Source organism: Crinia signifera, chromosome 1 (genome assembly GCF_055691185.1).
Source record: "Crinia signifera chromosome 1, ASM5569118v1, whole genome shotgun sequence".
Taxonomy (NCBI): Eukaryota; Metazoa; Chordata; class Amphibia; order Anura; family Myobatrachidae; genus Crinia; species Crinia signifera.
This window is the reverse complement of record NC_139217.1, coordinates 449,492,794-450,069,509: the sequence shown is the minus strand read 5'-3', so window position 1 is coordinate 450,069,509 and position 576,716 is coordinate 449,492,794. Positions and strand designations below refer to the sequence as shown.

The 576,716-nt window shown below is 46.4% G+C and overlaps 3 protein-coding genes and 1 pseudogene across 6 annotated transcripts in view; 2 read left to right on the top strand and 2 right to left on the bottom strand.

Annotated features, from left to right (window-relative positions):
• Positions 1 to 80,730: 80,730 nt before the first annotated feature.
• LOC146045273 (U2 spliceosomal RNA) lies at positions 80,731 to 80,950 on the bottom strand (annotated as a pseudogene).
• An 83,501-nt stretch (positions 80,951 to 164,451) lies between these two features.
• Positions 164,452 to 298,160, top strand: EGFLAM (EGF like, fibronectin type III and laminin G domains). Of its 2 annotated transcripts, XM_083154552.1 has the most exons (24): positions 164,452 to 165,135; positions 214,415 to 214,524; positions 219,224 to 219,307; positions 227,063 to 227,089; positions 228,588 to 228,705; positions 232,962 to 233,097; positions 238,111 to 238,277; positions 248,636 to 248,751; positions 256,130 to 256,490; positions 259,904 to 260,004; positions 260,083 to 260,183; positions 264,948 to 265,092; positions 265,654 to 265,843; positions 265,942 to 266,067; positions 273,053 to 273,296; positions 274,322 to 274,433; positions 276,384 to 276,500; positions 279,163 to 279,343; positions 280,881 to 280,904; positions 282,662 to 282,740; positions 287,990 to 288,133; positions 291,262 to 291,345; positions 292,807 to 292,910; positions 294,164 to 298,160. In XM_083154552.1, the coding sequence occupies exons 1-24, from the start codon at positions 165,027 to 165,029 to the stop codon at positions 294,316 to 294,318; spliced, it is 3,135 nt and encodes a 1,044-aa protein (XP_083010678.1). In that variant the 5' UTR covers positions 164,452 to 165,026; the 3' UTR covers positions 294,319 to 298,160. The 2 variants fall into 2 exon arrangements, with proteins under 2 accessions (XP_083010678.1, XP_083010686.1); XM_083154560.1 differs by lacking the exon at positions 280,881 to 280,904.
• A 6,073-nt stretch (positions 298,161 to 304,233) lies between these two features.
• Positions 304,234 to 387,977, bottom strand: LOC146020913 (leukemia inhibitory factor receptor-like). 2 transcript variants are annotated; one of them, XM_083154526.1, is made up of 20 exons: positions 387,635 to 387,977; positions 339,248 to 339,402; positions 334,527 to 334,638; positions 333,599 to 333,747; positions 329,697 to 329,860; positions 328,887 to 329,061; positions 326,848 to 327,117; positions 324,931 to 325,063; positions 324,004 to 324,170; positions 323,145 to 323,290; positions 322,513 to 322,678; positions 322,225 to 322,298; positions 320,998 to 321,226; positions 319,782 to 319,958; positions 318,191 to 318,292; positions 316,948 to 317,115; positions 315,829 to 315,993; positions 315,605 to 315,698; positions 315,046 to 315,124; positions 304,234 to 313,386 (listed from the first exon to the last, which is right to left on the bottom strand). In XM_083154526.1, the coding sequence occupies exons 2-20, from the start codon at positions 339,324 to 339,326 to the stop codon at positions 312,745 to 312,747; spliced, it is 3,291 nt and encodes a 1,096-aa protein (XP_083010652.1). In that variant the 5' UTR covers positions 339,327 to 339,402; positions 387,635 to 387,977; the 3' UTR covers positions 304,234 to 312,744. The 2 variants fall into 2 exon arrangements, with proteins under 2 accessions (XP_083010652.1, XP_083010662.1); XM_083154536.1 differs by lacking the exons at positions 333,599 to 333,747; positions 334,527 to 334,638 and having other exon boundaries at positions 387,635 to 387,976.
• Positions 387,978 to 541,265: 153,288 nt separating this feature from the next.
• OSMR (oncostatin M receptor) overlaps positions 541,266 to 576,716 on the top strand; it is a 104,140-nt gene continuing 68,689 nt past the window's right edge. The window contains exons 1-6 of one of the 2 annotated variants that reach the window (XM_083154495.1): positions 541,266 to 541,433; positions 564,192 to 564,292; positions 565,310 to 565,467; positions 566,480 to 566,636; positions 567,600 to 567,869; positions 575,113 to 575,242. In XM_083154495.1, coding sequence (XP_083010621.1) covers positions 564,214 to 564,292; positions 565,310 to 565,467; positions 566,480 to 566,636; positions 567,600 to 567,869; positions 575,113 to 575,242 — 794 coding nt within the window. In that variant the 5' untranslated portion in view covers positions 541,266 to 541,433; positions 564,192 to 564,213. Of the gene's footprint in view, positions 541,434 to 564,191; positions 564,293 to 565,309; positions 565,468 to 566,479; positions 566,637 to 567,599; positions 567,870 to 575,112; positions 575,243 to 576,716 lie in introns of those variants that run through there. The other variant, XM_083154511.1, reaches the window with a different exon arrangement.

Below are 576,716 nucleotides of genomic sequence, written 5' to 3'. Positions count from 1 at the left end.
TAACTATGTAAGTTATATTTTCATGCCAACAATGTGGACATTAATAAACAAAGAGTAACATTTCAATGCAGAGGTGGATTTACACCTCATGGGGCCCTATGCAAGATACCAGTTTGGGGCCCTCCTCCCTCCTACAATCCATAGTACAGATGGGGCAGGTCCCATCTTGGCAGGGGATGGTGATGGCGACGCCAGCCGCCATCCCCCGCCAGCGCCATATCGATTGCGAGAAGGGGACGCGCACACACGAGAGGCAAGCGCGTCCCCTTCCAACGGCGCTTCCAGCTGCTCCAGCTGCTCCCCCGGGTCCCCGCCATCTTATCGGCGGTATCCCGGGTCCCCGCCGCCTGCCGCACCCCCCCTAACCCTGTCCGTCTCCCTGAGGCGGAGACGGACAGGGTTCCCGTCGCCCCGCCGACGGAGATTGAGACGCGCGCGCGCATGAGACGCACGCGCGTCTCAGTCTGATGGCTGGCGAGGCTGCTGGCGGATCGCCAGCGGGGACGTTCTGGCGATTCGCCAGCCAGGAAGAGGCCTGCCCCATCTGTACTATATTTTTGCTGCTGATGCACGCTCTAGGCAGGTGCCTAGGTTGCTTTGTGGAAAATCCTTCTCTGTTTCAATGGTAAAGGTATTGTAACATTGCTTTGAGAGATCCACAAAACATCTGGTAAAAATGCCAGCAGTGTTCTTATTTACTATAAATATGTACAAATACAGCCAAGCGGCAGCCAATTCATTGAAGTTTAGTTAAATATTGCACCCCCCCCCCAAAAAAAAAGTAACAATCGCTGTGAGCGGCGCTGGTATTTTTAGCGGATATTTTGTTGATCTCTCAGAGGGTTAATACACAGATCTAACGCACAATGGTGATTTTACAACAATATAATTATCTGCCACTTGCTGAATTACACCAGACAGACATTCTTTGAGCCTCCTTCTAGAAGACCACACTTTGATTTACTGCTGAATGACCTCCCCTGGATTAAGCGAGCGGGGGTGGAGGGATCATGAGCAAATATTATAGTTATAGGAACCTACTCCTTACTCCTTATGTACACGCTATTGATTTATTTTATGGGATGTGAAAGAAGACAAATGGAAGGAGTTATCCTACAGAGAAGACCTCCGTAGTAGATCCCATTGATCAGAGATGTGTTTTACATTTCTACCATAAATACTTTGCTACTGAGTAGGGGAAAGGAAATGTACATTAAAAATGACATTATGTAATTCAACGATATTATTATTTGGTTGCGAAAAAAGGAGGGGGGTGGGGGGGGTGCCGCTGCCTGTGCTGCCTGCAGTAGGAGGAGAACCTTAGCCAGTCTGATCCTGGCACCTGCTTAATGAGTCTGGCAGGTGCCGGGACCAGTGTATGCGCACAGGGCCGGTGTAAGGCTTCTCAGCACCCTATGCAAAACTTTAACCTACTGCCCCCACCCCACCAAGGAGGCGCTCTCAAAAATCGTTTGGTCCTCCCAGCCATTCCTGGGAAGATGGACAAGTCCCCTGCTTTCCCTGGAGGCCTCACTTTGACTCCCACAACAGAGTACAAGGAAGAGGGGGCAGTAAAGTAGGGAAGTATGCCTCAAGGAAAAGTATGGTGGTGAGGTCTTAGAAGTTGCACATTCCTTATAGACAGCCATGATTTTTTGATAGGCAGCCTTGGTGGCGCCCCCCCCCCCCCCAGATCCTGGCGCCCTAGGCAGCTGCCCAAAGCTGCCTAATGGCAGAGTCGGCCCTGTATGCGCATAATCAGTGTTTGGACTCTGCGTTTGCAAAACAATGGTTTTTACATTGTAAGGCACTGCAGCCATGCAAGCTTTAACAGTACAGATGTTCTGTTGTATAGGCTGTTTCAAACATTTAAAGATTTAACATACAGTAAGTGGTCAGGAAAATTTTAAACATATCATAATAAATGCACACACATAATAAAACAGTACTGCACTTTCTAAGCTCTCAATCTCCCACTTCATGGTAAGACTCCTGTCTCTTCCTCCTTGCAGCTGCTCCCTGGTCCATTGCGATGAGGGCTCAGAACCACAAATACAGTAAATGTGGTAGAAGAAGCTGGTACACTGGGCATGTGCAGCAGCTCCGCTCTGTCCCTTACACTGCATGATGTGGTGGCAGCTCTATTGATCATATTATATACCAGAGCTATTGTTGTCATAATTTAAGGTATTTGCCAAGAGGAGGGGGTTTCCAGGCAACCAGAACACCCCCCCCCCCCCCTACACACACACGTTTTTTGCCTATGACACTCACTCATATAAATACATTTAACCATGTAATCCTGTGCATGGACCACTACATATAAAATGTTAAACACATTTTAAACATGTCAAGCGCCCATTGTTGTTTAAAGATGGCACCGCAGCACAGGGATTAACCCCTTCAGTGCAGTGGCGCCCATGTGTAAATGAGGGACAGGGTCTCCGGCCACACCCGAGAACACTTTCGATTGTTTATAAAGTACGTGTGCAAGTGGACCTAGGGAAATAAAGGGTCTCTTGACTCATGGGATTGCCCACTTATTATGAGCACAACTGCTTTTCTCATGATAGAACCACAGCTAATGTCCATTAAGAAATGTCACAAACCTGGATTATTTTGCAGTTTGTCTTCAGTTTACAGTGTTCTCAGAATTCCCCAGCCTGGCTTCATTTGGACTGCATCTGCCTTGCTCTGCAATGTTTCAGCTCTAAAGGTGCCTACACGGGCATTTATCGCTGGCAATATGGTCGCTAAGCGATCATATTGCCAGTGATTAGAGTGTGCACCGGCGGTAAAACTGTTTTTAGCCCCCTTATGATCGCTGCCTGCAACCAGCTGATTCCCTCTGCGGCTCCCCCGGCAGAGGTTCCCTTTCATCAGCGACCATCTCTGATGAAAACGAGACACTGATCAATATATCTCCCCCCCCCCCCCCCCCCCCCCCCCCCGTGTACACAGCTTAGATGTTCACCTGTGGTATTCCAGCTTGCTACAGAGTATACTAACCAGCTATTAACCCCTCAAATGTCTGGTTGCTCGTTATGCAGCACCATTGGTTTTACATTACTGTTTCCTGCAGTAACACTCTCAGTAATCATTCCCCTCTGTTGGCATGTGATCCAGAATCCATATCTCAGGGTTGCCTTCCTGACCCTCTCCTTCAGGGAGAAAATGCTCTGTTCCTGGACTTCCCTGGTAATGTATGATTACCATCACCTGTGGGGAGCTAGGTAATTGATTAGAAAGGTGTTTCACCACAGGTGATGGTAATCAATGAATGCACTGGGCCCTGATTATATGGGCCCTGACCATATTATGCTCCCACAGTTATGCCCCTCTAACCATATTATGCCCACAGTTATAATGCTCCTTACTAGTTATACTCAGGGTTGCCTACCCTCCTGGAATGGCCGGGAGGGTCCCGGAAATCGGGTCCCCCTCCCGGCCCCCCCGGAAAGGGAGGCAACCCTCCCACATAATACCCCATCTCCCGCAAACCGCCCCTTGGCGGGGGGTCCGCAGGTAAAATGACGCGATCGTGGCATTTTAGCCATGCCTGAAATACCGGCATTGCATGATGGGGGCGTGGCTAAAATGACATGATCGATCTAGCCACGCCCCATAAACAGATCATCACTGTTGTGGCTCCGCCCCATCCCATCCCTTTTTACTCCCGGATTTGGCCCGGCCCCTCCATGCCATACTGAGCTGTCTGCCCTCTCCCGGAGAGGGCAGCTTCAAAGTCCGCAAGTATGGTTATACTACTTTGCCCAGTACCTGTTCACTGTCAGGGGACTCCTGCTGCCACAGTACCTGCTCATCACAGGCCAGACAGCCACTACTAAATGGCCCTCACAAAACCATCTTTAAAACCTGTCTCCTCTGAGATGGTGGCCATTTTGGGAGGGTCATTTTCAATAGTAGTCCATACAGTATAATTTTTGTAGCACTGGCCGTGGCTAAAAGCCATCTGTGTGACTGCACAGCTTACCCAACCATAGAAACTGCCCTGGGAACACCTCACAGACAAGTGTATTTTAAAAATAAAATATCAATCACTTATTGGCGGAGTGGTCGAGATGGGAGATATTTTGAGATGGGAGATATTTTTTTGATAAGTTGGTGCAGTATGGTTAATAGCTTTATATGCTAGCAGAAGGGTTTTATATTGAATACGGTCATTCATTACTTTACTGATGTTTAGGGGGTTTTTTTTGTCTTTTTTGGCATAAAGCATGAGCATTATTACTGTATATAATTTATATTTAAAAAAAAACCTGGGTACTTATGTAGTATCTGGATGCCCGATTTTGAAATCGGGTCGATCGCATTGCATCGCATCCGACCAAATCGCATGCGATGCGATGCGATGGACCCGATTTTCCATAGGATTCATTGTAAAAATGGTCTTGTTCATTTCCCTACTATCCAAGTGGGCATGGAGTTGGATATAAACCTGTGGCGAGCGAAGCGAGCCCCGCGAGGGGACGCGTATTATTTTGGTGACATGGAATACATTTGAAATAATCTGCGTCCCCTCGCGGGGCTCGCTGCGCTCGCCACGCTTCGCTCGCCACAGGTTTATATCCAACTCCATGCCCACTTGGATAGTAGGGAAATGAACAAGACCATTTTTACAATGAATCCTATGGAAAATCGGGTCGATCGCATCGCATCGCATCTGATTGTATGCCTTAAGTTAAGGCATACAATCAAAAAATCGGGCGTCCAGATACTACATAAGTACCAAAACCTGAATAATACCAATTTACCTAAGATATCATATATAGATTTGCCAACTAAATTATTTTTAAGAGTCACTTTAAGAGCACAAAGGGTGATATAGTTGAGTTTCACAATTCTTTACAGTATGACTAACCTAAACTGAAATGTTCTGCCTCAATGTCAGACATAAGACCAAGCGGACTTTGTGGCTCCATGTAACATTCATATCTATCAAACACATGTCTTTGGAGTTGGATGTTAGTTGGATTATCCCGGCTGTATCATTTACCCTGAAACCTTCTGGCAGCGGCTCGTAGTGTCAATGAAATGTGACAAAGCAGAATGACCGTATCTTTTACTTTGCAGTCTGTACACCGAATGTGATTAATGCAAAAAACGCCACCATGTTATTTCTGCTGAAAAAAAATTTAACCCCTTCCCGACACATGACGTATATATACGTCATGTGTCGGTTGCGGGGGAATCAAGCCAGCTCACGGAGTGAGCTGGCTTGAAAGAGAGCAGGTAATGGCTGTATATTACAGCCAGGCACCTGCTCTCACGGCCACGAGCGGCGAGTTCGCCGATCGTGGCCGTTTAACCCTTTAAGCACCGCGGGCAAAGCGCCCGCAGTGCTTAAATAGCTGATCGGAGGGGGGGCGCCCCCCTCCGGCGCCGATCGGGGCCCCCCGCGGCGAGATCGGAGGGTGCCGATCGGTTGCCATGGTAGCAATTCCTATTACATCCTGCCTGAGGCAGGATGTAATAGAAAGTGCTGAAAATCACTATGTTCAGCCATAGAGCTCTATGGCTGAACCTAGTACAGGCGATCGCGCCCCCTAGTGGTCAAGTACACTAGGGTGCCTTGTAGTAAAAGTAAAAAAAAAAATAAGTTTAAAAATAAAAAAAAATTAAAAAATATTAAAAGTTCAAATCACCCCCCTTTCCCCATTTCACAAATAAAAATAAATAAAAAATAAAAAAAATAAACATATTTGGTATCGCCGCGTTCCTAAAAGTCCGATCTATTAAAATATAACATTAGTTATCCCGCACGGTTAAAGGCGTAAACGTAAAATAATTCCCAACGCCAAAACTACGTTTTTTGGTCGCATCACGTACCCAAAAAAAAATAACTAAAAGAGATCAGAAAGTCGCCCATATCCCATAATGGTATTAATTAAAAAGTACACTTCAGCCCGCAAAAAATGAGCCCTCACCCAGGTCCGTAGGTGGAAAAATAAAAAAGTTATAAGCCGCAGAACATGGCGACGCGACGCAAATTCGAAAAACCGTAAAAGTTGCTATTTTTTTTTTAGTGGTAAAACATAACGAAAACTATATAAGTTTGGTATCACCAGAATCGTAACGACCCATAGAATAAAGATAACCCATCATTTTAAACAAACTATGAACTCCAAAAAAGCGTAACCAGCGCAAAATTGTGGAATGGCGTTTTTTTTTTTTTACCCCACATTGAATTATTTCCTGATTCCCCAGAATATTATACGGTATAGTAAATGGTACCATTACAAAGTACAACTTGTCCCGCAAAAAAAAAGCCCTCATGTGTCTATATAGCCGGAAAATTAAAAAAGTTACGCTTATTTGAACGCAAGGAGGAAAAAAAAAAAATTAACACAAAAGGCAATGTCGGGAAGGGGTTAATAAAAAAAACTAAATACCTTAAATGCAGAAATAATATAAAAAATGCACAACACCACAGTTCATCAGGATAAATAATGCCATTTTGGTTTGATAATTACAGAAGAATCAGATTTAAGAAAACATTATTTGTAAGAATAGATTGTGACATTTAACACCTTCAGTGGAGGGTAAAAAAAAAAACCCATCCCTCGGAGGGTGTCTTTTTAATTGTCAATAGTTGCCAGAGGGGAAAGCAGGAGGGGGAGGGGGGAATCGACAACGGTAATTGACAGCATCAGCATAATGCATTACACAGTTAAGCCTTCCCCACCAAATCTTTTGGGGTGGCCAGCGCCGGCAGCGCACCTTGGCCTGGAATATTTTTGGGCATACCACTTAAGTGGTTAAAGGGTGGTTCCTGATTGGATGGGAACATGAGTAATGCCATCTACAGTATATCTAATCGTCAATAGCGTTACATGGTCAAGTTGGCTTGGAGGAGTCTAACCCCTTACTCTAAACCAATGGTTTCTAAACTGTGAACCATGGACACTGGAGTGCCTTGTGGGACTTGCAGATATTCCAATTATTTATGGTCAGTTATTCTGGTTGTCTCGCAAGGCCCGCGCCCGACTCCTCTCGCAAACCCCCGCAGGCATGTGATTGGATGTTTTTTGTTTTTTTTAAATTAGATTTACAGAAAAGAATAAAAGGAATGGTGGGATAATGGGGAAAGAGGACATAATTGTAAGATCAAAATACATTATCGAGAGACAAAGAGGTAATACATAATATTGCAAGAGGACATAGTATAAAAATATATCCAAACAGTCATTCACATGAATGGTCTTGTCATAGGGAAAAATAAACTGTTTCAGTGTAGGGCAATGACAGCAGGGGGCTCAGAACTTATCTAGATGCTCACTTCAAGGGGGATATAACAGGAATGGAAAACTAATGGCCCATCCCTACAGGCGGAGGTCCTATATGTACTCCAAGACCAACGGAGGGCATGATTGGATGGACCACCGGAGAAGAGTAGGCCCGCAGTTTCGTATTCATAGTGAGATTGAATTGCTTGTTCTACCGCTGCCAGGGTGGAGACTTGAGAGGAGCACCAATGTTGTGCAATCAATAACCTAGTCGATATTAATATATGGCCCATCACATATCTATCACTCGGGGAGAGAGCACCAAAATAAAAATGTAGGAATGCGAGTTTAGGTAGAGGGAGTACACCGTAGCCTAGGATGTTGGATATAAGGGTAAAAAACATTGTCCAAAGGGGAGTGAGGGTAGGGCAGGACCAAAAAATATGATACAATGTACCAACACCCAATGTACCAACAGTTGCACCAGCATGCATTCGATTCAGATACCCAGATAGCATGAAGTCTGGCATGGGTAAGGTATAGACCATGGAGAAATTTATAAAAATGATCAACATGAGATATACATTTTTATACGTGAAAGCATTTATGAAACACCCCCTGCCAGTCCTCATCTGAGATTGAGCAGGAAAGGTCAGATTCCCACCTGGCCAAGGCATTCAGTTTTAAGGGAGAATAAAGGTCTATGATGTAGTTATACCACTTACTAATTCCTCCTTTACTGTCATCTCTATGTAATAAATCTTGTATGTAATTTGGAGATGCAACAATTTTATGAGGGGGTTGAGTTACACTGGTTAGCCAATGACGTATTTGTAAAAATTTATAGAAGTCCTTATGTGGCAGGGAGAAATGGTATTTACGTGGATTAAACTGCATGAGGCAGCCATCAGCGGTTGCTTTGTTTAGTGAGACGAGACCACTAGATACCCAAGAGTCCAAGTTCAAGTCAGGGATCATGGAAGCTAAACCTGTCATTGACAGGTTAGGGGATGGAAGGGGATCGTTATCTATTTTAGAGACTAATTCCAGCCATGCCCTTTGTGCTGAATGAACCACTACTGATCGAGCCATGAGACGATGACCCTCTGGTTCTGGGAGCCAAAGGACATCCGCCAATGGGAGAGGTGCGACTAAGCCCATTTCCAGTTGGACCCATGGTTTGTGGTCGTTGTCTACAAACTAAGCACTAAGAGGGGAGAGGGTACACGCTAATTGGTAGAGACGTAAATCCGGGAATGCCAGACCTCCCTTGAATTTATGTCCCTTTCCAGACATATTTTATGAGAGCTGTGTTAAATTTAGAGATTATGGCTTTAGGGAGTAAAATAGGCATCGTGCGAAATAAGTACATCAATTTGGGAAGGACCATCATTTTCAATGCAGCAATGCGACCAACCCACTATGTGGTGCATCATCCAGTTATATAGTAACGGGGGATTTTACGAAGGAGGGGGAGGTATTTGGAGGATATTAGGTCCGAGACTCACACAGGACACAGGTCACAGATCAAAGGAGGTCAGTGGGAAAATTTATCGGTAGGGCCTCTTTCTTGGAGGTGTTTAGTTTATAAAATGACACAGCGGAATACTCCATCAGAGTCACATGCACATGGCATAGTGATAGGTCTGGATCCACTAATGTAAGCAAGACATCGTCTGCAAATAGGCTAATTTTATATTCCTTGTTGAATACAGTGGGGCCCTGGATCATCACATTGGATTGAATAGCTTCCGCTAGAGGTTCTATCGCCAAAGCAAAAAAACCAAAGGGGATAGTGGACACTCCTGGCGAGTACCATTGGTAATTTGAAACGGGGTGGACAGGATATCATTCACATATACTCTAGCGGTGGGGTTGGAATATAAAGCAGAGATAGAGGAGAGTGCCTTTCCTTCCTTGCCAAATGTCCCTAAAACTGCATTAAGATAGCCCCAATGCAGCCTATCAAAAGCCTTCTCTGCATCCAGCTAAAGCAGTAAGAGCAGTTCCGGGAATGCAGAGAAGGCATCCAACACACTGATGATTCTCCTGGTGTTGTCCGTGGACTGTCTACCAAGTACAAATCCCACCTGATCTCGAGAAACCAAGTAAGGGAGTAAGGAATTTAGCCTGTTAGTTATTAATTTGGCATAGATCTTCACATCTTTATTCAAGAGGGCTATTGGACGATAATTAGACACTAAAGCATGGTTTTTCCCCTGCTTGGGAAACGCAACTATTCTGGCTTCCAACATTTCAGCCAGGAATGAGCCAGCCGCTAAAGCCTCATTAAAAACCGACAACAGCACTGGGGACAAAAACTCTTGAAAGCAGGTGTAAAATGTGTTAACAAAACCATCTGGGCCTGGGGCCTTGTCCTGTGGGAGAGACTTAATAACCTGTAGGAGTTCTTTCTCTGACCAGGGAAGATCTAGTTTATGGAGATCGGCCGGTTCTAGGTGGGGTAGGGAAAGCGTCCCTAGAAAAGAATCTTTGTCTGCAGCAGTCGCGTGTGGGGTGATAGCGTCATCTTTTAGGTTGTACAAAGATGAGTAATACTTGGCGAAAGCAGATGCAATATCTGCAGGGTTGGACACCTTCACCCCATGAGGGTTGGTTACCACTTTTACTCGATCCCTTGCCATTTTTGCACTCAACTTCCTAGCTAATAGTCTACCTAACTTTTAGGGAGGGCTTTTGTGGGGTGGGTTTTGGTCGATTTATCTATGCTTGGATCAAAACTATATTAAAATCCCCTAATAGAAGTAATTGACCCGATAGGCAGGATTGTAAAACATTACAAAACTTTTGGATCCCTTTTGGAGTTGAGGCTAAAGTGATGGGTCTATCATCTAGTTTCCCCACTAGAATTAAGTACCAGCCTTCATGGTCAGAGAGCTGCTTGGTTACTGTAAAACTAAAGAAACTAGAGAACAGAATAGCAACCCCAGCTTTTTTAGTCGGTCCATTGGACATTTATGATTGAACAAACTTGGGGAGGAAGATATATAGTGAGTTTCCTGGAGGGCAGCGTACGTATGCTAATTGGGCGCCATGATAATACACAAGTACCGAAACCTTTATAGGAGTTCACGCAGCATGTGACATGTAAGCATACATGTGAATAATATTATAAGATTGCACGAGTGAGGTGATCCCTTAATATTCCCGGGACTTTGGAATCTCTGGGAACAGTGCATAGTCTCTGTTTGCACCAAAGGAGAACATTGTATTTATACAGTATTACACGATTGTATATTCTCTCCCCTCTTATTTCCATATACAGTATGACGAATCTTGGAATTTATGTGAGGGTGAAAACATATCTGAAAGAAACATACCCTATCAGATCTGGACCGTGTTCCCTCAAATGGCTCGCTGCGCTCGCCATGCTTCCAGCATAGTGCCCCGCTGCGCTTGGTACATTGTAATATCCTCCCTCTATGGCTACTGGGATGGTAAAGTATGAGAAAGTTGGTTTAAAAAAAATCATGGAAAACTCATTTCGGTTTCAATGCCAACCCTATTCATTTTGACCTTTTGACCGTGTTGACCTTTTTTCATTTGTCCAAAAGGGGCACTGTTGACCTAATGACTGAATACCTGTCATTCGGGCATGAACTGGTGGCTTCTTTTCTGATTCCCAGCGAGGCCATATATGTGTGTGTGGAGTTTGTATGTTTTCCCTGTACACACTCCAAAAAATATATTGGTAGGCTAACTGACTTTTGACCTTGGTGTATACTTGTGGTAGTGTATATATATTGTGAGCTGCACTGGGGCTGATGGGAACAGCCAGATATTCTCTGTAAAGCGCTATATGTGTGCTTTATATAAATAAATGTTAATACAATTAATACATTGGGCAGCAAACAGGGCTATTGTAGTTGGATTGCATTTGAATCACTTTTCTCAGTAATATTAGTTGAAGTGTTCCTTAGCACCTCCAGTTCTCTGAGGTATAATGAATGACAGACAACTATGACAGACCATTGGCACTGAGGTCAGTTGACACAGTGACACCACTGAAAGCATCTGTTGTCAGTCGGGCTTACTGAGGGTCTATATGTGCCTGTCCCTGGGTGCGCTGTTGATGGCAGCCACCACCTGAGGCTCTATCTTCTCTGACACAAGCACCAGTTTCATCAGTGACTCAATCATTTTGTACCAGATGTGCTGTAGATTTATTTATAGGGCCTTCATGTCATGTACTCTTGCCTGATCCTGTGGAAACGGGCACCGGCCCTAAATTGGTCATAGCCTGCTGAACTGAATTGGAAATCCTAATAGCAATATTATTACTTATTGTAGGTGGAAGACTGTAAGTAAAGGTGCCCATACACTGGACCGATTTGGGCTCTGAGCAAACTGTTTCGACTTATCCTTAGGACAAATCAGCCCAGTGTAAAAGGGCCTTAATATTCAAATATCTATGTGTGGAGCACCGTTTAGCATAGATCCAGGGCCATTGAGACAGCCACGGGGTCCAGGTACTAAAGGGGTGTGGTCAAATTCACAAGGTGTGGCCACATCCCCACCAGACAAAAATTATGGTAAAAAATATTAGGGCTGCAGCAAGCAGCATCAGCACTCAGCAGTTGGCCTGGGCTCCCACTGATCTCCACCAAGATCCTGGGTAATTATCACCTACTCCCCTTTTCCTCTCGGCAGCCCTGTATGTATAGCCCATTATACAGTATACTATTCATTATCTGCAATGTGTTGCATTGTAAACATTGACATAGAATCGTTCAGAAAGAACCTGCTGATGTGCTGGATAACCAGACCTTGTAGAACATTATACAGTCTTCATTCAATATGTGTTATAATAAGCACTGTATGGTTGGTATACTGTAATTTGTAGTTGTACTTTGAGTTTACCTCTATTCGTGCACCAATCTCTGGTATAACACCTTTCTGAGTGTATATAATTTATCTTGGAACCTACGTATGTAACAACCTATTGTCATGGACAAGGTATGTGGTAATATGAATGATATTGGTAGATAATGACATATTATAAATAGTTATTGTTGTGGCTGCTCATGTTCGTATGGTGCTGGGCCGTTCAATATTTTTTTCTTTACCCCGTGGATGCCTACTTGGAATGAAGAGGACGCGATCTACACCGGAGGGGAGGGTGAGTATAATTAATTTCCACAGGTACCGCAATGAATTTCTACTGGAGAAGTGAACCAAACCTGCGTGGCAAGATGGGAATGTATGTGTGAAAGTTCTGTGCATTAAATTTTATTTAAAGCAATGTGTGTGTGTTTAATTGGGACATTGATTTTGTTGTAGAACTACAATACCCATTGGGCTTGCATGCTGGGACTTGCATGTGGGGGAGGCTTGCTGGGACTTGTAGTTCCACAACAAAACTCAATGTTTATGGTTCTATTTTTTAGATTTTACATACCATCAGCACAGTGGCTGATGGTATGCCGGTAATTCGGCAGCCAAATACGAATGATTGCGACATCGGTAAAATTTGAATCATGAGAATAGGGCAGCTTTGTAAATTTGCTGTATTCTCCACTTGCATTGGCGGCCCCTTCACGGCTAATCCCATTCGTACACTTAAATGTCCAACCTTAGAAAATGTGCCCCTTTTAGAAGCTGAAAACGACCTTTCTGAGGTTTTAATAAAATTAAATGGCCATGAACATGAAAACAAACTTTAGCCACTATAAAAACTTGCTTAGAAAAAAGGAAAGAGTCAAATGAAGCATATATCCCCCCCCCCCCTCCCCCCTGCCTTCCCCATCCCCTGCAGTGGCTGGACCCATTACAATAATAGCACACAGCATGACACCCAATTGAAGTCTAACAATGTCATTAAAGAATTTTTGTTTTAATTAGCATTTTATACCATACTGTAACAACAAGATGCATTTTACAGCTATTAATAGCTATTAGTACCTGTTTATATTATAAATGATCCTGGGAGGTATGTATGTCAATCTACTCAAGAATCTGGGTACTGTACGCAGAGAAAGCAAATCCCATAGTGCATTTCCGCTCATCCAGAGAATGAATGAGGAGGGTGCTTCCAGGAGCAACCAAATCATACCAAAATAAAAGCAAACCCCAAGTGTGCAAATTCTATAACCCCTCCCCCCAACACCCCCAACACCCCCTCCAGCATGCTTGGACATTTAGGGCCTGCTGGCACCTGTCATTTACCTGTAAAGAAAATATTAAAATAAACAAACACAGTGCACACTCAAACCAGGGGCCAAATGCAATTTTTGCACGTTTTCTGAAAATCACACATGTAGTAATTTGCACATTTTCACCTTCGCACATGCAGGGCTCAGCTCAGTCCTGATTGGCTGTAGGCATCTCCAGGGTGACATTTAGAGCCAATCAGGTGGAATCCCTTTGACATACATGAGACGTCACGAGCCACTCCGTTGGGGGGAACGTGGATAGGGTAAGTATGTGTGTTAGTGTGTATTAAAGTTATACCTTTTTGTGTCTGTCTCTCTTTTTTTCACAGTAGAAGTACATGTCTAAGTGGGCCCATAAATGCTCTGCATGCTGGGACTTTAAGTTCTACTGTGAAAACCATTTTGTTTTTATTGTTGTTTACATAAAAAAAAAACAGCCTGCCACCCGGACGGGTGAAGCCTGGGGGGACCCCTTTATTGGGGGGGTCCCTACTCCCCCAAGTACCCTGCCCAGGTCTGACCAGCTAAGATAGTCATGTTTCTGCTGGCGGACCTTGTATAAAAAGTTTCCCCCGACTTTGGCATGACACCGCTGGCTGTTGGGGGGGGGGGGGGGGGGGGGGGACGACGACGCTGTTTTCTTTAAAAATAAAAAAAATCTGCACAATTGCAATACTAAAAAAAATCTCACATTTACATTACTGAAAAACTGCACGTCTAAAAAAATTCCACATTTCCGTTACTAAAAGTCACCAGAAATCACAAGTGATTTCTGACTCTATCTGAATCTACATGTGAATAGGTGTTTTGGGGTAATTAAGGGTTGCTGAAGTTAGTGAAAAAATCAGATTCCCTCTATCACATTTAATATAGCTGAAAAAAGATACATTTTAATGAATCTCTACAGAATAGAAATGTAATAGTGTCAATGTATTAATTTTGAAAATACTAATAAAGTTACAGAAATACTTAAGAACTGCAGAAAATAAACTTCAGAAACTTTTAACAATCCAAATGAGCCATAATGCAATTGTTAATAAAAATGGCATTTATTAAAGAAAACCTGCAGGGACAGTGGCTCCAAAAACAGAAATGTGCTGCGTTGGTTGCCAGGCATCTGCACATGCGTGGCCCTACTGACCGCACGTGCACAGCAACCACTTCCAAGTAAGTTGCCAGGGGAACCCTCTGCCAGCCATTAGCTAAAATGGGTTATCGTCATCTTCAGATGGCAATAGCTGTAGAGGTCAAACCTGGCAGCTTCCGCCTGGAATGGAGGGCTAGCAGCAGGTATTGTAGATATCTGATGTGATGCCAACTAGATATATTCAGGACATACTGTACTTAATATTTGTGGGTAACCCCCAGAAATGTATGTTTTGGGGGAACTAGCCGCAAACACTATTAGATAAATCTCATTGGTCTCTAAGAAAAGGAACCCGCATTTGTCCCCCATCATTCCAGCATCCTTAGTAGCCATCCTCCATTGTCACAATGGGCCTTATTCTAGTTCACTCTTTCTGACAAAATCCTTCTTAGATGGACAAAACCATGTGCACTGCAGGGGGGCAGATGTAAAATGTGCAGAGAGAATTATATTTGGGCGAGTTCTTTTGTTTCTGTGCAGGGTAAATACTGGCTGCTTTATTTCTACATTGTAATATAGATCTCACTTTGAAGTAAACCCCCACCCAAATCTAATTCTCTCTGCACAAGTAACATCTGCCCCACCTGCAGTGCACATGGTTTTGTCCATCTAAGAAGGATTTTGTCAGAAAGAGTGAACCAGAATAAGGCCCAATGTCTTGGTGAAAATGTTCCCCATGTTCAAATGTAAATAAATAAATACATAATTATTATTAATAATAATAATTATAATAATAATTATACAATTTATAATAATAAATAAAAACTGAATTCAAGGTGATCTTCAACAACCCATATTTTTTTCTTTTGAATAATATTTCTTATTACATAAATCGTCAATTTATTGCATAATATCTTTGAATAATAAGATTTAAAAAAAGTGATAGACTAATTATACCAAACTGTTTTTGGTTAAACAATAAAATATTCCAGTATAACGGTAGCCAGCAATAAAGGCTCTGAAATAAATAGGAGAATTCTGCAATTTTACTCAAAATGGGGTCCATTAACAAGCATTTCCAAATTGTACACAGAAATTGTGTGAAAACTCCTTCACAATGTATATTTTTTTTAAATAGATTGTGGGGGTATTAAATTAAGTGTCTTTTTTTTTTTTTTTTTTTGGAATAGCAGATAAAACTGCACATTTTACTGTAGGTCGAATTTAGATTCAACCTATTCAATTAAAGTGCAGATTTTTTGATTAGTTGAAAAATCCACCACGGTTGAAATAATTGGATCGGTGAATTATTTGCTGATCCATGTGTTTTCAGCTACATTTTTAGGTGTTTTTGACTGTTTTATAGTAATTTTTCGCTGATACACTTTGCAAAAAGTGAAACGGCCTAATCAAAAAAGTACTCATAAACATCCGAAAACTGCCGCAATTGAATACTCAAGTCTGTTTTTTTGTATGGCTAGCCGAACTGAATACCCTTCAATGGGGGGAATTTAATAAGATGTGTTTTCTACTTCACATGTGATGTTGCTATGGCCAACCAATCAGAATCTACTTTTTATTTATTTAGCACCCTCTAGAAGATAGTAGACAGGATCTGATTGGTTACCCATAGCAACATCACATGTGAAGTAGAATACACATCTTAGTAAATTCCCCCCAATGTGTGCACATAAGGGAGCAAATTGTCAAAAAACATAGCTACTGACTTTTCCTTATGTATCAAGGCCTCAGTCCAATCCATAAGAAATAAGAACAAAACCTGGGATAGGCTAAAGTTATAGATAAGTAAAGCAAAGCTAAAAGAAGGCCAATGTGTTGGCCCCCAAATAAGGAAACTGCTTATGGATGAAGTATTTAGCACTAAATTGACCAAAATTGATTCTGCACTTGGTCCTCCTTTAAGGCTGCTGTGTGGGGATTCTCAGGGAAGAGCAAATAGACCAACTACATGCCAATTGTGTAAGAATATGGGTCATTCACAATGGACAAGCAGTTGGCCTCTTTTCTGTTGCCCAGAAATCCCTGCACAGCAGCCTTAAAGGAGGATCAAGTGGCAGAATTCATTTTGGTCAATTTGAGGCTAAACACTTTACATCCGTAAACAGTTTCCTTGTTTGGGGGCAAACACATTTGCCTTCTTTTAGTTTTGCTTTACTTTGGAATCTCTTCCTTCAGATAAAAAAATACCCTTTCACATCGCAAATGCCGGGCCCCATGGGTCTATTCCGGGAGCGACACCCTGCACCCATATAATTATACTCGCTCATCTGGAGTCCTCGGTGGCCGGTGCTGCAGACATAAATCACCTGGAAAATGGCGTCTGTAGCCATTTTCTTTGTGATTTGCCCCAGGAACAAGATATGGGTGCCATGTCTCAGAGGCTTGTGCATGAGCCAGAGAAGAAGGGGATGTAAACCAAGCCTTCTTCTCTCGTAAAACGCCCCTGCAGGAACTGACGAGCAACATGACATCTCTGATCTAGCACTCGCAGGAGAATGAGGAAGATCCGGAGGGGGATTCTGATGACAGAGGATGAGTCATCATCTGTGCAGTATGCACACCTTTATAGCACGGACAGAAGGGAGTGTTGCGGGGGGTACTTAATATTTGCGGATAACCCCAGATAAAACAAAAAGCCTTGTGTACGAACAAATGAATCACGATGTCATCAGCTGTAAACGAGCTTCCATAGCATACGGATTCTACAGCAGGTAATAATCTCAATTTCGACATGTTTACTAAGATGGGAGTTCTATTTCAGAAGGGATGTTGCTATAAGCAACCAATAAAAATCTACTTTGTATTTATTAACCCCTTCAGTGGCAATCCCGAGAATTTTCCGGGCTGTGCCTCAGTGCCCAGTCTAGCAAGCCCGGAAAATTCTCGGGATTGCCACTGTTTGGAGCCGGGCAGTGCTGCTGAGTTCACTCACTGATCCCAGCTCCCTCCCCTCTGCGGCGCCGCCCCCTCCTCCCCCCTCCCCTCCGGGTTTCTCATTGAAGTCCCCGGCACCGGCTTATGACAAGCCGGCTGCCGGGGACAGGTACGCGGCGCGGGGGGTGCAGGTCCGGGCAGCCGCTGATTGGCAGTGCAGCGGCGCTGCCCGGACCCAGGGAGGTAGTGGTGTTTTTTTTTTAAGGGAGCGCTCCCCATAAAAAACTCGCCCAGTGGGGAGCGCTCCCCCCCCCCCCCCAAAAAAAAAAACACCACTGAAGGGGTTAAGCTACTTCTAGTTGATAAAAGATAGACTGATTGGTTTCCCATAGCAACATCTCAAATCAGTAAACAAACCCCTATGTTGGAATTGAGATTTGTTGAAATAAGCCCCATAGATACAAGAAGCCGCTAAATATTGTCAATGCATGATGCAAAACATGGTAACCGGCAGCTATGAAGAAAGTGGACATACTATGAAAGCTATCTCTGTGAAGGACTGTACTGCTTAATGGAGATTACACTGGTAAGTGAGAATCTCTTGTGTCTGACTCCCGGTTCAGAACCCAGACTGACAGAGTTCAGTCTCACTAATCCTCAGGGGGTGTTAGTTGTCCATCAATGTATCAGATACCAGTGTCTGCGAATATAAGGTTCTGCCTGTACTTAATTATGGATTTGTAGTCATGAGTAAAGCTTTAGATGTGTGTGATCTCATAAAATGTCGTCCCCACCAGAGCAAATCTCTGTCTGTCTATACAGCTTTATGTGATTCTGGAGCGATGTTCTGGAGAGGGACCAGACGGATGGAATTCTCCAAACCACGAGGAACAGACGTAATCTCAAGCACAAATGTCAGCTGTCCTCAATTACTTCTTCGTGATGATTTGATTCCTTCTGCGCAATTTCTTCTCTCCCTTTCTCTATAACAAAAAGGTCATTAGGAAAACTGGGGCCGTTTGAATTTTTAAAATGGGAAAAATTCTCTTACAATCCTATATTTATTATATACAACTAATTGTCAGTGTCAAAATGAAAGAACTTGGTGTTTGGTGCCTGCTCTTCAGAGGGAGTGGAGAACCTTATTTTGTAATACAGTGAACTAGGGATGGGTAATCATATGATGTTTCATCGGTAACATCGGATTTATGGTTCCAATGTTCGATGTTTAACCCTGCAATGTTGAGGATCCAATGTTTCATCACCATCGCAAGATTTCTACCCCCGATGTTTTTCTCAATCTTCCAATGTTTTTTCTTTTGTGTTTGCAGCCAGCTCACTCTCTCCTTGATTTATATTCATTAAAAACTTAAGAGACTGATAAAAAAAACCATTAACAAACATGACTGTATCACTGCTGGCTGGGCTTTCATATGTGTGTGTGGCTGTGTGCTGCTGCTGTGGTTGGTAGCTGACAGTGAAAGACAGTCTGGCCAGCCATTCAGCAGCAGCACACAGGACAGCCCCACCCCTGCCTCACTGCAACTGGTGCTGTTAGTGAGTCGCTGGTTGCTATGATGGCTGGCTGCAGCTTTTGGGAAAATTTGGGGGCCAGTTTGAAAGTATGCTGGACTGGAGTCTCCCCTTCCCCAAGTTCTGTTATTCCCCTCCCAGTTTTTATTTTGTTTTCTCCACCCGTATTGTGAGGCCCATAATTAATGTCCCTCAATAGTAGATTCCTATTTTGCTACAAAGAGTTTTTTTTCAATGTACTATGTGATTGTTCTATGTAGTATGTTCTATGTTGCACTGTGTGTGCAGTTTTTTTTGTTATTTTCTATGATTAACATAAGTTATTAGCCTGTTGCTACAGTTAAAAATCTAGGTAAAAATAGCAGATTGTGAGTTGTTGCAATAAAGTTTTGATAGTTAATGCTTCATGTTTTTTTCCTTCAGTAACAAATTTGATTTACCACAAAACATGAATCATATATCCATTGTGTGTGTATAACTGTAAGCCTCCAACAAGATAAACTTAATAGAGGGATTATTTATCATTTCAGAAGCTTATTAGTGTATTATATGCTTTGGTAACCAGTTTATTTAAAAAATATCGAAACATCGGTTAACATCGGGTTCACAGTACCAATGTTTAGGTCTAAATGATGTTTTGCAACCAATGTTGAAAAACATCATTTGATCGATGTTTTCTTTCGATGTCCCATCCCTACAGTGAACTATATACATTTATCAAAATTAGGAATTGGAATCAAGTGTAATTTCCCTTGTTCCCCACTGAGGGGTTTATTTACTAAGATGGAAGTTCTTTTGAAGATTGTTGCTATGGGCAACCAATCAGATCTACTTCTTATTTATACCCCTTTTACACAGCTGAAAAATCCGGGTCAGCGGCGGGTTAGACCCGGATCATCGGCGGTGTAAATGGGACACGCCGTGTCCCTTTACACTGGACTTCTACCCAGGTCCTGACCTGGGTAGAACACTGCCGGGACCTGGGTAGAGGGCGATGTAAATGGGTAATTTACATCAATGGGGGACGTCCAACCTGCGGACCGCAGCGTCCGCAGGTTGGACGGGGGGGAACACACAGCCAGCGCTGATGTCTGCTGTACTCTGACAGCAGCGGAAGCAGTGGTGGAGGAGAGGAATGGATGCCTGTGTGTGGCATCCATTCACCTCCCGGACGGCGGCTGGAGGGTGCACGGTCACTGGGGGCAGCACAGCAGATTACCTTAGTGCTGGGCTTGCCCCCAGCGCAGCGGTCTGGGTCCCGGCGGCAGCGATTGTCGCTTGGAGATGATGTCATCTCCAAGCGGTGGCGGGAGGGGGCGCCGGTGTAAAAGTGACAAAACGCCGGGTCGCACCCGGCTTGAACCTGGGTCCAAAAAGCTGGGTGCGACCCGGCGTTTTGGTTTAAAAGGGGTATTATTTAGCACCTTCTAGAAGATAAAAGATAGAATCTGATCTGATTGGTTGAAACTGTTGAATAGTTCTGGAATAATGATCTGTAGCACTTTGATGCAGTTTTGCCCAGTAGCAATTTGTATGGATCTGTAGCATAACAAAGCCAGTGGCTTGGTAGCGTCCATTGTACGTGGGTGCGGAGGGTCCTCGAGAGCTATTGTTAACACCGCCGGCGCTGGGTACCTGCTAGTTGTCAATGGGATTCCCTCTACTGTCCCGCCTCCTTTCCGCCAGTCCCGCCTATGTCTGCCCATGCCGCTGTGGTTCTATTGCACCTGCAGGCAATGAAAATGTCCCTCCCAAAATGGCCACTGACTCCTCTAATATCTAAAATAGCTGTCTTCTAAGAGGCAGCTGCCATTTTGGGAGGTCATTTTTATTGTCAGAATGTGCAATGGGACCCCAGTGGCAGCAGCCCTAATGGGGGGGGGGGCAATCTCTGACAGACCCTGGCAGCCTTATTGGGGGAAGGGGGTGAGGGGCATTGGTGCACAACTTCTTGCGGTGGGGGGGGGGGGGGGTATTCATAGTTACGCTACTGGTGTGAATTTGACACATTTACTGACTCATCTCGATTGTATATTCTCCACGATTTTAGACCTGACCAATAATGTAGTGCAGATATCATAGGACAATGTATCAAACAGCATGGATCTAGTTTGGGGAGGGAAGTCTGAGGAATATAAGTATTCTGAGCCTGAAATAACAGATAACTGGTCACACCCCTTAACATGGCTCCCTACCACTGCATTCATCCAGGCGGCCTTTTATGCCCAAGTCTGACACGGTCACATTGTTTGTTTATAAAAAAAAAAAAAATACAACAACAAACTATATTTATTTTACATTCAATAATACTTATCAAAAGCCACAAGGGCAAGTGAACAGGAAAATAAAAAGGCCACCAGAGCTGGTCTCAGGTACGTCCAGGACCCAACTTGATGGAAGCAGAAAGAACTAGAGAACAGGAAACAGCTAAAATCAATCAGTCCATGATAATGTGACTGCAGTAAATAGTCTGAAAAGTCATCTTTGATTGGGTGAGCCAATAAAGGTGGACCAATCACACGAGGCCTGGGTGTACTTGTGGGATTTATTATTCATAGATGCCAGGTACCACATTTTATCAGGAAAATGTTGCTGAGGAGGGGTCCCATGCATTTCCAGTGGCTGATAGCTAACTTTATTTAAGCGCACCACTCATAGGTCTGGCTACAGCCAGGGCTGGATCGAGAACCTCATGAGCCTGGGGACGAAAATGTTAAAGGGCGTATTATGAGACGCAAAGGAGGTGTGACCAGTGCTGTGTGGGTGTGGCCAGTGCCACATAGACAAGAAGACCCACTAAAATATCAGTCCCAATGTCTCCCTAAGTATGTAGATTTACATAAATTGCATAATTTGCATAGAAAATAGAAATACAAGTTTACACAATTTATGGTCAACCATAGACAGCTGCTGGTTGGTGATCATTGTGCTATTATGGTAATGGACCTATTTTTATATGAAGGCCTGGAACTATAGCTCCATCCACAGGGCCAGTGTAAAGGTCCATACACACTGGGCGATTAGTCCCAGCGTGTATGGAGAGCGATGACCGCTGTCATTGCTGGGGGGGAAAGCTGCTCAGTGCATACACACTGAGCGGTTTTCCCCCTGCTTGGCGCCGACGGAGGGGGCTTGTCATAGCGCAGTGCTATGCAAAGCCGTCCTCAAAGCTGCTCATCTGCTGATAATACCAGCAGATGAGCGGCTTTCCCAGCAATGATACGGGAGCGCGCAGCAGCGCTCACCGCTCATTGCCGGGGCATACACACCTGCTGTTTGCCAGTGTGTATGGGCCATTAGGCTTCCCAAGGCACCATTTCATCCTACTGCCAACCAGCCTCTGCCACCAAAACCCACTTTCCAGCCCCTCACCATACTTCAGACATGGTGCCTCACCTTAGTGTGTCGACCCAACGACCGTATATCCTTTAGACTACATATTATGAAAGTCGAATGGCGGCGTTACGGTGAATGATGATGTTGCCCCCTAGGCCTTGTGCGGAGCTGGCCTGCATTGAGGTATAGCATAAAAGCATTCCCTCCAACATGACCCATTCCATTAGGTACACAATGCTCTGCCTCTGGACTTCTTCCTTAATCTAGGATTGCCTTCACCTTTGCTGGAACACAGTTATCATCACTGAACTAGTTCAACACAGGTGACTGCAATTATCAATTAAGAGGGAAGTCCAGAAACAGAGCATTTTGTACCTACTGGAATGGGTCATATTCACTGGCGTAACTATGAGGACGCAGCCCCCGCGGTGGCGGGGAGGCGCCGGGTGTCTGCGGGCGCTATTTTTTCTCAGCCAGCTCCCCACTGCTTGTGGGTGCAGCGGGGAGCTGGCAGGGGGGTCCGTGCGGCGCGGAGGTACCTGTATTCAGGCAGGGAGAGCCTGGAGGTCCCTGCGCCTGCGGCGCTGAGTAGGATGTTGCCGGCCGGGGTCCCTGCAGTGAAGTGGAAATAACGCGCTATCTCCGGCGGAGATAGCGCGTTATTTCCACTTCACTGCAGGGACCCCGGCCGGCAACATCCTACTCAGCGCCGCAGGCGCAGGGACCTCCAGGCTCTCCCTGAAATGAATACAGGTACCTCCGCGCCGAACGGACCCCTGCGGGGGGCAGCGGCAAAATTGTCGGGGGGGGGGGGGGGGGCGCGAAATTGTCCCGGCGGGGGGGAGCAAAAATTTTCGTTACGCCACTGGTCATATTGGAGAGAATGTAAAACCTTGCATAGTAGATGTACTGTATTCTGTTGTGCTGGACAAGATTAACCAAGGGAATCATTAAGGTTTCCTACGCCTGGTGTTTGTATCAGCTAACACAGGCATTCCCAACCATGGTCCTCAAGGCACACCAACAGTGCAGGTTTTAGTGATATCCAGGCTTGAGCACAGGTGACTTAATTAGAGTGATTCTGATTTAACCATCTGTGCTGAAGCCTGGATATCACTAAAACCTGCACTGCTGGTGTGCCCTGAGGACCGTGGTTGGGAAAGCCTGATCTAACACTTATCCAGGCATTTTGCAGGATTTATTTGATAACTGACCCAATATTATTTGATTTTTGATCAGCTAATTCAGCATCATACTCTGAATAGCAAAAATCACTCATCGACTTTACGTGTATTCCTAAGGGGAAAATGGTTATGTCAGCTGCCCACCCCTGGCACCCACGCTGGGCATTCCCATGGGTGCGACTACCCTCCTCCGCCCCATGTTCTCTGCCCGCAGTGGTGGGTACAAGCGCCCAGCAAACAATGTTCACCGTGGCCGCTCGCACCCCAGGGATGCCATCAGAAATTGCGGGGCCTGAGACTGACAAAATAGGCAGGGCCCCGGGCCCCCACTCTCCATGCTGACCTTTCCTTATGCTGCTCAGCTCCCTACTCTTTAGGATGGCAGCTCCTCTGCATCCTTAAGTTACATTGTGCAGTTTTAGGGGCTTTCCAGTGGCTGGCGGCTCGACTGCCTGCTTGGGCAGCAGGCGACATGCGGAGGCTGGTGGGCTGTGCCAGCGGATGACCCGCTGTTAAATAAAGAAGGCTGCGGCCACAGACGACCAACAGCTTTTAAATGAAGGAGGCGGACAACTATCGGTTGGGCAGGGGGGTTGTGGAATGTGCAACAGAATGGCCCGGGCCCTCCCCCCTCTGCCAAAGTGGCAGGGCCCGGGACAGTTGTACCCATAGCACCCCCCTGATGGCGGACCTGCTCCCACCCAGCGCATGCACATGCACAGAAATGTGCATGCGCAGATGAAACACATCACGCTCGCATGCGAATTCGAATACGAGCGTATGAACCAGAATAACCCCCAAAAGACAAAGGGAAAATAAAAACTGTGTTTAGTTTGTGTTAAAGTTCTAATAAACTCTAATCATTTGTGACTGGTAATTACAAACATATTGTATCTGCGTTTCTTTCTTTTGGCAAGAATTAAGGAATAATCTTTGTTTCCAGTAATTCAATTCGTTTATATAGATCGCATGTGGGTCACAGGTTGCCCTTATTAGGAAACGTGACCTATTTGTGCTGTTATGTTACCATGTAGAGCAGGCATGTCCAACGTTGGCCCTCCAGATGTTGTGAAACTACACATCCCAGCATGCTTTGCAATAGTTTTAGCATTCTCTAATAGCAAAACTGTGGCAAAGCATGCTGGGATGTGTAGTTTCAAAACATCTGGAGGGCCAACGTTGGACATGCCTGATGTAGAGCATACTTCTGTTACTCCTGATGTCTCAGGTAACCGTAATGATCACTGTGGTGGGGCTATATACCTCCCAACATTGGTGGGCAATGCAGCGCGACATAGCTTTGCAGCATACAAAGGGGGTTATTCTGGTTGATTCGCAAGGCTGTGAATTCAGTCCACCAAACCCCGCCTGGCGAGTCCATCAAACCCCACCCCCTTTCCTTGCAGCGTGTGTTCGCATGCACTGGCTGTGAATGGATGTTAAACTAAACATCCATTCGCAGGCTGCAGGGAAACCCCCACATCATTCGATGATCGTAGCAGGGCATGTTGGGATGTGTAGTTCAACAACAGCTGGAGGGCCACACCCGTGCACGCAGGGGAGGGGGGGGGGGGGTCCGAGTAGCTGTGCTGCATGTGCTGTGAGAGAGGAGGCCTCCCAGCGTTAATAACCAGCACTCTGGTTATTAACCATTAATTAATCGTTTCTCTCTGGAATTTGCCGTTTTCTCACTGGAAAGTGCCGCTGAGCAATCTAACAGATTGCTCAGCGACACATCGCAGGCCCATTGCTGTGTGCTGAGCATTCTGAGAGATATAGCATCCCTCAGCGCGCTTTTCTACACACATTACTACTTGTGTAGGCCCTATTACAGAGTGAGGGTGAATACCGTGCAATATGGCTACTTGCATACACACGTTTAAGTGAGGGTGTGTACCCGGAGTTTTTAACAGAACCGAAGGCACTAAATGTTATCATGTACAGAAGATGACAGCATAGCCCTTAGTGCACAGGAGTAGATTATGAAATATTATAGATGATAACGGAATGTTTATAACTGAAGATAGAAATATAAAGATATAAATACAGGTGATTGGAATAGAGGTTGGGATAAACCGAACAGAAGATGATGTAAAGCAGCATACATAATATATTTATAGTGTCCTTTAATGTCTCCCGCTTTGCTCCCAAAGCCCCGGCCGCCCGCAGCCTCTGGAAGAAATGGAGGACTACGCAGGTCAGCGGGAGGGGGCGGGACTAAAATGCCGCTAATTGTGTCCATTTGCATCATGTTAGCCCTGCCCCTTCTCGCGGCCCCGCAAATCGCGGAGTTTGTGTGGATTAGGGGCAGGGCTTTGAGACGTCAGCCTTGTCCCCGCCCCCCCAAACATGCACATTTGGTTGTTCTCTCTGGGCTTCTCCTAGGGATGGCCATCGTTGACTTAGGGATGGCCATCAATGGTTGCAATAGCGCAACTGGCATATGTTTTTACATGTTGATGGTCATCCCTTAATCTTTGACTGATTAGCCTGTGGGCCAATTAAAACACAGGGGTGGGGCTTCATGGGCGTTGAGGGCGGAGCTACGCTCCCGGCATTTAAATAAAATAATAATCGGTTTTGCTGTGCCATCCATGGAGGGAAACCATCTGGTGCTCCCCATTAATGGCAAAAGTATTCAACATTGGCAATAAACCATAGATGCATACCCTCCAACTGTACCGATTTAGCCGGTACAGTACCGTTTTTTAATGGTCTGTACCGGCTAAATCTAACTGTACCGAATGTACCGATTTTTTTGTAGCCAGCCAGCGCCTCTGGGAGTTGTAGTTTTGAAAACTGTCAGCATCCAATCAGAGTGAGGATGCTACAGTGAGCCACTGAAAATGCGATGACTTGACCAATAAGGGCTGTGCTGGGAAGAGTGATGTGAGCTGCAGCCAATGAAGCGGCTAGTTGTAGGCTGTGTGGGTGGGCGCGTGTGAGACTTGGTGAGTGACAGTAGCCGAGTCTCGCACAGTGCACACTGTCTGTGACTGTGCGCCTGCTCTTCCGGGTGTATCGGTCTGTGCAGGCGGATACGGGACATGGCTTGCAGAGCTGGATGATATGCCCGTGCCCTGCGCCAGCTTCTCTCTGAAACTTGACATACTAGCGGCTTCCTGGTCAGGTGTGAGGGCCGCCCTGCACCTGATGTGCGGTGACTGGGTCTGGGTGCTGGGGAGTCCTCCCCGGGGTTAGGCGGCATGTTTAGAATATAAAATAATGCTGAGCAGGGGATACGGGGATGGGGCAGCTGAGCTAGGCAAGGAGCATGCAATAAAAAAAAAAATGCACACAGTACACATTCGGAAAGGGGGTGTGAACACGCCCACTTCCCCTGTGACCATGCCTACTTCACGCATGGCCACACCCCCTTCCCGAATGTACCGATTCCTGCCCTTCAGATGTTGGAGGGTATGTAGATGATTCTCAATCAATCATTGATGATCGATCGCCATCTCTAGCTTCTCCCGGAGAGGCAACTACAAAGGTCGGCAAGTATGCACCTCATCGTGTGGTCATAATAGACAGATAGTGGAAATGGTTAAAGTGTCACATACAGTATACGGATATATTCACATCTGTGTCCGGGGCAGGCAGTAAATCAAAGTATCACCACTAGTCTGTGCGGAATTCCAGCACTCTAAAATAAGCAGATTTAGCCGGTGCTTCCAAACAAGCATTAAATCATAAAGAAAATGATTCTTACTCATTAATTCTGCTGCGGTTAGTGACAGAAACATGCTGCTGAAAACCCCGATCTTGTCGCACTCAAGCCTAATGCAATTAAGTGTTTTAATAGGAAACATTCATTGTGACATAAGCCCCATCTACTGACCCTCTGCCTGTCTGTCCGAGACACTGAAGGGATTCTACTGAAATGCAGCATTCATTGAACAGGATTCATTCATAAACCTAAAAATGCATGCTATACATCGGCACGCTAACAAGAAATGCACTGTACAGTTACAAAAGTGTGAAGTGGCATGGCCTTTTCGCTCCCACAATCTTGGCATATTTGCGGTTAATCAGCGACGTTTTCCTAGCCCTCCAGATCCCATCAGTAGGAAGAGTCTAGGACAATGTACCGGACTGTTCCCCTTTGTGAAAACTGGAGACAAAAGTTAAAAGGGAAAGACAGAGAGGCTGCTGCAACGCGTCGCCTTTCAAGAACGTTACAATGAATGTTTGTCTTATCTCCTTCGCACTGAGGATGCCTTGAGTTCTAAGCGTGGACAATCCTGGTGTTCATGGGATCGGCAGTTCAGATGGCGTGTCACTTCCTGGGGTGTGAAGGAAAAATGAGAGAACAAAACAAATGTAAATAAAATGGATGTAATTAATGATTAGAGTGGAGTCCTGGGGGGGGGTGGGGGGGGGGGTAGTGGTGGTGGTGGTGGGTTGGCTTTGCATCCAAGTGGAGCGCTATGTAGCTGGAGTTAGATTTGTCACCCAGTGTTCTCCTGAGCTTCCTCCAGCTGATTTCAGTGCGTCCCCTCTCCAACACATACAGTAGCAGTCAGTTAACAATTGCTGATATACAGTGTTGGACTAGGGCAGGGGTGGGGAACCTTTTTTGTGCCAAGGGCCATTTGTATGGGGGAAAATATCCCTTGGGGGCCATACGTAAAAATTTCCCTTACAAATTGTCCAGCTGCAGCCATCTCACGCTCTGGCGGCTGCCGCTGAATAGGACTGACAGTCTGTGGCTTCTGTTGGTTAAGAGGAATCTCGCGAGAACTACTGACTTATCGCGAGAATTCCCCTGTACTTGACTCCCGGCAAAGTGGGTGTGGTGCCACTCAGACTGGCTACGGGGGCCGCATACGGCCCCTGGGCCTGAGGTTCCCCACCACTGGACTAGGGGAATGCAGTGGTAGGCAGTGGTGTCGAGGGGGGGGGGGGGGTGTCTGCTGAAGGGGCCCGGGTACTGCTCCGCCGTTGCAGGGAGCCGGGCAGTGGGAAGAGATAGATGACAGGCTGCGGCAGCACAGCCTCTCTCCCCAGCTCAGCACACACTGCTCAGTGCCGTGTGCTGAGCGGTGGAGAGAGACAGCAGCAGTGGCAGCCTGTCCTCCCTCTCGTTTCTTTTTTTTCACACAAAAATTGCGTCGGGGGGGGGGGGGCGCAAAATCGGTAGTTACGCCACTGATACTAAGGGCCTTATTCAGATCTGATCGCAGTACAAAGTTGTTCTCAAAATGGGAAAAACCATGTGCACTACAGGTGGGGCAGATGTAGCATCTATAGAGAGAGTTAGATTTGTGTGAGTTATTTTGTTTCTGTGCACATGTTACATCTGCCCCACCTGCAGTGCACATGGTTTTGCCTATTTTTGAGAAAAATTTGTACTGCGATCAGATCTGAATAAGGCCCTAAGTATCAGCTGCATACTCCTTTTTCTTGGTTGAATTAAAATCTGTAATTTCAGCATAATGGGGGAAATTTACTAAGAATACAAATACGACTCAGTCGTATCGGTATTGTTAATACGAATGAATACGAATGCCATTGGTCATATTTTTCCTGAATTATACTAATATTTTAATATACATATTTTTTCCTAGATATACTAATCTGCTGTATTGACTGATTCGTATTTGGCAGATGGCGTAGGTGGGCATGTGCCGCTGGATTCGTATCCGGTATTCAGCGGTCGTATTTATGGCCACTACAGTCAGTCAGATCACTTCAGTCAGATCCATGCAAGCTGCAGTGTAAAAAAAGTAGAAAAAATAAACCAGCCGCTAGTTATGGTCATGGTGGGGACCCCACGCCATTTTTTGAAAATAATTTATGGTACTTGTGTATTTTGGCGGCGCCCATCGCATCGCATCGCATACCATAAGGCATACGATGGTATGCGATGCGACGCGATATCGCGCGATGCTGTACAATGTCATACAATTTTTAAATTGTATGACATTGTACATAGCATACAATGCCATACAATGCGATGAGACGCAATTAAACATTGTATAAGCACCCTAATGGGTGCTTACAATGTGAAATGTACCCCCACGCCACCCCCCCCCCCCACTATAAACGTGAACCCGAAGCGTGGCGAGCGCAGCGAGCCCGCGAGGGGCGGCGGTACGTGTCCTCCGACCTTTTCATACCCCCACTATCCACGTCAGCGTGGAGTTGAGAATAGAAAGTGTGGCGAGCGCAGCGAGCCACCGAGCCCGAAGCGGATACCTGTGAAGCCCGCGAGGGGACTCCAATACCTGTGAAGGTATCCGCGTCCGCTCGCCACGCTTCGGGCACTTTCTATTCTCAACTCCACGCCGACGTGGATAGTGGGGGTATGAAAAGGTCGGAGGACGCGTACCGCCGCCCCTCGCGGGCTCGCTGCGCTCGCCACGCTTCGGGTTCACGTTTATAGTGGGGGGGGGGGTGTCGTGGGGGTGCATTTCACATTGTAAGCACCCATTTAGGGTGCTTAAAAGCACCCTTTATGGTGCTTAGATGATCTTTCATCGCATAGGGGGCAAAAACCGCGTTGCATCGCATCGCATGCTACGCGATGCATGCCATGCCATGCGACGCGATATAAACATCGCCCGATGCACATCGGGGGCGCCGCTATAATACACAAGTACCTAATTTATTTCTTTTTTACTTTTATTTACACTGCAACCTGCACGGATATGATTCGAAAACCGCTTACTATCTCCGAAACAGCTTACTATCATTAAAAAACGCTTACTATTGCCGAAACAGCTTACTATCATCGAAAACCACTTACTATAGCCAAAACAGCTAACTATCACCGAAAACAGCTTACTATCACTGAAACAGCTTACTATCACCGAAAACAGCTTACTATCGCCGAAACAGCTTACTATCGCCGAAACAGCTTACTATCATATAAAACAGCTTACTATCGCCGAAACAGCTTACTATCACTGAAAACAGCTTGCTATCGCCGAAACAGCTTACTATCACCGAAAACAGCTTACTATCGCCGAAACAGCTTACTAACAGCTTACTATCACCGAAAACAGCTTACTATCCCCGAAACAGCTTACTATCACCGAAACAGCTTACTATCACCGAAAACAGCTTACTATCGCCAAAACAGCCTTCTATTGCCGAAACTGCTTACTATAACCGAAAACAGCTTACTATCACAGAAACGTCGGACCCCAAGAAACCAGCAGCTGTTAGTAAGTGTCCCACATAATTAACAGATGCCCAATGACAATTTTATACCTAGAAAAATCCTAAAACTTAATTGAATATGTAGATAAACAATATGACTGCAATTTGCTATAGCTGTCATTTATAATGTGTTGTAATAAGTTGTGGTCATGACATTGAACGAAAATGACTAATAGCGTTCTGCTGCCCCCTATTGTGCAAAACTCAGAATTACCTTAAAATAGATTCCCACATTAAAGGTTTTTAAATCCTGTACATTATCTTCAAATTACTTGATATTATACTACAGTAGTTGCAACTTATTGAGCCTAATTCAGACCTGATACCAGGACAAATTTGTTCTCAAAATTAGCAAAACGGTGCTGCACTGCAGATGGGGCAGGTAGATATGGGTGAGTTATTATGTTTCTGGGCACCGCCATTGCTGCAGGGCATAAACATGAAGCGATCAGTGCTTCATTTTTAAGCGATTTAGGGGTAGATGTATGAAGCAGTTATAAGGGAGGAGAAGTGATAAAGTGCCTGGTACTTTATCACTGGCCAATCAGCTCCTAACTGTCCCTTTTTAAACCCAGCCTGTTATTTACCAGTCAAGAGCTGATTGGCCGGTGATAGAGTACCAGGCACTTTATCACTTCTCATCCCTTATCACTGCTTCATACACCTCGTACCATATCACCCTGTGTATATAACCCTATACAATGGAACAATTAACACTTGTTGTATTTGGAATAATGACATGACTTGCCACCAGTGGTGGAACTACAGAGGGTGCAAGGGACGTAGCTGCTATGGGGCCCAGTGGCTTGGGTGCCCAAGGGACAACAAGCAATCTCATGCACCGCTTTGTATTTGTTAAAATATATTAGTGCTCAGAAGCTGGCGGTACCCCATAGAAGCCTGTGGGCTTCTTAACGTGACCCAGCGCCAACCCGCACTGCCCTGCATCAGTGCTGTGCTGCCCAGACCAGTGACCTCTTCCTCCCTAGCCACGTACTTCCAATTCCGGGTGCAGTGAGGAGGAGGCATAGTCCCTGGCCCTGTAGCAGCAGCCAGCCGGGTAAGGGAGAAGGGGGAGCTGCCGGGAACCCGCTGCCACATTGCTGGGCGCATCGCAAAGGGCAGCTCTTAACACAAGAGCTGTCCTTTGTGATAGTTATCACATATGTTAGTGCATATGCGGTAATTATCGCTGCGGTTGCCGGTGATGTGCGGCGTAGATCGCCTGCGGATGATAGTGCATCTTTATCACAGTTAAGTAATGGGTGCCTTATAGATGGATAGGTCAGATTTGGAACAAAATCTGTGAAGTAACAGCAACAACTTGGTTACGTTGTGTAATGATTTTCATCTGCTATGAGCACTGTATGACCACAGGTGTTTTATTACATCACTGCCCATATGTGGGATCACTCACATACAGGGCCATCTCTAATTCCACTGCTCCATATATCTCTAATGCTGCTTTCAGACTGCAAAACTGGCTTTGACCCTGTATTTGGAAACGTTTCCAAAAACGGGTCTGCCAGGTAAAACCCCTTTCACACCGCATCTCTTAAACGGTATATTACCGTTTAAGTGCGTTTTTTTTTACACTGGCAGACCCGTTTTTGGAAACTTTCCAAAAACAGGGTCAAAGCCAGTCTTCAGCGCGTGCCGCCCCCGCCCCCCCCTCCCCCGGGGGTTATCACCCCCAAATCCCCCCCACCCCAGGGCTAACAACCCCCCCCCCCTCCTGTGCAGCCGGTACCTCCGTTGCGTGATCCGGCACTGCAGTTGGTCGGGGAAGCACTTATGAAAAAAAGCGTCTTTCAGAAAATGGCTGCCCAATAGGAAAATCAGTTTTAAAAAACTGTCTTTCGTATGGGGGCAGCCATTTTCCGAAAGTCACTTTTCTTATAAGAAAAGTGACTTTCGGAAAATGGCTGCCCCCATACGAAAGACAGTTTTTTAAAACAGGTTTTCCTATGGGGCAGCCATTTTCTGAAAGACGCTTTTTTTCATAAGTGCTTTCCCGACCATACTTCACTGCCGGGATCCACAACAAAGGTACCGGCTGCACGGCGGGTGTCGACACACGCGCCGTGTGGGGGGGTGTCGACACATGCGCGGGGGGGGGGCGACACGCGCGGGGGGGGGCTGCTCCAGTGCTGCGAATATTTAATGAGTGCTCATTAAATATTCGCTGCTCTGAATTTAGGACCCAGCTCATTGGCTGAGTCCTAAATACCGTTTCAGACCCGATTTTGATCCCAAAATACCGGGTCTGAAACGGGTAGGACCCTGCATTTTAACCGGTTTGAAAAAACGGTATTTTCAAACCGGTTAATTGGATCTGCACCTTTCAGACCGCACAGATTACCGTTTTAAAACGGTAAAAAAACGGCAATATACCGTTTACAAAATGCGGTCTGAAAGGGGCATAACCTCATCTCCATTCATACACCCTCCCGCCCTCTACGGTCGGCTGACGACTGTCGTCTCTCCTCCACCCTGATCACTGCTTCCCATGCTAGAGTACAGGACTTTGCCCGTGCTGCACCCCTTCAGTGGAACGCACTCCCTCGCTCCATTAGACTCTCCCCGACCTTGCAAAGCTTCAAATGGGCACTGAAAACTCACCTATTCATCAAAGCGTACCCTTCCACTGCATAAACCAGCTGGTTCTCCGACCCCTTGCCTGTTTACATCCTGCTATCTAACCACCACCCACTCGCTTGCACCTCTTGTATTCTGTCTGTCTCCCCTTCCTACTAGATTGTAAGCTCCTCCGAGTGGGGCCCTCTTCCCTCCTGTTGTCAAAGCCCACTTCTCTTCACATGTCACTCACAGCTCTCCTATACTCCAACACTCAGTGACCATCTTCGTCTGCATACTCATCTCCATCATTGGCATCTAGCCTCTAGTTGTATGTTGATTGAGTCCTCACTACTTACATTTAAGCTGTAATGTGTATTGATCTGTGGTGCTCTTTATTTGTACTCTATTTTTGTTATTTATTCAATGCCAAGTTTTGTCTTCCTGTATTGTTCCTTTGTACTGCGCTGCGAAATACTTGTGGCGCCTTATAAACAAAATTATAATAATAATAAGTTACATATGTTCCACTCACCACAGCAGAGGTATGCAGGGGAGTATCAAAAGAGTAGAGGACTGGTGTACAGCCTCCGCTGCATGCCCTCTCCTCTCTGGCAGCGAGTAGACTCTGGCATATCTAGTGCGCATGCGCAAATCATTTGGAAATGGACGTGGTGGACATTTTTTCAGTGATTGGCTTCTCCGGTGCCGAGATGCCCCTGCGGAACTCTGTAGGGGGTTAGTACAATGTATGGGTGCAGTGTGTGCTGTGTGGGCACCCTAGACCCAGAGGCCCGTGTGCACCGCGCACATTGAACCCATAGGATGCTGTGTCTCACCTGAAGTTATTTATGTATTTACATAGGACAGTGGGGCTAAAGAATGAAACCTACCGGTAGGGTTATTGTCTTCAGGTCACAATAATAATTCCTAGTATGTAAGTGTGTCCATGTGATAAGGACTTGATTTGCTTTAATAGGAAGTGGGCGGAATGTGGGAGGAGCATGCTTGCTTACAGTCCTCCCGCAACCTGCTCACTTCCCAATAAAGTGGGCTCTACCAAGAGGATGATGCAGCAATTATCAGGTCAAATATGACATGTTTCTATGCAAATCACATCACATTGGCCCTGCCCCCCTGAAATTGCAGCATTCTTACAAGGGGGTGTGACCTAATTACGCACAGTGCCGGGTCCTGCCTACACCTCCATTGAAACGGCTAGTCGCTCCCTCCTCTGGGCTTCTCCAGGAGTAGAGATCTAAAAAAGTACCCACTTTTCCGGTGTGTGGGGTGACTACCCGAAAAATTGTGAGCCTCCCGCAACTTCGAGGGGAGTAGCTATATATTACTAGTATCTGTTCAACTCACGCAGGGGTTCATGCGCAAGCAGAAACCAGCGTCGGCCATTTATTTTAAACCGTGCATTAGTTACCGCAGTCACACCAGCCCCATCTGCACATGCGCTGTACGCCTAATCTCCCCATTTGCATCCATGAACAGAGATCCGTGCGACTCGTACACTAAATGTGCTCTATGGTGTAAAAGCCACAGCCCATTTATATCAATGTAATTTTTCATGCATTTCTATGAACGGAAAGGAGGTAGATTAATTTAGGTAATTCGCCTTCCGTGCATAGTTGCCTACCCTCCTGCATTCTGCAGGAGACTCCCTGACATAGCAGCAATCCCCCTCTCTCCCTCATTAGTCTAGCAATCTCCCTCATGTCACCTAGCCCACATTACACTGTTACAGCATCGTTCTCTCCCCTCCTGCATTCTGCAGGAGACTCCCTGACATAGCAGCAATCTCCCTCTCTCCCTCATTAGTCTAGCAATCTCCCTCATGTCACCCAGACCACATTACACTGTTACATTTTGGGGGAAAAAAGGAATGAGAGACAGATACATTTACTAACTGCTTTGGGGCTCATCTACATTTGGATACAAGCAATTTGAAAAGATTCCTCTCAGATGTAGCAGCACACACCCACACTAGGTGCCACGTTCACAATCTCTTTTCACAATCTCTCCATATATGGAACTAGACACGCCCTATGGGAGGAGCATGACAAACTCCGTCAATGGGACGCTGTGCAAAATTCTACTACCAACTATAATCTCCCTGAAACTGTTTTTCAAAAGTAGGCAAGTATGCTTCTGTGTCCATTTCATGTGTCTCCTTCGGTTACATGCTCCTCAGCAAGGGCGCGCCGGGAATTTTCTTTATGTGCCATGACCACTTCATTTGCAGTATTTCCTGTTGGCTGCTGGTGCTCAGGTTAAAGTGCAGTAGGGACAGGGCTGCTTTGTGAATTCCACCGGCCGTCTTCCTTTCATGTGAATAGGAATCTACATATGTGGGAGCCTTAGGCCGCCTGCCACAGGCTTAGACCTTTATGTTAGCAGAGCTCTATGCTATTTTTATGCTCATTAGCAGTTTCGCAAAGCTCCTGGCATCTCATTACATCATATCTGTGTCACTTTATGGCGATTGCAGTAATGACTAATTACACATTGACACCATTCCTGAAAATGCCGCACTTACACCGAATGCCATTGCATAATAGGAATAATAGAAATACCTACTATACATAACAAGGGTAGACTGACATAATACGTAGCTGGTAATAAGTCTGTTTTAAAGAGACAGGTTGGATTTCATAGGAATACATAACAAAGGTTGTGTATTACTGTGATTTATATACATGAAATAAACAAAGGGCCGGAGACAGAGCGGAACGTACACTCATTGGGTATCGTACCCTGTCTGTTCGTGCACCGCGCAGGCTCCGGAACGCATCCAATACAGGCGGTGTAACGTCCTGAACATATCATTGCACACCTGCCAACTTTCATTGGTGGTCCAGCGTCCCGCGGTGCCTTTGCGCGTGCCTGACATTTTGGGGGCGTGGTTTTGTGGTATGGGGCGTGACCTCCAGATTGTGTCACTCGGGCGAGGACATGCCCCCGTTTTGCCGCTGCTGCCTCTCTGCCTGCGGGGAATAGATGCTCAGCGTCTATGCCCCGCTGACAAGTGGGTGACAGCAGGGACTCCCAACTGCCTCCCCACCACGGGACACTGCTGGCCCCCGCGGGCCGCGGACGCCTCTCCAAAAACCGGGACATTCCCTTGGTAAACGGGACAGTTGGGAGGTATGTCATTGGCATCTACACTTACAACTGAAGTGACAGAACTGCTATACGTTCAGAGAGGGTGAGTCGTCACCACTCATACTTCCCGACTCTCCCACGAAGTGCAGACAATTTCAGGAAGCCCCGTAGACTCCCAGGATATCTAGTGAGGGCATTTGGCAACTTGGATCTATTGGACCAAACACGTCCGGGCGCCTGGACTTTACCGAGCATGTGAACGTGTCCAAACACCTGAGAACGCGAACGTGCCGAACACCCGAATCCATTAGTGCCCAAACTCACTTGAGCGGATGAATGCACCGAACACTCAAGTAGGTGAACGCTCCCGAACATCGAAATCCATCAGTGCTCGAACTCACAAATGTGACCAAGCGCGATCAAACACCTGATTGCTTGAACACGGTCAAATGCACCTAAAAACCCCAAATCCTGAGCGCCCAAACTTGCTTGAGTGAGCGGGAACATGTGTGAATAACTAAACGCGCAAACATGAATGAGCGCAACAACTCCCAAATACCCAACCACGTGAATGCGCCCATGAGCCTGAATAGCCGTGCATCCAAAAGCACCCGAACACCTGAATCCCTGGACGCCCAAACTCGCGTGAGTGCGCCAAGCATGCGAACACCTGAGCGCACAAACGCGTCGGAACATCCGAGTGCACGAACGCTCCTAAGCACCTGAACGTAGCCAGAGGCGCCCCAAAGCACCCGAACGACTGAGTGCCCAAACTCCTAAATACTCAAACGCACAAAGGCCCATTATTCTGGTCCGTAAACAGCTAGTCTGCAAAAGATCCAACTTTTCAATTGCGAACGATTCGCAGTAAAAATCGGCATATTGACGCTGGTCGGTCGAAAATCTGCCTAAAAATCATGTAGTGTGTGGGCACCTTAACTCTGCCATCCAGTGTCACTGACATGGCCACCCGAAATGTTACACCTCTGGTGCTGCCCATGTTAGGCCTCTTTTATAAAATTGTCCTGGGCCACTGTCAGTTCCCCATCCCTGTTGCACACAGGGAAAAACATTTGTTCTGGTGGGATTTACTTTCTATTCAATCCCGATGGAATCAGAAGCAAATTGCAGGGATGTCTAACCTACCGGAATGGCTGAGAGGTTTTCGAAAATCATGTCCCCCTCCCAGCCCCCCATAAAGGTGGGCAAGCCCCTTGGATGCCCCAGTCCCCCCCGCATCTCCCTGACGCCACCGTTTAAATACCCTGATTCGCCGCTTTTCGGGGAACTGATAAAATGCGCCATTCTATCCAAGCCCCCTTCTCGGAGACCAGCAAATCCCAGTATTTTCAGTACCGGTGCAGGGCTTGCTGATGCTGAGATCAGGCCCAGCCCCAATGTGCTGCTGAGTCTCTTCTCCAAAGCAGGTAAGCCTGTGTTTATATGCAGTGGCTGTCACATGACCACATCTTATAAAGAGACCAGCAGCTACCTCTCCCCTTTAACTCCTGGACTGACACCAAGCGATAAGTAATGCATTTCTTATTACTGTATGCCTTTGTGTGTGTTTTACTTTAGGTTTGTGTATTTCTCTAATCTCCCGTTTAACAGTAAAAGGGTTTGTTTTGGCAAACAGCAAAATGTTTTAGAAGTAGTACAAGGTCAAGTTGCATACTCCGGGCAGGGAGATGCTGTCAATATTGCGGTTAAAATATCTCAGATATTTCCAAAATAATTTAATTTCTAGCCTATAGGGCACTGTTTAATTGTTGTGTAAACGAATGTGTCACCGCTGGGAACACTAATCGCCAACATGAGATTTAGCAGGGTCTTGTATAAATCCTCTGTAATGATAGGAAAACACAGCAAAATGTCTCATGCAACACAGAATCTCTCTCTTCTTGCCTGGAATATGTCCTTGTCCGGTTCAGTCTCTCCAGCTAATCCGGCCCGGGCCTTGCCAAATATCTGAAAGCATTGTTGAGAGGCTGGCACTGGTGCTGCTTCAGTTACACTTCTCCCTCCTGTTTATCTCAGACAAGCTCTGCCCTTGCCAAGTCCGGAGACTCCTGGGCCTCACATACTTAGCATGGTTATTAATTTATTTCTCATTCCCTTATGCATGCTTCAGAGGCATGGGGTTCCATCGCCATAGTCAGCGAACATATGCATTAGACGCTGGGTACTCTATACCACACGCAGGATTAGTGTGACGCGCTCCCAGTAACCCGGTGCCACCTTTCAAGATCACGTGGTAGAATTCATACAGCTGGTGAGCAAAGGCAAGTGGTTTCAATAATCTAAGCAAACTCATGGAGGAGACAATGAACCAACCACTCAGCTCCTAACAGTCCGTTTTCAAACACAGCCTGTATGTATGTATGTATATATATATATATACTAGCTGACCCGCCCGGCGTTGCCCGGGAAAACCTTGTGGTTTCTTTATTTCCAAAATTGCTGAAAAATGTCATCTTACAGTATGCTGTGCCAAAAACCTAAGATTGTAATTTGTTATAGATTCCACCATAATGTTAGAATGTGTTTGCATTGATACTCAATGACAGCAATGAAATCAGGTGTGGTGTTGTTGTTTGAAACACAACGCTCCTGAGTTGATAACTTGTATGTGTTGATGAATTCCACATCCACTCCTGAGATTTAGCACCTACTGTATGACATATCCTCCAACATCTGAGGGTCAGAAATCGGTATAAAATCAGAAATGGACGTGGCCACACCTCCATTTCTATACTTTCAATGCTACAGTTTCTAGGGTGTGTAATTACAGGCGCTGAGTGTGTGGGGACCGGGTGGGCGTTACTTACCGCGCCATAATTAATTAAAAATTCACTGCTCCCTGCCACTCCCCTCCCCGAACCTGCCTGCAGCAGTCTCTGAGGTGTGGGGATCTGTAAAGCACATGCACCGGGCATCTCTACCAAACAGTGGGGCAGCCCCTGAGTGTGGGAGCAGGTCCGCGGGCCTGGCCACATGATGTCATGATGTGACGCATGCTACCCGCACCACTGTAATGCACCACTGGGAATGGGTGCAATGGGCCAAATTCTTCCCTACACCCGCCGGGCCAATCCACTGATCCAGCCATCACAATCATCAATGGGTGCATTGATAAGGTTTGGAGTGTAAGAAGTTGAATTGCCATGTTACAAAGTGTACAATTTACTCAATAAATCGTGAAAAAAATGTAAGTGTACATAGAAGTATAATCAAGAAATGAAAGTAGGATTAAATATTAATTTCTGATTCAAACTGATAATTGTTTGGATGGGGCGGGTTGTGAAACAATTCTATAGGTGGGGGGTATGGATATTGTGGGCATAATCGGTGTTTGTTACACCTACAGGGGGCCCTCAATTGATGGGATTTTCACTACAGTGTCAGTCACAGTGTCACCACAGGGGGATTTCCAATCGGGGTCCAGGTGGTCTTTTAGGGACCCTTTACAATCCTGTAGGTCTCTTCTCCTTGAGCTTACAGTCTTCCTTAATGATAGTCAATCACTGAGGGAGACCGTTGGCTCCAGGAGAAGAGACCAACGGGATTGTAAAGGGGTCCCTAAAAGACCCCCTGAACCCCAATTGGAAATCCCCCTACGGTGACATTGTAGTGAAAATTTCTCATCAACTGGGGACCCCCTGTAGGTGTAACAAACACCAATTATGCCCACAATATCCATACCCCCTCCACCTATATATTTGTTTCGCAACCCACCGCCATCCAAACAATTATCAGTTTGAATCAGAATTTATTTTTTAATCCTACTTTCATTTCTTGATTGTACTTCTATGTACACATATTTTTTTCACGATTTATTGAGTAAATTGTACACTATAACGTCACAAATCTTCATCTAAAGTCTTATTCTTCAACTTCTTACACTCATAACATTCAAACAAATGCATGCAGCGCTCATGCCCATCGACCAAACATTATCTATGAACCAAAAGAGTCTGGGAAACCCTTAAGGCAGGGCAGTGCCTGATATCCAACTGACTAACAGGGTGAGTGCAGTGTACCCACTTTGTATTGATCAATGGGTGCAATGGCCAGGACAAAGATTTCTCAGTGCAACTGGCCGGGGAGCGCAGTGACAGGCTGGAGGACTGGAGAGACGGATATGGGGAACAAAGTAGAAATGGTACATTATGTACAGTTTTTGTTTGCCAGTACAGACTGTTAAATAAACTGCAAATTATTTTTTATGTGTTCTGTGTGTGTTGTACTGTATGTATCTGTCCAATGCGTAAGTGTGTGAGGTGTGCTACGTATATACAGTATGTGTGTGTTGTGTCTTTGTGTATCTGTGCAATGTTTAAGTGTGTGTTGTACTGTTTTTTGGGTGTATGTGGTGAATGTGTGTTTGTGTTGTAGTGTATGTGGTTGTGTGTGTTGTATTGTATGTATCTGTCCAATGCGTAAGTGTGCGAGGTGTGCTACGTATATACAGTATGTGTGTTGTGTCTTTGTGTATCTGTGCAATGTTTAAGTGTGTGTTGTACTGTTTTTTGGGTGTATGTGGTGAATGTGGGTGTGTGTTGTGCTGTTAGAGGTATGTTATGTGTGTGTGTTGTGTGTATCTGCCCTATGTGTAAGTGCGTAAGGTGTGCTATGTATAAATCTGTGTGTGTAGTAGTGTGCTGTGTGTATCTGTGCAATGTTTAAGTGGGTGTGTTCTGTGTATTGTACTGTTTTTGGGTGTGTGTTGTAGTGAATGTGGGTGTGTGTTGTACTGTGAGTGTTGTGTGTATCTGCCGAATGTGTAAGTTTGTGAGGTGTGCTACGTATATATGTGTGTGTAGTGTGCTGTGCGTATCCTGGCAATGTTTAAGTGTGTGTGTTCTGTGTGTTTGTTGTACTGTTTTTGGGTGTGTGTTGTAGTGTGTATGGATTTGTATTGTACTGCATGTGGTGTGTTGTGTGTGTGTGTGTATCTGTCCAATGTGTAGGTGTGTGAGGTGCTCTACGTATAAATGTGTGTGTTGTGTGCTATGTGTGTGTATGTGTTGTACTGTGTGTGTGAGTGTACAATGTTTGTGTGTGTACGTGTGTGTGTGTGTGTTATGTGTGGTCTATGTATATCCTCAATTATTTCCTAATTGTTTAAAGCCTTCACCATAATGTTAGAATGTGTCATTCATACTCAATGACAGCAATGAAATCAGGTGTGGAGTTGTTCCTTCGCAACAGTTTCCCAGATCGTCGACCTTTTCCCCAGAACATCAATGAAGGAAAATTAAAACTTGGTGTTTTTTAAATTTCTAAGTGAAATTTCCCAAAAACGGCTTCGAGGTGCACACCACCGGGTCCAGAGGTATCTTGTTGCTGAATTTGGTGTCTCTGAGTGCCACGGTGCGTCCGCAATGCGACGGACACGCACACACGCACACAGACTCTTCAACTTATTATATAGATATATATATATATATATATATATATATATATATATGAAAAGCTACCAGATCGTTCAAAGTACGGATGGCGGCACACCAGCTTTGGAGGGAGCGGTACCGGACCTACTGATACCAATATATATATAATATTGTAAGAGGGTCAAGGGAATAGGTACCATCTCCTGGGGTATATGGTAAGATGCAGAAGCTGAGATGTCATAACTCTCTTTAACCATCCGACCTCAGGATACTAGACTGATTGGCTCACAACAGAATAAGCAAAGCTCCAGGGTTTTTTTCTCTACTGTCCAAAGGGATACTGGGTTGTATACTATGGGGATAGAGATCCTCCGCAGGAGAGACAGGCACATTAAAGCTTTCAGTGTGGGTGCACTGGCTCCTCCCCCAGAGGCGGAACTAGTGAGTTATGGGCCCAGGTGCAAAAATATGCTTTGGGCCCCCCACCCTATACTCAAAATAGAAACTGTGTGCGCCAAAGGCGGGCGACAAAAAGGGCATGACTTCCTGGGGAAGGGTCATGGCCACATAATAAGCTTTGGTGTGTGTGTGTGTGTGTGTGTGTATTAAGCATAGGGTTAGGTTAGTGTTATAGGCTGTGGTGGGGGGTATATGTTAAGGCTATAGGCTGTGGGTGTGTGCCTGTATGGTTAGTGTTATAGGCTGTGGTGTGTGCCTGTTTGGTTTGTGTTATAGGTTTCTGGGGGGTGTATAGTTAGGCTGCGGAGGGGAGTGTATGGTTTGGGCTGTGGGGAGGGGGATGGGTGGGGTTAGGCTGCAGGAGGGTGGTGAATGGTTGGGCTGTGGGGGAGGGGGTGTATAGATAGGGTTAGTCTATGGGGGGATGTATAGTTAGGGTTAGGCTACATGGGAGTGTTTAATTAAGGTAAGGCTATGGGGCATGTACAGTTAGGATTAAGCGATGGGGGGTGTATACTGTAGTTAGTGTTAGGCTGCAGGTGAGGGGGTGTATAGTTAAGGTTAGCCTGTGGGGGAGGGGGTGTATGATTAAGGTTAGGCTGCGGGGGAGGAGGGTCAGGTGTATGGTTAGAGTTAGGCTGAGGGGGAGGGTGGTGCATAGTTAGGCTGTGGGGAAGGGGGGTGCATGGTTAGAGTTAGGCTGAGGGAGGGGAAATTGTTAGGCTTCAGGGGGTGTGCTGTAGTTACTAACCTGACCCTCTGTGCTTCAAAGGAGGCTGCTTTTGGGGGGCACTCCGGACCAGTTGCCTTCACTGCAGCTCTTAAGTCATGGGGACCTCCGGTTCCAGGATGCCGACAGCCTTCTTCTCCTTCCTCCACTCCGCACGGCACCCTCCTGAGCTCCCTGAAGCTGGGACCCGCTTTCCTCTGGTCCTGCGGCTGGCAGCACCGCGTCCACGCTGCTCTCCTCTTCTGGCTCTCTCCCCTCCAGCAGCCCTGACGGCGTGACTCCTGACACGCACGGAGCAGACACGCGCGCTGTGCAGGCTCCAGAGTGAGGGAGAGACACTCGGAGTCCCGCGGCAGGCCTGCAGTGTCTGGGTCACGTGATCCCAGGACATCCTGACAGGCCTGCTACCTCCCGTCCGCGGGCCCGCCCCTCACATCCACGCTGCCGCTGTGTCCCTTAAAGGAAAAAAAAAAAGGAAACTAGCGGCAGCAGCATACGGTGCAGACGGCCGCGGGCCCCATGATCTCCTTGGGCCCCGGTGCACTGCACCGGCTGCACCGGCGGTAGTTCCGCCTCTGCTCATCCAGGACGGCCGGACAGTGGCGGGGGTTGGGCCCCCCTGGCTCAGGGGCCCGGTCGCAGGTGCGACCGCTGCGACCCCTGTAGCTACGCCACTGTCCTCCCCTCTATCTCCCTCCACTAGTCAGTTTTAAAAAATGTGGCTCAGGCGAGGCAGTGCTTTCTGGATGCTCCAGAGTTTTCTTCAAGTTTTATTTAGTTTATTATTTTGGGGCGCTGCTTTGACCAGGCAGCTGTCCTACTTCGAGGGTGTCAGTCCCTGAACATCTTAAGGTGCAGAGCTGACCCTGCTGCAGGACTGTCCTGAGTGGGGCTTGTCACCGCACAGCATTGCGCTGTAGCGAGCAAGCCCCCCAGCTGCCGCACACCCCTGACTGGTCTGAAGACGTCTGTGGTGAGTACAGGTGGGAAGTTCCCACAAGGGGACACCCCAAACTGTTATGTGAGGCAAGATGGCGGCGGCAGTAGCGGCGGCCCTCTCGCAGGGACCGCGCAACTCCCCTCATCACACTGGCATAGGGTGATGCCGCTGGACCACCAGGGATGCCCAGGGCGTTTTTTAATCATTTTATGTGAAAAGTGCTTCTTATGCCAGTTTAAACATACTGGAAGCGCCAGCTCCGTGTAAGGGGGCGGGGCTTTGCTCAGAGCGGGACCAGGCTCTCCTGGGCGCGTCCTGTCTCTGCTTCCTGCTTCTTCACGCACCCAGAGGTCGCCATTACAGCTCCTCAGCGGTGTGGTGGATTTGATCCTTTGCAGCAGCGGCAGAGACAGCAAGTTATAACAGCGCAGCAGCGTTGCTTGGCTGTGTTATTTACACTGTGTATGCCATATTACTGTGTTTTTGTGCGTTACCAGCTCACTCAAATCTGTGAGTTAAGGTTTAGGGTGTACTGGTCCCCTCATATTGCTCTGAGCCTACCCCACTGGCTAGTTAACCACTTGTACACACACTAATACAGAGGTGCATTACACTTATACTGTGTAGAGTTACAGTACATCAGTGTGGGTGTTGTGTGTGCGTGTGTGCGCTGCTGGGGGTGTCCTGTTGCTTCATCATGGTGAAAAAGTTAACATGCATGGTGTGCAGCACAAAGTTTATACCAGCTTCACAGTCACAGGTTACCCAGAGCCGGCCCTAGCCTAAATGATGCCCTAGGCAAGATTTTGGCTGGTGCCCCGTAGCACCGCCACTAGTTCCGCCTCTGACCCTGCTCCCCTTTCCCAGCACCATCAACCCTCATCATAGCAGTCATCATTTTGGTGCTCCTACCCGCAATATTTTAAATAGAAACAGTGCACACATTCGGTACGCAGCCCAAACAGGGGTGTGTTCTTGCTGGGAAGGGGCATGGCCACCCAATAGTACCCCCAATTCAAATTATGCCACACAGTAGTGCCACTTTATTCACATTATATCATGCGATGGTGTCCCTTATTCACGTTACATCACACAGTAGTACCCCTTACACATATGCCGAACACTATTGCACAAACAACCCACCCGCAGACAGCACTCGCACAGCCGCTAACACTGTGACCTCTGCCTCTGCTTGGATACAGATGTTTCCTCATTCATCTTGCCTCAATAAGCCATGCAGCTCCTGGCCAGTTCTGCTAACGTTGGGTGCCTTTTTTGCTGAAAATTCATCTTGCATTGTTATGACCAGGACACACAAGGAGCTTCTGATGATTAAAATGATATGTGGCATGCCTATATTCTGTGTGCAACTGTGGCTGTACCTGCATACAGAATGCTATGTTACAGTGATTTCCATGAATACACTATTTCATATGCAGATACAGCCTCACTCACACACAGAATATAGGCATGCTGCATACCATTTTAATCAGCAGAAGCTGCTGATGCCCCTAGGCATTCCAAATGCCCTAGGCAATTGCCTAGTTTGCCTATGCCTAAGGCAGGCTCTGAGGTTACCTGTGAGCCGTGTATGCTGCCACAGCCCAGTGGTGTGACCATTCAGGTCAGTGGGGTACCCCCACAACTTGTGGATGGGTCACAGGCTGATAGTCAGGAGCCTGCTTGGGCCAGCAGCATTAAAACGCTGATGGACCTTCCCAGCTCTCTGCAAATACACAGCAGACGCAGAGGGTGCAAAGGGAATTATCCATTTTGTCTGCCAGGGTTGATATCCTCACCCCTCCCCCTGCTCAGCCTCCAAAGCGGCCTGCTACTGCAATGGCCCCTTACTCTGATGATGATGATGACATCCTTGAAGAGGGAGAGCAGGCAGACGAACAGGAGATTGTTCAGGAGCAGTCTTTGGCTCATGGTTCTGAGGCTTTAATTAAGGCCATTAGGGAAGTGTTAGAGCTTCCTATGGAGGAACCCTGTGAGGGAGATTCCTTTTTCATGACCCAGAGAAAACAGTCGGTGTATTTTCCTGAACAGGCTGAGTTAGAGAGTGCTTTTAAGAGTGCTTGGCAGAACCCTGAAAAGAGGTTCCAGGTTTCAAAGAGGTTTACTAATGCGTACCCCTTTGAGCCTGTTAGTAGGAAGAAGTGGGAGGAACCGCCAGTGGTGGATTCCTCTGTTTCCTGCCTTTCAAAGAAGGTGCTGTTACCAGTTCCTGGGGTGTCTACACTCAAGGATGGTGCAGATAGGAGACTAGAAGCAACGCTTAAGTCCATGTTCACGACCAGTGGGGCTTCACAACGCCCGGTATTGGCCAGTTCTTTGATGGCCAAGGCCATTTATACTTGGTCCTCGCAGATCCAAGAGGGTTTGTTGGGGGACATGTCTGTGGCTCAGATAGGTGAAAACCTGCGTCACATTCAGGACATGACACGGGTGCTTGGTGAGGCACAGAAGGAATTGGGCCCTATAAACGTGCGGAATTCCGCAATGGCCGTGTCGGCTCGGCGGGCACTGTGGTTGCGCCAGTGGGTGGCTGATGTGGATTCCAAGAAGAGTGTTGAGAGCATCCCTTTCACGGGGGGAAAGGCTCTTTGGTAGTGAGCTTGACGACTGGATTTCTAAGGCTACGGCAGGTAAATCCACCGTCCTCCCATCAGCACCCACTGCTATAAAGCGCCCTTTCACTGGCCCCTCCCAGAAGTCCTTTCGCGGGTCCAAGTTCCACCCTAAGGCCAGAGGCACCTCTAATGCTAGCCGAGGCACTAGAGGGAAATTCAGGAAGCCAAACCCCTCAGGTCATCAGGACCGTTCCACCACCCCTGCTGCTTCCAAGCCGACCGCATGACGGGGTACACCCAACACAAGACTGTCTCAAGGTGGGGGCCCGACTGTCGCACTTCAGGAAGGTGTGGGACGCCTCGTGCCTAGATTCCTGGGCCAGGAGTCTTAATTCGCTAGGCTACAGGCTGGAGTTTGCCAGGCCCCCTCCTCGACGCTACTTCAAGTCGGCCCTTCCAGCCTCAGTGGAGGATCAGGTTCTCCTTCAGGGAGCAATTCACAAGCTACTCCTGTCCAAGGTAATCCTACCAGTGCCAAGACAGGAACAAGGGCAGGGTTACTATTCAAACCTGTTCCTTGTCCCCAAACCGGACGGTTCAGTAAGGCCCATTTTGAATCTGAAATCACTGAACCCCTTTCTGCAGGTGTTCAAATTCAAAATGGAGTCGCTCAGGTCGGTGATTGCCTCCTTGGAAAAAGGGGAGTTCCTGGCCTCCGTAGACATCAAGGACGCCTACTTGCACGTCCCAATTTGGCCTCCCCATCAAGTCTTTCTAAGATTTGCGGTGGGAAACAGCCATTACCAATATCAGGCGCTACCCTTCGGGCTGTCTACTGCCCCGCGCGTCTTTACCAAGTTTATGGCAGAAATGATGTTCCTTCTCAGACTCCAGCGGGTGAATGTCATACCAAACCTGGACGATCTGTTGATCAAGGCAGGATCGGAGGAGGCCCTGAGAAGTGCATTAAATCTGACTATGCAGGTACTGAGGGTACCACGGGTGGATTTTAAATATACCAAAATCCTCGTTGATCCAGAGCCGGAGAATCTTGTTCCTGGGTATGACTCTGGACACGGTGGAGCAGAAGGTGTTCTTGCCGGCCGAAAAGGCTTCAGCATTGCAAGAATTGGTAAGAGTGGTCCTATCAAATCCTTAGGTCTCGTTGCACCTCTGCCTGTGGCTGTTGGGCAAGATGGTTGCTTCTTTCGAGGTCATCCAGTATGCCAGGTTTCACTCCAGGACCTTTCAGCTGGATATCCTCACGAAGTGGTCGGTATCTCCCCGGCAGATGCACAGGAGGATTTGCCGGTCAGCACAGACCAGACTCTCCCTGCAGTGGTGGCTAGATTCGCCAAATCTATTGGCGGGTGGCTGTTTCCAGATACAGGACTGGCTTCTGCTTACCACGGATGCCAGTCTCAGAGGTTGGGGAGCCATGATACAGGGAATCCGCCTGCAAGGCCGTTGGTCTCCGATGGAATCCATGCTTCATATAAACAACCTGGAGTTGAGGGCAGTTCACTACGCCCTGTTACAGGCGGAGCCACTGCTGCAGGGCAGGGCGGTGCAAGTCCAGTCGGACAATGCAACTACGGTTGCCTACATCAACCGCCAAGGAGGGATGAGGAGCATGCCTTGTATGAGAGAAACCACCAAGATATTCTCCTGGGCAGAACGCCATATGAAAGCCCTGTCGGCAATCTTTATTCCAGGGGTCGACAACTGGGAGGCGGATTTCCTCAGTCATCACGATCTCCACCCCGGGGAGTGGGGACTTCACCCTCAGGTGTTCCAGGACTTGGTGGATCTTTGGGGGCTCCCTCAGATCGACCTTATGGCCTCACGGTTAAGCCGAAAGCTGGACAGGTACTGTGCCCGGACAGCAGTGGATGCCCTGACTTGGACATGGGATTTCCAGCTGGTGTATCTCTTCCCACCGCTCCCGTTACTAGCACGCGGTCTAAAAAGACTTAGACACCAGAGAGTAGAAGCCATCCTAGTGGCCCCAGACTGGCCTCAAAGGGCCTGGTACGGGGACATTTAGGCCATGCAGGTAGAAGAAAAGATCTTCTCCTTTAGGGACCGTTTGTCATTTAGGACTTACCACGGCTGCGTTTAACGGCCTGGAGGTTGAGCGGCAGATACTAGGCCACAAGGGCCTACATCCCTATGTGATTACAACCATGACGCGTGCCAGGAAATCAGCACGGCTTCTCACTACCATGTGATATGAAAGAAATACATAGCCTGGTGTAAAAGAAATGCCTTGCCACCAGCGGTGTTTCATCTTAACAATCTGTTAAGATTTCTTCAAGGCTGTTTCGGTCATAACCTGACCTTTATCAAGGAGCCTATAATATAAACAATAATAACAACAACAGTCTCAGGGTGTATCCAAATACACATTAGGACATACACCCAAACACAATACAAGAGTTTACATACGTTTTTTAGGATGCATCAGTAGTACAATACACGGTGCTTCAGCCCAGGAGCGGGGGAACAGCTACACTGGGAGAGTGGCCCAGATCCAGCTTATATATCCTATTAATGAGTTACTGTATGTTAGAGACACATGCGTCTCATTAGGCCTCCAGCGCCGTAACAGCGCTGACGCACTTCCGGTGGCGCCAGAAGTGCGTCCGGCCGGAAGTGACATCGCGTGGAACGCATATAGCAATGAGAACCCGGAAGTCACTTCCCGGTGGAACGCACAGAAGTGCAGTGATGCGGTCTGGTTTCCCAGCCGCATCCACTGACCAGCAAAACATTAGTGTTAAATGTAGCACATAGTAATCAATCGCTGTGAACTAGGCAGCGTGGGTGGAGTAAGATAAATTTATATAAGCCATAGGGGAAAAATTTGCGGATTGTATAGACCGCCCAGTGGAGCGCTCAGGATGTTTGGCGACACCTGTAGGATAATAATATATAGACTCATGGGATGACCACCTTTGGATTACATGTGTGCTACTGGGGGGTATAGGCTGGATGATAGAATGGAATGAGTATATATATAAAAAAATAATAATATGAATATAGATGTAAATAAAAATATGAACACCATTCATCGGTGTCGATGTGTCATTCTATGAACTTGTGAAAAATTATATGCTAATAAACATGAGGGGGCAATCTTGGGACACTGAATCTGTGAATGAAATAAACATCAGATACAGTGATGTGCATCATACTTAATATCTACGCTCCCATTCTGGTGGTGCTGAGTCTGGATTTGGGTCCTCTTATATTTAAATAGTACTGATGTTTATTTTTAAATATATCTGTTGGCTATACTGTTACACATAGTGGATCATTTGGATCCTCAGGATTATGACTTAACAAACAAGGTATTGGGCATTGTATGATACCTGGATGATAGGAACATAGCATAAATAACATTATTACACCATATATGGTGACTTCAAGAAACTCTATTGGGCACAATAATGACATTACGGGCCATTGAAAAGATGGTATTTATGTATCGCTAGGGTACACAGCCTCTAATTATATGGTTGACCTGCTAGATGGTTAGCCTTTGAGAAATATGGACAGGGGATTGTGTTCGTTAAGCCCACGGGGGGACAGTGTTCCCAGCTGATGGATCCATCTGCATTCAGTTTTCTTCAAAAGGAGTGTACGGTCTCCACCACGTGGTGGGGGAGGGACCCAAACGATCAACCTGCATCTCAGAGTTGATATCTGATGTCCTGCGGCCAGGAAGTGATGTGGTACTGGTAATTCTGCCTTCCCTGTCTCAATGGCGGCATGGATGGAATTTCTATGGTTTGCCATTCTTTTGCGGAATTTACGCGTAGTCATTCCGACATACGCGAGTCCGCATGGGCAGGTCAATAAATATATTACAAAGTCCATAAGACAATGTAGTCTATATTTGATCTTAATGGGTTTCCCCGATTGGGGGTGAGGGAAGGTAGTTCCAGGGGTCATGCTGTTGCACGTGGTGCACCCTGTGCAACGGAAACATCCTGGTTTTGTTGAGTGTAACCACATTGTCTTCAGATCGGGATTCGGGCTTACAGTAGGTCTCATTAATAACTGTTTGAGATTGGGCCCCTTCCTATACGCCATCATGGGAGGTTTGTGATGTTGTAACTTTAAAGTTGGATCAGTGGACAATATGGACCAATGCTTTCTTACGCTGTGTTGGATCTGATGAGAGGCATGATTATATATATTTACATAAATCATTCTTCCTTCTTTCTTAGTTGTCAGAGACTTGGTTCTAGAGGCAATGGTCAGTTGTTTTCTCCTGATGTTGAGTCTGGCTTTTTTAAGACATCTGGTCAGAGTGCTTGTGGAATACCCTCGCTCTTTGAAGCGCCCCGTCATTTCCTCAATTTGCTTTTCCATGATGGCCACATTCTAATGATTCTGCATCACCCTCATATATTGGGAGATCGGCAAATTCTCCTTTAATGCCGGGGGATGTTGGCTAGATGTAATTAGCAGGGTATTTCGATCTGTTTCTTTACGATAAAGGCTTATTTCCAGTTTGTTCTGTAGTATCTGGATATTGATATCCAAGAAGTGTATAGTATTGGGGCTGATATCATGCGTGAACTTTATAGGACTTGTGAGCTGATTCAAGTCTTTCACCATTTGATTGAATCCCTCCATCTCTCCATTCCATAACAGAAATATGTCATCTATGAAGCATTTGTAAAAGGAGATGAAGCCAGCATATCTCGGTAGGATGTGGGTACTCTCATAGCCGTGCATGAAGAGTCCTGCGTAAGATGGGGCTAAGTTCGAGCCCATGGCTGTAAATGAAGTGGTTACAGGTTAAAATTAATGTCGCCATCTGGATCAAGAAGTCCGTTGGAGGACTCAAGGTTACCCTTTCATCGAGTTACTTATGCAACACTGTAAGCCCCTCCTGATGCGGGATAACAGTGTACAACGAGGATACGTCCATCGTTGCCAATTTTGTTGTATCTGTGATTTGCACTGTGGTGACCTTATCAATGAAATCAGTGGTGTCACGTATATATGTATCACTCGAGATTACCAGGGGTTGCAGCTGATGGTCTAGAAATATGGCAAGGGGTTTAAGTAGTGATGCTCGTGCCGAGATAATTGGTCGGTCGGGAGGGTTAGAAGGGGATTTATGGATTTTGGGGAGTGTATAGAGGATCGGGCAAACTGGAAATTGTACCGTCAGAAAATATATATATATATAACAGAAGAAAAGAAGGAGCACACACGAGCAAAGTAGTGACCAGTATTTACTTGAAAAAAGTGTAGGCTCACATACAATTCAGTAAACAGTAGTCGGCATGGGGAGTATTCACCGCTCGCTTAAATAGCCTGCAGCATGGGAACCGGAGGACATCCAGCAGAACCAGCACAGCGGGATCAGAGGCAGCGTTCTCCACACTCGGACCCAACGCGTTTCGTCACACGACTTTGTCAGGAAGTATATACACATTCTATGAGTAGAGCACTTACTGGAGAACAATTACTTAAGCTCAGGTGTATCTATAACATTTACATAACAGTTGGGATTAATTAATGCATCTCTATTATTATATAGTGAAGTATAGCGAGTAGAGACCTCACAGTCATTTAAAGTGATATTCTGTTGACATGTGTTAAATATGTTAAACCTTCTCAAGAAGTTGCACTAAACGGAAAGGTAAATAATCTTATTGCTAAATCACTAAAAATAAAAATCTATGGAGTCACGTTGTGGTGTGCCATTTATTTTGCCAAGTGCCGTTATGCAAGTGTATTGCAATGTATTAATGCATCATTGAGTACCTCAGTAACCCCCCATGCACGGAGGATGGACGTCATTCTTCGGGAGCCTAAAAAGAGTACCTATTTGCCCAAACACACACCCGTACCTGGGCAGTTACACAAGTATAGTACGTATATAGAGATAGAGATATAATGATTAAATTATATCTTGTCCCCCCCCCCCCCAACCAAAAAGTTGTGGCACTCCTGTATAAACACATTTTTGGAACAAGAAAACCATTGTGTGCATAGTTTACATTTATCAGCGGATATTGAGTACTGATACAGTATCTCATGGTAAAAGATACAGTAGCAGCTGAAGCTTAGAACCCTGTTACCTACTGGAGTTCCTGATAAACTACAGCCAAATACAGGTTGAGCATCCCTTATCCGAAATGCTCGGGACCACAAGCATTTTGGATTAGGGATTTTTATGGATTTGGGAATTTTTTTTTTCATACTTACGTGGTCCCCTGAGGGTGCCCCGATGGTCCCCCGGCATCTACGGCGGCCTTCAGGATCCACCTGAGCAGCATCTCCAGTCCCAGGGGGCATTGAGCGAGTGCTCACCAGTGACATCACCGCACATTTGCGCAATGCACCCCTGGGACCGGAGATGCCGTTGATGAGGATCCCGGAGGCCGCCGTGGACATTGCAGTATAAGTAATTACCACAAGCCAGAACTATATGTTTCTTTTACACTTTGTGGAGCCTTATAACATCTATAATTAGCCAGACTGGGACGTTATGCCAAAGATCCCAACTGTCACACCATGCTGTATAGATGTGGTCTGTTCTTACTGTCATTACCACTATAACACTCATGTAGGGCTGGACTCAACGGTTATCCCGATGTAACTGTGACTGTAGACAGTGGAAGTTATGCCAATGTTGCAGACACTGTAGTTTGTACACCCACACACGGCATCTGTGATCCGCTGCTTGTGTACAAAGACACATCATTGCATGTTGGTCGCAGCACCATCAAACTCCTGATCGACCCTATGTCTGCGCAAAACATGCATCTGAACCGAGACGCCAAGGCCAGGGAAAACAGATCAAAAGATGCAGTAACTGGCTGTTGGGTGCCCACCAGTGCTTGGGACACACCTTTGTATCCCAATGGGATTGCTTCAGGGGAACAGCCAGCGTTTTATAGGTGTCCGCATGGAAGCATTGGGCTTTCCCCTGGGAACGCAGGCATGACGTTGCCTGCTCAAGGCGGCTGGATGACGTCACATGACGAATGATTTCTCTCCGCTTTGGCCGCATGCGAAGGGGATGTGTTCTTGCACACATCCCCTCGCATCAGTGGAGTAACTACTGTAAGGCAGCCCCAGCTGCCGCTTGGGAGAGCAAGCCACAGTGGGGTCTGTGTGGGTGCCGGCACCTGCTCAATGCACTGATATGCTGCTGCCTGCCGCTGCCCACTGGCTGAGCACCGGAGGTAAGTCAGCCGCAGCGCAGGTGCGGCCATGGCAGAGATGACAAATCCCTCCACTGATTCAAGTGACTGTACACAGAGCCGGCTATTGGCTACTGTGTACAGGATGGGCGGATGGATGGACATGCTAGGGCAGCCTGGGATGCGTCAGAGCCAAGGGAAGCAGCAGTGTCTGCTGTCTCTCTTCCTCGCTCCTGCTTCAGCTTCTCCGTTTTGCGTGTGACGTCATCATGTCACACACTGAGGAAAGGAGAGGAGGGGCACAACAAATTTTTTGGATGGGGGGGAGCTAAATTTATAGTTACGCCACTGCCTCGCATGATAGCGAGATGATGTGCTGGCGGCAGGGGGTGCGGGCGTTTTATCATGGTGGCACTGACCTGCGAGTATACGCATCCTAGCGAACTAGTATGTATAATGCAACATTCCAATGTGAAGTGCGATCATTGGTACACACTATAAAAAGAAAGAGCGCTCACGTTTTTAAATATTCTTCCCATCTGTTATATGTTAATACATCAGCAATATTAGTGCACAGCGTTTTATCCCACTAGGTGCCAAAACTGTGGAGTATTTCCTGTGTTAGCACAATGTCAAGTTCCAGCAATTTCTGCAAGGCCTGGAATAACAGGGGAAAGGGGACATTCCCAAATGTGTTCACACATCTGTCACGTGTGAACGATTTGCTGTGACAACCCCTGACTCCAGTGTATTGTTCCCTGTCTAGCAATTAGTAAGTAGTTGCATTATATTTGTACACAAATTTATTCTTGTGTTTATTTTACTCTGTTGTTTAGTTTTCTATATTTATATAAAATATGTATTTGCAAGCAATGGCGCATGCTTAGATGCAAGTTTGTAAGTACTCATTTGTGGCCCCATAGTTAAATATGTAACCCCAACCCTCTTCTCCCTGGCTTATCTATAATAGGTGCAAGGGGGGCCACACACCCTGCCCCCATTTAATTATATGCACCTCCCCAAATGTCCATCTTTGGCTATGTAGCTGCAAGAATCACTGGGAAAATGGCCGCCAATGCCATTTTTCTGTTGATTCACACAAGCGCAATAGAGGTGTCCCTGGGAATGGGTGCCATGTTCCCAGAGACCTACGCATGCACAGTATACCTTAGCTGGTGAGTAGTCATGTGTTATGTGCACCTCTGGTGGTCTCGGTCGGCTTTGCTAGTCCAAGGCACTGACAGCTTTGCACAGACCCGGAAAAATGAGGGGGTGTGGCTAATGGGAGGGGCGTGCTCATGCCCTGTTAAAAAAAACACTTAGCAGGGGTGGCCGGCAGCAACAGGAGGCAGGGTGTGTGTGTGTGTGATCGCACACCTGTGCAGGGGGAGAGAGGACAGGCTGGTATGTAATGAAGTCTTCTCATGCAGTCAGTTCAGTAAGGATGTGTTCATGCAACGCTGCAATTATGAGCATATTCTAATTTAGCAAATGCCTAGTTTTTAAGTAATTGAAGCCCATTTTGCTCACAACTCTGCATTAGCCCAAAGATGGCCACCCTACAATAATTCTACTAGCCGAGCCACAACTTATACGTGTCACACGTAGCCGCGACGGAGCGCGGCGGGTACAGTACTCACCCGTCCGCGCCCGCCGCCGGCTAGCGTGTGCAGGCTCCGGTCTGCGGTGTGCGGGTAGCGGCAGCTCTGGGTAGGGATGGCAGCAGTAGTGGTGCCGGGAGGCCGGCGTCGCCATCTTGGTTGAGGGCAGGAGACAGATTGGCCCAGAGTGGAGGTTCCCTCCTCATCCTGTGCTGACAGCCAATGGCAGCCATCCCCTGGGGATATAGGGGATCTGCCTAGGCTGTTCAGTGTCAGTGCAATGAGTCTTTGGAGTCATTCACAACTCCTAGCTGATTCCCGGATCCTGGCTCTTTCTCTCCTGACTCTGGTGCCTTGCTCCCTGCATCTTGCTACAAGGAAGTTTTCTCCTGACACCAATGCTGCAAGTCCTACCTAGTGCTTGTTCCTGCTTGTGTCCCAGAATTACCCTGCACAGCTTCCCGCTGTCCTCCTTCATACAACTCATTCATTCCATCATCTTTCAGTCATCCGGATCCATTTCTTCTGTCATCAAATCAAACTCCTTCCGGATCCTCATCTATGTACTCTGGCTCACCAAGTATACGTTTCCAGATTTCCCTGCCCGTTATTAGTATTGTGCTGGACTCTATTTAATTTATTCCAACTGTCACTTAAAGAAGTATTTGAGTGAAGTTTATCATTTATGAAATCCGTTATTAAACCTGCACGTTTCAATCCTACTCCTCCTGGTCCGTCTCCGGTTCATGTGCACCACACGACTCCATCCAGCCCTTTAGCCGTGACAGTTTGCACTGACCCGATGGAATCGGGTGAAGCACAGGCCTCCATGACGGATGTTCTTCAAGGCATCATGGCTCGATTGGAACAAGTAGAGACTACCCAGCGTCAAGTGGCTCAATTTCTCCAGACCTTGTCATCACCTCAGGCGGCTCCCTCAGTTTCAGCAGCACCAACCTCCGGAGCTTCGGCCCCTGCTGCTCCCCCTGGGCCAGCTGCTCCTCACCAGCTACACCTGTCAACCCCCAGTAAATATGACGGGTCCCCGAGGGGGTGTCGAGGATTCCTGAATCAATGTGACGTCCATTTTACCCTCCAGCCTTCCAATTTCCCCTCTCCCAAGACTCGGGTGGCTTACATCGTGTCCCTACTGGCGGGTCCAGCCCTGGAATGGGTGTCCCCCCTTTGGGAGCGTGCGGATCCCATCCTCAATAACTATGAAGAATTTGTGGCCTCCTTCCGTCGCATCTTCGACGAGCCTGGCAGAGTGTCCTCCGCAGCCACGGAGATACTAAGGATTCGTCAGGGCAGTCGCCCAGTGGGACAATATGTCGTACAATTTCAAACCCTGGCTTCCGAACTCAGATGGAACGAAGAGGCTCTCGTTTCTGCCTTCTGGAACGGCCTAGCCGGGCGCATCAAGGACGAGTTAGCAACTCGCGATTCTCCTTCCACCCTGGCTGAACTCATTTCATTATGTAACAAAGTCGATCTGCGACTCCAAGAACGCCAACTTGAGAGGAATCGCTCTGATCGCCTTCGCCCTCGATTTCCTTCCAATGTCGCACCAGCCTCCAAACCAACCCCGCCTCCTGCGGTGTCAACAGATGAGCCCATGCAAATCAACCGCTCCCGTCTCTCTCTCGAAGAGAAGTCCCGAAGACGGCGAGAGAATCTATGCATGTACTGTGGCTCCTCAGCTCACTTATTGGCTTCCTGCCCGCTGCGGCCGGGAAACGACCGCTCCTAATCTCCCCGAGGGAGGTCCGATTAGGAGTCTTGCTTCCATCTCCCTCTTCTTCTGATTCCACCATTCCGGTTACCCTTGTGTGTCCCCAAGGGAGAAAAAGAGTTCAGGCCCTATTGGACTCTGGAGCAGCGGGAAACTTCCTTTCTTCTTCTTTTGTTACCCAACATGCCCTGCCTGTGCAACCCCTGGATCACTCGCTGGTCCTCACTGCAGTGGATGGGAGTCGAATTCGTAGTGGACAAATCACCCATCAGACCACCCCGGTGACACTGCTCATAGGAGCTCTACATCAAGAGACCCTCGAATTCTTCATTCTTCCACAGTCCTCACACCAAATGGTCCTGGGCCTTCCCTGGCTCTCCAAACATAACCCACACATCGATTGGACCAATATGGAGGTCAAGGCCTGGGGAACAGATTGCCAGTCTACTTGCATTCCTCAGATCCTTCCGGTCTACCAGACCCATCCACAACGTGAGGGTAACTGTCCTTCATCCTCTTCAGCTCCACCCTTGTCGATACCCGCACCATATCGTTCATTTACAGATGTATTCAGTAAAGGTGGTGCCGACACCCTGCCTCCTCACCGTCCTTGGGACTGCCCGATAGAGCTGGTGGCCGGGAAATTCCCTCCTCGTGGCCGCATCTATCCCCTGTCGCTACCTGAGACTGAGGCCATGTCCTCGTACATTCAAGAGAACTTAAACAAAGGTTTCATTCGACCATCTACTTCTCCGGCCGGGGCCGGGTTTTTCTTTGTGAAAAAGAAAGATGGCGGTCTTCGGCCATGTATCGACTATAGGGGCCTGAACGACATCACCATTAAAAACCGCTATCCCTTACCCCTTATCGCAGAACTATTCGACAAGATCAGAGGGGCAGCAATCTTTACTAAATTGGACCTGCGAGGGGCCTACAATTTGATCCGGATCCGTCCAGGTGACGAGTGGAAGACGGCTTTTAACACGCGCGATGGCCACTATGAATACCTGGTGATGCCCTTCGGCCTTTGTAACGCCCCCGCTGTCTTCCAACAGTTTGTAAATGATATCTTTCGGGACTTGCTGTACCACTCCATCGTAGTCTATCTAGACGATATACTCATCTTCTCTCCAAATCTCCAACTTCACAGACAGACAGTGTCCGAAGTCCTACGACGTCTTCGCCAAAATCAACTGTTCTGCAAGTTGGAAAAGTGCGTTTTTGAGGTCACGTCCATTCCATTCTTGGGTCACATTCTCTCCGCCACTGGGATAGAAATGGACCCAGAGAAGGTGAGAGCCATCCAAGACTGGGCAGCCCCCACAACACTCAAAGGAATTCAGAGATTCCTAGGGTTCTCAAACTATTACCGGCGATTTATCCGGAACTTCTCTACTATCGCTGCTCCCCTCACTGCTCTCACTTGCAAGGGAGCTGATCCAAGCCGATGGTCGCCAGAAGCATCCTCTGCCTTCCAGCAGTTAAAGAGAGCATTCATGACGGCACCAATCCTCCTCCAACCAGACCTCGACAGGCCCTTCATTCTCGAGGTGGACGCATCCTCGGAAGGGATCGGGGCCATCTTGTCACAAAAAGGTGAGGATCAAGAATTACACCCTTGTGCCTTCCTCTCCAAAAAATTCCTCCCAGCAGAGAAGAATTACCCCATCGGGGAACAGGAGTTGCTTGCAGTCAAAACTGCGTTAGAGGAGTGGCGATACCTTCTGGAGGGGGCACGACATAAGATCACCGTGTATTCAGACCACAAAAATCTGTCCTTTCTTAAACAGGCTCAGTGCCTTACTGCCCGCCAAGCCCGTTGGGCCATGTTTTTTGAACGCTTTGATTTCCAAATTAAATTCCGACCTGGAACCACGAATACTAAGGCAGACGCTCTATCCCGCTCCTTTGAGACGACCTCTGACATAGAGACACCTCCTCGTCCAATCCTCGATCCGCTGGTCTTCGCCCAAGTAACCGTACAGCCATCTCCTCCTCCAGGTAAAACGTTCGTTCCCCCCGAACTTCGCAAGAAAATATTGTCATGGGCACATTCTTCCCGCTTCGCAGGGCACGCAGGAGCACAAAAGACCTTGATGTTCCTGTCACGTTCTTATTGGTGGCCAACCATCCGCCACGACGTAACCAACTTCGTTGCCTCTTGTGTAAGATGTGCTCAGCATAAAGTGCCCAGAACAACTCCCGCTGGTCCTCTCCGCCCTCTAACCATTCCCACAGAACCATGGACCCATCTGTCAATGGACTTCATTTGCGAACTACCTCCCTCAAAAGGTCATACCGCAATCTGGGTAGTGGTCGACCGATTCTCGAAAATGGTCCATTTTTTCCCACTAAAAGGTCTCCCCTCTGCTCCAGTACTGGCTCAGCTATTCATCTCAACCATTTTTAAACTTCACGGACTGCCCAAAGAGATTGTATCCGACCGCGGAGTACAGTTCGTTGCAAAGTTCTGGAGAGCTCTCTGTGCCGCGGTACAGGTCAAACTCAAGTTTTCCACTGCCTTTCATCCCCAGACCAACGGCCAGACAGAACGGGTGAATCAAGACTTGGAGGCCTTTATCCGACTGTTTGTCTCGTCTTCCCAAGATGACTGGGTGGATCTTCTCCCGTGGGCAGAATATATGCATAACAACTCCTATCACTCTTCCTCCGGAAACACCCCCTTCTTTACAGTATTCGGCAAACATCCACGATCTCCGGATTTCTCAGAATTATCCTCTCCCGAAGTTCCTGCAGCAACCACTTCATTACAACGCTTTGCTAAAATCTGGTCGGATGTCCACACCGCTCTTCTTAAATCTTCCGCCCGATACAAGAGGATGGCAGACAGGAAAAGAAGGGCAGCGCCCAGATTGAAAGTCGGAGACCGGGTATGGCTGTCTACCCGCCATATACGCCTCCGTCTGCCCTCTATGAAGCTGGCTCCTCGGTTCATTGGGCCATACCCTATCATCCAAGTCATTAATCCGGTCGCTTATAGACTTCAACTTCCTCCTTCCCTAAGGATTTCGAATTCCTTCCATGTGTCCCTCCTCAAGCCTTTAAGGTTGAACTCTTATCAAAAGAAGATTCCCAAACCGCCCAAGATTAACTCCGAAAGTGGGGCTGAATTCGAGGTAAGACGCATTATAGACTCTCGTTGCCGCAATTCTCGTACCCAGTATCTGGTGGAATGGGTTGGGTTTGGTCCCGAAGAGAACTCTTGGGTGGATTCCATTGATTTGCACGCTCCAAAACTGGTAAAGCAATTTCTCCAGAGAAATCCGCACAAGGCCAATAGGCGCCCTGGGGTCACCCTGAAAAGGGGGGGTACTGTCACACGTAGCCGCGACGGAGCGCGGCGGGTACAGTACTCACCCGTCCGCGCCCGCCGCCGGCTAGCGTGTGCAGGCTCCGGTCTGCGGTGTGCGGGTAGCGGCAGCTCTGGGTAGGGATGGCAGCAGTAGTGGTGCCGGGAGGCCGGCGTCGCCATCTTGGTTGAGGGCAGGAGACAGATTGGCCCAGAGTGGAGGTTCCCTCCTCATCCTGTGCTGACAGCCAATGGCAGCCATCCCCTGGGGATATAGGGGATCTGCCTAGGCTGTTCAGTGTCAGTGCAATGAGTCTTTGGAGTCATTCACAACTCCTAGCTGATTCCCGGATCCTGGCTCTTTCTCTCCTGACTCTGGTGCCTTGCTCCCTGCATCTTGCTACAAGGAAGTTTTCTCCTGACACCAATGCTGCAAGTCCTACCTAGTGCTTGTTCCTGCTTGTGTCCCAGAATTACCCTGCACAGCTTCCCGCTGTCCTCCTTCATACAACTCATTCATTCCATCATCTTTCAGTCATCCGGATCCATTTCTTCTGTCATCAAATCAAACTCCTTCCGGATCCTCATCTATGTACTCTGGCTCACCAAGTATACGTTTCCAGATTTCCCTGCCCGTTATTAGTATTGTGCTGGACTCTATTTAATTTATTCCAACTGTCACTTAAAGAAGTATTTGAGTGAAGTTTATCATTTATGAAATCCGTTATTAAACCTGCACGTTTCAATCCTACTCCTCCTGGTCCGTCTCCGGTTCATGTGCACCACACGACTCCATCCAGCCCTTTAGCCGTGACAATACGAATGATCTAGTCAAGGGGTACTCAAACTATTTTGCTCTGGGAACCCATTAGTCAATAAAAATTAGTGACTCCTCGGATCTCTAAGCCAGTGATGCCAGGAGTCTGAAGTAACAGACAATTCTACTGATTTTTCAGACTCCTTGGATCATTGACTGAGAGATCAGAGAAATCATCAGCCTGATGGTAAGCAACATGGAGTCAAGACCCCATTCTGAGATGGTTGAGACCCCATTGGGGTCAGGACCCACATTTTGAGAACAGCTGATCTAGTATCATTCATCGACTATTAGAGTGTGTGTGTGTTTTGTTATAGAGCACTTTGTATTTTGCATTGATTTTGCTGGTGGTGTCTGTGGCCACACCTCTAAGATTAGATCACACCCATGCAGTATCTTGTCCATGTGGATGTCTGCCCTGGCAACCACGACAGTTTCCATAAACAGGTAAACTAATGATTTTGGTACCATTAATGTCAAGTAAAACAAAGTTAATCATTATGTTTTTTTCATTTGATGTTGGATCTTAACTCTGGCTACATCAAGATATGCTCTGAGCATACGCCGTGCTAGAGGTCAGGTCCATAGGTTTATGTCTATGTTTGTGTTTGGATGGCAAAATTACATTCTATAAATCAGCATCGACGGAATATGTGGGTGGGAGTTGGCTAATGCTTGCAGAGGCCTCAGAGGACTCTATTTATCAACCAGTAAAGAGCAAAGCCACAGATAAACCCTCCTTCATTCAATTAACCAAAGGGTTAACACCAGGGAAATCAGGAAACCAACAGGTTAACACCAAGAGCTGCCGGCAGTTATGGTATATTAGATCTACAGTCCACAGACAAAAGGTAGACAATTATTGGTTGACAGGGTCAAAAGATCGACATGCATTTTCATATTTTTGTGTCTATGTCAACATAGGTCAACATGGGCACCACATACAGAGGCGTAGCTACCGTAAGGCAGCCACCGCAGCTGCTTGGGGGAGCAAGCGCCAGCGGGGCGCCCCCGGTGCCCTGACACTCTGGTCAGACCCCCCCTTACCCCTCCGCATGCCGCCGCCACCGCATTCAGTCCGGCACCGCAGATAGCCTCCGGGCTCCGTCTCCTGCAGTAATGAAAAATGACGCGACAAAATCGCTGCCCCCTAATAGCAGACAGTTTTTAAGGATGCTAGAGGAGGCCGCCGCCTCCTCTAACATCCCTAAAAAAACTGTCTGCTGTACGGGGGCAGCCATTTTGTCGTGTCATTTTTCATTACTGCAGGAGACGGAGCCCGGAGGCTATCTGCGGTGCCGGACTGAATGCGGTGGCGGCGGCATGCGGAGGGGTAAGGTAATTTTTTTGGCGGGGGGGCGCCACAATATTAGTTACGCCTCTGACCACATAAGTGTATTGCGTCCCCTCACGTAGCTCGCTGTGGCGGCCATGCTTCGGGTGTGGCGCTCAGGACATTATTATAATCTAACTCTCTTACCATCACACGTGGGTGGTAAAGAATGAACAAGTCAGTTATTTACAAAGAAAATCATGGAAAACTCGTCGACCTTTGTCAATCTTATTCAAGTCGACCTTTTGACCATGTTGACCTTTTGACTGTCGACCAATAGTTGTTGACCTTTTGACTGTCGACCTAGACACTGTGGGGGAAATTTACTAAGAGGTGTATTCTACTTCACATGTGATGTTGCAATGGGCAACCAATCAGATCCTGTCTACTATCTTCTAGAGGGTGCTAAATAAATAAGAAGTAGCTTCTGACTGGTTGCCCATAGCAACATCACATGTGAAGTAGAATACACATCTTAGTAAATTTCCCCCAGTGGGTGAAATGTAATAGGGTGAGAGAATCAGAGAGTGAGAGATTTGGTAAGAAATCTCCAGGTTTTTTTTTAAAGCGGCAATCATTACACTGCAAAATCACACCTGGAGATTTCTTACCAAATCTCTCACTTTCTGAATCTCTCACCCTATTACATTTCACCCTGTGGATCTAATGACTGGATATTGATGCTGATTGCTGATGAGTACAGAAACTAACAACATAGCAAATAAGAGATTTTATATATATATATATATTTCCATTCAGATGAAATCCAGGGACAGATGTTCTGATAGGCGTTTGCCGCTGTAATGTGTAAAATAAAGTTAGTGAGTGCATGCGTGAGTGGCTATGATCCGGGAGAGATCCTGAGGATCTACTCATAGCTCCCACTTGGTTCTTCCCTTCCTTACTCAGGCTACCAATCGGATCAAGGGCCTCACACCTGCTCACTCGACTCACCCGGTGGTTGCCAGGGCTGCCAAGAGAAATCCTGGGCCCCGGTACATGAACTTCCAGGGGCCCCCATGGGGGGGGGGGGGGGGGGGGTTGTGACCACGGCATGTTCCTGCCTCCCAGCAGCTGGGTTCTAAGATATATATATATATATATATATATATATATAGATGGATATAGATATATATATATATCTTAAGGGGATGCGGCAGCACTCATAATGAAGGCAGCAGGCAGTTTTGTCCACCAACAGTTTCAAAGCCACAAGGCTCCTTTATCAAGGTGCTTTAGAGAACACATATATATATATATATATATATATATATATATGTCTTTGCTGCTGTCTTTGGATGAAAATATTTTATATTTGTATATACATACAGATCCTTCTTACTATACAAAAGGCCTTTGCCTTTGTTTTATATCATATACTGGTGTACTCCAGAAGTCTGTACAGGTAATCCAATGAAGGAGGCAGACAAGGAATTATGCAGAAATTACTGTATTAGCGCCTAGCGCCTTTCAGGGTCTCTCTTGTCCTCAGGGCGATACAGCATAAATATACACACAAAAAGATATTCACCTACCCCTATAAATACCCCCACTGTAGTCCCATCTCTCCATCCCCGCCGGGCTCCCGGGTCCGACCTACCGGAAGTGCTTTGCACCGTACTTCCAATAGGAAGTAAGGACACACTCACGTGCATTCCACTGATCCCCCTCCGCGTTCCACAGGCCGGCAGAAACCAAGCTACATCATAAAAGCGGATCCACGGCACTCATTCACTGGGGTCTAAAATCGCCTCTTCTGTTACAGCTGGGTGCCGTGGATCCGCCTGTCATGAGCTGGGTACTGCCAGCCAGTGGAACGTGGAGAGGGAGCTGTGGAATGAATGCGAGTGTGCCCTGACTTCCTACTGTGCGTGATACGGGAAGTAGGGTGCCAAGTACTTTTAGTAGGATGGACCCGGGCGCCCAGCGGAGACCACAGTGGGGGTATTTATATGGGAAAGTGAATGTCTTTTTGAGTGTATACAGTATTTATGCTGTATCGCCCTGAGGACGGGGGAGACCCTGCAAGTGCTAGGTGCTAATACAGTCATTTCTGCATAATTCCTTGTGTGCTTCCTTCATTGGATTATCAATATATATCCATATATATCTATATATACTGTGTGTATATATAGATATATATCTTTATAGATATATATATCTATATATATATATATCTATATATATATATATATATATTGATGATCCAATGATGGAGAGAGAGAGAGAGAGAGAGAGAGAGAGAGGGGGGGGGGGAGGAGAGAGAGAGAGAGAGAGAGAGAGAGAGAGAGTTTGGCACAATTTGTGCATCACTGCTGCTGCCTTCACGGTATAGCACACCGACAGTCAGGATTCCAACAGTCATTAGCCTGGCATCAGAATCCCAACTGCTGGGACTCAGACAGCGGGGCGAGCACAATGAAGCCCCTTGCGGGCTCGCTGGGGGCACAGTGGCTCGCTACACTCGCCACCTATTTTATTCTCTCTCTATGAGGTCATGGACCCCCACAAAGGAGAATAGCCGCTGCCCGTCTGTTGGGGTTTTAACAGTGGGAATTCTGATGTTGGAGTAATGTCTGCTGAAAAACCGTATGTCGGTCAGTCATCCGGCACACCCTTCACTGGAGTATTAAAGAAATGGTGCAGCTTGTGCGGTGTGGGCCCCCCTGGACCACACACACTGAACTCATTATAAATACAGAACTGCCTAACCGTCGCCCCAATACCTAACCCTCCTCTCCTGAAGCCTTAAGTTGCCCATACACTAACTGCGATGTATTACAGCAGTGTATAACCAATCTGACCACCCTGAGCCACCCAAGACCTTCCCACGCAGCAGAATCGCATGGGATACATTGCATGCAGTCCTTTCACAACGTACCACATGCGACCCTGCTCCCTGCTGCTAGGAGGAGGCCGTGTTGGAGGTCGGATGGGTTCAGACCTGATGCGCACAGGACCGTGCATCAGACTCAAGGGAGACACAATACACATCCTATTTGGGCTGATTTCTCAGCCCAATCCATCGGAATTGGGTGAAATCCGCCCAAATTGGACAAGTGTATGGGCACCTTTACACTAACCCTGAACTGCCAAAGCCTAATCCTCCAATCCATGCAGAATATCAACATTTCACATGGCGATGATCTGCAGAGGACTGTCGACATTTCAAAACAAGTTGACATCATAACTGACGACATGGTGGAGTCAACATGGTAACTGTCAACATTATAAGTTAACTGCACCCCAGCTATGTGTATAGTTATTACCAATACTAAATGACTTTCAAGCTTTTTGCAAGTATACTTTACTGTGATTAGTAAGATATAGTCAGGCTCACAGTCCAAACAGTAGGAATAAGAAATACAGTAGAAATATGAGTTGTTCTGAGATGGATAGCGATTCCCACTAATATGTACTGTCTGAAGGAGAGAGAGAGAGAGAGAGAGAGAGAGAGAGAGAGAGAGAGAGAGAGAGAGAGAGAGAGAGAGAGAGAGAGAGAGAGAGAGAGAGAGAGAGAGAATATGAAGACAGGCAGGGCAGAAAAAAATGCACTTACAGGGCAGGACTCGACTTAGACAGATTCAGGAGCTCCTCCAGCCTCCCCTGTCACATGCCGCGCTTCGTGCACCTGACCTTCCGACCTTCCCCTCTCACATGTTGTGAAAGCAGCTAGTGCAGTCTGCAGTGCAGACACACGGAGACGGAGCTTCTCTGCAGACGCTCCGCACTCAGCATTGGATGGGGCCTCTGTCACTGTATGCAGCACTCCACAGTTAATGAAAGTGACACAGCCTGCCGCTGCTGACCCGCTCTCACCGGCCAGCCGCAACCCCTCTTCAAGCCCCCCCCCCCCCCCCCGCGCGGGTGCTCCAGCCCACGCTGCTACAGCGCTGCTATAAAAAAAAATGTAAGTGTGACTGTCGCCTGGCCCGGGCCCCCCTGACAGGCCCGGGCCCAGGTAAAATGTACCCGCCCCCCCTGCCTCTCGGCGGCCCTGGTGGTTGCGAGCAAAACAGCCGCTTCCTGGCGGGTGCTGATGTCATGCGTCCACCCACAGCAGGCCTGTGTTTTCACGGACACTCCCAGCATTTCGTTGGGCGCCTACTGTTTTCGCAGGTAAGTCCTCAAACACCGGGGATCCATCCCCACAAGCCCACTACCTGTCAATCAGGCTGCGAGCAACTTGCAAACAGAAAAATTAGCAGCAGCCGCCCGTAGCAGCCAAAGCGCATCCATGGTATTGAAACCGATATCATTCAGTGTTTATGTAGTATATTGTTTGCCTGGCAGTTCAAGGGAAATTGTTAAGGATATTGCTCAGGAACTATCGTACAGTGGGCATGATTCAGACCCGCACACTAAGCAACGGTCTTTTGCTGCTTCGTGAGCTGGTAAATGCCGCCTACTGGGGGAGGGAACGGACGAATGCTGACCGAATGCCAGCGCTAGTACCCTTATGGAATGCCCATATCCCTATGTATTCTACTGCACTGAGGAGCCGCAAATGTTTTGACACTTGCAGCTCCGCCCTGGGAATAAAGCTGAGAGAGCTCCTCAGTCCGGTGGATACTACATGGACTGAAGAGGACGCAATCTACACCGGAGGGGATGGTGAGTAAAATTAATTTTCATAGGCACCCTTATGGATTCTACTGGAGAAGAGGACAGGCCTACGGTGGACCCTATAGATAAGTATGTATGTGTGTATGTAGTATGTATTTAGGTTATACTTTATTAGTGTGTGTGTGTTTTTCTAGTATTGGTTGTGTTGTGGAACTACAAGAAGCAGCAGGTTCATTAATGCCCCGCATGGTGGGACTTGTGGTTCTCCTAGTCCTTGTATGCGGGGGAGGCTTGCTGGTTGTTGTAGTCCCACAACATAATCCATTACTTTATTTCTTATTTTTACACTTTTATGCCATCAGCTCACCACCCACAGCCCAGGGGTGGCAGGGACAGCCCCAGGCTACAGCCCTGGCTGGGATTCTTCTGGAGGGGGAGGAAACCCCTTAATTTGGGCGGACCCCACTCCACAAGACCCGGACCAGGTCGACTGGCCAGGGTGATCATGCTTTGGCCGGGGGACCTTATGTAAAAAGTGTCCTATGGCTGTGACATGGCACCACTGGCTGTTTGAGCCCACTGCTGGTTGCCGAAATACGAAATACGGGGGACCCTTACTCTTTTCCTACCCCCGGCAGGGCCGGCGCCACCACTAGGCAAATCTAGGCATTTGCCTAGGGCGCCGGTCACTGGAGGGCGGTATTTCGCCCCCCCTTGCCGCCCGGGTACCTGTCCTGCTGCGTATATGTGCGTAAAAGCTGGCGGCGGCGGCAGCGGGGGGTCCCTGCAGTCAATAAGAAATAACGAGCGCTATCCGCCGGGCTATGCGGAAGCGCTTCTGTTTTGGAAACACTGGCCGCACGCTGATTGGCAGAGATTCAGCCAATCAGCGTGCGCCGTGCGACCAGTGTTTCCAAAACAGAAGCGCTTCCGCATAGCCCGGCGGATAGCGCTCGTTATTTCTTATTGACTGCAGGGACCCCCCCGCTGCCGCCAGCTTTACAGCGCCGCAGGACAGGTACCCGGGTGGCAGACACCGGGGCGCCCCTACCCCGACTTGCCTGGGGCGCTCTTGTGCCTTGCACCGGCCCTGACCCCCGGATTTTGGGAACCAGGACCAGGATGAGAGCCTGGTGCTGGTTATAGAAATACAGGGGGACCCCAGATTTTTCCCCCAGTATTTCTGCAAATGGGACTGGCTCAATGAAACCGGCGCGGGTTAAGCTCATCGGTGGGGACCCCATGCCGTTTTCTTTTTCAATTATTTTTATTTTCAAAAAAATTTTTGTTTTTTCACTGAGAAGTTTCACACAGATCTGACTGATTCGTGCAATGCTGGTGGCTGGTACGTATTTGGCTGCCGTAAATTCAGCAGCCAAATAGCATCGGAAAATATGAATCAGGAGAATACGGCAGCTTTGTAAATCTGCCGTATTTTCCATTTGTATACTCGGACGATTACAGATGATCCCGGTCATACCCGTTCGTACACGGGATCGGCCGTAATCGGCCTTAAGTCCACGTTCTCATTGCCGCCCCAGCAAAAACTCAGGTTTTTGCAGGGTCACAGATCATCTCAGCTCTACAGACCCCATTCATACTGCACCTTAGACCCGGGAAATTCCAGTGTCTGCCCTGCTCACACTGCTTCCCCTGGACTGCCTGCCAACAAGTGTGTGGAATCTAAGAGCAGCTTTGATTGGCTGTTTAAAAAGTATCTTTGATTGGCTGTTTAAAAAGCAGCTTTGAGCAATGCAATGAGTTTGCTTTTTTGCATCTTGTGAGGAAAAACCCGGGTCTAGCCTGTTCACACTGCCATACACCCGTGTATTACCCAGGAATAACCATGCAAAAAATGTGTGAAATAACCAGGGCAAATCACCCGGGAATTTCACTCACACCCGTTCACACTGAGACAGGACACGGGAAATTACTGCTTGCACTGGCAAATACCTGGGTTTTTGTGGCAGTGAGAACGGGGTATAAGTAAATTTTCCCCTATGTATCTGAATAATAATAATAAAATAATAAATTTTAAATACCTTGTTTTATTGTGGTTTTGTGCCTACTGTACTTACTTTTTAGCGCTTGTTATACTACACAACAATAAGCACATGCGGCACAGTGACAGCGCTACTTTATATATAAGCCCCAACCTAGCGTGGGTCGTTACTGCAGGCTGGAAGTTTTACGACCACCTTGTGGCTGTGATGTTATAGCTTCTCAGTCTCATGTTTAATCTGCCACATCCTGCTAATGTCATCGTTTATAACCGTCCCAGTGTCATAAGTCCTTCCTGTAGTGTCCCAAGTGAAAATGTAATAGGAAGTTGGCGTGCTCCGATGCCATGCCTCTGTCTGCCACCATCACCTGCTGCCCTGGCATCATCAGACAGACATGTTCCACTATGATACTAGACGGAACGCAAGCTCCGTGTCTGAGATTCACGAGAGTGCTCCGTCCTGAGGTAATACTGATCCCTGGGGCCCGTGGCGGGTTCCAGAACACATAAAAGCCTCGGATTCTCTTTACTTTCTGGCAGGACTACAAGGCGCCCCCGATGAGGGGATCTTAGCAGCATACTTGTAAACTCCGTAGGCTGTGGGGGTTTAAACAACAGATTATTTATGAGCAAAACCTCATCTTTGAAATAGTTGCAATATTTAGAGTGAACGTTAGAACCTTACGTGCCGTCTGGCCTGTATGCAGCACATGCACCTGTTAATTGGTAGTGCAGAGACTAAGGAACCCTGCAGAAAGTGTATCATAATTACAGTTATAAATATAGCGCAAGTGGCCACATGCAGTACACGTTGGGATCATTCTGGTCCAATTGGTCTATTTCAAATTTGCAACGGGGACCGATGTTGATGGCTTGCGCATGAGCATAATTGCCGGTCTTTACTCTGGGTGCCCTCGGAGACTTGCATAGTCTCTGAGGTGCTCGCAGCACAGGGGGCTGGCAGGGGACACGGAAACGCTGGGTGTGCGCAGAAAAACGCAGGGCGTCCAACTTATGTATAACGGAGGTGGAATTCTCCTTCACCAGCACTAGAGATTAAAAAGGAATAGTACTTCCCTTATGATTACCAATGTGCTTATGCTTAACCCAGAAGATAATGCGCCACTGTCCTCTTATCCTTCATTCATGTTTTCACATGAAATGGTACATGTAAGGAAATGTACATATATCATAGCGCAGAACAGTTTTAATAGGACATAATAACAACAATAACAAATATTCCCAGCATGGGATCTGAAATCATCACATAAAAATGCATGCACATATACAAAAGTAAAGTGGCAAAGAGAAGTCTCAGGCGTTATTTACCAGATAGTAATGAACTGTGAGACTGACAGTTCAAAATAAGTATGCAAGTCACAAGCGATAGCCCGGGCACACACAGGAATCAGCACTGCTTGGCAAAATATCCTCAGGGCCGTCTCTGCCTCCATATCGACGATGTGTTTCAAACACGGTCTGGGTCCTTTATCAAGGTGTATCTAATATGCACAATAAGGTCCATATTTAAAAGTCCCTGTGTCCAATCAGGGAATTTGTTCAAAGGGTCCACAGCTATGATGCGTCGCGGCAGGCGCCGGTACTTCCGGTAACGCCGCGCCTCCCACTTCACTTCTGCTTGCATCACCACGCACACCGTGGGTGGCGTAGCTATCCCGTGGCATGTAAGCTCCAGCCATGTGTTTACAAGTCCCATCACGTGGTCCAGTGCTAACCAACATACACTTTCCCATCACTTCCGCTCTTACTAGGTGTTAGCAGGGCACTTTATATTAATGAGTTCCGCTGGATATCCTTCAGAAAAGGGGGCCATAATATCATATTAGTTATGGAAAAATTTTAAATAGACGCTAATAAAATCAATACATATAAAATGAGTAATAAAAATCCTTATAAAAACCACTTGAGTTCAAAGTCCGAGTTTATCCCATTGGTTTTAATATATTAAAATTGTATTGTTAGGATTAACCCCTTTTCTATAGGGATAGAACAGGGAACTAGAGCTAATAAGGTACCTGGAGCAGTTGCAGGATGATCAGGATTAACAAATAACATAACTATACTGAATATGGGACACAGGACAGACAAGAATAAGTGGCAATAATCAGGTGCATAGAGGTGAGGATGCAAATCACATGACTGGGGTATGGATGTATGAAATGGAATATGGTCATAATGAAAACCAATCTGTGACAAATATAGAAAGGGTCACAGCACCCTACTCTGACAGCTATCTCTGTTGTTTTCCCTAGAAACCACTGGATACCTGCGGTGCTAATGCTTCACCTAAAATAGCCACGTTTGAAGCTGCGAATTATGTCTGCCCCAACTTTGGTGCCGCCAGGACTTATGGGGGGACAAGGCACCAGTGGAATCTAAGGGAAGACAAGAGGAAAACTAACTAAATGAAACTAGAAGGCTACCTGAAAAAATAAGGAATAGTGAACAATAACAAAGCATACAAAAATCAGAAGTGACCTCGTGGCACACACAAGCACAATATTGACCTTGTAGCAAATAAGGTCCAGGACGGCTTTGCCACTAATAAGTAAGCAACCATAAAATAAAACCCGGAAGCAAAATATACATAGGAAAATAGTAAATAACCAATTAAATAGTAAATAACCAATAAAGGACCTAGCTGCAATGTGCAGGAGGCCCACAGGACTCACAATACCGGGGTAAGTGGCAGGAGATGAAGGTATGCTGGAGACAGGAGTCTGGACTGCAAACACACGGTTAGGAACTCAGGCTGGAAAACTGAACCAAAGAACTTCACAGTGAGGAGCACCTGCTGACACTCACTGGGGAACTAAACAGGAAGTACTGTATAACCAGCCAGGAACAGCTGGTCAGAATCCCTAATGAAGGGTAACCAGCTAATGAGAAATTTAGTACAGGTGTACTGCTGCACAGAAAACCCAATTCAGGTTGCATAGCAAAACTAGCAGCAGCACACCTAACAAGTATATCATCTGCATCTCAGTTTTTGCCAACTGAGTGCCCAAACCCCATCTGCTGCAGTGTCCCTCTATCAGTTTAATACCCAAAAAGATTTTTATAGAACATGCATGGTGGGTTTTAAAATGTTGAGACAAAAAATGGGTATCTACACCCTATTTGATGTTTCTTATATGTTTTCCATGTGAACTTTCAGGGGACGTGAAGTTCTTCCTATATAAAATAAATTGCAAGAACGCCAAACGAGATGAACAATGTTTTTAACATTACAAGTAATAAACTCTTTAATTTCGTGGTCTATACCATTGATGTTCACTTGTTCCACTTTTTTGTCTCCCCTTAATATTAATACGAGCACTACATACACCACATTGTAGTGCTGGTTGTGCAGATTTGCCGCCCTTCTATAAAGGACGGTTTATCTGGCAATTCTTTGCCAATAATGGGATCCTTTCTCAAAAGGTTCCAATTTTTCGTACTGATTGCTCAAGTTGCTATTTCCTCCTGGGGAAAAAACAGCCGCCAATTTTTCAACGCTGCCATTTTTTATGGGCGTCCCCATGAAAATGCTGGGCATCCCCCTGGAAATGCAGGCCGGCCGATGCCTGCCATTAGCGGGTAGCTGACATCAAATAACGGCAGCGGCCATCCCCTCTTCGGCGGACTCAGAAGAAAAAAAAGTCAGTTTAGATGATTACTAATATGTATTGTCACCGGTGTGCTGCTCTGGCCTTTCGGGCTTATGCTGGTGTTTTTGGGTGCCGCACCCTACACCGAGAAATAGCTCTAGGGACCCCCAAAATACATAGAAGCCTTGATGACTGCTTGGGGGCTTCAATCATACATTTGCGCAAATATATGTAACCAATATCTCTGAATTCTATTATCATGTAGTGTTAGTAATAGGGTGCGATTTTTAGACATATCTAAAAATAGCACTAAATTGCATGTCTAAAAATCACACATTTTTTGTTAAAATCGCAAATGTAATATGGTGTGTAGGGTGCTGTGACCCTTTGTAGACAAAGTCGGATTTCGCATGCAATTTAGTGCAATTTTTTTAGTAAGGAAAAAGTGCAAATTTTAGAAACGAAAATGTGCGGTTTTTAGACATGTGCGATTTTTAGTACTGATAATGTGTGATTTTTTTTTAGACATGAAAGTGTGGTATTTAGTAAAAAAAAAAAAGGCTTGGGGTCCCCCCTCCTGAGCATAACCAGCCACTGGCTTACTGAGCCAGGCCTGGTTCCAAAATTACAGGTGACAAAAAGCGTAGGGGTACCCCGTATTTCTGAAACCAGCCCTGGACTCTTGGACCAGTCCTGGTTTCAACAATACGGGGGACAAAAAAAATGGAGGTCCCCAGTATTTTGGAACCAGCAACGAGCTCCAACAGCCCACATTGTCATGCCACAGCCTGGGGACACATTTTATGTAACGTCCCCCCAGCCATGGAGCTGCTGGAGAGAATCACCACTGGAGTGAGGAAGGGTAATGTAGGTTGGTGTAAAATGAAAGAAATACATTTATATTGTACTTGGTGTGTTATTTTAACATTGTAGATGGGTGGAGCCTGGGAGGGACCCCTTTATATGGGGTCCCCACTCCCCCAGGTACCCTGTCCAGGGCTGACCAGCCACTGTGTGCATGGTACAGCTGGGGGACCTTGTATAGTATAAAAAGTGCCCTTGGCTGTGGCATGACACCACGGGCTGTTGGAGCCCAGTGCTGGATTCAAAATACGGGGGGCCCTTGGTTGTTTTGTCCCCCGTCTTTTTGGAACCAGGGCTGTTTAATGCACTTCTCAGGTAGGTATAATTTCAATAATGTACCCCTTGGTTTTGTCAATAGATTATTTTATGAAGGGAAATATATTTATATTAAGAGTAAGAAATAACAACATATATTTTAACCTCCGTCACAATGCAAGGAAATTGAACTCCAACATATACTGGAATGACTCAATCTTCTCATCACTTACCTCCGATGCCAGTGTAACCTGAATTAAAAAGGTTAACCCACTATGCACAGTAAGATTATGTACAGAAACAAAGTTACAAGTAACATACTTTCAATTACAGTAACCATATTTATGAAACTGCTACAATTTTCATAGTAAAACAATGAATGGTCCCTGAACACAGTACGGTGTTTCTGCAATAATCTTTGCATGCATGCAAGTTTTCTTAAAAAGGTTCTTCTAAAGAGAATAAATCATAAGATCATAGTCACTGTTTGGAAGATCCTGAGAAAACGGTTCCCAAACAACCAACCAATCAGCTCTTGCCTGATATTTTTCAAACATAGTCTGTGACATGTCAGGCAGGAGCTGATTGGCTGACTGTTTATCACTCTAAACTTGATCACTTTTGAAGCTTAGTGCATCTGGCCCTTTATAAGGATCTCCAGGTTTTACCTCATAACCTGCATCCTTTCACTGTCGGTTGCCAGAGACCTTACGGTGCTGCCCATATTGCTCCTTCTGCCGCTGTCAGTCTCTGTACTGCTTATGGTGGATGCTGACATTGTAGACTACCTCACACACTCACTGCCTGTCTCTCAGAACTGGGGGCCCCAGATCACATCTCCCTGGGATGTGGCCCCACACAGCCTCCATTGGTGGTAACACAGCAGCACCCGTTCTCACTGCTCTGATCATCACCTAAAGGTGCCCATACACGGTCAAATTATTGTATACAATATCGCATTGCATCTCATCGGATCGTATAGGCTTTGCAATGCAATGAGATGAGATCTAGTACATATAGTATGTGCAGCACATACTTTTTGAGCTGTGCGATGAGATGTGTGATGGGAGCGCGCATCTCATCGCACTTAGCAATTGTACCGTGTATGGGCACCTTAAGACTACCTTGCCCAACTGCTGTCCCGCAAATCGGGTCCCCCTCCCGGCCCCCCAGGAAGGTGGGCAAGTCTCCCGCATTGTAGCTACAGCCCCTGCTCCCCCCTTCCCCGCGGTATAAATTTCCGAATTTTGCGGGTCCGCGGGGAAGGGGGCGGGGCTAAATGACGCGAATCGTGTCATTTTGCGCCATGTAGCCTCTCTCCCCATCCACGTACCCGCGAATTAATGCGGCTGTCGGTCATGGGGGCGGGGCTTAGTGACATCAGCATTGCCTTGCCCCCAAAATGGAGCCTCATTCAGACCCCCTTTCACTCCACTCCGGGCTTCTCCCGGAGAGGAGTTTTCAAAAGTAGGCAGGTATGCTCTCAACTGTCATCTCCTGACACTGATCATGTGACCAACTCCTGACCTCACAGTTGGAGAGGCTGCTGGGAATTGTCTACCTGAGAAATTACAGACGTGTGTAGCGCAATGCACCATGTCAGACCAGAGGCGTAGCTAGAGCGGAGCACACGACATGTCACCTGGCGCCGGAGCTCTGCCGCCGGCTCCCCCACTCCCTGCTGTGCCCGGCATCAGTCTGCACTGGAGACAGTTAAAACCCGGCGAGCGCTCTCACTGCGCATGTGCCGGTTTGGGACGCCGGAGGCAGGGAATGGGGCGCCATGATGTCACAACGTCATCAACGTCATGGCGCCGCATCCCTGGCTCCGGCGTCCCAAACCGGTGCATGCGCAATGTGAGAGCGCTCGCCAGGTTTTAACTTTCCCCACCAGATGATGCCCACACAGCGGGCATCAACATCATGGCGCCGCATCCCTGGCACCGGAGACCCTATCCAGGGGTCAAAGGGTGAGTGCTGTGGGGTCCTATTACTATTATTATTATACAGGGGGAGCAATCTGTGGAGTCCTGTTGTTGTTATTATTATTATTATTATTATTATTATTATTATAATACAGGGGGAGCAGCCTGTGGTGTCCTTTTACTATACAGGGGAAGCATCCTGTGGTGTCCTTTTATTGTACAGGGGAAGCAGCCTGTGGTATCCTTTTATTATATAGGAGGAGCAGCCTGTGGTGTCCTTTTATTATACGGGGGAGAAGCCTGTGGGGTCATGTTGTTATTGCATTAATTCCACCAGAATGCAAGGTTCCTGGTGTGCTGTATGATACGGTGACCCAGCAGTTTGGCCATGGGTCAGGAGGATGGAAAATGTGAAAAAGAAAGAGAGGATATGTGTGTGGACTGTACAGTGGGGATGTGATTAGATAGGAACGGTATGTGAAGGTTAAGGGACAGATGTATCAAGCTTCAAAAAGTGATAAACCGGTAGAGTGATAAACAGCCAGCCAATCAGCTCCTACCTGCCATGTCTCAGACTGTGTTTGAAAAATGTCAGACAGGAGCTGATTGGCTGGCTGTATATCACTCTCCATTTTATCACTTTTGAAGCTTAGAGAATTTGGTCCAGATAGAGGTAACAAATCCACCAATACCACCACAGATATTATAATAGCAATGGACTATTGTCACGCAGCATCTGCTCAGTGTTGAGTAAAGGTCCATACACATTGGGCGTTTATGCCCAGCGTATATGGACAGCGATGATCGCTATCATCGCTGGGGGGGAAAGCCGCTCAGTGCATACACACTGAGCCGCTTCCCCCCTGCCCAGCGCTGTCAGCGGTGGGGTGGATGGTTTTGCCTAGCACAGGGCAAGGCAAAGCCGCCCACAAAGCCGCTCATCTGCTGGTAATACCGGCAGATGAGCGGCTTTCCCGGCGATGATTCAGGAGCATGCGGCAGTGCTCACTGCTCACCGCCTGGCCGTACACACTGGGCAGCTTTGAGCTGAAAACCGCTCAAACTTGCTGTTGCAAAGTCGCCCGGTGTGTATGGGCCAATACAGAACAACTGCAAAGTGGTTATGGTAAAAAGGGTCCCAAAATGACCCAGAACGGTCGATATGGACAAGGTTGCCATAGAGGAAAGGTCGACACAAGTAAAAAAATCAACCTGGAAATGTTCAATACATGTAAAGATCTACATAGGGTTTTTTGTTTTTTTTTGCCAATTTGTAGATTTGAGCACATGGACCCCAAATTAGTGCACTGCGTCCCCTTGTATGCCTCGCAGCTCTCGCTGTGCATCGGGCAAGGTGCCTACCTCCGCTATTGCTGCGCACTTTACCGTTCCCAAATATCCGAAACATCGAAAGGATTTTGCAGTCTGTGCAAATGTGACAAGCTCCGAGGCTTCCATTGATCTGTGACTGAGACAGGGTGATCAAGGCCGACCCGGCACTGACATCAGAGGCCCCCACTCCCAGAAACCGCAGGTTACCCCCCCCCCCCCCCCAAATGCTGGCTTCCTGTCAGTCAACCACCGTCCGCTTTAGGTTTATGATCCATATGCATTTTAATTTTACTATATCATACATCCCAAATGTCCCTATTTCTGTCTGGGGCTGGCAGTGTCCCATAGCAGGGGGGGCAGTTGGGGAGTACCCCTGTCATGCCGTGTTTATTCCCCACCCTATTCCTGTAAAGGCCATGATTCGCCGGTCTTCTGGTAGGGGGTGGTATTAACCCCTTGAGTGGTGCGTTTTGCTGCCCCAGCAAATCCCACCACAGATCATCGGAACTGGCCAGCCCCCCTTCACCTTCACTCCGGCGTTAGTACACCAGAGCTTGCCGGAGATCTCCTACTGCCAATGCCCCCTGCCGCCTGTCAGTGATCACACAGGCGACAGGCTCTGGGTTATTTTGCGGTGGCTCGGGAGGACTCGGGGGCCTGAACTCTCCCGAGTCCCCCCCGAACATCCCCGAGCCTGCCAATCACTAGTACAACTAATTGCGGCGGGGGCAGGGGAGCTCCGGCGTACAATCGCCAGAGCTGAGAGGTGAGAGGGGTCGAGGGGACAGCAGAGCAGCCACTGGGGGGGGGGGGTGCCCGGACAGGTGATGCGCCAGTGGTGCACACCTGGACACCACTGGCGCACACCTTCATTTTTGTGGCATGCCTGGAAATTTTCCGGGACAGCCCGCTGTGGCAGCGCAGCTGAGGCCGGAAAAATTCGGGCATACCAACCAAGTGGTTAAATGACACGATTTGCGTAAGTTTAGCTCCGTCCCCTCTAAATGCATTTCTTCCGGGGGCCCAGGAGAGGGGCCCAATTTTCAGGACCCTCACGGCCATTCCGGGAGAGTAGGTAAGCATACCTCCCAACTGTCCCGCTTACCGCGGGACAATGGCGGCCCCGGGCGGGACGCGGGAACGTCGTCTATTCAGCGCGACAAGTGGCGAAAACGGGGGCGTGGCCACGCCCCCTTTTCTCAAGGTTGCGCCCCCTTTTCACACACTGAGTGTGTGTTATCCTCCTCTCCCCTTCCCTATTACAATGTATTTTGATCTGTATTAGCGTAAACTTTACCTAAGTCGGAGCGCTCGCCAGTTTTCACTGGACCGCTCGGTCAGAGGCGCGACGTGCGTGACGTCCGCAGCGCCTAATCTCTGACTCCCAGCAGACGGAGATCTCCGACGGTGTGAGATACACGCCGGAGCCTCCGTGCCGGACATACAGCAGTGCAGCAAGGCGGCTCTCCCCCACATACAAGGTGGTAGTGCTGGTGTAGAGGTGGCAGATCTCACCAGACACACACCAAGTGAGGGTTGATCCGCGGGGCACTGCTAATTGTAATATGACCCAGTGATCGGGAATAATAGTTTTTGTGAACAGCTTTCTCCAAGCAGGACCACATGATTCTTCTTCTTCTTTTTATACTGATTTACAAGACCAATGCTGACATCTAGTGTCCCAAAGATGTATTGCAGCTTTACTAAGTAACTTTAATATTCAGTAGTTAATAGCGATACATATTTGTTTTCCAAATTGTTAATTAAAAAATAAACCGAAAGCCTCATATTTGACTTTGTGGATGCCAGAGAGATTCATGTAATAACATATCTGCCAATTAGGTATTCGGACTAAACATAGGTCTAAATATATTAAAGCTTCTAAAAAAAGAAAAGCGGTGATGTTGCCTATAGCAACCAGAGTCTTTAGTAAATTCACCTCATAATATTTAGATCGGCATTCAATAGGTGGACACCATATGGTTAACATGCATTAAATTGACAGATTAAATAACAACAGGTACACATATAAAGATCTATAAGTACAAAAGGTTCACAGATTAAAAGGATCAATATGCCAGTGGTCGATATCAGCAGCGGCTCCTACCTTTGTGGAGAAGGAGGCTGCAGCTGGTCCTACTTCCTGGTCTGGAGGAGGAGAGACCATGCCACCGGCTGGGTCCGGAGACAGGCACAATGGAGCTGGTAGGCACCAAAACTGATGCAAGCGCATGTATGACAAATAAACAATACTCTACGGCAGGCCTGGCCAACCAGTGGCTCTCCAGCTGTTGTGAAACTACAAGTCCCAGCATGTTTTCAGTCGATGCGCATAGAGATTCTAAAATAACATGTCTCGACCTAGTAATGTAATTATAAAAATATAAACATACTAAAACAATTTAAAAAAATTAATCATTTTATTTTGATTGTCAATTTTGGTGTTATGTCAGTCCCGTAACCCCTCCCCCAACCGGAGCTGTTCCATGCAGTGCTCCCCTCCAACGGAGTGGCTCTATGCAGTGGGTCCATCTCCCACCTTCATTAACATAGTAACATCATAGTTACCTCCCCTCCTGCATTCTGCAGGAGACTCCCTGAAATCTCCTTTTCTCCCTCATTAGTCCAGCAATCTCCCTAATTTCTCCTAGCCCACTTTATGCAGCTGTTATGGTGCCCATACATTTATGCGATCAGATGCAATGCAACATCGCAATCTGATCGCATCAAGTGGTGCCCAGTTTGAAGAAACTCAGCCCGAGGTGTGCTCCCTACCACCAGTGCTGTGCCTAAACACGTGCAAAGGGGGCCGTGCGATCGAGTGGGCTTATCTCCCGAAGGAGACGGGCCCCGTTTTTTCCCCTAACCCCTCTCAACCATAAGGCCGAAGAGGGGAAAAAAGGGAACGGTGGGTCCTCTTCGCCGAAGCTTAGAGAGACCCCCCTCTTTCCTCAACCCCCGGAAGGGTTAGGACGGTGGGTCCTCCGCACCCGAAGGTTTGGAGAGACCCTCAGTGGACTTTCCTCCGCCTTGCGGCTCGGGGTCGTCCTTGGGGGGACCGCAGCTCTCCTCAAAAGGCGAGAGCTTTGGCACGTTGGGGAAATGGAAGGCCCGTAAAGGTTCGACCACACTACCCAAAAAAACGTGACAAACTACAGAAAACAGAAAATGTGAAAAAGTGCACGAACGTGGAGAAGAAGAGAAATAAATAATAAAGAGGACCCCAGCCAGAAGGCCGGGGTGGGGGTGTGAAAAATTGTCCTACCCCATCCAAAAGGACGAGGTAAGGACGTGAAGCGCTAACCTAGAGGGAAGTGCGCAGTGCTAGTGCTTACTAGTGCATGGTGATTTTGGGATCACCCGTGCATGTTCGGCACCCCCGAGTTTCCCCGGGGGCACAGTGCAGCCTCGGACTCCAAGCAGCCGACCGATCAGCGTCCGACCAAGTGTTTCTCTGCTCCCATCATAGGGCACTTTCCAGCCCCTGGCATGGGAATGGGTACTCCACTGGGCTTTTCGACTGACTGCCTTAGGGGCTGCGACCCCCTCGGAAGAGCAATCTACTCAGTCTCAGTGTTTCTCCGATCCCAAGGTTAAGGTACTAAGCTGGGCCTTTCGCGGTCTCCCCATCAGAGGCTACGAACCTCTGGAACAGGAGCCATATACTCAGTCCCAGCCTTTCTCCGCTCCCTGGGAATGGATACTAGACTGAGCCTTTCGCTGTCTCATCCTTCGGGGGCTACGAACCCCGTCAAGAGAGTCAAACTACTAGGCCCAGTGTTTCTCCCCCCCTCTTACCAGTGGATTTACGGAAACAACACCTCCTACCAAAGGCAGAGGTGAAGGTACTCAGCCAGACTTTTCACCACTCCCAGGCAAAAAAGAGGGGTCCCACACCCTCCGCCCATCAGAGCAGCTACTCAGTCCAGCCTTTCTCTATTCTCTGCCAGAGGCCAGTCCATACCCACTGATAAGAACAGATACTACACTTGATCTTAGCCAAAAGGCCGAGAAGCATGGTGCCTCTCTATATGTTAAGTGTTGTATGTCTTTTTTTTTTACAGTGCACTGATATATGAAATGTGAAAAATTCTTGGTACTTGTTTCCTAGCACGGCCACAATCGTATGGATCGTGTACCTTTAAGTTAAGGTACACGATCCATACGATGGACCCGATTTCCTTTGAAATCAGGTCCATTTGGCCGGCTAGGACAAAATATCGGGGGCATCGCGTCGGTCGGGACCGTTAACAATGGTCCCGACGCGACCGACGCGATGCCCGCGATTTCCCCATAGGCTTCAATGTTAAAAAATATTTTAACATTGAAATCGTGTCGGGAAAGGTAAAATATCGGGGGCATCGCGTCGGTCGGGACCATTAACATAGGTCCCGACGCGATGCCCCCGATTTTTCCATAGCCTTCAATGTTAAAAGATTTTTTAACATTGAAATCCTGAAAAAAATGTGAAAAATATGAAATGGGCCAATATGACCCATTTCACATTATAGATGTCCCCGTCGTCACCCCACGATAGACGCCAACCCGAAGCGTGGCGAGTGCAGCGAGCCCGCGAGGGGCGGCGGTGCGCGTCCTCCGACCTTTTCATTCCCCTACTATCCACGTCGGCGTGGAGTTGAGAATCGAATAGTGTGGCGAGCGCAGCGAGCCACCGAGCCCGAAGCGTGGCGAGCGCAGCGAGCCCCGCGAGGGGACGCGTATAACTTCACAGGTATACGCGTCCCCTCGCGGGGCTCGCTGCGCTCGCCACGCTTCGGGCTCGGTGGCTCGCTGCGCTCGCCACACTATTCTATTCTCAACTCCACGCCGACGTGGATAGTAGGGGAATGAAAAGGTCGGAGGACGCGCACCGCCGCCCCTCGCGGGCTCGCTGCGCTCGCCACGCTTCGGGTTGGCGTCTATCGTGGGGTGGGGTCTACGCCGTGACATTTGGGGGGGTTGGGAATATTTTACATTGAATCATTAAAAAAAAAAAATCGGGTCCAAAATCGGTCGGTCGCGTCGATCGCATCGCATGCGACCAAATCGCATGCGATGCGATCGACCCGATTTTTCCGACACGACCACCCCGATGTAAATCGGTGTGGCCGTGCTAGGAAACAAGTACCAAATTCTTTATTATATAGTATATATGTGTTTATTAAAATATATTTTTTCCTAAAAATTGTGAGATATTATTTGAGTAAGCAGCGCCACCTAGTGGTATCAGCATATTGCTGTTACTGCACCACTCCACTGCTGCTAATTTACAGAGGTACACAATTCCTCTGAAAGGTGGCTGCAGCTGTCTCATATAACAATAATTTATATCTGACCACCAATCAGACCAGCGCTACTGTGTGACCACAGATCACTCTTTGCAAATCTAATTATCTCTGCACATTTCACATCTGCCCCCCCCCCCCCCCCCTGCAGTGCACATGGTTTTGTCCATCTAAGAAGGATTTTGTCAGAAAGAGTGAACTAGAATAAGGCCCTTAGTTCCATTAGGACTCTAGGGTGAATCAGTCACGCACGCAGGGGGGGTTTCCAAGTACAATGAAACCCCTCTGATGTGACAAAAATATTCCGTCTCTACAATGGCCATTACAGAGAGCTGCCCGCGATCGCTGTGCTTTGCAGGAGCTAGTGGCAGTGGCGTGTAGTGGTGGCGGAGGGAATCTGCACGCAGGTACTAGGTACTTGCTGAATAGCCCTAAGCAGCAGGCTTATAGAAGCATGGGACTTAGTATTCACAGTAAGCTTGTTTTGCAGGGCGCCGCGCCCTGCCCTTTGGAGGCACCAAGAAGAGCTGTCCACTCTGTAAAAAGTATCTGTCAATTCTTCCAGGTTCCCCAGCTGCTCTGAGGAGTAGGGAAGCGTCGGAACCGCTCATGCACACTGGTGACAGCATCTTAGCGCCAGCCAGTGTTCTGCGCTTTGCACTGTCTACCCCTGGCCAGGCAGCGTGTCACTGATTTGTTACCGGAGTGTGCACAGCGTAGAACTTCTGCAAAGTGCCCGCAAGATGGGCAGTGAGGGAGGAAGTATATGCTGCAAGTGGGATATAAGCTGGCAGGTAGGACATCATTTGTCAGGCAAAACCACCCGCCCACTTCCTCTATCATGGTCCCCCCCACCTATCATTTTGTACTGGATCTTCCCCATATACTGTCTACATGGCATGCACACACTTATTTATCTGGAATTCCCCCCCTTGAAAATCCTGCGTTTGCCCCTGTGAATCCTACCTGGATCTGGTGATTTATTTGTTTTGATTTTGCATAGCCTTTTGTGGATCTCCTCTGCAGCGAATTCTATGTTTCATTCTAGTGGACTCATCCCTTTAAGGCCCATACACACTGGGCGACTTTGAGCTGAAAGTCGCTCAAAACAGCAGGTTTGAGCGGCTTTCAGTTCAAAGCCGCCCAGTGTGTTTGCCCCAGCGTTGAGATGTGAGCGCTGCTGCGCGCTCCTGCATCATCGCTGGGAAAGGAGGGGGGAGGACGGCTTTGGATATCGCTTTGTATAGCGCTCCGCTATGCAACGCCGTCCTCCCCCCTCCATTGGCGCCGGTTAGGGGGAAAGAAGCTCAGTGTGTATGCACTGAGCGGCTTTCCCCGCAGCGATGACAGCGGTCATCGCTGTCCATACACGCTGGCATAGTCGCCCAGTGTGTATGGACCTTTAGTGGTGCCTGTAGGTATCACTGTCTGCTCCTCCCTAGTAAAAGCAGATGAGAAAAATGTATTTAACAGTTCATCTTTATCCTCATCCTCAGTAATGGACATTGGTTAAAGGGCCTACAGTATGTTCTTTTTTTATTAACCTTTTGCCATTGATGAAATTTAAAAACTTTTTGAAATTTGGGTACTTGTGAGTTATCCGGACGCCCGATTTCTAAATCGGGTCGGATCGGGCACATCGCATCGCATCGCATGCGACCATCGGATGCGATGCGATGCGATGCGATGACCCGATTTTTCCATAGGAATCAATGTTAAAATGGACTGAGTCCATTTTAACATGGAATTCAATGGGAAAAAGGGGTCCTTTTCATACCCCTACTATCCAAGTGGGCATGGAGTTGGATATAAACCTGTGGCGAGCGTAGCGAGCCACCGAGCCCGAAGCGTGGCGAGCGTAGCGAGCCCCGCGAGGGGACACGGAATACCGTCCCCTCGCGGGGCTCGCTTCGCTCGCCACGCTTCGGGCTCGGTGGCTCGCTACGCTCGCCACAGGTTTATATCCAACTCCATGCCCACTTGGATAGTAGGGGTATGAAAAGGACCCCTTTTTCCATAGGAATCATTTTAACATTGATTCCTATGGAAAAATCGGGTCATCGCATCCGATGATCGCATGCGATGCGATGTGATATCGCATCGCATCGCATCTGATTGTATGCCTTAACTTAAGGCATACAATCAAAAAATCGGGCGTCCAGATAACTCACAAGTACCGAAATTTGTTTTGCTTTCAGTGGCTATTCACTTTCAATTTTCCCTTTCAGCTGCTTTAATTTTCTTTTTACAAACTATTTAACTCTTTGTACATCGAGAATGCCTTCTCGTTCCCGTTAGCCTATATAGTTTATATACCTCTTCCTATTGTTTATTGCTTCCTTCATTTTTTTGTTCAGCCATGACAGGTTTGTCCTGCTGATATTACCCTTATTTTGCCTTTGGGATAAACTTATATGATAATGTATTTAGAAACTTTATGAAAGTTTCCCATATTACCTCTGCATTTTCCCCTCAAAAAAGAGCATGGCACTGTATTTCTTTTTATACTGAAGATTCTTTAAACAATTCAAAGTTAGTGTTCCTCAAATGTAACCTCTTTGGTGGTATGCCCGCAAATTTTCTGGGCTCAGCTGCGCTGCCGCAGCGGGCTGTCCCAGAAATTTTCCGGGCATACCAACAATATGAAGGTATGCGCCAATGGTGCCTGCAGCTGTGCACCACTGGTGCATCACCTCTCTGGGCACCCCTCACAGTGGTCAATCCCCCAATGCAGGCAGCAGGCTGGGGGATGTTCGGCGTGGCTTGGGGGAACTCAGGAGCGCTCGGGAGTTCGGGCGCCCGAGTCCTCCCGAGCCGCCCCGAACATCCCCGAGCAGGAGAGTGGCGGCCTTCAATTATATGCCGGAGCGGTGATAAGGGGGGGGGGGGTTGCCCTACGTTCTGTGTCGGGTTTTGCTGGGGCAGGACAAACAGAGCATGGCGGTACTATAAGATTGAATAAAAATAACAAAATTGTAAAGGGTGCAGGGGAATGCATGCTGTGATTTGGGGTCCCCAAGCAGCCAGGCCCCATATTAGCTGCATCCCCTGCAACCTCTATAGTTAAGCAGGGTTTCCTAACCTCCTGGAATAGCCGGGAGGGTCCTGAAAATTGGGTCCCCCACCCGGCCCCCCGGAAAGGTGGGCAACCCTCCCGGATTCTGGGGGACCCCCGTTCCCCCCCCCCCTCTTTGCGGCATCCTCCCCCCTGACTGCGGTGTTTAGATATCCTGATTTGCTGATCTCCAGGAGGGGGCGGGGCTATAGTGGCATAATTGCTTCATTTAGCCCCGCCCCCTCCACGGATATAGGCAAATCGGGTCATTTCCCAATGTGGGGGCGTTGGGCAATGCCCCCCCCCCCGAACTCTTGCTAAAGTCCTCTGGGCAGCCCTGCAGTAAAAATAAACTTTTTTTTTTCCATAGAGCTACTTGTCCCCCACAGTAGTCCCATATAGCAGCCTGGGGCTGGTTCTTAAAATACGGGGGACCCCATTCCATTTTGTCCCCTGTATTTTGGGAACCAGCCCCTGCCCTGGAGCTGGTTTTAATATATCGAGGAACCCCTATTTGCCGGGTTTCCTGATTTTTTATTACCAGCCCGGCTCTTTCAGCCTGGTGCTGGTTACGGTAATGGAAGGGACCCCACGCTGTTTTTTAAATTTATTTTTCTATTTTTTTTACACTGAAGCCGGCACGGATCTGACTGATCCGTGCAGGCTTCTGCATAATAAGACAGGAAAATAAAGTGTATTTTCCTGGCGTATTTGCCCGGCCATTTGCGGATGTTTTACGCCAATTAGCAGCCGTATTTTCAGTATGGCCGCTTAATAAATCAGGAATCACCATTCTTTTGAATGGTCATTCTTGTTGTATTCTATCTATGGTGTATTCATTCGGATTTGTAAATACAAATCCGAATGTCCCATCAATACGAATACGAAAAATGTATTTTCCTATGAAAATACAATTTTTTTTCACAAATTCATCTTAGTAAATTTCCCCCCTAGTTTCACTAGATGTAGTTTCACTTCCTGCCAACAGATGGCAGTGTTTTCTAGACATTGATGACAGTGATGGTGCACTGCTGTACCCCTTCCCCCCCCCCCCCCCGTGTGTCTGAAATTTTGGGGCATAACCTGTTGGCAAGAGGTGCGGTTTACAAATCGCATCACTCCCACGAGGCCATGCCCACATTTTGCTGCTGTGGAGGCATGGCCAGCGGCCCCCAGATCCTCTGGCTGCGGGAATAGATGATGTGCGCATGCGCACAGTCTCTATTCACCGCTGCTCTGGGTGACAGGGGGGACATGGGCGCTCGGTGCTGACATGTTAGCTAGGCTGCGTGTATAGCGAGCAAACAGGTCTGAATCAGGCCCATAGAGCGCTGTAGAACATTCACGTACTTTCCATACATCAAGTAGAATACAATAGAAGCATTCTATCAATGCATAGATTTATGTACCAAGGGAGGGCGCTGTGTAAGGGACAAGCAGCTAAACCCTAGCTGGTGGGCAACAGCAAATGGGACAGTCTGTACTTTGATTTCAGATAACAGGGGTTTAAGTGTAATCACACAGAGTAAGAATCCCAGCGCCTCTAGCTGGAACTACATGTTGATACAGTAGCTATGGACAATGCAGTTTATCTGCGGCCAGTCCGCTCATTCCAGGGCCAACACTGTACTTTTAGGCACCCTGACTGACACGTGGGGGGTTTGTTAGTGACAGGCTCCAGGAGAGCTGGAACTCTAGATGGTAGGGATGGCCATCGACCATCGATGATTCCAAATCATCGATGGTTCATGGCCGATGTCAAATACTTTTGCCATCGATGGGGGAGAACCCGATGGTTTCCCTCCATCGATGGAATAGCAAAACGATGTTGCTTTTTTTTTCCTTCAAAGTGCCAGGACACGGAGCATAGCTCTGCCCCCTGACACCCGTGAAGCCCCGCCCCGTGTTTTGATTGGCCCACAGACCAATCAATCAAACACAATGGATGACCATAGATGTGTAAAACTATCGATGGTCATCCATTGCATAGTTAAGCACTATCGATGGCCAGTTGCAGAATTGCCATCGATGGCAACCATCGATGGCAATGGCAACGATGGCCATCCCTACTAGATGGGGCAGCAGATTGTGCTGGGAACGGACCATAGCTAGGCAGGTAGGGTGCACTGGCTGCCAATGCTTCAACAGTGGAACAAATAGGGGGGGCAGGCTCCAGCTGGGTGTGGTACCCTGTCCGGGCTTTAAGGAGATCAGTAAGGTGTACCTGTAGCAGCTGCCGGTGCTTGCTGTTCGTCCACACGCCTCCTCTGCCCATCCGACGCTGCTTGCCGTGACCTCCCACCTCATTCTTTCCAACTTCTCTTCTCCAGGTCTGTACCTCGGTCATCTCCTCTAAACGCCACCGCATGCTCCCGCTGTCCCATGCAACTAGGGATTGCCATTGAAATCATCAATGGTTTATGGTTTCCCTCCATCGATGTCAAGCAAAAACAAATAGTTTTTTTTCTTCTTTCCCCAGAGGAGCCAGGACATGGAGCATAGTTCCGCTCCAGATACCCATGAAGCTCCGCCCCATGGTCAACCATCCATGGCCATCCCTACCTGCAACTCCTCCTCTTTTCTTTTCCTGCCTTGCCTCATCCAATCAGCATGCTCCCAGTCTTCTCGCTCTCCTATATACTAGTCGGAGCCCTCTAGGACAGAGAGGACAGGTACCGGCCTAAATGGGACCCAGTTCGGGAGGCAGAGGTGAAAAACAGAGACCATGGGCTGCTCCACTGGTAGTTAGGCAAGTCAAATGGTCTGGGTGCTGATGATATCGGAGGTGGACCACAAACAGAGGTCGCGGTTGTTGCAGATGAGCAGGCCACATATTGTGCACAACACCATCCCAGCAGCCACCTGAGGACAGCGTTTGTCATAGAGCAGCTACATCCCCTGCAGCCTCTGTAGTCACACCATCGACCAGATTTTCATTACCTGGACTGTGAAACTGGGCACACACCTAATGCCCCTTACGCACTTTATTATATGCGGCACCACCAATATGGTTAACGATATCAGCAGTGCCCTGAAATTAACGATCCACGTTATCCTTAACAATATCGTTCAGTGACATGACTGGGACCCACGTCGAACATGCAGTCACTGACGCTATAGTCAGATACAGTGCCTACATTGCTAATTCTGAAAATGGGGTGGGGCTAATGTATAGTGGGTGGGCCTCGGGTAAAGGGGCATGGCCTAGTGCAGCGACCCCCATTTTTAACATTGTCGGGGGGGGGGGGGCGTGCACAGTGACTGGGCAGCCCCCTCCCAGCAACTGGACAGCTGGACTCCCTCTAATTAAATGATGCCGTGCACAGGCGCACGGCATCTCTTCAGCTCTACAAAGGTGATATCCTGCTCCCCCAACTGCGCCCCATCCGCGGGACATTGCCACCCACGGGAGCCACTGCTGGACAGTCTCCAAATAGCGGGACTGTCCCGCTGTAATAGGGACAGGTGGGAAGTATGCTGCGTGTCCAGTCAAAATCGGTTAGTGTTAGTGATCCGCGGGAGTGTTCATTGTTAACGTTATAGTGGGTACACACTGAAAGATAAGCATGATGATATCATAATGACATTGTCCATACATATCGTTAACGCACCATAAAGTGTACCCACCTTAAAGATTTATCTGTACAATAGTTCTGGTGGGAACAAAATTCTGGTAATGTATGGAAGCAAATAACAATCAACCATTTGCTCGTAATGCTGGAAAGCAGACAATGGTCATTCAGACAAACTGGTAAAAGACGTTTGATTTAACAAATTGAACCAATCATTATGTATCTCTTTTCCAAGGTTTTCTCCCATACATTACCAGATTTTTGTTCCCACCAGACAGATTGGACAGATAATTGGTAGGAAACAACAGTAGGGAACCACATTAATATATACGGGTATATAATATAATAAGTTAGATCCAGTGTGGGCTCTCCAGCCCCCTCCTGTTTTTATGTATTACAGGGAATTTTCATATACCCAGATATTATCGCAAACACAGATTCCTGTGGTTATGTTCACATTAAGCTAAAATGTATGAATAAGATAGGGAAAGTATAATAGATTTATACTATGGGGAATGGTATCTTATGTCCTTCATTTCTTAAGATTTCCCAGAACAATTTTCGTGTTTAAAGATCGGCATGTTTCCCTGGGAATACCTTTATTTGTGTGTGTGTTTGTGTGTGTGTGTGTGTGTGTGTGGGGGGGGGGGGGGGGGGGGTGGTGTTTATATTCCTTAGCTCACACAAGGACGTTTATAATTTCGTGATAAGGGGTGTACATTGGCCCTTGGATTCAGTATTGAATCCCGGCGGTCGGGATCCCGGCGTTCAGAATCCCGACGCCGGAATCCAGACAGCCGAAATGCCGACAAGGGGGGGACGTGGATCGCCCCCCCCTTGCGGGCTCGCTGCGCTCGCCACGCAGCGGGCCCGGTGCCTCGCTACGCTCGGCACACTAATTTATTCTCCCTCCAGGGGTGTCGTGGACACCCACGGAGGGAGAATGTGTCGGCATTTCGGCGGTCGGGATTCCGGCGTCGGGATTCTGAACGCCGGGATCCCGACCGCCGGGATTGTAACTGCATACCTGGCCCTTATTCAGATCTGATTGCAGTACAAATCTGTTCTCAAAATGGGCAAAATCATGTGCACTGCAGGTGGGGCAGATGTAACATGTGCAGAGAGAGTTAAATTTGGGTCGGGTGTGTTGAAACTGAAATCTAAATTGCATTGTAAAAAAAATGCATCCAGTATTTACCCTGCACAGAAACAAAATAACTCACACAAATCTAACTCTCTCTGCCCCACCTGCAGTGCACATGGTTTTGCCCATTTTGAGAACAAAGTTGTACTGCGATCAGATTTGAATAAGGGCCACAGCGCGATTGCCTTGCTATTTGATCCTGATTTGATCGGGATCGAATCGAACAGCAAGCAAAACGCATTCGGTTTGGACTATATAGTACATAGCTGAACTTTATAGTCTTGCCTGCACAGTCTATTTTTCTATTTGATTTCAATGCCGTGGGGCCGTGCATCAGGATGGAATCGACATCAAATGCGTCTGAAAAGCGTTCGATGTCTATTCGATTTAGATTTGATTTTGAATATATAGTCAAAATTGAATCGAAAGCTAGTCAGAATCGCAGTGTACGGGGCATTACTGAATTGTTTGGGTACATTTTTATGGAATAATGGTAAGGAAAAAACGAGACCTAATTAAGGGCCTTATTCTAGTTCACTCTTTCTGACAAAATCCTTCTTAGATGGAAAAAAAATGTGCACTGCAGGTGCTGCAGATGTTACTTGTGCAGAGAGAGTTAGATTTGGGTGGGGTTTTACTTCAAAGTAAGATCTATATTGCAGTGTAAAAGTAAATCAGTCAGTATTTTCCCTGCACAGAAACAAAATAACTCCTCCAAATCTAATTCTCTCTGCACATTTTACATCTGCCCCCCCCCCCTGCAGTGCACATGGTTTTGTTCATCTAAGAAGGATTTTGTCAGAAAGAGTGAACTAGAATAAGGCCCTAAGTGACACAACAAAATATTTTGTATTAAAATGGAGTTGTATGTTACTCCAGAATATAACAAATCCCAAATATCAGTGTGTAGGTATAGGTGGAGGGAACGTTCATTATGTCTTCCTCTTCCTTATTGCTTGCAATGGCTTCAGTGTACTCTTGTACATAACTACTAGTCTTGGAGGGTTATGGTATAGCGGATAGAAGCTGTCTAGGTTGACCATGTTATGGTCCATATTATGGTCGACCACCCTTAGTCGACCGCGTTGTTAATGGCGATAAAATATGACCAGAGAGACAATAAGTGAAAAGCGCAGGTTACGTATTAAGTCCGCAACCTACTTTACCTTTTATACCTAACTACGTGCGAACAAAACGTAGCGCAGCGTAGCGTACCTTTATCGTGTATTATACACCAAAGAACCAATACCTTAATAAGAGATCCTTTCGCAGTACTTTGACTCTGATCTGCGAATATACCTTTTAAGGACAGAGTCCGTAATAACCTTTATCGCTAAATGCGAATAACAGACACAACCACGGTATAGAAGTAAGGAGATAGGAACTCCACAAAAAGATGTATTTAAGTCCCTAATGGACAAAAGGGGGTTACAGAAATAGAAAATACAGGTATAACAAGTTATACAATAGTCTAACAAAGTATATACTATACAGGCTCTGCTAAGGGAAGAAAAACAGATACAAGACACAATCAGCCAACAATATACTAAGGATAAATACCGTTAAATGCAACCGTTTACCGTCTCATCAAATATGCGAAGCGCAGTCCGGTCAGAGCTCGCTATCGTTCAGGAATGAACTATAGCCCGGTAGAAAGTCAGGGAAAGGTAGATGTGCCGAAGAGACTTTGGCTGCTCTGGGTCGCCTATCTTATAGGGTCAGAAAGGGGAGGTCAAAGGCCGTTCCCATTGGTCAGGGGTCGTATGTCCGGTCAGCTGTGATTGGGGGGTAAGATGATACACCTGGTTTGGCTAGGTCCAGGGGAGTGAACTTTAGGAGTCCTTTGTTTGATGGTTTCGGCGTCAGCAGTGATAAGAACCGGTTTCATCTAGATTCCTTTGTTACATACTTTCAACAGAAACTGTCCCTGGAATATGGATTATGTCCATAACTATCGGGCCGTGTATATTGCGAAATATTCGCAATGACCGGAAACTACGCATAAGAAACGGAACGGAACGGTACTAAACATGATACAGACAGATGTATGCAGGGCTAACTAAGCTATGTGTGGCGTTCTAAACCTTTAACTATATTTTATTTAGTGTCAGTATGTTATTATGAATTTATGTGTGATAGTATGGCTACTCTTCTGGTCCACTTTGTCACACATACTCGGGTATGTAAACTTTATTTGCGCAACTCTGCGAACCAAAATGGCGGCCATACTATCCTAAAATGGCGTGTGTGTAACTCGACTTCCATAGTCCACCCTTTAACAGTAAATATAAAACTGTTACAATACAAAACATTTTACACGACAATACAGAAATTCATAATCCTAACAAAGAAATTGGGATACATGAATTAAACATATAAGGGGAGTAAACCATCTGCTCTCGGCCGATCCAGGATCATGGATAAACGATGGGCCGCATTTATCGAACAATCTACTCAGGGTCACGAAGGATAATGTACAATTTTGGGATAAAAATAAAAACAGGGGTGGTTACAACATATACACGTTCACAAAATATGGTTTCTTTAAAGGGAGGTGGTTTCGATTCTAGGGTCATATACCAAACCCTGGTCTTCCTCTGTATCTCTCGTTCTTACACTCAAGATTTCGGTACGTTTTGCCTTTCCCCGGGTCACCACCTTTAAACATTTGAACAATAGCACAAAGACTATGATGGCACCACCGATACAGAGAAGGAGTTTTCCTATGCTAGCTATGATCCCTTGCGCCCATTCTCCTAAACCAGAGAACCAGTGCATTGGATTCAACCAGGAGGTCCATTCACTAACTTTGTTACCTATTTCTGCCAAGCTGATATTATGTTCCCTTCTAAATTCCCATTTAAGTTGAAGAATCTCATCCATCCGATGATCGATGATTTCTTCTGGGTCTTCAGTATTGTTGGTGATATATGTACAACATTTCACCCCAAACTGTGTAGAGAGGGTGACACAATATCCTCCTGTCATAGCTGTCAGATAGTTCAGCACCATCCGATGTTGGACTAGCTCTCTTTTATATGCTTGCAACTCCTTCCCAGTGTATCTAAAGGTGTCATCATAAATCTCAGTGATGTTATCTACCAAGCTGGCTAATGCTTGTATATATTTAAAATTTATGACTCCTCTGGCGGTATGGGTGATATCTAATGCAATGAGGAGTTGGATACCGAATGACTCGTGTATCATTTCAGAAGCTAGGGGTTCTTTCCTGATTGTTAAATCCCTTTTATGGATTTGATCATAATGGGTATGAGTGTAAGGAGGAGGTATGCCTCTGTGTATGCTCACCATCTCATCATGTGTGAGGGTCATCACTTCAGGTAACACTCTGCCTAAATAACAAATACCAACGTAGTTCATGGAGAGCCATTTGTACGCCCTCCTACCACAGATATAATAAACATCGTCAGGGAGAAAATAAGGGACAGAGTATTTCATGATCTTGTCACACATTATCCATAAGAACATCCCCGTCCCCTGTTCCCTGACTTGTTCCTCACAGATCTCTGGCTGAAGGGTTACATTACAGTAGCCGGCTGATACTCTGCCGGCCATCATTTTACTTTTCTTCACCGTGTAAACATATTTATAATGTCTCCCACTGGTTCGGATCTTTAACAACAATTCCTTATCAATAGGCTCTCCATCTGGACGTTGGGAGTAAGTTATTGTCTGGTTATGCCATGTCACTTCCCAAGTACCAATCGCTCTGGAACTCGAGAAGTTCATACATACCAGGGATTTATCCACTTGGTATGGGTGTAATCTAAGACTAGGGGACCTGGTATACAGGTATCTCTTATCCAATGGCCTCCCCTTATTTAGTACGCTTATCTCTGAAATATTAAGCGGATATGGGACTAGGCCTACATTACTCCTTTTGTGTAGCACTTGTGAACACACCCAGCATTCTGTTTGGTTTAAAACCTTACCCACTAGTGAGTGGTAATCACTCAAGGGATGTCGGCCGGTAGTTGCCTTACTTGTCGACTGACATCGCTGGATGCATTCTTCTTCCATTTTAGGTTGACAATATCTACAGACACAGTACTCACCAGACAATAACTCATCACATAGCCCTTGAACTACGTTTTCCTCATACCTTTTACCTTCTCCTGTCATGGGCAAAGTGTCAAGCTGGTTTAGGGATTCTACCTCACCCATATCTGGGTCCATTATTACACTGTCAGAACTCCGCTCCGATCGCTCTAGAATGTGGCAGCCACCGAGTATCTTTGGATGAAGAAATGAACACAGAAAGAAAACAAAGACATATATGCATAACTGTGAACCTGTTGCTTGGAGTCCTTCCATCATCTCTACCAGGGGACTTTTATTTTTCTCTGCTCTTAGACCTTTGTTCGCTCAGGTTGCTCGACCTTGGCTGCTTCTCAGTGTTCCCGAAACAATGCTTCTAGCGACGTTTCTTCTCTTTCGCTCTCTGCACACTGGGACTCTGGGTTACTGGCTTTCTTGCAGTGGGACGAATGTATCCAAGTCTCTCTCTCTGCGACTTTAATCGATGTAGTGCTGGTCAACAAAACTTGGTACGGTCCTTCCCAACGGTCTATCAAACAACCTGAGCGTAAAAAAATTTCGGATCATAACAAAGTCTCCTGGTTTAAGATTATGACAATTCTCGGTAGGCATATCAGGGTTCAGTAAATTCAGCTGCTTTTGTTGCTCCCTTAGCTGTTTGTTTAGCTTTAGGATATACTGTACAGTTAGCTCATTGTTACATTTGAGATCATCCTGTGGGTCTATCATGATGTGTGGCTGCCGACCAAACAATATCTCGAAGGGGGACAAGTTGAGCGGAGTCCTGGGAGTGGTCCTAATGCTATACAACACAATAGGCAGTGCCTCTGGCCATAACAACCCTGTTTCAGCCATAACTTTACCCAATTTGTTCTTAATAGTACCATTCATTCTCTCAACTTTGGTGCTCGCCTGGGGACGATATGGAGTATGAAGTTTACTATTAATCCCCAGGAGTTTACACATGATTTGGAAGACCTCTCCTGTGAAATGAGTGCCTCTGTCACTCTCAATGACCTTTGGGATACCATATCTACAGACAAACTCCTGACATATTTTCTTTGCAGTAAAGGTAGCAGTGTTGGAGGCAGCGGGGAAAGCCTCCACCCAGCTGGAAAACATGTCAACACAAACCAATACATATTTCAAATTTCTACAGGGTGGTAACTGTATGACGTCGATTTGTATTACCTGGAAAGGGCCTTCTGTAGGAGGGATGTGGGATGGCTCTGTTGGGATGGCTTTTCCAACGTTCTTCCTCAAACAGGTGAGGCATGACATTGTCACTCTACCTGCTTGAGAAGCGAACCCTGGTGCACACCAGTAGGCCTTTACCAGCTTGCACATACCTTCCTTCCCAAGATGTGTCAGCCCTTGGGCCGCCTCGGCTAGACTAGGAAGGTATGCCCTGGGGGCCACTGGTTTCCCGTGTCCATCTCTCCAAAGTCCGGTGGACTCTTGGCCACATCCCTTCGACTTCCATACTGCTCTTTCCTGTGGGGAACACAAATTCTGCATGTCTATCAGTTTGGATGTGGATACCATGTTCAGTGTACAAAGGTTGGTAGGATGGGTGAAAATATTTACAGGGCATGCGGCCCTTTTCGCTGCCTCATCAGCACGGCTGTTACCAAGTGACACTGGGTCCTTCTCTGATGTGTGAGCTTTGCACTTGATAACAGCCACTCTGTCTGGAAGCTGAATAGCTCCCAGAAGTCTCCTAATATGTGTCGCATGCGCCACTGGTGTGCCAGCCGCCGTCATGAAATTTCGGAGGCGCCATAGGGCTCCAAAATCATGGACTACTCCGAAAGCATATCTGGAGTCGGTATATATGTTGACTGATTTTCCTTGGGCCAGTTCACATGCTCTGGTTAATGCCACCAGTTCCGCTACTTGTGCTGAGTGAGGTGGTCCCAAGGGTTCAGCTTCCACAATACCTTCTCCATCTACTACTGCGTAGCCTGTGTACAGCTCTCCCGCCTCCGTCTGTCTATGACAGCTACCATCAGTGAATAAGGTTATGTCTACCTCACTTAATGGGCTGTCGCTTATGTCAGGACGTGCTGTAAAGGTCTGATTCAGGTAGGTCATGCAATCATGCTTGTCCTCACTCTCACTAAACTCTGCTTTACCATATTCAGCAACATTCCCATCACCCTCCACCCTTTGTGCCTTGGAGGGCACATGAGGGAGGAATGTGGCTGGGTTTAGTGTGTTGCATCTTTTAATGGTAATATTTACTGGGGCCATCAGCACCAGTTCCCACTTGGTGAACCGTGCTGAGGACACATGACGTGTTTGGGCAGAATTTAGGAGGGCAGAGACAGCATGGGGAGCATGAACAGTTAAATCGTGTCCCAACACTACGTCCTCACTCTTACTTACTAGTTGTGCTATTGCAGCCACACTTCGTAAGCAAGTTGGGAGTGAGCGTGCTACTGTGTCCAGCTGGCCACTGTAGTACGCTATTGGTCGGTTGGCATCACCATGTTTTTGTACAAGTACTCCTGCCGCACACCCACCTGATTCAGTTCCGTACAGTTCAAAGGGTTTCCCATAATCTGGCATTCCCAGTGCTGGGGCCTTTGTTAGGCTCACCTTTAGTTCCTCGAAAGCCAGCTCAGATTCCTCAGTATGAGAGACCCGATCTGGCTTAGTTGAGGAAACCATCTCTTGTAGTGGTAATGCCAGAATAGAGAATCCTGGGATCCAATTGCGACAGTATCCACACATGCCTAGGAACGTACGGATCTGGTGCTGGGTCTGTGGCAGTACCATGTTCTGAATCGCTTGGATTCGGTCGTCGGTGAGGTGTCTCAGCCCTTGGGTAAGGCAGTGGCCCAGATACTTAACCCTGGTCTGGCATAATTGCAGCTTATCCTTTGATACTTTATGTCCTGTCTCTGAGAGATGCATCAGTAGTTGTCTAGTGTCATCCACTGATGACTCCAGTGACTCAGAACACAACAATAAGTCATCGACATATTGTATCAGTATCGAAACACTCATGGGTTGAAAGGATTGTAAACAATCATGCAAGGCCTGGGAGAAGATGCTGGGGCTGTCTATGAATCCTTGGGGGAGTCGTGTCCAGGTATACTGTACTCCTCTGTAAGTAAAGGCGAACAGATACTGGCTGTCAGAGTGCAAAGGGACGGAGAAGAACGCTGAACACAAATCGATGACTGTGAAATGAGTACAGTGAGGTGGGATTTGCATTAGGATGACAGCTGGGTTTGGCACTACGGGGAATTGGCTCTCAACTACTTTGTTTACCCCTCTTAAATCCTGCACTAGTCTGTAGCCCCTCCCCCGCTCTTTTTCACAGGAAAGATGGGACTATTGGCCGTGCTGGAAGTTCTAACTAGGATTTTCTGTTGGAGCAATCGTTGGATCACTGGGAATATTCCTAGCTCAACTTCAGGTTTTAAAGGGTATTGCGGTATTTTTGGGGCTATCCTGCCTTCTTTTAAGCGGATCTCTACTGGAGCTACATTTGCCATCAGCCCAGCGTCCTGTCCATCTTTAGTCCAAAGGGAACCCGGTATTTGTGCTGTAATTTCAGCTACCCTAGATGGATTTGACTCTACAACAGTGGAATACAACATTAGCCTCTGAGGACTGTCCAGCATATCTTGCACTTCTTGTGTAAGATTTCTAGGAGTGTCCAGAAATACCCCATCGGGGGTGCAATAGATGACACATCCCATTTTGCATAGTAAATCTCTACCCAGAAGGTTAGTCGGGGCCGCTGCAGCCAACAGAAAAGAGTGTTTGGTATGCAGAGGCCCGATTGTAACCTCTGCTGGTTTCGTCAGTGGGTAATGTTGTATTTTTCCTGTTACCCCAATTGCTGCTACTGATTGGTTAGTGAAACCCAAGTGAAGAGGAGTGTTGAGAACGCCCCTGTATCAACCAAAAAGGTTTGCCTTACTCCAGCTATATCAACCTTCACCTGAGGTTCCTCTCTAAGGTGTTGAGCTAATCTAACTGGCTGTAGGATACAGGTATGACCTGTTTCCTATAGCCTGACCTGGGTTGCCCTTAGCACAGTGTCAGCCATCAGATGGGGAGGAGGCATGTTGCGTGACCTGTCTGTCTCCTCCCATTGTCTAGGGGCTGGGTATCTTCGTGTCTCACCTTTGTGAGATTCCCATTCTCGCTTATGTGTCTGATAACTCCTGGGGTTTCCTGACCTACAATGAGCTGCGTAGTGACCTTCCCTATTGCAGTTGTAACAGATAATTGGCTTTCTACCTGTGTCCCTGGTGTTTCGTTGGTATGCAGCTTTGTTTGGGGCATTAGTAAGGGCTTGGATGCTAACCATCATCAGTTTGTCAGTTTGCATTTCCCTGTGTTTTGATATGTTTTTGTCATGGGCTACGGCAGATTCCCGTAGGGCATCTACTGTCATTCCTCGCCAATTTGGGAACGATGTTTGGACCCTGTTCTTCAATTTCTCTCTCAGCCCCTCCACTAACACAGAGACAACCATCTCCCTCAGGTGTGGGTTATCCTTAAGATCGGCGACACCAGTGTGTTTTGATACCGTCATCAAACCCCGGTTGAAATATTCGCTAGCTGATTCACTATCTTTTTGTTTGATAGTGAATATCTTGCTATATTCCACTGCTGCAGGAAAATACACTCCCAACTGCAAGTTGATTAGGCGTATATTTTCCTGGTTGATCTCATCATTTATCTCCTTGTCCACCTTCAATCCACTATCCTGAATGAATTTCGGGATATCGATGTGAGTGGGGAGACAGGCCCTCAACATGATTCTCCAATCCTTGTTGGTGGGCTCATCAGAGTTTCCCAGATCCCTTACAAATTTCTGACATAATGTCAGATCTTTCCTAGGATCAGGGAAATCTGAAATGATGGACCGCAGCTCTAACCGTGTCCATGGGTTTAGTATGGTCATCTTTCTGGTAGGTATCACACCCTCTCTGTCTGCCTTACCATAGGGAACCTCCAGTGTGCGCATAGGATATGTTTGTACCACATCCGCATTACTGGGACCTGCTTGGGAGTCGTCCGTATCTGTGCTGTGTAGTGCATTCTTACCTGAGTCCAATACTATGCTGTTGGCATCAGCCGTCTCCTCCTCCTGTGCTGGGACCTCAACAGCGGGTTGAGCTTTTCCCTCTATCATATTAATTGCATGGGAGACGGCCAGTGCCAACAGCTGCTCGTTTTCCTCTCGGGTTTCCTTATAAGGGGATAAGACAGGGTACAAGTTAGCAACGGATACATTATTACTTATGTCTTTCTTATGAGTCATTAACCCCTTCGGCACATATGGGGGTGGGGGAGCTGTTGCGGCTACGGTTGCATTTTTATTGTGGCTGATTGTATCTGTCACTGCCAGACATCTGATTCCCCATTGTTCCTGCCCTTCCTTCTGCCACAATTTAAGAATTTCTATGTGCTTAACTCTCTTCTTACGATTGGAGAGCAGACATATTTCATCTTTTACTGCCGATAAGATTTCCGGATCGAAGCTACCAACACTGGGAAATTCTAATTTGCTGCCTTGTGTCATTCTTCTCCATTTATTTTGGTAAACAACTGCGCGTTCACCGTGCTTACAGCACATTATGAAAGCCGCCGACCCTTTGGGTCGACTAGATTCCTCCCTAACTGACTCGGTATCCCTGTGTGATCCGTTATTACCCATGATTACAGGAACAAACGTTCACAGCTAGCAGAAACCGGAGGGACGTTTATCAGTGAGTCACTCCCAAATCACTCCTTCTCCACAAAATGGCACTATTCCGCAATCAAGCGTGAAGCCCACTTTGCGAGGTAATGTACTCAATCACCAAGTCTTTCAACTAGTAGCGAACTGCTAGCCAACTTGCAAGGTGCGGCAGTTTTTCCAGGGCACAGCAAAACTTGTTTTTCCTGTACCCCCAAAAACTGGTATTTCTAAAGTAGCTAATCGGATCACTGGGTTCCGATGTATCTCTTGTACCCTCCCAGTGGCTCAAAATAGGTAGTTCCACGGAAGGGGCAGTTCCTATGTGTACGTCGGCACGTACACCCTGTCCTAACTGGACTGTCCTACACTGGACTACACTGCGCTTGAGTCGTGCCGTCACACACCCGTTCGCCTCAGTTATTTTTCACACTGGGCGCTAGTTACACCTTGGTCTTATGCTTATTTTTGAAATATTTCTGTACAGAAAGTCTTCCCAGGCCGGTAGCTTTTCACTAGATACTTATGCAGGTATAAATCCCTTATAATACGCTATAGGAATCTATTAAAATAATGCTTGAGTTGCTTGCTTAAAAAAAATGAACAAAAAGAAAAACTTATTTTCTTTTATTAATCACCGCCCCATTCGCAGTATATTACTATACTGTTTAAATAAGGCTAGTGGTTTAATACTGTTCACCTTTGAGTTCCTATGTGTGCTGCATGTGCAGTACCAATGAACAGCCACGTGTGTACGTGCGCTGTTCGCAGGCCGCCGATGAATCGGCCACCCACGTGTTCTATAGTGTATTTGCAAGGTTGCACTCGGGTTTCGCTATACGCAGTAATTGCGCCTAAATGTGGAATAAATCCCTTAACTCCGTCCGAAAGTTACATATCAAGATGCGAAATAAATCCCGCACTTAATCCGTAAATCACGTACAAAGATGCGAAAATTTCCCGATATGGGCACGTGCGCGCGCACCTTTTGTAATACACAATAGACGCTTTACGTTACTGCAAAAGGCCCAGGACTTGTCGCCACGTGGCGGAGTCCCTGGTTTTGCAGTAACTAACAATAAAAGTTATAGTTTTGCACAGAGGGGATCCTCTATGTACTATGATAAACACAGACTCCACGTGTGCGAACCTTATCGCACGTGGTACATATACTGTAATGAACAAGCAACTCAAAACACTATACCTCGTTAAACTACTTGTGGCAGGCAGAAGTACAGTTTACTTAAATACTTAATATATGCTTTAAACACGTGGTTTTCACTTATTGTACTCCGGGTTCAACGCTAGCACTTCCCAAACTCCGCACCGCCGCGGACCTGGCCTATCCAGCAATGGATAATAATACTTCCACCCTTTTGCTGGTATAGGTCAAGCCGCGCGCCTGGTACTGAGCTCCAGAATGTGTAACGGACGGACGAGCCCTCAATTGTTAATGGCGATAAAATATGACCAGAGAGACAATAAGTGAAAAGCGCAGGTTACGTATTAAGTCCGCAACCTACGAGCCTTTTATACCTAACTACGTGCGAACAAAACGTAGCGCAGCGTAGCGTACCTTTATCGTGTATTATACACCAAAGAACCAATACCTTAATAAGAGATCCTTTCGCAGTACTTTGACTATGATCTGCGAATATACCTTTTAAGGACAGAGTCCGTAATAACCTTTATCGCTAAATGCGAATAACAGACACAACCACGGTATAGAAGTAAGGAGATAGGAACTCCACAAAAAGATGTATTTAAGTCCCTAATGGACAAAAGGGGGTTACAGAAATAGAAAATACAGGTATAACAAGTTATACAATAGTCTAACAAAGTATATACTATACAGGCTCTGCTAAGGGAAGAAAAACAGATACAAGACACAATCAGCCAACAATATACTAAGGATAAATACCGTTAAATGCAACCGTTTACCGTCTCATCAAATATGCGAAGCGCAGTCCGGTCAGAGCTCGCTATCGTTCAGGAATGAACTATAGCCCGGTAGAAAGTCAGGGAAAGGTAGATGTGCCGAAGAGACTTTGGCTGCTCTGGGTCGCCTATCTTATAGGGTCAGAAAGGGGAGGTCAAAGGCCGTTCCCATTGGTCAGGGGTCGTATGTCCGGTCAGCTGTGATTGGGGGGTAAGATGATACACCTAGTTTGGCTAGGTCCAGGGGAGTGAACTTTAGGAGTCCTTTGTTTGATGGTTTCGGCGTCAGCAGTGATAAGAACCGGTTTCATCTAGATTCCTTTGTTACATACTTTCAACAGAAACTGTCCCTGGAATATGGATTATGTCCATAACTATCGGGCCGTGTATATTGCGAAATATTCGCAATGACCGGAATACTACGCATAAGAAACGGAACGGAACGGTACTAAACATGATACAGACAGATGTATGCAGGGCTAACTAAGCTATGTGTGGCGTTCTAAACCTTTAACTATATTTTATTTAGTGTCAGTATGTTATTATGAATTTATGTGTGATAGTATGGCTACTCTTCTGGTCCACTTTGTCACACATACTCGGGTATGTAAACTTTATTTGCGCAACTCTGCGAACCAAAATGGCGGCCATACTATCCTAAAATGGCGTGTGTGTAACTCGACTTCCATAGCGTCTAGATTGACAGTATTGGAAGTTAGACGCCAGCATTACAGCAACGGGAGTGTGGTTGACATGAGTTTTTCAAGTTTTGGGGGGCCGAATGCTATTATAATCTCACTCGATGTCCGCTTGGATAGTAAAGTATGAACCAAGTCGACCTGTGACATTCGGCACAAAAAAAACACGTGAAGAACTCATGTCGACCATGTGACCATCGACCAAGCTCCCGTCGCTATAACACTGGCATCTAGACGCGGTCAACTATCTTTAGGCTTTTAACTAGATGGGTTTGACTCAGTGTGGTCAACCATAACATGGTCCATCTAGACAATCGTTGACAACCATCAACCGGATACCGTCTTGGAGGAGGGTGTAGGGTGACGATGGAGAATTCTGGTGACTGGGAACTATTTGGAGACTTTGACATGACCATCATTGATGTAATACGTTGTGCATGTGCCTTGCAATCATGCAGATAGCCAGCATTTCAGGTTTATTTGCTAAAAGTAGAGCCTATGGTGTATATTTTGAGTTGCAGATAGCTCCATAAAATAACTAGGAGAAAAATACAGAAAACTGTATAGAGCGCTTATCAGGGCTGTATATCTCAATATGAGCAGCTGCAAGAGGGATTAGTCAGGTCCCTTAAAAAGTACAAGAACAAAAAGAAATATGCGGCGCTCTTTTAATGATGCAATCAAACTGATAATACAAAACACATTTATTGCTAAAAATCACAAGATAATATATAAGGATAAAATTTATATTATAAAAACTGTACAGATAGACGTATCAAGAATGGATTAAAGTGCAATGAAATTATGGCATATGGACCTGTCAAGAGAAATAATAGTGGGATATAACCTGCTCTGGTCTCTCAAAGTTCCGGCACAAATGGAGAGTAAACTGTGTGGAGTCCAATAATTTGTAATCCCAATCTGCTGCTGGAGGTGTCCTAGTCCTTGAGAGGACTATATGGTGTAAGGGGATCCTCTCTAGATTGCGGCTGTACTTGTTTAGGGATGGGTACTCCAATAGGGTGTCTCCTTATGATGTTTGTGAGGGTATCCCAAGTGTGGAGTCAGAGTGGTATAGGGATCCTCTCAATAAAGTGCAACAGTGCCTGGAAAGTCAATTCCCAATGTGGGGAAGATAAGCCAAGTCCAGATGAATAAGCAGGGAGCTGGTTTTCAAATCTCAGACAGGTCCTTAGAACAGCACCATAAAATAACTGTAGGACAGGAGCAATGATAATCAATACGATATGCAGTGGACCAGACCTATAGTTATGAATGATGGTCCCATTCCTATTTTGCAGCCTTTGGTAACCAATAGTACTTGCTGGGACCAAGGGAGGTAAAGAAAAAAAGAAAAATTATTTTGGGGGGCACTCCTAAATCACAGACCCATAGTGTATGGGTTGATACTGAATTTAAGAACAATTTTTAATAGTTATGCATTAAAAGATATGTATGGAATCCTAGCAGCTTGAATGATTAAATTTTAAAGGCTATTTGCAAAAATATAGAGTAATAGTAGGAGATGGTATTCCCTCAGTGTACCCAAATAGTGATCCTCATTTTTATTTTCATACCAATATATAGGTAATTTTTGTTTTTTGTAAAATGATAGGTCACTTGGTGGGAACCTTTTTGTCTCCACGCAGGTTTGGAAGTTAAATATGAATGGCAGTAATTTAGAAAAAATTTAGAAAAAATTGGTATCGATAAGTAGCAAAACAATGTATGAACTAATATCTATACTGTCATTCAACAATAAGGAGGATTCATATAATTACAGCGCTGTTAAGGAATTATGCAATAGGAACAAATGGAAGGCTATATCCTATCCTGAATTGCGTAATGTCAGGAACGTCAGTGGCACCCCATGGTCGGGATAGCTAGTGCCATCTGACGGAAAACACAGTGCGGATTGGGTCCTCTATCTCAAATCTCTCTTTTCCTCTCCCCACTCACGCCATCTCTATCCCCTTTTTCACTCTCTCCCCTGCCCACCTCTCATCTTTCTTTACCCCCCCCTCCTGCCTCTCACCCCCTTACCCTCTATCTCATCTCGCTCTCCTATTTCTCTCTCCCCCTCACTGTCCCCTCTCTTTTTTGTTCTGTCTTGCTCTCTGGCACTTCCGCTCACTCTACATGACATACTCTCTCTCATTGATACCCTCTTTCTTTTTCTCTTGCTCTTTCCTCACCCATCTCTCACTTCCTCTCCCCCACCTATCCTCTTTTTTTCTCTCCTTTCTTTCTCCCTCCCACTCATTCTCAAATTTCTCTCTTTTTTTTTGCCTTGCCACTTCTCTTTCAACCCTCTCCCTTACATCCCATTCATCTCTCTGCCATACTTCTCTCTCATTTTCTTTATCTTTCTCCTCTCCATACTCCTTCTCCCTCTCTCTTTCCTCCCTTTCTCCCTCTCTCTTTCTACCTGGCACTGTCTCTCACCCTTTGTCTCCCCGTTTCTCTCTAGCTGAAACCACCTAACTTCCTGTCTCTTTCTCTCTACCTCCTTGATAATTTCTCGCACTCCATCTCTTTTTCTCCCTGACTCTCTCACTCTGAGGACTGTCCAGTGTTTTAAACAATTCTGCCACCACCGCAGACCCCAGCCACCCGCTAAGCTACTTCTAGCGCTACGTTACTTTGCCGCCCTCTGCCTGCCCTCTCCCATGCCACCAGTCATCCTTCCCTCTCCCCAAATCCTATGCCACCGAAAGCATTCCCTACTCCCCCCCACCCATGGATTGCATTCGAGCGATTGCATGTGGTTAAAAACCACATGTTATCGCTCCTGCAATTCCATAGATTTTATCTGTAGAACATAAGATATATTGACACAACATCGATGGCATGCCTGTGCATCACTTCGAAAGGTCCCTTAATAATGCAACCATTCGATTTATCGGCCAGATGTGGTCAAAATCGAATGATTGCATGTTATGACTCACAAGTGTATGGGCAGCATAACAGGAGGAAAGCCAAACACTGCAGTCTACTGAGGTCAGTCTGTAAGTGGTTAATGTAAGTAATTAGTGCACCTGGACATATGACCTTAAACTGATTGTCACAGTAAACAGAACTTCCCTTTGTGGCTGCACTATTGACCTCAGAACATCCAGCACAGAGGGCACTCTGTGTACAGAAAGACAGAATGAGGCTCCCATATACCATTCATAAATACACAATTAGGAAAAACTGTTAATTCTTTATTATATTGAATACTGAAAGATTTTTTTTGTACATTGTTATGGTTCAAATTTTAGATATTTTATGTACATATGATTTTGTTGATTGATTGCTGCAATGGTACAGTTACATTATGGGGTGGTTTCTAAGTTGGGATCAAAGCTAAAGTACTGTAACGTCATCTGGAAAAACAATGCTGCAATATAATGGGAGGAAATATATTTGTATATTTTGCATGCAGTGTAAATACTGGATGCTTTTGCATGTAGCCCACGGACAGCTTTAATTTTACACTGCAAATTTTAGATTAGAGTCAGCCCCCTCCCAAGTCTCTACACCTCCAGCTCTACCAACACGTCATGTTTTCCAGACCACCTGCGGATCTGTAGAATGTGTCGGTTAGGAATGAATGCAGCATGTTTGACAATTTGACAGGTTGTCTACGAAAACTAGACAGTTAGTAATGACTACAACTGTGTGGCTAGGTGGTCTGGGAAATGTGACAGTTATTTATTTATTAACAGTTATTTATATAGCGAACACATATTCTGCAGCACTTTACAGAGAGTTTACAATTTATATCCCTACCACATGTACACACACACACACACACATTAATTCTAGGAGCCAATTAATCTACCAATATAATTTTGGATTGTGGGGGGAAACCGGAGTACCCGGAGGAAACCCACACATGCATACGGAGAGTATACAATTTCCGCACAGTTGGGGCCATGGTGGGAATCAAACCCATGACCTCAGTGCTGTGAGGCAGTAATGCTAACCATTACACTGTCCATTATATTTCCCCAATGCCTCAACCAAGGCATTAAAAGGACGGGGAATTGCCCCAATAAGCCCATGCAATATACCGTTTACAACATGCAATATGAAAAGGGTTTAACTGGCTTTTGACCCGTTTTAAGACCCGTTTACAAAAACGGGTTGAAAGCAGGTTTGCAATGTGAAACCAGTATAAGTAGATCTTGGCCAACACTGCTCTACACATTATACACCTGCAGTGCATCATGGTTTGTGCTAGATGCAAACTAGGGATACCTAGCATTGAAGGGTTGCAGGCTTCCAACTTCAAATCCAGCAAGTAGCCATCACATCAAAATCTAGCCATCTATGTTTCATTTGGTCCAATTCAATGCTTTACGCATGCGCATATCAGAGGCGTACCTAGATATTAGTAGGCCTCATAGCAAAAGTTTGTAAGGGCCCCCTATTTAGCAACTGACGGTGAAAAATGTATTAGTTAGACAGCAAAGATGGGCCCCCTTCAGCTCTGGGCCCCATAGCAGCTGCATTCCCTTGCACCTATGGTCAGAGCCGCCAATAGGGGGGTGCTGTGGGTACAGCTGCCCTGGGAAGGGCCCAGTCAGCTAATTTTCCTACCACAACCCCCCAACTGCCTCCACTGCTCTCAGTGCACTGAACAAAGCAGGTCCCGGAGCACAGGATTATTCAACCCAGGACACTGGAGGCCAATTAAAATGCTGCACTGGCTTTGGAGCCAATCAGAGCTCACATACCGGCAGCCAATCAGAGCGGCTGCCGGTATGTGAGATCTGATTGGCTCATCAGCTGGTGCTGCATTTTAATTGGCCACCGGCATCCTAAGCTGAAGAAGCGTGCGCTCTGGGACCTCCGGGCTGTAGCTCAGCGGAAGAGGTGATGGGGGGAGCAGGAGCCGGGTTACGGTAAGTTGAGTAAGGAGGGGGGGGGGGGGCCCGGGGCCCGAACTAGAAATGAGTCCCGGGCGCCAAAATTCCTGATGGCAGCCCTGCCTTTGGTAGTTATGCCCTTGTTAGCGGGAGCTGCATAGAAGCTGTAATCTGCATCCGATAGCTGGCAACCATCAATATCTGCAATTCCATGGAATAGGGAGCATTGATTGTTGCTACTCATAGGCTTCCGATGTCCATCCTTAATGACAAATGACTTTTTCTTTGCTCCCAAATGGGAACCAGCTCCTATAAATCCCTTGTATCATTCCATCTACCTGTCCACGTGATTCTTAGCTAGACTGGCAGGTTGTGACCTGTGCCAGACTGATGTGTCCTCTGCTGAACTTCCTGACAGATACAATCATCTGTATGTTACTGACGCGCAGCACCGCGGACCTGTGTCCTGGCGGCAGCATCATCTCCGTGCAGAGGGCAGGAATTGCTTCAGGCAGAAAGACTCATTTGCAGCAATCCATTTTCCAGTTTAGCCTATGTATCCGCTCGTGATGTGAAAGAACAGTGGTGCTACTGTATCCATCGTGTACATTAAGCTCCTATAAAATGTCACACTGTTACTTCCACAATGGTACAGCAATTTCATACAATAACCCAGTGACCTCCAGACAGGATAGTAGGATAGTACAATGCAATCTCAATGCCCAAAATGTCCGCTCCAGTAATGACAGGGCCATTACAGCAACAGATCAATGCTAGAGTTACATGTAGATACAGGCAATAAGCAGAGCACATACTACACTACATATGGAATGGATATTACTAAGGCAAGATCTAGATTCTAGAACCTAGACTGCACACCCTATGTAATGAGAGGTGCTACCTTGCTACCTTGCTGAGGCTTATATGGCCTCACACAAAAGACCAAAAAGATGCAGGTGCACTATTCAAACATTACTAATGAGAATTGAGAACCTATTTTGCAATAATTAGAGGTTATTTGCTTAATCTTGGCCAGGGTTATGGGCTTACCTCCTTCATAGACTTTTGTTGCCCAATTTTTTTGCCCAATTTCATTCATTCTGGCCCTTCTGAACGACATTGGTCAAAATATCTTTCAGTGTGAACGACGAATGATGATGCGCATACCTGCCAGTTGTTCATTAAGATTGTTCGTCAACTGTGCATGCAGCTCAATTTGGATATCTTTCAAAAATCTTTCATCTTTCGTCAACATCTTTCGTCAACATCTTACGCTCAGGACACTGGGTTCAAGGGAAATTGGTCATCAATGTCTTTCAATGAAATCGGTCAAAAAAACTTGGTGCATACACACTGTACAATTTTTTGACCAATTTCGTTGAAAGACATTTCCCTTGAACCCAGTGTCCTGGACGAAAGATGTTGACGAAAGATATCGACGACAGACGAAAGACGAAAGATCTAGCTACAGTTTATAGGCTCTTTTTGAACGATATCCAAAATTGAGCTGCATGGCGGGTATGCGCATCATCATTTGTCGTTCGTCGCAAAGGCACTGAAAGATATTTTGACCAATTTCATTCAGAATGGCCGAAATTAATGAAATTGGTCAAATAATTGTACAGTGTGTATGCACCTAAAGGAGCATTAAAGAGGTGAAAGAAAATTTTGTGTTAAAATGTCGACAGGCAACATGTCATTATTGTCAGACTATTGACATGTAAAATGTCATTACAGGAAGACTCATGTCACCTTTTCCAGGATCTTTTCTCAGTTTTGAGACCTCTTGAGGATATGTGTCCTTAGAGGTTTCACTAATCATTGACTCAATAAATTAATCTTACTTCCTAATACCCCTTTCACACCAGAAAATGCAGGGACTTTCCGGGAACATGGTCCCTGGATCATACAGGGACATTCCCGGGTTGGCCCCTTTCACACCAGCCTAGTCCCTGCATTTTCTGTGAGAGGGCAGTGGGGTCCGGGCAGCGGGGTCTGGAGCCCAGACTGCAGGGATATGGCAGAGGCGGCTGGAGTCCAGACTGCAGGGATCTGGCAAAAGACAGGCCGGACACTGATTGGCTGAGAGCGTCCGGCCATTTTCAAATAAAGCAGCACTTCCCACCCCGCTGCCCAGCAAATAGTGCTACAAGTGCCCAGCCGCGGCTGCCAGATCGCCCGGAGTCCAGAACCCGGACCCTGCTGCCCGGACACCCTGCCCACCGCCCAGACCCCACTGCCCGGATTGCCGCCAGTATGGAAGCAAGCCGGGATGCCGGGTAAGTACCTTTCACACCGGCCTGTATTCTGAGCTGGTCCCAGGAGCAACCCTGCTATCTAGCAGGGTTGAATTCCCGGTAAATTTTCCTGGGAATTTGGCCACCTTGCACACAAGCGCTAGTCAGGAATTCAGGCTGGTGTGAAAGGGGTATAAAAGAAACACAATACTTGCCAATTCTCCCAGAAGATTCCTACCATTTTGGGGGCCCAAGAGAGTATGCCAGTATCCCATTTATACCCATCTTCTCGATTGCAGCGGGAGGCCCGGCTGTTCGATGAAGCAAAATTATGGGTAAATGGTTTTTATCTACCAACAGCAGTAGTAAAAGATGTAACTGTGAAGCTTTGGTGTAGCAACTGAATACATAGAGATAAGTGTTCCCTGAAAACTCACCTCTTCAGGCAAGCTTATCAAATTCCAGAACCAGTCACTTACCTTCCTATACCGTTCCTATCTAATCACACCCCCACTGTACAGTCCACACATATCCCCTCTTTCTTTTTGACATTTTCCATCCTCCTGAGCCCTGGCCAAGCTGCTGGGTCACCGTATCTTACAGCACACCAGGAACCTTGCATTCTGGTGGAATAAATAAGTTTAGTCAGAGTTATCCCAGCATCGCTCTTGAGGTAAAGAAGTGGTTGCTATCGGCATTACTTCCACTTGTCCTAAAAACATAGGCAAAACCTAGAGTGGAGGGGGGGGGGTTCCAGTTGCCAGGAAACCCCCCTTCCCCACAACCTGGCCAGCGGCCACTATATGCAATGTACAGGGTGGAATGGAGCTGCTGCACATGTTGTCGGCAGCAGATTTTCCTACCAAGTCTGCTGTGTGTGTGTGTCTGTGCTTCTGAATGCTTAATCATTGCACCAGAGAGAGCATCTGGTGAGCGACTTACTGTGATCATCGGCCCTGCATGTGTCTGACATACTGTATTACATTAAATTGCACTTTATTTGTTACAGATTAATTATGCACCATTCAGGGGCCGGCGACAATCGTTCCAAAACAAGGCTCGACAAATCCCGGGGGCCAGGTCGGCATGGCGACTAGCAGGGCCACCAATAGGGGGGTGCTGTGGGTACAGCTGTCCCAGGCCCCGGCCCCTGGAAGTGCCCGGGCAGCTCATTTTGTCCACCGCAATCTCTGCTGCACTGCACTAAGTGCGCTGAACAAAGCAGGTCCCGGAGCACAGGCTTATTGAACCCAGGACACCGACGACCAATTAAATGGCTGCACCGGCTTTTAAACCAATCAGAGCATTTTATTTGGTCGCCGGCATCCTGAGTTGAAGAAGCCTGCGCTCCGGGACCTCCAGGCTTCAGCTCAGCGAAAGAGGAGATGGGGGAGCAGGAGCCGAGTTATTGTAAGTCAAGTGAGGAGGGTGGACCCAGGGCCCAGACTGGAAATGAGTCCCAGGTCCCAAAATTCCTGATGGCAGCCCTGGCGATCAGGTATTGGTTCTTGGCGACCAGATTTGCAAGGTGCACCCTGCCGCCCGGCATTACTCTGGCCAGGAAGAGTAATGCGCTTGCAGTAATGGTAACAGCTACGCAGAGCGATGGACAACCCACCTGGCTGTATAAGAGCAGGTCTGCGGCTATTTCAAAATTTGATCCGGCTTGCGAGCTAATCAGAGATCACGGTTTAGCAGCCAATCGGGAGCGGCAGTGGTAGCTCCTGATTGGCTGTCAGACCATGAGCTCCGATGAGCTGCCTTGAGTTTGGAAATAGTTGTGCCTTGCTCTGATATATCTGGATGGTTTTTCCACTGCTCTGCCCAGCCTATTGCTGTTAAAGCACATATTAATGGTGGGGAGAGAGAGGGAGGAAAGAGGATGAGGGTAATCCCCCATGACAGCTAGCATGTACCGATGGCAAAGAGCATTTACCCCTGAAAACGAGCATGCAACCCCTGGCAAAGAACATGCAACCCTGGCAACCCCTGACAAAGAGCATGTAACCCCTGGCAAAGAGCATGCAACCCCTAGCAATGAGCATGTAACCCCTGGCAGATCATGCAACCCCTGGCAAAGAGCATGCAACTCCTGGCAAAGAGCATGCAACCCCTGGAATCAAGCATGAAACCCATAGCAACGAGCATGTAGGTAAGTGGCATTTATGTGTCTGGCTCCTACACTTTCATCCTGGCTCCTAAATTTAAAAGAAATTGCCAAGCGCTGCTCTAAAATCAAACATTTGGAAACTCACCTCATGCCTTAAATAAGTGATGAAATTAAGGAAACCTCAGAAATGTTGGGGGCATGGCCTAGCATTACAGGGGCGTGGCGTATACCAATGAGGCCACACCCCATTTTTGCCACTGTGGGGGCATGGCTAGGGGCTCTCTCTCAGGCTGCAGAATAGATGCTGTGTGCATGCTCACAGCGTCTATTCACGGGTGACAGGGGGGACACCCAACTGCCCCTCCCCACCGGGATATTCCTCACAGTTGTGAGGTATGCATACACTGGGACGATAGTGCATACATTCCTTTGATTTTGACCGCATCTGTGCGATAAATCAAAGGAATATATATACATGTCGAATGTGTCACCTGGCGCAATGCGTAGGCCCGCCAGTGGAATGTTGCATTGATAGATATTATGTGCTGCACATAATATTTATCGAATTGCTTGAGCGATCGCATGTGGTATTTAACCATATGCGATCAATCGCAATGCGATCGGTGGGGGGCAGGAGCGCTGTGTTGGCATTTGAGTTTTACCCACGCAGTCAGGATCACCTCTTGGACTAAAGGCCCCCATACATTAGGCCGACTTGTCCTTAGGACAAGTCGGACCCAATTCGCCTGTGAGCCGCCCGGCAGCTCCCCGGGAGGCTCACATACAATTTGGCACTTGATGAGCCAATTCACATGTGATAAATCGCTTGCGATTTATCACATGTAACGGGGAGCTGCAGCGGGCGGTGAGGAGCAGGGGGCGGGCGGTGACTGTGAGGCACAGGGGGCGGGCGGTGACTGTGAGGAGCAGGGGGTGGGCGGTGACTGTGAGGAGCAGGGGGCGGGCGGCGATACTTATCAGTGGGGCGGGCGGCGATACTCATCATTTGGACGCCAGAGCGGGCAGCGGGTCCTGACACTTTAACTAGCTGGCGGCGGCGGCGAGTGGTGACCTGGCCGGGGCGGTGTGTGATGATTGATCACAGACATCAGCAGCGGGGACGGGTAGTGCAGTGGCGGACTGGCGGGTATTGGATTTTTAAAATACCTGTCAAATGACTGGCCGTTCTCTGATTGGCTGAGAGCTCTCAGCCAATCTGAGAACGGCTAGTCATTTGACAGGTTCTTTAAAAAATCTAATACCCTCCACTGCACTGCCCATCCCCGCTGCTGATGATCAATCATCACACACCGCCCGGCCAGGTCACCACTCGCCACCGCCAGCTAGTTAAAGTGTCAGGACCCGCTGCCCGCTCCGGCGTCCCCCTTATGAGAGCTGCTGATCCCACTGCTCCCCCGGTCAGTCATGAGGTCGGACGTGATCTTGTGGGCTGACCTTCCGACCTCCCTGATCCGATCCGATGCGCACGGGACCGCGCATCGGATCGGATCAGATGTCACACATCTGCGATTTTGGGACGATTTTACCCGGTTATCGGCCCAAAGTGCCGAAATCGGATGAAATCGTCCCAAAATCGCATAGTGTATGGGGGCCTTAAGATTCAATCAGTAGGCACACACAGGAAAGGTCTATCAATACCGAGTTAGTATATGATCAAAGAACAATAAGTGAAAAGCGTAGGTTACGTATTATGTCCGTAACCTGCGTACCCTTTATTTCTAGCTACGTGCGAACAAAACGTAACGCAGCGTAGCGTACCTTTATCGTGTATTGTACACGGAAGAACCAATGTATTAATAAGAGATCCCTTCGCAGTACTTTGTCTCTAATCTGCGAATACAACTTTAAGGACAATGGGCCTTATTTTGGTTCATTCTTTCTGACAAAATCCTTCTTAGATGGACAAAACCATGTGCACTGCGGGGGGGGCAGATGTAACATGTGCAGAGAGAATTAGATTTGGGTGAGTAATTTTGTTTCTGTGCAGGGAAAATACTGACTGCTTTATTTTTACACTGCAATATAGATCTCACTTTGAAGTAAAACCCCACCCAAATCTAATTCTCTCTGCACAAGTAACACCTGCCCCACCTGCAGTGCACATGGTTTTGCCCATCTAAGAAGGATTTTGTCAGAAAGAATGAACCAAAATAAGGCCCAATGTCCGTACTATACCTTATCGCTATATGCGAATAACAGACGAGACCACAATATAAAGGTGAGGAGATAGAAACTCCGTAAATTATGTATTTAGTCCCTAATGGACAACAGGGGATTACAGAAATAGGAAAAGTACAGTATAACACGTAATGCAATTGTCTAACAATGAATAAGTACCTTAAAACACTTACAAAGATGCAGAAACAGATACAATCATAATCAGCCACATTACATAAAATAGGAATACAAATGTTTACCGTCAGGGAAAATAGCGCAGCGCAGTCCGGTCGGAGCTCACTATGTTCAGATTGAACTATAGCCCGGTCAATGGTCAGGGAAAGAAGCAGTGCCGAAGTGACCGAGGCCGCCCTGGGTCACCCAACTTATAGGGTCAGAAGGGGGAGGTCAAAGGCCATTCCTATTGGTCAGGGTTCGTATGTCAAGTCCTCTGTGATTGGGGCAAAGTAATACAACTGGTTTGCAAAGGTGCAGGGGGGAGTGAACTTTGGAGTCCTTTGTGTGTTGGCATCGTCGTCAGGGGTCGTAAATAGCAGCAAGAACCGGTTATAACTAGGTTCTTTTGTAACACACATTTTAAACAGAAACAGTCTTGGGAATATGTAATTATCGGACCGTATGTATTGCGAATAATTTGCAATGACCGGAATACTGCGCAGGGGAAACGGAACTTAACGGTACCAAACATTATACAGACAGAAGTATGTAATGCTGACTAAACTATGTGTAGTGCTCTAAACCTTCAATTAACTATATTTTATTTGGTGTAAATATGGTATTGTGAATTTATGTGTAATAGTATGGCTACGCTTCTGGTCCACTTTGTCACACAGACTCGGGTATGTATACTTTATTTGCGCAACTCTGCGAACCAAAATGGCGGCCATACTATCCTAAAATGGCGTGTATAAAACGCGACATTGACAGGTCTTTGTGGTATGATTTGTTTTATATAACCTGGAACTGGTCACAACATGAACTGGACTGATGCGGGTCCATTAAGTTGTGCGAGTTAAGAAAGTGTGTGAGGCGAGTGTAGGCAAGTCTTTCAAGTAGTTAATAGCTTTATATGCGAGTAGAAGTGTGTTATATTGGATACGGTAAGATACTGGCAACCAATGGAGGGACTGGCAGAGTGGATCAGCAGACGATGAGCATCTTGCTAGGAAGATCAGCCTAGCAGCAGCATTTAAAATGGATTGCAACGGCGAGAGCCTGTTCTTGGGAAGACCAGTTAGGAGACTATTGCAATAATCAATGCGGGATAAAACTTTGAAAAGACTGGACGGCCCTCTGAATTCCAGTATCCGATTGGTTGCTATGTTGTCAAAAAAAGTTGTTATGAAAGTCTTTATCAGGAAAACAACTTAAATAAATCACCTGACGGCCGCGCTAGTGACATTACCAATCCCACACTCATACATCACCCGCGAACAATGCTGAAATATTGTGTCCTTGTACAAGCTGTCACTCCCTCCGTTCCTTAGATCTTTATTACCACACTTCTGCAGCCTGTTCTCATACCGCGCAATATGCTCTGGTAACGCTACGGTAACAAGTCCTGTAAGACGCCTCATTTGCATGTTACTGAGCACCTGCTGCTATCAGCCAAATATAAATACATGTTGGCGCCAGCTGTTGCTTGACGACTGTTCAACTAAAATATGACGAAGTGTAAGAAACACAACTTTCTGTTTGTGTATTACAGTATGTATATGGCGTTATGTCAGCCATACAATTATATTATATTATTATTACTACTGCTATCACCATTGTTATTATGTTTACCCCTGTCAGGTAGCTGAAACATTGTTTTAAATTTAAAGAGTGTAAAATTAAGTTGGTGAGGGTACTCATCTGACTTTTATCTGGGCAGGAGATAGCCGAACAGGGGGCGGGCACTGACATCCCGCCCCGAACAGGCATTGGTCCACCTGCGTTCCCAGGGTAACGCCCATAAAATGTTAGGTTGTTCCCCAGGCCGTTACCCACCCCTTCTCTTCCCTGCCCATGGAACGCCCAGCAAGTGTAATACTAACCGAAGGCGATCACACACCGGGTCTGTACATGTGTATTTTCGACCATACACATGTGCAGTCCCAAAACATCTGTCCCAGGGCCAAATTCGGCTGACAGCAAACCAACCTGAATCACCCCCACTGTCCTCATAGAAAAGTCACTTTTGTCTCCTGTCACCGTGCGTCACTATCGCCCGCAGGGAAAACTAGAAGGCATACCTCCCAACGGTCCCAATTACAGCGGGACAGTCCCGCTAATTGCAGACTGTCCCATTTTTCCTCTTGCAGGGGCAGATGGGGGGAGCCAGAGATCACCGTTGCTCTGACATCTCCTCAGTGTAGGAAGGGAGGGATTGAGTACAGGGAAAGACCCGGGGGCTTCCCAGCTGCTAGCGGAGCTCTGGGCACCTTCCCATAGTAAACAGGGACTGCGGTTCTAGATCACACCCCGAGACCACACCTACCCAGGGCTGCCATCAGGAATTTTGGGGCCCGGGACTCATTTCTAGTTCGGGCCCCGGGCCCCCCCTCCTCACTCAACTTACTGTAACCCAGCTCCTGCTCCCCCATCCCAGAGCGCACGCTTCTTCAGCTCAGAATACCAGTGGCAATTTAAAATGCAGCACCGGCTGGGGAGCCAATCAGAGCTCACATACCGGCAGCCACTCTGATTGGCTGCCAGTATGCGAACTCTGATTGGCTACAAAGCCGGTGCAGCATTTTAATTGGCCTCCAGTGTCCTGGGTTGAATAATCCTGTGCTCCGGGACCTGCTTTGTTCAGCGCACTGAGCGCAGCGCAGTCTGGGGGGTTGTGGTAGGCAAAATGAGCTGGCTGTGCCCTTCCAGATGCCGGGGCCCGGGATAGCTGTACCCTCAGCACCCCCCTATTGGCGGCCCTGCACCTACCCACTCTGTAGCTCCGTCCCCTTTTCGGGCCATCCGTGCCTTCAGCACAGCAGGTCCAGATTTACTATTCAAAAATGTTGGGAGGTATAAGAAGGTGCTAAATAAATAAGTAGAATCTTACTGGTTGCTATGGGAAACATCCCATCTTCAACAGAATTCCTATCTTAGTAAATTAATTTACCCCAAGGTGATTGCTGTTTCTGGATATAATTCCATACCGAAATGTGTTTGCTTTTTCTTAGTCACCCCTGGAGCTGGGTGGAGGAGGGGGCAGCCAGTGTGGCCTGTGAACGGTATGATGAATCACAGATGCTGGGGGGGGGGGGGACAGGATGTGCTACGTATCTGTTATCATTACACACATCTGTAGCTGGAATTTGTAAAGTCTGCATACATTCTCACTGTGTCCACATTCATATATATATATATATGCAAAGGGGGAGACCTATCTTATCACAGACCCCTCTGCAATATAAACCGTCTGCTGACTTCCCAAGTGTAGTTCCGCTAAATGATTCACTGTAGCTGGACCCCAGCACCAGCCTGTAACCAATACACAGATGAGCAATGTGGGATCATTTGTGATGTCCCTTCAGACGCTTAACACCAACTGTAATTACACCGGGTACTCTTTACCTAGATGGGCGCCAGCGATTGAAATCGCGGGCGTCGGGGGTAAAAATCACGGTCATCGCGGTCATCGCGGGCATCGCGGGTAAATCGGGATGCCCGCGATGCCCGCGATGACCGCGATTTTCCCATAGGGAACAATGTTAAAAAGGCTGATTGACCGCGATTTTACTGTTAAATGCCTCAATGGACCCGATTTGGCCATAGGAATCAATGTTAAATGGGCCACAGAGCCCAAATAGGCACAATTAACCCTTAAATGTCCCCCCCAATTTTTAACGCCACCCCACGATCCACGCCAACCCGAAGCGTGGCGAGCGCAGCGAGCCCGCGAGGGGCGGCGGTACGCGTCCTCCGACCTTTTCATGCCCTACTATCCACTAGGGCGTGGAGTGAGAATAGAATAGTGTGGCGAGCGCAGCGAGCCACCGAGCCCGAAGCGTGGCGAGCGCAGCGAGCCCCGCGAGGGGACGCGGATACCTTCACAGCTAGACGCGTCCCCTCGCGGGCTTCACAGGTGTCCGCGTCGCCACGGACACCTGTGAAGCCCGCGAGGGGACGCGTATAACTGTGAAGGTATCCGCGTCCCCTCGCGGGGCTCGCTGCGCTCGCCGCGCTTCGGGCTCGGTGGCTCGCTGCGCTCGCCACACTATTCTATTCTCACTCCACGCCCTAGTGGATAGTAGGGCATGAAAAGGTCGGAGGACGCGTACCGCCGCCCCTCGCGGGCTCGCTGCGCTCGCCACGCTTCGGGTTGGCGTGGATCGTGGGGTGGCGTTAAAAATTTGGGGGGACATTTAAGGGTTAATTGTGCTTATTTGGGCTCTGTGGCCCATTTAACATTGATTCCTATGGCCAAATCGGGTCCATTGAGGCATTTAACAGTAAAATCGTGTCCATCGGGCCTTTTAACATTGATTCCTATGGCAAATCGGGAGCATCGCGTCGCGGGCATCGCGGGTACATTTATGGCCGGCCGCGACGCGACCGACACGATTTCCATGTTTAACATGGGTTTCAATGGGAAATCGCGGGCATCGCGTCGGTCGCGTCGCGGCCAGACATAAATGTACCCGCGATGCCCGCGACGGGCGCCCAACTAAGTAAAGAGTACCTTACACCGCTATAGCTAATGCCTGGGCAAATGGGATATAATCAAAATCCAATTTAGCCACACATGGAAGTGATCAGATTATTTATTTACATATACAGCGTCACAGTGGCGTCAATTCGCTCCAGTTGCCCGGAGGCAAGATATATATTGTGCCCGCCCCCGCCCGCCCCCCCTCCCCCACAACCTAATATATGTCTGTTCTGAAATTTATACTGTATGTGTTCAATATATATCTATATCGCTCTCTATATATGTCTGTATATATATATATATATATAGAGAGAGAGAGATAGAAAGAGAGAGAGAGCAGGAGCCCGGCGGCAGATGACTCCATTGCCTCCCAGAGTTCTGCCTCTGCAGCATCAGCGTCATTTCCTGAGCTTTGCAAATAGGAATACATCATAAACTCACCATCGGGTATCACCCTGGCCCACCCCGACGGTTGATACACCTAAATACAAACTTAACTCTAAACCTTTTATAACTTAACTTAAAATAAAGACACGACACAAAGTGCTGGCGTTTCAAAAAGAATGTCAAATTTATTTTGACAATTAACTAAGACTATGAATGGTGGCGGCACTAAAGAACGGTCACTATAGGAAAGGTGGGGTTAAAGATCACTATGCATACATACATCGCTGGTGATCACTCTCCCTGGTCAGCCACCAGGCCTGGTGGTGACGGCCATTCCCCGGACAGAAGCATGGCCCATGACAATCGATGTAGAGGGAGAGTGCACCCCACTACCTACACACATACAGAGTTCTTAAAGAATGACCGTTCTTTACCGCCGCCGAAGAGGAAGAGAAATAGGGAAGGGTGGGTGGGGCTTCTTGGACAGAGGGTGATCACTCTAAACTCGTGATCATTCCTACCCTGTCTAAACCCTCCCCCTGCTCTGATAGGCCTTGTGCCCATCCTCATTACAATAGCATGTGACCAACAGCAGAGTGTACCCTGGGAGAACCCTCAGTGGTTTATGTCACCTCAGGCTTATTCAGCCTTCTGTGTTTCTGGAACAGCAATAAAGGGGATAGGTTCATTAGGTGTACCCTATTTAGGTCGACGTGCATTGGGTCGACCAGTGAAGGTTGACAGGGCTTATGTCGACACCTGAAATAGGTCGACAGGATTGGAATGTCGACACAAGCATTAGGTCGACACAGGGAAGGTTAACAGTCAAAAGGTCGACATGAGTTTTTCACATTTTTTTTAGCCGACATGCACCAATGGGGAGTATTTCCTACCCTACCATCCACTACGGGGTGTCGGGAGAATAAAATAGTGTGCCGAGCGTAGAGAGGTAGCAAGCCCGAAGCGTGAGCCGTGCAAGACAATTAGATGGTGCCCATGTCGACTAGGTGGACATTCGAGACAAAAAAACTCATGTTGACCTTTTGGCTGTGAAGCTTTCCATTGTCGACCTAATGCTTGTGTCAACCATTCGGCCTTGTTGATCTTACCCATGTCAACCTATTTTAGGTGTCACCCTTAATCCTGTAGATCTTCAATGGTCGCCCATTGATCATGCTTACACCTCCTAGGTACAATTCACTTTAAATATTTGGTACTTATGTATTATCTGGGCTTCCGATTTTTTGATTGTATGCCTTAACTTAAGGCATACAATCAGATGCGATGCGATATCGCATCGCATCGCATACGACCATATCGCATGCGATGCGATGGACCCGATTTTTCCATAGGATTCAATGTTAAAATGGACTGAGTCCATTTTAACATGGAATTCAATGCGAAAAGGGGTCCTTTTCATACCCCTACTATCCAAGTGGGCATGAAGTTGGATATAAACCTGTGGCGAGCGTAGCGAGCCACCGAGCCCGAAGCGTGGCGATCGAACGGTATTCTGTGTCCCCTCGCGGGGCTCGGTGGCTCGCTACGCTCGCCACAGGTTTATATCCAGCTCCATGCCCACTTGGATAGTAGGGGTATGAAAAGGACCCCTTTTCGCATTGAATTCCATGTTAAAATGGACTCAGTCCATTTTAACATTGAATCCTATGGAAAAATCGGGTCCATCGCATCGCATGCGATATGGTCGGATGCGATGCGATGCGATGGACCCGATTTCAAAATCGGCAGCCCAGTTACTACATAAGTACCAAATATTTTTATTTCTTACATAATTGTGTTACTTTTATGCCAATGCTCCTCCCTACACAGAGGCATTATTATGTTTTGCAGCCCCTGAGGTTTATTCTGTATTAGATGTCTCAACCAGTCCCCGGATTGGCTTTTCTGTAATGTAACACCGGAGGAGCCCATGTAATGTAATTGTCTTTCTCATTTCAAGGCAAAGCCATTGAAGCTAGGCCCTCTGGCCACTTACGGTAATATGACAGGCACGTCAAATATGCATTTATAGTACCTCGTCGGCTTTACAACTAATGGTTTTAATTCTTAATGAGGTTGCCCCAGTAACAATATTCTTCCATGTGGCTCAGAATGTGGGTCTTTTATGCTGAAAGGCCTCTTTTTTATTTTGGTACAAATATTTAATATACCTTAAACATAGATAACTTAAGATTATTTGTCCCATGGGGCTCGATGCGCCAATGATAAAAATGTGGCTAACATCCCGAAAACAGCCTTTTCGGAGGTATTCAATCTCCTGCAGCCATTCCCGATGGGGGAGATGGCTGTGGGGCCTTATTCAATGCTGTCTTCCTCTACAGCATTGAACAGGGGATCTCAGCAGAATGAGCCTGACTTCACAAGCAGTCGGGCTTGTTCTGCCGAGAACGGCTGGGATGTGATGAGATCCCGGCAACACCCCCTTCTCGACCCGCGGCAGACGGGACATTGAATCCTGGCTGCAAAATATCGGTTGAGCAGACCGAGAATGGGACAGGGTCAGACCTTTCGGTGCCTGGACTGAGAGGAGGGTGCCTGGACAGAGAGGAGGGTGCCTGGACAGAGAGGAGGGTGCCTAGACAGAGAGGAGGGTGCCTGGACAGAGAGGAGGGTTCTGGACAGAGAGGACGGTGCCTGGACAGAGAGGACGGTGCCTGGACCAAGAGGAGGGTGCCTGGACCGAGAGGAGGGTGCCTGGACAGAGAGAAGGGTGCCTGGACCTACAGGAGAGTGCCTGGACCTAGAGAAGGGTGCATGGACAGAGAGGAGGGTGCCTGGACCAAGAGGAGGATGCCTGGACCTAGAGGAGGGTGCCTCGACTGAGAGGAGGGTGCCTGGACAGAGAGGAGGGTGCCTGGACAGAGAGGAGAGTGCCTGGACAGAGAGGAGAGTGCCTGGACCGAGAGGAGGGTGTCTGGACAGAGAGGAGGGTGCCTGGACCGAGAGGAGGGTGCTTTTACCGAGAGGAGGGTGCCTGGACCTACAGGAGAGTGCCTGGACCTAGAGGAGGGTGCCTGGACAGAGAGGAGGGTGCCTGGACCTAGAGGAGGGTGCCTGGACCTAGAGGAGGGTGCCTGGACAGAGAGGAGGGTGTCTGGACAGAGAGGAGGGTGCCTGGACAGAGAGGACGGTGCCTGGACAGAGCGGACGGTGCCTGGACAGAGCGGACGGTGCCTGGACCAAGAGGAGGGTGCCTGGACCGAGAGGAGGGTGCCTGGACCGAGAGGAGGGTGCCTGGACCTACAGGAGAGTGCCTGGACCAAGAGAAGGGTGCATGGACAGAGAGGAGGGTGCCTGGACCAAGAGGAGGGTGCCTGGACCTAGAGGAGGGTGCCTGGACTGAGAGGAGGGTGCCTGGACAGAGAGGAGGGTGCCTGGACAGAGAGGAGAGTGCCTGGACCGAGAGGAGGGTGCCTGGACCGAGAGGAGGGTGCCTGGACCGAGAGGAGGGAGCCTTTACCGAGAGGAGGGTGCCTGGACCTACAGGAGAGTGCCTGGACCTAGAGGAGGGTGCCTAGACAGAGAGGAGGGTGCCTGGACCTAGAAGAGGGTGCCTGGACCTAGAGGAGGGTGCCTGGACCGAGAGGAGGGTGTCTGGACAGAGAGGAGGGTGCCTGGACCTAGAGGAGGGTGCCTGGACCTAGAGGAGGGTGCCTGGACAGAGAGGAGGGTGCCTGGACAGAGAGGAGGGTGCCTGGACCAAGAGGAGGGTGCCTGGACAGAGAGAAGGGTGCCTGGACCTACAGGAGAGTGCCTGGACCAAGAGAAGGGTGCATGGACAGAGAGGAGGGTGCCTGGACCAAGAGGAGGGTGCCTGGACCTAGAGGAGGGTGCCTGGACTGAGAGGAGGGTGCCTGGACAGAGAGGAGGGTGCCTGGACAGAGAGGAGAGCGCCTGGACAGAGAGGAGAGTGCCTGGACAGAGAGGAGAGTGCCTGGACCGAGAGGAGGGTGCCTGGACCGAGAGGAGGGTGCCTGGACCGAGAGGAGGGTGCTTTTACCGAGAGGAGGGTGCCTGGACCTACAGGAGAGTGCCTGGACCTAGAGGAGGGTGCCTGGACAGAGAGGAGGGTGCCTGGACCTAGAGGAGGGTGCCTGGACCTAGAGGAGGGTGCCTGGACAGAGAGGAGGGTGTCTGGACAGAGAGGAGGGTGCCTGGACAGAAAGGACGGTGCCTGGACAGAGAGGATGGTGCCTGGACCAAGAGGAGGGTGCCTGGACCAAGAGGAGGGTGCCTGGACCGAGAGGAGGGTGCTTTTACCGAGAGGAGGGTGCCTGGACCTACAGGAGAGTGCCTGGACCTAGAGGAGGGTGCCTGGACAGAGAGGAGGGTGCCTGGACCTAGAGGAGGGTGCCTGGACCTAGAGGAGGGTGCCTGGACAGAGAGGAGGGTGTCTGGACAGAGAGGAGGGTGCCTGGACAGAAAGGACGGTGCCTGGACAGAGAGGATGGTGCCTGGACCAAGAGGAGGGTGCCTGGACCAAGAGGAGGGTGCCTGGACCGAGAGGAGGGTGCCTGGACAGAGAGAAGGGTGCCTGGACCTACAGGAGAGTGCCTGGACCAAGAGAAGGGTGCATGGACAGAGAGGAGGGTGCCTGGACCGAGAGGAGGGTGCCTGGACCTAGAGGAGGGTGCCTGGACTGAGAGGAGGGTGCCTGGACAGAGAGGAGGGTGCCTGGACAGAGAGGAGAGTGCCTGGACCGAGAGGAGGGTGCCTGGACCGAGAGGAGGGTGCCTGGACCGAGAGGAGGGTGCCTTTACCGAGAGGAGGGTGCCTGGACCTACAGGAGAGTGCCTGGACCTAGAGGAGGGTGCCTGGACAGAGAGGAGGGTGCCTGGACCTAGAGGAGGGTGCCTGGACCTAGAGGAGGGTGCCTGGACCGAGAGGAGGGTGTCTGGACAGAGAGGAGGGTGCCTGGACAGAGAGGAGGGTGCCTGGACAGAGAGGAGGGTGCCTGGACCGAGAGAAGGGTGTCTGGACCGAGAGGAGGGTGTCTGGACCTAGAAAGAGGGTGCCTGGACCTAGAGGAGGGTGCCTGGACCGAGAGGAGGGTGTCTGGACCTAGAAAGAGCGTGCCTGGACCTAGAGGAGGATGCCTGGACAGAGAGAAGGGTGTCTGGACAGAGAGGAGGGTGCCTGGACCTAGAGGAGGGTGCCTGGACTGAGAGGAGGGTGCCTGGACAGAGAGGAGGGTGCCTGGACAGAGAGGAGAGTGCCTGGACCGAGAGGAGGGTGCCTGGACCGAGAGGAGGGTGCCTTTACCGAGAGGAGGGTGCCTGGACCTACAGGAGAGTGCCTGGACCTAGAGGAGGGTGCCTGGACAGAGAGGAGGGTGCCTGGACCTAGAGGAGGGTGCCTGGAACTAGAGGAGGGTGCCTGGACCGAGAGGAGGGTGTCTGGACAGAGAGGAGGGTGCCTGGACCTAGAGGAGGGTGCCTGGACAGAGAGGAGGGTGCCTGGACAGAGAGGAGGGTGCCTGGACCTAGAGGAGGGTGCCTGGACCGAGAGGAGGGTGTCTGGACCTAGAAAGAGGGTGCCTGGACCTAGAGGAGGGTGCCTGGACCGAGAGGAGGGTGTCTGGACCTAGAAAGAGGGTGCCTGGACCTAGAGGAGGGTGCCTGGACAGAGAGAAGGGTGTCTGGACAGAGAGGAGGGTGCCTGGACCTAGAGGAGGGTGCCTGGACCGAGAGGAGGGTGTCTGGACCTAGAAAGAGGGTGCCTGGACAGAGAGAAGAGTGTCTGGACCTAGAGGAGGATGCCTGGACAGAGAGGAGGGTGCCTGGACCGAGAGGAGGGTGCCTGGACAGAGAGGAGGGTGTCTGGACCTAGAAAGAGGGTGCCTGGACAGAGAGAAGGGTGTCTGGACCTAGAGGAGGATGCCTGGACAGAGAGGAGGGTGCCTGGACAGAGCAGAATGCATATAAGCCTTCTCCTCTCTTAAAATGCCCTTGGGTCATATGATTTGGGTTACTAAGGAAGGGAATGTATGGTTTCCTAGCGTTGTGAAGCTTTAAGAAAGAAAAATAAATCTTTGGTAGGCATGGCATACCATAAAGCTATATTAATAAAAGTGTATATTGTTGCACTATTTCAAAGGGACTGCAATTGGGCTCAGGGTAAGACTATGGCAAAGATTTCTCAAATCTCGGAGAGAAATGTAGTGCAGAGAGATTACAGGTACCAACCAGTCAGCTTCTAACTGTCACTTTACAGGTTGTTCGAATAAATGACAGTTAAGGTGCCCATACACTAGTAAGATTTATCTTCAGATCTGGCTGGTTGGAACAAAAACATGGTTACGGATGAGTGACAGTTTGTCAGTTTTCCAGCATTTCCAAGCAAATGGTCAACTGTCATTTGCTCTCATCCATAACCATGTTTTTGTTCCAACCAGCCAGATCTGAAGATAAATCTGAGTGAGTATGGCCACCAATTTATGTTTTTGCTGGTGGGTGCTCAAGCCAAAAATATAGAGGAGTGGCTTCATGGAGAAGGGGTGTGGCCACAAAATAATACCAATTTATATAATGGAGCACAGTTGTCTCCAATATTCAAATTATGGCAACAGAGTTCCACATACATAAATGCCCCCACAGTGCAGGTACATAAATGCCCCCACAGTGCAGGTACTCCACGGACAGAATACACTCTTCCCGGCTTACTGTTTCCCAGGTGGCGGGTCCTCAAATTAGCAAGTTAATATGGCTGCCCAGCAGTGGGACTCGGGCCCGTGGGTGCTCATCAATTTCCGTGGGTGCTCGGGCCTTTGAGCACCCACAGAATCTGCACCTACTGTATGATGGCCACCTCTAGAGAACCTGATTGGTTGACACTTTATCACTCTCCAAGATTTGATAAATCTCCCTGTTAATATGAGGAGTAAAGCACAGGGTCAGGGTGATGTCTGTACATGATGAAGAGCTGACACTCTTTGGAAGCCGTCAGATACATCACTGTGGCAATTAAAACAAAATTGAATAAAGTTACTCTAAAAAATCAGACCTGGCCAGAATGTCAATTGTGATCTACCCGTGGATTGCAGAACTCCCACAGGTAGTTCTGCAACTGTGATTAAATCCCGCCTCAATATACCAGCCAAAGCTTCTACTGAATCTGCCTACTTCAGCATTCACAGGGATGCATAGCGCTGGATAGCGGCAGTGTGGTGAAGAGTCAGCGGCAGCGGCAAACCAGCAGAGCAGGGATCATCACAACCAACACAATGTAAGATGGTTGGCCTATTATACACAGGTTTTTATTATATATGGCTATTATGGAGGGGGAGGGGTTTCTATCTACATATACATTTACAAAAAATTTTTTTAAGGGGAGCAAACTGGATCTCAGGCAACTGGAATGAACTTACCCTTGTAGAGAGACCCCCTCCCCTTCCCACCACATAACACAATTTTGCATCATACCGTGTGGCATAATGTGAATTTTGTGTCATACCTTTATTTTTTTTTGTCTCATACTGTGTGTCATAATGTGAATTTTAGCTTATACCGTATGTCATAATCAGAATCAGCTTTATTGGCCGGGTATACTTGCGTATACTAGGAATTTGTTTTCGGTTTGCTGTGCATCAGCCAGGTGGGTAACAAGTATACAGTATAAACAATAAACAATATAAACAAGTGGGAGGACATGTACAATCATATAGAAAGTTTTTCCGAGGGGACACCGTGTTAGATTATGTGCAAATGGTTATAGCACGACTAGACAGTGAGGTGTTCATGAGTTCATGTGTCAGCAGGTGAACCGCTTGAGGGAAGAAACTTTTTAGGCTTCTGGTGGACCTCGTGGGAATAGCCGTGTAGCGTTTGCCTGATGGCAGCAGGTTAAACAAACCATGGCCAGGATGTAGTTGGTCCTTGACTATCTTTGTTGCCCGCGTTTTTGCTCTGGACTGGTACAGGTCCAGGACAGAGGGATGGTCTGTCCGGATTATTTTCTCCACAGTTCTGACTACCTTTTGGAGTCTGAATGTGAATTTTGGCTCATACTGTGTGGCATAATGTCAATTTTGACTCATACCGTGTGGCATAATGTCAATTTTGGCTCATACTGTGTGGCCTAATGTCAAGTTTGGCTCATACTGTGTGGCATAATGTGGTTTTTGCCTCATACCATGTGTCATAATGTGAATTTTGTCAAATTCTGTGTGGCATAATGTGTAATTGGCATATTCCCCTCCCCATTGGGAGGGGAATATTTGGCGAAGGAGGAGACGCTGGTAAGTAAGTGTACAAAAGTGTAGATCCTGGGTTACAAAAGTCCGGCCACCCATGCTCTAAAGAAAAGAATTCCCTGCGCTCGTGCAGATTAAAACCAAGACTATTTGGCTTATGAATCAACAGAGAACATAAAGCTATGAACATTATTAAAGTCATTTATTATGACAATAAATATACAAATGTTTACTGATAAAAAAAGTTCATGCAGAAATAAACGCACAATGAATTTTTTAAAATAAAATAGAAATGAAAGACAGAAAATGCAGAAGCAGATTTACAGATCTTAAAGGGTAACCAGTGGCCGGGGGAATGCTCAAAAAACGAACACCCCATTCAGAATAATAAGCCCGGCGCTACCCAAATGTGTATCTGCTGAAACCCCTTTCAGACAGGCGGCCATTCCTAGGTCAGTGAATTTACTAGCTACGTTCTCCAAGTGCAGACTCTTCCTATGGGGTACCTATTTAGAATGATCCTTACCCGGGTCCTTCCCAGTAAAAAGCCTACTCGCTAGGGAAATAGCCAGCGATGTAGGGCCTTTTTCAATGCTGAAGATACGACTGTTTTCGGAGTGTGTCGTGTCTCTGTGCATACTCCAGAGTGGAGCAAGTGAACTTATGGTCAATGCAGATGTTTTAAAAGCATAATCTCTGCAGCATGGTTGGTGTAATGGCTAGCACAGAGCTGGTCAAAAAGTTGATTGCGATCTACCAGTCAATAGCAGAGCTCCCACCGGTAGATCAAGTGCTGTAGTGTACCAAGCAAATATCTGCTGAAGCCTCTGACATTCCCAGGGACATCACATCACCTGCGCAGTACGCATCCTTGCACCGCAATGTTATTTTTTAGGGGGCACAAAACTCCATCACAGACTGCAACTGAGATGAACTTACACTTGTGAAGCGACCCCCTGCCCCTCCCACCGCATAACAAAATTCTGCATCATTCGGTGTGGCATAATGTGAATTTTGGCTCATACTGTGTGGCATAATGTGAATTTTGTCGTATTCCATGTGGCAGAATATGAATTTTGTGGCATACTGTAATGTTCATTTTGGCTTATTCCATGTGGCATAATAGGTAAGGGGCATATTGCACTGGGACAGGGGGAGATGCCGGTAGATTACCAGAAAGTAAGTGTACAAAAAGTAGACCCCGGGTTACAAAAGTCCGGCCACCGCTGGGCTGGCATTACTGTATCACAGCACTGAGGTCCTGGGTTCAATTCCCCCACAGCCGTAACCATGTGGAGTTTGTACGGGTACACTGGTTTCCTCCCACATTCCAAAAATATACTGGCAGGTTAATTGGCTCCAGACTAAATAAACATGTTTATTTGTGCAGGGGCGGATGCAGAATACAATGACAGGTGTGTGTGTGTGTGTGTGTGTGTGTGTGTGTGTGGGGGGGGGGGGTGTCACCATAAAAGGGGAAGGTGGGAGTATCTTTTGCATGTGCCAAAGGCACACATGCTCCTGGAAGATTGTATGTTTTTTTTCCTTGCAACAAGGTGGTAAGGTCTGGTAGGAGAGAGGGTGAGTGTGCGGGGAAAGGTGTAGTAGCTGACGATGAATGTCTGTGGGGTGATGTTGTAGGCAGGGATGCACATAACAAAAATTTATTTACCGGTACTTTAAATGCACACTGAAGGTGTATGAGCTCCGCCCCCCTTCGTCACCCATCGCCTACATAATTATAGCATATGCTCTAACATATGCAAATAATTATGACAAAGGACAGCTCTTGCTTCCCAGCAGGTCCCGGTGGCTCCCCCCTTCCTCCCTTACCTGGCACTGCTGCTGCACTGGGCTGTCCTCCTCTATGCACTCGGAAGAGTGGAAGAGTATCACAATGCAGGGAGGAGGAAGTCACAGGTCCGGGCAGCACAGCACTGTGCTGCCCGGACACAGGTGAGGAGGGGGGGGGGGGGGGGTCGGTGCGGCAGTGGGTCGCGGTAGAAGCCCATAGGCTTATATAAGGAATTGTCAGATTTTTCTGCAATACTGAGGGAGGCTCTATCTGTATTACAATGTTATCATCAAATAAATGTTCAACCAGATTTGTCCTCCCAGTGTCACTTCCTGCCCCCTATATCCACCACATCATCCTGCCCATTGAGTCTTTCCAGCCTCCTGCTACTTGTGTCATCCCGGCCTCCTGCTCCTTGTGTCATTCCAGCCTCCTGCCCCTTGTGTCATTCCAGCCTCCTGCCCCTTGTGTCATTCCAGCCTCCTGCCCCTTGTGTCATTCCGGCCTCCTGCCCCTTGTGTCATTCCGGCCTCCTGCCCCTTGTGTCATTCCAGCCTCCTGCACCTTGTGTCATTCCAGCCTCCTGCCCCTTGTGTCATTCCAGCCTCCTGCCCCTTGTGTCTTTCCAGCCTCCTGCCCCTTGTGTCTCTCCAGCTTCCTGTCATTCCAGCCTCCTGCCCCTTGTGTCATTCCAGCCTCCTGCCCCTTGTGTCATTCCAGCCTCCTGCCCCTTGTGTCTTTCCAGCCTCCTGCCCCTTGTTTTCTCCAGCTTTCTGTCCTGTCACCCCAGCCTCCTGCCCCTTGTGTCTGTCCAGCTTCCTGTCACCTCAGTCTCCTGCCCCTTGTGTCTCTCCAGCTTCCTATCAGGTCACCTTAGCCTCCATTTTACACTAAAACTCTTTTCCTATGATAAAAGGGAGCTTATCAGCTCCCAACTGTCATTTTTCAAACACGTAACAGTCGGAAACTGATTGGCTGGAGCAACATTGTCATACACAGGGAGCTTTAAATAGCTAAAACTCACTGATAAATGCGCCCCAAAATAAATTATTGTAAAATTATGTGAAAACTCTTTTCCCATAAATTTAGAATCACCTGGCTTGGGCTGCGCTGGAGATCTCGCGTGAACAGCGAGATCCCGCACATGCCCAGTGCGGCCGGCCGGTAGACAGGAGATAGCGCATCAGTATTAACTGATGCGCTATCTCCAGAAAGGGACATCGCCGGAGGGGGGAGGTAACGCTCCCCCGCTTCGGCAGACAAGATGTTAATACATCTTGTCGATGTCCCTTCCTGCTTCGCCTCGCTATTGAGGCGAAGCAGGAAGTATCATAGCGGCGCGATAAGCGCTGCTATGATACATCTGCCCCTATATGTCCAATCTGTCTGGTGGGAACAAATATCTGGTAATGTATAGGAGCAAATGACAATCAACCATTTTCTTCTAAATGTTGGAAAATGGATAAAAACTATTGTTTGGAGAAATATGTTACATCCAACATCTTTATCCAAATTGTCTGAATGACCATTGTCCTTTTTTTCCAGCATTTGGGAGCGAATGGATGATTGTCATCTGCTGCCATACATTACCAGATTTTTGTTCCCACCAGACAGATTGGACAGACAAATCTGTGAGTGTGTAACCAGCTTTAGATTGCTTGCTTTGGGCCCAAACGAGGTCTAAACCTGCCTCTGCATGTAGTAGAGAAAATATAAATTCCATATGCTGTGTTCAAAATATTCTCTGTGAAGCGCTGTATAATATGCATGTGCTACAGAATATAGGGCCTGATTCAAGTTCCATCAGTCCCCTGCGTGTTCCCACGGGAGACCGATGGTAAGCCTCAGCGCCTTTGCATATGCGCATGTGTGAAATCTATCATGGGTAAGTATCCACTTCGGTGAATCGGTTTCTCTGTTCTTAGGACAGGTGTTCAGTACTTCACATGAAGACAATTCTTTATAAATAGCAAACAAGTTTATTATTTACAGAAACAAGTATAATGTGTTTCAATATCGTCCGTTCAATAGTTACAATATAAATAACAACAAGAAATTACAATTTTTATTACACTGGAACAGCGGATATTGATCCTTCACTGTAATCCTCCACTCCTGCGCTTCTTTACTCTACACATAAATATATGACTAACCCTACCTTCTTGCTACAATGCAAACAAGTTTAATGCAATTTCACTTACCATTTACATATACTAAATGCAATATCCAATATTCATATAGCCATTACAGTAAATATTAGAGATCTCTTTTCTATCGGGTACCGGCATGTATTATTGCGCAATAATTATTAAACATTACCCTAGTCTTGTTGTGTCTTTTGTGTAACTGCAGTTACTGTACTTTTCCTTTAAGCGCTTATTAAGAGGAGTATGTCTTTTTATCCTGCAGATGTTAGAGTCTCACGCTGAGAATATTTTACCACAGCGTATTTGTAATCCAATAGTGTAAACTCGGAGATTATCAGGCAATGTCTGCAAATAGCAATAATGTATCCATTCAAGTAACTCCTTCTATGTGAATGCTGTCACTGCTGAATATTTCCTTATATCAGTAATGTAGGTGACTGAACTGCATTACTCTATGTTCGCTGCACGGACAGCTCAGTTCCTTAGTAGAATGCCCACAAAACATACAATAATGTTTCCAATATTCAGAGCTCTCCTGGCTGTGTTATATGTCACTCTGTCTTTAATAAATCTTTCTTTCAACACTTGCCTGCGTATCAGTCTTACCATATACTGCAGTGAAAGTAGACAATTTTCTGAAGCGACTCTGCTCCCTTAGTACTGGACGTTGCTGGAGTAGGTTGCTACGGTGACAGTTACTGTTGTCGGGCACTAGCTGACCAGTATGTGTAGCTACTAGCTAGCGGTGAAACCCTTTAGGTATATGATCTGTTTACTCAAATGCAGGATCCTCAATGTAAATTAGTCTGGATGTTTTGTGAGGTAATCCTCACTTTAGCTGGATCATAGTTTAACTCTCTGCCGGAAGTCTTTGCTGTGCTGTATAAATACTGTCCTGTATACTAATGTACTGTTCCTCAGCTAAGGCTGTGTGATGTTCCAGCAGTATAGCACTAGGTATATCACGCATAAGAAACTGTGCTGGCTCCCTGAATATCAATTCCTGCAGCTTGATACTATTAGATAGTTAGCCATTCCCCTCCTTTGCTATATATGGGTGTCAGGGCGGGACTCACCACACCTCTCTTATGACTGCGGATTAGTATTCTCCTTTGACTCTGGCCGGGACTGCCCTCCGGATGCTGCGTCACTGCTGATTCTCCACCTCAGAGACCGCCTGTCAGCACCGCTGTCCGCCCTGCCTGCTGTGTAGCTCTGCCTTTTACAAATCTCCTCAGGAATTCTCCATCTTCCCCTCACAGACTGCACAGCACAACTGTTCCTCACTCTCAACTGTCTCCCCTGACCCTGGTCATGTGACCAACTCCTGACCTCTTCAACAGTTGCAGAGACTGCTGGGAATTGTTCATTTCTCAGACAATGTCCCCTGTGGGGATAGCATAAGTTTATAGCACAATATATCTTATATTAATAATAACTAGTATGGCATTGTATGCCTATAAATCACTACATGCACATATATATGAATTTATCACATTTTTCCCCGGTAAAACATTGCATGTCCTCAGGCAATGGACTTTATACATTTTTAAACATCAATATACTACATATATATATATTTCAAACATTGCAAATAATTACATGCTTTTTAAGTCAAGAAAGTTTACATTTTTATCGTAAAATCATTCTTTACTTTAAACATATATGTTCAATCTCGGAATCGGAGGGGTTTTACCCCTCTGGTACTTCTAATGAGTCTGCTGGACATCTCCTCTACACCATCTTTGTGGAGGAATGGGCCATGTTCCTCGGCCTCTCTTCTTTTCTCTGCGAGGAGTATTTCTCTAAGGCGCTGAAGATATACTGGGTCTTGCATAGGATGGTAGGGGACTTGTGGTATTGCGTCTTCTTATGTACAGTCCTGGCATGGCTCAAGTTGGTTTCTGTGTACCATCTTAAGAACTTGGTGGTCATCTCCATCTCTTCTTATTCCATACACCCCAGTGTCTGTAGCCGAAAGGTGAACAATTACGTAGGGTTCAGATTCCCAGAAGAGATCTAAGTCGTTACTCCGTTGGTCATCCAGCTTCCAAACTAGGTCTCCCACTCGGAATGATGTGGCATTCGCGTTCTGGCCATAACTTGTCCCTTGTGGGTGGTGGGCTGTCTCCATCCTTTCTTCCACTACTTTCTCGGCCAGTTCATGCCGATGCTTGTGTTCGTTCAACCCATCGGTCTGAATCACTTCTGTCCCCTCGGGGAGGGTGTCAAGCTCCTGATCCGCTGCGCTGTTTCCCCTACCAAAAGGTTGCCTGTGGGAGAATGGCGGTGGACTTCTGCACTGGATGGGTCTCTGCGGAGGGAACACTTCTTCCACTCTCTCTCCTTCACTTGCTTGGTCTGTACTTATGCCTTCTCCACCAGATTTGGCAACATCCTCTACTTTTGGCTGGTAAGACCATCTGCGGAACTGACGTCTGTTGGGAGCAAACTGGCTTCCTTTAACTGGTACACCACCAGGGCCCGTCACGTTGGCTGCCTCAGCACCCTTCTCCCCTTCTACTACATCAAATTCAACCGTCTCGCCCTCTCCAACACTGCGCAGAAATTTCTGGGGGTTGTTTCTCTTTATGGCCGTCTGATGGACAAAGACATCATCTCTTGTGTCATTCCTGTTGATGAAGCCATACCTCTTCCGGACATTAAACCACTTGACAGTTCCTTGTACTTGTGTAGCCAGCACTCTCTTCTCTACCTGGCTTCTCCGGCCATAAATAGTGTGCTGCATAATTCGGTTCAGAGTCTGAGGTTGGCTGTACGATTTTTGTGTCAGTGTCGAGATTAGTTCTTCCGGGCAATTTCTTAGGACATTCATTCCAATAATTATGGGCGGTAACCATTGTTCTTCAACAGCCGTAATTAAACATCCTTGATTGAGGAGATGAGCTTGTCCTATCTTGATCTCAGCTTCAAAGTATCCGCAACACTCGATACGTTGTCCATTACTGGCTAACAAATTCAACCCGGCCGGTGGTGTGGCTATGATACTTTCTTTCCTCCAATGCTTAATAAACTCATCCCAACGAATCGTAGTCACTTGTGACCCGGTATCCAACAATGCTGGTATGCTGACTCCATTCACTTTGATGTCAAGAGTAGGGCAACACCCAATGAATTTTGGTATCCATTCTTGCGATGTGGGACCTTCTACTGAAGATTCTCCCGACGGTTGGTCCCGGACCTCGGGAGTCCTGTTTCTATGTTCTGTACTGCGGCAATTTTGCTCAATAGGCCCGCTCCTTTGGCAATGCCTGCAGATGGGTCTTCCTTGTTCATCTAATTTATCTGTAGGAAGTCGGCGGGAGCTCCATGAAGCGTTTCTCCCATCATTTCCGTAGCAGGGTTCTCTCTCCATCTGCCAGGGTCTTTGTAATGTCTGCGTCTCTTTTAAGGTTCTCAATTCTCGACAAAGATCTGTCATTCCTTGTGTCAATTCAGCAATTTGCCCTTTAATTTCTTCAATGGGGTCTTTAAAGGCAGCAGATTGAACTTGCTGAAAAACGGTTTCAACAGGTGCGTTCACGGTTCCCTTTTTGGGTTTATCGCCTAAAACCTTTACCATCAACTCCTTGAAGGCCGCAAAGCTTATAGGTGATTCTTGACGATGTAACATCTTTAACTGTCCTTTGGTATTGGCATCGTAGATTCCGTCAAGAAATTGATTGGTTAAAGTTTCATCTTCTTCAATCGGTTCTCTTGGGGCACACAACTTTATATCCTGCAATGCCTCATGTAATTCTACAGCATATTCTCGTAGCGTTTCATGCGGTTGTTGCTTTCTAGAATAAAACTGTGTTTTGAGTTCTGATAAAGTCTTTGCATCGAACACTTCTGCTAACTTTTTCAGTATGTCTGTTGCCGATTTCTTTTGGCTTTCTGGCCACGACTTCACTTCCCTTTTCGCAAATCCTCTCAGTTGAGCCAACAGTATTTTTACTTGTTGATTTTCATCTAATCTATATACCTGGAACATGGTTTCAATTTGTTCCCTAAAGTCGCGGAACGCATTGGTTTCAGTCATTCCACTATCTCCGGTATAAGTGGGAAGCCATGGCGCCCCCAAGTAATAGGGCATAGTTATCACTGCCGGTTTACGTGTCGTTGAACTCATTTTATCCGTTGCATTTCCTTGGTCCTCGTTGCCAAGCATCTCTTCTTGACTATTGTCTTGAGACATTTTGAGTGACGCTGGGTTAGGTTTTCCCCGCTTTTGATGTACGTATCCTGTTCGTCAGACGCCAAATGTGAAATCTATCATGGGTAAGTATCCACTTCGGTGAATCGGTTTCTCTGTTCTTAGGACAGGTGTTCAGTACTTCACATGAAGACAATTCTTTATAAATAGCAAACAAGTTTATTATTTACAGAAACAAGTATAATGTGTTTCAATATCGTCCGTTCAATAGTTACAATATAAATAACAACAAGAAATTACAATTTTTATTACACTGGAACAGCGGATATTGATCCTTCACTGTAATCCTCCACTCCTGCGCTTCTTTACTCTACACATAAATATATGACTAACCCTACCTTCTTGCTACAATGCAAACAAGTTTAATGCAATTTCACTTACCATTTACATATACTAAATGCAATATCCAATATTCATATAGCCATTACAGTAAATATTAGAGATCTCTTTTCTATCGGGTACCGGCATGTATTATTGCGCAATAATTATTAAACATTACCCTAGTCTTGTTGTGTCTTTTGTGTAACTGCAGTTACTGTACTTTTCCTTTAAGCGCTTATTAAGAGGAGTATGTCTTTTTATCCTGCAGATGTTAGAGTCTCACGCTGAGAATATTTTACCACAGCGTATTTGTAATCCAATAGTGTAAACTCGGAGATTATCAGGCAATGTCTGCAAATAGCAATAATGTATCCATTCAAGTAACTCCTTCTATGTGAATGCTGTCACTGCTGAATATTTCCTTATATCAGTAATGTAGGTGACTGAACTGCATTACTCTATGTTCGCTGCACGGACAGCTCAGTTCCTTAGTAGAATGCCCACAAAACATACAATAATGTTTCCAATATTCAGAGCTCTCCTGGCTGTGTTATATGTCACTCTGTCTTTAATAAATCTTTCTTTCAACACTTGCCTGCGTATCAGTCTTACCATATACTGCAGTGAAAGTAGACAATTTTCTGAAGCGACTCTGCTCCCTTAGTACTGGACGTTGCTGGAGTAGGTTGCTACGGTGACAGTTACTGTTGTCGGGCACTAGCTGACCGGTATGTGTAGCTACTAGCTGGCGGTGAAACCCTTTAGGTATATGATCTGTTTACTCAAATGCAGGATCCTCAATGTAAATTAGTCTGGATGTTTTGTGAGGTAATCCTCACTTTAGCTGGATCATAGTTTAACTCTCTGCCGGAAGTCTTTGCTGTGCTGTATAAATACTGTCCTGTATACTAATGTACTGTTCCTCAGCTAAGGCTGTGTGATGTTCCAGCAGTATAGCACTAGGTATATCACGCATAAGAAACTGTGCTGGCTCCCTGAATATCAATTCCTGCAGCTTGATACTATTAGATAGTTAGCCATTCCCCTCCTTTGCTATATATGGGTGTCAGGGCGGGACTCACCACACCTCTCTTATGACTGCGGATTAGTATTCTCCTTTGACTCTGGCCGGGACTGCCCTCCGGATGCTGCGTCACTGCTGATTCTCCACCTCAGAGACCGCCTGTCAGCACCGCTGTCCGCCCTGCCTGCTGTGTAGCTCTGCCTTTTACAAATCTCCTCAGGAATTCTCCATCTTCCCCTCACAGACTGCACAGCACAACTGTTCCTCACTCTCAACTGTCTCCCCTGACCCTGGTCATGTGACCAACTCCTGACCTCTTCAACAGTTGCAGAGACTGCTGGGAATTGTTCATTTCTCAGACAATGTCCCCTGTGGGGATAGCATAAGTTTATAGCACAATATATCTTATATTAATAATAACTAGTATGGCATTGTATGCCTATAAATCACTACATGCACATATATATGAATTTATCACACATGTGCAGGGCTTCTGTGCGAGCACTGTCCTGCACTGTCGGCGTGACACTCGCACGGGGGGGGCGGACAGGGGCAGTGGCAGCGATGGCTATGGGAATGCCCAGCATTTCATGGGCGCTCCCATGCAACTGCGGACGGGACGCAGTGTGCCGGGGGCTGATGTCACATGACGTCAGGCGCCCGCCCTGTCTTCGTCCCAGAGCCCACAAATATGTCAGTCTCCGACCATTGACTTATATGTGCGAGCCCAGAAGAAATCATTCAAAATCATTCTCCTGCACTTTGCAGCTGGGGGGCATAGCCAGCGCTCTGAGAGCTCCTGGCCATGCCCCCTGTCCTTCCATCTCCTGTGAATATTATTCACTGCTGTGACAGGAGGACTCCCAACTACCCTCCCACCTCACCCCCACCCCCGGCAGGACAGTCACCGAAAATCGTGGCTGTCCAGGAGAAATATGAACAGTTGGGAGGTATTCTTAAACCGCCCCCTGCCCCAATGGCCCTACAAAGGGCTTCCTAAATCTTTTTTTATATAATTATTCATTCCATCTGTTATTCACAAAGGGAACATATGAAACACTGTCACTGACCTACAGTCTTGGATGCTAACTAGTTAAATTTTTTGTTTTAATTTCAAATAAAATTTTGACCTGTCGAAAATGACCCAGAAACTACAATTGAACGCTCCCCCCCATCTGATAACAGGAGTCCAGAGAGTTCAACCATGTGACAAATGAAGAGGAACATGAGACTTTTCTTTAAAGAAACCTAGTGATCCTCTTTTAGCTATAGGACTGCAGAACATCATTTGTTTGGGAAACATTAACATTTTATTGTCCTGGTGGGGCTACAGACATGTCAGGTCTATTAACAGCTGCCTTGGATTCCAGTTCATCCTCTGCCAATACTGATAGGACTGGCTCCTGGCCATTAGACCACCCGGTTCGATGGACTGAAATCCAACTGGCGATGAAATCCCTTCCTGGTCACCCTTGTGATGTCTTTATCTGTGTCAGGACAGAAGGACGGGCCTTTAGTTCTCAGGGGATACAGGTCTTTGCTGTTGTATTGGCAGTAAGATATTACAGACAGGGCTGCCGAGAGGGGGGGGAGCAGGTACTAATTACCCGGGAAAATTGTAGAAATTACCACTAGGCACTCGGCATATAAATAATGAATCTATTTAAAATTACACATTATTTTAATAAGCATATACCAAATACAAAATTTACACACAATAAAAAAATAAAAATAAAAAATAAAATATTGCCTCAGGGCAATTAGAAAATACTCAAATAGACAGAAACTGTATCAAATTATAAAATTATAAAAGCAGGACCCTGATACTTTGTGTAGACCCAATGGTCTATTTTTAAGTTCCACAATTTGGATATCCACAGCGGTGGATTATAGTCCAGGGGCCCTTAGATGATTGGACAACATGTAGGGAATACAGTTCAATGTTAAACTCACTAGTATGTATGAATAAACGTCCCTTAATGTCCAGGGTGCGGCACAGATGTCAACTCACCGCACTTTTGGTGTCCAGACCACGTTCCTGTATGTGTTTCCCACACACCTCCACGAGCAGTGCAGCGTCCTTCTGCGGTGCAGATGTGCCAGAATTAGCCCAGTAACGTCCGTCGGGCATTGAGTGGCACAGTCCTTTGGTGAGAAGCAGGATGGCGAGAGGCATTTGGATGCACTCTCCAAGTCGGGTGTCAGCTCTGGCTGCTGTAGCTGGACTCACAGCGTGTATGCTGGTCGCACTGTGGCCAGGGTGAACCCGGTATGGTGATAGCTGGCTTAAGAGCCAGAGAGGTGCTCAGCGAGACACCTGTTACTCGACTGCAGGGATGGTATTGCATGTCAGCGTGTCGGCGACAAGAGACATCGCCGGTCACCCGCGGGCCCACAGGGGACATCGCGCCAAGCACTAGCACCGACCAGGGACCTTAACCGCAGCGCAGACCATCGGGAAGGTAAAGATCGTGTCTCAAATGGGGATGCTTACTGGGGTTTGTGACACAGGCCAGTGTATCCTGGTGACGGGCAGGCCAGTGAATCCTGGTGACAGGCAGGCAGGCCAGCGTATCCTGGTGACGGGCAGGCCAATGTATCCTGGTGACAGGCAGGCCAGTGCATCCTGTTACAGATAATGAGCAAACAATGATTGCCTCCCTAAATAAACAGAATTGTTTTGGCAGCCACTGAAAGGCCTGATGCAGTATTGTCCTACTACAACATTACATAAATTAGGTTTAGTTCATTAAGGAGCCTAATGAATTATGTTGCTTGGCCTATACCTTTACTTAACTCTTATGCCTAGAAATAAATCACACAAACGCCTTAATCTATAAATAACGACACGGACAACCACTGCGTAAGTTTAAACAGGTCATGAATATTTATTGTAATGGAATGACCCCTATTTGTCTAAGGGATGGCAAAGAAAACACTTGAGACCAGCACCAGTCATCTCGGGTGTTGCTCATGGTAGCGACCAAACGCCCCAATCTGACAACACCCCTTCTTGTGGGGTTCAGCCCGCGCTGTGACGGACATACCACCCCTTCTATGGCCTGGTGAGGACACTTCCATGAAGTGTCCAACGTCCCACCGCTTGAGCCGGGACTCGCCCGCCGTCCTGGCAAAGGGGGGGGCAATACCGCACAGAGACCACCTGACACCCCACCTGACTGTTGGTCAAAAGCGCCTTCTCGACGATTTATAATTGAAGCTATAGAAGCCAATTTGGTGAATGGCCCAGAGGTCAGGTAGCACAGATGAAAAGGGAGGGTGGGGATCAGACTCAAAGAGGAAGTACTTCCTGCCAGCATCACCTAATATAACCCTCTCTAAGCTGATGCCCCTATGCTACCTGATTGGCAGATCTAACTGCCACTCAACCTCCTATTTCCCCTAATTACTTTGCAATCACTTCAATATCTTTATTTACAACCATCAAATTCACAGGCTCTTAAATTCCCTCAAGCCTATGCAGCCCTCGTTCTATCTTAGAGCTGATGAATTGCGATTTCAGAATCGTGGACAGGGAGGAGGGAACGCCCCTTGTCATGCTCCCAGGTTCCACCATTGGACCACTAAGAGACCAGTGCCAGCAAATCTGACAGCCTCAGCTGCACTACGCTCCGAATGTTGCATTAGATTCTAATTACTTTGTTTATTCAGATCGTCCACTAAGAACCGGCAGTGTTATTTTCTCCTGCCTGTGTGCTCTTTGTTATGTAGTGTTTTGAGTTGTTTTTTTGCCTCATCATAGTGTTGTAAAATAATTCTCTGAACCATTCTCCGACCGGCCAGGCTGGATCTCCAGACTGCGCTCATTGAGATTCATCCCATCCCAGCTGATGTACACCATTACCTCCCAGTAGGATATCTACTTAGTCTTCAGTTTGCATTCTGGCAGCTTTGTTATTGCCAACAATAGAGGTGTGATCCCAATTATCCAAACTATGCCATCAAACACGTTTCCTGTTACTGTCACCCAGCTGCTCCACTCCCTCCTCTCTGGAAACGGTTTTATCCTGTGTTCTGGGTTCTGAAACATTCTCTCAATGACACACAAGTGTTATAATGTATATGCATAAACTGCTCTACTGTAAATTATGTTTGCTAGGTTATCATTTATAATCTGACTAGTTAAAAGACAGCTTCTGCAACGCACTTTCATTTTGAGCTGTGACAGTTTTTACTTTCACTTTGAGCTGTGACAGTTTTTAGCCCACAAACTCTCCACCCCACCCCCAGTTCCTATCTGCTCCTACCTCCATCTCTATTTCACAGCTCGCTCTCACCATATCCAGCAAGTCTGAAACATAAAATACAACATATGACAGTTTCAAATGTCCTTGCATGTAGACAAGAAGTATGGGTACTTATGCATTATCTGGGCTCCCATGTTAAATGCACCCCATTTTTTCATACCCCTACTATCCAACTACGCATGGAGTTGATTTTATATAGTGTGGCGAGCGCAGCGAGCCACCGAGCCCGAAGCGTGGCGAGTCTCATAAGAAAAACGGGAGCCCAGATATTACATAAGTACCGAAGTATGTATCCCCTGACATTGAGCAAGGAACCTCTGGCAAAGAGCATGTAACCCCTGACAACGAGCATTTAGATAAGCAGAACTTATGTGGCATAATATTTTATAGTCATTATGGTATGTGGTATAATGTGTAATGGGCATTACTGTGTGCTGTACAACATGTAATGGGCAATATGGTGTGTTTCATAATGTGTAATGGTCATAACAGCATGTGGCATAATATGTAATGAGTATTACAGTGTTTGGTATAATGTGTAATGGGAATTCCGGAGTGTGGCATAATGTGTAATGGACATTACGGTGTACATTTTTGATGTGTGCCTTAGGCGTGCACCCTGTTTCTGCTGTGTGTGTGTGTGGGGGGGGGGGGGATGATTCATTCTGAAGTCCATATACATAAATAAGTTAATATCTATTTTAGTTAGTTTGTATTGATGCCCAGTAGGTGGTGATAGACAATGGTGCACTCCTTAATAAATGGGCTGCGCACACCTATGGTCGCCCAATACCCTTCACGAGAGACTCCGCTCACTCCAATGTTTTTGGCCTTTCCTGGGCAGCTGTTGTAAGCTAAGAACCTAATATTGTGGGGTCCCAGATTACACAAGAAAATCCCATTGCACCAGCTTTGCAGGATGTCATGTCTGACTAGATAGTGACATATGGGGAAATTTACTAATATAGGAGTTCTACTTCACATGGGATGTTGCTATGGGTAACCAATCAGAATCTACTTATGTATTTAGCACCTTCTAGAAGATAATATATAGTATATAATTGGTTGCCCATAGCAACATCCCATCTAAAATAGAACTCCCATGTTACTAAATTTCCCTCCATGACAGAGATGAGTGTCACCACAGTCCAAGTCACCACAACATATGGCCGATACCGGTATGAACGAGGCTTCGCACATCTGTGTTGAAGTGTGGTTTCCCATCTTTGTAGGCCTGTGCCAGGAATGGACTGGGGCATTATATCTGATCTTGGCATTCTTTTAACACAGGAAAAAGAGATTTGGTCATGGTTCATGGATACATGGTCATTATACCACAGGAGCGTGTCACTAGTCCCAGAGGTATGACCGCTCTGCATGCCCTAATTCTAGCTTTTTGGCATGCAGAACGCTGGTGGAGCACTTTTTCTGTCAAACCGTCAGTAACTGTGCGGTGACCATGCAGATGCACAGAACTGATCCGTCGGGTGGGCGTGTAACCGACTTCCATGCTCATTCATAATTGGCGATGCAGTTGGAACGCCTCTTTCTGACAGTTTCCTAAATAAGCATACTCAGGTTGAACGGAACCCAAAAGCAACTAAATCCATCATGCTCCTACATACCCTCCACCATGACCCATTCCATTAGGTACAAAATGCTCTGTTCCTGGACTTTCCTGCCAGTTACAGAGGTTGGACTCCAGCACAGTCCAAAATTCAAAGAGGGGGGGGGGGGGGTGTCACATCAACTGCAAAGACAGTGATGTTTAGAGTGGCATTAGGTGTGGCTCCCCTATTTGAATATTGGACTGTGCTGCAGCCCCACCTCTACAACTTTCACTGGTAAGGAAGTCCAGAAACAGAGCATTTCGATAATTGTGATAATTATCTAGTAACTCTAAAGGTGGGCATACATCGAGCCGATTTGGACCGATTTCGGCCAATTGCGATCAATCGGACCAAATCGGTTCTTCATGACATGGGGTCGGGTCCGATGCGCGGTCCCGTGCGTATCAGACCCGGCCCCAGGGGTCGGACCGGCGGGACATATACGATGTCAGATCAGTCGGGCGGGCGGCGGTGACAGTCAGCGCCGTAGCGGTGAGGAGCAGTGGGGGCGGGCGGCTGGGGAGCAAGCAGTGGGGCAGCAGCGTTACCAGATCAGTCGGGGGCGGGGTGGGCGGCGGTGACCATCAGTCTCCAGTGTCCAGCGCTGTAGCGGGCGGGCAGCCGCGGCAATTACAGCTTTAAAATAACATGTCAAATGAATGCCCGGCTAATGATTGGCTGAGATAGAGCACACTCAGCCAATCAGTGGCCTCCCTCCGCGGCCGCTGATTGGCTGAGAGTGCTCTATCTCAGCCAATCAAAAGCCGGAGAGTCATTTGACACATTATTTTAAAGATGTAATAGCCGCCGCTGCCCGCCCGCTACAGCGCTGGACAGTGGAGACTGATGGTCACCGCCGCCCGCCCCGACTGATCTGGTAACGCTGCTGCCCCCTGCTTCCTCCCCCATCCGCCTGCCCCCACTGCTCCTCACCGCCTTGCAGCTCCCTGTTATTTTTTTACATGTGATAAATCGCATGGCACATCAAAGTCCTAATCGTATGTGAGCCTCCCGGGGAGCTGCCGGGCGGCTCGGAGGAGAATTGGGTCCGACTTGTCCTTAGGACAAGTCGGCTCTATGTATGGGGGCCTTAACATTCAGTAACTATTTACTAAGACTATTGGTGGAGTTCACCATAGCAAGCAGTCAGATTGTACCTCTCAATTTTGTAGTTTACAAAACATAAGCAGGCATCTCATTGGTTGCTATGGGTTCCACCACGTTTTTTGCCCTTTTATCAGTGTGAAATATTGATCGGGGTCATTCTATCTAAACTATGACAGTATATAATAAATGAATAACCAATCCCTCCAGGATAAATGGCGTCAAATTGTATTTGCTTGCGTGAATTTATTGCAATGTTTCATTATCTAGGGTCAATATGTAATATCTGAGTGTATCTATATGTAAATGAATCTATCTAGTCAGATAAGATATCAATAAAGTTTTTTTTATAATGCATTCCATCATTTGGCAGCTCGATAAACATAGCGGAATATATTCAGCGTAGAGGGACGGCTTGTGTCTGCCTGCCGGGTAAATTTACAGCCAATATGAAATCTCTTAAACAGTTGTACACTGGGTAATAAACTTCTCACTCATTTACGGCTTTGATAAAGTGCTGTAATGTCTCCTAGTTTATGAGTGGTTCCTCCAAACGCTGCGTGGGACGGAGACGGGAATTTATAGAAGAATATTTACAAACATCCAAAATAAATGTATAAGCTGCAACATGCCTGAAACACTTTGGATAAGTGTCCCATTCCTACTGGGGGAAATGACATCTGCAGTGCCCTATAGGAATGCCTGCAAGCGTAAAGGCCGCGCCGCTATTTATAGTACAGATGAACAAAACAATGGCTTTTTTTGTAAAACTTTTTGTAAGCGATTCATCAGGTTTTTGCACGAGGGTTTTTATGAATAGTTTTGAGGACTTTTAAAAGAAAATCAGGACAATGATTTATAGGGGTAAATTTACATACCTCCCAACTTTTTCGCGGGACCATCCCGGGTTTTTTGGGATGGTCCCGCGTCCTGCCCGGGGCCGGCAGTGTCCCACGGCAGGAGGTGTGTGTGTGGGGGGGGGGGGGGGGGTGTTTAGTTGGGAGAACCCCCCAGCCTGAAGTGAATAGACGCTGGCATCTATTCAGCGACGCAGAGGGTGGAAAATGGGGGCGTGGCCCGATGATACCTCATTTGAATAGGCCATGACCTCATTTGAATAGGCCACACACCCTTTTCGAGCACAAGTGTCCCTCTTTGGCTGCTTCAGAAGTTGGGAGCTATAAGAGAGGAGGAGGCCCATGTGCTGCCTCCTCCTTTGGGGGCCCCTCCTTTCTCCCAGTTGAAGCGCACAGCGCAATGGAGTCTGGGCACTAGAAAATGTTGCAGCGGCCATTTTTATAGTGATGCAGAAAATACACCACTGACCTAGACACCTTTAACCCCTAGACCCTGACCACCATAACCCCCTTCTTGCACATGTTCTATTTATTAAACTCGCGGAGGATACAACCAGCCATTGTTCTAGATCAGTACAGCGCAAATCACTCTGGGGTTATTCTAGTTCACTCCTTGCAAATTCCTTCTTAGATGGGCAAAACCATTTCCACTGCAGGTGGGGCAGATGTAACATGTACAGAGAGAATTAGATTTGGGTGGGGTTTTTCTTCACCGCCGGCAGAGGTTCTCTTTCATCAGCGACCATCTCTGGTCGCTGATGAAAAGAATATACTGTATTGCTGAGCAATATATCTCCCTCGTGTGTATGGGGCTTTAGATCTATATTGCAGTGTAAAAATAAAGCAGTCAGTATTTACCCTGCACAGAAACAAAATAACTCACCCAAATCTAATTCTCTCTGCACACTTTACATCTGCCCCCTGCCGTTCACGTGGTTTTGTCCATCTAAGAAGGAATTTGCCAGAAGGAGTGAACCAGAATAAGGCCCTCTGTGAAGAATTCTGTTGGAGTTTTTGAAATTCGTATAACTTATACTACAGGATTCTAAATATACTCCCTGCCTTCTGAAATAGTAACAGCATATGCAAAGGGTTATTTATACCTCAGAACATCTCTTCATCAGATTGTTTTTGGTACCTGTAATAACAGGACAGTGAAGAAGGGTTTATAAATTACTTTTCTTGCCAAAGAGAAAAGTGATCATCTAGTTTAATCCATTACAATTGTATTATAGAACATAGTTGGTCCAGGTTTGTTACAAAGCTAATTACTTGTGTCAGGGTTTTTAACTCTTTTTTTTTTAGCCGACATGTGCCGACAGGCGGTATTTCATGTCCTTACATCCACTACGGCGTTCAGGGAGAATATAATAGTGTTCCAAGCAGGTCGACCTTTTGCCTGTGGACCTTCTCAATGTCAACCTTTTTCACGTGTCGACCTAAGGACTTTAAACCCCTAGTTTTCGGCCCAATGTAGGCGGACCTTAGTAGTAGTATGGGCTCCCCAGCAGCTAGGATCGTACACGATACATTTGTAGCCGGTACTTTGCATACGATGTATCATATGTGCTCCCATTTATTGCTGCGGGACACAACAAATCCTATTGGAAGCTATAATAATCTCCAGATCTGATGCACACAGGAATTGGAGGTAAGTCACATACGATATGGCACTCTTACATGATTTATTGATCTGATGGGTCGAAATCATGGCCCTTATTCTGATTCGGACGTCGGACGGCTCCGTGTGCGGACGGACGGCCGATGGTTGGTGTTTGCGCATGTGCGGAGGCGTATCTGCGCATGTGCGAACGCCTAACACGTAAGAACACGGCGTGAGGCCCGTGCAGAAAATGATCGTACGGAACCATCCGAGCAGGGGGTGGAGAGGGGCGTGGAGGGCTGTTTGGGCTCATTACCATATGCATATGCCCCGCGTTTCATGGGCGTTCCTGTGAAAACTCTGGGCGTACGTATGGTAATGCGGCCGTGACGCACGTGTGGGGGGCAGACAGCTGACATAGCCGGATGCCAGCTGCCCGCCCATATCCCTGCTTTCATACGGAAAAATGCCCGAGTGGTCTGGAGCACTCGGTGCTGCCTGACCGCTCGGTCCATCATTCTATGGTCGGCGGATGGGGGAGGTTCCCACAGATGGAGGAGGTGTTCACATGAAACATCCACTCGCGGTCTGTTTGGTTGGCGTCTTAACACATTCGGACGGTGTAAATGATCCGTACGGTAGGCGGGGCTAAGAACACTCAGTTCCTGTCCAAAATATGCATCCGTCCGATTCAACTAGAATAAGGGCCCAAGTGACAAAGGGCCATATTGTACTAGTATATGGGCACCTTAAGGGTCTGCTTTACAGAAGTGACAACACTACTCTTCAGATACAGTATAAGCAAATATTGATGTAATCACGTCATGATTGATGATGCCTTTCAGCACAAATCACATCATTAACAAATCACATCATTAACATCATTAACCCCCACCAACGGTGTGTGTAAAGGGGAGGGGGGGGGGGGGGACGTGCAGGTGTGGGGATGCCAACCATTCAGAAGACTTGCCCACTCTGCCCATGGCCAGGAGAGCCACACAATTTCAGGAGCCTCCTGGCCAATCCGGGAAAGTAGGCTGCAACCCTGTCAATTTTGGAGAACAGTACAAGACATTAGTACTGCCAACAGCTGTAATATTGTTCACTATAGGCCTTGCTGGAGGTAAGTGGCTGACCCGGAGGTGTGAAGGCGGCAAGGACGATAACTACCATAGATGTACGGAGTGCAGCTGCTATGGGGCCCATGGCTGAGAGGGGCCCACCTACCCTGTGAAAGAAACATGTGCTATATCTATTTTTTATCATCGGGTGGGAAGCAACAAGCCTATTACATTGATCAGAAATAATTTGAATTTTTCCAGGACAACCATCCCAGGGCACCCTACAAGTGCCCAGGAAGCACCTCAGGGAGTCATAGCACCAAGTTTGGGAACTACTGGGCTATACCCAAAGACAGGTATTAATGATGTTCATGGTTAGACCTTGGTTCTATTTTGTAATCAACGGAAATTAGTTTTTTCTAATCTATTTAAGACAATAACATTTTGATCAGGACCCCAGTAAGTTACTACAAAATGGCCGCCACATGTATGGTCAGTGAAGTGAAGCCACCGCTTTTGTGACAGGAAGGCAGTGGGTAATGGGGGGATGGAAAAGGGTGAAAGGGGGATGAAAGAGGGAAGCAGAAGGTGTTTACATAATGAGTTATTCCCTGCCCACATGGAGTTGTGACCCCATACTGAGGTGGTCGGGACCCACCTTGGGGTCGGGACCCACAGTTTGAGAACCACTGTATTTAAAATATAATTATAATGCAATAGACATTGTGCCTTATACTGGAAGTTATATACAACTTTGCATGCACAGACGACGAGGGAGTCATTAACGACCCTTGGTAGCGTTCATCGGTTAGAGGCTACCTTCACTGGGCGATATAATGATCAATATACTGTTATTCAGAAGGGCCACATTGAGCGATATCACTCAGAAAGGCCACATTGAGCGATATCACTCATTATATTGCCCAGTGTGTAAATGGCTTAAAGGGTAAATTATTACAGCTTTTAAAAATAAAAAAGTTGGTGCTGTTGCCCATAGCAACCAATCAGATTCTGTCTGTTACTTTCTAGCATAATGTAGAGAAATGATAGCTAGAATCTGGTTGATTCCTATGGACAACATCTTCACTTATAACTTTTAGGGCGAGATGTACTAAGCCAAGAAAAGAGATAAAATTGATAGTGAAAAACCACCAACCAATCAGCTCCTACCTGACATTTTTCTAAAACAGCCTGCGACATGGCAGCGAGGAGCTGATTGGTTGGTGGCTTATCTCTCCATTTTATCACTTTTCCAGCTTAGTACATCTGGCTCTTCGAAACTTAAGTCAATTTATACGGTTATTCTTCCAAGTTTATATTATAAAAACACAGGGGGTGATTCAGTGAGGCTCTACGCTGCTTAGCGAAGCCCATAGATGCTGCCCGGCCGAACGCCCCATGCCCCCGCGTCTCCTAATCCCCTCGGTACTATGCAATGGTATGTATGCAAACATATCCCCTCGCATGCGGCCGATGGGGAGAGAAATCATTCGATGTTTGCTGATCATCGAATGATTTTTCTCCCCTTTGGAAATAAGTCGGTCTGAACGAACTTTTATTTCCTTCGATTTCCACTGAAGAGGAGGCGGCCACTAATGTCATGTGACATCAACCGCCCGCCCTCGGCAGGGATCGGCCAATCCGTGTCCCCAGGGGAACGCCCAGTGTGTTCATGGGGACATGCATAAAATGCTGGCCATACCCCTGCTCCGCCCCCTGCCCACCCCTCCCTCCCCTTCCCGTACCAATGCCTTGCCAACTATAGTCACAGAAGGCGTTCTATAGTCACAGCGGCCCTGCACATGCGAAATACACGCAGAGCCACACATTGGGTCCCCGGAGAAAATACGCCAGGGACCGATTGATCCTGAATCAGGCCCACAATGTAAATCTATGGGATTGTAGTCCTTCGCGGTGTTTGAAATGACTGCATAGTTCTAACAAAATTCACATGAGTTCTTCGCATACTCAAACAACTCGCCGACCTCAGTACAACTTTGCTGTCTGCATTGCTGTCTGAATCATATAGCCCACATCAGGATTTCTATCTATACATTCTGAGTGGATCAATTTGCAGTAGGTGTAACCTAGTAATTTAACCTCATGCATCAGATTCCTATTTCCCTATACATTGTAAGCCTGCGAGTAGGGTCCCCTTCTCTGTCTGTGTATTGTTATCCAGGTGGGGATGCTCTAACATCCGCGCCCCCTGACCGCCGCACATCGCCCCCCATCGCCTACATAATTATCGCATATGCTCTAACATACTCTATGCGATAATTATGGCAAAGGACAGCTCTTGCGTTAAGAGCTGTCTTTTGTGGTGAGAGACAGCGGGTCCCATCGGGACCCGGCGGCTCCCCCCTCCCTCCCTTACCCGGCGCTGCTGCTGCTGTGCCGGGCTCTCCTCCTCCCTGCACCTGGAAGAGAATAATAGTGCAGGGAGGAGAAGGTCAAAGGTGAGGGGGGTCAGTGTGGGGCGGCAGTGGGTCGTGGTAGAAGCCCATAGGCTTCTATGGGGCATCGTCAATTTTTTTCTGGTGATGCCCCCCGTCGCGATAACCCGGCGGGGGATGCTTAGAGCACCCCAAAATGCGGTAAAAGCACAGACAACAGGGTTTTTACCGCATTTTTAGTTTAGAGAATCCCCCCCCCATGTCTTGTTTTAGTCTCTGTCCCAAACTGTAAATCACAACGCAATATGTTGGCACCATAAAAATAAATGTGGCTAAACAAATCAAATAAAATGTATATAATAATTACACAAGTCTCAATGAGAACTCATTTCCCCAGCACCCCTAATACTTGGCAGAACTATGGCCATCACTTCTGACGACCGTCTGTGTTGACTATATGTCTCAGTACAATAAACCTTGGACTTTAGTCATTCTTTAGAACCCTAAATAAGCTGCCTCAGTCATTGACGGTCTCCCCAGCTTCTGTTCGCAGCTTAAATGCAGCAAAACAAGCAAATCAATCTATTCCCATCAACCTTCTTATCCTGGTTCTGATATAATTGGCAGGAAGATCAATGACCTCTCTAGCCACTTGCAGTTTCAAAGTTCTATAGATTGGAGGGTGAAGAGTTTAACAAACGTGGGTGAACCAATAGAGTTTTATATATTTCATAGTTAAATGGAAGCTGTGTTGACATAACTTTGGCTTTACAACTTTTCCTGAAAAAAATGAAAAACATAACTGGGGGCCTATTTATGAAGCCGAAATCCTGATTAAGAGGATGTTTCTGCCTTAGTACGGGCCTTATTCGTTAAAGAGAATAATGTTAAAAAAAGTTGGCTCATTAAACACTAGTGACCCAATGTGGTCGCTGTATATTCTCCGGGATGTACAAAGCCGATTGTTTTGGGAGCTTGACTGCAGATGACGTTAGTCATATACCTCCCAACACGACCCATTCCGGGAGGGACACAATGCTCTGTTTCTGGACTACCCTCTTAATGTATGCTTGCCTTCACCTGTTTTGAACAGGTTAATTGATAAGGAAGGTTTTTCACCACAGTTGATGGTAATTACAAATTAAGAGGGAAGTCCAGAAACAGAGCATGGTGTCCCTCCTGGAGAGGGTCATGTTGGGAGGTATGCGATTAATACACGTAGTAGTTCCGTCCTATTGGAAGGAGTTGATGAGTGCAAACAGGGATCCAATCAGATTGCTCCACCTCCTCCACTCCTCTGTGTGCGCAGGTGTGAGCTCAGTACATGAATACACTCTGGCACTGCCTGCAAGTGTTAGCTTTCACTGCTCTGGCAGTGTTAGGGCTCCTGGTATGATTTGTTTCTCAGAGCAGCTGTCTCAACACCGCGAGCAATACCTGCTGATATATGCTCTGATATATGGACTTCAGCCATTACGTTCCTTTACATGAAGATTCTGATCCTCTGCCAAGATGGCAACTGTTCTTTAGTCTGAGAATAAGTGGTGGCACCTTGTCATTGTGTTTGAGGTTTGAGCACTACATTAGCACACAAAATATGCACTACACAAAGGGGGGGGGGGGGGGGCGTGTGCAGCTTCTGATTGGACCCCCTTCTCTCCGGCGGGGCAGTAGACTGGAATTGGGGGCCAGAGTCTAATGCGCATGCGCAGGTCCACGGTAACATGGCGTCCGCACCAGGGACATCTCTATTGCACATGTGCGGCACAATTCATGGGTCTGCTAGGAGGGGACAGGGCTAAAATTACGTGATTCGTGTCATTTTAGTCTTCTGGAATTTGTTTCAGCAGTTTCCGGGGATGTGGGGGCTTTGGGGAGCATGCGGGAGACTTGTCCACCTTCCCGGGGGGTTGGGAGGGGGCGATTCCGGGAGGGTAGGCAAGTAAGACAACATAGGCTGAACACAGGAGAATGCTGACTTTTGCTACAGTTATCACATTGCCACTTACTATTAGCGGGGATGAGCCACTGATCCATTAAATGATTTCAGTCTGTGCGAATGAAACTTCGACCCTTCCACAGCTCTGCGACTGATCGAGGCAAGCGATGACATCACAGACCCTCCCTTAAAATGCCTGGGCACTTCTGCGTTATTCCTGACACTCTCAGAAAACATCAGTACGAACCCCCCAAGCTTCCTTCAGTCAAATTGCAAAGGGACTGTGATTAGGTTTGGGGGACCTGCTGGCACGATCCATACGCAGTTATTGGATAATCAAATGGATTGCAAATTCACACAACAGCAATCCTGTATGAATCAGTCCCATTAGCTGTTATAGCTGAGATTAGGGTTGAAAATAGAGGAAATGAATAGTGGTTAAACTACAAAGAGACTTTAAACAGACTCCGTAGACCAATAATAGGTGTAGACAATACAAGTATTTATGTAGTATTCCGTGGCACTGGAAAGACTTCTTGGAAGTATTATGACCACAACATTCTTCCACTCCGATGTTAGGATTGAATTCTGCTATATTAAATCCTGGTAACAGAGAAATGTCTGAGAGACGGCTTTTAACTGTGACTAACGGAACCTGAAGAAGACAAATGCACCCTGAGGATTCCCAGCGGAAAAATGACTCGGCAGAATGTTGTTTTTTAATATGTATTGTTTGTATAATATAACATTCCTCATATGCACACAAATGGCAAACAGAGAAATGGGGGGTTAGAAGAATCCACTCCCCAGGCTTATTCAACCCAGGACTCCGGCAGCCAATTAAAATGCTGCACTGCCTTTTGAGCCAATCAGAGCTTGCGTGAGATCTGATTAGCTCACCAGCCGGTGCTGCATTTTAATTGGCTAACGGCATCCTGAGTTGCACTCCTTGACCTCCGTGCTACAGCAGCTCAGCGGAAGAAGAGATGGGGAGCAGGAGCTGGGTTACGGTAAGTCAAGTGAGGAGGGGGACCCAGGGCACAGACTGGAAATGAGTCCTGGGCCCCATAATTCCTGATGGCAGCCTTGTCTACATGGAATAGAGGCTTATTTGTCCAGATTTTGCCAGGTTACGTTTTGGGACGTACCAGGATGCTTAGTTCCTGACTATACAAGATAAAATAAATAACTCTAATGGGTAAATGTACTACATTTTCAAAAAAATCAAAAGTGGTGATGTTGCCCATAGCAACCAGATACTGTCTATCATTTTCTAGGATACAATATAGAAATGATAATCAGAATCTTATTGAGGGTAATACCGACACAACTACCTTTCATTTTCAAACGTGTTACTAAATCTACCCCTAGAAATAGGATATCCACCTTGATATCACTTTAAGGGCCAGATGTATCAAGCTGCGAAAAGTGATAAAGTGGAGAGCGATAAACAAGCAGCCAATCAATTTTTCAAATCCAGCCTGTAACATGGCAGTTAGGAGCTGATTTGCTGGCTGGTATCACTCTACATTTTATCACTTTTAGAAGTTTGTTACATGTGGCCCTGAATGAGTTATTATTTATTCTCACTTTCTTCTGAGCTTTTAGCTGAGTGTGTTCATTTTCATTGCCCTCTGACACGGCATAGAGCTGCTCTGCCTACAGCTGAATCCAGTGCAGTCAGGGCCAGCCCTACCACTAGGCAACTTTAGGCAGCTGCCTAGGGTGTCGAGATCTAGGGGGGCGCCACCAAGTCTGCCTATCAAACAATCAAGGATGTCTGTCACGATCCTTGTTGTACTTAATGCAGGTGGCGGCGGTGGAACTTCTAAGACCTCACCTCCATACTTTCCCTTGAGGCATACTTCCCTACTTCCCCCTCTTCCTTTCCCTCTGTTATGGGTGGCAAAGGGGAGGGTGCTGGGGGACTCCAGGGGACTTGTCCACCTTCCTGGGGGCAGGGTTCAGAGCAGGGGAATGCCCAGCGCTCTATGGTCCGAAGCCTGTTGGGCGCAGGTGGCTGATGTCACATGACGTCAGCGCACGCCCCCTCTTTGGTGGACTCCGGCGGAAATAAAATTCAGTTTTGATTGACTTTTATTTCCGAAGGGGAGAGAAATCATTCAATGGTTGGCGACCACTGAATGATTTCCCTCCTCAGGGCGGGGGGGGGGGGGGGGGGAGGATGTTCGGCCGGGTGCCATTAAGGGGCTCGCTAGGCAACGAATGACTGCTGCCTAGTGAGCCCACCTGAATCACCCCCAATGTGTCCTACGGGTATGGCGGCTGTCACCAGGGACTAAATTGCTAATAAGAAGGAAGATAACCAAGAACTGATAAATTGGTCTGGAAAAGGGTAACAAATTGCATAAACGCTTGTATAATGGGTGCATGCATGAGGTACACATGGGTTCCTGAGTCCAGGGGGACCCACACTGCACCCATGTTTTAATTATCCTCACTTTTCCAGAGTCCCGCCTTGGGGCGCTGCATTAGTGCCTAAAATAGCAGCCAAAATGGCCACTGCACATGCACGGTAGTGAAATGAATCTCCAGACCATGGTGGGCGCCATTTGCCTGGAGACCTACCCAACACCAGAGTCTACCATCCAAGTGGCCCCATCCATTCGGACTAGAGAAGTGGCCAGGGAGATGGCGTGATTATTGTTAAATCGCATCATCAAAGCATTTCTAATGGCAGTAATGTGGGTATTGTAAAATGGGGCCATGACTACAAAGATACCATCATGTTTCCATGCCCAAGGACCTCCACCTCCTGTGCGACATGGCTGCTCCCTCCCAGAGGGTCTGGTCATAGCGGTGTACAGTCCTGTAGGGGTTTTAGCCACAGTTGCAAGGATAATATCTTGCTTGCAGTCAGATATCTGATCCAAAGTGACAAACCTCATAGGCCAACGCAGAGGGGGTTTCTGGTTGCTCAGAACATACACCCCCCCCCCCCTCTTGGCAAGTTCCTTAAATGATGACAACAATAGCACTGGTATATAATATGATCAATAGAGCTGCCACCATATCATGCAGTGTAAGGGACAGAGCAGAGCTGTTGCAGATGCCCAGTGTACCAGCTTCTTCTACCACATTTACTGTATGTGTGGATCTGAGCCCTCAAACATTGCAATGGACCAGAGCGCAGCTGCCAGGAGGAAGAGACAGGAGCTTTACCATGAAGTGGGAGAATGTGAGCTTAGAAATTGCAGTACTGATTTTATTATGTTTGTTTAACCTTTTCCTGACCATTTATTTCAATGTTTAAAACAGCCTAAACTATAGACCAGTGGTCGCCAACCCGTCGCTCGCGGCAGCGATGCGGGTGGCTCGACCACTGCAGCCCGCCACCTGCCCTCCTGCCCGTTCCTCTCTCCCTCCCTCCATTGCCCGCCTGTGGGGCATATTTGGCATCGTGGGGACATATTTGCACAGTGGGAGCATATGTGTATCTGGCACTATTGGGGACATGTGTATCTGGCACTATTGGGACATGTGTATCTGGCACTTTTGGGGGCATATGTATATCTGGCACTGCACTATTGGGGCATATGTGTATCACACCCCCATTTTCATTGGCCGCACCCCATGTGGTTACACCCATTTTTTTGCCACAGTACCGCAAGAATATTTATTTAGAATGGCACCACAATTGGGTGGGCATTGTTTATCTGGCACTGCTGGGGGGCATTGTGTTAATGGCATAACTGCAGGTATTGGTGGCATTGTGTAACTGGCACAACTGGTGGCATGGTATATATGGCACAGTGTATTTTAAGAGAGGCTGGGGGCATGGTCAGCAGCTCTCAGAGCACTGGCCATGCCCCATAGTGGAAAAAATAGGGGATCGCAGGAGTACCACGATAGTAGGTCATGCACCCTAACTTCGGGCGCATTTCCTTTGCCTCAGTGTTGGGAGGTATGTTTGCAACATATTGGACATTGCAGTGTGTGGCGTATTGTGTCTGGGGCATTGCGGTATGTGGCATAATGTGTCAGGGGCATTACAGTGTGTGGCATAATGTGTAAAGGGCATTTTCCAATTATTATGCAGATTTCTTTTTTTTTTAGTAGCTCTTCAGGCGGTTTATTTTGTCCTGAGTAGCTCACGCCCCGAAAAAGGTTGGAGACCACTGCTATAGACCATCTGTACTGTTAAATATTAATAATGAATTCCATACATTATCCAGTGTATAAAAAGACCAATATTTGGGGCTGTTACCACTCCCCCAGACTTCTGTACCTACTCCAATGGGCTGCATAGTGGGAGGGGAGATTTTGGATTATATTTGGAACCCCCCCTCTAAAAATCCTGCGTTTGCCACTGAACCTGACTGACATCCTAAACATACCAAATTAATATGTTATTGGATTTGATAAAGGTGGAAAATGCAGTTTAACATTGATAAATGTAAAGTAATTCATTATAGGAACAAAAAATGAGCAAGCTACTTCTAGGCTAAATGGAGTTATTATAGGGAATTCTGCAGTAGAGAAGGACTTGGGGGTCATCATAGATGAAAATTGGGTAATAGTGCACATTGCTCAAGTGCAGCAGCAAAACCAAACCGGACACTGGCATGCATTAAAAGGGGTATGGATTCTAGGGATGCCAATGTGATAGTGCCTCTTTACAGGGCATTGGTGAGACCACACTTGGAATATTGTGTTCAGTTCTGGGCACCGCACCTTAAAAAAGGACATATATGAATTGGAACAGGTACAGAGAAGGGTGACTAAGCTAGTAAAAGGTCACGAATAACTAGAATACAAAGATAGGTTAACCAGGCTGAATATGTTTTCACTGGAGAAATGAAGGTTGAGAGGTGATATGATTAGTATGTTCAAATACAGGATTGGGAATCATATGGAACTGGGAGATGATTGGTCAGTAACAGGCCTATACTTAGGACACGCGGGCATGTACTGAGGCTCGAGGAAAATTAATTCCGTACTGAATAAGGAGGAGGATTTTTCACCATTAGAGCAGTAACTGGAACCCATTGTTGGTGGGGGTGGTTACAGCAACTACTGCTAATGAATTTACTGGATACATTTTTGGCCACTAAGGGAATCCTATAGATATGACTTACTGAAATCAGTAGTTACACGTCAGATAGGTTAAACTCGATGGACTATCGTCTTTTTTCAGCCTTAATTACTATGTTTCTATGATTATTGTAATGCATGACAAGAGAAGCGGCCACATAGATATAAATGTGACAGCACATCCTGAGGGAATGGCATGCTACCTCCTCCCTCCGTGGAGTCTCTGTGATGAGAATGGTAGGTGCCTGAATACCTCTTTCATCGCACCCTCTTCCCTGAGGATTGATTGTGTTTACCATCCATTACTGAGCCTCATTACAACACCTCACGTTAATTATCTTCCAATTAAGTTCAAAACAAAAGCTTCCTTCTGTTCTTTTCTCTTCAAATACTTATCAAAGATGAGTCAAAACCACCAAAAAAGAAACATAAATATCCCAAGGCACAAAAACGGATTCCTGTGATATGCAAACTCTTTTGTGTGTGTAAGAGCCGAGGAAGCTTGTCATTATAATCAGATGGCAGAGTGACGGAACGTCAATCTGCAGCAAAACTCTGCTACCAGAACTACCTGTACATTCCCTGTACACTGCTCCCATATATCTAAAGGGCCCTACACACAGAGTGGTTTGTGCCAGAGATTCATAATGGGAGATTCAGCATGAGAGATTTCAAATCTCTCAGGTGACTTCAGGGGAATAAAAAAAGTCTTCAAATTAGAAAAAATAATAAATAATGTAAAAAATTGGCTCTCTGAGTTTCTCAAATACCTGGGGAAAAAATTAAATAAGGTCCCCTATATTCAATAAACCAGCACTGGGCTCTTGGGCTGGTCCTGGTTCCCAAAATACGGGGGACAAAAAAAGTAGGGGTCCCCCATATTTTGGAAACTAGCACCGGGCTCAAACAGCCATCAGGGTAATGCCACAGCCGGGGGACACTTATTATATAAGGTCCCATGGCCAAAGCATTACCTCTATGACTGGTCAGCCCGGACCAGGTCCATGGGGTAGTGAGGACCAACCAAATAAATGGGTCCCCCCTCCAGGGTGCCACTGGCCCAGGCTGAAGACCGAGGCTGTCCCTGGTGCCCCAGGCTGATAATTAACATTAGTAGCGGCCTTATACATAAATGTTGGTGGCATAGTGCCCCCCCTCACCCCAAACAAATAAACATTGGTGGGTAGTAGAACCCCCCCCCCCCCCCCCCAAAAAAAAAGTGTAATCATTGGTGGCTAGTGGACCCCCCTCCCAAAAAAAAGTGTAAACATTGGTGGCTAGTGGACCCCCCTCCCCCAACAACAAAAAAAAGTAGCTTCCTCTGAGTGGAACACTGCAGAAACATGAACAATGGGATGGAATTCCACAATGAGTGGTGGCAGACTAGGAGGCAGTGGCAAGGCTCCTGGGCGGCAGCGGCGGGCTTGATGGCTGCGTTCTGTGGCATCTTCAGTTGCTCAGCAGGCGCTGCTCATCTGCCCTCGGCCACACATATGGAAGAGCTTGGGAGCTTTTGAGTGACTGCTCTCAATTTACCGACGGGTAGGCAGATTTAAAATGGTGGGGGCGCAAATGTAAATTACTGTGTGGGCGATTACTGTGTACACAGCGATTTACATGCGTTTTCAGGTATTTTCTGAGTGATTTATTAAAATCGTTCAGAAAATGCCTGAATATCGCCCAGTGTGTAGGGCCCATTACATTTCTAATATATAACTGATGTTACTCATGCTGGGTACACACTGGACGATCCCCAGCACTGCCAATATTGTTAAGTGTCCAGGCTGGGGGAGGGAGCAAACGATATCATGTATTGCCCCCCACTCCGTAAATTTCATCGTTGTCTAGATAGTCAACATTGAGCCGCATGTACAGACAAAGACGGGGGAGGGTTGTTTACCATGCGTGGAGCATGCATCGTTAACGACATTGAGCTTACACACGATTATTTGCACTATATTCTGATAACGGTATCAATATCGTCCATATTGTTAATTTGATACTGTGTACCCAGTATCAGAGCATTATAGCAGATTATCTATAGATCAGATTTCAGCTAAACTAGTAGGATATATAAATGACACTGGGCCTGATTCAATACATGTCCGAACCATTTCTAGGACGGCTGCATAATGCCACGTGTAGCCACTGTGAAGCGGAAAATGGGGGTGGTGTGCCTGCCTTCGCAGCTGGGCTGCGTAGGTAGGGTTCATCCCTAATCTCTCAGGTTTTGTATGATATGCTTATTCATTTTATTATGGAAAATAATAACTGGGAGGAGGATTTCGATAACTGATTGTTAGAACCAAATGGGAACACAAAATGCATTGGAAAAAGTTTGTAATTTTGCTACCTATTTAAGGGTAGCAAAATTCTATGTTTCTATGTATAAAGTTGTCTGCATATACAATTTAATGCAAACACACACACAACTTAACATCTTAAAATCCCCGATCAGGATTACTGGTGAGGCCACACCCCCTGGGGGCTCGTCCGGCACTCCAGTAGTTACTGAATAGCCCCCAGCCTCTCCCAACACAGCGCAGATCTGTTCACTACTATGCCCCTACCTCGGAGTACAGCAGCTCGCTAGTGGGACAGTAGGACTGTCCTGATGAAATTTGGAAGTATGTTTATATAGTTCATATAGAATACTTACATACATATTTGGAGCCCTCCCCTTCCCAGAGTATGCAGCGCACTTTATTTGTGTACAATGTAAATGTGTGTTCAGTGCTTTGCATTTTGACTTTTACATTTGCGTTGAAGCAGTTGTATTGTTTAAATCAGGCCCCTAAAAGCAAAGGTGATGGAGTCAGTTGGCGGCCATTTTAGTTGCAATTCACACCTATACACCCATATATAACTGCCGTTTGTATTTTCGGTGTGTCTGCACGATTCAGATCTGCCTGCTGGGCTGCAAATTCGCAGCGCCTTACGATTATTGAACAACCGCGCATGTGCATGATACGCTGTGCGCAGATGGGGGCCCTCTGCACAAACGGATCTAGCGAATGCTAGCCTTTACTCTCCGTACGCAGGGTGATTGACACCCTGCAATGTTTTGGGTCGCTAACCCAGTGTTTTCTGGGTGTGAGGTCCTCAGTGGCCTCCTTCTCCCCGCAGCCTTCGCAGCGCTGAGCAAGTCCATCTCCTTCTGGCTGCCGTGTCGCCGGCATAATATACCGCAGTAGTGAAGAAATTCCCTCTGAGCAGACCCAACCTTCGGATTTATTTACCAGGTCATCTTCTAAACATTTATTCATCCCGATGCTCCCACTCAGCCAGCGCTGCGTGACATCTGGGAAAGTGAAATCTAGTGATGAATTCTGAATTGGTTCTGCACATTTTTGGATTGTCTGACTTTCTGTGAATCAGAGCTGGCAAATCAGATTACATTGCCCCAAAACAAATCTGAAAATCCAAAAGGTTTAGTAAAATGGTCTCAGATTCTATCACTCTCCATGTTATCCCTTTTTGAAGCTTTGTACATCTGGCCCTTAGTAGTGCTACATAAACATTTGTGTCTTTCCCCTCACCAGTGGCGGTTTTTACCAGGAAGGGTTGCCTGCATCGCGGTACCCCCGCGACAGCTGCGGCCAGAGGCAGCCCCTCTCCCCCTCAGTATACCTACTTTCAGCCTTTGGTGCCTATGGTGTGTGATATGCCTGGAAGCCAGTCTGAGACATCTCCTGGGGAGGAAATCAGTAAAACAAGGGGATGAATTTACTAAGATTGGAGATCTATTGAAGAATACACTTATTTATTTAACGCCTTATAAAAGATAATGGATATAGGTGGTTATTCTTATTCCTTCGGTCCTCGGTGCATTCGCACGGAGGACCAATGTTGCGCGTCTGCGCATGCGCAGGCGGGTTTCTACACATGTTCAGGCGTACAGTGTGTGCACCCACTGCAAACTTCCGGTTCACCGGGTGCACACACCCTAGACAGCATGCGGGGGGGTGGAGAAGGGCGGGGGGCGCCGGGCTGCCCCATTACAATATCTGAACGCCTAGTGTTGCATGGGCATTCCCATGAGAACGCCAATGAGGCGGTGACGTGGGTGCGGGGGGCTGGCAGCTGACATCACCGGATGTCAGCTGCCCGCCCATATCCGACCCAGCGTGCACGCATATGGAAGTGACTTCAAAGTCACTTTTATATGCGTGTCCCTTCCACAACTTACGACAGTCGGCAACCATAGAAAGATGTGGGAGGTTACCCACGGCATACGAATGGATGTTTATGGTGATCCTGCACTGCGAAGGGGGGCAGGTGGTCGGACATTCAGCGCGTGGGGTTTGGTGGATTTTACAACCCCAAAATACGTATTATCAGCATTCCAAATGCAGACAGATAATTTTGCGTTGTAGTTATTATTGGAAAATGGCTCAAAAATGTCCAAGCCATTGTGACATCTCCTATACATAACAGAGCACTCGTGGTGATGGGTGTGGTATGGCGGGCCAACAGCATACCTCCCAACTTCTTGATGTATGGATGCGGGACCCGCGCCGAAAATGGGCGTGGTCTATGCAAATAAGGGGCATATCATTTGCCTGGCCATGCCCCTTTTTGCCATCTGTTTTGCTGAATAGACGCTGTGCGCACGCTGTCCATGTCCCAAATTTTGGCCCATCATCCGCACCCCTTGTGATAGTAGTCTTAAAATTTGTAACACTAAGCTAAGCACCCTGGGCAACAAGCATGTAATAACCCTTGGCAACAAGCATGGAACTTCTGGCAATGAGCATGAAACCCCTATGGCAACGAGCATGCAATCCCCCTTCGCAATGAGCATGGAACCGCTGATAACAAGATTGAAGGTAAGCGCCACTTATGTGCCTAACAATGTGATTAATCGCAAAAATTTCATTTGATTAATTGCAATTAAAATTTTTAATTGTTGCCCAGCACTAGAAAAAAAGGTAACTTAAATTACTAACATGATAACTATGGCCCTTATTCTGGTTGGTGCGGCCAGAGCCGCACACGGTGCTCTGGCCGCACAAACCAATCCCCGCCCACGAGACGGATCGCCACGGCCGTCCGTACACGGACGGCTGGCGATCCGCATAAAAATGGTGGAGGCGTACGCCTCCACCATGGTGGGAGCTGCCCCCTGCATTCGATGGTCGTCGACTATCGAAGGCAGGTCCGCACGCCCCAGCAGCTCCCGCAAGCTGAGACCACACGGACAATTGTCCGTGTGCTAGCTTGTATGGGGGCTGAGAGCTGACATCCGGCGATGTCAGCTTTCCGCCCCCATGAGTTGCGTCATACCCTCATTACCATGCATACGCCCCGCGTTTGCATGGGAACGCCCATGAAACGCGGGGCGTACACATAGGGAAATGAGGGTATGAAGCCCCTCACGCCCCTATACGCCCCCTTTGCGGCGGACGAAATACGTCTGCGGCGAAGGGGGCTGCACATGCGCAGATTGACCTCTGCGCATGTGCAGAATAAAAACATCGGCGGTACGGCCGCACGCGGGCCGTACCGTCCGAATTAGAATAAGGGCCTATATGACTAAATGGGTGCGGTATAATAGAGCTACAGAAATTAGACAGCAAATGAGTCTGGTATGGATCCTAGGGTCAACAACATTTAGGTCGACTCTCTGAAAGGTTATCACGCACAAGGCCAATATGGCAAAAAGTCCAATCTTGCAAAAGGTCAACACAGGGACCCCCATTTAGTGTACACTCGCCTTACTCCGGCCCAGCTATTACTGCACTTGGAGTCGGCGCACTTTACCGTCCTCGTTCATAGTCCACGTAGGTGGTGAAGTATGAAAATGTAAAAAAAAAATGAAATAAAAAATTGTGAAAAACCCATGTTGACCTTTTCATGTGTTAACCATTACCGCATCGACCATTTGCTTCTGTTGACCTATTGTCCATGTCGACCTCATGCAAATTGACCAATGGTGGTCGACCTATTGACTCTCGGCCTACAGTGCGGATACCAATACGATGACATGCCCCCAAATGTTTGACATGCAGTAGATCAACGCTCTGCCGGGAGTGGTACAGGGAGCAGTAGCTGATCGCTGCACATTCTGAGCACTCATACGCAGTGGAATCTGAGTGCTCAGAATGTGCAGCGAGGTTCGCGCATGCGCAGTAGGGTCTAAGGACTAGAGCTCTGCAGGGCTCCTGCCACTACCGCGGGTCTCCAGAGGGTAGGTTTTTCCAAAATGGGTGCAGTGTGTGCGGTGTGCACCCCCCTGGGCACTGCACACACTGCACCCATTATAGATATGCCACTGGGTATGGGGGATAGGGTTAGGCACAAGTGGGGAGGGCTGGGGTCAGGCTATGGGGGGGGGGCGGGGTTAGAAGGCAGGGGGGTAAGTATACTTACCTGACACCTTTGGGATGCCAACATCGGTATACTGTATATCCCATTCATTTCACAGTATGTGACCATCGGTGCACATGTAGACCCTCGAGAGCTTGCTTTGGTCGCTGCATTTCGGGCCAGGTGTGATGTACAATCGTAGTCCAGATGACTCAAAAGTTGAAAAAAAGTGAAAAATCCCCAAAAAGTCAACCAGTGTCATGTCGACCTTTTTTACCTGTTGATCATAAACATGGTTGACTTTCTACCTGTTGACCTATTGTACCTGTCGACCTATTTCATGTCAACCACATGAGGTCAACCAATTGACTATCTATACAACTCACCCCCCCCCCCCCCCCACACTCCAACGCATCATCACCTAAGGCTGCGTCTACACATTGCATTTTGACGGGTCCCTTTTAAAGGGACCTGCTTGGCAGGAAGGAGCCTGCACATTTAAATCTATGGGTGCAGTAGAACAGGAGCTGTTTAGCAGGATGCTTACTCAAAAACATATATACACAAGCCTGCTGCATCCTGCTAAACAGAATCCTGTGAAACTGCATCCTGCTAAAATGCAATGTGTAGACACAAGGAGCTGTATCCTGCTAAACAGGATCCTGTTCAATTGCATCCTGCTAAAATGCAATATATAGATGCAGCCTTAAATGCAATGTGTCTGGCTCTAATCACTGGTGCACCCTGCATGACTACCATTTTTTTTTTTTTAGGAGGATGAGCACCATAAACCCCCACACCCCAAGTAACATACAAATAAAACAAAAATAACACTGTACTATAGGACTCAAAAAGGCAGGCTGTGAAATTGCAAATCAAAAAGTTATCCCTGGTGAACTGAATCGAATCTGGTCAGCAGGTGTTTGCTAAACACTAGGTTGACTGCTAATGGTCGACAGTGAGTAGGTCGACATCTAAGAATGTGCCGACACACGCACAAGTTCGACATGAATGTGGTCGACACAAAGTTTTTCATGTTTTTTTTTTAAACCAACTTGATCATACTTTACCATAGAAGTGGATGGGAAGGGGGAATATAATAGTCATGGCACTGTGCCCGAAGCATGGCGAGCACAGAGTAAGTCTAGGGATGGACATCGACCATCGATGATTCAAAATCATCGATGGTTTATGGCTGATGTCGAATGCTTTTGCCATTGATGGGGGAGCCAAAATTTATTTTTCAAGGTTCAGGGACACTGCGTGTTGCTCCGCCCCCTGACAACCCCGATGCCCCGCCCCCATATACTGATTGACCCACGGCCAGTCAATGGTTATCCATCACATAGTTTGTTACTACCGATAGCTGTTTGCAGTATCACCATCAATGGCAACCATCCCTAGCGTCAACTTTTCCCTGTGTCGACCATGTTCATGCTTACTTTTTCCTGGTGTTGACCTTCTGTCAATGTCGTCATACTGTATGTTTATCATTTTAGGTGTCGACTTACTCACTGCCGACCATTAGTGATTGTCGACCATTTACACCAGACCCAAATGAATCACCTAGAAGGGGGGAACTACTGGTTATTAAGGGGTTGCATCCCCGAGCTTCAGATGACATCAGTAGCTGCTACATCTATTTCCTGCAGCATGAGAGCAGCAGATCCGTGCAGACAGAGAGGAGACCCTCACACCTTCCCCATCCATCACTGCTATGGAGTGACAGGGGGTCCTGTGCCCACATGTAGGGGCACCATGTCTGTGCTCCCTCTCTGCTGCTAATCCCCATGTCTTGCTGTATTAGTCTGAGTGGCTGGAGCATCCTCAGACCTCCATCTGGGGGGATTAATTCTCATTTATCTGCTTATCCCTGCACACTTCCAGCCACCGGCTGCCTCCAATGCTGCTGGAAGGGGCTTCAGAGGCAGAGAAGAGGAGGAGGACAGCATCGCAGGACAGTGGAAGTTCATTTAGAGGAGTGGGAGGGGGAATCTGTCGAATTTGGGATGTAAATTGGAGGGGGGGAGAGCGGCTCTTAGAAGAGGCACACGTTGTAAATTGCTTTCCTGTGCTGTTTGTAAGTGCTGTTCTCTCAGTGTGTGAGCCCCTCCTAGGCTGCTAACTCCCCCTCCCACACGTGCAAAACCCACTGGGTTCCAGACCAGACCATCCTCTCCCACTACTGCCTGACTCCTCCGGATGAGAGAGGCGCTGGGGACAAGCAACAGTATATACTATATATACATTATTGTCCCCATAGCATTATTTTGCACGTTTATTTAATAACAGATGGATTTGCACAGACATCCCTCCTGGGTCCACTTACTGCTTCTGCTCAATATTTACATTGGATTTACTTTCTGCACCAAGAAGACTACTACTACCCCCAGGAGACAAGGTAATGACTACTTCTCTGTAATGGGATAGGAGATCCTCCCAGGCTATGCCCCTGTACTGTGTATATAGAACTATTGGGGATCACACACTGTAGAACTTTACCATCATTTGCATTGTCTGCTGGGAGAGAGAAGTTTATGTAAACTCCAGGCAGGCAGCTCAGGGCATCTGTGGTTAATCAGGGGGGGCTATAGAGAATTCCATGTTAAACCCAGAATGAAACCTACTGTAGAAAAAGATGGTCCTATTAAAAAGCCTTTGTCTGGAAATGTGCTTTGTATTTCCACAGACCTGGGTTTCCTGTGTCAGAGGAGAAGGGAATGTAGCAGAGAATCCTGAATTGTCACTTTATGTTTTCTAGGCAGCTGTTTCTTGTTTGTTTCACTCTTTTGTAGCTGTTGTTTCGCAACGTTGTTTAACATTGTGACAAACATCTTCCACACTTATTATCATAATTGTTTCTTTATATGGCGCCACGAGGGTTCTGCAGCGCCTGACGATACATAGATGAGGGAAAAACAAGACAATAACGAATTACAGTACAATTTATTTATTTATTTAGTTTCTTATATAGCGCAGCATAGTCCGTTGCGCTTTACAATTGGAATTGAGGATAAGTACATGGTAAATTAAGACAGTTACGGCAGGGGACAGGCCACTGACGCAATCATCAAGAGTGTTATCACTGAAAAGTGTTATAACTTGGCCAGCACGGACGGTGTAATGGTTAGCATTATTGCCTCACAGCGCTGAGGTCATGGGTTCGATTCCCACCATGGCTCTAACTGTGTGCAGTTTGTATATTCTCCCCGTGCTTGAGTGGGTTTCCTCCGGGTGCTCTGGTTTCCTCCCACCATCCAAAAATACACTGGTAGGTTAATTGGCTCCCAACAAAATTAACCCTAGAATGTCTGTGTGTGTACATGTGGTAGGGAATATAGATTGTAAGCTCCACTGGGGCAGGGACTGATGTGAAAGTTCTAATATTCTCTGTAAAGTGCTGCGGAATATGTGTGCGCTATATAAGAAACTGTTAATAAATAAAGATGAATGGGTAACCTGCCTTTTGTTCTACTGTCAGCTGTATACATTTCAATAGACAAATACTCACCACCCATGTAGTAGGATGATACTTATATCTGACCAGAGGAAGTGGAGTTCCAGCCCATAAAAGTGAATAAGTTTAATAAAGGGTGTATGCAATAATTGTCCATTGTAAGGTATTGCGACTAAGGAGAGCAATTCATCCCCAATACAGAGAGGGGGATGGGCAGCTTTAAAATGCCAGGATGTCCTATAAGCCATTTCACTACAGATTAAATGAACCTTCCTTGTGATTGGTTAAATCAGGCGAACTAACACAATAATTGACTGTGATTCACACACACAGGAGTCTGGGTCATTACGAGTCTGGTTAGGTGACTGGAATTTTAGGCAGGTTTAAAAAATAGATGTACGGTTTTATATGACGGTATGTACAGTGCCTACACAGTGCACTATTATGTACTGCCTCGTGCATACTGTCATGCTACTATATACCTTCTATACTACTATATTTTATATATTACAGGCGGACAGGACAGGATTTCCATGTGATTGTCTAATGTGATAGATAGATAGATAGATAGATAGATGGGGATAGTCTCAGGTCGTAGGGTCGACAGAACTTAGCTCGACAGTCATTAATTCGATACATGAAATATGTCGACATGCATTAGGTGAACATGGTGGTTAGGTTGACACAAGCATTAGGTCACCATGGAAAAAGTTGAAATGAACACCGGATAAGGGTACCGCGTCCTATAGACCCCATGACCGGTGACCCCAGCTGTTGTGAAACTACAATTCCCAGCATGCTTAGGAAATGCTAGCACTATAGTAAGGCATGCTGGGATGTGTAGTTTCACAACAGCTGGAAAACCTCAGGTTGGCCAGGCCTGACATAGGGCCCGATTCAGGTTGGAACGTAGGGGTGTTTTAAAATCTCAGCCGATTATCGAATGGCCGTGCATGCGCACAGTACGCTGCGTCGGGAGCCATCACAGGCTGCCCACTGGGTGATTGACACCATGCGGGCATTTGAGGGCGGGAACACATCGTTTTGCGCGAATGTCTCGGAAGTGTTCCACCGCGGTTGGGAGGGAGGACCAATGACATCATCAGCGGCCTCCTTCTCCCCATGACCATCAGTAAGTCAAGACTTACTTGGAGCTGTGACGGGAGGGGGAAACCATTCGATGGTGAGAGGATTTGAATGGTTTTCCCCTGATGTGCACGGCTGCAATCGCATTCGCAGCCGTGCATGTGGGCGGGGGGATTGCACGGGCCGGTGTTTACCTGACTGCTGGGCTCGGGCCTCCCAAAGTGAGATCTTTCCGTATCTCAACCTGTACGATCTTTTTCTTACTATTTTTTTTCTTCAGAATTTTGGTAATATTCATTTTTTCTGTGTTAATTGCATTTTAGGTTGGTCTCTTCCTTGAAGGTCAGTTTCTCTTTCTACTAATGGGCTATCGTATAGTAGATTTAAGCCGACCAACCATGTGCTAGTTTTGCCATGTGGTATAAGGCCAGATAACAAGAACAGTGTCCAGCTTATCTTGGCACATAGGAGGGCAGATTGAACAAGAGCCAGTCCTTGTTGCGTGGGGCAAGCAGCCCAATGTTTTACAGCCAGGGCCTGCTAGTGCAGTCTTCAATCATATTTCCAACACTTATGCAATGGATCCAATCCCCAAAAAGTGTCCGGTGTTTGTAACAAAGCCACTATTTTTGTAACATAATGCTATTATAGCTAATCCTAAACCGGTCATAATTTGTATCGTCTTCAGGAATCAGCCACTAGTACCTTCTTACAATAAGGTCCTGGGCTCTGTCTTTGCAAGGGTCTCAATGATACTTCTGTCCACTTTAGTCTCCTCCCTTGCCTGCTGCCTGGTCCTTGCTCTTCTTGTTCTCCCCAGGTCATAGTTACATCCCCTCCTGCATTCTGCAGGAGACTCTTTGACATAGCAGCAATCTCCCTCTCTCCCTCATTAGTCTAGCAATCTCCCTCATGTCACCTAGCCCACATTACACTGTTACATCATAGTTACCTCCCCTCCTGCATTCTGCAGGAGACTCTCTGACATAGCAGCAATCTCCCTCTCTCCCTCATTAGTCTAGCAATCTCCCTCATATCACCTAGCCCACATTACAGTGACACCATAGTTACCTCCCCTCCTGCATTCTGCAGGAAACTCCCTGACATAGCAACAATCTCCCTCTCTCCCTCATTAGTCTAGCAATCTCCCTCATGTCACCTAGCCCACATTACACTGTTACATCATAGTTACCTCCCCTCCTGCATTCTGCAGGAGACTCTCTGACACAGCAGCAATCTCCCTCTCTCCCTCATTAGTCTAGCAATCTCCCTCATATCACCTAGCCCACATTACACTGTGACACCATAGTTACCTCCCCTCCTGCATTCTGCAGGAAACTCCCTGACATAGCAACAATCTCCCTCTCTCCCTCATTAGTCTAGCAATCTCCCTCATGTCACCTAGCCCACATTACACTGTTACATCATAGTTACCTCCCCTCCTGCATTCTGCAGGAGACTCTCTGACATAGCAGCAATCTCCCTCTCTCCCTCATTAGTCTAGCAATCTTCCTCATGTCACCTAGCCCACATTACATTGTTACATCATAGTTACCTCCCCTCCTGCATTCTGCAGGAGACTCCCTGACGTAGCAGCAATCTCCCTCTCTCCCTCATTAGTCTAGCAATCTCCCTCATTTCACCTAGCCCACATTACACTGTTACAACATAGTTACCTCCCCTCCTACATTCTGCAGGAGACTCCCTAAAATAGCAGCAATCTCCCTCATTAGTCCAGCAATCTCCCTCATGTCATCTAGCCCACATTACACTGTTACATCATAGTTACCTACCCTCCTGTATTCTGCAGGAGACTCTCTGACATAGCAGCAATCTGCCTCTCTCCCTCATTAGTCTAGCAATTTCCCTCATGTCACCTAGCCCACATTACACTGTTACATCATAGTTACCTCCCCTCCTGCATTCTGCAGGAGACTCTCTGACATAGCAGCAATCTCCCTCTCTCCCTCATTAGTCTAGCAATCTCCCTCATGTCACCTAGCCCACATTACACTGTTACATCATAGTTACCTCCCCTCCTGCATTCTGCAGGAGACTCTCTGACATAGCAGCAATCTCCCTCTCTCCCTCATTAGTCCAGCAATCTCCCTCATATCACCTAGCCCACATTACAGTGACACCATAGTTACCTCCCCTCCTGCATTCTGCAGGAAACTCCCTGACATAGCAACAATCTCCCTCTCTCCCTCATTAGTCTAGCAATCTCCCTCATGTCACCTAGCCCACATTACACTGTTACATCATAGTTACCTCCCCTCCTGCATTCTGCAGGAGACTCTCTGACACAGCAGCAATCTCCCTCTCTCCCTCATTAGTCTAGCAATCTCCCTCATATCACCTAGCCCACATTACACTGTGACACCATAGTTACCTCCCCTCCTGCATTCTGCAGGAAACTCCCTGACATAGCAACAATCTCCCTCTCTCCCTCATTAGTCTAGCAATCTCCCTCATGTCACCTAGCCCACATTACACTGTTACATCATAGTTACCTCCCCTCCTGCATTCTGCAGGAGACTCTCTGACATAGCAGCAATCTCCCTCTCTCCCTCATTAGTCTAGCAATCTTCCTCATGTCACCTAGCCCACATTACATTGTTACATCATAGTTACCTCCCCTCCTGCATTCTGCAGGAGACTCCCTGACGTAGCAGCAATCTCCCTCTCTCCCTCATTAGTCTAGCAATCTCCCTCATTTCACCTAGCCCACATTACACTGTTACAACATAGTTACCTCCCCTCCTACATTCTGCAGGAGACTCCCTAAAATAGCAGCAATCTCCCTCATTAGTCCAGCAATCTCCCTCATGTCATCTAGCCCACATTACACTGTTACATCATAGTTACCTACCCTCCTGTATTCTGCAGGAGACTCTCTGACATAGCAGCAATCTGCCTCTCTCCCTCATTAGTCTAGCAATTTCCCTCATGTCACCTAGCCCACATTACACTGTTACATCATAGTTACCTCCCCTCCTGCATTCTGCAGGAGACTCACTGACGTAGCAGCAATCTCCCTCTTTCCCTCATTAGTCTAGCAATCTCCCTCATTTCACCTAGCCCACATTACACTTACATCATAGTTACCTCCCCTCCTACATTCTGCAGGAGACTCCCTGAAATAGCAGCAATCTCCCTCTCTCCCTCAGTAGTCCAGTAATCTCCCTCATTTCACCTAACCCACATTACACTGTTGCATCATAGTTACCTCCCCTCCTACATTCTGCAGGAGACTCCCTGAAATAGCAGCAATCTCCCTCTCTCCCTCATTAGTCCAGCAATCTCCCTCATGTCACCTAGCCCACATTACACTGTTACATCATAGTTACCTACCCTCCTGTATTCTGCAGGAGACTCTCTGATATAGCAGCAATCTGCCTCTCTCCCTCATTAGTCTAGCAATCTCCCTCATGTCACCTAGCCCACATTACACTGTTACATCATAGTTACCTCCCCTCCTGCATTCTGCAGGAGACTCTCTGACATAACAGCAATCTCCCTCTCTCCCTCATTAGTCTAGCAATCTCCCTCATGTCACCTAGCCTACATTACATTGTTACATCATAGTTACCTCCCCTCCTGCATTCTGCAGAAGACTCCCTGACGTAGCAGAAATCTCCCTCTCTCCCTCATTAGTCTAGCAATCTCCCTCATGTCACCTAGCCCACATTACACTGTTACATCATAGTTACCTCCCCTCCTGCATTCTGCAGGAGACTCCCTGATGTAGCAGCAATCTCCCTCTCTCCCTCATTAGTCTAGCAATCTCCCTCATGTCACCTAGCCCACATTACACTGTTACATCATAGTTACCTCCCCTCCTGCATTCTGCAGGATACTCCCTGACATAGCAGCAATCTCCCTCTCTCCCTCATTAGTCTAGCAATCTCCCTCATGTCACCTAGCCCACATTACACTGTTACATCATAGTTACCTTCCCTCCTGCATTCTGCAGGAGACTCTCTGACATAACAGCAATCTCCCTCTCTCCCTCATTAGTCTAGCAATCTCCCTCATGTCACCTAGCCCACATTACATTGTTACATCATAGTTACCTCCCCTCCTGCATTCTGCAGGAGACTCCCTGGTGTAGCAGCAATCTACCTCTCTCCCTCATTAGTCTAGCAATCTCTCTCATGTCACCTAGCCCACATTACACTGTTACATCATAGTTACCTCCCCTCCTGCATTCTGCAGGAGACTCCCTGACATAGCAACAATCTCCCTCTCTCCCTCATTAGTCTAGCAATCTCCCTCATGTCACCTAGCCCACATTACACTGTTACATCATAGTTACCTCCCCTCCTGCATTCTGCAGGAGACTCCCTGATGTAGCAGCAATCTCCCTCTCTCCCTCATTAGTCTAGCAATCTCCCTCATTTCACCTAGCCCACATTACACTGTTACATCATAGTTACCTCCCCTCCTACATTCTGCAGGAGACTCCCTGAAATAGCAGCAAGCTCCCTCTCTCCCTCATTAGTCCAGCAATCTCCCTCATGTCACCCAGCCCACATTACACTGTTACATTTTTTTGGGGGAAAATTAATGAGAGATAGATACATTTACATTGAATCATCAGCACCATTTCCCAGCACTTTACCAAGTATAGTATCTCTTACTAACTGCTTTGGGGGCTCATCTACATTTGGATATAAGTCATTATAAAAGATTCCTCTCAGATGTAGCAGTACACACCCATGCTTCTAAGTGTGACATTCACAATCTCTTTTCACAATCTCTCCATATATGGAACTAGACACGCCCTTTGGGTGAAGCATGACACGCCCCCTAAATGGGGCGCTGTGTAAAATTCTACTACCAACTATAATCTCCCTGAAACTGGTTTTCAAAAGTAGGCAAGTATGCCTCAGGTGCCTGTCCACTGTTCTCAATTTGCACCTGACAAATGGTGTCAAATTCAGGCACTGCTTATTTAAACCCTTTTCTGATGCCAGAGTAATATGTAGGGTACACACGATGGTCGCACGATCTGCACACGATCTGCATACAATCCGATCACGATCTGTACCCAGTTGAAGGAATCTTTTTTAAAACCTGACTGCAGCAGGCGGGGGCCAGATGCACTAAGCTTAAAAGGTGATAAAATGTAGAGTGATAAACAGCCAGCCAATCAGCTCCTACCTGCCATGTCACAGACTGCATTAGAAAATTGTCAGGCAGGATCTGATTGGTTGGTTGTTTATCACTCTCCATTTTATCCCTTCTGAAGCTTAGTGCATCTGGCCCAGGATCTGCAAAATAACCAAACGACCAGCGGGGACACACATCGGATCAGAATCAGATCTAAAAGATGCCAAAACATGCCCAATTTACATACAATCGGTCAATATATTATCAAAATCGGGGAATTGAGGCCAAATCGTTCTGGTGTGTACGCAGCATTACTGTAGGCCTCATTCTTGTGCTCCAGCATTCTGACCTATAACCACCTGTGTCTGTACCATTTATGTGCCTGTGACCCTGACCTTCACCTGTGCTACTAATAATTTTCCTCTACTTGTGTTCCTGACCTCCAGCTGTACTACTGTTTATGTATCTTTATCTGTGACTCTGACCTACACCTGTACTACTGTTTATGTATCTGTATCTGTGACTCTGACCTACACCTGTACTACTGTTTATGTATCTGTATCTGCGACTCTGACCTACACCTGTACTACTGTTTATGTATCTGTATCTGTGACTCTGATCTACACCTGTACTACTGTTTATGGATCTGTGACTCTGACCTACACCTGTACTACTGTTTATGTATCTGTATCTGTGACCCTGACCTACAGCTGTACTCTTAAAGTGGTCATGCAGAAGTGGAGGAACTCATTTCTCTTTGCCACCTAATTACCCCCCTCCCCTCCCCCCATTAGGCAGAGACAGGCCCAGTGGTAGGGTTTTTGGCATCCCTCTGCAAACTAGAATGCTTTTTTGTGAGAATTACTGTGCAGGGCCAATGTGGAGGTTAAAATGTTACGCCTCACCATCAGAGGTGGTGGAACTCAGTTCCACCCTGCTTCCCCTCACTTTAACCCCTGCCTGTACTACTGATTATCTGTCACTTTCTCCCCTATACTACCGTTTTTGAGTACATGACCCTGGCTTTTGCAATGCCTGGCCATTCTTGAGTATTCTAAAGCTGTGTACACACGGGGGCGATACGGGCTAAAATCGCTGGAAATATGGTCGCTGGCGACCATATTGCCAGCGATTGGAGTGCGCACCAGCGATAAATCGCCGGGTGCGCGCTCCCGTTTTTAGCCCCCTTATGACGCTGGTCGCGGGAGCTTGCTCCTGCAACCAGCTGATTACCTCTGCTGCTCCCCTGGCAGAGGTTCCCTTTCATCAGCGACCATCTCTGGTCGCTGATGAAAAGGAGAAATTGAGCAATATATAGCTCAGCCATATATTGCTAGCAATATATGGCTGAGCAATATATCTCCCCCGTGTGTACGGGGCTTCAATCCATACCAGGCAATGTTGCCGTCCGTCCTCCAAACTGATCAGCTACCTTCAGGCTTCCAGCTGCCACCCCATAAAACAGTTCCTGTTGGCAGGGCTGCCAAGAGAAATTCTGGGCCCCGGTACATTAACTTTCCAGGGCCCCCATGGGGGGTATGTAGGGTTACCACCTTTTTGTTGAGAGATTCACAGACAGTGGTCCGCCCCTTGACATGCCCCCAGCCCCACCCCTTGACCTGCCTTGTCATGTTTTTTTAACCTTTCCTTCCATTCTATTATCGATTTTGCACACCGTAATACCCCTTAAATTTTATACCACAAACCGTGATGCCCATTACACGTTAAGCCACACCGCAATGCCCATTACACGTTACGCCACACAATGTGATGCCCATTACACATGCCAGGACTCAACAATTTTTTTTTATTCTAGGAGTTGAGATGAAAGTGTAATGTCAGACAAACTAAATTCAGGGAAAGTGCGCACCAAAGGCGCACCAAATATTTCCACTGTAATGCCTATTATGTCACAAACCCATTACATATTATACCACATGCCATAATGACAATTACACATTATGCCACACACCGTAATGCCCATTACACATGCCACACACCATAATACCTATTATATATTACATCACATTCTGTAATGCCCATTACACATTGTGCACACACACACACACAGTGATGCCCATTACACTTTACATCACACAGCATGATGCCCATAATACATTACATCACACACACACACCGCGATGCCCATTACATGTTATGTCACACACCGTGTTGCCCATTACACGTTAGGCCACACACCGTGATGCCCATTACATGTTACATGACGGCCCATTACAAGTTACATCACACACTGTGATGCCCACTAAACGTTACGCCACACACTGTGATGTCCATTACACGTTACGTCACACACTGGGATGCCCATTACACGTTACACCACACACCATGATGCCCATTATACGTTACACACTGTGACGCCAACTACACCTTGTCACACACCGTGATGCCCATTACACATGCCACACACCATAATACCTATTATATATTACATCACATTCTGTAATGCCCATTACATATTGTGCACACACACACAGTGATGCCCATTACACTTTACACCACACAGCATGATGCACATAACACATTACATCACACACACACACACACACACCGTGATGCCCATTACACGTTAGGCCACACACTGTGATGCCCATTACATGTTACATGACAAACCATGATGCCCATTACAAGTTACATCACACACTGTGATGCCCACTAAACGTTACGCCACACACTGTGATGCCCATTACACGTTACGTCACACACTGGGATGCCCATTACACGTTACACCACATACCGTGATGCCCATTATACATTACGTCACACACTGTGACGCCCACTACACCTTGTCACACACCGTGATGTCCACTACACCATATCTACATATATGTATGTGTGTATACATGTGTGTGTGTGTGCATATGTATGTATGTATGTGTATATATATATATATATATATATATACACACACACATACACATATATATATATATATATATATAATATATATATATATATATATATATATACTCTATATAGGGAGAAGAATTAACTAATAAGCCAAGCAGGGCACAAAAAAAAATGAACTTACAGAGCAGGACTCAGAGAGGTTCCAGCCTCCCCACTGCACCGTCCCCATCCTGACTTTCCCCTCTCAAGTCATGTGCTGTGCCAGGCAGGCAAGCTGCTGCACTCTGCAGACACAGACTCGCGAGATAATGAAAGCATCATCTCGCGAGATTGTCTCTACAGACACTCCGCAGCGGTGGACGCCGGCCTCGACCACTGACACTGTCTGCAGACTGCAGTCACAGTGAGTGATAGACACAGGCTGCCGCTCCGTCCTGACCCGCTCTCCCTGGCGCCCAGCAATCTGCCGCCCCCCCCGGCGGGTGCCCCCGTGTTCCCGCAACACCGCTGCACTAAAAACATTTTTAAAAAAGGAATGTGTCTGTGTATCCCCGGACCCGGGCCCCCTGACAGGCCCGGGCCCAGGTAAAATGTACCCGCCCCCCCTGCCTCTCGGCGGCCCTGCCTGTTGAAGGCCAATGTAGATACCACACCTCAACTCTGTCAGGGCCAACCCTAAACTGACAAATACAGTAGACTCCTCATAGCCAGTCTACTGCATGAAGATACACTATTATGTATATAGTGTGTACATATTATGTAGTCATTTACAAAGAACCTTTAATAATTAAAATTAGTCCCTGCACCAGCAGAGCTTACAATCTATATTACCTACAAGACAAACACTAGAGTAATTTCTACAAAACGCCAATTGACCGTCCAGCATACCGCATTGCTCATAGTTTTCCACATTCGCTTCAGTGCTGAAAGGCAGCAATGCTGACCACTGTGCCACTTGTCTGCCCCCTCTTTTTACGTTATCTATACTGTTATACAAAGAGATGATGCATGAGTATACGGCTGACGGCCTGCTGTGATTATATAGCTGCTGCCATTACAACAGTTGTTATTATTATCGATTTAATAAAGCTACAATATTTTTTTACGAGCACTGCCCAATAGGAGACATTGTAACAATGACATCATTGTTATGTTTACACAAACATTCTAAAAATAATCTTACATCCAGCTAAAAACAACCTGTACTTGCCCTCCTCTATCATACGCTGAAGACAGCGTAACTGCTTTCAAGGGGAGAGAAGACTATTTAACTGCCTTGTTCTGCTTTGTGATGTTAAATATGTGGTGTCAACATATTGGCATGAAAACAATTGAAACCTTTTGTTTTATGAACAACAAAAGAAGTGTCCGCAGTCAGTGAACATACAAATTCCATTCTTTATAACCCCTTGTAAATGTTTTCTGTCCAAAGGAACATAGGTGCTGATGTCATCAGCATTCACAAAGGACACAGATATTAAGGGATATGTAACAGAAAGACGTCATATAATGATTAATCTATAACTCATATTATGCACCGTGACTGATCTGGGAAGGGAGAGGGGCATTTGGTTGCCCCTATAACATCTACCCTTTTCCTGGCAGAGATGGTAGGCAATGCTGTAGGGGTATGGGTCATAGGGTCGATACACCTAAGGTTGACATGCGTTGGGTCGACCACTGATGGTCGAAATGGGCTTGGGTCAAAAAAATAAAAAGGTCAACATGGGCTTGGGTCAAAAAAATGAAAAGGTCGACATGGGCTTAGGTCGACAAGGTCATTAGGTCGACACAAGCATTAGGCCAACATGGGCAAGGTTGACAGTAAAAAAAAGTTCGACATGGGGTTTTCACATTTTTGGTCCCGAATGTCAACACAGTTGACATGGACATCGTATCAGTGGACCGCAACCCCTCGTGCTTTGGGCACGGTGCCTCTACGCTCGGCACACTATTTTAATCTCCCTCCGTGACCACAGGGGGACACCAGCATCAGGAAGTGGAATACTGCCCTGGAGGGTAGATGCTATATTCAAGTGATACTGCCACAACCATGTGACCTGTCTGCTCATTAGGGGGTTGGGATAGTTAGGCTCAGGGCCGCCACAAGAACTGTTGGGGCCTGGGACTGACCTACAGTCCGTGCACCCATCGGCACAGCACTACATCCCCCCCGCGCGGGCCTTCCCTACTCCATCACCATTACTTACCATCACACGGCATCGCCCTCCGGCTCCTTCAGCCTCCACCGTCGGTCAGGTCAGGAGCGCACACTGCACAGTGCAGTTTGCAGAGCGCCGAGCCCCTCTGTATCCTAGGCTTGGTGCTCTGCAGGCTGCACTGTGCGTGCCTGGCTGGGGGCCACTGGCACCGGGAGGGAGAGGCGGTGTGCGGGTGCCCGGGGGGGGGGGGTGTTTAGCACTGCTGTGGGCAGCTGCCCGGGCCCCTCCAGAGGCCGGGGCCCAGGACAGCTGTACCCAGGGCACCCCCCTGTTGGCGGCCCTGGTTAGGCTTAGGGCGAAGGGTAGGGTTAGGCTGCGGAAGGGGAGGATAGGGTAAGTGGGGAGGTTAGGGTTAGGTATCGGGGGGACGGGATGGACAATCAGGATTAGATTTGGGCAAAGTGGTGAATTGTCGGCTCTTCCAAACAGTTGGGCAGATGTATTAAGCCCTGCGAAGAGATAAAGTGGAAGATGTGGCGAGCTCAGCAAGCTCACAAGGGGCTTCATAACGCTCGCTTCCCTGTCAGAGTCCCGGCAGTCGGCATTCCAAATGTCGGACTAATGAGTGTCAGAATTCTGACTGGCAAGGGGTGGATAGGTTTAGGCACTAGTGAGGAGACTAAAGGTTCATACACACTGGGCGACTATGCCCAGCGTGTATGGACAGCGATGACCACTATCATCATCATCAGTGCAAACACACTGAGTGGCTTTCCCACTGCCCGGCGCCGCCAGCGGGGAGAGGACGGCTTCGCATAGAGCAGCGCTATGCAAAGCCGCTCATCTGGTAATACCAGCAGATGAACGGCTTTCCCGATGATGATGCAGCAGCGCGCAGCAGTGATCACCGCTCATCGCCGGGGCATACACACTGTGCAGCTTTGAGCTGGAAGCCGCTCAAACCTGCTGTTTTGAGCGGCTTTCAGCTCAAAAGTCGCCCAGTGTGTATGGGCCTTTAGGGTTAGACTGAAGGAAGTGGAAGGTTAGTGTTCGGATGTGGGGAGGGAGGGTTAGGTTTATGTTGTGGGGGTTACAGTTAGGGACTAGCAGCAGGGCTGGATTAAAGGGGGTCAGTACCCCTGGGCCCCCTCTAGCTAGGGGCCCCCTGTGGTTGGCATGCATTTTTTTTTTAAGCTAAAGGTTGTGTGCATGGGAGTGGGGTAGTACTGCAGCTTCACCTATCTGCCAATGTGACAATGATTATTGGTGCTGAGCATCGGGAGCCAAGGCACACTGAGTGCAGTGCATTACTGGGAGGATGAGAGGTTTGTGCAGAGCTCTGATTGGTGGAGCTCATTACATGCATTTCAGGCCCATGGAGGACAGCAGCAGCAGCCAAGTCATGGGAGGGTTTTTAATCAGAGGCAGCACTGAGCCTGTAAGGTCTTCTACAGTCCTACAGAGTAAGGTACAGAGGGACAAACACAGGCTTTTCATTTGGTATGTATGTGTATGTACGTACGTACATACATACATATATATATAATTTATTAATCCTTCCCCCTCCCCTGCAGTTACCATTGACCAAGTTTATACTGCCTTCACTCTGTGTTTTGACAGTGTAATATTCTCCCATGCAGTTTGCGGCCAGTAATGACAAGTGCAAAGGGGTCCCCTGTCTAAAGTGCCCCGAGCCCCCCAAAGCTTAATCTGGCACTGACTAGCGGGGAGGGTTTGTGTTAGGCTGAGGGGGGTTTAGGGTGTTGGAAGGGAAGATTTCGGGGGGGGGGTTGCAGGGGAAGAGTAAGTATACTCACCTGACCCTCCTTCGGAATGTCGGCGTTGGTATTCTGACCGCCAATCATCTCTATGTATCCCCGTCTCTGCTGCTTGTACTGGTAGACCCACCCATCGGATGCACATCGACCTTCTGAGTACCCCTTTAGTAATGCAGACTGGTTGATGGAACGGAGACGCCAGATCCATTTTCACAAGATTCAGTCACAGGCAGTTCCATGACGCAAACCAGTTGCGACACTCCTGTGTATATTAGTAACCCCCTTCCCCTTTATTACCCACAAGCAGTACCTGACTGTCAATCACTGTCAATCCTCCAATGCGACTATGGTGGCACAGTGCGGTTCCGACGCATGCTCAGCAGCAGTAAAATCACTCCGATGCGTCCGAAATCGTCATTAAATCTATGAATCAAGCCCAATGTTTGGTGCTTTCTAACGAAGTCTAACGTCAGATATTGGCAAGTCTACATGTCTATATATAAATTATGTTAATATTTCTTTGGTAGAATAGAATAGTCAGTGTTCTCTCTTAATTACAATAGGAGCCTTTGAGAAATCCCCTCCTCTAATTCTGGCCATAAGGCATTGCCGCGTTCTCGTCAGCCGATTGTTCATTTCTGCAGCCATAAAGTTTTAGAACAATTGAAAAGTCAGCGGAGTCAGCAGGGAGTTCATTCCGAGTCTCCCAATACAGACGGGCATTATGCTGTGACTCTGCAGCTGCCTTTATGCTTTTTATGTTCTGTAATGACCCTTATATATATTGTACTCATCTGTTTATGTGCTGTATGGAAGCCTGGCTTATGTCAATGACATAGATTGTATTTACTTCCCCGTCTCACTCAATCAAGGAGAGGCAATTACCTTTTGTATATACAAATGTCATTACTTTTAAAAGGAAATCTAAATCTATAATGCAATTTGCAATTATTTCTATGTAACAAGCATTAATGTGACTGAATAATAAAAGTAATAATTCTAAGTAGACCGAGCTTTGTAAATGTACCCATCCTGCAGCCGGGACCGATGTGAGAGTAAACTGAAGCTCGATTGTTCTATTAGTGTTTCAATTGCATTATTTCTTACGTTTAGAGATGAGCAAAACTCTCAGTTTTCCAATTAGACAGAGGGAAAAAAAATTATGTTAAATCAAAACACTAGATCAGGGGCACTCTAGTTATTGTGGAACTACACATCTGATTCCCAGCATGCTCTGCACAGGGGAAGTGCTGCACTTGGTCTACTGTTTCTGTTTGGGACTGATTCTAAGGTGGAAGCAGAAAAAGGAAGTAAATTTGTAACTGGAACCAGTCCCTTCTTGGCTACTCTCCCGGCCCCTGTGGTAGACACATGGTTTTTCAGGTACCACCTCACCCCACCCTTGGAAGAGTTGTTAACCTCCCACTTTCTAGTGTAGTAGACAATTCTATGCTGATTGTGCCATTTTACCCCTATTCAAATAGGTTCCATCAGCTTGATTTTGCCTTAAGAGGGTGGGGCCTAATGACACAATTAGCCTTTCTCTGCTCTCATCGCCACCTGTCTGCTGACAGGACATATTCAAAGAAAGGTAAGTATAAACCACGTGACCCAAGTAGGTATATTGATCCAGATGATATATTATTTACCGTTATAAGCATATACCAGTGTTTTTCAACCACTGCGCCGTGGAACACTGGTGTGCCTTGAGCTGTTCTCAAGTGTGCCCCCAGATCTAGAGATGCTCAAACCAGTTTACAGCCATCACCAGTTCAACTGTTATTTACTGGTCTCTTCTTTTCATGTGAGTGCCAATGTATGTTATTTATGTTACCTGTGGGGACCAGTGTGATTGTTTTTTTATATGGGGGCCAATAGGTTTGATTTATTTCCTGTGGGGGCCACTATTTTTTGCCTTGGCAATTTTAAAATCTTATTTAGTGTGCCGCAAGGTAAAAAGGTTAAAATCACTGGTATAGAGGAACAAACTAAGGAGTGTCAGCTACAAGGTCTCTTTTGCAGTGACAACATCCACAGAAGAAGATCAGGAAGCTCCGGTTGACCCAGGTGGGGCGAGACCAACACCTTTAGCCCGTATTGCGCAGTGATTCTTTATCCGGGTCCCGTGTTGAGTCCGAGGAGGCTGCTGGAAGAAATGGAGGATAGTTATGAATATACCTGGCATGAGGCATATTATTGGGAGAAGCTCGATTCCCCATTCTTGGAAGATCAGTGTCGTTGAGTGGATGGTGAAAGGTATCGCCTTCCCACAAGGAAGTCACTCCGACCAGCTACAGTCGATGTGGAACCTGCTGCCGAGGCCCAAACTGCGGGGAAAAGTTGATGGTGTAAGCAGCCTCGGTACTTGTGTAGTTTCACGGTGCCAGTATGGTGCCGTGCGTCTGAGTCCCCTTACGGGGCTCGCTTCGCTCGCCCACGCTGCGGGCTCGGTGGCTCACTATGCTCGCCACGCTATTTAAAATCAACTCCATGCCAACATGGATAGTGGGGGTATGAACTATCCATGTTGGCATGGAGTTAAGTTACTTTTTTTGACATATTTCGTGGCGAGCGTACACCCGGAAGTAGCACAGCGCCATGCTGGCGCCGGGAAACTACACAAGTACCGCAGCCTCTTACCACAAGATGCCCAGGATGTGTCAATCTTTTGACAAGGTCGATCATATGGTGTTGACCTAGCCATTGTTTGTCAGCCACGCAGATACCCGTCCATGGCGAATGGATGGCCACAGTTAACGTATTTTTATTTTGTAAACCTAAACATTTTTCAGGACTTATTGGTATTACATAATGAATCACCAATAGGACGACTTCGATGTTGCCTTTCAGCCATCCGGATATCCTATCAATACATTCATTGTTTTAAATGCAGGGTAAATACTGACTGCTTTTGCATGTAGCCCACAAATATTAGACGGCTTTATTTTTACACTGCAATTTAGATTTGAATTTTGGGTGCACCCCGATAAAATGTAACTCATCTGCCCCAGCTGCAGTGCCGCGTGGTTTTGCCCAACTTGCCCTTTTTTGTTGTTGTTGTTGTGGCTGCTGTGTTCCCAGCTCAGAATCAGACCCTGTGTCATTTAATAAAACATACAGAGTAATTGGAAATAGTATGTGGCTGGCGCGGCTGTGTCTCTGCTGGCAAGATGATCAGAGAAACAATAAAATGTAATATGGATTTCTGGATACAGCTTGGTTTCATAGGCTCATACAGCAATTTTTATTAGGTCTTATTTTTTAAAGAAGAAGATTCATGCATTAACCTCTTGTGTTCCATCATACATCACACACTCTCCCGGGCTACCACCGTGTTCCAGAGCGAGACTGATGGCATACCTATCAACTTCTGGGTATCCCCAATCGGGACACTCGTGCGGCGGAGCCGCGTGCACACCTGTGGAAAGGGGTGTGTCTTCACGGGATGTTGTGTCCTCTGGCCACGCCCCAGTTTTTCGCCCCTCTGCATTGCTGAATAGACCCACAGCGTCTATTCCCTTTAGGCTGGGGGGACTCCCAACTGCCCCCCACCACCGTGGGACACTGGTAGCCCCAGGTGGGACGCGGGAACGTACCCAAAAATCGGGACATTTCCGTAGAAAGCGGGACAGTCGGGAGGTATGTGATGGTACATCATCTCCCTTCTGAGTACAAAGTCCTTTGCTCACTGCTGTTTGATAGAATTGGATGCTCCAGAACACCAGGTCCTGCTATAGCTTTCTGGAACTTGTCAGATGCCGCTGTTGGAGGTCAGAGTTCATTGCTGATCTTTCTATTTCGTCCAAAGACATTAGAATTGTCATACTGGTCTTCTCTCCCAGAACTGCCCAGAGGCTGCCGGATCTTGAATGGCGTTCCCGGACACCCTTAAGAAGGTTAAACTCACCTCTAGCCTGCCTACATCCACCCGCTGCTGCCCATTTCCCTAGTAAAATGGTCAGTCCGTGCAGCCGCTGACACAATTCACGCTGACTTGTGCCAATGTAGCCATGTTAGTAATCTCAGCATTGCAAAGCCCCGTGGCGTAAGTTCGTCCCAGTTTCCCGGAGGCAAGATAAATATTGGTGTCCCCCCAATAGTTCAATCACTAAGGTGTCTGTCTCCAGTAAGACGGATCATGGGTTCTAAAACAGGGTGTGACACTTCCAAAAATACAGAAGTGATATTAATGACTTTCAATTAACTGATTCAAACTCACAGGGGAGGAGAGGTGCCCCCTTGGGAGCAGGAGCCTGGTGATAGATGACTCCATTGCCTCCCAGAGTTCTGCCTCTGGCAAAGCCACAGCCATGACACAAATGGGCCACTACCCCAACACACCGGCCAGTTATACCATGCCACAGCCCCCTCCCTACCCACGCCCCCTGCTGTGCTGACCTGATAGGCAGTAAGGCAGTAAGGGGTAAACTTACTAACATGGCAGTTCTATTGGAGATGGGATGTTGGCCATAGCAACCAATCAGATTCCATCTATTATCTTTTAGAAAGTGTTAAATAAATAAGAAGTAGAATCTGACTGGTTGCTATGGGAAACATCCCATCTTCAATAGAACTTGCATCTTAATAAATTTACCCCCAAGAATGTGAAGTGCTTCTGGACTGACATTGGGTAGGTCTGGTAGCGGCTGGCTGGTGACTTACTGCCCGGGGCCAAACTCAAGTCAGTATTCCCTGGATTTCTACCAGTGAACTGCAACAGAAGAAGAGGTGTGACAAAAACTTTCTACAGATGGAGCAGCTCCCGTGAGATAGAATCACCATCCACCGCCAGCAGACCAAAGGGGGTGGGCGCACAAGATTCTCCTGCACCCCATTCCGTCGGAGCCCTCTGCCGCCTGTCCCCTGCATCTCCTCGCAGGGGACCGGCAGCTCCCCCACTCCCTGCCCGTCTCCCTGAAGCGGAGACGGGCAAGGAAAGCACTCCACGTCGCCGTACTGCGCCGTGCTGATGGGGATGTGCGTGCAGGGCCGCCAAGAGAAATCCTGGGCCCCGGTACCAGGGGCTGGCTGGCAACTTTTAGCCTGGGGGGCAAGTCCAGAGCACTGGCCCATAAGTAACAGCGCATCATTAAATTTAGGTTTTGCGGTTTAAAAATATGTATTAATAAATAAAAACAATAATAGGACACCACAGGCTGCTCCCCTGTATAATATCAGGACACCACAGGCTACTCCCGGTCTTATAATAATAACAGGACAACACAGGCTGCTCCCCCTGTATAATATCAGGACACCACAGGCTACTCCCCGTCTTATAATAATAACAGGACAACACAGGCCGCTCCTCTGTATCATAATAGTACCCCCACAGGCTGCTCCACCTGTATAATAATGGGACCCCCACAGGCTGCTCCCCCTTAGAATATTAACTGGACCCCCACAGGCTGCTCCCCCTTAGAATAATAACTGGACCCCCACAGGCTGCTCCCCCCTGTATAATAACTAGACCCCCAGCTGCTCCCCCTGTATAACTAAACCATACAGGCTCCTCAGCCTGTACAGTCCCACTCCCTCTTAGTTACCTTGATGCCAGACAATCAATGTGTAGTGAGGCAGGCTGCAGCACAGGCAGGAAGTAGGTGGAACACACAGAGATTCTCTATAGTGGCCTCCTGCACTAGACATGTCCTCAGTGCAGGAGGCCGGCGGCCATGTTTATGGAGACCAGTCGGAAACTGGTCAGCCTCCCTGGCTGCAGCAGCAGCCTCAGAACAATGGCGGCCCGCACACCAAACGATTCAGCAGCCCGGGGGGCACATGGCACCCTGCCCCCCGGCCCAGCCCGCCCCTGCCCGGTACAACAACTTCCTGGGGCCCCCACAGACAGAGCTCCTCTGCAGACCTGTTGTTACGCCACTGCTTCCAAGGTGGATACAGGGACAAAAATGTACACCGTAATGTCTATTACACGTCACACATCCATTACATATTATACCACATGCCATAATGCTCATTAGATGTTATGCCACACACTGTAGTGGGAAGTACACATTATGCCATACACCGTAATACCTATTACATATTTTACCACATGCCATAATGCCCATTACTCCACACACCGTAATGCTCATCACATATTGGGGGGTTAATATGCTCATTGCTATTGGATTAACCTGCTCTGCCAGGTGTTACATGCTCTGCCAGGGGTTAACATGCTTGTTGCCATGGATTTACATGCTCTGCCATGGGTTAACATGCTCGTTGCCATGGATTTATATGCTTTCCAGGGGTTAACATGCTCGATGTCATGGAGTTACAGTACATGCTCTGTCAGGGGTTACATGCTGACTTCCAGAGTTGGATCTCAGCCCCAGCAGCATGCAGGGAGGCAGCAGACACAGAGCAACCAGCCACCCACCTTCCACCTTGGAACACAGTGACCTAGACATGGGTGGGGAACCAGGCCTGGGACTGCTGGGCTGGAGACATGGCACTGGCACCTGCTGCTGCTGGTGGCGGCTGGGATGGGAATGTGAGGAGCGGGGAACAGCTGACTCCGGCGCACTCAGACCCGGCGTACTCGCCACCTAATTTTTTTTTTCAAACTGTGTGTCCAGACCAGGGCCCCCCTGACAGGCCCGGGCCCAGGTAAACTGTACCTGCTCCCCCCCTCTCTCGGCACCCCTGTGCGCGTGCGTCTGAGATACTCAGGCGTCCCTGTCAGATGTGAGAGGTGCTCCATCTGTAGGTGTCTTTTATCTAACTTGGGTGTGATTAAGCAGTTAAAGTAGGGCAGTACAGATGGTGTAATGGTTAGCAGTACTGCATCACAGCACTGAGGTAATGGGTTAGATTCCCACCATGGCCCAAACTGTGCAGAGTTTGTATAATCTCCCCATTCTCTGGTTTCCTTAGACAATTCAAAAATATACTGATATACTGGCTCCCAACAATTACCGTTCTTATTAACATTAGAATGAATGTACAGTGCAACTGGAAAGTATTCACATCGCTTCACTTTTTTCCACCTTTTGTTATGTGACAGCCTTATTCCAAAATGGAACAAATTCATTTTCTTCTCTCAAAATTCTACACACAAACAATACCCCATAATGACAACGTGAAAAAAAAGTTTTTGGGAGATTTATCCAAATTTATTGAAAGTAAAAAACAAAGTGAGTGAGGTTACGCGCTGCACTAATTCACGCCTCCCAAATGTCCTGATTCCAGCGGGACAATCCTGCTAGTTGTAGACTTATTTGGAGACGCTGTCCCTTTATGAGGTTGACAATGGGGGGCAGTTGGAGGGGGGGGGGTGGAGAACACCACTGCTCTGCAGAGTATCCGGTGATCGCTGAAGAGCATCTCTGCAGTGCAGTGTGGGAGGGAGGGCATTGAGGGGGCTACCCAGTTGTTAATGGAGTGCTCGGCACACCCCTGTGGTTGCGACACTAGACCATGCCCCCTCTAATCGAGGCTCGAGGATTATCGATAGACTGCACATGCGTTAGGCCCATAGTATTCATGCGCGAGGCCATCCTGAGCTAAAGTCCTGCTACTTTTTTATCGCTGGCCACCAACGTTGATTGACAGAAAGCCGGTGTTTGTGGGTGTAACGTCCCATTTTCTGGGAGTGTCAGGGAAAGCGTAGGCATTCCCAGGTGTTTTAGGGGAAGTCATGTGATGTCAGCTCCGGCCTCCGATCCAGCTGATAATTTTACAGCCGGCAAGTAAGTCAGGGAGTCTCCTGCAGAATGCAGGAACGGAGGGAACTATGATGTAACAGTGTAATATGGGCTAGGTGACATGAGGGAGATTGCTAGACTAATGATGGAGAGGGGGAGATTGCTGCTATTTCAGGGAGTCTCCTGCAGAATGCAGGAGAGGAGGTAACTATGATGTAACAGTGTAATGTGGGCTAGGTGACATGAGGGAGATTGCTAGACTAATGAGGGAGAGAGGGAGATTGCTGCTATGTCAGGGAGTCTCCTGCAGAATGCAGGAGGGGAGGTAACTATGATGTAACAGTGTAATGTGGGCTAGGTGACATGAGGGAGATTGCTAGACAAATGAGGGAGAGAGGGAGATTGCTGCTATGTCAGGGAGACTCCTGCAGAATGCAGGAGGGGAGGTAACTATGTGAGCGCTGATGGATCTTTGTTTTTGACACATATTTGTGAATAATCCTCTAATGTCTACAGAGTGAAATCTGTTTATGTAACACAAATTGCAAATTTTTAATATACACTTGGAAATCCGTTTGCAATCATAGAGGGCTGTTCCCACAAACATTCCCACTTGTGCTTTATTCCTGCAGAAGAAAATGACAGTGTATGCGGCTTTAGGTAAGAGCATTACGGTGAAATATCACTTATTTAAACACCAGCTCTCATATCTAATAGCTGTGTTATTTAAATGTTATTGCTTTTGAGACACCAAGCAAAGACTTCAGTAGACTTGGTAATAAGTTTGGCCAGAACAGCAGGTTCTGCAGAAGTTAATATATTCAATACGACAAAGACATAATGTTCTGTGCGTAGAATAACTGGAGAAGCATAGTCTGCGGAGTCACAGAGCATTACCGCCTGGTAGCAATCAAATATTTTCTCCCTAAAGGTGTGTACACATTAGCTGATTATCACTGACAATATGCATGACGTCGTTCAGTGTGAATGCACTATATCGTTTGCCCAGGATTTCCAGGTAGTTCAAGGGAAAATGCGTTAACGATATACGTTCATGATCGATATTGTCTTACATGTACCCAGCTTAACCTTGAAAATTGTTTAAAGAGCTAACATTTAGTATAAGTGAAGGGAAGAATCCCTTGAGTGGGACATCCAATGTCTTACTATCCCTAGATGCAATGTTACCATTAATATCCTTTTTACACCAAATATCCCGGATCCGACCTGGCATTTGGAACACGGATCTAAGCCAGATCGAATCCGGGATTTTTACCGTTTACACTGCGTTGCCTACCCGCCGAGTAGACGGAGGAGGAGCTTGGAGATGACACCATCTCCAAGCGCCGGGAGCGCAATCACCTCCGCTGGGACTGCTGGCCCCAACTCCTGTGCACACCCCCCCCCCCCCCACAGAGCCTGTCCGCGAGGTGAATGGATGCCGCACACAGGCATCCATTCACCTCCTCCCTGCTGCTGCTGCTCTCTGCAGAGTACAGCAGACAGCAGCGGAGGCTGTGTGTGCCCACATCCAACCTGCGGACGCTGTCATCCACAGGTTGGGTTTCCCCCATTGATGTAAACAGGAGCCGGTTCGGATGACCCAGCGTACCTGTTTACACTGCCCTCTACCCAGGTCCTTGCTGTGTCCAACCTAGGTAAGGACCTGGGTAGAAATCCCGTGTAAAGGGACACTGGGTGCTGACCCGGGTCTGACCCGCCGCTGACCCGGGTTTTTGCGGCGGTGTTAATTGGGTATAACTAAAGGAACTTTAATATTCAAATATTCATCTAATGCTGTTTTGTGCAATAAGTGTTACAGGCATTTCAAAATCAAAATATTTTTAGGTCCTAAGGGCCAGATGTACTAAGCTTGAAAAGTGTGATAAACCATCAGCTCCTACCGGTAATTTTTCAAACACAGCCTGTAACATGGTAGTTAGGAGCTGATTGCCTGGTGGTTTATTACTCTACATCTTATAACTTTTCAAGCTTAATACATCCTGCCCTAATTGGTGCAACATCAGAAGAGTTAATGCAGAGAATTAGAAATATTTTCCTATAATGACTGTATGTATGGAACTGAAAGCAAAACTTTCCATATCTGTGCTGGTGTGCACTCATCTATAATGTGCTGCTGCTGCCTGCTGCTAGTAAACTGTGATTTAGTGTAAGAACTTTTGCTAGTAATCTTTCTGCATTTTTTTTTTTTAAATCAGAGTATTAGAGAGGCTCATGCTAAATTGCTTCGGAACACAGCGCAACTTTCACAATGCAAACAAAATAACAATGCCAACATTATGTCCATGTTTATATTGTGAATGTTAACATGATCACCATCTCGATGTTCTGGATGTCAACCTAATGGCTGCATACCATTGGTCGGCTACTTGATCTTGTGATTTTGATGCATGTACTAATTTCTTTAATAATATAAATATTCAGGGCCTATAAAAGGTAGGTTTTACTGTTTACCAGGACCAATTCCAATCCCCCCCCCCCTTCCCCAGATCCTGTCCTGTAAACACTGCTGTGTACTGTGTGATAATAGTGTGCTGGGGGGGGGGTTGGATTACATTTGCAACCATCCCAAACTCACCGGTCCTCTGACCAGCCACCGGTGCTCCTCAATCAACAGCATGGTCACAGTATATTTTTGAATGTGCTAGTAGGGAGGTTAGCCACACCTCCCAAAGATGGACACGCCCCTCCCAGTACTGGGGCCCGGAAAAGCTGTTGGCAATCCTGCAATAAGGGATACTGTTCTAGACTTGAAATAAATCCCACTCATATGCTTACAGCTTTTGCTCCATATGTGATTCAGAATGACGCCTGAAGGTCAGAGGAGAAGTGGTTACTGAATGACGTGAATTCTCTTTATGTGGGAAGGAAAATAAAATAGGAAACAAATGGACAAGGGGAAGGGGTGGGGGCACAAGAATGTTTTATTGGTTTGTTTGTCTTCACTTATGCCTTTAAACAAGACCTTTTTTTTCCTTTTTATTTTATTAATTTCCTTCTTGAAGGGACAATTTACTCCTATGGCAGCAGGTCTGGCATCAATATGCTTATGTGTCGTGCCATGGTGACTTTGGGGTGCCAGCACCTAACACATTGCATTTGACATTTCAGGTGCCAAGAAACAACCAGCTCAGATGCTCCTGTCACATGCTTGCTATTTGTATGTGTTTCCAGACGCTGACTTCGCACGCCATCACTGTGACTCTTGCTTGGGGTTCTGACCACTATTTTTTTTGCCTGACATACACGTACCTCGTTTCTTTATCTCATTACTGTCCTGACGTTTACATAACACTCTTACCACAGTAGATTGTTTATAAGACTCTGTTCTTATGAGTGCTAATCTAGGCTGACCACAAAGATCCTTATTTACCCAGTGTAAAAATGAAGAACACTCATATTAAGAATCTGAACCACTCAAAGGGTTGGCCTAAGACCATTGATGAGCCATAATAATTGATGGTTTATGGTCGACGTTGAATGCTTTTACCATGGATGGGGGAGAATCAGAGAGTTTCCCTTCATCGATAGTACAGCATAACCTTCTTTTCTTTTTTTTACAAGGGACACAAAACATAGTCTCCCCCCACCCCAACACCCACAAAGACCCACCCCAAGGTTCTGATTGGCAACAGACCAGTCAGTCAAAGAACAGGGATGACCATGGGTAGGTGTGTCAGGAGCAGGTGCGGTGGTGCACGGCAGGCTCACTACTCCGTGCCCGCCGCCAGCTCTCCATGCTTTCAGCGGGTCCCGGGCAGCAGACTGTCAGTGGCAGGGGGGAAGCAGCGGGACATGGCAGGAACAGCGGGTACCCGCAGCTGGGGAGATTCCGGAACTGAGGTGGTGCTGCGATGCCAGCGCTGCCATCTTGGATGAGGGCAAAATCATCTATTCAGCCAGCCAGTGTAGATCCTGCCCCACTGTGCTGACTGGCCAATGGCAGACCTTCTCCAGGTATTTAGGGGAGCTGCCTAGGCTAACCAGCATCAGTGCAAAAAGTCTTCCTTGCTGCTCACTTCAGGAGACTCTTGGCTTTTTATTGTCCCATGTCCAGTTCGGTCGCCATTCCGGTTCTGGGATCATCATTTAGTACCACGGCCTTCCCTGTTCAGACCGATCCGTGCACCTGGTTCTGCTTGCTCAAATCTGCTGGATTCCACTTCGGTACCTCCCGGCTGTCCAAAACTTCTCACGTCTTGCTCTGTCCTTCCCGACTCCGGATTCTATCGCAATCCATTTCAATGTGAAAGCTACATTCCACGTCTTTCAATATCCTCGATCGGACGCTTGAGCCTCCATGCCATCTCCACTTCTTGAGTGTGCCTAGCCCAGTCCCCATCAATATCATTCTTCTTCAGTACCAAGTATCCTGCTCATTATATCCATTATCATACAGGGACATTATCTTCCCCTGTACCATGCAAGAAGTCATTGCTCTCATTTTCGTTAAAAAGACTTTCCTCAAAGACTTTGTGAGCTCATCCCATTTAGTTCTTGACCTCCTCAAAGACATATTTGAGATTATTTCCATTTCAATTTCCAGGCTCCTCCTATATTATTTGTTTACCATTTACGAAACCCTCTATTATTAAACCTGCTTGTTTCAACCCTACAACCTCTGGTCCAAGAGTGGTTTTTGAGCACCACACAAACCCTCCCAGTCCTCTACCTGTGATATGATGAAACCATCAATAACCAATTATTACATAGTTATTAACCCATAATGGTCACATCCATATGACTGTCGATGGCAGCCACGTAGCTGGCCACCCATGGACAGTCATATGATTGAGTGAGGTCTTAGTTGCTTGTAACAGGATGGAGGCAAGCAGGAAGCCACAGACTGAGTGTTAGATAGTGATAAGAGCAGGATCCTCCTACAGCACAATAGTCATGTCAGGAACGGGTCCTGTCAGACAGTGCAGGAATTTGTGGTGCTAAATGCACCCTTATATGAAATTCATACAGTTTGATTTATCCTAAAGCAAAAAGTTACTCAAATCCAAGGAGACACCCATTAGGTCTAAAGGTGCGTACACACGGATAGATTTGGGCAAAGATTCAATCTCGTTAACAATTTCCTCTGAAACTCCTGCACAAACGATTTGGTGACAAATGATGAACGATTGAGCAAACGATTACACATGAACGATTGATCTATAACGATGGTGGAGGGAGAGGGAGCCAATCAGTTAGCCTTGCCAAATCGTTCATCGTGCCTACACCTGAAACGATTGGTACACATCGTTAACGATCGGTCGCTGATCTTTCTGCATAGAGGAAAGATCAGCGACCTCTACCAACGACCGTCGTGTACGCGCAACGTCCGATATATCGTTCATACACACGGAACGTTTTGAGCGATTGGTCATTTCAATCGGTCGGGAATGCCCAGATCTTTTGCCAAATCTATCCGTGTGTACGCACCTTTAGAGTTGTAGCAGCTGAAACTTATTGCATACTGCCGGCGTCGTGCTCCTAATTGGAGTCTCCTTGGGCTTTTCACCCAGCACAACCATTGATTACCAGTGTACGCTGTGTGAACTACAGGAGAGGTTATGCAACCATTTATCGGGACTCCTGCTTAACCGATGTGACGGGATATATATTATATTGCGGTATTGCAGTAACCGTGAGAACATTTGCTGCTGTTTTTTTTTTTGTTTCGTTTATTATTTATTAATATTAAATAGTGGATGCACCACATGTCCATGCACAGAATTATACGCCGTGGCAGATGTTTTTCTTACATGCAATCACATTTTGCAAAAAAACACACTAAGCAGCTTTCCCCCGGCCCGGCGCCAACGGAGGGGGGGGGGAGGACGGCGTTGCATAGCAGAGCGCTATGCAAAGCTGTCCTGAAAGCCGCTCATCTGCTGGTATAACCAGCAGATAAACTGCTTTCCCGGTGATGATGCGGGAGCGCGCAGCAGCGCTCATCGCCAGGCCATTCACACTGGGCGGCTTTGAGCTGAAAGCCGCTCAAACCTGCTGTTTTGAGCGACTTTCAGCTCAAAGTTGCCCAGTGTGTATGGGCCTTATGTTGGTATGGGCCATCTAGCCCCTGGGGAAATTGCCTGCCTTAGGGCGATTGCTTCTATTTCAGAGAGTAGGCAACTATGATAACATGTCAACATTGTTAAAATGTCGACAGTAGCATAAGGCATAGGGGTGAGGGCTATGTTTCTAGATACACATTGTCCACACATTGCATTAGCATGGGCACGAACCAATGGAAATCAGATATACCCATCAGTGTGCCCCTCAGAGTCACTGAGTAGGGGCACAACATCTGGGAAGACCCATTTATTACGGCACACAACCTCTGTTTTTTCCGTGGTCCATGCTCTGTGTGAAAGGGCTAGAAGTTGTCTTAGTAAATATAGATATCTATAATTTAAAAAGGAAATTATATGTCACGGCTTTTTATATTTATGTGGAAATTTCCAAGTTAGGGTTTATAAACGAATGTGTATAGGGTTGGCATGATCCCTAAATCCGTGTCCCCCTGTACCTCGATCTGTATGCGACAGATGCATAATGGGCACCCAAACTCCCACGCCGGAATACCCTTAAACGGCGAGATAAGGGATGCCAATCCCGGGGCATTTTTTCAATCCCGGGAATCGGAGTTGAAAAATGGTCAATCCCGGGATTGGCATCCCTAAAAGAAAATTGCCGCTGTACCCCCACATAACTTACTTTTTGGCAGCTGTGGAGGGGGGCAGGTGGCAGAGGTGCGAGGGCAGGTGGCAGAGGTGCGAGGGCAGGCGGCAGAGGTGCGGGGTCAGGCATCGGGAATAACGCGGGCGGCTGGGAGGCGCGTCGGGTATGATGCGTGAGGCTGGTATAGGCCCGCCGGCAAGTGTCTTCCGGATACTGAGGATGCCACGCTGTGGCAGCTGCGCAGAGTGACCTATGACCGAAATGCTGCGCAGGCCACACACCAGGTCGGGAACAGCCGGGCAGCGTCTGAGCGGCTGCTCAGACGTTGCCCGGCATTAGACTGCGCATGTGCGGTCTTATCCCAAAATCCCGGGATTGGATACTCCAATCCTGGGATTCAAATCCCAGACATTTTGGGGCCAAATCCCGGGATCCAGCCGATCCCGGGATTGGCCACCCTAGGCGAGATGTCCCGCAAATGCACCGAGCACCGCCATTTTAATGGCCACACTTGCCGTTTCCATCTCACCGAAGTGAACCAGTGAGGTTGAAACGGCGAGTGAAGGGGGGGGGGGGTCGAAAATGCCAACGGCAAGCTATCGGTGCTACTCGCCTTCACAGTTTGCCGTCAGGGGCATTGAATGCCCCTTTATGTATTTTGTGCTGTTTCTCTAGTAGTGGTTATTATAGAGCCAATACTGTGCAGATGTCTATTTAAATGTGTCAAATTCCCCAGATGGCAGAACAGCTGCAACTCCAGGTAACTACTGTATATTTATGTAGCATGCTATAAATGTAAATTTGACCTTATGCATATTTATGTTGCCGTAGTCTGTCTATCTGGGGTTTGTCTTCCTGCCGATTTACTTCACCAAACAATCCCAAATCTTATAGAAGTGTATGGAAATTATTGACTCAAGAAAAAAAAAACATTCTTGAAAATATATTAAACTACAAAATGATCTCACTGGGTGTTAGGAACCATAACATACTCCACTCACTGCTGCTAGGGGATAATGTTATCGAGAATGCTTTTTTTTTATTTTCTTTGTTTACAGTCTATAATATTGTCCTGATTGGTTGTTGAACTTCCCCATTATCACGGCCTCTCACCGGGGGGTAACTAAAGAAGCTCAAACTCATACTTAAAGGGAAATTTACTAAGATGAGAGTTCTATTTCAGACATACTTGCCTACTTTTCAAGACTAGTTTCAGGGTGATTATAGTTGGTTATAGAATTTGGTACTTGTGTATTATCACGGGGCCCAGTAAGCAAATAGCTTAGTGGGGTATTCTGCATAGGAAAATCGCAATGTCCATATGTCCATAAGTGCACAGGAGTGCTTTTACAATGAAATATTGCATGGCACCGAATGCAATGCGATGCGATATTGTATTGTACAAGCACCCATGTAATGAGATATGATGGGTGCTTACTATGAGATCAGCTATGGCATTGTTTTGCGTCACCCCCATTATCCACGCCACCTCGAAGCGTGGTGAGCTGCGGCGGAACGCGTCTTCCGACCTTTTCATACCCCCACTATCCACGTCAGCGTGGAGTTGATTTTATATAGTGTGGCGAGAGCAGCAAGTGTGGCGAGCAGACACGGAATACATGTAAAGTTCGCCGCGCTGACGTGGATAGTTGGGGTATGAACAAGTCGGAGGACGCGTTCCGCCGACCCTCCCGGGGCTCGCTACGCTCGCCACGCTTCCGGGTGGCGTGGATAATGGGGGTGTTTTCTGGACACATTAACACCTGCAATATCATACATCTGACACAGTAATGACCACGTGTGTTAACGAATAACTGGTATAATTTAGTGCATAATGAATGATGAAGAGAATATTAAAACAATAATGACAATAATCAGTAACAAAATGACAATGATAGCAGTCAATTAATAATAAGAACATTAACAAGAGAAAAATAAGAATAATGAAAATGACTCTAAATGATGAAGTGCTGTTCCACGTTGCCGCTTGTTCCGCCATTTGCAGGAGCCCCATAAACGTTCAATCGTTTGTGTGTGCGCACCAGTATCGGGGTCTACAAAGTTGTATATATGATTAACAATGGCATGATGATATCCTGCCAGCTCCAATTCTTCGGTGCTATATGCCCGCCAGCAATCACTATAAATGGTTGTGCCAGGCTCGATGTTTTCATGTATGGCGGACATAAGAGTGGCAGCGTCACGTTTGGGCACAACAGTTATGAAGCACTGTCCTGTTTCGCGTGAGATGCCTCCAAATACCCATTCCTGAGGTAAAACACGGCCCACATTATATTTCCTTTTGACAAAAAGACTTTTGTCAACTTCCACAATCTGGCCCGGTCTACCAATACAGCGCTGCGGCTGTGCCAGCAGGTCCATGGTACAGGCCTCCTGCATCCAGGCATTGTACAGGACCATTGTTTTATTGGACATTTGGAGCGCACGCTGACAGTATTCTATAGATGTCAGCTCCTCTGCCCAAGAATATATAAATCTGATCAGAGTCAGAAATGATAACCGGCACCCAGGGAAAAAATGGGCCGCTCTTAAGCTCACCTTTTGCCGGCAGGCTTTTAGATGGCATCGCCACATACACTCCTTCACCGACAAGTGCATGGGGTGCCCATTGGTGCAAGTAGCCGTCACAGGCAGCAGGTGATGGTCCTGAAAAAATTTCACAGCATCCTCCTCTTTCTAAAGGCAGCGTAAATAACGTACTTGATGCAGCCATCTCAAATGTAAATCACAGGGAAACACCAGCAGCTCTGAGGTACACTTCCTGTCACAACAGAATCTCACCTCAGAGTGATTTCTGACAAGAACTGACAGGGGGCGGGAATGACAGGGAACGGGAAAAACGCATCGCGTCGCATGGTACTATAACGTAATGCGATGCGGTGTCGATACCCTATAGAAGACTATGGGCTTCTATCGCTGCCTGCGCGACCCCTCCCTCCCTCCCTCCCATCCTCCATCGATCTCCTCCTCCCCCAGCAGGTGTCACAGCCGAGAGGACATCCGGCTGCAGGGGGAGGAGGAGACGCAGGGGGACACTGACAGCCGCCGGGATGTGACGGAGACCCCCGCACACCACATTACAGGTTTCGCGGGGGTCTCCGTCACCGCACCCCGATGCTAGCCCCATATGTTAGTACATATGCGGTAGCATCGCCGCGGCTGGCAGGCGAAGGGCAGTGATGTATATTAATCCCGCATACAAAGTGACCAATCACGAGTAAATTGCCCTAGTGTATGTGAACCTATTGTTTAGGGGTTTGGTTAGGGAATTAGGGTCAGGGATCTGATTAAGGGTGAGGGTTGTGTTCGGGTTAGGGTAGTTGGATTAATTATGAGGGTTTTCATATTAGTGTTAGGGTTAAAGATTAAAGGTGAGGGTTAGGGTATTAGGCCATTATTCTAGTTCACTCATACCTTCTTAAATGGACAAAACCATGTGCACTGCAGGTGGGGCAGATGTAACTTGTGCAGAGAGAATTAGATTTACTTCAAAGCGAGAGCTATATTGCAGTGTAAAAATAAAGCAGTCAGTATATTCCCTGCACAGAAACTAAATAACTCACCCAAATCTAATTCTCTCTTACATCTGCTCCCCCTGCAGTGCACACGGTTTCCATTTGAGAATTTGCCTTTGCGCGTGAACCAGAATAATCCCCTTAGTGTTGGGGGTTAGGATTATGGGGGAGAGTTTGAATATTAGTGTTAGGGGGTTGGAATCAGGGTAAGAGTTAAGGTATTAGGGTTAGAATTAAGGGTGAGGGTTAGGGGTTAGATGTAAGGGTTTTAGGGTTTAGTGGTTTATGAGTAAGGATGATGAGGGATAAGGTATTAGTGTTAGAGTATTAGGATTAAAGTTTTAGGTATTATTGGCAGGGGGTAGGATTAATCCTTTGAGTGACCAACATTGCTGTGAGTGATCCTCAAAATATTAACTAAAAATGCCAGCGACGCTCACAGCGACTGTTCTTTTAGTATAAAATAATAAATACAAATACATCAAAGTCAATTCACTGAAGTTTAAATATTAAATATTGCACCCAAAAAACGAACAATTGCTGTGAGCGATACTGGCATTCTTAGCAGATATTTTAAGTATGGGGAGAATATACAAACTCCGCACAGTTAGAGCCATGGTGGGAATAGAACTCATTTCCTCAGCGCTGTGAGGCAGCAATGCTAACCATTACACCATCCGTACTGCCCCGTATATATAACACATGGTGGGGATAGAACCCATGACCTCAGTGCTGTAAGGCAGTAATGTAACCATTACACCATCCGTACTGCCCCGTATATATAACACATGGTGGGGATAGTACCCATGACCTCAGTGCTGTGAGGCAGTAATATAACCATTACACCATCCGTACTGTCCTGTATATATAACACATGGTGGGGATAGTACCCATGACCTCAGTGCTGTGAGGCAGTAATGTAACCATTACACCATCCGTACTGCCCTGTATATATAACACATGGTGGGGATAGTACCCATGACCTCAGTGCTGTGAGGCAGTAATGTAACCATTACACCATCCGTACTGCCCTGTATATATAACACATGGTGGGAATAGAACCCATGACCTCAGCGCTGTGAGGCAGTAATGTAACCATTACACCGTCCGTACTGCCCCATATATATAACACATGGTGGGGATAGTACCCATGACCTCAGTGCTGTGAGGCAGTAATGTAACCATTACACCATCCGTACTGCCCTGTATATATAACACATGGTGGGGATAGTACCCATGACCTCAGTGCTGTGAGGCAGTAATGTAACCATTACACCATCCGTACTGCCCTGTATATATAACACATGGTGGGAATAGAACCCATTTCCTCAGTGCTGTGAGGCATTAATGCCAACCATTACACCGTCCGTAAATAATTCAAATTCATATTGGTCAGTGTATCAGGTAAAACCAGTGCTTAATCTTGCCATAATAAACCTAGTGATAGGTTGCCTACCGTCCAGGAATGGCCAGGAAGCTCCCGGAAATCGGGTCCGCCTACCCATTAACACTGAATAACAGGCTGATTTTGCCATGTAAATGATTGCAGCTTTAAAAAAAATAAAAAAAATTGTACAATATGAATGTGGTTCTAATGTTAAGGTGCCTACACATGGGGAGATATGCTGATCATTTTGAGCTATGCTAGATCACTGAGAACGCTCAGCAAGATCGCTCAGCACACAAATCGATGTGTCAGCGCTGTTTGCTGAGCCATCTGTGGGGCCAGTGTTCTCCGGTGAGAACATGGCCCTGCCTGGCGATATTACTAGATGTACCCAGCATGCTGGAAATTAATCGCCGGTCAATATCGATACGCAGGGACGAGTATCGCTATGCCCCCATAAACGGAGCAATGTAGGGGCATTTTCTAATTTGCAACAAGACTTTTTGTCCATTGATAACTATGATGGTAAATCTGTTCACTTCTGCATGACTATAAACCACCGCAATGCAATTATGTTTCTGTGCCGGTCGGATTCTCGCTGTGGACCGTTATTTTAGATATAAGCTATTTATAATGCCAATAAATCCGGTGACTCACTTTGTCTACAGTACATCGCTGTGTTGTAATTTGACTCAAGTGTTTTTGTTTTTATTCCATTTGAATCAATTAAACATGTTCTATTTTGAAGTATAAGTGCCTAATTGCTTTGCGTCTAATGATTTAGAATCCTTACCTTTGGTTGGATGTTACGTTACCAAAGAAACCTACGAGTATCGTGCACCTGTTTTGACTGAAGTCTCCGTAGAGCAGATCAGTCTTAAAAGCATTGTAGGCATGGGTAAAGCAGTGCACTGGGACCACTGTCCACCTATCCCATTCCCCGGCTGCAGGGGATACTGCTTAATTCAGCTTCAACTACAACAGATCCCTCTAGCATGCAGGGGGCCGCCCAGCACAGGGCAATACCGCCGATCATGTTGAGTCCCTCCCCGCTTTTGTGTTTGGATCGCCAGTATGTTAGCACTTCTTTGGCTGCGCAGCCAACCTGTGAAGCCAGTTGCTGTGCGGCTATGGGCCTTATTCTAGTTCACTCTTTCTGACAAAATCCTTCTTAGATGGACAAAACCATGTGCACTGCAGGTGGGGCAGATGTTACTTGTGCAGAGAGAATTCGATTTGGGTAGGGTTTTACTTCAAAGTAAGATCTATATTGCAGTGTAAAAATAAAGCAGCCAGTATTTTTCCTGCACAGAAACAAAATAACTCACGCTAATCTAATTCTCTCTGCACATTTTACATCTGCCCCCCCTGCAGTGCACATGATTTTGTCCATCTAAGAAGGATTTTGTCAGAAAGAGTGAACTAGAATAAGGCCCTATTTTACAGGTCACAGTGGCTGTGTTTGAACTGTTTGTGAAGCCGGTCGCAAGATATCAGACACGTCCGCATGTCTTGACCATGGTCCTGCAACGCCAGCTTGTCACCTTGGAAACATTGCATCGCCGATCCTCAGACTGGAGTCGCATTTTTCTCAATGCGTATGTTGCAGAGAATCCCCTAATATCGATTTTCGGCAATTTGCGCATGAAGCTGGATTGGGCCACAGAGCCAGTACTGACTATGAGAGAACTATTGATGTCCAACAGAAATAAAATCTGTGAATAGGATAATGTAAGCCTGTCTGTGATGTATAAGGTGCACAGCACACACTGATTTGATTGGTCCTGTGTCTTTAACCCTTTGAGGTCCGCACCAAAAATAAAAGTTTAACGGATTTCTCAACCGTTTGGTAGAGGCCTATATCTCAAAAACTGTGGATTGTTGTTGGTTGTTGTTAATATTATCCTTAGTGAATAAAAAATGGGTACTTGTTTCCTAACACGGCGCCCACGATTTTCAATCGTATACCATCTTATGCATTGTATCGCGCATGCCATATAGCCGCATGCGATGCGATGCGATTTTGGCCCCTCTTTATGATTTTTAATTGTATAAGCACCCTAATGGGTGCTTACAATGTTAAATGCACCCCCACGCCACCCCCACTATGAACGCCAACTCGAAGCGTGGCGAGCGGCGGTACGCGTCCTCCGACCTTTTCATACCCCCACTATCCACGTCGGCGTGGAGTTGATTTTAGATAGTGTGGCGAGCAGTCGCGTATTACTTTACATGTATTCCGCGTCCGCTCGCCACGCTTTGGGCTCGGTGGCTCTCTGCGCTCTTCACACTATCTAAAATCAACTCCACGCCAACGTGTATAGTAGGGGTATGAAAAGGTCGGAGGACGCGTACTGCTGCGCTCGCCACGCTTCGGGTTGGCGTTGATGCTGGGGGTGCCGTGGGGGTGCATTTAACATTGTAAGCACACATTACGGTGCTTATACAATTAATAGTCTTATAGGGAGGCCATTTAACATTGAAAACACCTATTAGGGTGCTTATACAATTTAAAATCGTATACCATCGCATTGCATGCCATGTACAATGGTATACGATTTTAAATTGTATAACATCGGGTGCCATCGCGTCACATCGCATCGCATACCATTGTAAGGCTTATGGTATAAGATGCGATGGGCGCCGTGCTAGGAAACAAGTACCAAAAAATGCGAAGACATTTTTTTTCCTTTTGCTTTTTTTGTTGTGCGGACCTCAAAGGGTTAAGAAGCAAACTTGATAAACGAAAGCTAGGCTACAAAGCCGTGTTTGGAATATTTGTTTTCGCCTCATTAAAACCGCAATATCCTGCAGATTTAGCACAATTCTTCAATTCTGTTCATAAATAATTCTATTAGAGAATATTTTTGTCAACTTAATTATTAGACCAGGATTCCAAACATATATATATATGTTTGTAATCCTGGTCTAATAATTAAGTTGATATATATATAGCTACACAGAGGAATATTTAATTTTGTGACTATCTTGAATATACGCCAGAAGTAAACTTCTTGTTTTACAATTGCATTTACTAAAAACAAAATGCAATTACGCCATTTCCCAATATTCAACGAAGACCAAACATTTATGCTGTAAATTTACCTGACCCCTCCGGGATTATACAAATTTAATAAAAAATTCACATAAAAATAATTAAACCTGAATAAACAATAGAAAACCGTTTCACAATAAAAGTACTGTTGATTTATAATCCGACTGTATCCAATTATTATTACAACGAAACTTCCCTTACAGCTTTATACTATATATTTGAAGTACTGGGCGGCATTACATAGGTTTCAATCTTTGAGTTGTTAAGTTATCGATGAGTTGGATGTAACTGTTAACCAGGGTCATCTTTCCCACTGGGCTGGGTGGGCTACTGTCTGGGGGCCCTACAAGCATAAGGGCCGAAGAGCAGCCTAATGCAGGGCAAATCAAAAATAAAATGTTTTTTTACGGCAATACAATTAGCGATGGCCAGCATTGGCCGGAATCTCTCTTCCTCCAGTGGTCGCACTGAATGTTGGTCGAGATGTCACCACGCCCGGTGTTATCATTGAGGAGCGTTGAGAGAAGAGTCACCGCCGCGACGGACAAGACAGAAAAAATCAGAGGCGAATAAATCAGAATAAAAATGGCAATAGAAAGAAAAGGCTGCAGGACGGAGGGAAAAGTGAGAAGGGGAATCGGTGTGTAATGCTGCTTTCAGACCGCATAACTGGCTTTGACCCTGTATTTGAAAATGTTTCCAAAATACGGGTCTGCCAGGTAAAACCCCTTTCACACCACATCTCTTAAACGGTATATTACCGTTTAAGTGCCATTTTTTTTACCTGGCAGACCCTGTATTTGAAAACGTTTCAAATACAGGGTCTTGCCAGTGTGGTCTGATGAGTCCCTGTGGAGGTGCAGGCAGACCCATCTCCCTAGGGCAGGTTTCTCGGTGCTGCCCCCGCCCCTCTCCTGTACCAATCTCTTGGCACTGAAGGAGTTAAGGGCATGCTCCGAGCCAGCGCCGTGCATATTTAATGAGTTGGCCGCTCATTACATATGTGCATATGTAATGAGCGGCTGATTACATATGCACATATGTAATGATCAACCGGCTCATTAAACATGCACTGCGCTGGGGACCAATAGTGTTCACTGCTGCCTGGGTACCGTTTCAGACCCGTTCAGACAGCAAAAAAAAACGGGTCTGTAATGGGTATGACCCTGCTTTTTTACAGTTTCCAAAAACCGGTATTTTGGAAACGGTAAAATCACTCTGCACCTTTCAGACCGCACATATTACCGTTTTGAAACGGTTAACAATCTGCAAAATACCGGTTAAAAAGTGCGGTCGGAAAGGGGCATAAGTAGGGGCTCCACTGCACTGCTTTGCTCAGGGGCCCATAATGCTGTTAAAATGGCCCTGCTGTCAACATTTTTAAAATAATTAGCAGCTTAGCAGCTCTTCCAACATACCCATGAGGTGGCTGCAGTGTTGTTTTTTTCCTTTCTGTTTTGTTTTATAATCATTTTCACATTGAGAGATTGGGTTTAAAAAGTATCAATGTTGCCATCCCAAGGCTTTTGGGTATACAATATTTTGTATCTTTCCACCTGTTCCATTTCTGTCAGTTTTTTAATTCATTGATTTATGGTTATTTTTTATGTCAGTTATTACAGTTCATTAAAGTTTTCATCCAAATCCATCCAGTGAAAGACCCAGAACATGCTCCCTGTGTTAATGTCCTGCCTGGCATACACCAATGGGTGGTTTGACTAGAAATTCAACCCCCTGGTATGTCTTCTGGAATTGTGAAGTGTTCACACAAATCCTACTTGCCTTCCCTTCTGGAATGGCCGAGAAGCTACCAAAAATTGGGTCTGCCCTTCGAGAAGGTGGGCAAGTCCCCCACAATCCTCCCATTATCACGCATTCCCCCCTGCAGTAGGGGGTCCGCAGGGACCCCATGACCCTAATTGCTTCATTGTGGCCCCACCCCCCACTGTGCAATTTCACAGTTGGGGGCGTGGTCATGATGATGCGATTGCAATGGTCACTTATAGTCCCGCAGCCCCCGCGGTGGCGGGGAGGCACTGGGAAGGTGTGGGCGCCAGGGGGGTCTTCGGGGCTATAGTCACCCGTTGCTGTCTGCCCCTGCCGCCGGCTGGTACCTCCTGCCACTGGCTCTTCTGTCGGGTCCCGGCTCCTGCAGCTAATAAAAAATGACAAACAGAAAATGGCTGCCCCCATACAGCAGACCATTTTTAAGGTTGCTAGAGGATGCTGCCGCCTACTCTAGCATCCTCAAAAACTGTCTGCATTATGGGGGCAGCCATTTTCTGAGTGTCACTTTTTATATGCTGCTGCAGGAGCCGGGAGACTGAGAGCCGGGACCTGACAGAAGCACCAGCGGCAGGAGGTCCCGGCTGCATGGGGAGGGGGGTTTGGTAACCCCAAAGAGGGGGCGTGGCGCTGCCCGAATTGCGGCAGGGGGGTGCAAATTGAATAGTTATGCCACTGGAGGTCTAAAGTTGGTTTCATAACAATCGTGCAGGATGCATAATTGGACGAATGCATACTTCGTAGGTGCCTCAGAGGGATTCAGTACTGAATTCCGGCGGTCGGGATCCCGGCGTTCAGAATCCCGACGCCGGAATCCCGACAGCCGAAATGCCGACAAGGGGGGGACGTGGATCGCCCCCCCTTGCGGGCTCGCTGCACTCGCCACGCAGCGGGCCCGGTGCCTCGCTACGCTCGGCACACTAATTTATTCTCCCTCCAGGGGTGTCGTGGACACCCACGGAGGGAGAATGTGTCGGGATTTCGGCTGTCGGGATTCCGGCGTCAGGATTCTGAACGCCGGGATCCCGACTGCCGGGATTTTAACTGCATCCCCCTCAGAGGGTCATGCGTGTAGAACTTAAATATGATAGGCTTGCCTGAAGAGGTGAGTTTTCAGGGAACACTTGAAAGTTTGAAGGCTAGTGGAGAGTCTTTTTGTGCGTGGAAGGGCATTCCATAGGATGGGAGCAGCCAGATGAAAGTCCTGCAATAGTGTATGGGAGCTAGTAATCTGCGCAGAACAGAGACGCAGATCTGGTGCAGAGCGGAGTGGTCGAGATGGGAGATATTTTGTGATAAGTATAGAGATATATGCTGGTGCAGTATGGTTAATACTGTAGCTTTATATGCGAGTAGAAGTGTATTATGTTGAATATGGTAAAATACAGGCAACCATCAGAGGGACTGGCAGAGCGGATCAGCAGACAATGAGAGTCCTGCTAGGAAGATCAGCCTAGCAGTAGCATTTAGAATGGATTGCAGTGGCGAGAGTCTGTTCTTGTGAAGACCAGGTAGGAGACTATTGCAATAATCAATGCGGGATATAATGAGTGCATGGATTTAGATTTAGTAGGGTCTAGTGTGAGATACGGTCGTATTTTGGATATGTTTTTTAGATGCGTGTAACGTGATTTTGCGACAGATTGAATGTGGGGAACAAAGGACAGTTTAGAGTCAAGGATGACCCCTAGGCAACGAGCTTGTGGGGTAGGGTAGATTGTAGAGATGTCAACAGTTATGGAGATATTCGGATGGTAACTGTTCTTGGATGGTGGGAAAATAAGTAATTCAGTTTTGGAAATATTGAGTTTGAGGTGGCGAGAGGACATCCAAGATGAGATGGCAGAGAGACATTCAGGGACTCGGTCCAAAACCATTGGTGACAACTCGGGGGTTGATAGATTTGAGTATCATCCCCATACAAGTGATACTGAAATCTGAAAGAGCTGATTAGTTTACCAAGAGAGGAAGTATAGATTGAGAAAAGCAGAGGACCTAAGACTGAGCCTTGCGGAACTCCGACTGACAGAGGTAATGAAGAGGAGGTAGACTCAGAGAAGCGAACACTGAAAGAGCGATCAGATAGTAAGATGAGAACCAAGAAAGGGCTGTATCATTAAGACCTAGGGAGTGCAGTGTTTGTATGAGCAGAGTGTGACCAACAGTGTCAAATGCAGCAGAGAGATCTAGAAAAATAAGTAGTGAGTAGTGGCCTATTGACTTAGCATTCACCAGGTCATTCACCACTTTAGTCAGTGCTGTCTCAGTGAAGTGTTGGGAACAAAAGCCTGACTGAAGTGGGTCTAATAGACTGTAAGATTTAAGAAAGTGTGTGAGGCAAGAGTAGACAAGTCTTTCCAATAGCCTGGAGAGGCATGGGACCTGAAAGATAGGACGGTCAGATGTTATCAATCTTGTCCTTAAAGTAGGAGGCAAGTTCTTGTACACTGATGGTAGCCAGTGGGGGAGGAGGGGGAGGGTACAGAAGAGACTTAAAGGTATTAAAATGTCGCTTAGGGTTGGTGGCATGAGAAGAGATGAGAGATTGGATGTATATTTGTTTGGCAGTGTCCAAAGCATTTCAGTAGGAGCGGTAGATAGACTTATATGTGAGGAATTCAGTCAGATTACGAGATTTACACTATTGGCATTCTACTTTACGTGACTGAATTCGAAGTTGTCTTGCTATTTTGGAGTGCCATGGTTGGCATCAAAGCCTGTGTGGGGTGTACTGGGAAGCTGGAGCCACTTCATCAAGGGCATTATTCTGGTCGATGCGGTCCGTTCCGAATTCTTTCGGACGGCGCTTTTTAGCCGTCTGCGCATGCGCAGGCAACGCTATACGCATGTGCCACGCATGGTCTCCGTACTCGTTCTCACTAATACCGTACAGAAATGTCCACCGAATTGACTCGGGAATATGGGCGTTTTTTGGGCGTCATTCGGACTTACACAAGGGCGTGGTTTCAAAGTGGGAAATACTGGGCGTAAATATGGGCATACACGAGCTCTGGTAGGCGTGCATTCGGACAGCACACCGACTGCAAACAAACCAACACGCATGAAATATGCGGTCTTCATATACAAGTTTCACTTTGTGGAGACCACTTGTTCATGTGCTAGGCATTCGGTTCACCCAATTAGTACGCCCGCACCTGAAGCACTGTCTGCTGAACACAATACAATCCACTCCTGTACTCATTACTCATTAATTACACTATTTTCATTGCTTCAATTGGAAGCATTGCTGCCTAAAGGGACCATTACTTAAAGACACAAAGATAAGTTAAAACACCACTGCATGTTTGTGTTTCAGTAATGTGTTTAAGTATCAAATAGGATTTAATTGATTACAATTACAAACAATCCCTTTTTTATGAGGTAGCCTAATTGCATAAGTGTGTCATGTGACAGATTTATGAGTTCAGATAATAGTCGTGAGTTTTGCGGAAATACACCGCATTGGTGCATACGGCCAGCTTCCTGTCCGTTCTGACGCTGTAAGACCGAGCAGAATCTTTGTGTGGCCACCGCACACGCACGGTTTGGATGTTGTCCGAAAACACACCCTCTTTTTAGAGAGCGAGTCCGTCCAAATGCGGAGGACCTGTGGGCGTTTGTTCTTACAATGTCCGCACAGCGTGGCGTGCGGTCCGCTCCGAAAGAATTCGGAAAGTTATGCACCAACCAGAATAACCTCCCAAGGGCTGTTTCAAGAGTCTGGTACAGGTGGGAAACAGCAGAGTCAGGAGAGGTAAATGTAGAAATTAGCATATCATATTTTTATGCAGATACAGTCGCAATTACATACAGAATGTAGGCATGCTGCATATCATTTAAATCAGCAGAAGGTGCTTGTGTGTCCAGTTTTTAAAATGTTGACTTTCTGCAAATGTGTTGTAATTTTGTACTTGTGTCAGTTTCAATGTGTATTCGGAGTGTTACAGGCACATGCCATGACATTGGCCGAGTAGGGGGGGAAAAGTCGAACTTTATAACATCTGACTTCGTCTGGATTCTTCCCAGGCTCTAAAATTGGCTCCCATTATATCCCGGCCTTAGAATTAATTAATACAGGTTGAGTATCCCCTATCCGAAATGCTCGGGACCACGAGCATTTCGGATAGGGGAATTTTCCGGTTTTTAGAATATTTTTTTTAAGCCATACTTACCTGTCCCCTGATGGTCCCCGGGCGTCCCTCGGCGTCCGCGCAGTCCCCGGGCGTCCACAGCAGGCCTCCGGCATCTTCTCCTGGTCTCCAGCGGTCCCAGGAATGCATTGCGCGAGTGTGCGCGCGCACCGGTGACGTCACCGGCGCGCGCACACTCGCGCAATGCATTCCTGGGACCGCTGGAGACCCTGGAGAAGATGCCGGAGGCCTGCTGTGGACGCCCGGGGACTTGGTAAGTATGAAAAGAGGGTTAGGGGTTAAAAAAAAAAAAAAAAAAAAATTCAAATGATTCCAAAAACCACGGTTTTTGGAATAATTCGGATAAGGGATGCACGGATAGGGGATACTCAACCTGTACTTCATAATAAAACATAGACACCTCACTTCTGACGCACCAACCTGCTCTACATCTGCCTCATCAAAAAGCAAGCTAACCTGTGCGGGCATGTTTAGATTTAATGTCAGGGTTCACCTCCTGTGAATGGAATGTATTACTGTCTGACAGACCAGAGAAGAGAGGGGGTTATTTCTGGGGGGTGTGGAGTAAAAAATCGACAATGAATAGGTCAAAAATCAACAGGTCCACACCATATAGTCAACACGTATCAGGACGGCAAGGTCAAAATGTTGACGTGAAATGGGCGACACAAAAATTTATTGACAAGTTTTTTTGTGTCATATTTGCATATTGAACCATATCTAAACCAAATTAGTGGATTAGGTGCCTTGGTTTGCTACCACCGCGCTCAGCACAGGTAACTGGTCCCAATCATAGTCCACGTGGATGGTAAATGATGAAAGAAAAAATTGAGCCTGTTCACTTGTACCGTTCAACCTTCAGCATTGTCGACCTTTTATCTTATGATGTTTTGTACTCGATGATCTAATGCACGTTGACCGTATTTTGTTGGCCTTTTGACTGTCAATCAGAACCCATTGCTGAGTACTCTCCAATAAAAGTTTTGGATCTGCTGGTTACCTATGTATGGATGATGATTATATTGATGTGGGATTTGCAGTTCATATACAGTGGGAGATACACAGGTGGCGTAGCTACATATGTGGCAGACCCTGCGGCGGCTTGGGAGAGTGGCGCCAGTGGAGTCTGTGGTGGGCGCCACTGGCTGAACTGACAGGCGACCCAGGCAGCAGTGAGCACTGAGCTGGTCCCGCCCTGTACATATCTAATGAGCGGGGACCCAGTGCAGTGCATATTGAATGAGCGGGTCTCCGCCCCGTGCATATGTAATGAGCAGGTCCCACTCATTACATATGCATGGGGTGGGGACCCGCTCATTAAATATGCACTGTGCTGGGTCCCCGCTCATTAGATATGCACGGAGCGGGACCAGCTCAGCGCTCACTGTTGCCTGGCTCACCTGCCATCCCAGCCAGCAGCGCCCTTAAGTCTATTGCCTTGCCCTTTCTGCATGGGGGAAGGCAATGGAATTGTTTTTGTCAGGGGGGAGAAAAATTTCTAGCTACGCCACTGTACACAAGGTTTCCTGTTTTACAAAAACATTATTTGTCTATATGATTTTAGTAGATGTTTTCGAAATGTGTGATTTTTGTTTTATTTTTTAAATGGATTGCTTTAAAAAGATTGAAATCCATTAACAAATGTTTTAATGTCACTTCCTCCTTTCTGTGCTCCAGGTCATGGTCTCCCGAATGCCTGAGTTATCTTTTCCCCAATTTGTTTCTCTTTTGTTATCTGACCTTATGATTTATGATGGGAGTCTACTGTTCTGCTGCACCTCCAGTGCTGACCTTAAGCTGTGTTAGCAGGGATCTTTGCCATATCCTCCTGACACGTTTTTTCATTTGGAGTCTTAAGGGGTGTACACACGGAGCGATCCTTCTAAGCGATTTTGATTACATAGTCAAAATGTATTATATATTTATTACCAGTTTCTTATATAGCGCACACATATTCCACAGCATTTTACAGAGAATATTTGAACATTCACATCAGTCCCTGCCCCAGTGACTGTCTAGTCAAAATCGATGGTATTTACTGCTGAGAGCGCTCCACTAAGCGATCTGCAATTAAATATCAACCAAATAAGTTAATTCTCGTATATGGGGTTATTCTGGTTCACCAACAAAGGCACAATCGCTTTCTAGTGGACAAAACCATATTTACTGCAGGTGGGGGTGATGTAATGTGCAGAGAGAGTTAGATTTGGGTTTTTCATTGTTTCTGTGCAGGGTAAATACTGGCTGCTTTATTTTTACACTGCAATATAGATATCAGTTTGAAGTACACCCCCCACCCACATCTAACTCTCTCTCGGCACATGTTACATCAGCCCCACCTGCAGTGCACATGGTTTTTTCCATTAGAGAGTGATTGTGCCTTTGCTAGTGAACCAGAATAACCCCCATAGTCAAAATTGCCCATAAGGGGTGTAGACATGGAGTGATTTTTGCTAGTGAGCGACTTTGACTAAGCGATTTCACTAAATTCACCAGCGATTTTGACTATACTAGAATTAACATAGTTGGTTGATATTTAATTGCAGATCGCCTAGTGAATATCTCCCTCAGCCTGGAATAGCAGAGATTTTGACTAGACAGCCAGTGATCTAGTCAAAATATTCTTGCCTGGCAACTATTTTTTTACTAAGCGATATTATAGGGCGATTTGTCACCTTGACAGTGATCTTTACTAACCTTCTAAGCAATTTTGACTATGTAGTCAAAATCGCATAGAAGGATTGCTCCATGTGTACAACCCTATAGACAAAATCGCTTAGTCAAAATCGCTGGTGCATTTAGTCAAATCGCTTAGTCGAAATCGCTGGTGTATCTAGTCAAATTGCTTAGTCAAAATCAATTAGCCAAAGTCACTCACTAGCAAAAATCACTCCATGTGTACTACCCTTTAAACATCTCTTGCTGATCAGGATGTTAAGGAAGAACTCTCAATGGCATTTACAGTAAATGTAGAGCTCAGAGGAGCACCCCAAAGCCTCTCTGCTCACTACAACATGTGCCACGTGGCTATGGTTACCATGGTAGTATCATAACATTGTTTAAAAATCTGTCCTTACCAAACTGAATCGAGGAGAAATGGTTAATATGAAGATCCTTATCATAGGCTGGAATTTTGATTAATTGACTTACAAAATATTTCAATTTTTGTTATTTTTTTTTTTTAAATGGCACTTTACTCACATGAGTTAATGATGAGCGAAAAGTTAGATTTCATTACATACAGCAGGTCATTTTTGGTATCCGGCTGTTTAAATTTAGAATCTAGAGCCTTCCAGGGGTTTATGTCCACAAAATCACCCCATGTCTTCAGTTCGGGAATATTTAAGATAAAAAATTGTTACCTTACAACATATTATGTTAATTTTATGCAGGATGATAAGAAGGCTGCTCTGACAGTCACCTGGGGGTGAAAGTGAAGGCTACTTAGCATTTAGTGTGTGTTTGCTTCTTGTATAATTCAACCTGGGTTGACAGCCAGGTCTAATACGATGAACATGTCAGTTCACTTGACGTGACCAGGTTGTCTTCACTATTACTGTCACTTTTTATTAGGTCTGCCATGTTTTATATATGGTATTACCGTACAACCTTTGTGCAATTCAGTTTGGCTCTTGTGTTCTATGTATATATAGAATTATAGTTAAAATATAGGGGCATATTTATTAACATATTTTTTTTGCTAAAATAATGTGAAAAGAGGCATTTCACACCCGTTTTCGTTATTTTAGTATCACATGAATGTATTAAAGGGCATTTGGAACAATAAGATCTCATTTCCTATATTTATAAGGGGAAATGTAATCTAGCTGAATTTACTTACTCAGAGCTCTTGGGGGATACCGGTTATCGGGACTTCCTGCTGTTTCTGTGCCCCCGGGGCAGTAAAGAGATGCTGCAAGCCATACAGGATAGAGAGGGGACTAGACATGGCCGGGGGGGTGGCAGGAAAATCATCGCAACAGATGCGCAGTAGTTCAAAAATACCCCAGAGTTATTTTGAAACGTCTGTCCCTGCATGTGATAATTGATACATCCGTGCGATTTAATTATCGCATTGAGGATTTCGCCGTTATTACAGCACATCTGCAGATGCCGATGGTGATAGTTCGGCCCCATAGTACAGTACAGAGCTTCGTTACAGCATGGGTAGCAGGATTCATCGAAACGAAAATTAGTGAGAAAAGTTAATGAACTGTGGCCAATGTAATGTGGCACAATATGAAGTGGAGGCACTGCAATGTGACATAATATGAACTGGGGGACACTATAATAATGTGAATTTGGGGCTAAACCACTATTATGGCACAGAAAATAAAGTAGGCCACTATTTTGGGGCATAACCTTAACAACTGCTGAGGTGTCTCTAGAAGCATTGGGACAGGGGCCCCTTTCAAAATGTTGCTATGGAGCCAACAAGTTCTGGCCACGCCTCTGTCCCTATCAAATTGTGGCAGATCACATATGTGGGGGCAGGACCAGTGCGACAGCGTCCTCGTGACTTTGCATTGCTTTGCAATGCATAGTATATTAGGCATTGCAAAATGGGGGGGCCGGGGCTACCATCTCAAATGTCCCAATATTTCCATTTTTGGGGACCGTCCTGATGTCCTACCCTCAGGCTGCAGTGTCCTGTGTGAGCCACAGTGAATAGATTCTGTGTGCATGAGTCGGCCATAGAGGCTTGTTTCAGCCGCTCCGTGATGGTTGGCTTGGGATCGCTGTTCTCCTATGATTTTCCTTCGGAGCTGATAATTGGATCCTCTCTCCTGGACAGACTTCATTTCTCTGGGTCTGCAGCCAGCAATGGAACAATCAGAAATATTGGTTTTAGGAAAATAAGCTTCACTGCGGTTCATGAAAGGTTATAAAAGAACCCATTAATAAGTGCTGATAGAATTGATTGGAATTCCTATGGGAAACATCTTCCTGGACCTTAGATCCTCAGAATGTATGACAACGTATAGGGTAAGATGATGTTTTACCATATATCTACCCCAAATCAGATGCTTGAAACCAATCACAGAGCTCATGGTACCTTAAAGATCATCATATATACAATGACGGGATGTATATCAATATAAATCAGTAAATGTGAAACTATATTGCTCTGTGGGCCAGATGTACTAAGCTTAAAAAAAGTGATACAATGGAGAGTGATAATGTACCAGCCAGCTCCTAACTGCCATTAAAAAACAGCCTGTAACATGGCAGCCAGGAGCTGATTGGCTGGTAGAATGTAAGAACTGTGTTTCTGGTTTAATTGAACTTATCGCTGGTGGAGATGATTAAATAGAGGTCTAGTGGAGGCGTGGCCTGTATTAACCAACGAGATTCTATCTATCATTTATCTGGTGCATTCCAGAAAATGAATTTGGTTACTATGAGAAATATTTTTAGAAGGTTTTGATAAATATCACACTGGGTGTTATAGATTGTGGGCCTAATACAAGTTTGTATGGAAATGTGATTATAATTTTCTAGGACCTGGAACTGCTAATGTTAGCAACTTAAGTAGCCACCTTGAAATAAACAGAAATGCCCCCAGAGCCATCACAATTGTGTGCACATTTGCAACCTATTCACAAAAACGAGCTAAGCATATTAGTCTATGGCAGCGGCAGCTCCTACCTCTGCAGAGGAGGGGCGCTGCCGCGATGTGCCTTCCCCCACTGCCGCCAATGCCACCACTGCCACCATGCTTCTGGTCACCGCTGCTGCCTCTTTTGACCACGGGTCTTGTTCCCCTCCACGGGTCTGGCGCATGCACATTAGCTTCTTCTGTACTGTGCATGCACTGGCCCCCAGCCTCTATGGGCTGCTCTTGCAGAAGCCCACAGAGGCATTATCAGGGTCCCGGGTCCGGCACAGTATCGTCCTCGTACATACAAACTTGACAGTGCCTTGCCCGAGGTGAGCCGTGGCGGTGGGGAGCACCTTACAGAATTTGTCTCAATGGTTATGTTTATTTGAGAGGCTATTTCTTTTGCGGGGGTGGATTGAAAGATAGACATGAATTAGGTCGACACTGGAAAATGTTGATACAGGTTTTTCATTTTTTTATGTCTATGTTGATACCTGTCAACAGGGACCCCCCAATTAGTGTCATGTGTACCATCGCATGGCTCGCTGTGCTCCCCTTCGCTCGGGACACTTTACAGCTCTCGACTAGTAGTCAACATGGATCGTGAAGTACGAACAAGTTGGTTTAAAAAAACATATTATGGAAAAACTCATGTCAACCTTTTAATTCATTGACCATTAACCTTTTGTCATTGTCAACCCAGTGTATGTTGCCCATGTGTCGACATATTTCCTGTCGACCAGTAGTGTTCGAATTATTGACTGTAGACCTAGACACTGTCGACCTATCATTTTTGTGTTATGTTTTGTGTATTACATAGGAGCAAAATGGTTAAAGAGGCATCTAAAGATGGCGTAGTCCATTGGGTCCAAACGATCAGGAATTCTCAACTGAACCAACATACATCAGAGGCATCACTGTTAGTGGTGACACCTGGTGTGGTTTAATCGTGTGCCAGGGTTGTGTGTAAATAAGGGGCATTATCTTGCATTTTGGGGGGCATGGCCTTGCATGTAGCTGGTTCATCATACGAGGGTCTTAGAGATGTGGCTATCCCCAGTGACCAGTTTGAGTCAGTTTCAACTCCTACACAGTGACAGGAGCCAGTAGCTGCTCGTAATGACACATAGCAGCACCAGGCTCCTGTCACTAAGGAGGAGTCAGCCTTTTGATCACACACCTGGGCTGGTGTCAACCATTTGCGCCTGGCACCTCCCGCATCCTCCTTGTTACACCACTACACACTTAATACATTAACTCTTTATTTTAAACCAAAATTGTGCTTTTATGTCATATTTAAAATGTTTCGATACTGCTACCTGTGTAAATGTATTATTCTGTCAATTTGTCTTTCAACAGAACGTTTGGGACCTCCACTAGACATTCTCCTGGAAGCTGTGAACTGTACGGCCTTCAGTGTACAATGGCGAATGCCAAGACAACATATACACAACATCAATGGCTATACAGTAAGTGAGGAGCCATAATCCTAATATGCTTTTAGTTACAACATAAAAAAACTATGGTCCCTGGGCTGTGGGACTAGAGCAGGGATTCACGGTTACATTCTCTGTTCTTTTTATGACATTATCAAAAGTTTTTGGAGTCTCCCATTCTGAGGAATTCCTCCGTTTTGGGGCTTGTTAATGTAATGGCTTGGGAGACCCTACACAGAGTATAACCTTGCTAGGCATTTCCCCCCCTTGCTGGTTCAGTGAGTCTGGTTGTTGGAAAATAGGGGGAACCCCCACGCCGATTTTCCCCCTGATTTCCATTACCAGGTCAGGTTCAGGGGTCATATGCTGATTATTGATTCTTTGGGAAAAAGACACAACTTTTTAATATGGGAAACATCCTTCACATCAGTTATATTCTCTGTCTTCCCTCTTCACAACTGTTGTTAAATTCCCAGCTTTCCCTCCACATTATCATTAATTTATCCCCTTCCCCAGCAGGTTGGCCCCATAACATACCTCCCAACTTGTGAACGGAAGAAATAGGGACACTCGCGCGCCCGAAAAGTGCAAATGAGGATGCGGCTTATGCTAATTAGCCGCAACCTCATTTTCATACGAGAATAGACGCTGTGCGCAGCGTCTATTCTATTAGATTGGGGGGTCTCCCAACTGCCACCCCCCGCAGCGGGACAATGCCTGCCGCGGGTGGGACAGCGGGACAGGACCCGAATATCGGGACTGTCCCGCTGTAATCGTGACAGTTGGGAGGTATGCCATAATGCGCCAAAATCCGAGAAGCTTTGCCATACCGACTCAAAAAAAAAAAAAATTTGTATAACTTAAGTGCTCGCTGCCACTTTACATAGTTACATAATTGCATAGTAGTTAAGGCTGAATAAAGATGTCCAGTGGAAACAAGAGGGGGTGGGTACTTTTTACCCAGGTCTGCTGGAGGGGCCCGGGTCCACTTCACCCTACCTCGTTCCGGGGAGCTGGGCTGTGGGAAGAGGACAGGTTGCTGCCGCAGCACAGCCTCTCTCCCCAGCTCAGCGCTGTGTGCTAAGCTGGGGAGAGAGGCAGCCCGTCATCTATCTCCCTCTCGTTTATTTTTTTCGTGGGTGTGTGACCATGCCCTCTCCCAGAGTTCCCACCCAATGACCACACCCCCTCCATTTTACCAGGCCCTTACGACCTGTTGGCGCCCCTGCTTACATTTACCAAGTTCAACTTTGTGCTATGTGTGTCTTTGGGGGACCCAGATCCCTGTGCCATAGTACAGCCAGTCCTGGCTCTTCCCCATATTTGCTGCAAGGAATAAGGACAAGTACTGAAGAGTATGCACTGCCCCTTTAAGGCTTGATATACAATTTAGTCTGTTGCTTTATGTTCGCAGCCACTGTTTACTTTTTCATGTACTGACGCCATACAGAGTAGTCTGCAACTCTGCAAATCATTATCAACTTATCTGACATCAAGGAAGTGAATGATGTGACCTAGTTTCGGTCCCAGCCATCAGTCCTAGAAGTGGATTGAGCCATCCAAAGTAATAGAGTGGAATGTTTTATAGTTACAGCTGATCCCCCGGACACATTTTCTCATCCTCGAAGGGCCTCACGGGAAACATATTTAAGACTTATCTGCATAAAGCACAGGCCTCGGATAAATGGAACAGGAAGCAAAACAAAGACAGACAAGGTTAATAAATTATCAGGAGAAGCCGCAATAAAAAATAATTGTACACAGCCTCCAGGTATCGGAATCTGCTACAAGTGAGAGACCAATTACATCTATTGATGAGAAATTAAATCATAAATTATGGGTGCTTGATGTCCAATGAGCAGGAGAAGAAAACTCCTACTGGCGGGGGCAGAGAAATGAAAAGGCTTTTTGCGCGCAGGAATCATTAGTTATAGCTTGTAGATGGAATGTGATGGGTACGCTAGGTGGACCTGGGCCATTTATTGAAAGAGAAAATGAGTTTATTCTCTGGAGATGACACTGAAGAGGAGATGGGGGTCCCGGAAGACCGTCCTCCTGCACTTTAATGACAATATCCACCTAATTAGTAACAATGGGGTAGACAGAGTAATCAATAAGAGGATGTAGTCGGAATGTACCAGCAGAGAGATGAAAGGATAAAGCACACTGTGTACCTGTAATGAGAAAAAAAACTTGTTGACTGTCAGATATAAGATATTAACGATGTTACATAGCACATAACTAGTATAGAAGTCAGTGGCATAGCTAGAAATGTTGTGCCCCCTGCTCAAAAAATTCTGGTGCCCCCCAATACACTTATTATTTCTTTTACCTAAATGCTCATTTCCAAGTAGTTACATGCCCGTTGTCAGGTGGTTACTCTGGGTATGGGTGAAAACCGGACCAGGACAAGACCCCCAGACCGCCGGACCGGACATCAAAATCTTCAGTCCAGAGCTTGTAGCGTCTGGTCCGGGGGGTGTCCTGTCCAGGGGTGTCCTGTCTGGGGGGGCTGCCTATGACAGCTGTCACCAGGGGGAGGAGGAGCGGGAGAATAAAGCCTCCCTGTATGGTCCGGGCATGTAACAAAAACTGGACGGGCCGGACCACACGTGGAGGCTGTAATCTCCCCTACCCCATGTCCCTGGTGATAGCTATCACAGGGACCCCACAGACAGGACACCCCCCCGACGGGACACCCCCCCCCGAACCGGACCCTACAAGCTCCGGACTGCAGATTTTGATGTCCTGTCCGGCGGTCCGGGGTTTAGTCCGGGTACGGTTTTTACATAGTCCCGGTTACACTCTTGTTATCGGGGACCATTGCTAGCGTTACGCCACTGATAGAAGTCTAGAAAAGCATTATATTAGCCTCCAGCTATGGGGAATAGACATTGACAGAAGGTCGACACAAGCAAAAGGTCGACTTTGACACTGAAAAGGTTGACATGAGTTTTTCATATTTTTTTCTTTAGACCGACTTGGTTCATACTTTACCACCCAAGTGGGCATAGAGTTAGACTTTAGAGTGTGCCGAGCGGTGAGGCACCGTGCTCGAAACATGGCAAGCACAGCGGTACACTTTTCTGGCGTCTATGTCGACATAGACACCAACACAGTTAAAAAACTTGTGTCAACCTTTTCGGTGTTGACCATGTCAATGTCAACCCTTTGCTTGTGTCGACTTTTGTCAATGTCTACCTAGGGTGTGTCGACCATTTATAGGTGTTGATCTAGTCACTGTCGACCATTAGAGATCGACCCAGTGACTGTCAACCTACTATCCCAAAACCATCTGAGACACTCCCACAAAATGCAACATCTCACCCAGTGCGACAACTGTATATAATGTACGCTGCTCTCTGTTTTGTAGTAGTATTATGTATTTTGTTGTATTTGTAGTATTATTATGTGTTTTGTAGCATTTGTAGTATTATTATGTATTTTGTTGTAGTATTATGTATTTTGTAGCATTTGTAGTATTATTATGTATTTTGGAGTATTTGTAGTATTATTATGTATTTTGGAGTATTTGTAGTATTATTATGTACTTTGTAGTAGTATTATGTGTTTTGTAGCATTTGTAGTATTATTATGTATTTTGTAGTATTTGTAGTATTATTATGTATTTTGTAGTATTTGTAGTATTATGTACTTTGTAGTAGTATTATGTGTTTTGTAGCATTTGTAGTATTATTATGTATTTTGTAGTATTTGTAGTATTGTTATGTATTTGTTAGTATTTGTAGTAGTATTATGTATTTTGTAGCATTTGTAGTATTATGTATTTTGTAGTATTTGCAGTATTATTATGTATTTTGTAGTATTTTTAGTATTATTATGTATTTTGTAGTATTTGTAGTATTATTATGTACTTTGTAGTAGTATTATGTGTTTTGTAGCATTTGTAGTATTATGTATTTTGTAGTATTTGTAGTATTATGTATTTTGTTGTATTTGTAGTATTGTTATGTATTTGTTAGTATTTGTAGTAGTATTATGTATTTTGTAGCATTTGTAGTAATATGTATTTTGTAGCATTTGTAGCGTTATTATGTATTTTGTAGTATTTGTAGTATTGTTATATATGTTGTAGTATTTGTAGTATTGTTATGTATTTTGTAGTATTTGTAGTATTATTATGTATTTTGTAGTATTTGTAGTATTGTTATGTATTTGTTAGTATTTGTAGTAGTATGATGTATTTTGTAGTATTTGTAGTATTATGTATTTGTAGTAGTATTATGTATTTTGTAGCATTTGTAGTATTATGTATTTTGTAGTATTTGTAGTATTATGTATTTTGTAGTATTTGTTGTAGTATTATGTATTTTGTAGCATTTGTAGCATTATTATGTATTTTGTAGTATTTGTTGTATTGTTATATATGTTGTAGTATTTGTAGATTTGTAGTATTGTTATGTATTTTGTAGTATTTGTAATAGTATTATGTGTTTTGTAGTATTATGTATTTTGTAGTATTTGTAATAGTATTATGTATTTTGTAGCATGTGTAGTAGTCTTTGACTCAAAACTTTGTAATGTTTGAGCCAGCAAAGCATTTTTTTTAATTCTAGATTTTTCATTTGTTCTTGTTTTAATAACTTTTCCCAGCACATTGTTAAAATGAAGCTGTTGACATCATTACCATTTTAATTTTGACATTTTAATGACACTATTTGCTAAGGAACAGATTGTGCCACATTTTTAATTTTCAACATCTCTTTTGAAGGTTTTCTACACGGAGGTAATTAACGGTAAACACGTGAAACAGCTAACTCAGGATGTTCCCCTTAAATTGGATATGTTGAACTTGGTAAGTTTCATAATTACGTGAATACTTTTAGAGATGCTTCTAAATTATTTAAGTTTAGTAGTTATTAAAGCTGCATTGCACCCAATTAACTGGTGCGGTGTCTCGAGTTTATTTTTATTAGCTATTTTAATTATTTTTTTAACTCCTGTTCAAGTCTCAATGTGCTGAACATTTTAAAATTGTACTTTGACCCTTAGTAGAAGGTCATTTACTAATTTCAAAATAGAGGAAGTGTATGGTGCTAGTTTGTATACACATTGTAGCTTGCATTGGGCCCAATTCAGATGCAGTCGCAAAACAGCTATTGGTTCACTAACCGCCATTTATTCGCAAATCCATTCGCAATTCATCTGTGTAAATGAGAGTAGGTCTGAGGCTTCCACAGAACTGTGATCGAGACAGGCTGGAAGTGTTGATTGCTGATGTCAGACACCCGCCATAAAAAATGCGTGGGAGCACCTGCTTTTTCCAACCACACTAGAAAAAGGCAGGACTTTGCCCCCCAAACCTCAGCTTCATGCATTTACAATTCATACGCATTGTCAGTTTTAATTACATACCTCCCAACTGTCCCGCTTTCTGCTGGAATATCCTGATTTCTGGGGACATTCCCGCATCCCGCCCGGGGCCGGCAGTGTCCCGTGGTGGGCATAGGCGAATCTAGGGGGTGGTCCGGGGGTGCACAGGACCACCCATTTTGTAGCTGATGGATAGGGCTTTCCAACGAGCCCAGCCCCGTGTCTCTAGCCCTCTGGGAACCGGAGATACGGCCAGGCAAAGCTGGAACGTTTTCCCAATAGGATAACATAGGACCCCCACCCAGTTCAACGGCTGCCAGTTCAACGGCTGCCAGTTCCCCCTTCGGCATCACTGAAGCTCAAGGTTGATCTCAGTCGAACCCAAATCGCTGGGCCTTCAATCTGATACCAGGCTGAATCTATATGGATTAATTGGTTCCAGGGATATTGAGGTTAAACCGTTTTTTTTTTTTCATTTCTTAAATGTAATTTCATGACTGTTTATGTTTTTTGAGGGCAGATTTCTCTGGAACCAAACAGCCCAGTTTAACGGGACCAAAATCATTCGAAGCCAACTCAAAAGTTCTTCAATATGATACTGGTCAGTGGCGGAACTCCCAGAGGCAATGGAGTCATCTGCCGCCGGGCGCCAGCCTCAAAGGGGGCACTGGCTCCATTGCCTCCTGGGAGTCCAGCCGGAGAGTCCCCAGCCCCTGTGAAAAAGTGCCCCAGCACAAAGGACCTGCTAACATTACTCGCTAGTGCTACTACCAATAGTAGCAGACAGTGCCCGTCCATCCGTCCCACTCCCCTCAGCAGTTATTGGCATTCGGCTCTGAGCCTCTGACGCACTCCCTGCCGCCGCCCCTCCCACATCTCGAGTCTCCCCACAGGTGGCTTCCCACTCCCCCAGCGCCTCTCATCATGACACCGAAACTAGGTCCAGGACCTGTCAGCCCACCCCCAGCCATGATGATACCCAGCGGGGGATCAGGAACTGGCTGCTTCTCACTCCTTCCAACTCCACCGGCCGTGATGATTACCAGCACAGGATCGGGAGGACCTGGCAGCTCCCCCGTCCCTCCCAAACCGCGGATAATGATGAGCCCCATCCAGCGGTGGGAACAGGAGTGGCGGCTCCCCTCTCTGTCCCTCCCCAGCGCCGGCTCCAGCGCAGATTGTGATGTTAAAGCAGCAGCACTGCAGCAGCCAAAGCTGAGATGCTGCAACGTGCGTGACCCTGACAAGTAATCCAAAGGTTGGTACTGCCATCCCCCATCCCTAGCCCAGTGCCCCCCCCCCATCTAGCAAGCCCAGTGCCCCTCCCCCTGTAACTTTAACCCTCTGCGTAAGCTTAGCTAGTGGTCTTGCTTTCTACTGTGTCATGATGGCTCCACACCATATATATATATATATATATATATACACCCCCCCCCCCCCCATAAAATTCCTGCTATGAAAGGTCAACAAAGAGGTGCAAGGAGTGAGAGGTGTAGGGTGAGAGGTCGAAGGAGATGGGGGGTGATGGAAGGAAAGGTGCAGGGGAGGTGGGAATGAGAGGTGACAGAAAGGTGCAGGGAAGGAAGGAGTAAGAGGGGCAGTGGTAACAGGGAGATGGAGAGGTGAACAGAGTGAGAGATGCAGTGGTGACAGGGCTTGGAGGTGGTGGAGTGAGAGGTGTAGGGTTGAACAGTCGATGGTGAGGTGGAGGGGTAACAGACGGAGGTAGAGGAGCAAGGAAGGAGGGAGTAAGAGTAAGTTAAACTATGAATATATGCTGAAGTCAGTGGCACAGTAGCATATTGCATTATCTATAATAAAGTGTGTGTGTGTGGGGGGGGGCAACATTCATCTTGCCTCCGGGCACCTGGGACGAACTTACGCCACTGATACTGGTCTCATGTAAATGGATCAGTTGGTTCCAAAGATATAGCTACTATGGTGTGCGGCATCATGTGTAATGGGTACTATGGTGCCATCAAGCAAGAACCCCCTAGCAATGAGCATGTAGGTAAGCAGCACTTATGTGGCAAATATGTAATGGGCATTACGGTTTGTTATATAGTATGTAATGGGCATCATGATATGTGGCACAATGTGTAATGGGCACTATGGTGTGTGGCCTTATGTGTAATTGGCATTATGGCGTGTGGCTTTATGTGTAATGGGTATTACGGAGTTTGCTAAAATGTGTAATGGGCATTACTGTGTATGGTCTAAAGTGTAATACCACACCCCTTTTTGTGATGCCACGCCTCCTTCCCATGAGACCACGCCCCCTTTTTGGCGCGCGGCTGCGCCGCGCAAAGGCTCCCCTGCTGTTATGTCTAGATCTGGGACCACCCAATACCATAATTCTAGATTCGCCTATGGTGGTGGGGGACGGTAGGGTGTCCCCCCTGTCGTCTGGTGAATAGACCATCTATTTCCGCAACGGAGAGGCTGGGGGCTTGCCGGCAGTTTACAGAGCCGCTGATCAGGCCCCCACAGTGGCGAAAATGGGGAGTGGCCTCGTCGGAATGAGGCAATTTGTAGGCCATGCCCCCTGCCGCTAAGCCACGCCTACTAATTTCGGCCGCAGCTGTCCCTCTTTGCTTGGCTGACAAGTTGGGTGGTATGTAATTCCCCTCACATATGTATGTCGTACAATAATCATTTGCTTTGCAATTTCTCTAATTAGAGGTTCACGCTGAATTAAGTCTTGCAGGTAAATGCAGGCATGTTATGGCCATTCAGAAGGTATTTTCTGGATGTGCATAAATTAGCCGGCGCGATCTCACTTGATACATAGAGCCTCAATCACTGCATTTGTGATGCAGGTTCCAATGGTTCCATCAGAAGGAAACGATGCAACTGGAGTGGGCGTATCCAGGGCTTAAAGTGGTCCTGGAGAGGTGGTCAAACTCACTTCCCCTGCCACCTACCACCCCATTAGGAGGAGCCAGGGCCAGTGCTAGGGTTTTTGCCAACCCCATGCAAACCAGACAGTGGTCTCACAACAAAGGGCTATAGTCACATAACAGTACCCTCTATTCAAGTTATGCCACACAGTAGCACAATCTTATTCATATTACACCGCATGCACTGCATGTGATACATATTACAGCATATTATTCAAATTATGATGCACAGTAGTGCCTCTTATTCATTTTAGGTCTCAAAAGTACCCCTTATACATGTTATACCACACAATAGTGTCCCTTTATAGACATCTCTGCCTCTGTCACTCCGATGGTGCCATTGGAGGGAACATCTACATCTTTGTCTTTTTTGTTTGGTTTATTGGGGGTATAGGGATACCGCCAGAGTTGTACCTTCCTTCAGGCTGCCAGGCGCACAAACGGATCTGTCTTACACGTTGTCTATTTAGAGTGAAATCCCGACTTGCGAATTAATGTGATTGCTGTGCAAATAGATGTGTATGCCTGCTAATCTATTCTCATCTGTGCGAAAATCTTCAAAACCCCATTCATATGCCTCTCACCATCTGAAGATTTTCCCACTGGGCATCAGTTATCGCAGGCTCAGCCTACTCTGCGGCTGAGCTGAAAACAGACATATCTGGCCTGGAGCTGACGTCACACACCCTTCCCTAAAACTCTCAGGCACGCCTGCATTTTCCCTGACACTTCCAGATTTTTTGGGGCACATCTGTGTTTTTTCCCTTGCACTCCCATGAAATGGCCAGTTACCACCCCGAGACATCTACTTCCTGTCAATCACCTGGCGAACGGCCAGAGATGAAAAAAAGTAGCAGACTTTTATCACAGGACGGCCCCATCCAAGCGTACTAGGAATGGTACGCATTCGCAGTTCTAAAATCATTCTTATATCTGAGTACTTTATAACCCTTAAATGTAATGACAAGCGCTAAAATAATTGCACACCAACACTAACTTGTAAAAATGTATGACAATGCTTTACTTAAAAGATAGCTTGATTACAGGTATTTGCAAACGCAGACTAACACATGAAACATGGAATTGATTGGCTTATACTTCAACAATAATTCTAAATCAAATCAAAATGGAAACCTAACAAGGACAGTGATCAGCCATGATAGGCCATTCATAGTTACCTCCAGTCCCCCTCCTTCCACGTGTTTGCCTCTTCTTCCTTAACTGCCTACTCCCTCCTTCTCTTATCTCCAATATTTATACCTAATGGGCCCCATACATCAGCAATTAATTGTGACAATTTTCAGATATGGAGATGATTGCCACAATTAATTTTAGATGTGTGGGCTTCCCCTTTTGGCAATCCCAATCAAAATCGCCAATCGATTGCTTAATCAGGTTTTTAAACATGTTTAATAATCTGGTATTATCTGCAGATCTTTTTTATATGTGTGGGCATTCCCAATTCATCTTCTCCATCTATTTACATTATGAACAGCAATCGATTGGGCAATTTCCAGATATAAAGATGCAATCTTTAGATGGAAAAATCTGCCGATCACTGAAATAAATCTGTAATGTGTGGGCAAAGTCAGATAGATTGTAAAATCCATTTATCTGGCTAAAAAATCCCTGGATCTGGAAATCCATAAATTGTGATTGCTGATGTATGGGGCCCATTACTACGTTTCATTAATTAATTATTCATGTGTCAAATTTTCATTGCACAGCTCTGCCTTCAATCCTGGGGCGGATTTAGGGATGAGGGCACCCCTAGGCACAACAATAATGTTCACCCCCCACCCCCACCTAATTGTATTATTTTTATTGATTATTTAGAAGCCCTCATTTGATAATAGCCAATGTAATAGATTTATAAAAAAAGCCACTAACTGTGACATGTTCTTTTATTATGTATACATATTTACTAAGTAGGACAGGTTACAGGGGCAGTATCTGTCCCATCCATTTACACTATATTTAAGATGGAATATAGTACAGTACAGTGGATATTTTGCAGTTATTGGTACATTTTGGGCTGACAGTACTAACACAGGCATCCAAGTGCAGCCCCCAAACATGTGCCGCCCCTCACGTGCCTAATGGGAAATTCGGCTCTGCTTCAATCATAGGGTGAAATGGAGTCTACTTCACAAGGGATGTTGCAACCAATCAGATCCTGTCTATTATCTTCTAGAGGGTGCTAAATAAATAAGAAGTAGATTCTTATTGGTTGCCCATACCAACATCCCAAGTGAAGTAAAATTCCCATCTTAGTACATTTTCCCGATAATGTCATAATTCACCCATCACCCATCACCCAACTTCTTGTTGCTGGGGAAACATTCAGTGACCTTGGGCTCTACGCATGCGTGGCCCTGTTATCTTTTGTCAACAAGATGCTCCAGACTTCCTGGCGACTTCTGATCACTTTAATTTAAACAAAAGACAATTCTTTAACAATCCACTTTCTACAAAAGCATTTCAATCCCTACGCCATTTTGAAATAATTTCTGCAAGTCGTAGTCAAATAAAATGGTTGCTTCATCTGACACAGTGGCGTAACAATAGCCCCCCAGACCCCGCGGTCGCGGGGAGGGGCTGTGTAAGTGTGAGCGCCGGGGGTCTGCAGGGCTATTGTAATGCCGCTGTTCTGCGACCGGGACCCGCAGATTTACCTGTCTGTGCAGAGGTCCCGGCTCCTCTCCTACCCTGGCTTCTGCTGAAAGAAAATGGACCATCATAAAATGTCCGCCCCCATACAGCAGACAGTTCTCTGAAACTGTCTGCTGTATGGAGGTGGACATTTTGTGATGGTCCGTTTTCAAACCAGCAGCATAGAGCATACCGGCAGAAGCCAGGATAGGGGCCGGGACTGAAACACAGCGGAGGGTAAGGCACGGGGGCACAGGGGCATGGGCGGCGGGGAAGGGGGAGCTGACGATATTTGTCGGGGGGAGGGTGCGCTGCCAAAATTTTCGGCGGGGGGGGGGGAGGGAGGGCAATTTTTATAGTTACGCCACTGATCTGACAAACACCTGCTGATTATGGTAGAGCCTTATACCCCGCGGCTAGGGAATTGTGCAACAAGCAATGTCTTATGACATTTAAGTAAATAAATATAATATAACATAGATTTATTGATGAGTTGCTGGAGAAAAATGTATGTCGATATATTTCTGTTTTATCACAGTCTATTGATAAATGTCCGCTGTGCGAATTCCCAGCCATGCGATAAGGCCTTAATTACCCCCCTGCTTTCTTCCAGACACAAAAGTACTTTTTTTTTTTACTGAATCGGGACCTATTTATTAGGAATTGTTATTAAATTATCTTTGTTACTGGCTAGCCAAAATGTTGTTCATAGAGAGAACCTGTGGCCACAGCTCTTCTGTAACCGTCCTATGGCGTAACGCCTTTGTGCAGATCTCGGAGGATAGCGTACTTTCTCCATACAGCTCCGAGTCCTTTAAACGCCAAGTCTTTTTTATTTTATTTTTTAAAGGTCTATAACTCGGTGGGAACACTACCCACACATTGGACGGTATTCAATGTGAATACTGGCGACGTGCAGCGAATCCTGTTTAGGATTCGCTGCACATTCGCCACTGCTCGCTGCGTTCCGGAGCCTCGGCGGCTCCGGTATTCAACGAGTCAGGGGCTCGCTGCCGCAGGACGGTGGCAGGCAGGGAGATGGAAGTCTCCCTGCCTGCCCCAGAACGTTTGTGGGGGGGAGGTGGGCTCCCCGGGAGCCAGGCAGCACAGGCTGCCCCCCGGGGGTGCCAGCAGGGGACCGGGTATATTCCCTACACCCGATCATGCATATGTAATGATCGGGTGAAGTGAATATATGAATATCTAATGAGCGGCTCGGCTCCGGCCCCCTGTTGGCTGGTCTGTGTAAAAAAAAATATATATATATATATATATATATATATTTTTTTTTTTAAATTAAATATATATTCATGTGCTTACAGCACATGAATAAAAATAGCATGCCCCTCCTCAGAATAAAATTCCAGACACCAATTGTAAAAAACAAAACACTTTATTTTAAAAGTTCACCTTCCACTTCACCATAAAAAGATAGCGATTGCTACTCAGTGAATCATGGCGAAAAAAACCTTGAAATGTATTCGCCATCTGGTCATTGAATAGGGTGATTCACCGTTTTAGTCAGAAATTCGCCTTACAGCACAAAATCGCCATAAAAACCTGGCGAATCAGCCTCATTGAATACCGCCCATTGTCTGTCTAATACGCTTGGTACATTTTAAAATGCAATCTAAAAATCTTATCATTATAGATGGATTTTAGCCATGTGACTTTTTCTCTTTCAGGGGCAACTGGATGCCGTGGAGACATTTGTAAGTACTTTTGATACTCGGCAGAATAAGTGGTTGAAGTACGTTACATCTCACAGGGTTTTATTGTGGGGCAGGTATTTGAATGACTGTGTGGAATAGGAGGATGTGGCAGATGGTTTGAGTAGGATTTGACTTTCTCCTGATTAGTACAGACACACCACTGAGTCATCTACTGTAGTTCACACATGCTGATTGGGCATACGAGTTGCACTTAAATAACTAAAAATGTTCTGTGTGATTTTTTTAAATTTTTTTTGCAACATCATTGCCATCTGTCAATTATAGCCTGGAAATAAATGATCCTAACTCTTTCACTGCTTGCTAGAACTTTGTATATGGGGAGCGGTAGCGTTAGGCCCGGCAGCAGAGTGGGGTTTAAGTTTGAGAAGTGGGGGTTAGGGTTAGGCTGTGGGAGAGGAAAGGATAGGGTTAAGCTGCAGGGAGGGAGGGTTAGGCACTTTAGGCACTAGGGTGGGGTAAGGGTTAGGCCGCGAAGTGGCAGGGTAAAGTTTAGGAGGCGAGGTACGATTAGGCAATAATAGGGGTGGTAGAGCCAAGGCCACCCGTACGCTAGGCAATTCGCCTGCAATTTAGGCCCCTTTCCTGCGATTGCATCGACCAAACACAGGAAATTTGCATGTGAATAACAGCAGGTCCGGTGCGATGCGTGGCCTGTGCACGTCGCATCGGAGCCTGCGAGTCACACCGGCTGCCCGAGCAATCTCTTGGATTGCTTCCGAGTGGGCATGCTTGGCTGGGATCGCATGCGATATCTCGCATGCAAAAGGACCACATGCGATATATATTGCATGCAATCTTGCTGCCCAGGAACTTTGAGGGGAGAAGTCGCCTAATGCATGCCCACCTTTAGACTGGGAGGGTAGTTAGGGATAGGCTGTGGGAAGGTAGGTTTAGGAGGGGACAGGGGAAGATAAGTATTGTTGACCTCTGTCGGGAATCCTCCCGTTTCGATGCTGGTGCCGGTATTCTGATCGCCACCATACCCACCGCTGGCCATCCGTATGTATACCGGAATATGCAGTGTATTCTCATATAACCATTTCTCATGAGTGCACTGTATACATTACATTAACATGCGCCAATGATTTCCTAACTGGGTTCCGTAGGGCACTTTCAGGTTTGCATCAGTTTGGTAGTCCATTGACCCACATTAACCCAGTGCTAGTAACTTCCAATGTGAAATGATGTGGTCAAACAGAAGCGAATCCTGTCCCTCCACACATAGCTGGACCTAAGGATGACATAGAAACACAATTTACTGACTTATTTTATTTTACTGAATTTCTCAAGTCTGTCTGTCTGTCTATCTGTTAAAGTTCTATGTCTGTTTTAATGTATATATACCGAATATGCCAGCACTATTAATATAAGTGTTGTTATAATCCGTATTATAATATTTAGCATCTTTTATGAAATTCCCTAATACACTTTAATGCATTAAAGCACCTGCACTTTATTTTGCCATCCCTCCAATCAGAAAGCTGTCCTCAGCAATTTACAGCCGGGGACTCTGCACCGGGTCAGTGTCGGAGCCTATAGCTGGGCAGGGAAGGGTCGAGCCAGCATGCCAAGAGATGTCTCAACCTTATCTCAAGGTAAGAGCCTTTACTAATTCACTTACACTCTATGCAACCCAGACGTTCCTCCTGATTACTGGGCGCTGAGCAGAGGCGCCTCACACATGCATTGCTTCAATTTCATGGGTCGTGCAAGATTAGGTCATACATGGGCCATGATCAGGGCGTGATTAGAACCCAATGGGGCATTAGGCAAGATATTGGTTTGATGCCACTTTCCGAAAGCCATTTGCATAAAAACTGTGTAACATAATCCGGGCCCCTCAGTACACACAGAACCCTAGGCTGGTGCCTAGGTTGTATAATGGTTAACCCAGCTATGGTCAATATTAATGCACTGTAAGGGTTCCGGTCCCACGCATCATCAGGCCCCACCCCCTATTGTGGTAATTTGGGGGGGGGGGGGTGAGATCGGTATAAATGACCCTACTCACGTAATTTAGCCCAGCCCCCCACAATACGGCACTGCGATTCCTGATATTATCTCCCCAACCTGCGAACTATGAGATTGGGGAGATCCACCTAGTTTTCCAGAGAAGCAGGGGACTAACTAGAAAATCGGGAGGCTCCAACAACTTCCATGAATGTAAGCAAGTGTGCCTTATGTTTATATACTGCAATTTAGATAACAGTTTGGACAAACCCTAAATCTAAACCTCTCTGTACATTTTACATCTATGGATCTAAGTTGCATGACTATGTTCCAAAAGTCCATAGTAAAAGTACACTCACTACTTGGGCTGGAACTAGCTGTACTTCTGTGTGCGACTAAAGGCCCTGGGTGACTTTGAGCTCAGTTTACTCGTTTAAGCGGCTTTCAGCACAAAATCGCCCAGTGTGTATGGACCTTTATGATCTGGCCCTTGGAGAGACATCGGGCCAGATGTACTAAGTTTGAGAAGTGATTAAGCACCAGCCAATCAGATCCTAACTGACGTGTTTGAAAAATAGTCACAAGCTGATTGGTTGGTGGATTATCACTCTTTTTTTATCACTTTTCAAGGCTTATTACATCTTTCCTATAAAGTGTACAGAGATAAACCAGCGTTTAACTGTCATTTTTCAAACACCGATGCAACATGGCAGTTAGAGCCGATTGATTGGTTACCAGAAGAGCTGACCTTCCATTCCTGCATACGATCTTAATAAGGGATGCGTTAAACACCCCAGCAGTCGGGACACTGGCATTCACTATACTGAAACTGGCATCCTGACTACCGCTGAGAGACTGGTGCCAGAATCACGACATCAGTTAGTATGCCAGCGCTGGAATCCTGACTGCCAGGGTGCCAAACATAAGTATGCTGTGGTGGTTGGGGCATACTTGTCGACTTTTTAAAACTCCTCTCCGTGAGAAGCCTGGAGAGGAGTGAAAGGGGGGTGGTATGAGGCTACATTTTTGGGGCGGGGCAAGGCTGGCGTCACCAAGCTCTGCCCCAACGACCGGCATCCGCATTAATTTGCGGCGTAATTTTAGCCCTGCCCCCTCCTGAAAATTCAGAATTTTATACTGCGGGTAAGAGGGGAGCAGGGGCTGTGGCGATTAATGCGAGAGACTTGCCCACCTTCCCAGGGGGCTGGGAGGGGGACCCGATTTGTGGGACCCTCCCGGCCATTCCGGGAGGGTAGGCAAGTATGGGTTGGGGTCAGGCCAATGAAAGGGAGGGTAGTAGATTTAGGCACTAGATGAGGGGGGTTATAGTTAGACTGGATGGGTGGGTTATAGTTAGACTATGGGGAAGGTAGGGTTAAGGTTAGGCACTAATGGCCAGATGTATTAAGCTTCAAAAAGTGATAAAGTGGAGAGTGATAAACAACCAGTCAATCAGCTCCTACCTGTCATTTTTCAAACCCAGCCTGTAACCTGGTCATTAGAAGCTGATTGGCTGGTCGTTTATCACTCTCCACTTTATCACTTTTTGAAGCTTAATACATGTGGCCTTAGGGTGATATTCAGAGCTAATCACTGTTGTGCGAATTTGCAATTGATCAATTGTTGCATGACTGTGTATGCAGACAGATCGCAGTGCGCATGTGCGAGGCCAAACAGCGACAAACTTTACATTACAAGTTTCACAGCCCTCTCGCCACTTGACTTACAGGAAGTTACCATTTGTGTGTGATAACTGGCCGTTTTTTTAGGAGTGTCCGGAAAAACGCAGGTTTATCCAGTACAGTTTATATTATTACATGGCGGACAGTGGGGGGTACAAGAAAGCTGTTCCAGCCATAAGTCTGTAGATTTCAGCTTAGTAAATGGCCTCATTTGACATTATTTTGTAAATGTACCATCTATTATTCATGAGACTCATTTTTATCAAGCACTGCCAGCTGCAAGGCACACACACACACACATATATATATATATATATATATATATATATAAACTAGGTGATTCATCGTGCCCTACGGGAGCTCTTCACACCGTCGTAAGGGGCTGCGCCCCCTTAATTTGTGAACATTTGTATATGAGAAAGATGGTTAGAATTGTATGAAAGATGCCTGTATGGCAACTTCAGTTATAGGTGAAATGTGTTAAATAGAGAGCATATGATGTGGAAGGGGGTGTGTATTGTTTTGTTTAATTAAAAAGCGGTTACAGAGTAAGATGTACATTGATAGTGTGGAGGGTACAATGACATTTGTGGGTGTGGGGGGGGGGCTGTGTGTGCGTGTTGTTTAGGTGTGTGTGTGCAATAGTATAGTAGGGTGTTTCTGAGTCAGCGGCTCCCCACTGGCGGAGGTCACGACACAGGAGAGCAGGAAGCTGGGTAGTGATAGGGGTGTGTGGGCATAAGGGGGACTAAAGAGGAGGGTGGGGGACACTGTGCAGCTTCTGCCAGTGGGTGAGGGTCCAGCGTGGCAGTACAGGAGTACAGGATGGTGGCCCTGAGTCAGTGTCTCCTCCTACTGGGTGGGAGTTCGGGTGCATGAGAGCAGGAGGCTGGGCTATGAGGCATGATACGGGGCATGTGGGCAAAACAGCGTCAGCGACTCCCCAGTGGTGGAAGTTACAGTTCAGGAGAGCAGAAAGCTGGGTAGTGATAGGGGTGTGTGGGTATGAGGGGGATTAAAGCTTTTGCGCTGGTGCAGAGGAGGGTGGGGGACACTGTGCAGCTCCAACCAGTGGGTGAGCATCCAGCATGCCAGCGCAGGAGTACAGGACGGTGCCCCTGAGTCAGTGTCTCCTCCTACTGGGTGGGAGTTAGGGTGCATGAGAGCAGGAGGCTGGGTGGTAAAGCATGATAGGGGAATGTGGGCAACACAGGGTGCCCACTGGCAGAAGTTATGGGGCAGGAGAACAGGAGGCAGGGCAGTGATAGGGGTGTGTGGGAATGAGGGGTAGTAAAGGTTTTGGGCTGTTGCAGAGTAGGGATGAATCACGGGAAGGGGGGTCCACGAATTGCGGGAGGGGGGGTTGTGGGGGTCCGTGAATCACGGGAGGGGGGTCGCGAATCGCGGGAGGGGGGTCGTGGGGGGCCGCGAATCGCAGGAGGGGGGGCGAGGGGGGTGCCATGAATCATAGGAGGGGGGTCGTGAATCACGGGAGGGGGGAGTCGCGAGGGTCTGTGAATCGCATGGGGGGGGGGTTCGGGGTGCCACTCACCTACACCATGGTGGATGGTGGCCGTGTACTGTAGCCCTGGCTGGGCGGGGGGAGGTGATGTCATGGGGTTAGTGGTGTGTATAACACTGGTCTTTTCCCTAGGGGGGGCAGGTTTGTGTATAGCGCTGGGCTTGGACGTTATACACACAGGGGATGAGTGACAGATCTGGCTAAATATATAAGAATATATATATATATATATATATATATATATATATATATATATACACTCACTCAGCATACTGTCTGTTAGAACCGGTAAACTGGCAGCTCCGGGTGATGTATGATAATCATTGGCTGCTATTGCACAGCACTGTGTGTGTATGGCATTGGTGTAACACGGATAATCAGCACCCCTGATTTGTACTGATTCTTGTTAGAGCTGTTTTGCAATTGATTTTTGTGCGCGCGTGTTGCAGTATTACCTCACAAATGAGCTGCGAATGATGTTGATGAATGTAATGAATCAATGCGGTAATCACTTTACAAATCGAATCCATGATCTGTCTCCGGAGATTATATGACGATGGGTTCCTTCCTGGCAGCTTTTCATTCCTATTTCGTGTCTTTCTAATTTTTTATTTATTTAATCTTTTGCTTCAGGTTTTCTGAGAGGTTTGTTCATAGGAATAAATGCAGCTGATCAGATTTATTTTCTTTGCTTCAGATCAGTGCATGGTCCCCGATCCTCCATTACAGCCGCAGGTGGTGGTTGTGTCAGACGTGGAAGTCGCCATTTCCTGGAAACAAGGAGCCAGTGAAGGCAGCTCCCCGGTTCAGTATTACACAGTGGAGTACACAAGGTCAGTCTCCGATACATTTTTTTTAATAATGTGACTAAAATTATTTTACAGGACAAAACAGACGCACTTAAAATAAAATCTACCATTTACACAAAGGCAGTCATTGGATAGCTAAAAGGAATGGAATATTTTAGGCCTTCATTTTCTTCCTCAACTCAGTTCCCATTAGAACACTGGCCCTGCTCTTGCTAATGAGGACATGATGCTGGTTCTGGGGGCGGGCAGCAGAAATCACCGGATGTCAGCTGCCCGCCTATTTCCTTCCCAGCATGCACGCATATTTGTGACTTGAGAGACATTTTTATATGCGTGCACCTTCCACATCTTTGGTCGGCGACCATCGAAAGATGTGGGAGGTTCTCCCTGCCCTGTGGATGGATGTTACTGTGTAAAATCCATTCGCAAGCCCCTGCTAGTGAGTCACCCTTGCGAATGGGTGGCGCCAGCCAGCAATTCGCATGGCAGGGTTTGGTGGACTTGCAAGGCTAACCCCCTTAGTGACCATTGCCATGGTTTTAGCAGGGCCGGCGCCACCACTAGGCAGCCTTAGGCATTTGCCACTGGAGGGCGGAAGAAAGGAGCAGGAGGTCCCGTCCCCCCCATGGAGGTAAGCAACTCTATCCCCCCCCCCCCCCCCCCCGTGAGATGTGTGGCCGCATCAAAACCCCCCCTGATGGAGTGATGGTGACCGCGCTGATCCCCCCCCTCTCCTCTTCCCTCCCTGCAATGCCCGGGCTGTGCATCACCTCACCCGGCACCCTCCGTCCCCTCCTCCGTGAGGGGAGGGGACGGAGGGTGCCGGGTGAGGTGATGCACAGCCCGGGCATTGCAGGGAGGTGAGGGGAGAGGGGGGATCAGTGCGGTCACCTCCGCTCCATCGGGGGGGGGGGCGCACGACGGGGGTGGCGACGGCCGCACCCCCCCCCCGCACGAAGCGATGGCGAGCGCCGGGGCGTCCCCCCCGCCTGGTACCGGCCCTGGGTGTTAGTGCTTCTGGGTGCTGCAGACAGAGGGCGATATTTACTAAGATTGGAGTTCTATTGAAGCTGAGATGTTGCCCATAGCAACCAATTAAATCCTACTTCCGATTTATTTACCGTCAAGGAGACAATCGATAGAATCAGACTGGTTGCTATGGCAACATCCAATCTTCAATAGAACTCCCATCTTAGTAAATTTCGATCAGAGAGTGAACTCGCACCAGAGACTGTGCACACACCGGTCTGTCCGCTTGTTTTTTTCTGTGCAAACCGCGTCCAAGTGCATTTAATAGATTGTCTCATCAAACAGTTTATGGTAACCCCCATGTGTATGAGTCCATGATCTGAAGAGGGTCCCTCTCACCGGCTTCCTGTGACCACAGCCTACACTCCCACGGTGTCCTATCTATATCTATCTCCAACTCATTTATCATCCTGTTCTGTGGCAACAAACAATTTATTTGTGGTCTATTATTTTTGCTTTACGTGTTGTGACCCCTGACCTGATATAATAATAATAATACAGTGATGGGACGTCAATGTCTGTTTCCTGAGAGCTGACTAAAATCTGGTGGCTTCTGCTGGTTGCTCTGTACACAGCTATTACCGGTCTCATTCATAAATACCAATGCTGTAAATATAGCTTCCTGGGGCAAGTTACCCCTGCGTCATCCATGCAGGGTATACGCACTATTATCTCTGCAGCAATGGGAGCACTACAACCCCTATCGTCTAATATTTACTGACCGCGATAATACGGTACTATTGTTCTAAAAAATATTTCAATAAATAGTAATTTTGTTTATTTATTAACCATTTCTTATATAGCACACACATTGGGGGTTGTTCTGGTTCATTTGCAAAGGCACAATCACTCTCTAATGGAAAAAACCATGTGCACTGCAGGTGGGGCTGATGTAACATGTGCAGAGAGAGTTAGATTTGGGTGTTTTATTGTTTCTGTGCAGGGTAAGTACTGGCTGCTTTATTTTTACACTGCAATATAGATATCAGCTTGAAGTACCCCCCCCCCCCCCATCTAACTCTCTCTGCACATGTTACATCAGCCCCACCTGCAGTGCACATGGTTTTGTCCATTAGAGAGTGATTGTGCCTTTGCGAGTGAATCAGAATAACCCCCATATTCCGCAGAGCTTTTCAGAGAATTTTTGAACATTCACATCAGTCCCTGCCCCAGTGGAGCTTACAATCTATATTCCCTACCACATGCACACGCGCACACACACAGACATTCTAGGGTTAATTTTTGTTGGAAGCCAATGAACCTACCATTATATTTGGGTTGGGATCGTTGGGTCTACAGCAAGTTGGTCAACAAGCGTTAGGTCGACACTGTTAGGTCACATTGGTTCTAGGTTGACATGGGTCTAGGTCGACATGGGTTTAGGTCAATAGGTCGACATGAGGGTGTTCACTGTTATTTGACCCGAATGTCGACACAGTCGACATGGACACAGTTTCCAGTGCGTCGTATCCGCTCGCAATGCTTCAGGCACGGTCCTCGCTGCGCTCAGCACACTATTTTATTCTCCCACCATGCCCTAGTATCGCCTCAAAAAACCCCATGTCTGCCTTTTGACTGTCGACCTAATGCTTGTGTCGACTTAATGACCTATCGACCTAAACCCATGTTGACCTAACGCGTGTCAGCCAACTTGCTGTAGACCCAATGACCGTATCCCATATATTTTTGGATTGTGGGAGTAAACCGTAGTACCCTGAGGAAGCCCATTAAAGCACGGTGGAGGGATATACAAACTCCGCACAGTTAGGGCCATGGTGGGAATTGAACCCATGACCTCAGTGCTGTGAGGCGGTAATGTAACCATTACACCGTCTGTACTGCCCTGTATATATAACACATGGTGGGGATAGAACCCATGACCTCAGTGCTGTGAGGCAGTAATGCTAACCATTACACCGTCCGTGCTGCCCTGTATATATAACACATGGTGGGAATCAAACCCATGACCTCAGTGCTGTGAGGCAGTGATGCTAACCATTACACCATCCGTACTGCCCCGTATATATAACACATGGTGGGGATAGAACCCATGACCTCAGTGCTGTGAGGCAGTAATGCTATAACCATTACACCGTCCGTACTACCCCGTATATATAACACATGGTGGGGATAGAACCCATGATCTCAGTGCTGTGAGGCAGTAATGCTAACCATTACATCGTCCGTACTACCCTGTATATATAACACATGGTGGGGATACAACCCATGACCTCAGTGCTGTGAGGCAGTAATGCTATAACCATTACACTGTCCGTACTACCCCGTATATATAACACATGGTGGGGATAGAACCCATGACCTCAGCGCTGTGAGGCAGTAATGCTAACCATTACACCGTCCGTACTACCCCGTATATATAACACATGGTGGGGATAGAACCCATGACCTCAGCGCTGTGAGGCAGTAATGCTAACCATTACATCGTCCGTACTACCCCGTATATATAACACATGGTGGGGATAGAACCCATGATCTCAGTGCTGTGAGGCAGTAATGCTAACCATTACACCATCCGTACTGCCCCGTATATATAACACATGGTGGGGATAGAACCCATGACCTCAGTGCTGTGATGCAGTACTGCTAACCATTACACCATCCGTACTGCCCATACCGTATATAGAATGTATAGAATCGTTAGAATAAGAATTTGCTAGTAAGTAGTAGATACATTATACAGTTGGTCCAAACTGATAAAAAAATGGAAATTGTCCTTTGAAATTAGTGACCATCATCAACTATCCCGATATATACAAGTTGTGCGTAACTGTTGCATATTGCTTTACAGGTTACAGTATAATGGTCGATGATGACACCTAAGAATGGTAGAATACCCTAGGTCGACATTGACAGAAGGTTGACACAAGTTTTAGGTCAATATGGACATGGTAGACATGCATAAAGTTGACAAGAGTTTTTTACGGTTTTGGTGTCTATGTCGACACATGGGAGTTCTATTGCCCATAGCAACCAATCAGAATCTACTTCTTAGCACCTTCTAGAAGATAGTAGATATTATCTCATTGGTTGCTATGGGCAGTGGCATAACTATCGTCCCGCAGCCCCCGCGGTGGCGGGGAGGCGCTTAGGGTATGTGGGCGCCGGGGGGGCTGCGGGACTATTGTTACTCACTGGTTCCTTCTGCCGCCGGTGGTTTTATTTGCTCCGGGTCGCAGCTCTCCCGAGTCCCGGCTACTGCTGCAGCCGCAGCGCTTCTAATACAAAAAGGTGACACTTGGAAAATGGCTGCCCCCATACCGCAGACAGTTTTTCGTCTGCAGTATGGGGGCAGCCATTTTCCAAGTGTCACTTTTTCATTAGCAGCAGTAAACGGGAGAGCCGGGACCCGGCGCAGACGGATGCGGCCAGAGGTAACACACACACACACACATACACACAAACACGTCACACACACAAACACACACACACACACACAACCCCCCCCACGTACCCCGGCTCCCCCCCGCTCTGTGTTTTTTTTCCCGGGGTGGGGGGCGCCTCCTGCATTGTCGGCAGGGGGGCGCAGAAAAACTAGTTACGCCGCTGGCTATGGGCAACATCCCATCTTCAATAGAACTCTCATCATAGTAAATTTACCCCAACCTGTGTATCTACAGACAATGCATTATATAAGTCGGCAGCCCATAAAATCCACATCTGTACTGCGCATGTGCTGGTTCCGGTGCCTGTAGAGGTGCCGGGAGCGAGATTTCCCTTCTATGGACTGTTGCAGAAATACTGTAGCCCGTAGAAGCTGGCCGCATGCGCAGTACAGAGGCTCCAAGAATGCGAAGGCGCCAGGAGGACAGTGGTGGGGGCAGGGGGCATCGTGACCAGCGGCATCCCCTCTCCTGCAAAAAGGTACTAGCCGCCACTGACTATAACGTTAGAAGCTCCAATCATATATCATAGAACATAGTTCACATGTTTCCAATTTAGCTTTCATTTTTATTCATTATACTGTACTTTATCTTCCATTTATTACAGGCCTGAACAAGACCAGCAATGGGTGGCTATTACAGAGCGGGTGGAAATGGACTCCATGGTCCTTAAGGGTCTCTCCCCTGACACAAAATACCAGTTTGCTGTAAAGTCTGTGAATTCTTTTGGGACGAGCTTGCTCAGTATTCCGAGTGAAGTAGTCACCACGTTCCGTAAGTAGAAAATAGCTATTTTGTTGTTACAATTGTGTTACTGGCAGAAACATTCATTCTGAAACAACTAACCGGTGGACACTGTCAGCTCCTATGTACTGGAGTGGGCTGCTGGAGATTATTACATCTCGTGTAGCGGGGTGATATTTTCTAGACTTTAGAACAAGAACAAATCTTTTTCGATGTTCTCTCTCAGGGGAACGACGAGTAGGAGGGGGAGGGGGTACATTACATCCAGAATTATATTTGGATCACTGGCCACTGTCATTGTCACCCTTTGCAATATTAATAGATGGCAATGCACAGCTGAGAACAACCGATGGGGACATGAGTGGCTTGAAATTGAATGGTCTTTCACTGTGAACTCTTAACATTTAACCCAACGGTGATTGAATTATTGGTATGTGTCTGTGACCTTAAGAGATTTGTTCTATCGCATTAACCCAAGTTTCCACACACTGATCCTTTCACGTTTCCCAGAGTTTTATTGTTTCTCGGTTTTCCCATATAGCGTTTCATTCACTGTATATTGATTTCGTTTTTGCCCGCACTCATGGAGCTGGGTCAGCTGGGTGCGCTTGCAGCATAATGGCTGAGTGTACAGGCACATGGGATTACAGCAGTGCATTCCTGTTTGTGAGTGATGCTAGAACACAAGAAATCCCACGCATCCCCTTGTATGGTGTGTTACAGCTGATACTCTAGAAATACGTTTAGTTTTGTTTTAGCATTAGTTTGATGATTAACAATTCTATTACCAACTGCATAGAATTAGAATCTATAGTTATAAGATGAGTTTATGATATTTTTCCTATATTGTGGCAAAAGTTGTACAATTATTGTCACCAAATGTCAATACTGTTAAAAGGAAGTTAACTCTTTCTCTAGGTGGGGGGTGTATCAGGTTATCATGTAGCAAAAAGTTATGCGCCTTTTTTTATCACTCTTTTTAATGCTAAAAGATATAGAAACTATATGGGATTTGTATATTGAACAACAAACTGTGTCTTCAAATTACCAGTTGTGACGTTTTAAAATTGTCAAATATCCAGGACATTACCCACAATGCACTTATGCAGCTCCATCGCCTGTCCTCACTCTCCGCCCCCTTTCTCTTGCTATCAGCCCCTACCTCTTACCCTTCGCCCTCACCCTCCCACTCTCTGCCCCTCAATCTTACTCTTCACCACCTCCCTCTAGCTATATGCCCCCTACATCTTACACTCCACCCCCTCCCTCCCACTCTCTACCCCCTCCCTCTTACCCTCCACCCCTCCCTTCTGCTCTTTGCCCCCTCACTCTTGCTATCTGCCCCCTAACTCTTACTCACACATACGCAGAAATGCGGCTGCACATACGCATAACATCGGTCTCCATGCGAACGAACGCCAGCTGCGAACGGACCAGAATAAGGGCCCATATCCAGCAAGTTTGAAACCGATAATTTTGCTTTCACTTTCTGTTAAGGAGTAATTTGGTCCTTCGCATGGCCACTAGTGGTCACTGGCGGTACTTCACCTCAGAGGTGAGGAGTTTTTAGCCTTTTATATATATTATATATAGATGTTGAAAAAAAAATCCTGTTACAGTACCTTGCAGCCGGCTATAGGGGGCGGTGTGGAGCTGTCCGTTGCTAAGTAAGTTCATGAAAGGTAAAATGATTAAGGATAAGTTAAAATATATTTATGTTTTCCTTTAAACAAGTGGTATTTTTATCCGTCAGGTACAGTTAGACCACGGCAGATCGTCACAAATAAGTCCCAAATTGAAAATAAATAACACGACTTTGTACAATTTCTTTTTTTACGAGAACAAATAAAAGGAAGGTGGCAGTGTCCTTGTTTTTCAGATGCAATTCATTATTCAGCCACCTACATGAAGCACACCAGCACCACAAAGCAATTTTCTTATTTACACTCTAGGAAGGGAACGTACAGGCATGTGCGTCCTCTGATTGTTTGCAAATTAAATCATACAAAACGTTTGGTACATTTGCTCCAGGCTGTGATGAGTTTAGCAGGGGAAGAGTCCGATTATTAAAAATGTGATCCCAGAAGATTCCGCAACACAGTATTGTGTTTCCCCGGAGACTGATTTTCATTTCAAGAGAAATGGTAGAAGACATTTCTATGTTTGGGGACTAGCAACGCTCCCCAGCGACACTTGTTATTTTAGGCACCGCAAACAGAACAGGATAAAAAAAGTAAGAAAACAAAAATAAGCTTTTAGCTGCGCTTTGTACTTTTCTGAAGTTTATCCTAGAAGTTTTCTCTGGTAGATTTCTTATCAAATATCTCACTTTCTGAATCTCTCATCCTATTAAATTTCACCCAATGTTGGATCCAAAAGTTTCATGTGTCAAGTGTCTGACTGGTGTGTATTAGGTTGAAAGTTTGAGTCCCCTGTATCGTATCAATTCAATGTATTTATTTGTCATATGCAGTTAGCACAATTTAAACATACAATGAAATGTGCTGGACGAAAAGTCGATCAACACAGCAAAAAAATAAGACACATTTAAAAAATATTGAATCTAAAAAAAAATAAAAATACAGCGCGATGGATTAAAATTCAATAACCTAATAGACTGATGATAAAAAAACTAATTTCTGGTAGTGCGGGCAGCCATGCTTCTGCCCACTGGTAATATCCTGAGTGGCAGGGAGTTTGCTCCTCCAGCTGGTACGCTCGGCGACTGTAGGCAGAACAGTTCCCGTACCAATCCCTCACACAGACAGTCAGCAAGCTCTCGATCTACAAAAGAGAGAATTTTGGGGCTCATACCAAAATTCCTCAATCTTCTCAAGAAATGGAGTTGCTAGCAAGATTTATTCGCCAAAGTGTCTACATGAAGGGTCCAAGAGAGATCCTCAGTGATATGGCCCCAGAGGAACCTAAAGTTGCTCACCCTCTCAACCTCGGTGCCCCCTTTAGAAATCGTTCTATGACCATCCCCTTCATGTTTCCTGTAGTCCACGATCAACTCCTTTGTTTTGCTGACATTGACAGAGAGGTTATTATCCTGGCACCAACCAGTTATTGCATTGACCTCCTCTCATTATTCGTGATGAGGCCCAAGATCGAGGTATCGTCAGTAAACTTAAGGGTAACATTACAGCTGTGTTTTGCAACACAGTCATTAGTAAACAAGGAGTACAAGTGTGATACGCCGCCGGTGGGGGTAGATAAATACCTGGAGTCGCTGGATACTCCTGGTTCCACACCGATTCTTCGCCGCGTTGGCTGCAGAGAACACACCACCCTAGGAACTCAAGCAAGGCGCTCAGCAGGTACAACCGCTTATATTTTATTTAGTGAAAAGAAATGAATAAACAATTGTCAAAGTATTTCAAGGCTGTAACAGTCCTAGTCAGCCTAGCACTACAATACTGGCCTTACACCCGCCTAGCAGGTTAATTACTTCGCACGAACCTCAACAATCTCACATTAAGGAGTGCCGGCAATTCCTTTGTGACGCTAGTCACCTATCTCTTTACACCCAACGCAGTCAAAGAATGCTTAACCAAACGGACTTAACGCAAAACATCACATAACTTGGGAACGTAGCTTATTCCGACGTCCCTAATCAGTTCTCCTGGTATCATACTTGCAGGGAGGATGTTCCGGAGTTAAAACTAAAGTCCAACTCTACTGATGATAAACTGGGAGCAACCCCTGGCCTTCTCTTTTAAAACCACAAGATGGCGATGTCTCTCCACTGAGGAGCTAACTCAGTCCTTAATGCAGCCTCAGTGTCTCTCCGCGTGCGGAGGCCAAGCACGGAGGAAATGCTCCCACAAAACAGTGTCAGGTAAATGTGGTGAGGATCCTTTAGAGGGTCCTAGGGTTCAGTGGAGCACTATACTCCAAGGTAGAAAGGCTGGTAGGCAAGGAAGCCTATAATAAGGTCCCACGCCGTTCGTCAAGGGGGCAGTGAGATGGCCCAAACAGGGCCACTGGCTGTCCTGGAGGTTGGCCAGAGGAGTCTGCCCAGCGTGGTTGGGCATAGCGAGTTTGCCTGGCTGGGGGGTATGGCAGCGTTTTCCGGTCCTCAGCGGGGGCATAGCGGGGTCTTCCTGGCCACAGCAGGGGTATAGCGGGGCCTGTCTGGGGGCCGGTGGACAGTACCTGATGGCTGGAGACAGTTGCGGGCTCCTGCCCGTACCGACACTGTTGCCTGGAGTCTGTCCGGCCGGCTGCTTCTCTTCTCGGCGGCGGAGGGCGCGCTAGTGTGGGCGCTGCTGCTGCAGCGTTGCCACGCTCAGCCGCTCGCTCCGGTCCTCTTGCGCTGCGGCTCCCTGGATAGCGGTGACTCTTCTGCTTTCCCTGGCGCCGGCTCTTAGTTTCCCATCCTCAGCTCCTGCCGCTGCTTCTCCTCTCTCGCAGGACACCCATTCGGCACTTCCCCCGGGTAAGCGGCCACTCTCTCTTTTTCCTCCCCCTCTTCTCCTCACAACACACCCTCTCTAGCCCTCGTGCTGGGACCTTTGACCCCGGACACCGCGCCTCCGCTTCACTTCCTCTCTTCACCCATACGTTCTTCAGGCTGTCAATTAGCCTGAAGCCACTTTTCTCGCGCCCTCCAGTCCTCGGGGTATTAACCCCTGGAAGTCCGCTGTCTGGGCAGCCCTATGAAGTGGTTGCTTAGCAACCCTATTAACACGGTCCTCGCTGGAAGAAGTGGGCCAGGTTGGGGTGCCACATATCCCCACACTTAAACAATACCCGTCCTCGGTATTGATCTAGGCACTACAAATGGATCAGGCGAAAGTCCCTGACTTTGAATTTAAGGCCCACACGTCTAAATCCCACATTTACAAGTCTTAAACACAACATATACAGTACACAACATTAAACAAGACATTATGCACGGCAGGCCTACTCCCTGTACAGCAGGGGTAGCACGCCTTGCGTGCTCCTAACTGAACGCCTCGCTCCAGTCCCAGGGGGTGCGATCCCAACGGCCTCAGGAGCGGGTTCAGTGATCCTCGGACTGGTCTGCGGCGGTATTTTCGGAAGGAGTGGCACGGACCAACCGACATTCGGCCTCAGTTCCCACGGGTCCTGGGGCCACCTTGTGACGGGATCTTCCTTTTCGGGGTTCTCTTCACTATTTGGTCTGGGATCTACTGGAGTTTGGCTCAGATACGGCTTGCTCTGACTTGGATGGATCCGCTGGGAGTGGGTGCCAACGCACTGGGTGATGCCGTAGGCTGCTGCTGTATCCCGTGGTTTTTCTGCTACCACGTAGGGGTCCGCTTCCCACTTCGTATCGAGCTTACGCTTGCGACGATTGTTTCTTTTGAACACCGGGGTACCAACAGGTATGCGGTCAGCGTGGGCATTCTGGTCAGGATGAATCTTCTGGCGGTCTTTACTTTGCGCCAACTTTTGGTCGCCCAAGGCTCTTGTGTTAGTCAATCTGGGCTGATGTTCTGGCACCCAGGGTGCACATGGTTCCCAGCGGGACGGTACTGGATTGGTGAAAGTGGGTGTCTCTATCTGCTCTCTGTTATCTTCCACCTCTCCCCTTGGATGTAGGGGCAAGCGGGAGGGGGCATCGGCTTTACTGTGGCAGCGCCCACTTTGGCACCGGTGGTAGCGCCTGCGGGCACGACGCCTGTCTGAATCAAACCGGCTTCCTCTTACTGGTACCCCACCTGGGCCTGTTACGTCTATCGCTTGAGCACCCTTTTCTCCTTCTACCACACCGAATTCCACCGTCTCGCCATCTTCGACACCGTGTAGAAACTTCTGCGGGTGGTTTCTCTTTATGGCCGTCCGGTGGACAAAAACATCATCTTTTGTGTCATTTCGGTTAATGAAGCCATATCCCCTTCGGCCGTTAAACCACTTGACAGTTCCCCGTACCCGTGTGGCCAGTGCTCTCTTCACCACCTGACTCCTCTGGACGCAGATGATGTGCTGCAGGGTTACCTCCTCAGCCTGATCTTGGTCAACCAGTTCCTGCTTTAGGGCTGAAATCAGCTCTTCCGGGCAATTTCTTAGGATGTTCATACCCAGGATGATGGGGGAAACCTTTCCTTCTCCACAGGTGATCACCAAATACCCCTGTTTGGTTAAGTGCGCTCGTCCTATCTTCAGGTCGGCCTCCCAGTACCCGTTGCAGGTGACCTCTCGGCCGTTGGCAGCGACCACTTTCACCTGCGTGGGGGGCGGTCTAAATGGTACTTCTTTTCCCCAGTATTTTTGGAGGGTGGGTAGTTGTATCATGGATACTTGCGACCCGGTGTCTATCATGGCCACTGTCTCTATCCCATTGATCAGCGTTTTGATCCTTGGGCATTGTCCTACGTACTGGGCCCACCATTCCTCCGTGTCTGGGTCTACTCCCGGTGTTCCGGGTCGCTGGCGTATTTCCTCCCGCATATCGGCCATGCTGACGGTAAGGTTCTCAATCTGCTTTTGTAGAACCTTGAACTGGTCGTCCGGTACGTTCTGTGCGGCCCGTATGGCTGTGTCTCTGTTCTTCTTTGCCCCAGCTGGGCTGGTAGGGAAGGCTCCCCGTGAGTACGGCTGTTCGTGAAACCCTAGTAATTCAGGGTACTCCTCTCCTGCTTCATCCTGTGTCCCGACCACCCCAATGGCGGCGTCTTTGAAGTCGGCGAAGGTCACACCCGACATCTGCCTTCGCAACAGCCTCAGTGGTGCCCGTATGCTCTCTCGCCCGGCTCCTTCGATCAGCTGAACTATTAGTGTCTCATCCACATTCCTCATTTCTTCTGGGTCGAGGGTTTGTATCGCCTTACTCATTTCTAGTAGGCTGAGAGCATAGTCCCTCAACGTCTCGCCCGCTCGTTGTTTTCTTCCGTAAAACTTCGATTTTAGTTCTGGGAGGCTTCGCGTCTCGAAGGTGGCAGATAGCTTCTTTAATATCTGTGCCACCGTCGTCTTGTGTTCGGGGGCCCATGACCTCACTTCACGGAGGGCAGATCCAGTAAGTTGTCCTATTAGGATCTGAATCTTCTGTTGTTCCTGCAGGGTATACAGTAGGCATGTTGACTCCATTCCCCTCTTGAACTCCGCAAATGTGGTTCCTGGTGCCTTCTTCCTGTCTCCGCTGTAGCTGGGCAACCATGACGCCCCGAAGTAGTAAGGGAGCGTGATTTGGGTGGTTGGTGTAGCGGCGGCTTGTCCTTGTTGTTCACCCCCGGGTGCTGGCATCTCTCCGCCTTGCGCTGGCACAGCTGGTTGCGCCGGTGCTTGTACCGCCGGTTGTGCAGCTTGTTGCTCCATCTTCCCTGCTTGGTTGTTCTCTCAGCCGACTCGTATCCTGTTCGGTCTGACGCCAAGTGTGATACGCCGCCGGTGGGGGTAGATAAATACCTGGAGTCGCTGGATACTCCTGGTTCCACACCGATTCTTCGCCGCGTCGGCTGCAGAGAACACACCACCCTAGGAACTCAAGCAAGGCGCTCAGCAGGTACAACCGCTTATATTTTATTTAGTGAAAAGAAATGAATAAACAATTGTCGAAGTATTTCAAGGCTGTAACAGTCCTAGTCAGCCTAGCACTACAATACTGGCCTTACACCCGCCTAGCAGGTTAATTACTTCGCACGAACCTCAACAATCTCACATTAAGGAGTGCCGGCAATTCCTTTGTGACGCTAGTCACCTATCTCTTTACACCCAACGCAGTCAAAGAATGCTTAACCAAACGGACTTAACGCAAAACATCACATAACTTGGGAACGTAGCTTATTCCGACGTCCCTAATCAGTTCTCCTGGTATCATACTTGCAGGGAGGATGTTCTGGAGTTAAAACTAAAGTCCAACTCTACTGATGATAAACTGGGAGCAACCCCTGGCCTTCTCTTTTAAAACCACAAGATGGCGATGTCTCTCCACTGAGGAGCTAACTCAGTCCTTAATGCAGCTTCAGTGTCTCTCCGCGTGCGGAGGCCAAGCACGGAGGAAATGCTCCCACAAAACAGTGTCAGGTAAATGTGGTGAGGATCCTTTAGAGGGTCCTAGGGTTCAGTGGAGCACTATACTCCAAGGTAGATAGGCTGGTAGGCAAGGAAGCCTATAATAAGGTCCCACGCCGTTCGTCAAGGGGGCAGTGAGATGGGCCAAACAGGGCCACTGGCTGTCCTGGAGGTTGGCCAGAGGAGTCTGCCCAGCGTGGTTGGGCATAGCGAGTTTGCCTGGCTGGGGGGTATGGCAGCGTTTTCCGGTCCTCAGCGGGGGCATAGCGGGGTCTTCCTGGCCACAGCAGGGGTATAGCGGGGCCTGTCTGGGGGACCGGTGGACAGTACCTGATGGCTGGAGACAGTTGCGGGCTCCTGCCCGTACCGACACTGTTGCCTGGAGTCTGTCCGGCCGGCTGCTTCTCTTTGGCAATTAATTAATCGCGCCACGAATGAGATTTTGTTCCTGCCGAACTTCTGTCAAATGCAACTGAATATTCAAGCCGTTGTCGACAACGTATTCTCAAATCTAACAACCAACTACAAAAATCTGGATTGGCTGTGCGAACGTGCAGTTTTGGCACCAAAAAAATTATGATGTCAACAAGCGCGATGAGCAAATTCAATTAAAACTGCCCGGCAAAACAGTCAAATACAAATCGATCGACGCAGCAATGGATGAAGAACAAGCCTTCAATTATCCGATTGAATTTTGGAATTTGTTGGAACCACCCGGAATGCCACCGCACGTATCAACATTGAAGGTTGGATCACCGGTGATGCTCATTCACAACTTAAACGCACCAAAGTTGGGCAACGGAACCAGATTGACCATCGGCACTGTACCTATAGATATCTGCTAAAACTTTGTTACATGACCGCCCCCATCTATCCACCAGAAGTCATCTGGCTATAGATGATTAGTGCTTCCCATGCGAAGCTGGGATGGGTCGCTAGTTAATTATAATAATACTAATAATAATAAATACTTTTATCAGCTCATATTCACTTTATTATTACTAATAGTTATGTTTACCTGCGCTGCAAATGTGACATTTCAGTGTAATTAAATGAGTTGCATCAGTCGGAAAACAGCTGTAATTTACCCCGACTTCAGGGAACCTGCGTTCTATGCAATTATAGCTGCATTTTGTCTTTCAATCCTTCACAACTATTTCAAACAGAACCACGAGTGGAAACAAGGTTATAAATAGTGGGATTTAAATATGAGGAGTGCGGTGGCGGGGTGATGTCTGCATCGATCAGGCTTTTAAAGCAATCGTTATGTCCTTGCCAAGCACAATGCCTATTATAGATGGTGTAATTGAATTCAGTTTCAATGCTCATTGTATTGATTTGAAAAATTCTGAAATGTTTCTCTGTCCCAATATATTTCTGAGCTGCTACTGTACAAAATGTAAGAGATGTTTGCAGGAGATGAGGATCTTTACATCCTTTTAATTAAAAAATGGTCACAGGCGGTGAAGTTTCATCCGTTGGGAGGGACTGAATTCTAAATAATGGCTTCTTGGTGCCTCCGGAGGCATTTTGCAGCCAGTAACATTGGCACCACAGCGAGTTGAGCAGGGAAACGAGTTATGCTACCGGCGAATATCGTTCGCAAGTCACTTAGATATCGCGGCAAGTCAGTTAGAAATGAATTCTCAGCATGTAGGCGTAGATATCTTGAAGAGAGGTAGAGTACCAGCCAATCAGCTCCTAACTGCTGTTAAAGGCTCTGGTGTCTATTCATGAAGCAGTTAAAAAAAGTTGAGAAGTGATCCAACGGTGAAGTTGCCCATGGCAACGGCCGCTGAACTCGGATGCTGGGAGTTTGTAGTGGTAATGAATAAAACAACAGTTACCATTCACTTAGTTTTTAAAAGTACATGATGCTGCATTATGACTCATCGATATATATATACATACCTCCCAACTGTCACGATTCCGTCGGGACAGTCCCGATTTTCGGGTCCTGTCCCGACGTCCCACCCGCGGCAGGCATTGTCCCGCTGCGGGGGGTGGCAGTTGGGAGACCCCCCAATCTAGTAGAATAGACGCTGTGCGCATGCGCACAGCGTCTATTCTCGTATGAAAATGAGGTCGCGGCTAATTAGCATAAGCCGCGCCCTCATTTGCATACGCCCCACCCCCTTTTCGGGCGCTCGTCCCTATTTCCTCCGGACGGAAGTTGGGAGGTATGTATATAAAAGGATAAATCCTCCTCACCTTTTTTTTGAGGTGACGTACCACCAGTGACCACTAGAGGCCACTGGATGGACCAAATTACTCCTTAACAGAAAGTGAAACCAGAATGATATGTTTCAGACTTGCTGCATATGGAGAGGGGGAGTTGTGAAGACTGAGATTATTTTGATGAGCATTTAACTAGTTCTATATAAGTTGTTTGTCTTTTATTTCAGGCAAAGAGGAGTTGGGATCTGGAAGTTATGTCCATGGATATATAACAGACCCTAAAATAAGTGACGACGATGGATATAACATCGACGATTCGGATTATGATATCTATATAGATGACGTAAGTACATTGGTTTTATTTTCTACTATTTATTTAAAAAAAAAACACCACCAGAACAGAAGAAAGGTGGATGGGGGGTGTGGGGAGTTTGCGTATTCTTTCCACAGATATTTTGGGTACTGTACACTGATATCTATATTTTCTGCAACCTTGCTTACAGTGCCTGAGTCCGTCAGAACCTTGGGCCCTCTCGCAAGATCCCCTTTGATCCCCCTGTCATTGGCCCAGGAGGACAGGACGGGGTTGCAAAGCCAGGTTGATTTTGCAATGTCATTGATTGCGGCTTTAAAAAAAAATGGGAAAAACTCTCCCAAAATCTCTCTTTTTCTGGATCATACACCCCATTACATTTGGACCAAAAGTTCATTTTTAAACCTACAACTAGGATGGGTGACCGGTGTGTATTGAAGCATAGGCTTGGCCTCATTTTCTATCTACCTTACATACAGAGGAGACACATTAGCTGCTACTGTAGCTGAAGGGGCGACAGGGTTTCCCAAAATGATATAATGTTACATAACAATAAAAACTTAATTGAACTACAGGCAATTAAAGCAGTTATTTTAAAATACAAGGGGGCGGGGACAGAGGCTGACATCATAAAGCCCCACCGCCATCACAGACAAATGCCGCAATTCATATTTGACTGGCTGAGGTGGGAGATGCCGGGGTGTCAGAGGGCACGAGGGAGACATTCCCACCTTTCCGGGGGAGGGAGCAGGAGAACCAACAGATTTTCGGCAGCATTTTAGCCCCGCCCCCTCCGTGTAGACACACAAATCGCTGCATTTTCCTGTAATGGGGGGTAGGGCCTGATAATGCAGCTTAAGGTCTCCTTAATGAAATGTCAGCAAGTGTGACAGTGTTTGTGTATAGGAATGGGTAAAAATACATATATGTCGTTATGTTACATTACATTCTTTTATTTAGATTTTTTAAAACGAGGGATTATGATGATGTCTGTACGTCTTGAAAAAGAAGAACATAAAATACAGTTATAAAAAATAACATCTCATTTATAGCTGTTTCACTTTCACCCATCGCTCCTGAGCCCCGGGTCTGCTACCATTATAGCAAACACTTACCACCTGAGAAAGTATGCTTACTTTAGTAAAATGGTATTGCAGCTGTCTCGATAAATAGCACTTGTAGAAATCTGTCAATACTTAACAGCAATCACCAATGCATTAAATAGAAAGTGTTTTTGTCAGCAATTGGACCATTCACCTTCTGCTAAAAAAATATTCGGTACTTGTGAGTTATCCGGGCTGCCGATTTTGTCCTTAAGTTTGGTTAACTTAAGGACACCCGACCGACGCGATGCCCACGATTTAGCTCCAAATCGGGGGCATCGCGTCGGTCGTGGCCGTTATAAGGGGCCGCGACGCGATGCCCCCGATTTCCCATAGACAGTAATGTTAAAAGACACGATATCGGGGGCATCGCGTCGGTCGTGGCCGTTATAAGGGGCCGCGACTCGATGCCCACGATTTCCCATAGACAGTAATGTTAAAAGACACGATGGACCCGATTTCCCATAGACAGTAATGTTAAAAGACGCGATGGACCCGATTTCCCATAGACAGCAATGTTAAAATAAAATTATAATGTGAAATTGGACAATATGTTTTTAAAAAAAATGTTTCATGGCCCCCCACCACCGTTAACGCCACCCCGCTATTGACGCCAACCCGAAGCGTGGCGAGCGCAGCGAGCCCGCGAGGGGCGGCGGTACGCATCCTCCGACCTTTTCATGCCCTACTATCCACTAGGGCGTGGAGTGAGAATAGAATAGTGTGGCGAGCGCAGCGAGCCACCGAGCCCGAAGCGTGGCGAGCGCAGCGAGCCCCGCGAGGGGCCGCGGACACCTGTGAAGCCCGCAAGGGCACGCGGATACCTGTGAAGGTGTCCGCGTCCCCTCGCGGGGCTCGCTGCGCTCGCCACGCTTCGGGCTCGGTGGCTCGCTGCGCTCGCCACACTATTCTATTCTCACTCCACGCCCTAGTGGATAGTAGGGCATGAAAAGGTCGGAGGACGCGTATCGCCGCCCCTCGCGGGCTCGCTGCGCTCGCCACGCTTCGGGTTGGCGTCAATAGCGGGGTGGCGTTAACGGTGGTGGGGGGCCATGAAACATTTTTTTTAAAAACATATTGGCCAATTTCACATTGTAATTTTATTTTAACATTGTTGTCTATGGGAAATCGGGTCCATCGCGTCTTTTAACATTACTGTCTATGGGAAATCGTGTCGGAAATCGGGTCCATCGTGTCTTTTAACATGACTGTCTATGGGAAATCGTGGGCATCGCGTCGCGGCTCCTTATAACGGCCACGACCGACGCGATGCCCACGATTTCGGGCGCGATGAAAAAATCGGCAGCCCGGATAACTCACAAGTACCAAATATTCATTAACCCTTTGCAGTCAATTTTTTTTTTTTGCAATTTAGTCTGGTTTAATTTAATTTAAATTTTTTATTCAAAAATGGTCTACGTTAACTCAGGGTTGCCGACTTTTTTTAATCTCCTCTCCGGGAGAAGCCCAGAGAGGAGACTTGCAGCAGGAGGTTGAGGGCGGGGCTTGAGCGTGACATCATTAAGCCCCACCCCATTATGGAAACGACCCGGTTTGCCAATCACCACGGAGGGGGTGGGGCTAAAATGACGTGATTCTGCCACTTTAGCCCCGCCCCCTCATCAGAGATTGGCATATCCCATTATATCCCGTTATTTAAATGGCACGGTACGGGGGAAGGTAGCCGCAAATGGTGGGCTTCCCCCCCCCCCCCCCCCCCCAGAAACCGGGAGGATTGCCCACCTTTCCGGGAGGCCGGGAGGGGGACCCAATTTTCGGGACCTTCCCGGCCATTACGGGAGGGAAGGCAACCCTGCATTAAATGTTGAACAATATTAATGTTCTTATTTTAAAGTGGCTCACCACTGGATCTGCTACTCGCGCTAGGACTGTTGAACCCGACTAGTGCATATGTTGCTGTAAATAGAATGACAGGAACGAAGCTTAAATTACTTTCTGAACAAATTTCACTTGCCTATAGACAATGGTAACATAGGGCCTGATTCACATCTATTCTCTAGGCTGTGTACGTTTTGCAGCCCAGAGAACAGATAAACGGCACTGGCCGCCCACTGCCTGACTGAACGACCCCCCACACACACACACACACACACCACCCCCCACCCGCGCAAATCCCCGCATTTGCATGTGAGGGGATTTTTTTTATTTTTTTTTATTCAATAATCTTTATTTCATCTTTTTTTTTTTTTGTATAAAATGTACAATTACCCCACATTAATACATTCATCTTGACATACTTTTTACTTATACATAGATATCATACATATACATTGGACATTTTTAGCATTACCAAGTCACTCTAGTGTGCCACTTTTTTCCTAGTTATCAAGTCTTGTTTCTTATTATATTCGTTTGTATTAGTTTTTAGTATTTTAATTTTTAACTTTTTTGTCGCATTGATGTCCCTCACCGCTTTCCTGCATAATGCTTTTAGGCTGCCAGTAGTTCGTCATCTCCTGTGTTTATTATCCGCGAGTTTCGCCATCTGTCCCACTTGTCATGGAATTTCTTGCGTGTGTTTCTGGAATAGAACATGTATTTTTCATGTTTCATTACCTCATTAACCAGCGCTCTCCATTTTGTCAGCGCTGGGTACTTTGTCGAGAACCACACACGGGCTATTACTACTTTTGTCAGCGTAATTAAACTAATGACATATGGATAGAGCATCGGTGAGTTATCTCCCCCTATTTCCAGCCCCAGTAGACAGGTTCTAGGGTTCACTTGGGTGATTGCAGGGACTGTCAGTCTAAGATCTTCCCATACCTGCTCCCACCATATGCTGAAACCCTGCTTTTGGTGTAGCGCATCTTGGGCATCTATCATCTACTCTCAATCTAGCCCTATGCATTCCCAATGGTGTACGATAGATCCTATGTACTATATAGAAGATGATTTGCTGATATCTAATAGATGCGGTCGCGTGTTTAATAGCTCCCATTATATCTTCCCACTCCTCTATTGTCAATGGACCCACATCTGACTCCCACTTCAATTTCAGTCACTCAAGTGCGGGTTGATGCTGTGTGTTATTCAGTGGCGTAGCTACGTTTTGGGCGCCCCCCCTGCCGTTAGGGGGGGGGGCGCCCACCCCCCCCTCGCCGCCCCGCCAAGCACCCCTACCCCGCCGCCCATGCAAACCCCCCCTCAATCCCCCACAGCCTTACCTATCGCGCTGGTCCCGGCGGCTCCGTTCTTCTGCTGAGGACCACCAGAAAATGGCCGCCCCCATACTTGCAGACAATTTCAGAGAACTGTGTGCTATATGGGGGCGGCCATTTTGTGGTGGTCCCCAGCAGAAGAACGGAGCCGCCGGGACCAGCGCGATAGGTAAGTCTGCGGGGGATTGAGGGGGGGTTTAACTATAGCACCCGGCGCCCCCACATGCACAGCGCCCCCCTGCGGTGGCGGGGGCTGCGGTGCTATAGTTACGCCGCTGGTGTTATATTAATGATTTTGTATAGTCTGGACACCCGACCTGTTTTGCCTAACCTCTGGAGCATTAACTTCACCGGTGACGGGGACATTTCAATAGTGAGCCCACCAAATTGACTTTGGATTGCATGTCATAATTGTAAATACCTAAAAAAGTGCTCATTTGGTATACCATATTCTGTTTGCAGCTGTTGAAAGGACTTCAGCCACAGATGACTATATAGCTGTCCTAGTCCCACAATCCCTTTTTGAGACCATATACTATCCCTAGACAGTTTCTCCAATTCTGGGTATTTTTTGTTAAACCATAGTGGAGATTCAATCTCCAACCCTGACCAATCCATGGCCGACTGAAAATGTCTCCATATCAGTATTGCTTGCCGAAGGATGGGAGTTTATATGTAGAAATACCTGATAACAAAAACAGAATTGGAGAATCCCAATGTCCCAGCTGTTCCCTGAGATAAGCCCATAGCAGAGGATCACTTGGGTTGGTAATCCAGCCCGCCAGGTGTGATATCTGCGATGCTAGGTAATAATTTCTTAGGTTTGGAAGTGCCAGGCCCCCTGCTCCTTGGGGCTATATAATGTTTTTATTGCTATGTGCAGGGATTTTTCTTTCCATAAAAAGGAAGTTATTAACTTCTCTATCGCTGAGAATACTGTTTTGGGGATGTATATGGGTGCATTTTGCCACACATATAAATATTTTGAATATATTTAGGCGCCCAGTAAGAGTCATCGGCAGTTTTTTCCAAATATGCATGCTGTCACCGGATACACATTAAGGGCCTTATTCTGGTCTGTGCGTCCGGAACCGAATATGCGGCCAGGACCGTGCGTCCTAAACCCCGCCTTCTGTACGGATCGCTCACTCCGTCCGAATGCGGTAAGCCGCTGACCGCACGGAGCACGAGTGGATTTCTCATGTATACACCTCCTCCATCTCTGGGAACCTCCCCCATCATTCGATGGTCGCATACCATCGAATGCAGGACCGAGCGGTCAGGCAGCTCCCGCGAGCTCAGACCCATCGGGCATTTCTCCGTGCAAAAGCAGGGATCTGGGCGGGCAGCTGACATCCGGCAATGTCATATGTCCTCCCCCTACATGTGCATCACGGCCGCATTACCATACGTACGCCCAGCGTTTTCATGGGAACGCCCATGAAACGTGGGGCGTATGCATATGTTAATGAGGCCAAACAGCCCTTCACGCCCCTCTCCTCCCCCTGTTCGTAGTGTAAACAATTAATGCGGAAATTGGACGTATGTCCCTTTCGCACATGCGCAGATATGCCTCTGCACATGCGCAGACACAAAACATCGGCGGAACGAACACACGCGGACATATCCGCACCAACCAGAATAAGGGCCTAAGTTCTACATAGCGTTGTGGGCAGGGGGTTATCCAGTATTTCACTTGCGATGTCCACCTTAGCGGGTATGTATACTGGTGGTCCTCTGGAATATGTCCTGATATTGGTAGTATGCTAGATTTATCCCAGTTTATGCGTAACCCCGAGAAGTCCCCGAATCTGTTCACTACTTTAAGCATTTGTCTCAGTGATCTCTTGGCGTCTCGCAGAAACAGCAGCATATCGTCTGCATATAGGGCTAAAGACACAACCAAGGCCCCCGACTTCCGGCTCTGCTCCCTCTGGAGATGATAATATAGGCGTCGCAGGTTATGGGTCGTAGTTTTCCCCGGCATAAACCCTGATTGATATGGGTGAATTATTGTCTCTATCACTTGGTTCAGCCGTGTGAATCTACGTTTAGTAGGGAGATGCATACCTCCCAACTGTCACGATTCCGTCGGGACAGTCCCGATTTTCGGGTCCTGTCCCGACGTCCCACCCGCGGCAGGCATTGTCCCGCTGCGGGGGGGTGGCAGTTGGGAGACCCCCCAATGTAGTAGAATAGACGCTGTGCGCATGCGCACAGCGTCTATTCTCGTATGAAAATGAGGTCACGGCTAATTAGCATAAGCCGCGCCCTCATTTGCATACGCCACGCCCCCTTTTCGGGCGCTCGCGCGGCTTCGCCGCGCGAGCGTCCCTATTTCTTCAAATGAAAAGTTGGGAGGTATGGAGATGGGCCTGTATGACTCTGGAAGTAGAGGATCCTTATCCTTTTTTGGTATGAGAATTTTTAGTGCCTCTGTCATGGTGGTTGGTAGTGAGCCCCATGTTAGAAGTGTATTAAAGAATTCAGTGAGATATGGAACAAAAAAATCGCCAAATTTCTTATAAACTTCTGATGGAATTCCATCTCTACCTGGGGCCTTTGACGCCAGGAGAGAGGATATAGCCAGTCTCACCTCCTCTGTTGTAAATTCAGCTTCCAACATCTGGGCATCTGTTTCCCCTCACATGCGGCTGAATGGAGGAAAAATCATTCGATCGATGCTGAACATCAAATGATTTCTGCAGCCGTCGGTCTAAAAAGTAAGTTTATACTGTACTTACTTTTTTAGATGGCCGCTGATCCTCCGATTCGGGGCGGCGCCGACGTCAGCCGCCCAACCCAAGCAGGCATTGTCACTCCTGTGTTCCCAGGGGAACTGCCAGCGTTTTCATGGGGACGCCCATAAAACGCTGTCTGTTATCCTGCTACTGCCCCCCTGACCGCCCCCCTTCCCTCCCCTGACAGGCGCAGACCCCCAACATCGGAAACACACACCCATAATTAATCCTAAACAACTGTCAATATACTGTGTGTACATTATTTCTGCCACACGTAAATGTTTGTTTATTCCGCAGCTATTGTTTGAATTCACCAGCGAAAAGTTTTTTTTTTTCCCTTCTAGTTATCAAATCTTGTAAAACTATGTTACTGTTTCCCCAGGTCAAACCACTTCCACCCAAGAAACGGGGAAAGTTTGTGATTGAGACAAAGATGACTCCAGGGACATATACAAAGATAGTTCCTCTGAGAACCACCACTGTTGCTGTTCCTGTGACAGCAAAACCGTCATTGACCACCCCTCGGAGAACGAGCACCACCCCTGTCCCCACTACCACCACAGTTAGAGCGACCACCTCGAAGCTTGCTAGGAAAACAGGCTTGGTGTTTCCCCCCAGGTTGTTCGATCTGCAATGTGAGGAAACCGTCTGCCCTGCTGATAGCTTCTGTCTCAATGACTATGACCGTGGGGGATCACAGTGTCACTGTATCCTGGGGAGAGGAGGAGAGACCTGTCAAGATGGTGAGTCCCTGTTTACCACTTACATAGAACCACATTAGTTTGTAGCAGGTGTCCATCACCTCGGCTGGGACACACACATAATGCCATGGCCAGATGTAGAACCAGGCAGGTGTTTCTCACAATGGTTTTAAAAATGTTGTTCTTCTCTATGTTGTTTATAAGGAACATGTATAAGACTGGGCCCAGGCCTGATAAGGCTGGTAGAAAAGGAACATTTAGGAGACTAGGCCTGATACTGAGTAGTCTGAGCTGTTAGTTGTAGAGAAGGAACATTTAGGAGACGAGGCCTGGCGCTGAGTAGCCTGAGCGGTTAGTTGTAGAGAATGAACATTTAGAAGACTTTGCCTGATACTGAGTAGGCTTCACTGTTGGTGGTAGAGGAGGAACATTTGAAAGACTGGTCTGGAACTGAGTAGGCTTGGCTGTTGGTGAAATAGAGGGAGCAATTAGAAGATGGGGCCTGGCGCTGGGTAGGCTTGGCTTTTGGTGCCAGAGAAGGAACATTTAAAAGACTGGGCACGGCACTGGGTAGGTTGGTCTGTTGGTGGCAGAGAAGGAACATGTAGAAGACTGGGTCTGACATGTAGGCTGGGCTGTTGGTGATAGAGAGGAAGCATTTAGAAGACTGGGCCTGGAGCTGAGTGAACTGGGCTGTTGGTGGTAGAGAAGCAACCGGTACTTGTTTCCTAGCACGACCACACCGATTTGCATCGGGGTGATCGTGTCGGAAAAATAGCGTCGGTCGCATCGCATGCGACTAAATCGCATGCGATGCGATCGACCCGATTTTTACATTGAATCAAATGTGAATAGGGTCCCTGGGACCCTATTTTACATTGGATTCAATGTAAAGTATTCCCCAGACCCCCAATTTTACCCCCTCAACGCCACCCCACGATTGACGCCACGCTTCGGGCTCGGTGGCTCGCTGCGCTCGCCACACTTTATATTCTCAACTCCACGCCGACGTGGATAGTAGGGGTATGAAAAGGTCGGAGGACACGCACTGCTGCCCCTCGCGGGCTCGCTGCGCTCGCCACGCTTCGGGTTGTCGTCAATCGTGGGGTGACGCTCACAATGGGGTTGCGTAACCCATGACGGGGCCATATACAATGTGAAATGGGTCATATTGGCCCATTTCACATTGTTTCCTATGTGAGATGGACTTAATCAATGGCACAAGACCGACGCGATGCTCCCGATTTCAATGTTAAAAATATTTTACCATTGAAGCCTATGGCAAAATCGCGGGCATTGCGTCGGTCGCGTTGGGGGCCATGTTAATGCACGCGACCGACGCGATGCCCCCGATTTTGCCTTTGCCGGCAAAATGGACCTGATTTCAAAGGAAATCGGGTCTATTGCGGGCATCGTGTACCTTAACTTTAAGGTACACGATGCCCGCGATTGTGGCCGTTCTAGGAAACAAGTACCAAGCAACCTTTATAAGACAGTTAGTCTTACTATAAAAACCTTAGGGGATGACTACAACGCTCCCCTACTGATGCCCTTATGCTGTGAACACTGACCTTCCCTACAGGCACAGTCTGCACACTTCCACACTTGAAGCGCCCAGGTCCCCCACACGGTCACCTGATAGGATGAAATCTCCAATATAATAGAGGGACAGTGCCCACTGTCTTAGAGGGACAGTGCCCACACTGTCTTGCGTAACAGAAGATGCAACACTCCCCGCCATGCTGAGCATCCACCAAAACTGGTTAAGGAAAGAAAAACAAGGTTTTGGGCAAGACTGGGGGACTCCAAATAACCAAGTGGTTGTCCACATGAGCAGTACCCCCTTAAATACCCCTGAAACAAATCACAGCCCCTGAGCCCGCAGTTAGCTCAAAATTAATGATTGACACCACAAACCAGAATATCTAATCTTCGTAGTAACAAAAGCTGCTCAACCAATGAGCAAAAAAACTGGATTCTTATATACTGTAGCCTCAAGCCTAGTCTGTTATCATCTATTCCAGGCATGGCCAAACTATGGCCCTCCAGCTGCTGTGAAACTACAAGTCCCATCATGCCTTGTCACAGTTTTGCTATTAGGGAATGCTAAAACTATGGCAAGGCATGCTGGGATGTGTAGTTTCACAACAGCTGGGGGGGGGGGGGGGGCACAGTTTCACCATGCCTGATCTATTCTAAGCAGCAAACAGCATCTTAATACGTTGTACAGTTTTTATGCTTTCCATTTGTGAAAAACAGGATTGTTCTTTCAAATCTATATATGGTAATATATAGAAATGTGGTTTAAACTTCAGTAAATCTCAAGGTTTAAAAAAAAAAAATCACACACACAAAAACTAAACAAAAAACATGTGGTCTACACTTTAGTAAATCTTCCCTAGATCAGCAAAGTCACTTTATAATGTAATGTTACCGTCTGTTATTGTAAATATCTAAAACAGATGAAGAAATGTAAATATCAATGTCCTCTCGTAGGCAGATTCTGGCAGAACCAAACGGAAAAAAACCCTTTCTGCTAACGGCCCCAGAGATTGGCCGGGAAAGTCATCGGAATTAAGTGTAGCTGAGATGTTCATACTGCAGTCCGCCTGACCTCACCGGGCTGGCGCCGGTACCTCGTGTATCATGTGCATATGAACAAATCAATGTGCTTTAATGGAGGACTGCTCACAACTACACACAAAGCAGGCAGCTGACCTTCCCCCTAGCGTTTACTACATGTCCTAATCAATGCTTCATTCCATCGACTTTCTATAATAGAGTAATAGTACGACCACTGTTATTAACCAATGAACGTCGTATGTGTATTCAGACCTCATAGCATTTCATAATGTTCTCACAATAGCAATTAATTGTATAGAAAACAAGGATAGGATTGCTCAAGCAGCAAACCATGGGGTCGATCCTATTAACCCCAATGTGTGCGGATAATTCGCCGAGTGGGTATCACCACGACACCGGGCGCACTTTACGGCATGCTGAATTTGCTGAAAAGCGCAGTGCTATGCAAAGCCGCTCACCTGCAGCAGCGCTCACCGCTCATCACCGGGGCATACACACTGGGCGGCTTTGAGCTGAAAACTGCTCAAACAGGGTGTTTTGCACGACTTTCAGCGCAAAGTCGCCCAGTGTGTATGGGCCTATAGACTTAATTTGGGTGCCATTTTCAGCGTGAAAACGGCACTCGAACGGTAACTCACACCCTTCAGGGGTTAATAGGATTGACCCCATGTTAAAACTTTCCTGTCAGTCACTGATTTGGGCTGTTAGGCAGTCAGGCTGTAGAATGGCATTTATTAGCCCTTGGTCCAGCCGTAGCTTAACGGACCGGACTATTGGCGTTTCAAACCCCATTCAGTTTAAGTGTGTGTATAGCGGTTAGGAGGAGTAGACACCCCGAAAGTATTTCTTACAAAATGTTCCCTTTGTTTTAGACATTAGCGTACAATATCCCCAGTTTTATGGCCATTCCTACATGACATTTGAACCACTGAAAAATTCCTACCAGACGTTTCAGATCACCGTTGAATTCAGGGTAAGTGTCTGTACTTGTAACCTAGAACGTGTTTGAGTCTATACTTGGCCGCCCCTTATGTTGATGTGTTTGTGTCAGGCTGAAGGTGACGATGGCTTGCTTCTCTACTGCGGTGAAAATGAGTACGGGCGAGGAGATTTCATGTCCCTGGCGTTAATTCGCAGGAGCGTTCAGTTCCGGTAAGTTTTTTTTATGACAATGAATCCGTCCTCTGTTACCAACACAAGTGGTTCATTAATCACAAGTTGTCAGACAAGCGGAGGGCTGTACGCATCTGTGCATGCACCATAAATGGTGACATATTCATATTACTTAGATTAAATGCCATCATTTGTTTCTTAGTGACAGTTGTTCTTGTAAAGGACACTCCACAACCGGGAGACAAATCTGTCATCGCCCCGGCACAGTGTGTCATGCATGGTTTAATTAAGTGTGTTGTACGCAGATCACAAACCACCAAATCTAATATTTTAGTATTTGGCCATGTTTTAAAATAATACCAATGCTAACAATACTACTACGACTACTACTGTTTCTACTAATATATATAAAAGGCTAACTTCTCCTCACCTCTTTGAGGTGAAGTACTGCCAGTGACCACTAGGGGCCACTCGATGGATCAAAGTAAAAGCAATTTTTGCAGGGACACTGATCTGTTTTAAACTTGATAGATATGGAGAGGTGGGGTGGAGAGTTTGTGGACTAAAAACGGCCACAACTCAAACTAAAAGTAAAAACTGTCACAGCTCAAAGTGAAAGTACATTGCAGAAGCTGTCCTTCGGAAGGGCATTTAACTAGTAATAATAATAATAACAATAATAATAATAACTTCTTCTCCTTCTTTTTCCTTGCACTGAGCTCTTAGTAACACACATGCATTGGCTTTCAGAGTAAAGGCCCTTATTCTGGTCGGTGCGGATATATCCGCGTGCGTTCGGGCCGCCGATGTTTTGTGTCTGCGCATGTGCAGAGGCGTCTCTGCGCATGTGCGAGCGGGGCGTACGGCCAAATCCCGCATGATATGTGAACACTCCGAACAGGGGGTGGAGAGGGGCGTGAAGGGCTATTTGGGCTCATTACCATATGCATACGCCCCGCGTTTCATGGGAGTTCCCATGAAAACGCTGGGCGTACGTATGGTAATGCGGCCGTGACGCACGTGTAGGGGGAGGACATATGACATCGCCGGATGTCAGCTGCCCGCCCAGATCCCTGCTTTTGCACGGAAAAATGTCTGTGTGGTCTGAGGTTGCGGGAGCTGGTGGAGCACTCGGTCCTGCATTCGATGGTCTGTGACCATCGAATGATGGGGGAGGTTCCCTTAGATGGAGGAGGCGTATTCCGTGTGAAATACACGTGCGGTTTGTTCGGCCAGCTTCTTACAGCGTACGGACGGAGTTGGCGATCCGTATGGAAGGCGGGGTTTCGCACGCATGGTCCTGGCCGCATAATCTGATCCGGCCGCACCGATCAGAATAAGGCCCAATGTTCTAGATAGTTCTCCGTATTGTTTAGATGACACAGATGACATAATAACTTTATGTTGGATTGAAGTGATTGGATTGAAGTGATAAAGAAAATAACATATGTTCATAAATAGGCACCTTAGACAGGATTGAGAAAAATAGTATTGGCAGTTATAAAACAATAATCTAGAGGGGAGAAATACAGAAGTTATAGTTGGATGGATTTGCCTACAGTCCTAATGGGGTTATTCTAGTTCACTCTTTCTGACAAAATCCTTCTTAGACGGACAAAACCATGTGCACTGCAGGGGGGGCAAATGTAACATGTACAGAGAAAATTGAATTTGGGTGGGGTTTTACTTCAAAGTGAGATCTATATTGCAGTGTAGAAATAAAGCAGCCAGTATTTACCCTGCACAGAAACAAAATAACTCACCCAAATCAAATTCTCTCTGCACATGTTACATCTACCCCCTGCAGTGCACATGGTTTTGTCCATCTAAGAAGGATTTTGTCAGAAAGAGTGAACTAGAATAAGGCCCTGAGTTCCAGGGAAAATAGAATTCCCTATTCAGGTCACTTGCTTCTTTTAGTCAGGCGTGAAATATATTATTGCTGCAATTCAGTTCTGTCAGGGAAACGAGTATGTACTAAATCTAATTGTAATTAAATTACATTGCAATGTAATGTCTCAGTCACCTCACCTTATCTCCCTCTGTGATGTGGGCCCTGTGCTGCGAGTCCTGTAACTCCTGAGGCCTGTTCTGTAAAGGTGCATACACACTGAGAGATTTTCCCCCTGGCCGGCGATTTTCCTGGGGATGGCAGGGACGCTATGGAAAGCCATCCACCATGTCTCCCATCTGCCTGCTGGTAATACCTGCAGATGAGCGAGGGCCGGCAATGATGCGGGAGCCAGCTCTCACTGAACATAGCCAGGTTGTACACAGTGGGCGGCTTTCAGCTCAAAATCATCCATTATGTATTGGACTTTAGTCCTGTACTGTGAATCCTGTGCTGTGAGTCCTGCACTGTGCTGTGAGTCCTGTGCTGTGAAACAGTCCTGAGAGTCCTGTGCTGTGAAGCATTGTACTGGGACTCTTGAGGCCTTTGCCGTGAATCCTGTTCTTTAGGTCCTGTGCTTGAGGTGATTTGCTTTTAGACATGTGCTGTGCTGTGAGTCCCTGGGATACTGTGCTGGGAGTCCTATGCAGTCTTGTTCTGTTAGTCTTATGCTATACTGTTAGTCTTATGCTATACTGTTAGTCTTATGCTATACTGTTAGTCTTGTGCTTCGTAGTTAGGATCTGTGCTGATCCCGACAGTCATTAGCCCAACGTCGGGATCCCAACTGGCCGGACTCCGACAGCATGGCAAGCGCAACAAAGCCCCGCGCTGCGGGCACATTGGCTTGCTACGCAAGCCACCTATTCTATTCTCCCTCTATGGGGTTGTGGACCCCCACGAGGGAGCATAACGGTGTTTTAACAGTCGGGATCCCGACGTCGGGTAATTGACTGTCGGGATCCCGACTGTCAGGACCCCATCCAGCACCCATAATCATTATCACATTCTCCCCCTGTAATCATTATCCTCCTCTCCAACTGTAATCATTATCCTCCTCTCCCCCTGTAATCATTATCCTCATCTCCCCCTGTAATCATTATCCTCCTCTCCCCCCATAATCATTATCCTCCTCTCCAACTGTAATCATTATCCTCCTCTCTCCCTGTAATCATTATCCTCCTCTCCCCCTGTAATCATTATCCTCCTCTCCCCCTGTAATCATTATCCTCCTCTCCAACTGTAATCATTATCCTCCTCTCCCCCTGTAATCATTATCCTCCTCTCTCCCTGTAATCATTATCCTCCTCTCCCCCTGTAATCATTATCCTCCTCTCCAACTGTAATCATTATCCTCCTCTCCCCCTGTAATCATTATCCTCCTCTCTCCCTGTAATCATTATCCTCCTATCCCCATGTAATCATTATCCTCCTCTCCCCCTGTAATCATTATCCTCCTCTCCAACTGTAATCCATTATCCTCCTCTCCCCCTGTAATCATTATCTTCTTCTCCAACTGTAATCATTATCCTCCTCTCTCCCTGTGACCATTATCCCATTCTCCCCCTGTAATCATTATCCTCCTATCCCCCTGTAATCATTATCCTCCTCTCCCCCTGTAATCATTATCTTCCTCTCCTCCTGTAATCACTATCCTCCCCCCATGTAATCATTATCCTCCTCTCCCCCTGTAATCACTATCCTCCTCTCCCCCTGTAATCATTATCCTCCTTTCCCCCTGTAATCATTATCCTCCTCTCCCCCTGTAATCATTATCCTCCTCTCCCTCTGTAATCATTATCTTCCTCTCCCCCAGTAATAATTATCCTCCTCTCGCCCTGTAACCATTATCCTCCTCTCCCCCTGTAATCACTATCCTCCTCCCCCTGTAATCATTATCCTCATCTCCCGCTGTAATCATTATCCTCCTCTCCCCCTGTAATCATTATCCTCCTTTCCCCCTGTAATCATTATCCTCCTCTCCCCCTGTAATCATTATCCTCCTCTCCCTCTGTAATCATTATCTTCCTCTCCCCCAGTAATAATTATCCTCCTCTCCCCCTGTAACCATTATCCTCCTCTCCCCCTGTAATCACTATCCTCCTCCCCCTGTAATCATTATCCTCATCTCCCGCTGTAATCATTATCCTCCTCTCCCCCTGTAATCATTATCTTCCTCTCCCCCAGTAATAATTATCCTCCTCTCCCCCAGTAATAATTATCCTCCTCTCCCCCTGTAATCATTATCCTCCTCTCCCCCTGTAATCATTATCCTCCTCTCCCCCTGTAATCATTATCCTCCTCTCCCCCTGTAATCGTTATCCTCCTCTCCCTGTAATCATTATCCTCCTCTCCCCCAGTAATAATTATCCTCCTCTCCCCCAGTAATAATTATCCTCCTCTCTCCCTGTAATCATTATCCTCCTCTCCCCCTGTAATCATTATCCTCCTCTCCCGCTGTAACCATTATCCTCCTCTCCCCCTGTAATCATTATCCTCCTCTCCCCCTGTAATCATTATCCTCCTCTCCCCATGTAATCATTATCCTCCTCTCCCCCTGTAATCATTATCCTCCTCTCCCCCTGTAATCACTATCCTCCTCCCCCTGTAATCATTATCCTCCTCTCCCCCTGTAATCATTATCCTCATCTCCCGCTGTAATCATTATCCTCCTCTCCCCCTGTAATCATTATCCTCCTCTCCCGCTGTAACCATTATCCTCCTCTCCCTCTGTAATCATTATCCTCTGCTATAGAAATGAAATGCTTCTGTGCAGCTCTGTGTACATTAGCTGGGAGAACACATGTACAAACCATGTTAGAGTCCAAATACTGCTAAATATGTCACTTGTGTATTGCGCTAATTTAACACTTCCACAGATTCTGTACACAGCTCTTATTGTCTTTTTCCAGTTATAACTGTGGCACCGGCACTGCAGTCATTACAAGTGACCGTAAAATCAAACCGGGTACTTGGCACACTGTAAGCTTATACAGAGAGGGCCTAAATGGATGGATCACAATTGATAATGGAACCGCTGTGTCTGGCCAATCACCGGTAAGATATACAAAACTATTATACAGGGGAGGTAAATGCTATATCAATCCTGCTTGATTTTAGTGTGGCCAGCCCATGAAGAGAGCATAATTATCTTAGGTGCAGGCAGGGCCCTCTTTAGGGGCGTGTGTGGCCTAGCCATGCCCCCTGACAACCACACCCCCAGAAAGCCACACCCTCAACTTGGCTCACTCTCCTCTTGCTGGGTCTGACTAATGGCGTTGCATGATTTTAATTGGTTTGCATACCTGGTCTCATTTGTGGGTCACGTATAACTGTCTTTTATTTAATGACTCAACATTGTGAGTGAATAGAAATTGCTATTGCACAATATCGTTGGAACATCTTTGCTATCTGACACGCAAGGTCTGTCCCCTGTCATCTAAAGACAATCACATAGATGAATGTAATTATCACTGAAGAATTCTCCCAGGTGAAATAAAAAGTGACAGCGATTTTACACACGCGCAATTCTACAATGAATGTGATAGAAATTTGTCAAAGGAAATTCATCAACAAAATTCATTACCAAGGGCGAATGTCTGTGTTTTGCCTTCCCAGGGGCAGTACAGTAAGATCACGTTCCGGACACCCTTCTATCTGGGCGGTGCACCCAGTGCTTACTGGCTTGTGAAATCAGCAGGGACCAACAGAGGATTCAAAGGTTGCGTCCAGTCCCTGACTGTGAACGGAAGGAATGTGGACATGAGACAATGGCCGCTGGGGAAGGCTCTGAGCGGAGCCGATGTTGGTAAATAATTGTATTTATTTAGCGGTTTAAATAATAAAACAGAAAAGTAAAATGACTGATTACCCGGTGTTACATAAATGTTGTTTCCCCTCACACAGGTGACTGCAGTGTTGGGGTCTGTGATGAGGCGTCCTGTATAAATGGGGGGACCTGTACGTCTAAGTCTGCTGATTCCTACATGTGTCTCTGCCCTATGGGATATCAGGGGAGGCACTGTGAGGACGGTAAGACCGGTTTAACAACACGTTCCTTGTTTCATCGTATCTTGACATTTGTATCTGTCCTCATTATTGCTTTAAAGTCCCTCTTAGTGTATTGTTGCTGTTAGGTTTACAATGTCTAATCTAGCCAGACGATGTGACTCAATGGTGGGCGCTGTTGTGTCATCAGACCAAGGGCCAGAGCAGATAATTGTTGCCCCGCTGAATTCCCCCTTCCCCCTGTCGAGCGGAGGAAGGGAGGAGAAATCATTGATTGCCGCTCCCTCACCAACAAATGATTTCTCCAGCCGTCGCTGGAAATTGGCGGTAGGCGCTGACGACATGTGATCTGAGTGATCAGGTCTGAATAACCCCCAAAGTTTTCAGTCTGCGCATGCATCTGGGCTGGATAGGGAATGCATCCAGGACATTCATTCTGGAACTTGTAGAATGAATTTGGATGCAGAGAGAGGCAGGAACCTGAGAGGTAACAGTGGGAAGGGCTAGTCAGATGCAGGCGGGTTGGTACCAGCGCCTGCATAATCTGTCACAGTTGTACTTTTGCCCATTTTCAGACTCACATTCTGCGCTTGCGTACGTCTAATGCAAATCCATTGGGACGGCATTAGCATAAAGTCGCGTGTACAAAGCAGTTGCTGTTGGCAAAACCTCCCTTAAGTCTAGATATGCCACATCTACAGCCCCCCCTTCATCTAGTATTTTGGTCACGGAGTCAAAAAAGTCAATGAGACTTGTTTGGCATGATCTCCCTGCAGTAAAACCATGCTTTTTTGGATCCTGTAAGTTGTTTAACTTAAGATATTCCACTATTCTTTCTATTAATAGTATTTCCATTAATTTCCCTACTAGTGATGTAAGGCTCACTGGTCTGTAGTTACTTGCTTCTTCTTTGCTTCCACCTTTGTGCAGTGGAACTACATTTGCTCTTTTCCAGTCCTCTGGAACTGCACCTGTATCTAGTGACTGGTTGAATAAATCTGTTAATGGCGCTACCAACACATCTTTTAGTTCTTTTAGTATCCTTGGATGCACTCCGTCTGGCCCCATTGATTTATCCACTTTCAGTCTTGAAAGTTCTGTTAGGACTTTCTCCCTAGTAAATGTACTTCCATCTACCTTATTTTTATGAATGTCCTTGCAACTTAACTGTGGTCCCTTCCCTTCTCCTTCTACAGTGAATACGGAGCAAAAGTAATTATTTAGATGATCTGCAATTGCCTTGTCTCCCTCCAACAAATTCTCAGTGTCTGTTCGCAGTCTTATTATTACTCCATTTGATTTTCTCCTTTCACTTATATACTTAAAAAAAGAGTGGCACTTGTGTAGTTTCACGGCGCCAGCGTCTGAGTCTCCTTGCGGGGCTCACTTCGCTTGCCGCGCTATCTAAAATCAACTCCATGCCAACGTGGATAGTGGGGGTATGAACTATCCACGTTGGCATGGAGTTAAGTTACTTTATTTTAGATAGTTTGGCGAGCGTACCCAACCCGGAAGTAGCATGGCGCCATGCTGGCGCCGTGAAACTACACAAGAACCAAAAGTTTTGTTTCCTTTATCTACTGACTGAGCCATTTTCTCCTCAGCTTGTGCCTTGGCACGCCTGATCACTTTCTTAGCCTCTTTGCGTCTGGCAAGATACAATTCATTGTCATTATTATTTTGAGTCTGCTTGTATGTCCTAAAGGCCATCTTTTTTGCTTTTACACTAGTTGATACCTCTTTAGTAAACCACACTGGCTTCCTTTTCCTGGTACTTTTCTTAACCCTTTTGATACAAAGGTCCGTTGCCTTTAGTATTGCACTTTTTAATATTTTCCACCTCTCCTGCACTCCTTTCAAGTTCCTCCAATCTGCTAATGAGTTGCTTAAACATCTCCCCATTTTTGCATGTATGACTTTGCTTTGGCAACCCCTTCCCCCTTATTCCTCCAGGCAGCCCACAAGCTTGCCTGGGCACCCTCTGTGCTGTAACTTGGGTCTTGCACCCTGGGTGGTGGCACTTGTATCTTTCTGCGCTTGTTTGACATAATCTGCAATGTTCTGGGTCAAGAAAGTAATTTGGCTTTAAAAAGACATTTCTTTAAAAAAAAAAAAAAACATACAATCCCACAAATTCCCCTGCCGTTGATGTGATACTCCCAGTTCTGTAGTTTCCGTACATCCCTTCTGTGTTTTCTGGGAAGAGCATTGTAATCATAGGGGGTCATCATTCTGGTTTTCTCAGTAAACTGTGAAGCTTGCAGCTTACCAAGCACCAGAGGCGCGGCGCACTGCCCTGCCAACCATCCAATGATATCGTCTAGCTTCTCAAATAAAAGTCAGTGGGAACTGTGACGTCAGAAGCCCCCCCACCGGCAGACATAGTCACGTGGGACACCCATAAAACGCTGGGCATTCCCGTGGGGGATCCCCACCGCCGTCTGCCCCGCCCGATGTTTGTGAAGGGCTCTGCGACTATGCAAATCGCGAAGTTATTGGCAAATGGGGTCAAACTCGCAGGAATGCGATTGGATCAGAATGTCCCCCATAGATTCAGAGTCCAGATTCCTTTCCAGGATATGCATGACCTGTCTCTTCATATAAACTATTTTATTAAGTAAATGTTTATATATTGTTTTATACCCATTTCTATTTACATTTATGAAGTGGTTCTCCAAAATAATTAAAATGTTTACCTTTCTCAATTTAATAAAACAGATGGTGTGTGTGTTTGGAGGGGGAGGATACACAGCGGAGATTCGCCCGCATTCTCGCCACTTGGAACATTTCCCCGTTTCCCTTCCAACTATTTTAAGTTATTTGTAGAATGTTCTCAAATTGTTCTTTTTAGCTGTTGCAAGTTATCAGCCCATACCAGAGCTGATTGTCCTTGATTTTTGTTTATTTCTGTTCTCTGTGGGGGGTGTGGATTGAAAGGTCTACTGCAGGCATTCCCAACCACGGTCCTCAAGGCACACCAACAGTGCAGGTTTTAGTGATATCCAGGCTTCAGCACAGATGGTTTAATCAGACTCCCTCTGATACTAATTAAGTCACCTGTGCTCAAGCCTGGATATCTACAAAACCTGCACTGTTGGTGTGCCTTGAGGACCGTGGTTGGGAATGCCTGGTCTACTGTGTCTAGGTATACAGTCAAATGGTTGATATGCAATTGGTCAACATGGTGAAAAGGTCGCCACAAAAAAACTGGGGGGACCCCCATGTCGTCATTTTCATGTGTCCACCATTGTCATGTCAAAGTTTTACTTGTGTCAAATCTTTGTCAATGTCATCCTATTGCATGATGACATTTTATCAGTGTCATCCTTTTGTAGGTGTTGACCTATTGAATGTTGACCTTTTGGTGTCGGCCTATTGACCTATAGAACCCACACTGAGACATATGTCAGATACAGTACAACGAGGGTGGGCACATAAAAATGGTAACTTACAGCGCATTAACTTGGGTCCGGCTTATGTCGAAAATGTTCTATCTTGGCTTAGAAACCAAGGTCTATGACCCTGCTCGACCCGGCTTAGCTCTGAAAGGTAGATGACCTGAGTAACATATAAAAGAAATTGATTGGCCGGGACAGTAGTGCTTGGAGATGAGATCATCTGTAAGTACCCACTGATCACCGGAAGACCTGGGTCACTGGAAGACCCAAGTGTGAAGTGGCAATCCGGGTCATCACCCAAGAGTAAAAGGGGTAACCCGAGCTTCAACCCCATGGTTTAAGCCAGGTAATTATCTGCTAAGAGAGCACCATACCAGGCCAGTCCCGAGAAGGATGGAAACCGGTAGCTGGTACATTCTGAGAACATTTCAGGTGCTTCCCCATGCAGCAGGGAGAGAGGGTTATGGTTAGGCCAGTGGTTCCCAAACTTTTTTCAATCACGGCACCCCTGAGTATCAGAATTTTTTTCACGGCACCCCTAGGCCAAAACTTTCTAATTGAAAAATATTAAATTAACTAAAATGTATTTAGAGCTCTTCCTTAGGGTCAGTTATGGGGTGAGGGACAGGATTCACTTCTGTTCGTCCACAATTTTTCTATTAAATTGGTCATAAATAATTTGAATTGGTCACGGGCCACCAACCCAAGGCACCCCTGCAACTCACTCAAGGCACCCCAGGGTGCCACGGCACACAGTTTGGGAACCACTGGGTTAGGCACTTAGAAGGGAAGGTTAGGCTGCATGGGGAGGGGGGGGGGGGGTAGATCTAGGCAGCAGAGTCAGCGCTGCAGAGAGGAGGGGGGAGCGGGTACTAATTACCCAGGCCCGGGCTTGCTGGAGGGGGAATGTAAGAATGCTTTCTTGACCCCTGTCATGATTCGCACCTTTGAGATGTTGGCATTGGTAACGCTGGCATCCCCACCGCCGGTCATCCATATTTATCATGCAATAGCTCTAGAAGTGGTTTAATGAATTACTGACCAAGTCCCATACTTACTTACTCAGCTATATCTTAGTGTCCTCTGACTATTTTTATTACTATTTGGAGATAAATGTGTGACTGAAAAGACAAATTCCTACTGTAGCTAAAAATAAATGCAAACTAAAAAATAGAGAGCGCACTGTACTGATCTAATTGTAAATTTATTCAATAACAATATATATAACCCAATAACATACACATAAAAAATGATAATAATATTTTAAAAAATTAAAATTTATAATTCATTCAATAATTAATACTGGTCAGCAGCATCCACTAAGTTAACCAATTAATCCAATATGAGGCAATCTGGGTGCCTCAAACCCGCTTTAGCACATTAGAATCATCCATTAGAGTAAGTAATGTTCCAAATGACTTTCAAGGAAATTACTGAAAGTTTGTATCAATAATGGTGGAAGATAATTAAGTGTTCTTTGGTCAAAATATCCTAAATGGCTGACAGCGATTGAATATGGTCTGCACAAAAGGAGATGTTATATTACCGGCTGATGATATGATGCAGTGGTTTTGTAGTTGGAGTGTCCGCTTCTACCGGCGTTACTCCAATGGAGGGGGAGCCGGTGCCGGGAGCAGACACTACGATGAAGCAGAAAATGGTATGGAGGACCCCGGACTTGCTAACAACCAGCGTGACTCAGATGGACACGGAGCCGACGCTGGGAGCCGCCGTGGGATGTTTCTCTCTGCTTTATAACTTCACTCACCGTCCAGGTGCCGGTATTGGTACGTGAAGGATCGCCGCAGGTCTATTTTTTAAAGTGCCGTGGTGCGTGCAGATATTTTCAAAAAGAAGCAAGGAGGGGAGGCTGTCCCAATTGTATTTAGAGTTGATAAAGGATTAGTGGATCGCTCAGACACAAAAAGGTAGCTCTCTTGACGCGTTTCTCTGTCCATAAAGTGTTGACGGTTTCCTCATCTTCTGATGTCCATCCATGTCCTGTCCATCTGAGTTACGCTGGTTGTTAGCAAGTCCGGGGTCCTCCATACCATTTCCTGCTTCATCGTAGTGTCTGCTCCCGGCACCGGCTCCCCCTCCATCGGAGTAACGCCGGTAGAAGCGGACACTCCCAACTACGAAACCACCGCATCACATCATCAGCCGGTAATATAACATCTCCTTTTGTGCAGACCATATTTAATCGCTGTCAGCCATTTAGGCTATTTTTACCAAAGAACACTTAATTATCTTCCACCATTATTGATACAAACTTTCAGTAATTTCCTTGAAAGTCATTTGGAACATTACTTACTCTAATGGATGATTCTAATGTGCTAAAGTGGGTTTGAGGCACCCAGATTGCGTCATACTGGATTAATTGGTTAACTTAGTTGATGCTGTTGACCAATATTAATTATTGAATGAATTATAAATTGTATTTTTTTTTATATTATCATCATTTTTTATGTGTATGTTATTGGGTTATATATATTTTTATTGAATAAATTTACAATTAGATCAGTACAGTGCGCTCTCTATTTTTTAGTTTGTGTTTTGTGGTTCAGATTAATTTCTGTTCTGGGAGCAGCATTATAGCTGTGTTCATTATTAAATTATTATTGAATTTGATATTCATCAGTTGCGCCTGTTTATACTTCTTAAGTAGATATTCTTTTAAAAATAAATGGACTGCATGTATCCCGGAATCTCACTTATAATTTATTTCACATTTGAAGAACATTATCGCAGTTTAATCCTTTTTTTTTTTGTTTGTTTTAATTGACATCTATCCTTCTGTATAAAAGAGATACAGGTGATTAGACACAAGAGCGCTCAAAGTGAAACCTTTAAAGGGGTATTACAATCAAAACAATATCACCTTTTGACTTGGTAGGTACTGCATAGATTCAATATGCACAGCTCACAATCTGCAATGATAACCACCTCTTCTCACAATTCAAGTGATGAAGGTGGAGACAGAAAAAAGCAAAATAGTGCAAATTATCTTCAGTTTAAAAGGAATTTAATATCAGTCCACATTTACAGTGTTTACTGGCATCTATCCCAAGGAGAAGAACTAGACGGACGGACGGTCATTGCGGTGTAGCCTCATCCCCCTGGAGTTCCGGACTTCGGTGTTGAACTGATAAGTGCTCCTGCTGAATTCAATCCTTGACTGTTCCCTGTTTGCCTTGTGGTGATACCATATCATGCTGTTTTAACCGTCTACATTTGTAAGTGTGGACTGATAGTAAATTCCTTTTAAACTGAAGATAATTTGCACTATTTTGCTTTTTTCTGTCTCCACCTTCATCACTTGAATTGTGAGAAGAGGTGGTTATCATTGCAGATTGTGAGCTGTGCATATTGAATCTATGCAGTACCTTCCAAGTCAAATGGTGATATTGTTTTGATTGTAATACCCCTTAAAGGTTTCACTTTGAGCGCTCTTGTGTCTAATCACCTGTATCTCTTCTATACTGCTTTGTCATTTTGGATATTTGTAGATGTTATACCGTAAGGTGGCAACACTAGCTGCACATTGTGTCTAGTTGCGCACGTTTGTTGTCACACTTTTCTAAACCCATATCTATCCTTCTGTGTTGAAGCTTTCATCCTGGCCATTCCGCAGTTCAATGAGACCCTGCGCTCCTACGCTGTGACCAGGTGGCCTTTTGAGCCGCATCATTACCTCTCCTTCATGGAGTTCGATATGACATTCCGGCCGGATGCCGATGACGGAGTCATTCTCTACAGCTACGACACGGACAGTAAGGATTTCATCTCCATCGGCATGGTCAGCGGCTATGTGGTTTTCAGGTTTGACTGCGGTTCAGGAACGGCAGTTATAAGGTAAGGGATAGCCGTGAGCTATTTTATATAAAAAAAAAAAATAATTTGAAAACTTTTTGGAATAGCTGTATGAATTGCATAAACACATTAAAGACCTTGTACTGGCCCATTTCCAACCACACTAGAGATGACCATCAGAGACCGATATTTGGTATCCATCATTGGTCAAGATTTGATTAAAATGTTTGTTCCATTCAATGGCAGATTTGTGACGGTTGCCACCCTCACATTCTTGATTCTGATGCCCTACATGACCAAGGCCCAAGGTACCTAAAGCAGCTTCTGATTCCATACTGTCCCAGCCGATTACTGCGGTCTGTAGATGAAGGACTGTTAGCAGTACATAGAATCTCCTGTAATTCATCCGGACGTTGAGCTTTTAGCCATGCGGCTCTGACTCTATGGAACTCACTTCCCCGCACAGTTTGAGAGACCCCCACTCTAGAATCCTTCAAAGACTTTCCTGTTTACTCAAGCATTTCCGTAATTCCTTTAAGTATTGTTTATGAAAAGCTTTTCTGTACTTCATTGTTCTTGTACTGTATTACATTCATTCTATCTGTTAAGCGCCTTGAGTCCTATTGGAGAAAGAGCGCTATATAAATAAAATTATTAATATTACCAAACATACTAGATTTGATACAAAATTCAGGAAAAAACTGATGTCAAACATCTGTATGTCGACCGTTTGTGTTTGTTGACTTAGTGCATGTTGATCATTGGGTGTCTAACTTACCTAAATATCTTAGATGTTCTACATCACACCCTTAAGTAACTGTTGCGTTCAAATCTAATACCTGTAGGTTGAGGGACTATACAAAATAATATTATTAAAACTTGAATAACTGTATTAGTTGGTATTACATCAGATTAGCTATAAATACTCTGTTTACTATTTCACCATTTCTGGCTTCGGTGATGGCCAGAAATGATGACCGTTTTCTTGTGGACCTGATTTCTATTACTGTTTATAGAAGATCACCGTGATTTCCAGTAAATAATAACTATTTTTGTTTTGGAATCAGAAGCGAGAAGTCAGTGAGCCTCGGCCAGTGGCACGAGATACGAGTCTCTCGGACGGCTAAAAATGGCCTCTTACAAGTGGACAACCAAAAACAAGTGGAAGGAATGTCCGAGGTTAGCACTGACGTACTCATTCTTACAGAAATGTGTTTCTTCTGCAATATACTTTCACTTTGATCTGTGAGTTTTTATCCCACAAACTCTCCACTCCACCCCCAGTCCCTATCTGCTCCTACCTCCAATCTCTGTCTTCACACCTCCCTCTCTCCATATCCTGCAAGTTTGCAACAGACCAGTGTCCCTGCAAAAATTGCTTTCACTTTCTGTTATGACATCTTTTAGCACACAAAGGTGTAATGTGGCCCGTTCAGTGGTCACTGGCAGTACTTCACCTCATAGAGGTGAGGAGTAGTTAGCCTTTTATACAGTATGTATATATATTTCTTATCTCGTATTTCCAGCACCTGTATACAAGTGTTCTTGTGACTCATTCTGGTCACAAATCTCCTAAATCACTTCTAGGGGGGATTCACTTAGCCCCGAGCTGGACAAATAAATTCTTAATGCAGATTAAACTGCTGCAGTAATGAGCTTTGCAGATGGTAATGGGATTTTCAGGATTAAGGAAAAGTAGGGAAAATATTTATTTGAATGTAATGATATTGTGACACCATGCAGGGGCCCTCAGACACCCCAGCCCATGACGTCATGTATGTACAGGTTTCAAAATAGTAATATACAGTAGAGCCTATAAAGACATGTCTGTTTTCATGTACTTTAAGATATTAAATGATGAGAGCAATGGCATAACAATAGCCTCGCAGACCCTGCGGTCGCAGGGAGGTGCTGAGTAAGTGTGGGCGCTGGGGGTCTGAGGGGCTAGAGATGCACTGCACTGCTGCCGGGACCAGCCTTAACCTCCGCTTGCCCCCAGGACCCGCATATCTACTTGTCTGCGGTCCCGGTGCTCCTCCCACACAAGCCCACACAAAATGTCCGCCCCCTTGCAGCAGACACTTTTTGAGGATGCTGGAGGAGACTGCGGCCTCCTCTAGCATCCTCAAAAGCGGTCTGCTGTTAGGGGAAGCCATTTTGTGATTGTCATTTTCATTAGCAGGAGCCAGGAGGAGCCCCGCAATGAAGGCAGCAGAGCTGCTGGAATTGCCCCCAAAAAATGGCAGAGCCGCCATTTTTTAGGAGTTCTACACATGCGTTTTAGTGCTCAGACTCTACTGCATTTTGCAGAGTGTGGCGCTGGCCAGGAGAGAGGAGGGGGCCAGAATGCATGTCACCTGCTAAATGCCTACCATCCCCTCCACGGTGACCCAACATTTCTGAAACTCAACATCTCTGAAACCTGGGTCTCCTCCTCTTTTAACGCACCCTGATTGTTAGAGATGTTGAGTTTCAGAAATGTTGGGTTTACCGTGGAGGGGATGGTAGGCATTTAGCAGGTGACATGCAGGGCCGGCTGTACTATTAGGTAGCTGCCTAGGGTCTCCAGAATCTGGGAGGTGCCCCTGCATCTGAAAATCACATAATTAAGGATGACTCTGAGACGAGAGGCGTCCTTGTTGAGCTTAATGAAAATGGCAGGTGTTTATGTTCTAAGATGCCCCCGCCACACTTTCACCCAAGGGTCTGGAAAGTCGGTATTGGTGTGCGGGCGGTGGGAGAAGTAAGCTGAAGTTTTGCCTAGGGTACCGAAAAAAATCTTGCCCTGGTGACATGTGAGAGAATGGGAGGGAGATATTGGAGATGGAAGGGGAAAAGATATCGGACAAGAACAGAACCTTAGAGTATTCCAATGTTAATGGGGAGAGGAGGGGTAGGCATGTCAACATAACTTCCATGTCAACATTCTGGTGTTGACATTCAGAATGCAGACATATTGGACCACACCCTTTGTTATCCCTCTAAGAATTGCTCCATGGGCGTCTGCTTCCATTTTCCTTATTTCCAACTCCGACCTTTGTCTTTATCTGTCACACGCATGATCCCTGTATACAAACGTGTTCCTTGTATACATTGGCCATTGATAACAAACACGTCTTTATATTGCAGGGGGGATTCACTCAGATAAAGTGCAATCCTGCTATTTACATTGGTGGTGTTCCTGATTATGACACTGTCAAGAAAAACTCCGGAGTCCTGAGACCTTTCACTGGCAGCATTCAGAAGGTGAGTAGGACAGACATACTGTATGTGCTTGCTGGACATCTTTTTCCAAAAATCATGGCTTTTTGGAACCGTTTGCTGCTATAACACAGGGAAAGATTTCCGCTACATTCTGGAACATCACTGCTGGGATTCACATCCATTAGTCACGAGATCAGTAGTGATGTCGGACAGCGATGTTGGGCACCGATGTTTGGCTACAGGACCTGAAGGTGGTTAATAGGGTTGATGCCATGGTTCTGCGCCACCCACATATAGCTGTAAAAACCATGAATAAATCCACCAAACAAAAGAGGTGGTTAGAACTGCGCACTTCTTACATAGTTACATAGTAGTTAATAAAGTAATGAATAAAGAATTGCGTGTTCCTTATATTGGCCCCTGATATAGTTGTACATGTTCAGCATGTCGCCCCTTAAATGGCTCTTTTCTAGAGTAAACATTCGTAATTCGGATAATCTGCCCTCATAGCTTCATTTCTCCAACCCTTTTATTAGCTTTGTTGCTCTTCTTTGGACTTTTTCCAGTTCTATGATGTCCTTTTTATAGTGCGGGACCCAGAACTGTACTCCATATTCTAGGTGCGGCCGGTTACCAGTGCTTTATAAAGAGGCATAATTACATTTGAATCCCTAATCTCTAACCCTTCTTATACAGGCTAGTATCCTGTTGGCCTTATTAGTTGCTAGCACTGAGCAGTACACCAAAGTTTGTTGTCAATTTGGACCACTAAATCCTTTTCCAGTTCTGATTTACCCAATGCCGACGTGTTATAACTATCACACTGGATAAGATGTATAACATTACATTTATCCACATTGAACCTCATTTTCCAATTTTTTGCCCACTCTTCTAGTGTATATAGATTGCTCTAAAGCAGTTTTGGGGAACTAAGGCCCTGGGGCCGTATGCGGTCCCCGTAGCCGGTCTGAGTGGCCCTCCCACCCGCCTGGCGGCTTTGCCGGGAGTCAAGTACAGGGGAATTCTCGCGAGAGGTCAGTAGTTCTTGCAAGATTCCTCTTAATCAGCAGCAGCCATAGACTGTCAGTCCTATTCAGCGGCAGCCACCGGAGCGTGGGACGGCTGCAGCAGGACAATTTGTAAGAGACATTTTTACATATGGCCCCCGAAGGATTTTTTTTCCCATACAAATGGCCCTTGGCACAAAAAAGGTTCCCCACCCCTGCTCTAAAATATGGACACATCCTTGAATGTTCCAGTTACCCTGCTCAGTTTTGTGTCATCAGCAAAGATTGAGACTTTACTGAGTATACTCACACCAATATCATTATTGAGTAGGCCAAATGCTTTGTATTTCATCTGCATGTGATATTAAACATTGAGCTACCAGCCTACGAGGGCATTGCTCTTATTGGGGCAGATGTATTCAGCCTTAACAAGAGATAAATGCAAGGGTGATAAAGAGAGATAAACGTCCAGCCAATCAGCTCCTTACTGCCATGTTACAGGCTGTGTTTGAAAAAAGTCAGTAAGGAGCTGATTGGCTGGACGTTTATACAGTATCTCTTGTTAAGGCTTAATACATCTGCCCCATTGGCACATCCGTCCCTCTCCCATTACCCCACTCTACATCTCTCATTGCAGCCTTCTCCATGTGTCTGCAGCCTCATTTTTAGCCCCCTCTATGTGTCTGCAGCCTCATTTTTTAGTCCCCTCCATGTGTCTGCAGCCTCATTTTTAGCCCCCTCCATGTGTCTGCAGTCTCCTTTTGTGGCCCCCTCCATGTGTCTCAAATCTCCGTATTTAGGATCTGATTCAGAGTTGGTTGCTATTGTGCTAATTCGCAATCCATTCGATTATCGAATAAAAATGATCCAAAATAGCTACAGAAATAGCGCAAATATGTCATCACCTGACGTTTTCTGGGAGTGGTTAGAAAAGTGTGTGTCCAGGCGGTTTATGGAGGGTGGGGCTGACGTCGTCCTGTACCTGTCGCAGAGATGTGGAAGAGTTCATTCATTCGATGATTAGTGAATTGCGCATGGAGGTGCGACAGGATAGCAGATTGTGAAATGTTTTACAATTCACTCGCAGATTTGCACCGGGCAGGTTTTCTTTCTGTCTGGGTGGTGGCTAACTACTCGCAGTCATCTGCAAATTTGCAGATGAGCCATCAGGTCTGAATTAGGCCCATTAGCCCCTTCCTCCATGTCTCTCACTGCAGCCCCCTCCTATAGTTCCCTATGTGGCCCCATGTGGTTACTATCTCTCTAAACTGCAGTACCGTAAACAAGCAGTATTTCACACATGTACCCCCGGCCCGGGCCCACCCCTTCTTATGCTAGCTGCGCTGCTGGACACAGCACACAGCAGTGTGCGGCAGCTGCAGCCTGATACTAACAGCCAGGAGGCAAGCGGTCCAGGCTGTCATATTTATGCATGCACAGCGTTGTACTGGCTGTATCGCTGCAGTACTGAACTAGCCCGGGGGGCCACATCACACCGTGTCCTGGACACCTTGTTGCATGTGGTATAAATTAGGCCTTAATTTTATTCCTCGGCTGTCACCTGCAAGACTGTTTATTAATGTTCTCCAAAACCTGGCTACAGGGTCTCCCGTTATAGTAGTGCGTATGTGTTCTGGGTTCCCCTGTGGCACAACTGTGTATACACCTGTAATAAATGTACTTCCATTTACTCGCAGCTTATACTCAATGACCGGATCATTAACCTGGTGCATGGACTGAATTCTGGAGTAAACCTGGTGAACACCATCCATCCCTGTGCCCAAGTGCCCTGCGCCAATGGTGGCAGCTGTAGACCCAAACATGACAGTTACGAGTGCGATTGCCCATTGGGTTTTGATGGGAAGAACTGTCAGAAAGGTAACTGGAACATTTCATATAACCAATGAGCTGTTTGATGTTCTAAGTTATTGTCACTTCTTTTTGATTTACATATAATCCTAATGCTGGTTACATGGTCACTGCATTATGTTTAATGTGAAATTATTTTATATGTGCAGTAACATTTGTTACCACAAGATGGTGCACTTACTCCTTTAGGTTTACTAGCAACATATTTTGTTAAGGCAGCTGATATCTGAATTGCCACCATGCACAGAGAAGTAAGAGTAATGTAGGGTACACACCAGAATGACCATGATCGTGCAAGGATCCTGAAACAATTTCCTTGATATCGTACGATGGTCGCATGATGGATTGGAGTACATGATCTGCACACGATCGGCACCCAATTCAGTGTACAGTAGATGACGAATCTTTAGTGCATCAGGTAAAATCTCCATATCCACAAAGAACCAATGGGGCGTGCATTGGATTGTACTGAAAACAGGTATTATTCTGCACTTTTTACTTCGAATCAGTCATACGATGCATTGAAATCAGGGGAGTTGAGACAAAATCGCTCTGGTGTGTACCCAGCATTACATTTGTTGCTCACTAGATCGCTTAGAAAATGACCCTACATCACTCCTTATGTAGGGGCCATAGCAAACATTGAGTGGCCCCACACATCGCTATCACCCGGTGATTAATAGCCAGCATACTGGATATTAATCAGTCAGGGACAGTGTTCTCACCGGAGGTCAGATGCTGAAAAGCTTGTGCTGAGCTCTGATTGATGGAGCTCATCACATGCTTCTCAGGCCCATGGAAGAAAGCAGCAGCAGCAGCGGCTTCATCATGGGATGGTTTTTAATCTGAGGCAGGGCTGAGCCTGTGAGGTCTCTTACAGAGTAATGTATAAAGGCACAAACACAGATTTTCATGTGGTGTGTATATATATTTGTATGTGTATATATATATATATATATATATTAATCCCCCACCCTTTAGTTACCCATTGACCAGGTTTATACTGCCTTTAATTGTGTGTTGTAATATTCTCCCGTGCAGTTTGCAGCCAGTAATGACTAGTGGGAGGGGGCCCCGCTGTATAAAGTGACCCAGGCCCCCCGAAGGCTTAATCCGCCCCTGGCTCGGCACACATCGCTGTGTGCTGAGTGATCTTGCTGCGTGTTCTGAGTGATCTACCATCGCTCAGAACGCTCAGCACATTTCCACGTGTGTAGGCCCCTTTAGCATAAGATGATACAATGATATTGATTATTTCCACTTAGAAAACCATTTAGTCACTATCTAATCACATCAGTTTGAGCACACACAAGACAAGAAAAGTTTGTGCAGTCAATCAAGTTGCTTGATGGCCATTACTCACTGTTTCAATTTAATTCAGATGACTCAATATAACAAACATTGCCGCTATTTCATTTTGGGGCTTGAGGGTCTAACCGCTTTATTATTTTTCTGGTATACTATATGCATTCTGTAGCTAGGAGCATAAGGTCACTTCTCGCTGTGATATGTGTCCGTGTTCTGTTTTCTTGCTGACTTGTTGCAGAATGTGGAAATTACTGCATTAATAGTAAGTACTGTAACAGTAGAGTAATAACCCCTAACTGTCTGTGACAGGTAGCATAGTTCTATAGTGCACCCACACCAAGAGCTGATTAGCTCCTAACTGCCACATGTTCAGATCCCAACTGGCATGTGTTTTAAAAATGACAGGTGGAAGCTGGAGCGCCATTTATAATCCGCAAATAGGTTTATTTCTCAAAATGAATTTCATTAAAAAATGGGTCCCTTAGATGTTAAGATTAAACAAGTATCCCCGGGTTTATATATGAGAGCGCCCGATAAATTCTCATAATCCACTTGGATTTGGCATCGGAGGTCCATGCTGGTCCCACCATGTATGTGAGGAGACGCGGTACACTGATACAGTGGCCATGTCGACTCACGGCGATATTCGGGACAACATTTAGTGGTCAACCTAATATATCGACCTTCATAGTGTCCACTCTTTGAGCCATACCCTTTCAATAGGACCCACTTGGCGGAAAAATGTATGTTCCCTCTCAACCAGCAATAAAACAGCCCCTATGATTTGTGTATAAAAGGTCTATTATTTATTTATCACATTCCGCAAATTCTGCCACAAATGTACAGAGCATATTTTGCCCGGTTCCTGTGTGCGGCACAGTCACCGATGTACCTCCACCGGCCTGACAAAGTAGTCCAAAATATTTGCTATAATAAGCCAGGGTAATGCTTACCGCTATATAAACATCTAGGTCACCCCCAATGTGGTAGTCTCCTAATTAATATCCTTCTTCTTTCAGTTTGTAATTGCAAATGTACTGTAAAAAAAGAAATTACACCCAGACATTTGTACTTACTGTAATGGCCAATGTGCAGTTTATCCTGCCACCAGATGTAGAGGAGCGATCGCTGTATATTTACTGTATATTCACACTGCAAGAATCTCAGCAAATGATAAGCAAGTGTCCTTAGTGTTACTGTAACGGGGCAGCAGTGATGTGCAACCGTAATACAGGGGGAGTTGTATGAAGCAGTGATACGGGAGGAGAAGTGAGCCAGAGGAGAAGTGGCCCATGGCAACCAATCAGCACAGGAGTAACATCTATGATTTAAAATATTAAATTATACAGAGCAGCTGATTGGTTGCCATGGGCCACTCCTCCTCTGGCTCACTTCTCCTCCATTATCAATGCTTCATACCAAACCATACCAGTATATCAAGACAAGACAAATAATTATTAAACATTTTTGATTACATTACATATGTACTTATATACACATATATCATATATGTCCTTCTATGGAACTATGGGGGATATTCTGGTTGCCCATTTAAGTTCGAAAGTGCATGCATATATAAGTGACCTGAGAGTCATTTTATATATGCATGCACGCACCTCATCTTTCGATGGTCGGCGACCATCGAAAGGCGTAGGTGTTCCCCAGCAGCCTGCAAATGGATAAACATCCATTCGCACCCAGTGCGTGCAAACACATGCTGCAATTGGTTGGTGGCCAGGCCACCATTCGCAAGGCAGGGTTTGGTGGACCCGCAAGGCTGCGAATACAAGTCAACCTGCACAATGTAACACTAATTGTATACTTAATAAAATGATCTTGTTTATTTAACACTGTCTTCCTATATATATGTAATAAGCAGTATGATAGAACTGTCCCAGCAAATCAAAGCCATATTCTATTTTGGGATTTGGAGAATTACCCCAGTGATGGCGCCTGTACAGACGGTAACACTTGCGCACAGTGCAGGATACGGAATATGACGTTTATTTTTGTTCTCAGTTATTACAGAGGCCATTGAAATCCCGCAGTTTATCGGGCGCAGTTATCTCATATATGACAGCCGGGAGATTCTGAAAAGGTGAGTGCTACCGTGTGTATATGTTATCGCGGATCAAGGGAACCTACTAAAGATACACTTCAGATACTAGGACACTCCAGGCTGTGCTCCAGTATATGAATCAGCCTACACACAGTATATATGTGTGTGTGTGTGTGTGTGTGTGTGTGTATGTATGTGTATGTATGTGTGTATATATATATATATATATATATGTGTGTATATAATGTGGGAAATGAAGCGGCACTCTCCAGACTTTGTAATTTCAAACAAGTGAGTATTTTATTAATCCGACATGTTTCGGGAGGTAACCCTCCCGTCGTCAGGGATATACAAACAGTGAAACAAAAGGTGATCTTATACAAAACGTCAGGTACATCTTAACCAATCCTGTGCATTATACTTAGAAACAGACACTCCCACCACACCTGAGACTATGGTTCCAATTAGAAACCAATGTCCATCAGGGCTGTGGTCTGGGATGACGTCAGTGACCCGAAAAGAAATACTATAGTAACAAATAAAACAAAATGCATTATATCGTGTACAAAAGACTAAAATACATAGAAAGACAGGAAAGAATTTAAAAATACAAGCGAAATATTACATCTACACATTAAGACCTAAATAAGCCAAAAAAATATTCATTACAATATTACCCCAAAAAAAGGGGGAATCTTTAATAGGCATGTCACGGCATAAATTAGACTGGTGATAGATATAGACAATCTACAGATGGGCAAGATAACAGTGTGTAAACATTTGAGAGGCTTTATAGAAAACAGTGAAGTCCCAACTGTTCGTTGAGACCGCGAGGTGACATAGTTTCTAACTTCATAATCCATCTGCTTTCCATTCTCAACAATAATTGACTTCTATTACCACCTCTTCGGGGTTCCGGGACATGATCAATTATTTTAGTGCGTAGACTTGCTACAGTGTGTCCGGCTGCAAGAAAATGCCGTGGCACTGGTTGATCACTGACTCCGGAAGATAAAGCTGAACGAATAGCCAATCTATGGTTGGCCATTCGTTCCCTAAATGTGGTTTCTGTCTTCCCTACATAAACAAATCCGCATGGACAGTATAAGAGATATACAATGAACTTTGATAAACAATTGAGAACATGTTTGATGGGGTATTTCCTTCCACTGTACGGATGTAGGAAGGAACTACCCGTCAACATTGAGCTACAGGTGGTACAGCCGACACACCTGTAGCAACCCGGAATCTTAGAAAGAAAATGAGCCGGAGGTTTAGGTTTCAGAAAATCAGTGATATCGGTTTTAACTAAGTGATCCCGTAAATTTCTACCCCGTGAGTAGGCTGGCATCAGCCTTGTCTTATGAAGAGCTGGTAAATCACGGTCCGTGTTAATAATGGGCCACATATTTTTAATATATCTGGTGATGGTATCACTGTTTTCTGAAAACTTGTTAATCCATGGTACAATAACATTGGCTTCCTTATCTTTTTTGGCCCCACTCAAGCAATCAGCTCTAGGGATACCTAATACTTTTGCTTTAATTGATAAAAGCTCCGTTAGATGGTAACCCCTAGCAACAAAACGCTCAATCATGGTGTCAAGAGATTTAATGGTCTCGTCAGGATCACTCACTATTCTCCTTACACGGAGCATTTGTGAGAACGGTAAACCCCGACGTAGTGGTAAAGGATGGCAACTATTATGCATTAGCAGAGAGTTGCGATCCGTTTCCTTTACATGTAAACCAGTGGACAGGACACCTCGAGAGATTTTAATTTTAACATCTAAGAAGCTAAGGGATTCATGACTAGTGACACAGGTAAATTTGACGGGGTGATCAGTAGCATTATGTGAGCTGAGAGTCTCAAGCAAAACACTTTCATCGCCAGACCATAAAAACAGTAGGTCGTCGATGTATCGAACATACATCGACAGATGTCCACTCTGATGTAGTGGGGCAAAAAGTTGTCTCTCAAGGGCCCACATAAAGGCATTGGCGTACGATGGGGCCACAGAGGACCCCATCGCACACCCCAACAGTTGTAAATAGTACACCCCGTTAAAGTAAAAGTAGTTTTTAGTTAGTATCAAATTCAACAAAGATAAGAAAAGGGAAATGTCAGGTCCATCATACAAAGGGTTGTCAGTGATGAGTAGTTCCACCGCCTGCATCCCCATAGCATGGGGGATGCAGGTGTAGAGACTGGTTACATCTGCTGTACACAGAATTAACCCATTCTCAACCGGTGCCATGTCCTGCAAGCGTTTTAATAAATCTTTGGTGTCTTTAAGATAGGCAGGTGTTGCCTGTACGCAGGGATTAAGTAAACAATCAAGGTACACAGAGACAGGCTGATATAGAGACCCCCTGGCAGATATAATTGGTCTGCCAGGGGGATCAACCAATCTCTTGTGCACCTTGGGCAATGCATAAAACAAGGGCACCTTTGGAAAGGAAACAGTTAATGCTTTAACAATTGGTTCAGACAGAGTCCCGTTAGTATGGGCGGCTTGTAACAATGTATCCAATTCTTGTTTAAAGACCTGTGTTGGGTCAGAATCTAACCTAGCATAAATGGAGGAGTCATCCAATTGTCGTTGACACTCCGTCACATATGCCAGGGTGCTCTGTACCACAATTGCGCCCCCCTTGTCTGCCATACGTATAACAATATCCCTACGTTCACTAAGATTTCTCAAAGCCTTTCGCTCATCTGGAGATAAATTACAATGCTTATTCTTTGATGTTACACAAATATCGGGAGCTCCAAGCAATATACGTGAAAAGGCTTTAATAGAATGTGAATTAGTGGGGGGATCAAAGGTAGATTTCTGGGCTAGTTTACGTAGGGGAACAGGTACAGTGTCAGTAACGAGTCCAGCATAAGATGTGCGGCCAAAATAGTCTTTTAAGCGTAAGGATCTTGTAAACCGAAAACTGTCTATTTGCCATTGAATGGAGTCATGGAAATTAGTAGGGATAAAAGTCAAACCTTTAGAGAGGACAGTAGATTCTATTGCCGTTAAAGGAGAATCCGTGAGATTAATCACCAGATCTTCTACTAGGGTTTTCTTGCGGTGGACCGACCTCTCCCTCTCGTTTTGTTTTCCCCTCCTTGTGCGACGGGTTTGTTTTTCAGCGTGACCAGTCGTCGCGGGCGGCTGCCTAAAGGGATAGCAGCGTCGTTGGAGTAGACTTGTGTAGAGTCAGCATCACTCGCAGAGGTACTGGAATCGTTTGGTCTAGGCCGGGGGGGGGCGACCCTGTCGATTTCTGTAAGATTGGGCTCTTGGACCTCGGGAGTATTGTGGGTTTAGCCATGGATAAACGGAATTGTTGTCATAGTCCTTTTGCACCTTACGTGCCTTGTCTCGTTTGAAACAGATGAGCTCTTTGGTGTAGCGGTCGACAGCTGTGTCAATCTTCTCCAGCCAATTTGTGTTTTTATCGGCTAAGAGTACAGGTTTCTTATCCGCATCAAATTTCACCAGCTCTGCTTGTGTTGAGGACAGTTCTTTGGAGGATTCTTCCACGACCAAAAGTATTAGGTCCATCGAGCATTTATTAAGTATCCCTAGCCATTTTTTACAGAAAGCAGGGCTGTGGCGGCCAATTGTCGGGACATTTCTTACTCGGAAGCCTCGTGGGATTTGCTTTTGTCTGTGGTAATCGGAGAGGGTGATGCCGTGGTATAAGAAATCGGTCTCACGTTTTTTCAAACGGAACCACTCATTGTACAGTTCGTTACAATCAGGTGTAGTGGTTTCACCTCTTAAGGACCTTGTAAAAAGAATCCTATCCACCTCCACATCCGAATAGCTAAAATGGTCTCCCGAGTCCAAATTGGCAAAAGGGGATTCAGTGTCGGTACCTGTCGCCATCTTGCTTCTCACTTTAGTATAGGTGTGCAGCAATAGCAATAGTGGGCTTGTATATAACGATGTCCCAGGTGACGTCCAGTCAGGGAAAGGGGTGGTAGGTGCCTTGATTGGGCCTCAGATATGGTGAGCTGAAGTCCAAAATAATTTCAGATAGATCCGGCACTCTGAAGGTATAACAGGTAAAGTGCTCTGGTGCCTTCCTTGGATGTGTGTATATATATATATATGCAAAGCAGGATTAAAAAGCCGTCAGTCACTCTGAGCCTGCTCTGTTAGAGAAGCTCCGCCCCCTGACTTGGCCATGAACAAAAGGGCATACGGTCATCAGGTTGACAAACATTAGGTTGACCACTAAAGGTTGACAGACCTTATGTCGACACATGAAATAGGTCAACATGTCTAAAGTCGGAAGGTCGACACAAGCATAAGGCCGATAATGGGAAGGTCGACAGTCAAAAAGTCAACATGAGATCTTCACAGTTTTTTGGAGCTGACTTGTGCCGACAGGCGGTATTTCATACACTACCATACGCTACCATCCACCATGGCGTGGTGGAAGAATATATGTCAGGGCCGTAACTAGGGGGGGGGCTAGGGGGTCACGCATGGGTGGGAGGGGGGGGGGGCGCGCTGTCAGGTCCGGGCAGCGGGGGTCCGGGGACGGGTGGAGCGGCAGCTGGAAGCAAGCTACGCTATTTGCCGGGCAGGAAGCATATTTCCCGCCGCCAGGCAAATAGCATAACTTGCTACAAGTGAAAGCCGCCGCTGCCCATCCCAGGACCCTGCTGCCCGTCCCTGGACCCCGCTGCACATAGGTATGGGGGGGTCTGTGGGTGCGGGGGGGTCGCTCAGTCTCCGGCGCCAGGGGCAAGGCAGTCAGGGGGGAGGGGGCGACCAAATGACTGCCTTGCCCCGAGCACCAGAAACCCTAGTTTCGGCCCTGGCGGGCGGAACGTGCCATGTGAAGGGACGTAGTGCACTGATACCCGTGTGTGTTTTTTGTATTAGTCTTTCCTTAAAATACTAAAATCCTTCAAGTCTCACTTCTGTCGTAAATACTGAGAGTGAAGTTGAGAGCGTTGGGAGATCAGGGACCCTTTGAGGGTCACGTGACGTTCCATTGGCAGTATACACATCAGTTGATCCCTTATCCTACTTATCAGGGGCCTCAAGGGAGACTTCATTGGGCCCCATTCATCATTCAATAGGCGAAAAGATTATTTTGAAGGAATGAAGTAACAGAGCCGTTTATCATATAGGTATTACAGCCTAGATATCACTGATAACAGTGTATGTCCTTCTATAACTGAGGACAGAATGCCACAAGCCATCACACCCCCTGGACCTGCCTCTCTACAGCACTGTAAGTGAACTATATTGTGTCCCCTTGTTTATTTCCCAGGGTTTCTGGCTCTCGGTCCAACATATTCATGAGGTTTAAGACCACGGTGAAGGATGGCCTGCTAATGTGGCGGGGAGACAGTCCGATGCGGCCGAACAGCGACTTTATATCACTGGGGCTGCAAGACGGGAACCTTGTTTTCAGGTAATGTGGTGGTATCGCTTCGCTTTAGTCTGGTGTAATGGTGCCTAGCGCTCCCAGGGCTGTCATTAACGTAGGGTGATGGACACGCGGCCATTAACATAAGCAGTAACATGTATAATGCAATAGTCATGTGTATAATACAATCTCCTCTCTCCTCAAGATCTACTAATAACATACATGGGGAAAGTTTCAGCAGCCTAATTACAGAAATATATTGTATCAAACCTTCTAAAGAGTGCAGTTGTCCGTAGCAACTAATAAGCTGCTATTTAGCATCGATCAAGTACATTCTATAAAATGATAGGATATGGGCAACCTCTCCAGGTATCCACTCTTTAGAAGGTGTGATACATCTCCACAAAGTTCTGATTTTAAGCGAAGATATCTTATTATGCACAGCTGACTTCCTGAAAGTAATACTATTTAAGGACAATGGGCCTTATTCTAGTTCACTCTTTCTGACAAAATCCTTCTTAGATGGACAAAACCATGTGCACTGCAGGGGGGGCAGATGTAACGTGCAGAGAGAATTAGATTTGGGTGTGGTTTTGCTTCAAAGTGAGATCTATATTGCAGTGTAAAAATAAAGCAGCCAGTATTTACCCTGCACAGGAACAAAATAACTCAGCCAAATCTAATTCTCTCTGCACATGTTACATCTGCCCCCCTGCAGTGCACATGGTTTTGTCCATCTAAGAAGGATTTTGTCAGAAAGAGTGAACTCCTATAACCCCCATGTCAGAGTCAGCCTCTTATGTTCAGCCAGCAGTGGCGGATAGGAGATAAGAATAGATTGCCCTGGGATGTTCGGCAAATGTAACTATAATGTCAAATATCTAAAGTTCTTCCACTGTACAGTATGGGTCCTATTACAGCAATATTTGTGGGTGACAGAAGTAGCTCTTTATATAAATCATCTGGTCTTTCTAGGGTTATTGGCCCTGTAACCAGTGTCTCCCAGTGTACGGAGTCAGTACAGGTTGCTAGGCGCCAGGCATGTTATAAAGTGATTTATGGATGTGACTGCAATTATCCAGTGTGCTCATGCAAGTAGTAAATGTGGCATTAAACTGTGACTTTTCAGTTTGGCTAATAGGGTGAGCAATGTACCATGTTTAGTAACCATGTAGCCGCAACCCCTATGACCGCCATGTAACGCAGGCCCCCTGTGACTTCCGTGTAACGCAGCTCCGGTTATCTCCCTGTAGCCGCATCCCCTGTGACCGCCATGTAACGCAGGCCCCCTGTGACTTCCGTGTAACACAGCCCCGGTTATCTCCCTGTAGCCGCATCCCCTGTGACCGCCATGTAACGCAGGCCCCCTGTGACTTCCGTGTAACACAGCCCCGGTTATCTCCCTGTAGCCGCATCCCCTGTGACCGCCATGTAACGCAGGCCCCCTGTGACTTCCGTGTAACACAGCCCCGGTTATCTCCCTGTAGCCGCATCCCCTGTGACCGCCATGTAACGCAGGCCCCCTGTGACTTCCGTGTAACACAGCCCCGGTTATCTCCCTGTAACACATCCCCTGTGACCGCCATGTAACGCAGGCCCCCTGTGACTTCCGTGTAACGCAGCCCCGGTTATCTCCCTGTAGCCGCATCCCCTGTGACCGCCATGTAACGCAGGCCCCCTGTGACTTCCGTGTAACGCAGCCCCGGTTATCTCCCTGTAGCCGCATCCCCTGTGACCGCCATGTAACGCAGGCCCCCTGTGACTTCCGTGTAACACAGCCCCGGTTATCTCCCTGTAACGCATCCCCTGGGACCGCCATGTAACGCAGGCCCCCTGTGACTTCCGTGTAACGCAGCCCCGGTTATCTCCCTGTAACGCATTCCCAGTGACCGCCGTGTATCGCAGTTCATGTGACCGCCATGTAACATAGTCCCTGTGACTTGCACTGTAACGTAGTCCCTGTGACCTCTGGGTAACGCTGCCCCAGTGACCGCCGTGTAACACTGACCCTGTGACCGCCGCATAACGCAGCGCCTGTGTACATACAGAAAAGTTGGTACTATACATGCGCAAAACCCTTGCTTCTATGAAGTCCCGCAGCCCATAGGTAAAATCCGCCACTGGTATAACCCCTTCCCACCCACATTTAGTGCATCGCAATGCTCTGTAGTTATCTGCTTTCCTCACTGGCACTTCCATCCCTCTGATATGCTTATCTGTGCTGGTCTCTCCTGCTGCCCAGCTCTCCCCCTCACAGCCTCCCCGTGATCTCCCCTCACTGACTCCTGTCTCCTTTGCACCTCACTATCTGGCGCCTGGTCTCTCGCACTGTATTGTTAACGCTGCTTAAGCTTTTCATCACCGATGTGATACGGATTCAGCTGTATGTAACAACCCTCCACCTCATGCTTTTGTACTGTGACGAAATGAGATGGACCTGGACTGAAAACCTTCATATTCACCCCTCGTTTCTCACAGTGGGCAGGATGTACTAAAGGGAAAATGTGGTAAAACGGGGGTTTTACCGCATTTTCCTATGTACCATTAGCCGTCCGCCCCGTCTCCGCCTGGCAGGGTGGTGGCGATACCCTATAGAAGCCTATGGGCTTCTATCGCCGCCCACCGTCCGCGCGACCCCCCCCTCCCGTCCTCCATCGATCTCCTCCTCCCCCAGCAGGTGCAACAGCGGGGAGGACATCCAGCTGCAGGGGGGAGGAGGAGACGCAGGGGGACACTGACAGCCGCCGGGATGTGACGGAGACCCCCGCACACCACATTACAGGTATTGCGGGGGTCTTCGTCACCGCAACCCGATGCTAGCCGCATATGTTAGTACATATGCGGTAGCATCGCGGCGGCGGCTGGCAGGTGAAGGGCGGCGATGTATATTAATACATCCCGCCCAGTGTAATATACTTTTTAATCCTTGGCCCAGTTTATACACAAGAGCAGCTGTGTGTGATGGTTATTGTTATGTACTGTTATCAGGTCTATCTTGAAGGGTTGTATGTATTGGAGAGAAACAGGTTATTGCCATAGTGTGAAAGCAGAGCCAGGTAGCTGGGCTAGCTATTTACCATGTGTATCACATATGCTAGTCAGTCCATTGTGTGAGGTGTAGCCATGTTTTGTACACTTGAAATACATTTCTTTCCCTTTCTGTCTCTCTGTAGCTATAATCTGGGCAGCGGCATGGTCTCCATAATGGTGAATGGCACATTTAATGACGGGAGATGGCACAGGGTCAAAGCTGTACGGTAAGACCAATTTTAGCTGAATTCTTCTTTTAACGTCATTCAGAATAAAAACAAACGTATATAGGGGGTTATTCTGGTTGATTCGCTCGGATGCAAATTCGCATCCTTGCGAGTCAACCAATCCCCGCCCTGCAAATGGTGGCACGCCGGCCCACCATTCGCAAGGCGCGAACGTTTGCACTGGCTGCAAATGCATGTTTTACATAAACCTCCATTCGCAGCCTGTGGTGTAACACCCACATCATTCAATGGTCTGCGACTTCTGAAGGAAGTGGACGGGCAGCTGACATCTTTTGATGTCAGCTGCCTGCACCCGTGTCATGGCCTTATTAGCATTTGCCCTTCTGCTCCAAGGGAGGTTTCTTTCCTCCCTGAGCTCGCCTTAGGACACCTGTGTTATGGTTTAACAGGTGTACCGCTCTAGTCAAACTCCCCACCTGCCACTGTCCCCGGAGCGGGTCGCACGCCGGCCGTTTGACGGGCCGGGGCGCTTGGAGCCCAGCTTTCTCATGGGAACGCCCAAGAAATGCTGGGTGTTCCCATATGCTAATGGAGCCGCCCCACACCCCTCTCCACTCCCCCGCACGGCAAGTCTTTTCAACATCTGCTTCCCGCCCACCGCCCGGCGCATACTATGTGCCGGGCGGTGGGCGGGAAGATTTTGAAAAGACTTGCCGGACTCTGATTGGCTGAATTCAGCCAATCAGTGTCTGGCAAGTCTGTTGAAAGTCATCAGCACTTCCCGCCGCCAGGCAAATAGCGCTAGTAGGAGACAAAGTGAAAGTAAGCTGCCGCCACAGCGGCTACACCAGTCCCCGGTACCCCGCTGGCTGTCCCCGGATCCCCGCTTCCTGTTCTGTCCCTGGACCCGAGCTGCCCGGACCTCACAGCGCCCTCCCCCCCTCCAGCGCCCGGTGCGCGTGACCCCCAGCCCCCCCCCCCCCCCCCCAGTTATGGCCCTGCTTTGAGTGCCAAGTGCATTTGTCAAAACAGAATGTGAAAATTGGCAAGCAAACATTCTTATTCATCATAATGACCTACAATGTTACCTTATATAGGAAATATTTTTTTTTACACATTTTTATTTGAATTTATATAACAAATATAAGCAACGCCGGCATTTTTAACATCTATTTTGCCCATCTCTCACAGAGGTGTTGGCACTCAAAGGGTTACACATTTTTGTGTTGTCCCTGGTGATGCTGCGGCTGTGACATTACCACCCAATTATTTCTGGTAACGCCCATTACGTCCCTTCCTCTGACTTACGTGTAATGCTTGGCTTTCAGGTGAACTTGTCTTGAGATTTCAGAGACCTCAAACGCATTGATATATAAATGTTTTGTCTTCTCACCCTGACTACTGTCACGTTAATGCTTACTATCTGTCCTTCAGCCCACTGACATACAGTGACAGCCAATATCCCCTACACCGGTTATCCCAATGCATCTTCTGTTTCAGTGACGGACAGTCTGGAAAGGTGACGGTGGATGACTACGGTGCCAAGACAGGGAAGTCTCCCGGTTTGATGCGGCAGCTGAATATTAACGGAGATCTCTATGTTGGTGAGTGTGTCCCGGGATATGGAAGCATTTGCATATGATGATAAATATGGCAATTTTGCAAGTGAGAAGAATAGACGCACCCACGGGTTATGGGAGGACATTCTGGTTATCACATGAGCGATGTTTTGCGACTGAGCATAAACATTTATGTGCACTGTCATTGCGACCATGCTCAGAGTTTCATGGGCGTTCCCAATGCCGATGGTGCGGGGGGGCGGGCAGCTGAGATCAGCGGATGTCAGTTGGCCAGTGCCCACCCTCTTCCCGTACAAGGAGCCTGCAGATCTAAGACACCAGAGAGTGTCTTAGATCTGCGTGCACTGTAGAGATCATTCGATGGTCAGCTCTGAGCTTGCTCGCCCCATACTCTGCAATGGACGTGCGAGCATGTGAGACGCTCCCGCATCCATGTCTGCAGGCTTGCCATCCGCCAGATACCAGCAGATGCCGCGCTGGCAGCAACAGAGAGGGCTCATCTGTAATTAAGTTTTTCATTGGTTTTATTGAAAATTTTTAGTTAATCATATCAAAGCCTAATAACTTTCAATTTTTAATGTTAGAAGGTTAGCATTAAAACCAGGGTTGCCGAACCTCCCGGAATTTGCGGGAGTCTCCCGAAAATCGGGTCCCCCCTCCCGGCCCCCGGAAGGGTGGGCAACCCTCCCGGAATCAGGGGGACCCCCACTGAGCCCCCCCGATCGCGGCAATCCGCGGGTCTAAGAGGAGGAGGCGGAGCTAAAATGGCACAATCGTGTCATTTTAGCCCCGCCCCCTCCATGGAGATCAGTTATTTTGGCTATTCTCGTAATGGGGGCGGGGCCTAATGGCATCACCGTTAAGCCCCCCCCCAAACTCATAATGAAAGATTCCCGAAGAGGATTTTGTGCAAGTCGGCAACCCTGATTAAAACATGGTTGATCAATGTTTCTAATACCTAGCAATGTTGCATAGTAGTATTATAACAAACAAGATTAAAACATTTTTTCAGTAAAACGTTAATGCATAAAAAAACAAAGAGTTTTTTTTTATGTTTTTTTTTTTTTTTTCAATCCTGCTCAAGTCGCCGTCCCGTTGTCCCACCTGTTTCCGACACCTATGCTGCATACCTGTATATACTGTAGCACTTATATTGGTGTAAAGTGGTCAACGTGAGATGACGTCATCCTCACCAAGGTGCAGAAGTCCTATAAGATAATAAATATGATTACAAAAATGTGTCCTTGACATCCGTGTTCTACTCTCTCGTCTTCCAGGTGGAATGAAGGAGATTGCCCTGCACACTAACCGGCAGTACCTGGGAGGCCTCATTGGCTGTATCTCCCACTTCACCCTCTCCACAGACTACCACGTCTCACTGGTGGAAGATGCATCCGATGGGAAGAACATTAACACTTGCGGCACTAAATAGTGAGGAAACTGACATCCTAAAGCTCTTTTTGTATTTGCTTGCGGAACAAAGGAAGAGTTTGCACTCTAAGGACAATCTGCAATCCGTGTCATTCCAAAAATGTTTCCAGACAACTAGAACCAAAAAGAATCTTCTACAATGTGTTTTTCTAAGACGAACTGTAAATGCGGTATTTCCTAATTTTCCAATATTGTGGGATCCTGACTAATGCATGACTAATGTGGGAGGAATGCGTGCCTTTCTCGCCCCCTGTCCCTAAAAAAAACACAAAAAGTCCTTGAGAACATGGACAAGCTCGCTCGTGGCACACTCACCATCAACCACTACTAATATAACAGAAAATCTTGAAGAGCACCAATTGCTGGTAATGTTTTTTGGTCGCACATTTTATGTTACCTACATTATGTTCTTTGTAGTTTTGTATGAGGTCACTGTTCCAACGGAGATGGTGGATGACAGAGATAGGTGGCAGAGTATGTAAGAGCACTGTAGCTTGGAGAAGGTTGCTAGATAAGCTCGCGGCAAGTCCCAGATCGCGTCTTTTGCATCAATCAAACGTCCTCCTTCCATGCAGATCGTTTGACCACACTTCAATTTCAGAAGAAAGCAATCTTCGGTATAGATTTTTAAATCAGTTGTGTACAATTAAATGTAACTGAAAAATGCTATTTATTTTAGAACTGCACAGTTGTGAGTGTGCATTGGTTTATAATGACCGTTATTTTTGGCATTATACAATTTCCGTAAAGATTTTGGTCATAGAATAACCCTTACTGGCGACCGTGCTTCCCCCTTTTTATACTCATTTTTCTCCCAATAGATAAAACCGAAAAAAAGGTTATTTAGTTGCCAAGAATATTTGGGGTTAGGGCAGTGGCACCCTGGGGTGTCTCGGGTTGGGGATCCACGGCCAAAACCAATTATTTATGCTCAAAGTGATAGTCAATACCAGTGTTGGTGGCTGCCAATCATAAAATGTAAGGACAATTAGAACCACAGATATGTTCCCCACCACATAACGGAACCTGAGGGTGACAGTTAAGCCAAATTTTTTTTTTTTTTTTTTATTTATCCATAAGAAACTTTTTGACATAGCGGTGCCTTTAACAAATGCTGATATTCTAGGGCGGCCTGGTCAAGAATGTTTGGGAACCGCTGGATTAGTGTATTCTTGGGGTTGCTGAATCCAAAATTAAAAGCAGTTTTTTTTAAATTGGCTTTAGTTTTTGAGATAATTGATCTTCTTACTAATTGACAATTAGGCCTTAACGGGTACATAATGGGAATCTTCCATAAAATTCTGTAAACTGAGATGCAAATTTTCTAGGTGTTCATTCTGAGATCATTCTAGAACAGTGGTTACCCGGCAGGTGCGCTGTGTATCACCAACTGTCACATTTTAAAAAACCACAGGTTACTTAAATACATGAACTTTGTGGAGTCCAAAGGACCAAGTTTGAGAACTTGTTGGTGGCCAATAGCGCTTTATATAAGTGATTGGCCACTAACAGCAGAAACGCGGTATTATGTGTTTTTCTTGTTTGTTTTTTAAAAACTAGAGCTAATTTAGCCAAACTGATGTTCTATTTAGAATCATCACCACAAAGTTACCCCAAAAAGATGAGACAGGAAGGGAGAATAAGTGAGAGGCATAGGGAGAGATGAGATGGAGGAGGGTGAGGGAGAGAGAGATGGAGAGTGAGAGAGGCATAGGGAGAGAGGGTTAAGGGAGATGGAGGGGAGGGAGAGTGAGAGAGGCATAGGGAGAGAGGGTTAAGGGAGATCGAGGGGAGGGAGAGTGAGAGAGGCATCGGGAGAGAGAGCACATAAATTATGAATTTGAACACATAAATTCTAGACCAAGTCCATTTCTAAGCGGCTAAATTATAGGGTGTACATCATATTGGAAAACCCGGTATGCAATCTGACTTAGGGGGTAATTCTAGTTGAATTGCTCCCCTGCGATTTCGCATAGAGGAGCGATTTTTAGAGACTGCGCATAAATATTTATGCACGTGTGCAGCCTCTGTGTGCGAGCGGGCACGGCAAATTGATTATTCGCCAGCTGCTCGGACACAGCAGTGCAGGCGAGTGCGTGGGGCGGCGGGCCGTCGTCACGCGCATGGGAACACCCAGCGTTTTATAGGCGTTCCCATGGAAATTCGCCTGTGACGTGGGTGCAGTGGGCGGGCAGCTGATGTCAGCTACCACCCGCTTCCCGCAGAGGGCGCTCGCAGATGTAAGACCCCATCTTTGCGGGTCAACCTGAATGAGGGCCTTAGTGCTGACTCAGGATATATATGTCCAGGCAGCATCAAGATTACCTGATTTAAGGTGTTAATGGTTGTTTACTGTAACAAAGCTTCTTATTTGCAGATTTGTTACTTTTCTCGTTTACCGGGATGTCTCGCCATTCGCTGTCTAGAGCGGTGCCTAATTTTTCTTATTATACGATACAGATCATTTGTATCATTTACACACTAAGGGGGTTATTCTGGTTGATTCGCAAGGCAGAGAATTCGCATCCTTGCAAGTCCACCAGGTGCCGTTCGCCTGCCCTCCCCCCCTCGCACGCCCCGTATGTTCGCACAGGCTGCGAATGTATGTTTAACATAAACATCCATTCGCAAGCTGTGGGTGAACACCCACATCATTCCATGGTTGCCAAGCAACCAAGATGGCTGGCTCGGCATACCTGTAGTTCTTTAACCAAAATTACTTTCGGCTCTATGTTTACTTAAGGTTTGTAAACGGATAAATAAACAGATAAATAACAAATATACACCGATCTTAAACTGGGTACTATTTGTGTGTGGTATAGCTCACAGGCAATATTTAGGTCAACAGCAGAAAGTAGACATGGCAAAAGGTCAATTCAAGCAAAAGGTCAAAATGTTTAAGGCCAACGTGAGATTTTTTTTGGAGTCGACACCTGAGAACGTTGACCCCCAATTAGTGTCACCATACTGCGGGTCAGGTGCCTCTCTCCGCTTTTCTATTTTGAATCAGAGTCCATGTCGATGGCAAAGTATGAAAAAGTCAGAATAATTAATAAAAAATTGTGAAAAACTAACGTGGACCGTTTCAGGTGCCGAACATTGCCGTATCGACGATTGTTTGTGTCGACCTAGACATTTCCTGTCAGCCATTAGGATGCCATCCTCCCTTCTGTGTTTTCTGCTGTTGATACTGTAATAGTAAATGGGTGCACTGTACGGGTGGATCAATAAGTACCTGTGTGAATGAAGTCGAAAAATTTTCACAATTTTTTAATTTATTTTTCAACATAATCTCCTTTCACGGCAATACACTGTTCCCAACATCCCTGAATTTTCTTCAAACCCTCTAAAATATACGATTTATAAAACTCACGTAGGCTTCTGTCTCGACGATGACCTCCTCGTTTGAGTTGACATTTTTTTCCCGCGAGCTACGTTTTCAGGTTAGGGAATAGAAAGATGAAGTCGTAGGGAGCGAATACGGTGGAAGCGGCAACAATTCATAGCGCAATTCATGCAATTTGGCCGCAACAATTCCGAATGAGGGAGTTGGTGCTTTGCAATGGTGGAAAAAAAAAAAAAAAACGGTACTCTTTACCTAGAAGGGCGCCCGTCGTGGTGATCGCGGGTACATTTATGTCTGGCCGCGACGCGACCGACGCCCGCGATTTCCCATTGAAACCCATGTTAAACATGGAAATCGCGTCGGTCGCGACGCGGCCGTCCATAAATGTACCCGCGACGCGATGCACCCGATTTCCCATAGGAATCAATGTTAAATGGCCCGACCGATGCGATTTTACTGTTAAATGCCTCAATGGACCCGATTTGGCCATAGGAATCAATGTTAAATGGGCTACAGAGGCCAAATAGGCACAATTAACCCTTAAATGTCCCCCCAAATTTTTAACGCCACCCCACGATCCACGCCAACCCGAAGCATGGCGAGCGCAGCGCGCCCGCGAGGGGCGGCGGTACGCGTCCTCCGACCTTTTCATGCCCTACTATCCACGTCGGCGTGGAGTTGAGAATAGAATAGTGTGGCGAGCGCAGCGAGCCACCGAGCCCGAAGCGTGGCGAGCGCAGCGTGCCCCGCGAGGGGACGCGGATACCTTCACAGTTATACGCGTCCCCTCGCGGGCTTCACAGGTGTCCGTGGCGACGCGGACACCTGTGAAGCCCGCGAGGGGACGCGTTTACCTGTGAAGGTATCCGCGTGCGCTCGCCACGCTTCGGGCTCGGTGGCTCGCTGCGCTCGCCACACTATTCTATTCTCAACTCCACGCCGACGTGGATAGTAGGGCATGAAAAGGTCGGAGGACGCGTACCGCCGCCCCTCGCGGGCTCGCTGCGCTCGCCACGCTTCGGGTTGGCGTGGATCGTGGGGTGGCGTTAAAAATTTGGGGGAACATTTAAGGATTAATTGTGCCTATTTGGGCTCTGTAGCCCATTTAACATTGATTCCTATGGCCAAATCGCAGGCATTGAGGCATTTTACATGAAAATCACGCTCAATCAGCCTTTTTAACATTGTTCCCTATGGGAAAATCGCGGTCATCGCGGGTAGCAGATTTTTATGTACCCGCGATTTACCCGCGATGACCGCGATTTTTACCCCCGACGCCCGCGATTCCAATCGCTGGCGCCCTTCTAGGTAAAGAGTACCAAAAAAACAACCTATGAATCAATCTGAAATTTGGTATGGCGTTTGAAAGATGGTAGTACACTATAGTAATACCAACTTATCTCAGCAACGCCACATGTCTTCAAACTTATTGGTACTTCCACCCTCATATTATTATATTACATAGTGTTTGGAAAGTGCAGGTGCGGACATGAAGTCACAGTTTTTTCTGATTTCCGGAGTAACGTTGCGGAAGGAAGTGGGAGGGGAATATACCTCCACTAGGTGGCTGAAAAGATTTTTTTTTTTGGTTAGGGAGTGACGCTCTGCCACGTTGTGTATAGATTACATTTCTGAATGCTTTAAAATTACCATCGGAAAGTTGCTCAATTTATCCGTCAAATATTTCTACCTCGATAAAAGTGCACAACAGTCTTCATCGGTCTTTATTTCCTTTCACTACCAAAGGCCCCAGTTATTCTGCTGTCTTACAAGTTACATGGCCCTATGAATCTCCATGCTTAGCCCCACAGCGGATCTGTAACACAGCTGATCTATTTTGTATCGTGATCTAATTCCTGGACCTCTTTGTAGATCCGACATAGAACTTTTTGTACATGTATATTTTTTTATAGAAACAAATACAGTAACCTTTGACCAAATGTAATGTAGACTTTTAGATGTAACACAACATTTTTGCACAAATTTCCAAAATGTGTTTGTTATATGAACATGTGTTTTTGTCTTTGCATTGTTTGTCCCTTCTTACAACGTGTGAGACTTTTTGTAAATTTCTTGTAAAACCGTCTATTCGTGTTGGATTTTCAAAATAATAAAAAACTGATGAGTAATTTTGTATACCCGAGTATTCCGTTTCTTTTGTTACTCTGGACAAAACAATGAAAATGTTGCTAGGGGCAACAAGGAATGCTTGGTCTTTTTTTTTTTTTTGATCAGTGCATTCTTGCATAACTAATCGCCTTACATCAAACCTTCCAAAGAAGACAAGTGGATGCATTGTTAATAGCAACTAGATTCTAGTTACCGCTTATTTTGCATATTCTATAAAATGATAGGGAAAATCTGATTGGTTTCCGGTCTTCGTGCTTTAAAAAAAAAAAAAAAAAAAAAAAAAAACTTTATTGACAACACAGTAGTAGTTGTCTTTGTGATTGTCCCTTTAAAAAAAAACATCCCACACTCAGTCAGCATTACATCCTGCCATAAGTATATAAGCATGATGACTGATCTGTTAAGTGAGAAACAGTTGCAGTGGCAGCCTGTCCTCTCATTTATTTTTTTATGGGGGTGTGGCCATGCCTCCTCCCAGAGGCTCCACCCCCCACCTGGTGGTCACTCCCCCTCCATTTTACCAGGGCCCAGCTGACCACTGCCAACAAACACACTCTCCAAGCTATTAACATCAACCTCTCTGCTTTAGTAAACCAGGGGTTACCTGTAATGGAAGGTGTTCCTAATTTTACCTCCACCACGGCTCTGTGCCGACATTGCAACATAAAAGCCCGACCCAGCACCCACGTCAATAGAGGATGCAGGCAGACCAAATGTCACTAACTTGCATTAGCCACTCCTCCTTTTTCAGGTCCTGACAGCTCCATTAATTCTCCACTACCTGCAGCTGTCCCTCCCCGTATTCACACACACACTGTCTGTCAGATGGCATTCTTCTCCTCCTCAGGTTCTAGCGGCTTCCTTTTCCAGTATGGTTTATGTGTTGTCATGCCGTCACCGCTTATTAAATGAAAATGCGTCACTGAGAGCAGCAGGAGGTGAGAGGTGGCTGGTAGGACACAGAGAGGCGCGTGGGAGATGCTCTAGGGACACACAGCATGAAGCTGCTGGACAGGCAGATATTGGTGTGATTGCGTATATGACACTTTTGTATCGTAGAACATGTATAAGGGGCACTACTGAGTGATGTAATGTGAATAAGAAGTACTACTATGTGGTGCAACATGAATCAGGAGCACTACATGCAGTGTAATGTGAATGAGGTTGTGCTACTGTGTGGTGTAATTTGACTTAGGGGTACTGTTATGTGACCCCACACCTTTGTTGGGAGACCACTGTCCCTTTATAAAGTATGGGAGGTAGGGTGCAAATGTATAGTTTGCAGCTGGTGGGAAATGAGGGTACTCTTTACCTAGAAGGGCGCCCACGATTTTGATCTTGGGCATCGTAAGGAAAATAAATCGCGTCGGTCGCATCGCATGCGACCAAAAATCGCATGCGATGCGACCGACGCAATTACCGCGATTTCCCATAGGGAACAATGTTAAATGTCCCAATTGACCCGATTTTCCATAGGGAACAATGTTAAATGGCCCACAGAGGCCAAATAGGCACCCTGAAGTGTGAAATGGCCCCCCCAATTGTTAACGCCACCCCACGATCAACGTCAACCCGAAGCGTGGCGAGCGCAGCGAGCCCGCGAGGGGCGGCGGTATGCATCCTACGACCTTGAACTTGCAGAAGACCTGAACAAGTTCTACTGCAGATTTGAGCAGGCCGTACCTCCCCCACTCCATCCCAAAGACCACCACACCAAGGCCCTCCACGTGGACCAAGGCGAGGTAGAAGCAGTACTCAAAAGAATAAAACCTAAGAAGGCTGCAGGACCGGATGGTGTGTCGCCATCCAGCCTTAGGACCTGTGCAGCTCAGCTCGCCCCCATCTTCACAACGATATTCAACTCCTCCCTGGACTTGTGCAAGGTTCCTGCCTGCTTCAAACGCTCTATCATCATCCCGGTCCCTAAGAAAACACCCACGAAGGACCTAAATGACTTCAGGCCAATTGCACTAACCTCAGTGGCCATGAAAGCATTTGAAAGACTAGTACTGAAGCACCTGAGAGAAGTGACAAACTCTTACCTTGACCCCATGCAGTTTGCCTACCGGGCGAACAGAAGTGTAGAGGATGCGGTCAACCTCGGGCTGCACCATATTTTACAACACCTCGACCACCAAGGCACCTATGCAAGAGTCCTATTCGTGGACTTCAGCTCAGCATTTAATACTATCGTTCCCGGCATCCTGCAGCCAAAACTCCTCTCCTTAGGAGTCCCAGGATCAACATGCTCATGGATAGTGGACTTTCTAACAGCAAGGGAACAGGTGGTCAAAGCCGGCGCCTTCTCGTCCAGCACACGAACAATCAGTACTGGAGCCCCCCAAGGATGCGTCCTCTCCCCTCTGCTCTTCTCTCTCTACACGAATGACTGCACCTCAGCTGAGCAGTCAAGTGAAAATCATCAAATTCGCAGATGACACCACTATCATCGGCCTAATCAAGGATGGTGACGAGACCGCGTACAGGCATGCAGTGGATAAGCTGACACAGTGGTGCAGCAGCAACAACCTCGATCTAAACCCCACCAAAACAGTTGAGATGGTGGTCGACTACAGGAAAAAAACAAATGCACTAGCCCCGCTAACAATAGCCAACGCAGTGGTGTCGCGGGTTGATTCCTTCAAATTCCTAGGGACAACCATGTCCAGTGACCTAAGATGGGGATTAAACATAACCACAAACATCAAAAAGGCCCAACAGCGCCTGTTCTTCCTGAGGCAACTCAGGAAATTCAACATCCCACAGGAGCTGCTGTGCATATTCTACACCGCCATCGTGGAGTCTGTCTTATGTTCCTCGATCACAATCTGGTACGGTGGCGCAAGCGAGAACGACAAACAAAAACTGCAGAGGGTAGTGAAGACTGCGGAAAGGATCATAGGGACCGACCTCCCCCCGATAAGGGATCTGTTCTCATCCAGGGTAAGGAAACGTGCTGAGAAGATCGCAAACGACAAGCTGCATCCTGGTCACAACCTGTTCGACATCCTACCATCCAGAAGACGGTTCAGGTCCATCCCTGTCAAAACGTCCAGATCCGCAAGAAGCTTTTTTCCGTTAGCCGTCCATCACCTGAACAATCCAATCAAAGCGAATGTAATCCCAATATCAACAGCCAAACAACGTGTCCCTACTTGGCGACCTGACCACCATAGTCATAGCTAGAAATTAAATGCATGTAATGTCTTTATGTAATATATGCAATGTCTCCCTCCCCCCCTTTTTCATCCCTGCTTGATGCTGCACTGTAATCCACAAAAAATTACTAGTGTGCGCAAGCACACATGGCCAATAAAGTTGATTCTATTCTATTCTATTTTCATACCCCCACTATCCACGTCGGCGTGGAGTTGAGAATAGAAAGCGTGGCGAGGGGACGCGGATACCTTCACAGGTATCCGCGTCCCCTCGCGGGCTTCACAGGTGTCCGCGTGCGCTCGCCACGCTTCGGGCTCGGTGGCACGCCACACTTTCTATTCTCAACTCCACGCCGACGTGGATAGTGGGGGTATGAAAAGGTCGTAGGACGCGTACCGCCGCTGTTCGCCACGCTTCGGGTTGACGTTGATCGTGGGGTGGCGTTAACAATTGGGGCCATTTCACACTTCAGGGTGGCTATTTGGCCTCTGTGGGCCTTTTAACATTGTTCCCTATGGAAAATCGGGTCAATTGGGACATTTAACATTGTTCCCTATGGGAAATCGCGGTAATCGCGTCAGGTCGCATCGCATGCGATTTTTTGGTACATGCGATGCCCGCCCTTCTAGGTAAAGAGTACCGAAATGAGTTCCATCACCACTCAAAGACCACTGACACTAACAAAACGTCAAAATACTAATATATGGCTAATCTTATTTGCTCATCACTAGCCAGCCAATCCCAGTGTGTCACATACCCATCATCACTGATCTCCTACTAGAGATTTGGGAGCTTCAGAATAAAAAAATATATATAATAATGGCTGCAACCATTATTGGATTTTACTTTATAACCTAAAAATTCATGTTTCTATGTCCACTTTGTTTTTTATTTACCGAACAATATGTGAATAGGGTGGCCTGCCTTTTTGGACAGCGGGGAAAACATTCCAGCGTTGTCTGGTAATATTCACCATGGTCACTACAGCATATAAAATGTATTATTTTGTATATCGATTGACATTTCCTATTTCACCCAGTGAATTATGTACAGACAGCGTCACTCATTGGGAGTACGCTAACCAGCGCCGTCATGCATTACCCGCAGCATGGATTGGACACAGAGCCTGGTGTCAGAGAACAAGCAACCTGCTGTCAGTTAAATACACGCGGATTTTAGTGAATGACGGTTATTGTTCCGTTCTCCTTCATATCAGTCCCCGAGGAATGTTGTGTTTCTCAGAATGTCTGAGATTCAGGGACAACATCATCAAACACGCGCTGTGCATTTATTTCATTTATTTTTAAACACAACAAAAAGCTCAAACAAGGATTGGCTCAAATAATAAAAAAGCAGCATCAAAAATCCATTTTATACAATTGAGAAAATAGTGTTTTAGCTTATGTGTAACAGGGGTAGTGATTACGTGTAACATCCATGGGTGGTACAGTATAGGCCTAGGCACATAAGTATATACAGACATATTTTCATAGTGGTTTAACAATCAACAAAATGCTACTGGCAGTGTAGTTTACATGTATTTAGACATACACATTGTATAACAGCTCACCAATACAAACACACGTTTATTTGGCTTGTAATTGTTATATTGTATAATGTAAGACAATGGAAACATCTGTTTTTAGTAGCAGGGAGTTTATGTTGTATCACAACCAATTTAGTGTTTGTTTGTGACGCATCTGCTATTGATACATCAAATAGCTAATTACAGCTTCACCGTTTTACATCCAATGTGGAAAGGCTGCATGTAGCATTCCTGAGCTGTAGAAACATTGGAACCTGCTATGTTTACAGGCCAACTAGCTGGTGCACAGGTGCAGTCATTACGAATGGTCACATTTCCTAGACCACATAGCTGGTGCACAGGTGTAATCATTACTAACGGTCACATTTCCTAGACCACATAGCTGGCGCACAGGTCATTACTAACAGTAATGATTACACCTGTGCACCAGCTATGTGGTCTAGGAAATGTGACAAACTCACATTTCCTAGGCCACATAGCTGGCGCACAGGTGCAGTCATTAGGAACGGTCACATTTCCTAGACCACACAGCTGGTGCACAGGTGTAATCATTACTAACTCACATTTCCTAGACCACATACCTGGCGCACAGGTGTAGTCATTAGTCACATTTCCCAGGTCACATAGCTGGCGCACAGGTATAGTCATTACAGTCACATTTCCCAGGTCACCTAGCTGGAGCACAGCTGCAATCATTACTGTCATATTTCTTAGACCACCTAGCTAGTTAACAGGTGTAGGCATTACTAACTGACATTTCCAAGACCACATAGCTGGTGCACAGCTGCAGTCATTACTATCTGCCACATTTTCAAACATATCCACAGTGGCCTGGAAAGCATGGACTGTTTGGCCACCCCTGTACTAGATCAAATCCACAGACTGTAATGATATAAATGAACAGCAGATGCCGCCTGCTTTTCATTTACACCGACACATTAAACGCTGCTACTAAAATGCAGGTGTGACATCAGCCGAAACAAATAATTTTTACATGAATGCAACATTAAAAACAAACATACATTTAGATAAAGTTATACACATAATAACTACATGGTTAGAGAGAGATTCAGCTCTTAGCCATGTTCCCCCGCCATGCCTGGATGTGCATCATTAATGCAGACATTGACAATTTTCCCATTCACCACTAGATGGCATCAGGAAAAATTTGCTCAATTTGATTTTGCCTGACCATAGAGAGGGCACATGGTGCAGAACTGAATGTCACACAGAGTTTTCATTGCATTGAAATAAACATACATCATGTATGTACAGGACAAACACTCATGCTGGGGGTTCCAGTGTTACAATGATCATTTACCTCCAGACACAACAAATAATCCGTCTCTGCCACCACTGGAGATGGGAGAAGTGCGGAGAAGACACACCTGCTAAGGACAGGAAGGGGGATCTCCTGAGTGATAACACTTTTAGAAAGTAAAATAAACAATATAAAAATATTTATTCTAAAATAAAACTTAATTATAAATCTTTATAAATGGAAATAAAAATATACTGATATGTTAGGGCACCTATCTCCCACCATTTGTTTAAAGCACTGACAATTATCTTAATTCACAATTTACCAGCGTCATTTATACTTCCTTTTCTAACGTTTGTCGATAGTCCTCCATTAATAAACTTTGATATGGGCAACACCTCGTCTGTCCATTTATTAACCAATCGGATTGCAGTGACCATTTTCTAGAAGGGCGGAGCTCAATAAGCAAAAGGTGAAACGTTGGTTCATACGGGCCAGCATAAAGCCATGTATGGTAGGTCACAGTGACTTCCATTTTAAAGAAAGCATGGCTATCCCATTCACTCTTATTATCATCTACCAGTCCAATAGCTCTGCTCATCTATTTACAATGACTCCCCTTCACTCACAAAGCTAGTGACCCTGCTATACGGGATGCCGGCCAAAGTCGGAGTTTTTTTTTTTAAAGGGGCAATCATTTACAAGGCATGGATTTGCCTTGTAAATGATTGCCTCTTTAAAAAAAAAAACTCTGATCATCTGGCATCCTGCACGGTTGCCGAACTCAAGGTGCTTACTGGTAGTGGTTCCTTCTAGAAAGTGCAGATAGATTCCAGACTCTGGTGAATACAAATAGCCGCGAGGGAGTTCCCATGGAGTAGTAACACCACCAGAACTCACCCCCCAGCACATCTTGCCGAAAATGTGCATTTCTTTTGCCGCAGTCCTGTGGGACAAGTTCTGAGCTACAGTAAGTGAGGCATGGAGCCGTACTTACTCACGGGGTGAGCTGCCGTTTGGGCTACTAAAACTGCATTGGCGGCGTATTAAATCTCATTAGGGAGGCTATTTATCAAACATTGCATTTGCAACACGATCTGATTGTGACGATAGCACAATGTTTACCAGATGTACCAAGCCGCACCCACATGACATAGGCTTCTGTACGGACTCCACCCCCATGATGTCCTCGTAGCGGCAGCGGGACTACTGACCACACGCGCGGACCTGCTGCCATGCATGCAAGGCGGCCTCACAGCAAATTTCTGCAAAGTATAGCCCATAGGTATTTTCATGTGGCGTTAGCTGTGGGGAGCCAAGCTCGGGAATGCTTTGCATTATGACGCTGGCTAAATCTGGCCATAGAAACCTACGGTGGTTGTGGCTTCCCGTGGGATTGGACGGATTGCAGCGGATATCCGCAACTGTCGTTCCATAATATTACTTGTGGTTACCAACCAAAACTGGGTGATTTGGGGGAATAAGCAGCAGATATTTTAATAAAATGGACACCAGGGGCTATTTCCAAAAGTGCGAGCATGCAGTGTAAATCTCATTTGGTGACAACGTAGTCTTTAAAATGATTTTTTCCAAGGGACTATTAAAAATGGACTTTAGTGGGATGCGGTCAATTTACTGACAGTCAAAATACCGACAACCTTTGTCAGACAGTAAAAATACTGACACATTGAAAATGCCGACACGGCCCAAATGCCGACATTTAAAACATTGGCATGTCAAAATGCAATTATTTCCCAGCAGCACAGGAAAGGTATGCGCCTCTATGGGTACTCATTCATATAGGCATCTTGCCTCAGAGGGTATGTGTAGACTGCCCATTTAGCATAGTAGTCACTGACCTACATTTTCAATTTAACCCATTGTGACCAAATACACGCTATGCGAACCCACGCTATCCAATCAGCAGTTGGCTTTTGAATGGAAACATTTTCTAGACAATGAAAATACTGTAAACGTGCTATTGGTTGCTCTACTGCGTGGGTAAATACCCGGCACTGGCAGAGACTGGCAGCTAAAAAAAGCAACCAAACTTCCTATCTGACAAATCAATAACAACATCTAGAGTTCTAGGCAAGTTGTCCAATGAAAGATATTTAAAATTTGTCTGTCACTGGCGTGTTATTTTTGGTTTACATTTGGGGTGCTATAAAAGGAAAGTCAACAGTGCAATTAAGTGATCATACAAAGACAATAAAGAGAATACTAATACTACAATATAACACTAAGCTGTATCACGGGGTTTATTATATCGGTTATAAAAATATATTTTGTACACATCTCCTAGTACTGTATATACAAACAAAAATTCTTAATATCTGATCGATTGGAATAAAACAAGATTATGAAATGATTTGTAGCACAATTTATCTGAAATGAACAGAGCTTTTCCCTAAAGCACATGCACCAGACACTTGCCGAACCCTAATAAACCTTCTCCTGAGATTAGAATATACTTAGGCATCTGCATCCCATGGACAAGGAGCTCACCAATACAGGTAACCCCCCACATCTAGCTGGTATAAAGCTTATTTGGTACACATCCCAGCATGTCCTGCCAACATTGGGCTACAGTTTCACAGGAGGGGTGGTTGAACCTGTCCTCAAGATCTACCAACAGTTCTAGTGTCTTAGGCCACCTGTGGATCAGTAGCAGGAATGAATGCAGCAGGTTTGAAAATGTGACAGTTAAGTAATGACTACAGCTGTGCACCAGCTAGGTGATCCGGGTCATGTGACAGTGAGTAATGACTACAGCTGTACACCAGCTAGGTGGTCCGGGTCATGTGACAGTGAGTAATGACTACAGCTGTACACCAGATAGGTGGTCCGGGTCATGTGACAGTTAGTAATGACTACAGCTGTGCACCAGGCAGGTGGTCCGGGTCATGTGACAGTGAGTAATGACTACAGCTGTGCACCAGATAGGCGATCCGGGTCATGTGACAGTTAGTAATGACTACAGCTGTACACCAGATAGGTGGTCCCGGTCATGTGACAGTTAGTAATGACTACAGCTGTGCACCTGCTAGGTGATTTGGAAAACGTGGACTGTTGGTAGATCTCGAGGACCAGTTTGGCCAGTCCGGTTCTACAGCATTTGGGATGTGACCTACCCCTGGTCTATAAAAACGTTTTAGGGCATGCATAGGATTGAAACATTTATTACGGCTGTGTTACCAGCTAGGTAGAGGGACCCTAAGGTGGGGCTGCAGCTTAACTTAAACATCCATATTACTAAGTGTATATATTGGTCATTATTTCCAACAAAGGCTAGATTTCTATTCTAGCCTTAATCTCATTAGAAGCAAGACAGTCTGACAGGTGGGATTAATATTTAGGTAGATCATATATATATGTGTGTGTGAGCTGAGGCACCATCTCTCCTGGGTTTATAGAGCTTTAGAATGAATGCATACAATAAATCACTGACCGCCATCACAGTCTTCACAGTTCCAAAATAAGGCTACAACCTAAGACTACAAGATAAGTGCAAACTTTAGTGCTTTCAGTGTCGCACAAATCATTCGCGCACATTGCCCAGGTGCACCGCCGTAATATCCAGAGGCACAAACATCCCTTAGTGGGGTAGTCCCCAAAACAGCTCTATAGCGTTCTACAGAGAACAAGTGCAATTGGGCAAGATTTGTTAGCAAAAAAAGCACACAACTGGGCAAAACCATGCTGCACTGCAGGTGGGGAAGATGTAACATGTGCAGAGAGTTAGATTTGGGTGGGTTATATTGTTTCTGTGCAGGGTAAATACTGACTGCTCTATTTTTACTCTGTAATTTTGAACACACCTCAGCCGAATCTAGCTCTCTCTGCACATGTTACATCTGCCCCACCTTAGAGTGCAACATGGTTTTGCCTAGTTATGTGCTGGGTCTATTACAGCTAACAAAGCCCAGCATCCCTACACTGAAACACGCCACATCAGATCACACAGATCATGGTGGTTTATTTGGAGACTCAATGCAAATTAAATTATAAATGGACAATAAAAAAAAATTAAAAAAAAAAAGATCTGAAAGAGCCCACATATTGTACAGCAATACATCACTGTGTCTGTACAAAGTAGTCTATAATATAACTACATACTATATATTACAGTATATATTGTCTAGGGGAAGGACGCAACGGTCAGATTTGTACAGGTAGTCATTTAAATGATGCAATTCTGTTTCACATCAGACTCATTCCTGTAATAAAGCACTAAAAAGGGTGATGTCATTAATTGGATATTCAACATCACACCATGTAGTTAAAACCTCAGTTCAGAATCATGGATATCAAAATTATTATAATAGCTACAATTTGAATTTATTATTTAATTGATCTAATCTAAAATATTAAGGTCTGCACTAATGCCCCGTACACTGATTGGCCTATTTTTCTATTCTATATAAGCAAAATCAAATCGAAATGGAAATCGAACAGTTTCAGCCGCATTCAATACCGATGCGCGGCCACCGTGGGAAAATAGGCTGTGCAGGCAATACTATGTAGTACAGATCTGTATTATATATAGTCCAAATCGAATGCATTTTGCTTGTTGTTAGATTCAATCACGAATCAATGCCAATCAAACCAGGAATGAATCGCAAGCAAAATTGCACTGTGTGAACACCCCTTAAGCCTCGGGGAGAAATCCAGTGGACGGAGCTAAATTACCAGCCAATCAGCACCTTTTATTATTCAAAAACAGCCAGTAACATGGCAGTTTGGAGCTGGGGGTGTGGTATGACTGTCCGGCAGTCGGGATCCTGACAGTCCGTATACCGACATCGCAATCCCGGCTGCCCGTACTCTGACAGGGGGACAAGTGCAAAAAAGCCCCTTTCAGGCCCGCTGCGCTCACCACGCTGCACCAAGAGGGAGAATAGCCCCTTATTGGTTGGGCTCCCGACTGTCGGGCAGTTGAACAGTCGATATACTGACCATCGGGATCCCAACTGTCAGCCAGCCACCAGGCACCCAGGAGCGGATTGTTTGGTCTGTCTACTTCTCTTCCAAAGCTTAGTAAACAGACCCATATAGCTGGCATAAGTATGTATAAGCAGTTTTTTTTTAAAAATAGGTCTAAAAATTCACTTTGCTATTCTCATAACGTCAATCACAATCATTAAGAATCTGCAGAGTTGGAGAAAAAGTATTCCGAAACACCCAGGCTCTGTCTTCTAGGAAGTTATCCATTGAAATGTATTATTCGCCGCTTGTTCTCTAGACTTTTACTAGAAGACAGGAGAAATAACCAATGACCTCAGAAGCATTAAAAGGCACCGATAGGCTGGTTTTCCAAAATGAGTATCATTTTACCTACACTTTTGCAAACCAAGACCAATCAGACTGTAGGTAGTAAATAAAAATTTGCCAAACTTTATAGGGAGTTAGTAGTGAATACAGATTACTAGGGTGCAACGTGCACCTGGAGTAACTCATCAACTCTTCTTAAATCCTTAAAGGTCTAAAATTCTAGAGAACGCTCTCTAGTACAGTAGTTACGCAAATATGGGAGTTTTTTTTCGTGACACAAAACAAACAAAATCGAAAATTATAAAAATAGTGTTTTCACAATTTAAAAAAAAAAAAAATCTCTATATAAAAATGCATAAATACATTTATAAACCTCCTGACATAAAACAGGGGGACTTGGATATCTTTTCACAGAAAAAAAAGAAGAAAAAAAAAAAAAAAGAAATTTGCCGTGATGTTCAAAATGAAAACAAACGTGTAATTCCGTTTTCTTGCATTATAAAGGTAAAAGCGTTCCCTGGGCAGAGTGCTACATTCGGAAGTCCGCGTTGGGAAGACCGCAGCTGCTTGAAGTAGACCTGAATACAGCGTTTAACCCTTCCCATTGCAGAGTATGGGGCTAATTAGCGGTGCAGACCCTTCTGTAAAAAACAGAAACCCTCTGCCTAGAAAAGTTTGTCGGGATTAGGCACACTTACCATTGACAGCTACGGATCTCCATTGTACAGGTTCAAAATAAACCACAGGATCAATGAACTCAACCGCGCTCATCTTACTTGCAATGGGTCAGCTGGATGCTCGGTAGTAAGTGGATAGGGGAGGAGCCTACACTATGGAGATCGTATGTAAAGCACTTGCCAAAATGCCTGAATACGAACCGATTGACTATACTCTGCTTGCATACCACAATATCCAGCCAGTTACCCTATTACTGCCAGTGATATTGCAGCATGTGGTGAACTTTAGTATGTGAGCAGAATGGATACTAGTGCAGGGCACACAGTGGATAAGGGGCCTGGGGTTGTAGGTCAGATGTCGCAGGGGGTATAGTGGATTTTAGTCTGCTATTGCAGGGGATACACTGGATAATGGGCACAGGGTTGAACGTCCACTGTAGCAGGGTGTAATGCAGACGATGGACATAGGGTTGTAGGTCCTCTGTTGCAGGGGGTACAGCGGATAACCGGCTCGGGGGTTGAAGACTGAGGCTAGTTGCTGCACAATCATGGCGAATGTCATGCCATGGCAGCCAAACTAACAGACCACATGCTACAATATTGCAGCCAATATAGGACAACTATATAAGCAACTTTTATATACATACTATACATCCTTCCGCTGTCCGTAAAAGCAATCTTTGGCCATTTAAGAGAACTTATGATTGCATATTAGAGCATATAGACAATTGCTTCACATTGTAACTGAAATGCTAAACTGCACAGAACCTGGGATCGTAACCCCGAACTTGAGCTTGCGGTGCGGAACCCCCACTAATGTCCCAATCAAACTTGATCTCACAGCTACATTTAGTGCCACAGCACAAGGTAAACCGCGTAGATCAACGTCCGTATCCCATGCCAACAGATACGTGGTAGCATCTCCCAATAAACGCTGATTGCATTAAACATCAGGCAGGCTTGGAATACCAGCTCCTTCATTACGGCTGCCGCTATGGACATGCTAGTCAGTGCAGTGGTCCGGGACGCCACGCTCACTCGTCTTGCTTGTTCTGAAACAGAGAGGAAATCGACCATCCTACGTGGGTGGGCTTGAGGGAATCTTTATTATCCATTGGAGGGATCAGAAAATGTCTGGAATTCACTGAGCAAGGGCTCCCGAATGAGGCATTTTCACTTGCCAATGATGTCGGGGAGCCCGGGGAATCATTCGCCCAGGTGTTTGGGTGTCCCTGAGGTTTATACCCTGACGACTCAACCACCGTGTCCTCTGCAGCAGCAGCATCACCGCTGTCGGTGTTGACGCTACTCACAGGCAACTGCATCTGTGGCTTGTAACCAGCTTCCTCCAAAATGTCAGTGTCCAGTTCTTCTTCCGAACTGGCCTGTGGTTGGTACATGGACTGGATGTCAATATATACCACCTGGGACGGCGTGGCAGACTCGTCCAGGACTGGATTAGACGTATCTCCGTGTGCGGTGGGTTGGCAATACGACACAACAATGTGGTTATGGCCCTGGTTGTCCGAGCCATCCTCCGGATGAGTGCCACCATCAGAAAATGGGGAATTGAGTTCTGTATCCAAGATTTTAGGAACTGTATAGAAGGAGTCCACTACTTCCACATTGTTGGGGGTACACGGATTCATCTCCAGTGTTTTGACCGGTTTATTCCCCTGGAAAAAAAAAAAAAAAAATTACAAAAACTTACCATATATATTTCTAATTCCCCCCTGGAAAGCACCACTTCAATAATACCCAGCATCACACTTGGCACATATGGTCAGCCCAATAATATTTCTTTAATAATGGTCAGTGAGTGGGTGGATCAAAAATGAGGGTCATATGTTTTTTGCAAGTTTGAGACCACGTTACATAAGTGTGTTAATAGGGGACATTCTTTTAAACAGGAAGGCCCTTATAAATGTATTTTTAAAAAAATTTCAGAAATGAGATTCGGGGAAAGATGTAATGGCTTCCGAGTTCAGCGACTGTGCGAGATGCCGGCCGAACTGTGATGATTTATTAAAGGGCCATTCATTTAGAAGCCATGTTTTTCCATGTAAGTGATTGTCCCTTTAAAAACTCCCACACAGCTGCTTAATTTGGAAGCTAATACATCCTGCTCTTGATCTGTACAGAACACTACATGCATATGTAACAACCTTCAGTTAGATGATATGCCAGCTAGCATTAGATCCCAATATAACGGAATAAAACATGAAAGTGAGAGCTGCACAGACACGACTGGAAAATCCCAGTGCTTAGGTCAATTAGGTAGTAAGGCCCTTGCCCACATCCGGTTACCTATTGCTCATCGTTAATGTGCTTGACAAGCATTGTCGGGTCGGACGCAGGATTTGTTGGTGTGAGGGGGGTACACTAATGTTGTGTACACACTTGTACAATGTGCATGAGATTTTGACTATATAGTCAAAATCTCATCTGGATCTCTCATGCAGATTGTATGGGTTTTAACCCTTGCGATCCCGATGCGCACTCCCGTATCGCAGCCAGAAAGTCTTGGCTGCATAGTCTATATAGTGCAGATCTGCACTATATAGTCTAAATTGTATGCAGATAGTCTAAATTGTAATATAGTCTAAATTGTACAAGTGTGTGCACACCTTAACTTTCAGGCTGCCAAGGGGGACAAATGTACGGCGTGGGGACAAAATGTGGCCATCGGGAGGTCAACTTTTACACAATTTTTTGAGATGATGTGACCATGCCTACCCACATTTGGCTATGCCCCTCAGAACCCAGGCCCATGGCAGCTCTTGATGGTCCTGGTTCCAGGTTCTGGTGAGAGGCTGGTGGTGGTAGAGACTACTCTCCTAGCAGTGGCTGTCACTATAGATAAGTGTGCAGTGAATACTTACAGGTAGTGTAATGTAGGGTACACACCAGAACAATCATGATTGTGAGCAGATTGTGAGACGACCATACATTGGTCGCAGGATATGTTGGAGAACACTATCTGCATCCGATCCAATTCCGATCTGTACCCAGGGGAAGGGGTCATTTTCAAATCCTAACTACAGAAAGTAGGATCTGCAAAACGACCAAACAACCAGTGGGCGAATGGGCATCGGATCAGATCGAAAACATGCCCAATTTACATACAATCGGTCAAGCTTGTATCAAAATTGGGGGAATTGGGACCAAATTGTCCTAGAGTGTACCCAGTCTTAGCAGGCTAATGAGCGAAAATCTAATCCAAAGACATATTTGAAATAGCCCCTCCCCCTGACTGTCTCCAGCTGTACGCCTGCTCGGCATATCACCGAGTCACCAGTGACCGTTCCTGGGACACACTGCAATGATGAGATTACCTCTGAGACATCCTTCTGGAACTGCAGAGCTTTGCTGTTTTCTGGATTTGGGATGTCAGGATAAAAGGTTTCTTTGATCCTACAGAAAGCAAAATAATGTTAGTTTATCATATAAGTAGCTGAGTTCCAGAACCAGATTTGGATAAGCATCTATCAAGTTTCAAACCAAAAGGCTTTGACCCATCTGTGAATGTGGAGGTCGTTGGTAAACCTACTTGCCTACGGATTCGGCTAAAGGGCTTAAGATGTACAATCGTCATGCTTAATAAGTAATAAGTAATATTCCTCATGGCACAATGACTTACTAGAAATTGGATGTCAAATCGCCTGTGTCACCCTTTAACATTTCCATCAAATGACATCGGCAATATCGCCCACACGTGAGTAGAGATAGGCAGGTGATGACAAGGAGTACATTAAGATTCAAAAGATGTTTTTTACAGCCGACACGAGCTAGAACCCTCATCCAACGGAAAAGACATGAAGTCCGTGATGCTGGATTGGCACCAGCTCCGGTACCTACCACCGCCTCACTGCAGACTGCCTAATCTGTACTCACCATTCTCTTTTCCGGTAGCATATAGTGCTTGCCACAATTCCAAGAACAACGGCGACTGCAACTGGGATCAGGATGGCAAGTATAAGGCCAATAGCTGAAAAAAAAGTGTGTTCAATTAATTTTTTTATATATTTTAATTTGCAGGATTAAAAATAACCTTTGCAAAAAAAATAATTTTTTTTTTTTGTAAAGGGTCATTTTAAAAGGCGGCAGTAAGAACTTACCATTGTCTTTGGTCACTGCGCGGGAAATTTTAATCGGGCCTTCTCCGCCTCTGGTGTAGGCTTGTAGACCCAATTCGTAACTTGTTCCACTCTGCAGCTCATCAATTTTTAATGACCTGACTGATGGGTCAGTGATGTTTTTAATCTTCTTCTCGGGATGACGACCTGCGTACACACAAGAGACAGACAATGGTCAGTAATAGCAAATACTCAAATTGAGAACGGTCTGCTAAATGAGCTTCGCAAATAGGCAAAACCACTATATGTGTAGCCCTCTTGTATTTTAGGAAGGGAGAGGGGAGATATTTAACCTTTGCATACATATTACTGTGTGTACAGTACTAGATGCTCATTTATAGTTAATAAATAGATGAACAAGGCAAAGGCCAACAATTAGTTTTTTTTTTTCTCTTAATTTAAAACAATGTTTCCCAAAGTAACCTTACAGGCCATGTTTTAAGTAAAGCCAAGCCTTATCACATATGCTTAAATCAAAACGACTGAGGTGCTAACTGAATGGTCTGTGCTCAAACATGGATATCCTTAAACCCATAACTGTAAGAAGGCTTAAATGTAGAGAGTTTGGGAAATGCATACATAGCATGTGAAGAAATACTTCTGTCAGGTATACAGTATAATAGACAATCGTTGGTGCAGCTGTGTCCGTGTGCACGCCGTTTGCCAAAGACGAATCTGTGACTTTACGCCAATAGTGCTGCAAGGGTTTCCAGCCAGATATTGCCCCAGGCCCATGCTCCACCAGAGTGTATGAGTAATACCGCAACAACTCCTTGGACACACCCACAAGACAGACCAACTGGTTTATACAGCAGATCTGAGTGTGTGTAGTGCTGCTTATTGTGACCGTACAAATCGAGTCTGGCACCTAACGGCTGTTTTGCCAAGGATAGCGACCTATCTAGAAGCCGGTTTAAGGTGCCCATACACGTACCAATTACCCGGAACTTTTTGTGCTAAAATAGCATCGTTGTACATGCATTGTGCATGCGATGCAATGCTATTTTAGCACAAAAAGTACCGGGTAATTGGTACATGTATGGGCACCTTTATACTTCTCTATATAAATAGAACTTCACTTCATTTGCACAAAGTGTTTACCCAGTTCTAGGATTTTGGAAATGGAGGAATCGTTTTGATTTTTCACAACATAGACCAAATATCCCTGCAGGAATCCGCAGAGGTCGTCCTCGGCAATGGGGTCCCAATTCACCAATATGGAGTTGGACGTGGTCTCTTTGATGGTGAAGTTTGGTGCCGCTTTAGGAGCTGTGGGAGAGAAATAATAAAAAACCTTTATTAAATCTGAGTCCACGCAAAAAAAAAAAAATTGACATGAAAAACGGTGTAAGAAACTTCCCATGTAATTAAAAGCAGTTGCTATGGTTTATACCATTTTTCTGGGTGTTTTTTTCAGTAAAGCATATGAATGATATGAGGTTTCACATGTCAATCAGAAAACTACAGCCATAGCAGCCAGAAACATAACAGAATGGGTAACACTTCATATTCTACCAGTTATTTTTTCTCTACCATAATCTAACAGTTTTTTTAATTTACGAGGCACGGTTTTGCCTGGCAAAGGATTAGCCCTTTAAAAAAAAAACATCCGAGTTCGGACAGTATCCCTCACCTCCATTGATGTGATTACATATGCTCCACCTATCTGTAGACCTACCCGAGGAGTGAAATGCTGCTATGGTGTAGACCAGAGGGTCCCAAACTCTGCCGTTACACATATACCATAGGCAAGTACAGAAGTGTATCAACTAAACGGATTTCTTCAATAATTTCTGTACACGAAGTGAGCTGAGCTTACATGCCCCTTATTACCAGATTTCACTGGGGAAAATGGCAGACCAAGGGTGTGAATTGCCGCTGCCGCGGTGTTTATAAGCCGGCATCTACACACTAGGCTCAGACGAATGCCGCACAAAAGTGTTAGGGATTTTGTGCAGGATCCGCTGCCATACAGCACGGCCTATCATTGCGCTCATATGGCTGCGCTAACGGATTCGCCTGGAACTGAATTCACCCCACTGTGTCAGCTATTAAACAATAACTCTGCTGATGGTAGAAAACAGATGCAGGCATGGAATGATCCAACAAGGACTCTGTGTACACATTTACTTCTTCTATCAGCGGTGCGGTCTGACTGCTTGGCTATGGAAACAGAGGCTGATGTAAGGATCCATTGTCCTGATCTGCTCTTACCACCCAGGTGAGATATGCTCAGAATGTAACGGCAGGAACAGGAAACAAGTCCTAACACCGCTGACACAGCAGACGATAAACCTCAGCCAGATCCCATCTGACCGAAGGGGCCTTCTATAAAAAGACTTACTAAGTTCCTGCATGTAGACAATCATCCTCCTCAGCAGTTGGTACCGATAATCTTTACAGCCGTACTGCGATATATTGTATCGGATGCCAGCCTGGAAATAATCTGAGAATGAAATGAAAAAAGGACATATGAGCATGACAGTCATTGCCGATGACATATCACATCTTGTCAGCTGGTTTTCTACGCAGGGGTCCATAGTATTTACTAAGCCATGGAGACAGAGAAAGTGGATGTTGATAAAGTAACAGATTATTCAATGAAGGGGTAGATTTATTAAGCCCAGTGAAGTGATAAAGTGCCTGTTTTTCTATCAACTGCCAATCAGCTCATAACTGTCATTTTTCAAACCAAGCCTGTAACTTTACAGTTAGGAGCTGAGTGGCCGGTGATAAAAAACAAACAGACACTTTATCACTTCACGAGCTTGTAAAATCTGCCCCCGAGTGACATTTTTGGTATTATTCGTTACAAATGATAAATGGTTCTCCAGCGAAACAGCTCCTAACTGTCATTTGTTTGGCTGGTGCCCCATTTATCATTCGCAATGAGTGATAACAAGACCATCACTCGTTGATAAATCTGCGCCAAAGTACCAACCAACCAGATCCTGACTGTAACTTACCTTAGCAATAGTTTTGGTACAAAAGTAAAAAAATAAGGCTGCTCTAGAGCCAGAGCACAGGATACAAATAGAAGGATTCGGTATGAAATCCCGACGGTCAAAATCTCAAATGGGTCATAATACCGACAAGGACAAAATCCCGACATTTGAAATCCCGACAGGGTCAAAATACCGACATATAGAATCTACAGGTGAAAAAGTCAACACGACTTTCGGTCGACAGGTCGCGAGGTCGACATGGGTTTTTTCACAGTTTTTTTACCCGAATGTTGACACAGTCGACATGGACACAGTTGGAGTGAACCACAGCCCCTCGTAATGCTTCGGGCACACTATGTTATTCTCCCACCACGCCCTAGTGGATGGCAGGGCATGAAATACCACCTGTCGGCACAGGTCGGGTCAAAAAACTGTGAAAAAACGCATGTCGACTTTGCGACCTGTCGACATAAAGTCATGTTGACTATTTCACCTGTAGATTCTATAGGTCGGGATTTTAAATGTCGGGATTTTGTCCTTGTCGGGATTTTAAATGTCGGGATTTTGTCCTTGTCGGTATTATGACCCATTTGGGATTTTGACCCTGTCGGGATTTTCACCGCATCCCAAATAGAAGAAAGGTGTATTTTACTAGTCTTGTATAAATCTTTAGCAGGACATCCCTTTAGCTTTAGGTTATGAAGACAGATATTGATACATTTGTCATAAGTGGCCTACCAGCGAATACACAGCTAATTAGTGATGTCTTCAGGCATAAGTAAGCGATGAACTAAATGACTGTGTAACATTATGTAATTATGGCATGTGTAAATAGCCGTATATTAGAATGACCGCCTATTTATACCACTCATTGTATACAGAGGTGGCTGCAGGGTGCCCCCTCGCTATCGGTCACCCGATAAATGCCCATCATGAAGCCGTTCCTATGCCGCAGCTGGCAGAACCCACAATTCATTTATTCCTTCTTACGTGAGCCGATGGAAGCCTTCGTCGCGTTGGATGGAAATCTTTTCCACATCAGGTCAGAGTGTCGTGGGTGAAAGGTCGGAATCCACTTCACAACAAATCCACAGGTCACATTTCTGCCTGGACTCAAGGTGAGGTTAAGGCCCGTGGCCTCTCCAACAGTCCTCTCAAGCTCCACATCTACAGGAACGGTAAACGGGTCATCGTTGTAAACACAGAAACAATGGCAAAAGCGTGGTTGTTGTCACCACAACCTTCTAGACTCCTCAGCGTGCTTGGAGCGGACAGTCATTGCTGGAATGTAACCTATCAATTCACTGGCAATGTGTGACATCACTGGCTCCCATCCCATGAGCGTGTCGGCAATGGGCGGATGTAACAAGCCTTCACTCCCTAGTTTGTATCTTTTCCCCTATTTCTCTTATTTAATTTAAGGTAATGGGAACATTTCACACTAAATTAACCATCAGCTTGCTATAAAGATCATTATAGCTGCCATGTCAGCATACACTAGCATGGTCTGATCAGATATTTCCTATACATGGGTGTAGTAATCCGCTCTAACAATCATCTCTCTTTTTTAGTTATTTAAATGTCCCAACTGACTCCTCCCATTGCTTTTTCTGACCACGCCTTCCAAGTGCTATGTGGCGTTCGATGAAAGGGGGAGAGAGTCGGCGAGCTTCCTTCTGTACACGCCTGGGAACATATTACTTTGTACTTAAAAAAAATATATATATATTTAAATTGATAATGTAGCGTTTTAGGGAGCGATAAAGGGGTACATTTACTAAAGCTTCTAAAAATAAAAAGATTCTATAATTTCTCTATTGCATCCAAGAAACTGATAGACCACATGTGATTGGTTGCTAGGGGTAACATCACCTCTTCATTTTTAGAAACTTTATATAAACCTTTTTATAATCAAAGCCAATAACCCAAACCAATGTGACAGCAATGCTAACGACTGTGTTGCTACCCTTTGGAAATAGATTTGAACTTACACCAATACCAAAACCAATACACCAACCCCCATCCCATACACTAGAATAGTGCAATTGCAAAATCTTACAAATTAAAGAAAAAAAAAAATTCCCCCTTTAATGACAGCAGGGAGGGACTGGACCAGTAGCCAATCTCCAGCAGTGTGACATCATAGAAACAGCTGGGAACTCGATTTATCCTCTGTTAGAGGGATGCTCTCAGGACAGCAACTTACCACTTGGCATCTGCATGGTATTTATCCGCGAAGGTGGCGATGATCCAGCGGTATTGATAGCTCGTACACTAATTTCATAATCCCCGGTATCGCTGCCAGCAAGATTTATCCAAGTCCTGTTGAGGTCTGGGGACAGCTGGGAATGCTGATATTCCCCATCGCTGCTGAGAGGCCTCCACGTAACCTCATAGAATGTGATTACTCCTTTCGCCGATTTAACTGGTAAATGCTTTAAAAATAGAAAAATAAATATTTTTAGCCAAAAATATTATAAACACACTTTAAAGAAACATTGAGGGACATTTAGGACTGCCGGTCTTAGAAACACTAGAATAAGTTCTGTTACATGAGAATTCCATAGTTGAGGAATATTAGACTCTGGCCCTGTGAGCGCGATCCAGGAGGGAGAGCAGAAGTGTATGACCCCTTCTATGGAACAGGCAATGGGCATAATTCAGACCTACTCGCTAGGCTGCGTATACTCACAGCCCAATTAATGATATCTCTCCCCTTTAGTAATAAGTCAGTCTAGACTGACTTTAATTTCCGCCGCTGATCGTCGAATATGGGGCGGACGCTGACGTCAGCCACCCGCATTCACCTGCACCAGCCCCCTGTCCGATGTCGGTTCTGAATCAGGCCCGATGTGTTAATGGGGAGCAGAGCCGTATGACTGAGTTGGGAATTCCTGTAGTTAGATTAGGCAAAAGATTAAGGGGGATATTTAATCCCGGCTGAAATTTAAGCCCGGCGAAAAAACATCCATTATCACCCTGAAATTTTGGGCTAATTTGATTCACCTATTCAATCCCAGTGCTGATTTTTCAAATGGGCGAAAATCCAGAATTGTCGAAAACCACGTGTATTGGTGAAATTGCCACGAATTCAGATATTTTGGCGAATTTGCAGATGTTTTCGCCCATCCTGATTGGCTCAAAAAATAAACTCAAATGGCATCAGCAAAAATGCCGGTGATTGAACACCGAAAAGGCAAATCTCAACTGTTTTTTTCGCGTGGTGAATATTTCAGCTGGGATTGAGTACCCCCCTAAATCTCCCATTCCAGGTTAAAGGGACGTGGTGCTGCTGGTGGTGTGTGTGTGTGAATAAAATTCCTGTCTATCTGCGATAGCACAAGTGGATACCCCTTTAGCGAGACCGCCGCTACTGTATTCTGGGAAACTGTAGAGGACATAAAATAACCACAGTGATGCTTTAACCACATACCTTCCAATAGACCATTATTACACGTCCTGCTGGGCTCTGTAGAACTTCTGCCCAGATATCCAGCTTTGAAGGGGCTGTGAAGTAAAAATAATTTTATAATAATTTACTATAATCCATTTTCATGTTTTTTATTATAAAGCAAAGCTAAGCTAAGAGGAGCGAAACCAGTATGTTGACTACACCACCAAAGGTTCCTAATCCAGCTCTGGCACTATAATACTATGACGCCTTTGTGCACGAGAGACAATAACACAGGTTTCCCCCCCTTTCAGCTATTACTTTACATACCTGCTTGTAAAGTCGTGTGCCTCATCTCACTTCTGCAATCGCTCCACTTCCAGAAATGATCGTATGACGAGCAGCGAACACAAAAGTCATAGATCTGGTATGGATGCAAGTTATCTACCTCATAGTAGTAGCGATTATCCTTCATTCCGTCCACGGTTGTATTACGCTGTGAAAAGGAAACAGAACAAGAGAATTGCTCACCTTAAATACTTACTGCGTGACTTACACACATAATACTGGATCATCGATGGCTAATTAATTCCTGGCCGTAGCTGAGCGCTGCTGTGCGAATTAGCACAGCGTCCGATTATCGATATGTGACGTCAGCTCCGGCCAACTACTGGCCTGGCAGTTGCAGAGATGTAGCTGCAGCACAATTCAAACTTTAAATAGAGGAACCACACCAACTGCCACAATTTGCCGACCGGGACTCGCTGACAGTGGGTGTGGCTCCCCCATTTAAATTTTGCTGCAGCCCCCGCTCTGCTTGCAACATTGTTTTCAATTGAAATAACGCTTTTTGTTCATTTATTGCACGAGTACCGTATATAACGGACATATCTGGATATTGTAGCACATTTGGTCAATCACACAGTGATTACATGTGGATGGGAAGGAGAATCTGCTTTTACCGTCTCTGTTCCACCGTGGATTCTCTTGATTTGAATTTCACATAACAGCTTCACCGAGGTATATTGTCCAGGCAAAACCCAGGAGATGGAAACTTTAGTAGGACTGAGGTCGTGGAAACTGAGGCCTTCAATGGGCGGTGGATGAACTGTATAGGCAAAACAAAAGGAGGAAAGATGAAGAACACAGTAAATTCAGTAACATACTGAAGAAATCACAGCCTTTTCACGTTTAAGCCACTCCCACGTCAATAAAGAACTGTCACAATATACAAGGTTTATGGGGAAGAGAATACAAACAATGGCCACTGTACTGCATGGGAAACTCTGTAACTATGTCAGGTGGACACAGTGGGCTGCATTTTAGATCCACCTGTTTTAATATACATACTGGTAGTAACTGAACAGAATTTGAGGATCGCTGCTACCGTACTCCTCTTGTAGAACATACTGCATGCGGCTCTTTAACAATCATCTACCTGTGAACTCGTTCTTTGCTCCAATAACTCAAAATCCCACATATTTCAGTTGCTTTCCATACACATTATAAATTGGATATATTATTTTTGTGTCACATAGAGGAAGGTTTGATTCTACAACCATCCAGCAAAATGTTTTAAGGTAACATCATACTACTAATCTGTGCATTTAAAGCACCCTGCAGTGACCACATTAAATGAAACACTCTGTGCTGCTGTTAACATTCTGATGATCTAATTGGCTAAAAGTTTTTTCTCCATATTCTATCTCCGCCCACTTCAAAACTGAAGGCATAACGGATGAGCAGAAGATTGCCCTAGGTGGAGATGATACCACAGTACCAATAGACTGAAACATATCTTATGTTCATATCTGTACTTACTCCTCTCCGTGACTTTCATAGACAGAGAGGCATCTGAAGTTCCCAATGGATTTGTAGCAATGAGCACAAAATCATGTAGGTCCTGGCTGTTCTTCACATCGTAGATACAGACGTATTCATTTTGGTCCACGTCATTCGCCGTACATGACACATTTGTTCCGGAGATGCTGAAATACACATTCTTGTGATGAATACAACAGTGCAATCTTATGCAGCATCCTAATTATGACAGGAGTATACGTTGTGATTGTTGCCCCAAAACTATTCACTGGTTGTTTTTTTTTTTTTTGTCTTCATTCTTTTAATTGGTTCTTGTATCAGCATGTAAAGCTAGGTGAGGTCCAGCACCTGTGCAATACATTACTGCCATAACACAAAACAGGAGAACAAATTACCCTGAAAACATCACTTTGTGCGTCCCAAGGGGTCTGGCAAGTAAGCCTTGGAGAAAATAAAGTGGAGACAGACAGCTCCTGTCAATTTTTAAACCTAGCCTGTAACGTGGCAGTTGATTGGCTGGTACAGGATCTCTCTTCACGGCCTATTGGGGTCAACACAGAGATTTAGAGGCATTTTCTAAGCAATCTCACTAGTGTAGGGGCCATAGCGATGCGTGACCCCGCATGTAGTTATGGTTTGGCGATTAATATCCACTATGCTGGATATCAATCAGGGACAAGTGTTCTCATCGCTGGGTGCTGAGCGTTCTTAGCAATCTAGTAGCACTGAATAAGCTCAGCACATCTCCCTGTGTGTAGGCCCATTAAGTAAACAGACACTCACTGTCTCCCGACTTCACACTATCAACATATAGTAAAATAGATTTTGAAAGACCATCGGGTTGATGTATCAAGCAGTGAATAAAGTGGAGAAGTGAGCCAGTGAAGAAGTTGGCGGTAGCAACGAATCCACTTTAGCCAGAATTACCGTTCATGTAAGGTGTATTTTGTCCCGCGCTTATCGCCAAACAATCCAGTCGCTCTTCCCACTTTACAAGTACAATTGATTGTAAGGAGATTACGCGCTTCACAGTTAAAGTCCTGCGGTTTATCCGGAGGGTCTACATAGGATTAAACAAAGAGGATTTGTAGTAAAATGCAAATAAAAGTTATTTTTTTAACCAACATTTATTTACTGAGATAATAGCAAATTACATATAGAACAATCATCAAAAACACCCTTCATCGCCATCACCGTCATAAAAGAGCATGACTGACACAGTCACAGCCGAGTTTATCTAAATAGATGTTCCCCTCTGTTACTAATTCTACCAATGTCCAGCAGGGGTCACTAGAACTATCCAAGATTACGGCAAACTATATTTTTATTACTAACTATCAATTAAAAAGGACTGACTAGCACTGTATTGCACTCCCTATCGGACTAGTTTGTGAACATTGGTCGGCTCAGGTATTGATGGACCGGGCAGCTGAGAATTGGTTGATCGGCCCCAGCATTGCACACTGCATACCTACATTATTTTATTCTCTTTTTGTTGTATAGAACCCCTAAATCAGGCATGTCCAAAGTCAGGCCCGGGGGCCAATTGCGGCCCGTGCTGTCATTTCAAGTGGCCCGCAGCCTCCAGCTGGAAGTGGGAAGAGCATCAGATGTGGGAAGCACAGCACAGGACACTAAAGGTGGGGCCCTGGCGAGCGCACATTTACCTTGCTGTCTGCTGCAGTGATGAGGTACCGGCCATCACAGTCAGATGTGTTTGGCATCCTGCTGCTGCAATCGTAGATCACCCTACTCCACAATCAGTGACAGCAGTGTTTGGGGAGGGGGGCAGCAAGGGGGAAGCTTGCTCCCGTAACATGCAGAGCGGAGGAGGGCAGCAGCAGTGGAAGCCCAAGCATCTCCTGTCCTTGCAGTTCCTGCTTTGCCTCTCCTTCCTCTGGCTCACACAAGGGGCTGGGAAACATACAGAGAAGGGAGGGGGCAGAGTGGGGGAAATACAGTGAATGGAGGCAGTGATGGCCATTCAGAGAAGGGGGAGCAGGGGCAGGCTGGGGGACATACAGTGAATGGGGGCAGAGTTGGGTGCATAGTGAATGGGGGGTCATACAGTGAAGGAGGGTCAGGCTTGGGACATACAATGAATGGAGGCATTGATGGACATCAAGAGAAGGGGGACAGAGTGAATGGGTGCAGAGTGGGGAACATACAGTGAATGGGGGACATACAGTGAAGGAGGGGCAGGCTGGGGGACATACAGTGAATAGGGGCAGGCTGGGGGACATACAGTGGAGGAGGGGCAGGCTGGGTGACATACAGTGAATAGGGGCAGGCTGGGGGACATACAGTGAATGGGTGCAGAGTGGGGGACATACAGTGAAGGAGGGGCAGGCTTGGGGACATACAGTGAATGGTGGCAGGCTGGGGGAAATACAGTGAATGGGCAGGCTGTGGGACATAAAGTGAATGGGGGCAGATTGGATGACCATTCTGATGTCAATAATGATTCAAAGAATGTCAGGCTGAATGGTCGGCCCCCACACATTTACACTTCACCAAATCTGGCCCTCGTCGCAAAAAGTTTGGACACCCCTGCCCTAAATGCAATCACAGGAGAGTCCAATCAGCCACTATCAATGAAACTTAAAAGTTCAATGGAGATGTCCCTGGTGGTAATGTGTTTGCTATTGGATTCCGACTCTAATTCTCCTATTCTTTGCGTTGCCTTTTGCAGCCCCTGTCCTTTCCAACAATGGGAAAACATCCATAATTTACCACGCCGCTTTGTGGTAAATATGCAATACATCATTTTACAACAACACCCCCTTCTATGAGAAATGAATCCTGCCCGCATAGATGAAAACGATACTCATTAAAGATACTCACATCCAACAAACACCACGGTCCCGGCGGCATAGTCATACTCAGAGGAGGCACAGACTATATTGTCACCACTGGGTTCTGACTTGTTCAACCCCACCAGCTGAATGCCGCGGCTGGTGCTGCTCCCAAGGTCAACCAGTGGATAATCATCAGAAATGAAACTAATGGCCTTTACGCTGCTTCCGTCCACCAATTTACAGCATAAACTCATGTTGGAGCCAACGAGGACAACTTGATCTTCGGGGAACATATAGTTCTCAGTGGTGCTGCTGCCTGTGGGGGGGGGGGGGGGGGGAACAAATAGTTGATCACGAACAGTCTCCAAAGCAATCATTGCTAACACTACTGTAGTGCCAAATAAGGGCACACATTGAGTCCATCGTCGTTACAGCTTCTTCTGTTCTTCCCCAACTCCAGCGTATGTCATTATACAGAGAAGTAGTAAATATAACCAGAGCTGTGTCACTTTTGTGGAACTCAATGTAGGGGCAGGAAGGGGATGTGCCTATAAAAGTATGTGCTGGTGCACAGCTGTAGTCATTACTAACTGTCACATGTCCCAGATCACCTAGCTGGTGCACAGCTGTAGTCATTACTAACTGTCACATGTCCCATATCACCTAGCTGGTGCACAGCTGTAATCATCACTAACTGTCACATGTCCCAGATCACCTAGCTGGTGCACAGCTGTAGTCATTACTAACTGTCACATGTCCCAGATCACATAGCTGGTGCACAGCTGTAGTCATTACTAACGGTCACATGTCCCAGATCACCTAGCTCAGTGGTAGCCAACCCTAGCCCTCGAGAGCTACCAACAGTGCACATTTTCCAGACAACCTAGCTGCTGCACAGCTGCACTCAATCACTGACACATTTTAAAAGATACACAGATGGAGCTAATTAGCTCACTTGTGATTCTGTGAGGAGACCTGCAAAACATGCACTGATGGTAGCTCTTGAGGACTAGGGTTGGCTACCCCAGACCTAGCTGGTGCACAGCTGTAGTCATTACTAGCAGTCACATGTCCCATATCACCTAGTTGGTGCACAGCTGTAGTCATTACTAACTGTCACATGACCCAGATCACCTAGCTGGTGCACAGCTGTAGTCATTACTAGCAGTCACATGTCCCATATCACCTAGTTGGTGCACAGCTGTAGTCATTACTAACTGTCACATGACCCAGATCACCTAGATGGTGCACAGCTGTAGTCATTACTAACTGTCACATGACCCAGATCACCTAGATGGTGCACAGCTGTAGTCATTACTAGCAGTCACATGTCCCATATCACCTAGTTGGTGCACAGCTGTAGTCATTACTAGCAGTCACATGTCCCATATCACCTAGTTGGTGCACAGCTGTAGTCATTACTAGCAGTCACATGTCCCATATCACCTAGTTGGTGCAAAGCTGTAGTCATTACTAATTGTCACATGTCCCATATCACCTAGCTGGTGCACAGCTGTAGTCATTACTAGCAGTCACGTCCCATATCCCCTAGTTGGTGCACAGCTGTAGTCATTACTAACTGTTACTACAATGACCACATATCGTACTTTAATGGAGATAGGGGTTATTCAGACCTGATCACAATGCTGCAAATTTGCTGGCTGGGCTATTATTGCCTCGGGATTGGCTTATCACAGCCTTGAATGCCCTGTTTACAGACTTCACTCTGGCTGGGCACAGATTACCTAAAATTTAGAGCAGTGCTCTAAAAATTAGCAGCTGTGCAGTCGGGTCTTAATAACCCCCAATATCCAATCTGATAACAGATGCAGAAATGGGGGCAGTATACTTTGATTTCTCCTACAACATAACACACACTACTTTTTGGTAGGACACCGACTTCTGGGTTTCATTGTTGTCTTTTGAACAAACCCAGAGGTCAAAGGGACAGAAAATAGGAATTGTTTGGTGCACAGGAAATGCATCCGGGCGACAAGTTGTATTTATCTTAAGGAAAAATGGAGGATCTGCTCTACTTTCGGACTCATCCATACTGTACATATATATGCAATTTGTTCCATTTACCATTTACGGTTTTAATGGCGCTCCATTCGCTCGGTTCTATTCTTCCGTCGTAGTATTCTACATAGACGTAGCACTGGATTCTTACAGAGTGGGACGCGCAATTCAAAGGAAAATCAGAAGTCCAATTCCAGTTGAACATTGTCTCCGATTCATTCCAGCTCACCGTGATAGTTTCCTAAATAGTAAAAGTAATTTCTCTTTGGTCATCTTTCACTTAAGTGTGTAAGGTCTTCTCTGCAGAGCGTTAACCCTTAAAATACCCGCTAAAAATGCCAAGAATCGGTCACATTTGTTATATAAATTCAAATTTTAAAAAAGTTGTATAAAAAAGATTATATTTCCTATATAAAAGGAAATCATTACAAGTCATTATAATTAATAAAAGGCCATTTTCACACCTATTTTGCCAAATTCACTTGGCACTCAAAGGGTTAAACACATTCACATTATTTACATACACAGATGTAGCGGGGGGTCAACTTTGCAGGGGCTGGCTACCGCCAGGGGCGCGCACGCATGAGACGCTCGTGGGCCCCATGGCAACGGAGCCTGCCGCCGGTTCCCCTCGACCCCCCCCCCCCATCCCCCTCGAACTGGGCAGCGTCTCCCTGAAGCGGAGACGGACAGGGAGACACTGCCCAGCTGCCATGATACTGGGATGCACATGCACCCCAGTGCCTATCGCCAGCGCTCGCCAGTGAAAGGGATCTGGCGGGCGCTGGGATTGAATGAGCGGCGCTACATCTGTACGTAGGCATGGCGTGTATTATCTGGGCTACGAGAGGTCACAAAGCACACATGTACACGTACGTTTTTGACCAGCTTCAGGTTTTCACCCCGTAACACGTTAATCTCCCATTTCACTTTCTCTTCGTTAAGAAAAATTGAGGAATCCACAGTCCACTCCACAGACAGGATGTCCGACTGGTAATCGGCCGTCCAGGAGACAATCTCGGGCGTATGCGGGACGTACGCTGCAAGCCGGAGAAACACAATTACAAAAGGTAAAAACACTTCTAAAAGAACTCATAAACAGGATTCCGCAGACAGCAATCGCCCATCCACTTACAGCCAATTACAGCCCATTCCGTCCATTAGCGTGCTAATGAAATAAAACACAGGAAAGATAGACTAATAGGCGAAAGACTTTTTACGGGCCGAGGCGACGTGGAATATGCAAGTCACTGAGGCTCTGAAGCAAAATAACATCTTTAACAGCTCAGATGCTGGACATCACCCTTTGGGGTATATTGAATGCTTTTTGGGAGCGGTGACAGCGAGCAGTGCCGACTGCCCGCCATCACAGCTTGCACGGTCAGTATTCAACTGACCCCCTGCACATGCCGTTTCCATGTCGCTGCAAAAACCCAGCGGCGGGGAAACGGTGCGTGCAGCCGCTAAAACAGTGAGGCTCGCGGCTAGGGAAGCCAATCCCGGAGCATTTTTTCAATCCCGGATTTTGGGATTGAAAAAAATGCCTAATCCCGGGATTCCCGGGATTGGCTTCCCTAATTTAAAAAACGCACCCCGGCCGTCCCGCATATTTACTTACATGTGGGGTGGGGTGCGGTGCGGCCGGGTGTGTGGGTGGGCAGCCGGCCAGCCGGCCGGGTGTCTGTGGAGCCGGGCAGCCGGGTGGGTTGGCGGGCGTCAGGGGAGCCGGCGGGTGGATGGGCGGGGAGCCGGCCGGGTGGATGGGCGGGGAGCTGGCCTGGAGGGTGGGTGGATGCTCAGACGCTGGCCGGCATTAGACTGTGCATGCGCAGTCTAATCCCGAAATCCCGGGATTGGAAACTCCAATCCCGGGATTGAAATCCCGGCGTTTTAGGGGCCAAATCCTGGGATCCCGCCGATCCCGGGATTGGCCACCCTACTCGCGGCTAAATGCAGCGGGCCCCTGAATTAGCCGCGAGCATCACTGTTTGGGGGGAGTCCTCGCCGTCTGACTACTCGGGTTCCCCCGGAACATTAAATACGGCGAGCGGCCGGCACGGGGCAATACTGCCCTTTGGGTGACAACATCTCTTTTAGAGATTTGCAAAATATCCGCTAAAAAGGCCAGCGTCTCTCACATTTGTTATATCAATTCAAATAAAAACCATTGTGTAAGAAAATATATGTTCTATATAAGGTAACATTATAGGTCATTATCTCATATATTTGGCTACATCTGTCACTCAGTGTGTCTGGAGCTGTAACGCTGGGTGGAGCCTCTGACACAGATGACTGACTCACATGACAGAGAACCAGCCCAGTGAGCCCACAGACAGTGCCAGACACCCTCTGCCTCTCCATGTTACACAGCAAAGACACAGCTACTCACCAGACACACCAGGTGAGCGCCCCACACCTCCCAACATGACCCTCTCCAGGAGGGACAGAATGCTCTGTTTGTGGACTTCCATCTTAATTTATGATTGTCATCACCTGTCATTTTAAACAGGGTAATTGATAAGAAAGGTGTTCAAGCACAGGTGATGGTAATCCATAAATTAAGAAGAAAGTCCAGAAACAGAGCAATGTGTCCCTCCTGGAGAGGGTCATGTTGGGTATGCACCCCCCCCCATTCACGGCATCCCCACGATTAAATGACACATGCAAAACACTGACATGGCTATGGTCGACAATGAAAAAGGTTGACAAGATTTATTTTTCACTTTTTCAATGTTTTCATATTCATTCTCATGTGTCGACATGGACACCAATGAAGTGCCACACTTATGGCAACATTTACATGTGTTGACCATTCTGTGTTGATTTTTTCTTGTGGCGATTCGCGGCACCCCCCGCGACCCCCCTCCCGCGATTTGCAGCACACCCCCCGCAATTCGCGGCACCCCCGGTGACTCCCGCGATTCGCGGCCCCACCCCGTGACACCCCCCCTCCTGCGATTCGCGGCACCTCGCGACCCCTCCTCCCACGATTCGCGCCAACCCCCGGGCCCCCCCTCCCGCGGTTCTCGGTGCCCCCCACGACTCCCCCCTACCGCGATTCCCCACCCCTGACCCCCCCCTCCTGTCATTGCGGCAACCCCCCGCGACCAACCCTCCCGCAATTCACTGCAACCCCCGTGCCCCCCCTCCCATCCCACGATTCGCGGGACCCCCCCCCGCAATTCACGGCATCCACCCACGACCCCTCCTCCCGTGATTCGCGGACACCCCTCACCTCCTCCCTCCCCCCCCCCAGCGTGCGATTCACGGCAACCCCAGGATTAAATGGCACATGCAAAACACTGGCACGGCTATGGTCGACAATGAAAAAGGTTGACATGAGTTTTTGAAGATTTATTTTTCTTTTTTTGAATGTTTTCATATTCATTCTCATGTGTCGACATGGACACCGATGAAGTGCCACACTTATGGCAACATTTACATGTGTTGAACTTTCTGTGTTGATTTTTACTTGTAGCAATTTTTTTCCAGTGACAACTATGAACTATGTGCACGTCAACCTACACATCATCAACCAATTCTTTGTATAATATATAACACCTGTTCTGTTTTACTGTAGGTGTTTTAAGTCAGACCTTTTACTGCTACTATTACTGTTTATGTAAATGCATTCTGAACGACAGCAACATCCTACCATCCTTCTACAAGAATATATAACCAACTAGGTGATTCATCGCGCCCCGTGCCCCCCCCCTCCCGCAATTCACAGACCCCCCGCGCACCCCCCTCCCGCGATTCGCAACCCCCCTTGCGCAATTCACGCCCCCTCCCACGCTTTGCGGACCCCGCCCTCTCCCGCGAATCGCCGACACCTGCGCCCCCTCCCTCCCTTGATTCACGGCACCCCCCGCAATTCACGGCACCCCTAAGCCCCTCTTTAGTCCCCCGTATACTCACACACCCCTATCACTACCCAGCTTCCTGCTCTCCTGAACCGTAACTTCCACCACTGGGGAGTCGCTGACGCTGTTTTGCCCACATGCCCCTATCATGCCTCATAGCCCAGCCTCCTGCTCTCATGCACCCGAACTCCCACCCAGTAGGAGGAGACACTGACTAAGGGCCACCATCCTGTACTCCTGTACTGCCACGCTGGACCCTCACCCACTGACAGAAGCTGCACAGTATCTCCTACCCGCCTCTGTAGTCCCCCTTATGCCCACACACCCCTATCACTACCCAGCCTCCTGTTTTCCTGTGTCGTGACCTCCGCCAGTGGGGAGCCGCTGACTCAGAAACACCCTACTATACTATTGCACACACACACACCCCTAAACAACATGCACACACAGCCCCCCCACACCCACAAATGTCACTGTACCATCCACACTATCAATGTACATCTTACTCTGTAACCGCTTTTTAATTAAACAAAACAATACACACCCCCTTCCAAATCATATGCTCTCTATTTAACACATTTCACCTATAACTCAAGTTGCAATACAGGCCATCTTTCATACAATTCTAACCATCTTTCTCGTATACAAATGTTCAGCCCCTTACGACGGTGTGAAGAGCGCCCGTAGGGCGCGATGAATCACCTAGTGATGAATATAAATGTTTGCTTGGCAATTTTCACACCTATTTTGACAACTTCACTTGTCATTTAAAGAGTTAATAACCCCTTCAAGTCCATGGAATGCTAAATAGAGCTTGATCAATAATAGACTATATTGACAAACATGTAAAACAAGAACACAATATAGGACAAGAACATGGTATATAATGGGGGGTGGAGAGGATGGGCGACTTACTTATATCTTGCATGGTCATAATTAAATGTTTCTGCGGTTGCCCGGATACGTTTTTGGCTCTTATCATTACATCTGTCACTCCAAACATGAAAAACGGAACTTCTACCTCATTGGTTTTTGTTACGAAGTGCTCATTTGCATACGCAGACCTGTTTTAAACACATCAAGAAACCATTGTTAACAAGCGGCATTATGAATGAAAAATTTGAATTATTCAGAAAAAAAATAAATAAAAACAATCTGTAACCGGGCATCTAAGGGTACAAATCTATACAGGCACAAATGCCTAAAGTGGTGCCATCGCTTTATACTTTGTCACAAAGTAATGCATAGTGACTTCTTGGAGAAAAAGTTGAGGCCAGAATTGTTGTTTGGCTTCTAGCCCAATCAGGATTTCATTGTTTTTGGGTGCCTATGCATGTTCCACCCAAAAAGACCAGATTTAGCCACAGCTAACCCATCTACTGATTTGGGCATCTGGACTCCTGATTGGGCACCTGAAGAGCCGACTGGTTAAAAAAAAAAAAGAAAAAAAGAAGAGAAAAACTCCTGTTGATCTTATTCAGGTGGACCATGTGATGCCGACCATGAAGCTTGTGTCGACATAGATATTATCTACCCAGTGACCGCATTCTGAGCCGACTGAAATTTCAGTTGAATTGAACTTCCCACAACTGCACGTTTAAAAGGAATGTTTTTTTTTTTGTGCTTTAAAAAAAGAGAAAGATTTTTTTTTCATTTCAATTGAGGACAAATACAACAAAATGTCTTTGTAAATATTTTGATTTTTTTTTTTGTTTTGAATAATTGAATTCCTCCTTATTATATTTTTTAGGATTATAGGCAGAAGTGTAGAATAAGGAATGTCCTGGGAAAAAAATGGTACAGAAGTTAACGGCATTTCATAAATAACTAATAAAATCCTTACCCATACTCATAGACTACATCAGGTCCCGCGGAGTCTGGGGTGTCCCATCGGCAGATCATGTTGTCCAAATCATGCGTGATGCATGTGAGGTTCTGAAAGAACGCTGCAGAATCTAAAATTCAAATAAGAACAGGACATACAATATACTAGGTGATTCATCGCGCCCTACGGGCGCTCTTCACACCGTCGTAAGGGGCTGAACATTTGTATATGAGAAAGATGGTTAGAATTGTATGAAAGATGGCCTGTATTGCAACTTGAGTTATAGGTGAAATGTGTTAAATAGAGAGCATATGATGTGTATTGTTTTGTTTAATTAAAAAGCGGTTACAGAGTAAGATGTACATTGATAGTGTGGATGGTACAGTGACATTTGTGGTGTGGAGGGGGGCTGTGTGTGCATGTTGTTTAGGTGTGTGTGTGCAATAGTATAGTAGGGTGTTTCTGAGTCAGCGGCTCCCCACTGGCGGAGGTCACGACACAGGAAAACAGGAGGCTGGGTAGTGATAGGGGTGTGTGGGCATAAGGGGGACTACAGAGGAGGGTAGGAGATACTGTGCAGCTTCTGCCAGTGGGTGAGGGTCCAGCGTGGCAGTACAGGAGTACAGGATGGTGGCCCTTAGTCAGTGTCTCCTCCTACTGGGTGGGAGTTCGGGTGCATGAGAGCAGGAGGCTGGGCTATGAGGCATGATAGGGGCATGTGGGCAAAACAGCGTCAGCGACTCCCCAGTGGTGGAAGTTACGGTTCAGGAGAGCAGGAAGCTGGGTAGTGATAGGGGTGTGTGAGTATACGGGGGACTAAAGAGGGCTTAGGGGTGCCGTGAATTGCGGGAGGGGCGCGGGGGTGCCGTGAATCAAGGGAGGGAGGGGGCGCAGGTGTTGGCGAATCGCGGGAGAGGGTCCTCAAAGCGTGGGAGGGGGGCGTGAATTGCGCAAGGGAGGGTTGCGAATCGCGGGAGGGGGGTGCGTGGGGGGTCTGTGAATTGGCGGGAGGGGGGGGGCACGGGGCGCGATGAATCACCTAGTTGGTTATATATTCTTGTAGAAGGATGGTAGGATGTTGCTGTCATTCAGAATGCATTTACATAAACAGTAATAGTAGCAGTAAAAGGTCTGACTTAAAACACCTACAGTAAAACAGAACAGGTGTTATATATTATACAAAGAATTGGTTGATGATGTGTAGGTTGACGTGCACATAGTTCATAGTTGTCACTGGAAAAAAATTGCTACAAGTAAAAATCAACACAGAAAGTTCAACACATGTAAATGTTGCCATAAGTGTGGCACTTCATCGGTGTCCATGTCGACACATGAGAATGAATATGAAAACATTCAAATTAAAAAAAAAAAATCTTCAAAAACTCATGTCAACCTTTTTCATTGTCGACCATAGCCGTGCCAGTGTTTTGCATGTGCCATTTAATCCTGGGGTTGCCGTGAATCGCACGCTGGGGGGGGGGGGGGGGGGGGGGAGGAGGTGAGGGGTGTCCGCGAATCACGGGAGGAGGGGTCGTGGGTGGATGCCGTGAATTGCGGGAGGGGGGGGTCGAGGGGGGGAGGTGTGTGGGTGCCGCGAATCGTGGGATGGGAGGGGGGGGGGGCGCCGGGGGGGTTGCAGTGAATCGCGGGAGGGTGGGTCGCGGGGGTTGCCGCAATGACAGGAGGGGGGGGGTCGTGGGGGGCACCGTGAACCGCGGGAGGGGGGGCCCGGGGGTTGGCGCGAATCGTGGGAGGGGGGGGGTCGCGGGGTGCCGCGAATCGCGGGAGTCACCGGGGGTGCTGCGAATTGCGGGGGGTGTGCTGCAAATCGCGGGAGGGGGGGTCGCCGGGGGTGCCGCGAATCGCCACAAGAAAAAATCAACACAGAAAGGTCAACACATGTATATGTTGCCATAAGTGTGGCACTTCATTGGTGTCCATGTCGACACATGAGAATGAATATGAAAACATTGAAAAAGTGAAAAATAAATCTCGTCAACCTTTTTCATTGTCGACCATAGCCATGTCAGTGTTTTGCATGTGCCATTTAATCGTGGGGATGCCGTGAATGGGGGGGGGGGGGGGGGGGGGGGGGGGGGGGGGGATGTGCATACCCAACATGATCCTCTCCAGGAGGGACACATTGCTCTGTTTCGGGACTTTCTTCTTAATTTATGGATTACCATCACCTGTGCTTGAACACCTTTCTTATCAATTACCCTGTTTAAAATGACAGGTGATGACAATCATAAATTAAGATGGAAGTCCACAAACAGAGCATTCTGTCCCTCCTGGAGAGGGTCATGTTGGGAGGTATGGAGGTGGGGGGCGCTCACCTGGTGTGTCTGGTGAGTAGCTGTGTCTTTGCTGTGTAACATGGAGAGGCAGAGGGTGTCTGGCACTGTCTGTGGGCTCACTGGGCTGGTTCTCTGTCATGTGAGCCAGTCATCTGTGTCAGAGGCTCCACCCAGCGTTACAGCTCCAGACACACTGAGTGACAGATGTAGCCAAATATATAAGAGATGAAACGAGGAGAGTCAGAGAAAAGGTTACTACAATCACCGGTGGTAAAAAGTAGTGGAGGATTCTGGAACTTTATTTAACTCCGCTGTCTGAAAGCGTTATAATGGTGTGTACACACTGGGCGATATGATTGCTGGCGATATATTGTTAGCAATCATAGAGAGAGACCCGAAGGCAGGAGGGAGGGAGCAGCGTCACGGGGTGCGCGGGGGAGAGAGACCCGAAGGGAGGAGTGAGGGAGCACTCTGCTGCTGTCACTTGGAAGGGGTGAGGGATGCGAAGGGAGGGGAGACCTTCTGCTGCTGATCTCCCCGGCGCTGACCTCCTGCACAGCGCCGTGGGAAGCCGCTGGTCGCAGGAGCATGCTCCTGCGACCATTATGGAGTACACACGGGAGCGCGCGGCTGGCGATTTAAGCAATAACTTGGATTTAGAACTGGTGAAAACACCTGGAAATAGGGTTTTTCCTGCTCATAAATATACACCAAGGGGGGGTTATAGACTAGATTCCGATTCTAAGTAACCGACAGCATTTCGGGGAGATTGGTGCTGCATTTACAGCGATGATCAGCTAGAAGGCTGAACCGGTCATATAATAGATGATCCCTTTAGCAGAGATAAGTGATACACTGGGACAATGTAACAGAAATAGCTTTTAGACTTTCTGCTTCAAAGATTCTGCATAATGGAGATTTTTTTGTTTTGTAACATCACACGATATTGTAATTTAGTGGTTTTCCTCTGCTTTTATGTTCAGCACTTTGTGTTTTTCCAATCACAGATTTGCATTAAAACTGTAGTAATGGCTATTTACTGAGGAGTACTCTGCCTCTCACAGGACCAGGAAGAGAGCGCTTCTCTCTTCCTGTGATCTTATGTGCAGCCACTGTGTTCCGAGCTGCCAAGGCAAATACATTATTCGCCGGGTGCTCGCACACAACAGTGTGGAGCTCTGCAATCAGGTATACGCTGTAGTTTCAAATCCCACCCCGTACAAGCCTTTGAATGGCTTAGCGGTGTTTGCGAAAATGAGCTGGATGGGCTAATAGCTGCCAATCCATTCACCATCTAATGATTTTTCCAATGTGTGCAGTCTGTGCGTAGCAGAGGGCTTACTCTGTGGCCGCGATAGAATCAGCTGGATCGGGGCTGGAGCTGGTGTCACACGCCCTCCCCTCAAATGCCTGGGCATGCCAGACACTCCAAGAGAACAGCCGTTTATCACCCTCAAACGCCGACTTTCTGTCTATCAAGGGGATAGACAGAAAGCCGGCGTTTGAGGGTGGTAAACGGCTGTTTTCTTGGAGGGTACAGCTAGCGAATAAAAAAGTAGCATGATTTTATCGCAGGATGGCCCTGCCTATGCGTACTATCATACTTGCCTACCCTCCCGGAATGGCCGGGGTCCTGCAAATCGGGTCCCCCTCCCGGCCCCCCAGGAAGGGGGGCAAGTCTCTCGCATTTTCCCCACAGCCCTGGTTCCCCCCTTCCCCGCGGGGAGGGTGCGGGGCTAAAATGATGCATTTTGCGTCATTTTAGCCCCTCCCACCATCCACGGACCCGCAAAATTTTCGCAGCTGCCAGTCATGGGGGCGGAGCTTAGGGACATCCACCTCACCCCGCCTCCAAAACGTAGCCTCTTCCCGCCCCCCTCTCACTCCTCTCCAGGCTTCTCCCGAAGAGGAGTTTGAAGAAGTCGGTAAGTATGGTACTATCAGCCTTACTCATGCGCAGGCTAACGCTAATCGCCCAGCCTATGAATTCGCAGTCATGCGATCATGTCTGAATTAGATCCATAGTTTGTGGAGCTCATTTTTGGCCAGATCCTAATAACCCTGCTCAATCCCAGTAGGAACTCTCTACAATCTGTGGCCTAAGGGACGACTTTAGCTTTGTTAGCAAAGCAAAAATAGCACAAAAACGGGCAAAAGCATGCTGTGCTGCAGGTGGGGCAGATGTAACATGCAGAGAGCGTTAGATTTGTGCAGGGGTGTGATCAAACTGAAATCTAAAATTGCAGAGTAAAAATAAAGCGGTCTAAAATATGTGGACTACATGCAAAATTGGCCATTATCTACCCTGCACAGAAACAATATAAATGTATTTGCTCCCCTTGTACGGCAAATGGTTAGTTGCAGACACAAAATTACAAGTGGTTTTTGTTTTATGGAGTGTGGCCCTAAGAGCGGAAGGCTACAGTACAGAGAAATACTCACCACTGGTCTGGCTGCAGACATGGTGTAGTACACAGTAGGCAACAGTAAGGGAACGGAGCAGAATCGGCTTATTCCACATTCTCCTGCTTACTCTTGGGTTCCGGATCCCACAGTGGTCATGTGATCAGCTGCATCTCTCATGGAGCCAAAGAATCCTGCAGCAAGAAACACAGCAACAGTGAGTTACGCCATACAGAGACTCTCAGCAGTGTAATAAGGTTACCATAGAGACAGAAGCAGCTGGCGCGGAACCACACTATGTCGCTGCTGTGGTCACATAGGGAGTAAGTGGTGTCCTTTCCCTGTAACACATCCTCTCTACTCCAGAACACATCCGGTCCCTCACCCATGCCTGCAGCAACACCCTGGCAAGCAACAAGTGCCCCCTTCCACACAAACACACACATTCAATGGCTGATCCAGAAAACTAATGACAGGAGAGGCTCCATAATATGAATAATTATCCTGCTTCCGGGCAACCTTCTAGAATGGCCTTATCGCTCTTTATGAAAATGTACTGATTTTTAAAGGGCAAAATGCGCCCTGCCCCTCCAGCAGCACCCCGCTAAAAGAGCCTGGGTGCCTGTCTTGCTGGTGTACCCGGGGAAGCTCCAGGCACCGCAATCCCGGCAGCGCTAGGCTTCCCCGGCAGCTCATGGACTGGTCCGCCCCCTTGCATGACGGAGACGGCCCGGGCCCACCCCCTTTAGTGACGCGGCAGCCCGGGACCGCCTACAACGATGACAGCGGCGGGCCCGGTCCACCCCCATTATTCTGCCCCCGTGCAGCCGGGCCCTGCCCCCAAAAATTCCTAGAGGGAACAATACGGTTATACAAAACCATTATGTGAGTCTACCGATAATGAAGTATATCAATACTAATTACCAAATTCAAAAATCTTGAATTCTGCCATCCAGTGACCGTCAGCATGCAAAACACTTGAATTCCCCCAGTAGAGGTGAGGTGCAGCTTTAGGCTTTTATTATATTTGAATAACGGTCTGTAAATACCCAGTTTTTTGTATCAATGTTTCCAATTGTAAAGTGCAACAGAATTTGCTGCGCTATATATGAAACAGTTAATAAATAAAATAAACCAGTACAAAATGTTCAAATATGCTAGACCAAGGGCTGCCAACTCCAGTCCGCGAGAGCTACCAACAGTTCAGTTTCCAGCCCACCCAGCAGATGCACTCATTACTGACTGACACATTTTAAAAGATCCAAAGGTGGAGCTAATTACTTCACTGATTCTGTGAGGAGACCTGGGAAAACATTAACTGTGGAGCTGGCTATCCCTGTGCTAGACCGTACACTGCAGGTAAACAGTTGGGTTGGCTGAGGCAGGGGTAGCAGGCGGCATGCAATGGGAAACTATTGCAAATTAAAACTGAAAAACACTCCTCATTGAGGGTAATTACTGGCTGTAGAGAACCGGAGAAACTGTTTTAATCCCCAAAAATTTCATTTTAAACAAGTCCAGTTCACGATAACAGTTTCCTTTGCCATGACCATAAATAAAGCACAAGGTCAAAAAATGTAGCTGGAGGTGACCTAAGCGGGGAATGTTTTTCACATGGAAAACTTCATGTGGCGTTTTCGCGTATGACATTAAAAAAAAAGATATATATATTTTTGTACTCAGAAGGAAAAACGACCAACGTGGTCTACGAAGAAATTTTATGTCACTCAGGGGTAGATTTATTAAGCTCTGTGAAGTGATAAAGTGTCTGGTTTTTATCACCGGCCAATCAGCTGCTACCTGTCATTTTTCAAACCAAGCCTGTAACTTCAGTTAAGAGCTGATTGGCCGGTGATAAAATTTTATCACTCCACCGACACTTTATCACTTCACCGAGCTTAATAAATCTACCCCTCATTTCTAATTTTTATTTACAAGCATCACCGTTACTAGAAAAAAACCTGTGTGAAGCAGGTGCGGGGCACTAGTGTGTATATAATTTTAGAATGGCTGTATTTTTTTTCCAAAATATCTGCCAGAAGTGTTTTCGTAGAAATATAGTATTTGACAGTAGATAACCAATTAACCCATCTAGTCTTCCCTAAACACACGTCCACACCCACTAGGGTTATTTCAGGTTGGAACCCAACTAATCCACAGATGTGCCCACATCAATTCTGCCTTCCTGCAAGTTAAGCAGCCTTTATAATCTTGCCATTGCTGTGGCACGACGGCGTAGTCTGTGACTTTTTCCATTAAAATGTGTATTTTAATAGAAAAAACCCAGGTTTTTCTCGGATACAAAAACCTGGGTAGAACTAGGCTGAAAGGTGCTGACCCCCTTTCACACAGCAACAAACACCCGGGTATTTCCCGTGTCGGCCCCTTTCACACAGAAGCCGGATTTTTCCTGCAAATCTCTGTGTGTCATAAGAAAAGGACAGTTTTAAAGGCACACAGAGATGAGGTCATCAAAAGTGGGTGGTGACTGGTCACTGCATTGTATTAACCATGGCATGACACATGGATATGTTGTAAACAAGTTTTATTGTTTTTATATACTGGAAGGTACATGTTACCTCACATGGCTGTCAGTATATTTGCAATGTTTGAGTACACTGTGACATCTTTGACTGTTTGAGTACACTGTGACATCTTTGACTGTCCGAGTCATCTGTTTGCTGATCTCCTCCTCCCCTATCACTGCCAGCAGCTCTCACCTCTTGCTTCTACCAGTGGGCCATGCCATCTTTTCTTCAGCTCCCTAATGACCTCAGAGGCAAGCCCCATTGCCATGCCCTCCCAGCCAATCCGAAAAGCCTATCCTCACAACCATTCAGCCAGCACCCCACAAGGAGAGCCAATCAGTGCCTAACAATGTGTAGTAATCCCCAAAACCCGGGTTGTTTCCTCTCAGACAGCCGGCGACCAGGGTTTTTGGAATACAGACCCGGGAAAAACCCAGGTAAATTCCTGGGTTGAAGCCCTGGCATTTTAGAACCAGGTTGACCCTTTCAGACAGAAAAAAAACCTGGGTCTACCCTCCTGGACCAGGGAAATGCCCGAGGTTTTTTTTCTGTCTGAAAGGGGTATAATTCACAAAATTTCTTGCGGATAGGACGCACAAGGATAGTGCAGCATTTCATACACAGAATGCAGATACATTTATTTATTTACAGTTTCTTATATAGCGCACCATATTGCGCTTTACAAAAAGGAGACCGTGATAAAACAAACAGGGTATTTACAGACAGTCAAAATGTAGGAGGGCAAAGAAAAAAGAATCAACCTAGGTTGATTTGGAGCGCTTTTCATAGGCTGATCTCTCAAAAATTTAAGCAGCTGCTAAAAAAGGGAGTAGTCAATTCCCTCAAGAAAAGGACAAGAAAAAGACAGGAATAGCAGCGCTGTACAATGTGGTTAATAACAATAATAAGTGAATCAATTAATGTAAAAATATAACAAATTTATTGGTACAATTGATCCGGATTTAAAAATAAGTAAAAAGTTTCTAAATGAGAATTAAAAATCAAGTAGGTGGAAATTAGCACATCATATAACCTGCACTGGAACAGGCTAGAGTCCTTGGTAGAGGGAGTCCTTGGGTGAGCCGATTTTGAATAAGACGCCGCTGGAGGTATAGTAATCCTTTGAAGAATTAGGGCAAGTTTTGCCCACAATGGAGCAACCTCGACGATGTGTGCGGTGTAGGCTTGTCCCAGTAGGTGGTAAGTCTCCCAGGTCTCAATATTAGGTCCAGTGGAATGAGCAGGTGTCAGGGTCCAATTGGATGAAGAGAATAGATGGCAATCCACGTAACCCAACGCGTTTCGCTGACCCCTGTCAGCTTTATCAAGGTGTCTCTGTCAGTGTACCTTAAGGGTATTTATACCCACGCTTCCTGGTTACTGATTAGCATACTAAATTGATTCACTTATAAATTACAATGAATAACAAGAAAAGAACATGCTAGGAGACAAATTAGAAAGTTAATTCATAATGGTTATATAAAATTGAATAAAAATACCATATAACATAGTAAAAAATTCAATAAACACACGTTTGTTTTTATTAATAAATTTTCACTTCCGGGTTCAACCACGGGTCAATGTTGTTAATTGGACACTTAAAAAGCCCAAAATCATGTTTAGGAACTCATCATTAAGGTGACATAGTGTATACATCTTATATGTAGTTAGTTCATATAGAAACAATTTTTATAAATACAGTTTATTTGTATACAAATCCTTTGCGTTCCACCGGACACACACTTCCGCGTTTCAGAACTCATATTGACACATGAAAAGAAGGAACTATTTAATTGATGGACCGGCCCTACCTTGATACGCGGAAGTGGTGCACACTGGTGTAACGCAGACGGACCACAATTCCCCACCGCTATGACAGCTTCCGGTGGGGAAGGTTAACTAGCAGGACAGAAGGAACGGTTTTATTGGTTCCGGTCCGCGACCTAATGAAGCCTGCGGCCATATACACGGAGCAGCGGAAAAGCCTCATATGTGAGGATGTGAACCGCTAACTCCTTTGTATGGATCTGCGAGCCTGAATTAGATTATGTCCCGGCCGGGGAGAGCATTTGTGGGACACACCGCTCCTGTCCAGGGATGTTACTGGCTGCGTAACGTCACTTCCGGTGACGGGAGATTCAATCTAGCTTTTCCACAAAACTGTATTTATAAAAATTGTTTCTATATGAACTAACTACATATAAGATGTATACACTATGTCACCTTAATGATGAGTTCCTAAACATGATTTTGGGCTTTTTAAGTGTCCAATTAACAATATTGACCCGTGGTTGAACCCGGAAGTGAAATTTATTAATAAAAACAAACGAGTGTTTATTGAATTTTTTACTATGTTATATGGTATTTTTATTCAATTTTATATAACCATTATAAATAAACTTTCTAATTTGTCTCCGAGCATGTTCTTTTCTTGTTATTCATTGTAATTTATAAGTGAATCAATTTAGTATGCTAATCAGTAACCAGGAAGCGTGGGTATAAATACCCTTAAGGTACACTGACAGAGACACCTTGATAAAGCTGACAGGGGTCAGCGAAACGCGTTGGGTTACGTGGATTGCCATCTATTCTCTTCATCCAATTGGACCCTGACACCTGCTCATTCCACTGGACCTAATATTGAGACCTGGGAGACTTACCACCTACTGGGACAAGCCTACACCGCACACATCGTCGAGGTTGCTCCATTGTGGGCAAAACTTGCCCTAATTCTTCAAAGGATTACTATACCTCCAGCGGCGTCTTATTCAAAATCGGCTCACCCAAGGACTCCCTCTACCAAGGACTCTAGCCCGTTCCAGTGCAGGTTATATGATGTGCTAATTTCCACCTACTTGATTTTTAATTCTCATTTAGAAACTTTTTACTTATTTTTAAATCCGGATCAATTGTACCAATAAATTTGTTATATTTTTACATTAAAATGTAGGAGGGCCCTTCTCGCAAGCTTACAATCTATAGGGAAATAGGCATTGATACATAAGGATAGATACTGTATTGTTTATTGCATATATTATACCAGAATACAAGGTTCTATGACTGGTTCTGGAATTTGATAAACTTGCCTGAAGGGATGAGTTTTCAGGGAACGCTTATAGGTTTGGAGACTGGAGGAGAGCCTTATTGTGCTTGGGAGGGCATTCCGTACATTCACGGTTTCACACAGAATATAGGGATATCGCATATCATTTTAATCAGCAGTCTGCATGTGCGTTTTATTTGCATACTGATGCACAAAAGATGCATTATTGGCAAGCTGCGGGCAATATGTCAGCTCACTCACCACAGGCGTCTCCCATAGCTTGGGGAACAGAGGAAAGATGTATGAGAACACATCTGTAACAGTATATTCTTGAAGTGCGGGAGGAAACCAGGATACTCGGGGGAAACCCAGGCAACAACAAAGAGAATATACAAACTCCACACAGTTAGGGCCATGGTAGGAACCGAACCCATGACCTCAGTGCTGTGAGGCAGTAATGATAACCATTACACCATGTTTATCCGGGATACGGTCATTTGGTCTACAACCTGTTTATCTGAAGCCACGACTTACAGTCGTTAAATATTTAAGTGTACGTGACACCGCGGGTGTGTAAGCAATACATTTGCCAGTGTGACTTATTTCAGATAGATAGATAAATAAGAAAAGGAAATCAATATAAATAGTCAGAACCTACAATTAAATAAGTAGCCGTACACCCCGAAGCAATGTGCCTCTTGCCTCTTCCTCCCCCATGCCTAGAAACGACTCTTGTTATTTTAATAAGTTCTGGTATGTACATTGCGGATAAAATGCCAGTAACAAGCTGTGCGCGACAAGACATCTCTCTGGGGTGCGTATGTCCGGTATTAGTGAATTAACCAGATCAAAAACGCCCCATGTTTCATATTCTACCTCTGGAATCCTTTCAAACAATCTCAGAATGTCCCTACAGTATATATTCTGGCCATGCACCGATAATCGTCACCAGATTTTGCCATGTTGCAGTGATTAATGAGTGGACTGAAGCTTGGAACATTTTACACAGATGTCTCAATCCATACTGTAGGTTTGCTTTGAAAAGCTTCAAAAATATAAAAGTTGTAATTCGTATCTGGCATTGGTTCCATGTACCGTTTTCTGTCTGGATATCTATTAGTTCCCAAACTTTTTTTGAATCACATCGCGCTAGATTATCAGAATCTTAATAAGTTTAATAAGGTCATTGGTGTTTGTGTCATCCTTAAGGCCCCCATACACTATGCGATTTGGGCACGATTTCACCTGATTCAGATGAATCAAGCCGTGAAATCGGCCCAAATCGCATATGGAGAAATCCCCTCCGACCCGATGCGTGGTCCTGTGCGCATTGGATCTGAGTCGGGAGGTCGGAGAGGCTGCACATTGGCTGAGACCTCTCTCAGTCAATCAATAATTGGCTGACAGAGGTCTCAGCCAATCAATGGCTTCCTATTTGTATGGGCTTTTTTGTGTTTGAAGTGCTCGTCTGCTCCAGCCACTGCCCGGCAGTGTCTTCTCCTGCCCGGCTCCCTGCGCCGCCCCCCAACCTGCCCGACTCTCTTGTCACTGGCATACCCCCGCTGCTGTCCCCCGCTCCCATTGTCCCTGCAGCTCCCCGGGAGTTGCATGTGATCCCTCCCGGGGAGCTGCCGGGACATTCAGGTCCGACTTGTCCCTAGGACAAGTCGGACTAATGTATGGGGGTCTTTAGGGTCATCTATGTAATGAGGGACAGGATTTACTTCTGTTTGGCCACATATTCTATGATTGGAGGCCACCAGCAGGTTTTGTTTATTACATTGACCATAAATAATTTGAATTGGTCCTAGATCCCCAACCCAGGGCAACCCAGCAAGTTCCTGGAGGCACCCCAGGGTGCCACCGCACATTGTTTTGGGAAACACTGCATTAAATTGCAAGCTTGCAGCAGGGCCCTCCTACCTCCAAACCTGTCTGTTGTTACCCAGTTTGTTTTATCACGGTCTACAATTGTAAAGTGCAATGAAATCTGCTGCGCTATATAAAAAACTGTAAATAAATAAATTAGTTGCTATATGTAAGAATCTGCAAGCGACAACAGCACTGGATGGATGTATGGGTGCATGTTTGTAATTCTGTATGCAGTTAATCTTATGGTGGGCTATAAGGAGGTCTAGCAACAGTTCATGTTTTCCAGGCTAGAAAAACGGTATAATGGACCTGTAGAAAGTGTCGGTTAGGAATTAATGCAGCATGTTTGAAATGGTGAGTTAGTAATGACTGCACCTGTGCTCCAGCTAAGTGGTGTGGAGAACATGAACTGCTGGTAGATCTCGAGGGCCTGTTTGGCCACCTCTAGTGTAGCTGGTACTGGAATAATAGGTGCCCTTTCTAGAGCACCAAGTACAATCCCTTCCAACTAACCCAATTTTAGGAGAATGTCACTGTGGTAGGACAGGTGGCAGAGCTTTGTAATAGGGGTCTGAATGTTGGCAGAAAGTCTCTAAGCGGCTGCTACATTCACAGAACACTAAAGGGTATTTGAATGGCATCGGGAAGGGAATGTGTGCATTCCCCTGCTGGTATGAGGTCACAACCCCATAGGGACATGGCAGTTCCCCTTTTCCCAGAGGTTGGGGCTTGCCTTGTGTAACGCCATACATAGCTTTAAGCCTGAGAGGAGTCATTTAAGGATTATGTAGTTTGCATACAAAACGATAATCAGGTTCTTAGCAATGTCTCCATAATGAATGTTACATTTGAACTTCTGATAATTCTTGGTGAATAGGAGATGGGAGTATTTAGCCAGTCAGACACAGGAGCCTATCTGCTAAAATGTAAACAGCCAACTTGAACACCTGCCATGAACTTCTACCCCAGGGCCAACAAGCACACAATACGCCTACTCTGCAGGAAAGTGTTTGAGCTATTCACCAAGCGTTAGCAGAAGTCATTATCAGCTAGCAAACTGCACATAGATTATTACTGCAAATCCAGACGCTCTTGCCAATGCACCAGACCAGTACTATGCACGTGCGATACAGGCTTGCAACATCAGGTGCACACCGGCAGCCAACTGCCAGTGATCGACATTCTGTTGGCATTTGAAGGCGGGGGGGGGGGGGCGTCCCAAAACAGAGCTCATGCTGCCACCATTGTTGGGGAGGGATGTGACAAGATCTCTGTCCAAGGACAGATTGACACAGTGGAGGACTGACATCTCCCCCCTTCGCTCCAGATACCTTCAACAGTTTACAACATGACACAGCTGTTTCAGTACCTGCACCGCTACCGCATCCAGAAGACAATAACCATCTGCTTATTTGTCTAATCCCCATATCGCTTTATGTCCATCAGCGAGTGCAACAGTGAGTACGGCTGTAATGTCACTTGTTTAATAAACCAAACTTCCTGGTTAAAGCAACATATTTATACTGGTGTGTACATTAACTCTGCCAAACCCCCCAAGTTTACACACACCTCATACAATAATAATAATAATAATCTGGGAAAAAAAAAAAAAACCTATAGGATACCAGAACAAAAAAACACCATAAGTATCCAGAGTGACGGTGCCGGAAAAGGAAAGGTCCAAGGAATTACATCGATCCTAGATTACGGATAGGTATGGAAGACACCCCACTGTGGGCCAGATGTGAAAAGTGATAAGGTGGAGAGTGATAAAGTAACAGTCAATCTGCTCCTAAATATCATTGTAAACAGTATGCAACATGACAGTTAGGTGCTGATTTACTGGTACTTTATCCCTCAAGGTGGGTAGAAGTAGGAGAAATACAGATGTGTCCACATACACCGTATAACCGCATAACACAGCCCCTCCCAGCATATCAGGTCCTGTATGAACTCAGCCGTCCTGAGCGTCTTATTCTTATTAATAAAAGCAGAAGTGACAAAACTGCTTAGCTAGACTGCAATAATCATTTTCCTGTGTGACATTTGTACAGTAAATCGGTGTGACTGAGTCTGAATACGATGTGTAGTGTTCACATCTATCTCCCTAGCACAGTGTGGTCTGTATTTCAGCACTGATATGCAGACCAGACCTGTGCTAGAAGCACAACAGAGAGTGACACACAGGCAGAGAAGAGGAACTGCAGGGGTTTTGAAAGTCGCAGGGAGATAGAATGAACACTACACATTGTATTCAGACTCGTCACACACCGATCTGTTCCTATGACCATTATTATTCCTGGACAATCTACATGTCCGCCCCTGCATTATACAGCTTTGCAGGTACAAAAACACATGAAACTGGAGCAGGCCTTTTTATGCTGCAGGTCTGCAGCTGGTGTCCCTGAGGGTGCAGGGAAGCGGGAACAGAGCCATCTGCAGTTGGGCCAGCATCTCAGGGGCACATTATTATTAACAGTTTCTTATATAGCGCACACATATTCTGCAGCGCTTTACAGAGTATAGATGAACATTCACATCCATCCCTGCCCCAGTGGAGCTTATACTCTATATTCCCTACCACATGTACACACGCACACACATTCATTCCAGGGTTAAATTTTGTTGGGAGCCAATAACCTACCAGTATATTTTTGGTTTATGGGAAAAACCAGAGCACCCGGAGGAAACCCACAAAAGCACAGGGAGAATATACAAACTCCGCACATTTAGGGTCAAGGACGGACTCAAACCCATGACCTCAGCGCTGTGAGGCAGCAATGCTAACCATTACACCGTCCGTGCCACCCATATAATAAAATGGATTTGATGTACTTTAATTACTGAATTTTGTAATATGCAGAAAACCATAATATGATTGTGAGACGCTTACATAGGACTGGTTTGGATGGAGCACCAGCGTCAGTAAATGAGTATTGTATGGTGTCATCTACCTTACATTTCTTTCAAATCGGAACAGAATCTATATAGTTTTCTCTGTAAAGCCGGGTAACGCTATTGTTTGATGTCTGATTAGAGGAATACTTTGAGCAGTGTAGGGCAGTTGAACGCCAGACCTCTACCTCAGGTGGGCCACAGTAATGGTGGTTAGCCCCTTATATAGTAGGTTACTCACAGTTGCAACTGATCAACTCTTGAAACCTGGTTGGTTATTGAAATGTGTAGTGTCCCCGCTAGGCTGTTTTAGCAGGGCGCTGCGCCCTGCCCAATTTTAAAGGGCAAAAAGCGCCCTGCCCCGCTAGCAGCGTCCAGCTAAAACAGCCTGGTGCCTGCCCCGACTGCTTGCGCAGGGAAGCCCAGCGCTGCCTTAGGCTGGTTTCACACACTGCTGCTCCTGCCGGACGGTGAAATCCCGCACGGCCAGGGAGCCGTGCCGCACTGCCGCACACAGTACTTTATCATGGAGGGGATGGCCACAGCCCGGCAGCTGTCCCTTCCAGTGGCGGGATACGGCTGCAACCGTGCGTGGTCCTGTGTGAATGAACACAATAGTGTCCATTCACAACTAATGTGTGCGGTACGGCTCCTTGGCCGTGCGGGATTTCACCGTCCGGCAGGAGCCGAAGTGTGTGAAACCGGCCTTAGATGGCGATGCCCGGCGCTTCCCCGGCATCTTCGGCCGGGCCGGACCCACCCCTTTTAGTGACGGCGGCCGGGCCCGCCCTCTTTAGTGGTGGCGGCAGCATGGGCACTCCCCCTTTAGTGGCGGCGGCGGCCCGGGACCGCACACAAGTGTGACGTCGGCGGGCCCGGTCCGCCCCCCGGTGCCCTGCCCGCCCAAAAACCTACAGTGAACACTAAATGTGGATCAAAGGTCTGAACGGCCATCCAATCTACTCTCACTAGACCACAATGTATTATCAACACGAACAGATCAGGTTATGTTGCACGGAACGGTTTTGAATTGTGGACTGAATATGAAAACCCCTGGATCTGGACCTTCTTTAGAGTAGACCTGCACTATCTTCATAATGGATCTGGACTCCCATAACAGAGCATCCAATACTGGTCTTATTTAAAATTAATTTTCAATATGATAAGCTAAAGTATTTGTAAGACAACATTAATGGAGGCAGCAATATTTGCAAAAGATCAACATGTTAATATCCTAGTACCCATAATCTGTACCAGAACAAAATGGTTCTGAACCGCCAGATAGACAGAATACCACATCAGCTTTCTGATGGTGATTTCAGACCCATTTCTAAGAGATCTGTCTCGATCGATCATAAACAATTGCTCCGTGTCTGGCCCCCAGGGGGGGGGGGGGGGGGGGGGGCGGTGATGCACGGTCCTGCATGTCGCAGTCGCCTAACTAGATTTAAGGGGCCTACACACATAGGGATGTGCGCCAGCGATCTGAACAATGCTAGATGCAGATCACTCAGCGATGGTGAGTGATCTGGCAGGGCCAGGGTTCTCCGGTGAGAACGCTGCATGCAGTATAAATTAAGAAAAGGGATAGTGAAGCGCGGGACCACGCATCGCTATGGCCCCTAAACGCGGAGCGATATTGGGTCATTTTATAAGCAATCTAGTCAAATCGCTTAGAAAATGACCTAAAATCACTCCCTCCGTGTGTGTAGGCCCATTATACTGGATAATCTAGTGATCGCCAGTGTTCCCTCCCCAGAGATCGCTCAGCACACATCACGGATGTTAAACTATAAGAAGCTTAAGGATGAGGCGCCTTTAAACACACCACAGAAAACAATGCTCAGGAAGGACTAATAAATATGTATCCTGTACAGTAAAATGTTCCTTGAATATGTTCCTTGGTTTTCTATTCTAAAATACTGTGTTGTGACAGTTCCAGGTAACCCATGGCGGCAGTGGAACTAGGAAATCAAGTGTGTTCTACCGTCCTTTGGTCACATATGGAGACACAGGGGTATCCAGATGGCTGACAGACAATGGCCCTTATGGGCAAAACCATGTGCACTGCAGGTGGGGCAGATGTAACATGTACAGAGAGAGTTAGATTTGTGCGAGTTATTTTGTTTCTGTGCAGGGTAAATACCGGCTGCATTATTTTTACACTGCAATTTAGATTTCAGTTTCAACACACCCCACCCAAATGCAACTCTCTCTGCACATGTTACATCTGTCCCACCTGCAGAGCACATGGTTTTGCCCATTTCGAGAACAAATTTGTACTGCGATCATATCTGAATAAGGGCCAATGTCTAGTTCAATATGTCAATATTGAAATAAAGGTCGAGACAAGAAAACCGTTAATGTGGAAAATGTCAACCTCGACCTAGTCTTTGACCCAGGCTATCTAATACATGATTAGATAAGGATTCAACCCTTTATGGACATTGAGATTTCAATGTCAATCGTCATCACAATGCCATCCCTTTACGCAATACATTTTTTAAGAATGCCCATTTAAATGGACAAGGAGTCTTAAGGCCCCCATACACTAGGGCGACTTGTCCTTAGGACAAGTCGCCCCCGACTTCCCCCTGAGCTTCCCCGGCTGCTCCCCGGGGGAGCTTGATTAGATTGGCACATGATCACATGTAAAAAACCCGGGGAGCAGGGGGGGGGGGGGGGCTACAGAGCAGGGCTGCTGGTGGGAGCAGGGGGGGCTGGGGACGCTGCGGGGGACACAGGCGGCATAGAGCCGGGCAGAGGGAGCCGGGAGCTGTCAGTGCTAGAAAAAAAAGCCTATACAATGAATGGGCAGCCTGTGATTGGCTGAGCGCTCTCTCAGCCAATTGCTGACTGGCTGAGAGAGCGCTCAGCCAATCACAGGCCGCCCATTCATTGTATGGGCTTTTTTTAATTTTTATTCAGTACTGACAGCTCCCGGCTCCCCCTGCCCGGGTCTATGCCGCCTGTGTCCCCCGCAGCGTCCCCAGCCCCCCCTGCTCCTTCCACCGCCGCGCCGCCCCACTAGGTCCCAAGTCGGGTGGTCGGACGTGCAGCAGGTCCGACCACCCGATGCAGATCCGATGCGCACGGGACCGCGCATCGGATCTGAGGGGACATCAAAACTAGCCGATTTTGGTCCGACTGATCTGGCCGAAATCTGACCAAAATCGGCTAGTGTATGGGGGCCTTTAAGGGTTAAACTAGCGCTAGTAAAAGACACTACTAGGGTGTCTTTATTGCGAGGCCCCTTATTTCCCACAGGTCATGAGGAATGCGTATTGTCTCTCTTCCTCTGTACTCCGGAAGTGTTCCCTTCCGCGTATACACGCAACCTGACTCACAGCCAACACTAACAGCAACAACAGGTGACCTCTACCATTCAGCCTCCTGGTATAAAAATACAGCAGTGGGATAAATGTAACGCGGCAGCAGGATATTAATGTACTGTAGTGTAATTATAGTCAAGTGAAATCAAGTGGGATCAAGTGAGATCAACGCTGACAACTTTATGAAGGTTGTCGGAAATATCATTCATATTTGAAAACTAGCCCCTATTAAAAGGGAATATCGGGGCTGGGTGAGGCTGGGAGATGGGCCTGAACCTGTTTATTAAACATAAATGCTATGGATTTAATGTTGAGGTTAGTTGGGGCAAGGGAGACCTACACCACTTTTTCCACCAAAATCCAGGATCCAACCCATGATTTGGAACACCGGGGGCAGATCTATTAAGCCTGGTGAAGGGATAAAGTGGAAGGTGATAATGCACCAGCCGATCAGCTATGCTTGGAAAATGCGAGTCAACCAGAATGACCTCCTAAATTCCCAAATCCAACGCTGCCTTCCAAAATATAAATGAAGTATACTTAATTTGAATGGCTGCATTTTACAGAACATAATAATAATAATAATAATAATAATAATAATGTGCTTTTCTGTCACTGTACTAAAGAATGTTCCTGTAATAGCTGGAGTATTTATACCAAATACATAACAGTTAAACGGTGATCAAATGTAAATATCTGAAAGCAGATGGGGCAACAGAACTGGGGCAGGCAAAAGCAATCAATCCCAAATTCAACTGTGTTTTTCCAGACACTTATTTTAACACTGAAATAACAGGAGCGTTTACAGGGAATCGGTACATCTGTCAGACCCCACTAGGTCGACTGGCAGGAAGGTCGACCTGACTTAAGGTCGACATGGGCCAAGGTCGACATGACTTAAGGTCGAATGTGCATAAAGGTCGACATGAGGAAGATCGACTGGTCATAAGGTCGACATGGGTTTTTCACTGTTTTTTTATCCGAATGTCAACACAGTCGACATGGACACAGTTGGCAATGAGAATCGGACCCTCGCAATGCTTCGGGCACGGTGCCTCGCTACGCTCGGGACACTATTTTATTCTCCCACCACGCCCTAGTGGATGGTAGGGCATGAAATACCGCCTGTCGGCACATGTCGGCTCAAAAAACAGTGAAAAACCCATGTCGACCTTATGACCAGTCGACCTTCCTCATGTCGACCTTTATGCAAATTCGACCTTAAGTCATGTCGACCTTGGCCCATGTTGACCTTCCTGCCAGTCGACCTAGTGGGGTCGACCTAATGACTGTAGACCTAAGTTCATTCTAATAGATGACCGCTTCCCGTTTACAGAGGATCAAACTACCGTACTTCTGCTTAAAGCCTGTTTAAAACAACTGTAAGGGTTGCAAAGACAAATCTGGACAATTACATTTGGTGTATAAACCCTTTTGGGCTGCTGTGCCTTTGCAATGGGAACAAAAAAAAAATAAAAAATGGTAAAACAGAGGAAGCATTAACATAAGGAGAAATAGCGGCCATTGCCAGATCAGATAAATCAGCGATCTGTAAACACAGCCATGGACCTTGGAAGAATGCAATCAGGACGATTAGATAAGTTTTGTTTTTCCAATGAAATGAACATTAGACCCAACATAAAAAGTTGCTTCTCATAACATTTGCAAATATTTAGAATATGTAAAAGTTCCCGTCCTTTAGGATATTAGACGTTGCATAAACAGTTTTGGTTCAGATGAGTGTATGCTACTGTTCTCTGCTATCAGTCATTTATTGCAGAGAGAGAGGCTGGGGTGCAATGACCGGCAGATGCGTTACATACCAAAACTCTGCTGTGCATGATGGGAGGGGAGGGAAAAGAACTCAAATAGTTCTGATAAGCAGTAGAACTATTTATAACGGTAACCAGTATATTTCTAATCATCTACAGGTCGAGTATCCCGTATCCGAATAATTCCGAAATACGGACATTCCAGAAAGAGAAAAAAAAAATTTTTTTTGCTAAAAACTCACTGGGGACATTTGTAACAGCATCACTGGGGACATGATATGTAACTGGCACTATATATGTGCAAGACATATATATGTGCAATATGCCAATTGCTTGGCATTCAAATTCAGTGCTGAGATAGTACACACATTTTGTTTCACATTTTGTTTCACGTTTTGAAACCTTGTTTTTTGAACAATTAAAATATATTTGTGTGTATTTTATGTGGTAATAAAATATATTTGTGTGTATATTATGTGTTTATACAGCATAAATGCAAGATACTTCAAAATACATCATTGAAATATTAAAATATTTCGAAATACGGAATAATCCGTTATCCAAAATTCTCCTGGTCCCGAGCATTTTGGATAAGGGATACTCAACCTGTATATAAATGTGTAAGGTCAGTGAGTCTCCGAAATACTGCCATCTGCTGGCAGAAAGTTAAACTGCACCTCTCTCTTACACATGCACATCGGGTAGCAGACTAGCTTTCGAAGCTTTTGCTTCGAGCAGGATTACTATTAGAAAGTAATTCGCATCCTGGGTTTAGGCATCCTGGGTTCCACATATCCCCCACACCCCCTCCCCTGTGCTGATTGGGGCAGGGATGACAGAGTGACAGCTGTCACTCATCTCTCCCGGGAGTGTTTCCTCACAGAGGCACCTCTGTTCTACCAACAACTGAATAGGGATTGTTGTCCTGTCATTCGATACCACGCTATACAGGGATCTTTCTTTATACTACCGAATACCTGCTCCATCTGTGCCAACACCTGAAGGACTCGCTTTCCCATACAAAGGCCTTATTTATAAAACACACAAGCAGCTCTGTGCTTATAATACACAGAAGAGATCATTATTTATGGAGCTGCGCTCCGTACATAAAAGCAGGGGTAGTAAACACCAGTGAGGTCACCTTAAAACCACTGGCAACAAAAAGGTAAGAAACACAACACAGAGATAACCTAACCCTGTGTACAGCAGAGTAATGCCAGTTTGTAAGCACCAACAGCGGCCCACACCAGGCTTTACAGTCAGCATTACGCAGATGCCTTCTGTATGCCAACATGTTTCTTGTACATATAAATGCTAATGAGAACCTAAGTGGCATCGTCATACGCGCCTCGGAGCTTTTATTTTATCCGTGATATCAAAACACACTTCTGTCTCTTCTTAATTCAATTACTAGGTAGAACAACAAGATACTGGACGGTGCCTCTCTGTAGTCGGAGGGCTCAAAATATACTGGTTTGGAAACATGTAGCACCAACCTTGTACCATATGTGCTCTTGCCCAGAATTCCACTTCTGCACCCACCCCCCACCCCCCCCCCCCCCCCCCCCCACACACACACACAAATTATTGTTGCCATCAGCAATTTCAGTATCATGTGGCAATAACCTTGTATGCTGGTGCTATCCAAACCCCTATACCTTTAGCCCAGGGCTGGGCAACACCGGCCCTCCAGATGTTGATGAACTACACATCCCAGCATGCCTTGCATCAGTTTCAGCATGGCCACATAGCAAAACTAATGCAAAGCATCCTGGGCTGTGTAGTTCATTAACATCTGGCGGGCCGGTGTTGCCCAGCCCTGCTTTAGCCTCATCTCTACATATTTATCCCATACTTGCTGACTTTTCATTGTCCCTCTCCGATTCGCGTCATTTTAGTCCCGTCCCCTCCCCCAGGCCTGCGATTTACGGCACTTCTTTCCCCAGCTCTGGGGGGGAATGCGGGAGCCTTGCCCACCTTCCCGGGGGGCTGGGAGGAAGACCAGATTTTCGGGAGACTCCCGACCATTCCGGGAGGGTAGGCAAGTATGATTCATCCTCATTTCAATTTAATCACCCCTACACCTTTATCCTCATCTCTAGCCAGCGCCCCCCCCCCCCCCTTACATTTTTTGGGCGTTCCCAAATGTAAATGGGGCCAACAGGACATCAGCCGCCTGCCTTGTCTTCGTCCCGGAACATGCAAATATAAAAGTCAGTCTCGTCTGACTTATATTTGGGACTCCTGGAGAAATCGTTCAAGGTCGGTGAAATGCGAGGGGAAGTGCTTGCATAACACATCCCCTCGCATTGTTGCGGGGAATACGGTGGCGGTGGGGGGGGGTGTATTCGCCGGAGTGGCTTTTCTGGGACTAGGTACGCAGCAAGGTTTGCAGTTTACCGAGTCAGAATGAGGGCCCGAGTCTCTGAATGCACATACTAACTGCGAAGATGATGCAGCGGCCGTGGCTTCTGTCAATGCAAAGTTCAGTTGGGCTTCACATACAGACGCAGTCGCACACAGATATAAAAGTATCACATAACAGTGACCTCAATGCACCATGCAGGGAGATATCTGTTGCGAGTCCACTGACAGGTCACGCGCAACTCCGCTAGCGCCTGGTGTCCCCACCGCTCGCTCCTTGAAGTTTTAGTAAGTTGCTCTAGTTATTTCTCCCACCCAATCAGTGATGTTATAGCATGCCTGTGCTATGTACTTATTCTATGTCTAAAATCGGTTACATCATTTGCCATAGGTGAATATTTCTACCCCATGTTTGGAGCTGGAAACACTTCGTGGTACCTTATAAAGAGAATAATAATGTAATGGGGAGCAATTCATACCTGGTATAGGAGATTAATAGCCTTTGGTGTAGAAAGGGTGTTCGGTTATAGCTGTGCATATGAATTAATCATCAACCAATACTAAAGCAGCCATAGGCAACGGGCATTCCTGTGCATGGTTGGAATGAGGAAAGATTAGTTAATGAAAAATAAAGAGTGCCGGCTGCTGCCAGCCATGCCCGTCCTTCAGCACTTATAGTAACGGAACCTCCTTTTCTCTTGTGGTTATGGAGATAGCTTTCGCTTTTGTACATGTACGGGCACACGTGTGGTGATCTGCCAACTCAGAGCAGCTCAGTGCCAGGTCACCAAGGAAGCCTCAGAGGAGGAACAGAGGTAGTAACAGCAACGACCGGCGAACTCTCAGTTTAGATTTCTGAGTAGGTGATTCTATGAGGGAAATAGGACATGGCTGATATAAAAGGACGGCATCAACGTAGTGTATGCTGAGCTTGTGCAATCTTTAGTCGTATATTGTACACCGGCCCAACAAAGAGCAGGTGTTATTACTATGAGGGAAATAGCACAAAGGTGGTGGAATAGACACAGAACACAGATATGCGCATATCCTGTGAAGGGTGGTTATTCTTATAGGTTTCATTCAATCCTGAGTTGTACAGTTGGAACCAGTATCCATTATGGTGATATAAAATGTTACCATGTTAAACTTGGCTATACACTGAGCGCTTCTGTGTCTATTCCACCACCTTTGTGCTATTTCTGTCTATTAAGGTACCTTGCTGGATGTTTTGGTTGGTTTGAACCTAGCTGCACAGTGTATTCAATCGCGCACCACTATTGTAAACTACAATACACCTTTCGGTACTTGTTTCCTAGCACGGCGCCCATCGCATCGCATACCATAAGGCATACGATGGTATGCGATGCGATGTTACGCGATGGCAGCCGATGTTTTACAATTTTAAATTGTATACCATCGCATTGTATTCCATATACAATGGTATACGATTTAAAATTGTAGAAGCACCCTAATGGGTGTTTTCAATGTTAAATGTGCCCCCTGTAAGATAAATAATTGTGTAAGTACCGTAATGGGTGCTTACAATGTAAAAAGCACCCCCACGCCACCCGTACTATCAACGCAAACCCGAAGCGCGGCGAGCGCAGCGAGCCCGCAAGGGGCGGTGGTACGCATCCTCTGAACTTTTCATACCCCCACTATCCACGTCGGTGTGGTGTTGATTTTATAAAGTGTGGCGAACGCAGCGAGCCCGAAGTATGGCGAGCCCCACGAGGGGAAGCGGAATACATGTAAAGTAATATGCGTCCACTCGCCACGCTTCGGGCTCGGTGGCTCGCTGCGCTCTCCACACTATATAAAATCAATTCCACGCCGACGTGGATAGTGGGGGTATGAAAAGGTCGGAGGGCGTGTACTGCTGACCCTCGCTGCGCTCGCCACACTTCGGGTTGGCGTTGATAGTGGGGGTGCATTTACATTGTAAGCACCCATTACGGTGCTTATACAATTAAAAATTGTATAGGGTGCTTATACAATTTAAAATCGCATCACATGGCATGCGGGCATATGGCATGCAATGCAATACGACTTAATATCGTGGGCGCCGTGCTAGGAAACAAGTACCCACCTTTCTCTACTCCAATTCTAATTACTATGAGGGCCAATGGCTCTGGAGGGGGATGGTATGCGGTTGCACATTTGCGTACGAGAATAGGGGCGGAGATCCGTATAGGACCTAGGGTCGCTGGAGGCGGCCGGAACGGTGACCGCATTAAAGGGGCCAATTTCGAAATTTAAAGGAATTACGGAGGGAAGTGGCTGTGCAACTCCGTACAAATATACAGATAAAATACAAATATAGCAGGAGATGTCTGTAGGAGATATATCATCATCTGTCCGTGTGCTGCGCCTGAGGACATACAATTGGTACACCAATGCTTCCTCACACTGCTTGTCTGATCCAGACAGCTGAGTCCAGGAAGTCTATACCAACTGATACCTGGCATCAGAGCGCCTACAAGAGCGTCAATCATGCAGCATCTAAAACAGGGATGGGGAACCTGTGGCTCGTCAGCTATTGTTGAACTACACATCCCAGAATGCCCTGCAATGGTTTTAAATAGCAAAACTGTAGCAGTGCATGCCGGGATGTGTAGTTTAACAGCTGGTGGGCCGGAGGTTCCTCATCCCTGATCTAAAGAAGATACAAAATAACAAAGCAAAATACTGTATCACCTAAGAATTCTCCTGTACGGATGACACTCGTGGGTCTAACTACAGTACGGGCCGTAACCCACCAGCGGAACAATCATATTGAGCAGAATTTTCATTTAAAAGCATGTAAATAGATCGGCGGAAGTAACCTATTGGGTTCCCGTTATACCATACAGGGCCTAATTCAACCTTGATCGGAAGGGGACGAATTCAGCCCCATTCCGATGGTGGGGGGGGGGGGGGGGGGGGGGGGCTATGCATGCTCGTATCTGCACATGTGCAGACCCCCTGTGCAAATGGCTTCGGTGAGTTTCACACTCGCCGACCCGTTCACTCCAGAGGGGGCGGGCGGAAGCGGACATTGGGCCGGAGCTAGGCCGTCCGCTGGGCATTCCCTGGGAACGCAGGTGGGCGGATGCCTGTCGGGGGCAGGCAGCTGACGTCACATGACATCAGTGCCCACCCTCTCTTCGGCGGACTCCGACGGAAATAAAAATCAGTTTAGCCCCCCCTTCCCCTGAAAATGTGCAGCGTCCTATGAATCCCACCGACTTGTGAAATTATTTCTCATGTCACAGAAAGCGGTGGTTAGTAAAGAAATCTCACGTCTACGTTCTACCAGGAATTTTTGGTGTTTGTTTGCTTTTAGGCACAATGGAAGTAAATCTGTCCTGATCGCCCTGCCCGTAAAGAAAATAGAGATGCAGGAAGTCAACCAACACCTTTCCTTGCCCTAGCCCCAGCCGTACAGGGAACTTATATTCTACGCAACATAAAGAAAAGCTTCAAAATTATAACCCTTTTATAGAAGACATGACCAAGCAACGGCGAGATGCGAATAAAGGGAGACTCAGTGTTTTTTTCCTAACAAGTTTCCAATTCTTTCACGTGCCGTCATCTTGTTTCCCAAGAAAATGCTTCTTTCCTTTCAGCCACATGTTTTCCGGCCACACATGTGTCCTTCTGCAATGTACAAGTAGTGGGACTCCGCCAAAACATGTGGTCTCATGGGCGATGACGGATGTTCTGTCCTAAAAAAGAACGATGCAACTTATTCCGATCAGACAGACAAATGCCCATGTAGGAAGTAATGAGAGAGCTGATGGATGGGCACACTGTGTCTACTTGTGCCAGGATGCCAAGCGTAGCTGTGCTGCACAGAATAATTCCATATTCATGGGATACACTGTGCATTGGCACAGGATTATGCAACTGCAGCACGTATTTTAAAACGTTGCCAAGAGGACTGCAACATAGTTTAAAAAAAAAAATGTAATGGCTTTTTAAACTATTGCCTGCAATCACAACAATGTCAGCTTGTTGCCACCACAATATTTCTTATAGTTAAAAGGAAAACTGCACTTTATATAACAACAATAAAAAAGAGCTATGTATTCCCTGTAATATAGAGTGGAAGCACACACTGACCAGTAACCAGAAATATGTTCATTACCCTTTCACAAACAGATTTTTTTCTCTAGCCACTGGAGAGCTAGTCCAGCATTGGTCATTCAGACACATGGTCCAGACAGACCTTATAAACTCTAGACTCCTCCTCTTCTTCCCAGACTGACAGGCAAATGACACTCCCACATTTAAGTGCTCTGTTTTGATTAATCACATGCCTTCAGATGTGCCAGGATGGAGGAGATAAAATACCCTAAAATCAGCCAAAACACACTTTCTGTAATCAGAAAACGTTGCTTACTTGAGTATGTAACCCCAAACAAACAAATTTATAAGAACTTGGACAAGCTGGCTGCAGTGGGAAACAGAAAATTGTGGTTCTTCGCTGTTGCTAAACATTGCGTAAATATTTAACCCTGGACTTTCCAGTAGGTAATGCACAATTAGGGGATTGCAGACCTGATAGTGACCCATTATTAAAAAAAAACAAAAAAATTTCAGGATGATATATCAAAAAGAAAAGGGAAATTTACTAAAAATACAAATAAGATTTTTCGTATTCATAATATGAATGAATACATATGGCTGTTTTAGCCGTATGCAAATTCGTGTTCCGGAGGGTAATTTACAACGGTCGGTAATACGAATTCATATAGACAGTCTGCACGGATCAGTCAGATCCGTGCAGGCTGCAGTGTGTAAACCCCCCCCCCCCCCCCCACCACCACCCCCACCACAGCACCAGGCTCAAAGAGCCGGGGCTGGTTCTTAAAAAAAATAAAAAATAAATAAAAAAAAATAAAAAAAAAAATCAGGAAACTACCGACATAGGGCTTTGCTGAATTTTTAAAACCAGCCCCAGGCTCCACGGCCGGTTCTAAAAATACGGGGGAAAAAATGAATAGGGGTCCCCCGTATTTTAAAAACCAGCCCCAGGCCCAACAGCCAGCAGGGTAATGCCACAGCTTGGGGGGAGACTTATTATACAAGTCCCCCCAGCCAAAGCATTCATCCCTACTGACCAGTCAGCCTGGGCGAGTGCGCACTGAGCTGGAGCCGCACAAATTCTTTGTTTACATCGTGCAGCACCTTCCCCGAATAGCGCTATTGGCTGGCTTGCGGCGCCTAGCAGCCAATCAGGAGCAGGATACGAATATGCGTATTTTTGGCATAGTAAATGTAAATAGTATTTGCCTTAATAAATTTCCCCCAAAATGTTTTTTCAGCACTGGAGAAATGTCAAATATAGAAGAGAATTATTAAAAATGATTAAAAAGATTATAATAAAGCTCCCCCAGCAATCACTCCATGCTTTGGGAGTGACACCATTCCCAAGCTGGGTTATACTTTTTTTATTTGTAAGAGGAAGAAAGAGCAGCGAGGTTGGTGGAATTAAATAAATATCACACACATATACTATCCCCTTTGTTTCAGTGCCCTCGGGCATCTCACCTATGTGAGAACGCAGAGAGTAGAGCGGGAAGCTGCACAGAACAAGTATTCAGAGGACACGCAGGATTCCGAATCCTGAATGGTCCCCGGGACTTTATGGTGCAGACATGAAATGCTCATTATGTCTCCATTTCTTGCATCACATAATCACCAGCTGGAATTATTAGGCGTAAATAACTGGGCAGAGACATTTCCGTTCCTGGGAAAGTGAAAATATTAAATTTGCAATGTGTAAGAAGCAGTAACAGATCTCAGTGACTGTGGGTGAGAAAAGCAGAGAGTAGGGGGATCACTTACTATATGGAAATTAGGTGCACAAACTGGCTGGAGCTAGACTAAAAGTGTTGAAATGTAGGGTTAAGGCCCCCGTACACTGGGTCAGACTTGTCCTTAGGACAAGTCGGACCAGTTTTGCCCTTGTAAGAATCCCGGCAGCTGCCCGGGAGGCTGCTTATGATTTGGCACTTGTTTAAGTCAGCGGGTCTGTGCGGCGGACGGGAACTGAGTAGCGCTATTTGCCGGGCGGCGGCACTGGAAGAGCTGCTGAATTTGAAAACACTGGCCAGATTCAGCCAATCAGCATCCGGCCAGGCTCTGTGTATGGGCACCATTAAATAGTGAGCATGTGTAGGTCTCTGGGAAAATGGCGCAGTGGCTATTTTCTTTGGGCTCCTTCTACCGTGCATGCACATCACGGACATTGTGATGGTTAGCATTACTGCCTCACAGAGCTGAGGTAATGGGTTCCATTCCCACCATGCCCCTAACTGTGTGGAGTTTGTATATTCTCCCCATGATTGCGTGGGTTTCCTCCGGGTACTCCGGTTTCCTCCCACAATCCAAAAATATACTGGTAGGTCAATTGACTTCCAACAAAATCAACCCTAGAATATCTGTGTGTGTGTATATATGGGAGGTAATTTAGATTGTAAGCTCCACTGGGGCAGGGACTGATGTGAATGTTCAACTATACTCTGTAAAGCGCTGCGGAATATGTGTGCGCTATATAAGAAACTGTTAATAAATTAATAATTAAATAATCAGATCATTAGCTAAGGAAATGGTGTGCTGGAAGGAGCTTACTAGGGTTACCACCTAGTCCCTTTAATTCCGGACACATATTAATTACACAGGTTCTGTGGCTGGCTGACTTCAAGACTCCACTTCACCTGATTTTAAACTGCCACAGAACCTGTGTAATTAACATGTGTCCGGAATTAAAGGGACTAGGTGGTAACCCTAGAGCTTACTGAGGGCCCGATTCAGCTAAATCTTTCTCAAATGGGGAAAACCATGTGCACTGCAGGTGGGGCAGATGTAACGTGCAGAGAGAGTTAGATTTTGGGGTAGTTATTTTGTTTCTGTGCTGGGTAAATACTGGCTGCTTTATTCTTACACTGCAATTTAAATTTCAGTTTGAACACACCCCACGCAAATCTAACTCTCTCTGCACATGTTACATCTGCCTCACCTGCAGCGCAGCATGGTTTTGTGCATTTGAGAAAGATACGGCTTTTGCGATCAACTCTGGATCAGGGCCTGAGTTTGAAAAGGAAATCCTCATAGGCTGCATTATCTGAGGTAGGAGTACGAAAAGCATTGCGGATATTAGTACGGATGGTGTAATGGTTAGCATTACTGCCTCACAGCACTGAGGTCATGGGGTCGAATCCCACCATGGCCCTAACTGTGTGGAGTTTGTATATTCTCCCTGTACTTGCATGGGTTTACTTCAGGTACTCTGGTTACCTCCCACATTCCAAAAAATATACTGGTAGGTTAACTGGCTTCCAACAAAATAACCCTACAAGTAAGCTCCCCCCCCAAACATATAAACGTTGGTGGTATTGCGCGCTCCCGCATCATCGCCGGCAAAGAAGCTTATCTGCTGGTATTACCAGCAGATGAGCGGCTTTGAGGACGGCTTTGCATAGCGCAGCTCTATGCAATGCCGCCCTTCCCCGCTGACAGCCCCCGGCAGGGGGAAAGCCGCTCCGTGTGTATGCACGGAGCGACTTTCCCCCCAGCAATGACAGCGATCATCCCTGTCCATACAAGCTGGGCATAATCACCCAGTGTGTATGCAGATTGTAAGCTTGCTGCAGGGCCCTCCTACCTCCAAGTCTGTCTGTTGTTACCCAGTTTGTTTTATCACTGTCTACTATTGTAAAGCGCAACGGAATCTGCTGCACTATATAAGACACTGTAACAGAATCTGCTGCACTATATAAGACGCTGTAACGGAATCTGCTGCGCTATATAAGACACTGTAACGGAATCTGCCGCGCTATATAAGACACTAACGGAATCTGCTGCGCTATATAAGACGCTGTAACAGAATCTGCTGCGCTATATAATACACTGTAACGGAATCTGCTGCGCTACATAAGAATCTGTAACGGAACCTGCTGCGCTACATAAGAATCTGTAACGGAACCTCCTGCGCTATATAAGAATCTGTAACGGAACCTGCTGCGCTATATAAGAATCTGTAACAGAATCTGCTGCGCTATATAAGACGCTGTAACGGAATCTGCTGCGCTATATAAGACACTGTAACGGAAACTGCTGCGCTATATAAGACACTGTAACGGAATCTGCTGTGCTATATAAAAATCTGTAACGGAATCTGCTGCGCTATATAAGACACTGTAACGGAATCTGTTGCGCTATATAAGACGCTGTAACGGAATCTGCTGCGCTATACAAGACACTGTAACGGAATCTGCTGCGCTATATAAGACGCTGTAACGGAATCTGCTGCGCTATAAAAGACACTGTAACGGAATCTGCCGCGCTATATAAGACACTGTAACGGAATCTGCCGCGCTATATAAGACACTAACGGAATCTGCTGCGCTATATAAGACACTGTAACGGAATCTGCTGCGCTATATAAGACACTGTAACGGAATCTGCTGCGCTATATAAGACGCTGTAACGGAATCTGCTGCGCTATATAATACAGTGTCTTATATAGCGCAGCAGATTCCGTTACAGTGTATTATATAGCGCAGCAGATTCCGTTACAGCGTCTTATATAGCGCAGCAGATTCCGTTACAGTGTCTTATATAGCGCAGCAGATTCCGTTACAGTGTAACGGAATCTGCTGCGCTATATAAGACACTAACGAAATCTGCTGCGCTATATAAGAAACTAAGTAAATAAGCAAATAAACATACGTATGAAGGGCACTTGTAACAACATGCTGATATAATTTATTATAGTATAATAACAGAACCACTGAAATTATAGCATGAAACGATTAAGTACTTTTTAAAGTTTTCACATACATTATTATACCATGTTTAACACACATCATTGTTGCATTTTTGTTGCCCGTGAGCGCAGGAGCCATCACTGCCCAGGCTCCACTCCGCTAAACGGTCATTCAGGCGCTGAGGCGGAGTGCTGCCAGTGCCGGGCTCCATGTGCTCAAACGCCAGTAGGAGCCGGCTCCGGCATCATCCAGGGGGCGGCGTCACTGGAGCTCAGGGCGGCTTATCTCTCAGAAGGCTGACACACATGCAGAGATGTGTGGGCCTTCTGAGCTACAATTACAAGCAGGTCCGTTACGTATCGTGTTGCTGTGTGGGCTACACACATCGTGATAGTAGTAAGCCACTTTCTGAGCGGTTATGTAAAATCGCTCAGAAAGTGGCTGAATATCTCCGTGTGTGGGGCCCATTACATTTCATTTCTCACACACACAGCTGCAATGAATTCACTTTGGGTTCTAAGACAGAGAGACCTGCAGGGTCGCACCGAGTGCCGCTCTGCTGCATAGTTTAGATTTAATCAACCTTTGCAATCATGGGAACGGTTTCCCTGGGAATGGAGCCACGGGTCACTTCTTTGCCACAAAAATAATAAGATAAAACGATTCTCAGATCACACGTAGCCGAAAGCTATAATGTTCGAAGATCTTTATGTATGACCGTTCTCATACTTCGTATAGCTCTGTTCTGTCTGCCCCAGCTACGGGGTAATTTTACTAAAGCTTCTACAAATGAACAGAGGTGATGTTGCCCTTAGCAACCTATCATTTCTAGGATGCAATAGAGGAATGACAGACAGAATCAGATGGGTTGCTATGTGCAACATTCACTCCTCGCTTAGAACCTTTAGTAGATTTACCCTTACATTTCAGGTCACAACCTGTTCGACATCCCACCATCCGGAAGACGGTTCAGGTCTGTCCCCGCTAAAACGTTCAAATCCGCAAGAAGCTTCTTTCCGTTAGCCGTCCATCACCTGAACAATCCAATCAAAGCGAATGCAATCCCAATATCAACAGCCAAACAACGTGACCCTACTTGGCGACCTGACCACCATAGTCGTACCTAGAAATGGAATGCATGCAATGTCTTTATGTAATGTATGTAATGTCTCCCCCCCCCCCCCCCCGTTACCCCTGTTTGATGCTGCACTATAATCGTAGTGTGCGCAAGCATACATGGCCAATAAAGTTGATTCTATTCTATTTCAGCAACATATGCATTCATGCGACATATGCAACCGCCAATAAAAAATATTTATAAACATTCCAAGATGTAAATTAAAAGGGTGTATACCTGTTATATAAGCGAGCGCATTCGATTCGATCCCAATGCGCAGCCACGAAAATCGAATAGAAAAATAGACTGTGCAGGCCAGATATATATATATATATATATTACAGATCTGTACAACATAGTCTAAGGTGAATGTGTAGACGCGCCGTGTGATTCAATTGGGATTGAATAGGAAGTAAATAGCACCACGTGTACACTACATAACGTTTCATCGGATTGTGAATTCACCATCATGGAAAGGATGGAGTTTTAAAATCCCTATTCTAAGATTTATCCCGGTAGAAATCTGAAAAAAAAAAGATATAATATTCCCTTCCCGCCAGCAATGCCCTCCATAACAAAATGGGTAACATTTCCCCCCCCATGTATGAAGGAGTTGTAGTTCGTTAAATGACAGGGGTGCTTTGCGTGGCAAATATATGAACGGTCAGCAGTGATAACCATACCGCCCCCTGCCGCTATCGACTTCGACAGCTTCAGGGTGGAGATGCCATATCCCCACAATAGGGACAGTCCGGCTCCATCTGCGCAGGAGATCTTATGTGAGTAGCGAGATCTCCCGCATGACCAGTACAGCCGGCCAGGGGGAAGAAGAAAGCGTGTAAGCAGATGCTTCAAGGGAGGCGGGAGTTTGCTCTCCCCCGCTTCGGCGGACAAGATGTTAATACATCTCATCCATGTCCCTTCCCGCTTTGCCTCATGAAGGCAAAGCCTGTAATGTTATAGGGGCACAATAAGTGCTGCTATAAAACACCTATCCCTGTAGATTATGCAGAAAGGATAATTCAGTCTTTTGGGCAGTTCCATCACTTCCCTAAAGACTGAATGTTGCATGGAATGTGGCGGAGCAGCTTTTTCTAGTCTGTATTTTGTCTGATAGAGACTATAGAGATGAATGTAATATGCACACTTCTGCAGCCTCCTTTGTCACTAACTCCTTCCTGCATAATTTAGGGACTGGGAATAAAGATAATCACTGTGTCTGTATAGATAAAAAAAAATAAACCATGGCGTGTTACCCATTTTGTTTTGGAGGGCATTGCTGGCGGGAAGGGAATGTTATATCCTTTTTACAGATTTCTACCGGGATAAATCCTAGAACAGGGATTTTCGAACTCCATCCTTTCCATGATGGTGAATTCACAATCCGATGAAACGTTATGTAGTGTACACATGGTGCTATTTACTTCCTATTCAATCCTGATTGAATCACACGGCGCGTCTACACATTCGCCTTAGACTATGTAGTACAGATCTGTAATGTATGTAGTCTGGCCTGCACAGTCTATTTTTCTATTCGATTTTCGTGGCCGTGCATTGGGATCGAATCGAATGCGCTCGCTTATATAACAAGTTTACACCTTTTAATTTACATCTTGGAATGTTTATAAACTTTTTTATTGGTGGTTGCATGTGTCGCATTGTTGCTGAAATAGAATAGAATAAACTTTATTGGCCATGTATGCTTGCGCACACTACGATTACAGTGGATTACAGTACAACATCAAACTGGGGTAAGGGGTGGAGACATTACATAAAGACATTACATGCATTCCATTTCTAGCTACGACTATGGTGGTCAGGTCATTGTTTGACTGTTGATATTGGGATTGCATTCGCTTTGATTGGATTGTTCAGGTGATGGACGGCTAACATCATGTGATTTATACTATTCTGCAGCTACATTGCAGCCATTACATACTTGTGAACCTCTCCAATGAACACATGGCTTATACCCCTTTTACACCGCCGCAAAACCCCGGGTCTTCGGCGGGTCAGCGGTGGTGTAAATGGGACAGGCCATGTCCCTTTACACGGGACTTCTACCCAGGTCCTGACCTGGGTAGAACAGGGCTAGGACCTAGGTAGAGGGTGGTGTAAATAGGTACGACGGGTCATCCGACCCGGCTCCCATTTACATCAAATGGGGGACGTACAACCTGCGGACCGCAGCGTTGTACTTGATGTAACTGTATTTCCGCAATTTACTGCAACTTGTCCTTTATCCTTGGAGGCACTTGGGCACCTATACCTTATATTGAAGGAGTGTCGGATCAAACAGCATCATAATATATATATATATATATATATATATATATATATATATATATATATATATATATATATATATATATATATATATATATATCGCCCGAAGCATGGTGGGCGCAGCGAGCCATGTGAGGAGACACAGTACACCAATATCTGTCCATGTAGACACCAAAAAACGATGAAAAAACCATATCAACTTTTTTTCACATCAACCTTTTCCTTGTGTCAACCCTTTGAGCACATTGACCTATTGCATGTTGACCTTTTTCATGTGTCAACATTCTGCCTGTCGACCAATAGTGGTCAACCGATTGACTGTACACCTAACGATCCACACCCACAGTGTATTGTATTATATAAATAACATCCGGATGAGCACTCGCACAGTCTTATTTCCCGTGTAGAAGTCTTCGTATGACCGTGGACACAACGAGCCCGGAAGTCTGAGTATATCCCAGCTCCCCCATTACTGCAGCTGCACAGCCGATCCTGTACTCTCAAGGGACCCAAAAGGATAAATACTGAAATAAAAGCATGAGAGATAGCACCGCATTAATGTCTAGACTGCTCGCTGCTTCCCAATGGGTCACGGCTCAGGTTCTCCTGCTGATTTCAAATAGGTTTAGTTTTCGGTCTCATACAGCGTAATACGGGCAGCGGTTTTATTTTGGATAAAAAGCCTCCATAACTAAAACCAGAGATATCATCTGTATTTATGGCAGCTGCGAGTGAACCCGGCTTATCAGCCGAGGGGTATAATTGGTCCTGTCTGTTCTGCATCACATCTATATTTAGTCCAAGATGTGCCCTGTGCAGTACATGTGTTATGGCTATCAATGTGGATGTTCTATATCTTGGAGTTCAGAGAAACACGAGTTATTCCTGGGAACCTAGAACAAATGTCACCTCTAGCGAACAGCGTGGGAAGGGAACGTCCCTCGCTAACAGCTGGGAGGGGCTCAGAGCTCAGTAACGTCTATAGGGTCAGATTCAATTAGCAGCAAGTTCAGTCCGCACAAACCACGGGTTACGTTATCACTCCTTGGGTGGGTATGCCAGAGGTCCCCCGAAATCTTACCTATCTATCACCTTCTCAGGAGCTGCAAACTGTATTCTGCAACTAGATTTTCACTCATTATCTTCTACATTCTATAAATAGATAGGTTGCTAGGGGTAACTCCCCTACTACTTGTCCTCATTAAAAGGATTCATTTATCACCAAGCCTTTTGAGTCTTAAGTCCCTGGTCTGACTTGTCTAATACCCCTTTCACACCAGAAGAAAATGCAGGGACTTACCCAGGAGTACTGTCCAGGGCTCAAGCAGGGTCCCCCCTTTCACACTGGCCTAGTCGCTCTGCATTTTCTGGTGTGAGGGGGGGGGGGGGGGCAGTGGTGTCCAGACTCCGGGGATCCGGGCAGCGGCGGCTGGGCGCTTTTAGCACTATTTTCCAGGCAGCGAGGCGAGAAGCACTGGATTTTAAAAAACATATTAAAAAAGGCTGGCCGGACGCTGATTGGCTAAGAGCGTCCGGCCAGTCTTTTCAATATGTTTTCAAATCCAGCAGCACTTCCCTCCCCGCTGCCAGACAAATAACGCTACAAGCACCCAGCCACCGCTGCCCGAATCCCCGCAGTCTGGACCCCGGACCCTGTCACCCAGACCAGTTCCTTTCACAACAGCCAGTAACCCAGGCTGGTCACGGGAGCAATTCTGCTAGTTAGCAGGGTTGAAATTCTGGCATTTTTTCCCTTTTCCCTTACCTGGCCCACCAGCACTAGTCACGTGTTGTTCCCGTGGGGCCAACCCGGGAATTTTGACTGGTGTGAAAGTGGTATAAGGCACAAGTTGGACCTAATTTCCCTTGAACTTCCCCAGCAGCTCCCCCCCCCCCCCCCCCCCCGGGACTCCTATTTGGTACTTGACTCATATTTTACATTCAATTTATGACGTGTAAAAATAACTCCCAGGGAACTGCCGGGGAGATCAAGGGAAATTGGATGCAATACATCACGGGCACTCTTATGTGCAGCACGTCTGGCTGCCGACCTAGTGTGCACAGGACCGACATCAGGTTATTTCGGATGTCAAACATATGATTTGGTCCGATTTCACTCAATTTCTTGGGCTGATCCGATGGAACTGGGTGAAAACAGACCAAATAACACTAGGGTATGGACACCTGCTTCCTTGGGACCTTCTGACTTTTGTCATTGTCAAATATTGTCTGCTTGTAGGGGGTTAATGTTACTAAATCTTATAAAAGATAAGTGGGGATGTTGTACATAGCAACCAATCAGATTCATGGGGAGCAGGATTACCTCCCGATGGTCAGTAGTACGACGTCAGAATCCCGACTGTTAAAAGCCGGACAATCAGGATCCCGACTTACAGGGGCTATTCTCCCTCGTGGGGGTCCAAAACTCCCATAGAGGCTGAACAGAACCTGTGGGGAGTGCAGCGAGAAACCGGCCATCCGAATCCCAACTGTTGGACCCCCACACCACACCCGATTCAAGCTATCATTTCTCTATTGCATACTAGAAAATGATAGGCACAGGCTGATTACAACATCCCCACTTTTCACTTTCAGGGCCAGATGTATTAAACATCAAAAAAGTGATAAAATGGAGAGTGAGAAACAACCAGCTCCCAACAGGTGACATGCTGGGGTTGGAAAATGGCAGTTAGTGGCCAATTGGCTGGTTGTTGATCACTCTCCACTTTATCACTTCTTGAAGCTTGATACATCTGGCCATTAAAAGCTTTTGTAAATGTAAGCCCTAGAGAGGTCATTACAAGGGGATTTGTTTCAAATCGGTTTCATAGAATTTGACAGCAGATAAGAACCACTTGGCCCATCTAGTCTGCCCTAGTCTGCCTATCCCAAGCATGTTCCTGAAATAATGGTGCAAGAAAAAAAAAAAAAAAACATTATTAAACAAGCAGCCAATCATCTCCGTACTCATACTGTAATGTTTCTTTTTTTTTTTTTATGTTTTTATTGAGCCTCAATAAAAAAAACAATGAAATGACACAGTACATCCAACAATGGACAGAGATATACAAATAATAACAATGAGGTTAAAATACCATTTCAACATTTTCCTTAAATTCACTAAATAAGTAAGGGAGGGAGCTACCTCCCAAAACAGTCGAGAAAATGTATAGAATTTATAGATATAGAATTCTATCGATGAATGCCGGTATATGGGTATGAGATAATTTCTCTAGACATTAAGCTCGACGACCTGGATATTTAATCAATACGATAATCTAAATATATAGAGTAACATAAAATAAAATAATAACAAAACAAAAGAAGAAAAAGAACAGCTTGGTCCTACACTAACATGGTAGGTGACCAAGTGATGAATTCTAAATCAAAGTACCCGTCCAACAGTCGACTCGGACCGCCGACCCATCCATGGAAAGATCCAGTCAGTATGCGGATGATGAGAATAGAGAAGACAAGGAGTATGGAATAGGAGGAGGAGTGGGGAACAGCGTGGAGAATGAAGCATGTATATGATAACTAGGTGATTCATCGCGCCCTACGGGCGCTCTTCACACCGTCGTAAGGGGCTGCGCCCCCTTAATTTGTGAACATTTGTATATGAAAAAGATGGTTAGAATTGTATGAAAGATGCCTGTATGGCAACTTGAGTTATAGGTGAAATGTGTTAAATAGAGAGCATATGATGTGGAAGGGGGTGTGTATTGTTTTGTTTAATTAAAAAGCGGTTACAGAGTAAGATGTAGATGATAGTGTGGATGGTACAGTGACATTTGTGGGTGTGGGGGGGGGGGGGCTGTGTGGGCGTGTTGTTTAGGTGTGTGTGTGCAATAGTACAGTAGGGTGTTTCTGAGTCAGCGGCTCCCCACTGGTGGAGGTCACGACACAGGAAAACAGGAGGCTGGGTAGTGATAGGGGTGTGTGGGCATAAGGGGGACTAAAGAGGAGGGTGGGAGATACTGTGCAGCTTCTGCCAGTGGGTGAGGGTCCAGCGTGGCAGTACAGGAGTACAGGATGGTGGCCCTTAGTCAGTGTCTCCTCCTACTGGGTGGGAGTTCGGGTGCATGAGAGCAGGAGGCTGGGCTATGAGACATGATAGGGGCATGTGGGCAAAACAGCGTCAGCGACTCCCCAGTGGTGGAAGTTACGGTTCAGGAGAGCAGGAAGCTGGGTAGTGATAGGGGTGTGTGAGTATACGGGGGACTAAAGAGGGGCTTAGGGGTGCTGCCGTGGGTGGATGCCGTGAATTGCGGGAGGGGGGTCGCGGGGGGGGGGGGGGGGTGTGTGGGTACCGCGAATTGTGGGAGGGGGGGCGCGGGGGTACCGCGAATTGTGGGAGGGGGGGTGCGGGGGGTTGCAGTGAATCGCGGGAGGGTGGGTCGCGGGGGCGGGGGGTTGCCGCAATGACAGGAGGGGGGGTCAGGGGTGGGGAATCGCGGTAGGGGGGTCGTGGGGGGCACCGTGAACATCGGGAGGGGGGGCCCGGGGGGTTGGCGCGAATTGTGGGAGGGGGGTCACGGGGTGCCGCAATCACAGGAGGGGGGGGGTGTCACGAGGTGGGGCCGCGAATCGCGGGAGTCACCGGGGGTGCCGCGAATTGCAGGGGGTGTGCTGCAAATCGCGGGAGGGGGGGTCGCGGGGGGTGCCGCGAATTGCCACAAGAAAAAAATCAACACAGAAAGGTCAACACATGTAAATGTTGACATAAGTGTGGCACTTCATTGGTGTCCATGTCGACACATGAGAATGAATATGAAAACATTGAAAAAGTGAGAAATAAATCTTGTCAACCTTTTTCATTGTCGACCATAGCCATGTCAGTGTTTTGCATGTGCCATTTAATCGTGGGGATGCCGTGAATGGGGGGGGGGGAGGGAGGTGCATACCTCCCAACATGACCCTCTCCAGGAGGGACACATTGCTCTGTTTCTGGACATTCTTCTTAATTTATGGATTACCATCACCTGTGCTTAAACACCTTTCTTATCAATTACCCTGTTTAAAACAGGTGATGACAATCATAAATTAAGATGGAAGTCCACAACCCAGCGTTACAGCTCCAGACACACTTTGAGTGACAGATGTAGCCAAATATATAAGAGATGTTTAAAAATTGGGTCGTAGCGTGATAGGTGGAGCATTCTGTAATAGTTGAAGGGAGTATCATGATGTATTTTGAAAACAGCCTTGGATAGCCTGTTTGGTTCGAGAGGGTAGGGACTGTTATGTTTCTAGTAGGAGTTAAAAAAAAATAAAACATAGTTGCTTAGGAATCCAGCGCATTCTGCTTACAACTGTTCATAGAACATTTGTGTCCAGTGGGATAGGAAGTAAACACTTGCAGTGCCATCTGGATGTTGCATGAACTAAAAACACGATGTTGTACAATACTTGGCAGTATACAAAGAGAGCTGATTGACGGAAACACGTACGCTGATCTCCAGTATGGGTACAGGGTAAACGTCCAAGTGCTGACTTGACTGGAGAGAACAATAATGGGATTTGCAGCTCAATTAAATAAACCTGGATCGCGGTGCACCCAGTTTCACACTCAGTTAACGAACACTTTTTTTTCTTTTTCTTTCTTTGAATGGCCCAGTTACTCAGCAAATATGGCAATCCTAAAAAAAAATAGTAGTGACATGTTTACAGCAACACAGACCCAGGACAGAATGCTGGTTGGCAAGGTCACTAGTTCCCATTGGACGGTAGAGAAATACAGAGGTAGATACCTCAAAAAATAAAATATTTAAATTAAAACATCTTATAGATATTTTAGCCCAAAAGGCCCAATTCAGATCTGTTTGAAGGGCTAGGAATTTGTAGCCCATCTGAACATCGATAAACCACACATGCACACGGTACACTGTGCGCGTGGTCCCCTAGCGTGCAAACAATTCCCTTCACCGGCCGTATGCTGGGTGGGTGACTGACAGGCAGGGGGCATTCTGGGGTGGACCTCCAGGGTGTTTCTTTGGGCGTGCCCACAAAAATGGTGGGCTGGGCACATGACACTGAAATCACGTGGATACGAGCAACAGCCTAGTGACTCCTGGGTAATGCGGCGGCTGTTGGTTTTGTACATGCGCAACCATTGGGGCAGGGACTAAATTCGGTTGTTGTTTAATAATGGGAAATACATTAAAATTAACAACTGTTCGGGGGAGAAGCTTGATTCTAGGCAGACTTAGCACCTCTCTTATCCAATTCACCTCGCTCTATCTCTGCTGTATGTATGATTTACTGCATTAGTTCAACTTACGTAGATAAAGACCACAAGCACCATTGTCACAGTGTTGTGCTTGTAGTCACAATTAAAATAACCAGAGTGTTAAAAAAAAAAAAAAAAACATTTGGTTTAAACCAGCCACCCCGGCGCCAACACTACTCAAAGCAATTAGCAGAGTATCTGTAGTAAATGTGCAAAATGTACTGTACGCCGGCCACACAAGCAGCCTACAATCAGCCACTCTTCCAATATTCAGGTAATGTAAACAGGGACAGCTCTAATTGGTGCTATCGCTGCACGGTACATCTAGTATACAGCAGAGATAAACATGTACAAAAAAAAAAAGTGTCGGTTGTGAAATACAAAATGCAGCAATTGTGTGATTCTCAGTAGATATGCCACTGAAACTTCATTGTAGGAAAAATACAACCTATTTCCCACACCTGGGCTATAAATGCCACATTGTTGCACAATAAATACGTTTGTTTTTTGCACATGACAATAGAGTTGGTAGGGGAACACAGGCTGCTGCAGACCAAAGGTGAACAAGAAACAAACAGAATATTTTTCTAGAGAGCGCAAGAAACACTGCAGATTTCAATCATATAAAAATACAAATTTATTTAGTCATGAATAAAAATAACATTTAATAAAAAGTATATATAGCTAAGCATGCAATTTGTACATTGATCCCTTGAAGATCAAGGGATCAATGTACAAATTGCATGCTTAGCTATATATACTTTTTATTAAATGTTATTTTTATTCATGACTAAATAAATGACTAAATAAATTTGTATTTTTATATGATTGAAATCTGCAGTGTTTCTTGCGCTCTCTAGAAAAATATTCGGTACTTGTTTCCTAGCACGGCCACAATCTTAAGTAATCGTGTCCCTTAATTAAGGGACACGATTACCCCCGATGGACCCGATTTCTTTTGAAATCAGGTCCATTTAGCCGGCTAGGAGACAATATCGGGGGCATCGCGTCGGTCGGGACCATTAACATTGGTCCCGACGCGATGCCCCCGATATTTCCATAGACTTCAATGTTAAAAAAAAATTTAACATTGAAATCTTGTCGGGAAAGGTAAAATATCGGGGGCATCGCGTCGGTCGGGACCATTAACATTGGTCCCGACGCGATGCGATGCACCCGATTTTTGCATAGGCTTCAATGTTAAAAAATTTTTTAACATTGAAATGCTGTAAAAATGTGAAAAAATGTGAAATGGGCCAATATGACCCATTTCACATTATAGATGTCCCCGTCGTCACCCCACGATAGACGCCAACCCGAAGCGTGGCGAGCGCAGCGAGCCCGCGAGGGGCGGCGGTACGCGTCCTCCGACCTTTTCATGCCCTACTATCCACGTTGGCGTGGAGTGAGAATAGAATAGTGTGGCGAGCGCAGCGAGCCACCGAGCCCGAAGCGTGGCGAGCGCAGCGAGCCCCGCGAGGGGACGCGGATACCTTCACAGTTATACGCGTCCCCTTGCGGGCTTCACAGGTGTCCGTGGCGACGTGGACACCTGTGAAGCCCGCGAAGGGACGCATTTACCTGTGAAGGTATCCGCGTGCGCTCGCCACGCTTCGGGCTCGGTGGCTCGCTGCGCTCGCCACACTATTATATTCTCACTCCACGCCGACGTGGATAGTAGGGCATGAAAAGGTCGGAGGACGCGTACCGCCGCCCCTCGCGGGCTCGCTTCGCTCGCCACGCTTCGGGTTGGCGTCTATCGTGGCCTGGGGTTAACGCGCTTAAATTTGGGGGGGTTGGGAATTTTTTACATTGGATTCAATGAAAAAAATCGGGTCAAAAATCGGTCGGTCGCATCGCATGCGACCAAATCGCATGCGATGCGATCGACCCGATTTTTCCGACACGACCACCCCGATCTGAATCGGTGTGGCCGTGCTAGGAAACAAGTACCAAATATTCTGTTTGTTTCTTGTATTTAACTTTTTTAAGGACCACAGAGAGCCTTAGGGGCCGTACACACCAGGACGATTTGGCATAAAAACCTCCGATTTCGATGGGTCGTACGAGCGTTTTCTATGAATTGGTGCAAAATCGTTTGTTTTAAGCCCACAATTCCGATCCGATGCGCGTACCTGCCGGTCTGAGGTCGGATTGAAGATCCTACCTACTGCAGTAAAGATCTGTCAATCCGACCTCAGATTGGGGGCTGATTGTATGCAGATTGCGAGATGATCGTGTGCACTTGCCTCGTCAGATCCGGCTTGTTTATACTCATTTCCTGGTCACTCCCTCCGCAGCCATTTTGTGAGACTCGTGGATGGTACAGGATAGCAGTGACGGAGGATCCTGGATCACAGCCAAATTGAAGACAGGTATTTGGACCTTCCCTACCCACCAATGCATTAGCTGCCCACCGCTGCCCACCAATGCATTAGCTGCCCACCAATGCATTACCTACCGCTGGCCACCAATGCATTAGCTGCCCACCAATGCATTAGCTGCCCACCGCTGGCCACCAATGCATTAGCTGCCCACCGCTGCCCACCAATGCATTAGCTGCCCACCAATGCATTAGCTGCGCACCAATTACCCCCCAGTGCATTTGATGCCCACCAATGCAGTGCAGTGATATATCTGTGTGTGTAAATGGTAAAGTCACAAAGCACAAATGCACAGATCTAAAATGGCTGCTGTTATTTGTCCCCCACAACTAGTCCTGCCCATTATTTAAATTTCAAAAACGACAGTCACTGTGCACACACGATGCACCAAAACGACAGTCGGACGACCATCGCAAACGACTCGCGATCGTTTGACGATCGTAAGTAAAAAAATACACCATCTTATGCAAATCGTGAGTCTGGGCCCGGGGGAGCGCTCCCGAGAAGTTCACAGCAAATCGGTTCACGATCGACGCACGATCGTGATCGTTCTGGTGTGTACGAGGCCTTAATTGAGAGCAGCAAGTCACACTCTTCTTCTTGTTTTGAAAATCTTTATTGGTCAATTGATAAAATTGATTACTGTGCGCCCGATAGTTTGGTCCTCCTCACCCCGTTTGGTTGGTTTCTCCAGGACCGTGTGTTTAAATTCATCACACGGGTTCCGCAGGATCACCAAGGTGGGTGATTAGAGATCCTCATTTGTGTTTAGTTGTGTCAAAGGTGAACAAGTCAATCATTAATGACCTGCACCAACTCCGTAGCAATGCCTGGTGTGTGCAATGAAAGAAGTAGGACAATTATATGTAAAGAATGTATAAACACATCTAGTAGGAACACAGAAATGAGACATGTATCATGCAAACAACTCAGACTGAAGCCAAGAGGAAGAAATAAGTCTCAGTAACGCTGGGAAGGTCAAACACGGACGTCTAAATAACAGAGCCCAGCACATGTCTACCGTCTTTGCTCTGTATACAGACTAAGAAGCCTGGTCTGGATCCCCTAAAGTATGGCATGCCGTCGATAGATTTACTGCATAAAAAAGGTTGACTTGGTTTAGACATGAGTTTTTCATGAGTTTTTTTTTTTTACATAAAACAGACCATCCCAGTGGGCATAAAGAGAATATATTGCATCTGTCGACAGACACCCTATCAACCTTTTGAACATGTCAATCTAAACCATGTCGAACAATAGTGGTCAATCTATTTAGGAGGCGTGCAAGCAGAAATCCACTTGCCGGCATTAGCGGCGTGCTGATTAGAATACTTTTTTCAAACTCAGCCTGTAACATGACAGTTAGGAGCTGATTGGCTTGTTTATCACTTTTTAAAACTTGGTGCATCTGGCCCAGAGGGTGGTATTCAACTGTTATATCGCGCCAGATCTCTGGTCTAAAATGACGGGAGATCGTAGGGTTATGATCAATTGATCTATTTTTTTGCGCATTTTCCTCTCATAATGCTCAGGTTAATCAACACATTTGCACATTTCAGTTCCCCACCCCTGGGGACAGTGAGCTGAAATGCTGGTGAAAAAGAATTGAATACCACCCCAATCTTATTGGTTGCTATAGGCAAAATCATTGCTTCATTTTTAGAAGCTTTAGTACATTTACCCCTAAGTACTAAACATTGCTAACCTAAATATTTATAAAAGACCTTTGGACAAAGACAAGGTCACCTGCTCGCTGTTGGAGGACCCAAATATTTGGCTTCATTTATGCTAAGCAACAATTATTCACGGATAAAAAAATGAGAACACAATCTCCAACGGGACAGGGACGGATATGATGGGTGAAAACATTCCCTGCATAATACATTGGCACTATACAGAATATCAGATAATATTAATAACAAATGCTTCAGCAACTGCTAATATGCACCCGAATCGCACCTTAGGCCTCAGCGAGGTCCCTCATTGTGAAGGCCCCCATATACTACTGCGATGTGGGTCGATTTCTCCTGATTTCGATGGACCTGGACGATAAATCGAATGAAATCAGCCCAAATCGGATGTGTAATCCAATGTGCGGTCCCATGTGTAACATTACATGGGAAAGGACCGCATGTGATTGCCAGCTTTAGGCAACTGATGGACAGCATTCTCAGATATCGGTTCAGCCCACAGAATTGCTGCTCCACAGTGTGATAGAGACGGGTACACATTGGAGCGATGTTTCATGATACATCGCCTACACCAGTGTATACCTTCAATTTGCGCACTACCACGGTCGCGTGCAACATTGACAGCTTCGCTGTGCTGCACATCAAACCTAGCGATATTGCAACATGATCGTTCTGTCCATTAAAACTGCTCCAGTGGGTCTTTGATTTGATTAAACATGTTACTAAAGGTCTCTATCCCGTTATTCCCTGAAATTATATTCCTGCATCGGCTTCCACTAGCGGTCCCGACACACTACATCTACATTATAAGACAAATACATATAGCATCCCGAGCAGCCATCGCTCAATATTGGAAGAGATCAGACCCTCCCCGCCTGTCCAAGATTACAGCAGCCGTGCAACGCAGCTGCAAAATGGAAACTATAGGATTTAAATACTCCGTGGCCCCAAATTCCCCATTTACTATATGGTCCCCCTGGTCTAACTATTATGAACTCCAACTAACCTCACAACACTCATAAATTGCCTGGAATATTATAGATACTGTATCTCTACGCTTCCCTATGATACCCCTTTCACATTCGCACACCCGGGTCATACCCTGGAATGTGTTCCCGGATGCACCCTGGGACACTACCCGGGAATGTACTCTTTCACGCTGGCCACCCGACCCGGAATGAAGTCGGGCGGGTGGCGTCATGTGGAGGCTTGGTCAGGACCTGGGTAGAGATCCCGGAATGCTGAACACGGGATATTAGTCCAAGACCCTTTCACACTGCACTAAATCCCGGGTTGATGCGTGTTCATGTGCAGAAACCCGGGAGATTTTTGCAAGTGTGAAAGGGGTATTATTTTTTTATCTCTAATCGTAGAAGGATTAATTGATGTAATATGGCACTGTCCCTGCCCTATGTTCCTTTTAAATTCCTTACTTTTTTCTTTTTCATTTGCTCTTTTTCAACTTGATTGAATTTAGATTAACGTTACATGTTATGTGTGGAATGCATACAATATATATGCAATATTGTTCTTGTACAATTACTATTTTTCTGCACTGTTTGTAATGGCAGACTTCTTTAATAAAAATATTCAGTAAAAAAAAAAAAAATGCTCCAGTGTACATGGGCAATGTCCATCATTAGTAAAATTATCTTAAAGTGATTATAGTCATTATTATTATTGACAGGTTTAGGATTTTCAGAAGCTGTATAGGACACCTGATAAAATATGGGAGGACCTGCAGAAAAAAAGAGCAATTGATCAAGCCTATTGAATGCAAAAAAAAAAAAAAAAAAATCAATGGCCGTGCTAATTAGAACAGAGGTTTGGTCGTTCAATAATGAAAGTCAGTCATTAATAGAAGTAAACACAAACCTAGAAGTTTCAGAAACGAAAGCACTTACTGTGAGTGCATTATGATGCTATTGGCTAGCAAATGTATATAATTAGTGCAATAGTCAGATTATTCTTATCATTAACGAGAAGAAAAAAAAAAACTTGAGATTTTTTTGTTGTTGTTTGAGCCCACACACAGCGCTCTGGGTTATACAGATCTTTGCTTAGTGTTATTTTGTGCTGTAAAGTGTGGTTTTTATGGACCTAAGTAGGTAATTTGTGGCAGTTCTCACTTTGTACGGCCGATTGATGTGGGAAGCGCAGGAACTGTTATGGCTCCTGCAGTTATATACTGTATATTTGTACAATGCTTTACTACTGTATGAAGAATCACATTTTAAAACGCAGGTGAACTTGGTCAACTGAAGTGATTCCATTTGAAAAGTAGGGAAATCAGAATCAGACCAGTATCACAAATTAGTTTGCATGGATGTGTCATTGACATGAAAAACGTATGCAAACGTAACACTTATTCTCTGCCAGCAAAGTGTATATTACATAGCTCCAAGGCTTCCTGTCCAGCAGTGGGAAGGTTTGTCCTGGAATGTAATATATTCTTGAGTACTACCTTCCTGCCAACGCCAACACCCTTTATTTCGTGTTGCCCTCCCCCTTATTCGCTTTCCGTGAAGCTGATTGCTTAAAGGTCCTTGAATTTCTGATTTTGGAGGTCAGAAACTAAGCAGCGCCATTAGTCACGCACCCTCAGATTTTTACAATTTACATGTTCTGGAGCTTTCTGGAAAAATGTAGAGATAAGGCGTATGCTTGGATCCCAGCTTTCTTATTGGAATCTCCACATTGTTATATACCAAATACAAAAACTGTACATTACCAACTAGGAACAGTCTGCTCCAACATCTAGCCTTTTAAGGGTGATCGGTGTCAATGTTTGCCGAGAGATAAAGTATCAACTAATGAGCTGTCATTTTACAGGCCGTATTTGAAAAGGAGCTGATTAATTGGTCCTTTACCTCTCTCATATACCCCATTTTATCTCTCTCCAAGCTTTGATAAATATCACCTTAAAAAGGGGGGACATTCAATCCCGGCAGATATTTCTGTTCCTCAGAAATATCTGCTGTTTTCGCGTAGAGTAGATCGAATTCAGATTTGATCTATTACATTTTCTTCTTTTTTTTTTATAATGACTTTCAGAAACATTCCAGAAGTCGTAAAATACTTGGATCAACGAATCCACATATTTTACAGCGGAAACGGCCGCTAATCCCCAAATGCATCCATTTCCGCGAATGCAGATTCTGCTTTTCAAAGATCCTATCTACCGCGGCGAGTCCCTGCCAAAAAACGGCCGGGATTGAATAGGTCCTGGATGATATTTCCGAGTATTGGAAATATTGAATACCCCCCAAAGTCTGAATGGAAAGCGTGCCACATGTAGAACGACCAGACCAAAATGTATATAAAAAAATAATGGGTATAGACAGGGCTATTTTTGTGCAGGCTCCAGCAGGAGCTGTGGCCCTTATTCTAGTTCACTCTCTGACAAAATATTTCTTAGATGGACAAAACCATTTGCACTGCAGGTGAGGCAGGTGTAAAACCCCACCCAAATCTAATTATCTCTGCACAAGTAACACCTGCCTCACCTGCAGTGCACATGGTTTTGTCCATCTAAGAAATATTTTGTCAGAAAGAGTGAACTAGAATAAGGGCCACAGTTCCTGCTAGAGCTTGCACAAAAATAGCCCTGGGTATAGAGGAGTAATCAGAGACTACATTACCCCGATATACTCCCTTATCTCGCAAGGTCAATAACACTTATTTCAACATTGGCAGCATACCTGACAACAGTAATGAAACAAGACTGGGGATTAACAGCAAAGAGGAGGAACTGCTGAAAATCTTAAGCCCCGTACACATGGGGCAATTGTAGCCTATACCCGGTGTGTACGGAGCTTTACACTACGACTACGATACATGGAGGTAAATGCCCGAGATCGCACATTTTGCTCATGCAGAACAAAAAGCCACCACAATCACCATGTATAGAAAAGTAAACAGGACAAGAAAGACAGCCCAGCCTGGTAATATACGTCTGAGCCACTTTTCATTTTTAGAAATTTACCCCCGTGCAACAGTATGGGAAAATATTTTGCGCCATCATTTGTAACACCTTCAGGGTAAAATTACTAAAACGGGAATTCTATTGAGGATGGGATGTTGCTCGTAGCAACCAATGAAATTCTACTTATTAAGCAACTTCTAGAACAGGGATGGGGAACCTTCGGCCCTCCAGCTGTTGTTGAACTACACATCCCAGAATGCCCTGCAACAGTTTAGTATGGCCAAATAGTAACACTGTAGAAGGGAATGCTGGGATGTGCAGTTCAACAACAGCTGGAGGGCCAGAGGATCCCCACCCTTGTTCTAGATGATAATAGATGCAATCTGAGCGGTTGCTATGGGCAACACCTCATCTTCACTAGAACTCCCATCTTAGTAAATTTAACCCTTGACCTCACTCCGTAAATCACTGGGGGCGGGATGTACTAACGGGAAAATGCGGTAAAACACCCGTTTTACCGCATTTTCCTATGTATCAATACCCGTCCGCAGCGTTTTCGCTAGGCAGGGTATCGCCACCCTCTGGGTGGCGATACCCTATAGAAGCCTATGGGCTTCTTTCGCCGCCCGCCGTCCGACGTTCGCGCGCCCACCCCCTCCCGTCCTCTTGTGATCATCTCCTCCCCCTGGTTTCACAGCCGGCAGGACATCCGGCTTCAGGGGGGAGGAGGAGACACAGGGGGACGCTGGCAGCCGCCGGGAGGTGACGGAGACCCCCGCAGCCAACATCACAGGTATCGCGGGGGTCTCCGTTACCGCAGCCCGATGCTGGCCGCATATGTTAGTACATATGCGGTAGCATCGCGGCGGCTGCCGTGCGAAGGGCGGAGGTGTATGTTGATACATCCCGCCCTGGGAGATATTGATTATGTAGGGAGACTGCATCCGTCCCATTAATACCCAAAATCTCAGATACCTCAGGTTTACAGAACCAAAGGGCTTCTCTTTATCAAGGCATAAAATAAATCCTGCAAATACAGGAAGATTTTTCAGTATTGTTCAGTTTTGCCTATTTGTCAAAAATAATACAATCCACAATATGCATCCTAATTAAAGGTTCATCTGTGCAGGAATAACGCTGCCTGTGCCACATATACAATATTCATGCAGATAACGAAAAATAGAAAAACACATGATACACAATGATCTCTTTGGTGATTAACACAAATAGTAATAGACTTTGTTCTATAGGAATTCTCAAATAAAAACCACACATTACTATGTGTTAACATGACCAATTAGTACACATATACAGAACACTACACGTTATATACTTCACAAACTGGTACCCAAAAGATGCATTAAAAAGAACTATGTATACTTAGACAATTACAATGGGGACTTAATAAAAAAACTTCCTCAAGTGAGTCTGTATAGTGATAACTAAACACAGCAGTATGTATATAGATGTAATGTCACACAGCAGTCTGTATATAGTAAAGGTGCCCAATGGTGCTGTGCGATGCGCACTCCAGTGAACATCCCATCGCACGGCACATAAAGTATGTGCTGCCTGTGCTTTTAGTACTAGATTGCATCGTATCTAGAACAAGAAGTACGGTGCGTTAGCACATTGTATGCTTTTTGTACTAGATGCTATGCAATCCAGTACCAAAAGCACAGAGTTCATCGCACCGTGCATGGGCAGCTTAAGTGCTGGGGTTAGGCTGTGGGGTAGGTGATGTTAGCAGTGCTGTAGTTGCCCGGAGGCAACATAAATATTGGTGCCCCCCTCCACACACACACACACACCACCTTGTATAAATACATGTATTCATGTGTGTGTCATATATATTATATTTACAATAAAAAGTGTGACATCTTTGTTCCTGCTAAGAGAGGGAATCAGCCACAGAAGTGATATCAATGGCTTTCAATTAACTGATTCAAAGAGAGAAGGAGAGGTGCCCCCTTGGGAGCAGGAGCCCGGCAACAGATGCCATTGCCTCCCGGTGCTAGGTCTCTGGATGCTAGGGTTATGTCGGGTAGTGGGGGGGGGGCTGTCGGCAAACTGACAATTGGGATTGTGAGTGTCGGAATTTCATATCCAAGCCACAGAGCTCACCACAAGTCACATTACATATCCAAAAATCCAGTGACACCTTTGCTTTCTGATGGTTTAATGCACAGAAACTTTCTTTCAAGCACAAAAACGTATAAAAAATCTTGTATACAATGACCTTCAGGTTGGGCGTATAAGGTGTATATGAAAAATAAATGCATTCTGTGCACAGACTTGGGTTCCATCACCAAGATATCTCATTACGATATGCGAATATTCAAAAATACAGAAAAAAGACGGATATCCAATATACATTTGGTCTCAAGCATTTCGGATACGGGAGACTCAACCTGTACATAGAGGCAGATGTATTAAGCCCGATTAAGTGATAAAGTGGAAAATGATAAAGCACCAGCCAATCAGCTCCTACCTGTCAAGTTACAGGCTGGGTTTGAAAAATAACAGTTAGGAGAGATGATTGGTGCTGCGTTATCACTTCACTATACATAATACATCTGCTCCAGTCTGTTACAAGCACCACAAATGACACCGGAATCTGCACATAGAGAATTTGAAATAATAAACACTCATCACACATTATTCTTTATATAGACTACATCAAACAAAGATATTATTCCAGAGAAGCCCAGGAGCTTCATCACACAAACGTACAGATAATGCATCAAATCGTCATACGGTATATTACTATAGCGCCTCATTCTTAAGCCAGGTTTCACTAGAACACAGGTTCTCAAAGTCGGTCCTCAGGACCCCACACAGTGCATGTTTTGCAGGTCTCCTCACAGAATCACAAGTGAGATTATTAGCTCCACCTGTGGATCTTTTAAAATGTGTCAATGAGTAATGTATGCACCTGTCGGGTGACCTGCAGAACATGAATTTTGTGGGGTCCTGAGGACCGAGTTTGAGAACCACTGCACTAGAACAATCGGCATTTGGTGCCATTTCCCTTCGGACCAAAACCAGCGATATGGAGTATCAATATTGGCACGGAGGAACCATTAAAACAATGATTTATTGTTGTTCCTGTATACATTATAACAAGCACTGGATAATTTGAATAATGTGCCGTTCAGTATTTGGAGGCCATATTGGCCTGACATTGTCTGGTCATTCAGTTGGCCGCAAACACACATACAATATCGTCTGACTGACCAAGCAGCGGAACTGCTTAAAGCACATGACCCACAAGAGTGCGCAGCCATGGGTACACACATTGCGATGTAGATGATGGGTCGTTACCGAGTGGCAAATTGTCCCCATATCACTGTAGAACATTCAGCCTGCTATACACAGGGCTCTCCCAGTACCAATCCAGCACTGGACAGATCCCCATGTACCTCACTCTGATAGTGTATATCTTGTAAAGCCTTTTGCAATTGTCCTGATGACGGGATAGATCCCGAAACGCTGTAGACATGCGCCAATAAACTACGTTTTGGTAAAGCCCCTATAAAATATACACTGCATCTGCTGTATGACGCACAGTGTGTGTGTATATAAAACATACACTGCATCTGCTGTATGACGCACAGTGTGTGTATATAAAATATACACTGCATCTGCTGTATGATGCACAGTGCGTGTGATTATATATATATATATATCCCGCTGTGTGACACACAGTATATGTAGTGTATATGCTTTATGACAAACACAGTGTACACTATATATATATATATATATATATATATATATATATATATATATATATATATATGTAGTGTATCTGCTGTATGACACACACAGTGTACAGTATATATATGTAGTTTATCTGCTGTATGACACACACAGTGTACAGTATATATATGTAGTTTATCTGCTGTATGACACACACTCAGTGTACAGTATATGTAGTGTATCTGCTGTATGACACACACACAGTGTGCATATGCAACACACAAAGTATATGTATTGTTTTTGCTATATCACACACGAGTGTACATATGCAACCAACACGCACACTGGACTGCTGTGGAATAACACACACACAGAGACACACACAGTGTATGTCAGCCGTGTATCACACAAGCTCCATATGCTACACGGTGCCTGTAGAACGGGCGCAGTGACGGAGACAAACCCCCCCTCCCAGCCAGGGAGCCGCAGCCGGGCCTCCGCTCCCCGCACGGCCCCGGGCGGTCACTCACCCTGCACGGCCGCCTGCTGTCCCTCTGTGGTCGCGTCCGTAGTGAGTGAGTAGCGGGGATGAGTCACTGGGTAGGGATGGGTAATCATATGATGTTTCATCGGTAACATCGGATTTATGGTTCCAATGTTCGATGTTTAACCCTGCAATGTTGAGGATCCAATGTTTCATCTACATCGCTAGATTTCTCCCCCGATGTTTTTCTCAATCTTCCAATGTTTTTTCTTTTGTGTGTCAATGTGTGCTGCTTTCAATGCTTTGCAGCCAGCTCACTCTCTCCTTGATTTATATTCATTAAAAACTTAAGAGACTGATAAAAAAAAATAATTAACAAACATGACAGTATCACTGCTGGCTGGGCTTTCATATGTGTGTGTGGCTGTGTGCTGCTGCTGTGGGTGGTAGCTGACAGTGAATGACAGTCTGGTCAGCCATTCAGCAGCAGCACACAGGACAGCCCCACCCCTGCCTCACTGCAACTGGTGCTGTTAGTGAGTCACTGTCGCACAGGTCTGGTTTGCATATCAGTGCTGATATACAGACCACACTGTGCTAGAAGCACTACAGCAGACAGCGACACTCCAGGCAGGGAAGAGGAACTGTATGGGTTTTCAAAGATAGCGGGTGCTAGAATGAACAGTATAATACGATAGTCACTAGTAGTGACATTGTGGTGAACTCCCTTCATATTTATTTATTTAATAATAGTTTCTTATATAGCGCAGCATATTCACGTGCGCTTTACAATAGGAGACAGTGATACAACAAACTGGGTATTTACAGTCAGTCAAAGGTATGAGGGCCCTGCTCGCAAGCTTACAATCTATCAATTCATTTATTATTATGCAGCAAGCATATCACAGCACCTTACAAAGGGCCTGATTCAGTTGTGGATGCAGACATTTGCACAGTTTATTTCTGTGCAGTGATTTATTAGTAACAGCGGCTGCAGATACTGAGTGACAGGTACAGTAGTTTCTATTTGAGGGAGGGGATGGGGGCTGGTTTGTCAAATGCAGACGTGTTTCCAACATTAATTTGCAGTTGCACTGGCTCCAGCGTCTTTGATCTGATGGTTATTCTAAGCAACAATCGGGTTGCTCAGATGTTTAATGTTGGCAATGTTGCATCTTTTATACTCAAGCGGTGGATTTGAGAGTGCAACTGCATCCACCTCTGAATTAGGCCCAAAGTTTTTCCATATTAAAACAATCGTGATAAATGTATTTAAATTAAAGTATTTTCTTTTATGAATTAGCAATAGCTTGCTATTACAAATGCCAGCATAGTCATGTTTTTTTTATAACTTGTTACGGAGAGTCAGAGAACCCACAAAGATAAACTTAATAGAGGGATTATTTATCATTTCAGAAGCTTATTAGTGTATTATATGCTTTGGTAACCAGTTTATTTTAAAAAATATCGAAACATCGGTTAACATCGGTTAACATCGGGTTCACAGTACCAATGTTTAGGTCTAAATGATGTTTTGCAACCAATGTTGAAAAACATCATTTGACCGATGTTTTCTTTCGATGTCCCATCCCTATCACTGGGTCACAGCTGCAGCAGCAATCCCAGCCCAGGCTGCCGGAGACCGGGACACAGTGATGTCACCGCCCAGGACACACCCCGCAGCTCTCGGCCCCGCCTCCTGCTGCTGCCCTGGGGCGGGGACAGGGAGACGGGAGCTCCCACAGCAACGGCGACGGCGTCGGCGCCAGCGGCTATGTCTACGTACACAATGCATATTCTTTTACTACAACATGTGTGTGTACACCAGTGACGGCTAACCTTGACACTCCAGCTGTTGTTGAACTACACATCCCAGCATGCCCTGCATCAGTTTTACCATGGCCAAATAGTAAAACTGAAGCAGGGCATGCTGGGATGTGTAGTTCAACATTAGCTGGAGTGTCATGGTTAGCCATCACTGGTATACACAATGGCTAACGAATTTCTCAGCTTTGCGAGCCAAATAAACGCAGCCTGCACGAAACGCCCCCCCTCGCACAGCAAATATCCCTGCACGGATGATGTGGCCGACCATCGAATGATTTCTTAAGCGTTCGCATATCTAAAGGAGCCCACACACGCACCGATGCCGGCGGTGCGATGCTATGCGATAGGGTGCGCGCTCCCGCGGCACCTCATCGCACAGTACAAAAAGTATGTGCTGCACATACTTTTTGTACTAGCTTTTTCTAGCATAGCATTGCATCGCATGCACATCGCATGCACAAGGCATACGATGCGATGCTATGTGTGCTAGTTAAGCCCACAACGCACGCCGGGATCGGTGCGTGTGTGGGCTCCTTAAGTCCCTCTCTGGGGACTCACATTTGCGGAGCTTACCTACGTGAACAGGGTGGGCAGCTGACCCCCTGGTACCCGTGTCATGTCCCCATTAGCATGGGAACGCTCAGCGTTTGCATGGGAACACTCATTAATCGCTCGGCGTTCCCATGGGCGCAACCACGGCCCGCAGCCCCACACCCAGCTCCCACACTGTGACCGACCAGCGAATAATTAATTCGCCGTGGCCGTACGCGCAATGCGGCTGCACATGCGCATAAATGTTTATGCACATGCACATGCGAACCATCGCTCGCCTGTGGGAACGCACAGGGGAGCGATTCAGAATAACCCCCAATGCATAGTGCTACTGCTGCTGTGTCTATAGGTGTACACACAATGCTTACACTACTGCTGTGCTTGTGTGTGTATACAATGCATATACTACTACTACACAGTGTGCTACCACTGCTTGTGAAGAAATCATCAGCACTGACTGAACATGTATAATGTGGGTGCCCTCCGATGCATGTCCCTGGATCTTAACTATGCAGAACAGGTACAATAATAATAGTAATCGTAGCAACCACATGGTAAAACCAAATATACTATCATTCATTTCATTGGTTTACTGTTTTAGCTGAGCTGTACAGTTACCACCCACTTGTCCTAAACTCACACACTTTGGGGGGTTATACAGATTAGATCTCATTAGGCCGTCCGATTATCGATTGACAGATCGTAGTGCGCATGAGCAGGGCCTTTTCAGCGATAAAATCCAGCCACTGTTTTATTCACTGGCCGTACGCAAGTTGATTTACAGGCAGTTGCAGTGGCGTAACTCCCGGAGGCAATCGAGACATTGGCCGCCGGGCGTTAGCCATCAGGGGGGCACAGAGAAGTTGGCCCCGGGCTGCCAGGTTATAAATAAAATATATCTATAACCTAAGAGCCAGCCCTAGGCGGGTACAGACCTAAGCCCAGGGGCCGGATCAGCTAGCAGTGGTGGTTCGCGGGGCACCTGACAGTCAGCGCCGGCGGCTCTGCTACTGTATAGAGCTGAGCCGAGCCACCGGTAATCAGTAGCGCTGGAGGAGGGCACTGACAGCGGCGTGTCTGGACTCTGCAGCGCTGCCGGGGTGGTCTGGAAACTGGCAGCCCCAAATAAATATGCCTACTGCGCCTGGAGGAGGGCTGCTGCACATGCCCAGCCACAGCAGCTTCCTCCTCCAACTCTGACTCCGGGCAGCCAGCATGCTACTATCCTCCCGCCGCAACAGGACTTCAGGGGCAGATCCGGACCGAGCATAGTGGCAGAACTTCTGCTGCAGAAGCATTTTAAAAAGTATGTCATTTTATTATTATATTGTGTTTCTGTGTGGGGTGGGGTGTGTGTGTGTATGTGTGTGTGGGGGGGGGGGGGCTCCAACACCCATGTTGCCTCCGGGCACCTGATAGGAACTTACGCCACTGGGCAGTTGGCATTTGGGGGCGTCATCCGGCGGTCAGGTGCCTTTGGCACCTGATTTGTGAGGCTGGTAGAGATTGCTGACTGGCTGGTTTGGTTGTGTATTACACAAAATCAGCCTGCAGCCAAACAGTTACTGTCTGTAAGCTGCTAATTGCTGGATGGCTGATAGCAGGTGGAGCGACACCGCAGGGAGTTATGATTGTTTTTTTTTACCTAAGCAGGGGCCCCAGTGTGCATTAACTTAGGGCCAGGGGCGGTTTGGCAACACAATCCAGCCCGGGAAAAGTCCTCAAGCAGCCTATGGGGGAGGGTCACAGTAATGAGCGGGGGGACGAGGGGTTGTCATGATAATGAGCACGGGGGGTCACAGTAATGAGCCGGCTCCCAGCTTTTGGGGGGGCGTCACTTACCAAGCGAGGCCACGCACGCCTGCCGCCACACACGCCGAAGCCGCTCAGTCCCGGGTGATGTCACCCGAAAAGCGACTGGCGGCAGCCATATTGAATGTGGGCACTGGCCAGTTGGTGGCTGGGGCCGCGGGCACTAACCGCTGTGGTAATGCAGTCCGAGGCCCGCGGCCCAGCCGGGGGAAAGTGGTGGCCCAGACAGCTAAAAAGCGGCCAAATAAGTACCGGCCCACCGGGAAATGGCCCGGTCTCCCAGCGGGCCAATCCGCCCCTGCCTAGGGCCCACAATGCTGTTAAGATGGCCCTGGGTGTGCCCAGGCCTTTTCAGGTGGGGTGACGACAGCTCCGTCCTCAATCAGTCTGTTTCTGTCGCAGCCGCCGACTAAGTCCTGGTCTATTCACAGACTGCGCACACAGAAAAAAATCATTCGGTGGTGAGTCATTTCCTATGAATTTGCAGATACAGTATTCACAGGGACTGCGATATTTTCGCAGTCCATTCACAGGCTAAAATGAGATTTCACTCTGGCGGCGCCGCGGCTATCTGATCAAAGGGCTCTGCCCTGCGATCAGGTCTGAATAACCCCTATTATCCTTAGGACATAAAAACATCTTCTCAGGTCCTTTTCTTCAGAATTGCTTAAAGAAACATGATTTTAACCAGACACGGAGACACATTTTCACTGTCTGCAAATGTTTTATGTTACCCGTTGTTTCAAACAAAGAACTGGCTGGTATTGGGGATTTGTCTGAGTTATATTAATCGCCAGGCAATAGCAACACTCAGAGCCGCACATCGCTATCTCTATGGCCCCTACACACGGAGCGATGTAGGGCCCTTAAGCAGACGAAACACTGGGAGATTTTGGCTACCTCACAGTGAACACCCCTTTACACCGTACATAATACTCTTGGTGGGGTGGGGTTGCATTCTTCTAAGATCATGAACTATTACTACCTGCATTAGACATAACAAAGCAATATTGTAAAAACCTTTTACTGCGTCATTTTATTGTAGCTTTACCTAAGCCACAGCCATGTTTTAAAAAGTGTCCATTGTAAAATGCGACACAAAATATGGTGGCACTATACTGTGTAACTAAATGACATGACACCGCTGGCTTTTTGAGCCCGGTGCTGGTTTACAAAACACGGGGGACGATTTTGTCCCCTGTATTTTGGGAACCAGGACCTGGCCAAGAGCCTGGCGCTGGTTATAGAAATACAGGGGGACCTCTCTATTTTTGCAACCAGGACCAGTTCAATGAGCCCCGGGCTGGTAGTTGCCAGGCGACAAGGGGGGAGATCGCATGCCATTTTTTAAAATGTATTTAATTAATTTTTTAGCCAAATACGCCTGGAAAATGAGTATTTTCCAGGCTGAATTACCATCTGTAATCACCATACAACCTGGTAGTAAATTTGGATTCACCATTCAGGTGAATGGTGAAATACGTACGTGCTCTTTCGATGGTGTACTCATTCATAAACAAAAATACAAATGAATATACCATACTTGCCTACTTTTGAAAACTAGTTTCAGGGAGATTAGAGTTGGAAATAGAATTTTGCACAGCGCCCCATTGAGGGGGCGTGTCATGCTCCACCCAAAGGGTGTGTCTAGTTCCATATATGGAGAGATTGTGAAAAGAGATTATGAACATGGCACCTAAAAGCGTGGGTGTGTACTGCTACCTCTGAGAGGAATCTTTTAAAATGATTTCTATGCAAATATAGATGAGCCCCAAAGCGGTTATTAAGAGATACTATACTTTCTAAAGTGCTGGGAAATGGTGCTGATGATTCAATGTAACTGTATCTGTCTCTCATTCCTTTTCCCCCCCAAAATGTAACAGTGTAATGTGGGCTAGGTGAAATGAGGGAGATTGATAGACTAATAAGGGAGAGAGGGAGATTGCTGCTATTTCAGGGAGTCTCCTGCAGAATGCAGGAGGGTAGGCAACTATGGAATACACCAGTTGTAAAACAGATTACACACACGGCTTAGAAAAATAGCAAAAGTGAATTTACGGCTGGTAATTGACATCGAATGACTACGAATATGGGCATTCATAGCCACGTTCATAGTTGCTTACTTTCTGGCTTCCCCTCAGTGAAAGGGCAGCCAGTTCAGTGAGGCAGGGGCGCAGGGCCGCTGATGGGGCGGGATGGGGGAGGAGCGGCCTGCGAATCATCCAGAGTGGAGGCGTGGTCAGCACAAATGTGAACTCACCCCCCCCCCTTAGTTCCATTAGTTAAATGGAATCTCGCATTCGCATAAGGAAGTAAATCAGTCTATGGTGGCTTCATGCAAAGCCAATCACTTAGGGCTTCTCCTGGAGAGGAGATTTTAAAAGTAGGCAAGTATGTTTTCAACAGTGCAAGGGCAAAGACACTTCTTAATTCATGCACCCCACATGGCGTACTATAGAAGTCCTTCACTAAACCTGCATTCTACTGTACAGCGGAAATATACTGTATGTCATTAATGTTTCTTTTGTAGCATCAGCAATGATGTTTACACTGAGAGTTCACTGATATACAGTATTTGGAAAGGCTAGATAGGACCGGCCTTGACCGCAAACCGCCAAAGCAAGATAAGACTTTGTTTTCCTAATCTTGGAATTGTTTAGACATCGGCAGTTTCCTGTGTGATCATTCTTCTTGTCCACTTTCTTTTTCCTCCTCCTTTAGACTTTAAAGCTACATTGTAAGTAAAAATATATGTAAAGAGACGCTAGGACTCTGCGAATTCGCACAGCGGCCCATTATTGATACACTGCGCATGTGTGCAGTTCACAGTACGCATGTGCGAGACCATCCTGCAACTTTTTCTAAATGCACGACATTCGCAAGGTGATTGACAGGAAGGAGGAAGAAGGAAGAAAGACGCAGGCATGCCTGGGAAAAAACTGGGAGTGTACGGGAAAACATTCGGCGTGCCTGAGCGATTTAAGGGATGTCAGCTCCAGACCGGATATGCCTTTTTCCATTGCACTGCTTAATAACTCCAGGGCTACACGAAATCTTGGGGCCCCATACACTGTTATCTCTGGGGCCCCCTTATGACCACACACACATAACTGACTAGCATACTAATCCTGCCAAGAGAGAGCCTATCTGAGACATGCCTATATCCACAGATAAATTGAGTGTGCTGGCAGCTTATTAAAAGCTCACTGATACTGATGATGATGGATCTCATGGTACGTTACGCCAGGTGTATGGAAGAGCTCAATGATGTGACACTCGGGGATGACCTGACCTGACAGCTGCCCTGTGTTATCCTGCATGCTGGCGTTCTTCCTCCACTGAGATAACCTCACATGTGATGTTAGAGGGATGAGGCCAGAGGTTCTATGTGACTAGTTTGTAGATTATGGAGATTGTATGTTTGGATTCCTGCTGGAGAATAAACTGTGTTAAATCTCTTCCAAAAACATTGTTCTTATTCATTCAACCCAGATAATGTTTCTTCTGGGTCGATGCCCACATTTTTCTGGCATGGGAAGTTACGTCTCCTTGTAGAGTTTGGGAGTAATTTAGGGCCTAATTCAGTACCGCTCGCTATGCAGCAGTCGTTTGCTACTTAGAGAGCACCCAGTCCTTTAATCCCAGTCATGGATTAAAAGCGTCGAAGGTGTCTGGATAGACAGTCAACATGTCAACACCAAAATGTCACACAAGATTGACATTGACAAAAGCTATTCTAGAAATAGAAGAAAAACCTGCTCCCCCGGGAATGCCGCCTAGGTCCCTCTCCTTGGTCTACCACACCATACACAATTTCTTTATACGAGGAATGGAGAGGGGACCTCCGGTGCTTTCCCCAAAACTAATGGCAAAAGGTTGACATGCAGGAGGGCAACATTTAAAGGTTTACAAATGAGAATTTTTAAATTAGTTTTTCAGTTTTTTTCTTTTTGTGTCGATATCGACACCTGAGCATGTGGGTCCCCCAATTAGTGTACTCGCTTCGAACCTTGCTTCGATCCAGGGGTCTGATTCAGACCTCATCGCATGGGTGCGAGTTGGCAGCTGCCAGCGATTACTATAGCCATTGAATGATGTGCAAGACTCATGTCGACCTTTTGACTGTTGGCCTTCCCGTTGTTGACCTAATGCTTGTGTCGACATTCCGACCCTGTTGACCTTAGCCATGTTGTCCTATTTCAGGCCTGTCAACCTTCAGTGGTTGACCCAATGCATGTCGACTTTAATAGGGTCCACTAGGGATGGCCATCGGCCATCGATGATTAGAAATCATCGATGGTTTATGGCCGATGATGAATAGATTTGCCATCGATGGGGGAGAACCAGATGGTTTCCCACCATCGATGTATAGCTTAAACTTTACATTTTTGCTTTTTCCCTAAAGTGCCGGGACACATAGCATAGCTCCGCCCCCGACACCCGCGAAGCCATGCCCCCGCATTTTGATTGGCCCACAGGCCACTCAATCAGTGAAAATGGATGACCATCGATATACAAAAACATTAATGGTCATCCATTGAATAGTTATACACTATCAATGGCCAGTTGCACTTTTGCCATCGATGGCAACCATCGATGGCAAAGGCAACGATGGCCATCCCTAGGGTCCACCTAATGACCGTACCCCCTGATATCCTGATGGTTGGGAGGTATGCTGTCTCCCAGTGGCGTAAGTTCATCCAAGTTGCCCGGAGGCAAGATAAGTATTGGTGCCCCCCCAAATAGCTCAATCAGTAAGGTGTCTGTCTCCAGTAAGGTCATGGGATCTAATACAGGGTGTGATACTTGCAAAAATGATGTTAGAAGGAGGAGTCAGCCACATTAGCAATATCAACTGTTTTCAATTAACTGATTCAAACTTGATGGGGATGAGAGGTGCCCCCTTGGGAGCAGGAGCCCGGCGGCAGATGACTCCATTGCCTCCCAGAGTTCTGCCTCTGCTGTCTCCATATGTTTTCCGGCCAGGAAATGACCCGGACTGTGACGGGGCCTTCTCACAACAAAATCTACTGAGAACATATACAACAAAAAGTCCCGATATGTTCTGTAAAAACACCTCCAAGGATGAACGTTATCTTCTGCTCTAGATTTCTGTCTGCCGTCCTGTTATGTGTAGATTTTGTATTGTGAGAGAAAAATACCCGTGGAATAAATGAAGGGGATTACTGGAACTTTCACATTAGTTAGTTAATTAGAAAAAAATAAGTCTTAAAGGAAACCTGATAATGAAATCCCCACCGCTGCCTCATTTGTCACATATTCTGTATTCAGCAATTATAGGAAATGTCCTTTGGCATGCAGCTGGAAGTGAATGACTGCCTGTCTTTAGGAACGGCAGCATTCCCCTCGCTCAAGATATTTATGGAAGACCATTGGCTACAGGCCTGGATTCATATTTTACGACCCCCTGTGCATCATTGCTCCACTCATCAGGGAATGTATTTGTTGGACACATATACCCCCCCCAACTTCTGTGCTGAGCAACAAGGGATGGTTGCGCTTGCTGCAGGCTGGAAATTTGGGGATGTGGCCTTGTATCCAGGGGGCGTGGACGGTGATTGTGGGACTCCCGCAAGGCCACACCCCATGTTTTTACTGCTGTGTATGCTGCTAGCCATGCTCTCTGCCCCTCTGGCTCCCTGACTAGCACTATGTACATGTGCACAGCGTCTAATTACTGCTGCTCTGCTCAGCAGGCGGAGGGACTCCGAACAGTCCAAACCCCCACCGCTGGTCACTGCTGACCACGGGTGGGATGCTGGACAGTCCTCAAAAAAGGGACTATCCTGCAAAGGTGATAGTTAGAGGTATTGACTAGGGAAGCCAATCCCGGGGCATTTTTTCAATCCCGTAATTCAAAATTGGAAAATGCCCAATCCCAGGTTTCCTGTGATTGGCTTCCCTAATAAAAAAAAATGCCCCGGCATTACATTTATGGCAGGGTGCAGACGGGAGCAGCTGGGATCTGTGTCGGCGGGCGGCCGGGTAGCTGGGAGCCAGACTGGGGAGCTGGAGGCGCATATGGGAGCCGGGCCAGGGCATGCATTGCAGCTGTGGGCGGGTAGAGCGGCTGTGTGGCCTTCGGCAGTTCACGCTGTGACCGTCACACTGCAGGCCGGGCATCGGGAACAGCTGGGCAGCATCTGAGCAAGTGCTCAGACACTGCCCGGCAATAGACTGCGTATGCACGATTTTGGGGCCACCAGTGATGGGTAAAAAAATGGCCCTAGGGCCAAATGTGACCATCTAAGCATTCCCCTGTGACCCTGTTATCTCCATTACACTGAATTGTCAGACTTGTTTGTCATAGCTTGTAGCAATTAATTGTTTTACATAAAAATGCCTGTTGAAAACAAAAGTTCTCATCTGTGATGGTAGGTGAAACTAGTTCCACCGTCACCATGGCCCTGCACAGTCATTCCAACAGAAATGCCCATCCCACCACCCACATCAATAAATGATGCAGGTACAGTAGCACTAGTGTCATTGATGAGCTGTAGCCACCTCCCCCTTTCTCAGGTCCTGGCAGCTGTATGGTCCTCCTCTATCTGCAGCCCGCCCCTCCTTGTACTCATACAGGCTGCATCCGTCAACCAGCGATCATTCCCTCCTCAGGTTTCAGCAGTTTCCATCAAGGTATATGTGATGTCATACCGTCATCACTGCTGAAGCGAAGAAGAGCCACATAGAGGAGCAGGCTATATGTATGCTGAAGGCAAGACAGGAGGGGGCTGGAGGGACACAGAGTGGTAGGCAATCTACTGGAGGGATATGGGTGGGTAGCTTCCTGGTTGATAGCGGCAGCAATGTGTATCAATGGCAATACTGTGAGCATTTTGTGTATAAGGGTCTCTACTGCGGACATTATGGGGTTTGTTTGCTATGATGGAAACTGTTAATAAATAATAAATAAATATGATGAGAGCTCTATTGAAGATGGGATATTACTATAGGCAGGCAACTAATCACATTCTGGGCCAGATTCTCTAAGCTTCAAAAGTGATAAAAGGGATAAAAAGGGATAAGAGTGATAAACAGCCAGCCAATCAGCTCTTGTCTGACATTTTTCAAACACAGTCTGTGACATAGCAGGCAGGAGCTGATTGGCTGGCTGTTTATCACTCTCTATTTTATCACTTTTGAAGCTTAGAGAATCTGTCCCCCAGTCTTTTATCTTATAGAAGGTGCTAAATAAATAAGTAGATTTTGATATGCTGTGGAAAACGTCTCACCTTCAATAGAACTCCCATCTTAGTAAATAAACCCCTATGTGTAAGGGGCACTACTACTGTGGCCATTTTGTGTATAAGTGGCACTACTACTGTGGGCATTATGTTTAAGGGGCACTACTACTGGGTGAATTTTGTATGAAGGGCACTAATGAGTGGCACAACATGAATAAGGGGCATTAGTATGTGGTATCATATGAATCAGGCACACTATTGAGGTGTAATGTGAATAAGATTGTACTACTGTGCGGCATAATTTGAATTGAGTGTTCTATTGTTTGGCCATGTTTCTTCCTTGTGATACCACTGCCCCTTTATAAGGTATGGGAGATAGGACACAAATTTATAGTTTGCAGAGGGGTTCTGAGAACCCTAGCACTGGCCTTGACTCGGTTTAATGGGGGAGATGGGTCTGTGAAACGAGTTCTAAAACCCCTCCAGGACCACTTTAAGCCCCCACTATTTTGGCCCATGTGCTGTTAGGGTGTTAGGAAAGGATTATGCATGCACAATTCAAAATAAAAGAAGAATGAAATGATAGGAGAAGAAAGAGACACAAAGGTCACTGGGGAGGGGTGGGGGTGGGGGGTCTATGGTACTTGTGTACTAGCACGGTGCCCCGATAATTAGTCGCCCGATTTTTTAATCACATCGCATGCCATACACCCGATGGCATGCGATGCAATTTTAACGCATATACGATATTAAATTGCATAAGCACCCTAATGGGTGTTTTTAAGCACCCTAATGGGTGCTTACAATGCTTAAATGCACCCCCACGCCACCCCCCCCAGTATAAACGTGAACGGTACGCGTCCTACGACCTTTTCATACCCCCACTATCCACATGGAGTTGATTTTATAAAGTGTGGCGAGCGCAGCGAGCCACCGAGCCCGAAGCGTGGCGACCGCAGCGCGCCCCACGAGGGGATGCGGATACCTGTGAAGCCCGCGAGGGGACGCGGATACCTGTGAAGGTATCCGCGTCCGCTCGCCACGCTTCAGGCTTGGTGGCTCGCTGCGCTCGCCACACTTTATAAAACCAACTCCACGCCGACGTGGATAGTGGGGGTATTAAAAGGTCGTAGGCAGTGGCGTAACTACTGTAAGGCAGCCCCAGCAGCCGCTTGGGGGAGCAAGCAGCAGTGGGGTCTGTGTGGGCGCCGGCACCCGCTCGACGCACCGACATAATGCTGCCTGCCCCTGCCCACTGACTGATCAATGGAGCCGAGTCAGCCGCAGCGCGGGTGCCGCCATGGCAGAGATGACAAATCCCCCCCACTGTTTCAATTGATTGTACACAGAGTGAGCTATTGGCTACTGTGTACAGGGTGGGCGGATGGGCGTGCTAGGGTGGCCTGGGATGCGTCAGAGCCAAGGGAAGCAGCAGTGTCTGCAGGTCTCTCTTCCTCTCTCCTGCTTCAGCTTCTCCATTATGCGTGTGATATCATCACGTCACACACTGGGCAAACACGCTGGAGAGGAGCCTGGGGGGGGGGCACAAACTTTTTGGCAGGGGGGAGCAAAATGTATAGTTACGCCACTGGTCGTAGGACACGTACCGCCGCCCCTCGCGGGCTCGCTGCGCTCTCATGCTTCGGGTTCACGTTTATACTGGGGGGGGGTGGCGTGGGGGTGCATTTAAGCATTGTAAGCACCCATTAGCGTGCTTATACAATTTATAATCGCATCCCATTGCATTGTACGGCATTGCACAACATCGGCCAATATCGCGTCACATCGCATCACATGCGATATGGTCTGCGATGCGATGGGCGCCGTGATAGTACACAAGTACCGGGTCTATTATTGCTTCTGCGCTGTGATTCTATTATTACTTAATGGCGGACTCTCGTTCAGCTTCATTCAAATACTACTAGAAGCAGTGGTGCCACTAAGAGACCCTCAGAGCTTGTGTGAAGACACAAGTGTCCAAAAAGAGGGCGTCACTTCATGTAATAGGGGTATGGCTTTGTGGGATCCCTGCTGACATCACTAAAGGGGTGTGTCTGTGCGGTTCATAGAAATCATAGACAGAGAAAGAGAGAAACAGAGAAAACATAGAAAACATAGAAACGTGCATCATCTTGTAAGTTGTGCACGGCAGTGTCCGCCATCTTTAACAATTATTATACATTAGTGTTCATTCTAGCACCCGCTATCTTTGAAAACCCATGCGGTTCCTGTTTCCTGCCTGGGGTGTCGCTGTCTGCTGTGGTGTTTCTAGCACAGGTCTGGTTTGCATATCAGTGCTGATATACAGACCACACTGTGCTAGTTGCACTTCAGCAGACAGCGACACCCCAGGCAGGGAAGAGGAACTGCATGGGTTTCCAAAGATAGCGGGTGCTAGAATGAACACTATATACATGTTTAATAAGAGACTTAGAATGCCTTGTTGCAGGCAGTAGAATAGTCACTGACATTCTCTCCCCGGCCACTCCTGATGTCTGCAGGGCAGATAAGCGATGCTTCTGGCATGAACTCAGCTCATAGAAAATACTCAAGGTAAATACTGGCAGCAGTCCAGGACAAGTCCTGCCAGAAACTCAGGGCAGCTCCTGCCAAGCGCTTAGACACGGAACCTCTCCGGCTGTAGCAATGCCCTTCGTCAGTCTATTTATGGAAGAGGAAGAAGAGAATGACATGGTTTATAGAACACTTGATGTTTTCCCTATGCACAGTCCACCATGAATGCTGTGTCCTGTACAGATATGTTATATCTGCGAGTACCCGAGAAAGTACATAAAACGCTCTGTCCCTCACATGCACCTATTGTACCCTGAAATCACCCCCACACAGATCTATCAAGCTCTGGAATACGTGGCCAGTACGGTATAAGGTCACCAGGTCGACAAGGGGAAAGTCAACATGCATTGGTTCAACCACTGACCAAGAGCCCAAGGGCTTAACTGACGTTTATGGACATCCATCCACCATTTAAGTGTACAGATTGTTGTTATACCATCAGTTCACAGTACCTGTAATTGGACCTTGTTTATAAACTGCTACACTCCTGTGAGCAACTTTTTTAATAAATTGTTTCTTATTGTCATTTGAATTGTACAGTTCAATTATATAAGGTCTTTTTAGCGCACCCTGAAAACCCCATTTTTCTCCATTTCTCTAACCGGGTCCCATCTAACAGGGGATCCTTTCAGGGCTGCAGCTCTTTCCGTTACTCCCATTGAGCGCACTGTGTGGCCCCCCCCTTTGCCATTTCCCATATATATATATATATATATAAAAAGAAAGAGTATAAAATCATGCGCTTATACCTATCCCGCTCAGACCAGTATAGAGTCCACTGATGATATTAAATCAAGAGTTCAGACACCATCCACTTTGAATAGTGGTGCAGCAACCTTTCTCTCAGAAGCAACCTCTGGAATCCGCAGAGGACAAAGGTCTCGAAAAGAATAGAGAAGGTGCACCTCATGGTGCAATAAACGAGATACAGTTTATTAAGTCAAGATTAAGCGAGGGCTGCATAGGCATGAGGGCATATAAGAGCCTTGCAATTTTGTGATTGGTATAATAAAGTTAGTTGAAATGTTGTTTACCCCATAGAGTCCAGTGTTGTAGGTGTAGCCAATCAGGGTAGAATGGGTGGTAGCTTATGCAGGGGTATTTAGGGGGTAGTCAGGTGATCCTTCTTCCTCTTTGAGTCTGGATTCCCATCCTCCCTCCCTTGTTTTCTTCAATTACCACCCGGCCTTTCGGCCTTCACACAATTTGGCTTCACAAATATCAATTTATAATTGGTGGGAGGGCGCTCTCGATCAGCGGTCAAGTTTGAGGTACAGGAGGTCACTGTGCGGTATTGCCACCCTCTGCCAGGAAGACTGGTGAGTCCCGCCCCCGAGGGGGGACGATGGCCACTTCCTTGAACTGTCCTCACCATGCAATAGGAGGGGCGGTAAGACCGTCACAGTGCGGGCTGTGCCTTGGATTCAATGGGGGCGGTTCATCGCCCTGGTTACAAGTTGGGGCATTGTAGTCGCCGTCATTGTTAACGTTTGTGACTTAGCTCATCTCCAAGCGCTCTGCTGGCTATCCCTTTCAATAGGGTCATACCAACAATAAATACTGTTGACCTTTTAAACTTATGCAGTGGTTGTCCGTGTGGTTATTTCAGGTCATGTGTCCATGTGATTTATTTCAGGTCATGTGTCTGAGTCTGGTTTTTCTAGGGGTAACAAATGTTAATGTTAAGGAAAAGGTCAATCACAATAATTCAATAGGCGCCTTAACAGTCTCCTAGATAAAACAAGTCAAGAGACTAGTACCATTTAAAATAGCACTGTGGACTGGTTACCACACGGCATAATCAAATAGCCACGGCAAAACTGCTCACGGTATCCACGGTGGGAACGGCCGGATCAATCCACAGATGACGCCGCCAAGCTGGCTTGCTTGGACGGCTGACAGAGGACGTCACACGCTACGAACCCAGGGAGGCCGGAGAACGATCAGCTGGAAGGACACGTCGTAGGCCACGCTCTGACGCGTTTCGTCACTGGGACTTCGTCAGAGGGAGTGGCTACTACGCGCGTCCGTCCAGTCTTTATTGTGCCTGGCCTGTCAATCAAGACAAGTCCGGCTGGGGTCCTCCCACATAGATGTTATACAGAAGAGAGTAGGAGAAAGTGCATTGTGCCTAGTTACACAAGCGCTGACAAACAAACGCTGTCAGCGCTCACCGCCAGATTAATACTGAGGGAACAAATGCTAGTTAATGACGATCTGTATATAACGACCCTACCCAGATCAATCGTGAGAAGTTTTTTACAAGCCGGCATTACATTTCATATATAATCATTATTAAAAACTATATCATATATAAAAACCACAATTACGTATAACATAAAAAATACATATAAATACAGTACCATACATCAAGCAAAGGAAAAAACCTCAAACCTGACCTGCCCCTCATATGTCACAACAATAATCAATTTCATATAATGAGTGAAAGACTAGAAAGGCAACGAAATATAAAAATATACTTAAAAATATATATACTCATATATGCATATATATACCCTGTTAGTTGATAAATGGGGTGATCTCGTATTCCTCATTAAGCCCTGCTGGGGCGAACATATTCAATTTGAGGATCCAGGTAGTTTCGTGTCTTAGCAACAATTTTTCACGGTCACGTCCCCGTTTATTCTGCTGGACTAGCTCAATTCCTTTAACCATTAAAGTAGATGGATCACAATTATGTACTTCTTTGAAGTGTCTTGAGACACTACGGTTAAGGACACCATGTTTTATATTGCGGATATGTTCTAGGATACGGATCTTCAGACACCGCTTGGTTTTACCAATGTATCTGAGTCCGCATCCACAAATTAGAAGATATACTACGAAGGAGGAGTTACAATTAATAAACTTAGCGATCTTATGGTCAGTACCATCAATACAGGACCCCTTTTTCATAAAAGGGCAGATCTTACACCAATTACAGGGGAATGACCCATTGATGGACAGAAAAGTATTAGAAGTATAATTGTGTAACTAGGCACAATGCACTTTCTCCTACTTTCTTCTGTATAACATCTATGTGGGAGGACCCCAGCCGGACTTGTCTTGATTGTCAGGCCAGGCACAATAAAGACTGGATGGACGCGCGTAGTAGCCACGCCCTCTGACGAAGTCCCAGTGACGAAACGCGTCAGAGCGTGGCACTCTTGGGAATGGGTGAGCAGGGGGAGGAGAGCTCAGCCGGCACAGTCCGTCGGTCCAGGCAGCACACGGAGCCGGGGCCAGGAGGAAGTTAGTTACTACGCAGCGAATGTGAATCTGACCGCTGAAAATGCGGTACATTTGGTACAATGCAATTTGCCGGTACAGACTGTTAAAAAACGGTGCAAACTTTTGCCCTAAAAACAATATTGTGAGGTGTTCAGAATAGACTGGAAATGAGTGGAAATTAATGATATTGAGGTTAATAATAGCATGGGAACAAAAAAAAAAAAATCTGCGATCTTAGCCGTTTTTATGCTATAAAAAAAAAAAAACACTGCCCGAGATACAGACCCAAAAACGCGAAACATGAAAAGTGCCCAGTGCACATCTCTAGTTTTCAGGGACATGCACATTTAGGGACATACACATTTTCTTATTGGCGCAAATACTTATTGACGATTACCAGACAATATTCCATTGTACTGTAGGAAACAAACATTTATAGTACACTAGTTTAAAGCCCATCAAAATGACGGCTCCTGCAATGTACTTTCACTTTGTCAGTTTTTACTTTCACTTTGAGCTGTGAAGGAGTCCACAAACTCTCCACCTAAACCATACCTCCCAACCGTCCCGGATTCGGCGGGACATTCACGATTTACGGCCGATGTCCCGTCGTCCCGGTACTGCTTACCGCAGTCCCGGCTTCCCGAGACGGTTGGGAGATATAAACCACGCCCCCACGCTCTCTAGGACGTCACTGTGCCTCCAGCGTATGTGCGCAAGCTGCTGGGCGGTCACAGTGACGTCCTCTTCCTATCCAGCAGCTGCAGTACGGACAGACGGGCGAGCGGGGGGGGGGGGGAATTGCCAGTGCCTCCTAAGAAGCGACTAAGCTGAAGTTATATTACGACGAGCGGCGAAAACGGGGGCGTGGCCGGATTTTGCGTCACCCCGTGAGGCCACGCCCCTTTCCTTGAGGCCACGCCCCCTTTTCGGGAGCCGCACGAACGTCCCGACCTCCCAACTTCAAAAGTTGGGAGGTATGCCTAAACCCCAGTCCCTATCTGCTCCTACTTCCAATCTCTGCCATGGGGTTGTCTGTGTATTATAAATACATAAAGAGGGTTATTCAGATTCAATTGGGCCCCCGCGTGTTCGCACAGGGACAGATTGTTTGCAACTGCTCATGCGCATAGGTTTTTATGCGCATGTGCAGCTGCTGTGTGCGAGCACCCACAGCGTTCGTGCACAGAAGTCTGGGCGGGGGGCGGCGGGCTGGGCAATTTGCATATGGGAATGCTAAGCCATAGTTGCCTACCCTACTGCATTCTGCAGGAGACTCCCTGACATAACAGCAATCTCCCTCTCTCCCTCATTAGTCTAGCAATCTCCATCATGTCACCTAGCCCACATTACACTGTTACATTTTTGGGGAAAAAAGGAATGAGAGATAGATACATTTACATTGAATCATCAGCACCATTTCCCAGCACTTTACCAAGTATAGTATCTCTTACTAACTGCTCTGGGGCTCATCTACAATTGGATATGTCATTTTAAATTACACACCCACGCTTCTAGGTGCCACGTTCACAATCTTTTTCCACAATCTCTCCATATATGGAACTAGACATGCCCTTTGGGTGGAGCATGACACACCCCCTCAATGGGGCGCTGTGCAAAATTCTCCTACCAACCATAATCTCCCTGAAACTTATTTTCAAAAGTAGGCAAGTATGTGCTAAGCGCTTCAAATACATACAAGTTGCCTGGTGACGTGGGTGTGTGTGTGTGTGTGGGGGGGGGGGGAGCAGCTGATGTCAGCAGATGTCAGCTGCCCGCCCTGTCCTCGCACAGGATGCCCGCAGGTGTGAGACACCATAGAGGTGTCTCAGTTCTGCGAGATCTGATTCGTGCGGGTGGCCCTTGGTGGACTTGCAAGCCGGTCACTGGAGGGCGGAATATGGAGCAGGTGTCCCTCCCTGGATGTTATGGAGGTGAGCGTCAACTTTGCGGCCACCGCATCGCCCATCCCCCCGCCTCCCGTGGAGTGACACCCTGGAGTGACAGGCTGGGGTGACACCTGCACACCATGCACTGACTGCTTGCCCTGTCCTCCTGCAGTGCATGCACACAGCACACCCGCGTCCTGGATGTGGTCCCGGCAGCAGTAGCCCAGATCCTGGTTGTGGTACAGAGGTGAGCACTAACTAATCCCTCCACCACCCCCACCGCCTGGGGCATTCCGGCACCTTGCACCGGCCCTGCTTTCAAGGCTGCGAATTTCGCAGCCTTGCGAGTAGACCAGAATAAGGGCCAAAGAACAAGCTTTCCTTTTTTCTCAAAACAAAAGTGGATGGGAAATGAGAGCCGTTTCCGGCTTCCTTCCTTACCCCGCTGTCCTGTTCTTCTGCAGCTTCTTTACTGAGTAACTAAGGGGCAGATTATTAACATTAGTTTCATTTATTTATTTATAATTTAATTTCGTTTTCACACCCTTTTCACATTATTTTCTAATCATCTGAATGTGGTAAAGAGATTTAGGAGCAGTTTTTCCTGAAAAAGATTGTTTTTTCCATACTTTTATTCAAAGTGTGATCTGGCAGAATTTACTGTACTTACAGAATATTGTCAAGAAATAAAACACCTTCAGTGAGCCCTGCGATATTACCATCACAGGGCTCACTGCAAGTCCTGGCTTCTGCACAGCTTTCTCTGCCCCTTCAATAAGAAGAGTTCTATCAAATATTATATATATATAATGTGTGTCCCAAATCTCTGTCTTATGTGATGTAAGCCCAAGGAAATGTCTGTGTCTGCAAAGCGGGCTTGATTACATTATCTGCTTTTGGTAAAGGCCAGATTAGGGTCCTGGGGTTGGATAGTTGAAGAGAGGAAGGGTTCACCATCCACAAGGCCCGGTTCAGGTCTTTAGAATATCAGCCTGAGAATAGGTTAATTAGGCTTATGTGGGGTACACACCACGACGACCCGCTCACGATGCACAAGGCGCCGATTTTGCCGGTACAGTACCGTTTTTATGGTCTGTACCGGCAAAAATCAAAGTGTACCGATGTACCGATTTCCAGCAATCGGCCCCGGCAGGTATTACCATCGGTGCAGCGCGTGCGTCGCGCTGACGTCAGGCGGCTTCGGCATGGACCAGTCCCAGTCTGCCCTCCTCCTTGTCTGCCCGGATCAAACTCCATGCCACCCCGCGCGGCACTGTGGGAAATGTAGTCTTTGGTCACTGATGTCACTGAGCAAGCGGCTGTGCTTGAGTGAGTGACGGGACTACATCTCCCAGGCACCAATGCAGTCACACTGTAAAACGCTCCTTCCTGTGTCTGTGGGGAGCGGGTAGACGGCGATGCTGTGTGTGTGACTGTGCTGGCTGTTAAGCAAGCGGCTCCCATACACTGCCCCATGCCTGTAACATGGCAGGACTTGGCTGGTACTTTATCTGCAGCTGGCGGGGAGCGTGGTTCAGCGGCACACAGTGAGTGGGCACACATATTTATATATTTATATATATATATATATATATATAATGTGTTGATTGGCTACGTGTTTATTCAAAAATGCCCACACATTCGGAAAGGGGATGACCACGCCCCCTTTACGGTAACCACGCCCACGTTGCCATTGGCCACGCTCCCTTTTTGGGTAGTGTACCGAATTCTACCTTTCAGAAGTTGGAGGGTATGTCGGTATCGGTCCACACCAGGACAGAAAAGGGCCCAATCACCACACAATCTACATCCAATTGGTCAGAATTGGATCTAGATTGAGGGGATCGGGCCCTAGTCGTCCTGAAGAAGCTAAATTTAACATGGCCGAGAATTTACCTCAGTGTCTCACTACCTGGAGAAACAGTCAGCAGCCCTGTGTGAGACCCTGTGACTGCTGTCTGTAAGTAAATGTGCATTTGTCCATGTTTGTGGTAGAACTAGAAGCAGTAGGCCCTATCACTTTGAGTGAGTTTAGTTATGTTTAATTATTGCCCAGATGGGCTATGATTTTTTTTTGTTTGTTTTGTTTATGTATTGCACATATAAAACTAGCCACATCTAGATAGCTGAATCTCTGGATTGGTGTGCTGTTTTCCTGGCTGCTGTGTGTTTAACAGTTTCCCCTACTCAGGGCTATTTTTCAGTAGGCTCCAGCAGGAACTGTGGCCCTTATTCTAATTCACTCTTTCTGACAAAATATTTCTTAGATGGACAAAACCATGTGCACTGCAGGTGAGGCAGGTGTAAAACCCCACCCAAATCTAATTCTCTCTGCACAAGTAACACCTGCCTCACCTGCAGTGCACATGGTTTTGTCCATCTAAGAAATATTTTGTCAGAAAGAGTGAACTAGAATAAGGGCCTCAGTTCCTGCTGGAGCCTACTGAAAAATAGCCCTGCCCCTACTCAGGCTATATATATCCCAACGGTCAGGATTTTGACCGTCGGAATTTCATACCGAATCCACTGCAGGGGGTAGCGATGGAACCCATTGCTTATTTACTCCCAAAGATTCGTGCTGCTTCCAGTCATTGTAGTGTACTGTGCCTCACAGCATCCTACTGATGTTCTGGGAACATATATTACTGCATAAATGTTTATAATACTTACAAGTGCTGTAACATTCTTGTCCCTGCATTGTCCCCCATTTCCTTGTTTTGCAGATATTTTGCAGCCGTGACTAATGGTAGAATTCTATAATAGTTTATAATACAATAAACTCGCACATCATTAAAATTCTACTCTCAACAAACACTGATTTCCAGTCTCCAAGATGCTGAATAATGAAGCCGGGTCTGGAGAAATAAGTTATTTTGGTGCATTTTATGCAGTGTAACTAGAGTCATTTAGTACCAGAAACTACGGTGGGTAGAAGCCTTCAATTTAACTGTGGCCCTTATTCTGGTTGACTCGCTCAGATGCAAATTTGCATCCTTGCGAGTCACCCTAACCCCGCCTTGCGAATGGTTAGCAGGTGCCACCCATTCGCAAGCGGGATTCGTTCGCAAGGCTTGCAAAAGGATGTTTTACATGCATTTGCATGCCAGTGGGACCCTCCCCCATCTTTTGATGGTCACCGAACATCAAATGATGGGTGAAGGCGCGCGCATATGTAAGGGTGGTCCAGAATTGCAGGGAATTGGGCGAGCAGTTGACATCCGGTTATGTCACGGACACATTAGTATGTGTACACCCAGCGTTTTCATGGGAACGCCAATGAAACACTGGGTGTTCACACATGCTAATGGCCCAGCCTGGCACCACACGCCCCTCTCCCACCCCCCCCCCACTCGCAAGGCTGGGTGCGTGCACCCGGCGAATAGACATTTTTCACCGAGTTGGCACCCACCCAGCGTATAAACATGCACAGATATGCTGCTGCGCATGCGCAAAACATCGGTCCCTATGCTAACGAATGGCCGCTGCGAATGAACCAGAATAAGGGCCTCTATTCAATCTCCTCTGAGGGAAAACACTTTTTTAGATATATAGAACTGTGGTCAATGCTTTCCCTTTCTTCGGAACGGTTCACATGAGAAGATTAACAGGTCAGTGATAACTAGTGAAAAGTAATATAATCCTAGCAGACGTGAGTCACTCAGAATAGTAGATATAACAAAGAGGGCCATTGTTGGATGTTTATTACAGAGGGCAGTATTCAATGAAAATATTCATCGCGTTCCTGTTTAGGATTGTCGCCGTGTTCCGGAGCCTCGCTGTCCCCCTGCTATCCCCCTATTCAACTAGGCAGGGGCTCGCTGTCCCTGACGGCGAGTGTGAACCGCCCCAGGGAGCCTGAGGACGGTGGCAGGCAGGGAGATGGAAGTCTCCCTGCCTGCCCCAGAACGTATGTGGGGGGGGGAGGTGGGCTCCCCGGAAGCCAGGCAGTACAGGCTGCCCCCCCGGGAGAGCCAGCAGGGGACCAAATATGCACTGCTCCCAATCGTGCATATGTAATGATCGGTAGCAGGGAATATATGAATATGTAATGAGCGGCTCTCTGCTCCCGGCCCCCTGCTGGCTGCTATGTGTAAAAAAAAGAATATGTTTTTTAAAATTAAATATATATTCATGTGCTATAAGCACATGAATAAAAATAGAATGCCCCTTCACAGAATAAAATTCCTGATTTTTTTACACCAAATGTAAAACAACAACAACAACTTTATTTTAAAAGTTCACTTTCCACTTCTCCATGAAAAGATGGCGATTTGCTACACGGCGACACACGGCGAAAATCACTTAGAACGACAGCAAGAAGTGCACGTTGAATAGGGTGATTCGCTTTCTGACCCAAAAAATCACCTTCCAACGCAAAAATAGCACAAATTTGCTGTGAAACAGGGCGAATTATCCTCATTGAATACTGCTAAGAGTCTGCAGGATGACCTTGCGAAATGATCTGCAGATCCACTTCATCTAATGATCCATTCAAGGACTCGGTAATCACCAGGTTACTGAAACCACTTCAGTTATTTCCAGGGAACGGAACTCATGACCTCAGTGCTGTTAGGTAGTGATGGTGACCAGTATGCCATCCGTGATGCCCAGCCGTTGTAACTCCGGTATAAATATACATGAAGGCTCGATCCCACCTGAGACGGAGTATTGTCACGCCTGAGGTCTTGATCTGACCGGATAAACTAAAGACTCAGGTGTTGCAGATGAAGCAAGGATGAAGTGTGGAGGTCTAATTAACTGAGAGCTTGAGTGAAGGGTACTGAGCGTAGGCCTGAAGGCGTGACCAGAAAAGAGGAGATTTGGAACTGAATAAACGAAAGTCTTTAAGTAATTAGAGATGAGCGGGTCCGGATCCCCGAGATCCGACAGATCAGAATATCGGGGATCCGGGCCAGATCCGAGCCGGCTCGGGAGTTCCCGCCTGAATTCCGGACCAATAACGAGGCCGAACGTCATCATCGCGCTGTCGGATTCTCGCGGGAGCGGGATCTTATAAAAAACGCACGCGCGCCCCGCCATCTTCACTCCAATCTTGGAGAGGGAAGAGGGTGGTTGGGAAGCTCCGTGTGCTCCGTGCTGTGCTCTGTGCCATGTGCTCCGTGCTGTGCTCCATGACCTGACCTGTGCCCTCACTGCCCTGTGCTGTGCTCCGTGCCATGTGTTCCGTGCTGTGCTGTGCTCCGTGACCTGCCCTGTGCCCTCACTGCCCTGTGCTGTGCTCCGTGCCATGTGCTCTGTGCTGTGCTGTGCTCCGTGACCTGCCCTGTGCCCTCACTGCCCTGTGCTGTGCTCCGTGCCATGTGCTCCGTGACCTGCCCTGTGCCCTCACTGCCCTGTGCTGTGCTGTGCTCCGTGACCTGCCCTGTGCCCTCACTGCCCTGTGTTGTAGACTTGTATTGAGAGTCAGTGACTGTTTATAGGCCTGAGCCCTGTAGTGTGATTTAACTAACTAGGTGCTGCAGTGCTCACACGCAGGGGCTGCAGTGTCCACTGTCCAGGGGCTGTCCTGTGGCCCGTGCCCTGTTGTGATTTATTTAGCCCTAAGCCCTGTGTTGTGATTTATTTAGCCCTGAACCCTGTGTTTTTTGTGATTTAACTAACTCAGTGCTGCAGTGCTCACACGCAGGGGCTGCAGTGCTGCTGAGTAGTACACTGTGTACAGGGGCTGCAGTAATACAAGGGGCTGTGTCCAGTGTGACGGCCTATATCTTATCCATTGTCCAGTGTCACGAGTCACTCATGACATATATCCTGTGTCCTGTGTGACAACATATCCTGTGTCCAGTGTGACGACATATATCCTGTGTCCAGTGTGACGACATATATCCTGTGTCCAGTGTGACGACATATATCCAGCGGCCAGTGTGACGACAATATATCCTGTGTCCAGTGTCACAAGTCACAACATATATCCTGTGTCCAGTGTGACATGTAATGTGTGCCGGCATATATCCTGTGTCCAGCGTGACATATATCCATTGTCCAGTGTGACGACATATATCCAGTGTCCAGTGTGACGACATATATCCAGTGTCCAGTGTGACGACATATATCCTGTGTCCAGTGTGACGACATATATCCTGTGTCCAGTGTGACGACATATATCCTGTGTCCAGTGTGACGACATATATCCTGTGTCCAGTGTGACGACATATATCCAGTGGCCAGTGTGACATCTAACCATTGTGTGACGGCATATATCCAGTGTCCAGCGTGACATATATCCATTGTCCAGTGTACAGGAGCTGTGTCCAGGGGCGGTGTCCAGAGGCTGTGTCCAGTGTGACGGCTGTGTCCAGTGTACAGGGGCTGTGTCCAGTGTGACGGCTGTGTCCAGTGTACAGGAGCTGTGTCCAGAGGCTGTGTCCATTGTCCAGGGGCTGTGTCCAGGGTGACAGGCTGTGTCCAGTGTCCAGGGGCAGTGTCCAGGGGCTGTGTCCAGGGGCAGTGCCCAGTGTCCAAGGGGCTGTGTCCAGTGTGACAGGCTGTGTCCAGTGTAAAGTAAGAAAAAGAAATAAAAGTAATAAATAAAATAAAAACACATTTTTGGAGGATGATGGAGGAGGAAATAGTGGGAGTGCTGAAGCTGCTACCACCAGTCATGACAAGGCCGATACCTCTTTGTATTTTTTGCTCTTTGGAGCATTTCTCTTTTTTTGGGATAGTTTATTAAACTGCCACCCTGTCTGCCCCTGCAGTGCCGCTCTGCTTCCAAGATGTGCCAGGTTGGAAGTGTAAGGTCCACATGTATGTGATGCCCACTGCTGTCGCTTAGCTTAGTCATCCAGCTACCTCGGTATACCCTTTTGGCCCAACTACAGTAAATGAAAACAATTTTGTAAGCTGTGAAGTGATCAAAATTGACGAGAAATGAGTGGAAACTAATGTTATTGAGGTCAATAATAATTTAGGGGCAAAAACAGGCCCAAATTCTGTTATTTTAGCCATTTTTAGCATTTTTTCATAAAAATCCAGATCCAAAACCAAAACCAAAACCCACAAGGGTGGTTTTGCCAAAACCAATCCAGATCCAAAACACGAAGGGAGATCCAGATCCAAAACCAAAACCCGAAAAAGTGGCTGCCGCACATCTCTATAAGTAATAAACACATTCAATGGAACAGAATTCAGTCGATGGCTGTAAATGGTCACAATACTGAAGTGGTTTGGAACCCAGAGAAGAACACAGAAGACAGTATCACTGGAAACAGTTTATGGTAGCAATTGGTGGTAATGGTAATGAACAACATCGCTGGAGGAAGCTCTTAAGAAAGTCACTGAAGTATATTAGCACCGATGGTGACGATTGATGATGACAAATAGTATTGATGGTGAGTAGTGACTCTGGAAGAAGTGGTAGAATGCTGATGGAGTCTGATGAGATAACTGGTGACACAAATAATTCCCCCACAGATAATGCAGATATGTTGAGATCCCTAATGATGAAATGGGGTCGATGTTAAAGAATAAATGTTGAAACACTGATGTTGAAGCAGGATCGATCTGGAGACAACAATGCTGGAGTAGCATCGATGTGGAGACACCGATGGAGATGCGGGTTGGATGTTGTGACACCGATGGTGAAGCAGGATCGATGTTGTGACACCGATGGTGAAGCATGATCGATGTTGTGACACCGATGGTGAAGCAGGATCGATGTTGGGACTACCAATGATGAAGAAGGATCGGCTGGGACCGAAGGGTGCCAGGCGGTGCTGCGGGATGACAATAGCACCAGTCTTTAGGAAGAGCAATATCCACAGGAGCTGTACAATAGAGATGCTACTAGGCTGTGGATAACATAGCACTGGCAATTTGGGAGTGGTTTCCTGAGCACCTTTATAGCAGCCAGTGACAGATGATAGGTTGTAGCCATCAGCTGAAGCTCAGGATGCAGAGGATTGGCTGTGAAGCGCTCAGGTGACAACACCAAACACCGCTGCACCCTGGTTTGAGTTTTGGGAGGAAATCTGGCTTGCTGCGAACAGACTTGCAGTCAGTGGTAATGGCAGTGGCGCGAAGGGCCATGGCGAACTGAGACTGACATCAGTTATGGCTGGAGAGGTATGCTGCATAGCCGCAGCAGCAGTGGTGCTGGGTGTCCTCTGGAGAGACTGAGTGGGCTCTGAACTCTGTATAGATGGCAACAGGGCAGATGACTTCTGACTCTGGAGAGCATGCCAGCCTGGAGAGGCACCTTATCGTTAGAAATGAGTGTTTAGTCACCCAGATTGTGACAGGTATGACAGTCAGAATCTAGATGGATGGCGGTATGTATTTTACCCTACCCCTAATACTAAACCTATCTCACCCCTCTCAGAGCCCAACCCTAACTGCCCAAGGACAGTATTTACCTTATTCTGACTGCTGGGATCCCTCTGTCGGTATTTTGACCTCATCCCAACGAGATACGCTTGGACAATAGTGATTTAGACAGGGGCATTTTAAGAGAGGAGAGGACCCGTGCTCAGCCTTCGTAATGGGCCCCCTCCTCTCTGATGGCTTATAGACTCTTGTCCATGTGCAGGTCTCCGGGAACATGGCGCCCCGCCTTGTTCCCAGGGACATGTCCAGGGCACATGCGTAAATCATTCACTCCGAAGTATACGTATAATAAGTGGGTGCGGTGTGGGCCCTCCTAGACCCAGGGGCCCATGTGCACACTGCACCCATTACACAAACACCTTCAACAAGCCTGGCATGAGAAATTAATACTTCGAGTACCATGCGAGGTGACGCTACGCACTTATACAGTGTCCACGTTGACAACATAGCCACCAAAAACGTGAAAAACTTAAGTCAACCATGTGACTGTTGACAACGCTCCCATTGACCTATCGCTTGCATCTAACTTTCATTACCGTTTGTTAGGCGCCGTCTCAGGCACCGCCGCGGTCCTATTCCATCTGCAGCATCTGCGCTGCTAGGACGGCGGCCATCTTCTCTGGACGCGTCACTGGAGAGCTTCGGGGACGTTGCTAGGCAACGCCCCGAACTTCCGCCTCGGCCGTCTCTGCAGGGGGAAGACTCTGCAGGACGGACCGCACGTGACGTCACGCAAGGGGCGGCAAATTTGAAATATAAGCCGGCGTCTCTCACAAACAGACGCCGGTTATAGCGTTCTGTCAGCCCATGTCAGAGTGTGTTCCTGGTCCTGGTTCCTGGTGGAAATCCTTCCTTTTGTTCCACGCCTGTTTGGTCTGGTCTTGCTGAGTCTGGATTTCTACTTCTGCCCTGCTGTTCACTCCTCTGCCCAAGAGTTCTGCAAGTGACTGTCTGGGACTCCATCATCATCTCAGATAAGTCAGGGGTTACCCTGTCTCTCTCCTTACGCAGTTGTGACACACGGTGTCACTGGGCATTAGAGTCATTTTCTTATATTACATCCTATTAGCATTGTTGCCATTTTACGTGTTCCTCTTCTGGGCATTGTTGCCCATTGTATTATATAACATCTTATTAGCATTGTTGCCCATTATATTATATAACATCTCATTAGCATTGTTGCCTTTTCCTTATATAACATCTCAGTAGCATTGTTGCCATTGTATGGGCTTATAGCACACGTGCTCTCTTGCCAGTTAGAGTCACCTGCTCAGGCCATACTTCTTTTGGGTTTCTGGGAGTTCCCCGGTATAGGGATTTAGTTAGCCATTCCCCTTGCTCTCTCCTGGTCTCGGCGGGCGTGTTGTCATTCCCTAAGACCTGCCTGTAGCGGAGTGGGGCGGACCTAATTCGCCCTTCAGCCGAGACGGGCCCAGGTGAAGCCTAGCACCGCACACGCCCGTCGACTCCAGTCAGAGGTAACGGAGTTAGGGTACCGGGGATACTCCTAAAATCCTTACATTATAACCGGCCAAAACATTATCCCCCAGCGGTTCTGGAGGATCTCTTTGTACTTAGTTGTTGTGCCCGGGTGTCTTGTGTTTTTTCATCCGCCATGGATCCCTCTGCAGGGGGCCCAGCGCAAGTACTGTCAGATCAGGTTCGTCTCCTCACGCAGCAGATGGTGGAGTTGTCCCTGCGTGTAGAGACACAGGAGGAGGTTAGGAGAGTAGTCCCGGCTGGGGCTCAACCCATCAAAGAACCTAAAATGAACCTTCCTGATCGTTTTTCAGGTGACCGGAAGTTGTTTTTTAATTTTAGGGAGAGTTGTAAACTTTATTTCCGTCTCTGGCCCGTTTCCTCAGGCTCAGAAGTTCAGAAAGTCGGGTTGGTTGTCTCCCTACTTCAAGGGGATCCACAAACATGGGCCTTTGGTTTAGGGGCAGACAGTTCTGAGCTCAGTTCTGTGGATGCCTTTTTCACAGCTATGGGGGTGCTTTATGACGATCCTGATAAAGCAGCCTCCGCCGAGGCTCACATTCGGGCCTTGAAACAAGGTCGCCGTACTGCAGAGGCCTACTGCTCTGAATTCCGACGTTACGCTGGTGATACCACTTGGAATGACCCTGCGCTGCAGAGCCAATTCCGTCTTGGCCTAGCAGATCAGGTAAAAGATTTCCTGGTACAATATCCGGCGGCAGCCTCTCTTGATGAATTGATGCAGTTGGTGGTCCGCATTGATAGACGTATCAGAGAGAGGCGCTCCGAGCGAGAATTACCCTCCTATCCTCTGGCCGAGACAGGAGGTGATCTGGCAGGTGGGTCTGAAGAACCAATGCAAATTGGTGCATCTCGCCTATCGAACCAGGAGAAGGCCCGTCGTCGCTCCCTGGGCTTATGTTTATATTGTGGGGGTAAAGGACACCTGGTGGGCACATGTCCAGAGCGTCCGGGAAACGCCAGGGCCTAGGGGTTCGGGGAGGAATCCTTCTAGGCCAGTCCCGTTTATCTCCCAATAATTCTCTTCTGTTATGTATTTGTTTGGGTCTGGGGGTTCAGCGGTGGGAATCTCAGGCCTTTGTGGATAGTGGGGCAGCCGGAAATTTCATCGATTCTCGTCTGGTTCAGGATCTTGCCATTCCATTAGTCCCTCTTTCTTCTGAGTTATCTGTTTTTGGCTTGGATGGCAGTCTCCTTCCCAAGGGTCTGATTTCACATCGCACTGTGCCCTTAGACCTAAGCATAGGCTCCACCCATTCCGAGACTCTTGAATTCCTTGTTATTCACAGTCCCTTAGCTCCTGTGGTGTTGGGGTTACCATGGTTAAGGGTACATAACCCTCACTTTGATTGGCGGACGGGGGAGCTGTTGCGGTGGGGTGAGACATGCGCGGACTCCTGCCTGCACCTCCCTGCCAGGGTCTCGAGCCTCGCCAATCCTCTGCTCCCTGCTCCGTATGTTTCTTTTTCAGATGTCTTTTCAAAAAAAGAGGCAGAGATCTTACCTCCCCATCGCCCCTATGACTGTGCCATCACTCTCCTCCCTCAGGCCAAATTACCCAAGGGTCGTTTGTATGCATTGTCCTTACCCGAAGCTAAGGCGATGGAGGAGTATATTACTGACAACTTAAAGAAAGGCTTTATTCGTCCCTCAAAATCTCCTGTGGGGGCGGGGTTTTTCTTTGTTGGTAAAAAAGACGGTACCTTACGTCCATGTATTGATTACAGACAGCTTAATTTAATCTCGGTAAAGAACTCTTACCCATTACCTTTAATTTCCGTCTTGTTTGATCAATTACGCTCTGCTACAGTTTTCTCTAAGATTGATCTCCGAGGGGCATATAATTTGATAAGAATCAAAGCGGGCGATGAGTGGAAGACCGCTTTTAACACCCATACTGGTCATTATGAATACCTGGTAATGCCTTTTGGGCTAGCCAATGCCCCTGCAGTCTTTCAAGACTTCATTAATGACGTCCTTCGGGATTTTTTGGGGATTTTTGTGGTCGTTTATCTGGACGATATTTTGATTTTTTCTTCTTCTTTGGAGCAACATAGAGTTCACGTTAAGAAGGTTTTACAGAGACTCAGAGAAAACTGTCTGTATGCGAAACTCGAAAAGTGTGAGTTCGAGGTCCAGAGTATTTCTTTCCTGGGCTATGTTATTTCTCCTAAGGGCTTCTATATGGATCCTGTTAAGGTTCAGGCTATCTTGGATTCGGTGCAGCCCACTACTCTTAAAGCAGTCCAGAGGTTTTTGGGGTTCGCGAACTACTACCGCAGGTTCATTCCCGCGTTCTCTGATATAGTCGCACCCATCGTTGCACTCACCAAGAAGGGGGCAGACCCCGCTCTCTGGTCCTCAGAAGTCCACAATTCTTTTCGTCTTCTCAAAGAGGCCTTTTTATCTGCCCGGATCTTACGGCACCCAGATCCTGATCGCCCATTTATTTTAGAGGTAGATGCCTCCGAAATTGGCATAGGGGCTGTGTTGTCGCAGGTAGATTCTAAGGATGGTCTATTACACCCTTGTTCCTTCCATTCACGTAAGTTCTCGTCGGCTGAACGGAATTACGATGTGGGGAACAGGGAACTTCTGGCCATAAAATGCGCTCTGGAGGAATGGCGGCACTGGCTGGAGGGAGCCAAATATCAGGTGACCATTTTCACTGATCATAAAAACCTCTCTTACCTTCAAGATGCCAAGAGACTAAATGCCCGTCAGGCAAGGTGGGCGTTATTCTTTGCTCGTTTTAATTTTCGCATCACCTTTAGGCCAGGTTCCCGAAACGTCAAGGCGGACGCCTTGTCCAGGAGTTTTTTGGGTTTTCAAAACAAGGAGTCGGCGCTGGAGACCATTATTCCTTCTTCTAGGATTTACGTTGGTATTGCGCAAACACTTTTGGATAAAGTCCTGCGGGCTCAAAAGGAGGCACCTGACCTCACCCCTTCTGGGAGATTATTTGTCCCCTCCAAACTCCGAGGGAAGGTTCTTGCTGAATTTCATACGGCCAAGACCGCAAGACCGGCCAAGACCGCAGGCCATCCAAGACATTGGAGTTAATTTCTCGTTCTGTATGGTGGCCTTCAATGAGGGGGGATGTGGAATCTTTTGTCAAGTCTTGCGAGGTTTGTGCCAAGAACAAGTCCCTCCGCACCCCTCCCATGGGTCAACTTCTTCCTTTATCTTGTCCGGAGAGACCATGGACCCATATCTCCATGGATTTTATTGTGGATTTGCCCTCGTCCTCTGGTCATAATACCATCTGGGTGGTCGTGGACCGTTTCAGCAAGATGGCGCATTTTGTTCCCCTGATCGGTCTTCCTTCTGCTCAGAGATTAGCTGCATTATTTTTTCTGCATATTTTTCGCCTCCATGGTCTTCCCACAGACTTTGTCTCAGATAGGGGGGTACAGTTTGTCGCCAAGTTTTGGAGGTTCCTCTGTGCAGCTTTAGGCATCAGTCTCAGTCCATCCTCCGGGTATCATCCCCAGTCGAATGGACAGACTGAAAGAATCAATCAAAGTCTGGAACAATTTTTGAGATGTTATGCTTCCAAGTGTCAGAACAATTGGTCAGAGCATCTGCCTTTCGCAGAGTTTGCATATAATAATGCATGGCATTCTGCTTTGAGGATGTCTCCTTTTTTCTGTGTCTCTGGTCAACACCCCAGAGCCAATTCTTTTGATCCCAGAGCTTCCGGGGGTGGTTCTTGGTTATCTCAAAGGAGGCTTATTTGGAGCAAAGTTCATAAGGCTCTTCTTGCTTCTTCGGCTTCTGCCAAACGGTTCTCTGACCGCAACAGAAGGCCTTGTTCTTTTAGAGTGGGAGACTGGGTGTTTCTTTCGACCCATAACATCAAGATTCGCCAGGCCTCTCAGAAACTGGGACCCCGCTTTATTGGTCCTTTTAGAATCATCAGTCAAATCAACCCGGTTCTGGTTTATTGGAAAGGGTATGGCCCGGAGGAGAGATCCTGGATTCCGGACCACGAGCTCCACGCTCCTACCCTCAAGAAGAGATTTTTTGAGGAATTTCCCCATAAACCCAGACTTGGGGGTCCCTTGACCCCTCCTCAAGGGGGGGGTACTGTTAGGCGCCGTCTCAGGCACTGCCGCGGTCCTATTCCATCAGCAGCGTCTGCGCTGCTAGGACGGCGGCCATCTTCTCTGGACGCGTCACTGGAGAGCTTCGGGGACGTTGCTAGGCAACGCCCCGAACTTCCGCCGCGGCCGTCTCTGCAGGGGGAAGACTCTGCAGGACGGACCGCACGTGACGTCACGCAAGGGGCGGCAAATTTGAAATATAAGCCGGCGTCTCTCACAAACAGACGCTGGTTATAGCGTTCTGTCAGCCCATGTCAGAGTGTGTTCCTGGTCCTGGTTCCTGGTGGAAATGCTTCCTTTTGTTCCACGCCTGTTTGGTCTGGTCTTGCTGAGTCTGGATTTCTACTTCTGCCCTGCTGTTCACTCCTCTGCCCAAGAGTTCTGCAAGTGACTGTCTGGGACTCCATCATCATCTCAGATAAGTCAGGGGTTACCCTGTCTCTCTCCTTACGCAGTTGTGACACACGGTGTCACTGGGCATTAGAGTCATTTTCTTATATTACATCCTATAAGCATTGTTGCCATTTTACGTGTTCCTCTTCTGGGCATTGTTGCCCATTGTATTATATAACATCTTATTAGCATTGTTGCCCATTATATTATATAACATCTCATTAGCATTGTTGCCTTTTCCTTATATAACATCTCAGTAGCATTGTTGCCATTGTATGGGCTTATAGCACACGTGCTCTCTTGCCAGTTAGAGTCACCTGCTCAGGCCATACTTCTTTTGGGTTTCTGGGAGTTCCCCGGTATAGGGATTTAGTTAGCCATTCCCCTTGCTCTCTCCTGGTCTCGGCGGGCGTGTTGTCATTCCCTAAGACCTGCCTGTAGCGGAGTGGGGCGGACCTAATTCGCCCTTCAGCCGAGACGGGCCCAGGTGAAGCCTAGCACCGCACACGCCCGTCGACTCCAGTCAGAGGTAACGGAGTTAGGGTACCGGGGATACTCCTAGAATCCTTACACCGTTGATATAGATGCGGTCATAGGTGAGCGCACATTGAGTGTTAGGGGTGCACAGGCACCCCCTAATGCCGTGCACACTCTTATGAACACCTCCCTGCCACTAGCAATACGTTTTACCAAAGACTTTTGCTTTTTAGAAATATATTCCATTAAAAGAAGCACCCATCAATCAGTTATTTGTGTTGGCATTGTTAATTGTACTAGACCATGTCACTACATACCTGCGTCATCCATATATAATTTTTTTAATGTATATGCATGTAGAAGATTAAAACTGGAGTACGCAGGAGATTATGGTGCAGCTGAGAGACATTAAAAAATCCTAGCAACTGATGTGTGACCTTGCGTTTGCATGAAAGTTAATTCATAACTAAACCTGAAATAACGGCTTAGGTTTGGCAGAAAATGTTAGCTGTATCCATTAAAGCACTTTAAACTAATTCATTTGATTGTAATTAATTAATTAATGGTGGCCAAGAAAGAACGGATATTATTTAACCTCCACCCCCCAACTATCCTACCTAATCAACAAATATCCTATCAACAAGCAGTGTCCGCTCAGCCTTTTACACACCGTCCGGGTGGTGTCGCTGCCCCCGACCGGGTGATCCCGCGAAGGCCTATAGTCAACGAAGGTGAGTGCACTGAAAAAACAACTATATACAACAAATCATCGTTTAATGAAGACCTTAAATCAATTAGCCTGCCGTTCTTCCCAGCCAAACAGCCAACACAAAGAAATACCCACCCACATCCAAATAAAGGGTAGTGAAGGCGGGGAACTCAGGAGAAAGAGGAAGACTCCTCCTCTTCCTGCAGCTCCTATACTCAGCTAACTTTGCCATCCCCTGCATCGTTATTGGATGCCGAGTCACATGCTTCACTAAGGTCATCACAGCCTGGGATGTTTAACCCACTACATGCCTATTGCAGTCATCCCGTTATTCTTATATTGTAGTGAGTGCCAATAGATGATGGTAGACACGCCTGATTGGCTGTGTTAGACACACCCAATGGGCAGTGTTAGACACGCCCATAATATGGTGCTAGGCACACCCCTTTAATGGTGCATCCCCACATAAAATGTGCTGCGCAAGCCTATGGATGCGGTTGACTAACTTTAGGCATCTAACTAGACGGGTTCGATTAAGCATAGTTGATCATAACATGGTCGATCTGGACACCGTCGCTTCATCATACCATTAACCACAGGGCAGGAATCAGGATACAGAGAGAATTAATTAAGGATGGGCTGTTTCTGAGGGGGATTTGCCCTAGACACCCCCCCCCCCCCATTTCTTTAAATGGAAAATATATATAAATAAAGAAGAAAAAGATATAACTATCAATGGTGTAGAAGTCACTCTAGAAGAGAGTCTGAAATCTGAACTTTGATATCAGAATAAAGAAACTTTGTTCAGGAGTAAAAAGAAAAACAAGTTGGATTACCTTATTTGCATTAAACTTTATACAATGTTTTCTGTGACCAGCTGCGTTTCCTTTCTCCAACCTTCCCTCCATCCGGATAAAACTTGTTCCTTGTTTCCATAAGCTAAGTTCCTACTTACAACACTAGTTTCACAAAAGTACAGAAAAAAAAATGAATAAAATAAAAACGTCAGTAAGGAATGTACCAAAATATTTTATTTATGGCTAGAAAAATACTTTTAGAATAACATATTGTACAACATTATATCATTTACACATTTACAAAAGATTACTATTTTTTTTGGGTGGGGGGGGGTTCATCAGACACTGCCAAGCCGAGTACTACAGAAGGAAGAGGAACATCTGTTTATGAGCTGCGTCGTTTCAGTATAAATGTCCCAGTCATATCCTAAGTGCTGTATATTGTTCATGCTTGTTTTTGGCTGCCTGCACCACAATGGAGCAGAACGTTAACGAGGACCATGCAGAACGCAGAATTTCCCGCAAAACCCCCTCCTCCCTAGCCCCGCCACCGTCACTCACCGGCATCGGCAAGTGTGGCCGCCGATACGTGTACGTCAAACCCTGAACTTTACAGAATGGGATGGACTTTCATTTACTTTATGTAACTTTTTCTTGTGACTTTAATTTTAGTCAACACATAAACACCTGTTTTCGGGGGTTAGCCGCAAATATTAAGTATCACTGGAATATATCAGGGGAGACCGCAGCAGGAATCCCCAATCCCTCCTGCATCACCGCAGGCCGCCCCCTCCCCTGTAGGTTAATATGGGGTATGCAAAGCTGGCCGATGGTCTACCACCATTCCAAGATGGCAGTAGACCATTGTATGGGCTATGGATCGCACTGCGGTCAGCAGGGGGTCAGCGCAGACCCCCTGGTGCTCGGCTTAACACATCGCAGGCATGGACTCCTTCCGGAGCCCTGTCCCTGATACATCCCTGTGCTAGGATCATTGTAAATCCGATCCATGATAAATGGGCCCCTAAATGACTTTGTATGCATTGCATATGTTTGCTTTTGCGCTTTGTGTTTGATGTCATTGTTATAGCTACTCTGCTAAAGGTTGGGGTGCTTTAAGAAATAGAAGCCCGTGTTAGCCTCCATTTTCAAGACTTCCTCCTCTTTGCTGGATGCAGTGCTGCCCAGCACTAGAGAGGCAGAGCCCCAGAGGGCACAGACTGTAATATGCATGTAAACACCATCACCGGGAAAAATATTACGGTGGCCATTTTTTCAGCAATTTCCGCAGTGCTGCTGCCCTCTTCACAGGACTTTGGAGGGGTAAGTATTAAAAAAATGGGTGCAGTGTGTGATGGGGTCCCTCTGGGCTCAGGGGGCCGTGTGCACTGCACACAGTGCGCCCATTAAAAAATTCACCACTGGCTTAAGGCCAGTGGTGTCCATTTGTGTGTTTACAAAACACTGCCATCTGTTGGCAGCGAGTGAAACTACATCTCTTTCTCTCCCACACACACAGGGGCAATCACAAGGTAGCAGACTAGCTTTCGAAGCATTAGCTTGGAGCGGGCTTACTAGTTTGGATATATTTGCCAAATCAAAAACGTACAATCTGTAGCAAAATCTGTGATTTTGACAAATCGCTCTTCACTGAACAGATCCATACATCTCTAATCCCCCTTTATCGCAAAGAGCTGGATGTTGCTTGTTGTATGGTCTGTTTACCAACTCTTCCTTAGCCTGGACTGCTAAAATCTTATTTTTCCTGGGAATTAGGTTGATATTAATAATAGATGTTTGAGTCATCATCTTATTTTTGACATATTTAAAACAACAAGTTACTACATAATTTCCCGACAAAACATATTAGTGAAGAATCCAGGCTTTCCGATGTCAGTGATATAATAAAAGATCGTGCCAACTGCATCGTGCCACAAAGATCTACAGTAAACTGTGATGACCTGCAATATAAAATCTATGTTATTGGGTCATAACAATACATAGGGGCCTACATGGATAGTAAAGTTGTTACTGTAGCTCTATTAAAGTTTGACCTCCTTTCATTTTATCAGATGAGATGGCCTGTCTGGCACTTGTTCCTTTCGGCACTGATGTGTGTACATCGCCACCATTGCTGTGTCTGCACTACCGGGAGGCTCCCAAAAATCGGGTCCCCCTCCTGGCCGCTCGGATAGGTGGGCAAGCCTTCTGCATTCTACTGGACTCTCTCCCCCCCCCCAGACCGCCACATCAGTGTTTAAATACTGCTTTATGGCTTTTTGGAGAGAGGCAGGGCTAAAATTATGCTAATAATGGGGTAGATGACTTAGAGATCAGGCCCCGCCCCCGAGGTGCTGCTGATAGTTTCCGCTCCGCCTTGGAGAAGATTAGTCATGCCTGCATTTTTGCTGACACTACAAGAAGGAGGATGGTTACCACCCACCAAACGCCGGCTTTCTCTCAGTCAACCTCCGTCCACTTTGCGTTTTCGATCCATACACATTTTCTGTCACTATTTAGGCTCACGATTCCGTGCTGCGATCTGCAGTCATTTAACAATTCGCTGATCAGCGCAACCAATGCTGAATCAGGCCCAATGTTCATTCACAGGAGCCTGAGTACAGAAAGGCTGAGATTCAGCATTATGTATCATAGACTGATGTGGGAAAAAAACACCCATTACGTGTTACCATCATTGTAATTTTTAAAGAACTCTTAACAGCCGCCCCGCCTAATTTTCTGGAGATGTCACGAAAAAACCTGAAATACCATAGTCTGTAATAAATGATGATGACAAGCTCTTGTTAAACAAAACAACACAACTTCTCGGCCCACCCCACCCTCCTGCACTATAGCTATCTGGCTTATGTTGTGCCTCTGATAAACCTGACCTGGCTGCTGACTCAGCTCATCTGTAAAATGCATCGGGATAAATAATTGTTTCCCACAGACACTTTCAAACTCCACATAATGACATTGAAAAGTAATCTGTAAAACCTGTTGCAAAAAAAATATACCTTTCAAAGTAAACGGCAGTTAAAAAGCTTTCAGAAGGGGAATGAGGAGCACACCCATATGATACCCTTCCAGGGGACAGGAATCAGAGCCAGGGAGTCAGGTGCTGCACTATGACCAGTGTCCAATTTAAGTGTCAGGCTGCCTCCACCTGCCCCTGACCTATTTAAAAAATGTCATTACTGAGTTATAAGTCAAAACTTGGCAATTGCCAGTATACCATAATAGAAAAATGAGCCTAGGGTGAGAGAGAGAAAGGAAAGGAGTGAAAGAGGGAATGAAGGGGGAGAAAGAGAGAGAAACGGAGGGTGAGAAAGAGACAGAGAAACAGAGGGAGAGAAAGAGAGAACGGCAGGGCAAGATAGAGAGAAAAAGGGAGAGAGAGAAAGTGAGATAGAAAGTGAGGGAGGGAGATAGAAAAAGAGGGAGAGAGTGAAAAGAGAGAGAGAGAAAGAGAAGGGGAGAGAGAGAAAAGGAGGGAGGAAGAGATAGAGAAAAGAAGGGGGAAGAGATAGAAAGGGAGAGAGGGCTATAGCGAGAGAAAAAGGGAGGGAGAGTGTGAAAGAAAGGGAGGGGACAAGAGAGGAAAAAGGTAGGGGAGAGAAAGGGAGGGAGAGACACAAAGGGAGGGAATGAGAGAGGAAAGTGAGGGAGAGAGAAAAAGAGAGGGAGGGAGCGAGAGAAAAGGGGATGGAGAAGAGAGAAAGCAAGAAAGAGAAAAAACATATCAGAGAGAAAGATAGAGAGGGAGAGATGAAGAGGAGAGAGGGATCACAGAGAGGAGCGTAGAGAGAGAGAGAGAAGAGCACAGAGAGAGAAAAAGGGAGCGCAGAGAGAGAGAGAAAGAGGGAGCATAGAGGGGAGGGAGAGGGAGCATAGAGGGGAGGGAGAGGGAGCACAGAGAGAGATAGAGAGCGCTCTCCCCCCCCCACACAATTCATTGACCCCTCACATTATCCTTCACCACCCATCACTGCAAGGAGCCTCCAAGGGCAGCCTAGCATCTCCTGGGAGGTTTGGCATTTCATCGGAGTGATGTAAATGAGTGAGGGATGCTTCTGCACACTCCTCCCCAAAAGGCTACACCCCAGGATTGCAGTAATGCAAAAAGGCTCTGCCCCCTTCCCGCAAGGCCACATCCACTAACCATGATGTTGCTATTGATGGCAATGTATACCGATACTGTATCCCCAACTGTCCAAATTTTGTGAACAAGATTGGTAGGGAACTGCTTGCATACCTCCTTACAACCCTGAATCTCCTTCCCGTAGGGGGCTCCAGGTACAAATGGGAAACGGTCATCTATCAGACCAGACTTAGGTCGACAGTCATTAGGTTGACCCCGGAAGGTCGACATGGGCCAAGGTCGACAGGGTTAAAGGTCGACATGGGTCAAGGTCGACATGGGCCAATGTCGACATGGGTTTAGGTCGACAGTCATTAGGTCGACATGATTTTTTCACTGTTTTTTGAGCTGACATGTGCCGACAGGCGGTATTTCAGGCCCTACCATCCACTAGGGCGTGGTGGGAGAACAAAAAAGTGTGCCGAGCGTAGCGAGGCACCGTTCTCGAAGCATTGCGAGCGAAGCGAGGGGCTGCGGTTCAACTCCAATGGTGTCCATGTCGACTGTGTCGATATTCGGGTAAAAAAACAGTGAAAAACTCATGTCGACCTAATGACTGTTGACCCATGTCGACCTTGGCCCATGTCGACCTTAAGTCATGTCGACCTTGGAGCAAGTCGACCTAATGACTGTAGACCTAAGTCTGGTCTGACAGATGTACCGTTTCCGTACAAATGCCATCTGGAGATGGTGTTTTTTTTCACAAACTCCACAAAATAATATAATGCATGGACACATACAGTAACTAAAAACATGCAGAAGCGACTGTAGTTTAACTTGCCCGTAATGAATGATAAATAGGCCCCTAGGAGGAAACAAATGGAAATGTAGAGTGGAACCTGTAAACATTAATATGCTAATATGAAAGTGTTTATACTGTATTTAATAGAGGGCATATGTGTGTCCTTGGACAGCTCAAACAGCCTCATAATCCCTTATTCTTGTCATTAGATGTTTATAGATTTTCCTGTACACACACTTGCTATAATTGCCTATGAAGGGCGCAGGTTTAACCAGAAATGTGGACGTCATACTGCAGGCCGAGTAAAGAATGTTTATTGCTGACAAGATATCATCAATTATCTAGAGCCAGAAACTAGACAATGCATGCATGACGTCAACTGTCCAGAGTCAGTAACCGGAACAAGGCCTGTAATCATCACCTTGCCCAGAGCCATACTTACCTGACTGCTGATTTTTCAGATGGTGCCCTGCACCTTGGAGCAGTGGCCCAGATCTCCCGCTTCCCACCAACTTTCTAGTGAGAAGAATATTACCAGGATTTGCAGATCCTTATGAGGAGGCAAGGCTAAAATGATGCAAAATCTCAGCATTTAGTCCGTCTCACTATCTGTGACTCTGCAAATAGCAGATTTTGGGGGGGACAGGGCCTAGTGACGTGACAGTCCATAAATTTACTGGGTGGTAAGTGGGAGGCAGGACTAGCCTACTGGGGTACAGTGAATACCCTTGGTGGGCCCCACTGCCTGAGAGCCCACCTCCTCCTCTAGGGATCTGGTCCAGACTGTGCACAAAAATATACATATCTGACATCATAGCTCCCAACATTCTGGTATGAACTGCCATGTGTTGTTTAAAAAGGGGCGTGGCCTCGGTATAAGTGCTTTGTGGGAATGTCTGTGATTGCAAAGCCAGGTCCTTGTTCAATTTGATGTGCAAATCAGGCACGCTGGACAGTAGCCCCGGGCCCAACAATTCTAGGGGCCTCAAAGCAGGGTTGGTTGGTGGTCACACAATCAGAAAGGCAAGGATGAATTATAAATGCCTTTCATCATGCTGATTGGTAGGTGACTGGAGCTATCCACCAGAGTGCTTCCCCCATGTAGGGAGGAGGGGCATATTATTATTTTTCTTTTCAAATAAGTCTGAATCTGTATACAAAGTGTGCCACAGCTTATTCTCATGCCAAGTACCCTTGTGCTTCATTTGCAACTTTGAACGTTTTTTTAAAACGAATTGCTGTGCAGTTAGTCGAAGCCCAGTGTATCTAGTGCACTGCGAGCGATGATTTGTTGCATCTGCAATATGAATTAGTCTCAATATTTAAAGTAATCGTTGCAATGCTACATCTTTTCGAGTGGCTCAGTCGTCTTGAGTGCCTTGTGACATATGATATGGCATATTGAGGCTAGATTTCTTTGTGGCACACGGAGAAGCACCAGTTCTAACTTGAAGCCAAGGCAGAGCTGTCCTGTTTCAGGTGAATTAAATTCAACCCAGGCAGAGACTTATGGAGACGAGGCTAGCTGACATCATAGGTCATACCGCTCTTTTGTTTTCTGTGTGGAGCAATATTGTGCCTTAGCAATTGTAATTTCCTTTTCATTGTGCCATGGGTTGTAAAAGGTTGAAAATCACTGAGGTGTATTTCATGCTTGCAGGACTATCTTCGGGCAGCACCCACCTTATGTAATGCGCTTCCACGCACATTAAGACTCTCCTCTAGCCTCCGAACGTTCAAGTGTTCCCTGAAAACTCACTTTGTCATATTCCAGGAGAGGAGTGCAGAGAGAGAGGAGCACAGAGAGAGAGAAAGAGGGAGCATAGAGGGGAGGGAGCACAGAGAGAGATAGAGAGTGCTCCCCCCCCCCCCACAATTCATTGACCCCTCACATTATCCTTCACCACCCATCACTGCAAGGAGCCTCCAAGGGCAGCCTAGCATCTCCTGGGAGGTTTGGCATTTCATTGGAATGATGTAAATGAGTGAGGGATGCTTCTGCACACTCCTCCCCAAAAGGCTACACCCCAGGATTGCAGTAATGCAAAAAGGCTCTGCCCCCTTCCCGCAAGGCCACATCCACTAACCATGATGTTGCTATTGATGGCAATGTATACCGATACTGTATCCCCAACTGTCCAAATTTTGCCGCTCTTTTCAACCCAGGCGGAGACTTATGGAGACGAGGCTAGCTGACATCATAGGTCATGCCGCTCTTTTGTTTTCTGTGTGGAGCAATATTGTGCCTTAGCAATTGTAATTTCCTTTTCATTGTGCCATGGGTTGTAAAAGGTTGAAAATCACTGAGGTGTATTTCATGCTTGCAGGACTATCTTCGGGCAGCACCCACCTTATGTAATGCGCTTCCACGCACATTAAGACTCTCCTCTAGCCTCCGAACGTTCAAGTGTTCCCTGAAAACTCACTTTGTCATATTCCAGGAGAGGAGTGCAGAGAGAGAGGAGCACAGAGAGAGAGAAAGAGGGAGCATAGAGGGGAGGGAGCACAGAGAGAGATAGAGAGTGCTCCCCCCCCCCCCACAATTCATTGACCCCTCACATTATCCTTCACCACCCATCACTGCAAGGAGCCTCCAAGGGCAGCCTAGCATCTCCTGGGAGGTTTGGCATTTCATTGGAATGATGTAAATGAGTGAGGGATGCTTCTGCACACTCCTCCCCAAAAGGCTACACCCCAGGATTGCAGTAATGCAAAAAGGCTCTGCCCCCTTCCCGCAAGGCCACATCCACTAACCATGATGTTGCTATTGATGGCAATGTATACCGATACTGTATCCCCAACTGTCCAAATTTTGCCGCTCTTTTCAACCCAGGCGGAGACTTATGGAGACGAGGCTAGCTGACATCATAGGTCATGCCGCTCTTTTGTTTTCTGTGTGGAGCAATATTGTGCCTTAGCAATTGTAATTTCCTTTTCATTGTGCCATGGGTTGTAAAAGGTTGAAAATCACTGAGGTGTATTTCATGCTTGCAGGACTATCTTCGGGCAGCACCCACCTTATGTAATGCGCTTCCACGCACATTAAGACTCTCCTCTAGCCTCCGAACTTTCAAGCATTCCCTGAAAATTCACTTTTTCATATTCCAGAACCCCGACATAACCTCCAGTAGCATTTATATCTAATTGCATCCCATCAGCACTGTCTTGTATTCTGGTGGGACTGCCATGCTATGGAATTCTATCCTTATGTATCCCTCCTATTATCCCTATAGATTGTAAGCTTGCGAGCAGGGCCTTCCCACCTCCATGTCGGTTTGTTTCTACCCAGTTTATCACTGTTGTTTCCAATTGTAAAGAGCAACGGAATATGCTGCGCTATATAAGAAACTGTAAATAAATAAATAAATATTTCAAAGGTATCTGAACTAGCAAAATTTATTTTAAAACATTCCAGATCATTGTATAGGTCTGAGAAGACTGGCCAGACCCCTGTGAAAGAGCAACAAACATGGATATGTGCAGGAAGCACCCCTTGAAGTAAGTAATCCCTAGCAACCAAACAAGTGTGTCTGGACTGCATGTCTAAAGTACGTCAAGCAGGGGGCTTCAAGCCTTCAAAGGCGTCCTGTTCTAAGTAAAAAAAAAAAAAAAATGTAAATTGGTAATATTACCATTCATTGGCAGGAAACCAATGCCACCAATCCCCAGGCCTCGTAGCATATTAAGGGCCAGATGTATCAAACTTCAAAAAGTGATGAAATAGAGAGTGGTAAACAGCCAGCCAATCAGCTCCTAATGTTACGGGCTGGATTTGAAAAATGACAGGTAGGGCTGATTGGCTGGCTGGTTATCACTTAACTTTATCACTTTTTGAAGCTTGATACATCTGTCCCTTCCGACTTTCTCTTAGGGAGATATACAATAAATGTGATGGTCAAAATTACATTCTGCAAGGGATGAAGGTGAAAAAGTGCTCTGTGCATATATATATATATATATATATATATATATATATATATATATATATATATATATATACACTAGGTGATTCATCGCGCCCTACGGGCGCTCTTCACAGCGCGCCCCCTTAATTTATGAACATTTGTATATGAGAAACATGGTAAGAATTGTATGTAAGATGGCCTGTATTGCAACTTGAGTTATAAGTGAAATGTGTTAAATAGAGAGCATATGATGTGGAAGGGGGTGTGTATTGTTTTGTTTAATTAAAAAGCGGTTACAGAGTAAGATGTACATTGATAGTGTGGATGGTACAGTGACATTTGTGGGTGTGGGGGGGGGGGCTGTGTGTGCATGTTGTTTAGGTGTGTGTGTGTGTGTAATAGTATAGTAGGGTGTTTTTGAGTCAGTGGCTCCCCAATGGCGGAGGTCACAACACAGGAAAACAGGAGGCTGGGTAGTGATAGGGGTGTGTGGGCATAAGGGGGAGGGGACTAAAGAGGAGGGTGGGAGATACTGTGCAGCTTCTGCCAGTGGGTGAGGGTCCAGCGTGGCCGTACAGGAGTACAGGATGGTGGCCCTGAGTCAGTGTCTCCTCCTACTGGGTGGGAGTTAGGGTGCATGAGAGCAGGAGGCTGGGCTATGAGGCATGATAGGGGCATGTGGGCAAAACAGCATCAGCAACTCCCCAGTGGTGGAAGTTACGGTTCAGGAGAGCAGGAAGCTGGGTAGTGATAGGGGTGTGTGAGTATAAGGGGGACTAAAGAGGGGCGCGGGGGGTGCCGTGAATCAAGGGACTGAGGGGGCGCAGGTGTCCGCGAATCGCGGGAGAGGGCGGGGGTCCGCAAAGCGTGGGAGGGGCGTGAATCGCGGGAGGGGGGGGGTGCGCGGGGGGTCCATGAATTGCGGGGGGGGGGCACGGGGGGGATGAATCACCTAGTTGGTTATATATTCTTGTAGAAGGATGGTAGGATGTTGCTGTCATTCAGAATGCATTTACATAAACAGTAATAGTAGCAGTAAAAGATCTGACTTAAAACACCTACAGTAAAACAGAACAGGTGTTATATATTATACAAAGAATTGGTTGATGATGTCTAGGTTGACGTGCACATAGTTGTCACTGGAAAAAAAGTGCTACAAGAAAAAATCAACACAGAAAGGTCAACACATGTAAATGTTGACATAAGTGTGGCACTTCATTGGTGTCCATGTCGACACATCACGGGAGGGGGGGTCCCGGGGGGGGGGGTGTGCCGCGAATCGCGGGAGGGGGGGTCGCAGGGGGCGGGGGAATCGTGGGAGGGGTGGTTCTGCGAATCGCAGGAGGGGGGGTCGTGCGGGCGGGTGGAATCGTTGGAGGGGTGGTCGTGGGGGGGACGCGAATCGTGGGAGGGGGGCGCTCTCCTGGTGGCTGTTAAGTAGCTGGGCAACATGGGGAGGCAGAGGGTGTCTGGCACTGTGGGCTCACTAGGCTGGATCTCTGTCATGTGAGTCAGAGGCTCCGCCCAGCGTTAGAGACACACTCACACACTTTGAGTGACACTTTGTGTAGCCAAATATATAAGAGATATATATGTAGTATAGGTTTCATAATTGTATCCCCAAAATCTATGTATCATGAAGATGTTTTAATATTGTGTTAACCTGGCGTTATCTCCTGGTTATTATAAAGTTCTTCAGGTGGAAATACGGGGCCCTCCAAACTTCAAAAGGCAATTCACAACCCAATTGATGATGGTGACATTAAGGAGGCTGGGGGCAGACTGAGCGAGGGGTCACCCTACTATGCTGGCACCCAAATGGTTCCCCAATCAGCCCACAGTATAATCAGCAACTGCTTGAGGTTAATTAGAATATTTTATCCTGCAAAATAAAATGTTTCCATGTTTACTGTGTATACATTGCAGGAATGTTCTACAACCATTTTTGGCCACCTCTTCCTGTAATTTGGAACCCTTAAAATGATGAAGATGAAATGATCCGGCCCCTGGCCTTGCTATTCAACGTAAAAAGCTGTACAAAGATGTTGTCACTGTCCAATAAAAAAATATTGTCTCAAGAGAGGCCTTCAGAGCAGCGACGGACTGTCGGCCCTGGCATTTGTGCACACGCGTTACCGTTGTCACGCGCACACATGCACCGTGCATGCGTGCGCTGCCTCCCCCGACTTGCAGGAGAGCGGTGAATAGCGGCATGTGATGCCCCCCTCACTCTTGGAACTCAGCGACGCACATCGAGGACCGCCGGACCCTCCACTTACAAGAAGAAATCGGCCCACCTGGCCATCGGCCCCTCTGGCATTTGCCAGAAGTGCCAGATGGCCAGTCCGGCCCTGCTCCAGAGTATTCTATCATACGCACTCCGACAAGCTGTTGCCATTTGCCTGTTTGTTTTATTCTTGAAAACATATACAGTAGGTGTGTATTCGATGATATTTTGCGAGCTGTGACAGTGACTGTCACTTCACAGCTCACAGGGTCAGTATTCAACTGACCCCCTGCACACACCGTTTCCCCCTTGCTAGGTTTTTGTAGCGACGGGGAAGCGGCTTATGCAGCCACTAAAACAGCGAGGCTCGCGGCTAAATGCAGTGGGCTCCCTGCATTATCCGCGAGCCTCTCTGTTTGGGGGAATCCTCACTGTCCTGTGACAGAGAGAATTACCCTGGGACTTAGAATAGGGTTAGCGGCCGGCACGGGGGTTAAATTGAATACGGACCATACACAGAGATTTATTAAAGTAAAACCCATATTTCTAAAAGTCATGCAAAGAACATGACCTAGCCAAGATGATAAGTCATAGAGACTTTTTTTTGTTGAGTCTGGAAACAAAATACATACCTGCAAACTTCTCAGCTAGTACCATAAAGCATTGGAGTACAGCGAGTTTACAGTTACGTGATTAAGGTGAAAACGAACCAGTATCACATTCCCGATGCAAGGGCTGTTTCTTAGACTATTCGTGTCTGCCTTCTCAATGCATTGTTCCATTACAATCCCGTCTCGGAATGTTAATTATATGAACTTTATATTGGTAGATTTGTTTTTATATCTTTACTGCACAGTGCGCGTTTGACGATTAATTACCGATTTAACATTCACAGTTGAATGTTTTGTGTTTGTTTTTGTAAGGTGCCTTTATTATATTGTATATAATAAGTATAGTATAATAAAGGTACTTATTAACCAATGAGCCACGGTAGGCCAGCACATCCCTTGGTTTATCCTTATGTTTCACCTGCCCTGGGCAGGTTCACTAAGCCTGCGTGTGTTCAGAGAAAATGTTTTTTTTTTCTTCTGCGATGCAATTGATAACCCCCGATAAATACATCGGGACAAATAGCAAAAATCAGAAGTTTTTCACTCTCAGGGGGAAATTTACTAAAGGAAATAAAAAAAAAATAGGTGTATTTGTATCCAGAAATACACTTATTTTTGACATTTACAATCCCGAAAATACGGCAATTCGCATTCGTATTGATAGCACATCAATACGAATACGAATTGCCGTATTTTCGGGATAGTAAATATCAAAAATAAGTGTATTTCTGGATACAAATACACCTATTTTTTTACAAATTTCCTTTAGTAAATTCCCCCCTCAATGTTTTATCGGGCCTAATTGGATACCCTCTATATTTGTTTGACATATAAGTAAGGATGTTACAGCAGAGGGCTGTGGTCAGTAAAATCATCAAAACACGAAGGAGATACAGATCCAAAACTCAAACCCAACTCAATGGTTGGATGGACAGATATAAAAAATCACAAGTGAAAATGACCCGCGGGATCTGACTTTGGAGACCCTACTTCTACTTGCAGGCTGCGTTTTGCTACTATTACAACCTCTCTGGCTTTGGAGATGTGGAGGGCAGAAGCTACGTACAAAAGACTAATTAAGTATATTCTGTTTCTGTGTCTCAGGGGGTAGAAGGAGCGACTCTTCGATAAATACAACATTTAAGTTGAGTTTTTCAAGTATAACAAGATTTTCTTCCTTTTCTGAGGACAGAGTCATAGAAAAGGAACAGATGATGTCAATGATCTGCTATAAAGTGACGTAAAGTAGAATGACAATGCTAGCATGGGGGAAGGGCAGGGTGAGACAAAGGGAAGAGACAAACAAGCATTCTGAGAAAAAGAACATAGAAAACAATCAAACAATAATGTCTCACAAAGTCTTCCAGTAGTGTGAAGCTTATTGTAAAAATAAGGGGCCCATACACTAAGCCGACTTGTCCTAAGGACAAGTCGAACCTGATTTCCCTAGCAGCTCCCCGGGAGGGATCACATACGATTTGGCACTTGATGTGCTATTTTTAACGTGATAAATGACGTGCTATTTATCGCATGTAACTCCCCTGCAGCCGGAGGGACCCGGGAGCTTGCAGGGGAACGCCGGGAACCGGAAGGGGGTGCTGAGAACCAGGTGGAGGGAACCAGTTCCTGGCTGCAGGAGAACACAAAAAACCCATACAAATCAATGGGCAGCCACTGATTGGCTAAGAGAGAGCTCTCTCAGCCAATCAGCAGCCGCCTATTCATTTGTAAGTTTTTTTTTATTTTTATTTGCTGGGCTCTCGGCTTCCCCTCGCCCCGGCTCCCGGCCACCCACCCCAAGGAGGAATCTGCCCACCTGCGTTCCCAGAGGAACACCCACCATTTTCATGCTCACGCCCATAAAACGCTGGGTGTACCCCTGCTCCGGCATGTTGTCCTTATATACAGTACCATGCAATACAACTGAAAGAACATGAACGGGATAGGTGCAATAGATATACCATAAGCTACCAGGTTTAACCACCACACGCGATAGAGGGAAGGCCATTGTCCGTTATTCCCAAACACTGTAAAAGATATTTTAAAAAAACCTCACTCCAGTGTGGATGGGACATGTTCCGGACAAGCAGCTAACTTCTCCCGGAGAGACGCCGCCATGCCCTCGATAGCAGTGCACAGATGAAGAACCGCCATATAGCCTTAAACATTCAGGGTATAAAAGGTACAAAGTTTTTTCCCTTTTTTATTAGCCAGGAACACAATGGAGATAACACCTTCCTTGCTTTAGTAAATTCAGCCTAATTATCTTGAAAGATGGGAAGTTTATGAATATGCAACACCAGATTACAGTGTTTACAGGAGGCTAACCAAAACGCTTTCCTGCCTAAATACAGTAGTTGAGACATTAAACATCACACGGGGCCGGGCTCATGGTAAGTACATGATGGGTCACGCTCTATAACTAAATCGCCACACACATTTCGGACATATACAGACGGAGCGCCTCTCAGCCAGCGCCGGGGATCGCCAGAATGTCTCCGCTGGTGATCGCCGGTGGAGAGGCGCTCCATCTGACTGGGACACGCAAGCGTCTCACGCGCATCCCAGTTCTCGCGTGGCAGGAAATGCGAACACTGCCCGTCTCTGCTTTAGGGAGATGGGCAGGGTTAGGAGGGGGTGCGGGGAGGCGGTGGGGACCGGCAAACAGCGACGGGGAGGCGGCGGACAGCAGCGGGAGTTCTGTCGGAACCCTTCTGACGGATGGCGGGGCCTGGCGGCTGGCGAGGGCTGGCATTTCTATCGCCAGCCCCTGCAACAGTGAGAGGGGCTATATCTGTAACAGGAAAGGGACAAAAAGATTTTTCATTCAAAACCCATGGGAATCAGCCACTTGAGATGTTGGCTAATGTGTACCCACATTAGCCAACAGTGAGATCTGAACACGCCCAGCACAATACAGTGTAGACTGATGCGTGTATATGTGAAGGAAACTGCTCTTTGCACCTGTTACTCAATTGTAGGTTACAGTTATATTTCAGTGAATGGCGTTTAGTGTATCTGCCTATTTCAATGATATTGGGTAAAGAGCCTTTGCTAAAAGAAATGCTGGAGGAAATTTTATAGGATGAGAGATTCAGAAAGTGAGAGATTTGGTAAGAAATCTCCAGATTTTTTAAAGCGGCAATCATTTACACTGCAAAACCAGTTTGATTCTGAAGTGTAAATCATTGCCACTTTAAAAAAAAAACACCCTGGAGATTCAAAAAGTGGGAGATTTGGTAAGAAATCTCAAGATTTTTTTAAAAGCGGCAATCATTTACACAGCAAAACCAGTTTGATTCTGAAGTGTAAATCATTGCCGCTTTAAAAAAAAAAAAACCTGGAGATTCAGAAAGTGGGAGATTTGGTAAGAAATCTCAAGACTTTTTTAAAGCGGCAATCATTTACACGGCAAAACCAGTTTGATTTTGCAGTGTAAATGATTGCCGCTTTAAAAAACTGGAGATTTCTTACCGAATCTCTCACTTCTGAATCTCTCATCCTATTATATTTCACCTGCAATGTCATAAGAGTTAGGGGCTCATTTATTATGCAATTCTATACTATCCGGAAAATTCTGATTCTACACATTTAACAGCAGATTTTATTGCCAGTATCTAAAAGTAGAAAGCAGGATATATTGTAGTTTCTTCTGCTTTTCAGCCTCAGTCCCTCGTTGGAGCGTTCCCATACCTTTCTACGGGTACTGTATGTAATGAGATCCGCAGTGAATAGCTTTCTGGATGTTCATGCATTTGTGGGGTAAAGCCATCTTCAGATGACATCAGCCTGTTACCATCAGTAAAGCAGCCCTGCCATCAGGGGCTGGCTGGCAACTTTTAGCCTGGAGAGGCAAGTGCGGAGCGCTGGCCCATAAGTGACAGCAAATCCTTAATACAGGGCCGGTGCTTCCACTAGGCAGCTTTAGGCAGCTGCCTAGGGCGCAGGAACCTGAGAGGCGGTCAGCTGTCACTGCATAGCGCAAAACACAGTAGCCACACAGAAAAAAAAAGTAGCCCGCCGCCCTCCATTCGCCCGCCCGCTACCCTCCATCCAGCCAACCGCTGCCCTGCATCCAGCCGTCCGATGCCCTGCATCCATTTACCTGCCCGCCTGTTAGCCTCCATCCGCCCGCCCGCCTCGAGTCCATCCGACCTCCCGCTTGCCTCCATCCACCCACGGCTTCCGGCCTCCATCCTCCCATTACTGCTACCTTCCCTCCGGCCGCCTCTGCTACTAGCGTGTCCCGGATCCACAGTCAGTAGGCGGCCGGGGACGGAAGCAGTGTGACTGCCCACAGTGCCCAGCATCACCAGAGACCCGACACGAACAGCGGCGTCTGGCAGCCGGCCAGCACCCGAAGCGAATCCCCGCACTTTTATGAGAGGTGAGGGGATGCCGGGCTAGAGCAGGGGGGGGGGGGGGCGGGGGGGCTACTGTGTGTTTTCTAGTTTGCCTAGGGCGCAGAATAACCTTGCACCGGCCCTGCCTTAATATTATACTTTACTAACATGGCGCCACAAGGGATCAGCAGCACCTAGTTACAGAGTACATAAAGGAATCTGCAAAACAGGAAACATTGACATACACTTCAAGACAGTATAGGACAAGTACAGTGTACATAAACATAGTTCTATCAGCAGACAATATTGCAATAAGTCATAGTTGCCTACCCTCCTGCATTCTGCAGAAGACTCCCTGAAATAGCAGCAATCTCCCTCTCTCCCTCATTAGTCTACCAATCTTTTGGGAAAAAAGGAATGAGAGACAGATACATTTACACTGAATCATCAGCACCATTTCCCAGCACTTTACCAAGTATAGTATCTCTTACTGACTGCTTTGGGGATCATCTTTTTTTGATTATAAGTAATTTTAAAAGATTCAAATCAGATGTAGCAGTACACACCCACGCTTCTAGGCGCTACGTTCACAATCTCTTTTCACAATCTCTCCATATATGGAACTAGACACGCCCTTTAGGTGAAGCATGACACTTAATGGGGGAGCTGTGAAAAATTTTACTACCAACTATAATCTCCCTTAAACTCGGTTTCAAAAGTAGGCAAGTATGCAATAAGTATTAAAGTGGCAGAAAACTGCAGGATTTGGTGCCGTTTATTTTCAGCAGCAAAATAATAATAATAAAAAAGAATATACTGAACATACACAAATCTGTATACATTTTTTTCTACTGTTTTTCTCTGCTATTCTCCTATTTTCTTTTCCATTTACTAAATTCTTCTCCTTTCCATATGCTCTTCCCCTATGTATTTTCTTCCCCACTTCCTTTCAGATTTAGGATGGGCTTTCCATGGCCGCTTATATTGGAGTCACCTAATGACAGGTGCTACCATGTAGGATACCAGGGGTGGGCAATACAAATAAGTTGCCCTCCAATTGCTGTAGAACTACTTATCCCAGTATGCACTGATAGAAACACTGTGGCAGAGCATGCTGGGATTTGTGGTCCCAACGCTGGAGGGTGACTTGTTTGTTATTTTTTATTGAATAATTATGGGAAGAATTATTAAGAGAGAGGCTCCCATTTATACAGCCACTTCTGATTCATTTATTGATTTTTGTTGGGTGGGGGGGAGGGATTAATGAATGATAATGAAGGCACATAAAAAAATCTGTGAGGGGGTGGTCCTGGGTGACATGGGGGGCAGGGCCGGCCTTAGGCATAGGCCAACTAGGCAATTGCCTAGGGCATTTGGAATTCCTAGGGGCAGCAGCAGCTTCTGCTGATTAAATTGATATGCAGCATGCCTATATTCTGTGTGTGAGTGAGGCTGTACCTGCATATGAAATAGTGTATTCATGAAAATAACTGTAACATAGCATTCCGTATGCAGGTACAGCTACAGTCGCTCACAGAATATAGGCATGCCACATATTATTTTAATCATTAGAAGCTCCTTGTGTGTGCTGGTCATAACGATGTAAATAAGACGAATTTTCAGCAAAAAATGCACCCAACGTTAGCAGAACTGGCCAGGAGCTGCATGGCCTATTGAGTCAAGATGTATGAGGAAACATCTGTATCCAAGCAGAGGCAGAGGACACAGTGTTGGCGGCTGTGCGAGTGCTGTCTGCGGGTGGGTTGGTTGTGCAGTAGTGTTCGGCATATGTGTAAGGGGCATTATGTGCATTAATAATGTGCAACATATGTGTAACAGGCGTTATGTGTGTCATGTGTATAAGGGCATTAATAATGTGCAACATATGTGTAAGGGACATTATGTGTGTCATTATGTGTATGAAGGGCATTAATAAAGGTTGGCATATTGTGTAGGGGCATTATGGTTATAAGGACATTAATAATGTGTGTCATGTGTAAGGCGCATTACTGTGTGGTATTATCAGGGGTGCCGAGAGAAAGGGGTAGGGGGTACAAATTACCCAGGCCAAAGTCTGATGGAAGGGCCCAGTGGGGGCCCCGGAGTCCCTCCCCTTAAGTGACAGCAGCAGCTGCAGCTCTTCTCCTCTGCCCAGCACACACTGCTTTGTGCTGAGTTGCAGTGTGACAATGGAGGTGCTAAAAATACAATATTTTCTCAGGATTTTTTTCTTAGGGTATAATGTGAATAATGTGAGGAGTAATGTATAGAAAGGTAAAGTGGTGCTACTGTGTGATGTAACGTGAATAAGGGACACCATCGCATGATATAATGTGAATAAAGTTGCACTACTGTGTGGCATAATTTTAATTGGGGGTACTATTGTGTGGCCATGCCCCTTCCCAGCAAGAACACACCCCTGTTTGGGCTGCGCACCGATTGTGTGCACTGTTTCTATTTAAAATAATGCAGGTAGGAGCACCAAAATGATGACTGCTATGATGAGGGTTGATGGTGCTGGGAAAGGGGAGCAGGGTCAGAGGCGGAACTAGTGGCGGTGCTAGGGGGCAACAGACAAAATCTTGCCTAGGGCATCATTTAGGCTAGGGCCGGCTCTGATGGGGGGTTATTTTGGTTCACTCTTTCTGACAAATTCCTTCTTAGATGGACAAAACCATGTGCACTGCAGGTGGGGTAGATGCTACTTGTGCAGAGAGAATTAGATTTGGGTGGGGTTTTACTTCAAAGTGAGATCTATATTGCAGTGTAAAAATAAAGCAGCCAGTATTTACCCTGCACAGAAACAAAATAACTCACCCAAATCTAATTCTCTCTGTACATTTTGCATCTGCCCCCCCTGCAGTGCACATGGTTTTGTCCATCTAAGAAGGATATTGTCAAAAAGAGTGAACTAGAATAGAGCCCATGGACCCTAGCAGCAGGGGGGCCGTGTCACTAACAAATTTACCTAGTACCCCCCTCTTCTCACTTAGGGCCAGAGTTATCAAGCTTCAAAAAGTGATAACATTGAGAGTGATAAACAGCCAGCCAATCAGCTCCTATCTGTTATTTTTCAAATCCAGTCTGTAACATGGCAGGTAGGAGCTGATTGGCTGGTTGTTTATCACTCTCAGTTTTATCACTTTTTAAGCTTGAGAAAAACCCAGCTCCGAGTCCCAATCCCTTTCCGCTGTGCTGCCTGTGCTCAGTGCGCTGAACGAAGCCCAGCTCTCGGAGAGCAGGCTTCTTCACCTCCAGACGCCGGTGGCCAATTAAAATGTGGCACTGGTTGGTGAGCCAATCAGAGCTCATGTACCGTTAGCCAATCAGAGCGGCTGGTGGTAAGCGAGCTCTGATTGGCTGCCAGCTTCCGGAGGTGCAGAAGCCTGCACTCCAAGAGCAGGGCTTTGTTCAGCGCCCTGAGCGCAGCCGCAGCTGCAGCAGGAGTATACACTGGACAAACAGGGCCCTTTTGATCTACGTACATGGTTGCCCACTGCACTTGGCGATAAAGTGGCCCGGGGGGGGGCACATGGCACCCTGCCCCCCCAGGCCCAGCCCACCACTGCCTGCCATAGAAGCAGTTATGACACTCAGAGGGAAGAAATCACATGAGGTTCAAGATGACAGTAATTACCAAATTTTCTGTTTTGGATTTTTATTACACTTGAACACTTTTGTGTTCGGATGGACTTGAGAAGATTTTCACAAGCATTAGCAATTTCCAACATTCATAACACTTGTGGCTCTCGTACACTTTTCATACATGAAATACAAATTGTAAGTGACAGTAACAACATTTGACAATGTTACTGAACTAAGATACAAAGTTTAAAAACAATCGCTTTTGAATGACCTTGGGCCCCGTTTGCTGCAATATTATTAAATTCAAGTGGATGACGCTCGGTGGTTCATGTACCAGAACTGGCTGAGCCTGTGTCCCTCCTGAGGGGATGGAAATGCAGGTTAATTATTATGGAGCAGAGTACTGTAGAACACTTCTGGCCGGTGACTCCTAGTAGCTTTCCTGGGATGTTGGGTTATAATTAGGACTCCTGTCTACGTCAATAATAAGTCACTTGTTAGACTCTTCTCTCTCTGTGCTTTGTGAACCTAGTTCTGAGTATGGAAGAGTCACTGTACAGAGGTGACAGGTGACGGCTGCCTTTCTGATAATGGCACTAACTTTGCTTGTGACAGCTCTGTGTTCTCCCTAGCAGCCTGGCCGTCAGCCTCCTGTGTAACATCTAAGGTGAAATATCGGTTCCCCTATTGGACGCGTGAGCTTACACTTTCCTGCATTTTTTCACATCTCATAGAAGTAGAAATAAAACTAGCTGCTCCCGATATGTTGGTCTATAATGGTCTGTGGGGCGCATTTATCATTAGAACGCGATGCCGGCACGGTGACATCGCCGGACATCGCATTGCAGTGCCGTGCAATACCACCGGGATTTATCATCTGGCAGGCGCAGGGACAGGGCTCCGAAAAGAGCCTGTCCCTGCGATGCCCGGAGCCGGAAGCCTGGGGGTCTGTGCATGCGCGGTAACGCACTGCCCCCCCCCCCGCGCGACCCCACTGACCGTACTGCTGCTCGGGCAGTGCGATATGTAGCCATAGGCTACAATGGGCTATCGCCATTTCAGAATGGCGATAGCCCAGGGGTGCGAAGCCGGACTGACCGATGTTGATACATCGGGCAGCTTCGCATCCCCCATAGAAACCTATGGCGGATGCGGCCGGCGGTGCTGCAGGGGGGGAATCACAGCAGGGATCGGAGATTCCTGCTGCGGTCCCCCTTTAATACATTTAATACTTAATATTTGCACTCACAGACAAACAGACTTTGGCTGTTTTTTATTAGATCTGTTTGCTGAGCTGTGTAGTACTTTTAACTTTCATTTGACAGCACCAGATTCATGAAGTAAAGATCATGGGCCAGATGTACTAAGCTTCAAAAGTGACAAAATGGAGAGTGATAAACCTCCAGCCAATCAGCTCCTGCCTGCAATTTTTTAAACACAGGGCTAGATTCTCTAAGCTTCAAAAGTGATAAAATGGAGAGTGATAAACAGCCAGCCAATCAGCTCCTACCTGCCATGTGACAGATTGTGTTTGAAAAATGTCAGGCAGGAGCTGATTGGCTGGCTGTTTATCACTCTACATTTTATCACTTTTGAAGCTTAGAGAATCTGGCCCACAGTCTGTGACATGGCAGGTAGGAGCTGATTGGCTGGTGGTTTATCACTCTCCATTTTATCACTTTTAAAGCTTAGTGCATCTGGACCCCAGTGAGCTGGGCTCCATCTGTCTGTGTCTCCCACTTTGCTTTACTTCCTGGTGTATGACACCTCTATTACACCAGTGAACCACTAACAGCCATGTGCTACATCATTTAAAATTCACATTATGCTATACTGATTGAGACAAATTCACGTTGTGCCACCAGGATTGAGTCAAAATTCACATTATGCCACACAGATAGAACCAAAATTCACATTATGCTACACTGATTGGAGTGGCCTGGGGGGGGGGGGGGCTTTATTGGGGGAGTCTCCACTGCCAAAGGGCACTGCCAAAGGGTTCTGACCAGGGCGAGAATGAGAATGCAGACGAATGTCTGCCTGTTCAGCCACTGCTGGGTGCCTGCAGCTCACCTCCGTCATCTGCTGAGAGCGCCAATGAGTGGAACCCTCAGCTCTGGTCCCTGCAGTCCAAGAGAAAGAAGGAAAATCAGCCTGTCAGGGGGGATTCTGGGTACTCAGAAAAGCCCCCTGCATGCACCACTTTAACCTTGTACAAGTCCTAGTCCAAACATACAGTACATTCTTATTGTGGGTGGGATGTACCAAGCACTGACGTTGCATTTGATCACTCATCGCCACCGTGCTCACAGCTCATATGTACTAACATATGCAATGAGCAACGCAAAGGGCAGCTGTACCAATAAGAACTGCTCTATGCGATCCACGCCTCTGCTTGGACTTCTGGGTCTCTGAATCAAGAGTCCCTCTGCGCATGTGCAGATCCATTGACGGGCGCGGAACATGCTGGGAGGAATCCGTTTTGGATCACTCACATAGCAGCACTGTGGAAAGATGCCCGTAAGGGGAAATTTACTAGCTTGGCTGAATGGGGTCAGCCGTGATTGGCTGTATTTAGTTCCACAGCAGAACCCAATACTTTATTTTTAATTCTTTATTTTTTTTTTGCAATACTATCCAGTGCTCAAAGTGGAGATTTTGGGGGTATGGAAAAGGGAAGGCTGCAGTTATGTGCACACTGAAAAAAAAAGAGTGTGGCCACTCAAAAGGGGGCGTGTCCTGGAGTGTAGTGTACCATACCATATACCCCTTGTACACATTATGCAATACAATAGTAGACCCCCTTAAACTTGCCCCTTAAACATTATGTCACACAGAATGAGCCAAAATTCATGTTATGTCACACAGAATGAGCCAAAATTCAAACAAAATGAGCCAAAATTCACAAAAAAATTGCCGAAATTCACATTATAGTGACTGGATTGAGCCAAAATTCACGTTATGCCCAACTGAAAGAGCCAAAATTCACATAATGCCACATGGATTGAGCCAAAATTTATTGTATGCCACATGGAATGAGCCAAAATTCATTTTATGCCACATGGATGGAGTCAAAATTCACATCATGCCACCCAGATTGAGCCAAAAATCACATCAAGCCACACAGATTGATCCAAAATCACATCATAGTACCCGGATTGAGCCAAAATCACATCATGGTACCCGGATTGATCCAAAATTCCCATTATGCCACACTGAAAAAGTAAAAATTCCCATTATGCCACGTGGATAGAGCCAAACTTCACATTATGCTTCACTGATTTAGCCAAAATTCATGTTTCGCCACCAGGATTGAGTCAAAATTCACGTTATGCCACCTGGATTGAGACAAAATTCACATGATGTCACACTGAAAAAGGCAAAATTCCTATTATGCCACACGGATATAGCCAAATTCACATGATGCCATACTGATTGAGCCAAAATTCACATTACGACACATGTATTGAGCCAAAATTCACGCTATGCCACATGTATTGAGCCAAAATTCATTTTATTCCACCCAGATTGAGCCAAAATTCATTTTATACCACATGGATTGAGCCAAAATTCACATTATGCCACCCGGATTGAGGCAAAATTCACATCATGCCACATGGATTGAGCCAAAATACACATTATGCCACCTGGATTGAGCAAAAATTCACGTTGTGCCACAGTGATTGAGCCAAAATTCTTGGCGGGGATGCAGAGACAGTGACAGCGGGGTGATGCAGGGACAGAGACAGCCGGGTGACGCAGGCACAGAGATGGCCAGGTGACTCAGGGACAGAGATGGCCGGGTGATGCAGGGACAGAGACGGACTGGTGACGCAGGGACAGAGATGGCCAGGTGATGCAGGGACAAAAATGGCCGGGTGACGCAGTGACAGAGACGGCTGGGTGATGCAGGGACAGAGACTGCCAGGTGAGGCTGAGGGACAGTGAGGATGCAGGGGTGTAGGGACAGTGCGGATGCAGAGACGGAGACAGCGGGGTGACGCAGGGACAGAGATGGCGGGGTGGGGCAGAGACAGTGACGGTGGGGTGACACAAGTACAGAGATGGCCAGGTGATGCAAGAGGTACAGGGTAAGAGTCACCCGGCGGGTCCCTGGGGGTAGCAGAGATGACAGCTGGGTGCCCATGAAGGGGTTCAGCGGCAGCGGGAATGAAAGCTGCCCTGCTGCAGCAGAGATTGGTGGCAGCGGTAGGCAGCACTAAGAGGACCAGGCAGCACCCCAGAGCAGCGTCCTGCATGCGCAGAAGGACACTTCTCATCATTTCTGGGACAGTGAGAGAAGTGCCGGTATGCCATACTGCTGCATAACGGCTCACTGCTACTATAAACTCGGCACCCACCACTTAGCCATGGCCAGGAGTGGCCTTGGGGGGACCACTTGATTGGGGGGGGGGTCCCCACTGCCACAGGGTCCTGACCAGGGCAAGAATGCTTTGCCGAGGCTGTGGCATTACACAGCTGGCTAATGAAGCCTGGTGATTTTTAAAAAAATTAGGGGGACTCCTAGTCTTTTTGACCCCATATTTTTATAACCAGGACTGGTTCAAGAGCCCGTTGCTGGTTTATGAAATACGTGGGGACCTTATTCATGTTGCCCACCGTATTTCAGAAACCAGCACCGGCTCCAAGAGGCCGGGACTGGTTATATTATTTATTTTGACATATTCTTTAAACAGAGTAGCCTGCATGGATCTCAGTGGATGCCCGCGGGTCGATTCCTGCTTTGGGTGGGTGACTGGCATCACATGTAAGAAATAAAAGTCAGTGCAGACTGACTTTTATTTGCGAATGGGGAAAAAAATTATTTAATGGTCAGCGACCATCGAATGATTTTTCATTTGTGCGGCCGCATGCAGGGGATGTGTAAGCGTACACATCCCCTCACATGCAATTTCAGTCGGGTGGTGTTTTTGCTAGGCTGTGTACATATGCAACCTAGCGAACAGGTCTGAATTAGTCCCATTGTCTGTAAGCTATACCACACCAATTGTAAATATTAATATAACAAACAGTCCTCCTCCGTACAAAACTTTAAACGCACTCTCAAGACCCACTTCATTAAACCCAGCCATCTCTCATCCTAACCTTCTGTTTATACTCACTTCTACCCCTTCTGCCCCTCCCCTGTCTGTCTGCCCCTCCCCTTTAGAATGCAAGCTCTCATGAGCAGGGCCCTCTCTGCTCATGAGAGTGTGTTCCTTAGATTATATATATCTGACACCCTGATAATTGCTTCATTTTCCTGTCCCCTGATGTATCTGTCTTTATTTACTCTGTGCTTGTCCTAAATGGCCTTGTACTGCAATTCAGAATGTAATTGTTCTTTGCTCATTTATGTATTGTTAGGAGCCGTGGAACCCTTGTGGTGCCGTATATTTAAAAGATAATAACAATGGGCCTAATTCTGGTTGACTCACAAAGCAGTGAGGTCAAGCAATGCCACCCCCCGCTATACGCCGAATGTCCCCGCAGGCCTGTGATTGGATGTTTTGCATAAACATCCCTTCGTAGGCTTGCGTGCATGCCCAAAATAATTCAATGGTCGCTGGTGATCGAATGATTTCTGAAGTGCTCGCTAATATCAGTCACTCTCTGGTGCCTTAGATTAGCGGCGCTCTGCTCCAAGGAAAGGGAGGGGAGCTGACATCCGGTGACATCAGCCGCGCGCCCTCGGAGACAGGAGGCCGTCCCAGTTTGCATGGTTTTCCTGTGCGCACCCAGCGTTTTGCCGCCTCCTGCATGCCCCCTCCCACCTCTGCATACGCCTCGAAGACTATACAAGTCTCTGAGCGACACATCACCTCGGGGACTACAACATACTCATCTAGTTTAATCTAGTTCTTCCTCGTATCCTGAGGAAAAACTAGATAAAAGTTCTAAACATTGATCTGCTGTACAGTCTTCATTCCGTTGAGTGCCACCATCTGGATGTATATATTTATATATATACTAGGTGATTCATCGCGCCCTACGTGCGCTCTTCACACCGTCGTAAGGGGCTGCGCCCCCTTAATTTGTGAACATTTGTATATGATAAAGATGGTTAGAATTGTATGAAAGATGCCTGTATTGCAACTTGAGTTATAGGTGAAATGTGTTAAATAGAGAGCATATGATTTGGAAGGGGGTGTGTATTGTTTTGTTTAATTAAAAAGCGGTTACAGAGTAAGATGTACATTGATAGTGTGGATGGTACAGTGACATTTGTGGGTGTGGGGGGGGGCTGTGTGTGCATGTTGTTTAGGTGTGTGTGTGCAATAGTAAAGTAGGGTGTTTCTGAGTCAGCGGCTCCCCACTGGCGGAGGTCACGACACAGGAAAACAGTAGGCTGGGTAGTGATAGGGGTGTGTGGGCATAAGGGGGACTAAAGAGGAGGGTGGGAGATACTGTGCAGCTTCTGCCAGTGGGTGAGGGTCTAGCGTGGCAGTACAGGATGGTGGCCCTTAGTCAGTGTCTCCTCCTACTGGGTGGGAGTTCGGGTGCATGAGAGCAGGAGGCTGGGCTATGAGGCATGATTGGGGCATGTGGGCAAAACAGCGTCAGCGACTCCCCAGTGGTGGAAGTTACGGTTCAGGAGAGCAGGAAGCTGGGTAGTGATAGGGGTGTGTGAGTATACGGGGGACTAAAGAGGGGCTTAGGGGTGCCGTGAATTGCGGGAGGGGCGCGGGGGGTGCCGTGAATCAAGGGAGGGAGGGGGCGCAGGTGTCGGCGGGAGAGGGCGGGGGTCCGCAAAGCGTGGGAGGGGGTGTGAATTGCGCGAGGGGGGGTTGCGAATTGCGGGAGGGGGGGTGCGCGGGGGGTCCGTGAATTGCGGGAGGGGGGGGGGGGCACGGGGCGCGATGAATCACCTAGTTGGTTATATATTCTTGTAGAAGGATGGTAGGATGTTGCTGTCATTCAGAATGCATTTACATAAACAGTAATAGTAGCAGTTAAAGGTCTGACTTAAAACACCTACAGTAAAACAGAACAGGTGTTATATATTATACAAAGAATTGGTTGATGATGTGTAGGTTGACGTGCACATAGTTCATAGTTGTCACTGGAAAAAAATTGCTACAAGAAAAAATCGACACAGAAAGTTCAACACATGTAAATGTTGACATAAGTGTGGCACTTCATCGGTGTCCATGTTGACACATGAGAATGAATATGAAAACATTCAAAAAAAGAAAAATAAATCTTCAAAAACTCATGTCAACCTTTTTCATTGTCGACCATAGCCGTGCCAGTGTTTTGCATGTGCCATTTAATCCTGGGGTTGCCGTGAATCGCGCGCGGGGGTGGGGGGGGAGGGAGGAGGTGAGGGGTGTCCGTGAATCACGGGAGGAGGGGTCGTGGGTGGATGCCGTGAATTGCGGGAGGGGGGGTCGTGGGGGGGGGGTGGGTGCCGCGAATCGTGGGATGGGGGGGCGCGGGGTGTTGCAGTGAATCGCGGGAGGGTGGGTCGCGGGGGCGGGGGGTTGCCGCAATGACAGGAGGGGGGGTCAGGGGTGGGGAATCGTGGTAGGGGGGGTCGTGGGGGGCACCGTGAACCGCGGGAGGGGGGGCCCGGGGGGGTTGGCACGAATCGTGGGAGGGGGGGTCGCGGGGTGCCGCAAATCGCAGGAGGGGGGGCGGTGTCACGGGGTGGGGCCGCGAATCGCGGGAGTCACCGGGGGTGCCGCGAATTGCGGGGGGTGTGCTGCAAATCGCGGGAGAGGGGTCGCGGGGGGTGCCGCGAATCGCCACAAGAAAAAATCAACATAGAAAGGTCAACACATGTAAATGTTGACATAAGTGTGGCACTTCATTGGTGTCCATGTCGACACATGAGAATGAATATGAAAACATTGAAAAAGTGAAAAATAAATCTTGTCAACCTTTTTCATTGTCGACCATAGCCATGTCAGTGTTTTGCATGTGCCATTTAATCGTGGGGATGCCGTGAATGGGGGGGGGGAGGGAGGGAGGTGCATACCCAACATGACCCTCTCCAGGAGGGACACATTGCTCTGTTTCTGGACTTTTTTCTTAATTTATGGATTACCATCATCTGTGCTTAAACACCTTTCTTATCAATTACCCTGTTTAAAATGGCAGGTGATGACAATCATTAATTAAGATGGAAGTCCACAAACAGAGCATTCTGCCCCTCCTGGAGAGTGTCATGTTGGGAGGTATGGAGGTGTGGGACGCTCACCTGGTGTGTCTGGTGAGTAGCTGTGTCTTCGCTGTGTAACATGGAGAGGCAGAGGGTGTTTGGCACTGTCTGTGGGCTCACTGGGCTGGTTCTCTGTCATGTGAGTCAGTCATGTGAGTCAGAGGCTCCACCCAGCGTTACAGCTTCAGACACACTTTGAGTGACAGATGTAGCCAAATATATAAGAGATATATATATATATATATATATATATATATATATATAAAGAAACCAGGGAGTACTTAAAAAAACGCGCCCTAGTGATGACCAGCAGCAACTCTGAGAGTCCCCTGTTAGCCGGGACCCAAGACAGATAGAGATACAAAAGAGGAACAGAGTGCGCTAAAGGTGAAGGTACACAACTTTTCCTCAGTTTATAAAATTTATTCAATAAAAGCCTACAACTCGGCTCATAAAAAATACACAATATACATAATCATTGGATGAAGAAACAATTGACATAGTGTATAGTATTCCAATACAACAGCAGGCCCAACGCGTTTCGTCAACTACGTGACTTCATCAGGGGCATTCGATGACTTGATTGACACATCTTATATTTGGTGTTGGTGATGGTTTATTAAACTGGGAGGAGAGGGGGAACAAAATTCTAACCCCCAAACCATGTACGTCTCTCCATCCAGATACATACCCACAAAAAATTTCTTGTACACAATCATTTTGAGACACTGCAAGAAGGTACCCCCCCCTTCTATTCCTTTTTTCCCTGTGATATTTTTTCTTTTATTAGTTTTGTTAATATAGGTAAATTGTGTATGCATTATAATTTGATGTTTGAGTAGGCTTTATAGAACACTCCTGCAACTAGGATTGTGATGTATTTAATGAGAAAAAGCTCATATAAGAACATTGTTTTTGTTTTTTTAATAATGATATGTTGGTAATTGCTTTATCGAACACGTATATTGTAATGACGATCTTATTTATGAACATTTACATCTATGTATGTTTGTTCTTTCCATCTCGATGGTTTTTAAATGAATATTTGAATCCATTTCTCTCCATTGTCCTCTCCAACCTTTTTTAATTCCTTGTTGTGTAAAAGATGTGATACATATTCTCCTTGACATATTTTATTACTATTTACAGTGCAACTGTATCTGTGTCAATCAAGTCATCGAATGCCCCTGATGAAGTCACGTAGTTGACGAAACGCGTTGGGCCTGCTGTTGTATTGGAATACTATACACTATGTCAATTGTTTCTTCATCCAATGACTATGTATATTGTGTATTTTTTATGAGCCGAGTTGTAGGCTTTTATTGAATAAATTTTATAAACTGAGGAAAAGTTGTGTACCTTCACCTTTAGCGCACTCTGTTCCTCTTTTGTGTATATATATATATATATATATATATATATATATAATGCAGTTAGGCATACCGCCCAACTGTCACGCTTCTTGGGACGTTCCTGCATCCCACCCGGGGCTGGCAGTGGGAACATAGCGAGCAGCTCACGGAGCTGCTGGGCTTGCCCCCTCAGCAGTGAAAATGGGGAGTAGCTTCACAGCAGCATCATGAGTATAAGCCATGCCCCCAAAATTTCAACGCGCACTGTCCCTCCTCGCTTCAGTCAAAAGTTGAGGTATGATTTATAGTCTGCGTGTGTTATTTGCTACTTGTTATTAATAATTACTATGTGTCTCTGTATTCTGTGTTTTGGGATGTGGGAGGTGGTCCCACTTTCCCTAATTCACATCGGTAATTCCAGTAAACTCTTATGGCAAACTTTACTTATTGATACAGATTAGTCATCTTTATCCCAGCTGCTGCTTGTTCCTCCCCAGATAAATGTCTTGGAGTACAGAGGACATGGCACATTTTGGTCAGATCTGTTCATCTCTTTGTTATCTGATCAGCCTTGTGTACCAGATTTATGGCTTTATTTGCTTTTGATATTCCGATTGTTCCATATTTATCTTAGACAACAAGGTCATATACAGACTTTATTGAATGTGGGCCACAAAGGAATATTACAGACTTTTCTACCTCTTCCTCCCAACAGCCATGGCTCATTCCCATATACGCATTGGGAGAAAATGGGTTTAACACATGAACGCTATCAAGCGCACTAAATGCATTTTAGTAAGGCGTTGGAATGTGATGCACTTGTATTAATGTATTGTACCAGTACTGTGTGGAATAGAATGTGCTGCCACCAGGCCCGGCGACAAAGGGGGGGTCAAAGGGACACCCATACCGGGCCCCGATGCTGTGAGGGGCCCCAAGTTTTTGGGCTGTAAGTGTAGCTGTGGCAGCTAGTATTACAATCTATATAGATCGTACTGGCCGTGCGGCCATGAAGGGAGCTGTGCGGCACTGTAGTTGATGTTTAGGACCAGCCCCCCCTGCAGAAACCTCCTATGGACCCCAGACAGAGCCGCAACCTCCAATCTCCTCTGCTGCAGCCGGGCACACTTTAGCGAATTAACAGAAAATGAACTACAGGTCCCAGCAAGCTGCAGTTTACTTTCAGTTTATACTTTGTAGTGCGGTGCACCTGACAGTCAGATCAACAAGGCTGATATACCAGAACCTACCAAATAAATACCAGAACCTACCAAGTAAATACCAGAACCTACCAAATCAGCAATGGATATCTATACCAGGTTGAACTAGATGGACGCAAGTCTTTTTTCAGCCTTACCTACTATGTAACTATGGCCCTTATTCTGATCGGTGCGGATATTCCCGCATTCTTACGGAGCGGTCCGCACGCCACGGTGTTCTGCCGCGTGCGGCCATCGTCCGTAGAAACGCCCACGGGTCCTCCGCATTCGGACGGACTCACTCTTTAAGAACAGGGCGTGTTTACGGAAGACATACAAACCATGCGTGTGCGGGAGAAACACTCCGATTCTGCACGGTATTACAGAGTATTACAGAGTATGCTCGGGAAAACCGCATCCGAACGGGAGCCAAGCGGTGCTACCGCACGTAAGCGGAGTATTTACGCCAAACAACCCACTATGATGTATATTCTGCAATACATCACATGACCCACTTATTCAATTACCTATCCTCATAAAAAACTTCTTATTTGGAATTGGAATCAATTAGATGCCAATATATCCTTACAAGCATGCCTAACACATGCATTGCACACATTAACCCTTACAGCAATTGAAGTGCAATGGTTTCAATTAAAGCACTGACAAGCGTCCTATTAGTGAGTAATGAGTAAAGGAGTCGATTCTATTGGGTTCAGGTGTTAATGCTTGTAGTCATTAGGCGTACGTTCGCCTACCGCATGAACGAGTGGTGTCCGCAAAGCAATAGTACACTTGTGGTCACCGCACATTTCTTCCCTTTTTGATCGCGTGCATTCGGAGTGCTATCCGAATGTACGCCCCCCAACATAAGTGTACTCCCCCGTGTCCGCCCATGTTTCCGCCCCGTTTTGCCCACTTTGAAACTACGCCCATGTGTCATTCCGCATGACGCCCATAATACGCCCATATTTCCCGACTGATTGCGGGGAACAGTTTGGGACGGGATTTGGCCGAACTGGTACGGAGTCATGGCCTGGCACATGCGCGTTGCGTTCTCCACGCATGCGCAGACGGCGTAAAGACGCCATCCGAAAGTATGCGGTAAAGTACGCGTCAATCAGAATAAGGGCCTATGTAACAAGGCGAACATGGGGCAGGTTATTTTAGCTCACCCCTATCAGCAGGCACCGACCCAGCAAGGGGCTTTTTTGCGCTCACCCCCCTGAGTTCCGGTGGTCAGGATTCCGACGTCGGTATACTGACCATCAGGATCCCGACTGTCGAACTGTCATACCACACCCAGGAAAGGAGATGTTAATATGTATGTTCAAGGCACAGTAGTGGAATTGTAGGCCAAAGGAGTGTATCAGTTCAGAAAGAGATGTGTGTAGAGACAATTATTAATTATAATTATCAGCAGTGAAGTTCTGTGTTCTAGGTCCTTGGTTAAGCAGCAAACTCAAGAGATAGCTATACTGTACTAAAATGGAAAGTGAGAGACAAAAGTTCTGCACTAGTGAGTACTATAGTACCCTGATAAGTATACCCTCTTAATATAAATTAACACACCATATGGGCCTATTATGTAGATGCCGTGCTACCATAGACAAGATATCTAGTAGTTACAGGAAAGAAAAGGGTTGTCTCCTTGTTGACGCACTATAAACCATACTTAACAGATCGTTTATTAATTGTGATTTATCCCAATGGAATGATTCCACTTTGTGAAGCTGTCAGTTGGTAAGGTACTCTTTACCTAGCACGGCGCCCACGATGTCCATCGCGGTCATCGGGGTAAAAAATCGCGGGCATCGCGTGCACTAAAAAAACGGGTGCGACGCGATGCCCGCGATTTCCCATTGGGATCAATGTTAAAAGTGTGATTGGACGCGATTTTACTGTTCAATGTCCTCAATGCCCGCGATTTTTCCATAGGAAACCATGTTAAATGGGCCACAGAGCCCTAATAGTCCCCCTGAAGTCTGAAATGGCCCCCACAATTGTTAACGCCACCCCACGATCAACGTGAACCCGAAGCGTGGCGAGCGCAGCGAGCCCGCGAGGGGCGGCGGTACGCGTCCTCCGACCTTTTCATACCCCCACTATCCACGTCGGCGTGGAGTTGAGAATAGAATAGTGTGGCGAGCACAGCGAGCCACCGAGCCCGAAGCGTGGCGAGCGCACGCGGATACCTGTGAAGCCCGCGAAGGGACACGTTTACCTGTGAAGGTATCCGCGTCCCCTCGCGGGGCTCGCTGCGCTCGCCACACTATTCTATTCTCAACTCCACGCCGACGTGGATAGCGGGGGTATGAAAAGGTCGGAGGACGCGTACCGCCGCCCCTCGCGGGCTCGCTGCGCTCGCCACGCTTCGGGTTCACGTTGATCGTGGGGTGGCGTTAACAATTGTGGGGGCCATTTCAGACTTCAGGGGGACTATTTGGGCTCTGTGGCCCATTTAACATTGTTTCCTATGGAAAAATCGCGGGCATTGAGGCATTGAACAGTAAAATCGCGTCCAATCACACTTTTAACATTGATCCCTATGGGAAATCGCGGGCATCGCGGGCATCGCGTCGCACCCGTTTTTTAGTGCATTTGATGGCCGCGATGCCCGCCGTGCTAGGTAAAGAGTACCGTTGGTAATATATTCTTAGGATATATTCAGATTTCAGCTCTCCTGAATAAAAGACGTGATGGAGAATATCAGTCAATAGGTAACCGAATCATATCCCATCTGCATAATAGACATGAGGACTAATACCATTGTCAGAAGAAGGGTTGTAAATAATTATAAATGACTACTATAGACACATGGCTGACTGTGATCACCTATTTAATATATTTCTGTTAGACATAGGTTCAAGTGGTGATTTAATAACCAGTGCAAATGAGATTCTTTTGAGGTTCCTAATAAAGCTTGTCGATTCGCTGGAGTTCCTTTTATTCTAAAGTATGAGAAGTGTCGTCTGTTGTGCATTTCATAAAAGAATCAGGAAAATGCATTAGTATTTATTTTTATCAGTATTATAATTTATTATATTTTTCAGAGATTACAAACATTTAGTATTCATTCTAGCACCCTGCATCATCCAAAACCCATGCAATTCCTCCTCCCTGCCTGGGGTGTCGCTCTTTGCTTTGGTGTGTCTATATTTCAGCACTGAATGTTTACCAATAGAAAATGCATCTGTTGTGGTGAAAAAAAATTCTCTTTTTGAGTACTTTGATTAAAATGTATTTATGGGAATACAAAACGTCAAACCACACTGGAGAGGAGAAGACCTAGCCACATCTTTAAAAAAATCAGAAACAAAATGGATGTTCCTGTTGAACACCTTAGAGCCAAAAGGACTCAATATAGACATTGAACTAAAAGTCTTCCTGTAAAAGAAAAAAGAAAAAACATTCAGCCGCCCTTCCCCATTTCCCATCCATCTTCAGCAATTCCTTGCCACTCTGAGCAAATAAACTCTACTTTTCAAATCTTATACTTATATCTTATCTTCAAAAAAATTATTATTTTTTTGTTTATTTACTTTTATTTTTATTTTATTTATTTATATTTTTTTCAGCTATATTTTACTTTTTATTTTTATATTTATTTTTAATTTCTTTATTTATTTTTATGTGCAAAAATGGGAATAACAAAAATATCCCATTTCCAATGGATTATCCAAACCATGAGGTTGCCGCCATAACGGAAGTCACCTGTCAGTGACAACTTCCGTTTTTATCAATAAAGTCTCTATAAATAAAAAAATCGTTTTTAACCAGACCATCCTTGAAAAAGCATCCTGTTGGATGTGAAACGCGTTGGTTTGGAAGAGGAGCAGGACAGCTATCAAGGGGGTGCCTTACCGCTCACCCCCAGCTACACGCCGCAAGTCCCGTACGAAGGGGACGGCACCGGAAGCCGCCCGCCGCACACGGAAGACACAGACCGGCGATACGCCGCTGCCTTCCCCTGTTACCAGGTTAGATGCAAGGGCTAGACTAGCACAGTTAGCGACATACTCTGGACTGCTGCCTCCTACAAAATAACCACTCAAGAGAGTGTAAACATTAGCGCACAATCTTATTTTATTTATTTTTATTTTACTTTTATATATTTTTTATTTTATTTATTCATTTTCTATTATTCAATCTTCTGTTCTCAAACTTTATTCTCTTTACTCTCAGTCCATTAACTCCTTCACCTACCCTCTCCCCTCCCCCTCCCTTCAAGCGCCCAGTAATTTCTTGCCTCACAGCAAACACCTCCTAAAATGTAAATATGTTTTTACCATTATGGCGAAATGGAAAGTGAATATAGGTTACAAACAATGCAGCACCCTACATAGACCAAAAACCATGCAGTTCCTCAACCCAGCCTGGAGTAGCACTCTCTGCTGTGGTGTTCCTAGTACAGTGTGGTCTGTATTTCAGCACTGATATGCAGACCATATCTTTGCTAGAAGCACCGCAGAAGAGAAGAGGAAATGCACAGGTTTTGAAAGATGCAGACACTGATATTAGATTCAATGTTTTTTTCTGTGTTCATGCAAAAATCTGCAAGACTATAAAATGGATAATAGTTCATAGATTTATATACAGAAAAATTATTTCAGGGATAGAAATGAAAACCAGAACCATTTATTCTTTTAGGTACAATAAACTTTGTATTATTGGTATTGTATATTAAGGGGGTTATTCTAATACACTCGGAAAGGCACAATAAATCTCTAATGATTAAAACCATGTGCACTACAGGTGGGGCTGATGTAACATGTGCAGAGAGAGTTAGATTTGGGTATGGTTTGTACTTTAAACTGTTATCTATATTGCAGTATTTACCCTGCACAGAAACAATAAAACACCCAAATCTAACTCTCTCTACACATGTTACGTCAGCCCCACCTGCAGTGCATATGGTTTTGTCCATTACAGAGTGATTACGCCTTTCTGAGTGAATCAGAATAACCCCCTAAATGTAGAAATGTACTAGTCTGTTCTCTAGGAATTTGAAACCACCTAAATTTTATGGATCTGTACAATGCTAAAACCAGATCTGGATTTCCTGATGGCATTCGATCTCTCCTGAGGCCCAGTTGAATTTCAAAAACTCAGAATTTTTATTTTAAATGTGAATTTTGTTTGCAAAAATGACATGATTTTAACAGTTTTTTTATTAATTTTCACTGAATCCAAAACCTAGAAATTTTAAATCTGAATTCCGAACCAAAACACTTGAAGCTGATTTTGCGAAACCAAAATATGTTGATGAATGTTTTAGAAAACCAAAACAGAAGGCTCCATGTACATCTCTAATTTAATGGGCAAACAAAAACCATGTTTGGGAGCGACAATTTTTTTTATGATTTGCTCGCAAGCGGTTCTAAAAAAAGAATTCAGTTGTAATATAGTTAGAAAATAGAATATCCTCATGAAAGGTCACAAGATGAATATAAACGCTCTCGCTTATCAGGGGAAATGTAAGAACAATAGAAAACCAGCAGGAAGTATAGATCTGCCAGTTCGGGAAACGAACATCTTAATTCCATAATCCCCTGGCTACTAAACTAATCAATGTAATTCCTGTAAATTGCTTTTTTCCTCAGAGATACCTCCTCAGGGGGCACATACATCCAAATCAAAATATGAATTATTTTTTAATGTATAGAACAAAAGGCAAGAAGCCAGTAAGTAGAACTGAAATGAATTCGGCATCCGTGCATTGTTTTCTTATTTGCATTAACTGGAAAAACATACATTGTTAATAATTACATTTCAAATGATTAATTAGCAAAGCTGAAATCTTATTTTAAGCACAGAATATAAAGTAGAAATATAATACAACAAAAGTGTAAATCACAAAGTGATAGCTGTATTTAAACTCTATTCATAGTGTTAAAAATTGGAAAGTAGGAATTACAATACTGTATACAGTACAAGAAAATGACACAAATTAAATTTGATACTAGAATTGGCACCCAATTCATATTTATTTGAATTTTTTTTATTATTTTATGCTTTAGCTGTAATTTGTATTAATAAATATGGAAAATATAAATATTAAATTAATTTGCAAATTAATATAAAACAATTTTCATTCAAATACATTTTATTTTGAAATCAAATAAAATGCATGTAATGTACAAAAGAAAGGGTGCAGTAAATACTACAGTAAAAATTAAAACAATGCCCAAAAATAGTAGCGCATAATAATTTGTGCTTTTAAACATTAAGTCGAGGATTGTTATGTTGCCCTGTAAACATATATGGCAGTAGTTATCCAGTTATTAGTTGTGGCCTCTAGTAATCCCTCCTTGAAGTGTTGCAATAGCTACACAATAACTTGACTGCTGCAAATTTAATTTTATTGAGGTAGGAGACCACCACGTCTAGCTTGGCAATAAAAATGTCACTGCATCTTTACCAGATCAATTACATCTGCATGTCATCTGAGGATATACGGTGAATCTGGAAAGTATTCACAGCACTTCACTCTTTCCACATTTTGTTATGTTACAACCAGGGCCGGTGCTAGGGTGTCCGGCACCCTCCTGCAATCCATACATTTTGCGCCCTTTCACATTGCCATTGCAACAAGCTGCAGCCCGATTGTGGTAGTGTATGCAACATGCGATCCTATGGAGGATTTCGGGTGCATGTACATGTAGGCATACACCATCTCAGTGCTGTGTCCGCAAAATGTTGCAGGCACTAAAGGTGCCCATACACGCTGTGAGAATCGCATACGTTATGGGCTAGATCGCATCGCACGGCATGCATGCAATGTGTGTGCGATGCGATCTGAATGCAGTACAAAAAGTATGTGCAGCACTCGTGACTGAGGGGGAAAGGAGGGGAGAGAAGGAGGAGATGGAAGAAGAGGGGAGGAGATAGAGGGGGCGGAGTGTTGGGGACTGGCAGTGGCACTGGCACAGCACACTGAGAAGAGGGAAGGAAGGGGAGGCGGCGCTGCTGCCTGTTCGTCATTTGATTGACAACTGACAGGCGCAGGGAGAAATGGGTAGGGGGCGGATCCGGACATGACATGTCATCCAGGCGTTCACAGACAGCGCTACATGCATCAGTGCAAGCGACCGTGAGGAAGAGGGGGCAGGTTGCAGGAGGAGGACAGTGTGTGCGTGGTGCAGGGAGCTGCTCAGCCTCTCCATACTGCCGCACGCTGTCAGACAGGTGCTGCGGGCGGCGTGCAGGAGGCAGTGACAGTGAGGGCTGAGGCAGCTTTAGCAGAGCAGGGAGGGAGACAGCGCCTTTTCAGCATGGCGCCTCCCTGCTTTGCAGGAGCTGCTGAGTGGGTAGCGCCGGCCCTGGTTACAACCTTATTCCTAAATTTCCATCTCAAAATTCTACACACAACGGAGCAGATGTATTAAGCTTTAACAAGAGATAAATCCAAGGGTGATAAAGAGAGATAAACGTCCAGCCAATCACCTGCTAACTGCCATGTTACAGGCTGTGTTTGAAAAAAGTTAGTAAGAAACTGATTGGCTGGACGTTTATCTCTCCTTATCACCCTTGCATTTATCTCTTGTTAAGGCTTAATACATCTGCCCCAATACCCCATAATGACAATGTGAAAAAAGGTTTTGGGAGATATGGGCTGCTCCCTAACTATATTCAATGCTAAAGGGCTATGGCGGCAAGCAGTGCCTATTGCTCGCCGTCTTAGCACACGGGTCAGTATTAAACGGACCCCCCTGCACTCACCGTTTCCACCTTGCTAATTCCAAAAAGCGAGGTGGAAACGGCGTGTGCCGCCACCAAAGTGACAAGGGCTACGGCTATATGCAATGAGCTCGCTGCATTAGCCATGAACCTCAACTTTTTGGGGAACCCCCACCATCCTCTGATGGCAAGGATTCCCCCGCAACACACAATAGGGTGAGTGGTCGGCGAGGGGGTAAAACGGTGAGGATAGCTTGTGATCCTCACTGAAAACAAGCCATCCTCGCCATAAAAACCCATTTGCTAGCCGCATTGAAAACATAACCAATACTAGAAAAAACTTTGAGCGCTGTTATTTATTCTGCACTGCAGCTGTTTCCCAACAAAGGGATTTACCAGACCGCTTGTGTACAGAAACTAGCAACAGCAAATGAATTGGAAAAGCGCTGTGCAAAATAATATATATATTTTTAAAATGATTTAAACATATGGCCAACAACACAGACAAGACAAACACACATATACAATGAGTGAATACTCTATCAATTTCAACAGCTCCTGTTAGGGTAGTTACTACTATGCATGCTTTCTTTCATAAGACATCATCCTTAACCAGTTAGTAAATTATTTGTAAGTCCCCCACTCTATGTGCACATATTAGTGGTATTAAGGCTTGATTAGAGTTAATAAGAACATTAGGGGGTCCGGCTTCCAGTACCTGATGAGTGCTCAGACCGCTGGTGCAGTCCGCAATTATGCAGTCTTTTCAGAGTGCCCTCACCAATATCTGTCCTGTGTATCAGCCAGCAACAGTCCCCGTTATCCTATACGCGTTTCTCCGCCTTCTATATCCTTGGCGGATTCTGTGCACCTTCTCAAGGCCGATCAGTGGAAACTGGATGCACCTGAGATAAATTTTGAGCTTTACAACAAAGGCTGTGAATACTAATGTACATGTTTTGTACATTGGAATAAGGCTGTAACATAACAAAATGTGGGGGGAAAGTGAAGCGCTGTGAATACTTTCTGGATGCACTGTATAACCCTACATAATCTACCACTTTTCTTGCAGACTGTTTCATTCAGCAAAGTCTGATTCAGTAGACTAGTCTCCAAATGAAGGGTCTTGATGGGGCTATTCCCCATTTAGGAATTGATCTGTGCCATATTTCACTTGTATTCCCACAAAACTTGTGGCCCTGATGGTTTCTCAGGGGACCACTCTAAACTTCCTCAACATAGCCCAACACCCACCCTGTCACAGATATTTAACACCATTCATGGTGACCATTCAACTTTATTTTTCTTTACATTATTTTTTTTTTAGGGGGGAATTTTAGAGCAAACTCACAGCTATGTACTTACACCAGCTCTTTGTAACCAGAGTATCCATTCTAGTTGTGCAGGAAGCAGATTACCAATTTAAAGGTACGGGAATCACTCCGGCATACTGTCTTGCAGGGCCGTCTTTTTGTATGGGCTTAATAGGAACTTGCCCAGGGGCCCCAGGTCCAAATCCAAAAGCTGGGACTCTTCCCTTTCTGTGGACACTAGTGGCTTGTCTCTACCATGCCCAGAACCAGAGATATCAGCCTTCCAGCAGCCGGTCCCTGCTCCAGCTCCAAACGTCTGGTGTACAGTTTTATATTTTTGTCAATGGATTGCTCTGGCTCCTGATCTCTGATCCCCAAGTTCCCAGCACTTTCTGAAAGTTGGGACTCTAGGTTTTTATACTATTGAAGGCTAAGAAATTTATTTCCAGATAATGGAGATATCTGCAGTCAAACAAGCTGCCCTTCCACCGGAAAATGATGAATATTAAGCCCACTCCATTATCCAACCCTCCCCTGTGTATAAAACACCCCCTACCTCCCTGGAAGTCATTTACAAGGGACCCTTCATTCAGCTCAGTGCCCCCTTCCACACGTTAGTGTTCTCCCTCCCACCACCTGTGCAGGAAAGGAGTAATTAGCAGAAGTTACTGCTCCAGGTCCTACATGTTGAGTGGAAGATAGAGCACCCCCTGCCACCCGTGGGACATTAAAGCTGCTGGAGATAGCACCCCCCACCTCTAGGAGGGGAGAATGGGTAAGGGCACCAGTGTATTGCTTTGCCCAGGGGCCCACACTGCTGTTAAGATGGCCCTGCTCTCTTGTGATACTGGTCCAGACTAAACAAAGGGAGCTGCTTAGCTACTATGAGGGCTGAGCCAGTGTAATTAAGATGGTATTTCCTTATCTTACAGATCTCCTGTCATCAATACCGTTGCGGGATGATTAATTTATTAACTTTCTATTCAGGAAATGTATTTGTCAGGACAAAAGAGTAGGAACTGGTATAAATAATTCACAACAACCTTGTTGCTCATGGCATGAATTTTGGTGGCCTGAGTTAAAGGGAATACCTACTGTACCCAAGACTTATTTATCATTTTTTGGATTGGTTGCATGGGTGGGAACTAACTGACACTGTAACAGAATTTCCTTCCAAATCTAGACCCGAGATCTTTCCTCCACCAACATGACAACGAATGACTGTACCACAGGTAGATAAGAAACAATCCATTACCCTGGGGCACCTGTCAACTAAGCTATGTTAACCCTTTGAGTGCCAAGGGAATTTTATCAAAATGGGTGTGAAAATTGCCACGCAAAAGGTTATTTTATTTATAAACCCTTGTTGCTGTGAGAGATCCTCAAATGATCCGTTAAAAATGCCAGCGCCGCTCACAGCGACAATTAATTGACTTCGGTGTATTTGTATTTACTTCTACTAAAAGAAGAGTTGCTGTGAGTTTTCAGCGGATACTTTGAGGATCACTCACAGCATCGTTGGAACTCAAAGGCTTAATAAAAGTTGTCCATGACACGATTGTCCGTGAGGACCTTAGCTACCATTTTTGTTTTGCTAGGGTTTCTGATGGTGATTTATTGCAAACACTGTCTAAGTCCTGTGAGATGTTTCCTGTCCTCAGATCATTGTCTTCGCTGTCATGCTGCCAGTACTGACAGATTCCATTGTCTATGGTGCTGATTGTTTGTTGTTATGGTTGCAGGGTAAAAATCATACTGAATATACCCATTTTAACATCCCTTTTACACTAGAATGGGACATTTAGGATATACAGTATTACCTCCAAATCATAGGGTATCTTGGGATGGCACACACTCCAGGCTTGCAGTTAGTGCTTCTGCAAGAACAAGTATTCTCCAACCTTGGCATCAGACTGATGTCCAATCCATTTTGGCATTTAAAACAGAATTGTCCTTTCTTTCCTTAGTGGAATGTTATCGTTACTGGAGTTTTATTGACTTTGGAACAGAAAACAAAAGTTGCCAAATTTTTAGATAAAGTTATATTAAAGTCTATTAATAGGCAAATCTAGAGGTATTTCCAAAGGACCTCGTGTTAAGAGCTAAGACTTCTCACTGATCATCTACCCAATTAGAATCCTTAACTTCATAGTGTCAGCGCGCAGAGGCTTACCACAGGTAGGGGTCACGGTGTCTGCCCTGCTTGGTATGGTCAGGACGCTGGGGAGCAGGGGCACACAGGAGGCAGGTCCTGGGCAGCATGGTGCGGCAACAGAGACCGACATTGTAACACAGTGTTGTGGAGGGGCAGACCTGCTGTGTGTCTGTGGATGTGAGAGGAGGTGTGCCTTGATCTTTGTGGTGTCTCCAGTGTGGGGGCAGCCATGTTGGAGACCAAGGTTTCTCCAATCCCCTGCCAGGGGTTTCTCCAGCCAATCCAGTGTGTCTTTTCCTGATAAAAGGGGTCTGGCCCATATCTCCCTGCCAGTGCTTCAGACTACTTCCTGGAGAGTGGTTCAGTGGCTTGTGCTCCACAGCGTTTCTGCCTAACCTGCTGTTGCTCCTTTCTGGTGTTCCTTAAAGTACCAGTACCCCAGTGACCTTCCAGCGTGCTGCAGCAGACTCACCTCTCTCCTGTTGGGATTGCCGTTCTGTGCCTCTCAGTTACCTTCCAAGCTCCTCAGAGACTCTCAGCAAATATCCAGGTATGCTAAAGTCTACAGTATGCTAAAGTCGACAGTATGCTAAAGTCAACAGTGTGCTAAAGTCGACAGAGTGCCAAAGTATCTACAGTGTGTTCAAAGTGCCAAAGTATCTACAGTTCAGTGTCTTCTAAAGTACTAAAGTGTCTACAGTGTCTTCTAAAGTGTCTACAGTGTCTTCTAAAGTACTAAAGTGTCTACAGTGTCTTCTAAAGTGTCCACAGTGTCTTCTAAGTACTAAAGTGTCTACATAGTCTTCTAAAGTGTCAACAGTGTCTTCACAGTACTAAAGTGTCTTCTGTGTGGTCAAGTGCTAGAATCTTCCACAGTACCAAGTCTTCACAGTATTCCACAGTATCAAGTCTTCACAGTATTCCACAGTACCAAGTCTTCACAGTAATCAGTCTTTCACAGTACCAAGTCTTCACAGTAATCAGTCTTCACAGTATTTCACAGTACCAAGTCTTCACAGTAATCAGTCTTCACAGTATTTCACAGTACCAAGTCTTCACAGTATTCAGTCTTCATAGTATTCAGTCTTCACAGTATTCCACAGTACTTACCCAAGTGCCTCAGCTACCCAAGTGCCTCAGCTACCCATGTGCCTCAGCTATCCAAATGCAACAGCTATCCAAGCGTCTCAGTCTTCATAGCTCCAGTATCCACAGTGTGCTCCAGTATCCACAGTGTGTTCCAGTATATCAGATAACTAAAGTTTCCACAGTGTATTCAAGTACCTCCAGTTAATATCAAGTTGTATACAAATGCCACAGTCACCCTGAGTTGTGTCCAAGTTCCTCGATTGTCCAAGTGCCGCAGCTATCCTTAGCTGCTTCCAGGAGCACCAAGCCTTCACAGCTCCAAGCCTTCACAGCTGCAAGCCTTCACTGCTCCAAATTACTACAGTCATCTCCGAGGTCTTTATCTTTTACTACGAACTCTTACAGTGGTCTTCAAACCCCTTCATCATCTTCAACTTCCTTATTGTTGTATCTGCAAGTTCTACATCACAGTCTATCCATTATTATACAAACTGTTACCGTTGTTATTACCATTCATTTACTTTGTTACCTGCTGTGTGCTATTATTCCTATTGATTGTATTCTAAGAACTGATCATTAAACTTTTCAATCTTATCCAAGTTCTCCTTCGTTCATTCTTTATCCTGGTTTATGTGAAGGCAGTACATCCAACCACCAAACATCATATCCATCCACTCACTTCCTCAGCTACCCCTTTCCTGCCAGTCCCATCAATACCCCAAAGTGTGACACATAGCAGGGCTGGTGTCCGGACGGCGATAGATAGGGTGGCGGTCAACAATACCATGGTCGGCCACTAGAGGTCGACGGAGACTACTTATACGCTTATACTTTGTCATCGGTGTTTAGATAAATAGTGATGGGAGATCGAGAGAAGGTAAACATGGAAGGGAACCTGGTCAACAGAAGTAAGGTCGACATGGATTTTCATCTTATTTTGATGCTGGTCCACTTGCTCCATACTCTATTATCAAAGTGGACATAGAGTAGGAATATAATAGTGTGCCCAAAGCACGAGGGGACACTGTGTACAAACATAGTGTCCACGGGCACCTCGCTGACATTCGGTACCAAAAACAGACGAAAAACCCATGTCGACCTTGCCACTGTCTATCAAGTTCCCATCGATGTTTATCTTCCGTCGATCTCTCATCACTGTCTATCTAAACACCAATGACCAAGTATAGGCGGATAACTAGACGCCGTTGACCTCAACCATGGTATTTTGTCCTAAACATGGTCGATGCCATATAGCATTACCGGGATGCAGTTCAAATCCCGGCGGTCGGAATCCCGGCTTTCAAAATCCCGACCACTGAAATCCTGACACTTTATCCCTCCGTGGGTGTCCACGACACCCATAGAGGGAGAATAAATTAGTGTGCCAAGCGTAGCGAGGCACCGGGCCCACTACGTGGCGAGCTTAGCGAGCCCGCAAGGGGGGGGGGGCGATCCACGTCCCCCCCTTGTCAGGATTCTGAACGCCGGGATTCCGACTTCTGATATTATGTATTTGCTATTAGGTCTTTGATTGTTTGCATGTACAGTATGTTAGCGGAGGTGCACATGAGCACCTGAAAAGGGCAGAGGCCTAATATAAAGGGGGAGTGGCATTAATGGGAATTCCAATGACATCACTCTGGGGGCAGCGCAGCATTCCCAGATATGCAGGGCTGCCCCCGGAGATTAGTACCCTGCGCTGTCGACTCCTCTTCTATAAAATGAGCTAGGTGCTGCAGGAGAATGTCACACAGCAGCAGCCAGCTCCTGCCATGGTGGTGAAGCTGGCATTTTAGTGTCAACCCACTCAGAAGGTGACACCCCCTTCTGATGCCACTGCTTTGCTCTCATCTCAGAATCAACCCTAATAGTGCCTGTTGTAGAGTGTGACCACCATTAAACGTATATGCTTTGCTGGTATACAAATAGCCATTATTGCCAATCTGCACTTGCAGTGAAGGTGGGAATAAATAGACACTGTGCCCAAGCGTAAGCGTACGTAGCCAATAGCCGGCTCTGTGTACAGTTGAATCAGTCGGGGAATTTTACATATCTGCCATGGCCCCACCCGCGATGCGGCTGACTCGCCTCTGGTGCTCAGTCAGTGGGCAGCGGCAGGCAGCAGCATGTCAGTGCATTGAGCAGGTGCCAGCGCCCACAAAGACCCTGCTGCTGCTTGCTCCACCAAGTGGCTGCTGGGGCTGCCTTACAGTAGTTACGCCACTGTGCTGAAGGGACGTGGCCTCATGTGGGTACCGCATATGGAAGCCACTCCACCATTTTCCAGCACTACGGGGGCATGGCAAAGTGTACGCTGCTGTGTACAGCTCTGGGCAACATTGATGTGCGGTTCCATGCGTTGCAATTGCCCGCAAGGAAATGCAGTGCTTGCACTGTCTTTCCTGCTTCCTGTTGCCTATGAACACAGATACCTCAGGATGCACCGCGATGCAGATCCGGGTCGCCCCGTGTGTAAGGGGCTTAGTCTGACTTCGCGGTTTATAAAGTATCGCTCCGGCATTGCTCTGAATTTGTTTACTTACACTAAATCCAATTAGTTTGCAACTGGCTGAAGAATGTGCAGCTGCTCGCAAGCAACTTTGGGTGTGTCTCTAGAAAACCCCGACAGCCAATCTTAGATCATTACAGCAATCTTCTACAAATCAAACCCTCATTAGTGATCTTTATTAAGCCTTATTCTAAGTGCACAATTATTGTTGGGCTGTGGGCCAACGGAGGCATGGCAGAGATGGGACACTGACTCTGCACAGTGTTATCTGGAGCAGTGGAAAAAAGGACAGAGAAGAATGTCTGTTTTGTTGGCGCACAAAGATAAGTTGAGAGAGTTATATATATTTTAAAATTTCAATATTTTTAATAAGTAGTATTTAAAATAAGTACTATCCAATGAGTGAAATATTATCGGATGTATGAAAGAAATTTCTATCTTTTTAGATTTTTTATATTTTAATATTTTAATACTGTATGGTTACCAGTGTCTCCTATGTGTCTTTGATCAGTTCTTGTTTGCTGGCAAGGTTTTATGTATATTTCTATAGAAGAGTTGTTTCCGTGTTACCGTTGAGTGCTTTTCTTTAAAGATACTCTGGGTCACTCTTTTTGTTTCCCTTAGAGATTTACTCCCACTGTGATGCTATCGTGTGTTTTTGATTAATTAGCTGTTGTTTTACCGCCTTGGAGAGCTACATAAACGCTTGTGTAGTCATTCGATTTGCGTCATGTGTCTTAATTTACACATCACACATTTTCAATAATTATGGTAGGTGATTTAGGCGCATAAACTTCAGTTTGCGTGATCTAATACAGTTATTGCACTATGTGCTGCTGCCATTCAGTGTTGGCTGGGATGCAAGGTTCCATAAATATGTCACACTTTTACCCATTTATTGCTCTCAGTGTTATCCTGGCAAGAGTGGATTTCCACTGTATCATCGCTTTTCAGCGTTTGCACATACACTGATATTTTATAGCTAGAGATGGCAGACAATGTTGTCAATTTTATTGTATCTACTGATGTTATCTCATCAGCCGATTATCTGCAGACAATGTGTATTGACAATATGTATTTGACGCTTTTCAGCGTTGAGGAGTACGCAAGACTTTATAGCTGAGATTGGCAGACAGTGCTGTTAGTTTATTATTGCTACGCAGATTGTCCCATCTGTAAGTCTGTTAGGCTTCATGTATTACAATCGATCTTGCAGACTGTTTGCTGTGTCTACTGTGTATTCACAATCTCAACAGCAGATTTGTCAGCAAAACATGCATATTACCGCTTCTTCAGCGTTTAGAGAATACGCAGGGATTTTAATGGCTGGGATTGGTGGACAAAAGCTGTCAAATTATCTGTTAGACTTCATGTGCCACAATTTATTGTAGCTGCAAATATTGGACTTTATGCGTAACAAATTATCCTGCAGATTGTTGGGTGTGTTTAGAGCATACACAAGGATTTATAGTTGGGATTTAGCGTACACACCTGTCAATTTATTGTAGCTTACTCAGATTGTCCCATCTGTGAATATGTGACAATTTATCTTGCAAGCTGTATGAAATATTTATTTACAATCTCATCGGTGGGTTATCTGCAGAAAGTGCGTATTAGACTGTTTAGTGTGTCTGTTATGGGTTCACAATCTCCAACAAGTCTTGATGCGTGCGTGTTACCGCTTTTGCAGTATTTAAAGAATACACAAAAGTTTATGGCTGGAATTTGGCAGACAAAGCTGTCAACTTATTGTAGCTACGCAAATTGTCTCCTCTGCAGTTATAAAACAAGTCTATCTTGCAGAATATTTGATTATATGGGTACTTGTTTCCTATCTGGGCGCCCGTCGCGGGCATCGCGGGTACATTTATGTATGGCCGCGACGCGACCGACGCGATGCCCGCGATTTCCCATTGAAACCAATGTTAAACTTGGAAATCGTGTCGGTCGCGTCGCGGCCGGCCATAAATGTACCCGCGATGCCCGCGACGCGATGCTTACGATTTCCCATAGGAATCAATGTTAAAAGCCGCGATGGACCCGATTTTACTGTTAAATGCCTCAATCCACCCGATTTGGCCATAGGAATCAATGTTAAATGGGCCACAGAGCCCATTAACCCTTAAATGTCCCCCCAAATTTTTGACGCCACCCCACGATCGACGCCAACCCGAAGCGTGGCGAGCACAGCGAGCCCGCGAGGGGCGGCGGTACGCGTCCTCCGACCTTTTCATGCCCTACTATCCACTAGGGCGTGGTGTGAGAATATAATAGTGTGGCGAGCGCAGCGAGCCACCGAGCCCGAAGCGTGGCGAGCGCAGCGAGCCCCGCAAGGGGACGCGGATACCTTCACAATTATGCGCGTCCCCTCGCGGCCTTCACAGTGAAGGTGTCCGCGTCCCCTCGCGGGGCTCGCTGCGCTCGCCACGCTTCGGGCTCGGTGGCTCGCTGCGCTCGCCACACTATTATATTCTCACACCACGCCCTAGTGGATAGTAGGGCATGAAAAGGTCGGAGGACGCGTACCGCCGCCCCTCGCGGGCTCGCTGCGCTCGCCACGCTTCGGGTTGGCGTGGATCGTGGGGTGGCGTCAAAAATTGGGGGGGACATTTAAGGGTTAATTGGGCCTAATTCAGGGTTAATATGGCCAAATCGGGTCAATTGAGCCATTTAACAGTGAAATCGCGGTCAATCAGCCTTTTTAACATTGTTCCCTATGGGAAAATCGCGGTGATCGCGGTCATCGCGGGCATCGCGACCATCCAATTTTACCCGCGATGCCCGCGATGACCGCGATTTTTACCCCCGATGACCGCGATTTTGATCGTGGGCGCCCAGATAGGAAACAAGTACCATTATATGTATTTACAATCACATCAGTGAATTATCTGTGCAAAGTGCGTATCAGCGTTTAGAAAGCGCACACAGATTTAGAGCTGAAATTGGCTGATACACGTGTCAGTTTATTATTGCTACTCAGTTTATCCCATCTGCCAGTTTGTACAACAATTTATCTTGCAGACTTTTGGATATACCTGCTGAGTGTTCGCAAATATTTATTTTTCAGAGTATGCAGTGATTCTGTGTATAATACGTGGCTAGGTAGGCAGATTTGTCTTAACACATTTGCTGACATATGTTTATGGTTATTTTGCTATTCATGTCCGAGACAGATATACTGAGTTGGCATAATTAACAGCACTTTGCCATTTTAGTTGATTTCACAAACCGCTAAGCAAGTGCATATATATGTTATCACACTTTTTGCGAGAATTAGTTATGCTCCTGCAGCCGCATCTCCGGCTATATTTATACAGCCGGCAGAGCAGGTACAGTCAGTCCTTATCATTCTGCTATGGAAGTACACTATCTACAGTCATATTAGATTAAAGCACATGTCTTCAACCTGTGGCCCTCCAGATGTTGTAGAACTACATGCCCCAGCATGTCCCAAACTGACAGTTTTGGCATGCTCTCAAAGGACAAAATGTGGCAATGCATGTTGGAACATGTAGTTTCACAACATCTGGAGGGCCACAGGTTGAAGACCCATGGATTAAAGCATCACAGTTTAAACAAGACACATGGACACTGAAATGCCAACGCTGACGTGCGTTTCACTTGTGACAGTTTTTTCAAGGCAGAACCCGAATGTCCCGCTCTTGGGGAATTTAAATGGACGGCTACCAATTATAGGGAATGGTTTGGGTCATGTGTTGTCCTAATCCAGTCATCCTACGTAGTACATTTATTATGTATACCGGGTCCGGGTGTCCCATTATGGGGTATGATATTCTGAGCTATGTATTCTTAATTTGTGCAAGAGATTTGAAAGAATGGAATGCATTATGTTTTGGTTGTAATGTTTTTTTCCCCTTTTTTCCCCTTTTTTTACAAATACAGAACTTCTGTCTGGTGGACATGAACCCAAGTTATAAAAATCATCTATCACGTACAATATAGGAACCAAAAACCCATAGGTACGAATCCAATACTCCTTTGAGAATATCACCAAGCATGATACTCATTTAATATACTTACACAATCATGCTTACTATTTATCTCAAGTGTACAAAAATCAAGTTAATCTGCTATAAACCTGAGGATTCAGACTAATAAATACACTAATAAAGAGATCTATATAATTCTGGCCTTTGATATTTTAACCCAAGACAAATATTCAATAAACAATAACGAATCAATACCAATACAATTCGAGACTGATGAATACAAATTGGCATATTTTATTTTTATTTATTCTTCTTTAGGACACCACTTCAACACAATCATATATTCTTGTTATTTATAAGGATGGCACTTACACAATCTCACATTTTCATAAATTTTATTTTTTCACAATCACTTACTGTTTTCTTCTTTTTTATGCACACATCCCAATGAGCAACAGTCTAATTCACAATCCAATATAAATTCTCCAAAAAACACACCAAATATAAATAACTCAGACTCAGTCCTATATAAGGACATTTCTCCACTAAAGCTCCAAAAATCACTATGTAACCTTTAATATGCCACAAAGCATCACACTCCACTATTTCCTAATTGAAAATATATAAATAATATTTTCTCACATATTTAAACTCACGCATCATAAATAAAACATCGGTCTCAAATACAAGTGTAACAGAATCAATCCCCTATGGACACAGCATATACAAATATATATATTTTTTTATCTTTTTATTAGAATTTTTTTGTGATCATCTCCTGACATTACAACCAAAACATAATGCATTCCATTCTTTCAAATCTCTTGCACAAATTAAGAATACATAGCCCAGAATATCATACCCCATAATGGGACACCCGGACCCGGTATACATAATAATAAACGTACTACGTAGGATGACTGGAGGAGGACAACACATGACCCAAACCATTCCCTGTAATTGGTAGCCGTCCATTTAAATTCCCCAAGAGCGGGACATTCGGGTTCTGCCTTGAAAAAACTGTCACAAGTGAAACGCGCGTCGGCGTTGGCGTTTCAGTGTCCATGTGTCTTGTTTAAACTGTGATGCTTTAATCTAATATGACTGTAGATAGTGTACTTCCATAGCAGAGTGATAAGGACTGACTGCACCCGCTCTGCCGGCTGTATAAATATAGCCGGAGACGCGGCTGCAGGAGCATAACTAATTCTTGCAAAAAGTGTGATAACATATATATGCACTTGCTTAGCGGTTTGTGAAATCAACTGAAATGGCAAAGTGCTGTTAATTATGCCAACTCAGTCTATCTGTCTCGGACATGAATAGCAAAATAACCATAAAGATGGGCCCACATATTTGCGCAAATGTGTGCTAAGAACTTCAATTATACTCATGTTAATTGTAAGAGTTATCAAAATTATTTTTACTATCAGTGTTCTTAGCACCTAGCGTGTGCATCAGTATTGTTCTTTTTTCCTGTATGGTACTAGAAGCCTTAACTTGGTAGCATCTCTCATTATGTTTAAAAATATGGTGTGCAGTCCAGTCCCCCCTCTTTCCCAAATATTTGTGTATATATTGTACACTGAAGGTAAGGCTCCTTCATTCTGGCACTGGCACCCCTCCCATCTACCCTCAGGTGTTTTAATTAGCACAGGTTCCTACATTGCTGACTGCATGTTAATATGGGCTCTATTTGAAGGTAGGACCTAGATACATTTATATAATGTGTTAGTATTAGAAATGTTAGGGACCCATCTAATGAAGTTCACCTGGACGCGGTGGATGGGCCCACATATTTGCGCAAATGTGTGCTAAGAACTTCAATTATACTCCATGTTAATTGTAAGAGTTATCAAAATTATTTTTACTATCAGTGTTCTTAGCACCTAGAGTGTGCATCAGTATTGTTCTTTTTTCCTGTATGGTACTAGAAGCCTTAACTTGGTAGCACCTCTCATTATGTTTAAAAATATGGTGTGCAGTCCAGTCCCCCCTCTTAACCATAAAGATATGTCAGCAAATGTGTTAAGACAAATCTGCCTACCTTCGCAATACAGAATCTAGCAGTTATAATAATCGGCAATCCCAGCCACGTATTATATACAGAATCACTGAATACTTTGTAAAATAAATATTTGCGAACACTCAGCAGGTATATCCAAAAGTCTGCAAGATAAATTGTTGTACAAACTGGCAGATGGGATAAACTGAGTAGAAATAATAAACTGACACGTGTATCGGCCAATTTCAGCTCTAAATCCGTGTGTGCTTTCTAAACGCTGATAAAGCGATGATACGCACTTTGCACAGATAATTCACTGATGTGATTGTAAATACATATATTCAAATATTCTGCAAGATAGACTTGTTTTATAACTGCAGAGGAGACAATTTGAGTAGCTACAATAAGTTGACAGCTTTGTCTGCCAAATTCCAGCCATTAACTTTTGTGTATTCTTTAAATACTGCAAAAGCGGTAACACGCACGCATCAAGACTTGTTGGAGATTGTGAACCCATAACAGACACACTAAACAGTCTGATACGCACTTTCTGCAGATAACCCACCGATGAGATTGTAAATAAATATTTTATGCAGCTTGCAAGATAAATTGTCACATATTCACAGATGGGACAATCTGAGTAAGCTACAATAAATTGACAGGTGTGTACGCTAAATCCCAACTATAAATCTTTGTGTATGCTCTAAACACACCCAACAATCTGCAGGATAAATTGTTACGCATAAAGTCCAATAAATGCAGCTACAATAAATTGTGGCACATGAAGTCTAACAGATAATTTGACAGCTTTTGTCCACCAATCCCAGCCATTAAAATCCCTGCGTATTCTCTAAACGCTGAAGAAGCGGTAATATGCATGTTTTGCTGACAAATCTGCTGTTGAGATTGTGAATACACAGTAGACACAGCAAACAGTCTGCAAGATCGATTGTAATACATGAAGCCTAACAGACTTACAGATGGGACAATCTGCGTAGCAATAATAAACTAACAGCACTGTCTGCCAATCTCAGCTATAAAGTCTTGCGTACTCCTCAACGCTGAAAAGCGTCAAATACATATTGTTAATACACATTGTCTACAGATAATCGGCTGATGAGATAACATCAGTAGATCACAGCTAATTAATAAAAAACACACAATAGCATCACAGTGGGAGTAAATCTCTAAGGGAAACAAAAAGAGTGACCCATCTTTAAAGACAAACACTCAACGGTAACATGGAAACAACTCTTAAGGCCCCCATACATTAGGCCGACTTGTCCTTAGGACAAGTCGGACCCAATTCTCCTGTGAGCCGCCCGGCAGCTCCCCGGGAGGCTCACATACAATTTGGCACTTGATGAGCCAGTTTTTACATGTGATAAATCGCTTGCGATTTATCACATGTAAAACAAATGGGGAGCTGCAGGGCGGTGAGGAGCAGTGGGGGCGGGCGGCGGCAGTAGTGGGGGCGGGCGGCGGCAGTTGTGGGGGCGGGGGAGCACGGCGGGCAGACACACTGACCTGGCCGGGCAGCTGTGATCAGAAATAGCAGCGCTGCCGCTGCGGGACGGGACGCACAGCGGCGGCTATTAGATTTTCAAAATTCCTGTCAAATGACCGGCCGTTCTGTGATTGGCTGAGAGAGCTCTCAGCCAATCACAGAACGGCCGGTCATTTGACAGGGATTTTAAAAATCTAATAGCCGCCACTGTGCGTCCCGTCCCGTCCCGCAGCGGCAGCGCTGCTATTTCTGATCACAGCTGCCCGGCCAGGTCAGTGTGTCTGCCCGCCGTGCTCCCCCGCCCCCCGGTGTCTGCATGCATATGCCTGACAGGTGGGCAGGCATATGCATAGCATACAGGGAGGTCGGATGATCTTATGTGCTGACCGTCCGACCTCCCTGATCCGGTCCGATGCGCACGGGACCGCGCATCGGATCGGATCATACATCACACACCTGCGATTTTGGGGCGATTTCATCCGGTTATCGGCCCAAAGTGCCGAAATCGGATGAAATCGTCCCAAAATCGTATAGTGTATGGGGGCCTTTAGAAATATACATAAAACCTCCCCAGAAAACAAGAACTGATCAAAGACACATAGAAGACACTGGTAACCATACGGTATAAAAATATTAAAATATTAATAATTAAAAAATCTAAAAAGAAATTTCTTTCATACTTTCGATAATATTTCACTTATTGGACAGTACTTATTTTAAATACTACTTATTAAAAATATTGAAATTTTAAAATATATATCATTCTCTCAATTTATCTTTGTGCGCCAACAAAAAAGACATTCTTCTCTGTCCTTTTTTCTATTGTAACCCTTATTGTCTTTGGCTGCACCCCCTCTGAGTTCTACAGATAAGACTGTCTGTCTCGTTTGGGGCCCACTGGTGCTATAGCACCTGCCTGTGCGGATATATCCCACCTCCCCTTTCCCTTGAACTTTACGTATCTGGAGCAGTGGAATTTTATGACATTGCATATTAAATGTGTTTTTTATTATTATGAGAATAAAAAAAAACAGATATATTCACTATGCAATGTAATTGGGGAAGGACAGATAGGAGGGTACAGCAGCGTGTGGATCAGTGCGTTGCATGATGTCACTAAACTCATTAGTAAGGATAGTCGGACAGGTGACATGACCCAAGGGAAGTTACCGGAGGGCCGAAAAAATTCCTTTACAGAAATCCAGGCGGATGAGTGGCTGTCCGATGTCTTTATAAATCATTGCTAGGCCCTGCTGTGCCGCACCTGTGCTTACTGCCCTATAGCCCCTCAGAACCTGGGGCCCGGGACCCGCCGTCTCCTGCCCTGCACAGTAGCACGTACCTGGGAGGGGCTGTCTGACTTGTAAAATGTTTCTGAAAGATAAATATACATAGTTACATGGTGAAACATTCATTTTAACAATCTCCCTATTCTATATCTATTTTATACAAATATCTGTTTTGTTAGTGGACTAAAGAATGTTGTTATTCTTAATGCTGCCCAATAATAAACCCTAAATACACTTATTTACTTTGCGGCTGTTCTTTAGCTTTGTGTAAACAATCCGGCCCAGCTGCTGATCTGCACACACAAGACCAGACTTGCTTCCTCCATTGCTAACAACTATGCTGGGTACACCGCTAGCCATGGGATCAGCCATTCCGACGATTGGTAAGTGCATGTAATCGATGTCAGATGTTGAGCTGGCCATACATCTACAGATCGATTGTCAGATTGGGCTGGTTGGAACAAGAACCTGGTCATATCTGAATGGCAGTTTTCCAGTAATTCAAAGCAAATGGTCAACTGTCATTTGCTCTCATCCATTACCAGGTTTTTGTTCCAACCAGCCAGATCTGACAATCGATCTGTAGATGTATGGCCAGCTTTAGCCCAAGCGGTCGCATCCTACTATCACCAGCAGACTGCTCAGGCATTGAGGACAGCAATTGCAGACTGCGCATGTGTGCATCACACCATACATACGCACCTGGACAGCTGACACAAAAGTAGATGGTTTTGGAGCATACAGGAATTACAATGCTCATTACACAGTGTAATAGGAGATATGTGTGTCATGGCATACCTCCCAACTTTCATTGGTGGGTCAGCAGGACCTTCGACCGAAATGTTTGGGGCATGGCCTCGTGATGAGGGGGCGTGACCTTCAAATAGCACCAAGCCCCGTTTTGACACTGCTTTCCCTCTGCCTGCGGGGAATAGACATGTGTACAGCATCTATTCACCGCTGACAAGCGGGAGGCAGCGGGGACTCCCAACTGGGCCCCGGATAAGTGTACCGCGTCTCTCCCATGGCTTTATGCCCTCTGGGATGGTAAATTCATGAAAATCATGAAAACTTATGTTGACCTTTTGACCTCGCTGACCTTTTGACCTAATGAGCGCATCCCTTATTCAAGAAGCTAGGTTGAAAGTATAAATATTTTAAAGCAAATTAATTCGGAATAAAAAAAAGAATGGAGAATGAAATATAAAATAAAATAAGATCCCATACGAGCCGGTTGTACACTGTTTGACCTGCAACGAGAACGTCGTAGTTATGGGCGTGGCCATTCATGTGGTCCATGTACTGAAGGGGGTGTGGTCACATTATGGTGTGGCCACTCTCCCTCTAAAGACAACCCATGTAAAATATTATTTGAATGGACAGTAACTGGACCCAAGCCCCTCAACAGTCCCAGGGACAGGGTAACCAGTATCCACCTCCCTCCAAATCTCTTGGATTGCTTCTGAGCCAGGCAGGCTAGGCTGGGATTGCAAGCGATATATTGCATGCAAAAGGAGCCGTCCAGGACCTTCCCAGGCGGCTGAAGGAAGGATTGTGGGCAACTTCTCCAAAGGGAGAAGTCGTCCTAATGTATGGTGGGCCTTAAATCATAACAGAGGGCGGGTAGCTAGACGCTGCTATGTCACGGACATCTAAAGACGCAGTTGCCCTGGGACAGTCGGCCATGTTCTGACTGAGTCAATGTTTTACGGTGCATCTTATACACACCGCAGCAGTTTCCGCTCAGTTAGTGGGCATCTCAGTAGGAAGACCAATGGCAGGAGATGCAGTTGCGGTTGCAGCCAAAGATATTAAAGGCGGCTGCAACTGCTTCCACCACTAAAGTAGGCCTCTAGGCTCCTTATGCATATAGTGCACAAATATTGAGGACTTTCATTTTTACACTGCGGTTAGGATTGCCCCTCCCCAGCCATTCATCTGTCCACACATTTTAAAATTCCCAGCAGCAGTGCAACATTGCTTTTGCCGCGGTGTCAAACGGCACCTTCCAAAAATATCTAAGGGGGTTATTCAGACCTGATCGCAGCCTTTAGCGATTTAGCAAGGCAGCTGATTATTGAACGGCTGCACATGCGCTAGGCCATTTATAGAAACTAGTGTCTTTTTTTATTGCTAACCATACGCAAGTTGATAGACAGGAAGCGTTTGGTTGTGGTAAGCGCCCATATTCTGGGAGCGTCAGGGAAAATGCAGTCATGCCCAATTGTTTAAGGGGAAGTCATGTGATGTCCGCTTTGGCCCAGATCAGCCTGATTCTATCGCAGTCAACAAGTAAATCGTGGGCTACGCAGACTGCACATACTGAATAAATCATTATAAGGCGAGCGGCTTGAAAACGCATTTGCTGCCAATTGCAGGGATGCAATATTGCCGCAAGCCCTGCTAAGCAATTCGCAGGCTTACACAGGGCGGGATTTCACACTGGTGGGGCGGCGTATACCTGATCGCGGGGCTTATCAGGTTTGAATTAGGCACATTGGGGGGTATTCAGATTCAATTGGTCAGATTCGCGTTCGCACGGGGGACGGATGTTTGCGACTGTGCATGGGCATAGGTTTTATGCACATGTGCAGCCACTATGTGCGAGCACTCACAGTGCTCGCACATATGAGTCTGGACTGGAAGCTTGGAGCGGTGGGCCGGGCAATTTGCATATGGGAACGCCCAGCGTTTCATAGGCCGATGAGAACGCTGGGCGTTCCCACATTCAAATTGCCCGGTGACACGGGTGCGGGGGGCGGGCAGTCAGCGGATGTCAGCTGCCCGCCCTTTCCTCACACAGGGCTCCCGCAGGTCTGAGACACCATAGAGGTGTCAGATCTGCGAGTGCAGAAGTAATCATTCGATGGTCGCCATCCATCGCTTGATTTCTCACCCGCGCCCAAGGCTGTGAATGGATGATTATGCAAATCATCCATTCGCATGCCTGCAGGGGTTGGGGGGGGTGGCAGGGGGCGGGCGGCCCAGGGCTGTCACTAGGAATTTTGGGGCCCTGGACTGATTTCCAGTCATGGCCCATCTGCCCCCCCCCCCCCCCCCATCTCTCCTCCTTCCCCATCCACCCTCCCTTCACTTACCACCAAATTCCTGCTGCAGGTCCCGAAGCACAGGCTTCTTTTCAATGTAGGACACTGGAGGCCAATTAAAATGCAACACTGGCTGTTGAGCCAATCAGCCGCACTGATTGGCTAATGGTACATGAGCTCTGATTGGCTCAAAAGCCGGTGCAGCATTTTAATTGGCCGCCTTCGTCCTGCATTGAAGAAGCAGGCAGAACAGAGGAGGCAGTCAGCGGGGGGGAGGGGGGGGGGGGGGGGGCAAAATTAGCTGTCTGGGCCCTTCCAGAGGCTGGGGCCCAGGACAGCTGTACCCACTGCTCCCCCCTGTTGGCGGCCCTGAGTGGCCTTGTGGGCGGCAGCCAGCCCTTGGTGGACTCGCAAGGCTGCAAAATTTGAAGCCTTGCGAGTCAACCAGAATAAGGGCCATTGTCTGTGAACTAAGCCACCCCCATGCCAGATAAGTCACAATATCACATTCATTAGGTTCTTCCAATGTTTAGCACGCTCTATAACGTAACAAGTAATAGTTATTATTTTTAGCATTATTTAAAAAATGTAATCAGGTATCAGCTTGTAACGACAGACGGAATTTCCACACCTGGCTAAGGGAGTTATTTCCCATGATCCTCTCCCCCCCATGATTGGCAGTACAGTAGAATTCCCTCCCAGACACACTTGGCTACACATGGTTAGCGTCTGATTGTTTAGAGATGGATGTTTGGGCGAATGCTGTGTACACTCAGCATTTCTATGTTACAGAAATAAATAACTGAATTACAGCGGATGAGACCTGGTAGTAATCTCCTGTAAGCGCCCATTCACAATAGTGGGGAAAAGAGCCAGATCTGACTCATTGAAATGCCAGAAATGGAACACATCGGAACAGAGAACATGTCAATCATTTGACATTGGTAGTAGGCGTGTCACACAGTCATCATTGTGCTGTCTGCCCAGGACATGTGATGCAACAGTTCTATCACTGAATTACATTGTGTTGGCGTTCCAGCTAATCTTGGCCATTTTGGGAATTGTTGCGCTTCACGGCACAAACGTTCAATATTTATATTTGTTTTATCTGCTGGCTGTAAATATTTACTGTTATTTGTTCATTGTTTCAACACAGCTGTTAAAAAAACCGTTTTCTTCTTATTTATTCAGTTCAGTAGAGCGCTGCATGTTGGGACCGATTCAGATCCGTTCTGTCGGGTCTGGATTTGTGCCCCCTGTTCGATGGTGGGGGGATTGCGCATGTGCAAGCGTGAATATGCGCAAACCCCAGGAGCGAATGGGTTTCACCCTCGCCGAGCTGTTCGCTCCAGGAGGGGCGGAATGGTGGCGGCATCAGGGGGATGACTAGCATTTTATGGGCATTTTCAGCGATCAGCGATCCGCGAACTTAAATTACAGAAGGGGAGAGAAATCATTTGATGCGCCCATTAAATTATTTATCTTCTGTTTGGATGCATTCGATGGTCACATTCTAGCATCAGGATTCAAGCACCGGGGGGGGGGGGGGGGGGGGGGGCATTTGAAAACCTGCAATCCACTTGCAGAATTGCACGGGCCGGGCGTTCACTGCGCTGGGCTGCGGCTATTTGATACCAGCGCTCTGCAAATTCGCACAGAAGCACTGAGGTCTGATCGGCTACGAATTCACCATAAAATACCAGTGGAAAATGCAACACATTGTCCATTCGTGTTTAGCTGAAGCCTGCACGGAGCAGTCAGATACATGCAATGATTCTCGGTGCAATAATATAGAATAAATTAATAAATCATTTTGAAAAAATAACCAGCCCCAGGGCTCTATGAGTCGACCCTGGAGTACGGGGGGGAAAAGTAAATTGGGTTCCCTCATATTTAAGAAGCCAGCACATGGCTCCAACAGCCAGCGGTGTCGAGCCACAGCCAGGGGAAACTTTGATACAAACATGATGGCCGTGGCTGATCAGCCCCGCCCCCCAATGAAGTTGTGTCCCCTGGAGGGCACACCCAATGTTGTTTTTTGTTCTTTTTTTTTTAACCTTGAATCACCAACTGCCACTTTGCCAATAAATCAGCGACTCGACAGGAAAAAGCGGACAATTATTTAGTAATAAACAACAGTTTTCCCAATTGGAATCCCACTACTGTCTGGCTTACTGTCTGACTTGTGGACTCCATTGCAGTTGTATTAATTGTTTTTAATATTCATTTATATGATTTACATAACCGTGGTTATTAATTTGTTATGTGTTTAATACTGCAAATAGTTTTTCCCATTTGAATATGTATTATTAAGCGCCACCAAGCAATTTGTTGTCCGACCTTTTCACGTGTTGACATTTTCCATGTCGACATTTTGCTTTTGTCAAACTGTTGTCATTGTCGACTTTCTGCTTCTCTACCTTTGCTGTCGACCCAATGACTTGACCTAGACATTGGGCCTGATTCAGGACCGTTCGCTGTGCAGCATTTATTAACCGGCATGCAAATGGATGTGTACGCTTCCACGTCCATTGGCATGCGGGGGGGGGGGGGGGGGGGATCATTCGATACACAAATATAAAAGTCATCTTGGCTGACTTTTATTTATGAACGACCTGCATGATAATTATTGCCAAAATATTAGGCACCCTTTGAAACCCCTAAGATTAGAATACTTTGCGTTTTGGATTAAATGCTAAAGGGTGTAACAAAAATAAAAAGTGAATTTATAATTGGCAGCTGTACGTGGCTAATCTGCAGAACACAAACATGTGTGGCAACGTGTGAACAATACAACTCTCTCTGTACAATATGATAGGACCCGGAAAGTATTTGCAGAAGTCAGTTTGCAGCTCATGAAAGTGGCAGATTCGGTTACAGTACCTATATCTCTGCAGTCACAGCTGATACTCACAGTCATACTGACAAATACTGGTGTTGTGTCTCCAGGGAAGCTAGATCCTTATTATCTGCTCGTGCTCATCAGCAATTATTGCCATTGTACAGTTATTACCTCTAGATCCAGTGGCAAACGCAGGATTTTTAGAGTGGGGTTTCCAAATGTAATCCCAAATTTTCCACTTTGCAGCGCATTGGAGTAAGTGCGGGAGTCTGGGGGAGCGGTAACAGCCCTGGAAATTGGTCTTTTTATACACTGGACACTATGGAATACAGTATTACTATTTATAAGTACAGATAGTCTATTTACTATAGGCTGTTACAAACATTTTAATAAGATAAGTGGTCAGGAAAAGGTTAAACATATAATAATCAATACACAAACATGATAGACCCAGTACGGCAAACTCTGAGCTCACAATCTCCCACTTCTTGGCAAGGCTCCTGTCTCTTCCTCCTGGTAGCTGCTCTCTGGTCCATTGCACTGTTTGCAGGCTCAGATCCACACATACAGTAAATGTGGTAGAAGAAGCTGGTACACTGGGCATGTGCAGCAGCTCTGCTCTGTTCCTTACACTGCATGATGTGGTGGCAGCTCTATTGATCATATTATATACCAGCTATTGTTGTCATAATTTAAGACACTTGCCAAGTGGAGGGGGTTTCCCGGGCAACCAGAAACCCCCCTGCATTTGCCTATGAGATCATACTTTGCCCTTATACCCTAAGACAGGCATGTGCAAATTGTGACCCTCAAGCTATTGTGAAACTACACATCCCAGCATGCCATGCCATCATTTTAGCATTCCCTAATAGCAAAACTGTGGTATGATGGGACTTGTAGTTTCACAACAGCTGGAGGGCCATAGTTTGGACATGCCTGGTTTAAGGTATTAAATAAATATTGTGCTCTACTCCACTGCCAAAATATTTGGCGGGGGGCGCTCATTTTATAGTTACACCACTGCACGGGTTCCTGCAGCCCTGTGTTTTTATACATATGATATTGTTATTTTTTTTTTAAACAAAAAAAATATCTATAAATAAATATCTATGCCGACAGTTTCCATGTTAATGTGATTTGCAAAAACCGCATGGAAAACAATATCCTGATATTTGACATTAGCTATAACAAAAGAGTAAATAAAAGAGGCTTTAGCCTGTACATTATCAGTAAAACCATTATTTAATATCCAGCCGCACACAGTAAGTTACTGGAAACACTAATGCACTAAGCAGTAAAGTACTTACAGCAATTGCAGCTGTTTGTCTCACAATCCTTTGATTTTTATGCATCTATTAATATGGAGAGCGGCCAAGAAGATACGGCGCACTCTGCTCCCAGCCTGAGAATAAGATGTATCTCGCTACAAAAACCACATGCACTTTTATGGCTTTATAATGCTAATCTAGTATGCTGCTCATTGGAACCAAGTCAAAATGAAATGAAACACGGACATAACTGTCACACAATATTGTGGAGGAAAGCCCTGAATGTTTTTTTACTGAATAATTTTGAAGGGGCGCATATGAGCATGTGCGGCGGCAGCGGGCTCCCAACTCCCGTTCCCCCATTTGGTGGCAGCTGAATGGAGCAGGTGAGCCCCCCCAACCCGCATTACATCAGCAGCCGCCACCCCCTGCATCCCCCAATTACATACGACCTCGCCCCCCCCCCCCCCCCGACCCACCCGGGCTGCTGCAAGGGTTTTTCTTCCCGGGCTGGATTGCAGTCCCAATCCGCCCCTGGTGAAGGCTGTCCTCTGTTCCACTCCTGGGCTGCAGTGTCCTGTGGGCGGAGGGGGGGGGGGGGGTAGGGGGAGCCAGAGATCACTGCTACTCTGCGGAGCAGGTGGTGACTGCATGCACATGGTAACTCTTAAGTGTAGGGTGGGAGCCAGGGGCTGTCCAGCTGTTGGGGAGTGCTGAGAGCACATCCGCAAAGTGACGAAAGCAGGGAGTCACAGCGTTAGGCCATGCCCTCTTTCAGAGGCCACACCCATCCAACTTGTAGCCCCACCCCTTCTTAGGCCGGCCGCGCCTTTGCAGTCCCCGTTCCCCACCCCACTGCTCTTAATTGACTGCCAATACACATGCTTTTGGCTGGCGCCAATTTCAAAATGCTGCTAGTGCCGCTTTCTTTCAATGCCCGCCTTCCCTGGCGGCTCAGCACCAATCCAGGGAGGGGCCGCCTTGCTCTCTGGGCCTGGGACTGAAGTCCCACAGTCCCCCTCCGATGGCAGCCCTTCCTCCAAGTAACTTTTAAACTTTTTATTCGCCCCGTTACCTTCCAGTCACCATCCAGCAGTGCCTCTTACATTTCTGCTACCATGTGTCTTAAAGTGTACAGCGACTGTGTCCTGCGACTCTGTACATACAAAATTGGGACTCCTGCTCAAATAAAAAACATCTCTCTACTGCTACCAGCTTTGCGGCTGTGACTGACTGAGAACCAGGCCCAGTCAGTTCAGTTGTAATTATGATATCTGTAAATCCAGGAATGTAACATTTTATTACCAGCAAAAAGGGCTTTGTGTAAGGTTGTGATTATCCCGCTGGTGTTACAGAAAGTGGTAACAGGCACACACAATACAGCAATAGGTGTGTGCACATTGAGTGTTAGGGGGCACACCCTAATGCTGTGCCCACCCTTATGAACACCCCTCTGCCGCTAGCAATACCATTAACACCTTTTACCAAAGACTTTTGCTTTTTTAGAACTGTATTCCATTAAAAGAAGCTCCCATCAATCAATTATGTGTGTTTTGCATTATTAATTGTACTAGACCATTGTCATATCACTACATACCTGCGTCATCCATATATGTTTTTGACTTTATTTGTATATACTGTTACACAGAGTAAATAGAAGATTAACACTGAAGGACGGAGATTGTGGTGTGGTTGAGAGACATTTTATATTGTAGCAAGTGCCAATAGGTGATGGTAGACACGCCTGATTGGCGGTGTTAGACACACCCCTTTGACAGTGCACCCCCTGATAAAATGTGCTCAGCACGTCTGTGAATATAGCACACACACATGTAATCACTGCTTAACTTCTGTATGTTCTTACTGGAATAGAGAAGTAGACGTAGGTTGAGGAAAACACCCCATTATGAAGTGTAAATGTCTATGTATATTATCTTCCAGTGAATGTAATTTTCCTTCCTTCCTGATTGCTCTGTTTCCTGCACACTTATAACAGCTGAGTCTTAATATGTACTATGAATCCGAGAGTGTTCCAGTAATGTGTAAAGAATCACACCACACACTTACCATACCTAACCTTTAATTATGCCAGGTAAGAATAATAAACAGTGGGATTAAGGTTGTTCTTGTGTGTACAGGAGCAATGATATTTTGCTAGCGACCAATGATGTAAAATATTGTTCGTCGTTAGCAAGATTGCACTGTGTGTACGCTCTGGTTGGCCAGTTCTGAGCTCAATGGAAATGGTCAGTAAAGTCAGAATGATTGGCGGTCCCAGTGTGTACCCATATTAACCTTAACCCTTAACCCTAACTTAGTGCACCCATTATAGAAACGCCTATGGTTCGGCCTACTTAAACAGCTTATTACTGAAGCATGCTCACATGCAGCAAGCATTAAACTGATATTTAACTTGGGACATAACTCATTATTCCAGCACTCATTATGGACTTTATTTACTAAGCAGCGGCTTAATCAGGGGGGTTGCAAAAATGTAAAACAGCATTCACAGACAGTGTAAACCGGGCTCTACACCAACTGCAAGTGCCATTTACTTTCCAACCCACCGTAAATAATTTCCTACAGTGCGTAAGTGGTTTTTGCAGAATAACATTTAAATTCCCTACATGTGATTGCCACCAGATGGCGCCTTAACAGAACAATACAGATGTCGTCCAGGCCAGAATAAAAGCCGTCCATTCACAACACATCTGAAAAAAATGACTACAGTATGACTGAAAGAAACTGGAATGCTCATTTTCCATCAGCCAATCGCAAGTATCTATCATGGCAAACAAAGTGTGGTTGGCTGGTGATGTAGGGTATTCTCCACTGGGTAGGTAATATTGTATATTGTTTATAAATAATGTCCAGGTTTTTTTTTTTTAATTGAGTCTTTATTAATTTTCAATAATAAAAGACATATTACGTACATACATACCATCAAGTAAATAACAACTTTGTTTACACATATACGGAAACTTTCCGTTACTTTATAACACATACAAACACATTTACATTGACATTAACACGTTCACAGCTCTGAGTCCCATACCTAAACTTTTAGACCTCTCCTACCTTACCTCTTCCTTTCCTATCTACTACCCGCTCAAGGCCCCTCCAGTAACTACCCCACCTTTTCCCTACCCGCCCACCTGTCCCCCATTCGGACCTGCTTACCCTTTTTTCCTCTTCTGTTCTATTTGCTTACCAGTCCCGTTAAGTTCCCTAAGGCTGTTCTTATTTCCCCCACTGTCAATTGGGACCACTGAACTTTGGCATACCATGCACTATATAACATAAACAACTTCGCTGCTGTACAATTAATAACGAGAGAAAAAAAAAATGTGCCACTTTCTACTTATTAGTGTCTGTATTGTCACACATTAATTAGTGTTTATATTACTGAGATCACTAGTATCTTCTCTATATACCGATATCTCTAAACAAAGAGAAAAAAGACAGGAACCCTCTAAATATGGAGTCCCCTCTTGTGCTTGCTTGCGCAATCTCATCCCATCATGTGCACTATAAGTGCCCAAGAACTATACTATCGGGTTATTAGCCCCCCTTTGTGCGTGAAGGGGGCTCAACCCTCCTACGTGAAACTCTAAATATAAATGCTTCTTACTTCAAGGTGTTTAGTTATTTAATTTCAAACTATTGCGGACTCTATAATTTACTGACCTTTTCCAGTGACCCCATATCCCCTGGTACTTCAGGATCGAGCCCCGGGATGCAAATACAAATTACTCATGTTTGCTGGTCTGATGAGCCAAATTGATCCATTCGCCAAGGAGCGGTCCCTTGGGGGACATCCACGACAGGCTATTATTACCTTTGCTAAAGCCGATAGGTTCTTTGCCAGCTGCTTCATCTCCCGGTTACTTACCCCCTCTTCCCAAATCCCCAATACCATATTTAATTTATTCATAGTTACTCTTGGGATGCCTATTTGCTCTATAGTTTTGATTATCCCGTCCCAGAACCTGCTTACCTCCCTACAGCTCCCCAATAAATGTTCGAATGTGGCCGCCCCTTCTCCGCACTTTGGGCATCTATCGGACTCTGATACCGCATAAATTCATTCTGACTGGCGTTATATAGGTCCTATGCAGGATATTAAATTGGACCTGCTGTGTCCGCATTAGATTGGTTGCATGCCTGGGGCCTGCCATTGCCACCCTCCACCTAGATTCATCCAGCTGATGGATATCCTCTGCCCATTTTGACCATAGGGCCCCCAACTCCTCAGATTGAAAATGAGTGTAGATAGTGATACATTTTGACAAATGTTTGCCCTTCCCTAGTTGTTTAATAAATATTTAGCAGGGGGCTTCCTCCATCACCCACGGCTCACCCTTATACTGCTTTCACATTGCAGAAACGGGTATTGACCCTGTATTCTTAAATGGGACTTTAAAACGGGTCTGAACCTTAAGACCTTTCACATTGCAGGTGAAAACCGTTTTAAAAAGCATTTAATACCATTCACACATTCAACCTGTTTAACCCCCAAGGGACACGTTTCAAGCCATAGAAATAGAGCCATTCATACTGCCTAAAAAACGGCTTTGAAACGTGTAGGACTCTGCTTTTTAAACGTGTTGAAATACCAGTTAACTTTAACCGGTAAATCAACTCTGGCACCTTCACACTGCAGCCTTAAACGTTTTAAAATGGAAAAAAAAACGGCAATATACCGTTTTAAAAGTCCAGTGTGAAAGGAGCTTTACAGTATTGGGCCATGGCATTTCTTACTTGTAAATATCTGAAAAATACTTCCTTCGGTATGTTAAACTCGACTTGTAACTGAGAGAATGATTTTAACACCCCATGCTGATACCATTGACCTATTGCACTAATTCCAAAAGAATTCCACATTATCTCTCCCGGTTGTTCCTTAAGTTCCCTCTTTATTGGAAGGGAGAAGATGGGAGTGTCTGGATCCAGACCAACAAATTTTGTCCATCTCCACACCTTAACGGCTTGACTGATAATAGGAGGGAGGTCCCGATGGAGCCCCCTCAAAAACAGTCTCTGGAGAGGAGTAAATTCTGGATCCACACCCTCCACAAGACTATGCAGTTCTACTGAGTCCTCTCCCGGCTTGACCCAAGCACAGATTTGTGCCATTTGTGTAGCCATATATTACTTTAAAGTCTGGGAGGGCCATACCTCCTTTTTCTCTATCCCTGCACATGATGTCCAATCTTACTCTGGGCCGTTTATCTCTCCAGATAAATGTGGAGACTAAACTATTTATCTTCCTAAAATACTCATCTTTAATAAAGACTGGGGAGTGTTGCACAGTGTACAGAAATGTAGTCAGTATTGCCATCTTGACTAGATTAACCCGGCCAATTTGTGAAATCAGGGGCGAAATGTAATAGGCTGCGGTTTTTTTTTCGCAAGAAAAACATTGCACCAAATCGCACATTAAAAATCGAGTTTTTTGCCGCTAATTCACATATGTAATGACATGTAAATTTGCGGTAAAAAAGTGCTATAGGGTGAGATTTAGGGCGATTTTTACTCATGAAAATGTGCGCATTTTAAAACATGCGATTTTGTGTAAAAAAAAACTGGAAAAAACGGCATGGGGTCCCCCCTCCTGAGCATAACCAGCCCCGGGCTGAAAGAGCCGGTCCTGGTTTCATAAAATCACAGGAACAAACACGGGCCGGTCCTGGTTCCCAAAATACGGGGGACAAAATGACTAGGGGTCCCCCGTATTTCAAGAACCAGCACCGGGCCCAACCAGCCAGCAGGGTAATGTCACAGCCGGGGGGAGACTTTTTATACAAGTCCCCCCGGCCAAAGCATTCACCCCCTGACCGGTCAGCAGGGGTCCTGGGGGAATGGGGACCCCCCAAAGAAGGGGTCCCCCCTCCAGAACTTACCTGCCCACGCTGAAGCCCGGGGCTGTCCTCTATGCCCCTGGGCGGTGGGCATCGAGCTGATAAATGGTGTAAAAAAAGAGATTAAAAACTATTCTCTTATACTGTGGAACTATGAGTCCCAGCAAGCCTCCCCCGCATGCTGGGACTTGTAGAACCACAAGTCCTAGCATACAGGGCATTAAAGGGCCCGCTGGCACTTGTAGTTCCACAGTAAAATAAATAGTTAAATAAACACACTGACACCCAGTAAAAATAAAACTTTAATACATACAAAGCCCACACATACTGATACTTACCTATCTGGAGCCCGTCAGTAGTTCCCTGGGTCCGGTCCGGGGGTTTGTTTCCGGGGCTGGTCCGGGGCTCCATGGCTGAAGAGTCCGGGATCCTGGATCCGAAGAAATCCATGGTGGACCTGTGGAAGGAAATCCTCCTCACCCAGGTCCTCTGGAGAACATCCCGACATCTTCTCCATCTTCTCTGTCTCCGCCGCCAGTACACGCTTGGAATGAGAGGCGCAGAGATGTTTCATCTTCCACGCCTCTCATCCAAATGATTCTATTGGCCGCCTAGCGGCCAATAAGGAGCTGAGAAAGTCGCCTCCGCGAGGGGACGCGTATTACTTCACAGGTATTACGCGTCCCGTCGCGGGGCTCGCTGCGCTCGCCGCCCCATGTTTCGGGTTGGCGTTCATCGTGGGATTGCATTAACAATGGGAGGGCATTTCACATACAAATTACCCATCAGGGTGGGTATACAATAAAAAAACGGGTATGGTGGGCCATTTAAGATTGTTCCCTATGTAAAATCGGGTCCATCGCATTGGTCGCTTTGTATGCCATTATAATGGCATACAATGGACCCAATTTTACATAGTAATTTAACATTAAGTACAATGCATACAATGTAAAATCGGGTCGGTCGCGTCGGCCGCATCGCGATGGACCCGATTTTACAATTGTCGGGAAAGGTGTAAAAAAAGACTGAAATCGGTCGGGTTCCATCGCATACCTTAACTTAAGGTATGCGATGGGACCCGATAGGCGCCGTGCTAGGAAACAAGTACCCAAAAAACCTCTAATAATGTATTGCTCACACTGGGATATTATGTGCACACAGCGCATCGTACAGCGTTAAAGAATTAGCATGGGTGCTGTCACCGCTGGTCAGACAAATCAGTAAATACAATACACAATAGGTAATTTAGATTAAATTGAATTAGAGCCGTTAAAAGGGCAAGGTATAGGATGCAAGGCAAAGATCCCATATGATAATAGTGGTAAAACCCATATCCTTGCACAGCGGCATTTGATGGTGTACCTGAAGTTGCAGGGAGTTGGTTCTTTCTTATTTTTTCTACATATGCAATTAATGCTGACTGTTTAATTATAATCACATGTGTCCATAGGTGCCGATTCTGTGGGTGCCCAAGGGCCCGAGCACCCTTGGAAATTGATGAGCACCCACGGACCCGAGTCCCGCTGCTGGGCCGCCATATTAACTTGCTAATTTGCGGCTGCAGCACCCACATTGCCGGACCTGCCACCTGGGAAACAGTATGCCGGGAAGAGTGTATTCTGTCCGCAAAGTACCTGCACTGTGGGGGCATTTATGTACCTGCACTGTGGGGGCATTTATGTACCTGCACTGTGGGGGCATTTATGTACCTGCCCTGTGGGGGCATTTATGTACCTGCACTGTGGGGGCATTTATGTACCTGCACTGTGGGGGCATTTATGTACCTGGACTGTGGGGGCATTTATGTACCTGCACTGTGGGGGCATTTATGTACCTGCACTGTGGGGTCATTTATGTACCTGCACTGGGGGGCATTTATGTACCTGCACTGGAGGGCATTTATGTACCTGCACTGTGGGGTCATTTATGTACCTGCACTGTGGGGGCATTTATGTACCTGCACTGTGGGGGCATTTATGTACCTGCACTGGGGGGCATTTATGTACCTGCACTGGGCGTCATTTATGTACCTGCACTGTGGGGGCGTTTATGTACCTGCACTGTGGGGGCATTTATGTACCTGCACTGTGGGGGCATTTATGTACCTGCACTGTGGGGGGCATTTATGGATGTGGAACTCTGTTGCCGTAATTTGAATATTGGAGACAACTGTGCTCCGTAATATAAATTGGTATTATTTTGTGGCCACACCCCTTCCCCATGAAGCCACTCCTCTATATTTTTGGCTTGAGCACCCACCAGCAAAAGCATAAATCGGCAACTACAGTATGCATGTGTCTACAAATATACTAGTGGCCTTCTTCACAGCTGCAGGTAGACTGCTATCGTACAGTAATAGGAGGTTACAATAGTGCCTATGTTTAAAAGTTCTGCATGAGTGTTATAAATTTAGTAGCAGCTTTCTCTGTACCTGCAGGGCGATACGGTCGGTTGGTCAACCTAAAGATGGTCGACAGTCATTAGGTCGACACCGTTGGGTCGACATACTGGAAGGTTGACAGGTGTCTAGGTTGACATGGGACAAGGTAGACACAACCACTTTGTCAACATGGGTTAGGTCGAGAGTCAAAAGGTCGACATGGGGTTTTTCACTATTGTTTGAGCCGACATGTGCCGACAGGCGGTATTTCATGCCCTACCATCCAGGGTGTGAGAACACAATAGTGTGCCAAGTGTAGCGAGGCACCGTGCCCGAAGCAAGGCAAGCCCAGCGAGAGGAACCCAGTGCTATGTTTTAGTGTCCATGTCGACCGTGTCGAAATTCTGGATTTAAAACTGACTGTCGACCTAACCCATGGGTCGACATAACCCATGTCGACCTAATGACCCTGTCGACCTAAAGCATGCGGGTGGACACGGTGCACTTAAAACTGTGTCCATGTCAACTGTGACATTCAGATAAAAAAACAGTGAAAAAACCCATGTCGACCTTTTGACTGTCGACCTAACCCATGTTAACCTAATGGTTGTGTCGACCTAGACACCTGTCGACATTGTCCCCTGTCGACCTTGTGCCATGTTGACCTAGACACCTGTTGACCTTCCAGTATGTGGACCCTGATGCTGCACAGGGCATCTATTCTCTTCAGGCTGGGGGAGCTCCCAACTCCCCCCCCCCCCCCCCCCCCCCACTGCTGGACAACGGCAGCCCCGGGCGGGATGCGGGAACATCCCCAAAAACCGCAGTGATCAAGATGGGGCCGCAAATGGCTGCCTAGGATCTGTGTCGCTCAGCCAACTTTTTATGTACCCCGTGACTCCCCAGTCGTGTCCTTTATCTCTACTGTTACTTGTGTTTACCTATCTGGCTGTTGCAGCGACCAAGTGCTGCCGCTGAATGGCTGCCTAGGCGCTATGCAGCTCAGCAAATATATGTTCCCCATGTCCGTGTCCTAACCCTCCCCAGGGTACATATCTGTAAGCGTTTTATATATATATCTGTACTGTCACTGTTTGCTTGTTACCTACCTGGCTGTCGCACAGCAATCTAAAACAAATTCCTAGTATACGTAAGTCATACTTGCCAACCTGACCCTCTCCATGTGGGAGAAAATGCTCTGTTCCTGGACTTCCCTGGTAATGTGTGATTGCCATCACCTGTGGGGAGCTAGGTAAAGCAGGGTTGCCAACCGTCCCGGAATGGCCGAGAGGATCCCGAAAATCGGGTCCCCCTCCCAACCCAGCCCCGGAAAGGTGGGCAACCCTCCCGGATTCCGGCGGACCCTCCGCCCCCCCCCCCCCCCCTCATTTATAGAGTTTCGGCGGAAGAGGCGGGGCTAAATATGCAAATCTGGTATATTTAGCTCCGCCCCCTCATCGGAGACCCGCATATTGCGGGATTTGCATCACTGGGGGCAGGGACTGATGATGTCTCCATCAGGCCCCGCCCCCAGAAGTAATGCTGACAGGGCCGGTGCCGGGGGGGGGGGGGGGGTGTACCTGTCCTGCGGCTGTGTATATAAAGCTTGCGGCGGCAGCGGGGGTCCCTGCAGTCAAGAAATAACGAGCGCTATCGGCCTGGCTACGCGGAAGCGTTTCTGTTGTGAAAACACTGGCCGCACGGCGCACGCTGATTGGCTGAATCTCAGCCAATCAGCGTGCGGCCAGTGTTTCCACAACAGAAGCGCTTCCGCGTAGCCCAGCGGATAGCGCTCGTTATTTCTTGACTGCAGGGACCCCCCGCTGCCGCCGCAAGCTTTATATACACAGCCGCAGGACAGGTACCCCCGTGGCACAGGGGGGCGAAATGCCACCCTCCAGTGGCCGGCGCCCTAGGCAAATGCCTAGATTTGCCTAGTGGTGGCGCCGGCCCTGGATGCTGACAGTCTCCTCTCCGGGGTTCTCCCGGAGAGGAGACTGTAAAAGTCGGCAACCCTGAGGTAAAGGTGTTTTACCACAGGTGCTGGCAATCCTACATTACCAGGGAAGTCCAGGAACAGAGCATTTTCTCCCTCATGGAGAGGGTCAGGTAGTCAAGTATGACGTAAGTATACCTGGCCAATAAAGCTGATTCTGATTCTTCTGATTCTGAGTTGTGCGCTGTTGCCAGCATTGTAGTTGCATTCTGTGCTCACTGGCTAGGTGGCGCTAGGTGGCGCTTGTTTCTAACCTGTTCATTTCCTGAAGTCTGGAGTCTTTTTATGTAAAGAACTTTGTAATTTACCCTTTGAGTGCCATCGTTGCTGTGAGCGATCCTCAAAATATCCGGTAAAATTGGCAGCGTCGCTCACAGCGGCTGTTCTTTTAGTATAAATAAATACAACTACAGCCAAGTCAATTAACTGAAGGTCAGTTAAATATTGCACCCAAACAAAGAACAGTCGCTGTGAGCGGCGCTGGCATTTTTAGCAGATATTTTAAGGATCTCGCTCAGTAATGTTGGCACTCAAAGGGTTAATAAACTCACGTCAGGCAGTCTTACACACAAATTCCAGATTTTTTTTACACCAATTGTAAAAAACAAAACACTTTATTTTAAAAGTTCACCTTCCACTTCACCATAAAAAGATAGCGATTGCTACTCGATGAATCATGGCGAAAAAATCTTTGAAATGTATTCGCCATGTGGTCATTGAATAGTTTTATCATTGAATAGTCAGAAATTCGCCTTACAGCACAAAATCGCCATAAAAACCTGGCGAATCAGCCTCATTGAATACCGCCCATAATCTCTCATCCTATTAAATCTCACCCAATAGTGTCCATTCACAACTACTGTGCACGGCACGGCTTCCTGGCCGTGCGGGGTTTCGCCGTCCACCAGGAGCCGGAGTGTGTGAAACCGCCCTTACAGTTGAAGACAATAACATGCCCTCCAACATGACCCATTGCATTCGGTACACAAGGCTCTGTTCCTGGACTTCCTTGGTAATGTAGGATTGCCAGCACCTGTGTGGAACTAGGTAATTTTTTAATTTATACTTTATTTTACTTTTTTTTTTTTCACATCTTACATTTAAAAATCAGGAAACAGGAAGTTATTATTAATACAAACATTGTATCAGATACATTCCGGTAATCGACATATATAGTTATTTTATACATACATTTATCAACACAAACTTTTCAACCCTGTTTGCTCAAGTATCTTGGCCTACCAGTGTGTTCTTTTACTTTTTTCCTCCTTTTTCGCCTACCCCGCTCCAGCAATCGTTTAATTTACACTATACCCTATCACGTGTCTATATTTGTGTGTCTGTCTTCGTGCTATTTTCCTGGTGATTTTACTTCTTAATAGTTCCTCTTTACAAACTTTCGTATGTAATGTATTTATGTTACCAGTGTACAGTTCCCACTCGTGTTCTTATACTTATTTCTTACCCCCCTTCTATTAAACCCTGTTACTATTATAATTCAACTCTAGATTATTAAAATTAAATAATGTATATACCTTATATCTTTTCCCACCTTGTGTCTTTTTCTTTTTTGTGTATATTAATTCTTATTCCTTCTTCTGTGTCATACGGGCCTCTTTCATGACCCTGGTATTATATTTATTTCTGTCTCTATCAGTGATATCCTATAGAGCTATGTCACTCTTTCCTATTATGTATACGTATACTATATCTCTCTATTTCCCCTCTTATCTCCTATTACTCAAGATACTGGAGCTAGGTTTGCGGGTTTCCTTCAAATAGCTTTACCTTACTTTCCTTAATCCAAAGGGCCATTTAACAATATTCAAATTAGTGTTCGCCCTAGTCAGTCAATTAACGGTAATGTATCCCATTTGATCTATTATTCCCTCCTGTCTCCCCCCCTTTCCCCCCCCCCCCCCGCCCCTTACCCCACCCCTGTTAGGTTACCTACTCCTCCACTTGTTTTTTTTTTTAGATATGTCCCTGGTCTTCTACTACGTTTCCCACCTGTCCCATATTTGATGGAATTTTTTATCTGCCCCTCTTGCTGAGTAAACGTATTTCTCATGTTTTATAGTAGTCTTCACTAGATTTTTCCATGCCCCCACCTCAAGACCTTCCTTTGCTAACCATTTTTGGGCGATGCATACCTTTGCCAATGTGCATGCATTGATCACGAACTGTTTCATGTTCTTTCCTAAGGATGGATTAAATCCTGCAGACAGGATGCATGTTACTGGGGTACATATAGCTCTGTGAATGCCTTTTGAGGCCAAAACATTTATTACCTCTATCCAAAAAGGTTGTACCTTAGGGCAGGCCCAAAGGAGTGGAACTAGGTAATTGACGAGAAGGGTGTTTCAACACAGGTGATGACAATCATACATTACCAGGGACGTCCAGGAACAGAGCATTGTGTACCGAATGCAATGGGTCATGTTGGAGAGTATGCAATAAAGGACAAGTGCAGGGTAAATGATTATAGGAACATCAGCTGATTAGTGAAAGATAAGTATCCAGGTGGCAGAAAGCATATTTCCATGTATTGGCATTAGAGGTGGGAGATGGTGGTGAGTACTAATTACCTGGGCTTGGTAGAGGGAAGTCCTGCATAAGCTGCTGTTGGGGTCTTTGTCCTCCGTTCCAGCAGCGCATCTATTTGTTGGGGGTAAAGGACGTACCGACACCTCCGGAATTTGGCCATGACCCCAGAACAGAAATCGCTCCATTATTATTAGCCCATTATGTTGTGTCGTTTGGTCGTCTTTCTATAAAAATTTGAACAATATTCTGCTTCGTTTTATTATATCTGATGATTTTATTTGTGTAATAATAATAATAATAGATTGTTCCTGGACTTCCTTCTGAATGTATGATTGCCATCACCTGTTTTGAATAGTTTAATTCAGGCATGTCCAAACTATGGCCCTCCAGCTGTTGTAAAACAACACATCCCAGCATGCCTTGCCATAGTTTTAGCATTCCCTAATAGCAAAACCGTTGCAAGGCATGATGGGACTTGTAGTTTCACAACAGCTGGAGGGCCATAGTTTGGACATGCCTGGTTTAATTGATAAGAAAGGTGCTTCAGCACATTATAAATTAAGAGGGAAGAGGAATAGAGCATTGTGTACTTGTGTATTTTGGCGGCGCCCATCGCATCGCATACCATAAGGCATGCAATGGTATGCGATGCGATATTGTACAATGGCATACAATTTTAAAATTGTAGGACATTGTATATGGCATACAATGCCATACAATGCGATGCGATTAAACATTGTATAAGCACCCTAATGGGTGCTTACACTGTTAAATGCACCCCCACGCCACCCCCCCCCCCCACTATAAACGTGAACCCGAAGCGTGGCGAGCGCAGTGAGCCCGCGAGGGGCGGCGGTACGCGTCCTCCGACCTTTTCATATGCCCACTATCCACGTCGGCGTGGAGTTGAGAATAGAAAGTGTGGTGAGCGCAGCGAGCCACCGAGCCCGAAGCGTGGCGAGCACAGCGAGGGGACGCGGATACCTGTGAAGGTGTCCGCGTGCGCTCACCATGCTTCGGGCTCGGTGGCTCACTGCGCTCGCCACACTTTCTATTCTCAATTCCACGCCGAGGTGGATAGTGGGGGTATGAAAAGGTCGGAAGACGCGTACCGCCGCCGCTCGCCACGCTTCGGGTTCACGTTTATAGTGGGGGGGTGGCGTGGGGGTGCATTTAACATTGTAAGCACCCATTAGGGTGCTTAAAAGCATCCTTTAGGGTGCTTATACAATCTTTCATCGCATAGGGGGCAAAAATCGCGTCGCATCGCATGCCATCGGGTGCATGGCATGCGATGCAATGCAAACATCGCGCGATGGAGATCGGGGGCGCCGCCAAAATACACAAGTACAGAGCATTGTGTCCCTCCTGGAGAGGGTTATGTATGTATTCCCCAAACCCCCTGCCATTACACATGTAATATACACTACTGTATAAAAGTTTGGGGTCACTTGTCCTTATTTTTGAAAGAAAAGCACTGGGTTTTTTCAATGAAGATAACATTAAATGAATCATACCCCTTTCAGACAGAAAAATAGACCCGGGAATTTCCCTGCTCTTGTCGTGTCGACCCGGGTTTTTCTTCTGTCTGAAAGGGTCAACACGGGTCTAAAGTTCCGGGACTTCGACCCAGGTATTTACCTGGGTTTTTCCAGGGTCTGTATTTCAAAAACCCGGGTCGCCGGCTGTCTGAAAGGAAACGACCCGGGTTTTTGGGATTATTACACATTGTTAGGCACTGATTGGCTCTCCTGGTGGGGTGCTGGCTGATTGGTTGTGAGGATAGGCTTCTCTGATTGGCTGGGAGGGCATGGTAATGGAGCTGGCCTCTGAGGTCATTAGGGAGCTGAAGAAAGGATAGCATGGCCCACTGGTAGAAGCAAGAGGTGAGAGCTGCTGGCAGTGAGAGGGGAGGAGGATATCGGCAAACAGATGACTGGGACAGTCAAAGATGCCACAGTGTACTCAAACATTGCAAATATACTGACAGCCATGTGAGGTAACATGTACCTTCCAGTATATAAAAACAATAAAACTTGTTTACAACATATCCTTGTGTCATGCCATGGTTAATGCAATGCAGTGACCAGTCACCACCCACTTTTGACGACCTCATCTCTGTGTGCCTTTAAAACTGTCCTATTCTTATGACACACAGAGTTTTGCAGGAAAAATCCGGCTTCTGTGTGAAAGGGGTCGATACGGGAAATACCGGGGTTTTTGCTCCTGTGTGAAAGGGGGTCAGCACCTTGCTGCCTAGTTGTACCCGGGTTTTTGTATCCGGGAAATACCTGGGTTTTTGGGATTTTTCTGTCTGAAAGGGGTATCAGAAATACACTCTACGCAATGTTAATGTGGTAAATGACTATACAGTACTAGCCGCAAACGTCTAGTTTTTAAAGAAATATCGGTGTATAGAGGCCTACTTCCGTTGGAGAGGCCACTCAATTTTCCCGTCAGTCCAGGACAACAGATTTTATGCAAAGAGCACATTTTGACAAAAATTTGTCTTAATATTTCAAAAAAATTTGAGGGGTTTTACTTCAAAGTGAGATCTATATTGCAGTGTAAAAATAAAGCAGCCAGTATTTTCCCTGCATAGAAATAAAATAACTCACCCAAATGTAACTCTCTCTGCACAAGTGACATCTATCCCACCTGCAGTGCACATGGTTTTGTCCATTTGAGAAGGAATTTGCCAGAAGGAGTGAACCAGAATAACCCCCTTAAGGTCATATATCTCATGAGCAATTTACTAAAAACATGTATGATTCAGCATAATAAGAACTGATATGAAATTGACCTGTACACTTGTTTTTGCTGAGCTATCACCTATGTAAAATATGAAAGTGTTGTTTCCTTAGGACTCTCTCCAAATAGGACACAGGTCAGCAGAACAGCACAATAAGCGCACACAATGCCTGGTAAAAAGCATTATACATGTACTGTATGGCAATAAAAAGGAAGGGTTAGGGTCGGGCCAGTGGATCCACTGGCCTATCTATAATGGGTGCAAGGTGTGCAGTGCACATGGCCCCTGGGCATAGTTGTCTACCCTCCTGCATTCTGCAGGAGACTCCACAAAATAACAGCATTATCCGTCTCTCCCTCATTAGTCTAGCAATCTCCCTCATGTCACCTAGCCCACATTACACTGTTACATCATAGTTACCTCCCCTCCTGTATTCTGCAGGAGACTCCCCGACATAGAAGCAATCTCCCTCTCTCCCTCATTAGTCTAGCAATCTCCCTCATGTCACCTAGCCCACATTACACTGTTACATCATAGTTACCTCCCCTCCTGCATTCTGCAGGAGACTCCCTGACATAGCAGCAATCTCCCTCTCTCCCTCCTTAGTCTAGCAATCTCCCTCATGTCACTTAGCCCACATTACACTGTTACATTTTTTTGGGAAAAAATGAATGAGAGATACAGTAGATACATTTACATTGAATCATCAGCACCATTTCCCAGCACTTTACCAAGTATAGTATCTCTTACTAACTGCTTTCGGGCTCATCTACATTTGGATATAAGTCATTTTAAAAGAATCCTCTCAGATGTAGCAGCACACACCCATGCTTCTAGGTGCCACGTTCACAATCTCTTTTCACAATCTCCATATATGGAACTAGACACGCCCATTGGGTGGAGCATGACACGCCCCCTTAATGGAACGTTTTGCAAAATTCTATTACCAACTATTATCTCCCTGAAACTAGTTTTCAAAAGTAGGCAAGTATGCTCCTGGGTTCAGGGGGTCCCACACAGCGCACAAACTGTCCGGCATCAGCAGCACAATAATAACTGGGGAAATGGGCGCAGTGGCCATTTTCTAGTGATTCGCGCATGCGCAAAAGAGGTGTCCTCAAGAATGTGGCGTGGGCACCATGTCCCCGAGGGTCTGTGCATATTGCCAGAGAGGAGGACCCTGATTTGGATTCTACACTATAAAAACACCTCCGAGTGGTTCCCAAACATTTTCATCACAACACCCTAGATTCAAGGGCGGTGTAAGGCACCCCAGCGCCCCAGGCGGGGAAGTTGCTCCACCTGCTCCGGGTGCGCAAATTACGGCGGGGGATGCTACACAGGGGTGCGGGCGGGTTATGCGGCAGACCCGTTCCACGCTGGGCTACAAATTTGCAGCCCAGCGATCAGGTCTGAATTACCCTACTTACTACTACATGCATATTATACAGATCCATGCACTTTGTAGAGCCAAATTCCCCTACTTAAAACATTTCAATCCATTCCAAATGGTTTATGAAAATATATTCCCTACAGGGCAACTAAAATTGTTAAGTAATTAGCTGTGAAAGAAAATCAACGGGAAATCAAAAATGAAAGCGGGGTTGTACTCGCAATTACTGGCAGAATGGAATGTACCATTGTCTAGGGATTTCTCCAGTTCCACAGAAGAACATGTGTTAGTCTTTAATGTGTCTAATAATAATGAAACGCTTATCAGACTCGTCAGTACCTTATGCTGTTGCATACCATCTTCTTTCCCTCTGCTGATACTTGAGATTCACGGCTCCGTGTGATTAGAATTCATCTGGAGACATAAATATTTCAGATGTTTGGTCAGAATCCTACACAAATCATCAATGAGACCCTTGGGGAGGTCGATGGTGCAATTTGGCCAAAATATATATTTCCTTTCTTCTAGATTAATAGGTTCTTGATCAAATTCCATCTCAATGTTGTTTATTCCCACCAGGGCAGGATTGTTCTGCCCCAGAAAAACCCGCAATAGAGTGTAGGGTCACCCCACCATCGCCCCCCCCGCTCCGAGTCCCCCCAAGTTACACTGAACATCCCCGAGCCTGCTGCCTGCTCACTACAACTAAGGGTGGTGGGGGCCGCGGCAGAGAAGAGCTTCGGTGTGAGATCGCCGGAGCAGAGAGGTGAGGGGGAGCCATGGGAGGGGAGAGGAGAGCGGCCACTGGGGGGTGCCCGGACAGGTGATGCACCAGTGGTGTACAGCTGCAGTCACAACTGGCGCACACCTTCAATATGGTGATATGCCCAGAAATTTTCCGGGACAGCTCACTGCGGCAGCACAGCTGAGCCCTCAAAAGTATCCTTTCTACACTTTATGCTACACAGTAGTACCCCTTATACAAGTTACGTCACAGTAGAATGCCTTATACATGTTACATCACCAGTAAAGCCCCTTATATATATTTTACAAAAGTAATACAACATATACACGTTACACCACAGTACATCTTCTTATAAACATTTCTCCAAAGAAGTACCACTAATGCATGTTACACCACAGTATTGCCCTTTGTACATGTTACATGATAGTAGAGCCTCATACTTTGGCCAGGAGTGATTGAGGAGTTTGATGTAAGCTGTCTCCCTGTCTATGCGGTCATTGGCCAATGTGACAGTTTCTTCAGGTGATTGTTTTAATCATTGTTTTTAACTTTTTTATCTTGTGGTTTAATACATTTTTTGGATTACGAATGAGACCATTGTTTTTCCTTCCTCCCTCAATGTACACCACTGCCTGTGGAAATTGAGACGAGGTTTTGAAAGGATTAAAAGTCCCTTCAAAAAAGATACCTTTACATGCTTCAAACAACATGCCTTAGTGAGTACGGTACGCATCTAAGCAAGTGTCACCTTTGACCTGGTACTGTGAATGCTATATTTCACTAAGTGGTGACCCCTAAAAATAAAGAAACCGTTACGCGTTTGATCTAACCACCCATAAGAGTGAGTACGGTACGCACCCTTCATCACATATATTGTTTACTTTCGGGTCCCATACAGCACGTGGTGATTCTAAGGATTGACCATCGAAAGATACCTTTATAGGTGTACTATCCTTTACCTTCCTGTGAGTTGGGTACGGACCCCTATCCTAAAGTCACTGGGATACATCTGTATTATCTCTATAGTGAAGTACTCCCTCTGATTTATTGTATTTTATTTACATATACATTGAATCCTGACTGAGAAATCTGTCAATCAAATTGTGACAACAAATCCAGCGCCGACAAGTTTGTTCTTCTTCTGCAGAGCCACATGCTTGTTACATCACAGTGAAGCTCTTATACAGATTATGTCAAAGCACAGCCCCTTATACAGGTTACACCATAGTAGAGCCTCTTATACACATTATGCACCACCCTAGCAACAGCACAACAAGTAGTGTACAGTAAGAGCTGAATATTTTCACTTTCACCATTATCGGACTTAATAGCATAGCTGTAACAAGTCTTTTTCTGTATTTATTTATTCATTATTTATTTATTTATAACTGTAAATATTTATTTATTTACAGTTTCTTATATTGCGCAGCATATTCCATTGCGATTTATAATTGGATTTATACAAAGATGAGGGTGAGAACTCAGTAGAAAAGTGCCATTACCTGCAGCAATAAGAAATTAAGGAGGCCGGTCCAGTATGTATACATAACCAATGCAGGGACCAAGGTTCCAGTAGGCCCATCCCTGGGATGTGTTGGGAGTAAATGAATGCTAAAGCAAATGAACTTCAAAAGCTTGGGTTTGGATGCTAAGATTGTTGAATGGATAAGATCTTGGTTGCAGGACAGAAAACAGAGAGTTGTAGTAATTGGAGTTAAGTCACAGGAGGGAAAGGTTACAAGTGGAGTACCCCAGGGACAGTGGCGTAACTATAGAGGGTGCAGGGGATGCAACTGCTATGGGGCCCGGCCGCTTGGGGGGCCCGAGTACCTAGCAGGCAATCCCCTGCATCTATAGTTATGGCACTGATGGCAACCTTATTTTTTATTTAATAGTGCGGTGCTGCTGTGGCGCTGAGTGTGACGCCAGCCTTGGGTCTGCACTTTTAGTTCTACCTGGTAGGAGGAGCCTCGGAGGTGGTGTAAAGCAGGTGTAGAGCGATGCTGCAGCTGCTTTCTAGTTGCCGGGCGCTTCCTGTGTAACAAGCGTGCGCCCAGCAGCTCCATTACGCGAAGAGTCAGTAGTTTCATATGTGCCGCACTGCTGCAGCTCTGTGCGAAGAGACGCTGGAGGGAGGATGGCACAGAGCTCCATGTCAGCGCTCGTAGTGCAGCGTCTGTCCACTAAAACAAAGCTAAGAGCAGGTAACTGGGAGGGGACGGGAGTAGGACCCAGGATGGAGGGGCGGGCGGCTCTGGATCTAGTGGGTCAATTGCTACTCATCCTGACTACCACCCCCTTGCCCCCACCTCTCCCCCCTGGAAGTCAACCTGCCTGCGTCCTCCCTCTCACCTGAAAACCCCCAGTACAACTTCCCCCACCTGCATTTCCCTGCTGCTCCCCCCAAGTGACAGCCTACTTACCCTGCCCTTTTGTATGTGCCTGCAATCCCCCCTCCATGCAAGTGACAGCCTGCTCCTTACCTTCCAATACCCCCATGACAGCCTCCTCCCTCTCCCACTTGCACATGCCATCCCACCCAGGGGCACTGATTACCTTTTTGTCCGGTGGGTGCTCCCACAAAACCCCCCCACCCCCCCAGACTCACCAGCTGCTCGCTGTCGTAGATCCTGGCAGCGGGGTCCCAGCAGCGGATATGCCGTCAGCAGCAGGGTCCCTGCGGAAGATGGGAACTAGCAGCGGTATTAATACCGCTACTAGTTCCCATCCGCTGCAGGGACCCCCGCTGCTGACAGCATATCTGCTGCTGGGACCCCGCTGCCGTGGCCCGTGGGTGCACCCACGGTTTTGGCACCTATTGTCCCACCCCCCGCAAATAACAGTCTGTCCCGCCTGCCTTCTCTTGTGTACTGCCTGTGCACCCCCACCCCCACTCTTGCTTGCAATCCCCCCATAAGTGATAGCCTGGCCTTTCTTGTGCGTGTGCCTGCGACCCCCCCCCCCCCCCCCCCCCAACCCCTGCAATTAAAAGCCTGCTCTCTCTAGAATGTGTGCCTTGGACAGCCCCTGCAAGTAACAGCCTGCTCTCCGTGCTTTCTCCTACGTATGACTGTGGACCCACTCCTCTTTTTTTTTTTTTTTTTGAGGGGGGGGGCCCTATAAAGAGTTTGCTATGGGGCCCTCGAAGTTCTAGTTACGCCTCTGCCCAGGGATCTGTACTTGGACCAGGGCTTTTTAATATCTTTATTGGTGATATTGCAAATGGAATTGAGGGTAAAATGTGCATTTTTGCAGAGGACACAAAAGGTATGCAACAGGGTAGACACACCAGGAGGGGTAAAACAAATGATTGAGGATCTAGGTAGATTAGAGGAATCGTCAAGAGCATGGCAACTACAGATTAATGCCAAAAATGCTAAATCATGCACTTGGGTCTCAAAAACCCAAAGACCAAATATAGTATAAATGGCACTATAATGGAAACTACTGAGGAAGAGAGGGATCTAGGTGTCACTATTTCAGGGGACTTAAAAGGCAGGTAGGCAATATAACAAAGCAATGAAGAAGGCAAGTCAGATGCTTGGTTGCATAGGGAGAGGTATCAGCAGTAGAAAGAAAGAAGTAATAATGCCACTGTATAGGTCATTGGTACGACCTCACCTAGAGTATTGTATTCAGTTCTGGAGGCCATATCTCCAGAAGGATATAAATACATTAGAGACTGTACAAAGAAGAGCAACTAAAATGGTGCATGGCCTACATCACAAAACTTACCCGGAAAGGCCAAGAGATCTTAATATGTATACTTTAGAGCAGAGAAGGGAAAGGGGGGACATGATAGAAACTTTCAAATATATCAAGGGCTTTAACAAGGTACAGGTGGGAGACATTCTTCACAGGAAGAGGAGCAGCAGAACACGAGGACATGCACTGACACTAGAGGGAGGAAGATTCAGGGGAAATTTGAGGAAGAATTACTTCACAGAAAGAGTAGTAGATAAGTGGAATAGCCTCCCATCAGAGGTGGTAGAGGCAAATACAGTAGAGCAATTTAGAAATAAGGATCAAATATGGTTTGAGGTAACATGTTTAACGTCTTTTTTTCAGCCTTATTTACTAATTACTATGAATCCCTCACACTCAATCCTTATAAAATGTGCTTAAAAATCAACTCTCACCGTGATGGGTCTTCCACGAATCCAGGGGCTCCACGTACTCCATGATCATATCCTAGGGATGCCATGAAAAAATGCTGACATTCTACAGTGCCATGAGTCAAGAAATTTTGGCAACCCCTGGTGCAGGTACTACCAAGGAAAAATAGCCTGTGTGATAATATATATAACAAATAAATAATATTTACTACCATCAAAATTCTTAAAACAGACAGATGCATGACATGCACCGTGTGGGGTCCTAAGGACCGAGCTTGAGATCCGGTGAAATAGACATTTGTAGAATCCGTCTCTCCCTGTTAAAGTATTCTGCACCGGGTGTCCACAGAAATACAATGCAGCTAAATCATACACAAAATAGCAGCAATATTCCAGTGCCTTTTAATGTGTGGCACTTAAAAACAAATAATGAAGGTTAATTAGCAGTTCCACATATACAGTCCATAGAAATAGGAACGATCGATGCAGCTATGTACAGTCCTGAGCTGGGGTTGAGAAATCCTCAGGGAAATGGTGCAAATAATTGTTATTAGGACCTTTGTGGAACTAGAAAAGTTAAAAAAGGATTCCAATGATCCAGACATGAAAGCCACATAAAGATATCCAAGTTCAATGGAACACACAGCTAACGCATTTCGCCGGACCAGGCAGCCTCACCAGAAGCATGGCATACTTGTCCACATCTACACTCTTCCCAGCATTCCCTTGGAGTTTCCAGTCAGGAAGGATCTGAAGCTGATCTGTACCTACTTGTAGAAGATTGCTGAACACTGCTCCTCTAGAACCGTCAACATCTGACCATTTATCTATACACAGCTGAAACTGCTTCGCTTGGAGGGAAATAATTCCTCATATACCACAGAGAGATCATGAACCATAGAAATATGAGAAGCCTGGATAAAGCTATTTGTCCTTATAGTAATGTCACTGTGATTAATCAGCCACAATTTGTGTGACACCCTATCAGTGTTAGCGCGTCAGAGATACACCAGTGCTACACAGCGTGAGCCACTCCCAGCCGCCAAGCTCCAGGTTCTTGGTTGACCAGTATGGCTGGACCTGCGTCAAGCATCTGTGTCTATAACACTCCGTGAGTGGGAGAGACTTTTGCAATACAAATTGTTGGGGAATTATACAGAATTATAGAAGCCAAACGTTTCCCTTCAGAGAGATTTATATAATTTGTTCATTTGTTCTTTATCTCTCCAGTAAATGGACAGGGCCGTGACCCCATTGAGTAAGACTCTGGTGAGTAAGTCCTCGGTGTTTTGGAAACCGAGTAAAAGGACTTACACATATGTTTATATTGCAACATTCCAAAAAGAATGTTAAAAAAAGACAAATTGCTGAAGACTTCCTACAGGCTAATATTTCCATTGTTACCAGTCCACACATCTAATGGAATCTGCACTTTAACCCCTTGAGTGGTGGGTTTTGCTGGGGCAGGACAAACTTACCAGGGCAGGTTTGTCCTGCCCCAGAAAAACCCACCACAGAACTTAGGGCCTCCCCCCTCACCTCCGCCTTGGCATTTGTACGCCGGAGGCTGAGCTCCCCTGCCGCCAGTCACAGCAGTGACCACAGGCGGCAGGCTCTGGGATGTTCGCGGCGGCTTAGGAGGACTCGAGTGCCTGAACTCCTGAGCGCTCCTGAGCTCCCCTGAGCCGCCCCAAACATCCCCGAGCCTGCCACCTTCGTCACTGCTGTGAAGTGAATGGCGGCTGGGGAAGCAGCAGGGGAGCTCCGGCGTACGATCGCCAGAACGTTGGGGGGGGGGACAGAAGGAGGGGAGGGCCCTAAAGGTGGTGCACAGCTAGAGGTACCACTGGCGCGCACCTACTGCATAGTGGTATGCCCGGACATTTTCCAAGACAGCCTGCTGCGGCGGCTGAGCCCGAACATTTTCTGGGCATACCACCCAAAGGTTAATGGCATTAAGGGCCTGATTCAGACCTGTTCGCTAGACTGCGTATGTTCGCATTAAACACCACCCGGCTGTATGTACGCCCTCCCCCCAGCAGGGCTGAATTCAAGTGTGAGGGTCTGAATTGGCCCCACGTTGTCAGATCTGGCTGGTTGAAGCAAAACGTATGGTGGAGGATGTTGTTGCCGCACTGTATTAGTTTTTGTTATATTGCAACATTCAGAATCTGATAGAGAGACCACATTTCATATATATCACCACACCCGGCTGATCGTAGTAAGTCGGTGGTGCACCCAACAGTCCGAAATACATGAACCGTGTGAAGAGAAAAATCTGGTAATATCTGAATGACAGTTTGGCAGTTTTCCAGCATTTCGAAGCAAATGGTCAACTGTCATGCCAACGGGCAGGGTGGCGATACCCTATAGAAGCCTATGGGCTTCTTTTTGCCTCCCGCCGCCTCCGCCGCAACCTCGCCGCCTCCCCCCTCCCTTGGGCTTACCTTCCTACAGGTCCTCCTAGACCCCCGAAGGTAAGCCCTTCCTCCCCCTAGCAACGCAGTCAGATGACCTTCCGGCTGCAGGGGGGGGGGGGGTGGAGGCACCGGGGACAGCCACGCTGAGCTGTCCCGGCTGCAGGGGAGAAGCAGGCGGCTGGGAGGTGACGGAGACCCCCCCCGCAGACCACAGTACAGGTATCACGGGGGCCTCCGTCATCGCACCGCATTGTCAGCCGCATATGTCAGTACATATGTGCTGGCATCACCGCGGGGGCATGGCGAAGTGCGGCGATGTATATTAATACATCCCGCCCTAAGACTCAACAACAAAAAAAATCTATAGTCAAGGATATTTTAATGAATTTAGGGTAATTTGAGGGTGTTGATTCCAAATATGCCATACGTTTTACCAGATTGACTCTATTTTTGAGATATTGCATATACCCGCAAATTGCATTTTTCCCATAAGCGCTTTAGACCTGCTTGTCTTTGTAATTGTGGTATGATCTTCATTGTGTACTTAATGCATATGAAACTTTTCGTTACTTGTGCAACATTTGTTGTTTTTCCAGGCAAACGCGAGTTCATCTCGAAGATCTTGCTTAATCAGCAAGGCGGATCGAATGGATGCCTATGTATTCTGTGCACGAGAATTGCAAGGAAAAAAAGAAAATGACTGTTATCTTAAGGTGCCCATACACTAGTGCGACATATATATGTTTTGGTCACTTTTAATGCATTTACGGCGATCAATTGCATAAAAAGCATCCAAATCGCATGTATTTGACAGCAGGACCAATGTGATGTGCGGTCCTGTGTGTATCGCTTCAGGGAGACGGGCAGGGTTAGGGTGGGTGCGGGGAGGTTGGGCCAGGCGACGGCGGCAAGGTGGCGAGGATCCGGGGAGAGCTCCATTGGAACGGGGCACGCAAACATCTTGTGCGCGGGCGCCCCCTTCCAACGGCTGGCAATAAAATCGCCAGCCCCTGCAAGGATTACCCCATCTGTGTGGGGTAAATTTACTAAGATGGGAGTTCTATTAAAGATAGGATGTTGGTTGCCCATAGCAACCAATCAAAAAGGGTTAAGTACGGCTGCGATATCATCAAGTGTAACGTATGTGAAATACATGCAGGAGAGAGAATGATTACATGACTTCAGCATCTCGCCCTGGCCGTAAGATTACACTTTAGTATTTGCCAAACGCTATAAAAAATGACCAGTTTTTCACCTTTCTTAACAGTTATTTCAATTTGAATGTACTGGAAATGCAAACACACCAAATGATTTGTTCTTGGGGTTTGAACTCGTTGAATTAATCCATCACTTTAAAACGGTTCTTCTACATAAAGCATTGGAAATATAGCATTTATAGTAAACGTCTCCCAGATGCTGGGAACTGAGAACCCGCAAGACATTTCTCAGTACGGATGAAGATTTTGGTTCCTGTAAATGTAAAGTTAGGGAGGAGAACGCATGTGCTCCTCTCTAGACAAGATGATTAAACGGTGACAGCAAAGTCCATTAACTGGGAGGGAAATGGTTACAGTTGTCATATAATCATTCCTCCATCTATCTAGTGATATACTGCGTCTAATTGTGTCTTTGTGTGTTTTCTTGTTATGTCTGTTATCTGTTTATGTAACGCTCTTGTTTTTTATTCTCTAGATTTTTGAAGAACATGTTCAAAAGGTTTAGTGTGAAAGGACTATGTCATACTTCTCAACTTCTATGCAGACAGAGGAGGGACACTGAGAAGCTGAAAATGTTGGGGGCATGGCCTAATGAAAGGGGGTGTGGTCTATACTCATGAGGCCACGCCCCCATTTTGACGCTATGGGGGCATGACCCAGAAGCTCTGTGAGCCTCTAGTCGTACCCCCAGCCCCCTGGCTGCGGGAATAGATGCTGCGCGCATGCGCCCAGTGTTTATTCACGGCTGCCGACAGGGGGACTCCCAACAGCCCCCCCCCCCCCCCTTGCCGTGGGACACTGCCGGGCTACAGGCCGAAAACAGGGACATTCCCGTGGTAATCAGGACTATTGGGAGGTATGCTATATATTTCATAAGGCACATGCCTTTGTGGGGAAGGGGTGCGACTAAGCTGCTCCTAGAGAAAGCCCATGCTATAATGGCCCTCCCTATATATATATATAATTTACACATACATAGAATTCTCTAGCTTTCTATGCAGGGTCAGATACTGTAGCTCAATGAATAGAGTGTCTGTCTGCAATTGCACAGGCTGAATGTTCGAATCCTGGATATCAGTTTTTTGAAATACAATACAGGACAGTGTGACTGGTCAAAGACCTCTCAAGTTAAGTTTATGAACGTTGTATAGGTATGAACGACAGACAGGCACGGAGACAAGCTCGGTCAGAGAGGACAAAACTATAAGTGAAAGTAATAAAAACAGATAATTGGCAAGTGCTGATCCTTGGTGATTGGCTTGTGCGGACACCAGAGATTTAAGTACCACAATCCTCAGTGGTTAGTATACATGAGGACCTTAGGGTTTATTCCCAGGCCTAGAACAACAGAGTATGGGGGACCTGGGGCGTAGCTCCCATAGGTGCAGGAAGTGCAGCTGCTATAGGGCCCAGTGCTGAGAGGGGCCACCTTCCCTGTCACAGTTACATGTGTTATATACAGGGGTGTAGCTACCACAGGTGCAGGGAGTGCAGCTGCTATGGGGCCAGAGCTGAGAGGGGCCACCTTCCCTGTCACAGTTACATGTGTTATATACAGGGTGTAGCTACCATAGGTGCAGGGAGTGCAGCTGCTATGGGGTCCGGAGCTGAGAGGGGCCACCTTCCCTGTCACAGTTACATGTGTTATATACAGGGGTGTAGCTACCATAGGTGCAGGGGGTGCAGCTGCTATGGGCCCAGAGCTGGGAGGGGCCACCTTCCCTGTCACAGTTACATGTGTTATATACAGGGTGTAGCTACCATAGGTGCAGGGGGTGCAGCTGCTATGGGGCCCAGTGCTGAGAGGGGCCACCTTCCCTGTCACAGTTACATGTGTTATATACAGGGGTGTAACTACCATAGGTGCAGGGGGTGCAGCTGCTATGGGGCCAGAGCTGAGAGGGGCCACCTTCCCTGTCACAGTTACATGTGTTATATATACAGGGGTGTAACTACCATAGGTGCAGGGGGTGCAGCTGCTATGGGGCCCAGTGCTGAGAGGGGCCACCTTCCCTGTCACAGTTACATGTGTTATATACAGTGGTGTAGCTACCATAGGTGCAGGGGGTGCAGCTGCTATGGGGCCCAGTGCTGAGAGGGGCCACCTTCCCTGTCACAGTTACATGTGTTATATACAGGGGTGTAACTACCATAGGTGCAGGGGGTGCAGCTGCTATGGGGCCAGAGCTGAGAGGGGCCACCTTCCCTGTCACAGTTACATGTGTTATATACAGGGTGTAGCTACCATAGGTGCAGGGAGTGCAGCTGCTATGGGGCCCAGAGCTGAGAGGGGCCACCTTCCCTGTCACAGTTACATGTGTTAAATACAGGGTGTAACTCCTTTCTCCCTGCCTGTCAGCTGCTGGGTGCTCATCTCCCTCCCAGCTAATAATAATTAATAGACATGTAAGCATAATTACAATATAAAATGTTCCAAATGTATTTATCATGCATTTATCATATCATCTTAAATATATATGTCTAGTGTCCCTGTGTAACCGAAACACTGCCATCTGCTGGCATCGAGTGAAACTACATTTCTTTCACACATACAGAAACACAGAGGCAATCACACATACAGAATCACAGAGGCAATCACACATACAGAATCACAGAGGCAATCACAAGATAGCAGACTAGCGTTCTACGCTTTTGCTTCAAACGGGCTTAACTAGTAGTGTACTATTGTTGCAATTAATAAAATGTTTCTTTAACTTATGATTTTTTTTTCTTCAATTTATTTGTGTCCTTTTCAATCCACATTCAATCGCAAGGCGGGATTTCACTCTAGCGGGTCGGCGGCTTAATTGAATGCTGGCCACTGCGAATTCGGGGCCTGGCGACCTGGTCGGAATTGCGCACACAGTGAGGAGCACAGATATATAAAGCAGAATAATATTAGGACATTTTCATAATCTTCTAAAACAGTTTCTTCAATTATCTGGTAAATTCTGATGCTCTGTGTAAAAATAAATGTGTTTGTGTGAGGCAGAACGAGGGGAAACTACCACTGTGAGCTTATTATAAAGAATAAAGAGACGGCGAGACAACTATCAACAAACAAATCATGTTCTGGGACTATTTTGTCTTTAACAGAGAAATGTTCTGTAAAACAGATGCTTAGATTCATTTCCTTTCTTGAAACAAAATAGTTCAATCCCATTTTGATCCGACACATCCTGTGTTTTTAATGCGTGGCTTTCTGCAGAGACATTGGCTAAGTGGAAGCTGCAGCTGGCAAATGGACTTGTATCTGCAGCTAGCTGGAGTCCTGTATGCTTTGCTGCCCCCTTGTGGACAAAAACTTATTCACAACCTATTTTCTCATGTAAATAAATGAATCATAATTGTTCGGGTGGCAGAGACCCAGGGTTAGGGTGGCACTAACAATGCTGCCAGATTCTCCAAGTTCCGGAATGCAAAGTGATGGCCCTTTGTATTACAGATTTAGCTGGCACAGGGTACCACGTATGTGTGGTGAGCGGGACCACATATGTGCAGGAATACTGGCAGTGCACTCAGCACATCACAGGATGGCCTCCTCTCCAGGCTCCTCACTGCTGGGGTGGGGCCCGAATGGTGTCATCATTAGGCCCCTAACCCCAACATAGGGAGACACCCCAGATTCATGCTTCCCAGTGAGGGGGTGGAGCTAGATAACACAATCCGATCATTTTTATCCACCTCCCCTCCCACCGCTCCCGCATTTGAAAGGGAGTAACATACAATACTGCTTGCTTCATTAAGGGGTGGGCAGGATGCGGGAGAGCTACTTACTCTTCTGGGGCTCGGGGGGGGGGGGGGGCTACCCCAAAAATCATGATTCTCCAGCTGCTTTCGGGAGAGTAGGCAAGAATGCCCTGCAGGTGCCACTTAATACATTCACCCATTAAAACTGCATATTGCAAAGCGATTGTGGGCTCTATATTATCGCACCCAGATTGCAATTTAAATGTGTTTTTTTAATAAATGGGCCCCATAATCTTCATCCAGGGCAGGCAACAGAAAAACTTGGGGCCCGGTACACTGATATCTCTGTGGCCCAGATTTTTATTACATTGAATGTGTTTTTATTATTAGAAAAAATTGATAATTAATATTCACTATGCAATATAATTGGGCAGGGCAGATGGGAGGGCGCAGCATGGTGCGTCGTACTGTTTGCTGTGTTGTGTGATGTCACTTAATGCATTAGTACTGGTAGCCAGACAGGTGACCAGACTGAGGGGGGGTTACTGGATTAGGATCCATGGAAGTTTCCTTCCAGGAACCCAGGTGGGCAGGCAGCACCTTTATAACCTATTGCTACGGCAGCAACCATGCTTACATCCCGTGAGCCCCGCAGAGCTTTTGGGCCCCTCACAAGGTTGGGGGCCGGTACAAGTGTCCGCTTTGACCCCCTGTCCAGGGCCGGAGTCACCACTAGGCAGCTCTAGGCATTTGCCTAGGGCGCTGGCCACTGGAGGGCGGTAGTTTGGAGCAGGTGTGTCGTTGCCCCCCCCCCCCCCCCCCCCCCGGATGGAGGTGAGTGGTGTCATCGTTGTCCCCGGATCCCCCGTTCCCCCTCCCCTGGCAAACCCCCCCCCCCCCCTGGAACGACGCGGCCGCAATACCTAGCACCCCCGTGTGGAGCGGCAATACCCGGCAACCACCCCCCCCATGTAGATAGAGCGGCCGAATACCCGGCACACACACACCCCCGTGTAGATAGACCGGCTGAATACCCGCCCACCCCCCCCCCCCCCCCTCCTGTAGATAGTGCGGCCGAATACCCTGCATCCACCCCACCCCCCCGTGTGGAGTGGATGGCCTCCTGCCGCCGCAATACCCTGCACACCCCCCCCCCCCCCCCCATGGAGCGGGTGAGCACCGGAGCGCCCCCCCCCCCGGCCCTCCCCCTGTCACCTGCCCTGCTTTCATCACTATCTCGTTGTTACAGGAATTGCTAATAATGTGGGTGATAGGTGTGAAGGCTTATTATGCAGTTTACTGGTGCCTGGCGCAGACCCCTAGGGGGTAGTGAAAGCTGTTTAGTCCTCTCATTGCAGTCCAACCACTGCCAGTTTATAGAACCAATAAAGCTAACTGCTTGTGTGATTACTTACAGATGTGGATTCGGAAGTGAACTCTTCAGTCACCAGCAGCTGCGATTGTACTGACAATATGTCTGGTAATACCAGCTTTCAGGGCTGACTTAACAGCATTAAAGTCAAAGCAAAGCACTGGGGGCCCCTACCCACCTATTCACAGAAATACATAAATAAATAAAAACACCCCATCTGCAGTCCCGCACCGTCTCCATACAGTGAACAACTGTCAGCACTCTGATTGCAGTTAAGCTACAACCATCCACCAATCAGAATGCTGACTGCCATTTGCTGTCTAGCTGCAGCCTGGAGGCAGGTATAAATGCTGCACTGCGATTGGTGGATAGCTGCACCATCCACCAATCAGCAAGCAGATAAAGTTGGTGTCTTGCTGCAGTTATGGAGGCAGGTAGAGAATAATGTCTGGCTGCAGCAGAGGCAACAGCCCAGGAGGCCCTAGCCTGCCCCTGCTCCAAGGCCCCTAGAGTTGTGGAGCCCTGGACAGCTGCCCAGTGTGCCTACGGGTCAAGATATCCCTGGTAGGTATCAAAAGTCATCTTTGTCAGCAATCATGCTAATATAGATTGGAATTGAGTGCAATTACTAATGTTCTAACCATTACCAGATCCATTAAGCCGGTCATAGTGTTTATCGTTTTAATACACACAGATCTTCCCCCCCTTGGTGGTCACAACCACCTTCTCCTCCCCCTGGCTGAGCTCAGAAACAAATGCCCAATCAATGCAATGAAAATAGAAAAATCCAAGTTCACCTAGGACAAAAATGTTTAAATCACAACCATACATTCCTGGGTCAAACACCAACCCCTGGAATTTTTCCAAAGTGGCTTCACAGCTTGGGTTGAAAGGTGGAGAAAATGCGCAGATGGTGATTTTTTGGGGGTGTGGTATGTTGGGCTGACAGTCAGGGTTCCGACAATCAGTATACCAACATTGGAATCTCGACCGCCGGTACTCCGACAGGGTGGCGATCGCAAATAGGCCCCTTGTGGCCCCGGCGGCTTACTGAGCTCACCACAGGTTCTATTCTCGCTCTATTGTAACCCCTGTAAGTCAGAATCCTGACTGTTGGGCAATTAACAGTTGGGATTACAATGTAGGTACACAGACCGTCAGAATCCTGATTGTCTGGAGGTCACCCGGCTCCCAATTTTTAAAAAAAAGAGTCATTCTGTTTCTAAGACTTCAAAGTCATAGAGCTATGAGCATTACTTTTTGGAACGTTACAACAGTCGGAATCCCGGATTGAATACCGCTCTCTCAGAGGGTTGAAACTTTGCACAGTTGACATTAAACCGGAATGGCAAACTTTTGGGCACTAAGGCCAGACTTTACTGTCACTTTTCAACCCACCCTAGTGTCCATACCCTACACACTTGTCCAACCGCTTCTATTATCAGGGACAAAGATGTCTTCACTTATCTCCATACAATGCTATCTTTTGTGGCCATATGCTCACATCTTGGGGTTGGGCATACCTTCCAACTTTTATAAATATGAAACGGGACTCCAAAGAGGGGTGTGGCCTCAACAGAAAGGGGCATGGCTTCACAGCAAATCTGCAATTGTGAGCATCACCCCCGTTTGCCATCACTGTGAGGGCATGCCCAGCGCACTATCTTGCTGTGAATAATCACTGTGTGCAAAGAAGAGCAGTGAGTGACAGGGGTATTCCCAAATGCCAAACCCCCCCACCATGTGACACGTCTACCCACGGGTGGGACAGCGGGACAGTCACCTTAACATGTGAAAATCTTGACATTTGGTATGATAACTGATCCCATGTCTTGTACCCTGTATGCTATAGAGCAGTGATTTTCAACCTTTTTACCTTGCGGCACACTAAATAAGATTTTAAAATTGCCCAGACACACCTTGAGATCCCCACAAGTCAAAACATATTGGCCCCCACAGGAAAAAAAAAAAACTATTGGCCCCCACATAAAAAACAATCACACTGGTCCCCACAGGTAACAAAAATAAAATACATTGGCCCTTTACATGAAAAGAAGAGACCAGTAAATAAACAGTTGAACTGGTGGTGGCTGTAAACTGGTTTGGGCATCTCTAGATCTGGAAGCACACTTGAGAACAGCTCAAGAGCCACTAGTGTGCCACGGCACAGTGGTTGAAAAACACTGGTATAGAGGGTATATCTAGTCACATATCCATTTTCTTAATTTCTTGTACATTTCAGTTTCTGTAGACTTTCGGCACTGTGAGTCAGCATGAGTATTAGGAATTAAGGTAAATACATTGCATTTGCTGTAAATTCACTACCACAATCCACATTTCAGTAAATACCGCTGTCAAGAAACAACCATTATTCACGGACTTCAGGGATAAGTGTTTCGTAATAAGCCTTGTTCTAGTATCAGCATACACAGAATGGGGCTACCAGCAGGAGATCACATCTAGGAATGATAGCAGAGCCTGTAACTCCCCCTTACAGACTATCAGAACAGAGGACCCTATTTATAAAGCAAAGGAAAGGTCATCGCAATACAGAAACCCTCTATGGAGAGGAAATTCAGCTTGATTCAATGAATAGCATCTTCCATTCCATGAGACCATGTACAATATTTGCAGAGTAACACACCTCTAGAATGACAGACGTGTCAGGGTTCCTTGCAGGGTACAGAAAAGGCACACAAGTGTTTGGCCTTGGCTTCCATTCCTTACACCTGAAGGAACAATATTTAAAGAGGGAAGGGGGGAAGTGGAAACTTGCACTGACTTATTGGTTATTTATAAAGTATATATACTGTAGAAAAATTGTCTGACACAGATGTATAGATATCAAATTGTGGAATATATTTCAGTGATGTACTGATAGAAAATACTATATGCAGGTACCATAACCTAGAGATGAGTGGTTCGAATCGCTCCGAACATCGCCGGCCCGCGATCCGCGATCGCAAGTTTTCAGCTTTGTTTGGAAATCCGAGCGTGGACGAAAATGGGAATCTGGCGTCTGATTCTTGCGAGACGCAGAGTCTATAAAAGCTCGGCATCCTGGGAATTTGGTGCCATTTCACAGTCACGCCTCCAGCTGCGCACAGGTCTGCTCCTGACGGGTCTGGGTGTTGTGCAGGGGTGTTGAACGAACTTGAACTTGTCACCAATCACTTGTTGTCACATCAACCATTAGTGTGCAGAGGGGTGTTGTGCAGACGGGGGCAGTGCAGACAGAGGGGTGTTGTGCAGTGCAGACTGCAGATGGGTTTGTGCTGTGCAGAGGGGTTTGTGGTAGTGCAGTGCAGACTCAGCAGAGGTTTGTGCAGTGCAGAGAGGTTTGTGCTGTGTAGACTGCAGAGGTGTTTGTGTGCTGGGTTATATATTAATATTATATATATAATATACTGAATTATATTGTAGTAATTGTACTGGTTGTGTGTTAGGCAGGCAGGCTGTCAGTCAGTGTAGTAGGGTACAATAGTACACACAGGCAGGCTGTCAGTCAGTGTAGTGGGGTACACAGGCAGGTTGTCAGTCAGCTTTTCATTGTTAATTTTTTTTCATTGTTGTGTGTGGTCACTGTGGTGTGCTGCACTGCAATCCAATACACCACATACTACTGCCAGAAGCAGAACAAGCTGCGTGTGTGATTGTTCTGCCTCCATGATCCACGCAGTGTTATCCAAGGCCCGTCCATAAAAAAAAAATACGATAGAAAAATACATTTTGCTGATCTTTTTTTTGCTGTATACTGCACCACAATAGTATACACTACAAGTTCCGTGTGTGATTGTTCTGCGCCCACGCATCATTATACAAGCTGCGCATTAAAAATAATTAAAGTAAAAATATCCAAATCAATTTTTCTCTTCTTTATTCATTCTTTGGGGGAAATTTACTAAGAATACGAATACGAAATTTCGTATTCGTATTCTTAATACGAATTAATACGACTGCATACGGCTGTTTCAGCCGTATGCAAATTCGTGTTCCGGAGGGGAATTTAAAAAGCAGTCATATACGATTGTAACCCTCCGATGGCGTAACCATTCGTACAGGCAGTCTGCATGGATCAGTCAGATCCGTGCAGGCTGCAATGTGTAAAAAAAAAAGGTAAAATAAATAAATACATTTTTTTTTTAAAACGGCGTGGGCTGAAAGAGCCGAGGCTGGTATTAAAAAATCAGGAAACCCGGCAAATAGGGGTTCCCCGATTTTTTTTTTTTTTTAAAACCAGCCCCAGGCTCCAGGTCCGGGGCTGGTTCCTAAAATATGGGGGACAAAATGACTAGGGGTCCCCCGTATTTTAAGAACCAGCCCCAGGCCAAACCAGCCAGCAGGGTAATGCCACAACCGGAGGGAGACTTTTTATACAAGTCCCCCCGGCAAAAGCATTTATCCTTACTGACCAGTCAGCCTCGCCAGGGGCCCTGGGGGAGTGCACCACCCCCCCCCCCCCCCCTCCAGGACTTAGCACCAGGCTTCAGCCTGGTCAGGTGTCCCCGATGACCCTGGGCGGTGGTCACCGTGCTGATTCAGTGTAAAAAAAAAGAATCAACTATTGTTTAATACTGTGGAACTTTGAGTCCCAGCAAGCCTCCCCGGCAAGCTGGGACTTGGACAACCACAAGTCCCAGCATGCGGGGCATTAAAGGGCCCGCTGGCACTTGTAGTTCCACAGTATTAAAAATAGTAAAATAAACACACACTGACACATGAAAAATAAAACTTTTATACATCCAAAGCCCACACATACTGATACTTACCTATCTTGATCCCGTCGGTAGGTCCCTGGGTCTGGTGCTCCTGGGTCCGGGGCCTCCATGGTCCAGGGTCCGATGCTCCAGGGTCCGGGGCTCCATGGTCCAGGATCCAGTGCCTTGGTTCCTGGGTCCGGGGCTGCAGAGTCCGGGGTCCGGGGCCTTGGTTCCTGGGTCCGGGGCTGGTCCGGGGCTCCAGGGCTGCAGAGTCCATGGTCCAGGATCCGAATAAATCCATAGGGGTTCCTGTGGAAGGAAATCCAACTCACCAGGGTCCTCCGGCGAAGATCACGTCCTCTTCTGTCCGACACAGTCCTGGTCTTCAGAAAATAACAAACACCAGACTATTCCGTCGGGTACCCGCGTTGGACTTAGAAGAGACACAGATGTTTCATCTTCCGCGCCTCTCCTCCGAATGATTCTATTGGCCGCCTAGCGGCCAATCCGGAGCTGACTTTCTCGGCTCCTGATTTCGCTAGGCGGCCAATAGAATCATTGCCAATCAGACAAATGAAGCAATATGTTTTGATTCCCTTTGTCTACCATGGATGAGTTCAGATGATCAAGAACAATGGAGACTGTTTGCAATATAAAAGCAATAATTTGCAATTTATTTTTAAATAAACATTAATATTAAAAAGACATAGGCGGCCACCTAAAACATTTCATGTACATGTACAATATAAATATAAAAAGAAAAGAAAAAATGGAATGAAAAAGTGTCGACACAATGGTCAACACAAAAAATGTATACACTGATGGTTTGGTATAATATACTTTGTGAGATGGGGAAAGCCACGGGACTTTCAGATAAATGTTCCACACTCAATGTAGTTGGAAGTGCCGACTTTGGCCCGTTAGTGGTGAATAAGTCAGGTTAGCCACATGCAGAGATTTTAAAGGAAAATAATTTTTCTCACCAGAGGACACTTTGTTTGCTGGGTTTTTAGTTGTAATTGCGTGCGTTTAGCACGTGAATCTCACCCTTGGTCCGGTGGTTGTGGTTGATGGAGTGTCCCGCTGGGAGGGGGGTCAGCGTACCGGTCTGAGCGTTGGAGGCAGCTCGCGGGTCTCTCACTCCCGCTGCTGCTGGTATGTGGACGGGTGCTGGCGGCAGGTACCTCTCACGTTTGCCGCACCTCCTCCTCCCGGCGTTCTCCTAGTTTGTGCTGCGGCTGGATGAACACAAGGAGGAGGTGCAGCAAACGTGAGAGGTACCTGCCGCCAGCACCCGTCCACATACCAGCAGCAGCGGGAGTGAGAGACCCGCGAGCTGCCTCCAACGCTCAGACCGGTACGCTGACCCCCCTCCCAGCGGGACACTCCATCAACCACAACCACCGGACCAAGGGTGAGATTCACGTGCTAAACGCACGCAATTACAGCTAAAAACCCAGCAAACAAAGTGTCCTCTGGTGAGAAAAATTATTTTCCTTTAAAATCTCTGCATGTGGCTAACCTGACTTATTCACCACTAACGGGCCAAAGTCGGCACTTCCATCTACATTGAGTGTGGAACATTTATCTGAAAGTCCCGTGGCTTTCCCCATCTCACAAAGTATATTATACCAAACCATCAGTGTATACATTTTTTGTGTTGACCATTGTGTCGACACTTTTTCATTCCATTTTTTCTTTTCTTTTCTTTTTATATTTATATTGTACATGTACATGAAATGTTTTAGGTGGCCGCCTATGTCTTTTTAATATTAATGTCTATTTAAAAATAAATTGCAAATTATTGCTTTTATATTGCAAACAGTCTCCATTGTTCTTGATCATCTGAACTCATCCATGGTAGACAAAGGGAATCCTAGATTATAAGCGCATTCTCCTGTTCCTATAGGAAACAAAATATATTTTTCTGTGTATTTCCACGGTAACACGTGGACATACACAGCTTTTTGTACACACACTTGTACAATTTTTGAGAATTGCAGCTAAATAAACAAAAATTACCAGTATTATATGAAATACTAATATACATATATATTATTTATCTATATATTTTTCCTGTGTATGGTCTATTAGCGCCTAATCTCCCCCTGTTTCCCAGGGGTATTCCAAATGAAGCAATATGTGATTGATATTTATGGTACAAGGAGTAAATGTAACCAGGGGCTTAATTCAGACCTGTTGGCTAGGCTGCGTGTAATGGCAGCCTAGTGAACAGGTAAATGCCACCTGCCGCCTAGCCGAGTGCCCACCACGCAAATCCCCATGGTAGCATGCGAGGGAATGTGTACAGAAACAAACCTTCTCGCATGCGGCTGCAGGGAGGAGAAATGATTTAATGTTCCCTGACCACTGAATGATTTTCCCAGCCTTCGGTCTGAAAAGTAATCCCATACTCACTATCAGATGGCCGCTGTGCTCTGAATTCGGCATTGCCGCGCCTGCGTGAGCAGGGGAACGCTGAGCATCGTTATGGGGGCGCCCATAAAACACTTCCCCTGCTGCCGCCCCCTGTCTCCACCCTTCCTGCCCCTTACTGAGCTAACGGGCCGGCGAGTGCGAAACTCGATAAAGCCGTTACCTCCTGGGGCTTGTACATGCGCATATGCGTATGCATGCGCAAACCCCGAATATCGGGGATGGGGCCAAATTCGGCCCATAACAAATGGTTCTGAATCAGCTCCTAAATTCTTTGGATGAAACAATCCTTTGTACACAGTGTTGCATGCATTATTGTGATTATATATATTTATATATATATATAGACAGACAAGAGACAGGCAGCGGCACTCCAAGGATTTTTCAAGTGGTATATTTCAAAAAGGTCAGGAACCAACGTTTCGGGGTATCGAATCACCCCTTTGTCAAGGTCTTCACTTGTACCTTGACAAAAGGGGTGATTCGATACCCCGAAACGTTGGTTCCTGACCTTTTTGAAATATACCACTTGAAAAATCCTTGGAGTGCCGCTGCCTGTCTCTTGTCTGTCTACAATTTGTTTCCAGAAGGCACCCAGGTATTTGCCCCCCACAGTTGGAGTGCCAGCCCGCCCTCTACATATATATATATATACTAGCTGACCCGCCCGGCGTTGCCCGGGAAAACCTTGGGGTTTCTTTATTTCCAAAATTACTGAAAAATGTCATTTTACAGTATGCTGTGACAAAGACCTAAGATTGTAATTTGTTATAGATTCCACCATAATGTTAGAATGTGTTTGCATTGATACTCAATGATGGCAATGAATTCAGGTGTGGTGGTGTTGTTTGAAACACAACGCTCCAGAGTTGAAAACTTGTATGTGTTGATGAATTCCACATCCACTCCTGAGATTTAGCACCCACATCCACATCCACTCCTGAGATTTAGCACCTACCTTCTGAGGGTCAGAAATCGGTACAAAATCAGAAAGGGACATGTCCACACCTCAATTTCTATACTTTCAATGGTACAGTTTCTAGGGTGTGTAATTACAGGCGCTGAGTGCGTGGGGTCCGGGGTGGGCATTACTTACCGCGCCATAATTAATTAAAAATTCACTGCTCCCTGCCACTCACCGAACCTGCCTGCAGCAGTCTCTGAGGTCTGGGGATCTGTAAAGCACATGCACCGGGCATCTCTACCAAACAGTGGGGCAGCCCCTGAGTGTGGGAGCAGGTCCGTGGGCCTGGCCAAATGATGCCATGACGCGATGCACACTATCCGCACCACTGTAATGCACCACTGGGAATGGGTGCAATGGGCAAAATTCTTCCCTACACCCACCGGGCCAATCCACTGATCCAGCCATCACAATCATCAATGGATGCATTGATAAGGTTTGGAGTTTAAGAAGTTGAAGAATAAGACTGAGAAAAAGAATTGCCATGTTACAAAGTGTACAATTTACTCAATAAATCGTGAAAAAAATGTAAGTGTACATAGAAGTACAATCAAGAAATGAAAGTAGGATTAAAAAATAAGTTCTGATTCAAACTGATAATTGTTTGGATGGGTTGGGTTGTGAAACAAATCTGTAGGTGAGGGTATGGATATTGTGGGCATAATTGGTGTTTGTTACACCTACAGGGGGCCCTCAATTGATGGGATTTTCACTACAGTGTCACGGTCACAGTGTCACCATAGGGGGATTCCCAATTGGGGTCCAGGTGGTCTTTTGGGACCCTTTACAATCCTGTAGGTCTTTTCTCCTTGAGCTTACAGTCTCCCTTAATGATAGTCAATCACTGAGGGAGACTGTAGGCTCCAGGAGAAGAGACCAACGGGATTGTAAAGGGGTCCCTAAAAGACCACCTGAACCCCAATTGGAAATCCCCCTACGGTGACACTGTAGTGAGAATTTCTCATCAACTGGGGACCCCCTGTAGGTGTACCAAACACCAATTATGCCCACAATCTCCATACCCCCTCCACCTATAGATTTGTTTCGCAACCCACTACCATCCAAATAATTATCAGTTTGAATCAGAATTAATTTTTTAATCCTACTTTCATTTCTTGATTGTACTGTACTTCTATGTACACATATTTTTTTCACGATTTATTGAGTAAATTGTACACTATAACGTGACAAATCTTCATCTCAGTCTTATTCTTCAACTTCTTACACTCATAACATTCAAACAAATGCATGCCCATCGACCAAACATTATCTATGAACCAAAAGAGTCTGAGAAACCCTTAAGGCAGAGCTGTGCCTGATATCCAACTGACTAACAGGGTGAGTGCAGTGTACCCACTTTGTATTGATCAATGGGTGCATTGGCCAGGACAAAGATTTCTCAGTGCAACTGGCCGGGGAGCGCAGTGACAGGCTGGAGGACTGGAGAGACGGATATGGGGAACAAAGTAGAAACGGTACATTAGGTACAGTTTTTATTTGCCGGTACAGACGGTTAAATAAACGGCAAATTATTTTTTATGTGTTCTGCGTGCTTGTGTGTGTTGTACTGTTTTTGTGTGTGTGTTGTAGTGTATGTGGTTGTGTGTGTTGTATTGTATGTATATGTCCAATGCGTAAGTGTGTGAGGTGTGCTACGTGTATACAGTATGTGTTTGTTGTGTCTTTGTGTATCTGTGCAATGTTTAAGTGTGTGTCGTAGTGTTTTTTGGGTGTGTGTGGTGAATGTGTGTGTGTGTTGTGCTGTTAGAGGTATGTTATGTGTGTGTGTTGTGTGTATCTGCCCTATGTGTAAGTGCGTAAGGTGTGCTATGTATAAATCTTTGTTTGTGTAGTGTGCTGTGTGTATCTGTGCAATGTTTAAGTGTGTGTTTTGTGTATTGTCCTGTTTTTGGGTGTGTGTTGTAGTGAATGTGGGTGTGTGTTGTACTGTGAGTGTTGTGTGTATCTGCCGAATGTGTAAGTTTGTGATCTGTGCTACGTATATATGTGTGTGTAGTGTGCTTTGCGTATCCTGGCAATGTTTAAGTGTGTGTGTTCTGTGTGTTTGTGTTGTACTGTTTTTGGGTGTGTGTTGTAGTGTGTATGGATTTGTATTGTACTGCATGTGGTGTGTTGTGTATCTGTCCAATGTGTAAGTGTGTGTGGTGCTCTACTTATAAATGTGTGTGTTGTGTGCTATGTGTGCGTATGTGGTGTACTGTGTGTGTGTGTGTGTGTGTGTGTGTGTGTGTGTGTGTGTGTGTGTGTGTGTGTGTGTGTGTGTGTGTGTGTGTGTGTGTGTGTGTGCGTGTACAATGTGTATGTGTGTGTGTTGTGTGGTCTATGTATATCCTCAATTATTTCCTAATTGTTAAAAGCCTTCACCATAATGTTAGAATGTGTCATTCATACTCAATGACAGCAATGAAATCAGGTGTGGAGTTGTTCCTTTGCAAACGGTTTCCCAGATCATCGATCTTTTCCCCAGAACATCAATGAAGGTAAATTACAACTTGGTGTTTTTTAAATTTCTAAGTGAAATTTCCCAAAAACGGCTTCGAGGTGCACACCACCGGGTCCAGAGGTATCTTGTTGCTGAATTTGGTGTCTCTGAGTGCCACGGTGTGTCCGCAATGCGCCGGACACGCACACACACACACACACACGCACACAGATTCTTCAACTTATTATATAGATATATAATATATATATATATATATATATATATATATATATATATATATATATATATATATATACTCACTGTATGCAGGGACCATGCAAATCTGCATTACACAACATCTAGTCCCCACTATTCAGTTCCTTGAGTTACATCATGCTCATAGTGTTACATCACCAGCTATGGCTGTGAGCCAACCCCAGGGTAACAGCAGAGCAGCGGGTGCTGGGAATCACACCAACTTGTGGAGGCCTGTCACACATTTCTGTAGCCTATCAGTCAACGGCAATGGTTGGTTGGCAGCCACAGATTAAACTGTCTGATGAAGTCAGTGAAGCAGGTAGTGGAAGGAGGTAGCTCCATATGCAGCTGCCTACCTTGCACAATGCACCATCTCCTGCAGCTGCCTACTTCATTGTCCTATCAGACAATGACTGCCAGTGTCTTCCGGTCTCTGTGCCATGTAAACCGCCTCTGTCAAGCAGAGCTGGTCCTAGGCTTTGGATTCCCCTAGGCATTGTCTATATTGCCTTGGTAGGCTCTGCATTTGACCACCCACTTCAGGACGGCCCTTCTGCCATTTCCAAGCAACTCATGGGACCCACCTCCCCACCATCTGACGGCAGAGGCGGATTTGTGCCTAGGCCCGTGAGGCACGGGCCTCAGGGCGGCACCAATCTAGGGCGGCACTTGCGGACTGCCATGCTTTTAAATAGCAGCATGGCAGAGCGGGTGGGAAGCGGCAAGTGACAAGCGGCGCTGCCGCTGACATGATTCATCATCATATGTCAGCGGCAGCTGCGCTCGTTACCCGCCGCTACCCTCCCGCTCTGCCATGCACACAGTAGTACAGAAGTACATCACCGGCGGCGGCTCGCGGCTGTCACTGTCACGTCTGTCAGGCTGTGTATCCATGGTTCCCCCCAGGCTGCGTCCTCGTCGTGTGAGCTGATTTGCTCAGGCTCACTGCCTCCAGCGCCCATTGGCTACTGTATACACACAGCCTATTGGCTGCTGTGTATCCAATGGGCGTGGAAAGCAGCTGAGCTGAGCTCACCCTGCGCTGCTCTTAGAGTCTGAGTGAGAGACTGACTGAGACAGTCATACAAAGCACATACAGTTAATACTCCACGTTATGAGGTGGGCTAAAGTTACATTTGAATGAAATCTAAACATATATTTATATATATATTTATATATATATATATATATATATATATATACTAGGTGATTCATCGCGCCCTCCGGGCACTCTTCACAACGTTGTGAGGGGCTACGCCCCATTAGAAGTAGAAATATATGTGAGTGTGAGATCTAGTGTAATTGAGATCGCAGAGAGAGATAGAAAGGGATCGCAGAGAGAGGGGTCGCAGAGAGAGAGAGAGGGGTCGCAGAGAGAGATTGAGTGGTATCGCAGAGAGAGATAGAGTGGTATCGCAGAGAGATAGAGGGCCTTATTCTGGTCTGTGCGGACGGAGCCGAATATGCGGCCAGGACCGTGCGTGCGAAACCCCGCCTTCCATACGGATCGCCAACTCCGTCCGTACGCGGTAAGAAGCTGGCCGAATGGACCGCACGTGTATTTTTCAAGGAATACACCTCCTCCATCTCAGGGAACCTCCCCCATCAGTGACACACACAACCCCCCGATTTGCGGGCACCCCTCCCCCTACCCGTGACCCCCCCTCCCGAAATTGGCGGGCACCCCTCCCCCCACCCGCGCCCCCCCCCTCCTGAAATCCGCGGGCACCCCTCCCCCCACCCGCGACAACCCCTCCCGAAATTCGCGGGCACTCCTCCCGAAAATCGCAGGCACCCCACCCGTGACCCTCCCTCCCGAAATTCGCGGGCACCCCTCCCCCACCCGCGACCCCCCCTCCCGAAAATCGAGGGCACAGGGGCTGTACGCTGAGTACAGAAGTACTCACTGTGGATGTCTGGCCAGGGAGGAAGGAGCTGGCAGGAGGAGAGAGTACAGATGAGCCACTGCAGCCTGGTTGCCAAAGTGCACGCTGTCCTCCTGTGTACAGAGCTCCTGGGTCACAGTCAGTGTGCTCGGGTAGAAGGGGTGGTGTTCAGCCGTGGGGCGGGGTTTGGGTGGTATTTGGCCAGACATGGGGAGTGGTGGGAGAGTAAGGGGCAGGAGCTTTGTGTAGGACATAGGATGTGTAGAACTTGTAGTGCAGGTTCTGCATTGTGGATAACGGTGGATGGGCCTGTCAATCACCCGTGGAACCCCGCCCACCATTACCTACACTGCTTTTGAGTGACGGATCTGGCTAAATATATAAGAGATATATATATTTATATATATATATATATATATATATATAACAAAGAAATTATACCAGTGCGCCCTACGTAAGAGTGTCCTCCACCAGACCAATAATAGAATACAGTAATGATTCTGTAACAGGAGTATTTAATACAAATGATTAAAAATTACAATAACTCCGTTTACTCTCGCTAAGTGGCAAAATGAGCCACAGTGGTGTGGCTCATTTTGCCACTTAGCGAGAGTAAACGGAGTTACTCTCCCACCCACACCGGATGTTACGTCAGGGTGTTTTCCCTATATATACTCGATGCCAGCACAGTGATCATTACCTGCAGTTTGGTCCAGTGCTAGGCGGTGTGAAATTCATGCAAGGTATGTGGGAGCTGGCTTCCCTCTTCATATTGTATTATGGATTGTAATTAATATCCTTTGTATTTTACATTTTGAACCTGTCTATAACTGTAATTATGAATGCTACAACATTTTCCTATACTTAATCTATATGGAAAGTCTTTCTGCTGTATGCCTAATTGCTCTGCGGAATTATCCCTGGGCTGACTATTTGCACTATGTTATAGAGGTTAAATTTATCCCTGTCTTATTATTATTATTTTTTACATATACTCTGCTAGAACCACGGTTATGATAATGATAATGATAATTATAGACCAGTTAGACCTCAATTGGGGACTGCTTTATTATGATGGGCCAATTTGAACCCGTATTACAGTCTAAAATTAATTAAGGTGTAATCTAAACCATTCACCATTATACTATTCTACTATAAATAATCTATGATATCTATTACTATGAATTGTTTATTATATATATTTAAACACATACATAAATATTTGTAGGAACCAGTGGATTCACTTGATTCATCTTGAATCCTTCCCCCCATCCTTTTTGCACTAAAAAGGTACCATCTGGAAATTGGTATGTACTGATTCCTCTAATCCAATTTGTAACTTTAAAACACTTGCTCTCCTCCGGATCTTTTACATTCATTTAAACCAGGGGTCAGGAACCTTTTTGACTAAGAGAGCCATGAAAGCAAAATATTTGGAAATTTATTTCAGTGAGCCATATAATATATTTTAAAAGTGAATTCAACTAAATGTCAGTATAAAACGCCTCTGAATTTATTCTTTTAAATAATGTTGTTATAATACTCACCATTAATGCGACTTCTGGTGCTGCATGGATTTGCTGGCATACTCGCCATCTGTGAATGGTTTTCCGTTCCTCACTATTGCTAAAGATCCAGCAAAGCTAGCGGAATTATAGTCACCTTGCCGGGTCCATACGCAGAGTTGCTGCTGGCTAGCTTGCACCCTGCTCAGTAGCTCTTGGCACGCTTTCTTTCTGCTGTCTCCCGCAGGGTATTTTGATGCAAAGGTAGCATGGCGCGTGTCGAAGTGCCGCTTTACATTTGACCGTTTCATCGATGCAATTTTGTCATTGCAAATTAGACACACCGCAGAACCTGCTCTCTCCACAAAGGCAAATTCTTCGGTCCATTCGTCCCGAAATGTACGATACTCGTCATCTGTTTTTCTTTTCGCCATCTTCTTTGTCGAAGGGTAATGAGCTAATGACCGAGCAGACTGATTCAAAAGGGGGCGTTTACCCAGCAACGGCCAACGTAGGCCAGTATCATCCAATTAAAATAATGGACGATTGCTCCTGCAGCAAACTGCAGCCCTGAACAAGACATGAGCAGTGAAAAATCGATGGATGGATTAAAACAAGTGAGAATATTTTGTTTTATCTGCGAGCCATATGCAATCATCAAAAGAGCCACACCTGGCTCGCGAGCCATTGGTTCCCGACCCCTGATTTAAACGGTGACATATTTTATGTTTTAGAAAAACCACACTACATTATATAGGATATAAGTCCTTATAAGGACTCATCCATTGTATATGAAGTCAGAATCCTGAAGGCTCTGTATACACTCCTGAGCCATTTTTGGGTATGTACAGTCCAAGTCCATTAGACTTATACCACTTAATACCCGTGTAGTGTGTAATATGGTTTCTCTCCAAAACTCATATTAATTAACCCCTGAGGAAGTCGCTGGGTCGACGAAACGCGTTGGGTTTTCCATGTACTGACTGAAATGAATATACAGATGAAAATGATGTTTTATTGTAATTTTTAATCATTTGTATTAAATACTCCTGTTACAGAATCATTACTGTATTCTATTATTGGTCTGGTGGAGGACACTCTTACGTAGGGCGCACTGGGATAATTTCTTTGTTATATATATATAAATAAATATATAAATATATATATCTCTTATATATTTAGCCAGATCCGTCACTCAAAAGCAGTGTAGGTAATGGTGGGCGGGGTTCCACGGGTGATTGACAGGCCCATCCACCGTTATCCACAATGCAGAACCTGCATTACAAGTTCTACACATCCTATGTCCTACACAAAGCTCCTGCCCCTTACTCTCCCACCACTCCCCATGTCTGGCCAAATACCAAATATATATATATACATGTGTATTATATATATATATATATATATATATATATATATATATATATATATATATTTATATAGATATGTTTATGTGTGTGTATATATATATATATATATATCTATATATATCTATATATCTATATATATATATATATATATATATATATATATATATATATAGATCTATATATCTATATATAGATATATATATATATATCTATATATATTCCAAATCCCCCATCCAGGCGATAAGAATGGCACTCAGAGACTTTCAATGGTTTCAAAAAAACTTTAGTGAAAAAGCATGGGTAACGTTTTGGGCAACAAATACCGTCTTCAGACCCTCCTACAGCCGTTACCCATGCTTTTTCATTAAAGTTTTTTTGAAACCATTGAAAGTCTCTGAGTGCCATTCTTATCGCCTGGATGGGGGATTTGGATTATATGCATTTTTTTAGATCTGGTATCTGAGCAAGTGCTGGCAGGATTGGAAGATATTTGTGTGTGTGTGTGTGTGTGTGTGTGTGTATGTATATATATATATATATACATACATACATACATACATACATACACACACACACAAGAACCACCACTCACGGATCTTAGCAGATATGAAAGACACTGCGGTCTATTCACAGGAGCGCATGACAAGGCACCGGGGCCGCTGTTTATATAGCACAGTACAGGAGTGCCGATCAGACTAATATATATATATATATATATATATATATATATTTACCTTTTCTTTAAGCATGCTTAAGAAAAAAACATTAAAAAAAAATTGAAAAAGGTTTTATCTCTAGGCTCATTGTACGGTTACAGTATACTGGCAAGTTAGGACTCATACCCTAATAATGATTACATTAAAATAGGGGGGGGGGGGGGGGGGGCGGCCAAAAATGTTGTGCCTAGGGGCGGCCTGACCCCTAAATTCGCCCCTGTCTGACGGTGATCACTGGATCCACGGGATGCACAATCCTGTACAGAACATATTACTGATACTCCCCAATTATATTTCATGCAGGAGGGTATGTACTGTAATAGTTTCTAACATTTTGGAACCAGTGTGATTGCGGCCCGTTCACTAATAAGTTTAAAGCGGCAATCAGATATAAGGCTGGTGATCTCGCTGAACACACATCAGTTCCCCAATCCCGTAATCTATTACATAACCCATATGGAGATAATACAAATACGTATTCCAATATCCTACCAACAAGATTGTACTCTTTGCCCTGATAAAATGTCACTTGGTTAATTAACAATACAACAAAGAAAGTGATTTCAGGTGAAAGTGAAAAATAAAGTAAAACAATTTGATTGAACAATTGAAGTGGAAACTTTTAAATCAAAGTAACTACTTGCGCTTATGAGATGAGTATAGAAGAGCTCTATAGGGGTTTCTGCCAGATAATATGTCAGATGTGAAGTGTGAATTCCCGTACATAGATTTCCTACAGCACTACATCAATCTGACATGACTTGCACAATGTAACTTGAGCAACAGTAGGGGATCAAGCCCATGCTTGAGAATTACCAGCAACCTTAGTAACTTCTTACTTGTAAAGTTTATCCTAGTAGCACATGTGTAATAGTGTGTACAGACGGTAAGATTTGGCTTCCGATGTTCCCGATATAGTGAACATCGGAAGCCATATCGCATGCAAATCGCCTGCTTTTTTAGGGCTTGCGATCCCGATGCGCTGCCAATGCACGCTCCCGTGTGAGCGCATATCGGCAGCCAGATAGAGAGGGCAGCCAAGACTATATAGTGCAGATCTGCACTATATAGTGTAAATTTTGCCCCTCTAGCATGCCGTGAAATGCGAGTCCCGATGCGATCTGATCGCATCGGGACTCGCATCTCATGGCAGGATCTGCTGTGTGTACACACCTTAAGAGGGTAACTTCTGATTGTTCTTGTTTAGCCCCATACACACTACACGACATTACCCTACTTATATCGTATACGATATCTGCTGCGGGTGGAGAATTGAGTGTACACACTGAACGATATTGGTTACCGATATTGTTCAGTGCAGTGGCGTAACTAGAAATTTTGTTCCCCCCTGTAAAAGTAGTTTCTAGCTTAATATAAATGTTCAAACTAAAATATTGCCCAATGTATACACAGGATTAATGTATCGTCCCAGGATTAAGACAAGGTTGAAAAACACTTGCAACCAGGAAGTAACCATTGGGAAAAACATGTTAGAAACTAAAACAGCCTAGATCAGATCATAAGGGAATATATATAGTATATTGTATATTCTTATCCTACCACCATTTATATTCGTATAACAAACACCCACTAGACATTATATCATATACCAGTGTTTTTCAACCACTGTGCCGTGACACACTAGTGTGCCTTGAGCTGTCTCAAGTGTGCCTCCAGATCTAGAGATGCCCAAACCAGTTTACAGCCACCACCAGTTCAACTGTTATTTACGATAGAGCGAGGGCCGCATAGGTCAGAGGGAATTTAAGAGCCTGGGAATTTGTTGTCCATAAGCATTGTAGCAGCAACAGCAGTGCATAGCCGTAGGTAATAGCAGAGAGTGGCAGGTAGACCTGCCAATCAGGGTGCAAGGGGGCGTCAGCTTAGAGAGGGGTATATCTGGGATTGCAGCCAGGAAGTGAGCCTCTTTGAGTCTGGATTGATCCTGGATCACCTGCAGCTGACCTGTTCCGCAGCTAAGTCGTTTTTCCATTCTCATTGCACCATGTCTGGCCGCCCACGCCGCTCAGCGCCCCCCCCCCCCCGCTGGCTCGCGGATGCCGCCTGCCCGCTATCCTCCGCGGCGTCGCGGGGTGGAGGGCGGACGCCAGCCGGTCCCAGATACGCTACAGGGCCTCCGCCCTCAGCGTCTAGCGCCGGCTCGCTGGCGCGATCATACACGCGCGCCTGGCTCACCCGTCGACCGCAGCAGCATCACAGATGGCGCCGAGTCCCTGCTCCAGGCCGCGAGTCACGCGGCCGGCGGAGCGGACGACAGCGGCACTTCAGCGGGTGCAGAAGCCTATCCGGGGGCCTCGTGGGGGACCCCCCCGCCGCCGGAGGCACCCAGCTTGCACCCACAGCAGTATACTCCAGCCAGCGGCAGGGTCTGGGCCTAGCCGGCACACAGACGCCGGGTTCCCCAGCAGGTCCATCGCAGGTCAATCGGGTGACATCCACCCCCGCAGGCAGCCCCATCCAGCTCATTACCGGGGGACCAGCCAGCAGCCCCATACCACTCAGGGCTGGCCAGGTTATTTCTTTGCACAGGGGTGGGGGGATCCCCGTCACTGGCCGCGGGGGGACAGCCCCCAGAGTTTTTCCACTAGCTGCCATGTTAATCCAGGTGCAGCCAGGGGGCGCGGGCCAGGCACAGGCCGCAGCCCCTGCCCCTCCCTCAGCTCCCACATACCCACATCAACAGCCCTGGTATCCGGGCATGGGCCCAGGGGCGGGCTACTCCGCGGGTTTCCAGGGCACCCCCCAGATGCAGCAAGGTGCACCCGGTGCAGGGCCCCACGGGTTTAGTCCTTTTCAGCTCCACGCGGCCCAGGGACAATTTTCCCAGGTGTGGTCCGGGGCCACTCCAGCGGCAGGTGCTAACCAAGGCTACCAGCCCATACCGCAGCAGTTCTCTCAGCAGCCAGCCTGGGGCCCCTCCCCGGGTTTCCCATATTTCCCCGGCACAGGCGGGTTTGGAGGCGGGGTTTCAGGCCCAACCTGGCAGGGGTACCCCCCACAGCCAGCTCAGCATTGGCCGACCGGCCAGCAGCACTTTTATCAGGGTGCCAGTTACCCCACGGGGCAGCAGCAGCACGTAGTACCCGTCCAGCACCAAGTTTCATCCGCTAGTGGCGCTTCGGGCGGGCAGTTTGGGGGGTTCGACCAGGCGCAGGCTTCACGTTACGGTTCAGCCAGTAATATCTTGCCTTTGTCTCCCGAGCATGACGCAGGTGCTGGTCCGGATGCAGTGCCTAGAAGGCCATCCCGCAGGACAGTCAGCGAGCCAGCACGACAAGCAGCTCCACAACCTCGACCTCCCACACCACCGGCCTCTGCAGGCATGGAATCCGCCGGCTCGGTTTCAAGTGATCACCCTGCACTGGGAGTGTCATCAGCGGCTGCCGACACAGTACCGTCTACATCAGCCGCGGTTGAGCAGGGCGAGACATCTACGGGTGGTGAGCATTCTGGTTCTTCTATGTGTGATGCTTCGTCTTATCACTCGTCTGCCAGTAGTGACGGGTCTGGTTCCCCCAGGCGCCCGCGTAAGCTAGCCAAATTAGTAGCCCGCGCGGTAGTAAAGAGGGTCAAGGGCACCAAGCGCCCCAGGAGGGAGACCGCCTCGGCTGAGGCTCCCCCTTCTGGGGACATGGTACATTGCGCTAACACAGCTGTGTCGCGAGGTTTGCGCAAGGGGGTCAAGGACAGGATTAGAAGAGGCAAGTTTGTCGACCTGTTCGCACTCACAACGAACATGAAGAAGGACCTTGACAAAGCCAAAAAGGCCCCAGGCAATGGTGAGCTCGCCTTTAAGAGTTTTCACAATTGGCTGAAGGGGTTCCTGGTGTTCGCCTCGTGCTACCTTAGCACCAGGCCCGAGGAACACATGAATGTCGTCCGTTATTTGTTTTTAATTAACGAGACATTCATGTCCTACAAGGCTAATGCTTGGCGTGAATATGACGAAAAATTTCGGCTTAACCACGACGGGTCCAGAGTGATGCCCATGGGGTGCAAACATGTCGAGATATGGTTGGAGGTGATAGGCAAGGGGCAGCCCTCCACGGAGTCCTCCTCAAAGAAGTCCTTTCCAGGGGGGAAACCCGGGGCCAAACCCGGCGGCAAGGGGAAGCGCAAATGTGAGCGAGGCGCAAAGTGCCGCTTCCGGCACGAATGCCGTCATTGTGGGGCAGGGCACCCGGGCAAATCGTGTCGAGCACCCGGGCGCCACGCCGATCAGGCCGACGCAGGAACTAGCAGTAAATAAGGCCCCCTCCCCGATAGTGGTACAGGAACTGTTGCGCCGCCTGGCCAGTTATCCCACCAGGGCCGACGCATCGTTCCTGGGCCAAGGTTTTACCCACGGTTTCCACTTACCCATCCATGAGTCTGTGTCAGTGGTGTCCCACAGGAACCTCAAGTCAGCGAGGGACTTCCCCGAGGTGGTAAGACTTAAGGTAAAAGCTGAAATAGGTCTAGGCCGCATGGCGGGGCCTTTTCAGACTGAACCATTGCCGGGGATGTGTTTCTCCCCTCTGGGGGTGGTCCCCAAGAAAACACCCGGCAAATATAGGCTAATTCAGCATTTGTCTTACCCCCACGGGGCGTCCATCAACGACGCCATTCCCGAATACTATTGCAGTGTGCGATATCAATTATTCGATGAGGTTCTCGTCATGGTCAGGGATTTCGGCAGGGGTGCCCTCATGGCTAAGCTAGACATAGAGTCGGCTTTCCGCCTCCTCCCGTTACACCCTCAGTCATTTAAGTTCATGGGTTTCCGGCTAGACGGGGGGATATACATAGACAAGTGCCTGCCCATGGGGTGCTCGGTCTCCTGCTCTTATTTTGAGAAATTCAGTTCCTTCTTACATTGGTGCATTCAAACCAACACAGGCTGTCGAGGAGTTGCGCACTACCTGGATGATTTTCTCTTCATGGGGCCAGGAGACCGGAGCACTTGCGGGAACATACTAGCGGCAGCCATGGAGATCATGGCTGCCCTAGGGGTCCCCATTGCAGCAGATAAGGCAGAAGGCCCTACCACGGTTCTGTCATATCTAGGCATAGAGATAGATACGGGAGCAGGATGTTGTAGACTCCCGGAGGATAAAGTAGTTAAATTACTCGCCCTCATAGGGGAATGCAGAGTGAAGAAGAGGGTCCAGCTGCGCAAGTTGCAGTCTCTGCTAGGGTCATTCAACTTCGCATGCCGGATCATCCCCATGGGTAGAGTGTTTTGCCGCAAGCTGGAAAGGGCCACGGCTGGGGTAAGGGACCCCCATCACACCGTTAGGCTGTGCAGGGAAATGAGGGATGACCTGTTGGTGTGGTCCAAATTCCTGGAACACTTCAACAGGGAACTCATCTGGCCTTCCGACCCCGCCTCCAACGTTGAGCTGCAGTTGTTCACGGACGCGGCGGGATCGTCAGGCTTCGGGGCGTACTTCAATGGGGAATGGTGCGCTGCAAAGTGGCCTCAGTCGTGGGTTGACCGCGGTCTCACGGTCAACCTGCTGCTGCTGGAACTTTTCCCGATCATAGTCTCAGCAGAACTCTGGGCCTCGCGTTTAGCGAACCAGCACATAGTGTTCTGGTGTGACAACCTTGGGGTCGTGCATGCCATCAATAATCAGCGAACGGCATCTCCCGAGGCTTTGCGCCTCCTAAGGCATTTGGTGTTACTCTGCTTGCGGCACAACATTCATTTTAGAGCCAAGCATGTCCCGGGGGTGGATAATAGTGTAGCAGATGCTCTTTCTAGATTTCAGTTTGGAAGGTTTAGGGACTTGGCCCCAAAAGCTTCACCACTGGGGCTTAAGTGTCCCCCTTCTGTATGGCAGATCATAGAGCCGGCATGACGGACCTGGCTTTATTGTCATTGGCCCCTTACACCCGTAGAGCTTATGGGGCTGCTTGGCAGGATTGGTCGGCATTTCAGGGCTCTCCCGAAGCCAGCGGTAAGTCGGTCAACGACCGGTTACTCGCTTTCGTTTGGGGTCATCATAGGCGAGGCAGGTCAAAGTCGGCTATGGCGGCGGCTTTGGCAGGCATCGCTTTTCATTCGCGCTTGCGCGGAGACCCAGACCCCACTAGGTCCTTTGTCCTATCTAAAGCCATGAAGGGTTGGGCTAAAGTGCGTCCGGTGCCCCCGGATTCATGCAAACCCATAGACGAGAGCTTGCTGGGTGAGCTGATAGGATGTTTAGCCTCAGTAGCAGAGAGCGAGTTTGAGGCGTCTTTATTTAAGGTTGCATTTGCATTTGCGTTCTATGGCGCATTTCGCATCGGCGAGCTGGTGGCAGCTAGCAAGCACTCCCCCACTGGACTCCTCGAGGAAGATGTAATCTCTCGAGGAGGACAGGTATTGTGCAAAATCAGGAGGTCCAAAACGGACCAATTGGGCAGGGGCCATTGGGTTACCCTGAAAGCGCAGGCTAACGCTGCTACATGTCCAGTTTCCTTGTGTGAGGAATATAGCTCCCGCAGACCGGGGGCTGCCTTGCAGTTCCTAGCACATGCGGATGGGCTACCGCTGACCCGATTCCAGTTTTCGGCTGTGTTTCGGCGATGTTTGGCTGAGTTAGGTCTGCGGGAGCAGGATTTCGGAACGCACTCTTTCCGAATTGGGGCAGCCACTTGCGCAGCGGCGGCAGGGTTTCCGCTTATAGGAAATATGTAAGGTTAGATAAGTTAGATAAGTAGTAGAGTAGGCGCCTGTTGCGCAGGCCCAAAAACGATTGTTTACAATCGGTTCTGGAAGGCTAGCGTTCCGGAATCGACGGTGTGAAGGGAATTTTTTAATTTTTCCTCCTATGGTGGACTAATTCAATTGGCTTCCCCCTAAAGTTCACAGGAGGTTTTTTAAGTTTTTCACCTTCACTTGGGTCGTAGTAATGTATTTCTGTTGTGTGTACAGTATATCATGATGTTAACCTCTAGGTTTCTTCTTTTTCAGCCCCTCCCCCCTCCGAATTGACTCTGGGTAGGGTTTGGTTCGTAGGGCATTCATTTATTTTCTGGGCTGCTAGGCACCCATTAGCCTCCGGGGCTCCTGTCATAGCAAAGGCTTCAGAAACACGGTGGTTTGGGGTTCGGGGCCTACAGTGGGACGGTTTTTGGGATCTGGTGTCCGCCAAAGCCCGTAGGTGGGGCCGTCCCGACGTGCTGGTCATCCACTTAGGTGGCAACGACTTGGTGAGAAGTACGGGTATTGATCTGACGATCAGGATCAAGAAAGATTTGTCACGTTTGTTAGAATTCTGGCCGGGTTTGAGACTGGTTTGGTCTGACGTCATTCCACGCGTTAACTGGCGTGGGTGCCGGAATGTATTGGCAATCGAAAGGGCCAGGCGGAAGTTGAACCACGCGGTTACCAGGCACGTGGTTGCCATAGGTGGCACGGCGGTTAGGCACCCCTCCATAGTAACCGGGTCCCCCGGTTTGTACAGGCCTGACGGGGTCCATCTGTCGGACACCGGTATGGCAGTTTTTCTGCAGAACATTTTTGCTAGTTTAGGGTAGTTTAGATATTTGTTGGATGGCGGGGCCTGGTTCCAGGTGACGACCCCTTGGGTCTTAGGAACCCAGGCTGTGGCGAGAAGGCGCTCTAAACCAGCAGTCAGGTGGGGTGTCAGGTGGTCTCTGTGCGGTATTGCCCCCCCTTTGCCAAGAAGGCGGGCGAGTCCCCATGCTCCGGCTGGGGGCGTCGGACACTTCCTGGAAGGTCCGCGTCATGCAATAGAAGGGGGCGGTATGTCCGTCACAGCGCGGGCTGTACCCAACGTGAAGGGGTGTTGCTAGATTGGGGCGCTACGGTCGCTACCATGGCAACACCCGGAACTGGTGCTGGTCTCAAGTGCTTTCTTTGCCATCCCTTATACAAATAGGGGTCATACCATTTAAATAAATATTCATGACCTTTAACCTTACGCAGTTGGTGTCCGTGTCTTATTTCAGATAAGGTTTGTCCAGTTATTTCTAGGCTTAAGAGTTAAGTTATGGTATAGATAAACAACAACAACATAATTCACTAGGAGCCTTATGGTCTCTTATTTTCATGTAAATGGCCAATGTATTTTATATTTGTTACCTGTGGGCACCAGTGTGATTTTTTTAATATATGGGTGCCAATAGGTTTGGTTTTTTTCCTGTGGGGGCCCATCTGTTTTGCCCTGTGGGGATCTCATGGTGTGTCTTGGCAATTTTGACTAAGCGATTTGACTAGATACAACAGAGATTTTGACTAAGCGATTTTGTCTATGGGAGATTTTGGACTATATTTATTTATTATTATTATTATTATTAACAGTTTCTTATATAGCGCACACAGATTACACAGCGCTGTACAGAGATAATTTTGAACATTCACATCAGTCCCTGCCCCAGTGGAGCTTACAATCTATATTCCCTACCACATGTACACGCACACGCAGACATTCTAGGGTTAATTTTTGTTGGGAGCCAATTAACCTACCTGTATATTTTTGGGATGTTGGAGGAAACCGGAGTACCCGGAGGAAACCCACGCAGGCACGGGGAGAATATACAAACTCTGCACAGTTAGGGCCATGGTGGGGATCGAACCCATGACCTCAGCGCTGTGAGGCAGTAATGCTAACCATTACACCATCCGTGCTGACTATACTAGAATAAACATACTTGCTTGGTATTCATTGCAGATCGCCTAGTGAATGTCTCCCTCAGCAGTGAACACCAGCGATTTTGACTAGACAGCCAGCGATCTAGTCAAAATATTCTTGCCTGGCAACGCTTTCTTACTAAGCGATTTTATAGGGCAATTTCTCTAACCTTGACAGCGATCTTTACTAACCTTCTAAACAATTTTTACTATGTAGTCAAAATCACTTAGAAGGATCTCTCCGTGTGTACATCCCTTATTTGTACTGAAGCTGTACACAACCTAAGACCACTCATATCAGACTAATGAAATATATACATTTTCATCAGTCCTGATACAGGGAGATCTGTAAAACAGATTAAGGGCGGGATGTATTAAAATACATCGCCGCCCTTCGCCGGATGTCCGCCGCGATGCCAGCGCATATGTTCTATCATATGCGGCTGGCATCGCGATGCGGTGACGGAGCCCCCCCGCGATACCTGGATTCTGGTGTGCGGGGGGTCTCCGTCACCTCCCTGCAGCCTGGCTCTCCCCTCCCCCCTGCAGCCGGAAGGATGTCCGGCTGCTTCACTAGGGGGAGGAGGGATTTACCTTCCGGGGTCCAGGAGGACACTTCAGAAAGGTAAGCCAGAGGGGGGGTCGGCGAGGCGGCGGGTTTGCGTCGGAGGCGGCAAAAAGATGGCGATACCCTTCAATGGTATCGGTTTTGATACATTGGAAAATGCGGTAAAACCGGGGACTCAAATCACAAAAACAGGAAAAAATAGTAATAAAGTAGAAAATAAATAGGTACCACGTATTAGTGGCAGGTGGGGACAGTGGCAGGTGGGGAGTATGACTGGAGCGGTACACCTGTCAAACCGTAATGCGAATAACTGTTGCCAGCTTATTACTATTATTTATTATTGTTATATTACTATTTATATTATTGTTTTACTACTATTTATTATATGTATTTTTTTGCTTTATCCTGAAATCTAATATTTTAAAACATTCCCTCTAGAAACTCATTCGCTCCTGAGCAGCAGAGGAGTTGGGACAACATTCTGATTCAAATAGGTGCAAGGAAAATATATAGTGTGACCGCAAGAGAGCCAGCTATTGACACAGGTCAGTAATAGGGTCTCAACCTAATCCCCTCTACAGCTTTAAAACTGTGCTGTCTTCAGCTTCTGCGCCTTGCAGAAAACCAATGACCTAGATAAACAGATAATCTGTATTGCGGATTACGGACCTTATTCTAGTTGGCTCGCAAGGCTGTGAAATTCGAAGCCTTGCAAGTCTACCAAACTCAGCCTGCCCCCCCCCCCCACTCCGCGATCCCCCACAAGCATGCGAATAGCAACTTGTGTGCAGGGATGAAATCATTTTAAGGTTGCTGATTATCGAATGATTTCTACAGCGATCGCAGACCTAAGACACCTCTGTGGTGTGTGCGAGGGCCCGTGAATAATCAATTTTCCACGGCCGTTCGCACCAAGCGGCTGCCTGTGCGCATAGTGGTTTATGCGCATACAATGTCGTACACCATCTCACCCCTGCGCGAACACGAATAAGGTCCCGTATTTCCATTTTATTCCACATTTAGTTTTAATTAACATTTATGGACCTTTTCCAAGATGCGACACAACATCTGTGGTTCCCGGGCGCGTTGGTATTGTGGTTAATTTATAAACTCTTTGCTGAATCATGTTTTTATTAAGCTGCGACTGCACTAATGCATTCAAGAGGAAAGACTGGGAAATGTTTGTTCAAGTCAAAACCTGCGGCGGTAACTCCGTGAAAAAAAAAAAAAAAGACAATCTAAAAGAAAAACATACCGTACTATTTTCATTTTCCTCTCTAAATCCAGCCTTGTTTTAAAAAGCTGATATGATTCAACTGCCTCTTCCTGTAAATCCACCCACTCCCTGGCTGTTGGGATTCAAGACAGATGCTTTAGTGTGGAAAGAAGTTAGGAGTATTCCCGAACACAAACTCAACAAGTCTTTAACGTCGAACTCTCCGGGATCCAGCCTGTCTCTCACTTGATCCTTAACTTTGGGAATCTCCTGAACATGGGAAGGGAATTTTTGCTTTCGTAAGGGAACAGTAAGTAAAATCGTTCTCACCACTGCTACAGAAAGCATTCTTTGTGCTATTTGTACGGCACTGTAATACGAGACCGGATCTCAGGGCCAGAACTGCTTCAGAGCATTGGGGCACAGTGTTTGCTGCTATTAGCTGTCAAGTGCTGTGTACATTGCGTGTATTATTCGTTAATAAGCTGAAGAAGTGACAGGTGGCCTAATTGGTGCGGAATGTATGTGATTTCTGCACCCTGTTGGAGTAATACAGTCACTAGTGAAAGTGAAGGAAACCAGCTAGACAATAGGAATGGTCATGTGAACTTACCAGGAAGTGTTTAATTACTAACCGCAGTTGTAAGAAATTCCTTAAATACGCATATTTACTATCTCTAGTATCCATGTTTTGAAGATTTCTCTTTTTTTGAGACACCCCTATTTATTTTTTCTTTAATTGCATCTTTTAGGATCTCCAATTTTGTATATATATTCGGACTATTTTCTTGTCTTGATGGGACTTATTCACTATCCTTACAAGTAGGCGAAAATGTAAATGTTCAGCTAGTTTTGCAAAACTTAATTACTGGCCCTATTCATTAAACAGGTAACACGGGTTATTTCAAGGAAATCTCTTTCTTGCCTGTCATTTATAAATCAGAACGTTTTATTTCCCAATTCATTACGCCCTGAAAAAAACAAAATATTCAGTATTTGACATACTTGCCGACTTTTGAGCTGCCCTTTCCGGGAGAGGGCAGCCAGCTCTGTTAGGCAGGTGGGCGGGGCCATAGCTGGGAGTGAAAAAGAGCCGGTTCGGGGGCGTGGCCACACAGATGCTGCCCTGTTGCGATCGTATTAGCGGCATTTTACCTGCGGACCCCCCCAACGAGGCACACATCGCGGGAGCTGGGGGGATATGCGGGAGGATTGCCACCCTTTCCGGGGGGGGAGGGGCGGGGAGGGGGACCCGATTTCCGGGACCCTCCCGGCCATCCTGGGAGGGTAGGCAACCCTGGTATTTGATTGACACTCATTCTGGAAGCATTGCCATACCTCCCAACTTAGGGCATCATTCACACCTGCTCGCTTGGCTGTGTATATTTGCACGCCCATCCGCTGCCCGAATCCCTGCACTATGCTGCACCCGCATAGAACAAAAATCATTGAATGATTTTTCTTCTGTTGATAATGAAAAGTGAACCAGGACTTACTGTTAATTTGAACTCTTCCTGACGAATTGGAGGCGGGCAATGGAAAAAGGGGTGGGGCAATGTGTGTGTGTCTGTGTAGCCTCGGATGGAAGGGTCAGGGCTCATGTAATGACCCACATTACCGTTATTTTGGGGGGGTGCCCAGAGCCCCCCAGCTAACCTCCCGGCACTATAAGATGCATGTACAAGCATAGGCGAATCTAGAATTATGGTAATGGGTGGTCCCAGATCCGGACACAATAGAAGGGGGACCTTTGCGCGGCTAAGCCGCGCGGCAAAAGGGGGCGTGGCCTCATGTGAAGGAGGCGTAGCATCCTAAAAAGGGGGTGTGGTATTACACTTTAGACCATACACAGTAATGCGCATTAAACATTTTAGCAAACTCCGTAATACCCATTACACATAAAATCACACGTCGTAATGCCAATTACACATACGGCCACACACCATAATGCCCATTACACATTGTGCCACACATCATGATGCCCATTGCATACTATATAACAAACCGTAATGCCCATTACATATTTGCCACATAAGTGCTGCTTACCTACGTGCTAATTGCTAGGGGGTTCTTGCTTGATGGCACCATAGTACCCATTACACATGATGCCGCACACCATAGTACCCATTACACATGATGCCACACACCATAGTACCCATTACACATGATGCTGCACACCATAGTACCCATTACACATGATGCCGGGCACCATAGTACCCATTACACATAATGCTGCACACATAATGCCGCTTACACATGATGCTGCACACCTTAATGCCCCTTACACATTAAGCCACACATTATGCGTAATGCCCCCACATACCGTCACTTGTAGCATCCCTTAAGCAATGCCCCCAAAAGTGCCACTTACTGTAAATTTTTATATGAGCCTTTGCTGCTGCTGCAGGGAGAGATGGAGAGCGGTGCAGCTGCTTCTATGGGGAGAGGAGCATAGCGCAGCGCAGAGCACGCCCCCACTCCCCTCCTGGTGTCCCCTCTAGCCGAGTGGACATTTGAAATATTGTACTATTGTTGTGCGTGACGTTGGGGGAGCACACTGGGCGCCGGCACCACATGATTAAAGGAGGGGTGGGCTGAGGTGAAAGCGGGGAGAAGAATTGGAGCGGAAGCTGCAGGGGTGACAGTCATTGACAGCTGGGCAGAGAGCAGGGGGCTGCCCAGCTGTATTCAGAGCACTGCAGGTCACGGCTGTTTGAAATAATACCCCTTTCACAACAGAAAATGCAGGGATTTACCTGGGAATATGGTCCCAGGATCATGCAGGGACATTCCCAGGCTGACCCCTTATACACCAGCCTAGTTTTCATTTGCATTTTCTGGTGTGAGGGGGAGAGACAACCACTCCCCTCTCCCTACCCCCCTTTAACCAACCAGCTATATCTTCGGAACCAACTGACCCATTTACATGAGACCAGTATCATATTGAAGAACTTTTGAGTTGGCTTCGAATGATTTTGGTCCCGTGAAACTGGGCTGTTTGGTTCCAGAGAAATCTGCCCTCAAAGAACATAAACAGTCATGAAATTACATTTAAGAAATGAACCGATATGGATCCAGCCTGGTATCAGATTGAAGGCCCGGCGATTTGGGTTTGACTAAAATCAACCTAGAGCTTCAGTGATGCCGAAGGGGGAACTGGCAGCCGTTGAACTGGGTGGGGGTCGGAATTAGCGGGTCCCATGTTATCCTATGGGGAAAACGTTCCAGGTTTGCCTGGCAGTATCTCTGGTTCCCAGGGGGCTAGAGACACGGGGCTGGGCTCCTTGGAAAGCCCCATCCCTCAGCTACAAAATGGACAACCCACTAGATTCGCCTATGTGTACAAGGTGTCTGTGCAGTGATCACCGCTGATCACAGGCTCTCCCACTAGGCCTACGTGTGGGACAGGGGGACAGTGTCCAAATAGTGAGATTGTCCTGCTGTAATTAGGACATTGGGAAGGTATGGCATTGGTTGTGGTAATCTTTTAGGCTTGTACTTTAATGCTTACCGATCATCGTAATGTCCTCCCAGAGCAGCACCGTTTCAGGGCTCAAAGGAGTCCAGTGCCTACACCCAGTCCCCCACCCTTGTGATGTCATGATGTCACACAATAAGCATGGGGGATGCACACTGCACCTCTCTATATGGTAGGGTGTCTGCCCATCCACCGCGCAAAACTGTACCCAGTGCATATATCGATTGCTTGGCCATTCGACCTGGTTGGTGGAATTGGTCGCACACCCTTTGTTACAGCCCTGACCCCCCCAGTTTAGTTTGTCATGAAATTTTAATTTCCTTTAATCATCCATACGCCTTTGTTTATCTGTAGTACATTCCTGGGGGTATTCCTATATTATGGAGCTTTGCAGAAGGTATAGCGTCTGAGGTTGCCGCTTCTGAGGAAGCTGCTGAAAGAGGATGGTGGAGAAACGCGTTATGGTTATATTATGGTTTGGTTCTGTTTCCATTTATATCATTTTTCTAAAAACAGGTCTTGAGATATTGGCCCTTATTCACATTGGCGCGTACGCATGCGAATTCGCACGTTTCACCCTGCTACCCCCATTGCGCATGTGCAGCTAACGCACTGCGCATGTGCAATCTAATAAAAAAGTACTCGCAAGCAAACTTTCGCGTAGATTTCTCCGTGCGAACGAGTGCATAGGTAGTAGGCGTGCAGTGGGCGTTAGCATGGGCGCGACCATTATAATGAGCAAAAGTGGGCGTACACATGGGCGTACACATGGGCATACACTATGAGTGGTGGGTGTGCTTTCGCATGAGTGCAAGAGGGATTGTTCCCCTCAAACGCAAAACTTTTCGCCAGCTCAAAGCAGGTTTTTAGTTTCGCACACCTTGCTCCTTGTAATGTGCTCATTCGTACGGAGCAAACACACGCACAAAATGGATAAATCAATGGGTAAATCAATGGCACCTGCACACTATTGACACCAATACATGGTTGATTTCATGAGACAATTATCTCAGCACAACTTCTGATTGCATACCACCAGCAATCAAGTGTTAGCAGATACAAACTTCTTCTGTTGCTAAAGTTATTTTGACCAAACCAATGCGCTACAACCAAACAAATCCCACCGTTAGCAGACTGAGGTGAGTGTGCGTACGAAAATGTGTGGGTGCGAGCGACCAGTTACACGTACGCGCAATGATAGTCCACCCCCCTTTTAAGTATGGTTGCGTGCGAATGATTTCGCAAGCACTATAGGCGTGCCTTCGCCCGATGCGTGCGTGTGGTTTTTTTGGTAAGAGTGCTTGCGAATGTGCATGCGAGCGCATGAACCTGAATGAGGCCCATTATACAAATAAAATTGCAATGCGCAAAAATGTCTATTTTCACTCATACCAGTCCTGGCAAGACATGCTAGGCTACGCCCCTATGCATTTCACCGCTTGGAATTTGTCACAGGGTCAGAGGCCAAATGACAAAATGCATAGGGGTGTGGCCTAGCTTGTGGAGGGAGTGGACAGTGACGGAATGCTGCTTCATGGTTATAGTAATATACACCTGATTTATGGTGATTGTACAGCGGTGTTTATACTGCTAAACCTGGTATGAGATCTCTAATCTATTTGTCTGGTATTTGGGAATAAAACCTTTTTTTTAATTGATTCATGCACTAAGGAAGCGCACCTTCTTACTTTTTAATCCTTGTGGTATTATATTGTATATATTAATGTTTTGTAATTAATATATATTTTAACACGGGCTATGTGCAATTGTTTTGATTGTTATACTGCTATATTGTGATATATTAAATTACCGGTAAGCTACATACATTCACCAGCTAGTGAGCTGTATTGTTGCACTGATGCTCCTCTCCATCCAAGCAGTGTCTGTAACAGTGAGTACGGCTCTACCCATTACTCCTTCAATAAAGCACTCCACTAAGCAACCTGGGCTGTCGTTGTCTTCGGGTACAACTGTACAGTAGAAATTAGCTGTTCTCATTTACGCCGTTAAATAATATTAGCCCCTCAGGCAGCTAAAGCCGAATCCCCGAAAGGACATAGGTTGCGCTGAACCTGTGTGTTTTTGGAGTGAAATGTGTCTTTTCACAGGAAAGCAGTTTTTTGCTCCCGAAGTTTAACCCTTTGAGTGTCAAATTAATTTGTTAAGATAAAAATAGGTGTGAAAATTGCCAAGAAAAACATTTGTATTCATTAGAATAACCAGTAATGTTACCTTATATAGGAAATATAATCTTTTTTTTACACAACATTTTTATTTGAATTCATATAACAAATGTGAGCAAATCGATATCCCCTAAAAAACATAGTGTAAAAAAAAAACGGGAAAATGTTATGTTTTCAAACGCCATTATCTTATGATCCATTAAAGTACACAGTGGAAGCCTCATTTTAGGAATCTATGTTTGTTGTGTACACACATTGGGCCTGTGGAAATATGAGGACAGTGAAGAGGAGTCACCGGCACCAAAAATAAGCTGCAAATTATATGTTTTGATGACTGCAGCTCTCAAGGGGTTTGGAAGCTTTTCCGGGTGCTCAAAACCATATAATTTATTGCCGTGCGCCTTAATTACCTGAGCCTTTATGGAGACTTACATCTGTCGGCGAAAGATTAGACTGAGAATTATACAACTGAGCATTATGGGAAGGTAACAGGTTTTAGATTAAAAAAAAATTATGTCAATTAAAGATTATAGTACAAAGTATGGTACTGCTTTCCTAGCACGGCGCCCGTCTCATTGATTGTATGCCTTAAATTTAAGGTACTTAAGGCATACAATCAACGCGATGGACCCGATTTTTTAATCTCATGGATCTTATGCATGCATAAGATGCATGAGATCCATGAGATGCATGAGATAAAAAAATCGTGAGCCCCCAATAACCATTGTTAACGCCACCAGCACTATCAACGTCAACCTGAAGCGTGGCGAGCGCAGCGAGCCCGCGAGGGGCGGTGGTACGCGTCCTCCGACCTTTTCATACCCCCACTATCCACGTCGGCGTGGAGTTGATTTTATATAGTGTGGCGAGCGCAGCGAGCCACCGAGCCCGAAGCGTGGCGAGCGGATGCGGACTACTTTACATGTATTCAGCGTCCCCTCGCGGGGCTCGTCACGCTTCGGGCTCGGTGGCTCGCCACACTATATAAAGTCAACTCCACGCCGACGTGGATAGTAAGGGTATGAAAAGGTCGGAGGACGCGTACCGCCGCCCCTCGCGGGCTCGCTGCGCTCGCCACGCTTCGGGTTGGCGTCAATAGTGGGGTGGCGTTAACAATGGGGGGGCCATTTCACCCATGAGGGGGGGTTAGCAATTAAAATTGGGGTTTTGGGGGCTTTTTACATTGATTCCAAAAATCATCACTGCTTGGCTCCCTTTTGTTATAGCTTAATGTTTCATACACCTAAACCTTCCTCGACAAATGCTCTATAAAATAGTGAAAACCACATAAAAAAAACGCCCAGCAATTCTCAAAATTAGCTCCAATTAAATGGTCCCTTGCCTTTGCTTTGATACGGTCCAGTTCCTCTCCTTGAAATACATATTTTACACAAAGCAATATCCTGCAAAGATCCAATAGATTTCTGCGCATTCACGTAATTCTGGGACAAAACACTTGGCAGCTGAAATACAGTGGGACACAATGACACCAACAACATAGGATTTTATTGTCTCCATTAAAAAATGGCACTGTCATAAGTGTGTCACTTTGATGTATCATAGTGGGTATATATATATATATATATATATACAGATTTTTCCATGGTCTGAGAACAGATATATATATATATATATATATATATATATATATATATATATATATACACAGTATATACGTATATACCTGTTCTCAGTCCATGGAAAAATCTGTTTCTATAAATAGTACTGATAAGTCACATTGAGCTCAGACATGCTGGTGACCACCTCCTTGTCTGTAGAACACTTTATTTTTAGGGCCTGGCTGCCTGCTGTACTCACTGTCTCTGTAACCCAGGAAAAAGCTGTGCAATACATTGGTGAAAGTTTGTGCCGGTGTGTGTGTTTAATCTAAAATAAAATATATTTTAAATTCAATCTATTTCCCCCTCACGAATATCTCCATGACGCACTGCAGGCACAGTGTGTGTGTGTGTGTGTGAGTGACAGCATGCTATGGCTGTCAGGAATATTCTTTCAATTGTTCTACTACAAGCGCCAGCATGCCCAAACACGCAGCAGGGGCATGTTATAATCTTATGGGGTTGGGGCGCACAAGGTCCCCCTTCCCATCCCTCACATCAGTGGCGTAACTAGAAATTTTTCTCCCCTTGCAAAAAAAAGTATTTGGTGCCCCCCACCCATATATATATATATATATATATATATATATATATATATATATATATATATATATATATATATATATATATATATATATATATAAACAAACAATATGGTCAGGAATTGCGCTAGAAACGGTCTTTCGACCAGCTGCACCTCTGGAGCGACTCTCCTGTTAGTGAGAGACAGAAGATAGAATACACGGATGGGGGGGTGTCCAGAGTGCGCTCAAGTGATACCACTTAGCCACAAGCTAAAAGTCCCAAATAGATGTGATCCTGGAGTCACTTTTATTCAGACGAAGTATTCGTAAACTTCAGAAATGAAACCGAAGACCTCGAATATAAAAAGCAATTCTTTTATTGGAAGCCCAATGCGTTTCGTCTACACGACTTCATCAGGGGCATGGCTAAAAAGTGGTAAAAAGAGGAATGTTGGCACAAACTATGTACAAAACGAAATTCATATATATAGGATACATAGAAGTTTCATCATACATGATTTGTACATACCATGGCCTAATATGGCCAGAAATCCAGAAAACAGTGGCAGTAATGGACAATGTTCCTTTACACGTACAGTCTGTTAAAATCTGCAATAATGCATTTGAACATCAAATCAATTTAAAAATTAATTAAATTTCTCAAAAAACTAGTCTTTTAGCTTGTGGCTAAGTGGTATCACTTGAGCGCACTCTGGACACCCCCCCATCCATATATATATATATATATCTATATCTATAGTCAAACACACGCGCGCATTCTCAATAAGACATAAAACAATGCGGTTCCTAGAGAAGAGATTGCTACACATAATAGCACAATTCAGTAAAAGGTCCCATGAGACAAACATTAAATTTGTGACTCAATCAAAAAATAAAAACACATTCAAACTACCTTCTCAGACGTTGTCCAATCACATTACACCATAGAAGCACCCGTCACACCAGTGACATATGGTGCGGGGATAGCTAGGTAGGAAAGAAATCTGATAGGAGGATTCAAACAAGTTGCTGTCCATTTAAACCCACTCATGTGCTGCATGTACTAATAAGGCTCAAGTCTGTGTCTGTATTATCAATCATTTTAAGCACTCTAATGTATCACATTTGTATGATATTGTTTTAATAGCCATTGATTAAATAGCCCGACCTGCCGGGAGACTCCGTTGAGCACCTCTACGGCGGCGGGACAGAGATTCCGGGATTCCCCAGCTCACATCTAGTCAGCGGTAACATACCTGCATATCAATCTAGCAGCACGTCATCTTACCATATCTGTTGTACTTTCGTTCACAGTGGATCTGGCAGCGTAACACGGACCTTCCACTCCACTATTGAGACAGCCTGGGAAGACAGTACCGCTGAACTAGTTATGTACTTGCTACAAGCTTGTACTAATATGATCATGCTACTACACCAAGCGGAAATCTGCCACATGAATAAATAAATATGTGATTGAAACACGGTTAAAACAATATCACACATATTAGAAGATCAGGTTCAATATCACTCAGTTCATGCTCATTAGTCCTTTAAGGACGCAAGTGTAAAATTTACTGTGTATTAACGTGCATAGCCAACCACTAACATGAGAGCCAGATCCGACGGTTGATTTCGCTGGGTATCTGCCCCACGGCGGGTCACAGGCTCCATCACTACAGTGGGCAAATACTGAGAAAACTATATATGACAGTTGATAGCATAACAGTGCTCAAATGTGTCTCGATTGCAAGTTTGCACAAACCATATACACACTAGGAGATTTGGCGATACCTACTGACTTCAGTGGTATCCATTCAGTGGATAAGATAAATCCAATCTGAAAATACGTTAGAAGCTGACTGACTCTACCGTCTCCACTATAAGTCTAATGTAAGACTATTTGCTGTGGACCATAGACACAGCCATTTTTTGACACAGACTTGATCCGTGACATATATATTTAAACAGCAACAATTAACCCTGCTATATTGACTATATAGGCAAATCCAGCCATCAGCAATAAGAGGGTGAAGCCATTATTCCAAAGAGATCTACAAATTAAGGAGTCTAGTACTTACAGGCACCGCACGTGCATCTTTTAACATGCACTGTATTCACCTTGTTGTTGAGGGCCAGATGTATCAAGCTTCAAAAAGTGATAAAATGTAGAGTGATAAACAGCCAGCCATTCAGCCCTTAACTGTCATGTCACAGGCTGGGTTTGAAAAATGACAGATTAATGCTGATCACGTGATTTTGCTGCATGTCTGAAAGGGGTCAACCACTAGTGACTTGAAATGGTCAACATACCCAAAGTTGACATCGACAAAGGGTCAAAACAGGCTTATGGCCGACATGGACATGGTCGACATGAGATTTTCACTTTTTTAGTGTCTATGTCGACATATGTCAACATGGACACCATATAAGTGCAACATGTCCCCTCGAATGGCTTGCTGTGCTCACCATTCTTTGGGCACTAGTATATTCCCACCCTATGCCCACTTGGATAGTAAACTATAAAAAAAAAACACTTTTTTTTTTTTTTAAAGGGAAAAATGAATGTCGAACATGGGTATGTCGACCATTTTAAGGCATCGACCTAGTCACTGTCGACCATTAGTGACTGTCAACCTAGACGTTGTATATCCAGTGATGGCATGCCCTGTGCAACATAAAAGAGTACATTTGAGGTCTTAGCATAAGTTTGGCAAAAAAAATGGACTCACCCATCGTGCACTAGGTGACCTCTGCTGGTGGGTCCCTAGATGCAGTTATTTGTGCTTTATGTTGATTAAGGACAGACTCAGGGCCATCTTAACAGCAGTGTGGGCCCCTGAGCAAAGCAATGCATTGGGGCCCTTACCCATTCTCCCCTCCTAGGGGTGTGGGGTGCTATCAGCAGCAGCTTTCATGTCCCACGGGTGGCAGGGGGTGCTCTATCTTCCACTCAACATGTAGGACCTGGAGCAGTAACTTGTACGAATTACTTCTTTACTGCACAGGTGGTGGGAGGGTGAACACTAACGTGTAGAAGGGGGCACTGAGCTGAATGAAGGGTCCCTTGTAAATGACTTCCAGGGAGGTAGGGGGTGTTTTATACGCAGGTGAGGGTTGGATAATGGAGCGAGCTTAATATTCGTCATTTTCCGGTGGAAGGGCAGCTTGTTTGACTGCAGATATCGCCATTATCTGGAAATAGATTTCTTAGCCTTCAATAGTATAAAAACCTAGGGCCAAATGTAATAGGGTGAGAGTTTCAGAAAGTGAGAGATTTTGGGAGAGTTTTCCCATGTTTTTTAAAGCAGCAATCAATTATACTGCAAAACCAGGTTGATTTTGCCATGTAATTGATTGCTGCTTTAAAAAACATGGGAAAACTCTCCCAAAATCTCTCACTTTCTGAAACTCTCACCCTATTACATTTGGTCCCTAGAGTCCCAACTTTCAGGAGGTGCTGGGAACTTGGGGATCAGAGATCAGGAGCCAGAGCAATCCATTGACAAAAATATAAAACTGTACACCAGACGTTTGGAGCTGGAGCAGGGACCGGCTGCTGGAAGGCTGATATCTCTGGTTCTGGGCATGATACAGACAAGCTGCTAGTGTCTTTAGAGAGAGGGATTGGCACTGGTTTGAAATATACATTAAGTAATAATTGTACAAGGGTATTAGATAGACAGAACCAGCGTGGTTACTGCTTGACAAGAATATATCATAGCAGTGTTTGGCTGGTGGTGCTCCCAAAGGATGTTCAGTATTTAAACTGTGAGGCAACAAAAAGGGGGGTGGTCATAAGGAAGACCAAAAAGGGAACATGCAAACGGGTTTTTGGGGCACACTTGATGATAACGATAGTATAGTTTGTGTGAAGAGATGATATATGGGTGAGATAAGACTTAACTTTTATTGAGAATAAACTCTAAAAAAAGAGGTGATATTTAGATCAAATGCAAATAGTATGCTAAACAAGACAATACGTATTCAATAAATTGTATGTGGAAATATCACATCACATGTGATATTTCCACATACAATTTATTGAATATGTATTGTCTTGTTTAGCATGCAAATAGTATGCTAAACAAGACAATACGTATTCAATAAATTGTATGTGGAAATATCACATCACATGTGATATTTCCACATACAATTTATTGAATATGTATTGTCTTGTTTAGCATACTATTTGCATTTGATCTAAATATCACCTCTTTTTTTAGAGTTTATTCTCAATAAAAGTTAAGTCTTATCTCACCCATATATCATCTCTTCACACAAACTATACTATCGTTATCATCAAGTGTGCCCCAAAAACCCGTTTGCATGTTCCCTTTTTGGTCTTCCTTATGACCACCCCCCTTTTTGAAGCTGCTAGTGTCGACAGAAAGGGGAGAGTCCCTGCTTTTGGAATATACTCTCAGAAAAACAAGTCTAAGTCAGACTAAACCTGAGAAATATGACCGATAATTGCAATTAACAGGTTGGATGTGGACTGCTGCTTTGAAGTTGGATATCTCCAGTTCCCCAGGATTTACAAAATTCTGGTATCCCTGGAAAAAGGGGACCCTCAGCTATCAGAATAGGACCCTTATACACCTGGGCCCCATGGGCAAATGTCCATTAAGCCCATACGAAAAGACGGCCCTGGACAGACTAAAGGGGGATAAATTAGCTACAGTAATAAAGACCCCAAAGGGAGCCCAACACAAAAAAAATCCCTGATAAATAGCAACCAAAATAGCACATAAATCTTTTCATGAAAACGGGTGTTAGAAGGGGTTCAACTGAATAAGGGAGTAGATGGGTCCGTTATGCAGTGTAACCCATTGGGGATTCCCAATGTAACCCTATGAGCCAGTCTGGCCCTGGTAGTAGCAGCCATATTGTTGTTGTATTGTTGTATGCACAGAGCAGATAAAGATGCAATAAGGCCCATGCAATATACTTGGTTAGATCGCCTTTTCCTCTCCATTTGTCAAAAAAATAAACATAAAAACAGGGTGAGGCAATCAAGACCTCTGATACCCCTTTCACACCGCACCTCAGCGACAACCCAGCAATTATACCCGGGTTCTAAGATGGGTTATACCCGGCAGTGGCGTAAGTTCATAGGAGGCGCCCGGAGGCGGTATAACTAGTGGTGCCCCCCCCATACATACATACATACATACACACACACACATGTGTATATAGATGTAGATGATATATACACACACATATATATATTTCATGCATAATCTAAAAGAGTTAGCCAGTCTTACTTGTGCTGATAGCCTGATACTGAGAGTGGGTCCCGGCCGTGCTTCAGAGGTCCCGCCTCCTTCCTCTGGGCAGCCTGCGGTGCACACCAGCCAATAATATCATTGGACAGCTGAGCCGTCGCTCAGCTGTCCTGGGCAGCTTTGCAGCAGGCCACTGACGTGACGTGAGCGGTCAGTGTGCACTGTGACTGCAGTAGGGAGGGCAGCGCAGCGTAGAGCAGCACAGATGATCAGATCTGTTATAGAGATCTGCAGCAAGTGGCAGCCGTAGGGGGACCATCTCAGAGCAGTGGGGGGCGGGATATATGGCAGCGGCCGTTTTCTTGCTGCGGTGGCGGCCAGGGACTCATAATTGTGTCTGCTCTCTAGCCTCTCTGTGCCCCCCCTGATGGCTAACGCCCGGCGGCAAAAGTCTCCATTGCCTCCGGGAGTTACGCCACTGATACCCGGGTCACCCTTTGTATAATGGGTGACCTGAGTTTAATGTGAAAGCGCCCGGCATTGCGGTGTGAAAGGGGTATTAGAGACTACCGGCCCTCAGGTGGGAACCTAGGTTGTTTTATAGAGGGTTTGGCTATGATTATGGAAGGCATCCGTCCGGGGAGTCTGGAAAATCTCCTCATGTTCTCTATAGGCCATTGTGTCAGGTGAATGCTCCAGTGATCTCCTTGTTCTGCTTGTGATATTTGTCTGCACAGCGGTTTTCGCTGACATGTCCAGTTCCTTCCAATGCCTTATCTCTCTAACTGATGTCTTGTTTTATATCTGTGAGCAGAACCAGGAGCAATATTACTGTTAGTCTGCAGTTGGTACAGTATGTACTAACCCAGTCATGTCCGGCCAGTAGGGTTACCACCTCATCCCTTTACTTCCAGACACATATTAATTACACAGGTTCCACTTATCGCGGGAATGTCTTGTTTTTTTGGGACGTTTCCGCGTCCCTCCCGCTGCTGGTAGTGTCACGCGTCTACAATATACTGCTCCTTGCCCCCACGCCCAGCCCGCCACCAGTAGATGGCCATCTTTAATATGCTATCCCCTTTTCCATCCGGGGATTGCAGGCTGTACCAGGTCTGGATTCCTGCAGTGCAGATTCATCTCTATGGTTATGGCTGCACGATTGTGTACTGAATCCCAGGATATTATCATCATAATAGAATTCCCAAGAATCTCCTACAGATATCTTTGTCATTACTAGAACATTCATTCTGCTGATGGAAACTGTACACAGCGTGCCTGAGATTGGGAAATCACCAAGGTTTGGATTTCTGGAGAATTTCACATTTACCATATATACTCGAGTATAAGCCTACTTTTTTAGAACATTTTTTTATGCTGAAAAAGCCCCCCCTCGGCTTATACTCGAGTGAGGGTCCCACTTGAGTCAATAAGTTTTCCCAGTTTTTTTGTTGTAAAATTAGGTGCCTCGGCTTATATTCGGGTCGACTTATACTTGAGTATATACGGTACTTTAAATTAAACTGAAGAGAAAGTATAATCATATATAATGATAATATTAATTCAAAGTAAGGTTATATTACAGATATATATGGCAATATATATTCCTTTGTACGGCGCTGCGAAACACTTGTGGCGCCTTATAAATAAAATTATAATAATAATAAATAATTTTTATATACAGTGTAGCATTACATAATACCCTTATTCAGATTCGCGCGGTACGGCCCGCGTGCGGCCGTACCGCCGATGTTTTCCGTCTGCACATGCGCAGAGGTCAATCTGCGCATGTGCAGGCGAATTCGCCGCACAGAAATTTACTACGCCGCAAAGGGGGCATATAGGGGAGTGAGGGGCTTCATGCCCTCATTTCCCTATGTATACGCCCCGCGTTTCATGGGCGTTCCCATGCAAACGCGGGGCGTACGCATGCTAATGAGGGCATGACGCAACTCATGGGGGCGGAAAGCTGACGTCGCCGGATGTCAGCTTTCAGCCCCCATACAAGCTACCACACGGACGATTGTCCGTGTGGTCTCAGCTTGCGGGAGCTGCCGCGGCGTGCGGACCTGCCTTCGATGGTCGACGACCATCGAATGCAGGGGGCAGCTCCCACCATGGTGGAGGCGTAGCCTCCACCATTTTTATGCGGATCGCCAGCCGTCCGTGTACGGACGGCCGTGGCGATCCGTAGGGTGGGCGGGGATTCGTCTGGTGCGGTCGGAGCCGCATATGCGGCTCGACCGCACCAACCAGAATAAGGGCCATAGTGCTATACCTCCCAACCTTGACAGTGTCTCGATTGGGACCCCTTTGTGTGGCAAAGCAACAGCACTTTTGAAGAGGGCATGGCCTTAGCAAAAGGGCATATGGGCTATGCGACGACATGCCTGCTGGCCACACCTTTTGTTTGCCATCACAATGAGGGCATGCTCAGTCTGCTGTGAGCTGCTATCAAAGAATCCAGAACATACTGACCGAGCTCAGGACACTGCCCCCACCCCCACCCGCCGCTTTGTCCCTCCTCCTCTGATTGGTGCTCAATCTATCTTCTGCACTCACACACCCCTTCCCCCCAACACTACATCTGCCATCCTCTGATCTCCCTCTTGCTCTGTACCACAAACACCTCAACCCCCCCACTCCCACTCCACACCTTTCTCCCCTCCCACTCCTTCTCCCGCCCTCTACTCTATCCCTCCCCTGTTCTCATACAAAGTTCCCATCCTAGGTCCAGAGGTGGAAGTATCATTGGTACAGCAGCTACAGTGCCCCTGTCACCCTCTGCCTCTCCCTGTCACCCTCTGCCTATCCCTGTCACCCTCTGCCTATCCCTTTTACCCACTGCTGAGTTGCATATTGTGAACTTGGATTGGGGTGGAGGCCCAAATGATATTTTTGCACCTGGGTCCATCGCCCACAAGTTCCGCCACTACCTAGGTCTGTCCCCTCTCCCTAGTAGTGGGATACATTGGGGCGCATGTGCCGGCCTGCACTGCGCATGCAGTCAGGACACGGGACAGACCTTATAAATGACTATATTGATGAAGTGCCAATAGAAGAGGTGACATACAGTATAACTGTGTAGAGCAAACACTACGATCCTTATGTAAATACAGCTGGTATTTTTACAGGAGCTGCACTGATTGTTATTGTATTAGACCACTGAGTAACTTCCCCACTTTACTTCAATGGGCTTTTAATGAGTCCTCAAGTCTATTACTGTAAAATATGGCATCATATTAACCTTCCGATAAAACTGCCACATAACATTTAGGACTTGTATCTGTGCTACTGCGTAGCTGAACATAGTTCTGCATCTCACAGGGACGAGTTTTTAGCTTAGATTTTTGTAACTGGCCAAACATTCTATTTAAAAATGAAGGATTTTCTTCCATGTTTGTAGTCGGCAGGGCCTGCTGATTAAGGGTTTCAGCCACCCTAGGCTAATACAGAAGTGTTTCTCACCCCCATTAGGAGCATGTTTATTGTTAATACATACAACATTGCGGCATTTAAGATGCTGGCAGTCAAAAGACCGACCCTAAGAATCCTGACAGGAGCTCCGTATCGCCCTAACCCCCTTAGCTGTCTCTCTCCCCAGTTCAGCACACAGGACTGAGCAGCATGTGCCGTGCTGGGGAGAGAGGCTGTGCTGCAGCGGCAGTCTGTCCTCTCTCTCCCCACTGCCCGTCAATGTAATGGCCATTACACATTGTTCCACACACTGTGATGCCCATTACACATTGTGCCACACTCTGTGATGCCCATTACACATTGTGCCACACTCTGTGATGCCCATTACACATTATGCCACGCACAGTGAAGTCCATTACATATTATGCCACATAAGTGCTGCTTACCTACATGCTCAATGCAAGTGGCTACATGCTCGATGCCAGGGGCTTCATGCTTGATGCCAAAGGGGTTTCATGCTAATTGCCAAGGGGGATTACATGTTCATTGCCACAGGGGAGTTAAATGCTCAACCCCATTGGGGGTTAAATGCTCGTTGCCAAGAATTATTACATGCTCATTGACAAGGTGGAGCAAAATGCTCATGCCAAGGGGGACTGAAATGCTTCTTGCCAAGAGGGACTGAAATACTTCCGCTCTTTCACTGCTGGGCAGAGAACTGTGCGCTGCCCGGCTCTATTCAAACTCAGAGCAAGTCTGTGGCTATATTGAAATCTCCCACTGGCTCGCAAGCCAATCGGAGCTCGCGGTCTGGCAGCCAATCAGGAGCGGCACTGGTGAGCTTCAATTGGCTTGAGAGGCAGCGCAAAATTCTAAAATAGCCACGGTGCGGACCTGTCCTGCTCTGAGTCATTGCACCAGTCTCCCAAAAGTAATAGGGTGAGAGTTTCAAAAAGTGAGAGATTTTGGGAGAGTTTTCCCATGTTTTTTAAAGCAGCAATCAATTATACTGAAAAACCAGGTTGATTTTGCCATGTAATTGATTGGTGCTTTAAAAAACATGGGAAAACTCTCCCAAAATCTCTCACTTTTTGAAACTCTCACCCTATTACTTTTGGCCCCTAGAGTCCCAACTTTCAGGAGGTGCTGGGAACTTGGGGATCAGAGATCAGGAGCCAGAGCAATCCATTGACAAAAATATAAAACTGTACACCAGACGTTTGGAGCTGGAGCAGGGACCAGCTGCTGGAAGGCTGATATCTCTGGTTCTGGGCATGATACAGACAGGCTGCTAGTGTCAACAGAAAGGGGAGAGTCCCAGCTTTTGGAATAAACTCTCAGGAAAACAAGTCTAAAAGTCAGACTAAACCTGAGAAATATGACCGGGAATTGCAATTAACAGGTCGGATGTGGACTGCTGCTTTGAAGTTGGATATCTCCAGTTCCCCAGGGCCGATTTTCAAAATTCTGGTATCCCTGGAAAAAGGGGACAATCAGCTATCAGAATAGGGCCCATATACACCTGGGCCCCATGGGCAAATGCCCATTAAGCCCATACGAAAAGACGGCCCTGGACAGACTAAAGGGGGATAAATTTGCTACAGTAATAAAGAACCCAAAGGGAGCCCAACACAAAAAAAATCCCTGATAAATAGCAACCAAAATAACACATAAATCTTTTCATGAAAACGGGTGTTAGAAGGGGTTCAACTGAATAAGGGAGTAGATGGGGCCGTTATGCAGTGTAACCCATTGGGGATTCCCAATGTAACCCTATGAGCCAGTCTGGCCCTGGTAGTAGCAGCCATATTGTTGTTGTATGCACAGAGCAGATAAAGATGCAATAAGGCCCATGTAATATACTTGGTTAGATAGCCTTTTCCTCTCCATTTGTCCAAAAAATAAACATAAAAACAGGGTGAGGCAATCAAGACCTCTGATACCCCTTTCACACCGCACCTCAGCGACAACCCAGCAATTATACCCGGGTTCTAAGATGGGTTATACCCGGGTCACCCTTTGTATAATGGGTGACCTGAGTTTAATGTGAAAGCGCCCGGCATTGCGGTGTGAAAGGGGTATTAGTGACTACCGGCCCTCAGGTGGGAACCTAGGTTGTTTTATAGAGGATTTGGCTATGATTATGGAAGGCATCCCTCCGGGGAGTCTGGAAAATCTCCTCATGTTCTCTATAGGCCATTGTGTCAGGTGAATGCTCCAGTGATCTCCTTGTTCTGCTTGTGATATTTGTCTGCACAGCAGTTTTCCCTGACATGTCCAGTTCTTCCAATGTCTTATCTCTCTAACTGATGTCTTGTTTTATATCTGTGAGCAGAACCAGGAGCAATATTACTGTTTGTCTGCAGTTGGTACAGTATGTACTAACCCAGTCATGTCCGGCCAGTAGGGTTACCACCTCATCCCTTTACTTCCAGACACATATTAATTACACAGGTTCCACTTATCGCGGGAATGTCTTGTTTTTTTGGGACGTTTCCGCGTCCCTCCTGCGGCTGGTAATGTCACGCGTCTACAAAATACTGCTCCTTGCCCCCACGCCCAGCCCGCCACCAGTAGATGGCCATCTTTAATATGCTATCCCCTCTTTTCCATCCGGGGATTGCAGGCTGTGCCAGGTCTGGATTCCTGCAGTGCAGATTCATCTCTATGGTTATGGCTGCACGATTGTGTACGGAATCCCAGGATATTATCATCATAATAGAATTCCCAAGAATCTCCTACAGATATCTTTGTCATTACTAGAACATTCATTCTGCTGACGGAATCTGTTCACAGCGTGCCTGAGATTGGGAAATCACCAAGGTTTGGATTTCTGGAGAATTTCACATTTACTGAAGAGAAAGTATAATCATATATAATGATAATATTAATTCAAAGTAAGGTTATATTACAGATATATGGCAATATATATTACTTTGTACGGCGCTGCGAAACACTTGTGGCGCCTTATAAATAAAATTACAATAATAATATATAATTTTTATATACAGTGTAGCATTACATAATATAGTGCTATACCTCCCAACCTTGACAGTGTCTCGATTGGGACCCCTTTGTGTGGCAAAGCAACAGCACTATTAAAGAGGGCATGGCCTTAGCAAAAGGGCATATGGGCTATGCGACGACATGCCTGCTGGCCACACCTTTTGTTTGCCATCACAATGAGGGCATGCTCCGTCTGCTGTGAGCTGCTATCAAATAATCCAGAACATGCTGACCGAGCTCAGGACACTGCCCCCACCCCCACCCGCCGCTTTGTCCCTCCTCCTCTGATTGGTGCTCAATCTATCTTCTGCACTCACACACCCCTTCCCCCCCCAACACTACATCTGCCATTCTCTGATCTCCCTCTTGCTCTGTACCACAAACACCTCAACCCCCCCACTCCCACTCCACACCTTTCTCCCCTCCCACTCCTTCTCCCACCCTCTACTCTATCCCTCCCCTGTTCTCATACAAAGTTCCCATCCTAGGTCCAGAGGTGGAAGTATCATTGGTACAGCAGCTACAGTCCCTTTGTCACCCTCTGCCTCTCCCTGTCACCCTCTGCCTATCCCTTTTACCCACTGCTGTGTTGCATATTGGGCGGGATGCTATATAGCAGAAATGCGGTAAAAACCCCGTTTTCGGGGTTTCTACCGCATTTCTATATGCTATATGGCGCCTCCGCAGTGTCAGCGCTGCGGAGGGAATCGCCAGCTAAAGCTGGCGAATCCCTGCAGAAGCCTATGGGCTTCTTACCGCAGCGCTGTTTGAGGGATCCGTCACGGATCCCTCCCAGCGTGCCCTGCGGCCGGCGCCGGGGTCTGCGCATGCGCAGATGGACTCCCGGGTCACAGACCCGGAAGTCCAGCGCCGGCACCGCATCGCAAGGGACAGCTCTTACCGCAAGAGCTGTCCCTTGCATGAATAACGGCATATGTTATAGCATATGCCGTTATTAAAAATGCGATGTCCGGCGATAATGGGCGCGGATGTTACAACATCCCGCCCCTAGTGAACTTGGATTGGGGTGGAGGCCCAAATGATATTTTTGCACCTGGGTCCATCGCCCACAAGTTCCGCCACTACCTAGGTCTGTCCCCTCTCCCTAGTAGTGGGATACATTGGGGCGCACGTCCCGGCCTGCACTGTGCATGCAGTCAGGCCACGGGACAGACCTTATAAATGACTATATTGATGAAGTGCCAATAGAAGAGGTGACATACAGTATAACTGTGTAGAGCAAACACTACGATCCTTATGTAAATACAGCTGGTATTTTTACAGGAGCTGCACTGATTGTTATTGTATTAGACAACTGAGTAACTTCCCCACTTTACTTCAATGGGCTTTTAATGAGTCCTCAAGTCTATTACTGTAAAATCTGGCATTATCTTAACCTTCCGATAAAACTGCCACATGACATTTAGGACTTGTGTCTGTGCTACTGTGTAGCTGAACATAGTTCTGCATCTTACAGGGACGAGTTTTTAGCTTAGATTTTTGTAACTGGCCAAACATTCTATTTAAAAATGAACGATTTCCTTCCATGTTTGTAGTCGGCAGGGACTGCTGATTAAGGGTTTCAGACACCCTAGGCTAATACAGAAGTGTTTCTCACCCCCATTAGAAGCATGTTTATTGTTAATACATACAACATTGCGGCGTTTAAGATGCTGGCAGTCAAAAGACCGACCCTAAGAATCCTGACAGGAGCTCCGTATCGCCCTAACCCCCTTAGCTGTCTCTCTCCCCATTTCAGCACACAGGACTGAGCAGCATGTGCCGTGCTGGGGAGAGAGGCTGTGCTGCAGCGGCAGTCTGTCCTCTCTCTCCCCACTGCCCGGCAATGTAATGGCCATTACACATTGTTCCACACACTGTGATGCCCATTACACATTGTGCCACACACTGTGATGCCCATTACACATTGTGCCACACTCTGTGATGCCCATTACACATTGGGGGTTCTTCTAGTTCATTCTTTCTGACAAAATCCTTCTTAGATGGACAAAACCATGTGCACTGCGGGTGGGGCAGATGTAACTTGTGCAGAGAGAATTAGATTTGGGTGGGGTTTTACTTCAAAGTGAGATCTATATTGCAGTGTAAAATAAAGCAGTCAGTATTTTCCCTGCACAGAAACAAAATAACTCACCCAAATCTAATTCTATCTGCACATGTTACATCTGCCCCCCTGCAGTGCACATGGTTTTGTCCATCTAAGAAGGATTTTGTCAGAAAGAATGAACTAGAATAAACCCCATTGTGCCACACTCTGTGATGCCCATTAAACATTATGCCACACACAGTGAAGTCCATTACATATTATGCCACATAAGTGCCGCTTACCTACATGCTCAATGCAAGTGGTTACATGCTCAATGCCAGGGGCTTCTTGCTTGATGCCAAGGGGGTTTCATGCTAATTGCCAAGGGGGATTACATGTTCATTGCCACAGGGGAGTTAAATGCTCAACCCCATTGGGGGTTAAATGCTCGTTGCCAAGAATTATTAAATGCTCATTGACAAGGTGGAGTAAAATGCTCATGCCAAGGGGGACTGAAATGCTTCTTGCCAAGGGGGGCTGAAATACTTCCGCTCTTTCACAGCTGGGCAGAGAGCTGTGCGCTGCCCGGCTCTATTCAAACTCAGAGCAAGTCCGCGGCTATATTGAAATCTCCCACTGGCTCGCAAACCAATCGGAGCTCGCGGTCCGGCAGCCAATCAGGAGCGGCACTGGTGAGCTTCAATTGGCTTGAGAGGCAGCGCAAAATTCTAAAATAGCCGCGGCGCGGACCTGTCCTGCTCTGAGTCATTGCACCAGTCTCTGCCTGGCTATCTCTCTTTGACGGAGGAGAACCCGACCCGTCCTCCACTCCTCCAGCAGCCAGCAATAAGATAGGCGGCTTAGATTTGCATATGCTAATGAGCATGTTTTGAATTAATCCTAATTGGTGTGTAGTGTCATTTTTTTTCTGGAATTACTGAGCGATGGAATGATTGATAAGCCCCATACACACTGGAAGATAAAGTGGAAGATATCTTTCATAAGGTTACGGTTTACTGGGTCGACAATGTCTAGGTCAGCAGTCACTAGGTCTACCGCTAATGGTCAACAGTCACTAGGTCGACAAAGGGTCAACACAAGTTTTTTAAGTTTTTGTGTCTATGTAGACTTATGTCAACATGGACACCATATAAGTGTACAGCGTCGCTTTGGGCGCGGTACCTCGCTGCCTAGTGTGTATGGGGCTTAATAAAGCCATTCTACTATGGGTTTGCATCAAATCACCCTCATCTAATATGTGTTACAAGTTACCCCATCCCCCACATATGCGTGGGACTTGCATAGATTGTAAGGTTGAGAGCAGGGCCCTCCTACCTCTTTGTATGTGCCATTATCCAGTATTGTTTTATTTATTTATTTCAATATTAAGTTTCTGGAATTGTTACTATAAGTGGTGATAGGTACTAGACACAATGGGGTAATCGTTCTAAGATGGGAGTCTTATTGCAGATGGGATGTTTCCCATAGCATGCATTTGTGTCCATTGCTGATTGGGATTGCATTATTTATCCTATGTTCATACTTTGTTCATTTTCTGTTATATTCTAGATAAATGTACTTACAGTAATCAATGGACTGTCATACAGGACTTCATGGTGCAGTCATTGCCCTTTTCCTGACTCTTCAACCTGGGTTGTGGCATTGCCAAGGTACAGTAAAATCATAAGTGCAATATAAGTATCACTGTATAGTCATACTGTATAGCCACTATACCAGGGCCGGTGCAAGGCACCGAAGCGCCCCAGGCGAGTCGGGGTGGGGGGCGTCCCGGTGCCGGGGGGGGGGGTACCTGTTGCGCCGTCTGGGGAGCAGGCAGGGGGGTCCATACTGGCGTCTGACAGGAGCCTGCAGTGGTGTCCTTTCCGCGCGGGTACCTGCGGCATTGTGTATAAAGCTGGCGGCGGTGGGGGGTCCCTGCAGTGAATAAGAAATAACTACCGCTATGCGGCGGTGCGGTAAGCGCTTCTGTTTTGAAAACACTGGCTGCACGCTGATTGGCTGAATCTCAGCCAATCAGCGTGCGGCCAGTGTTTTCAAACCCGGCAGCGCTTCCCGTGCCGCCGCATAGCCCGGCGGATAGCGCTAGTTATTTCTTATTCACTGCAGGGACCCCCCACCGCCGCCAGCTTTATACACAGCGCCACAGGTACCCACGCGGCAGCAAGGACACCACTGCAGGCTCCTGTCAGAAGCCGGCATGGACCCCCTGCCCGCTCCCCAGACGGCGCAGCAGGTACCCCCTTTGCACGGGGGGGCGAGGAGTGAACTGCCGCCCTGCAGTGGCCGGCGCCCTAGGTAAATGCCTAGACCTGCCTAGTGGTGGCTCCTGCCCTGCACTATACTGTCAGTGTACACAGTCACACCCCATCCCCATTTACAGCCATTGCTGCTCTGACCACTAGAGGGCAGCATAGTGATCTTTTCCATTTACTGCATGTAAATATTATATTATGATTTACTGACTAATATTTTGGCCACATAGGTGGAGATTTACTAAACTGTATCTAATGCATAAGTTTTTCTGTTCCCATAACAATTATTCTATAAAATGATACCCTGAATCTCATTGGTTAGTGCCCCCACTCGTCCTGTTGAAGTTTTAATAAAATTCCATCCAAAATGTTTTATTTTTCTCACCTGATGTTTTCACATTTTGGAACCTGCAGGATCTACTACACCGCGGGACCTCAAACTCCGCCGCGATTCCGCCCAGCAGCGTTTGTTCCTAGAATGGAATCTCAGTGAACAATCTGATGCATCTGGTGGGGAAATACAGTTTCAAATTCAAGTGGCTCGGTCTAAAAAACTAAATATTATCAAGAATGTAAGTAGTACCACTGGTTACTTCAAAGCAAAAGGAAATATTCAACCATAGCCAGATAAAAGGGGGGGGGGGGGGGGTGCAGGGAATACTCTACCCTGGGCCCCCTAGAGTACATTGTTTACATCGTTGACTTTTGGATTTGAAAGGTCTCAAATCCAAAAGTCAAATTAATTTCAATAATCCAAGCCATATTGAAGGATGCAAAATAAGAGTAGTATTAATGAAAAAGTAATACAAATAGAGGGGCTCCAGCAGGTCTTCTACATCACAGTGAAGACAGGGCCCTTTTATACCTACCGAAGTCTGAGATTTGACAGCTCTGTGGGCCAGATGCACTAAGCTTCAAAAGTGATAAAATGGAGAGCAGGGCCGGTGCAAGGCACCAGAGCGCCCCAGGCAAGTCGGGGTGGGGGCGCCCCGGTGTCTGCCGCCCGGGTACCTGTCCTGCGGCACTGTAAAGCTGGCGGCGGCAGCGGGGGGGTCCCTGCAGTCAATAAGAAATAACGAGCGCTATCCGCCGGGCTATGCGGAAGCGCCTCTATTTTGGAAACACTGGCCGCACGGCACACGCTGATTGGCTGAATCTCAGCAAATCAGCGTGCGGCCAGTGTTTCCAAAACAGAAGCGCTTCCGCATAGCCCGGCGGATAGCGCTCGTTATTTCTTATTGACTGCAGGGACCCCCCCGCTGCCGCCGCCAGCTTTTACGCACATATACGCCGCAGGACAGGTACCCGGGCGGCAAGGTGGGGCTAAATACTGCCCTCCAGTGGCCGGCGCCCTAGGCAAATGCCTAGATTTGCCTAGTGGTGGCGCCGGCCCTGATGGAGAGTGATAAACAGCCAGCCAATCAGCTCCTACCTGACATGTCACAGACTGTGTTTGAAAAAATGTCAGGCAGGATCTGATTGGCTGGCTGTTTATCACTCTCTTTTTTATTACTTTTGAAGCTTAGTGCATCTGGCCCTGTATGTGATGTCATCACTTAGCTCTCTGACACTTCTATACTCCAGGAAACTTTTACCACGACTCTCTCCGGACCCGGTGGACCCTACAGATGGACGTGGTTCTCTCAGCTGCCGTTAGAATGTGACTCTCACTCTTTACGCATTCGGAGTGCACTTCCAGGGAGACCGTGGAGTATGTGGAGCCCATGGAAGACCCATCACGGTGAGAGTTGCGTTGATGGCAGCTGGTCTGGCCAGCCATGGAAGCCCACTTGCTACCATATACTAATGCGAGTATCCTACTAATGCAAGTATCCATCTGTGTATGCAGGGCAACTAAAGCCCAATTCATTACCTTAAGCTAATGTCAGAATCCATTAAAATGATGCACGGTGTGTGCAAGCGCAAAGCCGCGTCACCCGATATGACGCCACCTATAGGTACTTGCACCAGACTTCCCTACGCATGACTCAACATAGAGATATAGAATTTGACAGCAGATAAGAACCATTTGGCCCATGTAGCCTGTCCTAAACACACTTACACACTAGGGTTAATCTTTTATTGGGAGCCAATTAACCTACCAGTATATTTTGGGATTGTTGGAGTAAACCCATACAAACATGGGGAGAATATACAAACTCCACATAGTTAGGGCCATGGTGGGAATCGAACCCATGACCTCAGTGCCTTGAGGCAATTATGCTAACCCTTAAGGCCCAATCAACGTCCGGCCAGTCATTTCAAAATATTCAGCAGCTGCATCCCACCGCCTGGCAAAGTGCCGCTACAAACGCCAGCCTCCCAGCCGCCGCTACTCAGACGGACCCCGCTACCCGCCACAACTATGAGCTGCCCGTCCCCCCACCACCACCACCAGCTAGCCAGACCCTACTGCCTGCCCCCCCCCCCTGCACAGGGAAGGAGGTCCCAGGTCGGGTGGTCTGACCACCTGCTTGGGTCCGATGCGCACGGGACCGCGTAGAATAGACTGCGCACCAATACTGAGAGCATTGGAAGGTAATTACCACCCCAGTAACAATGGGATCTCTTTGCACACTGCTAACTTGAAATAAGCAGTGATAACAGAGAGCAATATAATGATGATTATTTTGTGTTATTGTGTTTGTATTTTCAATTTACCAGCCGCCATTTCTCATCATCTGCCAATATTCTTTTCTCACAGGACACAGCAGTGAGGGCAAAAGGGTCATTTACCCCCATGACAAAATAGTTCCGGTGGGGTCTGATGTCAGTTTCTGCTGCTTACCTGGACACAATCAGACAGTGGAAAAGATGACGTTTGGAGAGAACACCTACAGCAATGAGTCTCTCCGCCTGGAGACAGACAGCTATGCAATAACAGTTAGAAATGTCACCTTAACCAATTCAGATGGGACCAACGTTATTTGCCGTGTAGCTGGGAAACACCACGGAACTGTACTTATTGTCAGCAGTAAGTTCTACCTTCATTTACTTCTGGAATATGTGCTTTGTTATATTTATTATGTATTTGTTGCATTTCTAAATATAGTGTAAAACAAGGCTAGCCCTATATCCAGGTACTGTGAGTCTTTAAGATGTATTATAGATGGGATCATGTATAATTAGGGTTACCACCTAGTCGGACGCCGGTCTTAATTACCGGACTGCACAGAGTAATCCTGGACAGGTGGTAATCCTATGGGCGGTTTCACACGCCGGGAGGTGAATCCTTGCACGTCCAAGAAGCTGTGCCGTGCACAGAAGTTTACAATGGTCACGATGGTCAGAGCCCGGAAGCCATCCTTTCCAGTGGTGACAGCTGGCTGCAACCGGGTGGCCGGGTCGTGACTGTCCTGTGTGAATGGACACAATCCTGTCCATTATTAACTACTGTGTACTGCCCGGCTTTTGTCCGTGCGGTGTTTCGCCGCCGCCGTCAGCCGGAGCGTGTGAAACAGCCCTGCGTATAATCCAGTGTGTCCCAAACTCAAGGCCACCTGAGCTCATATGAGTTAATAATAACCTATCTCTTTGACTTAACCTTTCTGTGCTCAAACATTGACATACTTAAAATCTGGACTTTTAGGATGCCTTGAGTTTGGGAATCACTAATTAAGACATTATTAAAACCACAATTCACCTCGAAGACTTACAGTGCTGTACGTCAGTGGTTCCCAACTTGAGTGGTCCTCAATTACCCCCAACAGTGGGCATTTTCCAGCTCTCCACACAGAGGGCCTAAAGCTGTGTACACACGTGCGCGATAGGGGCTGAAATCGCTGGAAATATGGTCGCAGACGACCATATTGCCAGTGATGGGAGTGTGACCCAGCGATAAATCGCCAGGTGCGCGCTCCCGTTTTCAGCCCCGTTCTAATCGCTGGTGCTCCTGCGACCAGCTGATTACCTCTGCGGCACCGCCGGCAGAGGTTCCTTTTCATCAGCGACCATCTCTGGTCGCTGATAAAAAGGAGAAACTGAGCAATATATTGCTCAGCCATATATTGCTAGCAATATATGGCTGAGCAATATATCTCCCCCGTGTGTACGGGGCATTATTTAGATCTGAGCTCAGTACAAATTTGTTTGGAAAATGGAAAAAACCATGTGCACTGCAGGTGGGGCAGATGTAACATGTATAGAGAGAGATAAATTTGGGTGGGGTGCGCTGAAACTGAAACCTAAACTGCAGTGTAAAAATAATGCAGCCAGTATTTACCCTGCACAGAAACAAAATAACTCACACAAATCTAACTCTCTCTATACATGTTACATCTGCCCCACCTGCAGTGCACATGGTTTTGCCCATTTTCCAAACAAATTTGTACTGAGCTCAGATTAAGGTCCAGAATCCCAAGTGAAATAATTAGCTTCACCTGCAGATCTTTTAAAATGTGTCAGTGAATAATGAGTGCACCTGTGCACCCGACGGGTGACCTGGAAACCTTAAAGCTGTGTACACACGGTACGATTTGGTCGCTGAGTAATTTTGGTTTAATAGAACTCAGCAATATATTGCTCAGTGTACCGTTTTCATCAGCGACCAGCGATTTTGGCTGAAAATTGCAAGTTATTCTGTCTCATTCTGTCTCTACCTCATTTTGACTAGAAATTGCTAGCGATTTTTAGCCAGGGCCGGTTCTAGGGTGTTTGGCGCCCTCCTGCAAAAAAAAAAATTGCGCCCTCAAATAGCTCTCGGCACGCACGCCAGAAAAAGTGCTTGCTCTCACAAGTAGCATGGCCACACTAGTACCCACATTTCATATTACACCACACAGTAGCTTAATCTCTTTCACACCACATAGCAGTCTACATTATTCACATTATTACCACACATAGTAGTACCCATTTTTCATATGACGCTACACAGTAATAACCTATGTACACAATGCCCACCATAGTAGTGACACTTTCTAGAAGTTAGAAGGCTCTGCAGTGCTGCTCATTTGATTGACAGCCTGGGGAGCAATGGGTAGGGGGCGGCCATCATGATATCAGGCATTGTGTCGGTGAGTGAGGGGAGCTGCTGGTGCCGCTGGTTGCCTGTCATAATTTTTGACAGACTGCGGCAGCCAGTAGCTAACTAACACAGTCAATACAGTAGTAGCATATATTATAAATAAATACAAATTAAATCCGAGCGAGCACGTCGCACTGCGCAGGCTGTGCTAGGAGACTGGTGCAGGGGGGAAACAGCCAGGCACCGGCGTGAGTCACGTCACGTGACCGCACTTGTCTTTGCTGTTATACATAGAGGCAGGAGGCGGACTTTTTAGGAGTCGGAATCGGACATACATACATACACCCTGCCGCTATCATATATACATACACCCTGTCCCTGACGCTCTCATATATACATACACCCTGTCCCTGCCACTTTCATACATACATGCATACATACACACTGCCGCTCTCATACATACATACATACATACATGGTCCCTGCCGCTCTCATATATACATACACCCTGCCCCTCTCATAGATACATACACCCTGTCCCTGCCACTCTCATACATACATACATGCATGCATACATACACCCTGCCACTCTCATACATACATGCATGCATACATACACCCTGCCGCTCTCATACGTACATACATACACCCTGGCCCTGCCACTCATACCACCACTTTATACATACATACACTGCTGCTCACATACATACACTGATGGTCTCATATATACAATATAGTAATCCCCACCCCACTTACCAGGGGTGGTGACTTCAATCAGCCACTACTCCAGGGCGGGCCTCAGTTTGCTTCTTCTTCTGATGGGGCACTGGTACTGCTCCCAATCCTGCAAGCTCCCGGCTCCATAGTCCCGCTGGTTTGTTCGCCGGGTCGGTGGTCTTGCTGCGGGGGGCGCCAGTAGCACCTGCACACAGGAACCTGCGACCCTGCGTTCAGTTCCAGCCAAGCACACCCCCTCCCGCCCGCTGTTATCTCTCCAAGCCCTGCCTCCTCGAGTCCTCTCCAGGACCATGTATAAAATAAAATCCACATATAATCTAAACATATGAGTCGCCGACCCAGTTCCCCCTGCTGCAAGATGTGGCCCCGCCTCCTCCCGCCCGCTGTTCTCCGAGTCCCGGGGAACAGAGGGTGGGAGGAGGCGGGCCCACATACAGTAGCAGCCGGGCACCGATCGGGGACCGGACTCATGTTTTTATTTTAGACAATGTGGTCGTGTTGGTGTACCATGAAGAGGACTCGACGATGAGGTGGGGCAGCGCCGCACGGAGAGAGCCTCTCAGGCGGGCGGGAGGAGGCTCTGGGAATGAATCTCGACTCGTTTCCGACTGCAGCCACCAGTGACAGTCGGAGGAGGCGGGGCCACACAGGGACTGGGCTGAGCCTGCCAGTGACGCCGCCTGCCGCTGAGCGCTGTCAGCCTGAGGTGAGCTGTACATCTTTCGGCCTCACTACTGTCGGCCTCCCGGGAAAGTTCCCGGTCGATATAATGGCCAATCCGCCCCTGGCTGCGGGTGGCTATCAGGCAGACAGTGAAGGCGAGGGGCCGGGCTGGCAGCTTTAGCAGCAGAGCAGGGAGAGTGCGCCTTCTCACCATGGCGCCTCCCTGCTTTGCAGGAGCTGCTGAGCGGCCAGCGCCGGCCCTGTTTTTAGCCATAATCGGAGGAGGATGCTCCTGCGACCAGCGACCATGAAGGGCTGGCTGCGGGAGCGCACTCCTAGCTCCTAGCAATTACCACAGATTAACTGTTGGGGGCCCTTGAGGACTGAGGTTGTGAACCGCTGCTGTAAGTTAAGGCTGTTTTCCTTGTTATCTAAATGATTGTACTAAAAAATATAAACCCCTAAAAACAGCATTTTCATATAGAAGTGATTATGGTAAAATGTCATATTCAGTAGTTACTGTACATGTGTTTCCACTGCTACATTGTTACAATACAGTATATATGTAATCATTCCAAAATGGTCATAGTCATATAAGTGTACTCTTGTTGGGTGGTGGGTGCCTTATACCAGTTAAATGCCCGTCAAACTGACGGCTTCTGCAATGTACTTTCACTTTGTGCTGTGACAGTTTTTACTTTCACTTTTAGCGATGACAGTTTTTAGCCCACAAACTCTCCACCCAACCATCAGTCCCTATCTGCTCCTACCTCCAATCTCTGGGGTCGATCCTATTGGGTGAGGATGATTCGTGAGTGCAGGCTGAATTAGCTTAAAAGTGATCGCACCTCCATAGGGGGGGGCAAGAAATTTTATTTGAATTCGGCCAAGCGAAAGGTGCGAAATCTGGTGCCATTTCCGGCATTTAAACGCATGAAAGTCGCCCCAAATGGCACCTTGCATCCTTCAGAACTAATAGGATCGACACCTCTGTCTTCACAGCGCCCTCTCTACATATTCAGCAAGTTTGAGACAGATCAGTGCCCTGCAAAAATAGCTTTCACTTTCTTTTATGACATCTTTTAGCACAAAAAGGAGTAGTTTGGTCTGTTGAGTGGCCTCTAGTGGTCACTAGCGGAAATTCACCTCATATATTATATATATCTCCTATATATTTGGCTACATCTGTCACTCAAAGTGGGTGTCTGTGTCTATAACGCTCTGTTCCTGGACTTTCCTCTTAATGTGTGATTGCCTTCATCTGTGCTGAACACCTTTCTGAGAAATTAACCTGTTTAAAACAGGTGATGGCAATCATACATTAAGGGGAAGTCTAGAAAGAGAGCATTGTGTCCCTCCTGGAGAGGGTCATGTTGGGAGGTATGTGACAGAGAACCAGCCCAGTGAGCCCACAGACAGTGCCAGACACCCACTGCCTTCCCATGTTGCCCAGCACTGCTACTCCACAGCCACCAGGTGAGCGCCCCCCTCCCGCGATTTGCGGCAAACCCCCCCCCGCGCACCCCCCCCCGCGATTCGCGGCAAAAACACCCGCTCCCCCGCGACCCCCCCTACCGCGATTCGCAGCAAAAACACCCCCGCGACCCCCCCCCTCCTGCGATTCGCTGCAAAAAGAACCCCCCCACGACCCCTCCCGCAATTCGCGGCATAACCACCACCCCGCGACCCCCCCCTCCCGCGAATCGCGGCAAACCCTCCCCCGTGACCCCCCCCCCCGATTCGCGGAAAAAACACCCCCCGCGACCTCCCTCCCGCGATTCGCGGCAAAAAGAACCCCCCCGCGACCCCCCCTTGTACGATTGGCGGCACCCCCCCCGCAATTCGCAGCAGCCCCAGGATTAAATGGCACAAGCAAAACACTGACATGGCTATGGTCGACAATGAAAAAGGTTGACATGAGTTTTTGAAGATTTATTTTTAATTTTTTTAATTTTTTCATATTCATTGTCATGTGTCGACATGGACACCAATGAAGTGGCACACTTATGTCAACATTTACATGTGTTGACCTTTCTGTGTTGATTTTTTCTTGTGGCGATTCGCGTCACACCCCCCGCAACCCCCCCTCCCGCGATTCGCGGCACCCCCTGTGACCCCCCACCTCCCGCAATTCGCGGCAACCCCCCACCGGAACCCCTGTGAACCCCGCCCTCCCGCGATTCGCGGCACCCACCCCCGCGAGCCCCCCTCCCGCAATTCGCGGCACCCCCCCCCCCCCCGTGATTCGCGGCAGCTCCAGAATTAAATTGCACATGGAAAACACTGACATGGCTATGGTCGACAATGAAAAAGGTTGACATGAGTTTTTGAAGTTTTTTTGTCATTTTTTGAATATTTTCATATTCATTCTCATGTGTCGACATGGACACCAATGAAGTGCCACACTTATGTCAACATTTACATGTGTTGACCTTTCTGTGTTGATTTTTTTCTTGTGGCGATTCGCGTCACCCCCCCCCGCAACCCCCCCTCCGGCGATTCGCGGCACCCCAGCACCCCCCTGCGACCCCCCCCCCTCCCGCAAGTCGCGGCAACCCCCCACCGGAACCCCCATGAACCCTGCTCTCCCGCGATTCGCGGCACCCACCCCCCGCAACCCCCCCCCTCCCGCAAATCGCGGCACCCCCCGCGATTCGCGGCAGCCCCAGGATTAAATGGCACATGCAAAACACTGGCACGGCTATGGTCGACAATGAAAAAGGTTGACATGGGTTTTTGAAGATTTATTTCATTTTTTTAATGTTTTCATATTCATTGTCATGTGTCAACATGGACACCAATGAAGTGGCACACTTATGTCAACATTTACATGTGTTGACCTTTCTGTGTTGATTTTTTCTTGTGGCGATTCGCGTCACACCCCCCCCGCACCCCCCCCCCCCGCAATTCGCGGCACCCCCCGTGACCCCCCACCTCCCGCAATTCGCGGCAACCCCCCACCGGAACCCCTGTGAACCCCGCCCTCCCGCGATTCGCGGCACCCAACCCCGCGACCCCCCCCTCCCGCAATTCGCGGCACCCCCCGTGATTCGCGGCAGCTCCAGAATTAAATTGCACATGGAAAACACTGACATGGCTATGGTCGACAATGAAAAAGGTTGACATGAGTTTTTGAAGTTTTTTTTTTCATTTTTTGAATGTTTTCATATTCATTCTCATGTGTCGACATGGACACCAATGAAGTGCCACACTTATGTCAACATTTACATGTGTTGACCTTTCTGTGTTGATTTTTTCTTGTGGCGATTCGCGTCACACCCCCCCCACCCCCCCGCAACCCCCACTCCCGCGATTCACGGCACACACACACCCCCCCGCGATTCTCGGCACCCCACCCCGTGACCCCCCCTCCCGTGATTCACGGCACATCCCCGCGACCCCCCCTACCATGATTCGCCGCAACCCCCGCCCCCGTAACCCCCCTCCCGCGATTTGCGGCAACCCACCCCGCGACCCCCCTCCCGCGATTCTCTGCAATCCCTCCCCTCCCGCGATTCGCAGCATCCACCCCCCCCACAACCCCCCCTCCTGCAATTCGCGGCACCCCCCGCGACCCCCCCCTCCTGCAATTCGCGGCACCCTCCGCGACCCCCCCTCCCGCGATTCGCGGACACCTAAGTTGCAATACAGGGCATCTTTCATTCAATTCTAACCATATTTCTCATATACAAACGTTCACAAATTAAGGGGGCGCAGCCCCTTACGACGGTGTGAAGAGCGCCCGTAGGGCACGATGAATCACCTAGTATATATATATATATATGTATGTATAATAGATGGAGGTGACTTTGTAAGTTCCCATTAATTGTGTTTGTTGATTTGCTTGATGCAGAACCACCGGATGAACCCAATAACTTTTCCTGTATAACACATGATCTGAAAACCTTAAATTGCACCTGGAACCCTGGAAACATATACAACTTCTATAGGACTCTTACTGTACAATACACACTGCACGAATGGTAAGTTATACAGAATATTGAATGGAAAGTACTTTAAATATACTGGGGGAAATGTACAAAGGAAAATACGCCTATTTTAGTTATATCCGTATGCAAATGCGACTGCTTACACGTATTTTCGCCATTTACTATGCCGAAAATATGTGAATTCGTATTCATGGCACATTCGTATTTACGAACATGAATCTATACGCCATCGAATGAAAACAACTAGGAATCACCATTAGAATGATTTACTGAGCGGCCGTATGCAATATATGGCCGCTAATTAGCGGGATACAGCCGCTAATTGCCAGGAAAATCCGCCTGGAAAATACGAAACTCATTTTCCAGGCGTATTTGGCAGAAGCCTGCACGGAAATAGGGGTCTCTGGATTTTTAAAACCAGCACCAGGCTCAAGGAACGGTCCTGGTTCCCAAAATATAAAAATGTTCTTTCCTCGTCAGACTTAAGTAGTTTCATTTCAACATTTGAGGCTTTGCTGCATTAAGCATTGACTGGAATTTTCAATGAATATACAAAGTATTTTCTCCCCTGGGCAGCTTAACTTTGCTATCTCGTGTACAGCATTACTCAGCATAAAACATTGCTGAGATGTCACAGGAACAGGTGATAGAGAAACGTTATGTGGCTTCAAGCTGCCCTCTGGTGACTGAATTTGGAACTGCATGCCCAGTGCCTCAGATTACAGAGCAAATTCAGGCACGCTCGGTGCGGGACAAATTCGCTCCCCTGTCCAATGAATGTGTGCATGTCAGCGGTGTAACTATAGCACCGCAGCCCCCGCCACCGGGGGGGGGGGGGGCGCCGGGGGCTGCGGTGCTATAGTTACACCCCCCCCCCCCCCCCAATACCCCGCAGACTTACCTATCTCGCTGGTCCCGGCGGCTCCGTTCTTCTGCTGAGGACCACCACAAAATGGCCGCCCCCATATAGCACACAGTTCTCTGAAACTGTCTGCTGAATGGGGGTGGCCATTTTGTGGTGGTCCTCAGCAGAAGAACGGATCCGCCGGGACCAGCGAGATAGGTAAGTAGGTAAGGCTGCGGGGGATTGGGGGGGGGGGGTTTGCATGGGCTGCGGCGGGGTGCTTGCAGGGCGGCGGTGGGGGGGGGGTGCTTGGCAGGGCGGCAGCGGGGGGGGGGGGGGGTGCCCAAAACGTAGCTACGCCACTGTTGCATGTTCAACGTCCCTAAAGGGATGAGTTGATCACACTAGTTCAGACTGACTTTTATTAGTGAAGAGGGAAAAATCTCCAGTGCGGCCACACGCGAACGGATGCCTATGCAAGCGCATTCTTCTGTTAAGAAAGTCTCAAAAACTAGAAAGCTGGCCATACACTTATGCGATTTAGCCCAATTTCACCCAACTAAGATGCATTGGGCCGAGAAATCGGGAAAATCGCTTGTGTTTTAGATCTGATCCAGTGCTCGGTCCTGCAGCGGTAGCATCAGCAACAACTTTCTCCTCATA

Coding starts and splice junctions, on each gene's coding strand:
- EGFLAM (XM_083154552.1), top strand. CDS start 165,027: ATGGATTTGCACAGACATCCCTCCTGGGTCCACTTACTGCTTCTGCTC. Junction 219,308..227,062: donor AATTGGATATGTTGAACTTG/GTAAGTTTCATA, acceptor TTTCTCTTTCAG/GGGCAACTGGATGCCGTGGA. Junction 265,093..265,653: donor CTGTGTCTGGCCAATCACCG/GTAAGATATACA, acceptor TTGCCTTCCCAG/GGGCAGTACAGTAAGATCAC.
- LOC146020913 (XM_083154526.1), bottom strand. CDS start 339,326: ATGTGGAATAAGCCGATTCTGCTCCGTTCCCTTACTGTTGCCTACTGT. Junction 333,748..334,526: donor GATGTAGTCTATGAGTATGG/GTAAGGATTTTA, acceptor TGTTTAAAACAG/GTCTGCGTATGCAAATGAGC. Junction 322,679..323,144: donor TCCACGGTGGAACAGAGACG/GTAAAAGCAGAT, acceptor TCCTTTTCACAG/CGTAATACAACCGTGGACGG.